This window comes from Pseudorca crassidens, chromosome 17 (assembly GCF_039906515.1).
Source record: "Pseudorca crassidens isolate mPseCra1 chromosome 17, mPseCra1.hap1, whole genome shotgun sequence".
Classification (NCBI taxonomy): Eukaryota; Metazoa; Chordata; class Mammalia; order Artiodactyla; family Delphinidae; genus Pseudorca; species Pseudorca crassidens.
In genome coordinates, this window is record NC_090312.1 from 15,550,026 (window position 1) to 16,010,995 (window position 460,970).

Sequence of the window (460,970 nt, forward strand, 5' to 3'; positions counted from 1 at the left end):
AAGAGACAGTGACTCCATCAGAGCTACTCCATGTTGTGAAGAAACCTTATGAATATATGGAGTAAAAAAAATCCATTTACTGGAAAACAGTCAGACAATTCTTCAAAAGTTTACAAATAGATTTTCCATATGACCCAGCAGTTCCACTATAGGTAGATGCCCAGGAGAATTGAAAACATATGTCCACATAAAAACTTGTTCACAGTTGTTCACAGTATCTTTATTCATAATAGCCAATAGGTGGAAACAATTCCAACGTCCATGAATTGATGAATGAATAAACAAAATGTGGTATATCCATATAATGGAATATTATTCTGCCATCAAAAGGAATGAAGTACTGACATGTGCTATGACATGGATGAACCTTGAAAACATGCTACATGAAAGGAGCCAGACATAAAAGCCACATATTTTATGATCCATTTACATGAAATGTCCAGAATAGGTAAATCTATAGAGACAAAAAAGTAGATTAGTGTTTGCCTAGGCTGGGGCTGGGGAAGTTGGGGGGAAACGGGGAGTGATGCTAATGGGTAGAGAGTGACCTTGAGGGGTGATGAAAATGTTCTAAAATTGGTTGTAGTGAAGGTTGCACTGCTCTGTAAATAAAATAAAAATCAGGAAATTTTATACTTGAAAAGGGTGCATTTTTATGGTATGTGAATAATAAAGCTATTTTTAAAGAAATTTACTGCTAAGCAGCAGTTGCTTATCCTGCATGCCTTCTATTGCTCTCCCCACCCCAGTTCACTCTCCATCCTTCCCTACTCTGCTTGCTCCCCAGGAAGCTGACGCTATGGATTGTACCAACAAGCGCCTTTATGCAAGTGATCAAATAATTTATTGTCTAAACTGGAACACTTTTGAGAAAGAAGAATGGAGATGAACAAACTCCCTTGGGCAAACCAGGGGTCCTGGTTCTGTTGGGGGTTGGTCCCTGCAGTGCAGGTTGGCTGCATCACTCTACTGAGGGCTACAGCTCCTGGCAGGTGGCCCTCTCCATGCTGCTGCCTCTCTGGGTTCCAGGCTCCACCCCTCTCCTTGCCCTTCAGTCCCAGGAGTGGCAATGGCATGCTGCCTTGGTCCCCTGCCCCCGTACTGCACGGTCCCACTGGTTTCCTTATACCCTGCCCCTGTCTCTTTCTTAAACTTCCTCCATTTTCAGTTGCAGTGGGCCATCTGTTTCCTGCCAGCACCCTACTGATACAAAACTCCAGATAAACAGCCTGAAAGAGAAATTTGACAAGGAAAAGTGTGGTCAGCACAGTGACACCGCTAGATCTCTTCCAAAGAGCCGTTGCACCAACCCTCCTTCAGTTTCTGCAGATGTTTGTTAATCCTGACAGTAAGTTCTGATAATAAGTGATTTTACTCCACCCTCCAGCAACAAGGATATTCCAGTAAATACGATTTTATTATTGTAAGGGTTTTTTTTTTTTTTAAACCACTGTGAAGGAAATGAGGATACAGCAGAAATTACAATTTTCAGTATGAGAATATATATTCATTGGGTTTATCTTGCTCAGAATGTGCTGTACTACCGAAATCTGAGGATTTATGTATTTCATCAACTCTGGAGAATTCTCAGCCAATATCTCTTGGAATATCTGTTCTCTCCTCTCCCACCCGCTTCTCTGACAATAAGCTTCATTCTCCTTGTGTCCTAGTCTCCTATTTTTTCTATTTTCTACTCCTTTATTTCTGTGTGCTTTCTTCTGATCTTTCTGATCAAAAATTCTCTCTTCAGCTCTGTGTCTATTCGGCTTCCTAACGTATCCACACTGTGTTCAAATACATGCGGTAATTTCAATGATTATATTTTTCATTGCTAGGCAATTTAATTTTTTTCACAGTGCTTTTCCTCTTTTCACAGTGTGTTGTGTTTTTGTTTCTGTCCATATTTTAATCATTTTAAGCATACTTATCTCTATCAGACTGTTGGATTATCTTTAACTCTTGTGGGTTAAATCCTGATATTAGTTGTGTGTGCTGACTCTTGATCATGATGAATAGACTGTTTCTTTATATAATTTATAGTTTTGAATTGTGAACTCATTTCAGGGCCTTCATCTGTGGGATTTCCTATGAGGACTTGATTGAAAGTGGGTCCCCTCAGAGCCATTTTTCTTTTGCTTCTGCCGGTTACCAAGGATTATTTTAGGCCAGTAACAAGTTTTCACATTAATTCATATCTTGGGCATTTTGGATCTGTTCAAGGTAAAGCAAATTCAAACTCCAAACACAGATGTGGTGCAGGCCTCCGGTTACAAATTCTCAGGGTATGCTTTTAGCCCCCTACCAGAGCCTGAACCAAAGCTATCACACTGTGTATCGGCTGCCTGTCCTGCTAGGCACATTGCTTCCTGGCCCACCCGTCCTTGAAACTGTATGATCATGGGGGGTGGGAGTGTCCTGACTCTGTGAGGGGGCTCTTAGCTATGTGTCCTCCATACATGGGTTCAGGGCCTCTTTTTCTGATCCCCCTTTGTGGGTGAACACCCAGGCCCCTGGATTACTGAAACCAAGGACTCCTTCCAGGGCAATCGGGGCATCAGCTTTCACATATTCTCTGCTGGTTGTCAGCTTCTTCTTTGCTTCTGGCCCCTGAGGATTTCCCTTCTTCCTTGCGAGCTCTGCCATGTATTTTATTTATTTATTTATTTTTTTATTATTTTTATTTATTTGCGGTACGCGGGCCTCTCACTGCTGTGGCCTCTCCCGTTGCGGAGCACAGGCTCTGGACGCGCAGGCTCAGCGGCCATGGCTCACGGGCCCAGCCGCTCCGCGGCATGTGGGATCCTCCCGGACCGGGGCACGAACCTGTGTCCCCAGCATCGGCAGGCGGACTTTCAACCACTGCGCCACCAGGGAAGCCCGCCATGTATTTTAAAGAACTCTGGTTACATTTTACCTAGTTTGTCTCCATGGCTGTAGCGGGAGGGGGTTTCATGTTATAGAATCTGCCTCTATGAAAACTGGAAGTCCCCTTTTTAGACTGTTTACATCACAAAATGTTGGGTTTTGTGTAATGTGTAATATTTTCCATTTCTAGGTCAACTCAGGTTCCTCTGATTGATTAGAAATAACTAGATGGTTTTCAATGGCTTCGCATGGTGTGTTAAAAGTAGAATTTTCTCAAATAATATGCTTTCCATTTCTTTCACTGCTACTCTAACCAGAACTCATATCTTACATACAAAATGTTCCTTTTTCTCATCGGACTTGTATTGAACAGTAAAAGCTAAGCTTCAGAAGAGGAAGAGATCAGGCCCTGGACGGTCTTGTTCTACAATTTGCAGTGGGGAGATCTGCTCCCCTGGGAGCACCATTCTCAATATCTAGGTAACTCAGAAGCCAAGTTAGTAGTCAGCAGGCAATTTGGGAGAATATAAATAAAGAGAAGGATATCAGAGGCTCCTGGGAGGACTAGTGTGTCTTGGCTCAGAGTAGATGCTTAAGAAACATCTCAAGGGGACTTCCCTAGTGGTCCAGTGGTTGAGACTCTGTGCTTCCACTGCAGGGGGGACGGGTGCGATCCCTCGTCGGGGAACTAGGATCCCGCATGATGTGGGGCCCACAAAACAAAACAAAACAAAACAGGAACTCACTGAACCATCCCTACCCCAGTATGGGGCAGACGCACTCTCCTGGTGACCTGGAACCATCAGGTAGGGTCTCCCTTCCTTGTACAGCTCCAGAGAAACAAAAATGCTTACACCTTCTTTCCCTTTTTCATATCTTCCGTGTGAACCAAACCCAATACTTGATTCCCATGATCAGAAGCTGCAAACTGGCCTCTAGAGGAGTTTCTAAAAATGGGAAAATTTTAAAATATTTTGATCTGGGGAAACTTCACATCGTGATCCAAGGTTTCAGCCCCTCTGGAAGGATTGGAACATGCGGCAATTAAGGGCCCACGTTCCCATTTGGCCTTGCACTGGGGAGCAGCTGGCCCTTGGAGGGGAACTTGCTCTTCGGATCTTGACAGTCTCCCTGCTCCCTGTGAACGTACACCTGGCCTGATTCACACAGGTACGCTGCCTGACCCCCACGGGTACGAGCTTGTGACCCGGCTGTTCCAGCATTACTTGGGCCTGGCAACCCATCAGTTCATGAGGTGATACCTTCTTTCATTAGTTTCCTGCCCCAGTGACACATTCTGCACACTGAGGTTATACTTGGGTGTGTTCCAGGCCCCCATCCACAAACACATCCCAGACATCTCGAGGTGAGTCATTGCCACAGATATTTGTTGATTCTTGCTAGTTTCATTTTCAAAAGGGGCTCTGTCTCTAAAATTTGAGACACTGTTTAATATACTGACAACTCCCCAATTTTTAATATATAAAAAATTCATATAAATATAAATATATAAAAAATATAAAAAATTCATATAAAGAATTCTGCTTAGGGGTCATGAGAGTGAGCTTAAACCAATTTTATTTCGTAGATGAGCCATGGTAATGATGAATACATGTTAATAGCTAACATTTATTGAGTACTTACTGTGTGCCAAGTACTAGACTAAGTAATCCCATTCAGGCCTCACACTGCTTTAAGTGCTTGTATTTCCATGATCTAGTTTACAGATGAAGAAACTGAGGCACAGAGAGCTGGGGCGGGGATGAGTCAGAATTCAAACCCAGGCAGCCTGACTCTGAGCCTACCCGCTGGACTACCTTGCACAGCTGCTTCTAATGCAAAGACCCCCTCACGAGGGTCAGGGGTTTCACAAACATTGCCTGAAGTCTCATAGCAACCTGTGGGCTTCACACAGCAACCTGGCCACATTAGAATCAGCTGAGAAGCCTTTAAACCATACCCAGGCATGGAGCAAATACCATAATGGGTTACCGTTTGGGAACTCTAATGAAGAGTAATGGAAAAGCTCTGCACTATCCTTGTAGTGTTTCTGTTCATCTGAAATTTCATCAAAATAAAACAAAGTGAAAGTAAATAAAGAATGTAGTAGGACGATATTAGCTGACCTGAAGGGATTTCTACAGGAATTGTTGATAGCAAGAGGTGTTAATGAAAGTGTTAATAACAAGATCCAGAAACATATGTGTGATACGATCCCATCTGTGTACAGCAAATAGTGACAAAATACACACAGGCATGCCTATATATCCTTACAGGAAGATGGAATGGAATATGTATGATACATTTTAAAAATTCTGGATCTCAGTCCCCAGAGATTCTACTTTAGTTATTTAAGGGTAGGACCTGGGCATGGGTATCTTCTTTGCACCTTCCTTAGATCAGGTTTCTTAAATCTGCTGCACATTAGACTCATCTGGGAGGCTTTAAAAAGTCCTGCAGTCCCGGCCACAGGCCAATTAAATCAGGCTCCCTGAGAGTGGAGCCCAGGCGTGGGTGTTTTAATATTCCCCCAGGGCATGTCATTTGCCAAGTCTGAGAACCAGGCAGGGCCCTCCTGAAGCCAGGGCTGAGAATCACTTCCAGGAGGGAAGTGAACCCTGGTGTGCAGCATTACTATGTGATAGACAGTTGATGTCCATTTCAGTCCCGGGAACAGCCCATGGGTTAGGAACCGGTTCCCCAGGAGGCTGGCTCTAGAGATCAAATAGCCTCCCCAAGGTCACAGGGCTGGGAGATGGTGGTGGGCATCCTGATCTACTGTCCACAAGGAGGGTGATGGGCGCTGCTTCGGGAAGGTTTCATTGCCTCCCAAACTCTCCTTCCCAAGATCATGGGAGTTGAAATTCCTTTAGTAAAGATTCATTACTTTGGGTTCCTCCACCTAAGAGCTATTAAAAAACAAAGCAAATACTCCTGGGAAGAATTGCATGTTAATCAAATCTTTTTTTTTTTTCCTTTTTAAATTTATTTAATTATTTTTGGCTGCATTGGGTCTCGGTTGCTGCGTGTGGGCTTTCTCTAGTTGCGGGGAGCAGGGGCTACTCATTGTTGCGGTGCGCGGGCTTCTCATTGCGGTGGCTCCTCTTGTTGCGGAGCACGGGCTCTAGGCATGCGGGCTTCAGGAGTTGTGGCTCATGGGCTTCAGGAGTTGTGGCACTCAGTCTCAGTAGTTGTGGCTCGTGGGCTCAGTGGTTGTGGCTCGTGGGCTCTAGAGCGCAGGCTCAGTATTTGTGGCGCCCGGGCTTAGTTGCTCTGCAGCATGTGAGATCTTCCCGGACCAGGGCTCGAACCCGTGTACCCTGCATTGGTAGGCAGATTCTTAACCACTGCGCTACCAGGGAAGTCCCTGTTAATCGAATCTTAATGTCTGCCCAGTGAGTGCTGGGTGTTTCAAAAGGAGGAAAAGTTAGAGAGATGCTCAAACATGGGGAAAGAATGTAACGTAGGGGCTGTAAATCTGACCTTGTCATTTTTCTGCTCAAAATCCCTCCATTCACCAGACTCACTTTGTTAAAAACGCCAAGTGTCATCCCACCTCTAGGCCCTTCCTGCCTCATGGAACACTCCCAGACTCCCCCTCAAGGTGGTTTTGGACGCTTCACTTACTCATGAAAGAGAAGGGCCTGCCTCTCAGGCCCGAGGCCAGTGTAAAGCCAAAGAATAAGGAGGCAAGAGAGGTGAGCTTTGGCAAACATTGCTAGGGTTGGGGGTTCGGGGCATCTAAACGCAGGCATGTGGCAGGAAAGCAGGACACAGCATCTTTGGGCTAAGGCATGGGGCCCCTATCCCAGGAGGGTTGGAGATTGGGTAGAAGGGACACCTCAGGCATGGGAGTCAGAAAAACAGAGTTAGAGTTCTGCCTGTCACTTTCCAACAGTAAAATGAAGGCTAGGATGACAACCTCCTTCTCAAGACTGTGGGGAGGATTAGATATAATACAGGTAAAACACCTAGACTGTATATAGTAGGCCCTTAGCAATGTCAGCGGGACAGCATGCCAAAATTATAGGCTTGTGTCATGCGTTCTAGGACCAGGGCTGGAATGAACCTTGACCTGGTCCCTACAACTTTTAAAAAATTTTTATTTCATTGTGATAAGAACACAACATTGGACCTAACCTCTTGACAAATTTTAAAGTATGCAATATGGCATTGTTAATTATAAGCACAATGTTGTACAGCGGATCTCTAGAACTTGTTCATCTTGTGTAATTAAGACTTCATGACCACTGATCCCCTCACCCCCAGCTCCTGGCGACCACCATTCTACTCTCTCTGATTCTGTGAGCTTGACTATTTTAAATACTTCCTATAAGTGGAATCGTGCAGTATCTGTCCTGTGACTGGCTCATTTCACTTAGCATAATGTCCTCAAGATTCATCCATGTTATTCTATACCACAGGATTTCCTTCTTTTTTAAGGCTGATACATCATTGTATGTATAGACCACATCTTCTTTATCCATTCATCTGCCATGGATATGTAGGTTGTTCCCACATCTTGGCTATTGTGAATGGTGCTGCAATGAATCTATTTCTGTTGATGAGATTTATTGAGTGCTTTTTACTATAGGCCAGGAACTGGTATAAGTGCTTTATCTATATTAGTGCAGGGAAAACTCACAACAACCCTATGAGGTAGATGCTATCTTTATCCCCATTTACAGATGAAGAAACTGAGGCCCACTTAGTATGGGCCATACCGTTAGTGGGTTTTAAACTGGGGTTTGAACCCAGGCATTTGGCTCTACAAGCAGTGATCCTGATCACTATAATACCGAGAGTATTAAAATCATCATAATGATCATGATTAAGAGCAAACTGTGTGTCAAGCACTGTTACTGGCAAGGTGAAGACGAGGCTTATGCATCCAAATGAGCAGCAGGGTTGCCCAAGAGAACAGTTAATTCCAGAAGTAACACTCTTCATGATTTGGAGAAGAGGGATGGAGAGGTGGGTTGTGGTTAAGAGTGGGGCAGAGTGGCCCAGGGGAAAATAATCTTCCACAGCTGTGATATTTACCTCCATGCATCTCTTTGGTTCATGCAGTTTTCAAAGCCAGCCCTTTTCCTATTGCGGAGTCTGATACGAGTCTATACAGCCTTTTGCACTTGGTTTCTTTTGTTACTACCCCCAGCTATTTCTCTTTTGTCCTGCTTTGTGCTTCAAAGGGTCAGCTGGTCCCCAAACAGGTGCTGGTTTTTCAATGTCCTTTTTAAAGGGTCATACAAAGTAAGCCAGCATCACAGTGTACACTATACCTCCTTGGTCTGTACTTGTTTTAACAGCTCTAGATTGCATTGGATTTGGGGGTGGTAGCAGTGTACCAGGGATTTATTGGGTTGCAGACACCTAAATACCTAAGCTTTTTCTTTTGTTCTAAAACCACATGCTGTGAAGCTAAGTCGTCTGCACCCTGTGTTTGGGAAGTTGTTTCAAGATGGGTCTGGGACATAAGCGCAATGAGCTTTGGGAGAAGATTAGCACTTCTTGTGGTCTAGCAGCAAGAAGTAAAACCAGGACCAGCTTGTTGTACTTTATCTGGTGGATTTGGATTAGTTCCAGGCAGCCAGTGGCTGGAAAATTCTTGAGAACTGGGTCTCACTCCTCCGAGTCTCATCAGAATAAGGAGACACTAGCACAGAACCTGGTCAAGGGAACAGCCCAGAGTTGGGGGCTTACGTTTTAAGGTCTTTAAAAAAGCTGCTTATTTGATTCCCCTCCTCCTTGCCTATTTGATGTTGATCTAAATGAGACCCGGCTGTGCAGTTAGGCGGTGGAGCTGGGAAAATAAACCACCAGCCTCAAAATCAACCTGGGCCCATTTGTGCTATTTTCAGGTTAAACCTCCCAACAGGGCTCTCTGTAGTGACACCACCACCCGATGCCCTCAGCGCGCCTGAAAAACAACCGTCCGAGTCACGGGCAGTCAGCCATCTCCATAAACTGACGAACAGTACACGGAAGCTCTAATGCCACTTATTTCGCAAGGGCAAAATCAATCGACTTTCCCAGCATCCTGCAACTTTATTGAACTCGGATCCCGCTGCGGGATACGTCGCCGAACTCTCCTTAATTACGTATTTGGCTGTTTGCAATCGTGACTCGGCGCTGCAGTCCTGATATCAGAGAAGCGGCCTCTTCTCAGAAGCCTGCAGTAGTAGCGGCAGCAGCGGTAGTTTTCCCGCCCTACCGACTGCTCCCTAGTTGCGAGGTACTGCGCTAAGCGTGCCACCGTGCAAGTCCCGGGGGTCGGCGGCTGCACCCTCCGCGCTGGGCGCTCGCAGCCATTGTGGGGTGGGCGCTCGCCTAGCCGCGTGCTGACACGCCCTCTCGGCTCAGCGACCCGCGGCCAAGGGATGGGGGTGGTGCTCGCGGAGGAGGCTCGCGCGGGGGTTGGATCCTCCCCGCACCGCCCGCGCGCCTGCCTGCTCCTCTCTGCAGCCGGCGCCCCACGCGCCTCGCGGGCACGGGCACGCGCTCCCTGCCCCGCCCGCGTGCGGCGGCCTCTCGGCCCCGGGCGCGCGCCCTCCCCGTGCCTCCGCGGCGGACGCACGGCCGCGAGCGCGCGTGCGCCCCCGCGAACGTCCCCGGGAGCCGAGCAGGAGCGAGCGCCGGGGCCGGTCGCGCAGGACTGAAAAGGAGGCGGCGGCCGCGGCTGCGAGCAACAGATCCGGGCTCCGCGAGCAGACCCGCTCTGCTGTTGGGCGTTTTTTTGTTTGTTTGTTTAATTTCAAAAACATTTATTAAATTAGAAAATCTTGCATTTTTAAATGGCGCTGGCCCTGGGTCAGCGGGTGGTTTTCGCTGCTTCAAGATGGGCTTTGCCGTTTCTGTCGTCGGCACCAGTGGTGGCCTGATTGTCAGTCTTCTCTGGGCATTTTTAAGGCCAGGAGCTGAGCGCTGCATGTAGGCGCCCTACAGAACGGTTTGGCTTTTTAAATTATAATTCTTATTTTGGGCAGAGAACATTCGATTCTCGGGCATTCGTCCTCTGTGGAGAAGAGGCTGCGAGTCGGCGGTGGGTCGCTCTGAGGCTGAAATTCCTCCCGGGGTGAGAGATCCTCGGCCCCGCTCATAGTCCAGGCAGCCCCGAGTGTGTGTCCTGTCCCTGACGACGCCGGGAAAATGGAGGCTGTGATTGAGAAGGAATGCAGCGCGCTCGGAGGCCTCTTCCAGACCATCATCAGCGACATGAAGGTAGGACGCTGGGGGCGCGGCTGCGGCGGCGGCCGCCGCGCACTGACCTCGCCACGGGGCTTCGCCTCCGCCCTGGGCCAGCCGCCCGGCCCTTGCCTGCGCCGTGGCCTCCGGCCACCTGCGGCAGCGCTCCGGCCCGGGTGTCACCTGCTCACCGGGGCGCCGCTCCGGGCTCTGCTGGGTCACCGGGCGGGCGGCTTTTCCGGGGGTATATGATGCCTCTTGACCTCTCCCCGCTCATTGTCCCAGGGGACGGCACCGTCTCGTTTCCCTGGGGGCCCAGGGCCCCGGCTCCAAGTTTTCCATTGTCTGTCGCTGGACGGAGTGTCCGCGACCCGCGGAGGCTGGATGCCTGGGCGGACACCTGATTCCCTGGGGTACAGGGCGGGGGCTCTTCCCAGCCGTGGGAAGGAGCCCCCCGACTCGAGAGACTGGGAGGGACCTCCCTCTCCCTTGTTGGCTTTCAGGTCCACCTGGGGGAGATCTGAGCAAATTAGGTATTAATTAGGCTCTTCCAAAGCTGGCGAAGGAGTGCGTGCCTCCCCTCGGCCCTCCCCCGGGGCGCGGAGAAGAAGTTCCCAGAGCAGTTTTGCGAGGACCCCACTTCCCCTGGCTGAGGCTCCCAGCCTGAGGTCCAGACTGGGGCACCTTAAACAACTGTATCACCTAGCCACCCAGCACAAACAGACTCCAGGTTTTCTCTTGGAAGGATGGTGGAGACTCAGTGTGTGTGTCCGACCGCGCGCGGGCGCGCGTGTGTGTGATGGGGGCGGGGAACAACACCCTGGCATTTTCCTGCGAAGGGTGGGACTGGGGATAACCTGATCCTTGGATGTGGATTTTCTGTGCACAGAGATAGACCAGGGCCCTGTGTTACTAATCCAAAGGAAATGTATACGAGCGAGCTGGCTGGAGGTGGGAATTGGGGGCGGTGGGGGGATTTTTTTTCATGTGTATTTAGGGAGCTTCTCTTTGGCTGTAGCCCAGCCCCAGTTTGCCTCAACAGATCCGGGGAGGTGGTGTTTAATTGAAAGCTCGGCTTCCAAAACGAGTGGGCAGGTTTGGAAAGCTGTGCAGCGAGTGGGTGTGGACAGCCCCTCTTCAGCCGCTGCCTCGGCGCCTGCGGGAGCTTTTGTCTGTTGAAGTGTAAGGTTTGGAGAGGGTTCGGCCTCGGAGATGGACTTTGGGAAGGAATGCTCAGCTGTCATGGCCTGTTTCCCCCTCTTAGAACCAACTGCCACCTCACCCGGGGTGAACTTTTTCCCAGGTGCCTCCGTCCTGGTCTTGTCCATTTTGAAATCCTTATCCAGAGCCTGTGCCTTTTGTCAGAAATTGACATCCGTGTAGCCTTATCTTCAGCGGGACCCTGCTTGCCCAGGAATGCCTCTAATCCAGCCCCTTGGAATTAGATGGATTATTCCCTGTTCAAAGGCAGCCCTTTCATTCCTTTGCCCCCAATCCACATTGAATAATTGAAGTGCTCTTTTGAGACAAAGCTCGGTGTTCCCTCTGTAGACTCTGGGGTCTTTCTTGTTAACTGAAATTCTATAGGCCTTATAATCAAACAGGATTTGGTTTGAGGCACACGTGTATTCTGATCACCAGGGGAAGAACTCGAGATGGGTTGGGAGAGCTGCTTGTGTTTTTCTGGAGGGGAGAAATGGATGTTTCCAGTCCCTCTGTAGTAACAAGAACCCCGTGACCTAACCCATCGACCCACTGCAGTCCCAGAGTGTTCACATCTGGAGTTTTTTCCTCGCTCTTTGTTCCTTAATCCAGAATCTAGGTTCAGTTCTTCCAATTTACAGGTTTGAACCCAAAGCCCTTCAGAAAGTAACTCACTTGAAGGTAGGCCCTAATGCTTTCTACCTGCCATCCGGGGACTGTCCTGCAGCGCTTTCTGCCTGGGGACTAAGGTGGCATGCTTCTCCCTCCCCAGGATTCCAGTTAAAAATACTTATTTAATGCCCTTTTAGTGCTGGATCTATAGTTTGTGGTTCATGAGTTCTTTCCCTTTGAATTGAGTTGGGTTTGTTCAACATCCTGTTGGGAAGACATTTATTTTAAAGGTTTATTTTGTTTTGGCAGTCAGAGATTTTAAAAGCAAAGTGGAGTGGAAGATGAAAACATGCCTTGGGGTCTGCAGAATTTCAGACTTTTGGGGAATAGAGAGATAAGAAGGAAAAAGAGAGGGGCGGTGTCTAATTTCCAAGATTGTTTATGCCTAAGACAGTGTTTTCGTGGAGTTTTCTTTTTAAAAGGCTTCTTCATGGAGTAGATGGCAGTGACATTTTAAAAGGGAATTTTAAAATTTGGGCATTTAGGATAAGCAGTGTATAGTATGCTTATGCATGGAGTTACCAGCAACAAAAGTCAATTTTTAATATCTGAAATGGGCTGTCTTTCTAAGGACCTGCTTATCCTCCTTTTCACTTCCTTGAACTCCCATGATAGGTTTATGACGCCTTTGGTTCCCTTTCTGTTTGCTACGAAGGACACATGTAAATGTTGGAAACCCATTTGGAATGCCATCTTGAGAACATTTTCAGGTTATTTGCTCAGAACTGTTGTTGGAGTTGGGGGGGGGGAGGGTAAGGAAACTTTTTTTTTTAAAGTAGCATTTGATTCCCCAAAATGTAAAGCAGCACAGGAAGGGAGTCAATTTCCTCTTTGGAGAAAAAAAAAAAAAAAGAAAACAACAAAAAATGGAGTAATTTCCAGGCCTAGCACCATCCATCTTCCCAAACCAAAGAACCTCAAGACATGGAAAAGCTGGAGAGGATTCTTTGTGCATTCTTCTAACGATCTTTCATCTGGCTAAGTCCTGGGCTGTCAGGGTGTGTGTTTTATCCTTTTCAGGGGGTCAGGTGCAGTGAAGAAACCCTCACTTTTCTTCCATTGGGATCCTGCAGCAGCTGTTAAATAACTTATTGATTCCTTGATGAGGGAAAACCCTGTGGTTTTTTTCCTTTCTTCCATCCTACTCTGGTGGTCACTAATGAATGGTGGTGTGCAAAATCGCTTACTGGCTGCCCTTCCGCCGTCCGCATAAATCAGGTTGTCTGGAGTGAGCTGGTCCCAAAGGGAAGGGGAGACTAGGGATTCATGTGGCTGGAGGCAAGGGCCCATCGCCAGTTTGTTTAGGGGACAGTAGCTTGGAAGTGACTGTGGAAGACCAGATGACTGACTTCTGATGTTTAAACACTGTTGACTGCGTTAAGGAGATCCTGGAATCTTTTTGGAATTTCTCTTCAAGTCCCGGGAAAGACAGGCTAATGCTTCAAACAGCAGATTTGTGCCATTACTTTTTCTTTTTTAAAACTTGAGCTGTAATGAATATATAACATTAGTTTCGGGTGTACGACATGCTGATTTGATACTTGTATTTTTAAATTTTTTTAGTTAAGTAATTGAACCAGCATGTAGAATTCAGTGATATTTGGAGAGCTTTTAAGACCAGGAGACCCTGGCCAAACTTGAGGGCAGCTCAGCCTGTAGATGTCTGTCTTCTTTTAATAACTAACTTAGTTTAAAAAAAATAGTTGGACGCTAAAGTCAAATATTTTCCTCAGCCTTGTTGCTCAAGAATCAGCACGTCAGGAGCTGCATTGGGCCTGATGCAGGGAGAACTTTGTACTGGGTTGGAGAGTGTGTTCGGGGTTGTATAATGTGACTGGGGGTGAAAAAAATACCCAAGCACACCTTGAATTCTCCACCCCACGTCTCACTTGAGGCAGGGGTGTCCTGTTACCAGCACCTGTGCCGAGCAGAATAGGGGCCTTGTTCAGTTTTCCTCCACTGCCCCCCACCTCTGTTTGCCACCAGTATCCTCTCTCCTAAGTTCTACCTAAAATTAGACCTGCTTAAGGGACTTCTTGAATTCCATGGAAATCTTTTGTGGTTCAAAGACATGTCATGATATTTTCCTTACTTATCACAAGATCAAGAATGTGGGCAGTGGATCCAGCCCTGGATAATGATTTCAGGGTTGTTTTTCACCTCCGCTGTTTTGCTTTGGCTCTGGGGTGTCTGTCAGACAAGAGGTTCACTTCCTCGGTGTTTATTGAAGGCCTGCTGTGTGGAAGGCCTCTTGCTGGGCTGTGAGGAACCAGAGATCCACAAGGGCTGCCCTTGGAGAGTTGCTTGTCCAGTTCAGTTCAATATGGCGGTCATGAAGGAAGGGCTGGTAGTCCAGCCTGGGGAGGGACATCCGTCAGCCCCTGCAGGCCTTCCTTTTGACTTTTCAAAAAAAAAAAAAAAGTGTTTTCTCTAGGAAGATAGCAAAAACCCAGCCAAGGCCTCCGCCAGTGGCCAGGTGCTCTGAGGGAGGCAGGCTGCTCTGTAAACGGTGACACACAAAGGTAGACAAGCAAAGCCCTTGTAAAGTACAGATGGGCCCCATGTTGCCTTTTCTCTTAGCAAATGGCTGTGTTTGTCCAGGCTTTTACAGCTTCCTCAGTTTAGGCCTGTGGGAGAAGAAGGAGAAGTGAAGATGTCATAAAACCAGCGGCAGGGAACTGCCCAGAATGGTGCCTGTTGAGAGGTTTAGGGCCTATTCTCTGTAGATCAATCTTTGGGGGCTTTTAGGTGCAAATCTTGTCGTCGAGGTTTGGGAAGAAGTCATTTTTTTTGGTCTTGGCTTGAGTGTCTCTGTGGGGAAAATCCCTTGTATGTCATATTTAACCAAATTATTGTTTGATGCTGTGAACGTTTACGTTCTGAGATCCTAGTTGGTAATGCCCCAGATGGAGAGAGAAGGTCATTCTTAGTCACGGTTTGCATGGAAAGTAGGCTGAGTTTGAATTTTGCCCGGTTCAGGTATCACTTAGTTCTTTACGAGAGTAGCATGAACTCATAATCCTACAGTATTGATTGAGCATCAGTGACATTGCAAGCACCGAGCTTGGTATCAGCAAGTCAACATACAGAATTCCCAGTTAAATTTGAATTTCAGAGAAACAGTGAACAAGTTTTTAGTACAAGTATGTCCCACCCACACTCTGCTGCTGACCTCTTGGCCTCGGAACTCTTTGCCTCTTGCGGGAGGGAAAAGGAAAAAGTTAAAACAATGCCTGTCCGTTTGGCCAGCTCACTTGAGGTTGTTAAAATGCTTGGAGGGTGAAAAGGTTGAAACTATTGATCCATTAGGTGCTTTATCTATAATTTTCATCTAGGCTTTTTCCATCTTCCTAGGGACGGTCGAGAGCTGGCCAGATCCTTCTGTAGCAAGACCATTTAGATGTTTATATCGGGTATGGAAAAATGAGATCATTTTGAGTTTGCCATTACTTCTTGGAACTGCCTTCAGGACACTTTCCCCTAAAACCCACACCTTTGCAAAACCCACACTTTTGCAAAAACAAAGAAATACCTCTCCCTGAACCAAAAAAAAGCCAAAGGACAGATTCAGCTGCCTAGGACAGCAGACAATACGCATTTGGGACTCCTGAAAGGGAACCGACTGATGCCTGAAGCCGTTTAACTCAGATTGCAGATTGCACTGCCGATTCGGCCTTATTAAGTAGCAAACCAGAGAGACAAATGGAATAAATTAATTGGATGAGCATTGAGGAAGCCCATTGTATTTGACTGCCAAGGTTCTCCCTCGAATGAGCTGGAGAATGCAGAAGGTTGCATCTGAGTGTGTGTCGTGCGTGCGCACATGTGTGCGCACGCAACACACACACACACACACACACACACACACACACACACACACAGCCCCCCTCCAAAAGCAAAACCAAAATCCACCCGGCGTAGATTCCAGAGCAGCCCACCCATTATTAATGTTTCCTACCTCTTAGCCTAGGGAAGACCTTGGCATGGGGCTGTGTCGTCTGCTGCTTCCCAATTTAAGATGCTCTTGGTGCCACCTGGTCCGTGGTAGGTGCTCTGTAATCATTGCATGTAGTGAACAGGGGGCAGCAAGGGACTTGGTGAGAATCTACTGGGTGCCAGGATTTCCTGTCATCCTCACCATCATCCCCACTTTACAGATGAGAACACTGAGGCTTGGAGTCGGTAATTTGTTTAATGCCGTGGTGAGGTGGGCTGGCATTCAGACCTTGGTTTATTTGACCTTAAAGCTGGAGCTCTTTAGAGCATGCCTAAGGTAGAGAGGGGGCTGTGGATTTATTTCCACAGCATTTCACTTGCCTGAGTCTTGCAGGAGGCCCAAGGAAGGAATCAAGGTCACATTTCTGTGCCTGCAGCCTGGTGGTGTGAGCCTGAGCTGAGATGCTGGGAGAACTCTGGGGGTGGGGGTGGTGCACAGCTCCCATCTGGCTGTCACTTTTGTGGAAATGGTTTAATTTGTGATGTATCGACATATTGTGGCTTCCTTCCTTCTCCCACTTACCAATCTTCTCTGACAGACAACCAGCCTTTCCCCTCTCCTCTCCTTCCCCTGGGTGCGCAGAGAGGAAAGTCACCTCCATCCTTGGCTTCTGTCCTTGTCCCCATACAAAGCACCTGCAGTCTTCTCCGTGACTGGCCAGAGGGCTGCCTTTATGTGTCTGGGGAGCCCATTGGTCCCTAAGGTTGGGTGACTGTGCCCATCGGTCCCCCTAATTATATGAATTAAATAAATTCACCCGGAGTTCAGTTACTCCTCAAAGAGAACTCCTTGCCTTGAACTCATATTATGTCCAGCCCTGGAACACTCTTGTAAAAGGGCTTTCCGTATTTAATTATTTCCCGGTCACCCTCGAGTTGGGTTGAGTCAGTCGAGCCATTGCAAGATTGTGTTTGGGGAAGTTGATGGAATTGCCAAAAAACCTCCTTTCTGTGCTGATTTCTTGGCATATATGACCTTGGTCATAGTTTCTAAGTGGTTTTTCTTTTCCTGTCTAGTTTAAGTGGGTGGAAAAAAAGATCAGTGGGGTGCCTTTTGAGCTGTGTGTCTTTTTATTTGCTTCCCCTCAAAGAATTTGGACAGTAGTGAAAGTGTTAGCTTGGTCAGCATCCGCCGCCTCCCGAATCCTGGAGGTGGATGACGGGTTTGGTGGACGGAAGGTTTTGCCTGGGCCTCCCTTCCCTGCCACCTCCCACAGACAGGGGTCTCCAGGGTCCTGGAGGAGGGGGTCTTGCTGGAGGAGGAAGAGGCAGTTCTGGGCAGGTGTGCCCATTTTGGTAGAATGGGCGTGGTCACAGGGATGAGCGCATTGGATTCCCCGGGAGCCATAAGACACTGATGCCTGGACCCTAATTCCTCAGAGGGTCTGATTCAGTGCTTCTGGAGTACATCCTGGACATGAGGAGTTTTAAAAGCACCCCCAGCTATACACAGTTTAAGCACCCTCAACGTGTTTTCTCAATCTTGCCTAAGTCTGAGTAAAAGCATCTTTACATGGTCACACAGCAATGAGCCTATGCTTAACGCTGCTGGGCTTCAGGATGGTAAATTTTATGTGTATTTACTACAGTTACTAAAAATAAGAATAAATTTATAGTGAAACAACGTTAAAGTGAACACATTGGAAAATGACAACAGAAAAAGCATCTTTAGAATCCTTGGCTGTTTTTAGTTCATCTGTAATAGTCCTGTCCAGCATGATTTTCTACAGTCATGGAAACTGTCAGATACATTAACCACTAGCCACATGTGACTTTTGAGCACTTGACGTGTGGCTAGTGCAACCGAAGAACTGATTTTTAAATTTTATTTACTTGTAATTTGTTTAAGTTTAAACAGTCATATGTGACTAGTGGCTGCATATCGGACAGTGCAGATCTATAACATACCACCTAAGTAAAAACAGTGTGCTTGCTTGGCAACACGGCTTCCTGCCCACAGTCTGTTTCCTCCTGGCCACATCACTGCCCCTAAACCCCTCCTGTAGAAATTCTGGAGCTGTTGCTGACCTTGGAGTCAGAGAGGTCTGGTTTTAAATCCTGTGGGCAAATTTCTTCATCTCTCTGAGCCTCATTTCTCTCTGGGTCTCATAAAGTACCCATCTTATCGGGTTGTTGGGGGGGATTCTGAAATGAGATCGTACTTGTAAAGGGTTTCACACAGTGCCTGACATACATGCACTCAGATGTTAGCTGCTGGTTTTCTGTCTTGCAGATTTGGGAATGAAGTATTCTGAAGTTTTGAAATCAGTAATTATCTCCACCACTTCTTAGGGCAAACATGACCCTACCCTTTACTGAGCTGTATTCAGAGCTTGCAGTGAAGTTGCAGGAAATGGAGAAGTTGAGTTTTTTTTTTTTTCTTGCTGAGTAAATCACTCCTGAGTTCATTATAACCTCATCTGGCTCAGCAGGGCCTATTGGCATTTCTCTGTTTGCAAACCCTCTGTCTGTATATAAAGGCAGGGAAGGGCTGTGTACCTGGCGGAGGTCCTCAGGACCTTTAATTTAATGTGTAAAAGAAAAAAACCTTTTAGAGATGTTTACACCAGTGTAAGGGGAGACTGAGTTGCTTCATAAGGGCCATCTTTTTCTGTTCACCTTGTTTGAGTCGCCCCTTCTTTTTCCGGAGTGACTACCAGAGAAGTAACTCATTTGCCTCTAGTCTGCCTTTTAGCAGCAGCTTCGTACGGGCTTCTGTTCCTTCCCAAGACTTGGCCATATTTGGGTTCTTCCTACCTGCCTACTTGCTGAATATGGCCCACCTGTCTTAGCCAGACCTTGGGGGCCACCTGGGACTTGGCCCAGCAGAGTGACCTGCTCTGTGCCCAGTGTCTCCCCGCCTGGATTCCCTGGCTTCTTTGAACACATCCTGTGCTCCTCTTTCTTGCTGTTTGTCCCGCTTGGAAGAACTTCTGTGCCGTTTTCGGCATTATCGAAATCTTTCTCATCCTTCAGGGCCTCACCAGAAAGTTACCTCATTTCTGGACCCTCATCTGCCTACCAGGTCAGATGCTCTTGGGCATTTTTCCAAGTTCATGTTGATTCTACCTAGTACTTACTACATTCTACCTTAAGTAGTTGCCCTTGGGCTTTGAAGCCTGGCTCTGCCACTTCCTAGCTCTATTACTCTGGGCAGGTTACTCTTGTTCCTTGACACTTAGTTTTCTTACCTGTAAAATGGGTAGAGTAATACTCTTCTATTAAAGTTGTGGAGGATTAAAAGAGAAAATATATGTAAAGGGCTTAGCACAAAATGAATGCTGAATAAAACTCTCTTATGTATCTATCGGAGCCAACCTAGTAATTTCCAGCAGAGTACCCTGCTAACAGCGACACTCAGATGTTTCAGAAAATATAAGAAACCTATATCTTCGCTTTGATAATGCAGTAGACAAGAGTGAAATGCTTTTCAGCTTTCAGCATGTAAATAATTTGAGAGAACACAGTATACATACTCAACGAATATGACGACTGCTCTGTGCCAGGCACTGCTGGGGGGTAGAGATACACCTATGACCTTGCCCGAAAATTGTTTAGTCTAGAGGAGGAAGAGACAAGTAACTAGAAATCTGTGTGATCTGTGCCATGATAGATGTCAGCACGAGTTTGAGGGGGGCCTGGGGAAGGCCTCTGATTCTCATTTGGAGTAGGAAGACAGAATCAGGGGGAGGCTTTTGATACAGGTGACCCCCAAGCTGAGACCTGAGTTTTATTTTACTTACTTAACAAGCATTTTTATGGTACAACCAGGCACTATTCTAGTGCTTTACAAAGACTCCTAATCCTCCCATCAGCCCAATGACGTAGTTATTCAATACTAGTCGATCTAACAGTGAGGGAATTACTGCTATAATTCCCATTTTGCAGATGGGGAAACTGAGGTGCAGAACGGTTAAGCCATTTGCCCCCATCTTACAACTGTCAAGAGGTACAACTGGGAGTTGAGCCCAGGTAGTCTGGCTCCGGAGTCTGTACCCTTAATCCACAGTGCTGAGCTGTCTCTCACAGCATTTTAGGGTTTCCTTTTCAGATTCCATAATGGGTGTATGTTATCAATTACTTTGAAGATTATTCTACCTATAGCTTTAGGACTCAGGATGAACCAGAAAAAGCAACAAAAATCTAGGCTGTCCTCTGAGCTGCTTCAGGAGGCCCAGGAGGCCTCCCTTTATTTCAAGAGGAGTTGGACCCGCCAACGACATGAAGTTGTTGGGCGGTGGACTCAGCTGGGGGCCGCTGATTCGTCAGCAGAGGAAAGTATGTGGGGGGCAGGCGGGGTGTGGTTCCCAAGGGTCTGACACGGTCTGTCCGAGGTGACAACCACATGACACATGTTTGTTTTGCTGGAGAAACCCCCTCTGTCAGGGTCGCCCCAGTAATGGCTCTGCAACCCACATGATTGCACCTCAGGAAAGGGGGCTGTGTGCAGTAGGAGGCTGGAAAGGCTTCGAGATTAGTTCACAGGGAGACCTCAGTTTCGCTTCTGAGGCCCGGCTTGCCCCAGCCCGGGCGGCAGCTCCGGCAGCTGAGGAGGAGGCCATTAAGGAAGTCTTTGAGTTTGGTTTAATGGTCCCTCTTTGTTTTGAAGTGATTGTTTACTGAACCTTCAAAGCCAGCTCTCCAGCAGGATGTGATCTGGGGCCTGGATAATTGGATGAAGCACCCCAATAGGAAGCAGGTAGCGGGGAGCAGGGCCAGGAGCAGCGAGCTGATGGCCAGGCCCTTGGCGTCCGGGCACTGGGAGGCTCTGAGCTGCTGCTGGGGTGGGGGGGGATCATCTTGCAACCGGGAGTAGACCTGAAGCAAGGATCCCCTGGAACCTGGCCTCTTTGATGTTGTGCTGGCCTTAATTAGGGACACCCTAATTAAATCACCAAGGAGAGAGCTTTCCTCTACATTTAGCATAAAGCATTAGCAAATGTTTTGAGAGCATTTCATGAGGGATTACTTCTCCAAGATTATGTAAGTAATAGAAAGTTAATGAAAGGAAAACTAAAACCTCAGGCAAGTAAAAAATAAAAGTCACCCATAACCACTTGATTACAAAGTGGGTTATGGACACACGTTTTAGATGAAGGCTCTTGCGGCCTGTGTCCTGCCAGAAGTTTCTTTTAACACTTAGCTTTTTACTTGCGCTTTCTGTGCGTGTAATTAGAAGCCAGGTCAGTTTTAATGGCCGTGTGGTGGTCCATTGTTTTGTTTGTTTGTAGTTAATTCATTTAGTTGACACACATTTGAGGACCTGCCGTGTGCCAGGTTCTGTGTTAAGCGCTGGGGACACAGCAGTAAATAAAATGGACACAGATCTCTGCCCTCTTGGAACTTACATTCTAGTGGAGAGGGGGTGGGGGTCTGGGACAGACAAACTGAATAAGTCAATTGTGTTATATTTTAGAAGGATATGTGCAATGGGAAAAAAATAAAGCAGGCCCAGTGTGGCAGTTTTTAAATAGGGAAGGCTTCACAGAGAAGGTGACATTTGAGCAACAGCTTATGAAGTATGTGGATATTAGAGAAATAATGAATGTTCCAGGCAAGCGAAGAGCATGTGCAAAGGCCCTGAGGTGGGAGCCAGTTACATACTGATTTGTGATTAGGCTGTGTCCCGTTTTTCACTAATTATAAGCAGCACTCCAGTGAATATATCCTTGTAGCTATACGTTGATTTACACTGGTGGTTTCCCCAGAAGGATTTATCCTGGGTCAAAGGTACATACTTTCATGGCTCTTGAAACCCATTGCCAGATGCCTTTCAGAAAATGTGTATGAGTTCACATTCCCATGTGCAAGTGCTTATCACCAGGGATTACTTCTGAAGGAGCAAGGTCTGAACATCAGGACTGAGAAATTGCTGAGACCACAGCATCCAAGACTTCAGAGGGATGTGGCATCTTATCTAGAGCGATAATTCTCAAATCTGTATGTGATTTTAGCCATCAGAGCATGAGTGTCCCCTGGGGAATGTGTTAAATGCAGACCCCTGGGTCCCACCCCCAGAGATTCTGATGTGCAGATCTGGGGCGAGGCTCAGGCATCTGCAGGTTTAGCAGACATTCCCCGGTGGTGAGTCTCTGGGAGGTCGTGCTGGGAGTGTACCATGAGTAAGTAGAAGTGGGGGTGGCTCTTGGGCCCCCCTGAGCCACCAAGAGCCTCCTCTGCAGCTCAGGAAGTGAGTAGGAAGGATCTCCCTGCTCTTCCCACCCCATCCCCGCCCCCCAGATCCCACCTTCCCTGGATGTGTTGCAGGTGAACAGAATGACTCTCATGTCTGAAGGTAGCATAGTCTTCTATACTTCCTATCCTTTGCTAATTCTCTTTCTTCTGCAGGGAATGCTTCCTCCTGTCCTTTCTTTCCTTCCTCTTGGCCCAGAAAATTCCCTTTTGTCCTTTTAAGACCTCGGTGAGGAATCACCCCCCTCCAGAAATTTGCACCAGCCCCACCTTCCAGTGCTTTATATCTGGAGTGTGGCGCCCTCCGAAGGCTTTGGGATTGGTGGCTTACACAGCAGCATTCCTCAACACTCTGGCCTGTTTTAACACCGGCCCCTCCCCCCCCCCCCCCCCCCCCCGCCTGTGCATAGTAGGTGCTCATTAAATGTCCCAGTCCGGGTGGCTGGCCTTGTATGTTGACTCATTAAAATAGCAATTGCTGGCATTTCTGGAGTTCTAAGTTTCTAAGTGCTAGTCATCCTTCTATGCCCTGGTATTCTTTCACTTACTCTCGTTAACATCCTTTGAGGTGGGAACTACTGGGGCTATCATTTACAGATGAAGACAGAGCGGCAATGGATAACTGAGTCACTTAGGTCTCCAGTGGGGAGATCTGAAGTTGGGCAGCCTGACTCAAACCACTAGACCACACTGATCCTTTTAGACACTGGATTAGACTGCCCATCAGGGCCCTCTATCCAGGCAAAGAGAAGGACATTCAGTGGAAAGACACTAAAAAAGGGCAATGACTATAGAAGTAACAAACACGGCCCTTTTTCGTGGTACCCACCCAGGTGTCATTCCTAATAGCCCGGCTGGGAATTGGGGCTTGTGGAGTTCAGTGGAAGGGGAAATCTGTTTAGTGGAAGGTGGCAGTGCCCACAAAGTGTGCACAGAGCCGTAAGGTCCTTTTCACAGGCATATTTATTGCTGGTGAGCTTGAGTAGGTGGGTGAGGGTGGGCGTGCAAGGAGGCAACCACTGATTATCCGAGTGGCTGCCATCCACTTGATGGACAGGGATAATTAGTGGATTAGGCAAGCCCCAATCAGAAAATAAAAGCCCAGGAATGGTTTTGATGATGGATGGGCTTACGCAGCGCCTTTCATCAGAGGATCTTGGGAGCCCTTCATCTTGTAGGATGGGGTGGGGAAGGATGGCTTTGGGGACAAAGCTGTGACAGGCACCCACTTCTGGAAGCTGCACATTCCTGCCTTGTGCTTCAAGAAGCATGGAGTCCAGAGGCACTTCTGCTTTGGTCAGAAACTTCCTCTTGAAGCTTTGCTTTTCGTTTCCCTAAAGCCTGGGGTGTCCCTAGAAGAAGAAGGAGAGGGATGTTATGGACTGCGTTCCTCACACCCACCCTGGGGAGAGACCCGGTGGCAGGGGTGGTGGCCTCAGCCTATAGAGATGCTCCAGACAGGCTTTCCAACCTCCTGGGAGAAGCAGATCAGTTCTAGTATCCACAGGAAACCTGAAGACTTCACAGAATTATCCATAATCACACTGCTAATGGTGGTGACTGAACATTTCCTGTGCATTTCTATCAGACGTTTTTTGCACCAAGAACTTTTCTTTGTTTTGTGTTTTCTTTTTTCACATGGTTGAGAATCTTGACCATTCCTAGGTCGACGTTACAGCTTGTCCAGGGCCTTTGCGGTTGTAATCGGGGGTTATGTGTTCGGAGCCCTTGGTCTCCACTTTACTTTGTCTGGGCTCCTATTGAACCCAGCATAAAGCAGGACCCAGCCTGCCTACTGAGTGGCTTTCTGCAGCCCTGGGGCTGGACCGGGAGGCTGGGTCTGTGCATCTTGCTGCTTGCACTTAGCAGAATCAGGGCAGCGCTTGGGCCACAAAGTCAGGCAGATTTAGGATCAAGTTTCAGCCTAGACCACTAGGATGCAACCTTCCTGGTCCTTGGTTTCTTCAGCTGTGAGATAATTAGGAGCACCCGCCTCACTGGGTTTTTGTGAACGGGTAATACGTGTGTGTATCAAGCTGTGCTCCTCCGTGTGTGGTCTCTGGACCAGCAGCCTCGGCCTTACTCAGATTAAACATGCAACATCCAGGCCCCACCTCAGACCAAGGGAATCAGAACCTGCATTTTTGCAAGATCCCCAGGTGATGGATATGAAAGTTAACGTTGGAGAAATGCTGATCTATGTATCGGGCATCTAGCAACCGTTTAGAACGTGGTGATGCTGAATGATGATGGTGGTGACAGTGGTGCTTGTCAAGGTGAAAAGAAGGGCTTGGGAGAGGACCTGTCCAGTCGTATATCCAAGACTTGGATTCTCATCAGCCATGACCACTGGTGAGCCAGCCTCTGTCTGGAACTTTTGAGCTGGAACCCGACTCCCTATAGCCTGTCCCCGCTGGTCCCTGTTTCATTCTCAGCTGAGCCGAATTCTGCCTCCTCGTGAGAGTCCCCTCCAGCCTCTGGCTCCTCTCAGACGGCCCCTTCTCTCACCAAGGCTCCCGGCTCCTCTCTGTTCCCCAAGTGGCCGCACTGGTGTCTGATTCCCTCAGCTGTCCCCCGAGGTTCTGCCGTCACAGCGGCGGGGCTGGGAGAGGCAGTTGCTGCATTATTTATGGGGCATCGTTAACCAGCCGGGCTGATGAGTTACGCGCAGTTTATTCTGCTGCGCCGTGTGTGGGATGCCATCCCAGGCCTCTGTTTAATACAAAACAAAGCAAAGCAAAACAGAGCCCCCAGTCAGCATGACCCCTGGCTGAGCCCTGTACTCGGGTTAGGCAAGTGGCCTGCCCAGCCGTCTGGCTGTGGGGAAAGCAGAGGAGAGGACAGGAACTCGGGGGTGTTCTTGGAGCTCAACCTTGAGGGTAGGCAGGGCAGCCCACTTGCATGTTTGCTTAGGTGGCCACCAAACTCTTGGGGAGTCGACGGAGATCAGATGGTCTTTTTCCGTCAGAAGTAAGAGAATAACTTCATTCTCCTCCCCACTCCCCAAGGGACCAGGCTGCCGTCAGGTCTGTGATGCGGTAGCCAGCTTCTCTTGTCACCATGCTGGTTTGGGATTTATGTCACTCACCATCTGGATGAAGGCCCCGTTTGTAGTCCAACGCTGGATCTTGGCCTGGATGGCCACCCATGGCCCCCTTGTCCATCCTTCCATCTCCTGCTTCTCCCAGCATAAATGTGCCACTCCGGTGTCCCTCGGAGGAGCCCACTTGTGCTGTTTCTGCTTCCCTGTCTTTGTTCCTCTTATCGGAAATGCTTTTCCTTCCTCCCTCCATTTTTCTGTCCTCGAACCCACAGTTCAGCGGGGGAGACTCAGGCTCAGAGATGGCCAACTGCATGATATGAGGGAAGCAGATGGGTCCCAGCATACTCTGCAGAAGGTGACATTTGAGCTGGGTGGTGACGGCCGAGTAGGAGTTTTCCAGATCGCTGAATCCCCCTGGAGGTTAGAAGAGAGAACAGCCTTCGGAGGGGCTGTGTGGTGGGCGCCCCGACTGGTGGCTGCAGAGTTAGAGCCCGTCTTCAGGGAGCCCCATCTCTCTCCCTGTAGGGAAGTGGAGACGGTCAGGCAGCTAGATGCAGAGAGCCCTCCACGTGCTTGCTGGGGTTTTTTTTTTGTTGTTGTTGTTGTTTGCGGTACGCGGCCCTCTCACTGTTGTGGCCTCTCCCGTTGCGGAGCTCAGGCTCCGGACGCGCAGGCTCAGCGGCCATGGCTCACGGGCCCAGCTGCTCCGCGGCATGTGGGATCTTCTCGGACCGGGGCACGAACCTGCGTCCCCTGCATCGGCAGGCGGACTCCCAACCACTGCGCCACCAGGGAAGCCCCTCCACGTGCTTGTAAACACACCAGCTTTGACGGGGAACTCTTCCATTCTCCCAGAACCCTGTGTGATCTGAGTTCTATTCTCAACAAACTGTCAGGGCTTCACAACCTCCCTGCCCGCCTCTCCAAAGAAATTCAGGGGGTTCCAGAGGGAGGAGAGCCTGTTTCCCTTCACCTGTGACTTTGGACTTGGCAGAGCCCAGGAGCTCAGTGGGCGTCTTATTTTCGTTGACTTTGGTATGTCTGGAAAGCTGTGAAACCCTTCCATGTTCTCTGGTGAACTCCGCAGTGGGGTCTGTGTTGAGGCTTTCTCATAGCTCTGGGGATGCATGGTGAATAGAGCCCGCCAGACACATAGCCTCAGGAGACAGCTTTCTGGGACTTCTTGGTGGGCGGTGCAGATTAGAAAATTAAGGACCACGTTGGACTTGCTTTCTGGAAGGATTCTCAGTGTACACAGTGTCTCGACTGACAAATTTCTTCTGAAATTTGAGTCTGTTCCCCTTTGCCCAGCCTTGTCGTCTAGAACAACCCAGCGCTTTTTCTCTCAATTACCATTTTATCTTCCTACGGGTGCCTTCTCCCTCCTTCCTCACTTCCTCCAAGCGTTTGAATTTTTGTAGTAAAACTTTCAGGTGGGTAGAAACTTTTTGTTTTTCCTTGAAAGAAACTTCAAAAAAAAAAAAATCTGAAACAACCCAACATCACCTTGCCTTTAAATTTTAATAACATTTATACACTTAAAATAAAATTCTCAACAAGGAGGTTTTTGTCTTCTGTTCTTAGAAGTTCTTTTTTTTTTTTTTTTTAAAGAATCCATTAAATTATATATTGCCTAAAACAGGTGGGCCTGACACTCTTTGAGAGACTGTCAAATATCATCAAGTGGGGAGAGAGCTGCGGTTGGCAGCCTTCTTCTGGCTGAGTGGGTGTTCGTAGGCAGAGAGCTGGGTGCTGTACCCCCTAACTGGAGCGGGGACCCTCCTTTTGTTGCTAATTTGGTAAAGACTGGAATGAGGCTCCCAGTGGGGGCAGATAAGTAGTTTTTAAAGTGGTTTGAGCAGCTGTTTTCAGGCACATTCATCTGGGGTTTAAGTACTCCACCTGCCATGTACTTGGGAATGGCAGAGACATTGACTGACACTGTGTGTCCCACTGCCATGCTCTGTGTCTGCTTTAACTATGGTGAACTCATAGTGAGATGCACAGTCCGAACTGTACTTAGGACTAAGAATGAGGGATCCCAGCCTGGGTGGACCATCTGACCTTGAGAGTTTTAAACATCTCTCCCAGCATCCCGAAGGAGATTCCTGGGAGCCTGCAGACGCTTGGATCAATCCTGTCAAAGGTCATTGGACACTTACTGAGTGCCTGGCACTGCTCTGAGCACTTTAGATGTCTGACTTCATTTCTTCCTCACACCAGCCCTGGGCAGTGGTGACTTACCCAGGCAGAGGTCGGACGACCTGCCCGATGTCCCATGGCAGACGGGAGAGCTAGGATTCTAGCCAGGAGATGGGCTCCTGGAGTTTGTGTTCCTTATTCCTTCCCAACATTCTTTCAGTGTTCCGTGATGTCAGTGTTCAATAACAGTGATGGAATTATGCATTTTTTTTGTTGATCATTATAAGAAACTGGCCTGAGAGGTCAAGTGACTTACCCCCATAATTTACTGCCAGGGCTGTGGCTAGAACTCAGGATTTGGGGCTCCCTGTGCAGGCCTTTGGCCATTCTGGCGTGTTTTCAGTGAATGTGCCTCACCTTTTTCTTTTTTAATTTAATTGATGTATTTATTTTTGGCTGCAGTGGGTCTTCGTTGCTGCATGCAGGCTTTCTCTAGTTGCGGTGGGCGGGGGGGCTACTCTTTGTTGCGGTGTGCAGGCTTCTCGTTGTGATGGCTTCTCGTTGTGGAGCACGGGCTCTGGGCACGCAGGCTTCAGCAGTTGTGGCTCGCGGGCTCTAGAGCGCAGGCTCAGTAGTTGCAGCGCACGGGCTTAGTTGCTCCGCGGCGTGTGGGATCTTCCTGGACCAGGGCTCGAACCCCTGTCCCCTGCATTGGCAGGCGGATTCTTAACCACTGAACCACCAGGGAAGCCCCTCACCTTTTTCTTAAGAAATATTATGGATCATCTCAGTGACCTTTTCCAGGGGTTCCGTGGATGGGAGTGGCTGCAGCTGGGGAGAGGAGGACCTGGCTCTCGTGCCCTATGTGCAGATGAGCGATGATGGTTCCTTTGGCTAGAAGTTGATGGTCCGTGTCTCTGAACATCCTCAGGCCTTTCCTAAAGCTTCTCATACTGTCTTGTGGACCAGAAAGAGAAGGGATGCCTAGCTGAGGCTGTGATTGGTTAGTTGCACTCTTGTGCTCTTAAGGATGCTTAACTGATTTCCATCTGGACAGAGATCTCTAGTGACCAGCCAGAGGACTCTGATCTCAGCCTTTACCCTTAATTACTTGGATGTAGATGTAGAAGGCATGTTCATACCAGGACTTGATAAGAAAATTGTAAGTATATTAATTAGGTGCTATACTTGGGATTCCGCACAGTGTCTTGATGGGCCTGGAAAGGTAGCCTGAGCCCTCACAGGGTTTCATTCAACACAAATAAAGTTATGCTTTTGGGTTGAAGAGACCCCCTGGGGCACAAAGATGGGATGTGGAGGCTAAGTGGTTTAGCAGATGATGACAGGACCTGTGCATGGATGTTGGTGTCAGTAGCTCAGATGTAGCTGCCATAGGACTTCTGCCAGTAGCCAGCCAGACAGCATCCCTGGCCTGGTGCAGCTCAGTGTCCTGTTAGGAGCACACTGCCGCTTGAAGGAATAAATCCAGCACCTGCAGTTGGGCCAAGCAGGTCCCAAATGCCCAAATGCAGAACTGATGGTTGTGATCTAGCAGCATGCACGAAACGGACTTTAGGGTTTGGGTGTATCGTAAATTCACGGTGCTGTTGTGGCCAGAAATGCTAATTTGATCTTAAATTTTTTTAATGACTTCATTGTTTTTATAAAAATGATACATGACCCTTATTTAAAAAAACAGAACAAAACTATGGCCATGGAGGAAAGTACAAACAAGAAAACAACACATTGGTTCAAATCTTAGCTCCCAGAAATATTCCATTATAATACTTGGTAGACGGTTTTCCAGATGTCTCTGTGCACATTTTCAGACAGACTTGATAGCTCGAGAAATGTGTAAATGGGCACTTTTATTAACATGTTCTATGCAAGATATTTTCAAAATAAAAATATATTTAATTTTACTTTCACTGAACGGAAGAATTGAAACTGAAGTGAAGTAATACTGAAGAAATTGCAGAACTTCAGATAACTGTTTCTTCACTAGAAGAAATCAGTTTCTCAGACATTCTTCTGAGGCAGTGGTTCTTAACTGGGGGTGACTTTGCCCTGTAGGAGCCATCTGGCGGTGTCTGGAGACATTTTGTCACATCCAGTGGCATCTGTGAATGTTCCTGACATCTGGTGAATAGAGGTCAGGGATCCTGCTAAGCACCCTGCAATGTACAGGAACCCCTCCCCCGCCCCCCCCGCCCCCCCCCCGCCCCAGCAAAAGAAAGAAAGAAAGAATTAGCTGGCTCAAAATGTCAGTAGTGGCAAGGTAGAGAAACTGTGCTCCTAAGCATAAGAGAAAAAGATTATTAAAACCATTAGGAGGGTGAAATCATTGTTTTAGGTCAGTTTCAGTTTTAGACTATTTTGATGGGGCTTCTGTAATAAAAGATGAGATGATTAACTTCATTATAGTTTTCCCATCCCCTCTCCTAATGACAAAATCAAGAGGTGTCATACGTTATTTTTACCTTGTCAAGGTTCGTAACATTCACATTCTAGCCTGCAGCTGTAACCGCCCCCCGCCCTAGTTTGCCCCCATCAGAATTGCACCTGCAGTTTTGAGTTCGTGTCTGAGCACCATACTTAGAAGAAAAGTAGAGACATGTGATGGAGTGTCCCCAAGATGCTATGGGGATGTGAGGCAGGGGCCCGTGTAGACACAGAATTCCGTCTGGGAGCTGAAAGAAGGAAAGCTGTGGATCAATGTGCTGCTATCCTCCGTTCTTTGAAAAGATGTGTGTGTGGAAGCAGGATTGATCTTAACTCTGTGGATCCCTAGAAGGTTAGAACTAGGGCTGCGTGGACCTAAAGGACAGGGTGGCTGATGTAGGTAGGCTGCCGTGGAGAGTGATGAGTTCCCTGTCAGCTGCAATGTGCTGGGGAACCACCTGTAATCATGCTGTATGTAGGTGCTGGGCTCAAGCCATCAGCTGAAGCAGCTGTATTCAGGTAACTTCCCAACCTCGAGATTCTGCTAGTCTAATAATGCTTCCCAGTAGTCTCCTCTCCTGGAGAGGAGCCTCAGTCACTCTGGTTCCCCCCTCCCTGCCTTCTGGGATAAGGCTGAGAAGAGCCAGAGCCATGATCAGGTGGTTCAGGGTAGAGCCTTAAATGGTCTACATATCTTGAATTTGGACCCACCCATCTGTTGACTCAAAAAGTGATGCATCGATATATGGCTTAGATTCTGCCAAACTTGTTCCACTTCGTATCTGTAGTGTTTACAGGATCACAGGGACCGAGCACATTCATTACCCATTTCTGGGCCAATACACTTGTATGTACAGTAATCTGGGCAACATGTCGTAGACTGCAAAGGAAGAGAGCATATACTGTTTTCTGTATAATTGGAATTGAGTGTGCTGTCAATGTCTTCATCAGATGTCTGTCACAGCATGACTTACTGACGTATGGCTTTGTTTTGTTATAGGGGAGTTATCCAGTTTGGGAAGATTTCATAAACAAAGCCGGAAAGCTACAGTCCCAGCTTCGGTAAGTAGAAGCATGTCATCCCTAGGAAAACGGCAGCATCCTTAGACAAAGGATGGAATAGGATGGACCCAAGAGGCAAATTAGCGTTAGTTTTGGAAGTGTTGCAGATAGAGAAGCATGCAGTGGCGTTGCCACTTACTAGCCATGCGTCCTGACCTCTGATTCCTGTATGTAAAATTAAACTCATATCCGCTCTGCCTCCTTCCACTGGAATTTTGAGAGTCAGATGAAGTATTATATGTAAGATCAGAATGGGCCAGGTACATGGTAACAGTTAAATCTCACAACCCCAAGAGATAAATAGTCTTGTTACCCCATTTTGCTGATGAGATAACTGAGGCACAGATAAGCTGAATAACTTATCCAAAGTCACACAGCTAGTATTGATAAATGACAGAGCAGGGAATTGATCTGAGGCAGTCTGGCTCCACAGTCCATTCTGATTACTGCCTACCCTTATAGAGTTTAAAACTTAGTTTGTATCATTCTATTTACATGAAATGTCTAGATAATGCAAATCTGTTGAGACAGATGTAGATTTGTAGTTTCCTGGGGCTAGGAGTGGAAAAGAAGGTTGACTGCAAATGGGCATGAGTGACCTTTTTGTGGTGATGGAAATGTTCTGAAATGGGATTGTGGTGGTGTTTGCATAACTCTAAATTTACTGAAAAATTGATGACTTATACACCTAAAAATGGTGAATTTTATGGTATACAAATTATGTCTCAATAAAACTGCTTAAAAACCAGGATCTAATGCTGATGTGCTCTAAGGAGCTATTATTATTGCCTCATCTTGTGCTTGTTAATATATCATTTCATATGAAATAGAAAATACGGCAACATCTTCTTGTTAAAGCTATATGCCTTTGAAATCAGTGAGGGGAGGGGTGTGATTGCACTTAGAGGGTGCTTCAAGAGGGTTGGGACATTAAAAAAAAAAAAAGCAGTTATTTTCACGACCCCTATTCACGGCGTATTGGTTGGTTTGGATGTATGGGGATGGTTTTCCAGAGGACAAAGCAGGTAGGTGTTTTCTGAGATAAAAAGCCATGTGGATGACAGAGGAGGGAGGAATGACATGGGGTTTTTAGGACTTTACCTGTTGGCACCAGGGGTGCCTGCCCAGAACTTTAGCCATAGCACTGGGCATTCCCTGGCTCCCCAGCAGATAAGGAGAGAAGAACTTGGGAGACGTGGAACTTTCCCTGCCCATCATTCAGCTTCATGGGGCCTGGGATTTCCAGATCCATGAGTGGGCATCCAGATGGACCACGGGCTCCAGACTATGGCCCCTTTGCCACTTGTCAAGTCCTTTACCATTTCTTTGCTTACGAACCTTTGATTACTTTATCCTGGATCATATCCAAACCCCTCTGCCCCAGCTCTGCCGCTATCATCATTTATTTCAAATAGGTTAGTCTCCATCCTGTAGGAGGTCACCTCCTGTAGTAAAACAGTAAAACATTTAAGTCCAACCCCTCCTCCAACATTTTTTCTTATCCAGCCTCATTTAATTGTCTGACAGGTTTTCAGGGTTGACCAAGGAAAAGATGCTCTTCCCCTTTTACCAATGAGGAGGCTAAAGTTTAAAATAATTAACTGATTAGCTGTCTTAAACATACAGAGTGAGACTTAAAGCAATCTTATCCCCACTGGTACAAAGTACCATATATATATATATTAACAATACGTAGGCCTCCTGAGGGCAGGGACCGTTTCCTTATTTTGTCAAACTACTAGTACCTGGCTGAGAGCACCATAGGAGCCTCAAGCACAGGGTTTAATTTTCTGTGTTAGGGAGTGCATGAGGATAAGACCGTAGAAGAGGCAAATAGTCTTGGAGCATGTAAGCTGAACCCTCCTTTCTCCTGCTGATGGATGCGTGTTTGCTCGGCCCCATTAGAGAGAGCTAAGATGTCCTGTGAAAAAAGCAGTCAGTGAAATATGGCTCATCGGAAGTCGGTGTTTAAAAGCTCTTAATTTGTCACACTTGACCACGGTCTTGTTTTCACAGGAGCCCTGGTGACTGTGTAATACTCAAGGCACCTCTCCAGCTGTGGCTCATTAAATTTGGAAGATCGGCCTTGACTTGAATAAGAATAAACCCAGCACTTGTATCAGATATTAATTATAAATCAGAACGAGCCATTTGTAACTCAGGGTGTTTGATAAAGCTAACTTTTCCATGGTGCCAACTCTTTAAGAAATATACTTTGACATGGTGTGTTTTTTTGGTTTTGTTTTGGTTTTGTTTTGTTTTGTTTAGTGTGTATGTCATTGTGTTTTTGTTTTTTTTTTTTGAGCAGAATGTTCTCTTGCTCTACTGGAAAATATCAGGCCTCTTTTTTTTTTTTTTTTTTTTTTGCGGTACGCGGGCCTCTCACTGTTGTGGCCTCTCCCGTTGCGGAGCACAGGCTCCGGACGCGCAGGCCCAGCGGCCATGGCTCACGGGCCCAGCCGCTCCATGGCATGTGGAATCTTCCCGGACTGGGGCACGAACCCATGTCCCCTGCATCGGCAGGCGGACTCTCAACCACTGCGCCACCAGGGAAGCCCCCAGGCCTCGTTTTGAAGCTTGACTCTGAGGGACTATTGCCCAGGTTTTCCTGGGGACCACTCCATCACCTTCCGGGAACCTTTTGCTTCATAGCTACTCTTGCTTATGTTCAAAGGTCATTTCTTTCTTTTTTTTCCCTCTGATTTGAACTCATTCCCTTTTAGTCCTTATTCTCATCTTCATCCTTCAGCAATTTTGCATTGTTAGGAATGCTCAGTGGGGGCTGGATTCATGTGTGAAATACTTGGAAGTTAGCATCAGGCTGTAAATTCTGTTACAGAGTTCTTGTGAGTGAGCCTGGGGCTTGCTTGCTTGTCCTGGGTAATCACGGCCCTGAGATGCAAAAGTGCTTACTTTTCGTTCAGTGACATCTTGGACCACGACTCTAGGAACCAGGAGACCACAGAGTGCTCAAGGCATCTTCCAGTGCTCAAGGGGATGTGAAGAATTCAGAATAACTTCTAGGACAGCAAATGAGTATAGTAACTCCTCCTCATTCTCAGCTTTTAGGAATTCAGAAGATGCTGTTTAGGTAGCATTCTAACGTTGAAAAAAATAGTATCTCAGTTTCCCTATAATTATGATTTAGGGGGAAAAGTCACATAGCCTGGATCTTGTAGTAGGATAAACACGGCACTGTAAGTCATGCTGGGCTACTGGTCTCAGCCCTGGTATGAGCTAGTGATCTTGAAAATCACTATGTAGCTGTGGTCTCAGTTTTCCCAACCCTAAAATGAATTGTTTAACCTAGACGATCACTCTCCAAGATTCCTTCTGCCAATCCATATAGCTATATTGTTTTCCTACTCTAAAATCACTTTCACGTATACCATTTATATTTTTTAATAAATTGTTCTTTTAGGCAGAAATACCTTTTTCCTCATTGGTGAAATTTTAACCTGGTGATAATTTATACTGTTGGGTGGGAAGAATTGCTAGCATTTATTGACTAGCGCTGCACGACCTGGACGTTATTGGGGGAGAGTGCTAATATGAGAAGGAGAAAGTTTTCTTAAGAATAACGTGGGTCCACAAAGCCAATGGTTGTCCATGTCCAGTCGGGTTCTCTCTCCTGGAGGGTTACTTTCAGTCCTCAGCAGCAGTTGCAGCCTTTTTGCTGTCTTGCATCTGCTAGTGTGAGACATTCCTCATGCTTTTGTTTTCTGTTTGCATCTTAGGACAACAGTAGTAGCAGCAGCTGCCTTCTTGGATGCCTTTCAGAAAGTGGCTGACATGGCCACCAACACACGTGGTAAGCAGGTGGAGGGATGGCTCCCAGCATTGACGGCGCTCAGCGTGTGGGCTCTTACCCTTGGGCGCTTTACAAGAATATAGAGCTTAAGTTATCAGAGCTTAGCTGACTCATATTTAAAAATATATAGATTTTTTAACTCTGTGGGATTCCACATCGTAGAAGCTGCAAATCGTTCTCTAGATAATAAAGTGCACGAGAAGAGTGAAAAATAAATGAAAGGAACCACTATTTATGCCTGAGATGGCTTGTTGTATTTTTAAATTAATTAATCAATCAATCAGTCAGTTAATTAATTGGCTGCCTTGGGTCTGCATTGCTGCACGCGGGCTTTCTCTAGTTGCGGCAAGCAGGGGCTACTCTTCGTTGCGGTGCGTGGGCTTCTCATTGCGGTGTCTTCTCTTGTTGCGGAGCACGGGCTCTAGGTGCGTGGGCTCAGTAGTTGTGGCTCGAGGGCTCTGGAGCACAGGCTCAGTAGTTGTGGCGCACGGGCTTAGTTGCTCCATGGCATGTGGGATCTTCCCAGACTAGGGGTCAAACCCATGTCCCCTGCATTGGCGGGTGGATTCTTAACCACTGCGCCACCGGGGAAGTCCTGGCTTGATATGTTTTTGTGATCACTTTTAATGATGTGCTGGTTGTAGAGTCCTGAGCTGTGTGTTTGCTTGCAATTTGTTTTTCCCTCTCATGTGTCATCTTAAGATTTTCCTCAATCCCTTGTGGAATGAGAAGCAGTGAGAATGATGGGTTAGACCATTTTTTCTAGGTTCCCATAAAACGAGGAAACCTATTATAAGTAGCATCCTATCGTGTTGTGTCTGTTTGTGTGTCTCCCACATTTGACTGCAAACCCCTACAGGTATGGACTAGACGGTGATGTGTGCGTGTCTGAACCCTCCCAAAACATAGTACCTGGAACACAGTAAGTGTTTAAAGTATGTTTATTAAATCAATGAACAAAGGGAAATCTTTTGAAAATTTGTAATGGTTTTTCAGTGACTGTGAATCGTAGAAAAGAATATTCATAACATGTGAAAGGTGTAGAGAAGAAAGTAAATGTGTCTGTATCCAGCACCATCTTTAGAAATGTGACATTACCCATAACCTAGAGACCCCCCCCATTCAAAGGGGGTGCTTTCCTTTTCATTCTCAGAGAATCTCTCCTGCCTCTTTTTTTTGCCTTCTCTCTGCGTCTGCTTGTGCACTGACGGGCTATATGCCTGTTCTTGTCATTGTCTTGGTGACATGGGAAAATGTGGGTGTTGGAGGCCAGTGTTGGGGGGATTGTTCCCAGTCACACAAGAGTTAAGCTTATCTGAAGCCCATGATGGGTATGTACCTCCACTGGGTTTCAGTATGTACCCATTTACCATAGGTGCTTAATTAAATATTCAAATGAATTTGCAGCGAGGACTCTTCTCATTTAAGATGCTTGAAAACCGCTGATATTTCAGGCAGTGTCATGGGGCCACAAAAATCAATATATTACTCGACATGTCCTGGAGGAGCTTGTAGTGGCAGGGGGGCGGGGGGGATGCTGTGTGCAAATGAAGAATTTCAGTGTGGAAATAATATGTTTGGTATGGTAATAGTGGTAGAACAGAGTGCTGGGGGAATATGGAAAAGTGAGCAATTAACTCAGCTCAGGGAGTCGAGGAAATTCTCCCAGGAGAAGTAGTATTTCTCCTCATTTCCAAGATGCCAGCGGTGTTTCAGAAGGTTCCCTAGGAGAGTGTGATGGAGACATCAGAGCGTTGGTTTCTTCATCTGGTTTGGCAGCTTGACATGGGTCTTACCCAGTATCTTTTTCTAAGCCCCTTAAAAATTTTGTTACGTAACACATACGTGTGTGTTATGGAACCTTTAGAATATACAAGTATAAAGAGGAATACAATGGTCATGCCAGTGTTCACTGCTGTGAGTGTTATTGGGTCGGTTTTATCATATTTTCTTCGCCCGCAGCAGGATCTGGAATTGGACTCATCAGTCATATGGATGTCTTTCTAGAATAGCCATCAGAGTGTGTCTCTCTTAAAAGAGTTGCTCCATTATTTTAGAGAACTTACGTATCTGGTGTTGCATTTTTGAGGCTCTGTGGTTCGTAAGTTTATATTTTAATGTTTAATTACTGGATGGACCCTAAAGGATGGAATAGAGATGTATCCCCTGATTGTCCGTAATTTCCTGCAGTGCGAACCTGGGTTTTTGCAGACGCTGCTTCTGAGAGTGGTTCTCGGTGGGAAGTGGAAGGGCCTGCAAGTTCTCATGGTTGAAGGGAGGAAAAACAATTATTTGTGGGAAAAGAAACCAGAGTAGCCTCTCTGTGGTGCTGGTGGAGGTAGAGAAGGAGTTTGGAGGTGATGGCGTTGACAAAAGACAAATAATGTCACAGGGAACAAGATCCCTGCTTTGAGATTATATATATATATATATATATATATATATATTTATTTATTTTATTTTTGGCTGTGTTGGGTCTTCGTTGCTGTGCTTGAGCTTTCTCTAGTTGCGGCAAGCGGGGGCTACTCTTCACTGTGGTGCGCGGGCTTCTCATTGCAGTGGCTTCTCTTGTTGCGGAGCAGGGCTCTAGGCGCACGGGCTTCAGTAGTTGTGGTGCGTGGGCTCAGTAGTTGTGGCTCGTGGGCTCTAGAGTGCAGGCTCAGTAGTTGTGGCGCACGGGCTTAGTTGCTCCGCGGCATGTGGGATCTTCCCGGACCAGGGCTCGAACCTGTGTCCCCTGCATTGGCAGGTGGATTCTTAACTACTGCGCCACTAAGGAAGCCCCCTGCTTTGATACATTTTTAAACCATTTGATTTTAGGTCACTTTTAGCAATACCAGAATACTTTACATCTCGATGTCTAGAATCCATATGCACTGGGAGGAAATAACTTTATTGAATATGGGAGTATGAGAACTCACGTGACCTAAAAAATGTATGGTTGATACAAAAAAGATATATTTTATGGAGATGATAAGAGAGAAACTTGAATGCACATCTTATGTTCAGTAAGCATCAAATTAGTTGTATTAAGTTAATTTTTACTTAACAATTGAAAAATATAGAACATGCTCTTTAGTTTAAAAAAAAGTCATGTAACGAAGTATATAAAGGAAAATCTACCCTCTCAGTACCATTTGCAGAGATTGGGCTTAGTGTCTTTTATAGACTTTTTTGCATACTTAAACACATATGGGAGAAAAATTACTTGTAGAACAATAGGTAGGTTGATATATGGAATAAAATATATTTGTAAGATCTTTTTCAAAAGGTAACTGTAAGAAACATTGTTCTCGTGCTTTTGCTCCCCAGTATATTATAATTATCTTTCTATGTCAGTACCTAGAGATCTACCTCATTGGTTCTACCAGCCAAATGGAGTTTCACTGTCTGGATGTAGATTTAATACATAATAAACGATTTATTAAATCGTTTAATAAACGATTTAATCATTTTTCTTTCTTTTTTTTTTTTTTTTGCTGTACGCGGGCCTCTCACTGCTGTGGCCTCTCCCGTTGTGGAGCACAGGCTCCGGACGCACAGGCTCAGCGGCCGTGGCTCACGGGCCCAGCCGCTCTGTGGCATGTGGGATCTTCCCGGACCGGGGCACGAACCCGCGTCCCCTGCGTCGGCAGGCGGACTCTCAACCACTGCGCCACCAGGGAAGCCCAAATCATTTTTATTTTGAGGAATATTTAGATTATCTCCACTTACGTACTGTTACAAGCTACACTGCAGTTAATGTCCATGTATACATCCTTTTGGAGATCTATGGGTAATCTCTTTTAATGGTGTATGCACCTCCAAGGAAATGAAGAATCTGTTAAAAAAAAAAAAAACAACTTCAATCTGTTTTGGTCAGCAGCAAATATATTTGGGCTTGTGGTCATTACAGGGTGTAACTCTGATGCAGTTTGAAGTTTGATATCTACCCTCTATGGAAAGTCCAGTCTCTTGCTTAGAGCCTTTAGATATCATATTTTTTGAATCTTTCTTGCTGGAAAGATGAGAAGGCAATAACAGTTATTCTTAAATGAGTCTCTTTTGGGCTGGTATCCAGAATCTCAAGCTAGCAGGTCTCTGGTTTCCAAAATATTAGCATTCCATCTTGTTTCCCAAAGGGAATGGCTCTGAAAGGTCTTTGTCCTTTTTAGCAAATATTTTGCAGTAGCTATGAATATAATTTATTTAGGAAAATCTTCTAAAGCTAGGCATTATAAGAGCAAAATCAATCTAGTCATATAGCTATTAAGTAGAACGTGGAAGTACATTAGAACTCTGTTGTATTCTTTTTTTTTTTTTTTTTTTTTTTTGTGGTACGCGGCCTCTCACTGTTGTGGCCTCTCCCGTTGCGGGGCACAGGCTCTGGACGCGCAGGCTCAGCGGCCATGGCTCACGGGCCCAGCCGCTCCGCGGCTCCTGGGATCTTCCCGGACCGGGGCACGAACCCACGTCCCCTGCATCGGCAGGCGAACTCTCAACCACTGCGCCACCAGGGAAGCCCTCTATTCATTTTTTTTAACGAAAGAGTGCAAGTCGCTATTATAATGTACGTGTTTAGGTGAATAATTAAACCATAATGAAATTTAAGAGTTAATCAACACCATAATACATACAGTTCCATATTTTTTTGATGTTTGCACTCTGGAATGAATGTACAACTTGTGTTGAGTGTGAAAGTACCCGTTTCTGTGTTATTGGCCGCAAAGAATTAGTGTCTAGGCATTTGTTGTACAAAGGATGCCTGACTTTTGTGAGGCAGGGTCTCCATTTTCTTCGTGTCCATGATGGACCAGCACACGGGCTGTCATAGGAGTTGTTGAACTGACTGGTGTGCATTTGTCTGGGTTGCTTAAAAAAAGAAAAGGAAAAGAACAAAGGTGGGGGGAGGCTTCTCAACCCTCGGTGGCTGGGGTTGGGGAGTAGCATTCCTACACCTGTAAGCGTGCAGCCTGGTGCCGCCTTTCACTGGAAGGCAGGGGCACGTCTTAGTTAGCAGTGGCCCTTCGTGGCCCTTGCATCATTTGCTTGTGTCAGCTAGGGCCTTTGAGAGCATAATGCTGTGTGACTTTCATTTTTGGCTGCCTCAGTGTGCCTCTGTAATTACTTTATAGCTTTGAAAAACCATCTCCGGGATGTTGAGGTGATAATACACCAAACCCAGAGTGAGGAGTTTAAGATTCTAAGAAGGAAGGAAATGGATCCCCAGACGACTAGATCATCTCTAATCACCTTTATTGAATACGTAACACGGGCTGGGCTGTGTCCTTCGTGCTTTACATGGATTGAGTCTTTTCATTCTCGAAACAGCACTGTGAGGTCAGTGCTTATGACCTCCATTCTAGATGATGAAATCTGGACGAAGAGAGCTAAATCGAACAAGGTCACATGGCTTGGAAGTGGGGAGACTGAAGCCTGGCCCAGAGTCTAGATTTTAACCATTAAATTATGATTCCTCATGTAAGGTGCTCCTGGATTTAGTATAAACTTAAGTTTGCTTTTAAAGTTACTTGATCCTGAATGCATTAAAAAAAAACAATCTATGTAGCACCTTGGAGTAATGAATAGATTGGGAGCCGGGATGCCTGGGTTTGTCTTCTGCTTGGCCAGCTACGTGACCCTGAATAATTTTGTTTCACTTCTCCGGGCTTTGATTTCCCCACTTGTAAAAGGGGTTTTCCCAGGACCTAGTAGGGTCCTAGAGGATCGCAGGTAACCTTTTTCAGCTCTAATATTCTACGATTTAAAATCTCCTTTTGGCCCTATTAAATCTTAAAATACAAATGCAGTTGGACAGTCTAAAATTTCTCCTTCTATATTATCTTTAGAGTTTCCAGTTTTCACTCTGGGGACAAAGGGAGTGGAAGGAAGTAGAGGTTAAGCAGAGGATAAAGGAGAGAGAAGGTTAGGCGAGAAATACGGTTAGAAGAGACCCACAATGTGTGCTTGAGGAGGGCAGGTGGAAGCTGGAACTTTCACAACAGCCAGCGAGGTCCAGGCGGTCAGAGGTGGACTTTAATCAGTGAGCCTGGATTGCCGAGATGAAGACAGTCAGTCTTCACTGACTGCGGAGACTGTCTTGATGAAGACAGTCTCCACAGCTTAACACTGAATGGCACAGTCGTGGTTCCTAAAAATACGTTTTTAGTAGAGTTCGTTAAACGCCACGCTCTCCTCATCTCGCTGCGTGGATCCTGTCGCTCAGGAGGCTTGTTTTAAGGTACAGATTTCAGAGCCCTGCCTTATACCTGTGGTTACTGATTAACTGGGGGGTGGGGGTGGAGTGGGATGGCGCTTAGGAATCTCAGATTTTTTAAGGCTTCCCAGGAGAATAAGGCCTCTCGCCATCTTGCCGTCACCCACCTGTCCAATGACATCTCTACCCACGGCCGGCAGTTCCACCCACAAAAAAATGCTCTCTGCTCCCTGAATCCCTTAAAACCTTTGATCCCTTTCTTCTTGCACATGTGCATTCCAGACCTGGAGTGCCCTTCCCAGCCCACCCCCTCTCTGCCCCCTTTAGATGTTTGAGGATCTTCGGCTTGTCTTCCTAGAGCCAGTTTGAGAGTCACATCACCTGTGAACCTTTTGTCCCCCACCACTCCCACTCCTCTGTCCCCAGGGTAAATTGGGTCTCAGGCCTGAGGCCTCTGTAGCACCTTCTCCCGCTAGAGTGTTGACCTCCCTGTGTGATCACCATCTTCCCCACTAGACTCAACTGCCTCCAGGGCAGGGCCTGCATCCTGCTTCTCTCTGAGGAACCCAGGTTCCCAAATGCTGGTAAGTATCTGGTATTTGGCAGGGGGCAGACAGTGTTTGTAAGCAGCCCTTGGAGGGTCCAGGTGAAGAAGGCTGTCATCTCTGGGGGCAGGAGGCTGGTGAGATGGGGTCTTCGGCCAGATTCCACTTAGGAGTTCAGAATTTGAATCTTGGGACCCTTCTCTGAGGTTGAGTCTCAGGACTGAGTGAGTTTGTATTTCATTGTAGCCAAAGAGGGCCCAGCAAATCCACGATGGCGGTCACAGGACGGGGACAGGTAGGTTAAAGGCAGCTACCTGCTCTTGGCTGGGGTGGGGGAAAAGGGGGAATCTTCGCTTTTAGGGGAGGAGGCGACAGGAAGCTGCGGCAGCCAGACTGGTTTTGTTTGCCCCCAAGTTTTACTTTAACCAGGTTGTTTAATTGAAACTTCACTGGCCCTTAACTTCTGGATTGACTTCGGTGTTTGAGACCTGAACTTTCTTTCATGTAATTAAGTCATGATTTCTACCTAGGAAGCTACTCAGCCACAAACTGAAAAAAATAAATAAAATAAAATAAGGTCATAAAAAAACTTTTTTGCAGGCCTGGAACTGCATATTCTTTGAAGATGACCTTAAAGAAACATGGACACTTTCATTCACTTAATTAAAAATAAAAAGGCATAAAACTGCAACCCGCTAATCTATAGATGTGGCAATAGATCACTAAACTGGTTTTGTACTTGGATGTGCCAGTTCAGGTTCCTTAGTTATTTTTTTATTTTTATTTTTTGCGGTACGCGGGCCTCTCACTGTGGTGGCCTCTCCCGTTGCGGAGCACAGGCTCTGGACGTGCAGGCTCAGCGGCCATGGCTCACGGGCCCAGCCGCTCTGCGGCATGTGGGATCTTCCCGGACCGGGGCAGGAACCCGTGTCCCCAGCATCGGCAGGTGGACTCCCAACCACTGCGCCACCAGGGAAGCCCCTCCTTAGTTATTTTTGGTTATTGTCCTTAGGATTCTTAAAGGAGGAGAGACCTTATGAGTATTTGAGAAACAGCTCAGTTGTAATTTTCCTTTAAGAGCCAAGCTTATTGTTTTGAAAGATTCAAGGAGAGTGTATTAATTTTTCTGATGATCGTACTCCAACTGAGGCTTTATAGATAATGGGGAGCAAAAGGAATCTAGCAGAATGCATCTGGAGCCTCAAAGTTTTATGGAAACCTGCTGGTGTTAATTTTACTTAGAGTCTGTATGTGGTTGCCATAGTGCCAAGCTCTGATTTTCTGGAGCCGTAGCACATTATAGATGCCCAGGAAACAGTTGCTGATTTGTTAAATAAAAATTGATAAAGTGAAAGTACTTCATATGTTGCTTGCATAGTGGATGGACCAGCAGGTGGTTTCTCTAATGTTTTAAAACATGAATCTAGGCAGACTGTATTGACAATGACCTAGAAACTCTCTATTACCTTTCATTTTTGGGGTTTTGAATTTGACCTCTTGATTTTGATTCATATGAATTATTCTGAGGAAGCCCGAAGCCAATTTTGCCCTGCTGGTAGTTACATCTTTTTTTAAAAAATTCATTTATTTTTAATTTTTATTTATTTTTTGGCTGTGTTGGGTCTTTGTTACCGCGCGCGGGCTTTCTCTAGTTGCCACGAGCGGGGGCTGCTCTTCGTTGCGGTGCGTGGGCTTCTCATTGCGGTGGCTTCTCTTGTCACGGAGCACGGGCTCTATGTGTGAGGGCTCAGGAGTTGTGGCTTGCGGGCTCTAGAGCGCAGGCTCAGTAGTTGTAGCGCACAGGCTTAGTTGCTCCCCGGACCAGTGCTCGAACCCATGTCCCCTGCATTGGCAGGCAGATTCTTAACCGCTGTGCCACCAGGGAAGCCCAGTAGTTACATCTTGAAAATTCTCATTGCTGTATTGTAGGTGGGTGTGGGGAGTAAATAAGAGCAAAGCTATGAAAAATAAGAACATTTGTAGTTGATTAAAGTAGGAAATTGGATGAGCCAAGACAAAGCTACCTTTTCTCCCATATTTCTTGTTTCCTTTTAATTGCATTGCTTTTTTGCCAGGGCTTAATACATCCTGCGTGTGCCATGGTGAGTGACCCCGATGCGGTCCTGGCCTCGTGGAGCTTTTAGGCTGGGCCAAGGCTGTTCTCTGTGATAGAATTTTCTGTGATGATGGAAATGTTATGTGTTTTTGCTGTCCAGTATGGTAGCTTGAGATTATCAGGCACTTAAAAGGTGGCTAGTGTAACTGAAGAACTGAATTTATAATTTTAAAATTAATTAGTTTTAATTAATTTTAATTTAAATAGCCACATATACCTAGTGGCTACCACATGACACAGCATGGATATAAGGAGTATAACAATTCCTACAAAGAAAGGCTAACAGGAAATGTACATATTTTATGAGTCATCTGATTTATTCTGTTTTATATCAGAAAGCTTTCCTGAGAGCTTACTGTATACCTAGTAAAGAAGGCACAGAGGTGTTGTTTCTGAGGCACTGGGTCGGTGGGTGGTAGAAAGGTTTAGACGGGCATGTGGTGGTGGAGTGTTAGGTGGAGAGGTACATGTAAACGATAATAATTCCCAACAATAAATGCTTCCACCTTCTTTTTATAGCATGTCCGTTTCATGCATTCTCAGTGGATAAGATATCATTCCAAAGGGGGTGGAAATTGGTTCTTGAGGAGAGAAGGGGTTCTTACCCTTTTTATGTATCAGGTAGAGATATGCATACAGTAATACGCAGACATACATAGGTCTGTGGAATTAACGTTTTATGAGGAGCGGGGTGATTAGGAAAAATGTGTCCAAAAAAGGCTCTTTATGGGAGCAGAAAAAACGGACAAGCTTGAGAAAACTGTTTTGTGATGAAGCCTAGCTTTTAAGAAAGGTCAGCCTTTTGCTTGTTGCCCCCTTCAAGGTGCATTTAAGGAATTTTCGTGAACCTGAGGAGGGTGATTGCTGTTGGTGTATCTCCTTTACTTGAAATATCTTGGCAAAACGAATCCGTATCACCAGATTCTGTAGTCAGAAAGTCACCTAGTGGTGAACAATAAGTGGATTCAGAGGCATCCAAGACTGGCTTGCCTTCTCACGGTTATGTATTCACCATTTGTAAATATTCTGAATCGTGATGAATGCAAAGAACAACTTTAACGCTGGGTTGTGTCAAACCGCCCTTTATTAATTGGGCTTTGTAGCTGTAACCCTTTTAATGAGGATATGTGCGTGTGTATGTCTGTCTATACACACACGTATCTATACAACCAGTATCTGTAACAACATATATAACAACCTTTGTGTATAACATATATATACACGTGTGTGTGTATGTATATATAAGCATATACCTATACATACATATATATATTAGCTGAAAGAACTGAAGCATTGGACTGGTCTTAGTAGCAGATTCTTGCTTAGAATGACAGAGAGACAAATTCTCTGTTCCAGAACAACTGGTTTCTATGTAGAGCTCATCTTTGATATGCTTACAACTTGTGGGCTGTAAGTGGGACCAAAGGGCTATGGTGGGACCAAAACCTGGAATAGCTTTAGTGTAGCCGTATTCACTTCCTTCAGCCCCTCAAGCCGCTCCGAATCTGTGTGCATATATGTGTATGTAGTCTGTTTCTATTGAATACCTATGAGTTTCAATCTTATATGAAGTACAAAAAAATTTTGTACATGATTGCTATTTCTAATAATATGTAACCTAGCTAAAAACTGTATGCCTGTTAAATGTAACTTCAAGATATAAAGTGTCCCTCTCTTCTGAGATTTTGGAGCTATCATTGACCTAGAGAGGGATGACATAAAAAGCTATAATGCCTTTTGAAATGAGCTCATAAATGTGCATTCAGCTCTGGGTTTCATTATTTTGATGTTCTTCTACTCTGATGGACCTGGAGTCATTTTAACGCATCAGCACAATACATTTAATCCTACATACTCTGCTTAGGATAAAACAACTTTTTAAAAATGGCCCTGTGAATGTGAGGTTTGTCTTACCATTTTCCATTTTTTAAAATGTCATTACTTTTTGGTTTGCTTTCCATGAAACTCAGACTTGGTGTTGAGTCTGGCACAGTAGGGAGACATGTGGATTTTAAACTTTTTTTTTTTACAAAGCACACTATAGGTAAGGACGAGGAATAACAAAGGAATCCATATGTTTATTGAGTATTTTCATTGAATAAATTTCTAAAAATCTTATTTTCTGTTTTTTCCCCCTCCTCTGTTGTGTTAAAGGAGTTAGGAGATGGGGACTTTGTATACTCAATTAATTTGATGGGCAAATTGGTATATTCCAGGAGATTTGGAATCATGAGTCAAGCATCACTGGTGCTGAAATGAAAATCCCTCATTTCCAATCCCATCTTGATACTAAAAGTGATCCCTGACAGTAGCAGCGTTTCCCGCTCTACAAGTGGCTTATTATTGATCTTTGATTGGGTAGCAGCAGTTGCCAGAGCTGGGCTGTTTCCTTGTGGTTCCTTGTGGCCTGCCTAGATGGTATTTGGCTTTTCACTGCACCTTCCCGAAATGCCCTTGAACAGTTATTGTGCGTTAGCCTGAAGGGCACTAACCTGAGTCCCACTTTTACATACGTATCTTCTGGGTGTCCACAGCAGGATGTCACTAGAATCCTAATATCCTCTACCAGGGAGAGTTAGGGATGTAAAAATCCCACACCCAAGCCCTTGTGTCCAGTTAAGGCTTGTCCTCCCACTGACCAAGAGGAGCATTTGCTCCCACTGAAGTCAGTAGTGTTTCTCTGGTTTGACTTAATTCAAGCAACGCCAGGGAAAATATGATGCATGCTGTTCTGTTTAACCTCGGCAGCCTTAATAAACGCTGGTGAATTACATGGTGGCGGTGGTAGCAGTGGCAGTGGGGAGGAAGGTCCAAGCGTGGAGGGGATGTGTGTTTTTATGGGTGACTGGGTCGGTCTGCGTGCAGCATGGTTATTTGTGTCATTAGGCAGTTTACATAATGAAGTGGTCTACTCAGCAGCTCCATCCTTCCAGCTGCCTGCGGGGCTGTCTGCACAAGCAGGGGGGGGACTCTCCCACCATCATCTCCCTCCCGCCCTCCTCCCCACCCTAGCTCTTTCCCTTTGCTTTTCGTTTTGGCTTAAAATAACTAAACCCCTCCACCCCATCCCGCTGCCACACACACAGACATACCTGAGTCACATTTGGTAAAATATGAATTCGCATTAATGAAAAAGTGCAATTATTTGAATTCATACAGACGAGGCAATTTTTTTTTTTTAAACAATGCTTGCTTATGGAAGATCATTTGCCATAGAGTTGTGAACTTGGTTTGTTCTGCCTGCCTCAGATAAAAATAACCATTTGGAGTATAAACATGAACTTGAAGACACTAGAAGTTGTCAAACTAGTATTTTTCTAGGCTGAGTCTATTCTGCCTGATTGCATAGCTGCCTCCCCTCTGCTCGGATAAAGCCCCAGCCTGAAAACATGCACGAAATGTGAAAACTACTTTGAACTAAAAATTTCAGCTTAGCTGTTCACTTGTGCTCTGCTGGAAGAAACATGTGGTATTGGGAAATCACTCAGAGAAGAGAGAAAGTGAGAGAAAAAGGATATCCCAAAGGTCTTCCCTCACCCAGAGTCTGGCAGTGAATTCTCCTGATATAATATAAAGAGATTTGATTCTTATACACTGCTTTTGGAAACATATCTGTGGCCTGACATGAGAATTACCTGGAGGTTTGATGCCTTGTTTTGTCTTGTTTAACATAATGCTCTGGTCTTTCATTTTTAGAAGGTAGAGAGTCTCTCTTGTAGACCATCTAGTAAGTAGTGAAACCTTTTCATTTTTACAGAGCACACTCAGCGAGCTGAAGTCACTTGCCTGAGGCCACTCAGCTTGCAGTGGGGACAGTGGGATTCTCACTCTAGGTCAGGGCTTTCTGTCCTGTGGTTTCCCCTGAAAGCCACCTGGCCAACCGCTTGTTGACTTCAGCTCTTGAGACCATTCAAGTAGGAAAGAACATGAGCTATGGAAAAAAGCTCGGTCCGGGGCTCTCAGTTGATTATCGTTAGTCAAGATTTTTGTTGGCTTGTTTGTTTATACGGAATCCTTGGTTGTCTGGTTTCCCAAAATAGTTTTCCACTTCCATTGCAGTCCTTTCTTTTTCTATGGAAGATGTTTTTGTTTTCTTTTAGCCCTCTGTGTGTGTGTGTGTGTGAGTGTGTGACAGCCTGTTTTGCTTATATTTTAATCATCTGTTATGTTTGACATAAGCATATTTATCTGTAAGAATAACTTGGCTTCTTTCATCTACGTTGTCTTAGTTTTGTAAATATATTGATCTATGCGCGTGTGTGCGTGCGCACACACACACATACACACACTGTATGTTTTTTGATTCCCAAATGTTTAAAATTGCCATGGGACATCTTATGTCTAGTAAAAAGATACTGCTGTGGAAATCTGCAGGATTTCCTGCTGTGAGTGCCAGGGCCCAGGGACCCCGGTTACCATGGAAACCAACATGGAGCCGCTGGGTGGTGCTTTCCTTTAGAGCTGCATTTGAGTGCATTTTGCAGTCAGCTACAGTGCTGCATCTTCCCCCCACCCCCTTTCAAATTAGGAGGGGGAAAATGCTGAGTGATTACAAATAAAAAGAAACTACTGTTCCAGCCAAGGCAGAAAGAGATCTTTAAAATGTACTGTTTTAATGTGATTGCCCATAGTGGGGCAATACAGTTCTCTGAAGATGGCTAAAGGTACCTGATAAAATACAAAGGAATTGTGGAGGAGATAGTGAAAATGGAACCTTCATCCTGTGCTACTGACCTGCAGGCTTCTTTTTGGGAATGACGGGCATGCAAGACTGACACAGGCTTTATTCCCACTGACTCTGGTTGAGCCCGTTCAGTTTGTCGCAAGGGCTTGACGGCAGACAAAAAAGACCTTCAGCACTCTGCACGTGCCTGCCACCCTCCATTTCCTTTTTTTTTTTTTTTTTTGCGGTACGCGGGCCTCTCACTGCTGTGGCCTCTCCCGTTGAGCACAGGCTCCGGACGCGCAGGCTCAGCAGCCATGGCTCACGGGCCCAGCCGCTCCGCGGCATGTGGGATCCTCCCGGACCGGGGCACGAACCCGTGTCCCCCGCATCGGCAGGCGGACTCTCAACCACTGCGCCACCAGGGAAGCCCCACCCTCCATTTCCTGACCCCTCTCTCTCAGAACCCACCCAGAGAACCAGATCTGAGAGCCTGGAGAGCTCCCCCGAATTTTAGCCCTCGATTTGCCATTTAAGCACGTGAGTGCCATCTGTGCTTGTTGAAAGGCTGTGCTGATTATGAGAGCGGTACTTCATTCGGATGATACCATTTAAAGCCAAGCGCAAGATGCGTTGCTTGTGCTGGACCCGGAGGAAGAAATGAACCGTGTCAACACACCCCTGACCTCCCACTGGTGCTGGTCCTGTTGGTCACTGGCCACAGGTGGGCTTCCAGCACGTTTGTGAGGGAGATGCAGTGATCCCCAACGCCAGGCTCCCACTGCCCATCAACAGACTCCTGTTTCATGAGACTGAAGGATAATAAAATTGCATCCAACCATGTTAGATGGATGCCTTTGTGCTCTGGTGTTTGCTTTTCCAAATGCGTGTGTACAAAGCAAATGCCAGGAGTGTGTGCTATTCGGAAACAGTGAAGTACCTTGGAGCCTTTGCCTGTTGCAGGCGGCTGGGACCTTAGTCCAGCCTTGGCCTTGAGGATCTACGGAGGGCCCTCTACCTGTTGAGGCTCTCAGCTAGCCTGATCTCATTGAGGAAGGTAGTAGGAACCCCGTTTTGCAAACAAGGGAAACCGGCCGGTGACTTGAAGCGCCTTGGTTAAAATGCCACACAGCTCTGAAGCAGCAGAGCCTGGAGTGTGTGTATCCGCTCTTCAGGACCCGTCAATCCACCTTCTTTCCACCTCTGAGTTCAGTTGGATATATGGAATCACCTGGGAATTTAGAATCTCAGTCCAGCACTCTAGACGTTTCGGGCTGCGTAATTCTTTGTTGTGAGGGCTCTCCTGTGCATTACAGGCTGTTTAGCAGCATCTCTGGTCTCTGCTCCCCGGCTGTGAAAATCAAAAATATTTGTAGCCATTGCTGAATGTCCCCTGGTGGGGCAAAATGACCCTGATCGAGAACCACTGAGCTAGACCTCTTAGGTGTTTTTATGTGGCAGTTTAATGGACCCGCGGCTCTGCCTTTTCTTGAGGCGGTTGTGGACAGCTTGGTTCATTTAAGCTAGGCTTTAAATTATTTGTAACTATTTTAGGATTTTAGAAATTTGACGGTCCATGCATTGTTTCATCTGGGAAATGACCACCATGCTGAGTTGTGTGTAAAACTTTATGAAGAGTCCACATCTTACCAAAAAGGAATGCTTCCTTTTTTACTCGAAGGCCATTTCCCACAGTGAAAATATGCAGGGTTTTTTTTTTTCCCCAAAAAAAGGTTAACTCAAATAAGAACAGTGAAGGAGTTGAACGCAGTGTTGGAGTTTTCATTCTAGCTGAGCTGCCCTCCTTCTCGGAGAGGCTGTGCCTGGGTCAGGAGGCTGGCTGCAGGCCATGCAGGCCGTGTGGCCTTGGTGGGTCAGTCTGAGCGGACACCCTTTGGTTTTGTCATATATGAGAGGACAGTCGGGTCTGCTGTACCTGCTTGTCAGGGTGACCGTGGAGCTCCAATGAGGTCGAGGCCGTGAGAACCCCAAACAGCTTTGACACAAGATTACCTGTCCCTTCTGGGGCCTCTGCTCACGTCAGACGCGGTGGGTTCCCGGTCACTTCTAGATCTCGGCACTCACTCCTGATTCCACTTCTGATTTGTTTGCCTGTCTCCTCCCAGCTTTTGCCCCTACTCTAGATCCATTGAGGTCACTGTTTTTCCTCCCAAAATACATTTTTTTTTTTGACATTTACAAGTTCCCCATTACTATTTTGTTTATTACTCTTACATTTTATTATGTTTTTTCTAATTATTACAAATATTTACATATATTACATATAATTATTTTATTATACTGCTTATTAGATTGGGGTATTATAATGGGAAAATGAATGAATTTTGATTTTTTGATTTTTCTCTTAATAATGTTTCATTTTTTTTCCTGCTTTACTAAAGTATGACTGGCAAGTGAAAATGTGTATACTTAGGTTGTACAGTGAGATTTTTAAAGTTGTACAGTGTGATAACTTAATGTACGTAACGAAACGATGTCCACAGGTTAATTAATAGATCCATCACCTGTCATAGTTACCAGTTTGTGAAATGAACGTTGAGTGTTTTAGTTATCTCCCCCATGCTCGTGGATAGGGAATGTCACCTTCCCCTGCGTGGGATGTTCTTCTCCCTTACCTCCCCCCGCATACTCCAACTCATCCCTTAAGGTTTCTCTCAGGCAGTCTGTCCTCTGGGAACCCTTTTCTCAGTCCTCAAAGGGGTTAGGAGCTGCGCCGTTTTGCTCCAAGCCCAGAATCTGGGCACCTCCTGCTCTCTCCCTGTTCCCTTACCAACCTGTGAGCTTCCTTAAGGCCAGGACTCATTCATTTATTAACAAATAGTGAGTGCCGTGGTGTGCCACGCACTGCTGTTCTGTTTTAATGTGAAATTCACACAGCACAGAATTAACCGACTTAAAGTGAATGATTCAGTGGCATTTAGTATTGTGCAACCACCACCCTTGTCTGCTTGCAAAGCACTTGCATCACCGCAAATTAAACCCTGGACCCAGGATGATGAAAGAGGTCTGGAGATGGCTAGGATAGTAGTGATGGTAGTACAGCTGTGTGAATGTACTTGAATGCCACTGAACTGTAGCCTTAAAAATGGTTACAGTGCAAAGCCGACTTTTAGGGCAGTGAAAACACTCTATGTGATACCATATAATGGATACGTGTCCTTAAACATTTGTTCACATCCATAGAATGTACAACACCAACGGTGAACCCTAATGTAACCTGGGGACTTTGGGTGATAATGATGTATTTGTGTAAAATTCATCAGTTGTAACAGAGGTACCACTTTATTGGTGGATGTTGATTAGTTAGGGAAACTATGCATGTATGGGACAGGGAATATATGAGAAATCTCAGTACTTTCCCCTCAGTTTTGCTATGAACCTTAAACTGCTTTAAAGAAATAAAATCCTAATTAAAAAATGGTTATAATGGTAAATCTTACGTTAGGTATATTTCACCACAAGAAAACAAAAAACCATGCCCATTAAGCATTTACTCTTCCCTCCCTTACCCTGGCCTGTTTTGTGTTGTATTCATCATTATTTCCTTAGCCATTAACAAAGTTGTTACTAAATAAAACTTTGTCATCTCTTCAACAGCTCTGTAATGGGAGCTGTACAAAGACAACTGATTTGTTTTTGTAATCTCTTCAATAGCTCTGTAATGCGAAAAGTTATCTTTAAGGCTATTTACTTATTTAAGGGTTTTCTACTTCTCTACCGATATCTCCATAGAAACGCCTCTTAAACCAAAGCTAATTTGTAAGTTTATCTGCCCATCTTGGTTATTTTTAGTTGACATTTTGGGCTGATAATGGTGGTCTTGGTTCTGTACCTGGTGATGTGTGTCTGGCACACTTGGGAACAAAGAGTCTTTCAAATACATGTAGTCGTATCACATCTAAGGATGTTAAAAGTTTTTGATTACTCTTTCTTATGGAGGAGACAGAAAATGAAACCGTCCTTTCAGAAATCAACACTTTTACTCCGATTTTGTCCTTGAAGTGTGGCTGCCTTGTTAATCCTTTTCTTTCTGCTCACAAGTCACAAAATCTTGTTTTTCTCTGTTGCTCTATAATTTATAAAATTGTATTGCAGTTGGCTTGGGTAGAATTTACTTAAGCATCGTTGAGGCTCTAGATTTTCTTTCTGGCATAGACAAAAGCATCATTAATTATGAATATGAATTCCTTTTGCAAAATGACAAGATTGAACATTTCCTCATGCCAATATCCCAGCTGTCTCATTCTGATGCTCAACAAAGACTTTTAGAGATTGTTTTTAATAGCCATGGTATCAGATACTAAAAAAAAAGCTGAAAAGAATGCAGAGTAGCTTACTGTTCATTTGTCTAGAAAAAACAAAACAAAACATAATGAAAGGTTTTGGTTTTAATGTGGCCGTTTCCACTCTTGTAATGCATTTGAGGTCTCAAAGTTTTAGTCATGGCTGCAAACCAAAGGATCATTTCCGTTCTCTAAAGTGTTCTGCTGTTGACAGATGCAAAATTCCATTTGTTCAGATGATCAGTGCTTGAGAACCCCAAGACTCAGGTCACCTTGTTGCCCACCCTCTGAGGGGCTGAAGCTCACTCTTGGTTTGGCGATGGAGGTGATGGGATGGGAGGTGATGGAAGGGGCGTCGGTAGCCAGTCAGCCCTCACTGTTTGCCATCACTGAACCATTATGGCTTCACCACAGTCACAGGGTAGCTTCTATTCCTACCACTGCAGGAAGTGAGCTAGGGTCTGATTTCACAACCTTCAGGCTTTTTACCACCATGTTCCGTTGCCTCAGTCCTGAGTGTGTCTGCCCAGCCATCGGTTGACCATCTCAGTGAGTCAGTTTCTGATGTCCCTACTTGCCCTGTATCCTGTATTTGCTGCCAGAGAAGTTGACCCAGATGTGGTCCTTCGTGTTAAAACCCTGGGAAGAGGTTGTCTTGCCTCTGGCCTCCAGCTGGGGTTTTCTAGACTGGAGATGGACCTATGTTGTTACATTCCTAAGTTTAGAGCTCAAGGCTCAGAGATTTTGTGTGTGCATGTGTTCATGCATGTGCTATTATTTGATAATATGCCACAGGTTGTTGAAAGACTTGGTTTCTGCTCAGTTTCTTGAGTAAGGATGTTTTGGGTCACTGTCCCCCTTCTGTTTTAAAATTTAATTTTCTGTTTTTGAATTTTGGACACTTCCTTTTTTTTAACATCTTTATTGGAGTATAATCGCTTTACAATGTTGTGTTGGTTTCTGCTATATAATAAAGTGAATCAGCTGTATGCATATGTATATCCCCATATCCCCTCCCTCTTGCGTCTCCCTGCCTTCCACCCTCCCTATCCCATCCCTCTAGGTGGTCACAAAGCACTGAGCTGATCTCCCTGTGCTATGCAGCTGCTTCCCACTAGCTATCTATTTTACATTTGGTAGTGTATATATGTCCATGCCACTCTCTCACTTCATCCCAGCTTACCCTTCCGTCTCCCTGTGTCCTCAAGTCCATTCTCTATGTCTGTGTCTTTACTCCTGTCCTGCCCCTAGGTTCATCTGAACCATTTTTTTTTTTTAGATTCCATATATATGCATTAGCACACGGTATTTGTTTTTCTCTTTCTGACTTGCTTTACTCTGTATGACAGACTCTAGGTCCATCCACCTCACTACAAATAACTCAATTTCGTTTCTTTTTATGGCTGACTAATATTTCATTGTATGTATGTGCCACATCTTCTTTATCCATTCATCTGTCAATGGACACTTAGGTTGCTTCCATGTCCTGGCTACTGTAAATAGAGCTGCAATGAACATTGTGACTTGACTCGTTTTGAATTATGGTTTTCTCAGGGTATATGCCCAGTAGTGGGATTGGTGGGTCATATGGTAGTTCTATTTTTAGTTTTTTAAGGAAACTCCATACTGTTTTCCATAGTGGCTGTATCAATTTAACCTCAAAATGGATTAAAGACCTTAATGTAAGGCCAGACACTATCAAACTCTTAGAGGAAAACATACGCAGAACACTCTATGACATAAATCACAGCAAGATCCTTTTTGACCCACCTCCTAGAGAAATGGACACTTCCTTTTGAACCAAAGGCATTTGTGTGTAAGAAACTTTATTATTCTCATTTTTGGCTTACTTTAAACGGAAGCACTATAACATTAAACATGAACCCATCTGGCTTAGGTCACGTGGAAAGAAAACGGGCCAGACAGTTCAATGTATTGTTGATTGACTACTTTAGAAAACATCAGGAGAGGATCCAAGATGGCCTGTTATGGTCAGAGGTTGAGCAAGGAAGGGCCGGACGCCCACTTGTCAGTGTTTAAAAAACAAGACAGACGGTTAGCCATATTTGTAAGCCCATCCATTCTTTTCCTGTCTTTCCATATTTTTTAAATTGAAATATAGTTGCTGTACAGTGTTATATAAGTTACAGGTGTACAATATAGTGATTCACAATTTTTAAAGGTTATGCTCCATTTGTAGTTATAAAATATTGGTTATATGCCCGGTGATATACAATATATGCTTGTAGCTTTTTTTTTTTAAATTAATCTATTTTATTTTATTTAGTTTTGGCTGCGTTGGGTCTTTGTTGCTGCGAGCGGGCTTTCTCTAGTTGTGGCGAGCGGGTGTTACTTTTCATTGCGGCTCGTGGGCTTCTCATTGCGGTGGCTTCTCTTGCTTTGGAGCATGGGCTCTAGGCACGCGGGATTCAGTAGTTGTGGCATGTGGGCTCAGTAGTTGTGGCTCGCGGGCTGTGGAGCAAGGCTCAGTAGTTGTGACGCATGGGTTTAGTTGCTCCTCGGCATGTGGGATCTTCCCGGACCAGGGATTGAACCTGTGTCCCCTGCATTGGCAGGCGGATTCTTAACCATAGTGCCACCAGGGAAGTCCCTATGCTTATAGCTTATTTTATACCTGACAGTTTGTACCTCTTAATCCTCTACTCCTGTATGGCCCCTCCCCCCTTCCCTCTCCCCACTGGTAAACACTAGTTTGTTCTCTGTATCTGTGAGTCTGCTTCTTTTTTGTTATATTCGCTAGTTTGTTGTATTTTTTAGATTCCACAGATAAGTGATATCGTATATAGTATTTGTCTCTCTCTGACTTTTCACTTCGCATAATGCCCTCCGGGTCCATCCATGTTGCTGCAAATGGCAAATTTTCATTCTTTTTTATGGCTGAGTAGTATTCCATTATATATACATGTGTGTGTATATATTTGCATGTGTGTGTATATATATGTACCCCATCTTCTTTATCCATTCATCGGTTGATGGACACTTAGGTTGCTTCTGTATCCTGGCAGTTGTAAATAATGCTTAAGCCCATCCATTTTTGTTTTCTTCGTAGTGTGATTTGGCTTTAGAAACTCTGTTGTTTCCTTTGATTGTATTTAGTATAAATTTGGCATGAAATGCTATTTCACATTACTGTATCTAGTCATGGGCTGTGTGTGTGTGTGTGTGTGTGTGTGTGTGTGCGCGCGTGCGCGCGCTTGCGTACCATAGGAAGATGTTCTACCATGTCCTTGCCTCTCCCCACTTTGTCACTCTGTCCCCCTTCTCTGAAGTAAGAACTTTGTGGGCAGCTGAGCTGACCTGGCCTTGCAGTTAGCCACTGGCCCTGGCAGCTCGCTTCACTCTCTGTACTCCTTCCAGTAGCCTGGACCCCCGCTTCCTGACTCCAGGCTTCCTCTTGCCTCCCAGGGGCCAAGACAGGCCACTCCAGCCTCCTATCTGCTATCTTCTTACCCTGTAAGAATTGAGGCTACAGGGAGAACCTCAGCAAGCAGGGCTGAGCCCCGCATGAGGGCGGCTGCCAAAGGTGGTGATGGGCGCACACGTTGATAAACGGCTCCCCCACCCTGCTCTCATTCCACATAAAAGAGACCACAAAGATCATTGCAGCATGAAATGGAAGAGAGGGTAGATGATTCTGGTGCGCACGCTGCCCTGTTGTTAGTTAGGAAATTGCAAGGCGTGCTGGTGAAGAACCTTCGATTTAGATTAAATCACAGCCTGCTTTTTTTTGCAGCATGACCTTTGGCAAGTTGCTTTAACCTCCGTGTACATCAGTTTTATTGTCTGTAAATTGAACTTGATAATGGCACCTATGTAGGATTGTGGGGAAGAGTCTTTGAGAATGTGTGTAAAGGGCAGAGTTCAGTGCCTGGTCCGTGGTAGCCTTTAGAAGCTATTATTGTGAATAAGGAGAGCTCCTGTGTGTCAGTACACACGAATGTGCCAGGCACTGTGCTATGTGCTTGGTATGTGTAGATTATATTAATTTTTATAGAGAGTTGTTCTGAGACAGGTGGTGGTGCTTTAAACAGTGGTCAGGTTGCCTCCGTCATTGAAACAATATGAAATATATGTAGGATGGGTACATTTGCATTGTGGGTATTTTAAATAACACACCCCCGCCAGCGACCACAACCAGGAATGGTACAAAAGAGTCCCTTTCGTGCCTGAAATAGCTTCTCTGATGTAACCAGATGCAGGAGTCCTGCGGCTGGCATTTCTCTCTGTCGAGAGGGGATTAGTGACTCCGAGCCGGAAGGTTAGTTACTTGAGTTTATCATTTGCTTTATTTTTTTAAAGCATGCTACCGCTTCCCTGTGTTGTTTTGAACTCGACAGTCTGTGTAAGGATTCCAAAGTCCAGTTTTTCACTTGGGAGGAGGCTGAATGCAATAATCCTCCTTTTTGTTTCTAACTCTGACCTTTGGCGTTTACTCCACGCGGGGAAACGTTCCTACTCTGTGCTCTGCGGCTTCATCCCCAGGTGGCCTTGAATAGATCATTGACTTGCTTACATGTGATTAGGGAGCTCCTTCCCTGTGGTCTAAGGAAACCACCACTCTGGCCTCGAGGGTCTTTGTGGCCTGGCTTAGGTTTCCTCCCATAGGAAGGAGGGCTGGGGTAAGAATAAATGTAGAGTAAGCAGGGCGTTAGAGGCAGCGGGGGTGGCAGTGAGAGCTCCTGCAGCCTGCCCTGCTTTGCTGAGGGACGTGCCCTTCATTCATATGGTAGAAACCCTGTGCCGGGCCCCAGCGAATGTTCTCTGACACAGGTGATGGGTTGTCAGGTTTCTCTGTTAAGAGTACCTTGGTGGTCAGGTCTTTTCAAAGGTGTTCTTTCAAAGAGACGACTGTAATAGAAGTACTGTAATAGCATTCTATTAGTGTAATAGGTATATTATATACTATTAATACAATAGAAATGGTATATTGGATTCTGGAAGCTAAGTGCCCTAGTTGTGGCATGTGAAGAGCCTTTGTTTTTTCTTTCTTTTTTTTTTTTTTGATGATGAGAAACAATGCCGTATTTTATTTTATTTTTTTTTGCGGTGCGGACCTCTCACTGTTGTGGCCTCTCCCGTTGCGGAGCACAGGCTCCGGACGCGCAGGCTCAGCAGCCATGGCTCACGGGCCTAGCTGCTTTGCGGCATGTGGGATCTTCCCGGACCGGGGCACGAACCCATGTCCCCTGCATCGGCAGGTGGACTCTCAACCACTGCGCCACAAGGGAAGCCCGTTTTTTCTTATAATCCTCTTCCCTACTTTTCCCTTGGAGTAATGCCCTCCTCTCCGCGTACCCTAACCTTGCACGGGGCTTCCTTCTTTGTCCCTTTTAGCTGAGACTGGAGGCTGCAGCTGGCTGGCCCTGGCCCCTGCAGGTTTGATGTGGAGGGTGAAGGCCTGCAGGTGACTCATCCCCTTCCCAGTCTGGGCTGCCTGCCTGCCTCTGGGCCTCGCCTGGTACTCTGCATCAACACCCGATTCCTGAGCTGGGGATTGAGTTGTTCTGCTTGGGAGAAGCCCCATGTTCCAGATGTGGTCTGAGCCAGAGGGAAAGCCGTTGCCACTTGAAAGTCTCTTCTGAGGGGACCATTCTGTCTTTCACACTTTACTAAAAACTGAAACTCCCATATGACTTCATTTTCCCTGTTTGTTTCCCAGGGCTTAGTATACAAAGCAATCAGGAGAACCTGACTTACTATTTTGCTAACCCTAGATCCTAAAAAAGAAAAGTTCTGGAGAGGATAATAAAAGACTAAAGAATGTCTTGGCAGTGGTTAGAGGAGATTTTAATTAAATCTGAAACTAGTGGCTTTGTGAGATTCATTCCCTTTTTGAGGGTGACTGTTGGGTTTAGTCCTGGTTAAATCCAGGTACAAAGTGTTGTATGAATTTTCTCCCATTGAAGAGTTACACAGCTTCCCAAACTCTTTCTCCTAAACCCTGTTGCGAATGTGTGGGTAGTTTTGAGATGCTCACATCTCTAAATCTTCTGTTGGCGTTCTCTGAAGTTCATTTAGAGCCCGGATAAGGAACAGTTATAAGTCGACGATTGTGGGTTTTTGCACTGCCTCCAGGTTTCCCATTGTGACCTAATGGCGGTTGGTTCCTTGGTTCAGCCAACATAGTCTGAGCAGGTTCCACAGTTAGAGGACCGGGCCAGCTTCTGGAAGGAGCTTCTGAAGCAGATCGGGCAAGGATTGGGCCCAGAAGGGTAACTGTCCAGAATGGGAGAGAATTCATGTACCTTAACACCTATCCCTCAAAGGAGAAAGGGACCATTTCTATGGGTATTGAAATATTGGTAGGCAGGGGATGAACCTGATCTTTCAAATCACAGGGAACCATGTAGGACAAGTACACGTTCATCACGCAGAGAGCGACTCCAAAAGCCAGAAGGTCATGCGTCAGGTAGATTCCACTGTCATACTGGTTAACTCTCCTGTTGTAGTAAAAACAGAGAGGGAGATGCGAGGAGGGAGGGAGGGAGAAAGGAGACACACAGTCCGTGCAGTGAGGCTTTAGAGGTGAAGACTTTGAATCTGTCTGATCAAGCCCTTGGGCAAGTTTTATTTAGCACGTGTAATGTCTAGGTAGGGTTTGCATATGAGGTCTAAGGGACGGGCAGGTCGTGTAAATGAATGAATGGAGTCAGGCTGACGATGCGAAAGTGCGCGCCCTGTCTAGAGCAGACAGACGACCCTCTGGCCAGTGTTGTATTGTTGGAATGTGGGCCTCGATTCTTGGATTTTATGAACAGCACTGTCCAGTAGAAGGCTTGGTGATGATGGACGTGTCCCACATGTGTGTCATCCAGGAAGGCGGCCACATGTGGTTCTTGAGCACTTGACATGTGGCTAGTATGACAAGGAATCGAATTCCTAATTTTATTTCAATTGAATTAATTTAAAGAGCCACAGGTGACTCATGGCTACTGTGTTGGGCAGCATAGTGGTAGATGCAGCCAGGATCTGGGCATTATGTGAAATCTTCTGATTTTTAAGAGCTTGCAGGCTAAATTTGGCTCATGGGCTGTCACTGTCCAACCTCCACCCAGAGATTCAGAGGCGCCTTTAAAAAGTCCTAATGCTTGGGGCTCACTCCCAGATGGTCTGATTTGACTCGTTGGCAGTGGGGCCTGGGCATCAGTATTTTCTGAAGCTCCCAGGTTGATTGTAAGGGCAGCCGAGGTCAGGAACCCCTGCTTAGACCCTAAACGTTGGAGGGTGACAGCGCAAGACCCTTGTGGATTTTCAAATGCTAAAAAACCTGTACTGTGTGCAGTTACTTTCAGATTCCATACGTGGTCAATGAAGATGGTTATAACTATCTCTTAGAGTAATTGCAAGGATAAAATAAAACCATGGGTTAAGTGAAAAGAACAAAAGTGCGTTGAGATGCGGGTGCTAGGCTTGGCTTACTCACTAGCCAAACTACTTACGCTCACAAACCAACCTTGCCTCTGTAGGGGAGGAAAAAATGTCTTTTTCTATGACCTTCCTAGGCTTTCTGGCTGGGGCACTGTAAATTGGACTGATGCAAGACAGGTTAACAAGAGAAAAGCATACAGATCTATTTAATGTAAGTTTTATGTGATGTGAGAGCCTTCACAAGGAAATGAAGCCCCTGAGAAACAGTTACACCTGAGCGTTTTTATAGTAAGTTTAAGGAAGAGTGGAAAGTCGTGGGAAAATGGGATGGGACGGAAGGGAATGAACTAAGGGCTGTTACTGGGGAAAACACAGCAACGACTGTTTGCTTGGATCCCTCTCGGCGCCCCTCCGAGGTCAGCGAGTGCTTCCTGCACCTGCCGTTTCTCAAATCCCTTCAGTTGAAAATATTTCTTAGACGGAAGCGGCATCTTTGGGGGCAGCATATCCTGAGATGGGATTCACGCCTTGCCTTGGCAAAACTGTGAGTTAGCGCTTGCCATGGACTATAGAATTTTTTAAGCGTCGTCTCAGTCAGCAATGTTTAAATCATTGAATGCCAGTGGTCTCCTGAAATCATGCAAAAATGGCAGGTATTTGATAGACGTTGTGCGTTGATCTGGGTCTGTAAGATTCCAAAGCTGGTGTCACTCAGAATTACAGGTTGAAATGGAATTAAAAGTGGAGAAAGTGAAGGAAGGATCGGCGTTTTATAGTCTAAGGAGTGTTTTAGGCATGCATATTTGTTTTTAAAGAAAAAACCAACAAGTTCCCATGGGTCTGTAAGTTCCACAGTGTTGGAGACTGGATCTGCCTTGTTCATTGTGTTCCTGGGGCCCTGTACATTGTAGGGGCTCATTGAACCTTTGTTGAATGAGAGGATGAATTAGTGCCTACGGGGCCCTGCACCAGAGCGTCAGGATTATTTGAGGAAATTTTTGTTTTTGTTCTTATTAGGATAGAGGATTTGGAGAGGTTAATTAGTTTTCCCAGGGTTGCAGAGCTAAGTGGCAGAATCAGTATTTTAAAGTCTGGAATTGTTCCTACAGGACCGTGCGAACTTCGTTGCTATAAATATGTATACTGCTGACCCCTAGCTAAAATCATCTCTAAAATGCGTGCAGTGGATCAAAGGGGGATCAACTGGGATCATGGTTTGGGAGGGATCAGCCCATTCTGTCGCCTCCATTCTGAGGCTCTACCCCTGAAACCTCTTGGGGATCAAAGACCTTTAGGGGAAAAGATATATTTTGATGTCCTTTACATCCATCAGTGACCAGTGCTGAACAACACACAGAGGCATCTAGTGAGTACCTACCGACCTGATTCAGAAGATATAAATAATGTCTCTTATATACTTCTTTAGACGAGAAGGGAGTGAAACATTTAACTTTTAGAAGTAAGCAGGCACATTTTAAAATTTGTAGCCCTCTGCCAAGAGGTGATTAAAAGAGTTTTCCAAGTGTCTTGGGATTTATGTAACAGAGGTATGTGTTTTCTTTCTGAAATATACTGTTGTAACACTCCCCTTGCTTAGTTCTGTTCTGCTTTACGCAGAACTCTAAGCCTCCCTTGCCTCTAAAAAAAAAAAAAAAAAGAAAGAAAGAGAAAACCATATATACTGCATCCCTAAAAATTTAAAGGGTTGGCAAACTATAACCCATGACCAAATTCAGCCTACTGCTGGCCTACAAGCTAAGAATGTTTGTTTTAAATAGTTGGAAAAAAATGAAAAGACTAATATTTTGTGACATGTGAAAGTTAATGTGAAATTCAAATTTAAAAGTCCATCCATAAAGCTTTATTGGAACACAGCCAGCCCATTTTTGTTCACAGTTGGTCTGTGCAGCCATGGCAGAGTGGAGGAACAGAGACTGAATGACCCACAAAGCCTAAAATATTTACTAAATGGCCCCTTACAGAAAAAGTGTGCCGACCCCTGATTTAAAGCCAAGTAGCTTAAATGTAGAAAACAAACTTATGATTACCCGGGGGATAGGGGGTGAGGGATAAACTGGGAGATTGGGATTGATGTATACACACTACTACATATAAAAAAGATAACTAATAAGGACCTACTGTAGAGCACAGGGAACTCTACTCAATACTCTGCAATGGCCTGTATGGGAAAAGACTCTAAAAAAGAGTGGATACATGTATATGTATAACCTATTCACTTTGCTGTACACCTGAAACTAACACACCATTGTAAATCAACTATACTCCAATAAAAATTAAAAAAAAAAAAACAATGGAGCTTGAGAAGAGGGAGTGGGGGGTAGGGGGAGTAGAGGTAGAAAATATGTTATTCCTTACTTTTCTCCTGTTTCGGGTAAAATTTGAATGTTTAAAATGAATCTCTTAAAGTTTTCCCCCCTCCTGATTTGCATATCCCTGAATTCAGAGTCTTGATTGGGGAAGACAAAAGAAAAAAATTAACAAGTGGTGATAGTGGTGACAGTGAAAAGGAAGAGGCTCTGATACAGTTTTCAGCGAAAGGATTCATATGGTTCTCACCCCGTCCCTTCTGTGTCTCACCCCAAGACCTTTAACAATTTGAACAGTTTTTTCCTTTGCATTACATAGGGGACACAGTATGCACCGAGCTGATCTCCCTGTGCTATGCGACTGCTTCCCACTAGCTATCTGTTTTACATTTGGTAGTGTATATATGTCCATGCCTCTCTCTCACTTCGTCCCAGCTTACCCTTCCCCATCCCCTGTATCCTCAAGTCCATTCTCTAGTAGGTTTGCGTCTTTATTCCCGTCTTGCCCCTAGGTTCTTCATGCATTTTTTTTTTTGTTTCTTAGATTCCATATATATATGTTAGCATACGGTATTTGTTTTTCTCTTTCTGACTTACTTCACTCTGTATGACAGACTATAGGTCCATCCACCTCACTACAGATAACTCAATTTCGTTTCTTTTTATGGCTGAGTAATATTCCATTGTATATATGTGCCATATCTTCTTTATCCATTCATCTGTTGATGGACACTTAGGTTGCTTCTATGTCCTGGCTATTGTAAATAGAGCTGCAGTGAACATTGTGGTACAAGACTCTTTTTTTTTTTTTTTTTTTGCGGTACGCGGGCCTCTCACTGTTGTGGCCCCTCCCGTTGCAGAGCACAGGCTCCAGACGCGCAGGCTCAGCGGCCATGGCTCACGGGCCTAGCCGCTCTGCGGCAAGTGGTATCTTCCCGAACCGGGGCACAAACCTGTGTGCCCTGCATCGGCAGGCAGACTCCCAACCACTGTGCCACCAGGGTAGCCCCATGACTCTTTTTGAATTATGATTTTCTCAGGGTATATGCCCAGTAGTGGGATTGCTGGGTCGTATGGTAGTTCTATTTTTAGTTTTCTAAGGAACCTCCATACTGTTCTCCACAGTGGCTGTTATCAATTTACATTCCCACCAACAGTGCAAGAGGGTTCTCTTTTCTCCACACCCTCTCCAGCATTTATTGTTTGTAGATTTTTTGATGATGGCCATTCTGACCGGTGTGAGATGATATCTCATTGTAGTTTTATTTGCATTTCTCTGATGATTAATGATGTTGAGCATTCTTTCATATGTTTGTTGGAAGTCTGTATATCTTCTTTGGAGAAATGTCTATTTAGGTCTTCTGCACATTTTTGGATTGCGTTGTTTGTTTTTTGATATTGAGCTGCATGAGCTGCTTGTAAATTTTGGAGATTAATCCTTTGTCAGTTGCTTCATTTGCAAATATTTTCTCCCATTCTGAGGGTTGTCTTTTCGTCTTGTTTATGCTTTCCTTTGCTGTACAAAAGCTTTTAAGTTTCATTAGGTCCCATTTGTTTATTTTTATTTCCATTTCTCTAGGAGGTGGGTCTAAAAGGATCTTGCTGTGATTTATGTCATAGAGTGTTCTGCCTATGTTTTCCTGTAAGTGTTTGATAGTGTCTGCCCTTACATTTAGGTCTTTAATCCATTTTGAGTTTATTTTTGTGTACCGTGTTAGGGAGTGTTCTAATTTCATTCTTTTACATGTAGCTGTCCAGTTTTCCCAGCACCACTTATTGAAGAGGCTGTCTTTTCTCCACTGTGTATTCTTGCCTCCTTTATCAAAGATAAGATGACCATATGTGCATGGGTTTATCGCTGGGCTTTCTATCCTGTTCCATTTATCTATATTTCTGTTTTTGTCCCAGTACTATGCTGTCTTGATTACTGTAACTTTGTAATATAGTCCGAAGTCAGGGAGCCTGATTCCTCCAGATCCATTTTTCTTTCTCAAGATTGCTTTGGCTATTCGGGGTCTTTTGTGCTTCCAAACAAATTGTGAAAGTTTTTGTTCTAGTTCTGTGAAAAATGCCATTGCTAGTTTATTAGGAATTGCATTGAATCTGTAGATTGCTTTGGGTAGTAGAGTCATTTTCACAATGTTGATTCTTCCAATCCAGGAACATGGTATATCTCTCCATCTGTTTGTATCATCTTGAATTTCTTTCATCAGTGTCTTATAGTTTTCTGCATACAGGTCTTTTGTCTCCTTTGGTAGGTTTATTCCTATGTATTTTATTCTTTTTGTTGCAATGGTAAATGGAAGTGTTTCAGATTTTTCATCATTAGTGTATAGGAATGCAAGAGATTTCTGTGCACTAATATTGTACCCTGAAGCTTTACCAAATTCATTGATTGTCTCTAGTAGTTTTCTGGTAGCATCTTTAGGATTCTTTATGTATAGTATCATGTCATCTTCAAACAGTGACAGCTTTACTTCTTCTTTTCCAATTTGGATTCCTTTTATTTCCTTTTCTTCTCTGAGTGCTGTGGCTAAAACTTCCAAAACTATGTTGAATAATAGTGGTGAGAGTGGGCAACCTTGTCTTGTTGCTGATCTTAGTGGAAATGGTTTCAGTTTTTCACCATTGAGAACGATGTGGGCTGTGGGTTTGTCATATATGGCCTTTATTATGTTGAGGAAAGTTCCCTCTGTGCCTACTTCCTAGAGGGTTTTTATCATAAATGGGTGTTGAATTTTGTCAAAAGCTTTCTCTGCATCTGTTGAGATGATCATATGGTTTTTCTCCTTCAGTTTGTTAATATGGTGTATCATGTTGATTGATTTGCGTATATTGAAGAATCCTTGCATTCCTGGGATAAACCCCACTTGATCATGGTGTATGATCCTTTTCATGTGCTGTTGGATTCTGTTTGCTAGTATTTTGTTGAGGATTTTTACATCTATGTTCATCAGTGATACTGGCCTGTAGTTTTCTTTCTTTGTGACCTCTTTGTCTGGTTTTGGTATCAGGGTGATGGTGGCCTCGTAGGATGAGTTTGGTAGTGTTCCTCCCTCTGCTGTATTTTGGAAGAGTTTGAGAAGGATAGGTGTTAGCTCTTCTCTAAATGTTTGATAGAATTCACCTGTGAAGCCATCTAGTCCTGGGCTTTTGTTTTTTGGAAGATTTTTTTGGGGGGCGGGGTAGGTGGGCCTCTCACTGTTGTGGCCTCTCCCGTTGCGGAGCACAGGCTCCAGACACACAGGCTCAGCAACCATGGCTCACGGGCCCAGCCGCTCCGCAGCATGTGGGATCTTCCCGGACTGGGGCACAAACCCGTGTCCCCTGCATTGGCAGGCGGACTCTCAACCACTGCACCACCAGGGAAACCCTGTTTTTTTGGAAGATTTTTAATCACAGTTTCAATTTCAGTGCTTGTGATTCGTCTGTTCCTATTTTCTAGTTCTTCCTGGTTCAGTCTCAGAAAGTTGTACATTTCTAAGAATTTGTCCATTCCAGGTTGTCCATTTTATTGGCATATAGTTGCTTGTAGTAATCTCTCATGATTCTTTGTATTTCTGCAGTGTCAGTTGTTATTTCTTTTTCATTTCTAATTCTGTTGATTTGAGTCTTCTCCCTTTTTTTCTTGATGAGTCTGGCTAATGGTTTATCAATTTTGTTTATCTTCTCAAAGAACCAGCTTTTAGTTTTATTGATCTTTGCTATCATTTCCTTCATTTATTTCTGATCTGATCTTTATGATTTCTTTCCTTCTGCTAACTTTGGGAGGGTTTTTTGTTCTTCTTTTTCTAAGTGCTTTAGGTGTAAGGTTAGGTTGTTTATTTGAGATGTTTCTTGTTTCTTGAGGTAGGATTGTATTGCTATAAACTTCCCTCTTAGAACTGCTTTTGCTCCATCCCATAGGTTTTGGGTCATCGTGTTTTCATTGTCATTTGTTTCTAGGTATTTTTGATTTCCTCTTTGATTTCTTCAGTGATCTCTTGGTTATTAAGTAGTGTATTTCTTTCTTTTCTTTTTTTCTTCTTTTTAAATTGAAGTACAGTTGATTTACAATGTTGAGTTAGTTTCAAGTGTATAGCAAAGTTATTTAGTTTTATACATATATTCTTTTTCAGATTCTTTTCCATTATAGGTTATTACAGGATATTGAATATAGTTCCCTGTGCTATGTAGTAGGTCCTTGTTGTTTATTTTATATATGGTAGTTTGTATCTGTTAATCCCAAATTCCCAATTTATCTCTCCCCCACCCTTCCCCTTTGGTAATCGTAAGTTTGTTTTCTATATCTGTGAGTCTGTTTGTGTTTTATAAATATCATGTTTTTAGATTCCACATATACGTGATATTGTATCAGATATCATATATGTGATATTTATCTTTGACTTACTTCACTTAGTATGATAATTTCTAGGTCCATCCATGTTGCTGCAAATGGCATTATTTCGTTGTTTTTTATGGCTGAGTAATATTCCATTGTGTGTGTGTGTGTGTGTGTGTGTGTGTGTGTATGTGTATGTATACATACCACAACTTTATCCATTTATCTGTTGATGGACATTTAGTTTGCTTCCAAGTCTTGGCTATTGTGGATAGTGCTGCAGTGAACATTGGAGTACATGTATCTTTTCAAATGAGAGTTTTCATCTTTTCTGGATATATGCCCAAGAATCATTTTTATTGATTAAAAAAAGGGGGAGGGATTCGAGTGTGATAAATTAATGAAGAAGGCAGTGCACCTCAAATATTATTTGTAGGACTGAGGTCTACCTCACAGACTTGTCAGGATCAAATGTAAAAGTGCTTTAAGAGAGAACCTGCTACACCTAGAATGTTCATAGCAGCACTGTTCACAATAGCTAAAAGGTGGAAACAGCCCTGCTGTCCATCCTGGGATGAATGGATAAAGTAATATGATGTATCCACACAATGGAATATTATTCAACTATAAAAAGGAATGAAGTACTGGTATTTGCTACAACTCGGATGGACCTTGAAAACATTATGCTACATGAAAGACACAGAAGGTCTCATATGATTCCACTTATGTGAAATGTTCAGAATAGGTGAATCCACAGAGGCAGAAAGCATGTTTGTGGTGGGAAGGGGAAATGGAGACTGACTGCCACGTGGGCATGGGAGTTTATTTTGCAGCGATGAAAATATTTTGGAATTAGGTGGAGGTGGTCATTGCACAAAGTTGTGGTGAATATACTAAATGCCACTGAACTGTTCACTTCAAAATGGCTACTTTTATGTCAATTTCAATTCCATTTAAAAAGGGTGTGTGTGTGTGTATATATACACACACATATATATACACACACACATACATACACACACATAACACCTGTGTCAATGCCACCATGTATGGTACACCTGCTGAATTGCCAGGAATTGTCAGTCCTTGATGTGCGTGGTCTCCAGCCTGTAACAGAGGGAGAACTAAACACAGCTTTGCATATGGGGGGCCTGAGGCTCAAGGGTGAGGCTCGAGGGTCATTAGGAAGTGGCAGTTGTAGGACTGGCTCCTGGGTTTTCCTGTCCATCTTCTCTATTTCCATATGATGGTCGCTGGCAGGGTGACAGAAGCTGACAAGCCGGATAGACTAGGGAAGGATCAGGATTCCTCCTGAAGCTTCATGTCTGCCTCTCTCAAAGAGAGAATTTCTTGACAGTCCCCACCACGGAGCGGAAGGGCTAGTCTTTGCTTTGACTCTTACTAGCTGTGTGTTTTTGGCCTGGTTCTTTCCCCGCCTCTTTGAGCTGGTTTTCTTTCTTTTAAAATAGAAGTGATAAGAATTATAAGAGGATTGTTAGGAGTTCTTCATAAGATGTGCAACGCCTGGGAGAGGTGTAGTAACTGTAATCTGTTACGTGTATACCTGCCCCTTGTACAGTCTGGTTCATTAAGTTTCTTGGCAAGCTTCGAGGAAAAGCTCTGTGCCTTTAGAGGTGTATTTGCATAATGAGATGTGTGGGAACCCCAGTGACCTTAAACTGAGCTCCGGCTTGAATTGTGGGCATCTTCCCTTCTTCTGCTCTCTGACCAGCACCAGCCTTCCCGTGTCTGGAGTGGCTGGGGCTGTTCTTGCAGCTGGGTGGCTTCGACAAAACCAAAGAGGCTAAAGTGCTTTCCCAGCAGTTGACCTTGTGCCATTTTGCAGGTGGATCTGGTTTCTAGTTCTAAGAAACATGGCAATGTTTGTGAAATGCTCTTGGTTTAAAAAAAAAAAAAAGGGAAAGCAAAGCAAAGCAACAGTGTTTTCAACTGCTTGCGTGCCACGGTTCCAGCTTGTTGATGCCCTAACAGGAGGCAAGAGAGAGATGCTGCTTCCAGCCTGGGTCTCCTTATCTTCCTGTAGTAACAGAAATTGATGCGGCCCATCTGTGCTGCTTCAGAACAAACAAGAATGAAGTCATGGTGCTGAAAATAGCTCAGGGTGGCGGGGCCGACAGCAGCCGTCTCTCTCTAATCTCCCTTGGGGACTTTCACCCAGGATTTCAGCATCTCGGCCCATGCTGGGCTCACTTGGCACAGCCACATCTGGGTCAGGTGTGTGCTCGTGACCAGCTTTGCTCCATGCGCAGCCCTCCTAGGAGTGATTTTCTTCGAGAGGGAGAATGTGTGTGGTCTCGTCCTTGGCTTAGTGTTTCATTTCATGTGGCCTGCCCTCCTTCACCCCTATGGAGCTGTCGTTGGGTATTTGAGAACCACTTTAAAGCAAAGCTCACCTTACTAACGTAACACATGAGTCCAGTGTGGAGCTTTTCATTTTAAACTTGGGGAGTCCCTGAAGGAGACCCTGACTGCTTAGCCCCAGAGCCAGGTGCATGGATTGGATTCTTGAGTTTTAACTTAGGAGGAGAGGAAGTAGAAGTCAGCTTGATTCTCTTTCCTGGACAATGAATGAAAGGCCATATTTCTCACGATGCCCTTCTCCTTTCTCCGTAATTTTAAGTGGATGAGAATAATATGAATGGGTTGATACTGCCTTTGTGTCCCTTACAGTTTGGGTGCATCTTGTTATTCCACCCATGCTTAAAGAAAGTACATCTTAATTAGCATTCCTTGAGTTGATTATGAAGCATGTATTCCAGTTGACATCCCTAAAGATGCAGTGTGGTTTTGACTGCTTGATTTCCCTTAAAACTTCTGTAGAATAGTACTTACTGGGTGTGGAGACGTGTGTCCTTAGCGTGTGTTGCATCGGTTGGGAATTTTCCTGTGAAGCCACTGAAAATAGCAGAAATTGAGCTTTTGTTTGTCTTCTTGTTGTCCTGTACAAATAGTTTTGATCATGATGTTTATGAATAGAGGCTCTCAATCTTTTTCCTAAGTTGTGTTTACAAAGGAAATGGATGTTGATCGTGGTGGGATTTCTTGGGGAAGGAGTATACTTGGAGAGAAGTATCTAAGGAGGGCTAGATGGACCCGGAAAGGAGCCCAGTTTAGAAAGATGGTGGTTGGAGCCACCCAGACCTGATGAACTTAGCAGCAGTAGGGATGCAGAGGCACTCCAGGAACAAACAAACATACACACCGCCCCCCAAAAGGCAAGTGTTGCAGAAGGTCTCAGGGGAACCGATCAACATGGAGAATTAAGGATGCCTATGTCTTGTATTTTAATATGACAGGTGTGGGTTTTGTTGTTTGTTTCCTCTTATTTTTGGTGACCAGGCCTTTTGGACTCATGGGTCTGTGTCTGAAGCTGTGTTAAAGAGATGATTTGAAGTCTTTAGTGGGAGAAGAGCCCTAAAGCCACCTGCAGTCTCTGGAGTTGTCTTCTTTAACTACTTTAGAGATGGGATGAATTGGTTTCTAGTAATTAAGAGCTTGTTCTTTAACCTCTGATGCTCCTTGCCTTCGACATGACCATCTAAATGAGATGCTGTGAACGCTGTTGGTAGGCCCTAGGGTGCTATACAAATGGTGTTTATCATAAGCCCACTTCCTTATTTTTATCCTCCAAAACCATCAATTCTAAATGTAGTATGTTTGCCGAGAGCGTCCGTATATTTGTATTTAAAGTAGTAGCTCTTTGTTGATTTCTGTGACTCCTTTGCAGGTAGAACACAGTCAAAAGTTCCTAACCACAGCCTGCAAGGCTGCATGGTACCACTTCCTGATCTCTAACCCACCCCCCATCACTTGTCCCCCCAGTTTATGGTGCTCAATCATACTGGCAGGATGTTTTTCCATCCCAGGATTATTGTACTTGCAGGTTCCTCTGCCTGGAGTTTTCTTCCCCAGACTTTTGTATGGTTTCAGCTCAAATGTAATCTCGGACGGACCTTCTGACCAGTCTGGATAAAATACCCCCATCCTCCTTATTCTGTGCTCTCCTTCCCACGTTCACTCTCTCTTCCACAGCCGTGTTTTATGGCACTTGGAATTATGTGGAGCTTTAATTTGTTTGTACAACCTGTTGCATCTCTTTCCTTTCCACTAGCGCGTAAGTGGAAAGGAAAGAGATAAATTCTGCCCTCCGCGAGGGCAGTGTATCTCTGTATCCATGGTACCTGGCACTCAGTAAAGATTTATTGAATGAATGAATGAATCAGAATTTTAAATGAATGAACTTAAAAATAGCCTGTGCTTGCAGACACATCCTTCTGCGGAGATGATGTTTGGATACTATTAGTAGAGCAGGAGCGAGACGCTCGTACCATCTGCCTTTATGCAGTGGAGGGAGACTCTAGTGTTACAACTATCCATTTTCTTTACCAGAACTAAACCAAGAAGAACAAATATGAAGTTTGCTTAGTCAAGTGGAATGAGCCCATTTTAGCACATGAGCTATAAAGGTCATCGCTTTGCCTTGTATCCCTGAGTCTGTGTAGACAGGGATGCTGAACATCAGTAAAAACCAACCAGAAATGTGTGGTTCATTGTCTTTGACTCATTTCTGGCTGGGACCTTTTGCAGTACTGTAGCATCCTATAAAAACAACAAACAAAAAACCTGTCTTGATGTATTACCTAGCCAGCACTTGCTTTTTTTTCCTTCCCACCCAGTCCAAGAAATCTAGGCTATATCTAAAGGGACTGTTTTCCATTTAGGGTGTCTGTCATTAAGAGTGTATATTTCAAATTTGGACCAAGCTGTGTTTTAAAAGTCAGGCTGGATGGGTCATCACAGCTTGTGTAAATGTTCGGAGCCAGACGTGTTTTATTCGCCCCTTGGCTAGCATCATTTGTCACACTGTCTCCGTGTAGTAAGATGGTGACACCCACGTAGTTTCTCAGGCTGTGCTTTCTACTAATTGTTTGTGTAATTAGAAAATGAGGAAGTATTTATAGGGAAAATCTAAACCTGTGGGGATGAAACCTTCTCTCATGGTACCACGTTATCACCATCTCCTAAGGATTGCACTTTTGGAGTGTGTAGGTGGTACGGGTCTTATTTTGCTGCTGGTGTTTGCTGAGAGATTCTGCTGAAAGTTTCAAGTGCAGCAAAATGAAATCCAGTGGCAGTAAACCCACTCTGAAACAAGGGTTTAGAAGCCAGATAGACCAAAAATGTCCATCTAAACCACGAGGCTTGTGTTCATTGAGCAGCTTTGACTAGGAGCCTGGTACATTCAAGACGTCTTTGAAGGCCCATAGCTGGATGGAAAGGGCCCGTGTGTACCAAAAGGTGTTTCTTTTATGTCACAGGAACAAAGTGAGTCAAGCCTTGATAAGCTTTGTAGAATTTGCTGGATCAAAGCTTGGAGCAGGTGAGATCTGTAGATAAAGCTAAGAGTGGAGTTTGGTTCTGGGTATAGGAGTTGTTTTCAAAAGGGTGGTCAGTTTTGACTGGTTGACTGAATACACTGAGATCTTGATTTCAACTTCACTGCTTTTAGGCATCTTTGCATTTTGGTTGTCTGGTCACATTCAGAGGTATTGATTCCCACCCACGCCCCCGCCCCCCGCCCCCATAACCAAATCTGCTGTGTTGTTGACTAGTGTCAAGGATGTATGTGAAGTTGACCTTGTAGGTCTAAACAAAATGGCTGAAATAAAATGGCAGATGGGAAGTTTTTAGCTGGCCGTGGTCACATGGAGTGAGGAATCCGTTTGCAGACCCAGTAGGGGTAGGAAGGAGAAAGGGGAGGTTGACAATGGAGAAGAGATGGGATGAAATTCCTGCTGTAACTGTGAACTGAGGTGTGGCAACCTAGCTTTGTGTCTTTTGGATCAAGCAGGTCTGGTGACACCTCCTGTCTACAGCGTCATTCTCCATGCAGACATCTGTAGGTTTAGGGCCATAATAAAACATGCCTGACAAGATGTGGCATGTGGAGCTGATCGAGCTTGTAAGAACACACAATAGAGTAGAGATTCTGTCATGCTGCCCTCCTCCAGCCCCTCAGCAGCACTGTGGGAACTCAAGTGGCCTGTTGACCTGGACTGCCCCCATACTGCTGCCATCTTGGTTGTAGAGTCCGCGGTGGGGGTGAAAGCCGTAGAGCCTTTGGATCTTAGCACTGAGCTTAGCAGCTGTGCGACCGCGTCGTAATTACAGAACCTTTCTAAGCCTCAGTTTCCTCACTTGCCTGAAGTGATAATAACACCTCCCTTGCAGGGTTATTTTTTATTGAAGTAAAATATATATAACATAAAATTTACCACTTTCACCATTTTTTTTTTTTTTTTTTGGGCCACACCACGCAGCATATGGGATTTTAGTTCCCCATCCAGGGATTGAACCTGTGCCCGTTGCATTGGACGCACAGAGCCCTAACCACTGGACCGCCAGGGAATTCCCACCACTTTCACCATCTTTAAGTGTACAGTTCAGTGACATCGAGTACATTCACATTGTTGTCCATCCGTCTGCAGAACTGTTTCATTTTCCCAAACTGAAAACCTGTACCCAATTAAACAAAAATTCCCCATTCTCTCCCCTAAAAGAACTGAGATTTGAACCCAGGATTTTTGGCTCCATGGTGTCTTTTCTACTACATCATGACTCAAGAGGGTTTGCTGTCTTAAATGTTGGACATATCCTAAGAATCTGTTATGTCAATTGGTACCGTCTACAAAGATGCATTTTTCTCAGTGAATGCGTACCCTATTCCCTGATCTGTCACTGAGGGTGGGTTGAGACTTAGGAAAAATGAGGCTTGCTATTACATTCTGCTGAAGTTCTCGCCGATGACGACACTCTAGATCCCCCGGGAAGAGTGACCCATGGATGTCCTGCCCACACCTCCAACTTACAAACTAAAATCAAATTCTAAGAGAGGAGGAAATGGAGGAATTGCTTTCCCCTCCACTTGAACCCCAGCCTGCTTCCTGATTTGTTCTTCTTTCCTCGTTATAGAGCTCACAAGGCTAGACTTCTGTCTGCGGGGCACTGGAGCATTTCCTTGCTACTCAAATGGGAACCGTGCTCTCTGTTCTTATTCTCACACGCTTTTGCATCTCTCTGTCCTGAACTCCACCAGCAGTCTCCCAACCTGTCTTCCTCTTCCTCTCTCCTGGTCAGCCTCCGTGTGCTGATGGGTTTTCTTTCCTGCAGTTCAAATATGATCACCCCACTTCCCTATTTGAAAACCCTCCATGGCTCCCCATTGCTGCATAATAAACCTCAAACTCTGCCAACTAGCATTCTAACCCTCTTCCAGCTGGGCTCATTCTGAAATGTGTGACCCCTTTCATTCTCCCTCTACTCTCCCCATAGACTAACCAGGAAGCCAGGACCCTACAGGAGGCAGGAGGCGAGGAGAGAGAGAAAGAGAGAGAGAGAGAGAGAGAGAGAGAGTGTGTGTGTGTAGCCAAGAGGAAATCCCTGAAGGCTTCCTGGAGGAGGGTGCAGGATAGAGACAAAGTAAGCCAAGGGCCAAAGGCAAGGCTGAGCGAGTGAATGAACTTGGGATGAAATTTTATGAACAAAGGTCTGTAGAGCTAGGAAAGGGGAGGAAGGCAGTGTTCACTGAATAGACTGAGGGAAAAAATAGAATTAACCACTGAGCAGATTGTTGAATTGAGCAGAGGAATCTTTAAAGAACCCCAGAGAGTGAAATGTCTTAGACCCTGCAGGGCTAATTTTTGTTTTCAGTGTTGGAAGGCAGCGTTGCTTCTTGAATATACACACGTTCAAGTATTTACATGCTGAAAGGCACCCAACAGATTACCTGGCATAAGCCTTTGCATTAGGGCAAGTTATTTACCCTCTCCCTTCGCAGTGTCCCTATCAGGAAGAGCAGGATAAAAATAGATACTTCCTCAAACTTGAGATAACCTCAGTTAAGCTGCAACTTTAATTTTTCGTACCACTAAGGAAAACAATCCTGCCAATGAAACTGCGACATGCTTTTCAGAGATGTTAAAATGTGGGGCACAAAAGGATTGGCCACAGAGTTGAGTCTAGGATTGTCCTAGAATCAACGAAGTACAGTATCTACTTCGTAGGGTTACTGTGGACAGTGCTGGACACGCAGTAATTACTCAGACCGCTGTGGTGATATTTATATAGAGAAGGAAGCAGGTCTGGAGGCTGTAGTGTCTAATGACTTGATGCAAGCAAAAGCTATCAGGGAAGTGCTCTTTTTGCAGAGTTTGCAGATCTCAGACTGGCCGGGTCTCCGGACAGGCGAGAGCCCCTGTTGCCTGTAATTCCGTGTTACTGCAGGCTGTGACCGTGTATGCTTTTAGGCATGATACAACCCAGTGGTCATCGAGCTTTTCCAAGCCTGAGGGGAGCAAAGGGCTCAATTGCAGGGCCTGGCCTCTAATCTCGCCTTAGCCCTGCGCGCTGATCTATACATTCCCAACCATTAGAGAGACATTTTGTAACCATAATGGTCCGGTGCAGGCCAGAGTGCCTGGGTGCTACCAAATTAAAGGCCAGTGAGAAGCTGCTTGGAGAACCTAGCCTCTGGCGCTTGTGGTCGAGAAGCCTTTATGTAGTGACAGGCCTTGCTGGGAGGAGATGGCCACGCCTGTGCTCAGGCAACTTTAATTAGGGCCGTAGACTTGGTTGCCCTGTGATGACAGGTTGAAGTAAGGTCTGTGGTTCTATGTCATGAAACCACTCCTGGGAAAAGCCTAGCAAAACTGTGGGTGGCACCTTGGGGATTCAAGAGAGGGTGGCCCTGCAGCGCTGGCCCCTGCCCGCCATACCTCACCTGTACTGCACCTGCTCGTCACGCTCAGGTGTCGAGTTTCTTCCTGCAGACCCAGACACAGGGTTCCTTCTGTGCTTTGCTTACGGTCTGCAAACACCACTCGGCCATCCCCGCCTCGTCCTTGGTCTTTTGGACTCAAGCTGGGCACCACCTCCCAGAAGGCTGTCCATGATCCTCACTCAGCCCCTGTGCTCCTGAGATGCCCTGGCTTATCTCTTTTGTTGTGTTTTTCTATCATAATTTTCTCTTCTCTGTGTCTTTGCATCTTATTTATCTTTGTGTCTACTGTACTTGGCACATAGCAGGCTGTTTACAAAAGGGCACTGGAGTGGACAAAGCAGAATAGCAAAGGTGATCCTCTGAGCATCCTTGTAGGAGGAGGAAGGGAAGGGCAGCTCTTGAATGCAAATGAATAGTGACCACATGGGCAGGGGAGCCAAGACAGGGAAGAGAATTCACCAAGTCTGCTGCAGTAAGGAGTGTGGGGGAAGGGAGGTGAGGGCCCCTACTTGACGTTGATGGGGGCACGGCCCGGGCAGGTGGATGGTTCAGGGCTGGTCGTGCACACGTGAACCTAGGTTCCTATTGGCCTCCTGAGTCTCCAGTCCTGCCCTTGGAGGCTTTGGGAGGAGGGGGCTATGGACCATTCAGCGCGCACCAGATGCTGGGATTTTCTTCACTCCAGGGAAAAAACTCCACTGCACCTCTTTGCCGGGGCCTCTGGAAGCAGAGGGCACCTGAGGCTACAGCTTTCTCAACAAACGTGCAGTGTTCACTTAGCATGAGGTTTCAGCAGGTGGCCTAAGGAGACCTCCAAGCACAGTGTGCTGCTAATTCCCAAAAGGGAGTTTCGGGCTGCGGGCGCTCCTTCTTTCCTGAAGAGACGTGCTCACAGACCTCAGGGTGCAGGCCAGCGTTGGCTGCCACTTTCTGGAGACCACGTAGGCAACTCCTGGCACAGTGGCCCCAAGAGGTGGTGTCAAGTGGGGGACCTGACATCCAATGTCCTCATGTGGCTAAAGAGAGCAGCCGCCCCTCCGCTCCGAAATGGCCCAGCGTCATGGCTCTATCCCCTTGGACCCTTAGGGAGTTGCCCTTGATCTCTACCCGCTTTGTGTTACGGCAAAGTGCTGTCAGGGTTAGAAAAGCTGGGGGTGGGAAGGGAGGTATTAGTGCTTACAAAAAAAAAGAAAAAAAAAAGCCTGCACTCCACTATTTATAAATATTATTAACAATAGCTTGATTTTACTCTCTGGAGCAGAAGTTCTTAACTTAGTGTCAGAATCACTTGGGTAGCTCTTTGAAAAGTACGCATGCCAGACCCTGTCTTCAGAGGTAGTTCAGGAGGTCCGGGACAGAGCATGGCTCCTGAGTATTTTGGAAAGGGTGATTGTTATGGGTGCCTAGATCAAGAACCACTGCCTTAGGTGGGAAGGCTTCTTGGTGACAGAGACTGAGTCCTATGTATATCTTGGGGTCCCCTGCTCTACCTGGCATGTAGTACCTTTTATCATTCACTCCGAAATGTTTATTGAACATCTGCTGTGGGCCAGGCCCTGGAATACTGTGCTGAGCACCACTGTTGTTGGTACTCCGGGAGCTTCCCCCCGGAGTGGGGGATCCCTGTTTGTGTTAGATGCAAGGAAGTGTGGAGACCGGCTTCTCTTCATTCTCAGGCATCACTGGATCCTGGACTTCCCAGGTACCATCAGGGAGGTACCAAGTATCGACAGCATGGAGGTTACCCCCTTTCCCACAGTGAACCTGGAGCCCGGCTCACCAAGAAGGGACCCCTGGAATATTGTCAGTCTTAGCAAACGGGGTCAATAGATCTAAAACTCCAACCATGACTTTCCCATTAAGACTAAAGAACAGAGCCTGCAGACAAGACTGGGCTGGATCCTGCCCCTTTAATGTAAAAGGAAACTGAAGTTGGCCACCTCTTTCATTTTCAAGGCTTGTCTCTTCCATCCACTCCTTGTATTCGCGGGTTAGTACTCGGTAAATATTTCTTGAGCACCGACTAGACACAGAGGGCACGAAGATGAAGGAAGCACAGCCCCAAACCTTAAGGATTGCTTAGTCTAAGTTGGGAGACAGACACACGCAAAGAAGCGTAACAGGTTCTGAATGTGTGTTGCGCAAACTGTGAACAGGCTCATCACTAAAGTGGCTTTGGTGGTTTCAGTGAATAGGGGAATCCTTTATGGGGCTGTGCTGATCCCCAGGTCCCCCCGGCCTCATCTGTGAAGGATGAGGCTGGTCCAGGAAGGAAGCCTTGCACTCCTCACCTGGGCGGGGAAGGCTCTGGTTTATGTTCTCTCTCAGTGATGTCTGCCCCCGCGGCTTTGCTAGGATCCCACTAGCTGACCATTTGGCCAGTTTTCCTGCGTGTTGGTGATGTGCATAGTCCCAACTGCAGGGTTCTTTTTGAATTAGCCTGAGACAATAGTAGCTTCTGTTTCTAAGAGGGAGCGCTCTGGTGGGAACTGGGGATGATGAAGCTTGCTCTTTGTGGAGATACTGTAATAATCAGCTTGTGCAGGCATGAACTGTTTGCAAATATCCATCTGTTTACAGGACCGAAAAACCCCAGAAGGAAATAAACTGACATATATAATTTTTGGAGTTGTTTCTGGGTGGTGGGTTTTATGGGTGTTGGTTTCCCAGCCTTTTTACGTTTCACTGGTTCCCCTTTGGTGTTGGAAAAAGCGATCAACTTTATTTTAGAAAACAGGGATGTGTTAGTGAGTTTTTCTTACGGAAACTCATTTTCCTCAGAGGGTGAAGGTTCTGAGTGATAAACGTTCCACTGACCAAACTCATCCGCCTGCCCTCTGGCATTTTGCTTGGGGGCTGTTTCTGGTTTTTCCTGTTCACCAGTCGTGGCTCCTTGTCCCAGTTTGTCTCTGTAGATTGAAAATGGCCTCAGGGCTGAGAGGTGGCGCCTTTTAGAGGACAGAGTGTGATCCAGATTAATCGTGTGTACGTGTGTGTGCCTGCGATCACAGGTGCCTTTAGGGTGTCAGTCCCTCATCCTTTTGCCCTCCTGGAGAAGATACTGAAAGAAGCCCCTTCACAGAGGGGAGAGCCGGGATATCCCGGGGAGGGGGTGGACCCAGGAGGAAGGGAGGTGTGGAAGAGTTCGGGGGCTTCTGGGATTGAACTAGCTCGAAACCGTACCACGTGCAGAATTTCAGAACCATTGGTGTCATATGCACTGAGAACGCGCTTCACAGAAAGAAGTATTGTGACTGTGTGGATTCCCTCATGAAGCCATGGCCTCATTTTTGGCCAACGGTGGGAGGCATGTGGGAGGGGGTTAAGCTCCAACCCAGGAGGTGCCGTTCTTTTGGAGGGATGGGGTAGTGATCTGTGCTGTTGGGGGAGAGGCCTTGCTGGTTTATTGCCGTGATCTTGCCTCCCCTGTTTAAGGGTGTGTGTGTGTGTGTGTGTGTGTGTGTGTGTGTGTGTGTGTGTACTTCTTTCTAAATACCAAAATATACCTTCTAATTATAAACTTGTGTCGTTGGTTCCCTGCCCCCTCCCTCTGCTGTTGACTTTCTGTGGGTTAAAATGCTTCCTGTTTAGGCCTTGTGTTTCTGGGGCCCAGCCTGTTCTAATCCGCTCCAATGATTATTTGTGCTGTTTTGAAACCTAACTCTGGGCTGCCAGGTGCCTTTTTATCTCCCACAGTTGAGCCCAGAAAAGAGTAGCGCTTTTCAAAGTTCTTTTCTGACGTGGCCGTGGGTGGATGCTTGGGACAGTTGTGTGGTATCTACCTGGTTAGACCGATCATCCCACCTGCCACATTTGGCATGGGGGACGAGGCAGAGCCTTTGAGTCTGTGAAAATAGAGACTGTTTCTAATTCTCTGTGGCTTTTGTTATTCAAGCTCCTTGGGAAATGGAGCACAAGGTCTGGTTTTAACAGACACACAGAGAGAGTCAGCAGGAGGCATTATTCCTTCCAGTGGTGTATATGTGGATGTATTTCTACTTATGTAGTTATTTGGACTCTCATTTAATTCTATGTTCAGGACAGCTCTCACTGCCTGAAGTTGATTTAATTGTTCCTCATATAAATATCCATACCTTTCTTTAATGTCAGAGTATTTTAGTTCATTCTGTTTCTTCTGTATATTTCATTAATTTTTCAGGATACAGGTTCCCTGCACATCCATCCATCCACCTACTGTTCACTCAGCAGGCATTTGAGTGCCAGCTATGTGCCAGGCATGGTGCTTGATGCTGCTGATTTGGAGATGTGTGGGTCACAGGCCTCTCCTTCAGGGACTTGGTCTAGATGGACATAACCCTGGGAAACCAGCCCCAGGGAAAACGGGGTCCAGGGGCTGGAGGGGCTTCTGTAAGAGGGCGGGGAGGGCACCCAGGCGGGAGTGGAGTGGCCCAGGTGGTGTCCCATCAGTGTGCTTAGGGAGAGGATCCAGATGATGACAGGTACTTTTATGTGGTCTCTTTTGATACTGTGACCACTGTATTTTGTTTCCTCCCAAGGATTTCTGTGGACCTTATAATGTAACCAGTGGGAACAATTTGGTTTAAGTGTATTGGCTCTGTGCTTCTGAAGTCAAATCATAATTCTCAGCCTTAATCTCCTGAGAAATGAGCTGAGTAGCTCCATGTGATTTTTAGGTAGCTTTTCTGGAGGAAGCCTAGAGTGGTGATCCATGTGTTGTGGTCCAAGTGTTTTGCTTTATTTAAAGGGAAACTTTCCTGATATTGTCAAATAAAGTCACGCCTTATCTATGATCATTCCTGAGATGCAAGTTACTGAAATGGATTAAGACTCATGGGGAAAATTTAATAAATGGTAACTTTCAGACACACAGAATCTGAGCTCTTAAATCAGTGTGGTAATGGATACCATTTGGCAATTATTAAAGTTGCCCTAATGTTAGAAATAACTTTTCTGAACAGGGCAGAAAGGTCATTTTCATAGCAAATTGTGGAATTCATCTCTGATCATCCATGATTCTAGTTATATCAGGTCCTTAACCAGTGTTAAGTTCTTGTAAAGGAATTATTTATCAGAATTAAATTGATAGATTGTTAGCGTATATAACAAAGTTCAAAATCACTGGGGTTTATTCAGATTCATTTGAAATAATGCGAAGATGGTGTCTTATTCAATTCGGACTGCTGTAACAAAAATATCATAGACTGGGTGGCTTAACCAACAGAAATTTATTTTTCATAGTTCTGTAGGCTGGAAAGTCCAAGATCAAAGTGCCAGGCAATTCGGTTCTTTGTGAGGAGCTTCTTCCTGATTTGCAGACGGCCACCTTCTTGCTGTGTCCTCACATGGCAGAGAAAGATCATGTCTCTTGTGTCTCTTCTTATAAGGGCACTAATCCCATTTGTGAGGGCTCCACCCTCACGATCTAATTACCTCTCAAAGGCCCTACCTTCAAATACAATTACACTGAGGATTAGGGCTTCGATATATGAATTTTGGGGGTCCACAAACATTCAGCCATAGCAGTTGGAGAGGGACTTCATTTCATAATGCTTGTTGTAACCTGACAACTTGAAATGGGTCAACAGTGAGATTTTACGGTGGGTTCCACCCCACTTGCAGATGCACATGTGAGCCGAGGGTCTCATGCTTCATTTATGGAGGTAGGTACCTGGGGGTCCTGTGCAGTCCTGGTCTCCTGGTTAAATTTGGATGGGACAGTTGCCTTGTCCACAGTGTATGTGCTGTAGGCTTGGGGCTGACCCCGGAACCCTCTTTGGCACAGTGTTGCTGATGAGTCTTTGTGTCTTCACACTCTGTTTTTGCTCTGTGCAGAGGGAACTAGCCTCTGTTCACACCCAGTCCATCTGTGACTGTGTCCTTTTTCTCTCTTTTTTTTTTTAAGCTGACTGCTTTAGTCACGTGTCTAGAGAAGAAGGAAAACCATCTTTCTGTTCTAATTTTTGTGACTTCATTTAAAAAAGAACTTTTTAGTATGGAAAGCAGAAAGCTTTAATCTTCATCTTTGACTTTTGCCAGGCAAGTCCATGTCCCAGGACATGGTATAAGTTGAATATTTGTGGAGTTTCATGGACTCTGATAGCTCTCACCTGTGTTGAGGGCACTGTGGTGACCCCTTCTTGCTCTGCTGACATCAGGAAAGGGATATGTGACTCCATACTCGGGAATTCCATGGACCTCTAGGCCCAGCTGTGGGAGTCAGACGTCCCAGGCACCCAGAAATGCCTTTCTCTTTGTCCAGCTGGCTGTGGCAGCAGAGTCAGCGTCTCTCATGTTGCCTTTGAGAACCATTTGCAGTGACTTCAGGAACAAAAGCTTCCCTAGAAGGGGTCAGTAGACTTGGTTTGTAGGCCAGGCAGAGCTCTGTGGGCCCTCCTGGCAGGTGCCCAAGCCTGGGTGTCAACAGTTAGAGCTGCAGTGATCACTCCTCTCTCATGATGGCATCATTTTCCAGGCCACGTTCTGCTTCTGCAGAGCAGAAGAGGGAGGGTGGCGTGGTGCTTCACTCGGGAAGTGGTTTTATGATTCAGAATCAAGTGCCTAATTGATCTTTGAACCTTATTATTAGACTCTTAGAAGTATTGGCATAGGAAAACCAGAGCCCGACACCCTGTTCTATTACTTTCTGACTTTGTGGCCTTCAACAGCTTATCAGTGTTACAGGCAGACCTCGGAGGTATTGTGGGTTTGAGTCCGGACCACTGCAATAAACCAAACATTGCAATAAAACGAGTCACATGAATTTTTTTGGTTTCCCAACACACATAAAAGTTACATCTATGCTCCACTGTAAGTCTATTAAGTGGTATAATAGCATCATGTCTAAAACAACAATGTACGTTCCTTAATAAAAAAAATACTGTATTGCTAAAAAATACTATCAATTGAGCCTTCATTGAGTCGTAATCTTTTTGCAATAGTAACATCAAAGACCCTTGATCACAGGTCACCATAACAAATACAATAATGAAAAAGTTTGAAATACTGCAAGGATTACCAAAATGTGACACAGAGGCCCAAAGTGAGCAATTTTTGTTGGAAAAATGGCACCGGTAGACTTGCTCAACGCAGGATTGCTACAAACCTTCAATTTATATATATAAAAAAGCAATATCTGTGAAGCGCAATATATCGAAGCACAATGAAACGAGGTGTGCCTGTATTTGAGCCTCAACTTGTTCTTTTCTAGAATGTGCAGAAGAGACTACTTCTTTGGTTGAGACGTGTTAAGTGAACCATAAAGGCTATTCACGTTAGTTACCAGGTTTGCTAATAGGTAGGTTACATTGTGCTCCTCACAGAATTGTCATATGAGTTATGCCCTCCCTTTGTTAGTACAGCATCTGAGACCTAGAAAGTTTCCCAGCTGGTTAAAGTTACCTTGTTAGTAGTGATTGAGCTGGGTTTAGGGTCAAGGTTCTTGGTGTTCTTGGCATAAGAATATACGTCATGTGGTTTAGTATGAACCTTTGTTTATACTTGATGGAACTCTTGTTTTTCTTAGAACTCTCTATCATTTTGATTTATCCTTTCTCGTGATCTATGGAGAGGGAAGAAGGACTTCTCTGCTATATAATTGAACGCGCTTTGCATTTACAGATGCTGTTATCCCCATGGAAAGCGGCAGAGACTGAGGGAGAGGCAGGGACTTTTGCTCCTGTTACGCTTCTCAAGACAGCGCATTCTTTCTTTGCTAATGACGCGTTTCTTTTAAATGAAGACTGGATGGGAGAAGAGGGTCAAACGTTTAAATGTAGGTTAATAATTCATTTGGCAGAGATCTTCATCCTCAGGATGTTCTTGGCAACTGTCCTCAGGAATGCCTCAGGCTTGTCCTTCCTTTCTGTGGAGTTGAGGCTGCTCTGTTAGCTGGCCGGTTAGTGACGCCGATACACCTCATTACCCTCGTGTTGTGGGGTAGTGGTAAGATATTTCCGGAGGCATCCGCCCAGCAGTAGGAGCTCTGGAATGCAAATAACCTGAGACGTTGTTGCTCTTCCTCAGTCTGTGATAGGAAAGAGGACTTCTCTGCAGCCAAGGCCTCCAGCTGCCTCCTGATGGGCACTGGGGAGTGGTGGTGGTGGTGGGGGGCGGATCAGTGAGTTAAGATTTTTTAAAGTTTTCAGCATTCTTCGAGAGCATGTTACTTCTAGTGGTTCTGTGGACTGTAGACCTCCCCCAACATTGTCACAGAAAGTCATACATGTTGTATGTCCTAGGAGGAAAGGAGTATTTTTATGCATAGTAACTTTATGAAGGCCTGTTCTGTACTGTTTTAAAGATAGCACATATCATGGATGGACCTAGAGATTATATACTAAGTGAAATAAGACAGAGAAAGACAAATATATGATATCACTCATATGTAGAATCTAATTTTAAAACATGATACAAATGAACTTATTTACAAAACAGAAACAGACTCAGATTTCGAAAACAAACCTATGGTTACCAAAGGAGAGACGTGGTTGGGGGGGGTGGGATGGAGGGATAAATCAGGAGCTTGGGATTAACATACACACACTACTATATATAAAATAGATATTCAACAAGGACCTACTGTATAGCAGAGGGAACTCTACCCAATATTCTGTAATAACCTATACGGGTAAAGAATCTGAAAAAGAATGAATATATGTATAACTGAATCACTTTGCTGTACACCTGAAACTAACACGATTTTGTAAATCAACTCTACGCCAATAAAATTTTAAAAAGAAAAAAAAGATAGCACGTATCTCCTTTTCCCTGATGTTCTACCAACATAGTTGTAATGAAGAAAAACTTATAAAAGCCACAGCATGTGGAAAGTTATTAGCCGGCCTTTTTTTTTTTTCAAGATGGCAGACTAAAGCCACACGGTGTACTTGGCATAACTTTGAGCGAAGCCTTTCTGTACTGTCCCTGTACTGTACTGTCAGTGCACAGAGGGCTGCTGGTTACCCCCTTGTTGGCCCAGGAACCAGTCTGCGCTTTCCTATCAGATTCAGCTTTTTGAATTCCCACCCCATCTCCTCCCCCACTCCCATCTGCCTTGTGCTTGTGCGCCATCCAGGCAGTCCAGATAAAGACCAGCCCCCATGTATCTGGGCACAGAACGGAATATGTCTTGGCTTTAAATTGGTCACTTTTTTTTTTTTTTTTTTTTGGCCTCGCTGTGCAGCACGCGGGATCTTAGTTTCCTGACCAGGGATCGAACCCATGCCCCCTGCAGTGGGAGCGTGAGCCCTAACCACTGGACTGCCAGGGAATTCCCCAGTCACTTCCTTTTGAAAGTTGCCCCCAAATGGACCGATAGCTTGGAATACAGGTGGTCCAGGTGAGGCAGAGAATTCATTTCGGTCAAGCCATTGATGTGAACGAGATTGCAGAGATGAACTCCTCACAGGTACCTCACACAAGGGCAGAACTTCAGAGTGTTTAGGTGGTTAGTCGTTAAAGCAGAACCAACGGGATCAATGTTTGGAAAGCACTTTTGGTGGCAGTTATTACAGATTCCTATCCAGTTTTCAAAGAAAGGGTCACTGTCTTAGTATGTCCATTGGAGGTGGAAGGAGGAGGTGGGTGTGTCTTAAAGGCCTCTAGACTAGAGAAATACTGCTTATTTTGTACGTTTAGTTAAGAGGCATGCTTGGTGTGCCTGTGGCTATCTTTTTGTTTTTTCTTGTGCTATTCCTCACATCCCAGTTAAGGATGGGAAGGGGAACATTGGACTGAATTGGTGAGACTCTGTTGAATTTCCTACATCTCAGAAATTTAGGGCTTATTTGGAGGAAGCAGAGCTGTGCTGCCTTCTAAAACAGTTTTGATCTTATGCATAGACTACAACGGTGGTGACCAAGTAGATATATGGTTGTGTGTGTGTGTGTGTGTGAGATATTTAATATTTGAAGACCCCGTGACTGGACATCTAGATTTGAGGCCTCCGTCTGCTATTATCTGTGTGATTTCAGATTATTCACGTACATTTTCTGGGTCTCAGTGTCCTCATCTGTCAAGTTGGACAATGAAACCACTCAGGTCCCTTCCTGTTCTAGTAAATTAACAGGGAAATGCTGGGCCTCCTGCATATGCCCTGTGTTTCCCAGCCATGGTAGCCTTTGCTGATTTACTAATGTGCTGTGTTTGTAGGAAGGAACTGTGTTTTTCCTATGTATTGTTTAAAGGAGCACACTCCTTGCACAGACCATGGTGTAGAACTGCCCTGTCCCATACTGTAGCCACTGGCCACGTGCAGCTCTTGAGCACTTGAGATAAGACTGGTCTTGACGGAGATGTATTTTCCAGTGGAAATCACATACTAGATTCCAAAGACTTAGTATGGGGAAAGAAAGAATTAAAATATCTCTTGAATAATTTGTATGTTGGTTTCATATGGAAATGGCAATATTGTAGATATATTGGGTTACATAAAACATTTTATTAAAATTATTTTCACCCATCTCTTTTTATGTTAACGTGGTCACTAGAAATTTGAAAATTACTTATGTGGCTTGCCTAATGTTTCTCTTGGACATTGCTAATGTATAAGTACATTCCTGTACTGGGTAGGAAATTAGAATGGCTATTCTCTGGGTCTCATCTAGTTATTAAAGAGTTTATGATTATGGATAGACAGGGAGGGAGGATATGGAGAAGGGACCCCCAGGGATGGTTGAAATGGGTGGAACTAGCAGGAAAGGGCTCCAGGGGCAGGTGGCCTTTAGACTGAGTTTTGAAGCTGGGGAGTGAAAATCCTTTAGGGAAAAAGGAAACAGAATGGGGCCCTCTCTGACAGACAGGCATGGCCCACGCCCGCCACCGAGGAGGAACAGGGGTCTGGGAGACAATCACAAAAGAAGCTATCCCTCTAGGATGGCGTGTGTGGCAGCTCTGAGACAGGAAAGGGTGAAACCCAGCAAACAGGAAGTCACTGGGTCCCCTAATCCGGGGATCAGGGTGACTCAGGCTCAGTGCATTTTCCTGTCCTTGTGCCCCTTGGGCGATTTAGCAAGTTCTTCCTGAGCGAGGGTTTTTTCCTGCTGGGTGTCAGCGGGGACTGTGCGACTCGGTGGAGACTCAGGTCCCAGATTGGCTGAAATAACTGCTTTTCTTGCGAAGCCTTTCACATTGTTCTTAATCTGGTCTGTGGTTTCAGGGAAGGGCCCTTCTACAGTCAGAATTTTAGAGAAATGTTTTTAATGTGACATATTCCCAACTATAGTCATCTCTGGCCAAAAAAATGGGTCGCGAGGACCTTGTTTGGTAGCTCGAAGCAGGTGGAGCTGAACAGTGTAACTTCTGTGAGCGTGCTACGTGTGTGTAACAGAGACGCTCTTTGAGGGGGCGTGTCCTACTCAAGTTCTCGTTTTAGACTTCCTCGCATGAGCAGTGGGTGCTATCAGCTTTCTTTGTGGCATGTTATCAGCTTAAGCCAGATGTCCTTTGGAAAAAGGCTTTTGTTGCCTGGTGCTTTAACACAACCTAGGAGGTGGCTTTTCTTAGATCATAATTTTAAAAATTGCCATACGTGTGTTCGGGCAATGACAGTGTGAAAGAGAAAGCAGAGGTGGTCCAGAGATTTGGGTTGAAGTCAGATAGACTTGATTCAGCAGATGGCCAACATTTAATGGATTCATACTTGGTGGTAGGCGCTGTCCTGGGCACACTTCAGGTATTAACTCACTTAGGCCTCATGACAACCCCGTGTGCTAGGTTACTGTTTTTTCCATTTCACAGAGGAATAGACTTGGGCAGAGGGAGGTAAATTGACATCCCCAAGGTCAACAGCTAGTAGATGGGCACCCATATTAGCTATCAAGGTCCTGCTGGCCCCAGCGATGGATGTGGAGTGGCGGATAAGTCTGATAGCTGTGATTTTGCTGCTAGGTCATACCGACTTTCTGAGCCTCAGTTTCCCCAACTCTAAAACTGGTACCCAAACCCTGCCTACTTTATGAGATTCGTTTTTTAGGGTCAGTTGCCCTGACATAGAGAGATGTCATGTTAATGTTTGGGGGCAGTCTGGGGTGGTTGAAGGTTGAGTGTGTGCGTGGCTCTGGTTTGTAAATGTCCAAGAAGATGGGGTGGAAACGGGAGGGCAGGAGTGGCGGGGTAGGAGACACGGCTGCCCTGGCCTGGGACGTTGTCGTGTTTTGGTTGTGTCGGACACCACATCCTGGTGACCTGGTTCCTTGTCATCACTATGTGCTCTGGCTGGAGTGACCCCTCCTCTCAGCATGAAGCAACAGGAGCCTGATTTCACAGCCCATTAAAATGCCGTCTCCTCACCTCCCTGGCTGGCCCGTGGTATGATTTGGTCACCATCTGGGGGTCCCCCGTTCCACTTGATGCCTGTTAATAAGGCAGACTCGGGGTGGCTGGCTAAGCTCTGGTCTTTTCCGTATCCAGGAGGTAGCCTTCCATTTAGTATTGAAGGAGTTCATCCTCAAACAGTTCACAGTATTTTCCCCCAAGCATAAGAACAAAATCCTGAGCCTTTAACTTTCCATAACTTTCTAAGAGCATTGCACCCTTTCCTTGCATTATAGCGCTGTGAGTCTGTGATCTTTCGAGATCACGGCGAGAGGGGCCTTAATGACTAAAAGTACTATCTCAGTGGTTCACATTTAGTTCTAAATTCTTACTCAGGGAGCCGTGGTGGGTCATAAGCATTAATGGAGGACCTTGAAGAACCAGGCCTGGTTCTAGGGGCTTTTTATATATGCCTTCTTGTCTGAGCCTCACAACAGCCTTATAAAGCTGGTATTGATGCCCTTATTGTATAGACAGAGGAGCTGCAGCCTGCCAGGGTCATGTGGTGGTCATGAAAACTGGTAAGAAGCAGGGCCCCAGCCCTCTGTCCACACCAGCGCATTGTTTAGGTATAAGGGCTGCTTCCTGCTGATAATGGTATGTACATCCTAGAGGTTTAAATGCTTTGTGCCATTTAGGGGAAAATTTTTCTGTGAAGGCCACAGAGTAAATAGTTTAGTCTTTGAGAGCCATCGCGTCTCTGTCACAACTGCCCAACTCTGCCATTGTTGAGCAAAAGCAGCCAAAGGAAATAGGAAAATGGGTGGGCCTGGCTGTGTTTCAATAAAACTTTATTTACAAACATAGGCAGTGGGCCTGAGTTGGCCTGCAGTGTGTGGTTTGCCAACTCCTGATTAAGGGTTTAGTCTGAATGGAAATGGCTATTATTATTAGGACTATTACTTTCTGACACTTTTGGAAGATGGATAACAGGTAGCTCACAAAAGATAGGAAGAGTAGCTCTTTTTTGGAGGAGATTAAATCACAATCCATTCTTGCTTGAGGCTGGGTATCGTAGAAGCTGTGGGAGGGCTGGCTGTGTGCGCCCCACGGCTTGGTGATTGCAGATGTGGACCCCATGGGTGTTGGTTAAATTAGGCATTTTTCATCGTGGCATAGTCACAGCCACATGGTGTCTGTTTCACTGCAGGTCCCGCAGCCTTGGAGTCTCACTTTATCTCATTTTGCGATGAAATATCTCCTGGTCAGGAGCTGGGAGTGGATGCAGTTTGAGGGGAGGGTGGCTTTTGCTTCCTGCCTCCTGAACCTGAGACCAGGGCATGGGTGGCTGCTGGGCTTCCTTGGGAAATGTCACTGAGCTTCCCACTGGCTTTGGTGCAAAGGCCCCAAGCCTTTCCAAGTTACCGTATTTTCTGGAAACAGGGTGCACTCCTGTGGGTGCTAGTCTTGAAGTCTTGCTCAGGAGCTAGATGAGCTTCTTTGTGGGCCTGAGGAATTAGGGGAGGAGGGCAAAGTGAACTCTCAGTGAGTGGGTAATAGCTTTCTAATGGCTCTCTTCAGTATGAAAGGCTTAAAACTCAGGGGCATTTAGTCTTTTTTTAAAAAATAAATGTATTTGTTTATTTTTGGTTGTGTTGGGTCTTCGTTGCTGTGCACGGGCTTTCTCTAGTTGTGGTGAAGGGGCTACTCTTTGTTTTCTCATTACACTGGCTACTCTTTGTTTTCTCATTACAGTGGCTTCTCTTGTTGCGGAGCACGGGCTCTAGGCTCACGGGCTTCAGTAGTTGCAGCACGCTGGCTCAGTAGTTGTGGCTCATGGGCTCTAGAGCTCAGGTTCAGTAGTTGTGGCGCACGGGCTTAGTTGCTCCACAGCATGTGGGATCTTCCTGGACCAGGACTTGCACCCGCGTCCCCTGCATTGGCAGGTGGATTCTTAACCACTGTGCCACCAGGGAAGCCCGGCATTTAGTTTTTTAAAGCACTTGGGAAACCTTGGTTCTGTTGTATCCAAATATTGCATACCATTTTCTCAGTAGTAGTTTAAGTTTTGAAGGATTTGCCATTGGGTTTCTTGCAGGTTGCCTAAATTATCAAAGTGTGGATTTAACTTGCTTTTAAAAATCAGTGAATGTGTAAGAGATGCCTTATTTAAAAGATAATTTGAGAAACTCCAGGACTTATTCTTTGTGATCCAGGAAAATATGTTTAGAAGCTTAAAAAAAATTTCCTAGTATCTGATTATTTATTCCATTTATTTACAAAGAAATGCTGATTAGATGTCAGCTATATTTATTATTGCACATTTTCCAGATCATAAACTGTTTAATATATAATTGACTAAAGATGAGATGGCAGAGCCATTAGGTTAAAGGACTAAACTCAGCCTTGGTAATATTACCTTGGGAGGAAGGGAAGAAAATACAAAGGAAATGGATTCCTGGTTTCCTGAAGTTGAGGTTTCAGCTTGGCCCAGGACTGCCTTTAAAAAATGAATTAAGGACTCCCCTGGTGGTTAAGACTCCCGCGCTTCCACTTCAGGGGCACGGGTTCGATCCCTGGTTGGGGAACTAAGATCCTGCATGCCGTGTGGTGCCACCAAAAAAAAGAAAAGAATTAAATACAATTAAAAAAAAAAACCCACTGTCCATTAAGTGTATTTTGAATACGTCATCATTTTTTCTAAATAGACATATTTACAGTGGGGGGTGGTGGTGGGGAGAAATATAGCAGGAGCTATTGGGATTCGTTTGCCTTAGCAGCTCTTGGTGGTACCACAGTCTCTTTGAAGTTAGGTGAGGGTCATTGACCTTTCTGCCCCTAGAGAGCAGAGGTCCTTGTGTTACCACCTGGGCTGAGGGAGAAGGACGCTGGGTTTTGTCTGTTGGGGAACTTGGACAGCTGTTTCCATTGAAAGCTTAGAAGCTCTCAGAATAGTAAGATGCACGTGGTCATTATTGCTTTCCGGGCACTTATGATAAGGAGTTGAAGTCAAAGGTTTGAGCTTAAAATTGGAAATCATGCTGAGCTATAAGAGAGAAAATGAGACTTGGGAAAATAGTTTAGAAATTTTTTTTGTAAAGGGGCATGCTTTAAGCTTGTGATTCCACAATGGACGCACATTATTGTAGCTGCTCTAAGATCAGTGTCATTAGGGTTCTTGTGGGGAAGAACAATTCTACCAGCCACCCTGCATGTGTGGGAGCCCCTGTTTTGTCCTGTACACAGAAAGATGTATATTTTGACAAACCCGAGAAAGTGTCTGAGTCAGGCCACCTTTTTTCACCTTTGGGTCCCCAAGACCTATCACAATGCCAACCTAATGGTCGGCCCCCACTAATGTTTATGGTTAAAGAACTGCATGACATGCCTAACTTTAGCCAGTTTATTTAGACAGACACATCCTTAGAAAAATGACTTAAGGGGCAGACACATTTTCATAAAATGTTTTAAGTCCTCTTACAGTTACCACATCATAAATGGATGACTTAAAGTTTCCTCATCCCCTGTTTGAAATAATCTCCTGGTTTCTCCGTAATATTCTGCCTTTAGTGTTCAGATGTCAAAGCCTTGCTCACAGACCCTGGAAGGTTTTTTTCCCCATTTTGACATTCACTTGTTAAAATTAGGTCTGGGAAACTCCCCACTTGCTGCTCAAGGGACCCCAGGTGGAGACAGCAGGTAAATGTTTAGACATCGGTACAGTTTAGCAAAGTTAGAGACTTAAATGTAATTTCCTTTTTCCTTCCTCTTAGTGAAAAAGATAATTATGTTTACATGATGTTAAAATTAAATTTTGGTAACATATGAAAATCAGACAGTTTGGAACCCAAATGGTGAAGATATCAAGATTCCACTCTTTAAGATCCGTTGTGTTACGAACAAATTTGTTGATTAGAACTTCTTTCTTAGCGAGTGAGCATTCTGCCGTAGTCAGCCACTCTGGAGCAGGCAGTGGATCTCAGGGACTTTGGAGGACCAAGATGATTTCATCTGTGGCTGAGATCAAAGAAGACAGAGATAAGGTTGCTGGGGAAACGAGAGTGCTACAGAATTATGTGCTACTCACGCATTTAAATATGGTGTTGGTTTGGGAGCTCACACACACACACACATACACACACACACAAATGATCATACATATGTGGAAATGGGCAATGCCCATGTGCCCAGGTCTTCAAGGAAATGACCCCAGGCTTAATGTGTCTCAAACTGTGGGCCTAAGGGGATCATATTCTGTCCCCTCTTTCAGTGGGTTCAAGCATCAGCTACTAACAGTGCGCTTCCAATTGGTTTTCATGAAGGTAGGCTGTGGAGATATCTCTTTAATGTACTTTCTCTCTCTCCATCACACACACTTCACAAACCTTTTTTTATACTCTTTTTATAGTTATTATAAAATATTGGCTATATTCCCCATGTTGTAAAATAAATACATCCTTGTAGCTTGTTTTATACCTAATAATCTTCTACCCCTATACTGCCCCTCCCCCTTCCCTCTCCCACAAACTTTCTGATAACTTTTTTTCTGATTTTTAAAATAAATTCTTTGCCCAGAATTTCAAAAACACAGAACAGTTATCCTCTTACAAATGTATAAAAATAACCTTTAATTTTACCACCTGGAAATACCTAACATAATATTTTATTGTACTTCTAATATTTTTCCATAAATATGTATATACATATATACATGCATATGTGTATAGTTCAACTGTGTGAATGCACAATATTTTAAATATATTAATATATTACACATAAAGCCTCTAAGTTTGGGGTACAGTTTTTTTTTTTTTTTTTTTTTTTTTTTGCGGTTCGCGGGCCTCTTAATGTTGTGGCCTTTCCCGTTGCGGAGCGCAGGCTCAGTGGCCATGGCTCACGGGCCCAGCCGCTCCGCGGCACACGGGATCCTCCCGGACCGGGGCACGAACCCGTGTCCCCAGCATCGGCAGGCGGACTCTCAACCACTGCGCCACCAGGGAAGCCCTAGATTTTAATTTTTAAATTATATTGTAATAATTTTTTCATGGCTGCAGAAACATGAACTCATATGAACATGCAACTGTTTCTTCAGCCATTTCCCGGCTTTTGATTGTATCTTTGTTCCCAGCATTCCAGTATTATAAATGATGCCACAGCAAGCATTCCTGTGCATTGTTTTTTTTTTTTTGGGCATATCTTATTTCCCTAGGTTAGAGTCCTAAGGTAGAATTACTGAGTCAAGGCACAAGCATTTTTAAGGCTTTGTTCTTTATTGCCAAATGCTTTTTTTGGAAGGATTTGTCCAGATACCCTCTCACTAGATGGAGAGTTGTCTCCTTTACACTAAGTGTTAGCAGTTTTTTTCACTCTGACAAGTTTATTGATCGAAGATCCTTACTTTTTTTTTTTTTTTTTTTTTTGCTAATTATATAGAGCAGAAGAATGACAGCAGCTACTATGGATTGAGGAGTTATTATGCAGGGAGTTCTAAGTCTGTTATGTATCTTTAGTTCTCACAACAGCTGTCTGAAATAGGTTCCACTATCCCCATTTCACAGATGAGGAAACTGAGGCTTAGAGAAACAGAGGCCGTTGACTGTTTTCATATTTTCTTTAAGTTACATAGAAGAAAAGTGAGGTTGCCTTAAGAGACTCATTATTTCCCAGTTGGGTGGGTTAATGCATATGTTACTAGCTGAGGAAATATCTGGAGTATTAAAGCTCAGTGAGACCCACGTGGGTTGTTGGAAGGAAGATGAGAATTAGCTGAAACTGAGAAGAGTAGGCTGACTTTGGCTTCTTTTAAAATTGAGATGTTTTTCTTCTGAGTATAGTGTCCCCTCCCAAGGTATTTTGGGTGTGTCTTCTTGAACTTTGAGCTTTTGTTTAAAAGAAAATATCTACGGAATGAGTGAAAGCTTTATCTGCTGTGATTGATTCCATTAAAAAAACTTAAGATGTGCTGAGCTTAGGGCCTTCTATTCTGCCTGCTTTTTCATTCATACCACTTCCACCACAGAAAGTGTGTATTCTGCACCTGCTTCATTTCAGAGTTTAAACATCTTTCCAGTTAACTGTGCATTTTATGAAATGCTAAGTATTGTGCTTGAAACCAAGCCACATGGTTGTCCTTCTGGAACTATTTTCCTTTTAACCTTTTTAGACATGCTGTTTATTGAAAACAAAAGGTAAATAATTTAACTTTTTGCTGGATTTAGTTGTCTATGCATTTCTCTGCCCCTTGAAAAAAACCACACTTATTCTCCTGTATCCTTATTCTCAGTAACTGCAATTGGAAGGAAGAAGGAAAAAAGATGTATCCACCAGTGAGCCAGTTCTTTTGTTTAACATCCGGGACTGATACTTTCTGAATTCTCTTCCGCTTGCCTCTCTTCCTTTTATCCATGTTGTTGATGAAATTAGAATTCATTCATCTTCTGGTGGGGGAAAACTCTGCTTCAGGATATAGCTTCTTGATTCATTTATTTGGGCTGTTTGAGCCAAGGAAGTTACTAAAATGAAGGGTTTTTAACGTTCTGCCACCACACCAGCTGTCCATCTGGCTCTCCGTCTGTCCGTCCGTCCATCCATCCATCCATCCATCTATCTATCTTCAGTGCTTTCAACTTTGAAGCACGTTGCTAGCCTCTGAGGGAGAAAGGTACACAGGCAGAGAAGGAGCTCATGATTATCGAGCATTTCTATGTTCCAAGGCTGGGGCTGGGTGCTTTCTCTATATTCTTATTGAATTTTTGTGGCAGCTGCGTGAGGAACACTGTTTTAACCACTCATTCCAGGGACTGAGGCTCACAGAGGTCCTGGGGCTTGTGAAGGTCATGGTTACTTAGACCCATGTTTGTTGGGGCTCACCTTTTCTCCTTCTCGAATACTGCTCTGCTTTTTGATGGCATCGCCCAGTGTTTGTCCCAAGGCACTTACAGGTGTGTGTGACAAACCCTATCTTAACTGGCCTCCAGTGGGCAGAGATGCTGCCCTCCCTCCCTGTGGTCCACAGTGGGGGTGTGATTGCTCCCTTGTCTGTCCCCTACCACATCTGCTCCCTCCAGAAGAGTGTGCTGTGCTTCTTGGTTAGTTGTGTTTTGTCCCCCAAAGTTGTTTTTACTTCTAGTACTTGCTTTTTGTAATTATGTAATTGAATGAAATATATTAATGGATGAATCCTGAGGGTGAAGAGACATGGTTTTTCTTAAAACTACATTGTGTGTTTTGGAAAGACTTGAAAAACAACTTATTAAAAAAAAATCCTGGTGTTTTAGGTATGGTTGAGCTGAATCGGTTTAAGTGAAATGGTGGGGGGATCGTGGTGGTTAAAATCTAGAAGGATTCTTCTCTATGCAAGTAGTGAAACTCTCCTTAAAGGAACTTGAAATCATACATTGCAGGGTGTGGTTTTTTGCTAGAAAGACCACAGACCTCCATACAGCAGATCCATACTCGAAAGGAAAGACCTTGGCCCTTTATCACAAGACTGAAGAATGAATGTTTTAAGTTAAAGTGTTTAAAGGGTGTATATAATTTGAGTCCTTTCTTGCTCTGACTTCTTAAAATAATCAAACAACCATCACATCAGACAGGATAGTTTTTCTACTGACCCAGAGTGACTGCATTTTCTTAGCATTGCCTCCAGTTGCTTGGTGGGAAATAGGCTCAAGAGGGTGAAAGAATAGGGAGTGGGCTGCCTGGGAGTCGAGAGAACTGGGTTCGTAGCCCAGCATGATCAGTTGTAAGAACTAAGGGAAGCCACTCAGTTTCCTCATCTGTGAAATGGGATGAACAGCTCTTCTTCAGCACTGAAGTTGAGAAGGGTCCAGCTAGTAAACAGTATATGTGAAAGAGCCTTTCACATAGTAGGTGCTCATTAAATGTCAGCTCAGTGTGATAGGCTTATTATATTAGTCTGTCTTTATAATGTTTATCTCATTCACTATTATTATTAGTTTTGGCGGGCAGGCAGTTTAGCAGAAATCTTGTTCAATTAGGCTTCCCAGCTCCCAAGTTTATGCACATTCAGACAGTAACGGTCTTAACACTACATAGAAAAGAAATCTGTGAGGCAAGTTAATACTATCAGAAAGATCGTCTGTTTAATAGCATCTGCTTTTATGGCACTTTAGAGAAGCTTGTTTACAGAGTTTTGTTGTGAGAATTTTACATCTTCATTAAAGCAGGTTGCTCGGACTTCTGCTTGCCAACACCTTTTAACCTAGCTCATTACTGTATATGCATTTGAAAAATAGTAGTCCTTTTTTTGTTGTTAAAATGTCTAGTTAATACATCCATTTGTATCGCCAGTTCAGCCTTTTGATGAATTCAAAGTGGCCTTCCCAGTTAATTAAAATTCTTTACCTTGTGGGGGCTGTTTCTGTATTTCCGACATGATATTTATCACTTGTTTGCTTTTAACATTAAGGCAATAATCACTAGTGATTAAGAAATGCATCACTGTCCTCTGCTACTCATTCTTTTGTGGCCTCAGGGTCCCTGTCACCCTCCTGTGTCCTGACCAAAGTGGCAGGAAGTATGTCTATGATGGGTGTTAATCTAAAAGCTCCTAGATTATTATAAGGGAAGCTTTTGGGGGATATTTCAGCTTCATGCTTGAATGGTAGTAATTAGCTCTGTGGCCCTTTCTGTTCTCTTGGAGCACCGGGGAGACCAGAACTGCTCTGAGGCTGTGGGGACCGCAGGTGTCTGCTTATCCCATCATGGACCCTGCGGTTTCCTGACAGTGTTCTAGAGGGCACGAATCTCCTCCAGGGAAGGAACTTTGAAAATGGAATGTCCGAGTGTGATCCCTTTTCCTGTTTCTTCTCTTTCCAAGCTTATCTTTTGGATGATTGGGGCTTCCTTTGAAGCTCCATTCAGCAGCGTTACTGAATTCTAAGGGCCAGTTTGGTTGTGGATTTGATCACAGACACTTCCGTGTACTTTCTTAACTATGTCTTCTCCATTGATCAAAGGGAAAGACCTTTAACATTGGGTAGCAGTGTTCAATCTTTAAACCTTTTGTAGTCATGACATTTGAAATTTCCTTAGATCTCTCTAAGGTTAAAAAAAATTATGATTAACATCTTTATTAGATTTATTGTCAAAGGCTACATTCTCTGACTTAAAGGATAATACCATAAAGTCAATGTCTTCTGCCCTAAAAAGATAGAGGAATCACGGAATTTCATGAGAAGGAAGGGGTGGTTTCTCAGGTGATTTTTATTATGCACAGTAAACCTTGGAAGCGCTATCCTAACTCGCAACTGAAATTAATACATCTCCTTTATAAAGTCCCAAACCTGTTTCACCTCCTGAATTTATCTAACTTGTGTCTGAGTCTTCTATGAGAGCAGACTTTCTTTGAGGGCAAGTTCAGACTGATTTGGTTTCGTGTTCCCATAGCAACCTTCACACCTGGGCTCAGTCGGAGTTTGTATGAAATGAACGAATGAGCAAGTGCACGCATCCCAAGTGTAGCTAAGAAACCCAGCCCTCTAGCTTTTAGAGGCAGATCACCCCTTCACTTAAAGGCTCATCAGGAGAACACTGCTTTGGGTGAAGAATCTGAGGCCCAAATGTGACACAGAAATTCCACTCCTGCCAGGATGTGAATGGAAATGACCACCTGTTTCCTGCAGGCCCCAGCATGAAACAGCAGCTGGGCCAAGGCCAAAAGTTTGCAGATGCTCTCACCCCCTCCTGCCTGCATTTCTGCAAGTGTTTGGTGCTCACCCTCCAGTACCAAGCCCCGCACCAGCCCATCCATCAGAGCCCTGTACTCTGCTTGCCCCTTGGGAGAAGGGCTTCCTTGGGCTTGTATCCCCGCCTCAGCCCACTCAGGCGCCTCACCCCATGCATCCCTCATTTGGTACTGGCCGTGAGTGATGCTTTTTTTTTTTTTAATTAATTTATTTATTTACTTTTGGCTGCGTTGGGTCTTTGTTGCTATGCACGGGCTTTCCCTAGTTGGCGGTGAGCGGGGGCTACTCTTTGTTGCCGTGTGCGGGCTTCTCATTGCGGTGGCTTCTCTTGTTGCAGAGCATGGTCTCTAGGCACACCGGCTTCAGTAGTTATGGCTCGCGGGCTCTAGAGTGCAGGCTCAGTAGTTATGGCGCATGGGCTTAGTTGCTCTGCGGCATGTGGGATCTTCCCGGACCAGGGCTCGAACCTGTGTCCCCTGCATTGGCAAGTGGATTCTTAATCACTGCACCACCAGAGAAGTCCCATGAGTGATTCTTTTTTTTATTTTAAATAAATTTATTTATTTATTTTTATTTTTAGCTGCACTGGATCTTTGTTGCTGCACACAGGCTTTCTCTAGTTGCGTCGAGTGGGGGCTACCGTTCGTTGCGGTGCGCAGGCTTCTCATTGTGGTGGCTTCCCTTGTTGTGGAGCACGGGCTCTAGGCATGAGGGCTCAGTAGTTGTGGCTCGCGGGCTCTAGAGCTCAGGCTCAGTAGTTGTGGCGCACGGGCTCCGTTGCTCTGCGGCATGTGGGATCTTCCCGGACCAGGGCTTGAACCCGTGTCCCCTGCACTGGCAGGCGGATTATTAACCACTGCGCCACCAGGGAAGCCCCCCATGAGTGATTCTTTATTGTCACCATCCGAAACCTCTCTTGCTTCTGTTTGCTTCTCTAGTTCCCACTCCATTTCTCTGTTCTCTTTGACAGAATATATACTTGGGAGGGATTCGATTAATAAATTCATTTTAAAATCCAGCCACCTTAATCTGAACTCTCTTTTGAGGGAGCAGGATGGCCCTTTAGGAAAGTTTGAACAAGTGTACTTGTTTTGGAGTAGACAGTCCTGGAGCCTGGTACTTACTTCTGGGGCCTTAGCAGGGCCACAGTTTCCTGGTCTTTGGGTTAAATGTCTGACTCTCTGGGTTGTTGTGATATCAGAGTGGGGGACCATGTAAGGTACAGGGCATGCAGCAGAAGATGAAAAGATCCTTCCTTCCTTAGCCATTTCCATGGACACCAGAGGAAAGTCTCATCTTAGTTCCAGGTTCTATACCTTTGAATTTTTAAATGATGTAAGCAAGTCCTGAAAGCTCACGCAGTCGGTAGAGTCAGTTGCCATTGGCTCCCTGCCCACAGCAAACGCTGACCTTTGGTTCCTGTAAAGAGGCTCTGAGGCCATCACACAAGGTCACGATGGAGCCCCACGTACCGAGATGTGAGGCAGCCCCCTCTCGAGGGCGCCCTTCCCGATGGTGATGGTGTTCGGGTGCTTTCTGTTCGTTGTACAGGAACCCTTGGAGACTCAGTCTGCGAGCTCTGAGGCTCTGAGTGACAGCTGGGTGTGCATTTCCTCAGCTAGGATCATGAGGCCTCAGTGATCACAGCTAAATGAACAGGGAGGGCTCTTGGGCAAATAAAGCTTAATTTGTCATAGCTGTCACAATGATCGTGTCACATTGGCTGCCCTTCGGAAAACTTTTTGGAGGTAAGCTCCCTGAGTTAATAATAACCTTTGTTACAGTTTCCTCGCATTTGGAGTCTCAAAACATGTTTAATAAAAAAGAGAGAAAGAAATCTGCCGGTAACTGCAAATAAACCCAGAACCTGTGTCTGAGGCTGCTTTGGACTTTGTGTCATAGCCTGAGGAGCCTGGCAAACAGACCCTCTCGCCTTTGTGTTCAAGACCTTCCTCAGAGACTCGTTCAATACTTGGTGTATGTACAGGGCATTTTATTTAGCCTAGGTGAGAATACTGAGAAAGTAAACTTCCTCACTATTTTGTTTAGCAGCCAGATGGAAAGCATGGTAGCAGTTGAACAAAAGAGAAACCGGGGGGCCATAAAATAAGTGGATAAGTGGACTCCACCTCGAAATAGGGCAATTGCAGTACAGACAATAACAGCTTCAGGACATCCTCGCAACAGCAGTGATTGAGCACCCACTGCCTCCTGGGTCTGGCAGTGCTGTGGAGGGTGTAAAGATGAATAAGCCACTCTCCCCAGCCTCAAGCAACTTAGCGTGGCAGATGGGAGATAACCCACAATAAGTGACAGTGATAAGGATTTTCCTGCGCTCTGGCTAGAGGGACCTGGGGCTTTATAGGAACAGCGGTGTTAGGGCCTTTGGCTGGGATGTATCAGGCATTACACATTTCTCTGTTTACATGTAAATTTACAGGTGAGCGTTTTAGGAAAGAAAGCCAAGTCTTCTTAAACTTTGGAGACGGCAGCCATGTTTCTGGGCTAACTGGAGTTGATCTGCTGTCTGAAGGGGAAGGTACAACCAGCCTTCTCTCACTTTACTGACTTGTGAGGCAAGGTAGAGCAGCTGTGTCCTGTGACTTGTTCTGTGCGTTTGTTTCCTCCTCTTCTCTCAAGTGCTGTTCCTTAATCTTTCTCGTTTTCAACCCCAAAGTGAGGTTTGCTTAGAGGAAGAAAGGGAGAGGAGAGAAGTGACGACTGGAGGGTTAAGAAGTGGGCGTTTGATGGAGCTCCTTTTATGTTCCAGGCTCTGAGCAAGGCTGATTCAGCATTAACTTAACACAAATCCAGGGAGATTGTGCAGGGTTGAGAACGTGCCCTGTTCCCTTTTAGTAAATGAGGAAACAGAGTCAGAGGCGAGTTTGTTGTTTTGCAAAAACAAAACGTTGAGGGTTCATTATTTTGTAAAGACAAAACATTCATTAGGGCTCTTTAAAATCATTTGCTGTCTTTTAAAATTGTCACATAGAGCAGCATTTTTCAAACACTGCTGTGCACAGGCATCACTTGGGGGTCCTGTCAGATGCGGGTTCTGAGGCGGCCAGTCTGGGTGAGGCCGGGGATGCTGCATTCCTGTGGAGCTCCTGGATGTTGGGGCTCCTGACCCAGGGACCACGCACTGAATACCAAGGGCATGGACTGTACATCTGCCAGTTGTTGTTTTTAGCAACAGGGAAGAAAAGGGATTTAGACCAAGGAAAATGTGAAGGCTCTAGTTAGCTGATCACAGAAATCAGGCTGGTGACTTACATTTTCCAGTTGTCATAACCCTTTTGGTAAAGGGTGTGTCCTTGGTGACAGGTGGAGATCTCTTCGTATTTGTAAATATTTATACAGTGTGGTTTGAAAGGATGATGAAGGAAAGTACAAAGAAACATAGGGCTCATTGGAGCTTTGTAGATCTCATTTAGAAGAAGGACTGGCCTATACAGTATCCTTCTTACTGGTCTCAAAGGAAGCTACCTGGAGAAGGTCATGACTATTTTGTCCTTTTGATGAATGTCTACTTTCATACCTAAATTTGGATCGGGATCACACCTGGAAGTGTGAGAGCAGTCATTGCATTAATTGCTCTCGGCAACTAATTTCACTTTGCTCCATCAGTGCGGCCATTGCTCAGATCTTCCAGGGAACCATTTCTAGAACTACCATCAGAACTCTACATAAACATCGAATTGGAATCAACAAACATTACTTTAAAACCATTCACTGTGGTAACTTTGTTTTATTTTTTTGTTTTTATTGTTGTTGTTTTTTGCGGTACGCGGGCCTCTCACTGTTGTGGCCTCTCCTGTTGTGGAGCACGGGCTCCAGACGCGCAGGCCCAGCGGCCATGGCTCACGGGCCCAGCCACTCCGCGGCATGTGGGATCCTCCTGGACCAGGGCACGAACCCACGTCCCCTGCATCGGCAGGTGGACTCCCAACCACTGCGCCACCAGGGAAGCCCTGTTTTTTAAAATAATTAATTAATTTATATTTGGCTGCGTTGGGTCTTTGTTGCTGTGCGTGGGCTTCTCTCTAGTTGCAGCGAGTGGGAGCTACTCATGGTGGTGCGCGGGTTTCTCATTGCAGTGGCTTCTCTTGTTGCGGAGCACGGGCTCTAGGCATGAGGGCTCAGTAGTTGTGGCTCGTGGGCTCTAGAGCGCAGGCTCAGTAGTTGTGGCACATGGGCTTAGTTGCTCCATGGCATGTGGGATCTTCCCAGACCAGGGCTCAAACCCGTGTCCCCTGCTCTGGCAGGTGGATTCCTAACCACGGTGCCACCAGGGAAGTCCCCACTGTGGTAACTTTGTACCCCACTGAGATCGGACCTAATTTTTCCAATAGGAGTTGGAGCCAAGTCCTGGTACCAGGTTGGGTGACAAAGCTGTTCAGTACCGCTTACGATCAGAATGTGCATATGACCGTGAAACAGTCGCAGAAACGGGTTTTCTTAAGTTACTTAGAAATCTGATTCTGAATGCTGTTCTTCAATGTGAGTTCCCAAAAGCTTCTGACCAACAGTAGGTTTATTAAAGTGTTGGCTCCTAAGACAGCAACAGCCCCTTGGTTGGAGAAATTTCCAGTTGGTAACAAGATCCAGCGTATTTTTTGCTGACTTTGGTTTGTGGTGTGTGCGCGCTAATAAAGGGCAGTGTGGAGAGTCAGCTCCTTACCTCTTCCTCCCTGTTCTGTTTACCTTCTGTTAAAACCAAATCTGCAGGACAACCATCACCACGTGTCAACTCCAGATCTGTTATCTCAGGGGCGAGGCCAGGAGGCTGGGTGTGGGTGGTCGGGCAGTGATGGGAGCCTTAGCTTTGCTGCCTTTGACTCTGGAGAACCCTGGGTCTTATTCTGTAAGCAGTAGGGCCCGATGAGGCAGGATCTGTTGTAGGAGGTTGACAAAGACGAGAGTGGTGCTGCAAGTGGTTTGAGCTGGGAAGAGACAGAAGCCGGTAGACCCGGGAGCCTTTGGGAGTGAAGTGCACAGTATGGAGCCAGAGACATCTTAGGACACAGTTGGGGAGCCTTGAGATGAGTGAGGGACAGGTAAGAGTTGACCAGGACTCGAGGCCAAGTGCCTGGTGAGGCCCAGGGGAAAAGCAGGGCTGTGAGCGGGATAACGGCCAGCTGCCCGGGACAGGCTCTGACCTGCACAGAGGTGTTGGGACCCTGTTGTGTAGACAAAACCTTTACTTTGGTACGTGCCTTCGTGCCTTCGGTGTCTGCAAGGGCTCACGTGTTGTGTGTCTTGCGTTTGCTGGCCCTGAAGTAAAGGACATTTTGTGTCAATGGGGAGATTCCTGGGTCAAGGTAGTGACCGTGTCCTCAGGGCCCCCAGCTGTGGCAACTAGCCTGGAATCAGAGTCCAGAAGCGCCAGCCTGCCCCCTCCCCCGGCTTCCTTGCCTTTGACCTCAGTGCCTGGTGTGTGAGGTGCTTTAGGCTCAAGGGCAAAGCCTTGTGGTGCTGGCGGACGAGATGTTTAAGTGCCACCGTTAGTCACTGTTTTCCCTTCGTTACACAAGTGGGTCTTCGGCTCCAAGTGTGGTTGTCAGCTTTATCTCGGTGATGCTGCTGTGTTAAATTGTGTATTTAAGAACACAGTGGTGGGTGGCAGAACACTGCAAACTACCAGGCAGGTTCTGGAGTGCCATGGCCAGAAGTTTCCCAAAGGATGAAAGTGATGAGAGGCGGGATGTGGTGACTTGGGTTCTACCCTTAAATGTTGGCAATAGCAGAGCTCACTGCTATTTTGGGGGGCGGGTAATGATTTTGTGCTAAGTGCTTTACGTGCATTATTTTGTTTACTTCTTACAACTGCCTTGTAAATAAGTACTGCTTTACAGATGAGAGTGTTCAGGCCTGTTGGGCTGCGTCGCTTGCTCTAAGTCAATGGCCAGTGAGTAGTGTTGCTGGAACCGGAACCCAGATTTTTCTGACCTCAAAGCCTGTGCACTAGACCAGCATATCTCAAACTCAAAAGTGCCTGCAAACCACTGGCGTTCTTGTTGGGATGCAGGCCGTGATGTAGGAGGTCTGGAGCAGGGGCTCCCAGGTCTTGCTGCTGGTCCGTGGGTCCCGTTGTATAGCCAGCGTCTATACCACCTGGTATGTGGCTGAATTTCTTTGACTCTCACTTCCACTATTTGTAAACCAAGGACATCAGTTCTTGCTTGCTCCTCCTTCCTTAGAATTGTGGGGAGAAATCAGATCGTAGATGTGACATCTTTGAAAATCAGGGGCTTCCCTGGTGGCGCAGTGGTTAAGAGTCCTCCTGCCAATGCAGGGGACACGGGTTCGGGATCTGGTCCGGGAGGATCCCACATGCCGTGGAGCAACTAAATCTGTGCGCCACAACTACTGAGCCTGCGCTCTCAAAATAGAGAAAGCCCGTGCAGCAACGAAGACCCAACGCAGCCAAAAATAAATAAATAAAAAGAAAATCAAAATAATGAAAACTCTCAGTGACCTCTCTCGTCCTTTTTCTTCTCAGTCCTTCCCCTTCCTCAGCTTCCAGGTCTCATGCTCTGCCCCTGCTCCATCCCCGAGTCACCTTTTCCCTGAGTGAATGACACCCACCTGTGTAACGGGCCTGCTTGGCTCTCGATGGCTGTGTTGACAGATGGTATAATATGTGCAATGTGTTTTTAAAAAACTCATAGTTAAAACGAACATGGGGCTTCCCTGGTGGTGCAGTGGTTGAGAGTCCGCCTGCCAATGCAGGGGACACGGGTTCGTGCCCCGGTCCGGGAAGATCCCACATGCTGCGGAACGGCTGGGCCCGTGAGCCATGGCTGCGGAACGGCTGGGCCCGTGAGCCATGGCCGCTGAACACGCGCGTCCGGAGCCTGTGCTCCACAACGGGAGAGGCCACAACAGTGAGAGGCCCGCGTGCCGCAAAAAAAAAAAAAAAAAAAAAAAAAATGAAGATGAAGACTCATGATGCTCACAGAGGGAATTTTAGTTGTCCGGATGATTCACTTAGGGAGACCTCTTGTTCTTCCAGGGTGTTGGGGAGGCCTTACGCTGTGCTCTCTGGGAGAAAGGACCCACTCTTCAGTCAGGCTCTCTGTGGGTTGGGATGGAAACAATGTCTGACCAACCTCCACCAGGACAGGAGGCTACTTACATCGGAGGCGCTTGTCTGTCTCAGCAACTGGGAACGTAGGCGCTTGTACTTGGGGTCTGTTTTGGGGAGGGGCTTACACAAAATCCAGCTGTAGTGTGGCTCAGTGGTCAGATCTTGGGTGTCAGAGTCAGGTACCCTTAGAGCTCAGTACCCAGCTTGAGCATTTCTTAAGCTCTGTCACTTTAAGTGACCTAATTGCCCTGAGTCTCAGTTTCCTCGTCTATAAAATGGGCATGATAATAGTACCTCCTCACAAGTTTGCTAGAAGAACTAAAATAAATTAACATGTGTATAGAGCTTAAACCTTGGCCTGGCTCCTGAGCTCTCCGTGTATGTTAACTGTCATTTGCCCTTTTTGCCCCGTGGGCCCTCTTGGTGGATAAAACTCTCCTTTAGATAGTCTAGGATGACATGAAATCTATGCATGTTCCTTCCAGAACGTGCCATGGTGTAATGGGACCTGAAGGACAGACTTTGGAGCTAGACCCTATCTGGATTTGAATCCTGGGTTGACCCACATACAGCAACTTTCTCTTAGCCTCAGTTTCCCCATCTTTAATACGGAGGTGGGGACTTCCCTGGTGGTCCATTGGTTAAGAATCTGTCTTGCAATACAGGGGACGCCGGTTCAATCCCTGGTCCGGGGACTAAGATCCCACGTGCTGCAGGGCAGCTAAGCCTGCACGCCACAACTAGGGAGCCCACGTGCTGCAACTACAGAGCCCACGTGCTCTGGAGCCCGCACGCCACAACTAGAGAGAAGCCCGAGTGCCACAACTAGAGAGAAGCCCGCGTGCCTCAATGGAAGATCCCACGTGCCGCAATTCAGACCCGATGCAGCCAAAAATAAATAATAAATTAAATAAATAAATAATAAAATGGAAGGAGGTGGGTAACGTAACACTTGTCTCCGAGGGTTGCCATGAGTGAGGATTAAATGAAATTATATCCAGTGCTTCTCACAGTTTCTGGCCCACTGTAGACACCCAAGCTCAGGAGTCTATTAGTGAACTAACAAAACACTTGGAACTTGGATGTTCTGTAAATTGCTCGTCAGTGGGGAAAGAACTCCCTTTGGGATTGGTGCCATTGCTTTTGGCATCCTGAAAGCCTCCTTGCCCAGGACAGTGGACTTGAAGGTGAGCGAGCCCTGTCTTCTCCAGGTCCTCCCGGCGGTGTCTTCTAGCCCTTTTCCAGAGCCCCTGCTGTGCGGGCCTGTGGGGGACGGAGGTGGGGGTCCCGCTGGGCTCACCTACGGTCCCAGGTTCCTCGGGCGAGCTGTGGGGAGCTGGAGATGAAGCCTTCCTGCTACTCAGGGGCATAAATGCCAGCCCGGGGCTGGGTAAGCATCCTGCTGCTGGTTCGTGTCATTGGATCTAGTGTCCTGTGGCAGTGGTGTAATTGGAACAGATAATTGGAGCTGTGTACTGGGAGCATGATCCAGGAGTGAGAAGGCCAGGGGCGGCAAGGTTGATGGAGCTCAGACTTGTTGCCTGTGATGGGAAGCACCCCTCTTCCCCTGCCAAGCTTTTAGCCTCTGCTCCTTTTAGGGGCCTGTCCTATACTGTGCACCACAGCTAGTGTTCTATCCATCGGGTGGTTCTATCCCTAGGAAATGGCGATTTTTTTTTTTTTTTCTAAAGTGCAGCTCATGTGGCTTCCCCGGTCTTCTTTCCCTGGCTCTCTGTGGCCTGTGGAAATTCAGACACCTCAGGCTGGCACCCGAGGCCTCTCAACTCCCTACCTGACCCCCTGGGTGGTCCCTGGGGGACCCACGGTGCCGCTCGGGCTCTGATCCCATCCTGCCTTCTCTGTGACTTATTCCCGGCACCTTCCTGGTCCCCTGTCACCTCTTCTCCTTGGCTGCAGCTCTATGTTTTGGAGGAGTTGAGAATGGGGTTTTGGGACCTGACAGCCCCGGTTTGAATCCTTGCTCCAACACATTCTCACCTTGTGACCTTGGAGAAGTGACAACCTCTGTGAGCCTCAGTCTCCTTCTTTATCAAGTAGAGGTGCCTGCCTTGTGGGATTGTGGAGAAGGGGAAGTGTCGAGTGCCCAGTGCATGCAGTGGAGCCCAGAAGTGTTAGCTCATGCAGTGATTGGGCTCCAGTTTCTCCCTGATCGCCAACCCTCATCCTTCGAGCACTCACTTAAATAATTTAATGGAACCAGCTCTAGATAGTTTAAGAGGACTCCGGGTCTTCAGGTAGCCCGAAGGCACCGTGAAGACGCCATCAGAGGTGCCAGGGAGTGGGAGAGGATAAACATAGCCTCAGTTTCTCTTTTGAGAACCGGCTGACAGCTTCTTGAGGCCCTGGAAAGTTTTCTCTGTGCGAACTTTGACCTGGTGAACGGGAATGTGGGGGGGACCCCAGGGGTGGAGCAGTATCCTGTGACGGGCTCACTTCGACTCCAGGTGTGCAGGCTGGCCAGGGGCTGGGAACAAACTGCTGTCTCATCAGCCACAGTGACCGGGAGATGCCTCGGGAGACCTTAGTGCCAGGGCGGCATGCACCAGCCCCTGCGACCATCACCATGTAGATGCCATCCCTGCTTCCTTTCTCTTCTGTCTGCTGGAACAGAGGCTGGGGCCACGCCCAGAGGAAGAAACCTGCAACCAGATATCCCAGGCGGAATTTGCAGGGCACTCTGATCTGTTCTCACTGAGTTTTGGTCATTTCTATCCACCCTATCCTGTGATCAGGTACATCTCATCACCTCTTTTCCAAGGGCAGGAGGAGTGCTTCCCAATAAACACTGCCTCATGGAATGGAATCACACTAGATTCCTATGACCCCCTGCTCTGTGGCTGAGATTGCTAATTTCTGGACTTCATGCTTCTCAGGTCTTTTTGACTGGGGCTACCTGGGCTATGGGATTGTTTTCTAGCTCAAGCATCTCGGCAGAAAAGGCAGCTGAAAAGCAGTCCGTGGTCTGGACCAACGCATGTAGAGTGCATGTAGAAGGTTCTCCAGAAAAGAACCAGTGAAACATTAGAAAGACTCCGTGTAGTGAGAAATTATTCTACTTCTGGAAGATCCATGCACCCCAACTTCCTCTCCTGTAGTCCTTCAGATTGGCTGTGGTTTGGCCTTTGTCTGGTCCCTTCACTCATTCTCATCATCATCATCATCATCCTTGTCAGCATAGTGTTGTGCTTAAGAGCCCTGGCCCTGGAGTCACAATGGGGTTTGAATCTCAGCCTCCCCCTTCCTGTCCTCGTCAGGCTTTGCACAGTACCCTGCCTGTAGTGGGTGCTCATTTTGCTTATATCAGAGGCACACACTATGGAAAATTGACTCTGTAAGCCCACTGGGAGGTGCAGGCGGGCACTGGGGACATTGCCCGGATGTAATCCTGTCATCTGGATTTCTTGGATGGACACACTGCTGTGTATGAGGGTTTGCTCATGAAAATGGATGTGTAGCCTTCCTGTTCTGTAGCAGCGCCTAGGTGTCTGTTCATTAAGAAATTAAAGAAAACTCGATGTGTTTAAAGAAGGCAGCATAGCTGTGCTCGCAGCTGGAGCATTTAAGTGCCTTTCACAGTGGTTCTCAAAGCTGCAGTTTTTGTGTGTGTATTTGGGTTTTATTATTATCCTTCAGTTCTCTACCACACGTTCATTTCTCTGGACTGGACTCCGGCCTATAAGAATGAGTCAGAATTGTTGTGATAGGTTCAGTGCAAAGATGAGAAGGATTCTGCCACTTGCCCTTGTGGAGCTCTTGGCATTTTGTAGTGTATTCTCAGGTGATTTATCTCATACGTTCCCTGAGTAGAATCTTAAAAGGCCCACTTTGCTGACAAGCACGCCGAGGCTCAGAGAAATCCTTCCCAGGGTCACATAACTAGCAGGAGGCCGAGCCCGGACATGAGTCTGATTCTGCCCAACGAAGAGGACAGCCGTTCGCATGTGCCTTCTCATTCACTCTTCTTTCTGGCTCCCAAGCCCCAAGTCCTGCCCAGAAAACCATTTCCCCTAAAAGGGGATGATTTGCATATTTGGATCTGAAATCCACATACCCAGGCCCCGACATATTGGGGGCCTCCGTGCTCTTCCAGCCGCTGAAGTATCTATCGGGGAAATGTGGCCGTGTCGTTTATAGCATTTATCTATGAAACAAGGACAAGGAGCTGAGTGTCAGGAAGTTTCCAGGCATTTGCCAGACATCTGCCATTTGTCAGGTGGAGGGCAGGGAACAGCTTTGGGTGAGGGCTTCGTTCATTCTCGTGCCCACACTTCCCCGCTCTGGGCCAGTCCACCCCTTTGGGTCAGCCTGCAGTCTCCTCCCGCTGTCTGCTGGTTGGTCTCCATTTATCCGGACAGGCCTTCAGCGCCATCAACACACCCGGCACAATACAGGGATATTGGGCCCTCCCGGTGGCGCCCGAGGCTCAGCCAGGCCAAACTGCCGCCTCTTGATTCCCGTGTCTGTTCATAGAACTCCCAGTCGAGGTTGCCTGCGCCTTGGACGTCAAACTTACTTTCTATTCCTGGTCCTGCCTTGCTCATCACCCTCCGCTCTCAGGGTGAACAGATGCTGCTCCCTGCAGCCCTCCCATACCCATCCCTTCCTTTTTTTCTCTCTCTGTCACATCACCCCCTGAGTCTAGACTGCTTTGGGTCACCTCCCCTCTGAACTTTGGTCCGTGCCTCTCACCGGCCCTTCCGCAACCTGGACAGAAAATCTTGCGCCACGGCCCTGCCCTGCTCCGAAAGATGGCGCTCCGTTGCCATCGCTTTGGAGCTCTTTCGTAGCTCATGTGAAACAGTATGTGCGGGCTCCCATCTCCCCTACTCTGGGATCCAGTCCTTGGGAGCAGGGCTGTCTTGTTCTTCTTTTGTCTGTACAGGTCTTTGCACACTGACGAGTTTTCTCGACTCTGTGCATGAGTGCTGACTAGCATGTTTCAGTGGGGCCTGCAAGGAAATCTCTCCCCTTTGTTTTAAGCTGATTTAAGCAGCACTTATCCATTCACCCAGGGAAGCAATGGTTGACAGCTCTGATGAGCTGACGAGAGAAGGCCGAGTTTCCTATCTTCTCAGGGAAGGACAAGATGGCAACATATTTTGGAAGGTGTTTCTGTGCTTTAGGTGCTTTTTATTTGTTTGATTTTGTTTTTTAAGCCAAATGCTTAAACTGGGTGGTTGATATTATAAATTTCGCTTTGTGGCCGATTTGTTAATTCAGCAGAAATTCACTGTGCCGATGAGAGGTTTTGGGAGGTCAGGGCACCAAACTATTCTGGGTGCTGGATTTATTTATGTTGGGTGAAAAGGAGATGTGGTGTTCACAGAATTGAGCCTCAACCACGTTTCCTAATAATTTCAGCCTTTCAGTATTTGCCGCCTGTGAAGATGATGGATCAGTACCTTAATGGACATTATCTGGGGGAAATATGACAAGTTTAATACCTATGTGTTCACACGTGCAGTTTAGTCCCCTGCGTTCTTTGTAAGAAGGATAAATATCTGTGTGAAGTTAAACATTTTCCATAGGGTAACCATCCCCTGTAACAGCTAAATTGAGTAGTTTGGGGAGCCTTTTGTTACTGGAATCCTTCAGATGAAACAGTTCTCTGGATTAGGTGTCACCTGGATGCTTCCCCTAACACCCAAGACGTCAGCTCCTGAAAGGACTGATAAAGGCAAGCAGGTTGGCTTGTTCTTCCTCTTGTAGTGGGGTGGTGTGTGTGTGTGTCTGTACTCTGACCTTGCCCTTAGGCCCCCTCCCCTTATTTTCTTGCGACTCCAGTCAGGGAGGGTCTTTTGAACTGAGAGAGTAAAGCCAGCTCATGGTAGCACATCACCCCAGAGAAACAAAACCCAACCAAATCCTGAACCGTACAGTTCAGTGCCAAGAACCCCCTCGAGAATCCTGGTGTCCCTCCAAGGGTTAAGAAGGATTTCTCTGGGAAAAGCGATAGGAAATAGTCCATGAGACGTCACGGCCTCTGCTTCTGTGTTATCGACAGATGATGCTACAGTGCTGGCCCCGCTCCCACCCCCGAGCCTGCTTCCCAGCTCTGGTTTAGGGCAGCCCGCCCTCCCCTGAGCCCCTCTCCTTTCCTGGGGCCAACCCCTTCACTCATGAGACCATGGCCAGCGCTGACACGGCACAGCCATCAGCAGTGCCTCAAACAAAACCTAAGGCCATTAAATATTTAATTGAATTATTTCACTGCGGGGATTTTGTGACTCATGTTGAAAGCAAATCACCTGCCTTTTTATCGGGCCCTTAAAAAAATAGATCCCTGGTTAAACATTTAAAGGTCAGAGTCATGGTGATTGCAGTGGCGTCATTGTTTTCTTTCCTTGTGGGTTTGGGTGGGGAATGGGAAGAAAGGGGCGTGTGGGAAGGAAGATGGTTTGATAGAAGTTGCCTTTATGGGTGAAGGGATTCCAGGTGGTCAGGGTGGCTGTGCTTTTCTTTTTTTTCCTTTCTTTTTTGCCTTCTCTTGTCTTGATTCTCCAGAGGGATGCTGGGAAAGGGCTGGAATGTGGGCGAGGACGGCCTTTGAACTAGACAGCCGAGCTCAATAGGAGAAACCGTATTCCCTGTCCAGCCATTCAAGATAGTGTTTCATTTGCCCTCTCAGAGCTCGGTGAGGCATTGAAATCCCATTGTTCTGTTTTTGTTGTTGTTGTTTTTTGGGTTTTTTTTTTGCGGTATGCAGGCCTCTCACTGTTGTGGCCTCTCCCGTTGCAGAGCACAGGCTCCGGATGCGCAGGCTCAGCGGCCATGGCTCACGGGCCTAGCCTCTTCGCGGCATGTGGGATCTTCCCGGACCGGGGCACGAACCCGTGTCCCCTGCATCGGCAGGCGGACTCTCAATCACTGTGCCGCCAGGGAAGCCCTGTTCTGCTTTTTAATTTAATTTTGCAAGCAGGCAGAAGAAAAGATGTCTGGAAATTCTGGGAGTGTTATTGCTGTGTCACAAGCCAGCCGTTCTTGCCACTGTAATGTCTGTCCTCACACATCCTCTGCTCTAAAACTGGTTGACTTAATTAGCTTTAGGTGAGTCCTACAAAGTGCTTCGTCCTGCTCTACCTGATGGGAATTTAAGGGGAAGGAATTGAGGACCTCAAAAGGGAAGGTGTGTGGTTGACATTGGATTGATGTTGGTAAAGACCAACTGTGAAATATTTTGAGTGTCCACTGCATGCCAAGACCTTGCTAAGCACCCTTGGGAGTTAGAGTTGGCCCGATGACCTCCCCGAGCGCCTTACCTAGAGGGAACGAGCAGAAGCTGTCCCTTTCAGAAGACTGCTCCATGCCATTTTTCCGAGGACAAACATGCCCAGTTGTGGGTCTGAAGCCCTAACTCCCAAGTGTCTTTGCATCTGTTGGAGAGGACAAGCAGGGAGAAAGCTGAAGCAGTGGGAAGAAAAGAATTCGGCTGTAATGTGTGTACTGTTATTCTCGGCTTGCAGTGGATGGCTTTTGGGGGGAGAAATGTCTCCCAGGGTAACAGAGCATCAGTGGTGTGTTTGGGAGCAAAGCAGACACGTTTCCTGCATTATACAGACGCTGGGCCACGTGACCGAGGATCCCTTCCAGTTCCATGAGTCTAATAAACTCTGTGGTACTTAATATCTAACCAGCTAGAGATGTCAAAGTCTTTTGAAGCAAGTCTGAAAAGAGAAACCAGATCTATTTTGTGTGAATTTGTTTGCATTCCCATTGGCTTTAACGAACCGCACCACCACCACCCACCATTTCCCAAGTGATTTCTTCCTTCCCAGCTTCCCGGTTTCCATTATTCAGCAAATATCTTTTGAGTGTTGCCCATGCCGGGCACTGTGAAATGGACAGGAGCCCCACCTGCAAGAAGCCTAGTCTTGACGAAGGAGACAGCGTGAAGGAGCAGTGGCAGGACGGTGTGTGATGGGCGCAGAGATCAAGCAGAGAGGGGGCCACTTGCAGGCAGAGCTCCCGGAGTACTGCTCAGTCCCGGTGACACCCAGGCAGGGTCACACGGGGGCACAGACGCCGGCAGGCAGGGCAGAGTCCCAGCGGAGGGAACGGCGTGTACCGAGGCCCAGAGACAAGGGGAAAGGAGGACGGGGTATTTGGGGGCTGCTGGGAAGCCTGGTGTCTGGAACGTGTGTGTTGGCAGTTGGTGCCGATTGTTTTTTGCAGAGACTCTCAGGTGCCAGTTTAAAAGAACATTCACAGCTCTGCCTTTCTGTCTGTTGACTTTAATAGATGTCAACTCTATGAAATTCAGGTGAAATCCTCCTCCCGTGCATACTAATTACCTCCTGTTAACCGCGTACAAGGAAATTTGCAATAAACCAGTTTAGCGAGCATCTGTCCAAATCATTTGGAGCAAAGCACTTCATCTTTACATTTTCCAGCCATTTTATCCCAAATGTTATAAATCTGTTGTCGTGGAACGACTTGGAGGGTGTGCAAAAGTCATTGTTCAACCCGACACTGTATCACATCTGTTCCCTTTTACGTTGGCCATTAGAACCGTATTTCAGTATGCTTATTATTAGCCGATGCTTTGGGGGGCTTGTTTGCTTTTCCGTCCTTGTCCCTTGTGTCTGGGGGAGCCTCTTCTTCTTGCCCCACGTCTGTGGTGCTGTGGGTGAGCACGCTGCTGACTTATGAAGGTTGCTGGGGACCAGGGTCATCGCAGAGCTGATTCGGGGAAGGCTGTGCAGGGAACCCCGTACTTGGAGTCCCCTTGGGAATGAAAGGAGTGAGAGCGGGCTCCTGCCCCTCTTTGCTGTCCCTCCACCTGGTCACAACACGTACAAGGCAGTGTGGTTTTAGCAGGGTCACCGAGTCTGCTCTGCCAGCTGCCCAGGCATTTGTTTTGTCAACTGCAGATTAAATATGAAAAGCTTGGCACTCAGACTCTGTCCCGTTGACGTCATCTTTGGAAACCTGTCTTGTGATAATGTGCAACGACGCAGTGGCGGCCGCTTCCTCTCTGCATGAACGAAGGCCAGAAACGTTGTGAAGCAGAAGAGTGTGTTTTGGGTACTTGTCTGCTCGCATGTGAAAGATTGGTACGGAGCGGAGTGGTGACTGGTCCTCCTTAGCTTCCCCTGAGGCCTGGTCAGCAGCCCTAGGGATTTCAGTTAGAGAAGCAGTGGGGTCTGATGGAAGGTGCATGGGCTTTGGAGGCACAGAATCTGATCTGCAGGCCAGCTCCCTTGCATGTTAGCTGTGTGACCTGTGGCAGGTTACTTACCCTTTCTGTGCACAGGCAGCTTGAGAATGTTTTAGAGGAAGTGTTTAAATAGTAGTCCATCTGGAAGGAGTACTTTTACATGGTACTCATACAGGACTGAGAGAGCACGCATAGCGCTAGTATGTAAAGGGTCCCCCTTCCAAAAATAGAGTTGGGGGCAGGGTGAGGGATAAAGCACCAGGCCACCTCTTGGAATCACTGTAGACTCTGTAGCTTATTTTCCTCATCCGTGATGGGAATATTCATGCCCACCACAAATGTTGACATGAATACTAGAAATACAGTATATGCGTTGCCTATAGCACGAGATTGCTGTCCCAAGCAGGAATTGTAACACGTCGTTGCCAGTGGCCCTTTTGTTTTGTTTTGTTTTAGATTTCAGAGGTCTCTAAAGTTCGGGTATGCTCTGGTTTTCAGTGGCATTGTCAGGTGGATGCGCTCTTGGAGGGTGCCCAGGCCCTTGGGGTGGAGAATGGTGTCTGCAAAGACCCCTTGCACGTCCCCACCCGCTCCGGCCAGAGCTGGACCTCTTTTCTCCATTGAAACATCTCAAATCTAAATAGCATTTTGCTGCTTAAAAGTTACTCTTTTGCAAACCTCTGGTTCAGGCAAGATCCCTTCTGAAGTACCAGATGGTTTTTCAAGGATCCTCCCGGCTCCCCTGGTTCTCTCATTCCTAAGGAGTAGAAGAACTGAATTTTAGGTCTTCTATCATTGACTGGCCAGGAAAATTTAAGTAAGTGGGTTCAGGGAGTTAATGGCATTTACGCCTGAATGTCTGCTACCTCCCGACCTGAGTGGGGACTCTCTGGGACCCCACTGGTCCTCTGGTGGGTACTTGTTCTCCTGCAAATAGAAGGGGAGAGGCACGGGATCCCTGCCTCGTGGCGGCAGCTGCTGGTCTCCCGATGATTCTAGGCTGCGTGGCAGCCACGTCACTACCTCTTACAGCAGGGAGGAAGCCCTCACTGGATGCCCAGGCCGCCTGCAAAGCATCTTTTTGCCACCAGTGTTCTGGGAAGGAATCCTGGGAAGAACATTAGGCACGGACTTTGAAGGCTGAAGGAGACACCCTGCCCTCACTCTGAGCAGAGAGTGCCTTTCTAGCTGTGGGCCGCCTACTTACATAATCCTGATTGGAAAAACTTTAGGATTTGCTGCAGGCAGAGAGCCGATGAAATGCTAGTCCTTAGGTGTGGATTTCTGCGAGTTAATCTGCTTGTTTGCTCATCAATCCCTGTTTTCCTAAAGGAGCTCAAAATCTGAAATGAAAAAGCAATCAAGATTTCAACAGCAAAATGCCTTATTGCTCGAGGGGTGAATTGAGAAAGAGTTTTAATTCTCTCCCAGGTATTAGCAGCAGCAGCAATCACTTCAGACTCAGAAAGGGAGTGTTAGAGGATTGGCGGGGGGAGGGGTGCTCACCAGATCCATTTATTCCATCTTCTTCCTTTCGTGTCTCTCTAGTCCATCATAGTACCTGTGAGGAACAGGTGCCCACTAGCTTACGTATCTGACGCTCTTATGAGACCACAGACTCTTGGCAGCAGGGATGGCCTTACTTGTTTCTATACCTCCCGTGCCCAGCGCTGGTGTGTGGGCAGGATGTCAGGACATACTGAGGCATATCGGTGGGCTAAGCCCACGTAACGGAGCAATGCTGATGGTGTGTTTTTACTGCTCAAGACCAAGCACACTTGCAACAGTGGCAGCAGCAGCAACACAAACAGACTGAGAAGGTGCCTGAGCCCGTGTTCTTAACCTCCACCAGCTTCCCAATCAGCCCAGATGCACATGAACATGGCTCTGTGCGCAGTTCACTGCCCTGGAGTCACGTGTTGCAGACTCAAGCCTAGGACAGTGCAGAGCCTTCTGACACAGTCTCGGCACAGTGTTTGCATGCTCCTTTGTACGCTGAGTGTCTTCATATTTGGTCTGGTGGATCCGTGCCCTGCACTTGCAAACATGAAATTGCATTCCTGTTTTGGTTGGAGGCACATGTGGCCCAGAGCTGTGAGGACCTGATGTTGTCACCTCTGATGGTGGCAAAGGGGAAAGTGGTACTGAGGAGGGACAGGGGACCCTGCAGGTTCAAAGGCCCTGGGGCCTGGGCTGGTTCACCCTGTGATTCTGCATGACTCGTTCTAAGGCCACCAGACTGATCTGGTCAGACACGGCATCACATTCCTGTGCTGGCCTCAGTTCCTCCTCCAGAACCATCTGAGATGAGATTGTTGCGATCCTTTGAAATTTTTCATTTAACTTTTAATAGTGGGGAAATACATATAATATAACAATTTCCATCTTTATATTAAAAAATGCCATTTTTCAGTGTACAGCTCAGTAGTGTTAAGTATATTCACACTGTCGTGTAGCCAGTCTCTAGCGCTTGCCCGTCTTGCAAAATTGAAGCTATACCCGTTAGATGACAGCTCCCCATTTTCTTCTAACTCCAGCCCCTGGCTTTTCCACATTCTGTTTCCATGGTTTGCATTACTCTAGACACCTCCTGTGAGTAGAAGCAGACAGTATTTGTCTTTTTGTAACCGTCTTATTTCACTCAGCAGAATGTCTTCAAGGTTCCCCCGTGCCATAGCCTGTGTCAGGATTTCTTTCCTTCTTAAGGTTTGATTATATCCTTTCGCAGAGCTGCTTTGAGTGTGTATTTGTACTGCTGAGGAGTGACGGATGGACTTAGGGGCCCTTTAGCTTGTCCACATGCTATTGCTCATTTTTTCTGAGGGCCCCCTGGGCCACTTCCTCTGCTTTTAAGAAGTGTTATGATTCATGTGAACCAAGCATGACTGTTGCATTTGTTGAAAGTTTCGGCCACTGCTTCACTTGGGCCTGGAAGCCACAGCTGCCATTTTGTTGAATAGTTTTGAATGGACATTACCGTTAAAAAAAAAAAATTTATTAATTGCGCTGGATACAGTGTTAGGGACTCTACAAATAACAGCCACCGCGTTGGTGCTGACTGTGTGCTTGGCCCCGTGTCTCATAGGTGCCTTCTCACTGAGTCCTCTCAACAACCTGGTACTGTTACCCCTCACTTTATTTTTTTTAATTTTTTTTGCGGTACGCAGGCCTCTCACTGTTGTGGCCTCTCCCGTTGCGGAGCACAGGCTCCGGACGCGCAGGCTCAGCGGCCATGGCTCACAGGCCCAGCCGCTCCGCGGCATGTGGGACCTTCCCAGACTGGGGCACGAACCCGCGTTCCCTGCATCGGCAGGCGGACTCTCAACCACTGCGCCACCAGGGAAGCCCTACCCCTCACTTTAGAGATGAGGACACTGAAGCTTGGGAAGGTGAGGACTGATAGGGACTGGGGGAACTGGGATTTGAACCAAGTTCTGACTCTGGTGCTTGTGCCCTTGAACCGCTGTTCTTCCGGGGGCACTGGCCAAGGACTGGGCTTTCTATTAGGAACACAGGCGAGAGGGGAGACAAATAACTAACTCAGTGCACAGAGGAGTTGTGGGGTATGTGTATCAGAAGCGACCCGGGCTTAAGTAGGTCGTTGCAGGCAGGCATGAAAGCAGGCACTTCCTGTAGGAGCATCTCATTCACAGATCTTCCACCTGCCAATGCCAGTGGACACCTGTTTCATGAGAGGCGGTCCCTGCTATCAGAGAGCTTAAAATGGATTTGAGTGACTATTATTTTTTATTTTTTTGAAAAACGAAAAACCTATAGCGAAGGACTGATCATTTCATCTGGGACCTCTGCCATTCACACCTGACTTTTACATTAGTTGATGAATTATCATCTTAACCATTTAAAGTATACAGTCCAGTAGTGTTAAATATATCTACGTTGTTCTGCAGCAGATCTCCAGAACTTTTTCATCTTGCAAACTGACTCTATACCCATTAAACAATTCTCCATTTCCCCCTGCCCCCAGCCCCTGAGAACCACCATTCTACTTTCTTCTCTGTGAACTTGACCATGTGAGGCACCTCATATATGTAGCATCATATAGTATTTGCCTTTTTGTGTCTGGCTTTCTTCACTTGATGTAATACCCCCGAGGTTCACCCATGTTTGTAGCATGTCACTGGATTTCCTTCCTTTTTAAAGGCTGAATTATATTCCATCCTGTGTATATACCACATCTTGTTTATCCGTCATCTGTGGGCAGACATGGGTTGCTTCCACCTCTTGGCCATGCACCTTCTTCTAAACCTTTCTGTGGCTCCCATTTGCCTTGGGGTGAAGTTACCCGCCCCCCAAAGCTTGACCTTATTGCTGAGACCATTTCAAAGCCTGCCCTCTCCCTCCAGCCTCATCCTCTGAGCCACCCCCATGTCTGTGATGCTCTAGCCACTTTGGACTCCTTAGAGGCTCCCAGACACACACTGTTCGCTCTTGCTCTCTGGCCTTTGCACATGTTCTTCTCTCTGTCTGGAATGCTCTATCTTCCCAACCTTCCCGACCCTCCACTATCCCGTCTCAGCCTGTCTGGGCCCTTCTGTCTCAGCTTAGACAAGCTCTTCTTGACTCCCCAAATCTGGAACCTTATCACCTTGGATCATCCATTCCTACTTAGCTGTCGTTTTGGACCACAGACTTGGGAGCTTTTTTTAGAGCAAGGACTGTTTTCTTGACTCATTGTGGTTTTTTGTGCGAGGTGGGTGTAGAATATTTATTAAGTGCAGGAAGTGTCGTCCTTTCAAATGCAGGAGTCTCCTCCTTTTCTCTCTCTCTGCCCTTTTCTCTTTGCCACTAAAACCCATGTCCCAAGTTGAAAATGACTACTTTTTCCCGATAGAAACACTTAGGTTCAGTAGTACCTGGGTTAGATATGTAATGGGTTCAGTTTGTCAGTTACCCTGACAACATAATTACCGTTCACGACATTGCTTCTTTGGGGGAAAAAAATCATGTCTATTTCCAAAACAGCTGAAGTATAAAGTTTTCTGGAACATGCACCTCTTTGGTAAGTTGAAGTCAGCTGGTGAGTCTGCTGTTGGTTTGGAAATCAGAGATGATTTTCCAGCCCCATAATGAGGGCAAAGATGAGTGGTCCTCTCTACATCAGGAAAACAAATCTACCCATCCGCCCAGAAAGGAGAGGAAAGGGGTGTTGCAACCTCATTCTTAGTTGAGTAATTCCCGAGAATTTAAGGAGTGACTTTTTTTTTTTTTTTTTTTTTAACATATGTGGGTGGGCCATCGGTACTACCCTCTGTTTAAACCAGGTTTCAGTAGTAAATAATCATCCCATTCTGTCCTCCAGCTGTCTGGGGTGGGAGCTGTCCCTTTGCTGAGAGTGAATTAGTCTATTTTAAAGCTTACCAAGAGACGAAACGAAAGAAGAGGGTGTGGGATGGGGGGTGGCAGAGCTGGCAGTGCCATGACTCAGATTCCACCCAGACCTCATTCCAGACTTGACTGGGATAGAAACCAGACTTCAGGATGCTCACGACTCATTGTCTGTGGGAATGGTATCCCCTGGAGTTGTGCAGTGCACAGCCTGTGCAGCCATATATAGCAGCCCCAAGAGGCTTGAAGGGCCTGTGGCTGTTTTTGAAGGCAGTAACCTCCTCCTCTTAATTGATCGTAACAACAAATTTTCGCTGCCGTTGGGGTACTAAACAGAAAACTCAAATGCATTTTGGAACGAGTCGAGATGTAAATCCCAAACCAGATGTAGTTGTGAAGTCTTGTGTGTGCATAAAGGCAGTGAAGAGGTCTGGAAACAGAGCTGCAGTTTTGTTTTTGTGTTTTGTTTTTTTATTGCGGTACACGGGCCTCTCACTGTTGTGGCCTCTCCTGTTGCGGAGCACAGGCTCCGGACACGCAGGCTCAGCGGCCATGGCTCACGGGCCCAGCCGCTCCGCGGCATGTGGGATCTTCCCGGACCGGGGCATGAACCCGCGTCCCCTGCATCGGCAGGTGGACTCTCAACCACTGCGCCACCAGGGAAGCCCAGAGCTGCAGTTTTGAATGTTACTGGCAAGTACGTGTTGCATATACTTAACTCCGTCCGCACAGGGCCTGGTGCGCAGCATCCTGCTTGGATTATCTCACTCAGTGGGTCTGTGGAGGAGTTACTGTCTGAGGAGGAAACTGAGGTTCAGAGTGGGTATCACCCAATGTTATACCATTGGTTGGAGGGAGAGCTGGAACAGTGGCGAGAGATGTCCAACACCTGAACCCAGTTCTGAACCTTGGTGGGACGCTGCTGCTTGGCTGGCTTGCCCCGCGCTAACTGAGAGGTGGTGTACCCGGGGGCCTGCGTCTAGATTCGTGCTCAGCTGGGCCTGTTACTGTCCGTCTCAGGCGTTCAGTAACAGGCCATCTCTCCAGGGCCAGAGAAACGTTCCCTAGGGTTCCCTTCTCCCTGTTTCCCGAAGAAAGAAATTAGAGAAATAGCCTGCATGTGGGATTTGGTTGTTTCTCTGGTGGGGCACTCAGCTGGCTGGTGGGTGTCCTGGGCTTATTAATCCACCAGATGGGTCTCAGTCTTTTGACCTTAAAAAATAAGAAAATTGGGTTTCTTTAGTGTCTCTCTTTTTTTAAGCAGTTCTTAATCTGCTTTTGAATGCTTGTTTGTGGGCTGAATGCAATTCTGTGTTAACCTAGTGGTTTAGTATTGGCAGGTGCCTTAACCTGTCCCTACTCTTGGGTTCACTCGTGTCTGTATCCGTCTCTCATAGACATCCAGACACACAGATGCACACAGACACACTCTTTATACTTGGCCTCATTCAAATGTCATAGCTTTTCCTGTTTTCTTGCTTGGAACCAGAAGATCCCCGATGCTAAGACTTCTACCTGAATGGTCAGTTTCAGCCTTGTGATAACTGGTAATTGTCTCCTAAAATAAACCAGCCTCTCCAGGGCTGGGAGCTGGTCTTTTCAGCCATCCGGACACAGAGCCATTCTTACCTCATGGCTGTCCGCCTGTGCCATTTCCTGCGGCCCTGCGTGGTCCTCTGGAAACTTGGCTGACAGGCCCGCAGAGGGGGAGGGCCAGCTCTTTCTGTGGACCAGGAACGAGCCTACGCCTGCCTGTCCCACCCTCTTTCTCCTCCGCCTTCTGGTTGGGAGCCGCTCTCTACCTTTGTCTCCCCCAGTTGTCACCACTGGTTTGGAGTGGTGTAATGCCATCTCTCTGGGATGCTCACAGAATCGACACGGATTCTTACTGGAGTTAATTCCTGCCTCAAACTTAAAAGTTTGCCGATGGAGTACTAGCAAGATGGTTTGCTGGGTTCTTCACCGAAGGAGTGCTGGGATCCTGATTGGAAACGTTGGTGGCAAACCCTGGGGGGCTGCGTGGCAGCCTTTTGGGGAGACCCCTGCTCACTGGTGCTGTCTTCATATCAAATCTGTTCCTGTGAAAATAAGCCCACTTGGGTGTCTGGTATCAAGGAGAGGACTGTAGGTCATGCAAATCTTTTTCATTTTTTCAAAGTCTTCTTTTGGGATGGTAGAAATACTTTATAAGGCGCCAAGTACACTGGAGTTTAAAAATAGATTCTTTCCTTTACACTTTTCTGACTCTTTCGCATATGAAATGAGCCATTAAGCTTGCTTCATGGTGGTGGTCCCAGGTACCGCTGCACTGGCCCAGAGTGTCTGTTGGAAGATGCAGATGGTGTCCAGAGCCATCTGGGAAGTGATGAGGTGCAGGGCACAGTGAATTGAAGGAAGCTGCGGACAGAATGGAAGCAGGCACCTAGGAGAGCTTCCCGGGCACCTGCTGTGTTGGTACCTCACCATGATGGGGGTGGGGTCAGGAGATGCCTGGAGGTCGCTTCTTCACGTTGGCTTGATCTGGAAGGCTCCTCTGCAGGCCGTGCCGCTTCTCATAGCAGCACATGTGGGCGAGGTGTGGGTTTTCCCCTTCAGTAAGGCTTGTACCCACTTTTATGAATTACTTACCCTGCAATCCCCCCAGCTCACCCTGTCCTCTTCTCCCAATCCTGGTCTACATAAATGTGTCCCCCTGGGAGTTACCTAAGAATCCACATGCATTCATCTCAAAAAATGACCAGGGCCCTGGGAGAAGCCGTCCTCAATGATGCTCTGCAGGGTGAGTAAAGAGGCACATCGTGGTGGGTTTGTGTGCATGTGCACGCACACGTGTGCACTGTGTATGCAGCAGGTGGAGAGAAGCCATGTGGTTATGTTTTTGCCATATGCAGCCTCCTACGTGGTTTACCAAGTACCACCAGGGTCCTTGGTACTCTTTCTGTTTAGGTGACAATTATGAATTTCCAGGTGGTACTCGATGGCTGGAATTAGAAACCAGCTCTGTGCTTAAGACCTGGGAGGAGCTACCTTCCATGGCTGTTCTTGTTTTGTTCAGACTCATTGAGCGGTGGCAGCCATTGCCAAAGAGGCCAGAATGCTTTACCCAAACCTTCTGCCTGGGGAGGGAAAGTTTCTTCAAATAACTCCCTCTCTTCCTAAACCTATGCTCACTCCACTCTAAGGATTATGGGGGTAGAGAGCTCCCTGCCCTCTTCCTGTGAGCATGGGGCAGAGTATGGTCTCTGGCCCTAGAGCTGTTTCAGCTGAGTCTAGGCAACTCAGGCAAGGGTGAGAAAAGAGAAGTTGCGGTGACTTGCAAAAACTAGGTTACTCCTAAGGTCTCATTCAGCTTGTAAATTCTGTAACTCCGAGATGCTGAAGGTCCTTTAGAAAGTGCCTTCAAAAAATCTCAGGGCTGACTGTTGAGAATACCATCTGGTAGGTCCCTCGTCCTCCTTTCTACTCAGCCAAGTGATTGTTGTCATGGCAACAGAGCTGCTCCTGCAAAGGCTTTTCTAACAGCATATAAGGGGATCTGAAGCTTCCTGAGATTCTTAGTAATTATCTTCTAAAAAAAACATGCTCGGAACATTGTGAACATTTTCATGGACCCTCTTCCATCCTAATGGGGATTTTTGAGGTCCATTATCAGCCCCGAATCTTAAAACAAAAAGACTCTATTCTTTGTTTTGCCTTCCTTGTTTTTCTTCTGTGTGCACTCCTACCTGGAAGAGGACTCACTCTCTTATGCTTCCTCAATGGCTTGCAGGTAGTAGGGGCTCAGATATTTCATTTGAAAGGTTGGCAGAATAGCCAAACATTGGTCTAAATATTCTTTGTCAAATTAGCATTTAGATATGATGCTCTTTCCCTAGACGATATTGAACCTTAAACCAGGCAGGACTCCCAGAATTCACAGCTTTTCCATCCAGAACCCCTGTTCCCTTTTGTCTTCACATCATGGCAGAGTGGATCCAGGGGTGAGTCTAATACTCAAAAAAGACCTCTTAGCAGCCTCTCCTGGGAGCTCACATTTAGCTCAGCTCTTCAGAATAGGATGTTATCCAATTATTAAACTTTTCTTTCTTTCTTTTTATTTTTTTTTGCTTTTTTGCTTTTTTGGTTTCCTTTATCTGCAAAATATCTGTTGAGTCAAAGATGGGTCATGTATCTTGCCAGACACTGGGAATTCAGGGGTGGTTCAGAAACTGTCACTGGAGGTCCCCTATCAATGGGGGACACAGGCCCAAGAAGTAGTAAACCCAGGACAGCGCTACAAGTGTGACGACGTGTGTATATGCATGGGAACGGGGAGGTGAGCTAGTGATCATCTGGCCCCCATATTCGCTCCTTCCTTCCGTTACTTAAGTGCCAGTGCTGGAGGCCTTTGAGCTTCTAGTCCTGTGCAAGGCAGAGGAGAAACATTACTCCACACCCACCTTTTTTTTTTTTTTTTTCCCCAGTACGCGGGCCTCTCACGCTGTGACCTCTCCCATTGCGGAGCACAGGCTCCGGACGCGCAGGCTCAGCGGCCATGGCTCACGGACCCAGCCGCTCCGCGGCACGTGGGATCTTCCCAGACCGGGGCACGAACCCATGTCCCCTGCATCGGCAGGTGGACTCTCAACCACTGCGCCACCAGGGAAGCCCCACGTCCACCTTTTTATACTGAGTTCTCTGCAGGCTTCTTATTGTCCCAGGCATGGGGAGGGATGGAGGCCAATGGGAACCGAGGACCACTCTGTGACCCGCTCTCAGCTTCCATTGAGCCACTTTGCCCTCAAACGTTGTCTGATGCTCCCAAAGCCTCCTCTTTTCTCTGGACCCAGAGTTGCCGTTTCTCTGTTGGCAGGAAGACACCTGGCAGGGGTGGGGAAGCTTCACCAGCAGGAGCCTGTCCCAGCAAAACCCCCGTGTCCAATGGGCGTGCAACACGGTGAACAGTCACGTTCCACGTGTCTGTCCTCCCTGTCCAGGGCACCTGGTCCACCTGCATTTAACCTGGCATGGTCTGCGTGTTGGTGGGGTTCTCAGGGAATCAGGGAGAGGAATAGTTTTTGGACCCACATTACTACTGCTTGACCTTGAGACTCGGTTGGGGAGCTAGGAACTAAAACCAGTTTGCACCCTGGATGGAGGATGGGAGGTCAGGGCTGGCCTGGCTTGTAGGGTCCTAAGGACACGCTGGTTGTGTCACGGTGCTGCTTTCTTGCCACCTGGAGCCTTAGACCTGCTTTCTCGGTTTGGCTGTAAGAGTCAGCCTCCTGTTGGCTGTACCAGGGTTAGAGTTTCAATTACTCTTAGGTCAGAAACCATCCAAACATTCATTCAGAAACCGCTGGGGGAAGGTACGACTCGAAATAGAAACTGAGGGGAAGAAAACACTAGGATGGTAATTAAGTCTGTTTGAATGATCTTAAGTGAATTTGGCTAGGAAGTTAGCTACAAAAGGGAACTCTGACTGCATTTCCAGTGCCACGGGGGTAGTCTCGGCCTAAGTGCAACCACTTTTCCCTTGGAATCTTAAATCTTAACCTCTCCTGATGGGTTCCTTATTACAGGGATGGGTGGGGTGTGGAGTAGGGATGGAGAAAAGAATGGGGAGGAGGGAGATGTACTAAGAGAATTGGGAAGAGCCAGTGTTACGGGCCTAGAACTTGAAGCTTGGCCTATCTGTCAGGTCCCACTTAGTCAGGTTTGTTGAGCACCTACTATGTCCAAAGATATGCACTTTATGTGCTGTTTTATGAGAAACACAGTGTTTGTAGAAGACCAAGGGACGCTGAATTCGGCTAAACAGGGATGGCCGTTTCTGGGAAACGATACTTCAGCGGCCCTTCCTGGGATGGGTCAGTAGCTGAAAGGGTGATTTGGGGAAAGAGTCTTCCGGCAAGTAGGGAAGGGTCCTCTGCGCGAATAATAGCGAATAAATAGCACCCCAGTGCCACAGGAAGCTTGCAGGAGGTGAGGCGTGCTGAGACAGCCCATGCCCACCTGATCCCAGGGCCTTACATGCAGACCAGCCCGCTCACACACAGTTGAAGTGGCGGCAGTGTGAGTCTGGCTGATACCACAGATGTCTGGGTGGCAGGGTTTTTATTTTCCTTCAATCACAGGATGGGGCTGGAGAGCAAAAACCCAACTTCTCATCCACCAAATATGTTGGTACATGTTAGCAACAATGAGATGTCTTCACAGATGGTTAAAAGTTCTAACTATGGACCCAGCCTTGGATGCAAGTCCTGAATTCTCCTGTGCAACCGTGGGCAAATTACTTAACTTCTCTGAGCACCCTTGTCCTCATCTGTAAAATGAGGATAATAATCCTTACCTTACAATGATACCTGTGGAAGGAGTATCATGAGATTTAAAAAATTGAATACAGTGTGCTTACAAGCGCCTGTTAGATTGCCAACGCTCAGCAAATGGTAGCTACTCTTAATAATTTGGAAAGCAGCAAGATTGCTTCCTGAGAGATGGTAAAGCCAGCACATTCTGGCGTAGTTCAGGGAGGTATAGAAGCCCCTTAAAAGAGTAGAGTAGCTCTTAGGCCAGCAGCACACAAGGGTAACCTGACTCTAGATACTGGAGGTTTTAGGATAAACTGTCCTAAGGATAATCTCTGTCACGAGGGGTCTGGGTCACCAACAGAAGCAGAGTCAGAGGAGTAGCTAAAGAGTCATCATTTCTGGGGTCTCAACCCTTTGGGGGAGATGGGTGCCTCAGGCTCTTAACTCTGGCCCCTAAAACACGAACTGCCCTCCTCTGCTTCCATATTCCTCAAGCCATCTTGAGATTTATCCCTGAAAGCCGCCTGGGAGGTAATGCTCAGATCAGTGGCTGTGAGCATCTTATCTGCCTGACAGTTCAATTTCATGAGCTAAGAAATCGACGTGCGGTTTTGCACATCAACCCACATCTGCTTTGCTGGCGCGTGTTGGCGTCCTCGAGTTGCTCAGGCCTGGCTCCAGCCGGAGCATCTTTCTGCACCCATACAGCAGAGGCAGACCCTGGCAGCGGGAGTTCATGGTGGCAGATGTCGGGGAGCCGGCGGCATTTCCCAGGTGACACTCCCGCAGTACTTTTCAACCAGGCGCCATTCCATCAGAAATGAAGGTGGAGAAGAGTCCCTGTCGCACTGCCTTTGCTCCTACCAGGGTTTTTCCTAGAAGTGCGAGCGTGTCCGTGTTTTTGTGTTTCCATATTACCAGTCTCACTTTGCTTTTGAAATAGCAACATAAGGAGAGGAATATTGGTCTTTGTGGCTGCCAGTACCGTGCATGCCAGAATCTCGTGCTTGCTGGTCTGAAGCCACCAGATGGTGGTGGGACTGTGTGTAGTTTTTTCTTTCTTTCTTTCTTTCTTGTTTCCTCTGCTTTTTGAAAAGTCGTGAAGTGGGAGAAGCTGGGAAGTGTGAGATTGGCTGAAAGACTGTCAGCTGATAACAGTTTGCAGTATCTTCCGCCCCGGGTGTGGGCACAAGGGCATCTTCCCAAAACCTGTGCCCAGCATTTGCTGCACGCGCAGTAGTAGGTGCCCCATGAACACCAGCTGGATTGTCCCACACGTCTCAGCCACATACAGTAGCCCAAGAGTACAGTTTCTGAACGGGAAACTCTGCATGGTTTTCTCTTCCTTGAGGATGGACGCAGGTTAGAACTGCCATTGTAGCAAAAGGGAAGTCAGGCTTCCTTTGTCCAGGAGCTTTCCGGGTTTATTTTTGAAAATCTTTTAAGTTTTTCCACTTTTGTCCTAAGTAACCCTCTGAAGACAAAGGGACAGATCCTTCCACTGCTTAAAATATTACTCATGTTTCTCATTCGTTCGTTTCCTTGAAATCAGATCGTGTATTTGTTGCAAGAATATTTCGGTGATTTAAATAGCACAAACAGAAATGTTTGGATAGTATTGAAACCATTTTAAGGACTAGCATGAGGTATCTGCATACTCTTCCGTGATTTATGGATGACCAGTGTCTCTACTGAGTGGCCGATATAAATGATAGATGGTCTGTATGGTAACTCGTAATACCAGGAACTAGTTGTTGGTCCCTTTCCCTTCCCTCCCTGTAGTCAAACAGATACAGGGCATTAAATGATGCCACCTCTCCGCTGTCTATCTGTCTGCGCCCAAGAATAAAATTAAAATGCTGAGGAAGCCAGAAGAAACAGTTTGGTTTTTTGATATTCTTAATACCCTGAGTGCCTCCTTAGACCTTTAATGAAAATGACAGTGCCCCCGCCAGGAACCAGCCTTCTCACAGGGACACAGTGAAGGACACGGATGCATTTCCCTGAGCAAGAGAAACGGCAGTGAGTGAGGGACTCCTGGGGGGGCATCCGGAGCTTCTCTGCTCGTTAAAGGCAAGCGTTGGGTGCCGAGCAGTAAGGAACCACTGGTTTGTGCCTCGTGAGTTTTCCGAGGCACCTCCCAGCCCTAAGGTCACCCTGAAATCTGTGGCTTCCGAGTTTAGATGAGCTGCATCCCAGAAGGGCAGGGGTTGTCTCCTCTGCTGACAGTCCAAGAGTCAGACCACAGTAGCGTCGAACACAGTAGTGTTTGTGGAATATAGGAATGCCCCTTGTCTCTCTTCCAGCATCCCAGCTGCCATAAGATCATTTTTCTTACAGCGGTAAAGGGGGCTCATCTAATCCAGCCTGGAGGTCACCTGGAAGATCCGCTGCCTAGAACCTCAAGCAGGTGTGCCAGCCTCCCCCTGAGGTCCTGCTGGGCCCCTGCCTGGAGTGCCCGAGGCCTCCCTGCTGACCCTGTTGTTGGGCTCACTGTAGGGGTCCATCTAATGGCCTCTTGGACTCGGTCCCTTGGACTGAACATTTGGGAAAAGTGTGGTCTTTGTTAGCTGGGTGTCATGGTTGAGTCTCTTCGGACATCAGAATTGAGTTCCCTTCTTTATTCTTAGAATTCAGCCTCACACCCAGGTGCCACTTCGAGACTCTCTCACTCTGCCTCTCGCAGTCTGTGTACCAGCACTTAAGCTTGTGAAATGAAAGCATCCCCGAGCACACTGGCTTCACCGTCAGGCGTGACGCTGGCGTGGCGGTTGTGGAACCGTGGGGGCCCCCGGCACCCCCCGGGCTGGCAGATGGTGTGCCCACCGGGCCGGCCAGAGTGGCGGCTGGTACACGCAGACGTGGCTCCCGTGATGTGCAGCCCAGGCAGCCCTCTTGCCTGCCATCAAGGTGAAAAGACACCTGACATTTCAGGGTTCTGGGCTCTGAGAGCAGGGGCTTGAGAGGAAGGAGAGTGAGACATTCTTTCCTTGTTTGCTGAACCCACAACCTGACGCAGGTCATTGTGGAAGTGGTCCCGGATTCCATGGGAACTTTCCTTTCCATTCTTTGTTAGCAGGAGGCTGGTGACACAACGGTCTTGAGCTTTGTGACATGAAAATAAACAACGAAGAGAGATCTCGGGCTGGGGGCACCTTTAAGCTGGTTAGCCAGGAAGGTGGGGACCACCGAGAGGTGAGCTCACTGCAGTTGCTTGACCGTGAACCTCTCAGCGCTACAGCTTTGAGTTCCATCCAGTGACCACTTGGTTGGTGCATAACTGCTGGTAAGGAGGAGATCCTTCCCCGGCGGGCCTTCTGGACTTACTCCTTCTTGGCCTTTGGTCTTCGAAGATGTTAGGGAAGAAGGAACTGTCAAAGAGGTGGAAGGTGCCCCCTCTACCTATCTTGAGTTCTTGTGGCTGCACTAATAATAACATTGACCCAAGACAGATTAGCAGGAGAAAAAGATACACATTTTAATTCGTGTGCTTGGAGGTCTCATAGAAATGGGACCAACAAAAGGGCCAGAGCAGGCAACTTTGAGACTTTTTAGAGTAAAACACCCAATAAATTTGTAAGAAATTGACAGGACAAAGAAATGTAGGTTTTGTGTGCCCAATTAGGGAAGAATCTAAACAGGGTTTGGTTTTGGCGTAGTAAACGAAAGGAGTAACAAGGTTTCTTGGCCCGCATTCCCCCTCTCTGGCCAAAAGGGGGTCCTTCTACTTTGCAGATGCAGGGAGGGCACCTTTCACATGAGAGATGCCTTTCCTGCTTTCAGGGAGACAGAAAGGAGGGTCAGAGTGTCTCTCTTGCATTGGCCATTTCTTAAGTAACTTTAATTCAAAATAATCAATATGCCAGTATGGCATATTTACGGGCGGCCCACCCTGAGCCCCAGCGGAACAGTTCTGGCTTTGTTCCTTTGGACTCTTACCTTGCCTTCTGTGTACCCATTAGCTAGCTCCTTGGGGAAGGGCGATATTACATGCGGGAGAAGTGAGGGCTGTCACACGCTGGCTAACGCGTCACTGTGGATGGACACTCCAACCAGGCCTGAGTAATTACTCTGGCCTTCGCCCTTCTGTAGGACTTGGCTGATTATTGCTACATCAAAGTCCTACTTAATTGGCCCATCGATGCAACCAGGGCTCTTTATTTTCTCTATAAAATATACCAACCCCTGCCTGCAACAAGCTCGAAGCTAAGTAGGCTTCACTCTGTGTCCACACACTTCTTCTACCTGAGCTGTCAGCTTAACCAAGGGTCAGTTGTGTGTGTTCCCAGACCTGTATATGCCAATTGTATGTCATTACATTATTTAATTATAAGGTACATAAATCTTTGGGATAGGAGTGTGAAAATCAAGATTGCTTGTTTCTGCAGAATAAGTGGAATGTTTAGAAAGATAAAAGTAAGTTGCTTTTCAAAAAATATATATATTGCCATCAAATTAAATATGGATGAGGCAGTTGTAAAAGATCGGGGACAAAAATCGTAAAAAACAAAACAAAACAAAACAAAAATCTAGGCTACCTCAGATTGTTTCACAAGAAGCCCCAGCTGGAAATTACAGATGATGCATTTGGGATGTGGTATTTGTATGCAACAAAGATGACATGAAACACCAATTGGCATAACCATTTTTTTGGAGTACAGTCATCAGCATTTGAATCTAAGCAAGTTAGACCCTTCCCAAGGTCACGCAGTTGGCGAACGGGGGAGCTGGGCTTTGAATCCACATTGTCTGATTTCAGAGCCAAGCTCTTAACCCTTTGGCTCTACTGCTTTTCCTCCTGACCCTCACGCTGATTCGGGAGATGCCAAGGAGTTTGTGCTAAGATTCCAAACCAGCCACAGTGGGAAAGTGGCTGCTTTGGACGCTCTGCGGCTTGCAGGCTGCTTAGGGTCTGCCTGTCACCCAGGTGTGTGGCACGGAGGAGAGAGAGGGTGGGATACAGCTGCTAAGGTGCCCCCAGGACTCTTTTGGGGGTCAATGGACAGGCGAGGGGGCCCACTTACCCCTCAACAGGTAAGATTGGGTGTGGATAAACATATGTTTTGGAAAAAGATTTCTGATAAAACTATGTCACGGGGCAACCTGCAGTTGTATTTGATGTTTGGTATGTTTGGTGGTTATGTGCCTGGGAACATGGCCACCTCTCTTAGAACTTTTTTTTTGTGTGTCTGGTACAGGGGCGTCCACTGTTGTGGCCTCTCCCGTTGCGGAGCACAGGCTCCGGACACGCAGGCTCAGCGGCCATGCCTCACGGGCCCAGCCGCTCCGCGGCATGTGGGATCCTCCCGGACCGGGGCACGAACCCGCGTCCCCTGCATCGGCAGGCGGACTCCCAACCACTGCGCCACCAGGGAAGCCCCAGAGCTTTTAAACTTACAAACAACTGGGTGCAGCAGGCACTTTCACGTATCCACAGAGAGAGAGCACCTGTCAGGTTAGGTGTGCTTGGTTGCCTGTTTGGTGTCCAGAGTCACAGATTTTCAGAGACGCTTTGGGGCTGACAGTGCATCGCTAGCTGGTGTCCAGGGAGAAGTCACAAGCCATTGAGTGGTTTGAGGTCAGTGTCTTGCTCCCCTGCCTCTTGTTGGCCTCACAGAGGAGTTCTCCTAACGATACAGATGGTGGGACTTCTGTGCTTAGATTCTGCCTGCCGTGGGCTTTGGGCTCTTTCGTAATCCTTTGGGTATTCTCATATTCTGGACTTGAACACATCCTGCCTCTGGTTGAATTCCTGTGTCCCTAAGTTTGTGGGTGAGGGAGTTTGTGCCTGTTGATTTTGTGGGGAATGTCAATTTCGTATTCTGAAATCAGTGTGTCTCTAGTGGCAAGTGGAGTCTTTTCTTCATTGTGGGGACAGGAGTTGCCTGTCTGAGGCTGTGAAGCTGGGGGTGGGCAGCCAGCTAACAGCTCGCATAGCGGCTGCTGTGACAGTGGAGTGTGTCAGCTGAGGCTTCCTGAGGTCCGGCCCGGAGTCAGCGACCCTCCTCGTGGGTGGACACATGTTCCCCTAGGCCAGTGCTTCGCAACGGGGGCGATTTTGCACCCAGGGGACGATTGACAATGTCTGGAGACATTCCTGGTCGACTTGACTTGCGTGGGGGAGGGCTAACGAAAACAGCCTCCAGTGCCCAGGACAGCTCCCTCAGCAAAGACGGATCTGGTCCAAAATGTCAGCAGTGCTGAGGTCAGGACCTGCCCTGGGTGGGCCTGTCCCTGTGACCCTCTCCCCTGCAGAGGTTTCAGAGAGCACTTTCCTGTCCCAGGGGTGCCGTCTGATGCTTAATTAGCCTCCCAACAACATCGGCGCTCAGAGGGGTGGCCAAGACGCACAGCACCTTATCGTAGCCGTGCGTTCCACCTGGGCACTTCTTAGGCCTCGCTTCCTCCAGCCCCGACCCCTCCTGCAGCAGAAGCCGAGCCTGAAAGAACAGCTTTTCCAGCCTCGTTCACCACCTGCACACTGTAAACCCCAGGGTGGCCTGTCCATTAGTCCTCCGCTGCGTGGGGAGATGGACGCCACCTGCAAGTGAGGCAGCATGGAGGGATGGGCGATGCCACTAGATGGATGCCACCGGCCCGCCTCTGTCTGCAAAGCCACCGTGGCAGGTGGCAGTCTGGAGGGTGTAGCCGTGTCAGGCTTTGCGGGGGGAAGGAACAGTGGGTCAGTGGCTCTCCTCTCCTTATCCCCCCACTGCCTGTATCCTCCCCCAATAGGCATTAAAAGGTGTGTATTATGTTGGGGACTTTAATGTGTCTCTTTGTCCTCGGTGGGGAATGCCTCCGGCTTGTCATGGTGGGAGAGAGCCTGTCGGCATCCGTAAAAGCAGGGCTTGGATCTTAGCTCTACCGCTTACCAGTTCTGTGGCCCTCAGCCTGTTAGTTAACCAGGCAGAGCCTCAGTTTTTTCCATTTATAAGATGCGGACAATAGTACCTACGTCATAGGGTTGCTGCAACAATCACATTCCCTGCACCATTTCGTAGCAATCCCCCAGCCAGTCTGTGAGCCCCCCCAGGGCTAGGTCTTTGTCATCTTTGGAATGACTTTAATCCTTGTTGTATGGTAGATACTTACTATGGGGTGTGTTGTATTCCCCCCAAAAAGACAACTTGCATTCTACCTCCCGGTGCCTGTGAATGTGACCTCAGTTGGACATAAAGTCTTTGCAGGTGTAATCAAGTTAACATGAGGTCGTTAGGGTAGGCCCTAATCCAATACAACTGGTGTCTTTATAAGAAGAAAGAAATTTGGACACAGATACAGGCAGAGAGGGGAATGCCTTCACATATGTCTCACGTGAAGACAGACACACGGGGAAATTGCCATGTGTAGACAGACGCAGAGACTGGAGTGACGCATCTACCAGCTGTGGATTGCCAGCAACCAGAGCTAGGAAGAGGCAGGGAAGAATTCTTCCCCTGCAGCTTTCAGAGGGAGCAGGGCACTGCCGACACCTTGGTTTGGGGACTTCTAACCTCCAGAATGGTGAGACAGTAAATTTTGGTTGTTTTAAACCAACCAGTTTGGGGTACTTTGTTACAGCAGCCCTAGGAAACTAAACAATACTGAATAAACGTTTGTGGAATTTGTGTCTTCATGTGCAAAACTCATCGTATTCTGCCCCCATGTTCATACTTTGATAGTCTAACCTCTAGGCTTTTTACTTCTTTCTTTCTACTGATCATCTCCTTTGCAGATCCCCCAGTTTTGATCGTCAGCTGATTTTGTACTAATTTATCATAAAAACCTTTGCTTGTTATGGGAGAAAATTCTTAACGTGCATCACACTGAAAAGAATGAAGATTTTTGCCATAAAGTATCTGTGCCTTTCTCAGGAGCGAGTGATGGACTTAGTATTTCTTTTGGCCACGGGGTGGTTCCTGGTGCTGTGAGGAAGCACGAGGCTGTTGCTCCCTTCCGTTTTCTTTAAACTGGCAAAAGAGAGAACCAAATCAAAGTTGCTTTAAAAATAAGGAGATGTGTGAATTTGCAAAACAGGAGCCCCAGGTCCAGGAGAGCAGGCTCCCCACTGTGTTAATTTGGCAGCCCAGCGAGGTCACTGGAGACTCGGGCTCCTTCTGTGTTTTGTCCACAGGACGGGCCTCCTCCTAAGGCAGGTGTCTCCACGGCCAGAAAGCTGGCTGACCACAGCAGCTGGGCAGCCTGCTTCCAGTTCATGACCTGTGGGGTCTCTTCGGTGTGTTGCTCTTAAGATCAGGAACATTTTTGGGACTTCCCTGGTGGTGCAGTGGTTAAGAATCCTCCTGCCAATGCAGGGCACGTGGGTTTGAGCCCTGGTCTGGGAAGATCCCACATGCCGCAGAGCAACTAAGCCTGTGCGCCACAACTACTGAGCCCGCGCTGTAGAGCCCATGTGCCGCAACTACTGAGCCCGTGTGCCACAACTACTGAAGCCCGTGCGCAGCAACGAAGACCCAACACAGCCAAAAATAAATAAATAAATAAATTTATTAAAAAAAAAAGATCAGGGACATAGGGACATTTTCCCCAAAGGCCTCCCCATCAACCTCTCCATCTTTGTCTCATCCCTGAACCAGCCACTGCCAAAGGGGATGGCATTCGATCATTGGCCCTGATTAATCCTCTGGGGAGGAATAGATGGACTCTGGAGAGTGGACCATAGTGCCCCTTGCCCTCTCCCCAAATTAACAACTCCTATTCGTCTTTGGTAGGCAGAATAATGCCCCCCCAAACACCCACGTCCTCAACCCCAGAACCTGTGAATATGTTACTGTACGTGACAAAAGGGGCTTTGCAGATATGATTCAGCTAAGGATCTTGAGATGGGGGAGATTATCTTGGATTATTAAGGTGGGTCCAGTACGGCACAAGAGTTCTTATAAGAAGGAGGAAGGAGGATCAGAGTCAGAGAAGATGTGAGGACAGAAGCAGAGGTTAGAGAAGGCTGAAGTTGTGACAACACTGACTTTGAAGGTGGGGAAAGGTGCCAGGAGCCAAGGAGTGCAGGCGGCCGGTAGAAGCTGGAAGAGGCAAGGACACAGATTCTCTGGGCCTCCAGAGGAACGAAGCCCTCCTGACACCTTGATTTTAGCCTGGAGAAATTGATTTTGGACTTCCAATTTCCAGAACTGTAAGATAATAGCTGTGTGCTGCTTTAAATTAAAATATTGATAAATTTAATATATTTAAAATTAAAATTTGTGATAATTTATTACAGCAACAATAGAAAATTAGATAAACAACAGGGTCCTACTGTATAGCACAGGGAACTACATTCAATATCTTGTCATAACCTATAATGGAGAAGAATCTGAAAAAGAATATATAGATATGAATCACTTTGCTGTACACCAGAAACTAACACAACATTGTAAGTCAACTAAACTGCAATTAAAAAAAACTAATACACCATTGTTTCTCCAGGCTGACCTTGAATCAGTATAGACCTTTTGTAAGATAATAAGGATCTTGTATTCATTTTGAGTCTTCTGTTGTGTGCCAAAGATGATACACAAATATTTATGTGTTAAACGAAAGACAAACCCAGTCCCTTGCTCCACCTCCAGGTATAGCAAAAAAATGCTCTCCAAGTGGTCCATGTTGGTTTCTTCAGTCTGTACCAGTGCTGGGTGCAGGGAAAACAGAAAACAAGTAAGATCTTGTCCTTACTCGCAGGCTGCTGAGTACATCGCAGTCATTTGATTCCATAAATATTCTCTCTGTCAGCTCAGAGCTCTTCCAGATGTCGGCTCTGGCATCGTAACTAAAGCCAGCTTCCTCTGAAGCTTTTTCAAACCTGCTGATTTTTTTTTTTCCTAGTTCTTAGCAAGGGGTCAGGAAGAGCAGAAGACCCTGTGAAGCACATCCATGGATGGAGCTATTTTTAGAGGGCCCTGCGTGGCTGAGATCAGCAGCAAATTCTAATGGTTGGGTCCTGGGGTCCACGGAGGATGTCAGCTGCCTGTCTCCTGCCCTTGTGCCACTTGGACAGAGACACTGCAATTTGGGAGTTTGCTCTGGTTCTTCATTTCCTTCTCTCACAGGAAGCCCTGTGCTGCAGAGCACAGTGGTGGGCTGCACACAGCATGTTGAGAAACTGCTTGTTCTCATCCCACAGTTCAGCTGTTTCTGGGAAGCCTAGGGCTTTCCTGGGGATGATAAATGACCAGTGGCAATGTATGAAAATATCTGGGAAGCTGACAGAAGTCGGGAGCAGAGAAATGGGGTTAGGGAGCTGAGCTTTGAGGTGATCTTTTCCAGCTGCGGAATTTTATTTTGAGGAGACTCAAACTCATGGGTAATCAACGAAGCAGCTCTCGGTCACTTAGCTCTGTGTTAACAGCTTAGCAAAGATTGGAGCTTAGTTCCCGTGGTGCCAATTCAACAGTTCTAGGCTCAGGAACAAAAATTTGAGAGCTGGACCGTAAAGCCTCAACATCCATAAGAGTGTGTAGTTAGGTTAGCTCAGCGGAGTGTTTTGGGCTCTGCCCTCTCCCTTCTCCCTTTGTCTGTAGTAAGTACCATGTGCTGACTGGTTACATGCATGGACTCCGTAGATGTGGCCTGGGATAGAATCCCACTTACCAGCAGGGTGACGTTGGCCAAATTACGGAAAGCTTTCTTCCTGTCTGGGATGATAGTAACACCAGCACACCTGGGCTTGTTGGGAGGATTAAATGAGCTCACGTGTGCAAAGCACTCATCCCAGGGCCCAGCACATCCTCAGGTCTCTACAAACGACTCACTTCCTGGGACCTGACCATCGCTCTCCAGCACTTCGGGTGGCTGCATGCTCGTCCGTTGTGTGGCTGTGTCCTAGGGTCTATTCAACCTGCTCCCTAGAATGGGGTGTTATTTCCAGTTTTTACTGCTGTAAGCAACATTTCCGTGACTGTCCTCATAGGTAAAGATTTGCTCTCACCCTTAATTGTTTCCTCTGGTAAAATTTCTAGGGGTAGAATTGCTGGGTCAAAGAGGGGGCTTGTTTTTAAGGCATTTCTTGATAAATGCTGCCAACTTTTCCTCCAGAAAAGTGCTGGTTTACACTCTTACCAGCTGTGAATGAGTGTGCCCGTTTCCTTGCATGGCCGGGTTATTAACTTTTAATTAAATGAAGGCCCAGGAAAAATAAGAGGTATTTCCCTGCGGATTAAGTGTTCCTCGTCCTTGCTTATAAGCAATAAAGGCTTAAGAACCTGAAATGAGCCCAGAAGGCAAGTGGCTCATGTGAAAACAGCGCCCTCTACTGGTTTTCCCGGGTGGAGAGGTGCAAGCTACAGTGTAGATGGTGAGGCTCCGGTCGTCACTAACTCCTGGCAGGTGCCAGGAGCTCTAGGGCAACATTTTATACTTCTGGCCATTTAGTAAGTCAGCCTCCGATGACCTTTCATTCTTACTCAGTTTCTTTTACAGAAGTGCTTCTCAACTGGGGGAGAGTTTGCTCCCCAGGGAGCCCTTGATACTGTCTGGAAACATTTTTGGATATCACAGGCTAGGGGACTGCTACTGGCTTTTGGTAGGTTGAGGCCAGGGATGCGGCAAACCATCCTACAACGCAAAGGTCGGCCCCCTAACAAAGAATCGTCCTGCCCCTATGTGTCAGTCGGGTTCAGATTGAGAAACCCTGTTTTAGAAGAATGGAAGAATTGCTCCAGAAGCCTTCTTTTCAGACTGAAATAAAATATAGAAATATTAAATATGTATCACCACTATTTATTTTTTGGTTCTGGAAACCTGATCGTTTTGCAGAATAAAATGGAAAACAGGTGGAAGTGAAGCAGCGCACTGGCATTTCTAGGAGAGAAGGCGGAGTGGAAAATACAGCCCATAATAATGTCACAAGTACTAATAGGGGAGGGAACTTTTTTCCTATTAACTTGATTTGGTTAAACCTGCCATAAATTCCTGTGCTTCCCCTTGAAGGCCTTGTCTGTAAAAGAAATTAAATTAAAAAAAAACACAGTGGTTTTGGGGACCCTTTTCCCTCCGATTTCATGAGCCCCAGTGTTTTCATAACATTTATAATTGTGCTTTCCAGTGCTTAGTGCAGAGTGACCATCTGCAGATACAGTCTACTTCCCCCTCCTCCACGCCCAAGTAAATGCTGATTTAAGCATTGTTTCTAAGGGGAGGAAGGAAGGGAACTTCAAAAATAATCTTAGAAAAGGGTGTGCCTGAAGGGAAAAGTATGACAAGAATTTCAGGAGCACTAAGCTGTATTTCAGTTTACTCGACATTTGCTGCGTTTGAGGACTTCTCTTTCTGGCGTTACCCAAACCCATCAAAAAACATAGCCTGCTCTTTCGTCTTGCTTTAGCCCTGCTCTTCTCTACGTTACTTGTATTCTAGAATATGTGGCTTTATGGAGCGGCTTCACTGGTGGTTCTGAGTAATGCTAAGAGGATTATTTTGCCAGAAGTGGAAAAAATAAAACAAAACTACAGCTTTCCCCTAAATATCAGATGCTGTTTTAATCATCTCCCTTGAGAGGTATTTTTCAGACCCATGAGTGGGTTGTAAAATCAACTTCTGGGTCACAATCAGCATCTAAAAACCAAAAAAAAAAACAATAGAAAATATTAGAGGGTATCGTATATAGTAAAGGTAGCTTTTGTTCTGATGATGATTTCAAGATATGTAGCCATACGTAGATGTTTACGTCTGTGTGCACAAGCCTGGTGAGAAGTCTGAAAGGCCGTGGCTTGGGTTTTATAACATGGTGAAATCTGGCCAGTTTTGTAATTCTTTCATTGTCTCTTTAAGGACCTCAGTGAGTCCTACTTGTCTCCTGTCCCTCATGTTTGCTTCTGTTGCGTTTCCAGGTGGTACCAGGGAGATTGGCTCGGCCTTAACCAGGATGTGCATGAGGCATCGGAGCATAGAAGCCAAGCTGAGGCAGTTTTCCAGGTGAGGACCGTGTTTCTCCCAGACCTCAGACACCCTTGCTGATTTCAGGTTAAGGAAGCGGTGAGACAGAGCATAACTCGCCTCAAGCAGTACTGGTTTCCCCATAACGTTAAATCCCCACAGCCCGTCTCTCGTCACAGCCCGTCCCTCTGCGCACTCACTGAACAAGTACTTGGCTGGGCCTCTGCCGCACGGTGGTCTGGGCCCTGGGGCTCCAGGGAAGCACCAGACAGCCTGGGTCCCTGCCTCATGGAGCCTGCACCCCCCTCTGGGATCTTCTCTGTGTCTCTCCTCACGCTTCATCAGTGTGAGGCGCTGAGCACCCTGCTGAGACCCCTGGGTCCCCCACCCCTGCAGGAACCTCATAGGAGGAGGAGCTGCCGTGCTGGAGAGTGAGGCGTGCACTGCCGCCCTGTTACCCGGGACCTTGTGTACGTCCTCCAGGCCCACCGAGGAGGGCGGGGGCGGCTCATAGAACCTTCCACGCTGCCAGCCTCTTGTCTGTTTCACAAGCGTCCAGGATGGGTAGAAATGGCAGTGGCTGGCATGGGGGTCTGCAGTCACCAGTGTTCCAGTGAGAGGGGGACGTTCTCCCAAACAGATCAGCATAATTCAGCACTTCTGCACCGCTCTGCTTTGTGAATTGCAAGTTGCGTGAGAGGCTGTCATGGTGGAATCCCTCTGACCCTCTTGCAGGACCACCTCAGGAGGCTGCAGGATGTAGTGGGAAGCACCTGGTCTTGGAGTCACCCGGGCCTAGGTTTGAACCCTGGGCTGGCCGCTGACAGGCCGTAGTCTTGGGCTGGGCTCTCAGCCCCTGTCAGATGGGCGTAGGAATCTCTGAAGTGTTCTTGTGCAGATGCACGCAGCGTCCACGCAGTGGAAAGCACCTGCCGGGGCGTGTGATAAAATCTGGCTTCCTTCTTCCCTCCTCGGCCCTGGGGAGCACTCCCCGTGAAGGCACCCCCTGCGCCTCCTCCCACGCACGTCATCTTGTTTATTCTGGGGCCCGTCCTGTGACACCTCGTTCCATTTTAGTGATGAAGAGACGCCAGTTCAACAGCCACTGTGTATTGAGCAGCTACTATGTGCCGGCATTGTCTTAGGTGTACAGGGCATAGCCCTGAGTAGGAAACACATCCTGCACTCATGAAGCTTACGCTCCAGACACTGTATAAACCTGGTAGAGTGTCAGGCGGTGATGAATGACAGGAGAAGGAACACACGGGATGAGGTGGGTGGCGGCTCTTGGACACAGGCTGGTTAGGGAGCGTGTCTGTTCAGAAGGAGGGTTTGGACAGAGCTGGAGGAAGTGAGGCCAGAGGATGCGCCTGTGAGGGGCATCTTACCACTAGACCCTGGTAAGAGAAGAGGGGGTGGTACCAAAAGCTTGGAGATTTTCAGGAGGCCCAGTATCAAAAAGCAGTCTGAGAATACCTTTGTTGCAGTTCTCACCAGTGCCATTCAGACAGTTTATGGGCATTCTCTAAGTTCCCAACAACATCTCTGTAATGTAGGATCGGGTCGATCCTACTTCCATTGCACAAAAAACCCCGGCTCCCCTGACTCATGATCCCTCTCTGTTGGGAGCTACCTTTCCACTCATTTAACTGCAGTCTGGGAGAGTGCACAAAATAAGAAGGGATGTACCTGGAGACCCCTCACCCCTCTGATCCTGCCTAGGCTGTCCACAGTCTACATTTATGACTTATCCTGAATGCATGTCAGAATCATGTGGGCCTTTTTTAAAAAAAAGGTAATGCTGGCCCCCCACCCTCCAAGTTTATATCAGATATGGGGTGAGGCCCCGGTGTCCTCACCTTTTCAAAGCTCTCCAGCTGGTTCCCTTGTGCAGCCAGAGGTGTGACCCCACTGATCTGCAGCGTTGCTTGTTAATAGAGTGTGGGAGTGGAAAAAGGGGGCCATGAGAAGAGGTCGCGCCCACCAGTCACGGGTACAGCTTCTTAGCAGTCATTGAAAAGCCTCCTGAGGACACGGTTGCTGTGAAATTGGGGGATTTGGATGTGAACTTGGGCTTAGTATGCTGCCTTGTCTTGCTTCAGGTAATCGTGATTCAGGTACGTTTTGACAACTGAGTGTAAACCTTGACAACAGAATGTGTCTGTTTAATGTCTCCTTTTCTTTCTCCTTTGGTACAAGTGCTTTAATCGACTGTCTGATAAACCCACTTCAAGAGCAGATGGAAGAATGGAAGAAAGTGGCCAACCAGCTGGATAAAGACCACGCAAAAGGTACTGGGCAAGGCGGCAGGTGCATATTAGTCCCAGGTGGCATGTTGCCAGCTGCTGCCTGTGCCTCTGCTGGGTTCATTGATGTCACCCAGAGGACCTGCTCTTGCACCGCTGCTGCTGTGGACATCTCAGTGTTGGAGGATGAGGGGTCAAAAGTGATCCCATTGCAGGACTCAGTGCTGGGTTTGGGGCAGGAAGCATCACTCAGGGGGTAGCCTGATCGCGCTCTGTGACATTAATTGTGATCAGCTGAGTTAAAAGTGATTTGTAACAGCAGGCTTAAATGCCAGAGATGCACTTAGGGCATTTCAGCACATTTTGAAAACCAAACTTTTAATGATGTAAGCTAACCTTCAGCCCGTGGGTCTCAGTACCTCGTGTGCTAGGTCTGGGGACAAAATGGTCCAGGCAGACGCCACCCCTGTCAGTCTTCCTGGAGCCGAAGGGTGGGGTGCTGGTGGTACGGAAGGGGCAGGAGACTTTGCTCCACGGATCATACAACCTGCAGTAAGTGTGGTGGAGGGAAAGCGTGTGGGCAGATCTGAGGGGATGAAACAGGAAAGAGTTGACTCATAGGCGCTACCAAGAGCATATAAGAGAGAGCCCTGCTCTGATAGGCTCAGGGCTGGTGGGAGGGAAAGGTCGGGGATGGCTTTGTGGGAGCCGGTTCAGTTGGCGATTAGTTGATGAGGGTAGCAAAGGAGAGAAGTATCAGAGGTGACTGTCATTTCAGATGTTCAGGCCTGGGTGACGGAGATGCCAACAACAGAAATGGAAAAGTCCAGGGTGGATGTAGGCTGGTGGGGGAAGAGGAAGTGGCCGGTGGGGATATGAGTCACGTGGGCCGCCCCTCCTCCATGTCCACAGTGTCTGGCCTTGGTACTAATGTGAAAGTAAAGCAGCTGGGCCTTTCCCAGTTCTTTTCCATGCGGTCTAGTTTCTCCTGCTGTAGTCTGAGGGGCTCTTTTCTGAATTGTAACATCTGGCCAGCGTCTTGCCACGTGGGTTCTTTTTGGAATGAAGCACTGTGGATTTGGGCCTTGGGAAAGTAGATAATACTGAAAACATTTCCTGATACTTAAGCTGAGAAATTGTGAATTTTAGAATTTTTATTAAAATGTTCCCAGGTACCATGTTTCCTCAAAGCTGGTATGAATGAATACTGTAGGGAAAGACCCCAGTGCATTTTGTTGGTTTTCGTGTTCATAGCCCCTTTGCTGTCAAAGGTCCTCACGAGAGTTTTATCATTTCGTATTCCAGTAAAGCTATTTATTGCATGTCATAGTTTATGCTTTTGGTGATGAAAGTAGTGGCTGTTGCTAAAGTGTTTTCTGTTGAGCTAAGTAGTAAAATTATTCAATATTCTGCTTTCTCTTAGAATATAAAAAAGCTCGCCAAGAGATAAAAAAGAAGTCCTCAGATACACTGAAACTGCAGAAGAAAGCAAAAAAAGGTAATTCTGCTGTTAATGTGTTACTTGGGGAAAATGAGCATGTGCTTGATTTTTCTTTGAAGTGGAAAGTCTTCAGTCAGACTGCCTTACATGTAGTGGTCCTGTGAACAGATAGGAGCTAATAGAATCTATCTTAAGTCCCCAAGTGCAGAATATCTATTAATTTGAGACCCTTGCAAAGTTGTACTTGACTCATTCCTTCCCCCCAACCTGGTCTCCAAAATTTGACAGTTTCCATGCTTATTGTACATGGTGATGAGACTATAAATTTCTTGGAAGCCTTGGGATGATGCATAAAAGCCTCTCTGCAAATGTTGCATAGTAATTATTGCAGAAATGATGTCATTTTCTCCTCTGTCCTTCACAGCCTATAATCTCTGAAACCCTTTATTAAGTCTCGTGAGAATGTTAGAAAAGGCTGCAGTGGGAGCCGGGAATCATTGCTATGTAGGGAGATTTTTCATGGTGCTCATGAGGGTGGGAGCTGGATAAGGAAAATGAGACTGCTGGTGCAAGAGGCCCCTTCTCCCCCCGCAGCTGATTGTCATTTGCAAACCAGTTAATTATCAGATCCATGACCCAGCTTTGCTCTTCCGGCTTGAACTGGGAGTTTTAAGAGAAAAATCTAGCTCCATCCACTTTGAAAGCATTCGTAACATTTTACTAAGACCTAACAAGATGTAGGGACTCTCTCTCGAACGTGAGCAGGTGACCTTCCCTCTAGACTAATTCTTCTTGATACCACGATTTGGAATTTGCTGCATCACAACTGATAAAATGGGTATTTCCCCCCCCCCCATCAGGATGCTCTGTGGGTGGGTAGTATTGAGCGTTTGTTTGAGACAACAACTTTTTTAGGTAGAAATCCCCCAAACCAAATTTCCTCTTTCCTAAGCAAGCAGTTCTCATTTGGAATTAAAAGAAACATCTGGAGAGATGGGATTCTTTGGCAGAAGAGGGGCAAGGACAGGACAAAGTTTTCAAGCTTTGGCATTTCTGAAAAATGTCCCCCCCAGTTCTTATAATAACCTGGAGACCATTTCAAGATAAAGACAGCAGGATATTCACCCACGGTCAGTTTTTCTGTTAGTATTGGCCCCATTTGTTTCTCTTGGATGTGTTTTCCTGGTCTTGGTGCTTCTGCAGTTTATGTTCTATCTAATTCAGGTGCCTGAGAGCTAGCATTCGACAAGTGGAATAGGGTTTGTGGCCAGTAACGTTGTAGTGAGTCTAAAGGTAAATGTAGATAAAACTGCCACCATATTACAGTGAATCTGAGGTTCTATAAAAGAACAGGATGGTCAAAATTTGGAGCTGAACTCTACCTAGTTGACAGCATGCCAGCTTTGAGATAGGAGAGATTAATGAGTTTGGAGAAGAGGGTCCAAGGAAGATCTGTGGCTTGGAAAAGGTTTGGGAATTTGGTGAAAAGGATGGGGTAAGAAAAAGTAGCGGTTTTCCTTTCCCTCTTCCAGAGTTTTCTTTTCAGAGGCCTTAAGTTCTTGGCTGCAGTGATAATCCTTTTATCTGAATTTTACATGGAGGCTGAAACAGTCTTCATCTGTGACTCAAAGTCACTGGCATTGTCCAATTAGCAGAATTTGGACCTACAGGGGATGCCTGGTAGGTTGATTGCGGTGCAACACAAAAGGAAGTTGCTGGTAGTTAGACTTGCCCAGCTCTGCTTAGGCTGCCTAGAGAGGATAACGACCTTCCCATTAAAGCACTGGATAGAAAGGTTCAGGACACATGGAGGTGCCGGACTGTATGACATGAGGGGCTGCTTCTGGTCCTGGGACTCGGGAGTAATTGGCTTTCAGTTGTGAGGTTTCTTGGTGGCACTTAGGCCTGAAGGCTGAGACAGTAGAGGCTGTGATCAGGGGTTTCGGAAGCATCCATCTTGTCAGCCCCAGTCGTATATCTGATGGTCTTGGGCACCATATCCTTTCCAGACGAGGTAGCAGTGATGGTGTTCTTACGCCAAGTCAGGTCAGTAGCTTAGAATGTTCTGGATGACTTTCTAGATACTCCAGTGAACAACCAGAAGCCAGTTTTTGTTTCTTTCCTTTATAAAAAAATTTTTTTCTAAAATATGTAAGTGCCTTTTAAAACTCACATTTGTATGTTTCTGGGGTGAATGGAGCTTTCTAGGAGGTACCAGAGTTATCGTTCTGAGTGAATGTTAATGAAGTGCTCTCCTGGAAGCAGTATGGCCTGAGAATGGAAACAGTACAAGCTAAGGGCTGGAAGAAATCTGGTTATTTGAGACTCCCAGTTATTTTGGGGTCTGGTTAGCTGCGGTTTCCCCTTTTGCCTGAAGTCCTCTCTGTCGGTTTCATCTCCCTCAGGTGCTCAAGTGGTGGCTTCCTAGACTCTTGTAAAGTGTTGGTAGTTCCTTCTGAGAGTTATCCAATGCTTTGGATACATTTTTTTTTGTCTTGATAGAACTGAATCTGGTTTATACAGCGCAATAATCACTTCCTCTTAAATATGTTTTCAGAAGGTCATCAAACAGCCTTCTGCCACTCCTTTTTCCAAAACTGTGATCTTTGATCTAAAAAAATCTCCTGACTCTCCTTTTCAAAGTTGAAATGCGTTTATACATTTAAGCATGGTTCTGGCACCCCCTTTGACCTAGGCAGGCACACATGGGGTGTTATTTTTGTGTGTGACTAATTTACCTTAACTTTCACTCTGCAGCTGTATCACCTTTTGCCACATTCTTTGTTTGACTCTTTTTTACTATACTATAGAAGGGTAATTTGTACTCTAAAGGTATTTAAATATCACTGTCAAAAAACTCTGAATGGTTTTTGGGGTTTGATTAGACTTTATCTTAAAATCATTTTAAAACAACTTGACATGTGCTCCAGCTGTGGGTGAATGTACCTATTTTTGTGGAAGGCAGGCTACTGAACACCTACCGGGCGTAAAAACTAGGCAGGGAGTTGGGGGCTGGAGGAAAGGTCCCGGCCCTCCGAGAAGTTCCAGGCCAGCGCCCAGGGTCGGTGCATGGGGCAGAGCTGCCTTGTTGAGTGGTCAGGGGGACAAGACAGAGGCAGCCAGGAGGGTGGGGAGGGGCTGTGGGGCTGACCCAGCAGCCCCAGGTTCTGAGTGGCATCTCTTGAACCCTCATCGAGCCCTGCTGCTTGACGTCAGCTCGTGACCCTTGAGGTCCTAGAGCTGGTTGTAACCCAGCTGGGGGAAGTAAGAGGATCAGAAGTGGGAAACATTTTATGCTGTTCGCCCACTTCTGCCGCCTTACTGTACAGACGGTAAGCCTTATTTCTCATTTAGTTAGCTCTCATGTTATTATTAATTTTAATTAAAAAATTAATTATGGTAAAGCCTTCTGTTTCCATCTGTAACTACTAGAAGTTTATCAGAGACTTTGAGGGAGGGAACTGGAACATTTTAATATGTTAACCCTTGAGCCTGACGTTGAAATAGTTGTTTTCACCAGAGGCTACAAAGCTAATATTATAAACCTAAGAAACAGACTCCCAGAGTCCCATATTAGCATATTATTTGCTATTATACGAAAATTTTAAGTTCTTTAAATTTTTAAAAATTTTTTAAAATTTTCATTTTCACCCCAGCTTGAACTTTTGAACCTGATTTCCCTAGTTACTTTTAAAGTTACAGTAAATTACACTTGAAAGCTCTTCTTGTTAAAGCATCTTAATTGGCTTCTTATAGGAATATAGTCTTCATTTATCTTTTTAAGAAAAAACCTTGCTGCATTCTCTAGGGGTGCTGATTACTAACTAGGAAGATGTCTGTTTAGATGAGAAGGAAAGGCCATTAGCAAGTGAAGGAAGGGAACTGGGATTTGCAGCTCTTGGTAGATGTGGGTTTAATCGCCCCAATGTAAAATTCGGTGGCAAGCCACGGACTGTTTTAACACATGAAAGAAAGGTAAGACTGCTGCTCGAATACCAGTTTGACTTTATTATTTTCCTTTTTGTGTCAATTGTGTATCCTGCACTTTCTCACCGCACGCCCCCCCCCTGCCAGTGGACGCTCTCGGTAAGTCTGTCATCCTGAATCTCTGGTGACTGGTCACGGTGTGGTCCTTACTGTGGGCTTTCCGTGGTTGTCCAGACCTATGCTAGCTGCCCCAGTTTTCCTGCCAGTTCAGAACAATCAATGGTGCCTACTTAATCTTCCATAACTTAAAGAAAACTCTGTGTGTGTGTGTGTGTGTGTTTCAGTCAATCATTTTCTTTCTTTGAAGTCTGGCCCTTTAATGGGTTAGCTCAACATTCTAGGAGTCTCTGCATCCTCATAATTCAGCATTAGACTCATGGAAAAAAGAAATACAGAGTGACTTAAACCCTCCCTTCCACGCGAAATAAATATAACTATACATACATATCTAGGTGTATATGTGTGTATTTATATCACAAACAAAACGTGGAGAGCTATGCTAAATAACTCCTCAGAATAATTCCCAGATCGGATTTGGTTGTATTAAGCTTGCCACATATCTTTAACTTTGTCCCCCCAGGACCATATAGTTTTTTCAAAACCAACCATTTATTTTTAAAAAATCAAAAGTATTTCTTATTTCAGCAGAGTTTGTGGAATGCTTCATTTCAAAGGTATCAGATCTTCAAATTCAGTAAATCAAAATGATTCTTCTTGACTGAAAATTGACCCTCATTCTGTGGGTGACAACGCTACTAAAAACCTCAAGTCGCTTTCGGTGTCTCGTGGCTGTCCCTGTGTCTCGGAAAGGTCTGTCTGTGAGCCGTCCATGTAGTTTATCTTGCCTGAGTGTGCCCGAGTGTTCTCTGAGCCTTTGCATTGAGCAGCTCCAAAGAGGTTTTTGCATCGGATTTTGTCATTTACGATGAACCCGAAGCACACAGGTCCCCTCTGACAGGCGCGGCTGGGATGACCAGCTGTCACGGGGGACACAGCTCTGCCTCCCTCCCATCACGTTGATGTTGGGATAGTGTCCCCCACCTTTTTTTTTTTTTTTTTTTAAGATGCTGTTGTTTTATTTTTATTTATTTTTTGCGGTACGCGGGCCTCTCACTGTTGTGGCCTCTCCCGTTGCGGAGCACAGGCTCCGGACGCACAGGCTCAGCGGCCATGGCTCACGGGCCCAGCCGCTCCGCGGCATGTGGGATCTTCCCAGACTGGGGCACGAACCTGCGTCCCCTGCATCGGCAGGCGGACTCTCAACCGCTGCGCCCCCAGGGAAGCCCAGTGTCCCCCACCTTTTAAAGGTGATAATCCTCTCCAGTCTTCAGTGTTGTGGTTCAGAGACAGCTTGAACAGTTTTTAGTGCACCTTTGGGAGGAAGGTAAGACACAGCCATTCTTTTGCTTATCGTGATAAAATTCATATAACATAAAATGCACTGTTTTAACCATTTTAAAGTGTACATTTCAGTGGCTCTGGTGCATTCTCAATGCTGTGCAACCGTCACTACTGTCTAATTTCAGAACGTTTTCATCACCCCAGAAAGAAATCCCTTTCCTTTTAAAGCTGCCGTGCCCCATTCTCCCTCCCCCAGCCCGTGACAACTGTGCCTCTGCTTCCTGTCTCTCTGGATCTGCCTATTCTGGACATTTCTTATAAAGGGAATCATACAATATGTGGCCTATTTGAGGACTCAGACTTTTACTGGAACCTTTGCTTGAAAGCCTGGCACGAGTCTGTGGAGTAAACGGGGCATGCTCTTTGTTTTAAGTGACGGACAGTAGGATTAGGGGTGAGTAAAGGAACCACGCAGCCTTCTGTGACTTAGATTCTGCTCATCTTAGGGAGAATCTCTGCAGCCCCCTCTAGTTCTCTGTCTTGCGGGGGCCCGTTCACAGGGCTAAGCCACAGTGGCATATGATTATAGCAGTGAACTTGGGCGTAAAAACTTCAGAAAGCTGTGTGGCTTGAAGCCCTCATAAATTTTAGTTTACAAGTTTTAAATCATGTTTGAACCTGGAGATCTGTATTTTAACCAAGTTTCATGGTAGTTAAAATGTCCTGGTTTAACAAAAGAAGAAAATAATATGTATATACAGAACTTTCCTTCCGTCAGTTAGAAGTATTTACCTTGAATCTTGCATAAGCAATGACTGGGGGCCTCCACAGGGGAGAAAGTTACAACTCAATAAAGTGTACTGAGCCAGGGATACACTGCTCCCTCCAGGAATTGAGACTCTAGCGGAAGGAAACCAATTATAGTCGTTCCTCGGTATCCGAGGGGCATTGATTCCAGGACCTGCCTCAGACTATGCGATGCTCAAGTCCTATAGTCCGCCCTCCATATCCACGGTTCCGCATCTGCGAGTTCAACCAAGGATTGTGAACGTAGCGCACGATCCATGGTTGGTTGAATGCGGAACCTGTGGATTTGGAAGCCGATTCCATATTTATCGAAAAAGATCCGTACATAAGTGGACCCGTGTTCAAACCCGTGTTGTTCAAGAGTCAGCTCTAGTTTAATCCGGTGAGCTCAGCACCACGATGAGTATAAGCGGAAGGTGTAGGCAAGGCGCAAGGAAGCCATGCACGCTTGGTGTGGGTGGGTGATGAGGAAGATGAAGAGGGGTCAGCTGGTGGAGAATGGGACGAGGGCTGCTCAAGGTAGAGGGGACAGTGCGAGCCCTCACCATTGAGACGGGAGCACCGGAACCGTGGGAAAGGTGACCATGCTGCGGAGGGGGAGTGCGGGTGATACCCCAAGTCACCTTTTGGGGAGGCTGACAGTTCCACCTTGGGTGGACGGAGAACCACAGTGACACCCCGTGTCAGCCTCAGCTACCTGCCTCCAGATGGTTCTATCACTCGGCCCCATTTCTGATCAGACCCCATACTGGACTCAACTTCTGCACCCATCACCCTTCTTTTCTTCCATGCGGAGAAAGCAAAAAGCCTGTGCAGTGCTGAAGCCTTTCCACTGGCGCAGTGGTTCCCGCGGCCCCTGGCTGCATCGGGGTGAATGTTTGCATTTCGTCACCCATTTCTTCTGTGCTTACAAAACTGGCAAAAACCATTCTCAGGATGCCCCAGAAACTGCAGTCAACGAGTGGATCACTCTCCCTGCCTCAGTGCTGAAAACAGTATGTCTCAGCCACCTCCATCCACTCCCCCTTTGGGTTTTGAAAAGGAGTAGCCCTGGGAACCCTCCTGCCCGGAGGGAGCTCCCACCTACAAATCTGAAGTCTGGGTTATCTGTTCATGGGTCAGCTGACTTTCTCGCCTGGCACAGTGCAGAGGCTTCTTTGCTCCGTTCCCACTGCCGAGTTAGGGGAGGTGGAGAAGAAGAAGACTGCTCAGAAGGTGCTGTGGCCTGCACAAAGAGACCCTCTCAGCGGTTAACCCCATCTGTCGTGGGTGTGCCTCCAGGAGTGGTCAGGAATTGTCATGCCCCCAGGACATCCTGGGCCCCTGGAGTCAGCATGGAGCCACGGGTGGCCCGCCCTGTATTGCCGGTGATCTAGGTTGCAAGACCCAGCCCTGGAAGAAGGCAGCGACCCCCAGAAATCTCCTCTGGACGTTTTCTCCGACCACCTCCCCGTGATGCGTGTCAGCTGTCTGCAAAGGGATAACCGAAAATAACAACGGTCCTTTCTGAATGCTGACGTGAGGTGGTGAAAAGAGCTGGTCCATGATTCCAGGCGTCTTCCCCACTTCCCGCTCACCTCCAGTGGGCATCCCTGGAGGGGGATGGATTGCCACACCAGTGCGATTGGGAAAAGGGTACTTTGAGCCCAAACCAATGATTGTTCTCTATTGGAACTAAAGCTGGAAAAGTTCCTTCTGAGGTCAAGGGGGTGACTGTAGATGCAGACGGGTGATCGCTTAGACCTCCAGGGGTTGCTTGACCACTTACTTGTATGTAGCCTTGTGGTCTTTCTGGATATTTAGATGCAACTGCACGTAACGTAGCAGGGAAGATTATTGAGTCACTGCTTCATTCTAGGCTTGGGAAAGGTGTTATAGGAGTGCACACGTTTAATTATGCAGGAAATAATGGAATGGGTACAGTTTTACTAAATGGGGCAACCTGTGTGAAATGGACTTTTTAATGAGTCAGTGTTAGAGAACCACAGCCCGACATAAGGTTCTGGCCCTAGAAATGCCAGGTAAAGCAGTCAGCAGAGCAAGGAGAGAGAAGGGAGAGGTCAGTGGGTGATGGCAGCCGACCCTGCCAGCCTGTGCTAACGGGCCGATGGGGGAAAGCATAACGAAGGGGCGGACCGACTCCTTCTATCTTAGTACAAGCAGCAGCGGTCAAACTTTACTTTTTAGACCCCGGGTGGCATTCGGAACGCTGTACCTAACTGCAGTCAATAGAGATGTTGGAATCCCACCCAACAAGTTCCTGAAAGGGACTGTTGCATTTTGAGATGAAAGCATGTAGTCCTTGGAGGCCAGGGGACTCATTCGTCATACTTCACACCAGGGAATTCTAGGTAAAAACAGACCGAACAGATCCCCCCGAGGCCCAGAGCTGCGAGCTCCCTTCCTCCGCAGATCTGGTCTCTGGGAAAGCCTCGCCCCGACGCAGCTCATCAGGTGCCTTGCTTGTGACTTTGGCTACAGATGGCTCATTGCGGGAGCGGAAACAGATGCCCTGAAACGTCCCTGTGCGTGACGAGCCTGTTGTCAAGGTTTGGAGCGCCTGGCTTCCCTGTGGCTGCATTTAGAAGCTGGGAAGATGTATTTACAGTGGGGGGGGGAGGGGGCAGGGAGAGCGCCCAGCAGGAGCCCAGTGCTTGTCTCCGTGTTAATTTTGCCGGAGGACAAAAAGGACGACGTGCTTGAAATATCGATTCCTTGCACAATGTGGTTTTGATTTACCCCGAGAACGCTGAGCCAGTGGTGCGGGTGCAGGACTGGGGGTGTAGTCCTGCCTTTCTTGAGTTGCAAGCCATTCACAGCTTTCGGGGGGTTTATTGCTTCACTTCCGGCGCCTCTCTTTCATTCGTACATCCCCAGTGACCGCCGCAGAGGAGCCCTGTGAGGCAAGCGCGCATCTTCGCTCATTCAGGAAGTAGATATAAAGTGCCTCCTCTGGGCTGCACCCCCTTGGCAGCCACGGGAGCAGAAGGAGCCTCTACCGTCAAGCCGTCCCCGGGATGGTGGAGGCCTTTACGTTCTAACATCAGTCCTCTGACACCAACAGGGTGTCCTGCAAGTCACATCAGTTCAGATACTAACTACCGGAGTTGGCTTAGCTAAGGACTCAGTCCCACAAGACTTCCTCCTCTTCAAGATTCACCAGCCACAAGTGGGGTCCGCAGGCTACCCACCCTTCCGCCCAGCCCATCTCAAACTTAGGCTCTCACGTGAACCGCCTCAGGTTTGACAATTTGTTATAAGGACTCGCACAACTCAGGAAAGCACGGTACTTACAGCTGCTGACTTATTATAAAGGAAGCCAGTGAGCGTCCAGGTGAAGAGCTCCGTAGGATGCGAGGTGGGGCGGGGATGGGCACAGAGCTTCTGTGCCCTCGCCAGGCACGCTGATGGATTCACTGGAGCTCGCCGCTTCAGAGTTTCTGTCGCATTTTATCGTTACGGAGGCATGCTGTCCCCGGCTGCGGTGCCCCGGGTTAGAAGGAGGACTTCAGCGATGCTGCGCGACTGCTGACGGCACCTGCCACTTCCCGAGCACTGACCACCTGCTGGCTGTTGTGCTGAATGCTCTAGTGAATGAGTCCACTGGGTTGGTCTTACATCAACCATGTGAACCCGGTACTGTTTTTTATATTTAACAGATGAGTGGACACTGAGGCACAGCCTGTTGAAAGAATAACAGAAATTGAGTTTGTTTGAAAATGTTTAAGTCAAAATAAAAAAAAAAGAAAATGGTTAAGTCCAAAAGCTTCCAATCTTATCTGATCAAATCTCTCTCTCTCTCTTGATTTCTGGTTGGTTTTGCTTTGGGGAATCGATCAAAAACCGCTGCAGGATATTAAGAGTAGAAGGTGATATATGTAGCGATAATAAGGATAGCCACCTTTTGGTGGAAAAAGAATTTTTCACTCCAAATTCTAATCTCCAGCATCACCTTGCATGTCTATTTCTGAAACTATACCCCCATGTTTCAGTATTTATATCCCGTATTCCATTGACTTCAGATGCCATCAGTTGTAAGATGAACTATTATTTTCTTTTTTCTTTTTTCTTTCTTTTGCGGTACGCGGGGCTCTCACTGTTGTGGCCTCTCCCATTGCGGAGCCCAGGCTCCGGACGCGCAGGCTCAGCGGCCATGGCTCACGGGCCCAGCCGCTCCGCGGCGTGTGGGATCTTTCCGGACCGGGGTAAGAACCCGTGTCCCCTGCAAAGGCAGGCGGACTCTCAACCACTGAGCCACCAGGGAAGCCCACTATTATTTTCTGACTGATGAAAAAAGAAAAAAAAAATGCCGATTACACGATGACATCCCCACTGACTGTAAGACATCTTAATTTGTAAGGTATAAACGTGAAAAAGTGGGCGTCTTCAGATGAAATACGGTATTTGCATGAGTGTGTCAGGGGCAGATGGAAGTCTTTTTGTGGGGTTCCAATGGCTTCTCCATACGTCTCTCTGGGGGAAAAGAGGACTTCGGATGTGTTCCTGACGGTGAGCTTGGCCCAGTGTGTCTTGGGTTGATTCTCACCCGTTGGAAAGCCCTTTGCCTGCATCTGGCTTGGTTCAGCCCCGAGGCTCAGGTATGGGCTGCAGTGCGTGTAGGGAGAGGCTGGGAGGTTCCAGATGACGCTAAGCACTTGACTGCCTTTTTGATCAGGCTGTTACTATGTAGAACGTTCAGCCCCTTCCGCCTTGTCCCCAGGGTTTATGTTTGCTGTGAGCATGAAGCTACAAAGAATGTGGGCTTCTGAATGAGAAAGACGGAGGGTTGCATCTGTCTGCGCCCATTCCTAGCTCAGGGACTTGCAAGCCACCCTGGTTCCCTCAGTCTCAGTTTCCCCCTCTGCCAAATGGGGGTGTTAATTCCTGCGTTGAACGTTTATGTGTATGTAGATTAAGGAAAATTAAAATGTAAATGTTGGGAAAATATGGGATCTTGGTTTCATTCCAGAATGCTTTGTGACCTCTCTCTCCTTTAAAAAAAAAAAAAGTCAAATCTTTTCTCCTTTAGGGGTGCTGCTTTGGCCCGTGACACGGTGCCCATTAATAGTGCTTTGCCCCAGGAGCATTTTTTGTAAAGAGAATAATCACATGACTTCCCCTGTGCAGGGAGTAAGGGGCTGCTGGCTGTTGTTCAGCGGAATTCTCCAGCATGAATCCAACCAAGACCTGGAAACCAGCAGGGGAAAAAAAAATTCTCGAGACTGCATTGACTTAGATTTTCCAGAAAAGGTCACAAGCGATGCTTTGCTCAGGAATTTTGTCTGGAAAGCCTGTTGAAGGCACCTCCTCTCTTCTTTTGGCTGATGGACAGCTCTGGAATTTGCTCATTTTCCATTGTTAGGCCATTTAAGGGCGTGATGGTTGAGCCAGTGAGCAAACTCAGATCAGGCTGTTATATCAGTGCCTCATTCATTCGCAAATATTTGAGTACCTGCCTTACAAGCAGGTGTGCTGACAGAGAAGATACCGCACTGAGCAAAAATATTTGTGGTTTCTGTCCTCGTGGGGCTTCCTGATCACTAGGGGAGACTGCCGTCAATCAAAGGACTGGAGAAATAAAGATGAACTTAGAATTGGGAGGAGTGTCGTGAAGGCTGTGTATAAGGAACTTCTGAGAATCAAGTAAGAGGATTTAGTCTGGTGAAAGAGTTCAAGGAGGGCTTTCGTGAAGAACCGGGACCTGCAGGGTGAACAGGTGCTAGACAGGTGGGGAGGGAGAGTGGATGTGTAGGTATGGAGCCAGACCCTGGAGAAGCGCCTGGGAAGTGGACAGAGGAGGGGAGGAGGAAAGGCAGAGGGTGGTCTAAGAAGCTGACCCACGCATGCCTTGCAGGACAGGCCATGTTAAGGACATTAGACTTTTCTTGAAAGCAATGGGAGCTACTGAAAAGTGATAAGATTTGCATTTTGAAAGGAATTTGGGGCTGTTCTGGGCGAGCTGGTCTCAATGCAATCAGGATGGCCTATTAGGGGTTGATGGAGCTGTCCAGGTGAGAGATCAAGGTGGCACAGCGAGGGTGGCAGTAGCAGAGGTGAAATAGGTGACAGGGTCAAGTCCATGTGGGAGCTGGCATGGCCAGGACCTGTACTGAGGTCATCGGCAGTGGCTCTCCTCGCATTGCTGATGGGAGGGAAATGAACAGGTTTTTGTGTATTAAGTCAGTGCCAATACAACTCTGAATTTGTGGATCTAGAAAGATGACTGTATCTTAAAACCAGTACATCCAACAGGGACATGGAATAATTTCTTCCACAGTCGTTTTTTAATAAATATAATTACATGTTGTGTTAGCGAATTTAAGAAATAAACATTGTGTTTTTAGGTTATGATATATCCCACATGGAAATGTACTCACTCTAATTATAGCAGTTTTTATAGATTATACTTATTTTAGAATACTACAATTTGGAAGTCCTTTAGTTATAACATAATACACATTGAAAATAACTTGACTAATCATAGAATAATTTAAGCTTATATTTACCAGATTAGCTAACATTTGGGTCTAGTCACTTTGCTTTCCTATGTCAGTGTATTTTTAAAAGTCAGTGTCATTCATTACGGATAGGTGTGTGCCTTGTAACTTGTGAAAGGACGTAAAGATACCTCCCCAATTTCTTATAGTTATAAGTTGGTATTGAAAGAAATTGCTACCATCATCAGCCCTCCCTCCTCTGGAGTTAAGAACATGCTGACCTGGTCTGCAGCCCTCTGTGGTTCCTTAGTTGGAGCATCCTTGGAGAGGCTGAGAGGCTTACAAGGAGGCCTCTGGAGCAGCCGCAACCATGTGGCCTCACCTGCAGGGCCCGGGGTTGGCCAGGCTGTTTGGCAGGTTGCAGAGACACAGGGAGTTTCATTACCAGAGGACTTGTATCATGTACACATTCGGTGTATGTGGATTCATCTGCGCAAGTCAGCATTTTATTTATTTAAAAAAAAACTTCTTTTGGCCATGCCGCAGGGCTTGCAGGATGTTAGATCCCCGACCAGGGATCGAACCCCGGGCCCTCCGCAGTGAAAGCATGGAGCCCTGACCACTGGACCTCCAGGGAATTCCCAGAGTTTCCTCTATTTTAAAATGCTGGGGAATTCCTTGGTGGTCCAGTGGTTAGGGCTCCGTGCTTTCACTGCTGAGAGCCTGGGTTCGATCCCTGATCGGGGAACTAAGATCCCTGACGGCATCATGCTGCGTGGCCAAAAAAAAAAAATAGAGAAAACTCCCAATCTCATGGGGCTGGAGGTGCACCCACTCGCCCACCCTCCATGAGGCCTGTGTCAAGAGGGAGCCCTTGCTTCCCTGCAAGTCCCCTGGGAGAATGGGAGGATGCTTTGACAAGTGTCTTGTCCCCTAAAAACTTGGGAAACCTGTGACTCAGGGGCCAGGTAATGTGTGAGGGTGGCTCTCTGGCATCCTGGCGGAAGGAATGGAAACAGTGACCATGGTAGAGAAACTGGAAAAACTGGTAGAATTATGGGGGGTGTAGGATGGGAGATGGTGACCGATGACTGAGTGGAGGAATGGGTGAGTGGGTCACCTTGAAAGTACAGCAAAACTTCTCAGAGCAAATTCTCACGTAATGTAATCGTTGGATAAAATCCCTCCAGCATGGAATTAAACACTGTGTATTGCTGTACCCAGCATACATTTGTGCTCACCTGACTAGTGAGGGCTCCACATACGGAGCACGGACTATACTTGAATGCCATCTAAGGCGGTTTCGGGGGTGACCTTTGACTGCCCATGATAGTCCCCTTTTGTGCTAACTTAGGACTTAACCCCTGCCAAAAATCCAGTGACTTTTGCTAGTTGGATGTTGTTGACACCTGACTGCCTCTGTTTCCAAATGAAGCTTTCTCATCTGCTTGTGAGGACATACAGAATATGTCCCTACACACGAGGCCGTTTTCCCTGACCCTCTACTTTTTCAAACCAGATAACACATTGCATTTAGTGTTCTCTACGGCAGCGCTCCCCAACCTTTTTGGCAGCAGGGACTGGTTTCGTGGAAGACAATTTTTCCATGGACAGGGGCTGGGGAGGGAGGTTCAGGCAGTGATGCTAGCAATGGAGTGCAACGGGGGAGTGACAGGGAGGGGTGGGGAGCGATGGGGAGGGGTGGGGAGCGACGGGGAGCGACAGGGAGGGGTGGGGAGTGATGGGGAGTGGTGGGGAGCGACGGGGAGCGGTGGGGAGCAGTGGGGAGCGACGGGGAGAGACAGGGAGTGGTGGGGAGTGACGGGGAGCAGTGGGGAGCTACGGGGAGGGTGGGGAGCGACAGGGAAGGGTGGGGAGCTACGGGGAGGGTGGGGAGCGACGGGGAGCGGTGGGGAGGGGTGGCGAGCGACGGGAGCGATGGGGAGGTGTAGGGAGCGACGGGGATCAATGGGGAGGGGTGGGGAGCGGCACACGAAGCTTCCCTCACTTGCCCACCGCTCACCTCCTGCTGTGCAGCCGGGTTCCTAACAGGCCTCGGACAGGCCAGGGGTTGGGGCCTCCTGCTCTATGGCATTCGCATTGTTAAGGAGGGGTACGTGGTGACCGGTCAGGCCTCTTCGCAGGAGGCGAGTGGAATCCAGTCCCTCGGCTTGAGGCAGCCGGCAGAGGAGGAGGAGGGGTCCAGTGTCAGAGGGTCAGGCCGTGTGAGCTCTGCCCTGACTCTGCCTGCCCCCCTGAATGGCCCTGGACAGCCCCTCCCCTTCTCTAGGCCTCCACCTCCTCTGAACTGGGAGCAGGTTTGCTTGGATAACCCCTACTGCCCCTCCACTCCAATATTCTGTTTAAAGCATCTATTGAGTACTTGTTGTATACATCTATTAAACACCTATTGAGTACTTGTATACACAGGTGGCATTTCACTGGGGGCTGGACTCGGAGAGTCCAAGCCTCCGTCCTGAAGTTTAGAAATTCTTCCTCTGGTTCAGGTGGTAGGTGAGCATGGGAGCCCAGTGTGGAAGCTCAGGAGCTGGTCTCGGGGACAGTCCCCTTCTTGTCCCCAGATCACGTTTACAGTAGCCATGCCCTCTGACACAGTGCCTGTTTGCCCATGTTTATACAGACTTCTGTAAAAGGCCAGATTGTAAACCTTCTCAGTCCAGGGTCCAAACAGTCTGTGTCACAACAACTTTACTCGGCAGTTGTGACGAGAGCGGGTATAGACAACCTGTAAATGAATGGGCATGGCTGCATTCAAATAAGACTTTATGAAGATAGTTGCCTCACCAAGTTCTAGAGTTGTCGACAAGTCTAGAAATGGGTGCCTCTGCATAACCGGGCTGTGTGGACAGGGCCAGATGACTCCCGGGCATGGGCCAGGCTCCGCACCCAGGCCCCCTTCAGTCCTCCACCAGCGGAGACCTGACTGCAGGTGTTTCTGCTGCTGGGCTGGTTCTACAGGAAGGGCATTCAGGACTCTCCACTAGGGAATTAAAGTAACTGCCAGGGCATCCCAGGGGCCCCCCAGAGCCAAGAGAGCTGATGCCTGCCACCTTTGTATTCCGGGACAGAAACTTCTGTCTAAACAGAGGCTCTTTCATTGAGGATGACCCAACAAAGCCAGCTTGTGCCCATTTTTGGAAACATCCATAGGCCCTCACCTTGTTCATCCCTTAGCCTCTTCAGAATGCAGGTCAGGACGAGCTACCCCAGGAAATTTTACTTGTCGTGAATAAACCAGGATAAATGTGCTCTTTGGGCATTGGAAATTGGAAGTGGCTGGCCCTAGAAAAACAGCTTCTTTAAATCCTTTCTGGGTATAAATACATACTTTTTAAAAGTCCTGGAAGATTGTGGTTTCTACTCCAGCAAGGACCTGAGGGAGGAGGGCATTGGTTCCAGGAGCTGGTGTTTCAGCATGCCAAGCTTGGGGCTTTGTTTCGTTTGCAGGGCGAGGTGACATCCAGCCCCAGTTGGACAGCGCGCTCCAAGACGTCAACGATAAGTATCTCCTGTTGGAAGAAACAGAAAAGCAGGCAGTCCGGAAGGCTTTGATCGAAGAACGTGGCCGGTTCTGCACCTTCATCTCTATGCTGCGGCCCGTGATTGTGAGTTGGTGGAAAGTTCCAGAAGGCATAAACTGGCAGTTTGGAGGAGAGCCTCCTTATTTATCCTGGAGGCATTAAGAAGCTGCAGTGTGTCAGGAATCATGATGGTGGAGTCATTTTTATGGTGAATAGTTGTCTGCAAGTTGCTGATGGCTGCATGGCCCACTCTATGTTCTAAGCACTGATGGTTCCACTTACTTTTTCTCCCCAAGTCAAGAAGGCCCTGCAGAATGGTTCTCAAAGTGTGGTCCCCAGGCCAGCCGCAGCACCTGGGAACTGGTTAGAAACGTACATGCTCAGGCCCAACCCAGCCCTACTGAATCCACAACTCTGGGGGTGAGGACCCAGTCATCTGGGTTTTAAACAAGTCCTCCAGCTGATTTTGAGACCCACTGACCAAGCTGAATGCCAAGGAGTGACTGTGAGGTTAATATGGGAAAAGCCGCAGTGAATCAACGCAGACTTATTTTTTAAGTAAATTGGCTGCATGCCTTGAAAACTTACGCTGTAGGTGTTCTTGAAGCTGGTAGAGGTGCCCCAACTCCCTCTGCCCAAATCCGAGTTCTTCCCCTGAGCGTAGACTTTTCCCTGACTCGTGCTTCCCTGGTCCCACAGCTGCAGCTTGGTGCACTGGTAACGTGAATGGCTGTTTCTTCCATAGTCCCCCGTTCCTGCCTCACTTGCCATTGATTACGTTGGTGGAAAAAACCAAGAAAGAAGGGGGAAGTTAACCTCCAGTGAACACACATGTGCTGTCACAAAGGGCTATCAGATCTGGACCAAAGTATCTCCAAATAGTTGCCGTCCACTGAAGCCGAGTGACTTCGGGGGTGGGGAGGGCGGGTCGTGGCCTGCAGAGGGGCTGTGCTGCAGGATCCCGTGAGGACACACAGGCGGACCACCCTAGCAGGCCCGCCAGCCCCCAGACACTTCGAGGAAGGCCCACGTGTTGGCTGTGGCTCGTTCACCCCTGTCCCAGGTGCACAGGTCTCTCCATGATTGTGGCTGATTTCGTTTTCCTCTCCACTTCCTCGACAAAAGGGCTGGTAATAGCTTCGGCAAAGATGCATCAGTCCCTGCACGCCTTTTCTGAAAAGCTGAAAGTGTTAGATAGTGTCCCTAATAAAAACAGTTGGATCAAGATGATAAAGTGAGTCACTCATAACAGGTTGTGAATTACTTTCAGGAAGAAGAAATCTCAATGCTAGGGGAAATAACTCACCTGCAGACCATATCAGAAGATCTGAAAAGCCTGACCATGGACCCTCACAAGCTGCCCTCTTCAAGTGAACAGGTAGGAGTCAAGGGGTAAGCGTGGGAGAGAAAGCCGAAGAGACAAAGGTTCAAGGCCCTGAGGGTTCCTTGCAGCAATATCTAATTTTAAATAACATTCATGTTTTACACTGTGAAGCATAGTAATCATCTTCCTTAGTCATTTTACAGCACCTACTGTGTACCAGGCTCTGCTCTAAGCTCTTTACATAGACTTCCTCTACTATTATCCCCATTTTACAGAGGAGGACCTTGAGGCACTGAGAGATAAAGTCACTTAATCAGGTAGTTACTGGTAAAACTGGGACTTAAACCAAGCTGTCAATTTCCAGAACCCATGCTCTTAACCATGTGTTCACTGACCCTCTAGAAATAAGCTCTGCTAGGGACATGACAGTGGTGTATCTTGGTCATCATTGTGAATCATTCTTACTGAATTTCTCCCATTCTAAGTATGTAGTGCATGAGGATTTCTCTTATCTTATGAAAAAGGTGACTTTTTAAATGTTGATTTATTTGGTTCATGTGACATTAACACTGTATCCAGTGGGAAGAGACATATTTGGGTGAACAGGTGATAAATCATGTGCTGGCCTTTGCCTTTTGTATAAAATTCTTATCACTGCCTTGGGAGCCAACTAGGGAGACAAATTTGGGAGCTTATATTTTCCATCCTATGAAATTGTGTTTATCAGACTATAGCCTGCAGGCATTCACTCAGTAAGTAGACATTTGTTGAGCACCTACTGTATGAATGGAAGGTAGACCTTATACTCAAACAGCTCTTTGTCAAGTGAGGGAGACAGATGTAGAAGTAATTGTGAAAGAATTGGTTTCTCTTGATTCTGTCAGGTTTTAAGGGTCAAACAGGGCACAAGTGACCACTGACTATCAGGTAGCTAAGATGTAATAAGATCAACACATCCTGAAACCATTATTGTCTATGTGGTGGTATAAGCAAAAACCCTACAAATTCTAACCTTGGGTGTAAGTGGCTCTTATAAATTGTTAATGTAACTAACTGTAAATCTTTCTCTTTCTTTTTTGACGGATATGTCGTGGTTTTCCTCCCATCTTCGCATTAATTATATTTTTGCTTGTCTCAGAAAAAGGATTGTGATGTTGATGGATTGGTACTATGATTCTTTAATTAAAAAAAAAAATCTTAACAACATGTTTTTCTTTGATCCCCACTCCTCTATGATGGCAGAATTTCGACGTTATGATGGCTGTTAAGATTGGACAGATAATGTTTCGCTTCTCAACACCTTGCTTACCCTCCTGGCTCTGTCCCCTTAGGTGATTTTGGACTTGAAAGGTTCTGATTACAGTTGGTCGTACCAGACTCCACCCTCTTCCCCCAGCACCACCATGTCCCGCAAATCAAGTGTCTGCAGGTAAGTGAGGCCGGGCTGGGCCACTGCTTTAGGGACACAGCATTTTTCTTTATGCTAATGTGAGCATTAGAGTCAGTCTTGAGCTCTAAAATGGCTCATTTGAAACAGGAAATGGTGATCAGGTGAAAGGATCCCATCATGATTTTGGTCTCACTCTTCAGTCTCTGGATTAGTTTCGGGTCATAAGGAAAATCCCATCAGGTCTTAGACCAGTGGCCACAGCTTTCTCACTCAGTGTAGTTGTACGGATTTTCCCATCTTACGAATTCGCATTGGATCTTCCTGTTTAGCAGAGTAAGAAGCACATGGGCTAAAAAAAGGGCAAACAGAGGTTGATTCTTGTGCAGACTCATCTTGCTGTCGCCAGAACAAGTGAAGGCAGTAACAGTGGCTCATGCCCTCATTTGCCCCCCAGTTTTGGTCTCAGGGCTTCATAAAGTAAATAGAATTCTTGATCTGTTAACCACTCCCACCACTCCCATCACTGCTCTGTGAAGCACTAGCGTTACCTAGTGACTCACAGTGAGAATCCATTGGAATAGTTCTGCCATTGGCAACGCCGTTTCCTGGCAGTTTTCTGTTGAGCACCATTCTTGGCTTGCTGACCGCCAAGTTTATTCTCTTCCCGTGAGGGTGGAAACATCCTCGTGCATCATTCCTTTCTTGGTACACTTCACCTGCTCATCTTTTTCTTTGACTTTTCAAAGCCAAACGAATTCCCACTTCCTGTGAATTAGCGTTGAGAGCAAAGAGCAGGATAGATCTGCCGAATCTGTGTCTGGTAATCTCTCTCTGCACATGTGTGCGTGTGTTTCATTTCATATTTGAGCTTGTGCAGTGTACACGGAGCAGGAAGTTCAGACTTAAGATGCTCATCCTGACGTTCAGCAACCTGAAGAGGTTGGTTTCTTGTCATCCTTTGTGCACTGCGTGTGTGTTCGTGTGTATGACACATCTACTTACGTTTTTTACTGAGGACGTGTTTTGTTTGGTAACCAAGAAAACTCTATCTCGATTAGTGTAAAACAAAGCTGCATAAGTATCTTTTCTTTCTACAGTTTTAGTTTCAATAGAAAATCATGTCACGTGGACACCACCAGTTCTGAGCTTGCTGCAGTGGAATTGCAATGAGCTTTGTTGTCAGTGTCCAAGTGCCCTCCTCTGGCTGACAGGGGGAAAAGCAAAAAATCATGATAATTACCCCTGGCAAATGTCCCCAGTGATTTCCCTCCAGCACACTGCCCTATATCTGTTGGAACAAGTAATTCTGGTATAGAACAGTCACGCAGCCCTAGACTACCTTATTAGCTGTCCGAGTTTGCAAAATTTGACAAGAATCTCTTGCGGGTTTAGGAGCAGAAACCACAAACATCCTAATCCCAGGCTAGGTTGTTTATTTCACGCCTTCTGATGCTTCTCCAGCTGCTCTTGTATGTCATCTCTGCTTGTTTGGACCACAAGACTTTGTCCAGTTTTCTGGGTTTCGTAATCTGAGTGATTAGACAGAGTGTAGGACCTGTCTCTTACGACTGGAAATGGAACGCAGACAGAACACCAGAGGGCATGTGTCACTTTCTGAAATCCTGTTTACTGTTGCATCCTGGAAGCAAACAGCTTAGATTGATGACCTTTAGTCCCTGAAAGCTGCCTGCCTCTTGCCTGGTGTTCTGTTTGCCGGGCCCACAGGTATTTTAACAGAGAAACACCTGTGTTCAGGGTCAAGCCATTCATTAAAGCACCAACTTTGTAAATAAAATGTAAAACACATGGACACAAAGAGAGTCGATTTGCTGATACTCTGTACGGGGGACTCCTTGAGGAGTCTGGGTGCCGAGCGATGGTTGGCCGGGTTGACTTTGGTTTCCTGGACCCAGATGGTCCATCGAAAGGAGACGCTTGGGTGTTCCAACCGGGTCATGCTGAAGCCTTAGCGGTTTTGGCTTCAGGGTCACAGTGGTTGCGAGCAGATGAGATGAGCCCTTTTCGTGCCGCGGACATCGGGTCCCCTGGCTTTGGTGGCAGGTGACAGAGCAGAGCTTTAGAATCACGGGCCTCCATCCTAAGGACGCCTCGTGCCATCGGAGAACTGAGTCTCTGTGGCTGGTGTCCCCCCCACCCCTTGCTCACAGGAAAACACTTTTGTTTACTAGCTTAATGATTGGGTGTTTAGAAAACATGGCTCGCCGTTTGCACTGCTTCTTGGGGCCGGGGGCTGATTGCATGATGTTCTCCCCTGTCGTCCCGTGTCGTCTGTCCCCCTTCCCCCGCTGCCCCCGCAGTAGCCTGAACAGTGTCAACAGCAGCGACTCGCGGTCCAGCGGTTCCCACGGCTCCCACTCGCACTCGCCCAGCTCCCACTACCGCTACCGCGGCTCCAGCCTGGCCCAGCAGGCGCCTGTGAGGCTGTCCAGCGTGTCCTCCCATGACTCAGGGTTCATCTCCCAGGACGCCTTCCAGTCCAAGTCGCCATCCCCCATGCCGCCGGAGGCCCCCAACCAGGTAAGGGTCCTTGGCTCCTGGAGCAGCCGCAGCACCTGGGGTCTGGACCACCCTCAGTGGCTGGAACCAGAGAGGGACCTGGGCTTGGACAGACCCCTGTCTTCTGACGGGAAACCTCTGGTTTAATTTCTCATCTCTAGAGGAGCTACTCTCCTAAAGGGAGAGATACCGTAAGTGGGGGGTTGAAGCTTACGATCATTATGCTGGTGATGGTTGAGTCACTGCATTGATTTGGGGAGTTTTCACATGTACACAGACTCAAAGAGGTTTGGCCACTCCCTGGTGTCCCTGTAAGTGCCCGGCTTAGCGTGATGTAGTAATTAATGGGCATTTGCCAATGGGGGTGGAGCTTCTGTCACTGAACAGTGCCTTGGAGACCTGCCCTGGCACTCTCAGCTTCGTTTTATTAATTTGTGTTGAGAATGAGAAAGCATCTTCAGAGCCCATGCAGGTAGTGCTGTTGGCACCTTGCTCCTGGGAGCAGGGGAGGTGTTGAGTCTCTGACCACAGCTGGGTTAGATGGCGCTAGGCGCCCAGCCCAGTGGGTCCAGCCAGAGCAGAAGGCAGGAGCTGGGCATCGGAACACCCTTCACCTGCTCCCCTCTGTCCTCTTTTTGTGCCAGTGGGTTGGCCTCTAGATTAATAAGCAGCACGACCTGACCTGTAGACACTGGGAAACGTGAACCTCCAGGGTGCCTCTCAGCGCCATCCGCTGGGGAGCATGGTGGCTCCGAGCCCGTCGTGGACATTTTGAGGCTGACCACAGCCTTTGGTTCAAGCTCCTTGGGATTCAGGAGGTCACGTGCTTGTCTTGTTCATCCAGGTATCCAGTTTGCCTGACAGTCACCAGATATCTCCTGTGTGCCAGGCACCATCCTAGGAGCTTCTGCCTGTGTTAACTGTGTAGTCCTGCCAACAGCCACGCAGAGTGTTGTTACCCCTGTTTTGTGTGGAAATGGAGGCTCAGAGATGTAACGCAATTTGCCCGAGTCGCACAGTTATGTGACCTGCAGGTTGAGGATGTGGAACCAGGGTTTCTGGCAACTGGTCCAGCACCCTTTCTGCACCGCCCTGGCCATAAGGTGCCCCTGGCAGAGTGTTCTGGGGAGCACTCTACGTAGAAGAAGCATCTGAGGTGTTTGGGGAGCCTAGGTCACTCGCCTGACATGGCTGACATCGGTGAACCCAGAGCTGCTCAGCCCGGTGCTCCTTTTGGCATTTTACAGCCGTCCCCAGGGACTGTGGCCTCTCTCTGTCTTCCTGGGGTCGACACTCAATTTCGAATGGAAACGCTTGGAGCCAGAGCTGCAGCTTTAAGTCCTGATGTGCTTGGGGTGCTTTGGCTCAGTCTCTGAGGGGTCACCACCTGTCCCCTGTCCGTCCCCACTATGTGTGGCGCTAAACAGCACCTGCATGTCTTGCAAGCGGAGAGTGAGAGTGGTCAGAGGGGGAGCAGGGATTTGCGGTTCCTCAAAGGCTTTTCTAATGTGCAGCGTCATTCTGTGTGTGTTTTTAACAACTGACACATTAACAAAGTATTGTGCACTGACACTGCTTTCTAAAAAAAAGAAGCTGTGTGTTCCAGCCTTGCTGTGCGTGTGTGGATCAGGCTGAATGAAGCGGGCTTTCTGTCTCCAGTAATGTCGAGGGAAGCAGAAGGCAGCTTGTTGGGATTTACTGAAATCTGAAAGCCGGTACCCAAGCTATGCTTGACTAGCAACTCCAGGGTAGTTTTAATAAACTCAGGGATACTGCAAAATTTAATTGAGAATTCTATTTTTTAAAAAAGCCATTACAGCTGCTTCTAAGGCAGAGGGGAAATTTAAGGAAATTGTACACATCACACAGGCCAGAGGGTAGGTACAGTCTCCTGGAGGAAGTAGTGTTACCTTAATTTGGGTGGGAGGAAGGAAGCAAACGTCTGAAAGGGGGCGATCCCTCAGGTACACGGATGCAAGTGGATGCCACGTGGCAGGATGTGTTCAGAATTCTCCCGTTTTCCTCCACTCTGCTCTTTTCAAATTATGCCATGTGTGCCCAGGAGTCATGGACCACGTGTGCAGCTAGGCTCCTGCCTAGAACCGTTCACTCCATCAAGGCAAGGAGTTCTTCAGGAAAAAAATGAGTAGAAGTCAAAAGAAAATACGAACCTGCAGTCCTGGGGTGATTTACTGGTTCTTTTTTCAAATTGAACACATTTGAGTTACAGGAACCAAAATAAATAGTCCTGGTAAATTACAGTGATAACTGATTTTTGTTTATAGTTGATTAAGCACTATATACAGAGGTGTACACACACCGTATCTCATTTAATCTTCATCTGATAGATATTATTAATCCCTATTCTAAAGATGAAAAAAAAATTTGAGGTTTAGAGAGATTAAGTCCATGGTTCCTTGACTGGGAAGTGGCAGAAAAAAGGCTTCAATCTGAACCTTCAGACTTCAGATCCTGGATGGCTAACCAGACACCGAGCTGGGGAAGTGGCCAGAACCTCCACCACGGGGCCTGGCCTTGCTTGGGCTCCTCGGAGCTGCATGCATTGTGGAATGCCTTTTCAGTTCCTTGCTCTTGCAGGATGGGAGGCTAAGGATCTGTCCTTTTGTAGGAACATTTCTTTGGCGGGTGAAAGGGGTGGACAGAAACACGGATCTGGCTTCCTTGCCAGTGAATACAGGGACACTTCCAGGGAAATAGTAGAGAAGACGCAGACTTCCTTATACAAATGGGATGAGATTGCAGTTAACAGTGAAGAAAACTTAAAGCAGATACCTGGGTGGGCCCAAAGCACTATCCTGGGGGACCCAGTTACATGGAAGAGATATGGTCATTGTCACTCATCCATTCAGCACTTTTAAACACCTGCCACATGCCAGGACAGGACCAGAATGTCACGATGTAGTGGTGAGCTAACAGGCAGTCTCTGCCTCTGCTGAAGGTTAGGAGCTGGGAGCGGTTTCCCTGGCCGACACCAGGAGACTGGCAGGGACTGGATGGTTAATAAAATCAGGCTGAAGAGATGTTTTCGCAAGCCAGACCTCCTTTCCGTGATGTCCCAGAGGTCGCCAGGGTGCTTCATTTCTCCCTATGCGGCCACTGGAAACATTGCCCTAACCACTGGGATTCACTGCCTCAAACCTCAGAATCACTCCCCAGGCAGAGAGACCTAAAATCATGTCTTGTGAAGATGCAGCTTCATAGCTGGAAGCCACCCACATCCAGAGGTTGCATGGGATGAAGGAAGTGAGTCCAGGAATTAGGGCCATTCTAGGCAGACATGGAGCAAAAACCCAAGTTGGGGGTCAGTCCTCTTGCAATAACGCCTGGACACCTGAGAGATGTAAAAGTCATGGCATCCCTTGGGCCCTGGGCCTATGGCACAGGAAGAAAGGCCCTAGAGAACACAGGGAGTCCAGCGCCTTGACCACACTCCCCTGAACCAGGCACACACACAGATGGTGGGGTTCTGGGGGCCTTGCAGTCCGGCAGGTCTGGGGCTCGCTGGGTCTCCTGCTTCCTTTCCAGGGCTTGGAGGCCTCTGTGTTGGTGCAGCTTTGGGGGAAAAAGTAACCCTAACCCTCTGCTTCTCTCATCCTTCCCTCTTCTGTATGCATGTCTGTCTCTCCGTGCGTGCCCTTCTCCCCTCCTGCCCCCCCCCCATCTTTTTATTTTTTATGACCGTCCTTTTTCGGTGGTGTGTGGCCCCTCCCCGGCTGCAGAACTCGTCCAGCTCGGCCTCCTCTGAAGCCTCGGAAACCTGCCAGTCCGTGAGCGAGTGCAGCTCGCCTACCTCAGTCAGCTCAGGCTCCACCATGGGCGCCTGGGCGTCCACAGAGAAGGTGACCGGCTGGGGTCCCAGCCTCTCCCCCATCCCCTGCCAGCTGCTCCCCGCACAGCCGCAGGAACCTGGAAACTCAAAATCTCCACCAAGCGTGGCCCCTCTTGGGGCCAGAGGGAGGGACAGGACTGAGGGCTTTTTCCAGAATGGGTGCCTGGCCCTGAGCAATGACCCTGCGGTCGTCCAGAGGGAGAGAAAGGGGTATGGGGAACTCGGAGGTGTGAAGGCTTCTTCCCAGGACATGGATGGCCATCCGTCTTCCCCCCTTCCCCTCCCCTGCACCCCACCCACCATGGCCTCCTCTTCACCGTGCCCTTGGATGTGACACTTCACTGCGTCAGAGGCTGTGTGCTTTCCTGCCTTTTAGTTGCCATCACCCCACCCTTCACCCTGATTTGGAATCTCCTGAACAGTGATGATTTTGGAAACCTGGAATGAACAGCTTTCAGTTGACGCTTTTGAATTTTAAAATTTGCACAATGAGATGAGCGAATCACCGTCACTGTGAAATTATTAGTGAAATAATCGAAAACCATTGAGAGCACCACACATTAGGGACACGGATCATTTCCAAACTATTCTAAAATGTAGATAAAATATTTCCCCAACTGAATACTTGGTGTCAAATATGCAGGCATTGTTTGCACCGTAGCTAACTAGCGCTTTTCTCTCGCATCCTGGACCATCCATGAGTGGCAGAGCCCTGATGTTTGTTTTATTTGCAGATATTCAGATCTCCCCCATCCCTTGAATGTCAATGCCATCTTGTATCTCCACACTCATCCTCTTATATTAATTTTTTTTTCCTTTTTTCCTCCCTTTTTTTGTTTGTTTCCAGTTGTCTAACGGGTTTTCTCACTATAGTTTATCAAGCGAGCCCCACGTGGGGCCCGTAGGGGCGAGCCTTTTCCCTCATTGCCTGCCCGCCTCCCGCCTGCTCCCTCGGGCCACCTCTGTCCACCTTCCAGACTACGCTCATTATTACACCATTGGGCCCGGCATGTTCCCGTCATCTCAGATCCCTAGCTGGAAGGTTTGTGTCTCTCCGCCCTCCTCTCGCCCTCTCCCCCGTCCCTCATTGCCTCTGTGCTCACCCCCCTGCTGCCCCACGATTCTCACCCCACCCCACCCCACCCCACCCCTTTCCTCTCACACTCTGCCTTCTTCCCCATAACACCTCCTCCCTAAGTAAATTCCCACTGGGGAGAACCGGAAAGCAGCAGGCAGCGCTGAGACGGGTATGTCCACACGGAGCTGAGATTGGAGGAGCTCCCTTTAGGAGACACCAGTTAACCCCTGTTAGACCCCAGTAGACCCAGATGCGGCATTGCAGGGAAGTCGCTCCCAAGTTGTAAGTCCAAGTTCTGCCCTCCTGGGGGTTTCCTGAGGGTGTCACTGTTACCAGGGAGGGACTCTCCTCCTCGGCCATGTTCCCCAGACTGTTCCCTTAAACCCTTACTGGGCCATGGTAACAGAACCATGCCCCAAAATACGGTTTGGCTTATTATGTTTTATCTTAAAAGTACCTGCAGACTTTATTTTTAGTCTTAAAACATGTTTGCTTTAATATAAAAACGAAAAGTTTTTATATTATTTCCTAGCAAGTCTGATTGATGCCAGGAGGATGTTCTACCTTTATTTGGAGAGGAGGTCCCTAACTTGAATAGTAGGCCCCTAGGCGGCCCGCCATCTCGAGCAGGCCTTGACTGCCTCCCTCACAAGTGGTGCGGACCCCTCAGAATCTTTCTTCTGGCCCAGGGGCCTTCCCTTCCTCTGTGAGGACCTCAGAGAGTACATCCTGAAGCGCCCTTTGGGGCAGTTTCCCAGAAGTGAGGTTCAGCCTCAGGGAGAGTGGCTGAAGTACCTTTAGCGCCCCCTGGTGGCCACTCCAGGCGAGTGAGGTCATTTGAGCTGCTAGGCCCCAGCGGGGGGGGGGCCCAGACATGGGAAGGGAGGGCCTGGTCCCTGGGGATGTGCTCTCCACTGGCCGGTGCCTTCAGACACCATAGGCAGTTGGTCAGTTGTTTGATGGCTGTAACTAAGAGTGTCCCTCAGGCTACCTGCCCCCTTGTTGCGGGTTTTCAGTCTTTGGGCGGATGTGAGGAAAGGGCAGGTACCCAAGGGACCCCCAGAGGATTTTCTGCTCCCTTCTTCTAGTGCCGGGTGAGGGCAGAGGAGGGGCTGCTGGCCTGTCCCAGCCTGAGCTTCCCCCGAGGGGACCAGCTACCTTCTGTGGGCGGGCAGCTGTCTGGAGGCTTCTGTGGCCTCCCGGTGGAGGCAGAGGCCCTGGCACCTGACCACACTTGTTCCACTTAGGACTGGGCCAAGCCAGGACCTTACGATCAGCCTCTGGTGAACACCCTTCAGCGCCGCAAAGACAAGCGAGAGCCAGATCCCAGCGGTGGAGGCCCCGTCGCAGCGGGAGGCACGCCCACCGCTGCCGAGGAGGCTCAGAGGCCGCGGAGCATGACCGTGTCGGCCGCCGCCAGGGTGACGCTCTTGTTCTCTACAGCTGGCTGGGCCCCTCGAGACCTGGCGGGGGCCACGTGCTGGCCAGCAACTGGAGGGATCTGAGCCCCTTTCCCCTACTCCCTGTTACAGCGTTTAGAAGGCCCCCAGGGAAGGTCTTGTATGGGAATTAGACTCTAGAACTTTCTAGAGCCTGGGTAGGGTCCAAGCAAGTTGGCGGCCCCCTGGGCCCACAGACAGTGGTGGTCACGGGAGCAGAATAGGAGTCCTGTTGAGGCCCCCACTGGACGAGGAGTGCAGAAAGGCTCTGGGGGTATCAGACAGGGAACTCGCGGCCCCGGTGGCTCATCTGTCTCTCTCCTCCCACCTGCAGCCTGGAGAGGAGATGGAGGCTTGTGAGGAACTGGCCCTGGCCCTATCTCGGGGCCTCCAGCTTGACACCCAGAGGAGCAGCCGGGACTCGCTTCAGTGCTCCAGCGGCTACAGCACCCAGACCACCACCCCCTGCTGCTCTGAGGACACCATCCCCTCCCAAGGTAGGAGAGCCTGAGCTTTCCAGCCGGGCTTCCTGAGCAGTGCCAGGTGAGGAAGGGGGCCCTCCCCGCTGGGAGGAGGCAGACGTGCGAGAGTCCGTCCAGCCACAGTAGAGCATCTTGGAATGCTCTGGAGGGCTCGTCTGTAGTTGTCGGGTCACTGCCATGCAGCAAAGTGGTCAGATTTCACAACTTGGTTTCTCACCATCAGGGTTACAGGGATGTCCCAATTTGAAGGCAGACAGATGCTGTTAATGATAACATCATTTGTGTTTGGCACTTTGTACCAAGCACTTCCTTTATTTTCCCATTAATTCTTCACAATCGTTTATGTCACAAGTCTGTTTATCCCCATTTTACATACATGGAGACTGAGGCCCAAGTTCACACAATAAGCAGCAGAGCTGGAATTTGAGTCGAAGGTCTGTCAGAGTCTGAAGCCCAAACTCCAGCCAAATTCTCTATGAACTTGCCTCCCTCGCCGCCCTCCCCAGCACACACACACACAAGCCAGCAAGATGGCAGGCCAGCCGCTAGGAAAGATCTATGAGAGCTGACCAAGCCTGTCAGCAGTCCTTCAGTCCAAGTCTCTAGGACAGTGGGTCTCGGTGGAGGGCCACTTTGCTGCCCAGGGGACATTTGGCAACGGCTAGAGACATTTTTAATGGTCACAACTGGAGGGCGTGCTGCTGGCATCTGGTAGATGGCCAGGGATGCTGCTGACCACCCCCTCATACAGCACACAGCTTCACCCCACCACACAGAACTTACCCGAACGTCAGAGCGCTGCTCTTCAGAAACGAGCTCTATGATGTTCAGTCTGTATGCTTCCCCCTCCCACGTGACCCCATTTTTGGAGAGAAAGTGAGCACCCCTCACCGATGGAACCTGTCTCTGCCTTGTTTTCGGAGACTCGTTACCAGTAGCTCCATTGCTTTTCTAGCCCTCGCCTAACGAGTTGATCATGAGGGAGGTAGTGAGGTCTGTGATGGTCCGTGTGGGGCTTGTCTCTCAAGTCAAATTCCGGGCTGGAGGGCTTGTAGAGGTTATTTCCTCTTGCCACCCCCTTTATTCCTCCCAGAGGTGCTCAGAGGTAGCCTCGCTGCGGCCTGGCAGTTCTGCATTCTTCACCGCTCAGCGGTGTTTGAGTGCGGGCCTGCTGTGTCCAGCGCTGCTCTTGGTGCTGAGCGTTCCCTTGGTGAACGAAACGACGGTCCCTGTCAGGGAGTTCTTAGATGGTGACGGCTGCTAAGCCTGGCCCGGAAACCCCGGAAGGCTTGGGATGAGATTGCGGGTGAAGTACCTGGCCTCTGGGGCCCTTTGTCCGCCCAACACAAAAGAATCAAAGAGCACAGCCACTGCCTCGGCGATTTCTAATCGGATCCTATGATCAGTTTCAGATTACGATTATTTCTCTGTAAGTGGTGACCAGGAGGCAGATCAGCAGGAGTTCGACAAATCCTCCACCATTCCGAGAAACAGCGACATCAGCCAGTCCTACCGACGGATGTTCCAAGCGAAGCGCCCAGCCTCAACTGCTGGCCTCCCCACCACCCTCGGACCTGCTATGGTCACCCCAGGGGTTGCAACCATCCGACGGACCCCTTCTACCAAGCCTTCTGTCCGCCGGGGGACCATAGGAGCTGGTCCCATCCCCATCAAAACACCTGTGATCCCTGTCAAGACCCCTACCGTCCCAGACCTCCCTGGGGTGTTGTCAGCCCCTCCAGATGGGCCCGAGGAGCGGGGTGAGCACAGCCCCGAGTCGCCGTCCGTGGGTGAGGGCCCCCAGGGTGGCACCAGCATGCCCTCCTCAATGTGGAGCGGCCAAGCCTCCGTCAACCCTCCTCTTCCAGGCCCGAAGCCGAGCATCCCCGAGGAGCACAGACAAGCAATTCCAGAAAGCGAGGCCGAAGACCAGGAAAGGGATCCCCCAAGTGCCACTGCCTCCCCAGGCCAGATTCCAGAGAGTGACCCTGCAGACCTGAGCCCAAGGGATGCCCCGCAAGGAGAAGACATGCTGAACGCCATCCGCAGGGGCGTGAAACTGAAGAAGACCACGACAAACGACCGCTCAGCCCCGCGCTTCACTTAGGCTCTCTTAGGCTCACAAGAAATGCTGCCAGTGGGGAACGAACTGTCTAATTAATAGACCTAGTTTGTCTTGATCCATTCCAATCTGTAATCAAACAAAAGATTTTGTAGGCAACTGAGAACACAGCTCTTTTGAAAGTACTCGACACCTTTAGATAAGAATTAAAAGCAACATATGTAACTGACATAACCTTGATCTTTTAATTTGTAAATATTGAGTTTTCTTTCTGCACATTTTAATCTTAAGTTTCCCTTTTGATTTTTCTGAAGGTGCCAAATTCCATTTTTTACAAGTCTTTGTAAAATTTTAAATGCATAATAAGGGGGGGAGGTCGGGCAGGGGAACCACGAAGTAGTAATTTCAGAAAAAGGGATAACTATACTTAGCTTTTTTTTCTTTTCTTTTCTTTCCTGCAAGCTTTTGTAGATGCATTGTAGTAGTCTGGCTTAGACACAAATTCAAGTTAGTGTAATGTACAAACAAAATGGGTAAGGGGTAAAAATCCTTATTCAAGTATACTACATTCGGAATGAGGAAAGCGGGAGTCAGCTGATGCGCAACATTAGGAGTGAGGGAACTCTGGAAATGGTAGAGGCTGTGTTGGGACTGGGGGGAGGGTCGCGGGAGGGGCACACTGTCAACACAGCCGATCCTGTTACATTTAACAGTAGCCTCGTAGGTTGAATTTCTAGTAGCTTCATGGTAAATGCATCCGAATAAGCCACACTGGGTTGCAGTGTTTGTTTCTGCAGGGTGTTTAAGGACTTCCTTTCTCCCACGATCGCTCCTGACTGCACACAGCACCCACCTCCAGTCCCGTGCATGCTGCCGCCACCGGGTAGACATAGAACCCCCCACTTCAGTTACCTGTCTGTTAGTTATACCCACTTTCACTGAATCCAAACACATCCAGAAGGGTAAGGCAGTTTTAAAAATGTGAAAACATTTAAAAATGATTGATAGCAGGGAATTCTTAGATATAGCAAATGCCTTTTACTTAACTGTGCCTAGCAGGCTGGGTGCGTTGAAAAGCCCAAATATTTTGGAAAAACTGGAGCGGATTTAACAAGGGTAACCAGCTTGGAGTCTGGCAACTTGCCAATGTGTTTACCAGTCTGGAGGCTTGTTTTTCTTATCTTCTTTTAAATAATGGCAGTTAATTGGCTTCACACTAAACATCGGAGAGAGGAGGATTTATTTCTGTCACTGGGAATCTGACCACCATACTGTCCCTTTTTTTTTGTATTCTAGGCAGTGTTTTTTGGAATGGATTTCTGTCTTTTCTAAGTGAAAGTTAAATTTGTTACAATGCCCATCCCCTAAAGCCAGCAGAGATGTGCAGATTTAAAGGGACCACGTTTGAGGAATGCAATGGTGTTTAAAAAAGCCAGCCCCTTCGGGTCAGTTGAAAGTGCTCGTTTGGGACCGAACCTCTCAAGGAATAGGAGCCTGGTGGGTCCTGCAGATCTCTGTTGGCTCCAATCTTCAATTACATAATCTTCTGCTTTAATACATAACTGCACTGGATGTGAAAAAAACGTACCTGTATAGTCAGTGTTCTCTATATTAACATTTAACACTGCTGTGATTGCTCAAAAACATTTTATGTTACGGCTTTCAAGCAAAGGCATGATTATTAGAAATTGTTTAAGCTTTTTTTCTTTGAAAAACAAGCTCCACTTACAGAATATAAGCAACAGTAGTGCCTGTGGTTTAGCCCACCAATCTTGATGACTAAAAGTAGCTGATGCATTGTGCATATGATGCTTGAGATGGTTTTTGCAAAAGCAGAAATCACTGCAAGGTAATTACGATAGATAAAAGTGGTATTTTAAACCTTTCAAATAAATGGATGTAACTGTACCTTGGTACAGCTTTTCACTTGTTTAGTTTTTAAACGTTAGTATAATCTGAATAAATTTAATATAAAATGTTGCCAAATTCAATGTAGAAAGAATGTGACAAAACGCCTTGGGTAGTTCTGTTTGTGTTTTTGCATATTGTAAAAGCAGTGTCACAGCTAAAAATAAAGAAATCATTTCTAAAGGTAAATTACTGTGGTTTAGTTGCTAGTTTGTACTGAGAGTTGACCTCTCCCTGTGCAGTTTTTTGTTCTAAACTTGTATAAATAACAATTGTGTAACGTGTCTCCCTTTTACCTTGTATCAGTTGCTTCAGCCTACATTATAAATAAAGAACCACTAGAAAAAAAAAAGCCCTGCATTTCAAGTCTTATTAAAATTCAGGTGGAGGTCTTAGTGAAGTGTTAGAAAATGGACTGAGACTCAGATTGAGCTTAGTTAGAAAGATGACAACATCATTTTTGTGCATTTTAAGAACACTAGTTGCCTAAACAGTGAGTTACCAAGAACTAAAACTAGCTGGGCTTGGTTGAGCTTTAAAAATGGCTTTACCCTTAAAAAAAGAAACTTCAAACATTTGGAGTTCTGCTACCCTTACCTTTGTGTCTGCAGACAATCCAAGCTACGGTAGAGGGAGCAAAGCTGGAAAACTGCCTCCAAAATAAGTGTCACCAAAGTGTCATCTACATTGGATGCCATCAAACTCCACTCCTGAGAACCCCGTGAACTCCATGCTTATTTGCTGAATGCGTGCTGCTTAGAGTAGTCCTTTAATCAGAGCTAAAATTCCATTAGTGGGATCTAGAAAACAGAAAAGGTATCTTATGTCCTCAGTACTGGCGTGCCTCTTCTTGGCTTCTTATGCCCTCCAGTCACCATAGCTAGTTTAAGCCTTCAACTCAAGTTTGTTCAACTAAATCTTCAGAGTAAACCTTGTATCTGGTTCTGCTGCAGTTTTCCCTCGATTGCATGTGTTATCAATATGACTTAATGGGGAAGAACAGAATACATCTGACTACGTTTCAGGTACTTTTCTTTATATGCACAACTGCTAAGAAAACGACAGTGGCCCAGTCACCTGGCATCATGTTACTCTTCAGAAGAACACGTCAGTCATAACCATATGGAGTTATTTTATTAGGGCAAGTGTATGTCCTGTAACTTATTTCACTTGCGAGCGTGACTGGTGAGGCATCTTCCTCTCTTTCTCTACATGGGCTGCTCCCGGGGCCTGGTCACAACATGCCACCACAGTGGGGGCAAATCACCTTCCTTTCGGGCTGGGGGCAAAGCTTCAGTTCTGGGACCACCAAGCGGGGTTTCCTCCTGCAGCTGCTTAACCTAGAAGGGGGGGTAAGGAAGGAACAATTAGAAAAGGAGTTGAACTGACTGTCCAATCTCTCTGCTACAGGGAAGTGTCGGCATTGTTTCTACTGTGTCACATGACACACCCTGATCCTCACTACTGAAAAGTGTTGTTTGTATATACCTGCATTATCTTTTTTTTTTAATGTAGTGTCCTTGTCTCTTGTAACATTCTTTATTTTAAAGTCTATTTTATCTGATATGAGTATTGCTACTCCAGCTTTTGATTTCCATTTGCATGGAATATCTTTTCCCATCCCTTCACTTTCAGTCTGTATGTGTTCCTAGGTCTGAAGTGGATCTCTTGTAGACAGCATATATGTGGGTCTTGTTTTTGTATCCATTCAGCAAGCCTGTGTCTTTTGGTTGGAGCATTTAATCCATTCACATTTAAGGTAATTATCAATATGTATGTTCCTATGACCATTTTCTTAATTGTTTGGGGTTTGTTTTTGTAGATCCTTTTCTTCTCTTGTGTTTCCCACTTAACAGAAGTTCCTTTAGCATTTGTTGTAGAGCTGGTTTGGTGGTGCTGAATTCTCTTAGCTTTTGCTTGTCTGTAAAGCTTTTGATTTCTCCTTCGAATCTGAATGAGAGCCTTGCCGGGCAGAGTAATCTTGGTTGTAGGTGCTTCCCTTTCATCACTTTAAGTATATCATGCCACTCCCTTCTGGCTTGTAGAGTTTCTGCTGAGAAATCAGCTGTTAACCTTATGGGAGTTCCCTTGTATGTTATTTTTCGTTTTTCCCTTGCTGCTTTCAATAATTTTTCTTTGTCTTTAATTTTTGCCAATTTGATTACTATGTGTCTTGGCGTGTTTCTCCTTGGGTTTATCCTGTATGGGACTCGCTGTACTTCCTGGACTTGGGTGGCTATTTCCTTTTCCATGTATGGAAGTTTTCGACTATAATCTCTTCAAATATTTTCTCTGGTCCCTTCTCTCTCTCTTCTCCTTCTGGGACCCCTATAATGCGAATGTTGTTGCATTTAATGTTGTCCCAGAGGTCTCTTAGGCTGTCTTCATTTCTTTTCATTCTTTCTTTCTTTCTTCTGTTCCACAGCACTGAATCCCACCATTTTGTCTTCCAGGTCCCTTATCCGTTCTTCTGCCTCCATTATTCTGCTATTGATTCCTTCTAGTGTAGTTTTCATTTCAGTTATTGTATTGTTCATCTCTGTTTGTTCTTTAATTCTTCTAGGTCATTGTTAAACACTTCTTGCATCTTCTCGATCTTTGCCTCCATTGTTTTTCCAAGGTCCTGGATCATCTTCACTATCATTATTCTGAATTCTTTTTCTGGAAGGTTGCCTATCTCCACTTCATTTAGTTGTTTTTCTGGGGTTTTATCTTGTTCCTTCATCTGGTACACAGCCCTCTGCCTTTTCATCTTGTCATCTTTCTGTAAATGTGGTTTTTGTTCCACAGGCTGCAGGATTGTAGTTCTTCTTGCTTCTACTCTCTGCCCTCCGGTGGATGAGGCTATCTTAAGAGGCTTGATGGGAGGGACTCTATAACTGCATTATCTTTATGCCCACATTTTAACTCGGACACAAAAGCTGCTCTCCTTAAATGTTTTCCCATTCTTAAAACAGCAATGCTGAGAACAAACCCTCCTACCCCACCTCTTACTCATTAAGCAAAACCCTGACAATTACCATTCCAATTCCCCCTTGTTATGGTTCCCCCACCTCTTCCCCCCAAAAATGTTTATTTTTGTGTCTCAGCTAAGAGGTCTCCAAAAGCACTATTAAGAAGCTTCAATTTGAATACATTAGGGATGTTAATTTAAAAGCCCCCCAAATAGCAATGAGGACAAGAAATAACATGAAATCACAGGTACAAGTGTGCTCAGTTCTGCCCCCACTGCCCAGCTACCCCTTTTCCAGCGATCTCCAAGACCATCACTGTCCTAATAGAGGAGGAGACCTAAGACACCCACTTTCCAGATCCATGATTTTTTGAAGCTTCCTCCAAAAAAACCAACTCTGGATTGTGGCTAATCTGAGCCTCAAGCACATGTGCTGTTTAATAATGTCAAAGAGACGGAACTGGTAAAGGAGGAATGTTTTGGGGAGAAGTGGTTATCACAGTGACCACCTGCAGGATGAATCTGCTGCTCTCCATGAATCAATATGCCTTGAGTTCCCAAATGCTGACATACTTCTTAGAAAACACTGCCCTCCTTGGTCACAAAATCATGAATTTAAGTAACCCACTATCCAACCAGTGTCCCCTTCCAGCTCATTTGCTTAAATGCCCCCTTGAAAATAGTTCTTGAAACTCACAGATGCTGCCAGTTCACAGGTCCTCACACCCAACTTGCCCTTCTTTCTGCAGCAGCCTCTCTGTCTACTTCCCTCCTTTATCCAGCTAGATTCCATCACGACAATCACTCCCTCTCAAATAAGTTCCTCGTCACTCTTGACAGTGGACAACCACACCGTCTACCTTCAAACCTGCAACCATACAGCTCAGTATTGCTAAAAAGAAAAAAAAATACTGGAACAAACTGGTGTCACAACATGTTAATTATTCCCAACTTCACGTGGGCCTTCACCACCACATGGCAATCTTACTACTATTCTCCAGCAAGCTCATCCTCTGCCCACAATTATCACACCTTTTCCACATTCTCCAAACATGCTTTGCCCACTTCCTGGCTTTTCCTGACTTCACTTAAAAAAGAGAAGCCATCACATCGAAGTCTGTCATTTCCCCATCATCAAAACTTCTAACCCAAATGTATTTATACACATCTTTTGTCCAATTAGAATGGAGGAAGAATCCCTTCTCCTTCCAAAGGCCCCCACACATGCTTGGGATCCCACCCCTCTTCTCAAAAACTTTCCTCTCTTCAGCACTACCAATTTCTCCCTCACCCCAGATCTAATCAGCATATATGCATCATTTATCTTAAAAGAAAGTAATCCCCCAGCCTCCAGTTACTGCCCCATTTCTTCGTTCTCCTCAGGAAATCTTCTCAAGAGTCATCACTCCCTCCTGTTTACTCTTCCTCACCTTCTGATCAGTCTTCGTGTGATAGAAATGGCTCTAATCAAGGCCACTAATGCCCTTCCTGTAGCCAAAACCTTTGGATGTTATTTCTAGTACTCACTCTATTCCATCAAATCAAAGATGACTTGGCCCCAGCCATTCTTGTTTATTTTTTTTTGGCCATGTGGCACAGCATGTGGGATCTTAGTTCCCCCACCAGGGATCGAACCCATGTCCCATGCAGTGGAAGTGCAGAGTCTTAACCACTGGGCTGACAGGGAAATCCCCCGGCCATTCCTGAAACACTTTCTCTTGGATCTAAGGATCTCAAACATTTCTGTGGCTTTCCCTCCACTTCCTTTATGGGGGAGAGGGCACCCAGAAGAGACCCTCATTCTGTGGCTTTTAAAACAACTGATAACTCCCACATTTCTATTTTGAGCTCAAATCTCTCCTTTGAGTTGAGTTCCAGATTCGTACATCCAAAGTCACCCTCTGACACCTGCACCTGATGTCTCACAGGATTCTCAAATTTAACATTCGTAAATTTAACATTTAAAACTGAACACTTGATTGTCCCTTTGATATCTGTTTTTTCCCCTCTTCCTTATCTCAATAAACACCACAACCATCCTCCAGATGTTGAAGTTTAAAACCTGGAAATCATTCTTGATTCTTCCCTGTCCTTCACTACCCACCACCCCCACCCCCCATCCAATCCCTCTTCACATCCCTGCAGACAATATCCTGAATTTACTTCCTTCCATATCCACTGCATCCACCCTAGTGCTAGTTGCCATAATCCTTGGACTAATCTACTGCAATAACCCCAAACTGGTCTCGCCAATTCTCCACTTGCCCTCTCCAATATATTTTTCACACTACAGCAAGACTGACTTTTTTAAAATATAAATCAGACATCATGAGTGGAAAAATACCCAAGGTGCTGGTGGAGAAGGTTAAGGGACTGTAGGGCAGAGCAAGGTCAGGCAGAGGACTATGGAGGGGAAGGAGGGAAGAAGCAAAATCAGAGAACAGAAAAGCCAGAAGACCAGGGAACACATTTTAACCTATTTCTAAGATGGCTGTAAATGTTACATTTAACACACTTGAAAGAGAAAGTACATCTGAGAGGCAAGGGGCCAGAGTAACTGTCGGAGCTGGAATCTGGACCTCTGCACGTGGGGAACCAAACCTCAGCTCCTTCCAGGTGTTGACCATGTGGGCCAAACTACATGGTAAAACACAGGCAAGACGCACCTCTCGCTCCCAGCTTTCTCTCCGCAGTTTCTTCCACTGCTCTCTCTTGGCAAAGTAATCAGGATACATTGCCTTCTCGGAAGGATGCCAGTTATCTAAGCACCACTCGGGAACCTGTCAGGAGAGGAAATCACGGCGTCATTCCACAGGACACATTTACATGTCAAGGGTAGGGCCTGCTCAAGAGACAGAAGACAAAAATCAAGGTGCATTTTTATAACCATTCCAAGTATCAGACTGTTTCTGACACTAAGCAAAACAGCAGAGGACCGAGACAAAGGAGAATGCCTTAGAGTGAAACAGCCTAGGGATGAAAAACAGCAAGGTCAGTCCAAAGAGAACTGGCATCATTCCTCCCCTACCTGAGTTCTCTAAAGATCCAACGTGGCTGTATGTTATTTGGAAATATCATTTAGAATACTAAGCACCAATTGAAATTGGTTAACTTTAAGGTCCAAAAATGAGTTATTTACCAATTCCTTTAGCACTTTGCTTTGCCGGAAAGTTTACTGCAAGACCTTGGCACTGAATTGGGAAAGAAAAGTCGTGATGGCATCTGGGAGAGAGAAAACTGACACTAACTGTCAGGAAAGAAATGTCCTAGCTGCCCCTAAAAGGGCAAGTGGTTTCCAAGGCTGAGGTTCGGGATTTGAGACACCTGTGGTCCTCACCTACCTTGTAACACTCGTATCTCTCATAGGAGGTACCCCCAGGAGACTCAGGGAAGATGTATGGCTGAGGATGCTGACAGTGCCAGAACTCTTCCTCTGCCTCCCTCAGCAGCTGGGTGGCCTTCACCATGTCCTTTTCATCCTTATGTTCATCAAACCGAGCTCTCATCAAACAAGCAAAGTACCGGTACTTGTCCCTTAAACCAAAATGATTTTGGAGATTAGAAATGGTATCTACTCAATTAGGCAGTATTACTGTCTGACAAGAGGCAGTACTTCCACTAACACCTTTCAGGTGAGTAGCGTGACTTCCCAGCCCCTCCCTGGACCCTGTCAATGGAGCAGCCACATCATTACGACGGCTTCCCTGACAGACCCCAAACACCAGCAACAAAAAGCTACTGTATTACTGATAAATACAACCTAACCCCTTTCCCTTGTCTCCTCTATCGCCTCTGTAGGCTCATTCAACATTCATTCAATGACAACTTACTGCATTTCCTCCTACCTTGTGCTAGGCACTGTGCTAAATTCTGGAGACACAAAGATGTAGAAGGCACGTATTACTGATACATGGTGCAAAGAGTGTTGCTCAAATCAGACAGACCTGGGTTTCAATTCTGACTGACACTAGCTGCCTGACCTTAGGCAAGTTTCGGTCAGGTTCTAGAAGAAACCATGGGCAGAGATCATTTACGGGGCTTTAAAATTTTTTTTTATTTTTTATTGTAGTTGATTTACAATGTTGTGTTAGTTTCTGGTGTACAGCAAAGTGATTCCGTTATACATAGATATATATACTTTTTCATTATAGTTTATCACAAGATATTAAATAATTGTTCCCTGTGCTATACAGTAGGACCCTGTTGTTTAGTTTATATACAGTAGTCTGTATCTGCTAATCCCAAACTCCTAATTAATCCCTCCCCCCAATTTCCCCTTTGGTAACCATAAATTTTTCTTTGTCTGTGAGTCTGTTTCTGTTTTGTAATTAAGTTCATTTGTACCTTATTTTAGATTCCACATATAAGTGATATTTATCTTTCCGTTTGACTTACTTCACTTAATATATAATCTCTAGGTCCATCCATGTTGCTGCAAGTGGCATTATTTCATTCTTTTTTATGGCTCAGTAGTAATGGGGCTTTGATAATCCAGGCCACAGATGACAAGGGCTTGAAGCAGGCAACAGTGATGGATGGTGACAAGAGAAAAACATTTAGACTACAAAGTTACAAGAGTAGGCTATGGAGTCAGATAGCTTAAGACTGTTTCAGCTCTGCAGCTCCTAGCTGTGTAACCTAGGGTAAATTATTTAAAGTCTTTAGGCCATGGGTTCCTCCTCCATAAAAGAGTTAATAACAGTATCTATATCTTAGGGTTGTCCTAAAGATTGGATAAGCTAAAACATATCAGCACACTTCAGACAGTGCTTGGTACATCCTTGGTGCCCAACGTAAGCTACGAACATTATTACACTGGGGAGAGAATTTACAAAAATCAGTGTCCAACGGCATACAAGTATGTATGTTGTTGGCAGAGGGGTAAGTAGGGAGTACTTGAAAATAATGCTAAGACTTAAAGCTGAGTGACTGTATTACTAGTAATGCCATTGGCTGAGGCAGGGAATTTGGGAAGAGAATCAAAATGAGGTAGTGAAAAGAAAAATACGTTCAGTTTTAGAGAACTGTAGGTAATCTAGCAAACAGCTGGAAATACAGCTCTACAGACAAGTGAGCATAGGTGGTAACTCAAGTCCCAGCGTTAGATGAGGCTGCCCAAAGTATACACAGCAATGACCAAGGGCCTAGGATGGACCCACACAGAACAAATAGCACTATGAGGGCAAATGGAAGGAAAAAAATCAGGCAAGTACTGAGAAAAGATGTCAGTGAGATTTAAAGAAATGACGAGTCAGTGTTATCACAGTAACTACTTTTATCCTTTCCTCCAATATTAATATTCTCAGATGTAGTTCAACAATACCTGAATGCCTGATGGCTTGACTTCCTTCATCTTTATGAAAGATAATTCTGTATGTTATCTGTTTGTTTATATGTCCATCTTCCTCATTAATCCATAAATTGCTACAGCTGAGAAAGAAGCCTCATTAACTTTTGTCAACCACCACAGAACCTGAATTGCAAATTTTCAGATGAATAAAAGAATTAGGGAAGTAACTAACCCTACAGCCTTGAACCTGGCCATCTTCCTGCCTAGCAAAGAGAAGTAGGTCAATGACTTTACAATAATCCCAAATATACAATCTGGGCTTCCAGGATCCTCTCCACAACTCTTCCAGATGTACTCAGTTTCCCATTGTTTAGAGGTTTTTCTCAGAAGCCCTTCTCCTGACACTAGGTTTGAGGATTCTGCTAAGGGCACGGAGGCCTGGCATTCATACATCTTGGGTTGTCACCCCACCATGCATTGCATCTAGATCACGAAAACCTATATGTTTTAAGACTGTGTTCTAAGACTAGTCCCAGATGGACAGAGGGAGGAAAGAAGTAGAGAATTATGTGGGAGGTAAAGAATTCGGTGGGATGTGACGCTAATGAAAAGGACTGCATGAAGCTAAAAAGAGAAAAGCTGATGGGAGGGGTGATGATGATGTTTTGGAGTTAAGACACCTGAGTTGTAATCCTGGCTCGGCCACTTAACCAGCTGCTGGGCCTTGAGCAAGTCAGTCTCTTGCCTCTTATTTTAGCCTCTTATTTTCTCATCTATAAAATAAGGCTAAATAATCCCTAACACCCAGAGTTGTGAGAACTAAAGAAAATAACGCATTTATGATTACTGCCAGTACCAGGAACGAGAAAGTCACGAAGGAAGCTATTATTTAGTGAGCGCTGGAGGCATGACCATTTCCATGTTTGGCACTTCCTTTCTGTTAATCGTCATGCAACCCTCTGCGCTGGGTCCCGCGTCCGTTTTCCTGATTAGAAAACTGAGGCCCGGGACAGATAAACAAGTCTTCAAAGTGTCCCAGATGTGGGCGACGAAACCTGCATTCGAACCCGGGTCTAGGGGAGGGCTCCACGGGGCAAGGGGCCGCCTTCCCACCCCGTCCCAGAAGTCCTTGAGCCGTTCGGTCCCCAGAGCCTCTCAGCCTCTGTGGCGGTCCCCGGGGTCACCTCCCCGCGCCCTGGGTCCCCCTCGCCCACCTGTGGATGCACCACGACTCCAGGTGGCGCAGCGCCCGCTTATAAAGCCGCAGCACCTTCTGCTGGTGGGTCAGGTAGGCAGCCGGCACCGAGAGCGCCATGACTACCACTTCACCTTCAGCGGCCGCGGGGTATGCCGGGAAACCGGACGCCGGCGGCGAGGGGGCGGAGCTTCCGGCGGGCGGGGCGACGGACGGCCGCTTCCGCTTCCGCCAGGGAGGAGCTGGGGCTGCAGTCATGAGTCGCTTCAAATTCGTAGGTAAGACTTTTCCCGGGTTTGGGGCCTTTCTTTCGGTTCCCGGGCCTCGCGCACCGCGGCCCCAGGGCCCAGGACGTGAGCTCTCCGGCTTTTTTTTTTTTTTGCGGTACGCGGGCCTCTCACTGTTGTGGCCTCTCCCGTTGCGGAGCACAGGCTCCGGACGTGGAGACTCAGCGGCCATGGCTCACGGGCCCAGCCGCTCCGCGGCATGTGGGATCTTCCCGGACCGGGGCACGAACCCTTGTCCCCTGCAAAGGCAGACGGACTCTCAACCACTGCGCCACCAGGGAAGCCCGCTGTCCGGCTTTTTGAGGGTTGAAAGTGCACTCTGTGGAGGAGGGTGAGGGGAGGCCTTTGGGTGTCGGTAATGTTATGGATCTCAGTATGGGTGCTGGCTTCACGGGTGTGCTGCTTTGTGAAAATTCACGAGCTGCGCAGTTACAGTTTATGCTTTTTCCAACATATGTGTTGTGTTCAATAAAAAAAAAAGGAAATAAAACTACTAAAAAGCAAACGAAAGGCCTGTCACTATGTTCTCCTCCATCCCACGTGCACCTCCCCGCGGTTTCCCGTTTCTTTGGCGGAGAGGAAGATGGCTTCGAGGGACTCGTTGACTCAGTAATTCATATCACAGTAACTGGGCGCCTCTGGTGGGCCAGGCACTGGCCTAGGAACACAGACACGGCCCCTGCTCTGCTGGCATCACCATCTGGTGGGGGAACTGGACGACACACACAGTGGGAAGAGAAACGAGTTTTATACTTGGCAAGTACAGTAATCTATTTGGCATCGGTAGAACAAGAGATGGGAAATTAGAAACTAAAGGAATAAGCATATTTAGTACCAGACTTAGGAAAGCCTGGGGGAGGTTGTAAGAGCTAGGATTGGAAGGGTGATTTGGAACTCGAATGTGTTGCTGAGTTTAATTTTCTGTGTATAGAGTAGAGCTTCACTGAAGGCTTTTGACAAGGAGCATTCATTAAGTAAATCATTGAATGCCAGTTACATATTGGCAGCCTTGAGCTATGGCATACAGCAGTGGGTGAAGCTGGGCACGATCCTTGTCTTTGTGAAGTTTCCAGCTACCTGAAGGTGGAAAACGACAGTGATCACGTCTCTGCTTTAGTAAGGTAGACAGCTGTTGTGTAGGTTTGGTGGGTCATAGGGACAGACAGGGAAGCATTTCAGAGCTTGAACAAGGGCACTGGAAAAGGGAGAGAGAAATGGAAGAGAGGTACATATGCAGCATTTAGCAGCTGAGTGTTTATAGCAGGTAAGGAAGAGTGAACAGTCAGAGATGACTCGGTGTTGGGATAAATACCTACCTAAACATGAAATGGAAGCATGGGTAGTTTGGCAGTGGGTGGGAGATGTAACGAGATCCATTTGGATTAGGTTAAATTTGAGATTCTTACAGGACATCCAGGTGGAGACATTTACTGGGCAGTTGGAAATGCCTGGCACTCAGGAGAGAGCTTAGGATTAGAAACTTAGAACAGTTACTTTAGGCAGTATTTTTTACAGAGACATTGTACTAAGTATGTGGAATTATAAAGAATCTAGTGGTGCAGTTAGTTTTCAGACTGGAGAGGTATGTACAGTCAAAGCAAATGCAGGGGAGAATGTTTAAGTAGCACATTGTTAAAGTGCCACAAAAGAGGTTTTTAAAAATGCTGTGGGAGAGCCTGGGGTGGGGTTGGGGGATGGGAAGGTCATCAGAGGTTTAGACACTATCCAGGTGTGGTGTCTCTCAGCCTGTTTATTGCAATCTGTGATATAATTGATGGGGGAGATGGGGTAAGAGTCATGAAACACCTCACAAAAGACAATTATTTTTTTCTTTTAAAGGTTTGTGTTTGTATTGTAATAAAAAAACTAAATCCCTGCCTCAGGTTTTGTCTCCTTAAATCCATGCTCTGTGTAGCCTCCAGAGTGGTCTTTATAAAAACCAAGTCAGCTACATTTTTCTTGTGCTTCAAATCTTTCAGTCACTGTCCTCAGGACAGTTGAAGTGCCTTAACATAGCATACAGAGCTTTCTGTGGTGTGGTCCTGCCCGCTTTTCCGGCCTCATCCTTTTTATGCTCTATAAACACTTGGAGGTGCTGTTTCTTGCCTATGATAAGGTTTTAGAGTGGCAGTTTGGGGTCATAATGTCCCCTCTGCCTCTAATCTCCTCTTGCCTGTTTGATTTTTACCTGTTCTTTAAGACTACATAACTCTACCCTTTACTTCACCCCGTTATTTTATAATTAAGATATGTATGTGCCTTTCCCACTAGACCACACTCTTTTAAGGCAGGTACTTGGTGGTATTTATCTTTGTTTCCCAGGGGCTTAGTACAGTGACTGTTCAATGGAAATATGAATGAGTGGGTAAAACAAGATGTGTTATTTTAGTACTAAGTTTGTAAGAAAATTTATAAAGGAATCTCAACCAGATAAGCTAGAAAAGACTTCTTAAAGAAGGTGGGCTTAATTGGAACAATTTTTTTTTTGTATGCTCTCCTTCATTTCCACTCTCCTGAGGTAACCGGTGTCTAAAGTTTATATCCTTCCCATATTTTAAAATTTATACAGAATCATAAAAATATGCAAACATATTCGATGTGTTTTTTACAACAAAAATGGAATCATACTATACATTCTATCTTTGTTTTGTGACTTACTGATAGTTAATATTTATTCCATGCCATTTAAAAAGTTCTGCCTATGACCCACTAATCAAATCTCTGCCCAAAATAGTCATGAGCAGTACTTTGGAAAACAACATATTAGGCCCATGGACAATTGGTCCATGAACAAGCTTTACATGGAACAGTTGCATGAAGAATTAAACCAGTGGAGGAAGTTCCCTGGTGGTCTAGTGGTTGCAATTCGGGGATTTTATTGCCATTGCCCGGGTTCAGTCCCTGATCGGGCAACTGAAATCCCACAAGACGCCTGGCATGGCCAAAAATTTTTAAATTTAATAATAGTAATAGAAAAACCAGTGTTATAAGAGCAGCCTTAGATTTTGATTTGGGACAGCTGACTATCACCAGGTTGTAATCCTAAATTTCCCCCTTCTCAAATTACGTAACCAATGGCTGCCCCTTACAACTACAACCAGTGTTTCTAATGTGGGGAAGGAGGGCGGGAAGCAGATGTATTTGTGTTTTATGGGAAACATTGCTCCCTCCTAGAGGACACTTCAACATTGTGTCCTCGGTTATACTTGAGACTAATTTCTGTGACATTGAGTATCATACCACAGATGACTATATCCTCAGTCTGAAAGCAATAAGAATCTATGCTTAATCATTGCAAAGTGATAGAACTTGGGATGGAGTGGAAGCTCCCTTTTCAGTGCTGGCTGGTTCATGCTCTGAAACTCACCCACCAAAGGTCACTTAAGGACATAGAGTGGAGTATACCCCAGGGGTGATGGGGTGGCAGCAGTGATGTGTAAATCTGGATGCATTTACAACATTTCTTTGGATGTCCTGTGTTTAACTTTGAAATAACACAGTGCCCTTTTAAAATTAAAAGATATTTTATCCCCTAAATCTTCCAAAGTAAAATTGATACTCCAGGGAATCTCAGGGTGTTACATACTCTGGAATACCCCTCGTTTGAGAAGCATAGGTTTAAGGTGATTCCTATCTAGTAGCCTCTGCACTCCCTCCCACCAAATGAGCCAGTGAGCAGCTGGCAGTAATTAGTAGCAACTACCCCTTGGGGCCAACCAGCTGGGGGCTGTTAGGTATCTAAGATTTATCAGTAGTTGTGTTACTTTAACGGGATTCTGATCCTGCCCTGTGTCCCTAGAAGCAGGCTGATTGGGGCTGCTGGCCATCTCTTACAAATCCCATCTCACTAGGGACTGGACCTTATTTTCTATTCCCTGTCTTGGATTCCCTTGAGCAACCTGGTCATTCATTCATTCATTCATTCTACAAATATTTACTGAATCTCTGCTGTGTGCCACCTGATGTGCTAAATGCTAGGACTCAGTGGTGGGTAGAAACTAGGTTACAGTCTAGTGGTGGAGACAGCCTCTTAAGTGCACTAATGACTTTACCACAGTGACAGAGAAGAGGGCACTGAAGAAAAGGAATATGGTTCTCTGGGCGTTTGATGAGGAACAGAACTTAGACTGGGAGGTCTGAAAAAGCTTTCTTGAGGAAGTGTTACTTGGACTGAGCTCTGAAAGATTAAGAGTTAAGTAGGCAAAGAAAGGCAGGGGGAAGGTTCCAAATACAACAGCCTGTGCAAACATTCTGTGGCAGAAGGGTGCATAGCACTTTTGAGAAACTGAAAGAAGACCAGCGGGTCTGGAGCAGAGAGAAATGGGGAAGGGGTTGAGGGAGGAGGGAGAATTGTACAGAATCAGCTAGAGGTTTGCAGAGCTAAAATCCTACCGTGTTAAGGGTGTATCAGGAGTGACAGGTAAGAGTACCATGATCTGATTTATGAATGAAAAGAAACCTTCAGTCAGGTGGAGAACAGAATGAAAGGGGGTCAGAGTAGCATCCAAGCTGGAGTTGGTTGCTTCAGGTGTTATGGTGGTAGTGGAGATGGAAAAAAGTGCACGGATTGAGAGCTTAGGAGATAAAATCCACCTACTTGGTATATACAGATTGAGAGAGAAGGTGATGCCATAGATTGTCTTAGTCCGTTTTGAGCTGTTGTAACAAAATAGCACAGACTGGGTAGCTTATAAACAACAGAAATTTACTTCTCACAGTTCTGGAGGCTGGGAAATCTAAGATCAGAGTGCTGGCATGATTACGTTCTGGTGAGGACCCTCTTCCTGGTTCGTGGCTGGTGCCCTCTTACTGTGTCCTCACATGGAAGAAGGGGCAAAGGATCTCTCTGGAGCCTCTTTTACAAGGTGGTCTTGTCCAAAACAATATCCAATCTGGAGCCATGTATTTGAGTGTCCTTCAGATTTTGAATCTAGCACAGAAGTTGGCCAGCTTTCCCTTAAAGGGTCATATGATATATATTTTTTATTTTGCAGGCTATACATCTGTTGCAACTACTCAACTCTGACCTGTCACTCAAAAACAGCCATAGATAGATACTATATAAACAAATGGGTGTGGCCATGTTCCAATAAAACTTTGTGAACACTGTGAAACCTTAGTTTCTTATAATTTTTACATGTCATAAGAGCTATTCTTCTTTTGACTTTTTTTTTTCAACTTTTAAACGATTCTTACCTTAGGGGCAAACAAAAATAGACAATGGCACGCAGGCCGTAGCTTGCCAACCCCTTGATCTAGCGCATTTCTTCATGGCACTGCCTTGCAGAAGCAACTTGGTCTGCCATGTAGTGGTGGTTAGCTTGTTCTCTAATCGCTTTTATTTCCTGTAAACTTGAAGTTATATCTAAAGGCTAAAACAATCGTAAATTCTCTACTTGCTGTCCCTTTGTATCCCTAGATCATGGTGACAGTGGTATGACATGATTCATTGAGACCAGTGAGGCATCAGTTTGGAGATGTATTTTTCTTTTGGTTACAAACAGTTTTCCACTCTTTTATTGTTTTGAAAAATAAAACTCATTAATACTGGCAACAGTTTTTAGCAGTAATGCAGTAATGCTTTTAAAGCCAGCTAATTAAGGAGAAAATTAATGGAAAAGAAACATTGCTTATCCTTATAAGATGGCATGCCACTAAATGTATGAATCCCTCAGTATTCCCCCCCCATCAGAGTTAGTGATTTTCTGCTTTGCCTTTTTTTCTTCCTGTCGTGCTCTCTCACCCTTACCTCTCATGTACTTAGTTTTTCAAGCTAGAAGTCGATGTTTGTACAGGATTTAATTTTTTTAGTTTACTGACAGTAGGCATACATCTGATAGGAATTTTTGAATTTAAAAGATACTGTCCCTTATATATCAGAATATTTCGAACAAGTTAAATAAATAGGACTTTGACTGGTTTATTTTCGTGGTTGCATCCTGAATCATAACCAAACTGACTTACATTTGGCTATTTAATAATGAGGTCTTGATTGGGAGTGTTAACCACTTAAGGTAGTATGACAGTATAGCTAATGTTGACTAAAATTCCATTTGTTGTTCGCATGTTACAGAATTTATACTGTGTCCAGTAATAATACTAATAATACTACTAATAATTACATTTTATAAGGCTTTTAATTTGCAAGATACTTTCACATTCATTTTCCAATTTGAGCCACATTTCACTCCTGGAAGGAGAAATTTTATGCCCACCCTCCCTATTAGTGAGGAAACTGAGGCTCAGAGGCCTACTCATTTGCCCCCAGATCATTCAGCTGATGAGTCATAATTCCAAGAATTCTGATTCCAAAGCCCATTCTCTTTCCAAAACTGCAGTTCCCCATTTTATTGTATTTCTTGGAAGTTGCTCACAGATTGAATATTTTTTGATGATCAATTTGAACTTTTCTTTGACGCCTCTAAGTTGACTTGTTAATTATCTTAATCACTCTGTTGGTGTTTTCTGGGGAGTCGGTGGGTGGGGAGTGAGAGGCCCAGAGGCCACCCAGGATAGGAGAGGAGACAGAAGTGAATCACAGTGTCCAGAAAAAGAAGCTACTTGCCTGCATAGGGGAGGAAAAACTTCCTCCTACCCTCTTAGGTTCTGTGGCTGGGCCTAAGAATAAAACTGACATAAGGCAGATTAACAGGAGAAAAGCATACTTTTTTTTTTTTTTTTCACATACATGGGAGTTTTCAAAAGGAAAATGAAGACCCAAAGAAGCTTTTAGACTAGAAAGCTTACCGAAAGGCCAAGTGGGGATGTGATAAGACAAAGGGACTTAAGTTATGCAAATTGTGGGACAGTGACTAGGAAAAAATGGGGAAACTAATGGAAGATAGGAGTTATTTTGGGTTTGGTTGTACAGATCCATTTCCACTTGACTCCCAGTCTCTGGTGATAAGAATGTTCTTCTCTTCCTGGTACAGGGAGAGTACCTTTCTCATGGGAAATTTTATGACCTATTTTAGGTAGAAAAGGAGAGATTAGGGATCCTTTCCTGCATTTGCTGTTTCTTAAGTGCCTTCAGCTCAAAATAACCAATATGGCAAAGCAGCATATTTTGGGGTGACATCCTGAGCCCCTTCACCAAACTTGACTAAGGTGAAGCAGCCTATTCATCAGAGGATAGAAAGCAGCTTTAATAACTGGCTGGGGAATACACTTCAGGCAAACCACATGTCAGAAAGGAAAGGGCCAAGAGCTATAAGTCACAAGAGATTCTTACGTAAAAAGGAAGAAATTAGTGGCTGAGCCAGTGCAGGATATCGTAAAGCCCAAGGCTCACCTGGGTCCAAAGCTGAATATAGATCTTTGATGTACACAATGACTCGGGGCCTCAAAGACTGACCCATGTCAGGAAGAGGTAGGTTCTAAGAAGCAGCAGCATCCATCACCTGGAGTTGGCCTCAGAGCATGGAAGAACGATTTAGCATCCATTCCTGTTAGGGTTGAGACAGGGACACGGGAAGGCTTCATAAACTGAGCCTCCAAGTTAATCTTCAATTTGCTTTTAAAATTAGTATCATAAAGTTCACTAGTTAAATTTGCTTGCTGTTTCATTTGTTTTTCACTTTGTTTTCTAGCAAAAGATTGCTTTAGAAAAATTCTGATCTCTTTGCTGCACAAATAAAATGGGCCAGAAGAGATACAGGCCGTTTCTGTGTTCCTAATGCCCATCCGTGGCGGGTGACCGTAGACTGAGCGTATGAAGGGGTATTGCAGGCAGAAAGACCTCTGCACCCTTCCCTGGGTTCCTTTCTCAGTCTGCCCCTCCTTACTTGAAAAGAAAGTAGATGCTGATTTCTTGTGATTTGGGCCATTCCACTGAACCCCTACGTTGTATTTATAGTATTCGGTAACATTTGTGTGTTAATAGCCCTATAAAGGGTATCAATTGTGAATTCATGTCCTACCCTCTATTGACATATATGCTGTTGCCCAAATATCTTTGAAGTTTTTTGCATTGTGCCTTTCTCTTGCTGTTACAAATGACTAGAATACTCTCCCCACTGTCTCTTGGATTTTCCAAATTCCCATTCATCTTTCAAGGTCTGGCTTAATGTTGAAGCAGCACAGCTTGTGGAGGGCTAGCTTGGTAGAAATCAGTGAGAATATACCAAGAAGCAGCTGAAACTCAGCAGAAATAATTTGGGGGTCTGTGGGTAGGCAACTGTCCTACCCAACCATGAACTTGGAGGTTCTCCTAGTGCTAAGAGCTAAAGGGTGTATATTTTACATAGGGAAGGTGTTTTTGTTGCCCATGGCCATCACAAGCTGACTTCACATCTCGTTATTCCCCTCGTCGCCTTATACTCTGCAGCAGGATTTATCAAGAACAGCACTTGGTGTGGGGGTAAGATTTTTCTTTGTTGTGAGAGGCTATCCTGTGCATTGTAGGATATTTAGCAGCACCCATGGCCTCAAGCCTAGATGCCAATTGCACTCCCCTCTGTGTGACAACTAGAAATGAATACAGACATTGCTGAATGTTGGGGTGGGGGAAGGCTGGGAGGGGAGAGGTTAGAAGAAGAGAGGCACTGCAGAATCGCTCTGCATTGTGAACCTCAGCTCCACAGGCACAGTGAGTCTCTTCCAGTTCTCCGGATGCGGTGTGTACCTACACACACCTGTATGTAGAATGCCTCTTCTGTTTGTCCGCTTCTAAGCTTTAGCTTTCAAGATATAGCTCTTAATGTGAACCTTTTTCGTCATTCTTGCCAAAACTGTTAGTGCAACTTCTTTGTGCTCCAAAGCACAAAGCTGTAAAATAATTATTTACAGGCTTTAAAGTGTATAGAGAGGGCTTCCCTTGTGGCACAGTGGTTAAGAATCCACCTGCCAATGCATGAGACACGGGTTCAAGCCCTGGTCCGGGAAGATCCTACATGCCACGGAGCAATTAAGCCCGTGTGCCACAACTACTGAGCCTGTGCTCTAGAGCCCGCGAGCCACAACTACTGAAGCCCGTGTGCCCTAGAGCCCGTGCTCTGCAACAAGAGAAGCCACTGCAATGAGAAGCCTGCGCACCGCAACAAAGTAGCCCCCGCTCGCCGCAACTAGAGAAAGCCCACGCGCAGCCACGCAGCCAAAAATAAGTAAATTAAAAAAAAAAAAGTGTATAGAGATCCTACTATATACCAGCTATCGTGCTAGGTTCTAGGGATACAGCATTGAAGAAGATAAACATTTCTTGCCTCATGTTGCTCACAGTCCAGCTTCTTATATATCACGAATTATTTGTAGTTCCCATATAGACTGAATTCCTGGAAGGCAGGGACCAAGCGTCAGGTCTTGTTCATCACCCCCTAACTCCTTACATAGTATTTGACATAGTGTTGGTCTTCCTAAGTATTTGGTGAATAAAGGAAATAAATAATTTATTGCCCTCTCTGCGTCTCCACTCGTATTACCCTAATTCAGGTTCTCTTCATTGCAGATATGAGCTCTTGCCTGTTTCCAAGTAAACTATCCTGACTCCATTTGCCCCCTTTAATCCCACCTTCTACAAAGACACCAGAATGAGATGTCCAGAATACAAATCTTAGAAGCCATCAGTGCTTCCTGTTGCATCTGGTATTTTAAAGACAAGTGTCTGTAACATAGCTGAGTCTGCCCTTTTCTGGTCGCTCCCTTCCCTACACTTCTCTCCACCAGTCAGAACAGCCTGTAACAGCTCTCCATGATCACCGTGCTATTTCAGACCCCAGAAGCTTTCCTTCTGCTGCTTCCTCTTATCTGCAATTTCCTGTCTTCTACTGGGTAATTCCAACTCATCCTTTAAGATTCAGTTCAAGAATCCATTCTTTCTGGAAGCCCCTTATGGGCTAACTACCAAACTAAGTTGGTGGGCCTCCTCTGTGTCCCACCGTGCTAGTATCTACTTGTGATTTCTTAATTGTTAATGGGAATGCCTTCCCAATTCTACAGTGAGTTTCTTGAGAGCAGGACTTAATATCTTTCATCTTTATATCCCAGGTGTCTAGCATAGTGACTGACAAACAGTAGGCACTTAGATTTTGTTTGAATGAATGAATGTGTGAATGAAAAGGTTAGTAACAGGACTTTTCTTTAAAGTAAAAGTTTCAAATAGAGGCTCTTAATGATCATGTGTTTTATTTTTGCTTTCTACAGACATTGGTATCAACTTGACAGATCCTGTGTTCAGAGGAATTTATAGGGGGGTTCAAAAGCATCAAGGTAAATGTTTCTTTTATTAAGGTAAATAGTTTATCTGTGAAGACAAACTTTCTGACTCAAGGGAGACCATAAGAAGCTTCACCCACTCTTACAATTGAAATATTAAAGAATTTATTATGCATCTTGGATAAAACTATAAACAAAGTGAAACACATATAAGCTATATTGGTAAAACATGATCATGAACATTTATAAAATACCTATTACAACAAAGTGTTATCAAGCCCTTCTTATCTGTAGAAGTTTATAACTTTGAATATAGAACTTTAGATAACCATATGCATAAAAGGCAAACCATAAAGCCAAACAGACTTTTCCCCTTTGTGGTCAACAGAATAAAAATACAATTGAATGGATAACTGTTCATCTATTTTGCCTTATATGGGTTTCTTTTTTTTTAAAGTATCGCTAGGTCTTTGCTTATATGATAAGCACTCATCAAATAGTATTGATTTGACTTCAGTAAATATGATTTTTCTATGTATTTTTCTTTCAATAAAGGATAACTAAATTATGGGTAAGTGAATTTATAGTTACATTTTCTTAATGTGGGGTTCATCTTTTACAGATGACTTACGGGATGTAATAGAGAGAGCTGTTCAGATTGGTGTTAAAAAGGTAACATTTCATTTTTGTTACCCTTATGGGTTTTTTTTTAAAAAAACTAAATTTTGGTTAAAATACTGCAGAAAAGAAGAGAAAGCCAAACCACATTTAGCATTTTGTGATATGTATCGTCAACATGTAATATTATCAAGTTAATGAAATAAAATATCAAAATATTCTGTTCTCAGCAATTTAAGTGACACAAACCTTGTGAGTGGATCTTCCATGTGATCAGAAGTGTAGTAAATGGCCAAGTCTCCCTGGAAAAGTTTTTTAAAACCCATCTAAATTACCAGGCTTCTTAAGAGGCAACTGTTAGTAGATTTTGTAACAATTTAGCGTTTGTTAGAAGTAAGCAATCATCAAAAAGACATGTATCTAATCACCAAGTTTAGCTTTTATACTATGTATAACATTTCAAATAACTGAGAGAACACTTTAATTTTTATGGTGGTAATTTGATAATCGGGAGAATTCCTACTACTTTTAGAGTGTTCTAAGCAAAAGAATTTTAGTTTGGTGTCAAATTTTTTGAATAGATACTTCTTTTTAATCAGTATTTTTTTTAAGTAGCAAGCTAGCCCACACATGCACACAAGAAATAAGATTAAGTTCCAAAGGGGACTTCCCTGGTGGTCCAGTGGGTAAGACTGCACGCTCCCAAAGCAGGGGGCCTTGCTTCGATCCCTGGTCAGGGAACTAGATCCCACATGCAGCAACTAAAAGATCCCGCATGCCGCAACTAAGACCCAGCACAGCCAAATAAATAAATATTTAAAAAAAAAAAAAAAGATTACGCTCCATAGTGTGTCAGGGCACTTAGTAGCTACTGTTTCTAAGTTAAATAAACCTCAGTTTTAAAAAGTGATACTCCTGGCTAAATGAGTTCTGCAGTCTCCAAATTATATTAGTTATTATTCAGAAGTAATAAGGATAAAAGTTACAACATAATTTCTCATTATGTGGTCATTCTTTGCTTGGTAAATCACTTTATAAAATGTTTTTCTGCAAACTCTGAAATACCAAGCTCCTAAATTTTGTCAACTGAAAAAAACTGCACAACCTAAAGGTTGAGAATTATGTTTTATTTGGCATACTTGCTGAATTACCAGGCTTCTTAAGAGGCAACTAGTAGTTGCCTAATCCTCTCAGGTGGCTCTGAGGGACTGCTCCGAAGAGGGAAGGGAGGAGCCAGGATATATGGGAGTTTCGCCAAAAAAACCCAACACAAAACAAAAAAAAACAGGTAGTGGAACATCAAAAGATTACTCCTAGTTAAAGAAAAAAATCTCAAGTTAATGAATTTAGCACTTTTCTACATATGGGAAGATGCAAGAGTCTGGGCTCATTGAAATCATTCCTTTGATGTGCACCTTCACTATCTAGAGCAAGTATCCTGTTTTTCGCCATCCTGAGTCTCCTCAGGGTGCACAGTCTGAGACGGCTGCAGTGGCTGAGGGCTTGATGACCATAACATCCTGCGTTGACTGATATGGCAGGAGACGTTTTTCGTAGACAGTTTTCGTGTGTCAGAATAGTTTAATCTTAACATTTATAACACCCACATGGATTTAGGAATGACTGAACTGAAGAACTGAAATCAAATTTACTTGGACATGGTTCCAAATTGAAATTTAATCCAATGCCTTGTAGCTTTATGGTAGTGATTAAAAGCACAGTTACAGCATCACAAACCTTGGTTCCAGCCCCAGCTTCCTTCTTCAGAGCTTTGTAATCTGGGGTGCTTCATCTCTCTAGACTTCAGTTTTCTCATCCCTAAATCAAGAATGATAATAATAGCTAATAAACAGAATTGTTGTGAAGATTAAATAAAATATAGAATGCAAAGCAGTTGATATTGTACCTGGCATAAAGTAAGCAACATTTATTATGTTTATAGTGGAAGCTGTCATTGTCGTCATCATCATCGTCATCATCATCGTAAACTGGGAGAGGAAAGTATATGTCCCTTAGTCTTGTCCTTAGATTTGATTACAAACTATTTTACATAATTGAAAACTGGATGTGGGCACCTGATCCTTTTTTTTAATTTTTATTGGCATACGGTTGATTTATAACATGTTTCAGGTGTACAGCAAAGTGAATCAGTTATACATATATCCACTCTTTTTTAGATTCTTTTCCCATATAGGACATTACAGAGTATTTTATTTTAATTAATTAATTTATTTTTGGCTGTGTTGGGTCTTCGTTGCTGTGCGCAGGCTTTCTCTAGTTGTGGCGAGCGGGGGCTACTCTTCATTGTGGTGTGTGGGCTTCTCATTGCGGTTGGTTCTCTTGTTGCGGAGCACGGGCTCTAGGCACGCAGGCTTCAGTAGTTGTGGCATGCGGGCTCAGTAGTTGTGGCTCGCGGGCTCTAGAGCGCAGGCTCAGTAGTTGTGGCACACGGGGTTAGTGGCTCTGCGGCACGTGGGATCTTCTGGGACCAGGGATCGATCCCGTGTCCCCTGCATTGACAGGCGGATTCTTAACCACTGTGCCACCAGGGAAGTCCCCACCTCATCCTTTATTAAAGAATTAGGTAGTGTTAGTAAACAATAGTTTTCTCAATATTTTTGTTAATATATACTATGTTTTACAGGCAGAATAGATACTCAGTGTCTATCATTTCAGAAGTTTATCACTCTGTGAAAATGTCTGTTTATCATTTGCACTATCTCCTGTGTTTTCTGTGTGTTCTATTTACGTGTGTACCTAGAATGAATTCTTCATTTTAGCTCAGTGAGTCTCTTGAAGTATGCTTTAAAATATATACCTCAGTGTGTTTAAATCACTTCTTCAGAAGAATGTGCACTTAAGCAGCACTGCCTCAGTAGTCACCATCAACACATAGCTCTTTAGTGACATTTTCCCTTAAACAGGTTAGCAAAGATGGTGTTCTAACGGCAGTGGACTCTGATAGCTACCTCTGTAGAAGGGCTTCCTTGCCAAGAGCTATACATTTCCCTACAAAGAATTTTATCAATATACATTAATCCAGTGATTATTCATATTCTTTAAGATTATTGAGGACCCTAAAGAGCTCTTATGTGGGTTCTATCTATTGATATATATTGTATTAGAGATTAAAACAGAAAAGTTTTAAATGCAGTTGTCTTTGAATAACACTGGTTTGAACTGTGAGTTCACTTAGACACAGATTTTTTTCCAGTGGTAAATACTACAGTATTACGTGACCTGAGGCTGGGTGAATATGTAGATGTGGAACCCCTGATACAGAGGGCCGACTATAAGTAATATACAGATTTTCAATGGCGCCCCTAACCTCCACATTGTTCAAGGGTCAACTGTATCTATATATTAATTCATTTTAAAACAGTAGACCATTATGTAAAATAAATAGCATATTTTTATGAAAAGTATTTTCTAAACCAAAAACATTTAGTGACATGAGTGGAATTTGTATTTTTTAAAATATCTTTTAAATGTCTGACTTAATAGAAGACTGCTGAGCTTTCATATCTGTTGCTGCAGTCTTTTGTGATGTTACACATCATGTAGCCTCTGGAATACTTGACTGCACACGCGTGACAGGTGAGAGTGAATAGGCAAATAACATCTTAGTATTATTATGATAATAGTTTTGACCTAACATATCCCCTGGAGAGTCCAGGACCACACCTGGAGAACTGTTTAGTCAACACTATTGAATCTCTAATTTAGATTAACAAAATTCTAAATTCAGAAGTTTTTAGTTATTCATTCTTTCCTAATGTGATCTCTGTCCTCAAGAAACTCGTGGTCTAATAGGAAAGACAGACATGTGAATACATTTTAGTAGGAGTCACAAATTCTTTGTAGTGTGTGTATGTGTGTGTGCGTGTGTGCGCACGTGGAGAGGGTATTCAGGATCCACTCTGCACAGGAGGTGATCTTTCAGCTGAATTTTTAAAGGAGGGTTGGTATGTGACAGAGAGAGAAGCATTCTGGAAAAAAGCAGCAGGAAAGCACGTTTGGGAAACTGTGGTTGACACCCTGTTAAAGTGGACTTATTTCTTTCTGTTTCAGTTTGTGATTACAGGTGGAAATCTACAAGACAGTAAAGATGCACTGCATTTGGCACAGACAAATGGTATCCTCATATTACTTTTACCCCCCAAAATGTGAATTAAGTTATTTTGAAGAAGTCTTTCTGAGAACTGCCTCAGGTACAGATACTGTAGACACAACAGGAAGATAGACCAATTTCAGTGTAACACGATTAAGATGAAAAAATTGAAAGTGCCCATTGTTATATCAGATGCTTGATGAACCCTCTTGTATTTAATAAGGATTATTTTAAGATTTCAGTTAATGAGAATTAAGTTCACTAGGCATAAAATTTAACCTCAGATATTCCTGATGTAGAATTTTTGTGTATATGCCATAATGTGTTTAAGATATGAATTGCTTTTTATTTGCTCTTTTTTAACTTAGGCTGTGAAAGATCATTTATCATTTATAAATATTTATAAATATTCATCATGCAGATCAGAGACACTGTGCAAGGCCCCAGGAATGCAAATAATAATATAATATATAATCCCTCATGTGCTCACTTTATGTTCATATATTTGCATTTATTTAAAGTCTGTAAAGTTTTGGAGTTGATTCCTACAAGAATCCTAGTTACATAAAACACCTCCTTTACCTGGCATTCATGTACCTAACCTTTTTTTGGTTTGTTTTTTGCTGGGGAGCAGCAGGGAGCATACTTCATGTGCTAGACACTGAAGAATTAGGCATTCCATGTTATTTTTCAAAATACTGGTTTATTCATTAAAAGCTGTTTTTTATTGAAATCTTTCTAAAATGCATACTTCTCTTCAGGATCCACTGACACTTTTTCTTAGTGATTAAAGTCATAAAAATAATCATCTTCCCAGAAGCTTTTGATGTGTATAAGAATATTATCTTGCATACTTGTTATTCCCCAAACAGATATGCTTTTAAAAGTTCTCGGATCTCCATTGTCAACCCTTTTCCACTCCTCTGCGTATACCTGCTACCTCACTGCTTTAAAAGCTCCTTTTATGCATGAACATATTCGTGGGAGCCTGAGGAAGGCAACAGGTCTCTCCCATGGGTTCATCAGGTGCAAGCGCCTTAAGCTTTTTAAGCCCTTTTCAACCTCACACTTGTGTTCCATACAATTAAGATACCAAAGTACAGCCTCCAAATAAGTGAGCTTTATTTTCTATTAGAAAAATGAATCCTACTTCCACCTCTGTTACCCTTTTTAAGGGAAAGGAGTGCATTTTAACTGTTATTACATGAAACCTGAGTCACGTAAACAGTGAATATTAAAGATAAAATTGTAGAATGAAATGTCATTACCTAAGAAATTGTTTCATTTTCCATTCAGAAGGCTCAGTAAATACCAAACTTTGGAAGAGTTGAATTATTTTTACCAGTACATTAAGGCAATTGTCATATTCATGTCCTACTTTGTTAGTATTCCAAAAATTCTTATGTGATTAACCCAGTGCAATTCTGGTAGTTTGACTAGTTTATGGGTATTGTTAAAAACTGACCAGTTGAAATTATTTGATATTATATCATTTTTGCATATTAAATATGAAAAAATATTTTGAAAATAATCCTAAGACATTATTTTGTGCTAGATATGTTTTTCAGTACAGTTGGGTGTCATCCTACAAGATGTGATGAATTTGAAAAGAATAACCCTGATCTTTACTTGATGGAGTTACTAAATCTCGCTGAAAACAACAAGGGGAAAGTTGTAGCAATAGGGGAATGTGGACTTGGTAAGTGCCAACTTATCCCGTTAGAGTGACTTTGTTTGAAAATAATTGATTTGTTGTGTACAAGTCATGAGTAATTATTGATTCTTTTTTATCTTTTAAAGATTTTGACCGACTGCAGTTTTGTCCTAAAGGTACTCAGCTCAAGTAAGGAAATTTGTTGTCTTTAGAAATTATCGTATTGTAAAATCTTAAGGGTGATTTTAAGTAGATTTTATCAGTTCAGAATGTAGTTAGATTAAGCATGAGGCTTTTTTGTTTTTCCCTTTGTATATTAAAAGTTAAGTGAAACAAATTCCATGCGTACTTGAGTGGAATTCATAAGGTATGGAAGCATATAGTTCCCTAATTGTTTAACCATTTAACTTGATTTTAATGGTAGAAACAGGGATGAGTTTACGTGATAGACTTTCAATTTTTGTTTGTTTAATAAGAGCATTCATACATGAACCATTCCAATAAAATGAATTAAATTCAGTTGTGGGGCATATGATTTAAGAGTAAAAGATATTATTAATAAAAAGAGATTATAGGATCAATCACCAAAGCTAGAAAAGCATATTTTACTCTTGCTGGGTGTTGAATATTGTCAGTTTGGAACCTGAGAATCCTTTCATAGGATCCATGTTGGGAGTGGTGGCTTCTGAGGAAACTCCAAGCTCACAAGCCTCAGAGACTTCTTACAACCCATTGCCTGTAGCTGTTAGTTGGAACTCCTGTCACCAGACTGGTGGGTAGTGTTGAAGGCTGAAAAGAAAAATTATGTTATAGGCTTAATTTAAGACATAAGCATTTTGTTGAATTTCAAAAACAGTGTATTAATTGTCAAGATGGTAAAACATTAAAATGAGTTTCTAAAGGAGGCTAATTTAGTTATTCATCTATTCAGCAAATATTTATGGAGTAATATGTGCTAGAAACTGCTGGGAACTCATAGTATACTCATAGTATACAAAACTATGAATAAGGTATAGTATCTGCTCCTGGAGCCATTTAAGAATAAACAACCCTCCATCCTGCTTAGTTTCTCATACATGAAAGAGGAGTCTGGATCAAATTCTCTCAAGATACCATCTAGCTGTCTCATAATATTTAATAATTAACTATTTCTTGTCATATGATCTTGATTAAGCCAGTGCTTGATGGCCTGAAGGGACTTTTTTAACCATACCTGCCAGAAGTGTACTTCCTCCCACTCCCTCCCCTGCCCACACACGCAATCCCAGTGTGACTGGTCCAGGTGACAGTGCCTCCAGTGAGGCGCAGATTGACCAGTGAGCCTGTCGTACCCTGGACTTCAGGGTCCAGAATTCCTGAAGGACCATAACCAAGTGACACAGGATGGGTTAGAGTAATGTTCTATGGACTCTTGCTTTCAGGCTTCACAGTTATAGAACCTTTCAGAGCTGTTTAGTTAGCAGCATATTATTTGCCGTGTTTTTCAGGGATATTCACGTGATTACTGGCAGCATTATTAAATCTCTGTACCCCTCTCGAATATCATGTAGGTCAGTTCACTTAACCTTAAAAGTTCACATATTCACATTTAAAAAGAGAAACAGTTGGCTGTAATACCTTCTTCGGTTAAGCCCACACATCTTAATTCCTCCACTTTCGTGTCTGTTTTTGGCCAAGATGAGCCTCATGAGGCAAACAGATTGTGTGGTGTGACCATCAAGGACAGTGGCAGAGTCCTCCATATGACTTTTCATCCAGATGACTTAAACTGATTCTAAAATGCAACTTAAATACTTTAAACCTGATCTGTGTGTGTGTTTAACGAAAACATTGATAGTATCAGCTCTCTTTTACTGCTCCATCATCTTCAGATCAGAACTTAAAACGATGTATATATAGCAGTATATAGTTTATGCTTCATCACACATGCCAGTTGTCCAGATGTTGATCTGTAATAGAGTTGAACTCCATTGATTAAGTGAATGATTACCAAGTGTCTCCTCAGTCGGATACAAAGAAGAATAAGTGCCTCTACAGATAAGAGAGGACATAAATATTGGAAAGTGCTATCAAAAAGGTATGTGAACAGCAGAGGGAAAGACTCACTTTCTGGGGGGAGTCAGAAGGCTTTGCTAAGGTGATGGGATGTGACGTAGGCCTCTTCCAGAACAGGTAAGGCTAAGGACGAATTAAAGTACAGTAGAAATTTTGAATAGATGGGCAGTTGAGTTTGAAATTTCATTTTATTATAGATAATCAAATGACTTAGTGAGTAAAAGAGTGACAAACCAGTAGTAATTGCATTTGGATTGTTGTTATGGAAACATATACCCATGTCTCCTACCTTTGCTCCGTCCTTTCCTATAGCACGTACTAACAGCATCACCCCTATTCTCTGCCACACAGCACTCTGTACTTGTTTCAGCATTTCTCACATTGTAATAAAAGTGTTTGTGTTACCACTTCCGCTCCCACAACAAACTAGTGTCTCTGAGTTCTTCAAAGGCACAGACCAAGCCTTCCTCATGTTCTAGTTCCTATGGAGCCTAGCACAGTACTCTTAGCACATCGTAAATGTACACTGAATTTTTAATAATAAGGAAAGTGTCTTTTTGATTCCTGTAGAGCATGATGGATAAAAAGCCTATAATTCAGCTTTTACTGTTGAGTCTATTGAAAGAATTTACATTTTGGTCTGTGCTTATATATGCCAGTTGTCCATCTGAAACAATTAACTAGTGTGTGATTGTCATTTTTGTTTTACTTTTTAAGTAAAAAAGTATAGTCAAAAAAAAGACCTGTGAGAAGAGAAAAATAGAAAATAAATTAGTATAATGGATTAGGAGGCAAGACCGAAAAAACACCCACTACTGTGCAATAGACAAAGTATCTGAAAAATAATGGTAAGTAAAGGCAGTAGATAACATAGTATTAAAAGACCTTTGGAATCAACAGATCTTTAGGTTTGAATCATAACTGCCTTTTGGTACCTATATATTCCTTTGTAAATCTCAATTTCCTCATCTTTAAAATGGGGATAATACCACCTGCCTTTCTTAACATTTAGTATGTAAAGCCATTGTGCCGTGCCCGGCACAGAGTCAGAGCTCCATAAATTGTGGCTGTTGTATTATTCTTAGAAATACTGCCAACCTAAAGGAAGCTGGCTATAGTTTCTGTGTGGGATTTTTGAAAAGTGCTTTTTAAAGAGCAAAAAGAGAAGAAAAGCAAGAAGACAAGGAAAAGACCTGATTTAGTTATGGAAAGGTTAGCCTTTAGGCATACCCTGTATTTTCAGTTTCTCTGCCTTGTGCTACTACACTCCTTTCCTTGTTGCAAGTTAGAGTTCTGTTCACTTGAGTGGGAGGCATTTGCTTTGGGCATTTTTCTTGGGGTTACTACTGTGCAGGTCTTTTTCTTTTTTTTAGTCAGACATCAGACAAAATTTCAAAAATAATCATTTGCGGATTTAGGAAACCTCAGAGATGATGGCAAGGAGCCTCAGTCTCTCCTCTGGCTTAGAGGAGGGAGTAACACTGGGTTCAGGTGCGCTGCTGGAACGCTTTGGGTTTTCTGGAGTTGCCTCAGTCCAACTTACAGGCATTCCTCTGAGATATTGGGGGTTCAGTTCCAGACCATCACAATAAAGCCAGTCACAGGAATGTTTTGGTTTCCCAGTGCATATAAAAGTTATGTTTACGCTATACTGTAGTCTGTTAAGTGTGTGATAGGATTATGTGTAAAAAAACAATGTACAGACTTTAATTAAAAAATACTTCATTGCTAAAAAATGCTAACCATCATCTGAGACTTCAGCGAGTCAGTCTTTGTGCTGGTGGAGGGTCTTGCCTCAGTGTTGGTGGCTGCTGGCTGATCAGGGTGGTGGTGCTGAAGGCTGGGCTGGCGGCGGCAGTTTCTTAAAATAAGACAGCAGTGAAGTTTGCTGCTTTGATTGACTCTTCCTATCAGGAACTATTTCTTGGTAGCCCGCGATGATGTTTGATAGCATTTTACCCACAGTAGAGCTTCTTTCAAAATTGGAGTCAGTCCTCTCAAACCCTGCCACTGCTTCATCAACTAAGTTTGTCATGTCATTTCAACAGTCTTCACAGTATCTTCACCAGGAGTAGATTCCATCTCAAGAACCCACCTTCTCTGCTCATCCATAAAAAGAAACTTCTCATTCCTTAAAAGTTTTATCATGAGATTGCAGCAATTCAGTCCCATCTTCAGGCTCCACTTCTAATTCTAGTTCTCTTGCTGTTTCCATCACATCTGCAGTTACTTTCTCCACTCAAGTCTTAAACCCTTCAAAGTCATCTATGAGTGTTGAAATCAACTTCTTCCAAACTCCTGTTAATGCTGATATTTTGACCTTTTCCCACGAATCACGAATATTCTTAATGGCATCTAGAATGGTGAATACTTTCCAGGTTTTCAATTTACTTTGCCCAGATTCATCATCTGTGGCAGCTATAACCTTACAAAATGTTTTTTCTTAAATAAGAAGACGAGAAAGTAAAAATTACTCCTTGATCCATGGGCTGCAGAATGAACGTTGTTAGCAGGCATGACAACAACATGAATCTCATTGTACATCCCCATCAGAGCTCTTGGATGAATGGGTGCATTGTCAATGAACAGTAATATTTTGAAAGGAATCTTTTTTTCTGAGCATTAAGTCTCAACAGTATGCTTAAACTATTCAGTAAACCATGTTGTAAACAGATGTTCTGTCATCCAGGCTTTTGTTATTCCATTTATAGAGCACAGGCAGAGTAGATTTAGCATAATTCTTAAGGGTTCTAGGATTTTCAGGTTGGTAGATGAGCATAGGCTTCAACTTAAAGTCACCAGTTGCATTAGCCCCGAACAAGAGAGTCAGCCTGTCCTTTGAAGCCAGGCAATGACTTCTCCTCTCTAGCTATGAAAGTCCTAGATGGTATCTTTTTTCAACTTAAGGCTGTTTCATCTACATTGAAAATCTATTGTTTGGTGTAGCGACCTTCATTCATTATCTTCACTAGATCTTCTGGATACCTTGCTACAGCTTCTGCATCAGCACTTGCCGCTTCGCCTTGCACGTTTATGTTATGAAGATGGCTTCTTTCCTTAAACCTCATGAACCAACCTCTGCTGGCTTCAAACTTATCTCCTGCAGCTTCCTCACCTCTCTCAGCCTTCATAGAGTTAAAGTTAATTAGGGCCTTGCTCTGGATCAGGCTTTGGCTTAAGGGAATGTTGTGGCTGGTTTGATCTCATATCTAAACTACTAAAACTTTCTCCATGTCAGCAGTAAGGCTGTTTTGCTTTCTTATCATTTGTGTGTTCACGGGAGTAGCACTTTGAATTTTGTTTCGGAACTTTAACTTTGCATTCACAACTTGGCTGACTGGCTCAAGAGGCCTAGCTTTTGGCCTGTCGTGGCTTTAAACATGCCTTCCTCACTAAGCTTAAACATTTCTAGCTTTTGATTTAAAGTGTGAGACATGAAACGCTTCCTTTAACTTGAACACTTAGAGGCAATTCATTGTAGTGTTATTAGTTGCTTAATTTCAGTGCTGTTGTGTCTCAGGGAATAGAGAGGCCCAAGGAGAGGAAGAGAGACCAGGGAACATGCTGGTAGGTCAGAACACACAGAATATTTGTTAAGTTCGCTGTCTGGTATGGGCAAGGTTTGTGGCTCTCCAAAACAATTGCTATAGTAACATCAAGGACCACTGATCACAGATACAATAATGAAAATACAATAATACAATACAAATGCAGTAATGAAAAAGTTTGAAATATTGCAAGACTTGCCAAAACGTGACACAGAGACACAAAGTGAGCGAATGCTGTTGGAAAAATGGCCGATAGACTGGCTTCACGTAGAGTTGCCACAGATCTTCAATTTGTAAAAACAAACAAAAAAACAGTATCCAAGAAGCTCAGTAAAACAAGGTATGCCTGTAATAACAGCTGGTACTCTGAAGTTGGAACTTTTCAAGCCCTGACCTTAGCTATTGTTGACCCTAAAATGTAAGAAGCAGTAATATTTACAATCAGAAGCAAATTTCAGCTTTGCTAAAGTGAGCAAATCCAACTCAAAGAATGATTCTCATTTATGAATTTTTAAAAATCTTAAAAGAAGCAGAGAAGTCTCTTAATAGGTGCCACTGGACTTCCCTGATGGCGCAGTGGTTAAGAATCCACCTGCCAGTGCAGGGGACATGGGTTCAAACCCTGGTCCAGGAAATTCCCACATGCCTCGGAGCAACTAAGCCCGTGCGCCACAACTACTGAGCCTGCGCCCAGAGCCTGCGTGCCACAACCACTGAGCCCGAGTGCCACGCGCCTAGAGCCCGTGTTCTGCAGCAAGAGAAGCCACTGCAATGAGAAGCCCGCGCACCGCAACGAAGAGTAGCCCCCACCCGCCGCAACTAGAGAAAGCCTGTGTGCAGCAACAAGACCCAATGCAGCCATAAATAGATAATAAATCAATAAATATTTTTTAAAAAACACCTGAGTTAAAAAAATATAGGTGCCACTTCCTGCCCTTTAGCTTCTTTTGTTATTCCTAGTTACCGTAGTGGGTTGTTTTTTCTTTAAAGACCCTAGTCATTTGATGTTAAGTACCAGTTATCCTCGATTTGTATCATTGGGAATGATTTTTTACCACATGGTTTTCTTATGATACCTAGCTGGCTTGAGCACGTCGACCTTTTCTTTTCTCATATTATATAAAATTCTGTAAGCACGTTGCTTGGGTATCTGTTATTGTCATAAATTGTACTTTTGCCTACTCTGCGATAGGAAGGCTTATTTCCAAGCTGATCATTAGATTCTGTACATCTGTGGCTTGGTTGTATGGCTGTGTGTAGCCAGAAGCCAAATACAGAGTAACGTTTACATAATGACTGGAGAGCACTTAACTGCTGACATCTGAATTACTTTAGAGGTTATGGAAATAGTGACCAGTAGTAATTATTAAAATATTTTGTCCCAGTGATCGTTTATATTTCCTACACTGTGAAGTTTCAGCACCATGCTAACTAAAAATATTTTTGCTTATTCTAGTCCAGCAGAATCTGAAAAAAAAAAATTGGATAATAAAGACACAGACCACCAATTTTAGGATGACTATTTCTTTGAGAAGTACATTTCTATTTCTAATTTTAAAATGTAGCATTTTCAAGAGTTTTACAAAAGGGGTGCTCTTAGGAAAATAGCTGTCTGGCACTTCAAGGAGACAAGATATAGGAAAACTCAGCAAAAGAGATTTAAGTTATACACGGAGGAATTGTTCCCCCAAATTAGGGGCCTAGAAGAGGTAAACCCCTTAAGAAAATAATACGACACCTATTGTCTGTAACTCCTCGTTTAGCTTAAACTACATGACCATTAATGAGAACGAGAGGGAACACTGCTGAAATGAAGACACACAGAACTCCCACCCTGTCATGTCCTCTGGATATTGTCCTTAAATGCTGGGACCAGGAAGAGGCTTCTTGAAAGCCTCTTGTGTGTTGTGATCTTGGACAAGGTCTTACACCCCTCTGACACCAGCTCTTGTCCTATCTATCCTAGGGTTATTTTGAGGATTAGATGAGACAATGGTATAAGGCACTTAAAACTCTTCTTATAAAGTACTCTAAAATGTTCAGGACTGCCATTTTATCATGTAATTTTCATTTTTCTGAAAAATAGAGTATTTCAGTTTTTGTGCTCATTTGTTTCATAAATTCTTTGTGTTTAGTTTTTAAGGGAATCCTTCTTTTTGCTCAGTGGCAATAACTCCTTGTATAACAGCACATAGAAAACACTGAGTAGAAGTGGCTTCTCACTGGAGTGAGTTGATGCCCACTGGTGGTGCTCAGCCAGCTCTCGGGACAAGGGGCTGGCCATGTCTTTTCGGCCACCAACACATGCTTCGGGGAAGGGATCCCACGGGTAATAGGAGGGTGTCCACTTCATTTGTTGGGATTTAGTCAGAAAGCTAGTTAAAAGTAATTATTTGGGGGAACAGTCTGTAAACTTAAACCTTACAGCTCTTTACTTCTAGCGATCAATGGTAAAGTGCTACCTAATTTACCTGGCAGTTACAATGGAAAAACTAACAAACATTTCTGAAAATAATTTTGTAATCCCAGAAAATGAAGTAACCCTTTCAGGAAGTTTTTATAAAAGCTTTCGGCTAGGCCTGATGTGTTTTAAATGCCTGAATTCACTATTTCTGTTCTATCATTTCTAGAGAATAAAAGCCCTTTAACTTAAAAAAAAAATCATTTGACAATTATTTTTCTCATGCTAAAATAAAATTTTTAATGAGGAAAATTTTTTTTCCATTTTGCAGATATTTTGAAAAACAGTTTGAACTGTCAGAACAAACAAAATTACCAATGTTTCTTCATTGTCGGAACTCACATGCTGAATTTTTGGGTGAGTTAAAGCTAAAATCTCATTTAAAATTTAAGAATTTGCAGATATCAAGCTATTTGCTAAAGCTAAAATCTCATTTAAAATTTAAGAATTTGCAAAGATCAAGTTGTTTCTGTTTTAAATTCACAGACATAATGAGAAGGAATAGAGATCGGTGTGTAGGTGGAGTGGTAAGTATAGAAACTGCTTTTAATAAATGATGTTGGCCTCTATAAAGTGATTCAGATGTCAGCAATAAAGTTACGAAGGTTCTGCTCTCTCTTATTAGAAGGGCATATAAATTTACTGTTAAATCTATAGATCAGATATGGTACAAACATAAACCACACTATTTTAGTTACATTTACTTTGTTCAGAGTACAAGAATGAGTACAGAATTCTGTTCACAAGAAAACCCCATGAATTTAGTCCTGCACATTGTAATAGTCTGCATGATCTTCTTTTTCTCCGCTTCTTCCATCAGCAGTTCTTTAGTGTTCTTCAATTTAAATTTTGAGCAAAATATAAACGAAATTTAATAATATTTTAAAATATTTTAGCACTCTTTTCAGGTTTGCCTTCTTAATTTCTTGTCAACTGTAATTATTTACTGTTACCACTCTGATTAGAGACACATTCTCATTTCTGTAGTTTGCTTCTGCTCGAAACACTTCTCTATGGTCATTTCAGTCATTAGTCTTGAGAAAGTTCCATAAATAGTATCTGTCTATCACTTAGCTTGGGCATCCATAGCAGTGATTTTTAATTTTTTTTTTTTGGATCATGGACTCCTTTGAAAATCTGCCTCAGAAAAATGCTCATATGTACAATTTTCACATGTAATTTTAGGAGAGACTCACTGGTCTCTAGCAAAAAAGCTGTTATCCACATGTAAGTGGACTTTCTCAGTTCAGGCCTGTGTTGTTAAAGGGTCAGCTGTAGTTTAAAAAACTTAACAGCAACAACAAATCCAACCTAAATGTTTGACTTTTATCAAAAGAAAATTGCCAAATAAAGAATTAATAACTAATTTTCTAAAATGGTTTATGAGGGTCGTATTTAAAATTATCTTATATTGATGGAGGCTATGTTTTCTTTCTAGTCAGCTGGAAGTGCTGAGGGGAAGAACAAACCCTTTTGAGCAGCTGTGTAACAGTTACTTTTGAGAAACATCTTACCCACAGTGTATTCAGACTCTCTGGATGCTATATTAGTGTGACTTCACTTGTTAGGTGTGTTTAAAGGAGTCTTGTCACTTATGATTACATAAATACATCTGAAGTGTGAAAAATTTTGCTTTAACTCCTTTATCTTTGAAGGAGAAAAATTCCATCTCAACCCTTTTTGCTTGCTGAGCTGATACTATTGACTGTATAACAATTTACAGTTTCTAAGCAATGTTCTAACAATCTCTATACATCTTAAATTTTTCTCTTAAAATTCACTTCTCTTCTAGGAAAAAAAAGCATCCTGTAACAAAAAAATTGAACATTTAAAAATATTTTTTAAATAGTCTTGTAACATTTTACCTTTTCCTCATGCTTTTGCCTAGAATGTGGCTCTCTCCTCCAGTCCCCTTTCCTGGAGGTACAGCAGTAGTGCTGGTGCAGAGACCTCAGCACAGCCACAGACAGAAATTCTAGGCAGCCGTCTCCTTGCCTCATCACGTTGGAGATGATGACAGGTTATAATTGCGAAATTTGATTTGAAAATAAAAATTGTAGGGGCCACATTTGAAACCCCATGTTCAAAAAACCCCTACTGCGTTTATATTTTTGCTTAGACAGTCCTATTAATGTTATTTAGAATTTTAAAGAAAAGTAATTATTATAATAAAATTATGCCTTCATGTCCTTAGGTGCATTCATTTGACGGTACCAAGGAAGCAGCAGCTGCTTTGATGGACTTGGGTCTCTACATAGGATTTAATGGTTGGTAGGTCCTTGAGTTGTTTTTTGGTTTTCGTTTTTTTAACTTTTATAATTAAGCAGATTCCTTAAATTGTTTTATAGGGAATTACTGATAAAGATTTAAATTTGTTTTTATTAAAATTTATGTGTTTTGCATTGACCTTGGTCTGTGAATTTTAGTGATAAATGTAAGAAATTAAACAGTATGTTACTATTACAAATTAAAGCTTGAAAGCTATAAACTGCTATCCTGTGTTCCAGTAATGGAAAACAATTTTCTGTTGAGGTTAGCAGGTACCTTTCTCTAGCAATGCAGTTTATTCTCGGATCAGTTTATCCCTTTAAAACGTATGTGTTCACAGCATTGCATATACATATACACAAGTGATGTCCACCTATGGGGGAAGGGTCATACTATGACATAATCGTCTTCTGTATCTCTGTAGGCCAAGAAACTGAGGCTCAGAGAAGTTAAGAAACAGGTGTAAAGTCACTCAAAGTGTGAGAACCTGTATCCTCTTCCTCACTTGGTGACCTTCCTGCTGTTATACACACTAAACCTCGTGCACCCACTACAGTCTGCTAGCATAGCTGGGTCCCTGGGCTCATTTTCTTCCAAATAATTTGATGAGCTTCTACCAGTGTCTTTCCTCAGGTTATCAGTGTAGCTCATGAAATAAACTGCAAAATAAATTGCAAAAAGTAAGACTTCCTTTCCCTCTTCAGTGTTTCATTTCCTTCAAATCACTACTTTTCCAAGTACTTTTTATTTTTTTTATTTTTTTTTTACTAAACTCCACTTTGGAATATAGAATCATGAAATTAATTATTTGCTATAGAGTTCAGACTTATTTAAATGTCCTAGATGCTTCTTTCATATTTTAAATAAATTGATGATTTAATTAATTTATATATTAACATGGAAATAATGCATGCATAAAGTAGTATTAAAAGACTTATAAGCACAGTCTCCCAGCATGCCATCTACCCCAAGTTAATTTTTCCAGAGCCAACCACTTTACTCTTTATCACCTTGTATCTAAATATTACATATATGCTATTAACTCTTAATTCATTCCCTTTGTCTATTCCCATTAAGGTGTTTGAGCACTTTAGTTCTTTATCCAGTACTGCCCCCGCACCTCCATTATTTCCTCTATAGCCCTCTCAATGTAGTTATTTGAGAATTTTTGGTTATATGCATATTATGTGTTTTCATTATTATGTCTGTGTAAAATATTGTTGACTGCTGAACCATGTGATGTACCACTTTTTTATTTTCCTGGAGTAACTTTCCTCATATTTTTATTTACTTGGCTTTCTTCAAAACTTGAAGCCTTCTTCACACTTTTCAACAACTCTGTAAAATACTTTTTTCTATTTTTCCACATAAGGAAACCTGTGTGGATAATCAGATAATTCGTTAGTTCCTGACCCTTCTATCTTTCTGCTACAGTTTGGACTAGTGTATTTTCTGTGATAGAACTCCTATTTTTAAATCCCATGTATTCTATTTTGTTTTGTTGGAACACATGTTTGCAAATGAATTAATTCTCTTCATCTTGAAAGTTTACCTGGATAGTCAATGAAAGGGGAAAAAAGAAAAACATACTTTCACTTGATATTTTTTCTAGGCATAAAATTCTAGATTAGAGATCATTTTCACTGAGGATTTACAATATCCCAGTTCTAGGTTCCAGTCTCTATTCTGTTTCCCAATACATTACCTGTGACATACTTCTTTCCCTGTGGAATATTTTAGTTATTTATCTCTGGTATTATCAAAATGTGCAAAGGTGTTTTGATGGGTTTTTGTCATTCTCCACTGGCCCCTTCCAGCTAGAGGCTCATCTTTGTCAGGCCTGAGAAGTTTTCTCAATTTTTTTTTTTTTCTATTCATTCTTTGTACCTCCCAGGCTGATACTCTGATCTCATTTTTAAAATTATTTATTTATTGATTGATTTTTGGCTGTGTTGGGTCTTTGTTGCAATGCGTGGGCTTTCTCTAGTTGCGGCGAGTGGGGCTGCTCTTCATTGCGGTGTGTGGGTTTCTTATTGCTGTGGCTTCTCTTGTTGCAGAGCACAGGCCCTAGGCACACGGGCTTCAGTAGTTGCACCACGTGGGCTCAGTAGTTGTGGCTCATGGGCTCTAGAGTACAGGCTCAGTAGCTGTGGCGCACGGGCTTAGTTGCTCCATGGCATGTGGATCTTCCTGGACCAGGGCTCTAACACGTGTCCCCTGCATTGGCAGGCAGATTCTTAACCACTGCGCCACCAGGGAAGTCCCTGATCTCATTTTTTATTCTACAATTTCTATCTAATTTTTTTCCTCCTCTCAAACAAGTGCTTTATTTTTCAGCCTTTTTTTTTTTTGGCTGTACCACACGGCTTGCAGGATTTTAGTTCCCCGAGCAGGGATCAAACCTGTGCTCCCTGCAGTGGAAGCCTGGAGTCCTAACCACTGGACTGCCAGGGAGTCCCCTTTTTCAACTTTTTAAGGAAACTTACTTAAGCTTTTGTTTTCAGTCTCTGAAAGCTCTCGTTTTTTTTCCTACCGTATTCTTGTTTGGTAGATGCAGCATCTTCCCATCTCTCTAAAGATATGTTATATATATATGCCATTTAATGCTTTTATTTTCTCTGAGTTCCTTTTCCTCTTTGTTTTGGTCTCTATCATGATAGAGGCTTTCTTCAAATGTCAGGCAGTTCTTTGCTGTATATTTTAAGAGTGAAGGGGGAAAAGCTGTTGGAAGCTCCGTGGGGAGATAGCCCATCAACTGCAGGCCCACAGATGGCCAACTGACTTTCTCGCCGGGGAATCCTTAGTGTCAGCTTGTCAAGATCTTCCTCTGGGTTTGTTCAGTTTCTCCAGAGAGGGCTCCTCTGATCCCTGGTGGGAAAATGGGATGAGAATTCATAAACATACCTATGTTCTGAAGCAGGATGGTGCTGGAGAGGGGATGTCTCCGTTCAGTAAGCAGTCAGTCTCCATTTCTAGTCCATGCCTCACCCTGCCCTCCTCTGTGCTGCTTGTCTTCCAGTCCAGAGACGGCACACATCTCTCTCTCTGTCTCTGCCTCTGCCTCTCTCTCTCGGGCCAGGGTACCGGGCAGTTGTCATCTCTGCACCAATTTATTGGAAAGTAATCTGAGAATCCCATCTTCTCTTTACCCTGACTTTTCAAGCAATCCCCATTTCAGTCCCCTGCCCTGCGCCATCCTTTCTAGGTACCTAGTTCTTCCAGTTCTTAGAACTTCCTTGGGAGAATTGGTTGGCTTATCTTCAGTATCTCTCTACAAGCACATAGCACTTAAGTCACTTAGCACGTAAACATAGATCGTTTACCACTTCTCTATCTACTTTCTGCTTTATATTTTGTGATGAGTTAGAAATGTCTCCTAGTTTCATCAAAACATGCTGTTTCTTCTTATTTTGGGATGATTTTCAAGAGAAGGGGGTAGAGACCTTTATTTCACAAACTTGAACTGTACGTCTGTCTTAGAGGTTTCTAAGTGATCTTGAGTTTATAAAGACTTGGCTTTAAGCTAATTACTTGATTTTTTTTTCTCCTACATTAACTCAGAATTAATGGGTCAGTAGTTTATTTAGTCGAAGTCAATATTTCTGTACTTCTTTTGAAATTCAGTTTAGAGTAGTCTTAATCTGAGTTTCTGGGGTATGGTAATTTAATCTGTTTACATTATGATATAGTCTTTGGTTTCTAAAGATTAAATTAGAATTTTTTTCCCCCCAAGAAAATGGGAAAGTTTCAAATTTGACCACAGAATTATGCACATGCTCTTCCTTAAATGGGAAACCTTAATAGAGATTCTGGCTTTGATTAAAAATATTTCTTCTGATAGTATATAGTTCTGTATTTAGATCAGTTTTTTTTTTAACTGATGTGTAGTTTATTTAAATATTGTTTCAAGTGTACAGCAAAGTGATTCAGTTATACATCTTTTCCATTATAGTTTATGACAAGATATTGAATACAGTTCCCCGTGCTATACAGCAAATCCTTCTCGTTTGTCTATTTATATATGGTAGTGTACATCTGTTAATACCATACTCCCAGTTTATCCCTCCCCGCCTCCCTTTCCCCTTTGGTAACCATAAGTTTGTTTTCTATGTCTGTGTAGATCAGTTTTTTACAAGCATTAATATATGTAGGAAAAGAGTCAATCAGACAGTTTGTTTTCATGAGATTAAAAATATGCAAATACTCCAAAAATTTGGTCATGTTTTAAATTTAGTATCCATATCAAATATATCAGCATATTTTAGAAAATATATTGACCAAGTATTAAGCTGGTTGAAAATAAGAATTTTGTTTTTTTCTAGAGAACACTAACAAAAGGCTGGTACTTACGGTAAACCAGACACATTTCCCTCCTACCCCTCCTAAAATGCTAAAATAAAATTATATTCAAAAAGGAAAAGTAAAGAAAAAAAGGCCAAAGTTTTGCTAATGAGGAAATGTTTTGTAGATTTCTGGAAGACAGATTAAATTGGAAGAGAAAACTTAGACGACTGTACCACTAAAGGGCCTCAGAGGAGATGGGAGCAGGTGTTGCAGACAGAATCCCAGAAAGGCTTCGGACTTAGAATGGCGACCAAAACAGGGTGATTGAAGGCCTATATAGAGAAAGATACCAATCCCCATATCCACTCCCATGCACAGAGTACAAAGGAGCAAGCATTTATACTCGGGGGGAAAGTAATTTTTTCTCAAGAAAACTGAACAAACTGGATTATTGAGGACTAAGACTTGGAATGCTTATGTCGATCCCAGAGGAAAGCATTCAGTGGGTGGGACGGGATCATCCAGGAGTTGATAATTGATGGGGCTATAGGTAATAGATACATGGAGAAGGGGGTGCTGTGTTATTCTAGTTATGTGTATATTTGAAACTCTCCATAATGAAAAGTTATATCAAGTCCTGAAGTTAAAAATGCAACATAAGGACAGTATGTCATCACATATATAGCAAACCATCCCAAAACTCATTGACATATTACAGTAAACTTTTTTTTTTTTTTTAAAACACTCATGGGTCTTTGGGTCAGCTGGGGTTTAATTGATAGAGGTGAACTCTGCCACAGGCTCCATGTTGGGTTCAGATCTTCGCCATGTGTTTTCATTCGGGATGCCCAGGCTGAAGAGGTAACAGTTACTTCGTGCATGCTAATCTCAGAAGATCATGAGGGTGCCATTGCAAATCACGAAAGTGCATTCCAAGCCTCTTGGCCATATCATCCCATTGGTCAAAGCAAGTCTTGAGGCCATGGCCAGATTCAGGTTCCTTCTTCCTACTAAGAAATCATGGCAAGGGTGCAGATATGTAATTCTGTCAAATGAGAGAGAATTGGAACCAATAATCCTGTCTATCTCAGGGTGTGAAAATGAAAATTAATTCCCCAGAAAAAAAGGTATGAAAGAAACAGGGCCTCGGAGACCAATTCAGGAGTCCTAAAATTGACTAATAGAAGTCCCAGAGAGAAGAAAGAAAATGAAAGAGGAAAAGTCCTGTTTTTCCATAATATGTTCCCAGTTAGGGGTGGGGAAGAGTCTAAATTGGAAGATTCCAGCTGCCTAAATGGATGAAAAGGTTTTATGCCCGGACACATTATCACGTTTCAGAATATCAGGAGTAATGGAAGATCTTAAAAGTTTCCAGATTTGTGGGTGGGTTGTGGTGGGGTCTAAACAGGAATAATAAAACTGGCATCTCCTAACCAGCTTTCTAGTTTCATACCATGTTAAATACTCATAGTTCTAACAGTGATTGTGATTTTCATCCTTTGTGAAGATTCTATTTCTGATTAGTGAAACATGAACCTTGAGTATCTGATTCCTTCATACCAGTGAATCCCTGGGTATTTGGCCCATAAAGAAATTGGCCATACCTTCAAATGCAGCCTTATGAGCTCTAAATTATGCAAATTACCCAGAGACGCAAATAAATTCTTTTCAAAGAATTGTTTAACATAGACTGTTACAGAAAGTTATTGGACGATCAACCGAAGGCACAAAAAATTGCACCCCCTAAAGGCAGGATCTGGTTGGAATAGATCTTAACCTGGATTCTGTAAGGATGGGAATGTGCAAATACTTTCAAAAGTATACTTCCATTGTAGCCAACCAAAGTTTTGTTTCAGGATTTTGGGTTAGTTCTGTAATCTGTTTTAGACAAGTTTATAATATGAAAAAGTTGCTGTTCATTAAATGCACCTTTTTATTTTATATATGAATAACTTTTTTTTTTCAAGCTCACTGAAAACTGAGGCTAATTTGGAAGTTCTGAAGTCAATACCTAGTGAAAAATTAATGATTGAGACTGGTAAGTTTGCTTTTAGAACTTAATTTTCATATTAAACCATACCCAAAAAGAGCTAGAGAAAAGTAAACAAGTATTATTTTATTAGCATGCTCAACCTCAACAATTATACTTTTCAGGAAGTCTTTGGGAGCTGTAATGGAAAATATTTACACAAGCGAGTTTTTCAATTTTAGAAGTCTGACTAAGCCTAAGCACTTAAGAATGGAACGTCAGACCATGTGGGTAACTAAGGAGGCTGTTGTATTAAACGGGAGTCTTAACTAAGAATTTCACCTCAGGCTTTCAAAAACTATTCAGAATTTTTTTTAAACAATGTCTTCTTTGTAATGGCTTAATTGTACAATACTTTTTAAGTAAAGTGCAAACATTTAAATCAATTGGATTTAAGAATTTTAGCAATTAATCTGCTGCCTCTCAAAGTAAGACAAAGTTAGAAGCTAAAAATTTTATCTCTACCCTGAGCTCAAGGCTCTTCTTATACACATGGACTTTTTTAGTAAAGTCAAGACTGAGCCATTCTGAAGAAATCAGGTGTATTTCCTTGGGGAGTCATGAAAACTAAATTATCTTATTAAAAATACAATGGTTGTAAAATGTGTAAACTATTACAATTCTTTATTAGAGATTTAGGTAAGTAAATAATCCCAGTATTCAAAGCCACTGTTTTGGGGACTTCCCTGGCTGTCCAGTGATTAAGCTTCCACTGGAGGGGGGACGGGGTTCGATCCCTGGTCATCAGGGAACTAGGATCCCGCATGCCACGTGGCACAGCCAAAAAAAACAAACAACAACAAAAAACAAAAAAAATCAAAGCCACTGTTTTACATTCAGTAGGGGCAAACAGAAGTTTAACTTAAATGTTTTCATGTTACAGTTGTATTTCTTTTAGCTTTAGATTTTTTAAAGCATACCATACACCAACAATACTGTTAGTGGGGAAAAAAAGAAATAAAAGTTTAAGAATTTGTACAGTTCAAGATTTTATCTTGTACTTTTCTTAAAGCTGTTTTCTGTTGCCTTTTACCATTTTTTAAGCTGAATCATGGTGTATATTTTAGAGGTTATATAATAGTTTAATAATATTCATTAAAAAAACAATTATTTAAAAAGGTAAAAATCTCTTTGAGAGACTTCTCTTTCTTCGCTTAACTCTAGATGCACCTTGGTGTGGAGTCAAAAGTACACATGCTGGATCAAAATATATAAAAACTTCATTTCCCACCAAAAAGAAGTGGGAAAATGGGCACTGTTTGAAAGACAGAAATGAACCCTGCCATATAATGTAAGTATCTTGTTTTCATGGTCTCCAGAACATTGAAGTCAACCATCAAATGCCATTTACAAAATGAACTCAAGGGACAGAATTAAAGTTGGGTGAAATCCAAGTGAAGTTATCAAACACCATTTTAATGCAGTTATTTGGAGGAATTCGTGCCTAATTGCTGTATATCAGCTCCTTTTTTCATATCCTCTCAACCCAGAGTGGTTTTATTACAGAGTAAGAACTTCATGTGATTTTGGTCATTTGTCATTTTGTAGGGAGGGAAAAAGATCTTAAAGCTATCCATACATAGAATCACCTTACCTGGCTTAAGTTCTGTTATCTTGCAGGTTTCCTGCTGATGTATAAAAGCACAGTCTTAGCAGAAGACCTTTTTTTAATGGTATCTGTATTTTAAGTGATTTGACAGCTTGAATGAACCTAAGAAATAACACAGTTCTTTAAGCCTCTGAACAAAAGGACAAATTACAGAAATGATTTCCTTTTTCCAACCGAGAAAAAGGGCAGAACTTTATAGAATTTTATTTCCTAGGGAAAAAAAAACTAATTCAGAATCATTTTTTAAACTAATACAGAGCACATGTGAAAAGGGCGGTATTACACATCTAACTGCCAAGGAGCTGTACAGCATATTGTAATTTATAGGAAAAGTTTATTTTAATGGGCCTGTCATCCAGTTTCTTTTGTTGCACAAGCAGTAATTTAAATCTGACTGTATCAATCTAGTATGGCTTACCAGTTCGGGCGACTGGATATATTTATCACACATTCATAAAAATTAATATAGGATTGTTGTAGTAATTCCTTTAATATGCTCCATCTTTTTTTAGTAGTTTTAACAGGTAAGACTATATTAGATAAGCCAGATCTAAAATTCAGTGAGCAGAAAAATAAAGAATTATTCTATAAAGATACACTGGAAAGATTTTCCTTTATTAACATGCTGATGTTGGCAAAGACTTTAAAACTGAATGTTTTAAAATCTGTAGGGTGAGGAATATATTTAAACTCTGATTAGTAAAGAAACACTTGTAATTTTTATGAAATGTAGGTACTTGCAAGTTCAGTCCAGAGACATTTCAGTAATTCTTTGGAGATTTAAAAGGACAGTAGAGACAAGAAACTGGCAGTTTTCCAGCAGCCAGCTTAGAGGAAGTAGTTGCCAACAGTGTATCTAAATTGGTTTTCCACACTGCCTTAATCTTAAGTAAAAGTATAGCTGTTGACTTTAGCTGCATATTTTCAAGACAAAATTTTAAGGTGTTTCTAAATGCAGACTATTAAGAACCAAGAAGGCTTTTGAGTATCTACTGCAATCATGAATACCAGTTCTGAGTAGGCAGAGCTTGGGAAAATCAACATTTGCAAACTGAAAAATTTTAAACCACATTTCAGAAATACACATGCCCCTAGTCTAATGCGAAATATTAATTAGCAAGTTAATTCCTACTTACTGTCATTTTTATAAACTCCATCTGTTAAGAGTTTTATGTTCCAATTATTTGTATAGAGATCTCTGTCCCCACCCCCCGCCCCCATTAGATTATAAGTTCCTTGAAATACATTTTGGAGCTCTTGCCAAATATCAGGAAAGGTACAAGTTACTGAGACTACACAGAAGAATCAAGACTGTTCCCACCCTCATCCCACCAGATGAGTAGGTACACTGTGCCAGGCACTTTGGTTAAGGCGTTAACCAAGTCTGACAAGGATCCTCCTAGAGCAAACAAGCAGATAAAAAGTATAATCCAAGATAGTAGTGCTGTTATAGAGGTATGAACATATAACGGGGACCACAGGACAGAGCAGCTGCCTGCCCTGAGGGGAAATGGAGTGCTTAACTAAGGTGACATTTCATCTGTTTACTAAGTTGGACCAGGAGTTAGGCCAGACCAAGACAAACACCTTCAGCGAAGGCAGACTGAAGAAGAGCTTGGAACAATGACTGCAGTGTGGCATAAAGTAGGATGCTCGGTAAGTGATAGGGAAGGTACTGTAAGGCCAGAGAGTGAGGGCTTTTGTGTGCCACCCTTAGGAATTTAGATTTTATCAGAACCCAAAGGATTTTAAGCAGGAAAGCTATTAACTGGTATCAGTGTGGAGAAAGGACCAGAAGGGAGATTGGTGGCAGGAATCATACTGATTTCCCAGTATTATGTATTTCCAATTCCAAGTAGTTAATAGAAGAAAAATCTAGTTTGCTAAGAAAATTGAATCTTTAGTGTCACTTTCAGTGTTAACAGATTTGCTTTTAGCCTATTTTGACTGTCAGATAAAAACTGTATAGTCAGTTCATTTAATATAAACAAGGCTTTTGTTACTCCTATAGAATTTAAAAGTTCCAGTTAATCTGTAATCTCTGTCCCTGATTCCTTTAGGTGTTCATATTTTAAAAACCCATAAAGGGAACAAAAAGCTTAAGACAAAGAATATTTCAATGTCTAATTCTGACTTTGAACTTTTTAATTCATGTATAAGAAATATTGTCTACATATAATATTGCTAGAAAACAGCTACTGATAATTATCATTATTCTAGGCAAACAAACAGAAAGATTCACACCTTTCTGTTGAAGGGGAAAACATAGGACGTTCTCTCTCCCCATCCCCCCTAATAACCATACATTGTTCTAAGTAACTTGCTCTAACTTCCTTTGTTGTCAGTCTGCTGGTGGTGATGCAGCAATTTCTTGCTGTCCTTTACTACGACCAGTTCTCTAAGCAGTGGCTTTCAAACTTTAACTGCTATCCCCACAGTACCACACTGTGACTCAGTACACTTGCATGTATAAAACCCAAACAAAAATGAAACAGTACTTGCCTTACTAAATGCAGTGTGCTTTTCCTTTTTATTTTTTAAAAGCGCATCATGACCCACTAATGTGTAATTAACCCACAGTTTAAAAGCACTCTTCATTTCCACTGGGTTAATTCCGTAATTGTGGTACACATAACATGGGCTGGTTTTGTAATTTACTTGAACCTGGTGCCTGGCTCTAGTTATATGCAAGACTGTCTCAGAAATTTGTCTTTAACTGCTCTGTTTTAAATATCCTAGCAGTTAAACTTTCTGCTAACGTTGCTGAAAACTTTAATGCCTGCTCGGCTTTTTATGTTAAAAGATGCTAAAACAGTATCTTTTCCTTTATGTGAAAAAAGATAATACCTTTAAAACAGAATATGTACTTAGAAATGTAACCATCCATTTTTGTTCTGTTTTAGTCAAATACTGGAAATAATGTCAGCAGTAAGAGATGAAGATCCACTGGAACTAGCCAATACGCTATATAACAACACTATTAAAATATTTTTTCCTGACATGTAACTGGTATGTGTCTCCCATTTTTCCATCATGTACATAAAATTTCATGGTAAAACTTAAAAGTTTCAATAAAGGAATTCTCTGGAAGTTGTCTAAAGAGGTATTATATCACTGTATGCCACCCATGAAGTCAGATGAGAATTTTTTAAAGTCACTTAATGTCTTAGTTTAAAATAGTGAAATCCCCCAAATATTTCATGTTGTAATCTCTTCAAAAGTGCAAAAGGACAGTTTTATGTCAACTCTGCAAACAGATTGGCTAACAAATATAGTGATTTTTACATCAAAATAGCACATCCTGGTTTATACCAAAGGTTAGTTGATACATAAATAAGCCTGTTTCTCAACTCACACACTCTCCGAATTGTGACTTTCAAACCCAGCTCGACCACAATGCTACTCTCAAATTTCAAAAAAGTGTCTCAATCACTTCTGGCAGCCTATTTTTTTTCCTTAGTTTTAAAAATACTCTACATTTAGCATTTATCCTCTGGTTGGTCCAAATTATCTGATTTCTTTGATTTAATACGGTTTCCCCTGATTTGCATTTTTATTCTCTCCCATCCATTTTAAAGAAAAACTAGGGTCCAGAGTTACATTATATACTTCCATTGAGGAATCTTTGGCACAGTTGACGCACCATATTATTACATCTATTAAAAAGTTATTTGTTCAAATTTGTCATAAAAATGTGAAAATTTTATTCTATGTACAATAATGTACACAAATTTAAATAGGTCACTAAAGAGACCAGAAGTAATTGAAGAGGTATATTTACAGTAGCACATCACAGTAAACGGAAAACCATTCACAGATTCAACATTGATACTGTTTTTGTGCTTGGTTACACACTGAAGTGAAGCATATTACTCCATTTTGGATGAACTGAATTTTAAACAAATACCTCAATGATTAGTAAATGCTTATTTTAATCAGTATCATCGTTAATCAGTTCTTCAGCTGCTGTGCCTGTGTGCTGAATCACTCCATTTCTTTCTCTTTGAGCGTCGTCATCACAGTCTGAACTGTCGTCATTCAATTCCCTGTCAGATTCAGCAGCAGCTTCTCTTACAGCTTCCTCTGGATTTTCATTGGGTGCGATAAATCCATTGTTGTTAGATATATTTGAATTATCCTTGGTATCATCTTCAATGTACACTTTTTGATGGCACATCGGACAAGTATCTTGAATGTACAGCCATTTCCGAAGGCAAAGTGCATGGAAATAATGATTACATGGTGTAATACGAGCAGATGTTGTAAACTCATGATAGCAGATTGCACATACATCATCTATTTCTTGTAGGCGGCTCCCTTTTATTTCAGGAAGTGAATTAATTTTTTTTACAGCAGTTCTACGATTCATGAATGTCTTCCAGCCATTTTTTGCTTGTAAATAGATGTTAAAATAGGCATGTAAGCACATCATACAAGCCCGAATTTTACTTCCTGACTCAAACATCATAGTATAAGCCCCATTTCCAAACATTACCACTCCAAATATAAATTCAATAATATTGCCTGTTGAACGAACATAGTAGACATAATCATCAAGCTTTTCCCAGAGGACATTATAGTAGCCATCAATCATGAATAACGTATAAACAGTGAGAGAAACAATTACTTTTAAGCAGAGTTCCACACAAAAGGCTGTAACTGCAAACAACCATGTATTTAGTGCATAGTGATGCCAAAGAACGTAACTGAGTATAACAGGAAGAATAAACAGGCAAGCAGAGACAAAGAGCACAGGAAAATGTCTACGAAAAGATGACACATGAGAGGCACTGAGAGACATTAATACAGGGTCTGTCATTCCGTGGATGAAATGCAGAACTGCTGTTAATAAAAGGCACATGTTTCTACTTAAGCGAATAAGTCTCTCTTCTGGTCTTAGCCCACTTAAACCAGTCTGAAGAGCCAAAATAAAAAATAAAACAGGTGCTACAAAGCCAAGCCGCCTGTCATCTTCTTCAGTTGATCCAATAAAGGCCAATATTCCAAGACCCAAATAATGGGCTATTGAGGAAATTACAGCACTCATGCCCAGTACAGTGAGTGTAGAATCACATCCACTAATTATAAGATTACAAATGAGGTCCCAGAAATCATCCCAAGAAATAACGAAGGAATCAGTTTCATTTGCCATCCTTAAAATGTACATTAATACCGTAGCCTGAGCTGTAATTCTTGTTAGCCAAAAGACTCTCAGTACAGCTGGGAAACGAATCCTCTTCCATGTGTCCTCCATTAATAACTGTAATCCATAAATTCGATACATGTGCCTTACTAAAAGATAAACGTATCTTGTGGAATAATAAAACCACTTAAGTTTCACTGCCAAGACAAGCACTGTATTTAACGTGAGAATCAAGGAAGAGGTAAAAACTAAAGTCTCTCGGATGTGTAATGGTAGCTCTGTGATTAAGCCTATTACAGGAACCAAGAGATCCAAAATAATTAACTGTGAATAGACGGAATGAATTTGGAGTAGTGTAATGTATCCAATTCCAAATGTTAGCTGTAGAACGATGAGTGCCATCCACAGCGAGGGCCCTTTTCGAGGAAGCAGCTCAATTCCAAAAGCTGATGTGTTGTAGGCACCATAGAAGTCAATGTGCAAAGCAGCATAATAATTTACCAACACTGAAGTTGCAGCTAATAGAAAGGCTGAGCTGTACATGTAAAACTTGAAAAGTGATCGCTGTGACAAGATCAGAACAATACTGGATACAAATATACCTAAAAAAAAAAGAAAGGACATTCGAATGAAACATTTTTAAAGAATGTTTTTTCCACTAACAGTTATGATATTCTTCCTTTAGTAAGGAAGTATGAATATTTTCAAACTGATGAATGTTAAGCCTGAATACAATTTAGGCTTAAAGGCCAATAAATGTTTTTTGTAAAGTCAAAGTTCAACAGGACAGATCAAACATCCTTAAAAATCCTACCCCTTATTTTCTAATTTCCAAAGTAATTCAGGTAGTAGTATATGTCCAAATTACTAAATTATCTTCAAGATGAGTTTGTCATGATATACAGTTTAAGAAGTTTGAAACCTGAAAGAACATATTCATAATTAAAAATATTTAAGATAATTCCATTACAAAAACATTAAGAATTAAAAGTAACCCAAATGGAAAACTTGTTCCTATTAAATCTGAGATTTCTTTTTCTCAAACGTGTTCTTTAGGAAATCAAGTTTAAGTTTCACACTTACCCCTAATTCCTGCTTTTACTCAAACTGAACTCCTGCTGGCTCTTATTTTTTCTGCTCCTTAAATTTGAGCATTCTCCTTCAGGTCCAAATTCACTTTTTTTCTGTACATACTTTCCTCAGATACCAGACATTTCCTCCAAGTTTCCTTTTTCCTGTATGTTTGAATCTTTTTCTTCAAATAGTCAACCCTTTTTACTGTTCTTCAAATTACAAAAGTAACATTCAGAAAACCACACGTTTTAATAAATCTTCCCCCTCCCCCCCCCCCGTAAGCAACCAATGTATAGTCTGTTGTGCATCCAGCACCATCTTTCTTGGTGCTCTGACAAATTTTTAAGTGAGATTACGATAAACATTATTATCCAAGGTTTCAGCTATGGGAACCACACCCAAATATTCACCTACTTACACTTCTACATTACAACTGCAACACCCAAAACTTCTAAAACCTACTGAACCTACTCTCACCTCAAACAGCTCTTCCTCGCGATTTCCAATGTCAGTCAGAGGTACCATTGTTATTCTCCTAACAGCACCTCTAGCCCCTCATCCTCAAACTCTTGACAATCAGTGACAAATTTTACTAATACCTATACCTTCCTTTTCTCAGTGACACCCACCTATTAGTCTGTCTCTGAAAACTCTCTCATCCAAATCCATCTACAAGCCGTCACCAAATTGCCTTTTTTCATGTCTCTGCTCAAAATACTGCAGCAGCTCTGAAATTACTATCAATTAAAACCTACACTCCTTGTCCTAACATTCAAGGACCCAATTTGCTTTAAAGTAATAATCCTCCCAACACACACACCAATGCTCCAGATTTCTTTCCCAAACATACCCCTTCTTCTCTGCCATGATTACAGCTGTATTTACATTCTTCTCTTTGCCTGGCAGAACGGCCCCATCAACTTCCCAAATCCCTGACTGTTCAAATCCTACCCATCCTACAAACCCACTTCCTGATACTGACTGTTCCTTCAGCACATCTACAGAACTTGGTGAAACTCCTAATACTCATACACCACCTGACACTGAAGTTTGTAGTTATCTGAGTAGGTACCTACTAGCAAGCAAGGATCCTGCCTTTTACATCTATAGATCCCGAAATATTTTGTAGAAAATAAAATAATTGGGGAAATAAACGTTTCTGTTGAATTCTGTGTTCTATTTTTAAAGGCAACCATAAAATACAGCCCACTTGGAAATTGAAACCTATGAAAAGGTAAGACAAAGCTGAGAAATCGGACCTTGGAGTACCGAAAAAGTGACAAACTCCAAATTAAACATCCATCTATCTATCCATCTGATTTCAGCATGCAACCAAGACCAACACTGCATAATACAATAGAGCCATTCCACAATCTACTGCAGTTAAAAGCAAGGGCCAAGTTCCTCCAAATGATGACTTTGCCCACAAACTTAAAATTTTATCCTGTGCCTATTTGTCAGGTCATTTGTGAAAAGGACAACAAAAGAAAACAATCACCTGGAAGATACATCAACCTCTGCGCAAGAACCACCCAATTCGCTGAACAAGTGGGCCACTAATAATCCTCCCAAAGAGCCCTTTCAACAGAAAATGGGCTTTTTTTTTTGAGCAGGTTTAGAAACCCTTCCTGTGGAAGGTAACAGGAAATGGAATTTACTCAGCCACCATATGCCATATGTAATCCTACTTTCTCTACACAGAAAAACAAAAGTATTTTTTCCTGAAACAAAACTTAATCTCCTAAAATGCGTCAAAACAAAACCATGATAACTTCAGTTCTATTATGTTACTTTTTAAAAGGGAGAAAGTCAAGCAGGGACTGTAAATTATTTTTAACTTGCTATTCACAAAGTGGTACATTAATCTTTACTTGTGAATATTCATGAACTGTGCTGTAACTTATAACCAGATCTTTTTATTCTAATAGCTTTTTTTCCCCGATGCTTATTTTTACACAGATTAAGGAATTATTTGGGTTTTAGAAATACTTCTGGACAAAAGAGAGTGTGATAGACAAATAGTGTAGTGAGACTACCTCAAAGTTTGGATGTCTCCTAGCAAGTAACAATCTGATACTTTTTTTTTTTTAAAAGTAAACACCCCTAAAGTTGATTTGTCTCCATTTAATCTTTTTTTTAAATTTATTTATTTATTTTTATTTTTGGCTGCTTTGGGTCTTCGATGCTGCGCGCGGGCTTTCTCTAGTTGCAGTGAGCGGGGGCTACTCTTCCTTGCGGTGCGCGGGCTTCTCATTGCAGTGGCTTCTCTTGTTGCGGAGCACGGGCTCTAGACGTGCAGGCTTTAGTAGTTATGGCATGCAGGCTCAGTAGTTGTGGCACACGGGCTTAGTTGCTCCCTGGCATGTGGGACCTTCCCGGACCAGGGCTCGAACCCATGTTCCCTGCACTGGCAGGCAGATTCTTAACCACTGTGCCACCAGGGAAGCCCCTGATACTACTCTTTCTTGATTAAAATTATTCCCCAAGATTTAATAATGACCAAACATTTCAAGAATAGTATAAAATTATTTTAATTTTATTATTGTTTATTATTTAAAATTATTTTAATTTTTAAAATTCTTAAATTTTTCCTTTATACTCATGTTCCTGTGTATGGAATGTAGAATCAGCTCTCATTTCACAGGAAAAAAAAGTCAACTTTCCAAATCTCTCAAGTAATATTCCCTCTCATGGCCTTTGGGAAGTGTTGTCAATAATATCAAAGTTTCATTGCATTTTCACAACTTCAGACATGCAACTCTTGATATTTAACCTGTAGGCCTAAGTAAATTAAGCCCCAGGACAGTTTCCTCATTAGGATTTAAGAGTGACCTGCAACAAGTAATCAAGGCTATATATAAATGCTACTTTATAAAGAAAAATCACCTTGGGACAGTGGTGCATAGAATTAACTGGAATCACAATTCAGGGATCCAATTCTCCAGTGATCAGAGAGCCTCACTAAAGTGCTCAAGGTAGGAAAATGGCAGGTATCAAAATCAATTCAGAGCTTTGAAGATATATATGAACTCAATTCATGAAAGAGTTCAGGGCCTTTTCAATTTGGATTACCAAAAATGAGCAAACAAAACAAGCTGAAAACAAAAAAGAAACCACCATGCATGTTACACAGCAAAGTGTTTAATTCTTTTATGTGTAAAGTCCATTCATACCCTTAACCTTTCTGGAAGTTGGGGACTAAAAATTAGAAGGAAATAAGACATAACTCCCCAGGTACCTTAAATACCTTTAATATAAAATCTAAAGCAAGCTGTGGAAAAACATTTCAATGCCTGACAGAATAAAGACGGAACAGTACAAAAATGTTTTAACTACATTACTCCCAAGAGAACCATATGCAATGAAATATAGAACAAAGCAAATAAAACATCTTGGGATGTACATCTTGGGATGTCAGTCTGTAGGTGTACTTGACAAACTATAGCATAAAGAAAATTTTTCTATCAAACTCTTACTTTAGGTTAAAAAAAGGGTATTCTAAGTTTTTTGTTAATAAGATAAATTTTGCTTTTAAATTAAATTTTTAACTATGTGTTTATTAAAAAGAAATACAGGAACATGATATTTTTTTAAAAGTTCAACCCTATAGGTATTAAATGAAAAGTTAACCAAGTTTTGCATAAATAAGCACACATTCATGGATAAATACTTATTTTTGCCTTTTACCCAAAGGAGATCTCATTATAATAGTGGAGTTTTTTAACCTTTTCTAAAAATTACATTTCTGATTACTCATCAAAGAGGGCACCTTTCGATTTACTGACCATTCAATGTTTCTTCCTCTGTGAATTGCCAGTTTATCTTTTGCTCAATTATTTACGGAGTTGTTTTTCCTTATTGAATTGTAGTCATTTAAAAAATATTCTGACTACAGACTCTTTGTAGTTATCTGTAATGCAAATATCTTCTCCAGATGTGTGGCCGCTCTTTTCACTTTCTGATGCTGGCTTATGATTAACGGAGGGTTTTAATTTTAATATCATTGAACTTATCAATCATTATTTAATACATTTGCTTTTACATATTTCTAAAGAACTTTTCCCTTACTCTAACCCTAAAAAAAAAAAATCTGTATTTTCTTCTAAAACTTTTAAAGTTCTCCTTTTCACATTTAGATATTAATCCATTTAGAACTATTTATATATATATTTTATAAATTTATTTATTTATTTTGGCTGTGTTGGGTCTTTGTTGCTGCACGCGGGCGTTCTCTAGTTGCGGTGAGCAGGGGCTACTCTTCGTTGAGGTGCGCGGGTTTCTCATCGTGGTGGCTTCTCTTGTTGCAAAGCACGGGTTCTAGGTGCAGGGGCTTCAGTAGGTGTGTCACAGGCTCTAGAGCGCAAGCTCAGTAGCTGTGGTGCACGGGCTTAGTTGCTCTGCGGCATGTGGGATCTTCCCGGACCAGGGCTTGAACCCGTGTCCCCTGCAATGGCAGGTGGATTCTTAACCACTGTGCCACCAGGAAGTCCGAACTATTTATATATTGATGTGAGGTAGGGATCCAGTATAATTTTTTTCACGTGAATAAATAACCACTAACTTAATAGTCTGTATTTACCTCAATGTATTGTATACTTCCAATTCTACCTCTGAAACACATCAAGTTTCTCTACATACATGGGTGGTCTGTTTCTGGGCTTTCTATTCTGTGCTATTTACTGGTCTATTTGTCCACCTCAGTAGTTCTCAACCAGGATCAGTTTACACACCCTCCCTTCCCCTCCAGTCATCCGGCCACAGTCCCCACGCCCCCACCAAAGAATTATCCCATCTAAAATGTCAACGGTATCTCTGCTGAGAACCCCTAAGGCTATCCCAATGCAGTCATAATTACTACTGCTTCACTTCACAGGTTTTCTGAGTTCTTTCTACAGCACCAAAAATAACTATCTCATTGTTTTCAACAATTTCATTGCATGGCTGAAACTGATAATATTGTACAATGAACAGATTCTCTTTCAATAGACATTTAGATTAACAATTTGTTTTTGTTTTGTTATTACCAACAATGCTGCAATGAATACCCTTGCCAACAGTTTTTGCACAACTATATCTTCAGGCCAAGTTCTCAGAACTGGAATTGTGAGTCAAAAGGTATACGATGAATTTTAGTTGATAGCACCAAATGGCTTTACATAGAAATAACACCTTACAAAAATTGTTTAACTTCATCTATTTCCCCATACTTCTGCCAAACTAGTTTTTATTCAAACTTTGAATTCTTCACGAATCTCATAAGTGAAATTTTGTTTTAACTACATTTGTTAAATTATAAATAAGGCTGAGTAATTTTTGTTTTGCTTATTGACCATGTGCATTTCATTTACTGTGAAATGCTTATCCTGGGCCCATTTTTCTCTGGGAGTATAAGTTTTTCTTATTGACAGAGTAAAACTTTTATTAGTACTTCAACTAAATATGATGCAAATATTTTCCCCTTAATGTGTCATTTTTAAGAATCTTTGTAAAAAAAGAATTTTTTCATAAAGAAGTTTTTCATTTTTATGTACTCAAATTTACCCTTGTAACTTCTGGATTTTCTTTTATGTTTAGAAAGGACTTTCCACTTCAATGAATTGTCATTATATGAGTAATACTATTAAAACAAACTCCTATGCTTGCATTTTCTGCCTTGGATTTAGACTTGTTAATTCAGCATTACACTGCAATGGGCTGCATTTCATTTAGCATTGAACACCTCCTAAGAATAGCTTAATATTCTTAAAAGTTATATATATTGTGATATGACCTTATTTGGATCTCCAAAATGAGATGCTTTATATTCTGACTTGCTGAAATTCTCTTATTAGTTTGATACCAAATAAAAGTATAGTGTAGTAATAGTTTTTTGTAGGGGTAGGAGACAAAATTCTTCAGACACTAAATAAAACTGGATACAGAATAGATTTCCATGTTTACAATTCCATTTTAAGGAAAAAGGTGAGAGTGACAAATTTTGAGATTTATATACAGTAGCACAGAGAGGTCTACAATTATTAAAAAACTAACCAGATAGAACAATTGATTTCAACCATCCTTTGGTATCTTTTACACACAACCTGTCACTTTCCATAACAAATAAGATGCTTCATCGAATGGTCCTCAAATAGTTAAGACATTTGTTTTTATTCAGGATGAAATTTTTTACCACCAAAACCAGTTTTTAATAATTTTATCATTCTTACAAATGTCATAAATTAGCATAATTACACTGCCATAATGTGAGGAGCAGTCAAATGATAGATTGGGAAAATATTTTGTATCTCTCATAAAGTCTGACCCAGAGAATACTCTGGGATCAAAATTTTCAAATAAACAGCACCAACATTGTGCTGATGACTTCCAAAAACTGAAATATCTGTAACACAGTATGGTCTTAATTGAAGTATTAAAAAAATTTTTTTAAAGCTACCATGTTTACCAGTAGCTAACAATTAAATGGCCCTTACTAGGTTCCAGGTACTGTTACAAGAACTTATGTCCTTATTTATTGCCCTTAACACTCTATAAGAGAGATACACCATTATGATCCATCTTTAAAAAGGTACCGATAAGAAAAGGGAGGCACAGAGCAGGTGTAACTTGCCTGAGGTCACATTCTTCTTTAACCTCTCAAATGCAAACTTCCATGATTTACTACAAAAATAAGAAGCATGGATATAGTACAAGGAAAACACCAGATTACTTTATTCAGTGTTCTTAAACTACAAAAGATTTAATTAAAGAAAATACTCCTTTAAAGCTCCCTAGCCTGAAGCTCAACTCTGAGCACAATGCATTAAAGCACCTGGTCCCCAAGGGGCTCTCAGAGGCTCTGTAGTTACATGCCAGAACAACACTCAAGACAGTGGCTACACTACTGGCAAAATGAGTATGTGAATCCTCTCAAACCCAGTTTTGTTTTGGTTTCTTTTTTCCAGCTCCTCCACCATGGCCTCCTCCCTCCTCTCAAAGCAGAAGCAGGGAAAGCCCCTCCTACCACCCTCGAGTCCATGTTACAATACATTTGGTTATTCAGTGCCCAAAACTACACTTGGTAATCCCAAATTTCATAAAGTTCCCTAGAGCCTCTGCTCTCTCTCTAGCAAACTCTCTCTTCTCCTGTGGGGTTCAGGAATAGAAGTGATCAGTGTTCTCCATTTCTCAGTCTCCCCAACCCAGGAGTCAGCACAGGTCTTGACTGCATGCATGTCATCAATTAACGTGGAGAGGTACCGTGGGGAGGGGTTGGGATCTATCAGGCTCAGCTGGGACCACCTTTCTATAATGAGACAAGCAACTGCCTGTTAATTTATGATCATAATGAGTGACTTCTAACTGGCAGGAATAAAATGCTTTCCCAACAGGTCCCCATTCTTATTAATTTCATTGTAACATTATTTAACTAACCTCACTTGTATTCCCTGACTATCAGAATTAAACAAAATATGTTAAGTACAAAACATTAAAGCTAGCTAATGTTCTTTTTTTATTGGGGTATAATCAATAGATAACATTGTATTAGTTTCAGGTGTACAACATAATGATTCGCTATTCCTATACATTAGAAATCACACAGCTCCATTTTTGCCACAAATAAGAGGGCATTACATTTTGCAGTGGTAAGCAGGATGGCTGGGATTAAGTAGCTGGTGGGTTACTGAGAAGTCTTGTGCTAAAGAACATCACGTTCACATCTGTTAGTTTTAAGATCTAGCATATAATCATTATTATAGCATTCTGTATCTGGACTGCAGCTGTACTGAGGAGGAAGACGAACCATGCCAGAAGATTGTTAAGCCCAGGTGCTGGCAACCAATTACTTGCCGTGTATCAAAAGCAAAACACTTAACCTCTATCTCTCAGTTTCCTCATTTGTAAAATGAGAATAACACCACCCACCCTCCTTTGAGGGATTTTTGAACGTTAGGTTAGATAATACCAGTGAAAAGGCACTGCACAAGTAAAGTACCAAACAAATGTAAAGTGTTGTTATAAACAAAACTCAACATTACCACTTTTTTAAAGAGTAGGAATAAAGCAGCAACAGATGGCTCCTAATTCAGAAAGGCTTGGTAAGGATCTCACCATCAGCTCGTCCTCAGCAACACTTCAAAAGCACAGCCTCACTAAAAACTAACACAAGAATTACCTCATCAACAAAATTTGCCACGTTTCAATTACTCAAAAACTTCTTTTAAGCGTAAATCCTTCTCACTCTGGTAATGCAAGTGAAAATGGGGAGTGAAGTATAAGATTCTTTTAACACTCCATTCATATGCAACCAAGACACTGATTTTCAAGTCTTATCACTTCCTAGCCACGTTTTTATAACCGTTCTCAATACCTTCTTCTCTATTCATGGAAAATTTTAGGACTCGTTTTAAGTATCGCCTTCTTCGTGAGGATTTTTCTAACAGTTTCAAGGTCTGACATTCTCTTTCGTTTGGATGTCATTTAAATGACAACATACGAGTACCCTGCATTTTGGAAAGGGGGAAACTGAGGCCCAGGCCTCGGCACGACGAGCCCAAGGTCACACACGGCGAGATCAAAAACGTAAGCAGAGTTGCTGTTTTTCCAAGGCTGTCGCATAGAACGCGGTCAAGCACTCATTCCCCTAGAGAAACAGCAGGCACAGAGCCGCATGCTCACACCTCGCTGCTTTCTCCCCGCCCTCGCTCAGAGGCAAAAATGAACAGGAGACTGACTCGCAGGGAGGACCACTCCGCTGTCAACTCTGAGACAAATGTCATCTCCTCCTCCCGTCCGGCCCGCAAAGACGCCCCCAGGGGGGAAACGAAACTAGCGCGCGCGCACACACACACACACCACACACACACACACACACCCCCCCCACACACACACCACCGCCTGCGCGCGGCTGCCCTCTCCCTCTTGCACGTCTCGGCCCGCGAAACTAGTACGTACACACACACACACATACATACATACACACACCCCACGGCCTGCGCTCGGCTGCCCTCTCCTTCCTGCACGTCTCGGCCCGCGGAGCCGTCCCCGGACGCAGGCTACCCCGTCCCCCTCACCAAGGAGCCGGAGGAAGATCTGGAGCCCGATGCAGAACCGGCTTTGGCTGTAATCGTAGTAGGAGTTGAAGATGGCGTCGATGATGTAGAGGCAGGGCACCCGGAGCGCCACTTCGAGCGCCGCCCAGACCTGCTGATGGGCCATCCGCACCTGCTGCTCCGGGGGCCCCAGCGCCGCCATAAGCCGCTGCCACACCGGGGCTGGGCGGGCCGGGTAGAGCCGCGCGGGGCAGGGTCCGGGACGGCGGCCGGGGGCGGAGGCGAAGGCGGGCGACTCCGCCCCCGCCCTCCCTCCTCTCGTGTCTCTCTCACGGCCCGCCCCGCCGCCCGCTCGCGTCTCTCGAGCTGGAGCAGGCGGCGGAGGCGGCGGCGGAGGCAGCAGCGGCGGCTCCCGGGAGGCCTGTGGGTGTCGGTGTTTCCGGCTGGCTATGGTCTGGCTCCTCCTCCCTCCACCGCCTCCCCCGCCCGTGGAGCCACCATCTTGACCTCGCCCGCCCGCCTCTGCAGTTGCTGCTGTTGCCAGGCCCGGAGGCTGCTCCCGCGGTCACGCGAGACCGCGGAAGCCGCGCGCCGACGCTCGCGTCATAATACGGCGCTAGGGGCGCTCCCCTCGCGGTCACCACGCTCGGCGTAGCAGACGTCCCTATCGTTGCCATGGTTTCCGCCCATCTCCGGAGCCGGGGCCGCCTTTGCTGCTTTTGGCGCCACCCAGTGGCGCAGGCGCTGTTGGGCAGCCGCGCCCTCCAGCCTCAGGGTGGGCGCCTCACCCGCAAAGGCGTTGGCGTGTGAGGCAGTCACTGCTTCGTCGGGAGGGAATTATTAGCTGCTTTATTAGAGCCCATTAAACGTCCCATAAACATGATTTAGAACTGCTTGGCAGGAGGAGAGCCAAAGGGCGCCGCCTGCCAGAGCTACTCCACCCCACCGGGAAGCCGGGTCTGAGCGGTCGACCTTCCGAGGAAGATGCTACAAGGCCGCCTGTCGGAGGCGTCGCTGCGTGCGGTGTATGGAGCGGGCACCCTTCGTGGTATTGGGCTTGGAGTGGTAGGCGCTACCGAGAAAAACATCCCTCTCATCTCTTTGCACATCATCCTTTCTATCTACTACCCGATTAGGCAGAACTGCGGACCGTGGTCGGCCACATTATACTAATGTCAAGGGCAAGAACCCTTTTTTTTTGGTTTTTTATTTATTTTTGGCTGCGTTGGGTCTTTGTTGCTGCACGGGGGCTTTCTCTAGTTTCAGCGAGCCGGGGCTACTCTTCATTGTGATGCGCAGGCTTCTCATTGCAGTGACTTCTCTTGTTGCGGAGCACGGGCTCTAGGTGTGCGGGCTTCAGTAGTTCTGGCACGCAGGCTCAGTAGTTATAGCTTGCGGGCTCTAGAGTGCAGGCTCAGTAGTTGTGCTGCACGGGCTTAGTTGCTCCGCGGCATGTGGGATCTTCCCGGACCAGGGCTCCAACCAGTGTCCCCTGCACTGGCAGGGGAATTCTTAACCACTGGGCAACCAGGGAAGTACCAAGAACTCATTACTAATGTGACTTAAGGGCAAGAACTCTGACCTCTGTCTTTGTTTCTAATCTTTGAGGTAAGAACACACAGTCAGTGCCTTCTTTCCTTCTCAGGGCAGAAGAGGCCATACTTTTTTGTTTTTGTAGAGGATCAGAACATGCCACCCCAAAATATGTTACTTTGACATGATTATTTTGAACTGAAGACAGTTGAGAAACAGCAGGAACAAACAAAAAGCTCTCCAGCTCAACACTTCCCTCCTTCCCATTTGCCTGAAAATAGGACATAAATTTCTATTGGTAAAGGTGTCTCCCTCTCCCTTACCAAGAAGAGGACGACTCTTAGACTCAATCACTGGCAAAGCTTATTAAGCTAATCCTTATCCATTAGTTTCCCCCCATTCACCTTCCCACAGTCTGCCACCCCAAAAGCCTAAACCCCTTTTCCTTTATCACTTCTCTACAATGCATTGTTCTTTGTTAAGATGCTATATAAGCCCCGAATTGTAGCCACCTCTTTGAGTTATTCAACACTTAGTTTCTCCTGGACGTATGTGCATGGCATGAGTTAATAAACTCTCGTGTTTCTCTTGTTAATCTTTATTTTATTGGTTTAATTTCCAGGGCCCCAGCCACAGAACCTAGGAAGGAAAAGATTTTTGTCCCTCCTCTATACTTTCTTGCCTATCCATGTTTTAACAGTTTCTGATCTTAATTTGATGCACAAATTCTATTAGTATAAGAATTTCTAATTAAAACTAAATTCCACCTTGGGCCCAGAACTTTCAGGAGTGGTGGCACAGTTATCTTATATGACTTCAAGCATGTCTCTTTAAACTCACTAGGTCTCACTCTCCCTATCTATAAAATGAAGGTATGAATAAGATCCTGGCAAGTACTTTAAAATACTACCTTAAATCTAAATTTACATTAATGAGGTAGTTTTTAGAATGCTTTTAGGGATTTTTAAGATAAAAGATAAGCTTTCAAAGAAATAGCTGCAATTCACTGAATCTAATCTCTTTGGCTTCTACATTGATTTGAATGTTGCACAACTCAGGTATATATTAAATTGAGTCTACCCAGAACAGTATGTGGGGTAGCTGTGTGTGTGTGTGTGTGTGTGTGTGTGTGTGTATTCATAAATTACCCATGTTCAAAAATAACAATCTGTTCATTTGGCTTTAATGGTTCAGAAGCCTTTTAGTACCTCTAAAAAGCCTTTAGATGTAGAATGTGTAAAAACTAGTTTCAATTTTCGGTTGATATTTACATCAGCCAAGTCTTTGTTACACGCAACAGGAACTGATTCTGGGCTATCTTAAGCAAAAAGGGAATTTATTAAAGAATTATTTTAATTATTCTTCAGAATTTCAGGTTCCAAGAGTGACTATGCAATTGGTCAAGCTTATTGGACCATGTATCTGTACCCAAGCTGTACCAGAGGGCAGGTACAAGCAGCTTCCTTAGTGGGAGAAAGCAGCAGGAAACAAGCACTTAGAATTACCCACCCCAGCTCTCCCTGCCAACGTATTTTGTATTTCCTTCAAATGGAAGGTGGGGATGCTGGAAGAAGGGTAGGTATTGATAGCCCCAAAAAGGATAAATACACACCATAACTTTATCTCAGACCTTGGGAACTACTTGGAAAATAATCTCTGATCCTAAATTACTTCATAGTTTTTCTCATTCATTAAAGTAAATTTCAGATGTGCTCATGGAAATTCAGCTATTTGAATTTTCTTGTTTTGTAAATGCCAAATGAATAGGAAGATTCTGTTGTTGTTTAGTTAACAAAGGAAACATGAGAGAATATAGTGGCATTTGGAGTCAACGTTGAGTACATACTGACTGACTTTGGTTCATTCATTCATTCATTCATTCAACATTTACTGAGCACTTTCTATATGCCTGGCAGTATGCTTACCCACTTCTGCTTCTCACTAGTTCTCTGTCTCTAGACAATGTACTTAAGCTCTAATCTTCAGTATCCTCATCTGGGAAAAAGAGAAAAAAAGGTTAATAATGTCAGATAAGATACAAAACATATAACATGTATTATCCAATTTAATCCTCCACAAACCTGTCCAAGGACACAGGCAATTAAGAGTGGCAGGTTTCTAACTCACACTTTTCAGATTCCACAGCCTAAGATCTGATCCTCTGCAAGTAACTGCTCATGCTTGTTACACAAATTAAAACAACATGTTTTAGGTACTTAGTATGGTATATGGTAAACAGATTTTAGGAGAAATACTCATTGGAACCCCTATGATACATACTGTGTTAGTACTGTGAAGATACTGTTTATTAGTGTGGGTTGTTATATGTGATAACCATTCAGTGGTACTGAATTTATATTAGGATATAAATATATGATAGGCTCAAATATGTTAGTCATCTAAGGTGATGGTTAAGAATAATCTGAGGGATTAGATACTGCTGAGAGGAAGAGTACAAGTAATACTAAGTTAAAAACATCTGTCAAGGCAGGGAGCCTAGAGAAGATGGATATAGTATCCCTCTGACAGACGGGAAATACAGGATCCTTCACCCTGGACGGGATCCTGTCATCCAGGCTTCTGATAACCACTTCTCATTTCATAGCTACACCCAAATGAGTAGAACAAAAGCTTCAAGGTGAAAGATGCAATATTGCAAAGATGTCAACTTTACCTTATAGGTTCAATGTAATTCCTCCCCCCAAAAAAAATCTCAGTAGGACTTTTTTTCAAAAAATTGACAAGCTGATTTTAAAATCCGTAAGAAAATGCAAAAGATCAAGAATAACTAACGCAATCTTAAAGAATAAAGTTGAATGATTTACAGTATCATATCAGGACTTATTCTAAGGCTCTAATTTAGACAAGATGGTATTGGTGGTACATGGATAGAAAAACTGACCCATGGAACAGAAGAGAAAGTCTAGAAATAGACCCACACATATACAATCACCTGATTTATCATAAAAGTGACACTACAGTGCAGTGGAAAAAGGATGATTTTTTTAAAAACAGCACTATAATGGGACTCTATGGATACTACCTAAGGACAGCATATAACTTAATGGTCAAACACAGTACAGGCATTCTCCCTAAAATTAGGAACAATTTAACATTGTATTATAAGTGAGGGGCTGGGAATAGAGCAAGTTAAAATGCCAGAAGCTTTCCTTTTTAATCAAGACTTAGCTGTTTTTCTTGAATGAATGCTCCTTAGATTGTCGCAAGCCTTTAGTTTCTAGAATTCTGAAAAGGTTGATTTTGACAATTTTTGCCAGTGTTCTCATTGCTTTTTATGGAAGAGCCAGTTTTTGGAGGTCCTTATTCTGCCATTTTGGAAGTTGCCCATTTTACTCCTGATATAGGGTAGGGAAGTATCAAAGAGACAGCCTAGCAGACGCAATGAGTGTGAAGTACATTCCTTTCTGCCCGCATTGTCAGTAACTCCACTTCCTCCTGATCAGGTTCAATTACTCCAGCCAGGATGGTGATTCGTTCTTGTCTGCTGGTCTCTTGGCACAAGGAGCCTCAAATTACTGGGAAACCTCATAGGTTAAAGTTTAATGGATCTATTAATTGTGTCTCCTGATGAAACAGTTCCCCTGATAGGAAGCAGCCCTCTAGAGCCGGGGTCCCCAACCCCCGGGCCGGAACCGGGCCGCACAACAGGTGAGCGGCTGGCGAGTGAGCAAGTTTCATCCGCCTCTCTGCATCGCTCACATTACCGCCTGAACCTTCCCCCCCGTCCGTGGAAAAACTGTCTTCCACGACACCGGTCCCTGGTGCCAAAAAGGCTGAGGAGCGTTGCTCTAGAGCAGAGTTGTGGGGATGGGAAGCACATGAATCAGTGGAGACAGAAAGTGGGTGTATTAATTTCCTACTGCTGCTATAATAAATCACCACAAACTTAGTGGTTTAAAACAACACATTTATTCTCTTAAATTATGGCGATCAGAAATCTAAAATCAAGGTGTCAGCAAGGCTGCGTTTCTCCTTAAGGCTTTGGGAGAGAATCCATTTGCCTTTTTCAGTTTCTGGAGGCTCTGCCTACATTCCTTGGCTCATGGTCTCTTCCTTACATCACTCCATCCTGCTTTGGTCATCAGATCTCCTACTACTTGCTCCCATCTCCCTCTTACAAGGACCTCTGAGATTATATTGGGTCCACCTGGATCATCAAGGCTATTCTCCCCATCTTAATCACACCTGCCAAGTCCCTTTTACCATGTAAGATCACATATTCACAGGTTCTGGGTATTAGGACACGGACGTATTTGGGGGCCATTATTTAGCCTACAAGGGGAATTCTATTTCTACCTTTTCATTCCCAGACTTGCATTTTCTCTCTATACTGGACATGGCACTATATAATGAGTTTGATTTAGTATACTGAGTCCTGGGGGACGGCATCCCATCTTCACATCTTCCAAGCTTTTGCTGAAGTTTCAAAAGGATTTTTCACCACTCCACCGGGCCAGCATTTTCTAGGTTCTGGAGTATGTGATAGGACCAGTGAACCCCATGGTCATGAAACAGTCCTTTGCTGTAAAGTAGGTCCCTACGTCAAAGGCAATATTATGCAGGATACATATTGATGGATCAAACACTTGTAAACCCTTGGACAAGTAGTCTAGCCAACATCTTGTGGATAGGAAAGGCAAACTCATACCTGGAGACAGGAAGGTTCTAGTAAAGGTCAGTCACTGTCCTTCCAGGATAGGCGCCCAATGTAATCAACTTGCTACCAAGTAGCTGCTTGGTTTCCTTGAGGGATGCTATTGTATCAAGGGCTCAGTGCTGAACATGAGGGAGTGGCCACTTGGTGAGTGGAAGCCGTGCTGACCTCTTGCTCACCTGCATCCCTGGGACATGACAATGTACATGAGCCCATTGTGCCAGTACTGGGACAGCTGGTGGCTGCGGTTGCTGAAGGACTGGCCAAGTCTGTTTACCTGGTTGTTGAGTGCCTGTTCTGTGGTGGATTATCCTGGTAGGCGTTGTTATACAACACAAAGTTCTTTACTCATGTGCCGAATCCCGCAGATTTCTCCACTGCTTCTTCTCCAGGCTTCCCTGTCCCTGATCTAATCTTTTTCATGCCAGGCCCCTGATCATCTAGCCAACTTATTTGCCACCTTCCAAGAAGATATATTCTTACTTCAAGCCACTACTTTTTCCACACAAAGTGGATGACCAGGAATACTGCCCCAAATTCTGCCTTTTTGGAGAATTGACCTGTCTTTTAACAGCACTCCTGATTTGGGCTGTAGGGCAGAAGTCTATTTTAGTTTTGAACCCATATTCCAATAAACCCACTGGTGAACTTAGCTTGGGCTTTTTTGTCCTGAATCAGCTAGACAAAAGAGCCTCTCAAGCAGCCGCAGTTGTGAACTGAGGGAGGGACCCTGGTTCAAGTGTTATACGTATGATACGGGAGTCTAGACCATCGCCTATTCATTTCCCCTGGCCCTACTTGTCACCGATCCCAGGTGTACCGCTTCCACCTTATGATGGACCGACTTGGTGGGTCTGACAAAACCTAGCTCATGAAGGGTTACTTGATGTCCCATGAGATGCTCAGTTCCTACCAAGGCCCATCAGCATGCAAGGGGCCATTTTTGAATGACGTGTGGTTCCCCACTGCAGATGCTTTGGCTTTGCTACAGAGCCTAGAAGTCTACCTTGCGATCCTCCAGTTGCAGCTTGCCATAAACTCCCATGGCTGCTATGCTTATCACAGATACTCTTGTCCCATAGAATCTCCTGTATTGAATGGCCCATGCAATAGGGCTCATTACACTGCAGCCTGTACCTGCTACAGAGCCTTTATGTGCTCTGGATCCCACTGAAGACTGGCAGCCTTCCAGTCACCCAGTATATGAGTCGGAGCAGAATTCTCAAGTTCTGAATTCCCACAAAGCAGCCTGGAGCTTGGTGTGCATTCTTGGTGGCCGATTATTGATAAAATGAGTGAGATGCAAAAATTTGTTCTTTACTACGAAGGAGACATCTTGACACTCAAGCAGACCACTGGACTCTAAAAATTTCACTGATGTAAAAGGTTGCTTGTTCTTATTAGTGATTATTTCCTATCCTTGGGAGTATAATATGCTAGCTACTTATTGTTTACCTGGCCCAAGTAGTAATGATGTCATGAATGTAATAGGTCAGTGTGACATTCTGTGGAAGGTTGCGATGGTCTAGATCTCTTCAGACTATATTATGATAGAGGGTGGGCAAGTACTGTTCTCTGTCCTATATGAATGCAAACTGCTTCCCATCCCACACCCTCAGCACCCAGTTCAACAGACTCTCACGGCTCCTGTTGGTACATGTAGGTTAGGTCCTGCATCTCCTTTGGCACATAGGCCCATTTGATAGTGCTGAAAGTAGACACACAAAGTGAAGGGAAAGGAGCTGCAGGACAGCTGCTTCACCATGGTGCTGCAGAACTGCTTTGTTTTTTCCATAAAGTTTTGCTACTTTTATTTGAATTTTGAAACTGTACGTTTAGCTTTGATCTTAAAATAAAATTCAATTACTAAAAGAAAAAAAGGGAAACTAGGACAGTCTATCCATCTGTATCTACCTACCTACCTAATACGTGTGTGTCGTGCCAAAATTCAGTTTTAGCCTCATATTCAATATTTTCTACTTACCTTGGATTCAACCTTGACCTTTAAAAACCCAAAGAGACAAATACCTATTTTCTCACTGTTTCTGGCCTCTCTGAAATTGTGTGTGATTGTTGGTCAGGAAATCTTGCAAGTTATTATATCTAATCAGAAAGATATCACTGCTAATATTTTAATATTCATTTTATAATATAGGTAAGCATTCTAAACATAATTGTAGCAAGAAATTCTTCTGTGCTTTACATGTTGAAACATTGTGTCAGCTGAAGTATGTATATTATTGCTAGAGTGAATTTCATCAATAATAATGATTGTGAAAGCTAGTACATTTACGTCAAAACAATTATTATAAACTTCTAAATAGTTTAAAAAAAAAACTGACAAAATTTATGAAACGGCCCTCAAGGCATCGGACATAGGCGATGAAGAGCAATGGTCCATGAGAGGTGGAAACAAACCAGGTGAGCCATACAATTGCTCCAACTTACAGCCTGGAACTTTTCCAGGCTGTGGCATGAGGATGGAGTGGAGGCCAGCAGTCTAACTCCCTGAGGTGAGGAGGTGAGTCCTGGGAGCCCAAGTAAGTAGAGTTCACAGGGTAGAATGCCAGGGAGGAGAAAGCCGCACACAAAGGGAACTCCAGAGATCTGCCGACTGTTACCTTAAAAGTTTTCAGCTGAGTAATGATCAGCCCACATGATAGGAAACTACCAACAGCCAACAAAAGACCCACCAGAAAGGATTATAGGAAAAAATACTCAGAGCTCACACCACACAGGGTGGTGGATAATTCCTGTTCCTACATACAGCAAGAGTGGAAAATCTCATAATTCACAAGGCGTCAGAGAACGAAGAAAGGTCTTGCTTCAAAAATGGAAAAAAATTAATCCTAGACTATATGCTGCTCTAACAAGTGCTTAAAAGCAAGACTCAAAAAGATCAAACTGTTTCCAAGTAACCTAACTATATTCCAGAACAAAACTCAAAAATGCTTTTAAAAATATGAAAATAGTTTTAATCATTTAAAATAATAGTTTAATTTGAAAATGCCGAGTCTTATGGCTTGCCCATGTGAAGTGGCTGCACCTTGAGGCTGTTCAGAGTGACATATACTGGGGTTTCTTCTCACACGTGTGCCCAGGGTGGAAGAAACTGAATTAAAAATGCTTGTTCTGGGCTTCCCTGGTGGCGCAGTGGTTGAGAGTCTGCCTGCCGATGCAGGGGACACAGGTTCGTGCCCCGATCCAGGAAGATCCCACGTGCCGCGGAGCGGCTAGGCCCGTGAGCCATGGCCGCTGAGCCTGCGCGTCCGGAGCCTGTGCTCCGCAACGGGAGAGGCCACGACAGTGAGAGGCCCGCGTACCTCAAAAAAAAAAAAAAAAAAGCTTTTTCTATATATTTGTGTCTCATCGTTTTAAATTTCTCTGTTTGTACCTTTTAAATATATACATTATATTCGTGTATTAATACATGCATGTAATTTATTAAAATTATGGAGTGAATGAATAGAGCAACTCACGGTTGAGGGAGTTTGATAAAATCATTATTATTGTTTTTTAATCACAACTTCTCCATCAAGTGGGTACATTAATCAGCAACTAATACTAATGCCCCCAAAGGAAGACTTTAGAGCTTTTACAAATTCCTGGATTGAATCTGTAAGGACGCCATGAGCCTCCTGACCCCTTCAGTCTTTTTTCCTTGGTGCCACTAAATGTCTCTTCCAGGTCAGGCCATCCAGCAAGTGCTTGGAGAAAACTGTACTGTAAATGGATATACTCAGGTGGAGAAGAGGCTTATTAAGGGACCCTTATTCTCTCCCATCACACGTAACTCTGCACACTCTCTCTCAGCTTAGGCATCCCTGCTCCCGCCTTCCCAGCCACCCTCTCTACCTCCCAGAACCCAGATCCTACATGTGCCTGTAAAAACCCACTTGTTTCTATATGTGCACTTAGTACACAGTACTGACATTGCTTCATCTGTGTCCATGTCACCAGATGGTGATTCCATTGTGGGCAGGACTCAGGTTTACTCACCTCTACGTCCCTGGCCCTCCGCATAGTGCCTGATGGGGAAATTCACAGAACATCCTAATAAACCAGTGAATGGCTTTCAAAATAAAGTCACTCTGCTGTAAGTAAAGCAGATGTGCAGCAATCCCTCACAGCCAAATTGGGAAATGGTAGCTCCCCTCATACAAAGACTAAAATATCCACGATATACCAGTCACTGTGATGACAGTTAACATATGTTAACTCATTTAAACCCAACAACTTTCCTTCAGGATATGTTCAATTGTTAACTCCAGCATACAGACGAGGAAACGAAATCATGAGAGATTCATGACTTGCCTCAGGTCACATAGAAAGTAGAGGAGCCAGGAGCTGAATGAGTGGAACCTAAATGCCACGAAGGCAGAGCCCATGTCAATCTTCCTTCCCCACTAACACTCAGGGCCTGATACGTATAACAAGTTGAATGAATTCATTTGGGTGCACGTGACATCAGCCGCCTCTCCCACAGCTTATGGCAGGAAGCTAATTCCTCAGCCCCTGGACATGCAGCTCCGACTCATCTTCCTCCCTGTTTCTCCCCCTGGATTGGCTCAAACCCCGCCTGGCATCTTTAGCTTGAGGAGAGGATGCTGTAGGCACAGGTGTGAGAAGAAACCCAGCGTGTGAAATGAAGGCAAAGGCAAGAAGGCCGTTCTGTGGGATGGGAATGGAATCTAGCAGGCCCCCTCTGCGGGGTCACATGATAGCCAACATTTCCTGGGGGCCTACTCTGCACTAGGCACTCTTCTTTTTAATCCTTACAGCGACCCCCACCTTCAGCACATCTCTCACTGCTGCTTCTGTTCCAAACTGATCTAATGGCCACGCCCCAAACACTCTGAGCTTCCAAACTCTGGCACCTGTTAGTCTCTTCAACCAGCATCAGACTCCACTTAACAAAATCTCACCCTGTTTTTAAGAGCCAATTCAAACACTAGCTCTCTGAAGACCTCCTCATTCAATTCTCAGCTTTTTTTCCTTCCCCACCTTTACACTCCTACAACGAGCTATCACTCATACGGCACTTACTGCGTTCTGACTCTTGCAGCATTTGTGTTACGTCTGTTGCTAGCTTGGGAGCTCCTCAGAGACAGTATCTAATGGCTCTTCATATTTCCTGTGGCTCATGTTGATGGTAGGCATTTAATATTTCCAGAACAACACAAGCAGCACCAATCCTGTCCTTACTGGCACTGCTGCAAGAGAACAAGCAGCCCAGCCCAACCGCAGCCAGACAAATGCCAGGTACAATCAAAATCCTGATAAAGTCACACTTTACCTTTTTCCTTTTTTTGGCCTCGCCACACGGCTTGCGGGATCTCAGTTCCCCTACCAGGGACTGAACCCAGGCCATAGCAGTGAAAGCCTAGAATCCTAACCACTGGGCCACCAGGGAACTCCCAAACCACACTTTTCTGTATTTCCTTCATGAGGAAAACAAGCCCAGATGGCTTCAAAGTGCACCAAAACAAAGGTCTGAGAATTGATTCTTGACAATTAGTCATCCTAAAGGTAAACAGTGATTCCTTACATGTAGTCATTCCAACAGTAAACAATGGCACTGGCAGACAGCCATAAAATAAGGGGAGGCTTGGAAAACACAGTATCTCACATTCCTTAGAGCTCCTTATGTTGACCCTGATGTTCTCGGCCAGGGAAGGAAGATGGAAAGGGAGTCTGAGGCCTGTAAAAATCTAAGATTTTAATTCAAACTTTAAAAATGAGCTAGCAATTGGCAGCTACTGCACTAGCTATGGCTGGAAACCTAGTTTCCCTGCCCTGTCATTTAAAGCAGTCATTCTTAACACTTTCTCTACTACAATAAACCTAAGACACACCCTCCCCGCACCTACTCATTTAGGAATGCTAAAGTAGACGAATGGAGGTAATTTAGAGTAACTTTTGTCCTCTTCCCTCCCTAATTTAGTCAGTCATAACCAAGCAGCACCACTTGAATGCCTTGCTTTGGACTCCAATGCTCAGACTCATTGATTTTACTTCTCAAATCCATTCACCTCCCACTGCCACCACCCTAGTCCGAGCCACCATCATCTCATGCCTGAACCGCCACAGAAGCCTCCTCGTCCGTCTCCCTGCTTCCAACCTGGCCCCACTCAGGTGAATTTCCATACTGTAGCTGCAGTGATTTTGGAAACAGCACTGCGTCCTTCACTCTAAAATAACCAATGCCCTGTGTATAACTATTTATTAGGTGACAGCCATGTGAGACCCGGCCAAGAATCCCTCATTTTGCAAATGAGAAAATTCAAGGCCAAAGGAATACTGGAACCATGTACCCCAGGTTAGATAGAACTGAGGTCAGAACTCACAATTGCACAGCCAGGCCTCATTTCAATGAGCCACACTACTTCTTCCAGATACGTAGCTCATTCTGTAGGGTGTTAATGGAAGACAAATGAAATAATATGCATTGATTTAGAGCCTGCTTTTAGGGCAACAAAATATTAAAATAGATTACCAGGAGACAAGAGGGGTGAGGCCCCAGCCTGAGTTGATGCTTTAAGGGTCACTCACACGTAGATCCTCCTGTCTCAGGATCCACCTTCTCTAGCCAACTAGAGGACAGGGGCGGCATTCCAGATCCAGGACTATGTGATCCACGTGGGGAGCATAGGATTTCACTGGTTGGATGTGCAGGATTTGTGTCTTCCACGGTTTCCCGTACACCTGTTGAAGAAGAGTGGCAATTCGAGTTGCTGCAGCTTCTGCCCACCTTTGCCACTCTGGCTTGGTGGCGGCTGACAGCATTTTTCTCCTAGAATCACTGGCAGCTCCATTTTTCAACTGGTTGGTGATCATTTGCTGAGGAGAAGACCAATACTCCTTTTCCATTTCACTGCTTCCAGGAGGCTGGAGAGTCTTCCCTGGGAAAGATTCCACATTTTGGTGAATATGCAAAATGCCTCCAGCATCCTGTCTTAGCGTTTGGCAGGCAATGGGCCAGCCTTCTTCAGAGCTGGGAATAAGCCCCAGGTTCACCCTGTCCGCAATGTTTGAGAGCTTCAGTTTTCTGTTATCCCCAAAGTGTATCTGGCATCGATCAGCTACTCCATTGAGCTCAAGGTTATTTCTCAGAGCAACTACAGCATGGGGGTTCCACTCGCAGGCATGGACGAAGGCTGCACCAGCATGAACTAGGAAAGGCAAGGTAAAATAACCAATCCCTGCATAGAGATCCACCAGCACTTCTCCAGCACAGGGCAGCGATGCCACACGAAGCTTCTCAGTGATGTTTCCGAAGGAGAACATGCACTGGGTCACGTCAAACTTATATCGGATCCCATTATCCACATGCTCCACCCAGCCATGGTCGCCCAGCAGCAGATTCACTGCTGGAGTTCGAGTGCCATCCGGTGACACCCGCCCTCGTTTGGCCAAACGCTGGACGCCAAGTGCCGAGGCAACCGTCTCCCAGAGTTCTGGTTCCAAGTTTCTCCATTGCTTGGCTTGGAAACAGTCCTCACTCAGCAACAAGAGGTCGCCATGTCGTTGCCAAGATCGGGGCAGATCAGCCTCCAGCTGAGCTGACCACGTCACTCCGCGGCCCTCTACCCAGCGACTCACCTCAAGACACAGCCTTTGGGCAGGTGAACAAGCCTGGGCCTTCTTTGAAGGAACAGGATTCAGGAGCTGCGTTACCACACAGGTGCTGCCTGGAGCCACACGATTCCTCAGCTCCCGCAGGTGCTGCTCAGTGAGGGCCTCTCCCAGCACCGGTAGCGCCACGGTGCCATCCGGCATCTTTTCCACACGGTGCTGTCCCTCCAGGAGTTTCTGCTTCTCGAGATATTCCCTGTATCGCTGGGTATACCGAGGTTCAGTCACAACTGCGACAACAGCCGCGGACTCCCCGCCTGACCTGTCCATGTTGCTGGCCCCGCATTTCCTGCGATTCCCTCCGCGAGACTCGGAGACCACTCACCTCCGTCCGCACATCCAAGCCCAAAGCCGGAAGACAGGCGCGCTCGCCGCTGGCTGGGGCCGGAAGTGACGTTTGACCGGCAAGGCGGAACTATATGATATCGCGCTCGTTGATGAATGGCGTCGACGTTGCCGTTGCCGTGTGAGGCCGCTGCCGCCATCTTTGTTGTGGCCAACCGTTCCTTGTTCCTGCCTAAGGGGAAATTAATAACAAGAAGGAATTCTGCCGGCTTAAAAACTTCAAATTAGTTGGTATCCTGCAGAACCCTCAGATACTCTCTGCAATGCTGCTCACAGATCAAAAGAAAGAAGTGAACCTGGAATGATGCAATGAATTTGGAGAAAGCCTTCCCTTAGTCCCGTGCTGCACCTAAATCTGGCGCCTAAATCTCAGCCTGAGATGGAACTGTTCCCTTGGCTAAACACATTCTAGGGACACCAATCTCCTTTCGCTTCCTTTATAAAATTGGCCAAACCTTTTCTTGTGCTCTTGCCTTTGTACTTGCTGTCCCCTTTGTCTGAAATGCCCTTCCCCTAGAAGATACAGTGGCTGGTGATTTGTCTGAAGGTCATCTTCTTGTGAGGCCTTCATTAAACACTCTCTTCCCTCCACATTATGCCTATTTAACACTGTAATTTCTTCTTTAGCTCTTGTTTTGCTATTTGTTTATACTTAAAAGCCCCTCTCCCCTGGTAGCAAATAATGTTCTCATGGATAAGGGATATTCTTTTTCTGTTTACTGCTATGGCCCCAGCATCTTATATAGTTCCTGGCCATGAGTAATGGCTTGGCAAATACTATAGTTATTAAGAGAATGATTGCTTTGAGCACAAACAAGCTTGAACATGTTCATACTTATTTAACTATTAACCCATTCCATAAATGTAGAAATGATCATAAATTCAGACAAAGGTTGATACACTAAAATGGTCCTTGTTGTTTTAAACCTAAAGATGAAAGGTTAAAAGAATTACGGTACATCCTTTTGATGGAAATATTATACAATTATGATGATGATCATATGAAATTTTAATGACGTGGGATGTTACTCTTATTGCAGTGCTAATTGCAAAATCTATAATTGTGCCTTAGATCATGGCAATTATTAATTTTTGTACATAAATAGATTTATTAGGGCATGCTCTAATATGTGAACATTGACTCACTGAGATTCCCTGTAATGTGATGCAATTACAGATGATTCCATTTTCTTTTATACATTTTCTCTAGTTATAAATTGTATATGATGAACAAATGTTATTTTTATTTACTAGAAAAATCTGCAGAAAATCTATGATGCAGTCAGGAAAAACTTTTTCTGGGTCTCAAACAAATCAAAACTCCCTTTAGTTTATTATTTATAGCAGGGGATGGAAGAAGTCATATCTTACAAAATATTCTTTCTCTAGGTTTCTTTCTGTTCCAACATCAGTCTGACATCTTGCAACAATAATTAAACTAAGGTCATACAAACTTTGACCCAGACTACACCTTACTTTTAACCTGAGGTAAACAAAATATGGGGGGATATGATTAAAAGCCAGCAATGTCTGAGTGCTGGAAGTGGTCCTTTTAAAATTGCAGATTTACAAATGAGCCCCACTTGTAGATGGCCACTTTGATCCCCGTCACTCAAGCATATGACCTCACTTTCCCCACCAGTTCCATCACTTGAACTCATTAAAATCAGAACAAAGCAAAAGTAACCAGCAATGACCATAATAAACAAGCTTGTAGACAACCCATGAGTTCAAATACAGAAGAGGATAGTTACTTAGTAAAGGAGAAGTAGGCTAGGGAGATTAGCTGGAGAGGAGAGAGAAGGTTGGGCAAACTTTTTCACAAACTGACCCTCCCAGAGTGGCCAGAAAGATCTAATTCCACCTTAATCTTAGTCACAGAGACCCCACCTGGAGATGCGTTTGTATAACCATCTCTTCTTGATGAGACGCCAGCATACTGAAGACCAAGGGATCATATGCCTCACAAGAGGCTACATTCAATCCTTTAAGGGCTTTCCCCCCTGTAGGGATGAGGTTCTGAACTGTGTTGGGCTGGCTGTATATACAAGAGCTTTTGTCCACAGCTTGAGATATCCTGGAGCCTGAAAATAAGGAGGAATAATTGCTTCCCTTTAATTATTTTTCTCTTCCTACCTTTCTTCACTCTGCTGGCTGCACCTGGAATGCCTTTCCCTTCCACTGGGTCCCTCTTCTTTTGTTCATTCATTTCAGCATCACTTCTGCATATTTGGAACACCAACTATTTGCTAATCTCCCCAAGTGCTAAGCTCATTAAAGCACAGAGAATTGAATAAGATGCAGTTCTTGCCTTCACACAACTCAATTTTGTGTTATTGGTACATTCGCAAATAAGTTTAAATGTTACTGGAGTTTCAGTTTCTTCATGCTTTGTGAGTGTGGAGAAGAGATCAAGCCCTCCTTCTCTTACCTTTTGAAGAACACATCCTGTTGCTTTTCCTCCTCCCTCACTGAATGCTTCTTTTTATGGGTATAATGGTCTACCATTTCCTCCCTACGTGGTGTCTCCCAGGCACTTCAAACTCAACACTTCCAAAATACACTCACTTCTCCCCACTTCTCTTTAGCTCGTGAAATGCCCCTGCCAGTCTCCTAGACACTCACGTCAGAAACCTGGGACTTTTACTTATGCCTTGTTCTTGCCCTCGGTGTTTAAAACAAAGCCATCTCCATTTTTGATGGACTTGACCCGCCTTGACATAGTTCCACAGGGAATCTCCATCTCTCTGTCCACAGTAACATTGCCCTAGACCTTGTCTCACAGCTTCCTGAATGGACATCTGCCTGTGTTTATTTCACTGATAACACACTATTACTTGACTCCATTTATGTTATGTCAATGTATTTTTTCATAGACTTAAAAAAATTTTAATTGACTTATAATTAACATAAAGTATTATATTATTTTCAGGTGTACAGCATAGTGATTTGATATTTTTATACATTATGAAATGATTACTGCAATAGGACCAGTAACCATCTGTCACCATACAAAGTTGTTACAATATTATTGACTATATTCTCTATGTGTACATTACCTCCCTGTGACTTATTTTTCTTATAGATGGAACTTTGTACCTCTTAATCCCCTTCATCTATTTCATCCATCCTCCTTCCCCCTCTCTCCCCTGGCAACCACCAGTTTGTCCTCTGTGTCTATGAGTCTGTTCTCTTTTGTTATGTTTCTTCATTTGTTTTGTTTTTTAGATTCCACTATAAGTAATATCATAGGATATTTGTTTTTCTCTCTGACTTATTTCACTTAGCATAATGCTCTCCAGGTCCATCTATTTTGCTGTAAATGGCAAGATTTCATTCTCTTTTATGGCTGAGTAATATTCCATTGTATATATGTATAACATATCTTCTTTATCCATTCATCTATGAATGGACACTTAGGTTGCTTCCATAGCTATTGTAAATAGTGCTGCAATGAACATATGGGTACATATATCTTTTCAAATTAGTGTTTTTGTTTTCTTCAGATAAATATCCAGAGGTGTAATTATTGGATCATATGGTAGTTCTATTTTTAATTTTTTGAGGAACCTCCATACTGTTTTCCATAGTGGCTGCACCAGTTTACACTCCCACCAACAGTGCACAAGGGTTCTGTTTTCTTCACATCCTTGCCAATACTTGTTTCTTGTCTTTTTGTTGATAGACATTCTGACAGGTGTGAGGTGACGTCTCATTGTGTTTTTTTTTTTTTTTTTTTTTTTTTTTTGCGGTACGCGGGCCTCTCACTGCTGTGGCCTCTCCCGTTGCGGAGCACAGACTCCGGATGCGCAGGCTCAGCGTCCATGGCTCACGGGCCCAGCCGCTCCGCGGCATGTGGGATCTTCCCAGACCGGGGCACGAACCCGTATCCCCTGCATTGGCAGGCGGACTCTCAACCACTGCGCCACCAGGGAAGCCCCTCATTGTGGTTTTGATTTGCATTTCCCTGATGATTAGTGATGCTGATCATCTTTTCATGTGCTGTTGACCATATGTATATATTCTTTGGAAAAATATCTATTAAGGCCCTCTGCCCATGTTTTAAATGGCCTGTTTGTCTTTTTGATATTGAGTTGTAGTTCTTTATATATTTTGGGTATCAATACCTTGTTGGATATATCATTTGCAAATCTCTTTGCCCTTTCAGTAGGTTGCATTTTCATTTTGTTGATGGTTTCCTTCACTGTGCAAAAGACTTTTTAGTTTAATGTAGTCCCATTTGTTTATTTTGTCGCCCTTTTTTTGCCCTGCCTGAGGAGACATATCCAAAAAAAATATTGCTAAAGACTGACGTCAAGGAGGTTATAGCTTGTTTTCTTCTAGGAGTTTTACGATTTCAGGTCTTATATTAAGTCTTTAATCCATTTTTAGTTTATTTTTGTACATGGTGTAAGAAAGTAGCCCAGTTTCATTCTTCTGCAGGTATATCTAAATGCATGGCCTTTTATTCCCTTGTATCCAACACACACTCTCTCTCTTCGTTGCAGCTCACTTTCCTGACTGCTCTCACTGCAGTCTCACCTGGTTCTTCCTGAGATTTCAGGCCAATGGGCACATCCTCAGGAAAACCCTCTCTAACCTCCTACCCATCTCCTCTATAAGTCAAATCCTTATCAACGATTTTCATAGCACCATGCTCTTCTCTTATACCCTTCCCAACTTTTTCTTTTTTTTTCTGTTTTAATAATACTTTTCCATTTTTAAGTTTGATTAGTGGCTATCTCCCCCAAAGTATGTATGTTTGAAGGGGCAAGGAGCTGGATTTCCCCTCATTACCATATTTCCTTATTGCATTTAGGAGGGCCCACCACACATAGTACATCCTCATAAAGTATTTGTAGAGTGAACACATAAGTGAGTGAATGAATGAATGAGGAAAGGAAAGAAGAAAGATCTGCAGTTTATGGTCAGAAAGAATTTTAGTTCCAAAATACTGCCACTAGATGGCAGCAATAACCAGCAGCAAAGTAGTCGAAGCCTCTGAATTCTTGGGTTTCAGGTGGTTTGGATTTTCCCGGCTTCTCAGGGGTCGTACCCTTTCCCATGGGCCTTTTTTCATCAATCTCTATTAGACATCCCTTATTGACATGGTTAATCCGGATGTGTGAGTGTATTTGGTGACAAGTAACGGAAACCTCCAAAACAGCGGTTCCACAGTGGGTGGAGAGGCATATATATTTTAATATAAACGTCCAGGGCTGGTGTAGCTGTTCAGGAAAATCCTCAGCAACCCAGGCTCCTTCTCAGCCTCAGTGTGACCCTTGAAGAATAGGGAAGAGCAAGAAGAAATAAGAGATGCCCACCATGTGGACTTCCGCCTACCCCTCTGGGACAGAAGGGTCTTATTGCCAACCCTCCCCCCACCACCGACTGCTGGGGAGGCTGGGAAGTGGGTTGGTTTTACTTTCTGATTATGGAAATAATCGAGATGCATAAAGGAGAGTGAGCGAAAGTCAGGCATTCCTGTAGGCAATAGGTGAAAAAGCCCCTGGAAACAACAAAGAGGTTCTGGAGAAGGATTTAGAATGAATGACACGAAGGAGACATAGGAGCCAAGAACAGCATCTATAGAAAAAGTGTTAATAAAATGTATAGTTTACCTAAAAGGCTGAACTGACTCTTGTTGCTTTCATCTTCACCCAGCAAACTCCTATGTGTTTCTCAAAATTCCAATTCAGATTGGGGGGTCACCTTTTTCAGGAAGTCCTTCCAGGCTTCTCTCTCCTTTTCCTCCCCTCTGGGTTTTTTTAAGGACAATGTAAAACCAAAGATTTTAAGTTGTTTTTAATAGTGGCACTGAGGAAAATAATAATGTTTAACAAGTGCTTACCATGTGCCAAGCACTGATGTCAATGTTTTATATTAATTAGCCTTTCCAAGAACTCTATGAGGTGTGTACTATTATTGTTTGTGTTTTAAAGAAAGCAATATTGAGGTTGTCACACAGCTAGGAAGTGGTGGAGCCAGGATTCGCATAAAGGCCAGCTGACTCCTGAGTCTACATTTTTAACCACTGTCCCTATGCTGCTTTGAAGAACAATTTGACAACACTGATTTTCACAGGGCTCCAAAATGATGCAATGCACCCCATGAGTATACAAGAGGGTCCTAGTGGGTAAGGAGGGGAAATACTAAATTTTTCTTATTTTGATTTATTTTTTATATCTCATATCTTTAATTTCTATATCTGCATATATTTAGTAAAGTACGTAATACTTTATGTACTATAACTCTTTTCCAAAATTTATAAATAAAAATTTAGGTACATAGTTTAGAGCTCTCTGGATTAGAGCTGCTGGCTTAAAAGCGTGGGACCAGTGAATAGAGTGGTGCAGTCTGAATGTACATGTATTACCAGGTGTCTCCACCAGGGGGTGCATTCATGGGAAAACCGACTTGTGCTTAGAGATTGCATCATTCTGTGTGGGTGTAGTGAGGGCTCTGAACATACTCCCCACCTTCCTTCTGCCCACTGGATGCTTCTTACCCACCTGGCCAGTCCACTCACCTGCAGGCTTTAGGAAATCACTAAAGAAGATGGCCTATCACAGCCCAGGGAAAATGCTGAAGGGCATTCCTATCCCTCATCTCTCCCTACACCCTCCTCACCTTGAAACTCAGCTCAGGCATCACCCCTCCTACCTTCCCAACCATGCTCCCTCCCTCCCTCTACCACACCCTCACGTCTGGAGGAACTCATGCCTCTGCTAGGGTGCCCTTAAAAGCTCTGTTCATGTCTCACACGTGGCACATGCCACTGAGTACAGAGATCTACCTGGCTGGACAGTGACCCCTTCAAGATCAGGGGTCCATGTTTTCTCTCTGTCCTGACCCTCAGCACAGCGCCTGGGCGAGGAGGTGCACAGTAGATAACTATTCGTTGAGAAATGACTTTTCAGAGTCAGGTCGTTCTGCTTTCAGGCGACTAGATGTGTAGCCGCCTCACCAGCTGAGTTAAGGCGTGTGTACACAACGCTCACCCTCGGCATAGCAGCAGCTAGTGAGTTTCTTTCCCATCCTCAGAAGCAGATTTACTGCGACAGTAAGGAAGCTAAAGCTTCAGGTCCCCTCACTTGCACAGGCCCCTTCCAAAGGCCCTGCATGGGGCTCTTCACCATCGTTTCACAAGGTCATGTGTTTTTGTAAAATTTGCAAAAGTAAGATGTCTTCACCACAAATGGTTAAGATCGCTGTGTCACTCCATGCCACCTTCCCCTCTGGCCCACTTCCCTTTTTGTAGAGTGACCCTGGAGTGGCTGCAGGCATTCTGGGAACCAAGTAGGTTAAGTTGAGAATACATGTAGTTTTGGGTTAGTGGGATACATTTACGCACTTGCAGTCACTTCTGTGTGTGGTTAGGTTCTAGCTAGCCATTCAAGTTGGGAGTAGTTTCCAGGAGTATTCCTATGTTTGGCTCCTGACTCACGGGCATCTTGACACAGTGCAGGCCAGCTGTCCCACGGTGACTTGAATGTGTTCTCTGGTGCTGGGCACTGGAAGGATATGGGCCATGGAAGAGAAACCAGGTTTCAAAAGTAAGAGATCAGTAACTAGAGTGCAGAAAATTCTTTTAATCTTCAGACAGGTACAATTTTAAATGTAGGATTTGGTTCTTGACAATGTCTGGTTAAAATGGAATTTCTCTCCTGCTAGGAATATACTCAATAATGCAGCACATATAATCATAAATACACCATACATTAAAAAAATTTTAAGAGTAGTGTATCTAGCCCAGAAAAAACTGTAATTGGAAAAGATACATGCACCCCTATTTCATAGCAGCACTATTTACAATAGCCAAGACATGGAAACAACCTAAATGTCCATCAACAGATGACTGAATAAAGAAGATGTGATATATATATACACACATACATACACACAGTGGAATACTACTCAGCCATTAAAAAGAATGAAATAATGCCATTTGCAACTACATGGATGGACATAGAGATTATCATATGAAGCGAAGTAAGTCAGAAAGAGAAAGACAAATACCATATGACATCACTTATATGTGGAATCTAAAATACTACACAAATGAACATATCTACGAAACAAAAACAGACTTACAGATATAAAGAACAGACTTGTGGTTGCCAAACTGGGAGTTTGGGATTAACAGATGCAAACTGCTATATATAGGACAGATAAACAACAAGGTCCTACTGTATAGCAGAGGGAACTATATTAAATATCCTATGATGAACCATAATGGAAAAGAATACGAAAAAGAATATATATGTATAACTGAGTCACTTTGCTGTACAGCAGAAATTAAACACAACATTGTAAATCAACTATACTTCAGTAAAATTTTAAAAAGAGTATGGTACCTAGTGAAAAATCACATTCAACACAAGGTCAACTCACTAAGACACACTCTTCCAATTTAAAAACACACAGTACTCATTAAACTGCCTGAATGGGGGAGTTCCTGGCTGTCCAGTGGTTAGGACTCGCTGCTTTCACTGATGTGGCCCAGGTTCGGTCCCTGGTAGTGGAACTAGGATCCCACAAGCTGCACAGTGCAGCCAGGAAACAAACAAACAAACAAACAAAAACTGCCTGAATGGAAGAGCAAAGCACAAAGCTACAGGCTCATGTCCCAGCCTCCCTGTCTTAGTCATTTTACATTCACCCTCCAACCTCAGGAGTATTCCACTTTATTGGTTTAGATCTCATTTTGGTAGCATAGAGCAAAAGCATAAAGAAATATCCCACAAGAAGAAACTGGCTCTAGGACAAGAACACTGCCCTTAGTCATAAGAAGGGAAGGAATGAAAGGGCAGCCTGGCTATCAGATGGTGGCAGCACGGTCAGTAGCAGCAGGCAGCAGGGAAAGACACACACCCTACGGTTAGGCGTCACCTTAGCCCTCCTTTGAGTTTCCAAAAGAATCACCTATCACTCAACCCATTTGTCTTAAGTAAGCCTAATAGGAAATCTCTGAAAATGTGATTGGATCCTTTTTTTAAACCAAGTGGTTGCTGACTGAGGATTTTCCAAAATGTAACATTTCTTGTGTAAATCAAAATAAGAAAAGAAAACTCCAGCATTACATTTCCCTATGCCAACTACGTCAGTGCAGCTCAAGACAGAAAATTAAATAGGACAGGGCCAAAACACACTTTTCCCATAAAAACTCCTCTCTGGGCCATGAATGGCCCCGGACACTTACCCACTACATTTAGAACAAGTAGGGACTGCTTTATTTTCTGTAATTCTACTTAATTTCTAACTTCAAGGTTCCCTTCCTCCCAACTGATAGAAAATTAAACTCATTCCTGGAGATCTTCCCACTGAGGATTAGGCCATAGTTTTGGAGACCCTCCTGACACCTGGAACTTTGACATGATTTCAAAATCATGATGATGCCGAAGTATTGGGTAACGAGGTTTCAGCTGCGACTACGATTGTCTGCATCTGCCTGGCCTCCTGGGGCTCCCACCGCACTTGGGTGGGTCAGGGGACTTTGGGGGAGCCTCCCTGTCTTTTCATTTGCCCAGACAAACCCAGGGGCTATTCTGGAATGTGGGGGCTGTTTCCCTCTTCACCCAGGACCTATAGCACCTTTCTCCTCTCTCATTTCCCCGATCCCAAATTTTTGCAGAATTTCCCTTTTTAAATCTTGCCCCCAGGCTTCCTGCTGATGGAAGAAATTTTCACATACCGAGGTAAGAGGAAGTCATTCTGGCTTCTACATTACTTAAATTGAACTTTAACATGCTACCTAGAACAGCCTGTTTTGTGGCTTATCAAACATACATCATACATCTTCTTCGACAAATAAAGAAAAGGGTGCATTGGCCAAAAGTACAGAATGTTGATTTTAAAGATAAAGATGAAATGCCTCCCTTCCTGGGATGGCTGTGTTAGTCCTCCTTCAGTGATAAGCCTCCCTTCCCAGGTGCCAACGCCATAGGGGCTCGCTGTGTACGTGCTGATCTGACCTTGTTGAAACCTTGAAGGAATGTACCCCTATCATGTTTTTGGTTTTTTTTTTTTTTTTTTTTTTTTTTTTTGCGGTATGCGGGCCTCTCACTGCTGTGGCCTCTCTCGTTGCGGAGCACAGGCTCCGGACGCGCAGGCCCAGCGGCCATGGCTCACGGGCCCAGCCTATCCACAGCACGTGGGATCTTCCCGGACCGGGGCACGAACCCATGTCCCCTGCATCGGCAGGCGGACTCTCAACCACTGCACCACCAGGGAAGCCCTCTTATTCTGTTTTTTGACTTGGGAATTAGGTATACTAGAACCCACTTCACAGTTGTTGGGAGATTTACAGGAGAGGACAGTGCCGAGATGGCCACAGGGGTTTAATATCAACGAGGGGAGGAGAGCACATCTGTGGAGAGGCGTTCCCAGTCTGCACCTGATCAGTTCACAGGGCGCCAGGGGGAGATCCCTGGGGCAGCCCCCAACCCTGCCCCCCGGGGGCTCCATCCCAGGAAATGGCACTGCCACCTGCCCAGCTTTTCAAGAACAAGCTGTAGGAGTTGTCCATGCATCTTCCCTTTCCCAATCCTTACAACGATCCTTCAGCAGGTTCCATTTGTTCTAGGTTCAAAACATACATACCTTGTGTCCTCAACTCTCCATCCCCATTGTCTTCAGCCTAGTTTAAGTCACCAGCACCTCCTGCCCAGATTCCTCTGGCCTTAAACTGGAGTCGCCATTTATACCTAGAATTCATTCTCTAGGCAGCAACCACGGCTCTCATTTTAAAACACGTCTAATCATGTCTCTCCCCCAACTTAAAACCCTCCAATGTCTTCTCATTGCTTTTAGGATAAAATCTAACTTACATGCTCCACAAAGCCCAGCATGATCTGACTACTGCCCAGCTGCACAAAACGGTCCCAGCCTCTGCTGTCTGTCAGCTCTTATATCAGCTTTTTCTCTTGGGGATGCTCTTCCTCAGATCTGCACATGGTTCCCTCCTTCTCATCCTTGAGTCTCAGCTCAAACATTACTTCCTCATTCAGAGCAGCCTTACTTGCCCATCTTGATTAAAGTGTCTTTTCCAAGTTGCATTTTCTCAACATCATGCTAATTTCCTGAGTGCATTCTCATAACCTGTTATCTTCTTCATTTGTTCATTACTTTTATATTGTGTATTTTCATTTCTTTCCACCAAGTCAGAGAGTTTGCTTGTCCTGTTCATCACTGTATCTCTCAGTGCTTAACACAGTGATCAGTACATAATAAATATTTAATAAATGCTTCTTGAATGAATGAATATACAAATAAAGGAACCCATAAATGAATGAATGATTAAATAAATGATGTTTACTCTTGCTAACTTCCCATTGTCCTAAATCTAGCCCTGGATAGGAATCTCTTGCTCTGTTCTGCTAACTGATGTATACTGGGATAGGGTGGCCTGTTGAGAGACTCAGCCCATGAAAGGAGGCACTCAGAAGGAATCCAAGGACACAAACTGCAAGCACCAGAGATTTATCTTAGAATACTTCCTAAAGGGTCTCTTGACCAGAAGAGTGCACTCCAGACAATAAGGGGCACTGGCAATGCTGGAGCATCAAAGCTCCATACAAATGAATCCACAAGTTGCAGGGTTGGGTGACTGAGGGGCTACAGTGTCTGGTGTGTGCACTCGGAGGAGAACATTCAGGTGTTTTGATGGTGCTGGTTTCCTGGGCCAGCCTGAGGAAATCAGTGGAAGAGGTGGCAAGGGGCAGCCCAGTTCAGTGTGGCTGCCCACAGAAGCACTCTACTTGGTAGCTCAGAACTTCTAATGGAAAGGCTTTCCATCTCTACTTCTTACATAAAGGCAGGCAGAGTCAAGGAGCGACTAAGGAACCTAGCCCAACACCTGCAGGGCAGGGAAAGGTCTACAGGTCCCCTAGTTTACTATCAAATGAGCGTTAAACATGATTCCTCTTATTAGTTAAGCAACACTCTTCTTCTTTTACATGGAATGCATTAAGAAAACCTTACATCCACACATATATGGTCAACTAATTTTCAACAAAGATGTCAAGAATACACAATGGGAAAAAGATACTCTCTTCAATAAATGGTGTTGGGAAAACTGAATGTCCACATGCAAATGAATAAAATTGGACCCTTACATTACACCATATACAAAAATGAACTCCAAATGGATTAAGACTTAAATGTAAGACCTGAAACCATAAAATCCCTAGGAGAAAACTCCTTGACATTGGTTCTTGGTAATGATTTCTTTGGATATGACATTAAAAGCATAGGTAACAAAAGCAAAATTAAACCAGTGAGATTACATCAAACTGTAACTGAGCAGGACCCTATGGGGCCTTCCTGGAACAGACTGCTCCCCCACCCCATGTCCTCTGCCTGCCTCTTGTCTGTACAAAAAACTTTAGCCAAAGAATAAATTTAATCAGAAAAATGAGAAAATACACAAACAAAGGAAAGCAGTCAAGCAAGACAAAATAATAATACTTTAGCTATTAAACAAAGTCAAGGACCTTTAGTTTCTCCTCAAGGACTATAGATACTATTCTGACCCATATACTTTGAGCTGTTTTGCAGATATTGAAACCCCCCAGTAGAAGAAGTTAACTGTATGCTGACCACAAGCATGTAGACTCCAAACCAGTTAAAACCAGAAGGACTAGCTAACCAGAGATTTATGGCTCAGATAACGTTCCAATCACAATCGAGACATGACAGCTACTTAGAACCATGTGATGGAAATAATCGTCTATGAAAATAGAAGATTACCCCCTCCCTAGCACATAGCCCTTTCCTCTTTTCCCTATATAATCTCTGAACAAAACCTGGGGATTTGGGAGAATTAGTTTTTTGGGACATGAGGCCACCTTCTCCCTAGGATTGCCAGCATCCTCAATAAAGCTATCTTTCCTTTTACCCAACACTTGTCTGTCAGTGTTAGATTTATTGATTTATTTATTGGTTTATTTATTTTTGCCATACGCCACACAGCTTGTGGGATCCCAGTTCCCCAACCAGGGATTGAACCCAGGCCCTCAGTGGTGAAAGCGCAGAGTCCTAACTATTGGACCACCAGGGAAGTTCCACAGTGTTAGATTCTTGAGCAATGAGCAGCTGAACCTGAGTTCAGTAATAAAACTAAAAGTCTTCTGTACACCAAGGGAAAATATCAACAAAATGAAAAGGCAGTTTATGGAATGAGAGAAAGTATTTGCAAACCATATATTTGATAAGGGGTTAATATCTAAAATATATAAGGAACGCTTACAACTCAATAGTAAAACAAAACAAAACAAAAAGCCAAATATCCCAATTAAAAAATTGGTAAAGGAACTGAAGAGACATTTTACCACAGAAGACATTCAAATTGTCAGTAGGTTTATGAAGAGGTATTCAAGATCACAAATCATCAGAGAAATGCAAATCAAAACCACAATGAGATATCACCTCACACCTGGTAGGATGCCTATTATCAAAAAGACAAGAGACGGGCTTCCCAGGTGGTGCAGTGGTTAAGAATCCGCCTGCCAATGCGGGGAACATGGGTTCGAGCCCTGGTCTGGGAAGATCCCACGTGCCGGGGAGCAGCTAAGCCCGTGTGCTACAACTGAGCCTGTGCTCTAGAGCCTGAGAGCCATAACTACTGAAGCCCGTGTGCCACAACTACTGAAGCCCACGTACCTAGAGCCTGTGCTCCACAACAAGAGAAGCCACTGCGATGAGAAGCCTGCGCAACCCAACGAAGACCCAATGCAGCCAAAAGTAAATAAATTAAAAAAAAAAAAGAAGACAAGAGACAACAAATGCTGGCAAAGGTGTGGAGAAAAGGGAAACCTTGTACACTGTTGGTGGAAATGTAAACTGTTACAACCTCTATGGAAAACAGTATGGAGTTTCCTCAAGAAATTAAAAATAGAATTACCATATGATCCAGCAATCCCACTTCTGGGTATATACTGAAAGGAAATGAAATTACTATCTGGAAGAGATATCTGCACCCCCATGTTCACTGCAGCATTATTCACAATACCCAAGATATGGAGACAATCTAACTGTCCATTGATGGATGAATGGATAAAGAAAATGTGATACACACACACACACACACACACACACACACACACACACACACACACACACACACGCAGAGGAATATTATCCAGCCATTAAAAAGAAAGAAAACCTGCTGTTTTGACAACCTGAATGAAGCTGGAGGGCATTATGCTAAGGGGAATAAGCCAGACAGAGAAAGACAAATACTATATGATTTTACTTACAAGTGGAATCTAAACAAACAAACAAAGGAGAACTCATAGAAACAGAGAATAGAATAATGGTTGTCAGGGGTTGGGAGGTGGGGGAAATGGGGAGATGTTGGTCAAGGCGTATAAACTTTCAGTTATAAGATGAATAAGTTCTGAGGACCTAATGTATGGCATGCTGACATAGTTAAGAGTATTGTATACTTGAAATTAGCTAAGAGTAGATCTTATGTGATGGCGCCAAGAAAAAAAAAGTATATGAGGTGATGGATGTTTTAATTAATTTGTTTGTGGGAATCCTTTCACAATGTAGACATATATCAAATCATCATGTTGTACACTCTAAATATATTACAATTTTATTCATCGCTATTTCATACCTCAATGAAGGTGAAAAAAATCCTTAAACCCTCTAGGCTTCTATAATAGTTTAAACAATTAATGAAACAATGGTCCAGCCAGGAACTGCTAAATGTCAACAGTTTATTTTAATGAAACCCCCAAAGGGCCTCTCAGATCCTTATCTACTTACCACATGCAAAGTGATACATTGTTCCTAACCCTTAATAAACAATTTATGTAAACTGCTGAGCCCCAAAGGCATTCTAAACACCTAGATTTTACCCTAGTCTCTCCAGAGAGGAGGGAAACCGCCTAGGAACTCCAGCCAGTTAGGTCCCAGCAATTTACAAACACATACCCGGCAGAAAACATAGCAGTTCCTGGATTTCACCTTACTTTATGAAAAAATGTCTTCCTATTCCTTTCCCCAACACTTTTTGTTGCCTTTCACACTTCTAAGATGCTCCAACTATAATTTATATGGCTTACATGACCACATTCAATTTTTTTTTTAGTTCTCCAGGTTATACTTAATGTATATTTGTTATACATGCCTCTCTACAACTTGTATGGCTTTATGTATCCTTTAAGGTTCCCAAGGCAAATACAATTAAGTTCCAATTCATATGAACTGTTAAATATCTATCAGCAGATAATACTCTTGCCACATTCTGAAGAATGTTCTATAATAAATGTAGTGGGTGGAATAGTGTTCTGTCTCTCACTCATGTCCACTTGGAATCTCAGGATGTAACCTTATTTGGAAATAGGGTCTTAGCAGATGTAATTAGTTAAGATGAGGTCATACTGGATTAGGGTGGGTGCTAAATCCAATGACTACTGTCCTTATAAGAAGAGAAGAGGATGCACAAAGATTCACACAGAGGAAAGAAGGCCATGTGATGATGGAGTCAGAGACTGGAGTGAAGCAGCCACAAGCCAAGAAACCCCAATGATTGCTGGAGCCCCAGAAGCTGGGAAGAGGCAAGGACAGGTCCTTCCTTGGAGCCTTCAAAGGAAGCAGGGACCTGTGACACCTTGATTTCAGACTTCTAGCCTCCAGAGCTATGAGAGAATGAATTTCTGCTGTTTTAAGCCACCAACATTGTAGTCATTTGTTACGGGAGCCCTAGGAAACTCACATATATAATAGGAAACCTAGACATACAATCTTCTATAAAATAGAAACTATCTTCAACATCGCTTATTCATTCGTTTGTGCATCTACTCCACTGTCATTTTTGTGTTCCAATGGGAAGGGGCCCTGACCTAGGTCTGGGGAACATGTGGATTACAGGTGAGTTTCTCTCCTCGGGGTCCTTAGAAGACCCACGCTAGGGTCAAGGGCCAGCTTCATGGGTGTGCAGCCTGTGCAACAGCACATGGCCGGGGGCTTAAAATAGCCCTGTGCTTGGTTTAACACTCTGCTCTTGCTGTCTTGAAATTCTTAATAATTTTCTATCAAGGGACCCCTCATTTTTCATTTTGCACTGAGCTCCACAAATTATGTAGCTCATGATCACCAGAATAGATACAGAATTACTAATGTTACCAAGAGGGTAGAGAGGAGAACCCATAATCGGAGGGGATGTTTCATTAAGGCAGCCAGGTGGGATGAGGTCCTTAAACGAGGAGTTTGTTCACAAAGTTCCTGTGCCAGGAGGTCTTTAGGGCGGCGGAAAGGTGTGTGATTGAGAGGACAGCTAAATGGACTTTGATCGTGCTAGCACCAAAAGGACCACTAGGGGGTGCTCAGGGAGAGGATGACAGAGAGACGAGGGTCAGATCCCGAATGGCCTGTGGGCAGTGCAGAAGGCCTTGGATTTAATGCAGAATATGATGGGAACCACGCAAGATATTGACCCCCATCAAGGTCATATCCCCCAGGTTTGTTCCTCCAGGAGTTCAGCTGAGCCATCCTGTGCTCAAAGATCCAGTCCTCTCAGACTTGTACATCTTTTCTCATGTGGTTACACCAGGAAATGATCGAGAGAGAATCAATCCTCCTTTCATGTGTTTACTGCTTGTTTTCCTGAGTCCTAACAAATTACATGAATAACAATATGTGTTCAGAGTCCATCAGGACTTGCTAGCCTGAAATAGGATGGTCCAGGAGGAACTTCTGGTGAAGCTCCCTGGACTTGGCCCCTCTGGTGTGTCCAGATTGGTCATCTCTATAGCAAGGTTCATGCAACACAGGAGATTCCTAATCCCTAGAACTTGTGAATATGTTACCTTACACAGTAAATGGAAATTTGTGGGTGTGATTAAGGATTTTGAGATGGGGAGATTTTCCTGGATTAGCTGGGTGGGCCCAGTGTGATAACAGGGGCCCTTAGAAGAGGGAGGTACATGGCTCAAAGTCAATAGTAGGAGATGTGAAAACAGAAGCAAGAGGTTGGAATGCTGTGAGGAAGGGGCTGGAATGTAGGTGGCTTCTAGAAGCTGGAAGAGGCAAGGAAATGGATTCTCCTTTGAAGTCTTCAGCCCTATCATCAACTCGATCTTAGATTCTGACTTCCAGAACCATAGGAGATCAAATTTGTGTTGTAAGCAACTAAGTTTGTGGTACTTGTTACAGCAGCAGTAGGAAACTAATGCAGATCTTTAACAAATATTTTAACTCATGCTTTGTGAAGTTCTATCTTTGTGTATGTTTATAATGTATGTAATACAGTGGTACAATACTATGTGCATATCTAGTTTAAAAAGAAGTGAATATACATATATTGGGGTCCTCAATCTGAATGGTAGATGTGTGCCTAATTAAAAATTTTTAGACCTCTGGGATAAAGTAAGGGTTATAGCAGTCTACATACAATATAAGTTCATATAATTATATAAATTAATTATAATTAATATAAATTCTCAATGCAACTCTACATGTACTCAATAATCACAAAAGAAAGAGAATATTGCAGTTAAGCAGCTAGCAATATTTTCCATACATTTGGTGGTTGCCTTAACATAGCTTAAAAAAGCAAAAGTTTAAAACAAGAAAATTCTCTGTTCTAGGCTGTTCTCTTGGCTAACAGGCTGTAGAGCACGTGCCTGGACTTATAATCATATGATGCTGTCATTGCCCACCCATATAGGTCCCCAGACAACTATTTCTATTAAAAATCAGTTTTAGGGGGGCTTCCCTGGTGGCGCAGTGGTTGAGAGTCTGCCTGCCGATGCAGGGGACACGGGTTCGTGCCCCGGTCCAGGAAGATCCCACGTGCCACGGAGCAGCTGGGTCCGTGAGCCATGGCCACTGAGCCTGCACATCCGGAGCCTGAGCTTCGCGACGGGAGAGGCCACAACAGTAAGAGGCCCGCGTACCGCAAAAAAAAAAAAAAAAAAAAAAAAAAAAAATCAGTTTTAGGGACTTCCCTGGTGGCACAGTAGTTAAGAATGCGCCTGCTGATGCAGGGGATACGGGTTCAAGCCCTGGTCTGGGAAGATCCCACATGACGCGGAGCAACTAAGCCCGTGCGCCACAACTACTGAGCCTGCACTCTAGAGTCCGTGAGCCACAACTACCGAGCCCGCGTGCCACAACTACTGAAGCCCATGTGCCTAGAGCCTGTGCTCCGCAATGAAGAGTAGCCCCTGCTCGCCGCAACTAGAGAAAGCCCCGCGTGCAGCAACAAACACCCAACGCAGCCAAATAAATAAATAATCAGTTTTACTACAATGATGCATCACCTCACACCAGTCAGAATGGCCATCATCAAAAAGTCTACAAATAATGAATGCTGGAGAGGGTTTGGAGAAAAGGGAACCCTCCTACACTGTCGGTGGGAATGTAAATTGGTGCAGCCACTATGAGGAACAGTATGAAGGTTACTTTAAAAACCATATGATCCAGCAATCCCACTACTGGGCATATATCCAGAAAAGACAAAAACTCTAATTCGAAAAGATACAAGCACCCCAGTGTTCATAGCAGCACTATTTAATAGCCAAGACATGGAAGCAACCTGAGTGTCCATCAATAGATGCATGGGTAAAGAAGATGTGATATATATACAATGGAATATTACTCAGCCATAAAGAAGAATGAATAATGCCATTTACAGCAACATGGATGGACCTGGAGCTAATCATACTAAGTGAAGTAAGTTGGACAGAGAAAGACAAATATCATATGATATGGCTTATATGTGCAATCTAAAAAAAAATGATACAAATGAACTTATTTACAAAACAGAAACAGACTCACAGACATAAAAAACAAACCTATGGTTACCAAAGGGGAAGGGGGTGGAGATAACTTAGGAGTTTGTGATTAACAGATATACACTACTATATATAAAATAAACAAGGACCTACTGTATAGCACAGGGAACTATATTCAATATCTTGTAATAATCTATAATGGCAAAGAATCTGAAAAAGAATTATATATATATATATCTGAATCACTTTGCTGTACACCTGAAATTAACATAACATTGTAAATCAACTATACTTCAATAAAAAAAATTTTTAATCAGTTTTAATTCACCCAAGGATGTTATAGTTGTTTTGAAATATTGTTGATGCCAAACTCATTTTATCAGACATCATTAAATAGGGTCAAGCATTAGTATTTTGGGGATATATCCTAGAAAAATCTATTATATTTTCATCTAAGCACATTGCCTTGTTTGATTTTAAGGAAAATAATTATGCAAATAGTCATATGTTTAGAAAATTTTCTGTAACTTTAAAAATAATTTTCAGGCTTTTAAAAAAGGTAAAGTAAATAGTTGGCCAGACCAGAAGTGAAAGATAATATTAATAGCAGGAATAAATAAATTTATAATGTTCTGAAAGGCACTGTTCTAATTACTCTATATTTATTGACTCATTTAATCCTTAGAGCAACCCTAGCTGGTAGTGGTAAATTATACTGCCATTTTCTCCATTTTTATAGATGAGTAAATGAAGGCTTAGGAAAGTTAAAGGACATACCCAAGATCACACAGCTAGAGGAGACCTGTGTGATTCTGCATTCTGTTAGTCTGGTTCTATAGCTTTTGCTCTCAACCATTGCACTATGCTGCACAACCAATTAACAGAGAAACAAATGAAGATGTAAGCTACGGGGGTTTTTTAAGTTAATTTTTATTGGAGGATAGTTGATTTACAATGTTGTGCTAGTTTCTGCTGCACAGCAACATTAAGCAGTTATACATATACATATATCCACTTTTTAATTAATTAATTAATTTTTGGCCATGCGGCATGCGGGATCTTAGTTCCCAGACCAGGGGTTGAACCCACACCCTCTGCAGTGGAAGCGCAGAGTCTTAACAACTGGACCACGAGGGAAGTCCCTATCCACTCTTTTTTAGATTCTATTCCCATACAGGTCATTACAGAGTATTCAGTAGAGTTCCTGTGCTACACAGTTGGTGCTTATTAGTTATCTATTTTATATATAGTAGTGTGTATATGTCAATCCCCATTTCCCAATTTATCCCCCCCCAAGTTTTAAGCACATGAATATCACTATTGCCCCCACTATCTGTCTAAACATTCACTCAGCTGCATCTTTGCTTCCTAAAAGTGTTGCTCATCTTTTCTGATGCAGCCAAATCTGTCTCTCTCTGGCTTTTCCCCAATTATTCTATCCTCTTTAACCACCTATGCAGTGAGCAGCACCACACACTGATCACGTATTCTATTTTTATCCCCAGGGTTTTTGCCATCAACATGATATGCAAACAACATGCGTATGGGGCCCCTACTACGTACACTGAGATAATGACTGTGAAATATGGCCAGATGCATATAATAGCACTTAACCTCCAGCCAACTTATAGTTTTTTGTGTTTATCCTAACTTCTACCTCCCCATACCCCAACAAGGGTATGAGCTCTTTGAGGGAGTGATTGTGCCTTTTCTAGGCATTTCTTTATGTCCTTTAGATAAAAACTATAGGCTTGCCATTTCCCAGATTTCCTGCTGTCCTGCTCACTGCTCCTATGTACTTTCACTCCTGACTGCCTGAGCAGCTGGTCGGTGGACTTTGTGGGACCAGGGGCCACCTGTTACCCATGGCCTCTGATTGGGGGAGGGTCCTGAGGTACAAAAATGCTTACTCTATCCCCCCTCACCAAGGGATTATGGGGTCGGGGGGACAGATGAGACTGAGCTCTTGGGCTCTTGAGTCACAGAGCCCTTTGAGAATGGCCCTCTCCAGAAAAATGTACATATAATCTAGACTCTGCCTATAATTTCAGAGGAGTCACTTCTGGACTCCAGAATTTCTTCCACTTCTACTTCTTCCAGGAGACACCCCACAGACCCCAGGTTATACATACCTGATGTGCATGAAAACAAATTATAAATGAAAAAGACTAACTTTGGCAGAGGCTGTTATGAATATTATTTCCCAGGAGCCAGATAAGTGCAAACTAAAGTCTCTTAGTCCCCTTTCCCGCCATCAGAGTGCTGATCATAGGCGTTCCCCATGCCTGCTGTCTCTCTCCTCTTCTCCCCCAATCCAGTCTCAGCATCCTGCTTGGGGATTTAAACAGTGGCTGTGTATCAAAGGTTTGTTTTGCAAGGAAACCTGGCCTAGTGATAAGCCCTAAGAATCTTGTCATATATTAAAATATATGTAATGATGTTGAAAATCAAGTAGCAGTCTGGTAGCTTTATTTATTATGGGCCCAATTGGAGTTTATGGGCTAGCTTGGAAACAATATATTATATATTTATATGACATTTACTTATGAATATTACATAATTATAATAGTCATGAGTTTATATTGTATATTAATAATATATTTCTATTATCATCTCTACTTATATAGTTATTTCTAAAGAAACATACACACATATTTCTATAGAAAACTATGTTAAGAAAACAGAAACCTTTGTGAAACAACCTGTTTGCAAGTTGGGGTTTTCTTATCCTGCTTTAAAAATTTTGAAGACATGTCATTGAATTTAATACATTCTAGATGATTTGTCCAAATTATCCAGAAATGGGAGGAATGGAAAATACAAAATCCCTCCCTCAAGGAATTGATAGAAAAGTAGGAATCTGATAAATGCTTATTGACTTATAATGCACGGACCTTTGAAACCTGGATAACCTGGCTGCTTAATATGTCACCTTTCCTGATATGAATTAGACACCAAAGGGTAATGATTGCAAAGGTGCCTAATTAACAATGAAGGACTACTTCAGAATATGGGGTTCATTAAGTACAATTTAATCATTAAGACAATGTTTCTTGTACATGCTTTCTGGAAAAATACCTAATCATTTCATTCTGTCTTAATCGCCATCTCAATTATAGATTATATGTGAACTTACGTACCAATGTTTACTCAAAAGGAAGGGAGCAATGTTATAAATAGAAACAATAAATTATTTACCCAGAGCTATTCAGAAAACAGTAATCAAAACTGGAACTAGGCTTCTAAACACAATGTCAGTATTTAAATATTTCAAGGTCAAAGTCAAAGTAAAGGCTTCCCTGGTGGCGCAGCGGTTGAGAGTACGCCTGCCAATGCAGGGGACACGGCTTCGTGCCCCGGTCCAGCAAGATCCCACATGCCGCGGAGCGGCTGGGCCCGTGAGCCATGGCTGCTGAGCCTGTGCGTCCAGAGCCTGTGCTCCGCAATGGGAGAGGCCACAACAGTGAGAGGCCCGCGTACCGCAAAAAAAAAAATTTCTAGCAGTAGCTGCAATTAAGATATTTTTAGCAGTAGCTGCAATTAAGATTTAACAGAACTGTTCAGGTCTGGAAAATGTCATAATGTCATAAACTGAGTATTGAAATTGACTAAGAAATCCATAATCATTAGGGTTTTGGGAGACAGGCAATGGAAAGAACGTTTTTTTGGGTCCCTACTGTGAGCCTGGTTCTCTATGATCTTTACATAAATTGTCACATTTAATTCTCACAACAACCCTGGGATGTGGACTTTTTTAATTCCCATGTTATAGATGAGGAGACAGAGGGGAAATAATTTGCTCTAGGTCACAACAGCTAGTAAGTGGCAGAACTAAATTTCTTTTAAGTGCAAAAAATAAACTGCAGAGAAAATTACAAAGGAAGACAGTTATAATGAATGATAGTAAAATGTTGCATTGATTTCCTTTTGCTGTAAAAAAATTACAACAAACCTAATGGCTTAAAACAACACAAATTTATTATCTTACAGGTCTGGATGTCAGATATCCAGAACTGGTCTTGTGACACTAAAATCAAGGTATTGACAGGCCTACATACCTTCTGGAGGTGCTCGGAGAGAATCTGTTTCCTTGTCTTTTGAGCTTCTAGATGCTGCCCATATTCTTTGACTTATGGCATCCAGTGAGCAATTGCATCACTCTGATTCCATGGTCACAACTCCTTCACTCTGATTCTCCTCTCTCCCTTTTTCCTTGTTAAGGACCTTTCTGACTTGATGGGGCCCACCTGGATAACCCAGGATAATCTAATCGTGTTAAGATCCTTAATTTAATCACATTGGCAAAGTTCCTTTTGTCGTGTAGGGTAACATATTCACATTCTGAGGATTAGGATATGGACATCTTTGTTATGTCCGTAACATAACATAATATAACCATTATTATGTCTACTGAAAAGTTATAAAAACAAATTTGTGATATAGTAATGTATATGATTCTTCAAGAATGTATTAAATAACATGGTCCATGTTGGGTCCAATAACTACTACTATAATGTTGAAGTAATGTTGAGTATAAATAATATTTTGAGATATCTGCAAAAATGATAATATGATATAAAACATCTATGATTACTACTGTGTGATCAATGTTAATGATACTGTGGTTTGTTGCCTCTATCCATAATTGAAGATACTGCTAAATTTCAGTTAGAGGTTTGTGACAATAAAGATGTAATTTTTTCCCATTCAGGTTTATGGACTCCTTGAATTCTATCCATGGACTCCAAGCGGGGAGGGGAATGGGCAGGAAAACCTCTGCACTGAACCAATAAGCAAAATTCATCAACAGTCAGTTTTGAGTCATGATAATATGTGTCTAGCTTAAGTTCAAAGACACAAATACTTTAGTTTTTGGATCAAAACAAGGCTAGAACTTGAAGGTAAGGGAGTCTCATTTATTCAACAAATGTTTATTGAGAAACGTAAAGCAGTTCCTTGGCTCCAATGTGAGAGGAACATCGAAATGGGTTCTTCTGTCCTCTGCTGGAAAGAGCAGTCACTTGGAATCTTGGCTCTACCACTGTGTGACCTTGGAAATGTTATTTAATCTCCACATATCAGTTTTCTCTTGTGAGACATAAAAGGTTCGGCTTATATGATCTTCTTCTTCACATCCAGCTCCAACCATCCATTCATGTACATAATATTTATTGGAAAATACTGTTCATTTTAATGTTTCTTGGAAGTTCTGATTGCAATTTATGAAGTCAATTCTGCTCTCTGGGCTGAGATTTAGACTACTGCAATGTTGATGGGGTTCACTGGAATATTTGGCAAAAATTTCATCAACTCCTTCACTGAAGTTGAATACAGATGAGAAACCGTAAAGCAGCCTGATTGAGTCATCCTCTTACCTCCTACTGGATTTACAGAAACCTTCTCTAGTTTATACTGCCTAACACTGTGGCAAGGAAGAGAAGGCAAGAACGAAAAAATTTTCGAAAATGAAATCCAAAAGCACTGGAGCCCAAGAGGATAGGGTAGGGGAAGGGAAGGGATGCTGCCCAGAAATAATTTTCTGGAAATCTACAGGTGATGTTTTTCTTTTTTTACAGAAGCAGTGTGAGTCATGGGGACCTGATACATTAGTACAGTACTAAAATTGGGTCTTAAATTTAGTACATTTTTTTTGCCTTGCTTGCCATATCAACACTGAGAAGAATAATTTTCTTGGACAAACACACCCCAGGTTATAAACAAACAATTTACAGAGCTACTTTTTATGAGTTCCAGCCATTGACAAATTATAGATTGTAAAAAAAGTGAATGTTTACTGGAGAATAATTTCAGCAGTTCAATGTGAATTGATAGCACTCATCTAAGCCTTTTATTGCTTATTGATAAAGGTTACTATTTTGGATATCCAGTGAATACCATCGCTTCTCAGTGATGTACTTGCAAGCCCCAATCCATTCATTTTAGTGATGTGTTCTTTCTTTCTTTATTTTTTTTCGGTACGTGGGCCTCTCACTGTTGTGGCCTCTCCCGTTGCAGAGCACAGGCTCCGGACGCGCAGGCTCAGCGGCCATGGCTCACGGGCCCAGCCGCTCCGCGGCATGTGGGATCTTCCCAGACCGGGGCACGAACCCGTGTCCCCTGCATCAGCAGGCGGACTCTCAACCGCTGCGCCACCAGGGAAGCCATATGTTCTTAAAGCTAAAATAATGTCTTCTTTTATTTTTTCTTCTTTCCAAGAATATTTTAATATTTGGGGACGTAGCTTGATTATGCAAAAAAGATCTTGCATATCTTGATTATGCAAAAAACATCAATGGGGCAAACAAATAATGCTGGTGCAGAGAGAAAAACTGAACTTGAAATTAGTAAATTAAGAATCTAATTTGGTGGCAGGCTGGGCTAGGTTACTGGGGCTGCAGTGGGGCATTAGACAAGGTTCCTGCTTTCAAACAGCAGTAGGGCTTACCTTGTTTTAGTGCGCTTTGCTTTACTGCACTTCACAGACACTGCATCTTTTACAAATTGAGGGTTGCCAAACCTGCCTCAAGCAAGTCTATCAGTACTGTTTTTCCAACAGGATCTGCTCACTTTGTGTCTCTGTGAGACACAAATGTTTTCGCTTTGATATTTGTTATGGTGATCTATGATCAGCGATCTTTGATGTTACGATTGCAAAAAGATGATGACTTGCTGAAGGCTCAGATGATGGTTAGCATTTTTTAGCAATAAAGTATTCGTTAATTAAGGTATGTACATTGTTTGTTTGTTTGTTTGTTTTAGGTAAGAAGTGGATTTATTTAGAGAGAAACACACTCCACACACAGAGTGTGGGCCATCCCAGAAGGTGAGAAAGGCCAGTACATTGTTTTTTTAGACATAATACTATTGTACACTTAATAGGCTACTGTGGAGCGCAAACATAACTTTACATGCACTGGGAAAACCAAAAAAACTTTGTGTGGCTCATTTTATTGTGGTGGACTGGAGCTGAACCTGCAGTATCTCCAGGTACGCCTGCACCTCCTAGTAGGGTGAATCCCTCAATTAGCAAAGAAACAAATAACTACAAAAGGTGATTTCAGATCATGATAAGTACAGTGGAGGAAATAAGGCAAGGATGAAGTGACAGAAGGGCTTGGGGGGTGGGGTCTACTTCGCATTGACTGTTCAGAAAAGACCTCTCCCACAAGGTAGCATTTGAGCTGAATTTGATTGATCAGTCGCCAGCAACGTAGAGAGCTGGGGGCTGACTATCCTAGCTAGTGGGAAAAGTACATGCTCCGTCCTGATGCAGCAACACACCTAGCACAGCCAAAAAAACCAGCAACTGGTAGGAGTTGAGATCAGGAGAAGCAGGCAAGAGCCAGACCATACAAGAGATCTAGACCAGTATAAGGAATCTGGATTTTAAGTACAATGGGAGGCATGGGAATTTTATTTTTTTAATTTTTTATTATTATTATTTTGGCTGTGTTGGGTCTTTGTTGCTGCGCACAGGCTTTCTTCTAGTTGCAGCGAGAGGGGGCTACTCTTCGTTGTGGTGCGTGGTCTTCTCATCGCAGTGGCTTCTCTAGTCCTGGAGCATAGGCTCTAGCCGTACAGGCTTCAGTAGTTGCAGCACGTGGGCCCCAGGGCACGCGGGCTTCAGTAGTTGTAGCGGGCTTAGTTGCTCCGCAGCATGTAGGGTCTTCCCGGACCAGGGATCGAACCTGTGTGCCCTGCATTGGCAGGCAGATTCTTAACCACTGCGCCACCAGGAAAGTCCCTTTTTATTATTTTTTAAAATTTGTATTTATTTATTTATTTTTGGTCATGTGGGATCTTAGTTCCCTGACCAGAGATCAAACCCGTGCCCCCTTTAGTGGAAGTGCGAAGCCCTAACCACTGCACTGCCAGGGAATTCCCAGCCCTGGGAATTTTAAAGCACAGGAATAACACATGCATGTTTATAAGCTTTTACAGTCTCTTAGAATCATGACTCTTCAGAATTTGAAGGGATTTTAGAGATTACTTGGTAAAGTTTTACTTACATATGGAGAAAAATTAAATCTCACAGGAGGTAGATGATGGATCTAAGGCCATACAGATAGTGCAGGTAGAGAGCTAGGACTCGTCCCAATCCTGGCTCCAGAACCAGTGTTCTTTCTACTCTAGCACTTGGTCTTGTCATCATAAGCTGGTACTGATGAGGAAGAATTCAGGACTTTCTTTTGAGTCTCTTTGAAAAACTGTTCCTAAGCTACAAGATGATCTATTAACAGGAATGCTGTAGTCATCAAGCTTTAAAACCAATTAGTGCAAAGTCCTTGCTAATGTCCTGGGAAAAGTCAATACTAAATTGGGGTGTCAATTGCACCATTGTCCCATGAACCCAATGACTTCTCAGTAAGCTCATCTACCTACCATTCCAATCGCCTAACATCCTGGAATCAGAAATTTATAACGAAATGGACTTTTGTGTTCATTTAGCCTAATCTTTTTAACAAGTAAATTGATTTACCTGTGTTCCTCTCTGAGGACTCTCAGTGGTTTTTTCCTTTTTAATAAAATACCGTCTACTTATTTACATATTATTTACACTGCAAATCTGAGTTTGAGATGCTCAGGATATTTGTTGGTGGCGGTAGGAGTGCTTCGTTTGAAATGTCATTAAACCTGGCTGATTCATTTATTAGGAAACAATTTAATGAGCTCATAGTATGTGCTTACAATCTAAATCTAAGGGATACAGGGGTGAATGAGACAGAGGATGTCTCTGCCATCACGAAGCCTGTGCTATTTTCCATTGAGTTTATCAGTTAAAGAAACCTAGAGGATCAAGATAAGGGGACTATAAGTGTCAGAAGTTTTCACAGCCATTTGGATTGGCATCAGATAGCCAGGAACCCAAATATGCCATAGCTGTAGCCAGCATGATGGTTGCTATAAGCTCAAAGCTAGATCCTTAATGTCCTAATTATGCGACTGCAATAAGAATATTGCTATTTTTATAGTCCATTTATAGTTCACAATACACTTAGACATACTCTTTTCATTAATTTGACAAGCATTTTTTGTGCACCTATTATATACTGATAGGCACCAGAGGCCCAAAGCTAAACAAGATAGGCACAGTCTTTGCCTTCAGGAAGCATAGATAAAGCTGGGAATAAGATGCTAATCAAGTAACTGAAAGAGCCATGAGGGCTGTGTGTGTGTGTGTGTGTGTGTGGTGTGTGTGTGTGTGTGTGTGAGATGGATGCACCCGATGGGGGACATACTCTGGTTTGAGGGAAGTGAGAGAAATCTTCTTTGAGGAAGTAACAATGTTTCAGTTAAGACCTGAGGGATGGGTAGAAATGAACTGGGTAGAAGGAACAGAAAGGCAGAGAGAGAAGGAGGGGGCCCCAGGCAGAATGAAGAGTATATTAGGGTGTCTAAGGCAGGATGGAGCTTGGAGGGTTCCAGAAGGGACAAAATACCAGTATGTCTGAAGCTTAGCACAAGAGGGGTCAAGGTAAAGCTGGAGAGGAAGCTTGTTCCTGGCAATGCAGGGTATATGGCAACAGTTGTGTACCTTGTCCTGGTAACAAAGGGAAGCCTTTGATAAGTTTCAAGGAAGTAAGTGAGCCCCTGAAATTTGCATTTACTAAATAATTGTCATTGCTGTGAAGAATGGATCCAGTGTTGGAGACTGGTTAGAAGACTGCTGTTGCATTCCAGGTGGAAGATGATTGTCTAGGCCAGAGAAATGGTGGTGAAATGGAAAAAAGTAGACCTGAGTGAAAGTTTTTTTGGCTTTGGAACAGCAAGAAGTAGATCTGGAGATACCGTAAAGATGATCTCCCAGACTTCTGGCTTGAGCAGCTGGGTGAATGGTAATAATGCTGTTCAGTAAGACAGAAAACATTGTAAGAGGATGTGACAGAGAAATAGGGGCAAAAAGAGGACTTTTCCTTATTTTTCATCTCAACAACCCTGTTACATAGGTATTACTTTGGAGATTTAAAAAGGGATGAAAGGAAGACTGAAGGTCACACAAACAGTAAGTGGTGGGCTGTGATCTCAACTTTTCTTTTGACACCAAGTCTCATGCTTTTTTCCTACTATACCACATCTTGTTTAATCTTGATATCAATTGCACAAATTCCTCTGTGGCAGAGAAAGATTTCAGGGGAAAAGAGGGATGTCTGGGAGACCAGAGTTGGGGAAGGGAATTTCTTGCTCCAGGATTCAGAGGACAGTCAGGGCTGTGCAGGGTGCTGGGCCAATAGAGGGACATTTCAAAATCCCACAAAGGTCAAGACTTTGGGGCCAGAAGCAGGCACTGAACTTACAGTGTAGAGACTGGAATCTGGAAGCCAAGAAGGATAAGAACGAGGAACACACGTTGTAAAGAAACAGGAACTGGTCCAGGGATACGGCCCAGGGAAGCCACAGCTCTCTGGACTTGCTTCTGCATCCTGGCAGAGGTCATCAAAAGTCGTGAGCACCTGCACAACTCACGGGCCTCACTAGCCCTTTCAGTCACTCCAGCTGCCCAACCAGTGCAGGCTTGGGAAGGAATGTGCTCCCCAGGACCTCCTTACTGTGGGATGGTCATCAGACTTGTTCTAGGAGACTATTCTATTTACATATTGGCAGTTTTCCTTCTATCTTAAATTGTTGTTGAATCTTTTACGACACTTCAAGGATGTCTTGGACCTCCAATAGACTGTAAGTGTCTTAAGGGCAAAAGGCTGTGCATTATAATTTGTATCCTTCACTTGTTCATGGCTGCAATATTTATTGAGCATCTCTTTTGTCAGGCACTGCGGTAGGAGCAGCGATTCGGCAAAGAACAAGACAGATAAAGTTCCTATCTCATAGAACTTATCTTTAATAAGAAGAAATAAGACTATAAAAAAGCATCGAACTAAACGGACAGGGTTATTTCAGATAACAAAAATTGCTAAATAATAAAACAAAGTGACATGAGTGAGAGTAAATTGGGGAGAGGCAACTCTTTATAGGGTGGTCAGAATGGTTTTGACAAAGAAACAGCCATGGGGAAGCTGAGAAGCAAAGTGCTACATGCAGGAGAAACAGCAGGGGCAAAAGCCCTGAGGCAGGGACAAGATTGGTCTGTCCCAGGATCATAAGGAGGGTTTGTGTGGATAAAGTGTGGAGAAAAGGCAGCATTTAAGGAGATGGGATCTCAGATGTGGACAGAGGCCAGATAGGTCATAGAAGGCTCAGTGGCACTCAGTGAAGAGTTTCGATTCCATTCCAAGTACAAAGGAAATCCATGGGGACAGGTAGAGAGGGGTTAAGGAAGAGAGTGACATGATCTGATTTATGTTCTAAGATAACCATTTTATCTGCTTTAAGGAGTATGGATTTAAATGAGTGGAAACAGGGAAACAGGCTATTGTGGTTATATAGACCAGAGATGACAGGCCAGGACTAAAAAGGTGGCCATGGAGATAAAGGGAAGTAGTCACATTTGAGATATATTTTGGAAGAGAGCCCAAAGTGTAAAGAAATCTTTATTATTATTATTATTTTATTTCAGGGTTAAAAGATAACTCCAAGACATCTTATTTTTACAGCTTTATTGAGATATAATCTGTACACCAAAAAATTCATCCATTTAGTGTCTTCAAACCAATGGTTTTTTAGTATATTTACAGAGTTGTGCAACCATGATTATAATATAATTTTAGAGCATTTTCATCATTCCAAAAAGGGACCTCATGCCTATTAGCAGTCATTCCTCGGTTCCCTCCACCCAGCAGCCCTAGTGTATTACCAGGAACTTGATAGCTTAAAACAACAGAAACTTATTTTCTCACAGTTCTGGAAGCCAGAAGTGAAAAATCAAGCTGTCAGCAGGACTGTGCTCCCTCTGAAAGCTCTAGTGGAGAATCCTTCCCTACCTCTCTGGCTTCTGGCAGCTTCGGGCATTCCTTGGCTTATGGCTGCATCACTCCAATCTTTGCCTCCATCTTTACATGGCCTTCTCCTCTCTTCCATGTCTTCTCTTCTTGTCTTATAAAGACAATTGTCATTGGATTTAGGGCCCACCTGGGGAATCTTGGATGATTTCATCTCAAGATCCTTAATTACATCTGCAAAGACCTTTTCCAATAACATCACATTCATAGATTCCGGGGATTAGGACACAGCCGTATCTTTCTAGGGGCCATCATTCAACGCAGGACACCTAGGCAATCACTACTCTATTTTCTATCTCTATAGATTTGCCTATTACAGGCATTTCACATTTAGGATTTTGACCCAAGAATTTGGATGGATAGTAGTGATGCTTACCTAGGGCTAGATTGGGGATAAATGGTGTAGAATCATGAGTTCTTTGCCTTTGTCACATTTGAGATGCATATTGGACATCCAACTAAAGATGTCATGTAAACAGTTAAATACATGAGTCTGGACATGTTAGTCTGAAGACAGAGATTTGGGAATCATTGGCCCATAGATGGCATTTATAACTATGGGACTGAATGAGATCACCTAAGATGCAAGTGTAGGTAGAAAGAGAAATAAAGAAATAAACTGAGGAGAAATCCCTAGAACAAGCCAGGGTAATGCAGAGGAACTTTTAAAGAAGACTTAGAAGAAGGAACTGCCAGTGAGATGGTAGGAAAACCAGAAGAGTGTTTTCCCAGATGTCAAAAAAAAAAAAAAAAAGGGAACTCCCTGGAGATTCAGTGGTCAGCACTCCGTGCTTCCACTGAGGGGGGCACAGGTTCGATCCCTGGTCGGGGAACTAAGATCCCTCATGTCACCCTGCGCGGCCAAAAAAGAAAAAAAAAAAAAAAAGAGCATTTCTAGAATAAGAGGGTAGTTCATTACTGCACATACCTTTGAGATTTGGAAGAAAATCAGTACAAAGAAGTTAACACTGGATTTCTCAACACTGCCCTTGTTGTCAGATAAAAGCAGTTTTCGTGCTGTGGTGGCGGTGGAGGTCTAACCGAGAGGGTTAAAGAGTAAATGGGAAGTGAGGAAGTGGAGATGCTGACCACAAACACCTCTGTCAGAAGTTCTGCCCTGAAATGAAACAGAAAAATGGGGCAGTAGCTATAAATAAGTGTGTTCAAGAGATCTGATTTGTTTAAAGATGCAAGATAATGGAAGGTGCTTTGATCCAATAGGGAGAACTTAAAGATGAAAGAGACTGGGGGTTAATTCTAGCAGTAGTCTACCGGAGCAGGAAAGCTCCATAGACCACACCTCTGATGAGAGCAGGAACCCCTCATCTATTGTAAAGGGAGAGAAGGCCCAGAAACGGGCACAGGTAAAGAAGGTTATGATGCTCCCCAGCCACATGTGGCTTCTTAGGAGCTGGCACGGATATCTGGCAAATATTTGAGTTTGGCCAGTTGACAAGTTGCCAAATAAGGAGGATGGAGAGAGAGGGAGGTAAGCAAGTTAATAGTGTTCCAAAGGGAGTCATTATAACACCATGTAATGTAAGATGGGCTCAAAGGGAAGGGAGGACACAAGGATTGCTGGATAATAAAAAAATAGTAGAGTCAATGGATTAAAGGTCCCCATAGGGTCAAACAACTATAGTGAGGAGAAGTAAGAATAAGAGTATCTAAAAGGGTAGAAAGTGATGATCAGAGAGGGAAGTGCATTAATTGAACATTGAGATATTGACACTATTTGTGATGTCCAAGCCAGGTATGACCATGGGGATTAGTGGCTGAAGAAAGGGGGAGCAAAGAATCATGGGAGGGAGACGAGGTCATGGATCTGCAAGGTCAGAATGCCTAGTACAGTGCTAAGCAGAGAGAAGGATGCCGATAAATAGTTGCAAGCGGCAAAGACGGAAATACATTAATCCTTTCTAACATTTATTGTGTTACGGTTGGTCTTAATGGACCCTGTATTTAGTGTATTATCTTACATAACTTTTTCTCAAATGATATATTTTCCAATGCCTCAGGGACAACATTACATGGAGAAATCATTTGGGATAGTTTAAAAGGGTAATGATAAGGGGAAACTCAAACTGGAGATTAATAAAGTCATTAAATGTGAAGCTAGTCAGGCAACAGATAATTTACTGAGGGAAATTGCTGCTGGAGCTATCAAGAAGAGAAATAGACTTTTTGATTTTGAGAGACTTTGAAACTTACACAAAGACATGTCTGTGCCTGAAGCTGGCTGGGTTTCTGAGGGGAAAAACCTTGAACTCTAGAATCACAGAGACCAGAGGTTTGACTCCTGTCCATCATTTATTAGCTGTATGACCTTGGGCAAGTTACTTAACCTGTCTGAACATCTGGTTTCTCATCTGAAAAGTGAGGATTAAAAATAGTTCCTACCACATAGGATTTTTAATAAAGATAAAGAGAGGTAACCTATATTAAAAGTTTAGCACAGTACCTGGACCCTGGTAAGCACTCAAGAGCTATAATCATCATGATTATTATTATCTATAAACTGGAGATAACAAAAGCTACTTTTTCGAGGCTAAGAGGATTAAATGAGATGAGGTATGCAAAGTACGTAGCACATGTGGTGTCTTCCATGTGGTGAATACTAAATAATGATTACATATTACTATGAAACTGATCAGCAGGCCTAATTATTTAACTTTACAGCAACTGGGAAGTGTGGAGGAAGAAATAACTTAAGTTTTCCTTACATTCATCAAATAAGCTGTATTGAGTTTTGCTTATGTGGATTAAATGGTTTTCTTTACTTGGGGGATTTTCAAACATTCTCCATTTTATTTTATTTTAGCAATATACCACCTTTTTAAATCCATTCATCTGTTCATGGACACTTTGGATGTTTTCATATCTTGGCTATTGTGAATGATACTGCAATGAACATGGGAGAGCAGATATCTCTTCAAGATACTGATTTCATTTCCTTTGGATATATACCAAGAAGTGGGATTGCTAGATCATATGGTATTTAGTTTTATTTTTAACTTTTTGAGGAATATTCATACTGTTTTCATAATTGTTGTACCAGTTTACATTCCCATCAACAGTGTAGGAGGGTTCCCTTTTATGCAACCATTGCCAACACTTGTAACCTCTTGTCTTTTTGGTACTAGCCATGCTAACAGGTGTGAGGTGATATCTCACTGTGGTTTTGATTTGCATTTCCTTGATGATTAGTGATATTTAATGCCTTTCATATAACTATTGGTCATTTGAATGTCTTCTTTGGGAAAATGTCTCTTCAGGTCCTTTACCCATTTTTTAATCTTTATTTTTTTGCTATTGAGTTGTAAGAGTTATTTATGTATTTTGGTTATTAACCCCTTATCAGATGTATAGTTTGCAAATACTTTCTCACATTCTGCAAGTTGCCTTTTCATTTTGTTGATTGTTTCCTATGCTGTACAGAAGCTTTTTAGTTTGGTATAATCTCACTTGTTTTCTTTTTGCTTTTGTTGCCAGTGCTTTTGGTGTCACATCCAGAAAATCATTACCAAGATCAGTGTCAAGGAGCTTACTCCCTGTTTTCTTCTAGAAATTTTATGGTTTCAGGACTTACACTTAAGTTTTTAATTCATTTTTAGTTGATTTTTGTGTAATGGTTGAATTTCATTCTTTTTTTTTTTTTTTTTGCGGTACACGGGCCTTTCACTGCTGTGGCCTCTCCCGTTGTGGAGCACAGGCTCCGGACGCGCAGGCTCAGTGGCCATGGTTCACGGGCCTAGCCGCTCCACGGCATGTGGGATCTTCACGGACCAGGGCATGAACCTGTGTCCCCTGCATTGGCAGGCGGACTCTCAACCACTGCGCCACCAGGGAAGCCCTGAATTTCATTCTTTTGAATGTGTATATACAGTTTTCCCAACACCATTTATTGAAAGAGACTATTCTTTCCTCATTGTGTATTCTTGTCAAATATTATATGTACATGCATGGGCATATTTCTTGGCTCTCTATTCTGTTCTTTTGGTTTATGTGTCTGTTTTTAGGCTAGTACCATACTGTTTTGATTACTATAGTTTTGCAATATAGCTTGAAATCAGGAAGTGTAATGCCTTCAGCTGTTTTTCTTGCTCAAGACTGCTCTGGCTATTCAAGGTCTTCTGTGGTTCCACATGCATTTTAGGATTTGCATTAAATCTAAAGATGGCTTTGGGCAGTATGGACATTTTAACAATGTTAATTCTTCCAATTCATGAACATGGTATACTTTACCATTTATTTGTGTCTTCTTCAGTTTCTTTCATCAATGTCTTATGGTTTTCATTATATAGCTCTTTCAGCTAATTGGTTAAATTTATCCTAAGTATTTTATTGTTTTTGGTACTACTGTAGATAAAATTGCTTTCTTAATTTTTTTTCCAGATAGTTTATGTTAGTGTATAGAAAAGCAACTGATCTTTGCATATAGATTTTGTATCCTGCAACTTTACTGAATTTATTTATTAGTTCTAATAATTTTTTGGTGGAGTCTCTAGGGTTTTCTTCTTTTTTTAAATACATCTTTATAGGAGTATAATTGCTTCACAATGTTGTGTTAGTTTCTGTTGTACAACAAAGTGAATCAGCCATATGCATACATATATCCCCATATCCCCTCCCTCTTGAGCCTCCCTCTCACCCTCCCCATCCCACCCCTCTAGGTCGTAGCAAAGCACTGAGCTGATCTCCTTGTGCTATGCTGCTGCTTCCCACTAGCTATCTATTTTACATTTGGTAATGTATACATGTTGATGTTACTCATATGAATCATGTCATCTGCAAACAGAGACAATTTAACTTTTTCCTTTTCAATTTGTTTTTTGTTTGTTTGGTTGGTTTTTGTTTTGTTTTGTTTTTTGTTGTTATTCGTCCTTTCCAATTTGGATGCCATTTTTTTTCTTGCCTAATTACTCTAAGATTTCCAGTACTACATTGAATAGAAGTGGTGAGAATGGGCACCCTTGTCTTATTCCTGATCTTAAAGGAAAAGCTTTCAGCTCTTCACCATTGAGTATGATGTTGTGGTTTTGTCATATATGGCCTTTGTTATGGCACAGTCCTTCCATACCTAATTTGTTGAGAATTTTTATCACAAAAGGCTGTTGAATTTTGTGAAATGCTTTTTCTGAATCGATTTAGACTACCATATGGTTTTTATCCTTCATTCTGTTAATGTGGCATATCACATTTATTGATTTGTGTATGTTGAACCGAACCATCCTTGCATCTCAGGGGTAAATCTCACTTGATTATGGTGTATGATCCTTTTAATGTGCTATTAAATTTGGTTTGCTAGTATTTGTCGAGTATTTCTGCATCTAAGTGCATCAAGAACATTGGCCTGTAATTTTCTTTTCTCACAGTGTCCTTAACTTGCTTTGGTATGAGTTTAATGATGGCCTAGTAAAATTAGTTTGAGTGGACTCTCATCTTTTTTTTTTTTTTTTTTTTTTTTGCGGTACGTGGGCCTCCCACTGTTGCGGCCTCTCCCGTTGCGGAGCACAGGCTCCGGACACGCAGGCTCAGCAGCCATGGCTCACGGGCCTAGCCGCTCTGCGGCATGTGGGATCTTCCCGGACTGGGGCACGAACCCGTGTCCCCTGCATCGGCAGGCGGACTCTCAACCACTGCTCCGCCGGGGAAGCCCTCTCTCATCATTTTTAATAAGCACTCCCAGCTCTGTCTGATTCGAAAGCTAGTGAGTGCTCTTGGCAACTGCTTAACACAGTTCTCACTACTGATGATAAAAACGAAGCTATCACTTACTGAGTGTATATGATGTATTCCAGGCATTCAGCAAAACTCTTTGTGTACATTACCAGCATACCTCAGAGATATTACGGGTTCGGTTCCAGACCATCAAAATAAAGCAAATATTGGGAATTCCCTGGTGGTCCAGTGGTTAGGACTCCATTGTTTCACTGCCTGTTTCAGGGCCTGGGTTCAATCCTTGGTCAGGGAACTAAGATCCCACAAGCCACGTGGTGTGGCCAAATAAATAAATAAAGCAAATATTGCAATAAACCAAGTCACACAAATGTTTTGTTTTCCCAGTACGTATAAAGGTAATGTTTACACTATATTGTAGTTATTAAGTGTGCGGTAGCATTATGTCTATGAAAACAATGTACATACCTTAATTAAAAAATAGTTTATTGCTAAAAAGTGCTAACCATCATCTGAGCCTTCAGTGAGTAGTAGAAACATCAAAGATCAGTGAGCACAGAACACCATAAAAATATAATAATAATGAAAAAGTTTGAAATATTGCAAGAATTACCAAAATATGACACAGAGACATGACGTGAGCAAATGCTGTTGGAAAAATGGTGCCGATAGACTTGCCTGACGCAGATTTGCCACAAACCTTCATTCGTAAAAAATGCAGTATCTTCAAAGCTCAGTAAAGCAAAGTACAACAAAATGAGGTCTGCCTGTATCTCACTTAAGTATATGAACGGCTTTGGAGGGTAGGTAACATTATTGTCTGAATTTTGCCAAGAAGGAAATTGAGGAAAGAAGGCTCAAAGGGGCTAATTGGTCCAAGGATATGCAGTCCTTAAGGGGCAGAGTCAAGATTTTGGCCAAGGTTTATCTGACTCCAATACCTCTGTTCTTAACCTTTATTTACATGGTGGCTACAATAACGGGTTATGGATTCTCAATTTTAATAGGACCTTTCAGTTCCCCCACCCTCTATCTTTTCCTTAATGACAGTATATTTTCCTATCTTTCTGGCACCTGAGGTTTGAAGTCAGCTGGTCTAATTATGATAATAGTTCCTAAGATCACTGCTCTTTTTTGCCTTTCAGATGACAGTGTATCGTAAAATCAAATACTGATTGGTTGAATGGTGGTTAACAGGGAATGGGGGGAGAGGAATAGGGGAGTTGTTCAATGGGTATAAGGTTACAGTTACACAAGATGAGTAAGTTCCAGAGATCTTCTGTACAACATAGTGCCTGTGGTTAACAATGAGGTATCATGTGCTTAAAATCTGTTAAGAAGGTAGATCTCATGTTAGGTGCTCTTACCAAGAACCAAAACCAAAACCAAAACCAAAACAAAGGGACACAAGGAAACTTTTGGAGGCGATGGATATGTTTATTACCTTGATTTTGGTGATGGTACCATGAGTGTATACATTTGTCTAAACTTACCAAATGATATACATTAATTATGTGCAAATTTTTTGTATACCAGTTATACCTCAATAAAGCAGGAAAAATATTGATTGGCTACTTCATTTAAAAGTTAACAAATGGGGACCTACCTGGCAGTCCAGCGGCTCCACGCTCCCAATGCAGGGGGCCTGGGTTCGATCCCTGGTCAGGGAACTAGATCCCACACACATGCCGCAACTAAAGAGCCCACATGCCATGCCACAACTAAGGATCCCGCGTGTCACAACTGAGAACCAGCACAGCCAAAATAAATGAATATTTTTTAAAAAAATTCAACAAATGTATTGAGTGTGTATAGGTACAGGATACCATGCTTGCTGTTCAGGGTAAACAAAGATGAATTAGACAGGGAAGTTTCCTTCAAGTTGCTTGTAAGTGAGGCACCCCACGTACTAGAACACAAGGACTTCTTTCAGAGAAAGTGATGAGGGGCTTCAGAAAAGGAGCTCATGCCTTCCTGGAAAGCATCTCCAAGAGCACCTCAGGCATGGGAAGTCATTAGAGCTGGGCCTTGAAGACTGTGAAAGACTGGACACTTAGAGAAAATGAGCATGAAGGTGCTGCAAGCAGAGGTGACAACATGAACATAGGCATGGAGAGTGGAATTCTTGGCAAGCACCAAAGGAGTGTTTGGCTCAAGAAAGGGGAAGCAATAAGAGATGTGGCTGGAAAAGCAATTTCTAATAAGACCAGGAAGTCTATTAGTTAATAAGGGGATGTATTGGAGGTGGAGATTAGAGGCTTAGAGAGGGAGTTAGTCCCATAGTGACATAAACAAATCCTGATGGCTTAAACTCTGTCAGGGTCGGCCAGGGTGGAAATGAGGAGCTAAAAACATTTAATAGGTAGAATGTATAGCATTTGGCAAGGACGTGTTAGAAGTGAAAGAGAAGGTCACAGACGGTTCAAATTTTGAGTTTGAGTTGGGAAGGTATACAAAGGAAATACAGTAGGAGGAATGGGTGTCAAAGGCAAGATGATATTTTGGGGACAGGTTAAGAAATAATAGCCAGAAACCATTTTAATAATTAAAAGCACAAAAAAATGTTCTGAATCCTAAAACTGTACATGAATATCCTAGACAGGTGGATTACACATGTGGGCCCAAAGTAGCAATGTGCAGGGTCATTAAAACACAAATCACAGGCAGCATACCTTTGACCTAGCTAAGCTAACAGACTAGCTGTTAAAGACATTAAACATCCGATTAACAACATTTGACTGCCTTTTAGAATTCATCTCCACTCACCTCAGCTTCTCTTCTTAACCCACTATAATCTGACCTCAGGTCCCAGCACTTAACTGAAATTGCATGGCAAAAGTTTATCAATGATTTTCTCATTGCAAATCCAAAAAGCACTTAAAAATTATTTTTGTCAAAGTTGTATTTAGTTATAAAAGTCAAAGAGCTCTACACAGTTTATATTCTATTGATATATATTTAAAAAAAAAAGCAGTTCCCAACCCTGCATCTCCCTATTTTCAATTTTTATTTCACAAAGGCAACCACTGGACTTCCCTGGCCGTCCAGTGGTTAAGACCCCATGCTTCTGGGACTTCCCTGGTGGTACAGTGGTTAAGAATCTGCCTGCCAATGCAGGGGACACGGATTCGATCCCTGGTCTGGGAAGATCCCACATGCCGCGGAGCAACTAAGCCCGTGCACCACAACTACTGAGCCTGCGCTCTAGGGCCCGTGAGCCACACTACTGAAGCCTGCATGCCTAGAGCCCATGCTCCGCAACAAGAGAAGCCACCACAGTGAGAAGCCTGCGCACCGCAATGAAGAGTAGCCCCTGCTCACTGCAACTAGAGAGAGCCCATGCGCGGCAATGAAGACTCAACGCAGCCAAAAATGAAAAAAAAGAAAAAAGACTCCATGCTTCCAATGCAGGGGGCGCGGGTTCGATCTTTGGTCTGCCCCAAGGTGTGGGAAAAAAAAAAAAAGGCAACTATTTTCAATTCTTTTAGAACTCTCTTCTGGGTACATATTAAGATTATGCCTATTATTTCTTCATTTTTTTGGCTTTCTTACTGTGTTGGCTATCTCCCATTTGTCCTTTGGATCTACTCTGTACCCTTCTCCTTGCTCTCCGTTCAGAGAAACTCACCTGTATGGACCACATCAATGGGTTGATGAATGGGCCCTTTGACTTCCAGACGAGTTTGTTTTTCCCCAGCTGGGAGAACCTGGAGAGATCAGAGAGAGAGAGGAAAGACAGTGAGAGCAGAACATTTATTCCTCCTTGACCATCTAATCTAGCCGGCTGTGTCCGCAACAGGTCACTGCTTCTCTCAGGGAGGCCTTTTCTATGTGACTCTCATTCTAGACTGTGGTCCCCATGCACTCCACTCATCCCTGTGAGCCTAGGGTTGGTGACAGTGCAATTTCTTCTAAGCCCTGGGTGACTGCACTATCTCTTGGGGCTCCCCTACACCCATACCTTTGCAAATAAACCCTCCACAGATGACCCTATTTAGAGAGGACTACCACCCGTGTCCTATGGTGACGCTGACATGCTTACTATGCAAGATAAGGATTTAGCTTTTCTACTCCCACTTCCTTGCCCTACAGCACCTATACAGATAAACAAGCAAACACACTTCTTATTATGTTTGTGTCTCCCACAAATTCATATGCTTAGGCTCAACTCCAATGTGATAGTCTCTGGAGATGAGGTTTGGGGGAGGTAAGTAGGATTAGATGAGATCATGAGGGTGGGGCCCTCATGATGGGATAAACACCGTTATAAGAAGAGACACCAGAGGGCTTTGTCTCTCCCACACCTGCAAAAAGAAGTGGGTATGTGGGGTTTCCTTGGTGGCGCAGTGGTTAAGAATCTGCCTGCCAATGCAGGGGACACGGGTTCGAGCCCTGGTCTGGGAAGATCCCACATGCCACGGAGCAACAAAAGCCCATGAGCCACAACTACGGAGCCCACATGCCGCAACTACTGAAGACTGTGCGCCTAGAATCTGTGCTCTGCAACAAGAGAAACCATCGCGGTGAGAAGCCCACGCACCGCAACAGAGTAGCCCCTGCTCTCTGCAACTAGAGAAAAGCCCACACGCAGCAAGGAAGAACCAACACAGCCAATAAATAAATAAATAAATATATATTTTTTTAAAGAAGAGGTTATGTGAGCACGGAGCTAGATGGTCGCTGCATACAAGTCAAGAGAGGAGGCCTCAGAATGAAATCTACCTTGCTGACACCTTCATCTTGGACTTGCAGCTTCCAGAACTGTGGGAAATAAATTCCTATTATTTAAGCCATGCAATCTATGTATTTTGTTATGGCCCCTGAATTGACTAAGACCCTTCCCCTGGCGCCCATCTGCCTAGTTTAGATATATCATCATTTTTGGTTAGATAAGTGTTCTGTATTATTAGAATTCTGTAAATACTATTTACCTGAGACTTTTAAATTTATTATAATTTTTCCCTAATATAATTTATTACTAGAGTTAATAATTGCCTCAGTTGTTTGCTTAGTTTTCAATCACTAGTCCATTCCCAAACTCCCTCCCGTAAGCGTTAACTCTCCTTTAATATTTCAAATACATCAGAAAAATTCATTAAGTCCACCTCTTTGTTAGAAGCCCACCTCCCAGAACCTTCCATTGCTTTGCTCCCCCGCAGACTAGCTGCTCTCTAGACCTGCCGTCCTGTGACTTCCCACTTCCTGGATCTCTTGGTTTATCCCTTCAGTTTGATGGAGTGCATCTTCCAGTTTCTTCCTGATATGATATACGGGACAGAAATATTTTACGACGTTCATGTCTGAAAAGGTTATAATCTACCCTCACACTAGACTGCTGGATATAGAATTCTAGAATTCTAAATTGGAAATAACTTCCCTCAGAATTTTGAAGTTATTTCTCTGTTGACTTCTAGTCTCCAGCATTGCTGTTGAGAGTCTGAAACCATTCTTATGGGATTATTTTTATTGAACTCCCCTTGACAACCATTGACTTTGATGCTGGGAACTTTCAGAATCTGTTCTTGGTTCCTAGTGATCTGAAATGTCATGATGACAGGCTCTGGAGTGGGTCCTCTTTTTATCTAGTATTCTGAGCCCTCAGTGAACTCTTGATCTGGGAACAAATGACCTTCACTTTGGGGAAATTTCCTTCAGATGTTTTTTTTAAAATTAATTAATTAATTTTTGGCTGTGTTGGGTCTTCGTTGCTGCGTGCAGGCTTTCTCTAGTTGCGGCGAGTGGGGGCTACTCTTTGTTGTGATGCTTCGGCTTCTCATTGGGGTGGCTTCTCTTGTTGCGGAGCACGGGCTCTAGGTGCGTGGGCTTCAGTAGCTGTGGTTCATGGGCTCAGTAGTTGTGGCTCGTGGGTTCTAGGCACACAGGCTTCAGTAGCTGTGGCACATGGGCTCAGTAGTTGTGGCTCACGGGTTCTAGAGCGCAGGCTCAGTAGTTGTGGCACATGGGCTTAGTTGCTCCGCAGCATGTGGATCTTCCCGGACCACGGCTCGAACCCGTGTCCCCTGCATTGGCAGGCAGAGCAGATTCTTAACTACTGTGCCACCAGGGAAGTCCCTCCTTCAGATATTTGACAATATTCTCCCTTACATTTTCAAAACTACTTTATCTTCTTTAACTCTCTTGCACCTCCTGACCTGATTCTATAATTTTGTCACTTGTCTTTTATTTTGTTATATTATCTACCATATAGATATGATAAAGTTTTTTCTTGGTGTTATCTTCCAATCTTTTTGCTACATTTCTCACTTTGTCATACTTTAAATCTTCAAGTAAGATTTTTTGTTTTCTGTTTTTATTTTTAATTGTTTTCAATTAAAAAAATTTTTTGGCTGCACCGCATGGCATGTGGGATCTTTGTTCCCTGACCAGGGCTCAAACCTGTGCCCCCTGCCTTGGAAGCTTAGAGTCTTAACCACTGGACTTCCAGGGAAGTCCCTTTTGTTTTCTGAATGTTCCTACTTTTATAGACTCCTATCTTTCCATAGATGCAGTATCGCTTCTTATTTTGCAAAGATGTTAATGTTATACATTTTCAAAAGTTTTATTTTGCTCCCTGTGTCCTGAGTTCCTTTTTGTTTGTTTTTTTAAGACTGTTTTGGTTCTGTCTTTCCATCTTGAAGGCTTTCTTCAGCTGACTAGTGAATTTAGGCTCTTAGCTCATATTTTGCCTTTAAGAATGAGACAACAAAAAGCTAGAAACTGTGACTGGCAGAACTGGTTAATTGGTGGCCTGGTTAATTACGGGGTGGCCTGGCTGCGCTCTTTTATTGGGTTCTCAGAGAGGAATCCTCCAATACTATGGTTAACAGAACGTTGTCGAGGCAGAGCAGGAGAGTGATAAGGGATCCTTGAGTCAGTCTGTGGCAGTCACTTAATCTCCTTGTTTGTGTTGTGCTTCCCTTGCCCTCAGGTGCTCCTGGAGCCTCCAAGCCTAGTGTCTCTCCACTAGTAAACTTCTAGATTTTTCCTGGGGCGAGGGAGTGGCCATCTCCCAGCTGCATGGGATCTGGGTTTATAACTGCTCCATTAAAAATTTTCACCTGGATCTTCTGTTTTCAGCTCAGCTCTATCTCTACCTTCAGAGGTACCTGATGCCTCCAATTCCTATACTTTTTTGAGGCTGTTACTAAAATGAAGATTCTAGGTTGTTCCATTCCAGTTTAGTTTCCACCTCCCTCTGATCAGTCAGGTTAGTTACCGCTCCTCTACCTGCTTCCCGCTTGTATTACTGTGTTGATGTCATCTATTCTCCCATTAACTCTGTGCTTTCTTCACCCACTTACAGTCAACGCATCGTTTCTGATGAGTACTATCTTGTCCTTAATTTGCTTGATTTTGCTGCTGTATTTGAAACTGTAGACCACTCATTCTAGAAACTGTATCATCCTTTGGCTTCTGAAGCCACCTGTTTTTTGTTTTGTTTTCCTTTTGCCACATCATCTTACCTTCTTCTCTTGGTTCTTTCTTCTTCCACTGCTTATCCCTTAACTCTTGTTGTTTCCCAGGTCTCTGTCCTCTTACATTTTCATTTACACATTTTCTATCCAGTGCATGGATTTAACCACTTCCTTAATGCTGCTGACTCCCAAATCTATATCTGTGGTCCCAGACCCACATAAAGCTCAGAAACAAGACAAAGGAAACAAGGACCCTGTTTCCCTATATCTTAATCCCAAGGAAAAACAAACACCCTGGAGCCAAAACAGGCTTCCTTTTAGGTAAAGAAAATAGAAGGAGTGAAGGGAGGCATTCAATGTAAGAAACAAAGTAGGAGCTGTACTAGTCATGATATGGGAGCTTTTGCCTAAATCACAGTGACTCAACACAAAAAAAGTTTATCTGTCACGCAAAATCTGCTGTGGATTGGGGCAACTCTCCAGGGCAGCTGTCCTCCTATATTGGCTCACTACTTGCCGCCTCTTCAATTTCATGGAACTTCCATTTCAATACATGTTGTGAATCTCACCATGCTAGGAGAGGACAGAGCTGCACAGCTGAGCACAGGCAATTAAGTGCCTGCATCTGGAGGTGAAAATGTGTCAGTCAGGTTTCCATTCATTGGCCAAAGCAAGTCACATGGCCACTCCCCACTTCAAGGGGACAAGGAAGAGCAATCCTCTCACACCCTGAGAATCGATTCTGTTGAACAGTAGTAACTGACAGCAGTGAAAATATTTGGTCTAAAATAGAAAATTTGGCCTTAAACAAAATATCTTTTTATTTTTATACTTCCAGTCCTAGCTTGGTGGCTGGAAGCTTGGTGGCTTGGTAGCTTGGTGGGGGAGGGGTCAATATTATTTGAATTTAGGTATGTGTTAGAAGATGACTTAATAAGTCTATTTGAAAGGGTGTTCAAAAAAGTCTGAGTTGATGCCTTATTTTCCTTCAAAAACAGGAACATTCAAGAATCCTTCCGCTGATCTTGCTGCTGGGCTCAAAGTTGGAGTAATTTTTCAAAAATAGTTCTTGGGGCATCTAAATACTTGGAAACCTCATTAAGAATTCAAGTTTAAAGTCTGAAGAGAAGGCATTTCATAGCCCTGTTGTTTACATTTACCTTGGTCAACATCCCTACTCAGACTCAAACACAACAGGCAATCTGGAAGGGGGAAAAGTTACAAAATATTGCCTTGAGTCAGGCAGGGGTGTGTGCATGTATGTGTGTGTGTGTGTGTGTGTGTGTGTGTGTGTGTGTGTGTGTGTGTTGATATGAACGGGTATTATGTGTGCATATGCACTTCTCATGTTGTGTGGACAGAGATAGTCGTGTTGCCTATAGGTATACTTATGGACAGATAAATATGAACCTCTTGGAGTATGAAATTAACACATGAGTTCTGAGGTCCAGTTGATAGCCCCTCTCTTATATTTTCCATCCTGCTTCCATGAGATACTGCTTCTTGCCCTGTGATGGACACTTTTCAACATATAGATTAAATCGTTAAAGATGAAGCACCAAAATGAGGTGGTGATGAGAGGCAGTAATAAATGACTGGTGTAGAGGAATGCAAAGGATCCAAAAGAGAGACGGTCTGTTCAGAATTTATTTAGGATTTTCCAGGTGTTTTTCATACCAAAAGTGTTCTGTAGTTCCCCTCTTTAGAGTAAAGCTTTCTATTTGTTTAAATTATCAATATATACACTTATCATAAAAATTTCAAGCAACAGAGACAAGGGCAAAGAAGAAAGTTAACAAAATCATCCAATATCCCAAGAAGAATGATGACCAGTATCAGACGAACATCATTCTGGGTGTTTCTAATGTTAGAAACAGAGAGGAGGACTCTGCTTTTCCTCCTACTTTGCTGGCTCCTCTGCCTCTTCCAGTGTCTCAGTGGTGAAGGGTCCCAGGGGCAGCCCCACATTCTCATCTCCATCTTTACTTTACCCACTGGAAACCTGGCCAGGTCTACAGCTTTCAATGATACCTGGATGCTGATGGCTCTCAAATTTATATCTCCAGCCTTGTCCTTTGGAAGCCCAACAGCTAAACTGCAGGGAGATGGAGAGTGAAGAAACATTGAGAAAATAGAGATCCAGTTGGATTCTCTTTCTTTTAGCTCTGAAGTTATATGAGCCTCCGATACCTGTAGATACACTGACACTGCTAACACTAATTTTTAAATCTTAATGCCTTCTAATACTACCTATTATTTTTTGACCACCTACTACATGTTAGGTATTGTGCCATGTGTTTCACATATATTAACTCATCTTATGCTCGTGACTCTGTGAGGTGGTATTTTAAGAAATAACAAGAAACCCCCAAACCAAGACTTCGCATCATAGACAACTTGTCCAAACTGAATCAGCTAGTAGGTATTAGAGTTAGGATGTAAAGTCAGGGGACCCATGCTCTTTCTGGTATGCTACACTGCCTCCATTTGCATTGCAATATAAATTTTAGTATCAGTTTGACCATTTCACACACACATATACAGAGACACAAACCAAGTTGGGATTTTGATTGGGATTGCACTGAATTTATAGATTAATTTGGGGAGAACCGTCATCTTATATCAATGCTATTGACTGTTCCAAACATGAATTGATCTTTCCCTCCCTTTATTTAAGTCTTCTTTAATTTTCCTAGTAAGATTTTGTGGTTTTCATTGTGAAGCAGCAATTGATTCACCACAGCCCCAATGAGGCAGGGGACTTCCGGGGGTCAGAATACTAAGACTTGATGGATAAGAAGTATAATAAGGGAACTGCAAAAATGTGGGCAGAAAAAAATGATTAAAGGTCCCACCAAGTAAAGCAACAATTTCAAGAATTTTAAAGTGGCCAGCAATAACGGGGTGTATAACGTATTGTAAGATGCAGACAGCAAATGGCCTTGTGCCCTGCCAGCAACAGGGATGCCAGGAACTCTGGAGAGGATTTGCATAATGTAACCTACTGTGGACTGTTGACTCAGCACCAATTTTTCATGAGGAGACTGTGACTGTTAACTGAGGCATGATGTTTGTCATCTTTAAAAGTGAAGAGCAGGTTAGGCTGAACCCAGGCCAGGATTGCCTTCTGGGCTCTCCTCTCCCTCTTCCATTTCTGTAACCTTCTCCAACCTGCTGGCACTACCTCCTCGGCACCCTCCCATTTCCTCACAGCCTTCCTCTTGCCACGCACAGTTAGACCTGCCTTATCCTATACTTCTCCATAGCTCCATACGTGGACCCCCCCCAATCCTCCCCCCTCCCCATCTCCTCCATTTATATTTAGGGTATTCAAATGTTCAGAGAAAGAGAGTGGATAGAGGATCCACTTAGTACACATTACATGTGTATTAAATGACAGATAGCTAGGTAGCTATTTCTCAAATTAGGGTCCAAAGACCTAATCCTAGAGGTTTGAGAGGTCCACAGGAATTTGGATAGTAATAATTTATTGAGCACTTACATGTTCCAGGCACTGTTTGAAATACTTTACATGTATTTAGTTTCACTATAACCCTCTAAAGCAGATGCCCTTATGTCCATTTAACAGATGAGCAAACTTAGCAACACGCCCTTATCCCCATCAAAGAGATGAGCAGTCATGGAAAGGTTGAGTTATTAGCTCAATGTTATACATCTAGTAAACGGTAGAGTGGGGACTCAAACCTAGGCAGTCTGGCTCCAGAGCTAATGATCTCAACCACTTTGCAATGCTGTCATCTGGGGCTTGACTGGAACTAGGTGGTCCAAGATGGCCTCACGCATGTGCCTGGTAGTTAGCTGCAGCTATTGGCTGTCGCCTCCTCCTTCATGTGGCCTTTCTAGCAGGATACTCCGGACCTTTTTATGTGGCAGCCAAATTCCAAGATTGTACCATAAGTCATGGAACAGATAGGCTTTTTTTTTTTCCCAAAACCACACGATTATATTTTAATACAAAACCAAAACACCATAATAAATTGATGGCAATAAAATATGGTATTTCTTTTGCATTGCACGATAAATGGTTAACATCCTTTCATAAATGAGTTCTTAGAAACCAGTAACAAAGACATTGATATACCAAGCGAAATGATAAAAAAGAAAGAAGAAAATGAAATAACACAAGTGACTAGTAAGGATTAAGCATATATGTAGATAGGCTTATAGACCAAATTAAGATGCTTGAATCACATTGTTTATGTGGCAGCTTTAAAACATGTCCCCAGGGCTTCCCTGGTGGCGCAGTGGTTGAGAATCTGCCTGCTAATGCAGGGGACACAGGTTCGAGCCCTGGTCTGGAAGGATCCCACATGCCGCAGAGCAACTGGGCCCGTGAGCCACAACTACTGAGCCTGCGCGTCTGGAGTCTGTACTCCGCAAAAAGAGAGGCCGCGATAGTGAGAGGCCGCGATAGTGAGAGGCCTGCGCGCCGCGATGAAGAGTGGCCCCCGCTTGCCACAACTAAAGAAAGCCCTCGCACAGAAACGAAGACGCAACACAGCAAAAATAAATAAATTAATAAACTCCTACCCCCAACATCTTAAAACAAAACAAAACACGTCCCCAAATTCTTTGACACTGTTTTCATTGAGAGGTGGAGGTCCATATCCCCTTCTCTTTTATATGGGCTGGTCTTAGTGGCTTGCTGGTAGCTAGCAGAATACAGTGGAAGTGATGCTCCATTACTTCTTAGGATGAGTCATTAAAGGCCATGAACCTTAGGATAAGTCATTAAAGGCCATGAACCTGGTTCTTTTCAGACACTCGCTCTCAGGGAAGCCAGCTGCCATGTGAGAAGTCTGACATGTTGGAGGGGGTGTGTGAAGGCACTCTGGTTCACGGTCTCAGCTGAGCTTCCAGCCAACCAACAGCCAGCCTCAACTGTCAGCCACATGAGTGTGCCATCTTGGATGTCCAGCCTAGATGAACCTTTAAACGACTGCAGCTGCAGTGACATCCGATAAGAGACACCAACACAGAACTGCCCAAGCAAGCCCTTCCTGAATTTCTATTTCCTGAATTTCTATTTCTATTTCTACAAAATCATGAGCAAAATAAACTGGCTATCTAAGCCACTAAGTTTGATTTAGCATGTTCACTTAAAGAGCAGCAACAGTTTATCAACCAATTTAAAACAGAATGAGAAGCGAGGAGAAAGAAAAGGAGTAGATAAACAAGCTTAGGATAGGGTATAAGCAGGGTGGAAGGACCATAGCACTTAAAACCATAGATGGCATGGTTTTAAGGACCGGAGTGGAGGGTAAGCGAGGGGTTTTGGCAGACTGAACAGGTCTGGAATCGACATACATCTGACATACATCTGAGTGATACAGAAGCAAGTGTGTCTGGTCATAACTGTAGCTGGCCATTAGCTGCCTGAGCAGCTGGGGATTTAGCTGCTTTTCTTGTGCAGAGACTACATGAGGCCACAGTGGGGCTATAATGGATATCACTAGTTGGTGGTCAATTTAGGAATGACACAGTTGTCAGTTGAGAGGTTGTATGATTCATGCCTTACTAATATTTAAAGTTTACTTGGTCTATCTCCTTCTATCTGAAGTAGCACTTTCATTTGTTCCATCCTTTTTGTCTATGTTCAACACATATCCATTTACTCTGCGTGTAACATGTCTCATAAGCAAATTGTGTCTACATTTTTGTTTCTCTTATTTTCTATAGCAGGACTGAATATTCATAAAGCAAACTCATTACAGCAAGCCCTAAGGAACAAGCACTTAGAGCACGGCTGTGATGTCCCACTTATTGGCTAAAGCAAGTCACGTGGCCGAGCCCACAGTCATGTGCGACAGGTCTACACAAGGGAGTGGATACCATAAGGCATGATTATTGGAACCACTACTGAAACAATCTAACACTAACACATAGCTAGGAAGTGGTTGATCCAGTTATAAAATTTTCAGCAATCTGTTTCTGGAACCCAAACACAAAACTGGTGTCCTGGAGACTGCTGGGAATTCCTACTCAAGGGCTTTTTCAAACCCCTCTTCCCAGGTCCCAGCCCAAGCCCAATGAGTCAGAATCTCTTGGGGGTAAAAGGGATATGGGGGGGGTAGTGGTGGTAGAAATCCCAAGAATTTAAATAACTCTGTAGAAGATTCCAACCCACACTGGGAGGTGTAGGGGGTTTCAAAGACAAGAAAATCTCTACCCTCAAAGAGCTTCCATTTTCCACAGAGAAAATTCTTGTCATTATTACACTAGAGGCACTGCCCTGAAATTTAAAAATTTAAAAAACTGCTCTCCATGTTTAAGTTAGAGCAGTGGTTCTCAAATTTTGTGTGCATCAGTATTAACTGGAGGGCTTGTTAAAACGCAGACAGGGGGCTTCCCTGGTGGCGCAGTGGTTGAGAGTCCGCCTGCCGATGCAGGGGACGCGGGTTCGTGCCCCGGTCCGAGAGGATCCCACATGCCGCGGAGCGGCTAGGCCCGTGAGCCTTGGCTGCTGAGCCTGCGCGTCCAGAGCCTGTGCTCTGCAACGGGAGAGGCCGCAACAGCGAGAAGCCCGCATACCGCAAAGGAAAAAGGAAAAAAAACCCCCAAAAAACCGCAGACAGGGACCAACCCCCAGTTTCAGATTCAGGAAGTCTCTGGTGGAGCACACAAATTTTCATGTCTCACAAGCTCTGCTGTCCAGGGACCACACTTGGAGAACCACTGGGTTACAGCAGTAGGAGGATTTAGTGATACCGTTCCTCCCTTGACGCGCATTTATATATTGCACTTACATTCTTATAGCACATCTACTGTATACAAGGTCTCGGGCTGGGTGCGGCAGTGGGTATGATAAGGATAGGATTTAGATCTTGATTACACTTGAGCAGATTTAGTCTCTAAGTGGATCTATTCTCTAAGAAGACAGGAAGCCTAAGTGCCTTCAGACAGGTTCAGATAAAGCAGAGATCTCCTCCCTTAGCAAGAGATAAATTAAAGCTTGGAATAGCAGACCCTATGAACTGGGGCCTTGAAAGATGCCTAGGACACGTGGAAATGGTGGAGGATCGCAGAATTCTTTCCACCTTGGCACAGAGAAAAAAACCAAGCAAACAAACCTGGACAACCACCTGGAAAAGGTCTGTGACATTCTTGCCTCAGGCTCCAATGTCTCTAAGCTGCTTGCATCAGAACGGGGAAGGGTGTTCTCAGTGTCAAGGTCTCTATGTCTCAGACTCTTCTTGGGAAGCGGGAGAACTGGCCTAGCCCTCCCTCTGGGGCTCCCAGAGCGGGTGTCTCGGAGACTCGGTTGTCTGGCCGAAGTCTGGGTGTGCGCGGACTTGGCGAAGGGCGCGGCCTGGGCGCTTCAATGTTCCAAAGCCTGAGCAGGGCGCTGTGGCCGAGCCCGTGACGGGCGAGAGGGCCTACACGCTGGAGCATCGTTCAGAACCAGCCTCAGATTCAGGCACGGCGCTAGGGGGGGCCGGGTGGCAGCCGTACTACTCAGCCAACCGGAGGCCGGCGCAAGGGGCAAGGTCCCTCTCTTTCTCCACCTTCATGCTTAGGAGGGGGTGGGGACACGCGTGCACGCTCTTCAGCCCGGAGAAAGCGCGGCCCGCGAGACTGCACAATGCGCCTGCGCGGCCCCGCCTCACCCACCCCGCCTCTTTTCTTCGTCCCGCCCTGTTACCCCCTTATATTGCCACTAGGGGTAGCGGCGGCGGCTGTGGTCTGAGAGCGTGGCTGCTTTGGGGCGCGGAAGCCGTACGGTGTGGGGACTAGGGCTGGCAAGAGGGTGGGAAAACCGGCGAGAGAGGAGGGCGGTGCCGGGGAAGGGCGGTGCCGGGGAAGGGCGGCGCGTGGCTGACTCATCCCTCTGGAAGATCAGACTGACAGACACAAACCCTTGCCGAACTCGCCCGCCCGCGCCGCTCCTCTGGTTGGGAGGCGCCCGCCCGCACCGCCCGCCCACCTTCTCCGGGAGCGCTCTCCCGGCCCGGCAGCCTCAGAGAAAGTTTTTGTCGTCTGGAGGGACCGGAGGCACCGCGAGCCTTTGGGAAGGGAAGGAGGACTGAAGAGGAGGCTCCAGCCGCGCGGGCCCGGCGAGTGCATGGTTCCCGGCGCCTCGGCTGCCTGTCAGGAGGACATCGGGGCGGGGTCGGGCTGAGCCCAGCTCCTTCTTCCCGCGGGTTCGCCAAAAATCGCCCTCCCGGACTGCCGCGGGGCGTCCCCGCTCCTCAGCCCGCCATGTCCCGGCTGCTGCCGCTGCTGAGGAGCCGGACCGCGCACAGCCTGAGGCCGGGCCCGGCCGCCGCGCCCCGCCCGCCGTCCTGGTGCTGCTGCGGGCGGGGGCTGCTGGCGCTCGCGGCCCCGGGCGGCCCCCGGGATCTGGGCACCCACCCCAAGAAGGAGCCCATGGAGGCGCTGAACACGGCGCAGGGCGCGCGCGACTTCATCTACAGCCTGCACTCCAGCGAGAGGAGCTGCCTGCTCAAGGAGCTGCACCGCTTCGAGTCCATTGCCATCGCCCAAGGTAAGGGGGCCGCGAGGGGGCGAGCCGGGGACGGAGGGGCGGGTGCCCAGAGCCCTCCCCTACCTCGCCTGCGCCCCGGCCGCCCCTCGGCCTGGGCCCCTCGCCGCCGGCCCCCTCGCCCGCTTGGCCTCGCGCCTGGGACGTCCGGGGGGGCGGGGGAACTTTGCGCCTCCTGAGTGTCCCCGGGGCAGTAGGACAGGCGCGGATCGTGCCAGGCAGCCAGAGCCAACGCTTGGCTGGTTCCTCCCCAGCCTCACAGTTGGAGCTTCAGCCCCAGTTACCAACCGCCGTTGATTTGATTTTGTTTAGATTTGCTGTGCCCCCCGTCCCCCAGCCCTGCTGTCCCCCTGTAGTCCTTGCTGCTTACTTGTGAACGTGCAGCCATGCCGGTGGCCTGCGGTGCCTCCTTCCAAAGCGCTACAAAGCCGAGAGGCAGGGGAAAACTTCGCTAAATGGTTATCAAACGAAGATGTGTCAGGGTCCGAAAGAAGGGATGTTGGTTCGTTAAGGCAGAGGTGTTCTCAGCGGCTTGTTTTCGTACACCTCCGGTTGGATTCATTTAAGCAGCCGAAGGAAACATTTTCCTGGGAAACTGAAAGCGTGGATCAGACCAGCAACCGCAGATGCATACTTGCAAGCCCATCACAGGCTTGGTGCTGCCCAAGTAAGACTCCCGTTTTTGTTGTGCCCCCAGAGGAGGAAAGAATGCAGTAGTTAAGAAGGTATTTTTCTGGAAATCTGTGGCTCTGCAATAAAAAGCGGACTTCTGCTCAAAAATAATTTGGAATGGTGAAAGCCAAGCCATTTTTAAGCTAACCTGTTAAAGGAGGATATTTTTCAAACCGGTGCAGCATGCTGGTATGTCAGAATGTGAGTCCAAGTGAAAAAGCTAAAAAGTCAGAAAATCAGAAGGATGAAAGGGGCCAATGAGCAAATCATTCAGTCTTAAGATACTTTAGCCATCTAACTACCGTGATACAGACAGAATACATTGCTGCTGTTTTATGTTATACATTCTGGTGTGTTGGAAAGTGTTTTTTGTTTCTTTTTTGTTGTTTGTTTGTTTTAAGTTTACTCCTCCCCTCCCTCAAGGTTGGTAGGTACATAAGCATTCCATAGGTTCTGTAAGTTAAGAGCGCATTTATTTGGAGCAAGGCATTTGATCTTCCACAGGCACTTGAAAGCACTTCTTTGGTCTGTATTCAGGAATGGAGGAGAGAATTGTCTACCTCATAAGCAGGACTTTTCTACACTACTTCTTTAGAAACTTTTTATTAGTTGTGCCTTTTAACTGCTTTTTTTACCTCAGTTCAGGGAATTGTGGACCAATTTATGGTATTGGATGATTCCAGACATTGTCTACCCACAGTGCTTCTATAGGAACAATGTAATATCACAATCAATTCGGTTACTAAATGTAATCATGATATTACATGAAGTCATAATCAGATACTAGCATATTTGTGAGCTATGTGTGCACTCAGTGTGTGGTTTTAAAATATTCACTTCTGAAAATGTGACCCTTGGAAAATTATAAAGACATTCACACTAGAGCATTAGTTTTAGGAATCTTTCTTCATGGGTAAGACTGTTTGAACACACATTTGGCCTTTTCTAAGTAATTTCTTGGAAATTCTGCATTAACATTGTTACAAGATTGGAGGGCCTTATTAATATGATTTTATGACAGTGCATGAAAAGCATGTCCTGTGATACAAATGGATAAATTTTGCCTCATACCTTATTATTTTAGCACATGCCAGTAGGAATGCTACATTTTCCAGTGAAAATGGAAAATGTATTTTAAAATTTAACATGGTTTTAAATATTCTGGAAAGGACCTATAAACTTCAGTCAATGGAGATCAGTTAGCGTCAATTAAACTTAATAATACATAAGTTATATGAGAGAGAAGTTGGTAATTTAAGTTGTCTTTGTTCAAGATAAAGGATATAGGAAACAATGGGGTATTCAAATACTTATTTGACTTAAAAGCTAAAGAACTTCAGAGTTTAAGTCAACTAATTTTGCCAATGTTGATGACTAAATTATTGCTCTTTGACTCAAATGACACATTGATGATGATGGTTTAATTTTTAGTACAGTCTTAGTGTTCCTCGTTTTCGATATCAATACATATAGTTTCTATGGAGATAACTGAGATCATCGCTAGTAAATTACCCTATTCATTAACCATTTAAGGTAGAGAGGATTTATTATGTTGAGAATGCATTCTATTGCTGAAATCAATTTTTTCCCCAGACAAATGAAAAATTGCCATGTTTTTCTTTTATTGTTGCTTTTTGAGGGTTTTTAAATGCTCAACCCATGTATTAAATATGTGTGTACTAAGTGCACTTTCTAATGAAATAAATTATGTTAAAAGAGCTGTTTCTTACAATAGGAAACCTTATGTGTTCTTGGAAAGAGTGCTTGCATGATCTAATGAGGTGCTTTGGATTTGGTGTGGAAACATTACAGGAAAAGAAAATCTGTGCTGTGAAATGGAAGTGGGGTCTACTGCTGAAATTTGTTATATTTGCCCTTATCTTTCTTACGTGTTTATCAGTAGGCATTTGATATAGTCTGTGACAAGATAAAGCTTTCGAACCAGTTTGTAATAGATAAGGCAGACTTTGTGGGATGTCTTGTTAATAGTTAAGTAAGATATTGTGATTTTTAAATTACAAACTGATTTCTTTCCTAGTTTTAAAAAAGTTGATGTTCTGTTCTCAATTTATCTGCTCAACCTGCTCTCTATTCTTCCAGAAAGAGTCCATATTCTTCTGAAAGTGCACTGTTGGTTCATTGTTTTTACAAGTAGGACTGGCAAGCTGATGTTATTACTGTTGCCTTTTAATTTTAGCTGAGCTTTTTAAACCAAATTTGTTTTCAAGTTTTGCAGTTACTATTTCTATTTATAATTATTAAAAAAAATTTTTTAAATACCTATTTGGTTTTTGAAGGATGAGCAGTGCTCACTGCATTAGTTAGTTCTACATTGCTGTACAACAAATTACCCCAAAGCACAATAGCTTAAAACAGACATGTATTGTCTCATGGTTTCTGAGGATCAGGTGTCTTGGGGCAGCTTAGGGGAACGTTTCTGCCTCAGGGTCTCTCATGAAGTTGTAATCAAGCTTTCAGCTAGGGCTGCATTATTGAAGTCTTAAATGGGGCTGCAGGAACCAGTTCCAAGAAGGCTCACTCACATGGCTGTTGGCTAGAAGTCTCAATTCCTTGCTGTGTGGGTCTCTCCACAGGGCTGCCTGAGTGTTTCAAGACATGGCAGCTGTCTTCCTCCAGAATGAGTGATGAGAGAGACACCTAAGCTGGAAGCCACAGTCTTTTATAACCTGGTCTTAGAAGAGATAGTCCATCCTTTTTTGCCCTCATCATACACTGTGGGAGCATACTATGCAGGCAGGGTGTGAATACCAGGAGGTGGAAATCATTGGGGGTCCTCATCTTGGAGGCTGCCTTCCACACTTATTTAGATGTTGTAATTAATGCTCATGGGAGAATTACACAGAAAGGTAAGAGCTGGCTTTTGGGGAGGCACAGTGAAAGATATGATTTGAAAAAAAGGACCTTCTTAGGGAATATTTTTGTTAAATGTGTACTTAAAGTATTTTTAAAAATGAGATTCTTTTTATATAGGCAAATAAGGGATGTTTTGGGGGAACAGAGCAGTTTTTCTATCAATGCTAGATCTTAATCAGCTTGCATTTTTTTGTTTCTCTGTGTGATAATTGTATATGTTTAAAAAAATTTTTTTACAAAATTTTTTTACCATTTATCTACATCCATATAGATACACCATATAATTCTAAATTTAATCTTGTAGTTCCCCACCGTTGTGATTATTTACTTAAGGTAGCATGAGGAGTTTTGTTTTGAGAACTTGCCATGTAGCATACTTAGAATACATAGAAACAAATATGATTTTTTGTGGAGTTCCAGTCCACTAGGGATCTTGGACTCTTAACAAGAGTATCCCCATTTTTCTCAGCTCCTTGTATAGGATTATATAAGAAAGTGGCAGTGCTGTTAAGCTATTAACCTCTAGATGAACTGGAGATAATCTTGGCTTTTGCTCAAAGAGAATAGGAAAGAGGGCAAGAAAACATTTCATACTCCAAATTAAGATTTGTGAATAAAGATATTTGGGTGCCTTAGTTGAAACAGTAAAAGAGGAATAAAGGAATAACTAGACCTGAAAGAGGAGAAAAACAGGATGAGGATATGAAATATGGATTGAGTCAGGAAGAGTGAGTGATCTCTAATAAGCTGAGAGCTTCTATATCCTGGCCCTGGATAAGTAAATGAAGCTTTGTTACAATCAGTTATTTTACCAATATGGAAAGAATCTAGTTACAGCAGTATATTCCAGCAAGCTTAATTACAATTCTTTAGAATTAATGGGAATGTTGGAGTAGCCCTATAACTAGGGATTACTGCCTAGAAAACAGATAATATAAATAGGAGTTTTTTCTTCCATTACAAAATGGATATATTCTATTTAACAATCTTTAATCATCATTTAACATGTAACTTGAGGTCCAGAGTTATTTGTGACATAAAACAACGACTGTTCCATTATTTCTCATGATTTTGTGGATCAGAAATATAGCCAGGACTCAGACGAATCAGCTGGGTGATTCGTCTCTTTCACGTGGTATCTATGGGGGTCACTCGGTAAACGGCTGGCAGATGAGCTGGTCACAAAGTCCAAGATGGCTTCACTCACTTGTCTGGCACTTTGTTGGACATGGCTGGAAGGCTGGGTTCAACGAGAACTATTGACCAGAGTAGATGCATGTGATCTCACCAGTATGACAGTCTTAAAATGGTCAGGACTTCCAGAGAAAATGTTCCAAGAGAACTAAGTAGAAGCTGTAAGACTTTGTTATCAGTTTCCCATTGTTGCTGTAACAAATTGCCACAAATATAGTGGCTTAAAACAACACAAATTTATTCTCTTAGAGTTCTGGAAGTCTGAGGTCCAAAATTAGACTTAAGGGGCTAAAATAAAAGTGTTAGCAATGCCCTGTCCTTCTGGAGGTTCTAGGGGAGAATCTGGTCCTTGTTTCTTCCAGCTTTTGGTATTCCTTGGTTCTTGCTCACATTAATCTCTGCTTCGGTTGTCACATCATTGACCTTTTTGCCTCTCTTTTATAAGGACCCTCGTGATTACATTTAGGGCCCACCTGGATAGTTCAGGATTAATCTTTCTCAAAATCCTTAACTTAATCACATCTGCAAACTCTCCTTTGCCATATGAGGTGATGTATTCACAGGTAGGAGGATTAGGATGGGGACATATGAGGAGGGGTATTGTTCAACCTACCACAGTTTATGACCTAGCCTTGCAAGTCCCAGAATGTCATTTCTGCTGCATGCTATTGGTCAAACAAGTTACTAAGACCAGTCTAGATTCAAGGGAAGGGAAATTAGGAGGAGATATTCTATGTAGGTAACCATAACTAATAATTGTAGTTTGTTCCTTTATATCAGTTCCTTTATATCCTTTATAACATTTAAAAATTAATCGTTTCTGTTGGAAATCTTGTATTACATCTTTCTTTATTAATGCATACCAGTAACGTATTAGTTTTTGTTTGTTTGTCTTAAGACTTTTGACCATTCGTTCTTGTACTGAGTGCCAGTATAGTGATAGTGATTCCTTTGATTGATAGATATATAGAGAGACAGAGGGAGACAGAGATGTATAGGACTCTTTCCTCTATATCAGGATATCTTAGCCTTGGCGGTATTGACATTTGGGCTGTATAATTCTTGTTGTGGGGCTGTCCTCCACATAGGATATTTAGCAGCATCCCTGTCTTCTAGCCACTAGATGCCAGTAGCACCCTCCCACCCTCCTCACCCCAAGTTTTGTGTACCAAAAATGTCTCTAGACATTGCCAAATATTCCCTGGAGGAGACACTGGGTGGGAGGAAAGCGAGGAATTTAGCAAAACCAATCTGCTTGAGGGCCATCGCTTTATATGAAATGCTGTATCAGACTCTTCACCTCATTATCAAGTAAATGAGCTTTGTGATAACTCTTTTCCTTGATTGTGATGTCCTTTCACTTCTAAGTTCTTAACTAAATTCTAAATATTCGACCCTTAGAAAATAGGGCTTCCAGATAAGTCAAACACTGCCATAGTTGAATTCACCAGTAATTTGCTGGTGTTCCTCTCAATAGTCACTATTTTCTTACTTTTTATAGCAGTTGTGACAAGGAAATTTTTATAAAGATGTTTGTAGATAGGAAAATTGAAATAATATAAAGTCTGCAACTTTATAGGGTCATCCAAAGGGTCAGGCAGAAATAAAGATAATGGATAATCTTGAATGTTGGGAATGATCTGATATTGAATCACTATCAGTGGCGACTGTTTTAGTTTTTCTAAAAATAGTGATGAATTTGTATAACTATACTCTTATGTGGTTTTCTTTGGCATGAGAGAATATAAAGCTAACTGGAACAAATAGGGACTAAATTCCTGAGTGCAGATTTTATTAGCATCTTGCTCGTCAGCTGAATTAATTAGTATGTAAGATTCTAGCCTTGTCTTTGACTCATAGGTTTATGCTTTAAGTGAATGAAAACAACGACATGAAAGCAAGTAGTTATTTGTTAAAATATAATAACGTAGTTACCTCAGACCATCTGGTAAATGAGAGACTCTTCTAGACAAAGGACCTTGCAGGTAACAAAACGTCATTCCTCTTTTTTTTTTAAATTTTATTTCATTTTTTTTATACAGCAGGTTCTTATTAGTTATCCATTTTATACATATCAGTGTATACATGTCAATCCCAATCTCCCAATTCATCCCACCCCCACCCCCACCCCCACTTTCCCCCCTTGGTGTCCATACGTTTGTTCTCTATCTCTGTGTCTCTATTTCTGCCTTGCAAACCGGTTCCTCTGTACAAAACATCATTCCTCTTAACCTCTGAAACGTTTACTTTGACTGTGTTTGATGGCAACATATTTGAACATACTGCTTTTTTCTCTGCCTTAGTAAAAGTATAACGAGCACAGTTTTGCTTGTACCAGATGTCCGAGTCCTTGTATACTGTATTTTAATACGATGATTTTCTTTGGGGCTACTTAACTTCTATTTGTAGAGATACTAGTCATCACACCAGATGCCCCCAGAACGCTGTGCTGTTTCCGTTGGCATGCTTTCAGACCGTGTCATAGTGCTGGCGAGGTGTGTCGGATTTGTTCTGCCCCTGCCCCACTCCATCCACAGTGCCCTCGGACCACTCTGCTCTATCCTCATTCGTCCCTTGTGGTAAACTTTGCTGCTGTGGAAGGAGGTCTGCTTCTCGGGCATCTCTTGTTGTTTCTAATGTCTGCTCTCTGTCACTCTTTCATGGTGATTTTTTTTTTTTTCTTCTTATATTTCTTTCAGTATCTCTTTCTCTCTTTACCCTTATGCTATTCAGTAGGGTTTAATCTTGATAGACATTTCAGGGTCACAAACCACTACTCTCCTGTCTCTCCAGCTAGCCAGTCGCACCTATCACATTGCTATGGACCTCTGACTCTTCAGGTCTCACACTGAAGATCTTGTATTTCTGCTAATGTTACGATTATGGCCGTTCAAAGGATTGTTGCTGTAAATACCTGAAAGGCACTTAGGTTCAGAGAAGTTTAGGTTAGAATGGTGTTCTTTACTTGGTTTACTTTAGATTTTCTGTCTTCTTTCTGAGTTTTAGGGTAGACTTTAGGGCACTGGGTTATTAAAACATTTGTAATTTTAAAAATAGCATGATATTTTGTAATATAACTTCTGAATTTCTGTTGTATAATGGTTCTTATATTTTATAGAAGACATCCCACTGCTACCACTATTGCTGCTGCCAACACCATTTTCATTACCATTACTTAGCAGTTATTGAATGTTTGCTACAGACATACTGGGCTGATTAAGTGAGTTTTCATGTAATTATTGTTTACTTCTCTTGGAGAGAGAAGGAGTTATCTCTATTCTATGGATTAAGATGCTGAGGCTGAGGAGCTTGCCCAAGATCCTAAAACCTCTGTGGCAGAGTTTTTAGCTTAGCTTTGTTTGACTTTAAAATCCCTGTTCTTATTATTGCACCTTTCTGTAGATATTCATACCTGGAATTTTTTTAACATGTGCTGGGAAAAAAGGTAACAACTCAAATGCTCAATAAAAGTCACATGTGCTGGTAGTATATCTTAGTCTATCTTTTATATGTTTGCATAATATACACATTCAATACAAAAGCAAATATAGCATTGTTACTTTTAAAATAAGGGAAATCAAAGTAATATCAGTGTGCAAAAAAGTTTATAAATTGTGGGGGGATTTTGGAAAAGTCAGAAAACTAGTATTTGGGCCTTCCAACTATTATAAATCTTTAACTTTCTAACCGTTATTCTAATTTTCCTTTAGATTTTTAAATGAGTTAAAAAAATCTAACATGCTATTCATAGAAAACCTTTCTAAACTTAGAAAATTTATTTGTGTAACAAATATTTGTTACTCTCCCTACCCTAGTAGACTCGGTACTGCATATTGGAGGTGTGTCAGAGAATTAATTCAGGGAAATACTCTCATGAAACCTACATTTTTGAGAGAGGAAAGATAAGAGCAATAAAGTAAATAATAAAATAATTATAGATAGTGTGTGCTATTAGAAGAATAAATAGAAGGACATTTACTTTACTTAAAGTGATCTGGGAAGGCCTCTGTTTAGGTAATATTTAAGCTGAAAATAAAGGATTGAGAAGAAGCCATTCATTCAGAAAGATGGCATTCTCAGAAGGAAAAGCAAATACCAAGAGGCTGAGATAGGAAGGGACTTCATATAGTGTAGGAATTGAAAGAAGGCAAATATGAGTGGAACTTAATGAACAAAGGGTAGAGTGGAATGGGATGAGATGTACGTAGACAGAAGCCAGATAGGCCAGGACCTTTCTGGGTAAACGATATGAAGGCCATTCGAGCATTTAAGCATTAGTGAAATAATGGTATTTGAAGAGCCCTCTGGCTGCTATTGGAGAACAGATTGGAGGGTGCAGATGTGTAAGCTGGGAGACCACTTAGGAAGCTGTTACAGTAGTCTAGGCTAGCAATGATGGTGGCTGAGACTAGGTGGCCACAGAGATGAAGAGGAGGAGATGGAGTCAAGACATACTTGTGAGAGTGAACTGATGGGACTTGCTGATAGGTTAGAAAGGGTCAGATAATTAAGGGAAAGGAAATAGTAAGTGATGACTTAGGTTTCTGACTATACTGACTGAGTAAAAAGCGTTATTATTAACTGTGAGGGAGAACACTGGGGAAAGAATAGATTTGGGGGTGTGGAACTTAAAGTGTTAATTTTGGACATGTCAAATTGTAGATACCTTTGTGAATATAAATGGAGATGTCAAATAAGTAGGTGTGTGTGTTTATGCATGTGTATGTATTTATACACTTAAATCTGGAGCTCATAGAAGTTTAGGCTGAAGATATAAGTGTGGGTGTCAACAGCTGTATATAGATGGAGAGGAAGATCCAGGACAGAACTCTGAAAAGCACCAGTGTTTATTGGAAGGGAAAATGAAGAAGGATCAGAACTAGAGGGAGACTGAGGAGTGTCTACAAAGTCAGGAAAAATAACAAGAATAGTGTATTCCAGAAGCTAAGTGAAGAAGACAGCATTTCATGAAAGAGGGAATGATCTGGTGCTTTAGATGGTTCAAATAAGAGGAAGACTGGCGGTTGGAAGGGTGGAGTAAAGGTCTATTGGATATAACAACACAAAAGAGAGTGATGTCTTTGTCAAGAATTATGTGAGGAGAAGCCAGATTTTAGTTGGCTGAGGAGGCAGTATCAATAAGGAAGGATTCAACTCTTTAAAGGGAACTTTGGATATGGAGGGCAGGAGGTGTTGGGCCGTAGCTTGAGTACTACTAAGATTCCCTCTTTCCTCATCGGTCAGAAGTCTGAACTTATTTTAAATATATGTTACTAGTTTACTCATTTTTTACAGAGTTCTGTGTAGAATTCTAGTTTATCAGAGAAAAATGTAATATCACAGGTAAGCAAATTATACCTCTTTTTAGCAGTATTGTGTAGAAAATATACAGGCCATTTAGCAAGTAATGTCTTTTCATTTTCTTTGGTAAGAAGCTTAGAGAAATCAAGAAGATGATTTGAAACTCCACTTTCAAATTAAAATACCTAAAGGCTAGGGAGAACATTTTTTTCCTGGGATGTGGTACTTTAAGTGCTAAAACTGAAAGAGTCCCAGGCAAACTGGATGGTTAGTCACCCTACCTGCCCACGGGTGACAGTATTTTTGCCGTTCTCACAGATTAAGGCTTTTGACTCATAGGAGAGGTTGAGAAAGGGATCCAGGTAGAGTTTCATGTCCCTTCTGCACTACTGCTTTTTCCCTTCCTCTAGGTCTGTACCACAATGGACGCTTTCTTAGGGCTCCTTCTATTACCTTTTGTGTCTGGTGAGATTTCTGGTGAAAGAACCTGCAGGAAGGTACAGACTCCCACAATTTATTCATACCCTATTGCCTTCACACTGTTGCACTGGCTGTCACTCTGCCTTCACCTGTTCCCTTACTATTCTAGCCGTATTCGTATGGTGTCCAGTTGCATCTGTCTCAAGTAAGCATGTGCTAACGTCTCCTCTGTCCTTGCAGGTGCCTGCTTCTCTTTTGATGTAGGGCCAGTTGTTTGCTTTGTGACTTGAGTTCTCTTATGGGTTTGAAATAAGTCATAAATTTGAATTTAGTTTGACTTCGTTTCACTGTAAGGGTGGGAGTAATACTCTTTGTAGCTCTCTATATCCCACAGTGAAAACTAGAACCTGCTTCACAAAGTTTAATGTACATATAAAATGATCTGGGAATCTTACTGAAATACAGATGCTGTTTCAGTAGATTTGGGGTTGAGCTTGAGTTCTGCATTTCTAACAAGTTCCCAATGATTCAGTGCTACAGGTTCAGGGGGGCAATATTTTGAATAGCAAGGTTATAGCAAGTGTTTTTGTTTTTAAGGTGAGAAAGTTGAGGTCATGTAGATAAACTCAGGCATCCTTGCATTTTGAAAGGAAACAGGCAAACATGTGAGAGTGATAATGTAAGATGTGGCATATTTTGTGAGCTAGCAAATTTTGTTTGTGTATTAGAAAGATCTTATGGTTTAAAAAAACATTATTATAGCATTTTTTTCTACTCAAAGGGACCTGTTAAGAACATTACAAAAAGTGTGAATTGTTAACACTGATTTTATAGTTATGCAACGATCACTTTTGAGTAATAAATGCTGTGTAATAGATTTATTCCCTTGTTCTAATTTCTTTTTCTTTCCCATTATTACCTTGAATATACTGTTCATTGGTTAGTCTCATTTCTTCAGTGAACCATGTCCTATGTCATACTTTTCTTCTTCTGCTTTTCTTCATCCTATTCTTCCTATGTTTTCCCCGCTCAATTTTGTATTGCTTTTAAAATTTAGAAACAATCTCAAATTTCTGAAAAAGTTTCAAGTGTAGTATAGTAAGATTTTTTTCCTTCCCCTGAATCATTTGAGAATAAGTTGCTGACATGATGCTCTGTCATCCCTGGCACAGGGTAGGTTCTTTGGGAAGCAGTCTTTGAGACAAAATTTAACATGCAGGAAGTTTACTGCGAGTGCTGTTTGGAAACCTCACCTTAGAAAGGAAGGGAAGGAAGGAGTTTTGGGCAGAGGTAGAAGTAAAGTGATGCAGTCTCAACCGAAGCCTTAGCTGAACCTGAGGAGAGGTCTAGAAATAGAACGACCCTTCAGTGCTGTCCTGAGTTGGGTGACAGGTCCAGGCCTCTTCGTCTGTGAAATTACATGCGGAACTGCCCTGGGCAGGGGGCAGAGCCTTGGGTGAGGCAGCATTCTTCAGCTGAAGCAGTCCCCTAAGAGGACTGTCACTGAGGGCTGTCTCTCGGAAGGACTTCGGGCAGCTAAGGATCAACTGTGCATCACGATGCCCACTACAACTGGAATACTTTGGCCTATACTTCCTACAAAGAAGAATATTGTCCCATGTAAGCCACAATAACATGGAAAGATTACTACCATCTTATTCTCTGTCACTCTAGTTTCACCAGTTGTCCCAATAATGCTCCTTTACACCAAAAAGATCCAGTCCGAATCACATGTTGCATTTAGAATTTCCTTTATTTGAAACAGTTTCTTAGTCTTTCCTTTGGCTTTCATTACCTTGATAGTTTTGAGGATTACAGACCAGTTATTTTGTAGCATATACTTCAATTTGGTTTTGTCTCTTTCCTCATGAATAGATTCCAGTTATGCATCTTAAGTAGGAATATCACAGAAGTAATTTAATGTTGTTTTCATCCTAACAGTTGCTCATGATTTTTCTTTGTTTCTGATGATGTTAACTATTTCTTGGTTAACCATTTCCTTTGAACATTTGATGAAGTAATATCTGTCTGACTTATCCACTAGAGAGTTGCTATTTTCCTTTTTGTAATTAATATTTTGTAGGGAGTTACCTTGAGTCTATGAATTATCCCATTCCTCATCAACTATTCAAGTTATGAATTCATATCAATATATATTCATGAATTCTTACTCTATTTAATGGGTTACAATTCATTACTTTCATTTTTGACCCTCAGACAGTCCCATATTTCACCAGTGGTAACTCCTTCAAGTTGGCTTCTTGTCTTTTTGACACCTCCATTACTCTTTGAACGTTTCATTTTTGGCACCATGCGATATTCTAGGCTAATCTTAGCACATTTCCTACCCTAGCCCTGGAATCAGCCATTTCTATAAGGAGCCCTGTTTTTTCTCGGTGTAGGATGGTATTTAGAAACCAAGATGTGCACATTAGGTGTGCTCATAGCTATTAGCGTGCTGCTGTTCTCAGGCCCCCACAGTGGACAGAGTTAGTGAATATATGAATGTATGTATTTATATACATAATAAATATTATTTATATTTCTCTATCTATCCATATCTATTATAGCATAAGAGTTCATAACAATTTTTCCAATCCTGATCCAACATCACAGGGTACATTCTTGTTTCTGTCTTTCTAACTTTATTCTCTGATGGAAAAATACCTGACTCCCATTATCCTTAATATATTTATTCTTTTGATCATTCCTCCTACATGTCACCAATATCCCATCACCACCATTGAATTTATGCTCATTTCATTAAATAATTCATTTTTTTTGTTATTGCAGTCAGTCCCTGCTTTAAACAGTTCCCATAAGCATGAATTTTAGTAACCATGTTTTAGTTAAATAACACCAGTCCCCAACAACAAGGTTCAAATTTTATTTACCACGGTATATTAACTCTTAGTAATTGCATAAAGTATTAACTTTGCTGCTAGCTCCTCAGTCCACAAATCACTGTGTAAAAACAGGGGGTGCCTCATGATTGTGACCAATCATATCACTCTTTCACGGTCTGTCAGTGATTGGTCACTACTTATCTGTTATTCAGTTCACACACAGACAGCAAAATGTGTAGTTGTGTTGCCTCCTTGTCTCGCAGTGATATACCTGTAAGACGTTTAAAAAAAAAAAAAAGATAATGAAAAGGGGATGGACCAAAAAAGATGAAAATGCAGCAAAGTGATAATACTGAAGTGAAATTTTAATCAAATGTAAATGAGGTTATAGAAGAAATAGCTGACTGTGGGAATGTTCACACTGCTGTTGAACTGCTGCCATTTGAGAGACTCCAGATATGCAGCCAGAGGAGCTAAGAGACTGCAAACTTATGAATGAGGAAAATGAGAAGGTTGTGATGAAAAGGATGATGTTCCAGAGAAGTGACTCTGGTAAAAATTTCACATTAAAGGAACTCTCAGATATTTCATGATATAAAAGTATGAAAGATAAAATGCAAGCTATTTCAGACTTAGAAAGGAGTGTGACAATTCACCAAGGCATAGAAAAGATGCTTGTTCCATATTGTAAGTTATATGATGAGAAAGAGAGTGCTAGCACGATTGAAGTGACTTTTGATCATTTAATTTTTTTTTTACAAAGCATAAAACACTTTATTTCTCAGTGTTTCTAATATTTTAAATTACAGTATAGTAAATAAACATCAGTTTTACTATTTAAAAACTTTCCCTATATATTTATAACTGCCAGTAAGAGAATGTATAATATTTTAGAAAAAAAAATTTTTTTAAGGTCACAGAACAATTGTGATTTTTTCCATCAGTTATTGTTTGCTTTGCAGCTTGCATTGTCATTTTTATGTCCCCACACTATTGTGCAAAATGAGGACTGCCCATATTCTAGCATGTTTCACTTCAAAATTTCATATACATTTGAAAACTTATACATATTTTATTTATATTATTGCTTGAATACATTGATTTAAAAATATTTTTAGCATGCAGGTATCCTAAACCCGAGATTGCCATTGTGAAGCGAGTGAAGGAGGTATCATCAGCAGAGACCCCTGATAGTTTTGGTATAGTACAATCTTGCAGTATTGATGGTTTGTCAGATGTTTAATGCAACTGGAAAAGCATCTATTTGACAGAACTTCTTGCTTGTTTGAAGTAGAATGCTTTGGTTATAGTGATAGTCTTTTTTTGTTGTTTGTTTGTTTGCATCAGTGTTTTAGACTGTCTACAGAATATTTATTTTTATTATCTAACCCTAGACCTTGTGGATATGATCAACTAATAATTGCATGTTTAATTAACTGAAAGATTACATTTATGATCTTAACAAAAGACAAAATCACTTATATTTAATTATATTTAAATAACATATTTTCAAAGTTGTTGAAATAACGAGAGCAAGTGAGACATAAGAAGCAACAAAAATTATGAATATCTTTAGGATGAATGAGTAGGATTAAAGGACAGGGAAACCTTCAGAATATTGTAAAGAGAAACTGTGTTTAAGTAACTGAACTTTAGGAAAATATATTTTAAGAGTGTATTCTTGAATAGTTTGGAAGTCTTATGTAAGTTCACTTTAATGCCATTCATGAACTTTTTTCAGATTCAGTCTCCATGCAGCTTGATATCTAACTTCTGTTGCACGTTGTGATGGTGGTGGTAGAGGAGGAATTGTGTTAACTGAGTGTGTGTGTTTGTGTGTGTATGGGGGGGAGGAGAGGGAGAAATAAAAATATTGCAATAAATACTTCTCTGTCCATATTTTATTTTTGATTACTATTTAATATATATGCGTTGCCTAAGAAGTATAACACAATGTTTGGAAAGGAATAAGAAATATTTTATGGGCCAATTAAAATTTTGTAAGGATAAAGGATAAATATAACTCAGTTTTCTTAGGCTGTATATATAGTATCAAGAGCGGAAACTAAACTGTAAGAACCTCCGAGAAATGGAGAGGCATATAGTGTGTGTGTACACACATACACACGTGTATATGTTAACATATTAGGGCAGTGCAAAAATCCCCCAGTTTGCTCTACTTTGCCAGTTCTAATGTAACTCTGAAGTTAAAAAGTTTAATCTAAGTGTGTATGCAGAAGTTAAGCATTTAATGAAAATGTCTTTTGAAGAAAAAAGTTTTAATTTTGGGTTATTCTGTAGATTGTTTAGTTAGTCCTCATTTTTAGGACAATGTAGGGAAAAAGGAATGATACTTATTCTATAGATAATGGCAAATGATATTACTGCTGAGCAGTAAGTAATCGTAGGATTTAACCTGTCAGCGATCAGCCTTTGAGACTGTCTTCAGTTATAACCCTACTCACTGTAGAGTGCTTCTTCATGAATGTTTAGGTGGTATGCCTCTTATTTTTTTAAAAAATCCTACTAGCTATATAATAAACAATAACTATAGAATCAGAATCTTAGAGCTAGAAGGGATGCAGAGACCCTAAACTCCTCATTTTATGTAACATGAAACTGAGATCTAGAGGATTTATGATATAGTCAAGATTTGGTGACTAGTTATATACTACACATGTAAAGCAGGGCAGGGATTAGTGTCAAGGCTTTTGGATTTTTAGTTCAGTGCTCTTCACTGTAATAAATTTCTTCAGGGTTAGCAGGGGAGATTAGCGCTATACTCTATGGTATCCTGTTGTTCTGAAACAGTAGAAACCATGTAATTTTCCCATTCAGAAAATATTTTATTTGTTAACCATAATAAATCAGTTGATTTCCTCTTCTTTCTTTTAACTTTGATGGATATTTTAAAATGATGTATATGAAAGGGAATGATATTTTAGGGGAGAAAAAAGGAATATTAGTATTTTAGTTAGTTGCGTTTTTACTTCAATTTCAAATACTAATGAATGACCAATGTTTTGACAGTGTTTTATATATTCATATACAATTGATTCTTGGTTCTTTTATGTTTTCCCATTGAGAATTTACTCACTGAAAGAGAAGTAGAGCAAGAGAATGAGAATCTGGGTTCTAGACCAAGTTGTGTGTCCTTGAGTAAGTCACCTAACATCCCTGGACCAAAGTGGCTGAATCTTCAAAATGGAGAATTAAGTCAGTATACTACCAAGTGGGCAAACTACTGGCATTTGGGCTGGATAATTCTTCATTATGAAGGGCTCTCCTGTGCATTGTAGGATGTTTAGAATCCCTGATGCTAGTAGCATTTCTCAGTCATTATCACATCCACAAACAACCCTGCATTTCCAGGCATTTTCCAGGGTGAGGTAGCATATTGAGAACCACTGGCAGATTTTTTCTAAGGATCCTTTCAGCTCTAACATTCTGTGAAAGAATTTTTATTTGGGGAATGATTGAAAGGGAAAAAAACAATGCACTGACTGAAAATCTCTGCTCCTTCCTAATACTAAGCAATTTTATTTTAAAATGAATGTTTTCTGGGGATTTATGTCACCATACCCACAGATATACCAACCACTTATGATGTTCCAAGATAGATAATTTTTTTATAACTCACTTTAAGCTTTCCATCTATAATATAATGTATCCATGTTATGTATACTTAGTTATATGATTTTTTTAATTTAATGTTATATAGTACTGTTTCTTTCTATACCTAATAAGTAAAAGTAACAAGATCTGACTCTTTTTTTTTCTTATTTTGGCCACACCGCGCAGCTTGTGGGGTCTCGGTTCCCCGTCCAGGGATTGAACCCAGGCCACGGTAGTGAAAGCGCCGAATCCTAACCACTAGACCATGAGGGAACGCCCCAGATCTGACTTTTTTTTAAAAAGTTGTATTGTTGTTTTAATATCTTAGCCTTTAAAAAAAAAAGGGAAAATCATTATATATAGTAATTATTTGCCTTGTCTCTTTTCCTTTGGCATGAAGGAAGGGAAGGAATATAGTCTCTGTGTTAAGCAGTGTATATAATTACTCCAAATACACAGGTAAGATGTGTAAAAGCAACCACAAATCAATAGTATGTTTGATTATCCTAAAAAAAAAAAACTCCATGAGATGACAGACATAAGAGAAATAAATTAGTGTACATCTAGTATTTACTATTTCTTAAGCCAGAGTTAAGTAATTAACAGGTTACTACATTAATGAGGTTAATAAAGGTGATGATTAACTGGGTACTATCACCTTCCTCATCATTACTACTGGCCAACTCCTGTCCTCAATTGTTATACCACTGGACTGCCTCAGACCAGGAATTGGTTAGCTGCCCTTAAGTAAACTGGATCCCAGTCTAGGTTGCGTTGAAGCCCCAGGCTGCATGTTACCTTCCCCTGAAGGTTAGTGAGGTGACAGTATTACATGATCTAAATAAAAATTTCTTTACTAAATAATGTACAAGTTGCAGTAAACTTTTAAATGCTAAATAAAATTACAAAATCATACTCAAATACTTTTTTTTTGGTCTTAGCTAAGGCATGTATTTAAAAAATAATTTAAAAGTCCTTTTATAATTAATAGTCATTTTAAAAGACAAGATCTGTTAATTGAAATTTACTAAATTAAAAAGTTTTCCATTTCTAAAGTGTTTCATTTTTCAATTGGAATGTCAGTGTTTATAAGTATATTGCTTAGTCATATTAATTTGTTTCTTTTAAAAAATATTGCCTTGTAGCTTTATAAACCCTGTTTGATGCATGTTTGAGTTTTTTGGCATTTAATATGATTTACTTTGCTTAAATTATTTTTCATACAGCATGGTTTGCATTTTAAGTTTGTTTTCTTTAATGTGTTATATATTTATTGTAAATTTAACTTTACCCGTTCGAACTCTTGGTTCTGTTAAAAGTCTAAGCAGTTATCTATTTAGAAATATGGGTAATTGAAACCTGTAATCCCCCAAACTGTTGTTTAAATGCAGCAGTTCCATCTCTGTTCTTTTCATAAATCTCTTTTTAGGTCAAATTGTGATTTGTGTTGCCAAAGCTACTTCCTCTCCTTTCTCAGGGAAGATTCTGGGGTGGGGCTTAGAACAAATACTAGGTGGTCAAATGATCAGAAACTGCATCACGGGACACTTCAAGGGTATTGAGTTATTTGTAATTAAAGGAATAGTGCGTGCATTAAACTGTTACTTTTATGTCATCTCAGGGTGATGTTGGCTTCCATACTTTTCTTGCTGTCTATTATAAATGATTCTGAATTTTTCCCTTGATTTGTGATCTTATATTGATGTTTATGTCTATGATAATAGACTGAAATAAGTTACCACATTTAGAATTATCGTTGCTGTGAAAGCATATTGGAAACCAAGACCTTTCTTTTTGTTGTTTAGCTTTTCTTTCGTTTCAAGTTTGTATTTATACTTGTAAAGTATGGTTAAATTTAATGGAAGGTTTAACAATGAAAATGACAGATCATAGTTTTTAAAAAAGTATTTTTTTATTTTAAAAATTGAAGTATAGTTGATTTACAATGTTGTGTTAGTTTGAGGTGTACAGCAAAGTGATTCATTTATACATATGTATACATCTATTCTTTTTCAGATTCTTTTCCCTTATAGGTTAAAATACTGAGTATAGTTCCCAACAAATTATAATTTTTATTACATAATGTTATAGAAATCACTATATCAAGGCGGGTAGTTTTGTTTTCCAGCACCACCTTTGTAAACGCGTTTTGTTTTATAGCGGAGGCTAAAATGAAGTGTAGGTGTTCCACTTACTTTCTTCTACTGAAGTATTTTGATTTTCTTTTTTTTTTAATTAAGGGTACTTTAATTAATTAATTAATTTATTTATTTTTGGCTGTGTTGGGTCTTTCGTTTCTGTGTGAGGACTTTCTTTAGTTGTGGCAAGCGGGGGCCACTCTTCATCACAGTGCGCGGGCCCCTCACTGTCGTGGCCTCTCTTGTTGTGGAGCACAGGCTCCAGATGCGCAGGCTCAGTAGTTGTGGCTCACGGGCCTAGTTGCTCCGTGGCATGTGGGATCTTCCCAGACCAGGGCTCGAACCCGTGTCCCCTGCATTAGCAGGCAGATTCTCAACCACTGTGCCACCAGGGAAGCCCTTGATTTTCAATTTAAGATATATTTCTTAGTACAGTAACTTATTTAGAAAAGAAATATACTAGGCTTAGTTTATCCTAAAAGATATTTTAAAACCACTTGTCTATATTGGACTGAAGATTTTTTAAAAATTATTTTTAAGGGGAAATATAGTAATAAACTCCTTTGACCTGTCCTACCTATTTGTTGAATTGGAATCTTTTGCCACTTAAAATAACTTGGCAATTGATTGGGACCTGGAAATTTCTTTCAAGGATTTTGTTTTAATGACATTTTACCTATATTCCGAAAACATGAGAATATTTTTAGTACAGTATAACAATTAAAAAAATAAAAATGTAGCAAGATGGGAGTAATTTAGCATACTTTTTCTGAGAGGAATTTTGCAAAATTTTAAAAATCCTTAAATGTATGCCCTTTTTTTTGGACTCAGTAATGCCACTTAAGAATCTACCATAAAGAACTTTCAGGGGAACATAAAAAGATTTAGGTACATGTTTGTATGAGTGTTATTTATAAATGTGAAAAAGAATAAAGAATAAATATCTAGTCATAGGGGATTAAACTACTATGTATCATATGGTGAAATAAAATACCACCAATACAATTATTGCCTTAAAAAATTTAAGGGGGAAATATTCACCACATAGTGCTTTGTGAAAATGGCAGAACACAATTTTCTGTATACCTCTCTATAGAAAAAAGATTGAAGGATAATACATCAAAATGTTTATTTCTGATAAATTATAGGTAGTTTGAAGTTTTTTTTTGGTTTGTTTTTCTGAGTCTCATTAACTTTCTACAATAAAGGTATATAACCTTCTTAGTTGAAAAGTGTAACTTATTCATTTAGATAAACCAAAGGAATTTAGTATTTTAAATGTTATTTTCTAATTTTTACTTAAAAATCGCTCTTAAGTTAAAAAACTCAACATCATCATCCTTTTCATATATGTAATATGAATAAATAAATATTTATGTGTGAATTATATACGTGTGTATGTAAATATGGCTTATTTAATGTAAGATGTTTGCAGTAAATTCCTATGGTTTTTTTTTTTTATTAATGGAGGCTGTACAGTATTTGGGGGTTCTTTTGGTGTCTTCATTTCATTTTTTTTAATTTTATTTTTTTATTGGGGTATAGTTGTTTTACAATGTTGTGTTAGTTTCTGCTGTACAGCAAAGTGGAGTTCCCTGTGCTATACAGCAGGTTTTTGTAAGTTATCTATTTTATACATATCAGTGTATATATGTCAATCCCAATCTTTGTTATATCCAAATTGATATAACAATCAATTTTGACTGAAAAGCACAAAGGCACAAGGCATTTTATGGCCAGGTTACAGGTAGTTGTTCTATTCCCAGTGGTTCTATTCTAAAACTTGCATGTTGTATATTCCTGAAAAGCACAATTTAAAAGAATTTTCCTACTTTATTCTAAGCATTAATATAAAAGGTAAATTTTAGTATGTTTATAGCACTGATAAAAGTATTTGAATATATGTTACATTTTAGTTATGAAAGATTCTAAGACATTTTGGTAAAACCTAGTAGGAATTTTCCAGGATTAAAACAAATGTGAGGGGCTTCCCTGGTGGCACAGTGGTTAAGAATCTGCCTGCCAGTGCAGGGGACACAGGTTCGAGCCCTGGTCCGGGAAGATCCCACATGCCGCGGAGCAACTGAGCCCGTGCGCCACAACTATTGAGCCTGCGCTCTAGAGCCTGCGTGCCACAGCTACTGAAGCCCACGCGCCACAACTACTGAAACCTGCGCACCTAGAGCCCGTGCTCCGCAAAAAGAGAAGCCACCGCAATAAGAAGTCCACACACCGCAACGGAGAGTATCTCCCGCTCGCCGCAACTGGAGGAGGCCCACGCGCAGCAAAGAAGACCCAGTGCAGCCAAAAAATAAAATTTTTTAAAAATAATAAATAAATAAAACAAACGTGAAGTTTAAAATGGTGATATTTGTTCTTCTATGATTAGAGGTCATTGAAATAGTGTAGTATAAGGCTTGATTGTAGGAATACTGTCCCAAATGTTGTCTTGGGAAAAACTGCTTCTTAATCTTACCAATAAAAAAATTATTATTGTTTATTTTTCACCACAGGAAAAAAAATCTGATTGGAATTCAGCTTAAATTAGAGCCTACAGTTAGCTAATTTCCTTTCTCACCAGATGCCATTTTAAGTTTAAAAAAAAAAAAAGACAATGATAAACAATGGTCAGGAATTTATTTTAAAATAAGCTTTTAGAACATGGCCTGGGGATTTGGAAACCTTTAGATCTGTGTCCTACAGCAAAGCCTGGGAACCCCTGGCATAGCTGGAGATAATATCTGTTTATCTGGTTTTCCCATAGTGCTTAGCAGTGTGTATATATTAGGAGGTATCTGTGTGCACAGTGGAGTCTGATCCAAAGGTGTCAAGTTTAGACTACCTGATGACTAATCAACAAAGAAATACAGTAGCGGGACTGAAAAAAACCATGTCCCACCAACTCATTTGCCCAGATCTAGGAAGTCTCTTTCTTGTGTGGCCTTCTCTGAGGCTCCCTTCAAAAACTCTCTCTCTCCCTCCATTTTTAAAAAAATCTCTACATTTGTTCCTCATCTGTTTTTCTTACCTTGCTCTGTTTCTCATTTCTCCCTTTGTCTTTCTCTTCCTAATCCAACTTCCCCCCTTTTTAAGTGAATATAGTATAAAACAAATATTATATACTTACATTTATATAATAAAATATAAAAAGCTGCTGGATTAAATATATTTTTATTCCTGAAATAGGAGAAAAAAGCCTTAATTTGTGTTTTGTTCTCTCTTCTGGTTTTTATGTGACAGTGACCCTCAATTTTATACCTCCTAAATAGATAATAATTGAGCATTAAAATGATGATTCTGATGCACTATAATATTCCAGTTCATCAAAGAAGTATTTCTTTTTAAAGAATTCAATATTACTTAGGTAGTAACAGTATTTTATAAGCTACATCAGTTCTCTGGTTGCTTTAGTTAACTAGAAAACTAACTGGAATACCTCATTCTTTGTACATTCTAAAAAATTAGAATTTCATTTAATAAAAGTGAAATTGCTTTAAATGTTTTAAACTGTTTTCTCTAATCTTCCTGGGTTACTGAAGCAAAACAAAATGTTGAAAGCGTTGAAAATTTTTATATTTAAACATGGAAAGTACTTTCTTATGTTTTCAGGATTTGTAATGAATATCTTAAGTGCTTTTTAATTCGGAAAAGATTTGTCTATACAATAATTGAATATATTTATGTTCTCAAGGACAGATCAGAAGGAGAGATAGTCCCACTTAAAATAATTTTTATTTGATTTGGTATGGTATAAATTAGCAGTTTGCAAGAACTGTCTTATTTACTGTCCCTCCAGCAAAGACTTTTAACTGTGAAATCAAAAGAAAAAAAAAATTATTTGTAAATACTATCTCATAGACACATACAGATAATTTTCCTAATCTGTATGTTTCTAAACATGGAACCCTATTAAGCACAACTTCTCCTTCAAACAATGAGAAATATCAGAAAGGGAAAAATGTAAGGAAGTCTGGATGTTAGTTATTTTTTGCCACTATTGTGAATAAACACACTTTGGGAAAGCAGAACAGTTATCATTACATTAAAATTTTTTCTGACTGTGTTCATGAGGGATATTGGTCTGTAGTTTTCTCTTTTTTGTAATTTCTTGGTTAGATTTTTTTTTTTTTTTTTTTTTTTTTTTTGGTGGTACGCGGGCCTCTCACTGTTGTGGCCTCTCCCGTTGTGGAGCACAGGCTCCGGACGCGCAGGCTCAGCGGCCATGGCTCATGGGCCCAGCCTATCCACGGCATGTGGGATCTTCCCGGACTGGGGCACGAACCCATGTCCCCTGCATCAGCAGGCGGACTCTCAACCACTGCGCCACCAGGGAAGCCCTCTTGGTTAGATTTTATATTTAGGACTATTCTGGCCTCATAAAATGAGTTGGGAAGTATTTCCTCATTTTCTGTTTTTCTGAAAGAGATTATAAGTTTGTCTAGGGTTGGTGTTTGCTCTTCATTAATATTTGATAAAACTCATTAGTGAAACCATCTGGGCCTAGAAGGTTTTTTAGTGTGAATGTTATGGAAAGGTGCTTGGTAACAAATTTGATTTTGCTACTAAATAGAACTGTTCAGATTTTTGTTTCATCTTATATCAGTTTTAGTAAGTTGTATTTTTCAAGGAATTTGTTCATTTCATCTAAGTTGTTGAATATGTTGGCATAAAGTTATTTGTAATATTCTCATTTTAATGTCTGTAGGATATGTAGTGACGTCCCCTGTTTCATTAGTAACATATTAGTAATATGTGTTCTCTCTTTCTTGATTGGTGTACCTAAGGGTTTTTAAATTTTGTTGATCTTTTCAAAGAACCAACTTTAGGCTTTGTCTATTTCCTTTATTGTTTGTTTTTTATTTCATTGATTTCAGCTCTTTTTGTTATTATTTCCTTCTTTCTGCTACTTACTTTTGGCTTCCCTTGTTCTCTTTTTCGTAGCTTCTTAAGATAGTGCCATAGGTTATTCATTTTAGCCCTTTATTTTTAATATTAGTACTTAAAACTAGAAGTTTCCCTCTAAGCATTCATTTAGCTGTTTTGACAAATTTTGATATGCTGTATTTTCATTGTGATTCAGTTTGAAAACTATTTTCTAATTTCCTTTTTGATTTCTTCTTTGGCCCATGTATTTAGAAGATGTTCTTTAATTTCTAATTTTTTTCCTAGATATCTTATTGTTATGGGTTCCATTTTGGTCAGAGAACATATTCTTTACAACTTTAATCATTAATTTATTAACACTTGTTTTGTGGATCAGCATATGATCTATCTTGATGAATGTGCCATCTACAATTGAAAAGAATATGCATTCTGTAGTTGTTGAGTGTAAATGTTTAAATATCAGTTGAATCAAGGTGGTTGGTAGTGTTCAGATAACGTGTTTTTTACTGCTATTTTCCCCTAGTGTTCTATCAGTTACTGAGAGAGAAGCTTTTGTATCTCCAAGTGTGATTGTGAAAATGTTTATTTTCCCTTTAATTCTGTCATATTTTGCATCATGCATTTTGGTTTTTGTTTGTTTTTCTTTTTACTTTGGTTGCACTGGGTCTTCGTTGCTGCGCATAGGCTTTCTCTAGTTGCTGCCAGCAGGGACTACTCTTCATTGCAGTGCACCGGCTTCTCATTGCAGCAGCTTCTCCTGTTGCAGAGCACGGGCTCTAGGGGCACAGGCTTCAGTAGTTGCAGCATGCAGGCTCAGTAGTTGTGGCACGCGGGCCCTAGAGCTCGCGGGCTTCAGTAGTTGCAGCACACTGGCTCAGTAGTTGTGGCTCATGGGCTTAGTTGCTCCACAGCATGTGGGATCTTCCCAGAACAGGGATTGAACCTGTGTCCCCTGCATTGGCAGGTGGATTCTTAACCATTACGCCACCAGGGAAGTCCGCATCATGCATTTTAAAGCTCTGTTATTAGGCATAAACAAATTGCTATTATGCCTTTTGATGAATTGACTCTTACCATTTTGAAATGTGCCTGGTTCTGGTAATACTGTCTGTAAGTCTACTTTATCTGTTATTAATATAGCCACTCCAGCCTTTGTAAGCTTACTGTTTGTATAATGTATTTTGTACCATTCATTTACTTTCACCCTATTAAAGTGTAATTCTTGCAGATATCATATAGTTGGGTCTTACTTTTTTTATCCATTTTGACAATCTATGCCTTTTAATTGGATTGTTTAGTCCATTAACATTGAAAGTAATTACCGATATAGTTGGATGTAGATTTACTATTTTACTATTTGGTTTCTGCTTGTCCCTCTGTTTTTTGTTCCTCTGTTCTCATTTCCTGCATTCTTTTGACTTAATATTTTTTGGAATTCCCTTCACATTATTTATTTAGCTTTCTAACTGTGTCCTTAATGCATTTTATCTATATGTATGGGTGCTCTAGGAATTGCAAATATGCATTCGTAACTGTTTTCAGACTGCTTAGAGCTAATACCACTTAGAGCCTTGTACCACTTCATATACATTGTAGAAATATTGCAACCATATTTCCAAATTGGTCCATTTGTACCCTCCTTCATCCTTTATGCTTTGATGTCATATGTATTACATCTACATATGTTATAAACTCCACAAGGCAGTGTTGTAATTTTTGCTTTGGACAATCAGGTTTACTTAAATTACTAGGAAAAAGGAAAAAAGTAGTTTTTTATATTTATTCAGTATTTACCATTTCTGATGCTCTTCATTCTTCCCTGAAGATTTTACTTTCCAACTGGTATTTCCTTCCGTCTGAAGAAGTTTCTTCTGCATTTCCTGTTTTGCAGATTGGCTGGCAACACATTTTTTCATAGTTTTAGTTTAACTGAGGTACAGTTTGCCTTCATTTGTGAAGGATAAGGATATTTTTCTGGATATGCAATATTGGACTGACAGCTTTCTTTTTCTTTCCGTATATTCAAATCATTGTTTTCCTTTACTTAATGTGTCATTTTTTTTCCTGACTGCTTTCAATATATTTTTTTCTTTGTCATTGGTTTTCTTTATATTTATCCTACTAAGGGTTCACTGAACTTCCTGAATCTTTTGAAATTTTTGTCTTCCCCCCAACTTTGAGAAAGTTTTAGCCATTATTTATTTTAAAAGATTTTTGGGTCCTTTTCTTTCTCCTCACCTTCTGGAACTCCAGTTATGCATATATTGACCTTTTGATATTTAGCCACAGGTCCCTGAGACTCTGGTTTACTGTTTTTCAGTCCTTTTATTCTCTTTTTCAGATTGGGTAATTTTACTGATCTATCATTATGTTCATTAATTGCTTCTTCTGTCACTTTCATTATGTTTTTAAGCCTATCCAGTTAATTTTAAAATTTCAGGTATTGAATATTTCAGTTACAGAGCTTCAGTTTGTTTTTTTATCATTTCTATTTGAGCATTTTTATTTTTACATCTTCGAATATAATTTTAATTACTACTTTAAATTCCTTGTCTGCTATTTCTAACATTTGAGTCACTTTAAAAAAAAATTGAAGTATAGTTGATTTACAATGTTGTGTTAGTTTCTGGTGTACAGCAATGTGATACAGTTGTACATATATATGCATATTTGAGTCACTTTTGAATTGGTTTCTGTCTATTGTTTTTTATCCTGAAAATGGGTCAGGTTTTCCTGTTTGTTTGTGAAGTAATTTTGGATTGTATCCTAGTCATTGCTATTATTATGTTGCAGAGACTCTGGATTGTGTTTCATTCTTCTGAAAAATATTGACTTTTGTTTATTTGTTTTAGCATGCAGTTAATTGTTAGGCTCAAATTGCAAACTCTGTCTCTTGGGCTGCAGCTCACATCTTCAGTTATTTTACCTTTAACTGAGATTTTTGGAGTTTTCCCTGCACAAGCGTGGTTTACAGGTCAGCCATATATTTGAACCAAATGTGTATACAGAACTTAGGGCTCCTCCTTTCTGACTTTATTCTTTCCAGGATTCCCCTCTCAGTTTCCAGCAGCTTTGGTTACCTTGCACCCTGCCCACTACTTCTTTTTTTTTTTTAACATCTTTATTGGAGTACAATTGCTTTACAATGGTGTGTTAGTTTCTGCTTTATAACAAAGTGAATTAGCTATACATACACATATATCCCCATATCTCCTCCCTCTTGCGTCTCCCTCCCTCCCACCCTCCCTATCCCACCCCTCTAGGTGGTCACATAGCACCGAGCTGATCTCCCTCTGTTATGCGGCTGCTTCCCTCTAGCTATCTATTTTACATTTGGTAGTATATATAAGTCCATGCCACTCTCTCACTTCGTCCCAGCTTACCTGTCCCCCTACCCGTGTCCTCAAGTTCATTCTCTACGTTTGTGTCTTTATTCCTTTCCTGCCCCTAGGTTCTTCAGAACCTTTTTTTTTTTTGAGATTCCATATGTATGTGTTAGCATACGATACTTATTTTTCTCTGACTTACTTCACTCTGTGTAACAGTCTCTAGGTCCATCCACCTCACTACAAATAACTCAATTTTGTTTCTTTTTATCTGCCCACTACTTCTTTAGGCCAGAAAGACTGAAGTTTTTTTATTAAGAGTTTTAGTTGGTCTACATGTTGTGGATTAGGCCAGAAGCTGTGTTAAATGGGTAGCTCATTTAGTTCCATTCTTCTAAGTGTTGATTCCTCTCCAGAATCAACCTACTTTTGGTCATTTTCCAGTGCTTTCAAATATTTATTTATAGTTATAGTTTTTCTGTGCAGGAGGCTTGGTCTGATAGAAGATTATTCAGTCAGTATTGGAAGTAGAACCAGGATTTCTTAAGCTAAAAATGGTTAGAGAATATGGTGTGGTGATGTACAATCTTAATAGTCATCTTATTTTAAAATATTTAGAAAAGAAGAGAGAAATTATGATGCATGTAACACGTACATACACACATAGAGTAACTGAAAGAACTGGTTTTTCTAACTCCAAATTCTGCTTAATAAAACAGTAGATTAGAATACATTTCCATGTAAGTGTACATAGTTTACCATATGTCAGAAGAAAAATTTTATGGTTAAGATATATATGTAGGGAAATAAAACTTTGGGGTTTATTATGACTGTTTTCAGGGAGGTTAAATTGGCAGCCATGACATTTTAAAACTTGTATAGATTGCTGAAACCTTGGGCTCTTTCCAAGATTGAGTTTTGCTGTGTGTTATACATCTAATGTTTTTAACTTCTTTTTTTTTTAATTATTTTTAAAATTTATTTATTTTATTGGTTTTATTTTTGGCTGCATTGGGTCTTTGTTGCTGCTCGCGAGCCGTCTCTAGTTGGAGTGAGAAGGAGCTATTCTTCGTTGCTGTGCGCGAGCTTCTCATTGTGTGGTTTCTCTCGTTGCAGAGCACGGGCTCTAGGCTCGCGGGCTTCAGTAGTTGTGGCACGCGGGCTCAGTAGTTGTGGCTCGCGGGCTCTAGAGCACAGGCTCAGTAGTTGTGGCACACGGGCTTGTTGCTCCACGACCTGTGGGATCTTCCCGGACCGGGGCTCGAACCCGTGTCTCCTGCATTGGCTGGCGGATTCTTAACCTCTTCGCCACCAGGGAAGCCCTTTAACTTCTGATATGTATTTTATTTTCTTTCAGTTAATGTGGTAAAGAAGATAATTTATAGTGTCGAATCCTCAAACTGATCAATTTATGATTCACAATTTTTTATAGATACTTTCCAATAAAACTTTCACTTTCTAGGAAATGTTCCTTTCATATTTACTCTTATTACTCCTTGGGTTCTCTATGATGCAGGAGGCAAAAATCTGTGCTTTGATTTTACTTTAATCTCTGTGCCAGTGGTTTTCTTCCCTGCTCTGTCTCCTTTACTTTATATTTCTTTCTTTTTCTCTATCTTTAAAAAAAATTATTTTTCATTACCTTTAATTTTTTAATCCTTATGGGTACTTGGAAAGACAGATTAGGAATATTGGTTACATTATTTGATTTTTTTTTCCTCTTTACCGCTACACGTTATACATTTGCCTAGCCCTTATCCTTTTGTCTTAGGAGTTGTAAAATATTTTAAATATTTTGCTCAATATGTAAGGAATTTGAAGAAGTAAAAGCAAGGACTCTGTATATTCTCATTATATTGGGAAGGTCCTGCTTGTTGAATTTTTAGGTATTTCAGGATGTTCCAGTCAACTGACAAGGACTTCTCCTCACAGTGTCAGAACTGAGTGATGATGAGAATAATGCAACTAGGAAATAGTTCTGGTATGTAACCACTTTTGCATGTTTGCTTCACCAGAAAACTCTGTGGAAGTACAGTGGTATCTTATATTTCTTGTTAAAAATTTGGAAAACTATTTGCATGCTTTCAAAGTAGATTTTGAAGTAACGGTGCTAGTCAAAGAATGGAAAGTATATTCTAAGCAGATGTAAAATTCTACAAAGTTTTAGGATATCTTCATTTCTTAACCGTTCTAAAAAAGGAAAAACTTAAACTTGCATTCTTAGAACTTTCTGAATAATTCAGTAATTGCCTAAACTCTAGGCTTTAGGCATTTCTTATTGTAAAGCCTTTATGATACTATATGCTTTTTTAGTAAAATAACATTTACAAATATGAATCATACTCCTTTTTATATAGCTTATTAATAGAGATTTATTTGCTTTTTCCTTTTTAAAAACTAAATTCTTCAGTTCTTATGTTGTCATAGATTATAAATAAATATTTTAGAAAATATATATCCAGTTTGTAATGAATTTCCTTGGTCACTTCGGTTGTTTGTACTAAATCTTTAGAGCAGAGCGATCCATGGTTTGGGTTCTTCTGTGTAGGTTATCAGTTACTTCTGTTGGATTGAGTGAGGATAAAGAAGGTGGAATTCTCTGCCATTTTACCATAGCTTACTCTTACTTATAAATGGTGAGTTGTTTATTGTTATGAGATTAGGTAGGTAGATTCTTTGTAACAATTGTTAATTTTTAGGTTTAATGATGGCGCTTGAAGTTACTTACTTTGATGTATATACTTGGGAAAACTTTCTGTGTTTATTATGACATATATTATAAGTAATATTGCTATTTGTTGAATGATACTCTCTCTACTCTTTTGGGTCATTTTATTGTGTAGAATATTCTAATTATCCAGTAGTATAGGTTTCAAAACTCAAAATATTCAGTATATTATCTAGGGATATTAATTAAGGAACATAACACAATCTGGTGAAGTTACTGGTGTAATACATTGCTTTAAAATATTATTTTCCTATTTTTAAAGGACATCTAGGTCTACTTGAGTATTATCAGTGTTTGTTTGGGTATATATTTCTTAAGTCATTTAGGGTTGCCATTTTAAAGAAGGGTAGCTATATTTCTGAAGTTATTTTTTTTTCCACTGTAGTTTGCGTGAACAGCCTCATTATATAGATACAAGGACTTACAAAAAACCAAAAAGCAAATGATTTACTCAGGGCTATAGGGTCCATGGTAGGCCTGTAACTAAAGCTCAGTTTTGTTTTCTAGCTTTGTAATTTAATCTATACCAAGTAATATTTCCTGTATGGATAACTTTGGTCCATTAACCTAAAGATAATTTATGAAAAACTCTGCTATTCTCTCACTTTGTAATTCTGCTGGTATTTTCTTCATTGTAATAAAAAAGAAATCATGCTATAGTAACTAATTCTTGACCACACCCTTTCTTTCCCCTTCAGAAAAATTGGAAGCTCTACCACCCACCCCAGGACAGCTGAGATATGGTAATGGTTCTATAATTGTTAAATATTTGTGCATCTGTCTTTTGGACTTGAAATAACTGTGTTACTCATTAATAGTACAGAAATCATTCCAGATAGAGTGGATTATCCTATTTATTATGCTGAAGCAAAAAGTTTGTAAACTTGGTTTAAGACATATTACAGTATTATGGAATTTCTAAGATTGTTAACCATATCTATTATTGTTTAAATATTGTTACCATCTAGAGATAGAATTATAGTAGAGGTTTTCTTAATTCCCAAGAAGAAGGGTATGTTTAGTTTGGATTTAAGTTGGGTAATTTCAGAACTAGAATTTCTAGGCTATTTTCTTTGGTGGAGAAAATACTCTGATTTGTTCTTTGTAATAAGGAGGAAAGTAAAGTTCATTTTAAACCACGAGGAAGAAGAGCTTTACAATGCTGCTGGTGTGCTTTCTTTATTACGATTGTAATAAATATTCAAGGGCTAACACCAAAGTAATGTAAAATAGTTTGGGATCTTACTATAAAGACAATGGAAGAAGAGAATTATTTAGCGGTGTGGTGAATTTGAATAGGTTGTAAGTTAAAGCTAAATATTAGATGTGATTTGCTAACAACTACTGAGTTAGAGAATAATATTTCCCAAAGGAAACTGAAGAAATTGGTAGGATATCCTTACATGCTGGAGAGCAAACTTATATAATTAAAATGTAGTAGCCAGTTCTTTTTAATAGTTCTTTTTACTCTCAGAGGTAGAATATAATTTGTATTAGAAATAAGTAACTTTTCCGAGATATCAAAACAGTTTAAGAATTCTTTAAGACGTTTCTTTCCCAGGTAATCGTTTTTTATTCTTCTAGCTTGAATTCATACAGTCAATATCCATAGCACTGTATAATGCTATTACCATTTGGGGGGTCATATTGAAATTACCTGCTTATATGGCTGTGTTATCATACCCAAACTTCTTGAGGGCTGGTAACCAAGTATCTTTGTATCTCAAGTGCCCTGTGGAGTGTCCAGTACATGTTTATTTGACTTTCTGAAACTTATAATTTTCCTTTGGAATGAAAATAAATTTTTATTTACAGGACACATTTACTTAGGTCTAAACGTCAAAGCATAATATATTTTATAGTTCCAGGTAATTATTATAGCAGTGTAGCAACATGCCTTGGTTTTATGACCAGGTTTTTACTAAGATAGCAATTAGTCTAATCTTAAACTTAGTTTAATAACCTTGACACCTAATTTTAAGATATTTATAACTAGCCAGTTTTAGAGATGCCATCAAATTAACCCTAAAATGTTTAGTAATCCCAAAGGTTTCATAGCTACTTTGCCATATTTACATTTCAAAGATGATTGGGATGTCTGGAGAGTCTTCTCTCCAGATATACATTTAAGTAGCTCTCTTTTCACTGTAAATGTTTCATATGGTGAATTTTAAAAATTTCATTATATTCTTTTGACATGTCAAATTTGTAATATGTTTTTGAAATTCTGTATGTGTTTTAGAAGCTGATTATTATAAAATTTTGAATGTCTGGTCATTAAGCAGCTGGATCTAGGCAAAAAGTCAAAGAACTAAGTCTAGACTCTTTAATTAAAAAATCCCATTTCATTAATGTGCCACTTGATTTTTATCATCTTTCATAGCTTTTAAAACAATATGCTTAAAAAAAACAAAACAATATGCTTTATAATTTAAAAGATGCTGCTTTTTACCTGGGACATTCTTATATGATAACGAGAAGAACTCTGAAATGACCTAGGATATATACTATTTTCCCCCTTGATCTTAGTCTTCGACAGTGCTTGTGGGTAGAAATGTTTCTTGTTTTACTGCTTATTAGCCTTCCCTGATTGGTGTAAAGTGGTATCAAACTTTCATAACTTCTGGATTATATTTTAATTATACTTTTTGTGGACTTAACTGCATGAAAAGGAAAAAGATCTAAAGGCACTGAACACATATATAACGAATTGGTTTAAGGGACTATTTTTTGGATGTGGTATAAAACTCAGAGCCTTGATGTTTATTTTTAAAAAGTCCTCAGTTGAATGGATGTTGACTATACCTTGGCAAATTTATAGAATAACTAGAATAAAGTCTTAACTATCCCCAGCTTTTAATCTGTTTCACAGTCTTCCTTCAATTCTCTTAATCTGGAATTCTCTTCCTTTCCAAATTAGTTGTCCTCAACTTATTTAACTAATGTTTATTGAGCATCTACTGTGCACTAGGCATTCTGCAATGTGCTGAAGATGTAAATAGGAAAAAAAATGAAGCTAAATATATTTTTAAAATAGGTATTAGTTCTTCCTAGTTACACTTCTGTTTTCTCAGGTCATTCAGATTATGTACTAGATAAATAGGGTGAGACGTGCCTTTGGTAGGAAGAGATCAAGTTACATTTTCATTTAAATCAAATATTGTTTGTTTTAGTTGGTGAAAGCTATCAGGGATACTGATGTGTTGAGGGGGGAAAGAGGACTTTGAACACAGATGTCTAAGACAGATGAGATCATCACATTTTCCTAACATTTGTTTAAAAAATGGTTTAATGAATATAAGTGCAGATAGCTTCCCTGATATTTGATTCAGAACACTTTTTATTATTTCTAATATGGAGATCAATTTTATGGTATCAGTAGTTAGGTCTAAGAGAGAAAAAGATTGATGTCAATAGTAATTTAACAGGTAAAACATGGTACTTGTGTATTTATTTGTTCTGTCATTAACTGTATGTAATTTGTACGTGTGTGCGTTGCCAATAAGGAAATACAAAAGCCTAACACAATTAATTTTACATGTTATGTGTTTTTTATTTTGTTTTTTCCCCAGTATATCTTCCACCAAGTATATAAACAGAGGAGAAGCAGAATCTTTTGTCTATGGGGAATGGAAAGCAAATTCCAAAACTTAAATCTATTTATGAGAGTTTAATCATATAGTCTGTTTTTGTCATTTTAAAATTATAGAAATCTTAAAACATATTTTTCTGTTTTTGATGTTTTTCAGTATTCATCCACAATGCGATACCTTTCATAGGGTTTGGCTTTTTGGATAATGCAATTATGATTGTTGCAGTAAGTTCTTTCAACCCTTCTATTTTGAGTTAATAAAGAAATTAATGTGGTCTAAATTTTCCTAATAATTTACATATTGTAGCTATAAAGTTTTAATTAATATCATAATGAACAAGGCTATTTTTAACTATATTTCAGGTTAATTAGACTGTAGCTCAATTTTTAAGGCATCATATCTATTAATCATCAAGACTTTTGGTAAAGCATTGACAATAATAAACAAATATTTATTGGGTCTGTATTACTCTGTTCTAGTTTCAACATTCTTACTAAAGAATAAAGTATGTAAAATTTTCTAATGTTCTTTAATTGTATCAGCAGTTCTCATCATGTGTATGTTATTAATTAGTTCCTTGTCCAGATTTCCCATACAAAAATGTTTTAAAGGGTGTTTGGATATACAGTCTATCCATTTAACCCAAAGATGATTTAAGTTTCAATTCAGAATACTGTGAATAATAAACCCTCCAGTCTTTGTTCCATCGTAGTGTTAAAAAGTTCTCCTTTGCTGAAGTCATTTTAATTTAAGGTTGTTTCTTACTAGTATTGTTTAGTCTCAGGGATGGCTGATTTATCTTTCTCACTCTTCTGTGACACTTTTTGTCACTAGATACCAATATTGGATCCAGATTATAAAGTCATGATGAAAATGCAGGTCTTCTGAAACTGCCCAGTGCTCTATCCACTTCTCTTCAGTGACTCAAACTTTTAAAAAGTTCTGTAAATTCTAGGTGTTTTGTAGGAGACCGCTCAAAAAAGAAATGGAATGATTTTAGGATTATTGAATGTGAGGGAAATATATTTGAGAGATGCCAGGGGTTTTTTTGTTGTTGTTGTTTGTTTTTGTTTTTTGTTTCGGTGTTTTGGAGGTCACATGTACTATAGATGGATATAAATAGAATATTTGGTTTCAAAATAGGGATAAAAGTATAATTTACATTGTATGGATTATAAAATTTGCTTAAAGAATATCTAAAATTGGTTCATTCAAGAATGGTTTTCTTTGGTATGTAGTCTCACCTTATGTTCAGATTGATAAGGTGGGATCAGATACCCAGAAAGTCTAGACATTCAGCTGGTTGAGGAAACACAGGGTTCACACATCAGGAAGGCATCTTGCTCCTTAAGCAGTCACGGAAGATACTGTAGCATGCACATAATTTGAAGGTGATAAGCACCCATTGGATACATAATTCTTTAGCAAAGTAGTCCGGTAAGAGACTCTAAAATATAATTTCAAAATGCTAGTTTTTTTGACTGATTATGACATTTTCCTATTATGTATATAAGAATCAAGTTGGCTATTTTATATATCTGTGAATATGAGAAACTTGTTCAACCATACCACACTACCTTTTCTGAAATTACTAAAACCTTGAGTTGGTTAGATTATTTAAATAGTTAATGTAAATAAAATCTAATTGTAATGAAAACCCGACTATGATGAATTTAGAAGCTATAGTTTAAGGTCTGATGTGTTCTTGAATAGATTATCTGAATTAAAGCTTCTCTGTTTCAGTTTTGCACTCAATATTTTAGATTCTCTTTATTGACAGCTGGTACCTCTCATTCTACCATCTTAATAATCATTTTTTTTTTTCATCTCAGTTGGGCAGACCTTAGATATTCAAATGATGAAAGACTGTCCTTGCTACAGGGAAGTGTTGAGATGATAAATTTTGCATAAAGAGGGGTGCAGGGAGATTTTGAAGAGATATCAGAATAGGGAAACTGGGTAGTTTCTTAGATCTTGAATAAGACCTTCACAGTATGGTCTTATATTTCTTTGAAATAAATATCTAAAGTAACAGATATCTGTGTTTAAATACAGATACCAACAAGACAAAACAAATAGAATGACCACATTCTAAAGTCAAATTACTGTAATGTTCCTATTTTGTATTACTCAGGCCTGTGTCTCATTATTAGTGTAACTAAGAGTGGACTGTTTTTCCAGGCCTGAGATGGTTGACTCTAATTCAGTAATATTTGTTTTTCTGGTTTACATTGAAATCCAGTTTCAGGAACGTATCACCCGTTTTTTATTTATATAGTACTGAAATAAATAATTAAACTACTGGCTTAAACCTGATTAAGAGTAATAGGTATGGCAAAAATATTATCCTGTGATAATTGCAAAATAATTCAAGAACAGTTAAATTTTCCAAAGAGGCTTTTTAATAGACTGCTAAGACTAAAATCCATAAATAATATAACTGTAGGTTCTATAAAAAGGGAAATAAGTGAACATTATTATCTTAAGAATGTTTTTCACCTTTTTTTTTTTTAAAAAACAAAACAAAACACTGATTGCCTCCAAACATTGTAGGATAGCTATGACTGAAGATAGTGAGTCAAGAAGATATTTTATTCTTCTTTTCTATCATGCCATTTGATGTTTTTTCTGTTAGGTATACTCTCTTAACTGCTACCTAGTTGTAGTCATGTAAACAAATTCCTATATAACTTCTCATTGTAGGTTTGACCTTTATTCTTGGCTGCTGTTCATACTAAGCTTTTGATTTCATAGTTTTTTATTATATTTTTATATTATTGGGGTTGCTTTTTATAACTTATATTTTAGTGGGTTTTGGGGGGATTATTTTTCTTACAATTTAATTAGGATAGAGTTGATTAAAATTCTAGCATAGATTAATCATATTAAGGTGATGAACCAAGTATAACTTTAAGACAACTAGTGTTAGGTTTATTTATAACTTCTACCTCAACTGTTAACATGAAATTTGATGTAACTGTGGGAAAAAGGAAGGGAGTGGATAGTCCATTGCCTTCAAACCGACCTTGACTTTATGTGAGGCTTTTCATGCTGTTTGAAGGATCTTCACGTTTCTTAAATTCAACCAAATGATTAAGCACTTAAATGCTTTATAAATACATGTATTGGCAAACAGATTTTTTGGGGGTCATTTCTAATGATTCATTGCTGTTAAAGATCCTGTATTTATTTTTTTATACACTATAACTGTCAAGTGCTTCTCTTCTGTAGTAATGCTCCTGACTTTTTGGGTTCCATATATAAAGCTACTTCTTCATGCCTGTTTTCTTCTTCAGAAATCTGTTTCTTTGGGTATCTTTACAACCTTGTAACTTTAAGTGCCTGGGAGACTTTTGTACATCACGCTGTTTGGTCTATACTCTACAAGAATTATATTTTAAAGGAGTGGAATCAACAGGCCTAGGGGAAAGAAAATTGAGGAAATTAAACTTAGCTTCTCTTCAATTTTATAAATAATTGAGTAATACAATATTTCTATGTTCCCAGATAGGACATTCTTTTTTTTTTTCCTCCACAAATATCATTGAGATTTGTAGGGCATTCTTTTTCTTTCTCCATAAGTACTATAGAGATTTTTTTTTAAGTTTTAGAAATTTTCAAGCATCAGTATTCAAGAGAGCTTTTGAAAGTTAAGTCCACTTATGGCAGAATTGTGTAAGGATTAGAAATGAATTAGCACAATAGATGGTAGGATTTCTTCTTTATTCTATGTAATAATCCATTAGAATGGTTTAATCTTCTTCACTTCAGTTCCTTCTCTTTAAAGTAGAAGGAAAAATACGAGCCCCTCTTTTCTTTAGAGAAATGAGATAGACATAGAAAATCTTAAACTCTCAATAAATTCAGTGGAAATACAGTGGAACCTCATTTTTGCTGTAGGTCTATTGTATTAAATGCTATTATTGCTTATAAATGAATCATACAGTCTCATTACTTAATGGTTAAAGAACTAAGTGTTTTAAGGATAATTTTTGAAGTCTGATTTTTTGGGTCCCTAGAAACTGGTTTTGTCTGTCTTTTAAATCTTTTATAGGGTAAATATCAATAGTATAGTTGTATCATTCAGAATTTAAAATGTAGGTGAGTTGGTTGTCTTTGTGTTCAAAAGCATTAAAACAACTTTCTGTGGTAAGAAAATATAAATTCTAGATTATTAATGATGAATTATATTGCTATGTGTGTTGCTATTTTTTATTTTTATGAAAGCCTAATTTTAATAAATAAAATATTGATGTTATTTCTGCATGACTGCATATATTGGGTTGGCCAAAAAGTTCATTTGGGTTTTTCCATAACCTCTTATGGAAAAATCTGAATGAACTTTTTGGTCAACCCAATATTTAATAATTAAGTGAATTGCTGTAGTATATGTGTATATTTATGCATATTTTATATATATAATTTTGCTGTGATAACATATTGATTATTTTACCTCTTTTTATTAATGTTTTGCTATTCTTTGATAGTCACTTCAGTTTTAATTTTTAAGATTAATTTCTTTGTAATCATTTTTCAGGGAACCCATATTGAGTTATCTATTGGAATTATTTTGGGAATTTCAACTATGGCAGGTATTTAATAATAGTAATGTTATTATTCCATTGTATATTTATGAAACATTTTAGTAGGTTAGGTTTAGAAGAGGATACTTTATTTGAATGAGTTTATTCACTGAGATGTCTCTTAGTTTATCTACGTAATCCTATTCCTCTACTTTTTAATTTTGTATATGTAGCATATATTTTTCTGAGAAAGTTTAGGTACTTTAAGTTAGTTAATGGGTAACAATAATCTACTACATTGACTATATTAAAATTTTTTTTCTCTTAATTCAGTGTTACCCTAAAACCTTCCTACTCTTTTTCTCTATCAAATTATTTATTTTCAAGTTGGGCAGAAAAGTCAAGGAAGGAAATACAAGATTGAAAATCTAATTTGGTTCTGTCTCCTTCTTTCCCCCCAAATACCACTGTATTCTTCATGATGGTGACGTTTGGCAATGAATCTGTGTTGTTTTATTCTATGGAACACATGAAGTGGATGAGTTAATGAAAGAGACATTTCCTCTCCTTGATTTTCTTGAATGTCATAGCTGTACATATAGCTTTACTCTTTAACTTTCAAGTATTCAGATTCCCTTAAATATTATCTGAAAGTTAAACTACAAAGTATTGTACAGGTGTTTTAATACTGAAACCAAAATGGAACTGGCTGCCACGTTAGAAAACACCTACTACTTGATGGAGGTAGAATACTATAATCTCAGAAATATAGTGTTCTATTTTGGAGATCTCAAGATTCAGAGCTGTCAAATGAACTACTTTGGATATTGTCATTGTAGTTTAGAAATGTGATAACTCTTCCAGACCAGTGCTTTATTGATTTTTCTGACTTCTATGTAATAATTCACTTGTCCATTTTTCATTTTTTTAGCTGCTGCTTTGGGAAACCTTGTGTCAGATTTAGCTGGTCTTGGGTAAGTTCATTCATTTATTCATTTGGGCATGTGTGTACTTGCTCTCTTTCTCTTCTCCATTCTCCTTTAATTGAGAAGGATTTTAAAAAGGGACATTTATTTTTGCATGTGTGTTTTATAACTAAATTTTTAACTTCAATGTTTCTAAATCAATAGCACTAAATGTTTAAATCTTTGGTGTGCATCAAATATAGATGTCTCGCTCACATCCCAGTCATGCAGAATTAGTGTTGCTGGGGATGGGACCCTGACATTTGTGTTTAATAATCTTCTCAAGCAATTGTGATATGTGCAAAATTTTTTCTAAAACTACCATAAGGTAAGTTGAATTTTCATTTACTTAAGTGTTTATATGTATTTTATAAACATTTCCAAGGGTGAGACAGGACTAAAAGTAAGAACCTCTATCATTATTTCACCCCCACCCTCCTCCCACTAAACCCAAAGATAAGAAATATGGCTCAAATGTGAGGATACTGTCTGGGCATGTTTTCTAGAGAGAGGAATTTTCAGAGAATAATGGCCAAAACATACAGGGACTCGGCTAGTTTTTGCTCTTTTTATTCCATGTGGTAGGAATGATGAAACAAACTGAGGATGCCTACTTAGAAAAGGCCAGCTTTCTCTCTTTCTGTTTTTACATTCTCTCTTCTAAGCGGCAGATGGCCTGGGCTGCTTCCTGAGCTTGGGGAAGCCTGGGAAGTATAAATTAGACTAAGTTGGCATTAATTTTTGTGATAAACATATTTTCTCTTGCTCAGTCTTTGGTTCTGTTTCTTCCTTTTTTGGTTCATTAGAATGGTAAGTTTTGAGATTTGGATCTGGGTCTAGTAGAGGTCTACTTAGCCCTATAATCTGGAGGAAAGCAGCTTTAGGTACTTTATATAGACCCAACTCTATACATTAGACTTCTGCACTGGAGTTTGGGGCCAAAGCTAATGTTAAAAACACAGTTTCTTTGTTTTGGGTTGAAGCAAAAATTTTATATTCCTGGAATTCCTGACATAAACCTATAATGATATTACCCCTTAAACATTCTATTTCCCAGTTTCCAACATTAAGGTTAATAATGATAATATTATATAGCTACTGTGATAGCTTTCTATATTTAATAGAATGAAATGATCTAATAGATCTCTAAGACCATTTGGTTTTAGATTGTATCATTTAACAATTATTTTTTTATTAGACATAAAGATTTGTTGGGAGTCTTATATTTAAGAACTACTTCTCTGCCTTTTGAAAATAGCATTAGGTAACAAATACCACATTTTATCAATCTTAGTTGCACAGGTTTTTAGAACTTAACATATCTGACATTGGGATCTATCTTATAATTGATGGTATGCATAGTTTAATTGGGAATTTTTTTTCTTTCTTACAGTTCTTAAAGTAAGATTGTATCCAATAAGCAATGGCAACTTAGAATTGATAAATACTTGAAATTGCCCTGAAAATCGTAGGCTGTTTTTCTTAGTATATCAATCTGATAAATTTTGGAAATTTTTGTTTTCTGATGATAGTTATTAACTTATATGTTAAAGTGCTTTGCTTTGAATTTGGAATAAATGTATAAATTATAAGTGTTGTAAAAATTTTTATATACCTTGAATTGTTCTTTTTAAGGTAATGGTAGAGAATAATTAAGTTAATTAATTTACCTGTATATTAAATATGTCAGTCTGAAAAATTTTAAACCAAATATATTTATACACAATGAAGATGAAAGTTGTAAAAGAATGTTTATACCATTTCTAGAGTGCCAATTACAGGTATAGAATTATCTTATCTTTGTAGTAATTAGTTTTTCCTATGTGAGGACATTGTGTTTCTCTTTAAAAACTTATATTCTGTCCTCTTGTATTTTTAAAGACTTGCAGGCTACGTTGAAGCTTTGGCTTCCAGGTTAGGCCTATCAATTCCTGATCTCACACCAAAGCAAGTTGACATGTGGCAAACACGTGTTAGTACACATTTGGTGAGTACTTTATATGGCTTATGACGGTGAATTTGGGTAGCCAGAGCAAGACACTGTATTCAGTCCCTTGAGAAATTTGAAACTAAAATTGATTTGAGTGCAATTTTTAACAGAAACTGTCCAAGCCTTGGCAGGTTCAGAAAAGCAGTAATTTTTTATTGACTATTTTTGTAGGTATACTTGATTTTTGAAAAATTCTTTATATGATTCAGTTACTGTTGAGGAGTATCAGTTGTGTGCTGAGACTGAAGGACATAAAATGAGTAATAGACTATAGTTCTTTTTAAGGATTGTGTAGGTAAGGAACCAGACATATTAAATAAATTATAATTTAGTGTGACATATTCAGTAATAGAATTATGCACCTGATATAGCAGAAGCACCAGGAAAAGAATTAACTCTTTGTGGAGAGAAATTTCTTTTGGTGTGGAGATTTCTTGGTGAGTATTAGATCTAAGCTTATTTTGAAATTATTGATGAGACATTTGCTAGGTGAATGAGAGAATTCCAAGTATATTGACTAACAAGTAGAAAAGCATGATGACTAACTGGAAGTTCCTAGCGGAGAGAGACAGACTGCATCTGCTTGGACCCTGTCTGTCTCCCTGGTACCTAGCATAGAGTTTGGTATTTTGTAGATTCTCAGTAAATGTCTGTATGAAGACATAAAACTTAATTCAAAAGTGTATAACCTTAATAGTCATCATAGGAATGCATCATTTAAAAATCATTTATAAAAATTAAAAAAAAAATTTTAATGTAAGTGAGATCGCAGAAAAATTGTGTGTACATATACATATAAATATATTGCAGTGGGTATACAGATATTTGCAGTTTTGTCTAGAATAGATAGCATGGCAGTATCCTATGGTTATGCACAAATATTCATATTATTTGATTTTTAAATAAATCATTGAGGAAGAACTATACACAGATGTGTTTATTGTTCTGTCATTTGCAATGGTGAAAAAGTAGCAATGATTTTTAATGGTAAGGAGAGCTTGAATTCCCTGGTGGTACAGTGGTTAGGACTCAGTGCTTCCATTGCATGGGGCCCGGGTTCAATCTCTGCTCAGGGAACAAGGGTCCCACAGGCCACGCGTTGTGGCCGGGAGAAAAAAAAAAAAAAAGAGCTTTACGTAGATTATAGGCCCATCAATTCAGTGGAATTTAGAAGTTTTTTTATTAAGTTTATGAAACAGTTTGGAAAGGGTTTATTATAACATGGGTGACTGTGGGGGGGGAAGGAATAAGGCAGAAAACAAAGCTATGTTTACATAATGATTAGACCTACATATAATTAGGTGTACATGGGGATAAATATTGAAAAGGAATATATACAAAGGGCAGCAAATCCAAATATATTGAGAGTACTTGGTGAGATATTTCCTTTCTTCCTATCTCTGACATTCTTAAAAAGTGTTTTTCTACTTGAATACTTCTTTAATGCTAATTTATTTTTTAAAATAAATTTATTTATTTATTTTTGGCTGCATTGGGTCTTCATTGCTGTGCGTGGGTTTTCTCTAGTTGCGGTGAGCGGGGACTACTCTTTGTTGCAGTGCGCGGCCTTCTCATTGCAGTGGCTTCTCTTGTTGCGGAGCACGGGCTCTAGGTGTGCTGGTTTCAGTAGTTGTGGCATGCGGGCTCAGTAGTTGGCGCATGGGCTTAGTTGCTCCGCAGCATGTGGGATCTTCTCGGACCAGGGCTTGAACCCGTGTCCCCTGCATTGGCAGGTGGATTCTTAACCACTGCACCACCAGGGTAGCCCCTCTAATGTTATTTCTGTGGCAATTTGAAAAAAAATTTTTTTTCCTTGTTGCTTTGAACTTTACATATTATTTGTTCTAGAACCTTTTGTACATTATTATTATATTTAAGTTACTATGATCAAAAGAAATACAGTCACAGTTGAATTTTTTAGTACATAGTAATTTTTAATTTTTATCAGATACTTAAGCAAGGATTCCTCTTACAGGGGTAAATTAACTGTCAAAAAATCTTTTCTTTTGTTTCCATAGGGCAAAGCTGTTGGGGTGACTATTGGCTGCATTCTAGGAATGTTTCCTTTGATTTTCTTTGGAGGAGGTGAAGATGATGAAAAACTGGAAAAGAAAAATTAACTCTCTTAGGATACCTATAAAAAGATGTAAACTAATGTACCTCAATTATTAAATATGCTGTCACAACATTTAGGAATTAAGACAGTAACAGTGCATAGATATGGGATCAACTAATTCAGCATGTATTATGGAAAACACTAACTTATTGTGGCTTGGTTTTCTTGGGACATCTTCTTAAAAAAAATTTTGTGTAAATTGTTGAAATGCTTTTTCATCAATGGCAGTCAACATTTTACCTCTTCTTTTTCTTTCTTTATATACCAAAATATCATTTAAGTATCAGTCATTGATGTGCTGTGCTGACTTGGGGTTTGCCTATTTGTTACTTACCACGTGTACATGCATGAACGCATTTTCTGTTGTTGTTCCCTTATAGTTACAATTCAACCTTAAGATTTTTTCCAAATTACTTAAGATGTTTAACATCAGTTAAAGATTTTTTTTACTCTTTTTGGCAACATCAATTTTGTACTGTTTCACAGTAAACATTTACAATCATAATTTCAGTCATTTAAAAAAAACTCTCACATCTATTCAAAATGGACAGAGACTTTAAGTATTTTAAGTACCTATCACTCATTTTAATTTTCAGACCTCATTGTCTCAAGAGCCGGAGATTAATCAGGGTGAACAATTATGTGGTCTCCCTACTACATAAAACCATATATGTTAACAAGTGTATTATTTTGAATTGTTTTTTTTACCAATTTAATTTCTCAGTTTTGAATAATTACATAGTGATTTCTGACTCCTAAGGGAAAGTCATTATTTTAGAGTATTTTGGGTTTTTTTGTTGTTGTTGTTGTTTTTGCGGTACATGGGCCTCTCACTGTTGTGGCCTCTCCCGTTGCGGAGCACGGGCTCCGGACGCACAGGCTCAGCGGCCATGGCTCACGGGCCCAGCCGCTCCGCAGCATGTGGGATCTTCCCGGACCCGGGCAAGAACCCGTGTCCCCCTCATCGGCAGGCGGACTCCCAACCACTGCGACACCAGGGAAGCCCATTTTAGAGTATTTTTAATGGGGATTGTGGAATTAATGTGTGAACTAAGGGGTTTGACATGACACTTGGAAAATTAAGAGGCTAAAAAAATTTTTTTTCACATTAGTATAAAATGGAAACTGTCAAGAAGGTTTATGGTATGAGTGGTGAAGTTGAGGTGATATTTGTAAGGTTAATAAAATACAAATAATACTGTTTGGGAAGGCTTTTCCCCCCACAAATGTCTTCTCATCTGAATTGAGTGAGTTTGAGTACTCATAATTTTGACATTGTTATATCTTCTTTAGCAGATTTTATTTCTGGATAACTTCTTTTGAGGTGAAAAATAAATATTTTATATTTTGCTTTTTGCTATATATAGCCTAGTGGTCAAAAGACATATGAGGAGAAATTCTTGCTCCCTTTTTTGGTCCCTTTTCTTTTTTTGTGGTGTTTAAATCATATTTTAGATTGAAGTTACTTATGTCCAGTCTTGTGTATCTGATTTAGGCATAGATAGGATTCATATCTATACTTGTGAATCATAAATTTTAATTTTATGAACCTTAAAGTTTGTTAGCATGTGGTCTGTTACACAGGCTAAAAAATTACTCTTAATTGTAAGAGTTGATGAACACATCATGGAGGAGAAAAACAGAAATTAAAGTTACTATTTGGGCCACTGAAATTATTTATTTTGCTAAATAGATGCAAAAGAAGGGAAACTTAAAGATGGCTCTATTTATAGCTACCTTATTTTTAAAGTTTTATTAGCACATATTTACTTTGAGGTTTTATTTTCAGAGGAGCTGTTTTTTCTCACAAGGCAATTTGTCATAAATTCTCTTCTGTGTACTTCAAAATGATTTTAGTGGTATCCTTTAATCATAGATTTTTGAGGGAAAAAATAAATCATAGAAAATAAAAATATAACATTCTTATTATGTACAAGTACTCTATGACAGTCTCATTTGATCAAATTAGAATTATAAAACTTAACGTTTTAAATAGAACTGTGGTTTGTATCTTCCATATAATACCACAGACACACCAAAATTTTTTTTTATTATTTCAGATGATAGGATTAGAGTGATTATTTTAAAAAAAAATTTTTTTTTTTTGGTAAATGTTTAAGTGTTTTTGTCCCTAACTGTAATGCCAGTCCTTTCTGTTCTCTAAAAACATATTTTATTGTGGTGCTTAAATTTTCTTTTTATTAATTAAATCCCATATCCAGAAACTTTGCCTGTGAGTTTAGAAAGGGCTTTTGATTAGTGCTTTCATTTTTTTTTGCTCGTGAAAATAACCCAGTCCTACAGAATCTTTTTAGCTGAGCGTCTGTAGAATTATTTAAAATGTCAAAATATGGAATATATAACCTTCATATTGAAAAGTATTTTAATCTATGGACACAATAAAAATTTGCATCATTCAGGTAATTAGTTAAAAAAAAAAATGGAGCCCTTTTGTCCTTAACCTAAGGTACACATTTTTTTCAAGATCTTATTTTATATACTAGTATGGTGCTTTGCACAAAGTGACTTCTGAAAAATGGTTCCCTTTAAGATAATGACTTCATATAATCATTGTTTCATATTACTTGTCACGAGGAATTTTATTTCAGATTGAAACTGGAATTCTTATTTCTCATATTAGCTATTTCTTTTTTGGGAGCAACTATAACTATGGTTAAATGCAACATGAGCTGTGTCAGTACTCTTCATTTGAAATTCATATTGTCTGTGTATTATGATTTATTGACTTGTTTATGCATGTAAATTAGGTGCATTTTGTTGGCACTGTATGTTAAATGGTGACCAATGTTTTTACAAAGGAATCGAACAAAGAAAAATACATTTTAAGAAATTTTGGAATGTGGTTTTGATTTTGAAATTTGATTTTCTTCTTAATCTCAGAAAACCCTGGTTATTCTGTAGCTTAAAAGAAACAGGATTAATAAATGCAGATTTGTTACAGGGTTGTAGCAATGACACTGAGACAGTAAAATGGAACTATTTACCGTTTCCCTGAAGGCCACACTTGAGATACAACATTACACATTATGAGAGAAGGATGATTCCCATATTGAGATAATTTGATCTTTAATAGGATGTCAAAAAAGCTTTAGATAGAGAGATTGGCGATAATTACACTGCTGGGTATTTATTTACAGCAGAGATATCCAAGCCTTCTATATAATAACACCTCATTTACTTTACTCTGTTTTTCCAGAAGATTAATTTTGAAGGTAATGAAAGTTTATCTTTTACACCAAAAGTTCAGGTAAACCATTTTGAAGTAAATCTTCCTAATTTTAGAATTATATTTTCTTGCCATCTTACGAGTGTATTAAATGTAATATAATGTAATCTTTTTCTTAGTGGCTAAGTGTCATCTTTATGGACATTGTTATTGTGCTGTAATGCAGTACCTTGGGAATCTGGTTTTTATAGTTTTTCATTTTCCTCCCATTTTTTTGCTGCTGTCACATCTGGCAATTGCTCTCTCTCTCTTTAATTTTCTGCTTCTTTAATTTGCTGCTTCTTAGAAGCTAGATAGTCAGTCTTACCATAAATTATTTGGGAAATATTAGAAAACAATCTGTGGAGCCTGAGTGAGATGATGATGTTGTCAATGGTGATGATGATGGTAAATATAATGTTAGCTCCCTTTTATTAAGTACTTGTTTGTTGCTATGCACTGTAGTATTTTACATACATAATCACATTTAATCACTGTAATAACAATGTTAAGTTGGTGCTGTTATCATCCCTATTTCATATCAGATGAATTGAGACATGGAAAGGTTAGTTTGCCCAGGGTGTTACTATTCATAAGCGGACTAGAGTCTGGTTTTGTCCAAGTGTGAAGTCTGTGTTCTGAACTACTTACTATGCAGTTGGGACATCAGTTGCATGGACTCCGTAATGTCTGTTCTCTGTTCAGGTTCCTTCCTGCCTCTATATTTATGGAGTTATTTTCTCACTTACAACTTAAGGGAATTGTACTCAAAATCTCCAAGTCCATTTAAAAACTCCTGTGTTTTTGGTTGCATATTATGTACTAGGAACTGTTCAAGGCTCTGAATGAACAGCCAGAACATCTGTATTCTCATGAAGGTTATTCTATGGGGGGCATGAGTTGGGGAGGAGAATATAGGAAAGCAAATGTACACTTAAATAGTGGTGATAAGTTCTGCAGAGATAAATGAAACAAGGCGGGTAGAAAGTACCGGTGGTCATATGTGGGGGCTTATTTTTATACAGGGTGGTCAGGGAAGACCTGAAAGAAGTGAAAACATACACAACACAGATATCTGGGAAGAGAAGGTATCACACTACATTATAGGAAGTTGGTGTTAAGAAAATCCCCACCATATGAAATATATTTCAGTTTGGAATGCATTGTAAGATTTTTTTTTTTTTTTACTGAAGTATAGTTGATTTACAACGTTGTGTTAGTTTCAGGTGTACAGCACAGTGATTCAGTTTTATATATTTTTTTCAGATTCTTTTCCCTTATAGTTTATTATAAAATATTGAGTGTAGTTCTCTGTGCTATACAGTAGGTCCTTGTTGGTTATCTATTTTATATATAGTAGTGTGTTTATGTTAATCCCAAACTCCTAATTTATCCCTCCCTGTCTCCTTTCCACTTTGGTAACCATAAGTTTGTTTTCTACGTCTGTGGGTCTGTTTGTTTTGTATATAAGTTCATCTGTATCTTTTTTTAGATTCCACATATAAGCCATATCATATGATATTTGTCTGGCTTACTTCACTTAGTATGCTAATCTCTAGGTGCATCCATATTGCTGCAAATGGCATTATTTCATTCTTTTTTATGGCTGAGTAGTATTCCATTGTAGAAATATACCACATCTTCTTTATTCATTCGTCTGTTGATAGACAATTGGTTGTTTCCATGTCCTGGCTATTGTAAATAGTGCTGCAATGAATATTGGGGTGCATGTATCTTTTCGAATTATGGTTCTCTCCGAATATATGCCCAGGAGTGGGATTGCATGTAAGAAGTTTTCTTGTTTGTTTTGATTATTCATGTTTTCTGAATTAAGCCTAAATATTAATATTTAAATATTAAGATTAATAGCCCTGCATATTACAGTAGTAAACGGAAATGACTCAGAAGCATGGGGAAGCTATCCTAGAATTCATAAAGTCAGTGGATAACCAACCTATCAGCAAATAATTTAGGGTTTTGTTGTGTGCTCATAATGAAACCCTACTAACAGATCACTTGTTTTTACCAAAGGAATGAATGTTATTGACATATGGGTTGTAACACTGAAATTAGTTTCTCTCCTCTAACATTTAGAAATGATGTAGTAATTAAAGCAGGAACTTGTAACATTTTAATTTTGAAGCTTCCGAACTTTCAGGATCTATTGATCTTATACTGACAGCCGTATGAAGCACATGGTGTTTTGTATTGGTATTTATATGAAATTTTATAATGTCATACATAGGTTAATGCTATTGATAAGTTTATGAATGAAAGAAATTTCAGCAATTTTTTATTGACTTTTAAAGATTAAAAAGATGGAGTAAGCATATGATAGATTATATAATTTCTCCACAACTACAAGTCAAACCTTTGTTTAAATGAGTAAAATGTGAGAATGGTGACTGAAGAGTTAAACTCAAAGGAACTACTTTCAGGGGGAGATGGGGGGAACCCTCAAAAACAGTACTGTAAAGGAATTTTCTGTGAGAACTGTGAAATTCAGTAAAGATTTGGTATCTGCTAATAATATGAAGGCTATACATTTATATAGTGCTTTACCACTTATAAAATATTTATGCAGATGCAAGATATAAGTGGAGTTTAACAGAGGTAGTTGAGTCAAAGAAAGCTGTTAGGCACCTTAATTAAAATTAAGATTTTTTCTTTTGCATATCAACCTCCCCTCCCCCACCATTCTTGCTCTGCAGTATCGATTCTGCAGTGTGTCTGTATCTGTCTCCTTTATGTCTCAAATGTATTTTTTCTCTTCCCTATTTTCTCTTCTTTTCCTCAACCTCAGACTGATGGAAACGGAAAGTGCAGTTTTTAGAATGTATTTTATGTCCCACACTGTTACTTTAAAAGCATATAAATCATTTTCTTCCCCACCCCTACTTGGGAGAACAAGAACAAATCTCAATTTAGTTCATTCTTTAATTGTTAACAGCTTTAACTATTCTTTCTTCCATACCGACTCAGGTAAAGAGCCCACATTTCATAAGAGGAAAAAGATCTGACTAGTTGTGCTTTAAATGTCAGTGCCCCAGAGGATAGGATCTCATCTGTCTTGCTTACATCTCTATACTTAATGCTCCGTACAGTGCCTGACACACGGTACATGTACAATAGAGATTTGTTTAAAGAGTGAATCACTACCCACATCACTGTGCTCTTCCCTCTAGATATTTGAATTCTGGCTTGACTCCCAACCCATTCTGTGTCAGGACTGTATAAAAACTGTATCACTTCCTATGTCACATTCTGTATCACTTCTGAACTTCACACATTTTGCTTCAAGTTGATTGGTTTGTGGTTTGTCTTCTACCCATGAACTCCCTAAAAAAATCAGGAGCCTTCAGACCACACTTCTATACTTTGAGAACCACTGCCCTGAACTTTTCTAGTTAGTTTAGATTAGGTTTAGCTGTAAGTAACAGACCCCCAAAATAACAGCAGCCGAAATGAGATGGAAATTTATTTCTCTTATATAAAGTTATTGTGGCATGTTTCCCAGGGTGAGTGTAAAGGTTATGCTCCACAAATTAGAGACCCAGATTCACATCCTCCTGCTTCATCATGTGTAGCTTTTATGCACAAAGTCACTTCATGATCTAAAGTGGCCGCTTCAGCCCCAGCTATCATATCCATACTCTACCCAGGAGGAAGGAACTAAAAAGAAAGGTGAAGGGCTTAACCAACTTTTAAGTTACCACATGACTCATCTACTTATCTATCAAACCTCTATTACATGAACATACTAAGCTGAAAGAGATACTTGTAAATCTCTCCATTCTGTATGGCCAAGTATATAGCCAAAAATTGGAAGAAGGGAGGGCATCTGGGAAGACACCCAACCACAAGGGATTGGGCTCAAGTTTACATGCAATGACTGCACTCAACTCTGGGAATGTGCCATTTTCTCTATAATGTCTTAAACTGACTCTGGTATCGGATACCCTTTAAGTGAAAAAAGTATCTGCCCTTACACATCCAGTATGCAATAACAATTTCTTTTCAGAAAGGGAAAGAATGAGCAACACGGCTATCACTGGTTGCTATAAATTATTAAATCCACCACCACATCACCCAGCTTATTTATTTGAAGGCAGTGGAGACCCATCATATCCTAGTTTCTTAGAGGCTCCCCAATGCCTTCAAGCAGATTTTAAAAATGGTTCTTCTAGTTGATCTCTATGTAAGCATTGATCTGTTGCAAGAAGCTACCATCAGTAATTCTCAAACTGGGAATGATTTTGCTGCCTCCCCAGGGGATATTTGGTAACATCTGGAGACATTTCTGGCTATCATAACTGAGGGGTGGATAGCGGGTGCTACTGGCATTTAGGGGGTTTGATGCCAAGGATGCTGATAAATATCTACAATGCACAGGGCAGCCCCCATAATAAGAAATCATCTAGCACAAAATGTCAATAGTACCAAGATTAAGAAACCCTGCGTTATAATGTTTTGGCTTTAGTGTTTTAAAAAATTTTTTCAGACTTACTTTTTCTGATTTTATATTTGAAAGATATTTTTTAATGAAGACTTTTTTTTTTAATTAATTATTTTTTGGCCGCACCAGCGGCTTGCGGGATCTTAGATCCCCGACCAGGGATTGAACCCACGCCTTCGGCAGGGAAAGCGCGGAGTCCTAACCACTGGACCGCCAGAGAATTCCCTACATTTAAAAGATATTCGTTGGTATACAAAGGTGTAAATTCATATTAAGGATCCTATTTAATTCAATGTCAGTTAACTGAAGAGAATAGACATGGAATTTTTATCTTACACATATTTATCTTCATAGATGTATGTGGAGGATAACCTGGTAGATAAAGTACATTTAGAAGGTGAAAATATTGGTCTCAATTTCAGTTGAGAATTTGTGATGAAACATATATGCTTGGAAGTTATTTACACACAGAATTTAGTTAAAGCTATTATAATGTACAGGTCTTTTCATTTTGTAGAACATAAGAGAGGAGGTCCAAGGACAGAACTCTAAAGGTGGCTGGGAGTGGGTGTAAGGATAACAATCACTGGTATTTAAGGACTTAATTCCTCTACATGACCATCTCAAAAGATGCAAAAAAAGAAAGAAAAAATCCAATGGAACAAACATCCGTACTTGATAAAAATTTTCAGCAAACTACAAATAGAAGGGAACTTCCTCAACCTAATAAAGAGCATCTATGAAAAACTCGCAGCTAACATCATACTTAAAGTGAAAGACTGAAATGCTTTTCCTCTAAGATCAGGAACAAGGCAAGGATATATTCTTATCACTTCTATTCAAATTGTACTGGATATTCTAGCCCATGCAGCAAAGCTAAATGAATGAATGGCATTCAAATTAGAAAGAAAGAAATAAAACCATCTTAATTTGTAGATGACAATCATCTGCAATTCGGAAATCCTAATTAATCTACCAAAAAGCTACTAGTAGTAATAAATGAATTTCTTAAGGTGGCAGGATATAAGGTCAACATACAACAGTCAATTGTATTGGGTATTTTCCTGTCTTTTATTTATTTTATTGAGGTATAGTTGATTTACAATATTGTATGTTTTAGGTATACAAGATAGTGATTCACAGTTTTTAAAGATTATATTCTATTTATAGTTATAAAATATTGCCTGTATTCCCTGTACCATACAATATATTCTTGTAGCTTATTTATTTTCTGCATAGTAGTTTATACTTCTTAATCCCCTCTCCCAACTGGTAATCACTAGTTTCTTATCTATATCTGTGAGTCTGTTTCTTTTTTGTTATACTCACTAGTTTGTTTTATTTTTAGATTCCCCATAGAAGTGATAACTTACAGTATTTGTCTGTCTGACTTATTTCACTAAGCATAATATTCTTCAGGTCCATCCATGTTGTTGCAAAAAGTTGTTGAATTAGTGTTTTCATGTTCTTTGGATATATACCCAGGGGTGGAATTGCTGGGTCATATGGTAGTTCTATTTTTAGTTTTTTAAGGAACCTCCATACTGTTCTCCATAGTGGCTGCACCAGTTTGCATTCCCACCAACAGTGCAAGAGGGTTCCCTTTTCTCCACATCCTCTCCAGTATTTGTTATTTGTGGTCTTTTTGATGATAGCCATTCTGACAAGTGTGAGATCGTATCTCATTGTGGTTTTGATTTGCATTTCTCTGATGATTAGCAATGTTGAGCATCTTTCCATGTGCCTGTATGGCCATCTGTATGTCTTCTTTGGAAAAATATCTATTCAGGTCTTGTGCCCAGTTTTTAATTGGGTTTTTTTAATATTAAGTTGTATGAGGTATTTATATATTTTGGATATTAATCTCTTATCAATCGTATCATTTGCAAATATTTTCTCCCTGTAGGCAATGATTTTAATATTGCTATGAAGCTACAGTAATCAAGACAATATAAAGATAGACACATGAAAAAGAAAGATAGGCATGGATCAATGGAATTTGTCCAGAAATAGACCCATGTATATATAATCAATTGATTTCAACAAAAGTGCCAAGCCAATTCAGTGGGGGAAATGGTAGTTTTTTACAATAAATGATACTGGAACAAATCAATATCCATACACACACACACACACACACACACACAAACCCCAAAGCAAAACAACAAAGAATCCAAATGAACATCAGCCCTTACCTTAAACTAATATACAAAGAAATTCAAAATGAATTATAGACCTAAATGTAAGAGGTAAAAGTATAAAACATCTTGAAGAAAACATAGGAGAAAATCTTAGCAACATTGGTTTGTCAGTTGTTTCTTAGCTGGGATACAAAAAGCAAGAACTAAAAAAGAAAAATCAATAAAATGGACTTCATCAAAATAAAATTTTAAAAACTTTTACTTTTCCAAAGATATTGTTATCAAGTGAAAAGGCAAACTATAAAATGGGAGAAAATATGCAAAAAACATATATCCAAGAAAGGACTTCTATCTAGGATACATAAAATCTCTTATATCTCATATCTAATAATAATAATGTAAAAAATAAAAATACGCCAAAGATTTAAAAAAATTTTTATTGGAGTATAGTTGATATGCCAAAGATTTGAACAATCACTTTACCAAGGAAAATATATAGGTGGCATATTAGCACATGAAAAGACGCTCAGCGCCACTAGTCATGAAAATACAAATTAACACCACACTCATGAGAATGGCTAAAACTGAAAAAACTCACCATACCAAGGATTGACAAGGATGTGGAACAACTGGAACATAATCCTACTGGTAGGATTTTAACATGGTACAACCACTGTAGAAGTCAACTTAGCAGGTTCTTAAAAAGTTAAACATATACCTATCATACTACCTAGCCATTCCATCCTGAGGTATTTATGCAAGAGAAATAAATGTATATGACCACACATATGTACTAAAGTACATAGCAACTTTATTTGTAATAGCTCCAAAATAGAAGCAACCCAAATGTCCGTCAACAGGAAAATGGATAAACCAATTGTGGTCTATCCATACAATGTAATACACGTTAGCAATGAAAAGGAACTATTGATACATGCAACAACTTGGGTGGGTCTCAAAATAATCAAGCTGACAGAAAGAAGACAAAAAGAGTACACATTGTATAATTCCACTTATATAAAATCCTAGAAAATGCAAACTGTAGTCATGTCAAACATCTGGTTGTCTGAGGATGGAGCGAGAGAGCAGCAAGCAGGATTATAAAGGGGGTCACAAGAAAACTTTTTGGGGTGATGAAACACATACATTGTCTTGATTGTGATGATGCTTTACAGGTGTATACATATGCCAAGACTCATCACATTTTGCACTTTAAATATTTGCAATGAAGCTGTATAAAATACAGCCCCCCCAAAAGAAAAAGAATAACAGGAAAAGCATTAAAAGCCATTACTACTGTAAAGTTTTCTTTACCACCATCAGCCCCTATCCACTGAGCAGGAAATAATTTCTAACTCTTCTTTATTCCCAGATCACTTTTTACTTCCATTATAGTACTTAACAGATGTCTCAGTTGTTTATCATTCCAAAATTTAGTGGATGAAACCAGTTATTTACTGTCACATTTCTGTGGGTTGGCTATGCAATTACTCTGCTAGTTTTGCCTAGGTTCAGTCATGTGACTGTAGTCCAGCTGGTGAGTTGGCAGAAGCTGGAGGGTTTAAGATGGTTTTGGCATAGATAGATGGAAGGCTGAGATCTCTCTCACCACTGCGTAGTGCCATTTCATAGTCTAGCCAAATCTTGGTGTGGCAGTTGGGTCCCAAGAGAGTAAAGGTAGGAATCATGAGGTCTCATAATGCCTACACTCTGGACCTTACACAATGTGACTTCTGCCATCTTCCCTTGGTCAAGAGAAGTTACAAAACCAGCCCGAATTCAAGGGGATGGAGAAATTGACTCCCCCTTCTGATGTGAGGAGCAGCAGTGTCCTATTGCAAAGGTGCATGGACACAGGGAGGCATTGCTCGTTGGAAGCCATTATTATAATCTATCCTTTGAGATTATGCTTTATCATGGACATTTTGTTGGTACCCATATCCCTTCTATTGTAAGTTCCTTGAAAGTAGTATCTTATTCATCTTTTGTTTCCCTTTGCAACTATCACAGACCTCGTTTCCTGGATGATGAGAGAAGTAAAAGGAAAGTGAGAAAAAACTAAAATTGAAAATGTATCATTGTCGTGGTAGGGTGGAAAAGATCCCAAAGTGTTTAAAATAATTTCCATAGCAAGCAAAAGCAAACAGCAGCTATTGATAAGCCATCAGAATATCTTAATAATCACAGCATTTTTATAGCAAAATAGGTTAGGGCGATACAATCCTCAATTTTATAGATGAGAAGACTTGCAAAACTGTTTTAATAGCTAGACCTTATTTAAATACAACTCTTCTGATTCAAAATTCTAGGCTTTTTTTCTTCTTCAGATTTTATAGTATTGTATTATGGTAGGCAATTGGAGAAAGGGGTGCATTACTTTGGGATTTTAAATTTGCAGAAAAAAACATTCTGGTGGTTAGTACCATGCTTTTCATATTTATATTTTTCTGTGTAGAAAATGAAAGATTTTAGAACAATGCTTAAGGTGCTTAAAATAAACATTGTTCATTTATTTCAAGTCCTTTCTGTTTCTAAGCACTTAGATTAGAAACAAGAGATGAAGTATGTTGCAGAGCAGCTCTGCCAAAAGCTGAGTCCAAATTCTTTAGTCTTCCCTAGAAATTGCAGCCAATGTTTTGCGTGTCTGCTATTAACACATTTACCCTTTGCATGCCATCTGATATTTGGCATGTTTTGTAAATAGGCTGACGACTCTAGTCTGGATCCCGGCTACATTTAGGTTTTATAATTGTATCTTCCTGCAATATTCTTCCCACACAGACAGCTAATAAATAGTTTAACTAATTTAAGATTCAGCCTTTCTCCTTGTCTCTGTAAAATTTAGAAATTGAAAATGCAATTCAGAAAAAACTATTTTCTGCACTCACTCCTATTATTATATGTTTGGTGTCCAGTAAGGAACCAGGTTATGAGGGAGGTGGGTCAACAGAATCATGAGATCCAATCCCTTTCCTTGAGGATCCTCTGGTATCAGAGAGATGGACAGTCTTTGGGTGTCTGCAAGCTCCAGAATTCTGTGATTCTAAGTGAGTGACCCACATGGTGCACAGTGTTGCTGTTAAGTTCTTGTAATGAATTATGTTATAGTTTTTTTTTGTTTTTATATAATTCAACACCTTGGGCAATAAAGTCATTTTGACACTATTCATATTAATCTTTACTCTGCAGTAAGACAATGTAACCATTTAAATAAAAACATTGAATTATTCCAATTCAGGAAAAGTATAAATGAAATATAGCAATCTTAGAGGGCAAGACATCAATTTAGTTAAATTCTCCATGATCCCATGGCTCCCTGTGGATACCATTAATTCACATCCGTTGTGTGATGCCTCAACACTGAGGCCAAGGCTATAACTAATTCACTCTCCTGTCCTTAGTATTTATCACGATAGCATACTGTAGGTTTTCCTTCTTTCTATATTTTTTTATTAGACTCTATCAATTTTGAACTTCTGAAGTCTTGATAAGAGACTTGCAAATTCATTAAAAATACATGAATAGATTGAAACCCATTTTTAATGCTCTTTTTCAGCCTTCAGCCTCTGAGCCTCTGAGGGGAGTGGTTGCTGCTGACAGAGCTGGCAGCTGGTTATAGAGGAAGATCTTTCTTTCTTTATTTGTTTATTTATTTTTGGCTGCGTCAGGTCTTCATTGTGGCGCGTGGGCTTCTCTCTAGTTGTGGCGTGCAGACTCCAGGGCTCGTGGACTCTGTAGTTTGTGGCACATGGGCTCTAGTTGAGGTGCACGAGCTCAGTAATTGTGGCACGCAGGCTTAGTTGCTCCGCGGTGTGTGGGATCTTAGTTCCCCAACCAGGGATCGAACCCGCAGCCCCTGCATTGGAAGGCGGATTCTTTACCACTGGGGAAGTCCCGAGCAAGATCTTTCACAGCTGAAGTCCTTTGCTTTTCTAAAGTCATGTTAATAGCATTGACCATTTGGAATCAACAGTTCTAAGCTGATCAGTTCATAGCTGTGGGAACTTACACACAAGGACTAATCTCTCTGAACTCTCAAAGTGTCCCCATTCATAAAATAGAGACAGTAATACCTCCTTACAGGATTGTGATTACATATTTATCATGCCTGGTGAACTGCTTGGCATATAGAAAGTGCTCGGTAAATGGTTGTAGTAAAGATAGCAGTTTTTAGGACTCTTCCTGTCTCAATTTGGTGGTTAAATATTTGGGGAAAAAATGGAACCTGTTGAATATTTTTGAGCTGAGAAATAATGGGAAAGTGAAAACATTCCACTTTCTCTTTGGGCAGTTATAGTGCGACTTTAAGTATTGAAATCTCTGTCCATCAGACACATCCTTGATGTGCCTTGATGTTTGTTAAGCAACCAAAAGATAACCCAGATCAAACACATGGTTTTGAAGTTATTTTGCCACTGCTACTCCTAAAATAACTGCACTGAAGTGCAATGATTTGGAGCCTTCCAATATTTTTCTTGTGTGTTGTGGAAAGCTGGTAAGGTCCTATGAAACTCCTACAGTGTCACTGAAATAATATTTAAAACTAAGTCTCCAGGTCTTTTGTTTACTAGCTGTTTGATCCTAAGCAAGTCATTCAGCTCATCTGCAGAACAGTCCTAGTCACTCTTATTATTATCTCACAGGTTTATTTTAAGATTGAATGAGACATTACATGGGGAATGGCTTTGTCATTGGGATGACTGTTTTCTTAAGTTGTATTAATACTAAACATCCATGGGGGTGAAATGGGGACTCCATTTAATGGAATACTTCAGAGACACCTCCTTTCTCATGTGAAATAGGACTGACTACAATACACTGGATTCCTAAGTAGATACTTAATCTCATAGCACTGAGTTCTTTTTTTTTTTTCCCTTCTATTTTTTGGCGGTGCCACACGACCTGCGGGATCTTATTAGTTCCCCCACCAGGATCGAACCCCCATCCCCTGCAGTGGAAACTCGGAGTCTTAACCACTGGACTGCCAAGGAAGTCCCTCATAGCACTAAATTCTTAATGGGCTGTCTATTTTAACAGTTTTAGCCTTTCTCAATCACTAACCTGGCTCCTCCTCTCCCCTAGGTTGTATGTATCTACCATATTTTGCTTATGATGGTTGGACTGGGGGAAACTTGTCACTTACTGGGTCCCCTTTTGGATCTGCCTCTTTGCAGAGAAATTGGCCACTTGATAATTTTATTAGAAAACATTTTGCTCCTGCCAAGAAAGGCCCACGGTTTACGAAAGATGCATATGACTTGGTAGCTGGTCTGCCTAGTTCTGGAGTGCAGAATTATGGAACCCATTGTTTCTGTACCCCTAACCCATATTTCCAACCTAGGCTTTATCAGCAATAAGGCTGCTTTTTTTTTTTTTTTTTTTTTTTTGCGGTACGCAGGCAGCCGTGGCTCGCGGACCCAGCCGCTCCGCGGCATGTGGGATCTTCCCGGACCGGGGCACGAACCCGTGTCCCCTGCATCGGCAGGGGGACTCTCAACCACTGTGCCACCAGGGAAGCCCAAGGCTGGTATTTTTATCTTCAACTGCCTGGTTTATTTGTTTCTCAAAATGTTAAGAACTAAATCGGAAAAAGAAGTGTTCTTTATTACTCCACTGAAAAGTAAGGGCTAACTTATCCAAGACTGACTCCTCATAGGGTAGCCTCTGAAAAACGCCATAGAAACTAGCTCCAGCTGAGAGCTTAAGACAATCAAACCAATGTATGGCAGAAATCTGAGGGGCAGTTTAGTTGAACTGGTGCTCTCACAACCAAGATACCACGGTAGCAGACCTGGGCTGCATACTGAAGTTCTGCCGTGTTATGCAGCTGTGACCACCCCCCGCCCACCCTGCCCCAGATCTGACTCCAGCCTCTTGATTTTGACAACTGATGAGTGCTGGGGTTATGACGTAAGGATGGAGCCAAGGTTCTGCCCCATCATGTTGCTGAGATCACAAGTTTTGGACCTTAGCCCTTGGTCATATCATGTGAAGGACCTGTACTCTCTCAGTCATGCACCTTAAAAGCCCCACAGCCCAAAGACTGAGCTTTCTCTTCCAGAGCCTGAAGTTCGGCCTTGCTAGATCCTTGTGTGCTCTTTGAATACATTGGGAAACAAGGGCTCACACACCTATTATGGCTTTTGTCTCTGAATTAAGCCCCACCCTTTACATGTTCCAGAAGACTGGTGGGGTGTGTGTGTGTGTGTGTGTGTGTGTGTGCACGTGCCTTGCTTGTTCATCTTTGGTTGCTGTCCCCTCTAAACTTCAGCATTATCTGCTCAAAAAGAGGGATTATAATTTGTCTAGATCTCTCTAGACAAAAAATTTCTTACAGATCATTTCATTTGACCATCACAATAACCTTGAAGACATGGGTATCCCATACCCCATTTTATATGCAAGGAACTTGAATTCTAAGAACTTCAAGGTCACATACAATGAATGACAGAGGTGGTTCTCTGGTACCCAGGTCTTTGGCCTCTGAATCCTGTGCTCTTTGCTTTGTAACCCTCTCTAGGAGTTGGTGGTTCTATAAACATCTATTGGGTCATGTAGAAAAGCCTCATTCCCTTGTTGCTATGGGAATAGTTCAATGCCTTGTTTTCCAAAAGTATTTTTCTTTATTCCAGGTAGCAGTTCCAGTAACGGATTTTGCTTCAAATAAAAATAGCCCATCTCTCTGCTATCTAGAGTTTATTTTTCAGTAAAATTTTCAAAATTACACCGAAGCTGAAGAAAAAAGAATAGATGTTGAAATCTCTAGCATCCAGATGCTGCAGAATTGGTACTGCAGGTGAAAAGACAAAAGAATACCAGGTTGGGATGCACGTATTCGGAGCCCAAAGTGTAGACTAGATGATAGCAAAGGAAAGGTGGAAACATCAGAAAAAAGGAGGTGTTAGAAAAAAGAGAAGGATACACACAGAACTTCGAAAATTGTGGCTCTGCACATTGGTAAATAACATTGTTACACCCGTTGCTTGGTCCCAGGGAAGGTTCTTGGCATGCAGGGCAGTCAGGCCACTTTCAGCACTGACAGGACCAGAAGGGATTATGACCGTGATAATGCCTGATCTATGGAAGTGGGGTCATACAAGGAGAGTGATTCAATGGATTGAGGCCCAATTAGGAAACAAACTTAGAGTCTCAAAGGACAGTGAAGATGGAGGGGTGTTGTAGTGAGGACTGTACAGGGGGTAAGACTTGATAATGAACTTATAACCAAATGTGGCACATGAGGCCACACCACGGTTTTTACCCTTTGCTTCTAACCTTTGTTCCGGGGGGAGACAACTAATATTAGGGGACAAGGATGGGGAGTTGGCAGAATTCCAGCGTGCTTCACAAGATCCTAATACGCTTCTCAGGGTGGTGAAGCTTCCACTCAGGGAAGAACTTCCTGACAACTCTCCTTCTGTGTCCCCAAGCAGGCTGACCCGCCCCTCCCCCAGCCCTCCACCCCACTCCCCGCTTTGGGACACCACCATACTCTGTTTTTTTGTGTTTTTTTTTAAGTTTATTTATCTTATTTTTGGCTGTGTTGGGTCTTCGTTGTAGTGTGCGGGCTTCTCATTGCGGTGGCTTCTCTTATTGCGGAGCACGGGCTCTAGGCACGCAGGCTTTCTGCCACGTTGGTTACACGGAGGGAGCACGTGGAGGAGAAGTAGCGTTGGTAACATGCTCTGTCCTCCTCTTGATGTTCTTTTCAGGAAACTGGGATCAGAGAATGTTAGAACTGGTATGTCTTAATTTAAAATGTTTCTTTTCCAAGAATCTTAGAGTAAAATGTACACTCGAAAAAAAGCGCTCTGTGTTTAAGCTATAGCTTCTTATACTCACTAGGACATGACCATATGCCAATTGAAGAAGGTACGTCTTACAAGACAATGTTCAAACTCCAGAGTATGATGCTTAGGTCTTTTGTGATCTGGTCCCCTGTGTCATGTCCTCCAGGCTACAAACCTCCCTTGTCCCGGGACTCCTTCAGTCTTGTGCTGTTTGTGCTCAAGTTTTATGGGTCCTCTTGCAGTTGTCCCAAGGTGCCATCACTTGGCCCCTACACCCCCTCATTGAGATTGAGATTCTCACTGTGTAGAGCAGCCTTCCTTTCCTTGCCCACCTGACAAACTCCTGCTCATCCGTTTTAAGTCTCATTTCAGGAGTCAGCAAAACCTTTCCTGACTCTGTGGGAAAGGGTAGAGTCAGGTGCTTCCCCCGGGCATTTTTAGTACCCACTACAGTACCTGACTTATAGTATGGTGTGCTCAAGGAATACTCAAAAGGAGAGAACGTATCAAAAGCAAATGATCATGGAGTGCCCACTGGGCGTTGTTCTAATCACTCTATATGCCTTACCCCCACTTAATCCGTATAACAGCCCTGTAGGTACTATCACCGTTCTATTTTATCTGAGAGGAAGCTTAAAGAGCTCAAAAATTAGTCCAACTTTACACCTCTACTAAGTAGCAGTGCTGGTGTTTGGACTCAATCTGACTGCAGAGTGAACACTCTTGACTACAGTACTGACCTGCCTGCAAGGAGCTTAGACTGGCAGGGAGGCAGAAAAGAGGAGAAGGACCTGGAGGGTCCGATGCTTTGTACACACTGATGTCTGCTTATTTGGCTATTAGTTTTTCCTAAGCAGCCAAGCAACGTGCGTTAATGGTTGCTGGAGACTTTTGTGATTATAACACTGCACCATTTTTTTTTTTTTGTCCTGGCATGTGTTCAATGATTAATTAGGGTATAGACTTTAGAGTTAAGAAAAAAAGAAGCTATCTAACAAATACATTTTCCACCCAGAACTGTCTAGAGATACATCCATGTAGAAAACAAATGAGCAATGAAAAATATAACTCTCAGGAATCAGAACTGTCCCTGGAGCAGGGGGAAATGGTAATATAGGCCCAGCTGGATTTCAGAATTGCTACGGACCAGCAACTGCTGTGTGCCTTCCATTCCTTTCCATGGTGAATGGGAGTATCTACTGTGATTATCCTGTCTCTTTCTCACCATTATGTGGGGAAAAACAGTTTGCCTCAAATTCACAGGTTTTCAGATCTAGAGGAAAATATATCTGAGGAGTCTCACCTACACTTCAAACTAAATTAGATGAAAAGACCTTGGACCCTGAGCCTGAGACTGATGCTGTAATAAGATGAGACTCTTAGAGGTCTTGGAATGTGGGACGATTGTGAGCCCTCTGGGACCAGAGAGCAAACTATTGCAGTCTGTTTTATTGGTGGCCCCGGGAAACAATGCCTCTTGGCATTCACAGCCTTGTGTAGGCCCTTTGCCATGAATCTGGGCTGGGCTTATGACTAGCTTCAACTAGTGGAATGTAGCACAAGTGGCAGCGTGCTTTTGGTGCTCTTGGCAGCCTGCACTGCCATATAAGAAGTGTGACAACCCTGCCAGAGGGTATGTGAAGTGGCCTGAGAGAAATCCTGCTATCCCAGCATATCATCTGAGCCCAGCCCCCAGCCAGCCCACAGCTGAATTCAGCCAATGAGTGACCACCATCAAAATCAGCAGAGGGCTTGTCCAGCTAAGCCCAGTCTGGATTCCCGAATAGTGGAATACAAAGGTTGTTGTTTTAAGCCACTCAGTTTGGGAAGCGTTTGTCACATGGCAATAGATATATGAAATAGGACCAACTTGAACTAAAATAGTTATAACACTACCTCCTAAAAATAAGAATGGAGATATTTATGGAAAATAAATCTTTGGTTTGAGTGAAGTTAATTGACTAAGTTCACTCAATCACAGTCTGAGCATAAATCACAATTGAAAAGACTGGCGCTGCAGAGTAAATGAAGCAGGCTCAAAACGCTGACTGCATCCAGCGTCTTCTTGGAATTTGGTGTAGGATGTGCGTGCATTTTAAAATCAGGAAAAGGGGGGAGAATCAACTCCTAGTAGAGCCTAGAGATTTGTTTATGCTTTTTAATGCGAGAAACTTGAGATGGCTTTCCTCCTCTGAGGAAGATATACTTTGTAGTTCTGCACAGCTGAAAAAACATGTGTCCACTTCCCTCCAAACCTCACTCCTCACCTTCCAGCCGCGTGAAGAATGGTTGCACTCCCTCACACGTGCCAGGGGCTCTCGCATCTCTCTTCTTTGTTCGTGTTATTCCTCCTGCTTCTGTACCCTGTCCCCATCCATCCATTAACCTCCACACTCCACCCACTTTTTAAAAATATAAATTTGGTATTTATCACATACACAAGCAAGTAGGTAATGAAGAGAGAAATAAAGGCTTACATTTAAATGGAATCTTCATCTTTCTTTTAAGTGAAGAGGATTTGATGGTGTAGAGTCCTTGACAATTTGTTCTTCATGCTATGTGCTGACTCCTTGTGATTCTGGTTTTTTTCTTCCAGACACTCACAAACCATCTGCTTCATGACCTGCCCCTCGCTGCCTCTTCAACATGATCTTGTGCCACTCTCCCCCTTTCTCTTGATGCTGCAGCCACGTTGGCCTTCTTTCTGTGTCTCACACTCACCAGACTCTTCTGCCTCAAGGTCTTTGTCATTCTGTTTCCTCTGTGGAAAACGCCTTTTCAAGTTGCTTGCAGGAGTGGCCCCTCCTCAATATTCAGACCTCGGTCCCAGATCCTCAGAGAGACCTTTCCTGAATTCTCAGTCTAAATTTCCCTCTTGTCCTGCCACAGATCCATCTATCACAGCAGTTTCTTTTTTACTTTTTTTTAAACCTTAATTAAAAATACTTTATTGCTAAAATGCTAACCATCATCTGAGCCTTCAGCAAGTCATGATCTCTTTACCGGTGGTACAGTCCACCCACTTAGTCCCCTAGAAAATGTGCAGGTGAAGTTTCCACTCAGGGAAGAACTTCCTGACAACTCTCCTTCTGTGTCCCCAAGCAGGCTGACCCGCCCCTCCCCCAGCCCTCCACCCCACTCCCCGCTTTGGGACACCACCATACTCTGTTTTTTTTGTTTGTTTGTTTTTTTAGTGTATTTATTTTATTTTTGGCTGTGTTGGGTCTTCGTTGTAGTGTGCGGGCTTCTCATTGCAGTGGCTTCTCTTATTGCGGAGCACGGGCTCTAGGTGCGCAGGCTTCAGTAGTTGTGGCTCACGGGCTCTAGAGCGCAGGCTCAGTAGTTGTGGTGCACGGGCTTTGTTGCTCCGCGGCATGTGGGATCTTCCCGGACCAGGGCTCGAACCCGTGTCCCCTGCATTGGCAGGCGGATTCTTAACCACTGTACCACCAGGGAAACCCTATACTTTGTTTTTATCTCTATTACTTGGCTACACAATTCCTAGGATGGTTTGTTTGCTTATCTTTTGCTCCTTCTAGACCATGCATTTTTACTGGAAACAGGGAGAAATCCTACTGAGATGACACATGAATAATATGTGGCAATAACTGCACGATTACAACTTGGCCCAAGATCAGTGGTTTTCAAAGTTCTGGTTGCATCAAAGTTGCTTGTTAGGGCTTCCCTGGTGGCGCAGTGGTTAAGAATCCACCTGCCAATGCAGGGGACACGGGTTCGAGCCCTGGTCTGGGAAGATCCCACATGCTGCAGAGCAACAAAGCCTGTGCGCCACAACTACTGAGCCTGCGCTCTAGAGCCCACGAGCCACAACTGCTGAGCACGTGTGCCACAACTACTGAAGCCCATGCACCTAGAACCCGTGCTCTGCAACAAGAGAAGCCACCGCAATGAGAAGCCCGCGCACCGCAAGGAAGAGTAGCCCCCACTCACCGCAACTACAGAAAGCCTGCGTGCAGCAACAAAGACCCAACACAGCCAAAAATTAATTAATTAATTTTTAAAAAAGGTGCTTGTTAGAAATACTTATTTTCAATCCCCAATCCAAGATAGTCTCATTCATTTGAGGCTGGAGGATCTGCATTTTAACAACTCCCAGGTGACCCTGATGTAATTGGTCAGGTGACTCCGTTTTACAAACTACAGCCTGGGTTCATCACGTCTCCTCTGGCCTCTTACTACTTAACTCTGGGCAGTTTCCCTGCAGCAAAGGAAGAGCCTGGGATGGTATTTGGTGAAAAATCAGGGGGACACATTTGGGTAAAATGTTCCACCCTAAAAGTCAAAGGCATACACTAAAATAATAATTATTTGTTGATGTTATTTATTCCCATTTGCCCTGACTTCCTTTTCCACTAACCGTCAAGAACTGGCCTATTTAAAGCTGCTCTGGTTGACTTTTTTTTTTTTTTTTTAAGGCACTGTGTGAATAGCTCCTCAAAGCTAGAAAAATTCATGCATTTGAAAATTGAATTGTGATGAGCTTATCAATCAGCTGCATGATGTTTCCTCAATCATTCTGTCCGGACAATAAATCCATGATTATTGAAGGCAAGGGCTATTCATTAGATATGTTCATACAGTCCAGTTCAAAGGCCCAGATTATCTAAACTGACAGGAACTACAACAACTACCATTTATTTACCTGTTGCTTTGTACCAGGGTTGTGCTCAGTGTTTTACATCCATTTTGTTAATTCTCATTAATGCCTCTGAGACAGGTTTTACAGATGAGGAAAGTGGGGCTCAGAGAAATTTAAATAACTGGTTCAAGGGGTAGAGCTAGGATTAAAACATAGTCTGCTTGACCCCAGGACCTAGATTTCTGTACTACACTGCAGGCCGGCTGCTTAGAGCGTGCCTTCGTAGGTTACAGATGGGAGACTGATGCTGGGGCACGTGGCCATTTAATATCAGCGTAGAATTTAGGACCCAGGCCTCCTGACCCCTAGCATAATTTCCTCTTCATGACCTTACCTATGAGGGGGAAAAAAAAAATAGGAAAAGTAGGACCATTAGTGATTAATTCTAGTTAAGAAAAAAAGAGAGAGAGAGGGAAAAAACCTGATTTTCCTTTACTTGCTTAGATAATTTGGGGAAGTCTTGATTCCTCCGGAAATCGGGGTTTTACAAAAATACTTACCAAAGTCTAAATTACACTGTTATATATGGACTTGGAACGGATGATCTGGGCCCTTCCCTGTTTCCACAAACTGCTATTCCCCTAACTTTGTAGAAATGCTGAAACCATCACATGATCTTCTCGGTCCATTCTGAAGATTCTTAAAACCTCTGAAGGCCTTGTTAAACCCGTTCAACCATTGCAGAGCCTTTTCACAGAGAACTGGCACAGGATAATAGCTAAACCATGGGAGGTGTGTTTTAGACTGAGAGCAGGCTGGTTTCATGAAAACCCAGCAGCTTTTGCGAATATTAATGTATAAACCAGAAGCAGAAAGCAGCACAGGCAGTGCCATGAGCAGCTAAGACTGTGGCTTGATGTGACCAAGACCCTACAACGTGGCAGAGGAGACCCCAGGTCAGCAGGGGCTCCTGTGTTTACTCTCAGCTCTGCCCGTGACTGGTGAGACTTAGACAAAGCTCTCAACCTGTGTGGATCTGGGTTTTTTGTTTTAAATTACACTAATATTACCTAAGCTGTTGGTGGAGGTGAGAATCGGACAAGAATGTCAGTCAAAGAATTTACCACGACTCTTTTCTCTGTATGTGTTTGTTTTGTTTTGGTTTGGTTCGGTTTGTTCACTTATTTATTGTTGGATTATTAGTTTTTTAAATTCCACATGTGAGTGAAATCATACAGTATTTGTCTTTCTTCCTCTGACTTATTTCACTTAGCATGATACCCTCAAGGTTCATCCATGTTGTCACAAATGGCAAAATTTCATCTTTTGTTATGGCCAAGTAATCTTGTATATGTACACCATGTCTTCTTTATCCACTTATCTGTTGATGGACACTTAGGTTTTTCTAAGAGGGGGAGGGATGGGGGAGCAAAATGGGTAAAGGGGATCAACTGTTTGGTGACAGATGGAAACTAAATTTTTGGTGGTGAGCACATTGTAGGGTATACAGAAGTAGAAATATGTACACATGAAACTTATATAATGCTATAAATCAATATTACCTTAATAGAACAAATTTTTTAAAAATTAATTTAAAAATGTAATCAACTAAACAAACAAAGAGCTTACCACGTGTAAGCTGTTAGGAAGTTAAGTGTCATCTGCCATCTTTGCTGGTCGTTTTGTGGTTTTTCAACATAACTTCACAGCTGATGTGATCAAAATTACTGCTCACAGCAGGGATCCAGCCAGCACTTGGTGGAATAGAACTGCTGAATATTTATGATAATTGAGAACTTCAAAGATGAGTTTGAACTGTACAGATGTCGCCCTTATCCCTTGTCTTCTGGCGATTTAAGAGCTGATAGGTTGTGCTGTTTCAAGATCTCTGTTGCCTAAAGTGTGGGGTGTGTTCATTCATTGTGATATGCAGGATGATTTGCAAAATAGACAAACACTTTAAATGTATAATTAGATATTTAATTTACTGTATATATTTTTAAGGATTCATTTGAAAAAAATAAGTTAAAATTGAGTCATTTAAAATATATAAAGCAAACAATAAGGATATGACAAAAATAATGAAAATGGCATACAGATGTCTACAATTTAAGATCTACTCCTAGAATATAATTCCTTAAGCCAAACTCTTGGAGCCAGGTGTGTTCCAGAATTCAGAGTATCTCTTATGTTACTTGACACCCCCAGAGGTAACTGGAACAGTACTCTGAAATCAAGCACATTATTATTTCTGCAGTAAAACATATGAATATTCACTATAAGTGAGACGAAGTCTACAAATAGACTCACATCAATTCAGTTCAAGTATTGCAGCCAAGGGGACTTCCCTGGTGGTCCAGTGGTTAAGACTCTGTGCTCCCAATGCAGGGAGCAGGGATTCGATCCCTGATCAGGGAACTAAGATCCCACGTGCTGCACAAGATTCCACATGCCACAGGGGGTGACCAGAAAAAAACAAAACAAACAAACAAAACGTATTGCAGCCAAATGAATTACAAAAAAAAATATTGTTTTTCAGATGTTTTTGCATTTTGGAATTGTAGATAAGAGATTTTTAACCTATAGTAAAACAGGCCAAGGGGAAAAAGAGGTAAATCCAGGAAACTTACACCTTAACTATTCTTTGTAGTTTACAGAACACTTTCCCTCTCATTATCTTATTTGTGAGGTAGACACCCCTGTATTATAGATGAGGGATCTGAGGCCCAGAGAGGCTAAGTGACTTAGCCACGGTCACACAGCTCAGCTGGTAACCAGGCAGGTCAGGACCAGAACCCAGGTCCCCTGCCTCCAGGTTTCTGGATCTTTCCATACCATAACCCACACATCATATAAATCTGAAGAGTCAAACTTGCAGAGGCTGAATTCTTGAACATGTTCCCTGGAGCACAGAGAGGCTTCCCTCTAGGAAAGTGTCTTATCAGACTGTATTCTGGAGGGGAAGGATGAGAGAGGCGGACAAAATCTTGACCTTTTAAAGCTGAACTACAGATGTATCCGAGATAGTTGGTTCAATCTCTTCAGGCAGTACATAAAACCCAGCCCACGAACTTCCCTGGCAGTCCGTTGGTTAAGACTCTACACTTCCAGTGCAGGGGTTTGGGGTTCTATCCCTGGTTGGGGAACTAAGAGCCCGTGTATTGCACGGTGCGGCCAAAAAAAAGAAAACCCCACAAAACCAAAAACAAATAATAATAACAGCAACAGAACAAACAAAAAAACCCAGCCCAAATGCTTGTTATGGTCCAGTGTTATTTCAGAGGAGCCATTGCCTGCTACTTCCAGGAATTCTAAAAATAGTAAACATTTATTGACACCTGCTATATGCCAGGCACTCTTCCCCGTAACATTTTGGGGCATTATTACTACTCCCCTCCCCCAGAAGAAGAAATGAGTGTTCAGAGACGTGGCCAAGGTCCCATAGCTGATAAGTGACAAGTCAGGTTTGGGCCAGGTCTGGTTCTGCCTGGGGGCCACACACTCTTACCTGATACCTTGCACAGAGCAATGACAGTGCTCTGGATTTCCCATCCGCCCCTGGGAGGGTTGCCTTCTCCCCTGACCCCAGGCTGCTGATGAGCACGCAGATAGGACAGGTTAGTCTGAGGAGCGGGAACCACAAGCGCATCTTCCATGGTCATCCTGGGCGAGGCTTCAGATGAACTGAAGGAATGTTCTATTTGCAAGATGCAGATGCAAAGACCCTCAAGGATTATGGGTGTGCTCTAACTGGGTCCTGTGTGTTGCACGCCTATTGTCTCAGAAATCCCAGTGTGAGTCAGCCTCCTGATTTTGATGGTACAGCCTCCGGCAGCAGGGAAGTTTGAGGAAGCTTGCTGTATTCAGGAAGCTACAGTGGGTGCATATGGTTGGAATGTAAATGAATGGAGTTTGAGGAAGGACTGGGGACAGAGGTTAAATCATGAAGGGCCTTGTTGTTCTCACTAAAGAGATTAGATTTCATTCTCTAGGCAATGGAGAGTCACTGGTTTGGAGTTGGGGAACGACATGGTCATATTTCCATGTGTGATGTCTCATTTGACTTGGAAATCAGGGACTGTTTCCTTGAAGAGGTATCAGTTAACCCAGGACTGAATGGATGGATAGGATGTCAACCAGCAGAGATGGCTGTTCATCTAGGGCACAAGCAGCTGTGACAGCCAGATGTGTTCTGGGTTCACGATGACTTGAATCAAAACAAACCATTTCCATGTATTGAGCACCTACTATGTGCGCTGGCATACATACACATATCATCTCTTTAATCATGGCAGAATCCCTGCAAGGAAAGCCATAGCTCCTAGAATGCAGAGGTGGGATTCAGACCCATTCCTGTTAGACCCCAAAGCCCATTCTCTTCCCATCCCACAAGTTGCCTGTCCTGTGGAGTTCAGTCTTGGCCCAGAGTACAGAATGAGGTGGGAGAACAGAGGCTCAGACAGAAATGAAAGTTGGCATCATATTTTAAAGAGCCTTGACAGCTTAGCGGCTGTTTCAAACTTGGTGTCTCCAGTTACCATACTGCTTTCAAATATACCTGTGCCCCTAATGGGGCTGTGTTCATCAAAGTGAGATTATTATGTGCAAGAGAGGAGTGTTTCCAAGGAACCAGTTTTAATCCAGGATTCGTTTCCCTGGCTTACTGTACCTTTGTCTCTGTACTTTTCTCTATTTTTCTGAGTCTATATACTCTAGGTGAAAAGAGATGTTGTGAGAAAGAATTCTGCGAGCAGGCCACACTGCAGCTGACACTGTTCAGAAGGCGGTGTTGAGGATCTAGAGATATTCCAGGGTTGGCTAAGATGTGGTGAATGTGAGTTGGATACAGGGCTGGGCCTGTGGGGTATAATCATCCTTAAGGCAGCCTTCCCGCGCCCCTGCACCTCCTGAAGCTCAGGCATTTACCATAGGAGTCAGCGCATACCTTTGAAGCAATCAGAAACAATTGCATGCTTACGTGTTCGGTAATGACCAAGAGAGGGTTTGGTGATGGGAGAAAGGTGAGGTCATCATGGATGGTGACAGGCGGGGAAGGCTCCCAGAGCTCACGGGAAAGGCCCTGGGTCTTGAAAGCTGTGCCTTCCTGGAGCCCAAATGCTGGCTGTCCCTGACTAACGGGCCCAGCTGGGGGGACAGCATGGAGATGGGCACTTCCCTGGTGTGAACACATTCCATGGAAGCTGACCCACTGATAGCACTGGGGCCTCCACACGCCAGTAGCACCAAAGATTAACCTGGTGGTAGAGTGGTTACTGCTACCTATCCCAAGGGATAGGTAGATATATTATTAGCAGCCAAACCTCCCTCCCCAAACCCTCTGGGATCATATGAACTAAAGTAAGATTGGCAAGGAGGATAGGTGAGCACCCAGAGGACCAAAGGTAACCTGAGTGTGGTTTCCCTTGGCCCAGCCTTCGACCTGGCATTTCTAGAATAAAAGCAACCAGAGGGACTTTAAAAAATGATATTGTCAAAATCCAAAGAAGACCACTTTTTCCGAAAAAGGACAGTGACTCTTTGCATATGTGTCATGCTAAAGTCCATGAAATGGCCAGGGCCCTCTCCTATCAGTGTACCTTTGACCCTCTTTTCTTTACATAAAGATTTCTTTATGTCTTTGGGAGCCGATCTGAGTCTTACCATTGAGCCCCTGGGGTACAGCTTCTCTTGACCTCACTCCCAGGTTCTCCCTTTCTGTCTTTCCAAAGGCTCTCGAATCTCACCCCTTAGATATTACCTTTCCTCACTCTGGCCCCACTGATCACTGGAGATTTCTCTTCTTGTTGCCTCTAAGGACAAGCAGATGTGCTCCTCTTGTTTGAAAGTTTTTTATTCTCCACAGAGAGCAGAGAGACCAAAATAGCAAGCTCAGGGAGGTCACAAACTTCAGGAAATCTTACCCAATTCGTGCTGTCACAGACTTTTTCTGGAGGTGCTGACAAGTGGAAAGTGGTCCAATCCTGGTCTAGCCACTTACCAGCTGCTGAGCTCGAGCGAATCAACTACTTAACCCCACCGAGCCTCAGTCTTCCCTCTGGAAAATGGGGACAATAGCACCTGCCTCCTGGTGTTGATCTAGAGATAGATGAGATCACACACACAGCACCACATCTAATGCCCAGCATGTCATAGACGCTCCACGAAGAACAGTTTTTGCTGAGCTAGTCATCGGTAAGGCCTTTGGACCCCATCTCTCTGTCTTCATTCCTAAAAGAGAGGGGCATCCCTTCCTCCACAAAGACCACTTTTCAAGCTTATAAGTTACAGATGGAATATTCAGAATCATGGATGTCAACCAGTCTCTCCAGACACCCCACCTGTCCAGAGGGAGTGACTTGAAGTTCTGAGGATGCAGGATGGGGCCAGCATCCTCTTCATTGGGCCCATATGGGTAAAATGTCCCCTGAGAGGAGTTCCTGGTAGTTCTCCTTTCTCACCAAAAAAAAGAGCCAACTGTTCCATCTCCTCCGTCTCAAAGCAGTGAACATGAGGCCACACCGTTGCTCCTGAGGTCAGGAGGCTAAGGTCTCCAGCCGTGTTCACCATCTTGGAACATGCTTCACATCAAAGCTGCATCTCTGTTGGGTCCTTGACCATCTCTGCAGCTCTGTGTTAAAGGTTTTCTTAGAGATCAATCAGGTCAGAACTTCACCGTCAGCTGGGAGAGTCAATCAATGCTCCATCAGGTTGGGTATTGGTCAGGCCAGCAAGGTGCCAGCACTGCCCTCCTCTGAGGACCCACATCCGTGGCAGGCCCGTCACTCCCACAGTCTCCCACAAGGTGTTCACACACTTTGAATCCTATTTAAGGTTTGGGATTGGGCTAGGGTGTGGATCCCTACCATCACTCAACGGAAGTTCTCTGGGGCCTGCATATCTGCCCCCTTGCCCTGTGAGAGTCTGATTGGATATGCAGAGCTACAAAGCACGCTTCACCACTCGTGGGAAAAGCAACCAATGCTTACTGAGTGCTCCGTGGTGCTGAACACCAGAATGTTGCATGCATTATCTTGTTCTCTCTCTCAGTAGCCCTTTAAAAGCAGGAAAGAGAGACTGGAAGAGGGCAGTGAGCTTGATGTTTCCCTAGCAACTCAGATGAAAAGTTTCTGTTTAGGAGTCAAATCAGGAAAACCCACTCAATGGAGATGGGGAGCAAACCAAGCAAGTGTCTGTTGATGAGAAACCGAGGACTCTGGGAAACTGCAATCAAGGTGACCCGATCCTAAGGAGTCTAAGCAGGGGTCTTTGGAATCCACTCAGCAGAAACTATTGCCTTGTAGTTTATGGTTTGGTGAAAGACTAGGGGGCGGGGCAAAGGTGAGAATGAGGGTGAAGAGAGGACAAGGAAAACCGTTAAGGAGCCAGGGGTGGGCTGAGCCTTTCAGATGCTGGCCAGCAGTGTGTCTGCTGCCCCATGGACATCAGCATTCCTATTTTGGGGTAGATGTTATCCTATCATGTATCAATCTACACACACCCCAACTCGGCATCGCCACTCATCAAGCAAGCTTCTGATTGTAATTTTGATGTCCAGGTATTTGATGTATAGGGAAAGGCAGTGGAGAGGTGCTGAAGGGGCAGCTGGGCTTGATTGACAGTTGTACTTCTCATCTTAAACTAAGAAACAGGCATTCTGACTCGTGTCTCAGTCTCTAAGAAAAGGTGCATGCCCTGTATGCCCCAAGGTGGATGCTTCCCCCTGAGACCAGAACCGGTTACAACCTTCTGCAGCACATTCTCACACTGGCTCATTTGCACAAACTCTAAGAGCAAGACACTCATTGTTCTAAATCAATGAACGATCATGGACGCACTTAGTGGTTACTAATTAAAATAGCCACCCAAGGAGAACAAAATCATTAAGTGTAAAAACTGAAAGGGTTAAGGTGACTACAAGGGGATGCTCAAACAGGTGAACTGGAGGAGGTGCTTCAGAACCTCACATAGCACCAGATCTCCTCCCTTCCCAGAGATGACTATATAAATCGGGTCATTTTATCTCTACCGGGTAATCCCAATGTCCAGAGTGGATACAGTGAGATCCAAGGAGCAGTATTTATCTAATATTCACCAGAGCCTTTTCCTTTCCTTGGTGACTTTTATTATTTTTCTCTTTGGAGGAAAATACTTCACTTAGAAATGTCAGCAAATTGATAATGTTTATAAAGGGCATTTTAGTAACAGCCCAAGGCTGGGAGGGAGATGACTCATATGCGACACGGTTTCTGCCAGGGTCACTTTGTCCAGCTGTGCAGGTCATGCTAGAGTGTGTTCTCAGCACTGTAGTCTCTGCAATTGTCCCCCCCCCCGCTCCCCAGCTTTTTCAGTGCAATATGTGGTATATCGGGGCTCTGGCCCATCTAGGGAGCTTATAAGGTAGTTGGGATTTGAAGGTTACAGCTGCATTGTGGAGCTCCCCACAGAACCTCGGATGTGAAACATTTCGCAAAGTGTAGGAACTGGGACTAAAAACTGTGAAATTCCTTTTGTGAGTGGTTTGGTGCACATTCATGCGAGGAGCATTCCAGTGGAGTGACTAGAAATGAACAAGGATCCCAGACACAGTAAGAAGCTGCATTGTGGACAGAAGTAACTGTCTGCTCCAGCCTCAACTTTGGGAGCCATGGTGTCTCTTCAGGAAGACTGATAGACCCAAAAGAAAAGTATCCTTTCAAGTGCTGTGGCTCTTTCCTCTCTGCCACTGTCCAGTGACATCTTAAATATAATTGGCTCTGGAAACAGAATTCCCCAAAGCCACCATAGAAATGAGTCAACATGGCTTACCTTAACTCGTGAGTTGATGTCATAGAAGTGACTGAATATTGGGGAATGCAAAGAGACTGTATTAGTCACCTCCAGCTGCCATAACAAAGTGGCCACAGACTGGCTTAAACAAGGGAAATGAATTTTCTCACAGTTCTAGAGGCAGGAATCTGAGAACAAGGTATCTATAGGGTTGATGTCTTCTGAAGTCTCTCTCCTTGGCTTGTAGATGTCTGTTTTCTCCTTTTATCTTCCCATGGCCTTTTCCTGTTTGTGCACATCCCTGGAGTCTTTCTGCGTCCAAATTTCCTCTTCTTATATGGACACCAGTCAGATTAAATTAAGGCTCAGGGACTTCCCTGGTGGCAAGGTGGTTAAGAATCCACCTGCCAATGCAGGGGACAGGGGATTGATCCCTGGTCTGGGAAGATCCCACATGCCACAGAGCAACTAAGCCCATGAGCCACAACTACTGAAGCCCATGCTCTAGACATATGAAGCCCATGTGTCTAGAGCTCATGCTCCGCAACAAGAGAAGCCACCACAATGAGAAGCCCGCACACCAAGTAGCCCCGCTCGCCGCAACTAGAGAAAGCCTGCGCGCAGCAACGAAGACCCAATGCAGCCAAAAATTTTAAAAAAAAATTTTAATTAAAAAGAAATTAAGGCTCAATCTTTTGGCCTCATTTTAATTTCATTGCCTCATTAAAGGCCCTGTTTCCAAATACAGTCACATTTTGAGGTCCTGAGGGTTAGGGTTTCAACACATGAATTTGGGGGCAGGGGGACACAATTCAACCCCGTGAGCATTGTAGGGGAAAAAGAGATTGTATTCTCAGGGAGGCGTGAATGGCTGCCAGACAGAAATCTAACCAGAGATGCATCAGAGACTCACCAAGAAATAAAACACCCAGTCCTCCAGTCTGGGCCCTTGGATCTAAGTCCAACCTGTCTGGAGGAATGTGATGGGACAGGGTTCTGAGGAATTTGTAAATACCACAGCAAAGCAGAAGAATACCTCCACCTCGAGACCATCAAATCAAGGGGAATGAATGGGAAAGGGAACAGGCCGTTTCACTGAATAAGAAACTCCATATGGAATGTGAAGGGCCACTGGCCCCAGAGGGCTGCACTTCTCAGACAGTACCCATCACAGAGGACACACATGGCAATATCTGAACATAACTACACACCATCCCTAGTGGTGTGGACAGTTAAGTTGAGGTGACACACGTTCAACCAGTGATGTATGTTAAACCTGAGTTTGTTGTATTAATCCTTCTTCTATATGGTCCTTCTCATCTGTGAGAGATGATAATGATGAATGGCTATTAAAACTATTTACCTGTACAACCCTTTCAGGTGGGTTTTAATTGACAGCCAGGACCCAAAGTTAAACCAAAAGTAGATGTCAGCTCTGGGATTTGGACTCTAGCCTGGCTCACTCCATAAACCACATATATCACCACTGGGCTATGGTCTCATGCAGAAAGTTCTGGAAAGCAGGGCCTGGGGGCTGGACTCTCAGCTTTGCCAGTAGCCAGGCAGGCCATCCTTGTTTCTGCCTATTCCCTTACATGACAGAGAAGGGACCCTGGTGGAGATGGGGGCCTATGGAAGTTACAAAGCTCCGTAGACTCAGTAAGCAAGGATTGCCTTTGAAACAGTTTAAGTGTATCTCTGCCTGCAGATAGCATCATGGTGATAGTGGTGGTGGATGGGAGGATTAATTGGTACTTCTTCTCTGAGCCTACATTCAATTTCCTTGGTTAGGGAAATTGGGTTTCTCAAGAGGTTGAGAAAGGAACATTGGTAATAAAGTTCAGAGAGATGGATTACACTTGGATATTCAACCTTTTCAATGCTAAGCAGTTGATTAAATCCCACCTGTTTGACAGTGATGGATGCCTGAGGAACTATTCATGCCCATTTCCAAAGAATGGCTTTTCTTGTGCCTAAACAAACTCAAGATGATCACTAATTGACCCCTTTCTCTGGAGTCCCTGCCAAGAGGCCAACTTTTGATGGGTTTCTAGAGCCCAAAAAGCATAGTATGGAGATGCTGATGGTGGCTGTCCATGGGAAAAGACATCAGTCCTTATGACAGTTTGATTCCCAGTTCATAGTAACTTGGGAATATAGTATGAAGGGTAATTTTTTGGCCTATAGTAGAAAATGCTATTTATGTATTTAAAGAAGTGAAGAAGGTCAAATAAATGTATCCAGTCACTAGACTGACATCTCTTTGAGGAGTCAGGGAGTTGAGTTGCCTTGATGACTTGTCACTCACACATTTAGTAGCAAAATAGCAGTTTAAACATTTTAAGAACCGTCCTCTAATATACTGGGAAGAGTATGAATCTGTTGATCAGGAGACATGGCTCCTAGCTCCACTCTTTGGTGATCTATTTATTCCAGTTCACAGCATGCCCTCAACAGGCATGTGTGGGATGAATGGATAAATGAATGAACTAGAAGCAAGACCTTGGGTGAGTCACCATATTTGTCTGCCTCAGTTTTCTCATGTCGAACCTGGATAAAGTTTGACCTCTAGACCTCTCAGAAATGTGGTGAGGATTAGATGGAAAATAGAGAATCATAATCTTGGCCAGCATGTTTCAGTACTAACAATGTGATAGGAACTGTTCTAAGCGTTTACAAATCTCATCGTTTTTATTCCTAATAATGATTTTTTCGACCTACAGCAAAACTCCAAAATGTATCTAACTATGTCTAATTCCCCTCATTCCAGTCTTGTTTGACCCCTTTCAATCAGGCTTTTATCTCCACCCCTTCACCGAAAGGGTTCTTGCTAAGGTCACCCATGACTCCACAACATTAAATCTCTTGCCAGTCTGTACTCATCTTATTTGACCTCTCTCTTCAGCATCTGCCCCAGTTGGTCCCTCCCTCAGACCCAGTTCCTGCCACCACAACCCCACATACTGCCGGTCCCCCTTCCCGTTTTCCATGATTCTTAGTGGGGAAGACCTTTAGCAGACTGTGGGGTCCCTTCCTTGGCTCTGTGAGGGAACTTAATCCCCACTCCACCTCACGTACTGAGGGACTTTATTGACAGTAGTAATACAACCAGTCCCTTCAACCAAAGTTTTGGGAAAATGGAAAGTCACACACTTGCAATCTAGCCCAACCCTCCCTGTTTGATAGGTAAGAAACCAGGGCCCCCAGGTCACACAGTTAGCTAATGGTAGGGCCAGGACTAAGCCCCCAGCTGCTTGCCTCCTAGCCCAGTGCTCCAGAAAGCAATGTCTCCTACAAGAAAAAAAACACAGAAAACAAAGACTATAATGATCTACAAATCAAGGCTACACAACTTTGCTTCCAATATTGCACTCCAACTTTCAAATAATTTGGAATTTAAAATGAGGTTTGAAAAGTGTCCGAAGTTTCACATTTTCTTTAGCTAATAAAAAATTTAACTTTCCTGACAAGTCTTACTGTCATCACTCTTAAGCTGTGTCTGTCAGGGGCCCAGGTGTTGTTTTTGATGAGAAGGTGACCTCAGAGGATACTGTCCAAGGACAACAGAGGCAATAGAATAATCCAAGTCAAGCTCAGGGTGGAGTGGGTTGCTTTTGAGCTTTCTTCCGTTAACCTAAAACAATAAAAGGGCCAGCTATTTAACCAGCGACATAGGTTTATTCAGGAGCAGCAAAGAATTAAAATTCAGACACGCAACTATGGAGAACCACATGCGAGTCCAGTAAAGCAAAGGAGAGGAAACTCTTTTACACAGCGGAAAGGGAAGTTGGGAGGAGCTAGTACGAACAAAAAAGTCCATTGGAGGAAACTGGGAGTTCAAAGTATAGTGGCTTTTTATTGGCTGAGTTTGACAGTCTCTCATTGGCTGAGCTGTTGCCAGGCAAGGAGAAAATCCTTATTCCTCCTGCTGGCACTAGTAAAGCAGTGTCGATTCGTGCTGGAGATGCAAAGTAGGTCTCTTTCTGTTGGGATCTGTATTGACCTGGAGTGGTATGTGCATGAGAGCTCCCCACTTCTGGCCTCCCGACTCTATTTTAGTGAGGTTTTCCATTATTAATTTTCACACTTTACAGATATTCTTAGACCTGCTTTTGAATATATTGTACCATTTATTGATTATGTGCCCAGCATTGACTTTTATTTGGACACATTATGACATTGAACACTCACAAAATTCTATGAAATAATAATAACTACTATTTATTGATCAACAGCTATGTGCCAAGAACTTGACATTTACTATTGACAATTCTCACAAACCCACTCCCTTCCTCACTGTTCCTTCAAGGCCAGAAACCCAGGTCAGTGTTTGCTATCCATCACTGGTCCTCGCAGGAAACATGGGCACTATTCCAATTTCACATGTGAGTAAGTAGGCATGAAGGGATCCTGTGATGTGTCCAAAAACACACAGCAGTGGTGAGTTGACCCCAGGGCAGCCCAACCTGTTCACTTACCACTCTGCTTATTGCTATGGCCTCGTTAAATTCTTCTACCCAGGTCAAACTGGGAGCATGTAGCTCTCCAAGTTGGAAACTAGTTTCTGGAGGTTAGAAACTCCCAACTGGGTTGTTTAAGATAATTCCAAGCACTTCCAAGAAGAGTTCACTGCACTCTCTAAGGCTAACCCAGGCTATTGGTCAAGCTTGGGAAGCTGGGAGCACATCACTTTTCCATGGAGTCCACCACCAGTTCCTTACCTCCCAGGCAATCACTTTCTGGATGGTGGGAAAAGCATTCTCTAAGTACAAGAACCCTTTTGAAAGCCCCACAAGAGATTATAAAAAGTTCTGAATGTTGTTTACAAAGTAACAGATTAGGAAAAGAAAACTGAAGGTGGCCCTGTGCCAGAGAAGAAAGGTTTGTTGTTGTTTTTGAAAAAAATTAATTTAATTAATTAATTTTTTATACAGCAGGTTCTTATTAGCTATCTATTTTATACACATCAGTGTATACATGTCAACCCCAATCTCCCAGTTCATCCCACCCCCACCCCCCACCCCACCACCCCCACTTTACCCCTCTTGGTGTCCATACATTTGTTCTCTACATCTGTGTCTCTATTTCTGCCTTGCAAACCGGTTCATCTGCACCATTTTTCTAAATTCCACATATAAGCATTAATATATGGTATTTGTTTTTCTCTTTCTTACTTCACTCTGTATGACAGTCTTTGTGTCCATCCATGTCTCTACAAATGACCCAGTTTCGTTCCTTTTTATGGCTGAGTAATATTCCATTGTATATATGTACCACATCTTTATCCATTCATCTGTCGATGGGCATTTAGGTTACTTCCATGGCCTGGCTATTGTGAATAGTGCTGCAATGAACATTGGGGTACATGTGTCTTTTTGAATTATGGTTTTTTTTCTGGGTATATGCCCAGTAGTGGGATTGCTGGGTCATGGTAATTCTATTTTTAGTTTTTTAAGGAACCTCCATACTGTTCTCCATAGTGGCTGTATCAATTTACATTCCCACCAACAATGCAAGAGGGTTCCCTTTTCTACACACCCTCTCCAGCATTTGTTGTTTGTAGATTTTCTGATGATGCCTGTTCTAAGTGGTGTGAGGTGATACCTCATTATAGTTTTGATTTGCATTTCTCTAATAATTAGTGATGTTGAGCAGCTGTTCATGTGCTTCTTGGCCATCGGTATATCTTCTTTGGAGAAATGTCTGTTTAGGTCTTCTGCCCATTTTGTGAGTGGGTGAGAAGACATGTTTAATGAACAAGAAAAACAAACAGGGAATCGAGAACAGGGCTGTTTTTTATTTTCGTGGGATTTTTTTGTTCTGCTTAACTAAATGATTCTTTTGTGTCAATCCTTTGCTATAAACATAGGCTAATCTTCCTTTCCTCCCCCAAACACTGGACAGATTTTTGCCCATAGCTTGTTGTATGGCAGAAAGGAAGGATATTTATTATCTACTATGTGAAATAGCCCACTAGCGGTGTTGGATTCATCTGTTCAGGTCATCTTCACCCAGTCCAGTGAGGTTAGCTTCATTTTCAGACTCTCCTCTTGTCATCTGATCCCCCGCTGGTTCCATCCACTAGCTGGACTGAATTAGGAGCCAGAGGAACCTGGCTGACTCAACCTTTAAAGTTCAGCCTCCTTGGGCATTGAGGAGGTTTTGAGGGTGGAGAGTGAATCTGGAAGGGCAAGTGGAGACTGCACATCACAGCGCCCATGCTGACTGCCTGGAGGTGGGCATGATGATCACAGTGATCCAATAAGGAACTTAACCTGGCTTTGAACTTGGCTCATTGATCCTGCAGAGGACTGGGGCTCATAAGCAAGACCAGGTCCTCTCATAGAATGTCCTCAGGATCTTTCCAAGCCTAGAAAGCTACACCTGCTGGCAAGAAGCCATTTGATAGAGTGGACAGGGGACCAACTAGGAGCCAGGAGACCTGGGGTCCAGTGCAGTTTCTGCCATGTAGGGTGTGTAACCATGGGAAGGTCTCCTTTTTCTTCTTCTTATGTTTTTAAATAAATTTATTTATTTTATTTTATTTATTTTTGGCTGCGTTGGGTCTTCGTTGCTGCGCATGGGTTCTTCTCTAGTTGCGGTGAGCGAGGGCTACTCTTCATTGCGGTGCGCAGGCCTCTCACTGTGGTGGCTTCTCTTGCTGTGGAGCATGGGCTCTAGGCACGCAGGCTTTAATAGTTGTGGCACGTGGGCTCAGTAGTTGTGGCTTATGGGCTGTAGGGTACAGGCTCAGTAGTTGTGGCGCACGGGCTTAGTTGCTCCACGGCATGTGGGATATTTTGGACCAAGGCTCAAACCTGTGTCCCCCGCAGTGGCAGGTGGGATCTTAACCACTGTGCCACCAGAGAAGCGCTGTTATTCTTTTTTAATTAAAGATTTTTATTTTGGGGGGCTTCCTTGGTGGTCCAGTGAGTAAGACTCCACGCCCCCAATGCAGGGGGCCCGGGTTCGACCCTTGGTTGGGGAACTAGATCCCGTATGCATGCCACAACTATGTGCCTGTGTGCCACAACTAAAAAACATCCCGCGTGCTGCATCTAAGACCCAGGGCAGCCAAAATAAAAATAAATAAATATATTTTTTAAAAGATTTTTATTTCTTTTCTTTTCCCCCCCAGTTTTATTGAGAAATAATTGACATATATCATTTATAAGTTTAAGGCATACAACATGATGGTTTAATTTATATCTATTGTGAAACGATTATCACAAAAGGTTCAGTTAACATGCATCTTCTCATATAGATACAATAAAAAGAAAAGAAAGAAGAAAAGAAAAAAATGGAAAAAAAATCTCCGTGTGATGGGGACTCTTAGGATTTACCTTCTTAATAACTTTCTTATGTAGTCATCATGTTGTACACTGCATCCCTAGTACTTACTTATAACTGGAAGTTTGTAGCTCTTGATCACCTTCCTCCAATTCTCCCTCCCTCCACCTTCTGCCTCTGGTAACCACAAGTCTGATCTCTTTTTCTATGCGTTTGTTCGTTTTTTAAATTCCACATATTAGTGAGATCATTAGTGAGACAATTTTCTGTCTCTGTCTGACTTATTTCACTCAGCATACTGCCTTCAGGGTCCATTCATGTTGCCTCAAATGGTATGATTTCCTTGGTTTTTTGTAAATGGCTGATTAATATTCCATTGTGTGTGTGTGTATATATATATATATATAAAAATATAAATACATATAATATATATTTATATATAACATATGTTTATATATTATATAACATATATAATAATTATATATCATATATAATTTATATAATATAATTTATATAATATATATAATATAATTTATATAATTATATATAATATATATATAACATCTTTATCCATTCATCCATTTTTGGGCATCCGTTTAAGTTTCCATGTCTTGCCTATCGTAAATAATAGTGCTATGGGGGTGCAGATATCTTTTTGAGTTAGTGCTTTCATTACTTCTGAATATATTCCCAGAAGTGGAATTGCTGGATCATCTGGTAGTTCTCTTTGTAACTTTTTGAGGATCCTCCGTACTGTTTTCCATAGAGATTGTACCAACTAACATTCCCACAATCAGCGCACAAGGGTGCTGTTTTCTCCACATCCATGCCAGCATTTGTTATCTCATCTTTTTGATAATAGCCCTTCTAACAGGCATGAGGTGATATCTCACCTGCCTGAGCCTTACCTCTAGACCATTCATTGCACTTGGTTTGGATGGGGCCTGGGCACTGGTGTTTTATAAACATGCTCCGGGTTATTCTCCTGTTCATCCAGGATTGAGAAACACTGCAGTAGACCATCACCTCCAGTTCTGGGATTCCACTTTTGAGGATTAAGATCTCTTTAGTTCTAAAACTTTACTTTTCTATGGAAATAGCAAGAAGGAAATAAGCATTTTACTGAGGATCTGATAGCACATTTGTGAAACTTATTGCTTATAATAGTCTCTAGGCTGTCGTAGTTATCATGCCCATTTTCATAGTTGAAGTTACTGAGGTCAGAAAGTTTTGACATTCATTCAGCAATGTTTCCTGAACATATACTGTGTGTCAGGTACTGTTGTAGGTGCTGGGGACACATGCTGAACAAAACAGACCAAGTCCCTGCTCTCACGGAGCTCATGTCCTAGTCTAGGAGATGGATAATTAGGGCTACCAAAAGTTCCTCATTTGTCTGGGATCACGAATACCTGTTATTGTTAGCATGCCTTTTGGATTATTGAATTGAGTGGTCAAGGAACACGTCCCTGAGGAGGTGACACATGAAGGCAGATGTGAATGGCAGAGACCTGGGACACCAGGCAATGGGAACAGTAAATGCAAAGACCCTGAGTCAGGAATAAGGCTGTTGTGCCGAGGGACCAAAGACAAGGCCCAGTGAGAACCTGGGAGATGGGAGGAGATAAGGTCAAAGAAGTGGGTAGGGCAGGTCTTGGGAGCTTTGTCGGGGACAGTTTGGATTTTATCCTAAGTACAATGGGAAGGCTTCAGAGAGGTTTAAGCTGAGGAGAGCCAGGATCTAATTCAGTGGTTCTCAACCAGGAAACATTCGGCAATGTCTGGAGACATTTTGGTCGTCACAGTTGGGGATGGGTTTGGGTGTTACTGGCATCTAGTGGGTAGAGGCCAGGGAAGCTGCTTAACATCCTACATCACATAAGACAGAAACCCGACTCCCCACATGTAACAAATAGTTATTCAGCCCAAAATGTCAGCAGTGCTGAGGTTTTTAAAAGATCATTTTGCACTGTTGGTGGGAATGTGAAATGGTGCAGCCATTGTGGAAAACAGTGTAGCAGTTCCTCAAAAAATTAAAAATATTATTACCATATGATCCAGCATTACCACTTCTGGGTATTTATTCAAAAGAATTGAAAACAGGATCTCAAAGAGATATTCATACACCCACAGTTATAGCAGCATTAATCTCATAGTCGAGAGGTCGAAGCAACCTAAATGTCCATTGACAGATGAATAGATAAACTAAATGTGGTCTATACATACAATGGAATATTATTCAGCCTTAAAAAGGAAGAATATATTGACACATGCTACAACGTGGATGGACCTTGAGTAATTATGCTCAGTGAAATAAGCCAGTTAAAAGAAGACAAATACTGTATGATTCCACTTATATGAGGTACTTAGTGTAATTAAACTCATAGGAACAGAAAGTAGAATGGTGGTTGCTAGGGGCTGGGAGTGGGTAGGAAGTGGAGAGTTGTTTAATGGGCACAGAGTTATAGTTTTGTAAGACGAAAACGTTCTAGAGATTGATTGCTCAACAATGTGAATATACTTAACACTATTTAAAAGTGGCTAAGATGGAAAATTTTGCTATGCATGTTTTACCACAATTTAAAAAAAAGATCAGCTCACCCTGGCTGTTGAGTGGAGAATGAACTGTTGGGTGACAACTATAGAAGCAGAGAAACTGGTTAGCAGGTTGTTGCAGTAATCTAGACTAGAGATAATGGGGGCTTGCCTGTAGTGGATAGCAATGGAGATGGGAGAAGCGGCCAGATTTAGGACATCTTTTGGTGGCGGAGCCGAGAGGGCTTGCTGATGGTTTGGATGTGGGAATTAGGCCATACGCCCAAAGTCACTCTGCTGATAAATGGCAGAGCTGGGACTTGAACACAGGGCTGACTCCAAAGCCCATACTCTCACTTTCTCTCCGAATATCACAATTTCCAACATCTTCTAAAATGGACTAAAATGGACTAAAATCTCACTGGGGTAGCATTTCTTACCATTTTGGTCCATTTCATGCTATTGGGTAGGTGACAATTACTTTACAATATTGTCTTCTAAAAAAATGCCATGACATATATTTCTCAAAGCCCTAAGCTTTCAAACACTGGTTTTTTTGTTTTTGTTTTTTTTTAACATCTTTATTGGAGTATAATTGCTTCACAATGGTGTGTTAGTTTCTGCTTTATAACAAAGTGAATCAGTTATATATATACATATGTTCCCATATCTCTTCCCTCTTGCGTCTCCCTCCCTCCCACCCTCCCTATCCCACCCCTCTAGGTGGTCACAAAGCACCGAGCTGATCTCCCTGCACTATGCGGCTGCTTCCCACTAGCTATCTACCTTACGTTTGGTAGTGTATCTATGTCCATGCCTCTCTCTCGCTTTGTCACAGCTCACCCTTCCCCCTATTTCAGCTCATTGCCCACGAGCTGGTCTGTCTGCCAGCAGCTCCCAGCTACACTGCCTCGTTTGTAGTTGTGCTTTTGTGAAGCTTCAATTGCGAGGGAGAACTGCAGTAATCAGCCTGTGGTTTTCCGTTTCACCTGTGGATTGAGTTCAAAGACGGTATTCATGCTGGCAGCAAAAACTCTTCTAATTCTGCGGATATCGCTTCCAGTACCTGCTGGGGGCAGACAGCAGGGGGTGATCTCTTAGAAACTTGTTTTCACCTCTGCTCCTTCAATGTTGAGGCTGCTAGGAAACCAGACAGACAGCAGAGAAAGGGCTTTCTGAGGTCACCTGAGACCCAGCTTGTGTTAATGGCCACAAATTGCAATCAAGCTTCAGCGGTTGCCAAGGTCTCCCGAAGAGGTCGAGTTAAGGGTGCTGTGTCTGCATTGCAGGGCTGGTTTATTCTCCTTTTCCTTGACATTTTTTTTTACCTGGCCCAAGGAGAGGCCCATAGGGAACTAAGTCATCAAATCTGGGAGGCCAGTGAAGCCTTGGTCCTCCATTCTCTGCTGCTATGAAGAGTATGCTTGGATCTGGGCCAAGCAGAAACTTTCTGCCGTCTCTGAAGAATACATCTCGGCAAATAATGGCGTCGCACATATGTGGGTGGGTAGAGAAACCCAACAACTTCTTTGAGAGTTATTCTTACGGACTCCTCCCCTATTCTTTTTTTTTTTTCACACACGCACACTGTATTTTATTTTTACAAGAGATAAATAAACTGACACCAAGCATTGTAAATGTATGACCACAAAAAAAGCAACAATGATTGCAATTACCAAACACGAAACACACTCAAACTAGGTCATAATATTGACATTCAGTCCAGGAATCCTCCACGGTAACAGCTCCTTTACTTTGCAGTGAAAATTGATTTGTATATTTTTTGCCTCTGAGTCCTTGTGGGATTTTTTTTATTATTCAAACAGAAAGTCACAAAAATTATAATCGTCCTCATCAGTTCACTCAGTCCCATGTAATTAATTTTTTTTATCTTGATCTTTTGTTAGCACTTTTATGAGTTCATCAGTTTTCCATTAGAGTTCTGAAAATGCTTATTCATTCAGTTCAGCAGTATAGTCAGTTACCAGAAACCTGTACTTGTCAGAGTCTTTTCCGTGAATTCCTTGAAGATGAAACCATTTTATAGGAACATTTTTGCAAAAGCATCAGAGTACATCAGAGTACTCCTCCCCTATTCTTTAGGGCTGAGGTTTATGTAATTGATGCTGTGGCCATAAAGCAGGTGTTCTCAAACTGTGGCCCCCCCCTGGGCCAGAAGCATCAGATTCACCTGGGAACTTGTTAGAAATGCAAACTCTTGGGCATTATCCCAGACCTTCCAAATTAGAAACTGTGGGGGGTGGGGGGAGCTGAGGCCTCACAATCTCTTTACAAGGCTTCTCGGTGATTCTGACGTGTGCTGAGAGCCGCAGGAAAATCTAGTCTCCGAATCCAGCATTTGCCAGCCGAGTTTATACCATGGTTCTTTTCCACGAGCTTCAGTCTGACAGGATGAGCTAATGCATGCCAAACATCTGGCACGCGACAGGGATGCCGCATCGACCCTCTTCCAGTAAAACCAGCTTTTCAGTGAACTACGATTTGTTAGCTGGTAGCTGGAGTTACAATATGTGTTCAAAAAGAAGTGACTTCTGTTACAACCTAAAGATTATTGCTTTAGTGTGACCTGTCTTATCTCAATATAAAATCTGAATCACAGAGCTTTTACTGTGATTCAGAGTCTGTGCTTCTCAGAACAGAGGAAGCTGGGGTCATGAGTATCTGTCCTTCCTGTCATTTGAATTCTGCTAGTGGTAACTTCTGCACACGTAAGGGCGGGAAGACAGAGAAACCCTCTCCTTCCTCGCAGCCCCTCAGGTCCAGAGAATCTCCTGGGTCCAGAGTCTGATGTCCTCCCCACTGGAGACTCATAAAATCTCTTAAGAAGTCCAGGACTCTGGGCATGTCTCCCAGGGCAGCTAGCTACTCCTCCGCCGCCACCCAGAGACGCTGCCCTCTGCCCTCTGGGGCTGTCTGTAAAAGGCCAGTTTGCAGCCAGGGAAGGTATATAAGCTTTTCGTGCTCCACCCCAAACGCTGAGGGGAAGGTTCATTGGAGGGAAGAGAGAAGAAAGATAGATGATAGCAAATTCCTCCCTGATCACCAAGCACTGTTCGTCTTGTATCCCCTTCTCCTCTTAACTCAGCGTGGGATAGTGAGATTTCAGAAATCATGACTATTTCAGGGCTCACTATGCGCCAGACGGTACACTCAGTGCCTTACACACATTACATTATTAATTCTCACGATGATCCCAAAGAAGGTTTAATCCGCATTTTACAGATGAGGAAAAGGAGGCACAGAAATATTCATCATTCTGCCCATGGCTTTCAGCCCATAACGAGAATTGTAATGGAGGCAGGTTTCACACGCTGGGGATGGACTGCAGAGACTGGGGTACTACTCCCCAGCCTATGGTGTGATGCTGGCGGCTGCTGAATTTTGATGGCCCAACATCCTGGTACAACCTGGGCCTCAGGGGGACAACTGACACAGCAGTGGTCTCAACTTGGCTTGCACACAGGGATTGCCTGGGAAGCTTTAAAACAAATACTAACGCCCGGGTCTCTCCCTAGAGATTCTGATATAACTGCACTGAGGTGTGGGCTGGGCACTGGGAGTTTTGAAAACTCTCAAGATGACTCCAATAGCAGTGCAAATTGAGGAACTCTGGCATAGGCTCAAATGGAGCTTGGGAGGCAGTTAAGTACCTGGGGGTGTGCAGGTTTGGCTTTGATTTTTAGACCCTTCAGAATGTAATCTCCTGTAATCAAACACATACAAAAATAAACCTCATCCAGTCCCCAAAGCCCTCCACCAACATGGAAGCTGGCACTGCTATAAGCCAGAAGGGAAAGGAAATCTTTGCCAAGTTTAGAAAAAATTCCCTAACTTTGAGCACTACTTGACCAGTGTCTTAACAGCCTCTTTTTTTCCAAATACAGAAATAATACATTCCAGATACATCATCTGTTTTCTACATAGCTTCTTATGTATTTAAGTTAAAAATTACCCTGATTAAATGATAAAATAGCACGATTTTCTTTTTTTTTTAACACCCCAGAATTTATAAATCCAAGTGAATATTTCTCTCTTCAGATAAATCCATTTGAGAATGAAGTCCCCTGTTGTAGTGATGTTGTCGTTGCCCAAGACTTGTTGGGGATTCTTTCAGAATTGCCTCAGAACTATATTAATTAAAAAAACTTCATAGATTATTTAATCATTGTCTCACTCTTTGATCAAAATTGGATTTACTTCATTTCTTTAATGTCTGTATTCCCCTAATTTGGCTCTGAATAATGTCTAGCTATTTTTGATATTCGAATCTGCAGTCAGTGCATGTTTTGTCAGCAATGAGTATATGCAAATGAGCGTGGCCCAGTCACTGAAGGCAGCCCAGGATTTGTGATGTGGCAAGTAATGAAATGCTGTCTTCTTATTATAGCAGTCTGTTCTTAATGTGTGTTATTTTTTTCTCTCCAACTTGGCCCTTCTGTACAACACCTAAGGTCTAAGATGTCTTGGAAGTATCTCCCACAGTCCCTGTGCTTGGCACATAGTGAAGTTTAATTGGTACTCGTTGGTTGATTAAACAGTAGTCATAGGTTTTTACCCCCACGTGGATGATTTTTCTAAACAGAGGATTGTAGACAGAGAAAGATTCGTAGGACCAACCGCTCATCAAGTTGCCTCAAACACTTTAAAAAAATTATTTTTATTTATTTTAAAAAATAATTTATTTATTTTTGTCTGCACTGGGTCTTTGTTGCTCTGCGGGGGCTTTTCTCTAGTTGCAGTGAGAGGGGGCTACTCTTCGTTGCTCTGCACGGACTTCTCATTGCAGTGGCTTCTCTTGTTGCGGAGCATGGGCTCTAGACGCGTGGGCTTCAGTAGTTGTAGCATGTGGGCTCAGTAGTTGTAGCTCACAGGCTCTAGAGCTCAGGCTCAGTAGTTGTGGCTCGTGGGCCCTAGAGTGCAGGCTCAGTAGTTGTGGCACATGGACTTAGTTGCTCCGCGGCATTCGGGATCTTCCTGGACCAGGGCTCGAACCCAGGTCCCCTACATTGGCAGGCGGATTCTTAACCACTGTGCCACCAGGAAAGCCCTCAGCCTCTCCTTTGAACCATCATTAAGTTCTCCCTCTTTTGGAAGGTGTCTGTTGGGGTTCTGACACAACTTTCCCCTGATCCATATGATGAGTTGTGTCCAAGAGCAACAGATCAAGGTGAAAAACAGATACAAACCAATAAAAAGAAACAGCCTGATATTTAATCAGTATTGAAGTTGTCTCAGTTGTGTCTCATCTGATACCTTTTCGTTTAGTTTCGCAGGGATCCCAGGAGATTGGCAGAGGTTAATGTTCTCACTTCAAAGGTGCAGAAATTGATCTCATCAGTGGTTGGGCACCAATGACTTAACTGGAGACAAACTCCCTGGAAACCAGGTGCCTAGGAGGAGGCTCTGGCTTTCTGGGGGAAAGCCTGTAGTTCTCTCAGCATCAGAAACTTCTCCTTTGGAAATATGGGAGTAATGATACTGTTTTTATTGTTGGTCACAATTCTCTGGTTACTATTCATAGCTGTCCTTTGCAGAAATGTCTGGCTGTCTCAGCTCTGCTTTGGGGAAAGAAGATAAGGATGTATTAGTCCAGCTTGGGCTAGAGTTTTAAGTGGAAGGAGGATAACTGTAGGGTCTACTATTGGGATGGCCATGGAGCTGAGCAGGAGAAAGGCAAGACCCAGGGGGCATCTTGCACCTCTTCTCGGCTGAGATTGTGCGTGTGTTTGCAGGACTCCTGTTGCTGTGTTAGGGATATTGGCAGGCGGAAGTCCCTCTGCTCTTTGGAAGGACCCACCAGCTTTGCAACGCCTTGTTTCTCAGTGTCCGGGAAGATTCCTAAACTACGGAGGCAGAAGGCCTGGGTCTGAATCCCCAATCTGCCCTAAGAACCTGCCTAAACTTGGGAAAGGCACTACACTCTTCTGTACTTCAGGATCCCAGCTCTTAAATGGGTGTCATAACCCCTGTCCTATTTCCCAGTCATGAGAATCTAAGAAAACAATAGAGAATGAAGCCCGAGTAGATCAGTTAAGAAATAAGGGAGTGACTTGATTAGATTTGTAATCAAGGCTTGATTAGATTTGTATTTAATAATAATCTACTGATTATTATCAAGAGGAATTGCTTTGGGTGAGACCGGAGGCCGAGAGGCCAGGCAGGGAGACCAGTTTTTACAACCACAGCATCTCTATGAGGCAGATTTTTCCAAGGCAACTCAGATTCCAGTAGACCTTTTATTTGTCTCCATGTGTGCTTCTCACATGCCCCGATTTCAGCTTCAGAAAATAAAATCCTGCATCACAGATGGCGTGACGGCTAACCTTGTAGACAGGTACTGATTGACATGTTTCCCAGCCAATTTGTGCCGTAAATAAGAACCACCTGGAAGGAGATGCCCCTGTGCAAAAGAGGGTGGGAATGTGAAGCATCATACAGACTACTGGAAGACGTAAATTCTGGCTTTTGGTGCCCCTTAAACTCACAATGCTGATGGCCACATACTTCAAAAACAGTTAAGGCCACCTTTCCCTGTGGGGATCAGGCCATTTTACTCTCAACCAGCTCCACCCTTCATGCTGCTGTTCATACCTCACTCAGGCTCTTTTTATTTTCTGCCTCCCTCTCTAGTTATATGTGTATTTATCTTTTGACCTTCTCCACTGATGAGAGCTCTTTTAGGGCTTGCTGAGACTGTAGTTCATTTTGTATATGGTAATTCCCCATCTATCAATTTTTCTGGAATCACAGAATATCAGACTGTAAAGGACCATAAAGATAAACCATTCTAATGGTGCCCGTAGACATCATAGACCATTTCTGGATGATTTAGATGGTTAGATGAATGAACAGATAGATGGATAGTTAAATGGAAAGGTAAGTAGATGGGTGGATGGATGGATAGGTGGTAGATGGATGGGTGGGTAGGTGGGTGGCTGTGTAGATGGGTGGATGAGTAGAAGGATGGATTGATGGATTGGAAGATGAATGAATGGGTAGATGAATATTACAGGTGAGGAAAGTGGGGTTCAGAAAGGCTTAGTGCCTGGCCCACAGTTAAGCAGTTGCTGTGTTGTAGAGCTGGGACTCAAATGAGCAGATTCCCAAGACCATGCTCTCAGTGATTACACTAGACTGTTCCTCATTGTGGGAACTTGCTACGTAGAGCTTGTTCAACTAATAGCTAAAGTAATCTTTCATTTCAGCACTTCATTCAACAGCTTATAGCTACTCATGATGGGAGAAGGTTCTTCCCTCTTCCTTCTCCCCACTTTCCTAACTGAAGGAAGAAGAATATAAGAGATGACAAGTCCTTTTTTTTTTCCCCCGGACCCTGTTATTCTGGGAGCCACCCATGAGCCGTGTGGGTGGTAAGAGGCTTTAACAGGCTTCATTTCTAGGCCAGGATTGTCAGGGATTCTGAGGGAACAATCTAGATCAGTTCTTATGCCATTTCTAATCATCAGATTTACCTGGGAAGCCTTAAAGCTATATACAGACATTTCCAAGACGCCATCTCTAGATTTCTCTGAGATATGCCTGAGAATGTTTGTTTAAAATAGGTAACCAACAAGGATCTACTGTACAGCACAAAGAACTCGGCTCGATATTCTGTAATAACCTAAATGGGAAAGGAATATGAAAAAGAATGGATACTTGTATGGGTATAACAATCGCTTTGCTGTATACCCGTAACTAACACATCATTGTTAATCAACTATACTCCAATATAAAATAAAAATTTTTTAAATAAAAAATAAAAAGTTCCTCAGATAATTTTAGTCATCAGACAGGTTTCGAATCTCTGGTCTAGATTATAATGGTATATAGATATATGAACAGGATAATCTTATTGAAGTCTGTTAATCAACTCACACAAAGATAAATTCAAAATGGATTAAAGACCTAAATGTAAGGCCAGACACCATCAAACTCCTAGAGGAAAACATAGGCAGAACACTCTATGACATAAATCACAGCAAGATCCTTTTTGACCCACCTCCCAGAGAAATGGAAATAAAAACAAAAATAAACAAATGGGACCTAATGAAACTTCAAATCTTTTGCACAGCAAAGGAAACCATAAACAAGACAAAAAGACAACCTTCAGAATGGGAGAAAATATTTGCAAATGAAGCAACTGCAAAGGATTAATCTCCAAAATTTAAAAGCAGCTCATGCAGCTCAACATTAAAAAAACAAACAACCCAATCCAAAAATGGGCAGAAGACCTAAATAGACGTATCTCCAAAGAAGACATATAGATTGCCAACGAACACATGAAAGAATGCTCAACATCATTAATCATTAGAGAAATGCAAATCAAAACTACAGTGAGATATCATCTCACACCGGTCAGAATGGCCATCATCAAAAAATCTACAAACAATAAATGCTGGAGAGGGTGTGGAGAAAAGGGAAGCCTCTTGCACTGTTGGTGGGAATGTAAATTGATACAGCCACTATGGAGAACGGTATGGAGGTTCCTTAAAAAACTAAAAATAGAACTACCATATGACCCAGCAATCCCACTACTGGGCATATACCCTGAGAAAACCATAATTCCAAAAGAGTCATGTACCAAAATGTTCATTGCAGCTCTATTTACAATAGCCAGGACATGGAAGCAACCAAAGTGTCCATCGACAGATGAATGGATAAAGAAGATGTGGCACATATATACAATGGAATATTACTCAGCCATAAAAAGGAATGAAACTGAGTTATTTGTAATGAGGTGGATAGACCTAGAGTCTGTCATACAGAGTGAAGTAAGTCAGAAAGAGAAAGACAAATACCGTATGCTCACACATATATATGGAATTTAAGAAAAAAAAATGTCATGAAGAACCTAGGGGTAAGACAGGAATAAAGACACAGACCTACTAGAGAATGGACTTCGGGATACGGGGAGGGGGAAGGGTAAGCTGGGACAAGGTGAGAGAGTGGCATGGACATATATACACCACCAAACGTAAAATAGATAGCTAGTGGGAAGCAGCCGCATAGCACAGGGAGATCAGCTTGGGGCTTTGTGGACCACCTAGAGGGGTGGCATAGGGCGTGTGGGAGGGAGGGATATGCAAGAGGGAAGAGATATGGGGACATAAGTATATGTATAACTGATTCACTTTGTTATAAAGCAGAAACTAACACATCATTGTAAAGCAATTATACTCCAATAAAGACGTTAAAAATATTAGACTGTTTAAGTAGGAAGAAAAACTCAATTTAGAGCTCACTTAAAAAAGATTTACTGAGCATTTTTTATGTGTTAAATACTAAATTAAGCAGTGACAATACAAAGATCAGTGGTCCATGGTCCCAGTTGCCTAGGGAACATTGACATGAAAACAAACACAAAACATGGTAACTTTGGTAAAAGAAGTTTGCACAAGTTTCTATTTAGGAAATTATTGAAATAGCTCTAGGTAAAATACCTACTGCTACCTGGTGACAGCATACGTAGGTCTATATTTTTTAAAGTAATACACACCCTTTTCATGGCTAAATCAGTAAATTCAAAACAATGGAATTAAGGCAATGAAAGCAATACAACTGTAAATGTTATAGAGCAAGACACCCTGGAGTTATGTTATGAGCACCTGCAGTTCAGTTCTAGGAATTCTGGCGACACCTGAGATACCATGTGGTGGACAGGCTGACAAGCAATTGAATTCTCTACCTATGCACACTTAAGCATAACGATTCACTTAGGAAGGGAAGAGATATATGGTCATTGTCTTCCTTGCTTCCTCTGAGCCTGGCACAGTATGTGCACAGCACTTCACATATGCCATCTGTTTTGATACTAAGCAGTAACCCTGTGGAGTGAAAAGTATGATTCCCCATTTTATAGAGAAGGCAGCAGAACCAGAGAAGCTAAGCAACTTTCCCAAAGTCACAGAGCTGGTAAGTGGCAGAGCAGACATGTCAGACTCTCAAGCTCTTTCTGCATTTGCATTCCAGACTCTCGAATATCACACCTGTTAAGTTGACAAGGAACAATTTTTAATCAGCCTAATGCAGATGTATTTCATCCTTACAAAGAAACATTCCCTTTGCGATGAGTCATTGATCATCCACTCTACCCGGAGCAGGAAGGTGGAGGTGGCAACTGCTTCTCTCCTGCTGTGTGGAGTGGTGATAGCTATCTCAGAGAGTCTGTCTGCATCTGCCCCGTGTTTCTGACTGCCTGGCATCCTAACCAGGGCCCTTCTCTAATGCTGGCTGCTTCTGGGGCAGCCTCCCTCCAAGCGGTTCTGAGACCCTGAGGCTTCATTTCCTCCGCAGAGCTGCTTCTCACCCCAGGGCCAGCGAGCATCCTCCAAGCTGCACAGGTGTACGTCTGACCCAGCACAGTACAAATGCTGACTCACTCGGTGCTGAACAGTTCAATAGTGCTCTGTCTCCTAAAATCCACACAAGTAAGGATTGAGTAAAAACCGGAGGTGTCAGTAAGAGGAATAAAGGTGATCACGCTGTACGTTTACATTGTGTTTTATGTTTTATGCTGAGCTTTCGCATGCCTTCATAAGGGTAGCAAGGTACTGTATTGTCATCACAACGGCTCTACAGGGGAAATGTGCTTATCATCCCTATGTTATCCAGGAGGGAACTGAAACAGAGAGACTATGGTTTACTCAAGGTCACAGAGGTAAGAAGTGACAAAGCTAGGGTTGGAACTCAGGCAGTCCAGCTCCAGGAGTTAACACACTTAACCGCTAAATGACACTACCCTTTGTTGTGTCAGGTGGTCCCATGTGGACACTCCTAGCTTCACTTGCCTGTGACTTTGTTGGTCTGTGTAATGTTCTGTTGGGTTAGACCATTGTGTAGACTTGTCTATACAAACTGGAAACTGACTAGCTACAGGAAGGAAGAGGGCATGGTGAGAATGGGCATCCTTCTATCTGGAGTGGGGGTGAGGTGAGATGAGGTGGGGTGAGGGGAGCTCTTTCCTCTCTGATGAAAGAAACCAAGAGAATGTGAGCCCTTAACACTTGGCATTTCCAGTTGTTAAACTGGTTGATGTGGACACAGTGATATTCTCTTCAACAAATGCAAAGGGAAAATGTTTCGACAGATGAAGCAGAGAAAACTATTTCTTAGAGATCCAAAGTCTGGTCCCTTGGGCTCTCGGCTCACAGGTGTCTGTTTAACTTTAAGGCTGTTCTTTGTGTGTGTATCAAGAGGGTAAGAGGAAAAGTACAAGCCAGACTTCTTTTCTCCACATGTTGAGTTGGGATCCTTGAAATTAAATTCATTTTCTGTTCCTGAGTCATGAACTGAATGCCATGCACCTGGCACATTTGCTGGTGGGTATAAATAGTCTGGCAGGGAGGCTTCTGCTAAATTAGCATCTCCCAACCCTTCAGCTAGGGACATGCAAGCCCAGACTCCCTATCGGCTTTACACCAGCCTCTCCCAAACACATACCTTTCAAATACTTGAAACTTTGCCTTATCATGTAACTTATGAACAGCTCTATGCTTAATGCTTAGAACCTGTTCTGTGAAGATCAGCGTAGCTGTAACGTGCAGCTGTAAAATTGGTTGCCCACCCCCAAAAGCTTACCGTTTGGTGAAGATAAACCCATGGGACAATCAGTAAGTGCTATCTATGCCCATGACCTTCTGCTTCTCATCAGGGATAGTGTCCTTATTATAGCCCTCCTTTTATTTTATTTAATTAATTAATTAATTTATTTATTGCCGTACGCGGGCCTCTCATTGTTGTGGCCTCTCCCGTTGCAGAGCACAGGCTCCGGACGCGCAGGCTCAGCGGCCATGGCTCACGGGCCTAGCCGCTCCGCGGCATGTGGGATCTTCCCGGACCGGGGCACGAACCCGCATCCCCTGCATCGGCAGGCAGACTTGCAACCACTGTGCCACCAGGGAAGCCCAGCCCTCCTTTTATGATTATGTTTTTCTTTTTCATAATACTGACTCCATGGCACTTTTCTCTTTTTTTTCTTCATAAGATTGCATATTCTGATTTTCCTTTTCTCTTGTTTCCTTCTCTCTGTGATTGCCCCCCATCTGCCCCCCAAAATAGGTTACCAAGTGCCAGTTCTTATTTATCTTTTTATTTTCTTGATGACGGTTTCTGGTTTTGGTGGAGTAACATGTTATACTAACCTGCTCACTAAAAACAATTATGAAATCTGGGCAAAATATTTAAAATACCTTTGAAAGCTTTAGGGAACAACTGATAGGCAGGAAGTGGAGGTGCTATGGTCCTTGAGAGAAGGGCAGCAAATTAGATGAGCTCCCCGTTCACCTCAGATTATTCCCCGAGTCTACTTCCTATTTCCCAGGAAGGGGAATAGAGCCCTAGTGGAAAGCATACCTCACTGTGTTGAGTAGACAGAGGTCTCCTCAGCCCTCGGGGCTGCCAGAGAGGAGGGAACCGCAGATAAGTGAGGCCCCAAATATGCAGACAAATTCCCTGGAGTCATTAGATGACTCCTAAGTTGCATGTGCATGGAGTGAGATTCCAGGATAACCAGAAGAATATAGCACCAGGGATGCTAAAGCACTGAGAAGAGATTTCAGCCACTGAACAGTGCTGGGGGAATAGAGGATGGAGTTCAAGTCTTGCCAAAGACTTTTTTAATGATCCTTCTTTGGAAATCTCACACCAACAAATATTTTTCCCAAGAAAATACAAAATATAACTGCAGTCAATAGTTGTACTTCAAGTCGATCAGCTTCTCATGTAGAATATTTGACACAGAAACCCATATTTGCAATTTACTTAGAAGTATATTGCCATAGGTTTCATATGGAATGTATAGTAAGCTCCTTAATCTATAAATTGGGATGAACCATAGAAGTCCTTAACAAATGGGATGGGACACCCATAATCAGAAAGAACTATACACAAAGAATTCATAGATTGACGAGGATTGGAGACCACCAATTTAGAGAAGGCTTGGGGTACTGGAGGCATAAAATCTCTGCTGGCTCTTTTTTCTTTTTCTTCTTTTTCAAAGCTTGTGGAAGCCCACCCAATCTCTAGTCTCTAACCATGGCTTTTGTGTAGATTGTTCCCAAGTCCTCACCATTCCCAGAAATTCAGGCCTGGTTTTCCAGCTTCCTGATACACACGTGTACCTGTGTGTCCCACTGAAATCTCAAACTCAATAGACGCTGCACTGAGTTGCTCATTGTCTCTCCCAGACTGGCTTGCCCTTCTTCTTGTTAAAGGCACCACCATCCTCCTTCATTCCCAGGCCTAAAAGTACAATCACATTTGGCTTCTCCTCCTCCCTCAGAATCTCCTGCAATTAATTTCTCTCCTCCGTATTACCAAAGCTACAATCTTAAGTAGGTCTTTGTGCCTCTTACTAGGACTAGCAATTGCCTCTTTTTATTTTAAAAAAATGAGATATAATTCACATACGATATTTAAATGTTAAAATTCAGGGGGTTTAGTATATTCATAAGGTTTCCATCATCCCTATTTATTCCTAGATCTGAGCTCTAATGGGAGGGTCAGATATGGGAAAAGGTAAAGTCACTGGAATAAGAAGGAAATAGTTAGGGGTTGGGGGGGGGCGGGGAATGAGACCCCTTCACTATCAGATCTCCAAGCAGGGAGGCCAAGATACAAGAGCCCTGACATCCTGTTGTAATGTTGAGCTTATGTCTCTGTGGCACTTTTCGTATTTTTTTTTATTAGAGCATCATGGCACACTATGAGGCAGACAAGTCAGGTTATTATATCCACTTGAGAGAAGAAAAAACAGAGGCTTGCTGAGAGGTACCAAGACTTTTCCAGGGTTGTATAACTGGTTCCTGCAGTTCTGGTCTGGACTCCAGCCCAAGCTCTTTCCAATGGGCCACATTTTTTTCCAGAGTAAAGAGATTACGTTGGACCTTATCTTAGGGGACATAGATACATAAATTAGAAAAGGATCTAGGTAGACGTAAGCACCTTTCTTTTAAAGTATTCCTCAAGGGACTTCCCTGGTGGCACAGTGGTTAAGAATCCCCCTGCCAATGCAGGGGATGGGGGTTCTATCCCTGGTCCGGGAAGTTGCTCCTGTGGAGAAACTAAGCCCGTGCGCCACAACTACTGAGCCGGCGCTCTAGAGCCTGCGAGCCACAGTTACTGAGCTCTCATGCCACAACTACTGAAGCCCGCGTGCCTAGAGCCCGTGCTCTGCAACAAGAGAAGACACCACAATGAGAAGCCCGTGCACCGCAACAAAGAGACCCTGCTCACCGCAACTAGAGAAAGCCCACGTGCAGCAACGAAGACCCAACACAGCCAAAAATAAATAAGTAAAATAAATAAATAATAATAAAGTATTCCTCAAGCATAGAATAAACACTAAACTTGAGCTTGGCCATTTAGTTCTAGTTCTGCTCTTTATCAGTCGTATGCTCTTGAGGCTCTCATTGAATGTGCCTGAGGCTCAGTTTTCTCACCTGCAAAATTGAAGTGATAATAGTTATCTCACAGATTTTCTGTGAGGTTCAAATCAGGGAATGCATATATAGTGCCATGAAAACTGTAAAGTATGAGACTAATAGAGGTTGTTAAGTTTTTTCTTTGACTAGTAATGGACTCTCTGGATGGGGGTCCAGGGCTCTTCCCATGTACAGGCTGTCTCAAGCTGGTGAAATATTTATTCACTCACTCAGAAATAAATTTCTGTTGTTTCTAAGCCATCCAGACTGTGGTATTTTATTATAACAGCCAGAATGGACTTAGACACAGGCTGATGTAATAGTGAGTGTAGGGGGTGACTCCTTTAGATAGACTGGTCAGGGCAATGAAACTTGCTAAGATCCTGAATTTTTCTCCTGCAGTTTCTCCCCTGGACTAACTCCTGCAAAATTCTGCAGAAGGAGTTGTTTACTGAGCTGGTGTCTCACATGGAGTAGCTGGAATAATCATAAAGATTGCTGTTCCTTTCTTTTCTTCCCTGGCTCTCCAACCAGTGATGGCGCAGAATACTTTGGTCGGATGACCCCATAAAATTTGTGGGGAGTGGCGTAGCAGAGCTTGGGCAGAATGAGGTGATGCCATCTGTGGTAAATTGATTTTTCTCTCACTATGCACTCACATCATCTCCTTTCACATCCCAGTGCATGCTGAATCTAATAAGCTGGCCTAATCATCATTGTTTTGTCCCTCTGAGTTCTGTGAGCATCTTTTTACCAGGCTTCTGGACTGCAGTCCAGGGCAGCCCTTCTGAGTATGGCAAACTAAGGTGGAGGATGGGATTTTGGAAGGCTCTTTTAATTTTGAAATCATTTGATACATTAAAAATTCCTGACATAATGGAAGTACAGGGATATTTCCCTTCTTAGCGCTTTGCCTGGCACGCAGGTTTCTTTCTTGCCGCTCTCAGCTCTGGCCAAGGAGACCTTGGGCTCATGTTCACTGCTGTCAGCACTGCCTATTCAGCTCTTTATGACAAAAGAATGCATACAACTCAATATCAAAAAACAAAACAATCTGCTTAAAAACTGGGTGGAGGACCTGAATAGGCATTTTTCCAAAGAAGATACATAGATGGCCAACAGGCACGTGTACTCAACATCACTAATCATCAGGGAAATGCAAATCAAATCACAATGAGATATCACGTCATACCTGTCAGAACGGCTATCATAAAAAAGATAAGAAATAAGTATTGGTGAGGATGTGGTAAAAAGGAAACCCTTGTGCACTGTTGGTGGGAATGTAAATTGGTACAGTCACTACAGAAAACAGTATGGAGTTTCTTCAAAAAATTAAAACTAAAACTATTACATGATCCAGCAATTCCACTCCTGGATATTTATCTGAAGAAAATGAAAACATTAATTTGAAAAGATAAATGCACCCCAGTGTTCATTGCTGCATTATTTACAATAGCCAAGATATGGAAGCAACCTAAGTGCCCACTGATAGATGAATGGATAAAGAAGACATGGTATATACATGCCATGGAATATTACTCATCCATTAAAAAAAGAATGAAATCTTGTCAGTTGAGACAAAATGGATGGACCTGGAGGGTATTATGCTAAGTGAAATAAGTCAGACAAAAGAAAGACAAATACTGCAGGTTTTTACTTATATGTGGAATTAAAAACAAAACAATTGAACAAATATAACAAAACAGAAACAAACAGAGAACAAACTAGTGGTTACAGGAGGGGAGGAACAAATAAGTGAAGGGGATTGAGAGATACAAACTACTAATTATAAAACAGATAAGTCACAGGGATGTAATATGCAGCACAGGGAATGTAGTTAACAATATTACAGTAACCTTGTATGGTATGGGTCTTAATCTATAAAAGTATCAAATCATTACGACGCATACCTAAAACTAATATAATATTGTAAGTCAACTATACTTCAGTTAAAAAACTAAGTAAAATGGTAAAAATTATAAATGGTATGTTATATATAGTTAATCAATCACAATTAAAAACAAAAACTGCACTTTAGTCAGCACCACCCCAAGCCCGCCTGATGAGGACAGTTTGCATGGCCTCACTTAGTATCTGTCCTCAGTGGTGCAGTGGGACCTGGCACTAGGCTGGAGCTCAGAGCCAAAGGGCTTTTTAGATTTTTGTTTTATTTCAATCCAATCAATCATTTAAAAAAAAAAAACCCTCACATCCACCAGACGTCAGGGATTGCCCTAAGTACTAGGGAGAGAAGTGAAATTTAAAGTTATTTCTCTGCTTCCATCTGGTGGAAGCCATCATCATCTCTCCCCTGTAGTTTACACCATGTTCCTTTCCAACACAAAATCTCCCAGTGGCTCCCCACTTGACTCAGAGTACAAGCTCATGTCCTCTCCCTGGCCCATCTTTTATCTCAGTCCCCTCCCCCTCCTACTCTCCCAGGCTCACTGTGCTCCAGCCTCTCTGGCCTCCCCACAGGCCCAGGTACACACTCACCTCAGGGTCTTTGCACTGAATTGTTCTTCCATGCACTTACTGCAAGCTGTAATAGTCCGTGTGATCATTTCCTTACCTGTTTCATGCCTTCATGAAAATATCACCTTACTGATGGAATTTTGTCTGTTTTGTTCACTGAAGTATCTTAATCAGCTGGAACAGTGTACTCAGGAAATATGTCTTCAATGAACAGATGAATGAATGAAGGAGGGACTTTGTAATGTAGTGTGAGAAAATAGGACATGTGGTTAAGTGTGCAATCTTTTCTTTTCCCATGGTCCTGTTCTTTTTTATTTGCATCTCTTTGAGCTCTAACCCAAATCTACCTTGTGCTGAGAGGATAATGTCCTCCTGTATCTCCTAGCACCCTGGACAGAATGCTGCATGATTCTTCCAGCACTTGGAACCCCGTTCTGAATGCAATGGGCCCTTAATACATTATGGGCTGATTGAAGAAACATCCAAGTCTTGCAGACAAATGTAACAGTTTGGGGTTTGATGGTGACTGTGGGCTGTAATATTCAGGGAAACAGAATGGAACTCTGGAGCTGGACCCTGAGTGTGGAAGTGGGAGCAGAAAGGGAATTCCAGGCAAGGACTGGAGTCAGCAGAGGGTTGGAGGCTGGAATGCATTTGGGGCCTTTGGATTGAGGTTTCCTCCTGGGCAGGGCAAGACTGTTGGCATCTTTTGTTACCCTGCTTTCTGCACTATTGCCCATCTTCAGTGTCTGGACCCCTCTTCCTTCAGCTCACACCCCCGCCTCCTCTATGCCCGAGAAATCGTCCGTGGGCCTTGTGTCAGGAGCCAGCAGGTGTTTCCATTCACCGATCCAGCGTGCTGGCCAACTGAAAGCTCATCTGATGCCTGGAGACCTCCTCCCCAGGTAGCCAGACTTTCCTGACTCTCCATCCCCTTTCTTTTCTCATGAGGACCTGCCGGCTGCCCCCTCCTTTGTTCTGCAGAGAACTGTTACCCGCTCTGGCACTGGGCTGCCCTCTTGTGAGTTTGTAGGTATCTGTTTCCTCTGTGGAGCTTTAAGTCCCTAGAGACCAGGGTTGAGGTTGTATTTGTATCTTTTATCGTATCTCTATCTTTTCTATGGCTCTTAAATTCACTGACCTGTGTGTTGATTTGAGTGAATTCCTGAGTGGATGCAGCTTTGCAAGGCAGAGATGGGCCCCTGTGAGCACGTGGAAACAGTGGGAGCTCCTCTGAAGCGAGGCCCTTCCCAGGGAGACAGTAACGATATTTAGCATTTACTGTGTACCAGGCGGTGCGCCAAGTGTTTCTCATCGCTCATTTTATTTATTCCTCAGAACAGTCCTGTGAGGTAGTATTCCATTAGAATCTCTGGAGTTATGCTCGTGCCGAATCCTCCCAACTCCACTAGATTGGATTGTTTTAAGCTTGGTGAGAAGAACCTTCATAACCTTTAGGACTCAGTTCACATGTCACCTCCTAGGAGGAGCCTTCCCTAACCACCCCCGCCCCTCATCTAAAGCATCCCCTTCCTGGGAATTCCCTGGCGGTCCAGCGGTTAGGACTCAGCGCTGTCACTGCCATGGCCCGGGTTCAATCCCTGCTCAGGAAACTGAGATCCCGCAAGCTGCGCGGTGCAGCCAATATAAATAAATATAGAAAGCATCCCCTTCCTGCCACTGGCCTCCATCACAGCACCCCACATCTTTCCTTCCAAACACTCATTACAAGATAAAATTACTCATTGATTTATTTTTTCCTTTTCCTAAATTTTCCATCTCCCTTCCCCCCGTGGTAGTTCCACAAAGACAATGGCCTTGGTTGGGTTGCCCAGTATGGTGCTCTGCAAAGTGCCTGGCATGTGCACTTTGTAGGCATACGACACATGTTTCCTGAATGAATGACTCTGACCTAATCACTTTGCACCTTACTTACTGCCTGTGAAATTGTCAGGGCTCAATACATTTCGATGCTTCACGGAGAGGCTTTAGAATTTCTCTCTCTTTGTCGGATTCTTCTAAATTCAAAAATATTTTCACAGATGTTTTCTCCACAAAAATTCTGTGAAGCTGGTTATTTTTTTTTTTAAAAGAAAACCTGTAGCACCTACTGTATGCCAGTAGCATATACACTTACGTAGGGAGTGCAAGCACTTGACAAATGTTAACTCATTTAACCTTCATAACAACCCTGTGAAGTAGGTACTATTATTCCCATGGTACAGAGAGGTTAAGTAATTTGCTCAAGGTCACACAGCGAATAAATGGCAGGGCTAGAATTTAAACCCAGGCAGGCTGGCTCCAAAGTCCATAACTGTCATGCTATAATGTTTCTCTTCAGTCCATTCAGGAGGAAATGGGTAGCAAAGGGAGGAGAGAAGGTTATCATTTATTGAACCTCTACCAGGTTCCAGGTACTCTACTAGGTCATCTCAATTAAGTTTCAAAATTGGATATTATCCCAATTTTATAAATTGAAAAATTGTGACTCGAAAACATTAAGTAACTTGCTGAAGGTTACACGGGTAATTGGTGGCAGAGTTGGGATTCAAACTCAGATCTGTTTGGCTGTGGAGTCTGTATATTTCCCCTTCTTTACACCAAATGGAAGCTAATAAAAGCAGGCCCGCAATTAGAAACCTGGCTCCCCTTTTGGAAGCGTCGTGCTTGTTACACATGACCAAGAGGTGGTCTCCCTAATTTTGCTATAACGGAAAAGCAGCTTTTCACGAGACCAACATGGTTTTTCTCTGTGTCTCTGCTGAGTGCCATTGGTCAGGCCCTGTCTCATGATGGAACCAGCCCTTGCTTAGTTATCAGAACAGACTGCTCAGCCTCTCTGAAACTCCCTTCCTTGATTGTAATATGGGGGCACTAATATTCATGGTTCCTGCCTTAGTGGCCTGTTGCAAAGATCTAATCACATATGTTTATGAAGAGAATTTGAAGACTATAAAAGTCTGAGAAGGAAACACAGAACAGTGGTGCTTGAAGAACAAACCCCGGGGGACCAAGGACAAAAACCTGGCAGAGCCTAAGCTGTAGCAATTTTGAGTGAGTTCTCTGTAAGTATATCCTTGACCTAACTTCTGTTTCAAAGTCATGATTTTCAGGTCCATTTCTTTCCCATTGACCCTTCTATTCTGGAGATGCTGGGCAAAGCAAAAATCACCATCCATCCATCCATCCACCCATCCACTTATTCATTATATAATAAACATCCCAGTTACTGGAGATAAGACACAGTGACCAAAACAATGGAACTCCCCCATTGTAGCCCTAATGGAGAGATGTGTGTGTGCGTGTACACACACACATATTTAGTATATTATTGAGCACTTAAAAACCACTAAAGTAAGTACTTTACACATATTTTCTTATTTTATCTTCACAGAAACCTGATGATGAAGAGATTATCCTCCCATTTTATAGACGAGGAAACTAAGGCTTGGAAAAGCTAAGCAACTTGGCTAAAGCCCAGTGATTAGACAGTGTAGAGCCAGGATTCATTTTCAATTGCAACTCCAAAGACCAAATACCATCCTGATGATGGCACTAAACTATACGAATATAATTGCTTTAAACTTTCCCCTTTTTTTCTGGTGGGTTTTATAGCCTTTGCTGGTGTTTCTCAATCATAAAGCTATGGGCATCAGGCAGATTGTAAAAAAGTTTACCTGGGACTGGCTCAGGAACGTATCTTAGGGGTTGGTATGAATTAAGATGGAAATAACATTGGCCTGTAATGGAAGAAAGTCCATTCCACAGGCACGGATGAGTGATTTTGGAAAGTAGTATTAGAAAGTGGTTAGTATACTGATGATTTAAAAATCTAAGCTTTTGAAGCTGAGCTCACATGGAAGCTCCTTTTACCTGACTGTCCTGTTCCATGCTCTATCAGTTATGGTTTTATCCGGGCAAGCATGAGTGATGGGGAATAAGGGACGCATCACAGACATTAGACTTTACACACTCGCAGCAAGTGGTGGAGAAGTTTATGTAAGAAAGACTTGCTCCTACTGCTGGTGCTGGACTTGAAGTTGCTCTAGGTCAGCAAGGCCAGCAGCTGGGAAGAAAAGATGATGTGAAGCGGAGCAGAGTGAGGACATTTGGAACCTACAAAGACAGAGTGGAATCCAGGAAGGCAAACCATGAGGACAAGTTGGAAATTGCATCTTTCTCTTGGCTGCCTCTAACTTTGATGATGTGGGTGACCTCCAGAAAAGTGGGTGTTCTTTGTCACAGAGCTGCACGTGCTTCCATCCCGGGACTCAGAGATGCCGGAGGAGGAGATCCAGTGGGACCTGGAGGAGCTGCTACCCCCGCCAACAACAAGAGCCAGCAGATCTGTGACAACACGCATGAGATGCACCAGCCTGTGGTGCTGGTCTACCAAGACCTTCAGATCATCATGGCTGCTTCCAAATATTGCAGATTTCACCTGTGACCAACGTTAACTCAGAACCACTCAGGGAAGAGAACTCTGGGAAACATATTTCTAGTCTAGCCAAGTTGGCACAATACAAAACCTCCGCACATTCTGATCACTTATGAAATTTGCAAGTCCACACAACTTAGCAATGAATTGGGTCCCGATTATATCATCGTGTCTTCTGACCTGATGAAAGCTCCTTCCGTTCAGAGCTCTACCTTATAGTTTTGTTTCCTAATGGTGCCTAGTTCAGTGCTAGACACACAGAGGTCTTAAACGGACGGCTGATTGAATTTGATCCCTCCCTGCCTGTCTTCTCTAGTTAGCAACCTTAGATTTTCATAAGACATACTCCCTTAGAAATCACTCTGTTTATAATATCCTCAGCAGCTGATTACCCAGTTTCTTTCCCAGCCCTCAGTGACAGGTGTAATAATTCCTGGAGTCGATCCCCCAATAGCTACGGCTCTTAGCATTGCAGAGAAATAAAAAGCGTGAAGGAACTTAGAATTTATTGATCTCTTAGCATCCACCAGGCCGACTCATCCACAATCCTTTCCAAGCCTGGCTTAGAACAAGAAACTCAGAAATATTTTGTTTTATTCTTATTATAATGTCTTAGTTTCATTCAAATTTCATTTTGTTTATTTGTTCATCTGTTGATTGATGTCTTTTAACCTCTTTGACAACCTATATTACACAGAGGGTTGAAAGAGAGGCTTATGATCCTGTCTTACTCAGGAATCTTGTTTTGTTTTGATATTAAATTTACAGAGCAAATACAATATAGATGATACTTTGAAGATCCTCAGTTTAACATAATGGAGTGAGATTACATCAGAGAGGGAGTCTCAATTACCTGGGACTACCAAGAAAAGAGAGAGAGAGAGAGAACCTAAGAAAACCACTCAGTAAACATCTGCTCATCCATGGCTCTGCTGCCTTGAGATCATGGTAGGTCTCTCTGAGTTCATTCTAGCAGTTTAACTCATTATTTAAACTTATTAACATTTCACAACAACCGTTTTCACAGCCACAGACAATATTTCTTTGGAAAGAGTGCGACGTTGGAGTCAGACTCTTCCTCACCCTGTGGTTTGGGTAAATAACGGCTTAATAATGACGGCTCTCATTCATTAAGGGCTCACAGTATGCCAGGCACATTGCCAGGCATCTTGCATACGCTCTCTCATTTATTAAGAGCAGGTACCATTATTATCCCATCTTGTAGAAGAGATGACTGAGGCACGGAGAAGACTCGCCCATGGTCACGTAGCAAGTAAATAGTGAAGCTGAGAACAAAACCCCAGTCGTTCAACTCCAGAGCCGAGGTCATAAGCACTCCTCTGTGCTTGGCTTTCCCACCTGCCTTGGCTTTCCCACCTGCCAGCTGGCACAGTAACATCTAATGTTTAGTTTTGTATGAATGGGAGATAAAGAGTGCTAAAAAAAATATTAAAAGTATCTGGCATTTAGTAGAACATTGATAGATGGTATTTTGCAAAAAATAGCCTTGCTTTTCTCGGGGCTTTTGTGCTCCATTTCTTTTGGCCTCTTAGACATTCATTAAGGGAATTTAGTGTCTCTGCCTCATTGAACTTAAGTCATTTGGCATCAGTGATCACTTTGCTGGTAAAGTGGTTCTCGGTCTCTTTGCCTGGCTCTTTCTCACCATGGTGTGTGTGTGTGTGTGTGTGTGTGTGTGTGTGTGTGTGTGTGTGTGTGTGTGTGTGTGTGTGTGTGTGTGTGTGTGTGTAGTGGGTACATGCACAGTGAGTGTATCTGTACCAAGGCATGGGGGGAGAGCTGTCATGTGTTTAAAGCTATGCACATTAATCAATAAGCGGGAGAGGCAAGAGGTGCTCGGAACCTCCACTGGCCTCCCAGCTGTGGGGTTCGTCAAAGTCAGTCACTGCCTGTCCTTGAGTGTCGTGGCCTCCCTGTCTCAGTGGTCTTCCTGCTCCACTCAGGTGTGGCTCTCTGAAGGGTGCACTCATGGTTGTCGCTGTGATCCCTGCAGCAGGCAGCTGGCAGCCCCAGCCAGAGGGAAGAGACAGAGGCCAGAGTGCAGGGTACTTCTCAAGGTCACAGAGCTTGGTCACAGGTCATCTGCTTCTCAGTCCAGGCCCCTTTAAGATTATAAAATAGTTTGAGCTTACAAAAAGTAAACTCATGAAGAGTGGGCCCCTCCCTAGTACCTGCTTTTATGGAGGCTGCCTCTGCCTCCCATGCTCTGTGAAAGGTGACAGGTCAGGTGTTCCGGCTCTTCTAGAGGAAATTGTTGCCCGTTGGAATTAAGTTAACCTAGTTACCTTGTGACTTTATCTCTCTGATGGGCTCCAGAAAAGTTATGATTGTTTAGGTTATCTAGTTACTTCTTACTGTTAGGTTGAGAGAAAGATTCTCTTTGCATCTTTCTACATCCTAAGTGAAATGGGATCTCAGCTACGCAGTTGTCGTTTAGCTTTCTCAAAAGTAGTTGCAGTAAACTGTGAGCTGGGCTGTAGTCATCTTGAGGCTTGGCCTGGATAGAAGTCCAAGATGGTGCAACACACAAGGCTATCTGGTGCTGGCTGTTGGCTGGGATCTCCACTGGGCAGTGGCTTGGGCTTCTCACAGCATGGCGGCTCAGCTCCAAGGTGCAGCATCTAAAGAGCAAGCATCCCAAAGAACCCAGGTGAAAGCTGCTGGGCATCTTTTGCCTGCCTCTGATGTCATGCATCATCATTTCTGCCATTCCAGGGCCAGCCCCATTCACCCTGTGAGAAGACTACATGTGGGCACCAGTACTATGGTTCACTGGGGGCCCATCTTGGAGGTGATATAATGGGCCCCATATCTTTTTATTCCTGTCCTTTTCTTTGCTCTTTTGCAATAATTCTCATCTGAGGGGCATCATGGTTCAGTGAGTTATTGTACTTTTCTGAGACTCAGGTTCCACAATTATAAATTGGGAATAATGCTCCCCTGGTTATCCTTAAGAGGGAAAGTTGTCATGTAGGCACTCAAAAATGCTAGTTATTATAATTGACTCAGATGTCTTGAATGCTAAGTACAGGTTCTGTACAAGGCTCTCTACATATGTTGTTTCATTCAATGTCCAAAACAACCCTGTGAGGGATGTACTAGGCTTATCCTCCCTTTACAGATGAGAAAGCTGAAGTTTGGAAAGTTTGAAAAGCTTGCCTACTGTCACACAGTTAAGAAGCAGAAGATCCATGCTTTTAATCACTGTATATATTGTCTTTATAATTGTTTGTGCATAACTGTTATCTCCCTCAAAAATGGGAAACTTCTTGAGATAAATGATTTTATATTAGTAATTTTTATATTCTTTCCAGTTCCCAACTCAGAGATAGGCACAGGGTAGATGCTGAAACAATGATATTTGTTAAATAAGATAAGAGGCTAATTGACGGGAAGCATGGGGATATAGAAATTCTCAGCTAGCACAGTGACAGCTACATGGCTCTCTTTGGTAGAAATTTTTAAAAGATTTTTTATTTAAAAAATTTTTAAATTTAAAAAATTTTTGGCTGCGCCGCAGAGCTTGCAGGATCTTAGTTCCCTGACCAGAGATCGAACCCGTGCCCCCTGCAATGGAAGCACAGAGTCCTAACCACTGGACCGCCAGGGAATTGGGAGAACTTTTTAACCTCCTTTGTACCCATTTGATTAAATCCTCAAGGTCACAGAGAATGTCCCCTGATGGCTCCGGAGGAGGAGGGCTGACATTGATTGTATTTACGTATTTTTACTGTGGTGAAATCTTATCGGTTTCAACCTGATACCAAACCCCGAATAGTCTCTACACTGACATTAGTTTCAGAGACTCTTTACAGACTTCTAAGTAACAGCCGGTGCTCTGCAGGACACCTTTAGATTTATTACTACTCTGAAAACCTTGTGCCTTGATGCAAATCTCATCCCCGTCCTGCTTCCCCAATTCCCTGAATCTTAGCTAATTCTTAAAAGCTACTAATCAGAAAGACAGTGATAAAGGCTTCTGTGTGGTTAGAGAGCTAAGTACAAGAGAAAATGACTTACAAGGTCACTCTGTCCCCACACCACCCTTTGAAATTCTGTTTCTGTGAACTGCCATAATTAGTTGTTGTCTTTTTTTTTTAATCAGTCTTCTTCAGATGAAAAGAGTAATGACTTCCTGCAGGATTATAAATAGTAATAGAGTGGCTGACCTAGACCAGAAATCACGGCTTATGTGGCCAGCGTTAGATGTCAGGAGGAATTAATTGGAGAAAGAGATAAACAGCCCTGCAGAAAGGATGATGTTCCTGAAAACTCTGCCCAGAAAGGATTTGAAAGGGCCTGAGACAGTCTACGGTAGGGGTCCCCAACGCCCTGGGCTGCGGACCGGTAGCGGTCCACGGCCTGTTAGGAACCCGGCCGCACAGCAGGAGGTGAGCGGCAGGTGAGCGAGCGAAGCTGCATCTGCCGTGCCCCGTCGCTCCCCACCGCTCCCCGTTGCGCCCCATTGCTAGCATCACCGCCTGAACCTTCCCCCGACCCCGCCCCCGTCCGTGGAAAAATTGTCTTCCACAAAACCGGTCCTTGGTGCCAAAAAGGTTGGGGACCGCTGCTCTATGGGAACCCTGAAACGATCACTGCCTCTGTATCACCCAGTGTTAATGCAGGATGCTGTCAGATACACTCAGCTGGCTGCTCACATTTGAATAACACCCTCCTGCCCACTCCCAGCCATACCTTACATCCCTTGATTCAGAATCTAAGTGGAATGAGTGGTAACAGGAATATTGGGGCTACTCTTATCTCTTCTGTGGCACCAGTTATAATGATAGGTTTAGATAAAGTCATCTAGGAAATCTAGTGTTAGGGAAGGGCCATGGATTCTTAGAACTAAAAGGTATGTGAGAACAGAGGTTCCCAAAGTGTGGTCCATGGACCCATGGGGGGGTCTGAAACCCTTTCAGGAAGTGTGTGATATCAAACCTATTTTCACAGTAACGCTAAGATGTTACTTGCCCTCTGCCATTTTTATTTATTTATTTTTGTGATGTTGACACTTTCACCAAAGAGACAAAAGCAATGTAGATAAAACTGCTGGCACCTTCGTGCAAATCCAGGCAGTGGACCCAACTGCTCTCCCAACTGCTCTGGTAGTCGGTGTATTCTTTACCGTCGTGTACTCATCATAAAAATAATACCTCTTTTACATAAGAATGTCCTTGAGAAGCAGTGAAAAGCATTAATTTTATTAAGTCTTGACCTCTGAATACATCTCTTTTCAATATTCTGTTCAATAAGGTGGAAAGCACAGTGCACATTAACCACTTCTGCTGTATACTAGAGCACAGTGGTTGTCTAGGAGAAAGCAATTGTGCTGTTGTTGAGTTATGAGCTGAACTAGCCAGTTTTTTTCAAGGAACTCCATTTTTGCTTTAAAAAAAAAAAGTGACCCTCAATCTATGGTTATTTAGACCTGGGTATCTGGCAAATAGTTTCTCAAGAATGAATGAAGTAAATCTGTCACTTCAAGGCAACTTACTGGCAAAATTTGTTGCAGTGATAAAATTCACACTTTCAAGTGAACATTCGAATTTTGAAACTCTGATATCTGGTAATGTGACCCTGGACAGCCTCCCAATAGTTACACATCTTTGGAGGCTTTATTTAGCCTCCTACACCCTCTCATTTGACAATGAGAACATTGAGTCCCGTGAGAGATAAGGATATTTGCAGAGAACATCAGGGGAATGATCTGGGGTCAGTTTAGGTGAGGCTTTCTACCTCCACTCTCACCAACTCATGGTTTGGAAAGTCTGCTTGAGACCCTGATCTCACAGGCAGGGCCATTTCTCCTAACCCTTGTACCCTGCTCACAGAGCTGCCACTGCACACACAAATCCAAGATACTGATGACCTCATATTCCACAAATCCATAGAATACAATATGCATGGTGCTGTCTTGAACTGTGCGACACAGTGTCTCTCCTTCCTCAGTGATCAGGGATTGAGAGTAATTATTCAACGGTTTTGAGGGCATCAAAGCCACTTAATGTCAAAAGTGAAGTTAATCATCATTTAGTTCATGTCCAGATACATAAGGTAAGACCAGATGACCCACAGCTTGGGGCTACAGCATCCCCACTGTTTGTGTATAACGTGCACCAAAATTTGATGTTCTTTCTCTCTTAAGAGTTCCTTTGTCCCAACTACATATCTCTAGTCACTATAGCCTATTCCATCCCATATACTCACCACCAGGCTGTGTATATATCATGGTTCCAGGGATAAAGTGACCATGAAGTCTCTGCCTGTTAGGGTCTGGCAGGATGGACCATGAGTGGGTTCCTGGAAAGACAGCAAAGAGGGTTTTAAAGCTGATAATCAAATAGTGTCAGGATTTAAGACTATTAAAATAAGAATCAAGCAAATGCTGTCCTTCCCAAATCCATTTTGCCAGGAAATGGCTTTTGTAGTGAGTTAAATGGTGGCCTCCAAAAAGGTATGACCATGTCCTGATCCCCAGAACCTGTGAATATTACCTCATATGGCAAAAGAGTGAGTATTACATTATATGACAATAGATGTTATTAAGTTAAGGATCTTGAGCTGAGGAAATTATCTGAGATTATCCGGGTGGGTCTTAAATGCCTCTTCAAGTGTCTTTACAAGAAAGAGGCAAAGGGAGATAAGATGGAAGAGGAGAGGACAGAGACACACAGAGAAGGCAATGTGAGGGCAGAGGTTGGAGTGATGTGGCATTAAGTCAAGGAATGCTGAGGAATGCCGATAGCCACCAGAAGGTGGAAGAGAAAAGGAAGAGATCCTTCCCTGGAGTCTTCAGAGGGGGCGAGGCCCTGCTGACATCTTGGTTTCAGATTTCGGACATCTTGGTTTCAGATTTCTGGACTCCAGAACTGTGATAGAATAAATGTCTATAGTATTAAGCCATCCAGTTTATGGTAATTTGTTACAGTGGTCCTAGGAAACGAATACACCTTTGATGGTGTGGGAACAGGCACACCAGCTGCTTGTTAATAAATAAAAACAACAAGAATAAGAGCTAGTATTTAACGAATAGCCACTCTTTGCCAAACACCGCACTAAGCACTTTAAGGCATCATCTCAATTAACTGCGTGATGACTTCATTAGACAGGTGTCTATGACATCCAGAATTTTCAGAGGAGGAAGATGAGACTTGAAGAACTGGGTTACAGGGCTAGTAAGTGGAGGAGCTGAGATTAGACCCAAGATCTGTCTGATCCTTTCTGTTGGGTATCATCAGTGACCTCCCAAATTACTCCAGGCACAGCCCATTCCATCGGGTGGGAGAGTCAGGGAGAAGAGAACAGAGCAGAGGAGGACCAGCGGCTGAGCAGAGAGAGGGCCAGGGTTCCCAGGGGCACTTCAGCAACTCCACATGAGCCACCCTCAAGCCCTGCCCGGGGAAGGGCAGGGCTTGGCAGGTCTGTGGTCTGTGTGGAGGTGGGAGGGAGTCCTGGGGTTCAGAAATCCTCTTGGTCACTATTTAGAGCCAAAGACTGTCTTCATGGTGGCTCTCACTCCCCATACCTTCTGCCTTGATTGGTGAGGCAGCCAGGAAGCACATATTTCACACAGAGTGACTGTTACTGACTGACGTCAGTGTGGAGAGTCCTCTGTCCTCTTAGACGAGGCCAAAGAGAGTCTGCCTAGATGCTGGTGAAGCCCCCGTGAGGAGCCTGCTTGTCACGTCATTGCCATTCATGTCACCTGAAGGCACTTTGAGGCAATTTTCACTTCCTTTTCTGAGGTCCAGTTTCCCCTTGATCTTACATGCCTGGCTCTGGTCTATGAACTCAACTCAAGGAGCTAATTAATGCCAGCTCACTGGAAGGGGGAAAGTCAAGCAGAGCTCTCTCCTACACCAAGCTCGATTCAAAGTGCTTCGGGACCGCCTGGGCACGATGAGCTTTGTGACGTTCCAGAGCTTTGCTAACATCATGTGACATTCCAGAGCTTTGCTAACATCATGCCAGTGGTATTGGGAGCAGAGAGGGCTGGGCTGCGCTGGAATCTAGGCATTTGCATGTAATTATTTGGGATGAAGGAGTTGTTGCGTTAGAGTAGCAGAAACAGGCTGAGGACTCCAACCATAATTCTTTATTATAACTAAAGACAATTGAGAGAAACTTGATCTTTTCCTATAGCCCACAGCTCACAGTACTTACAAGGAACTAAACTAATGGAACTAATGTTTAGTAAACTAAACATTTACTGAGCACCTTGGTATGCCAGGTGTTTCACACATGTTTTTAATTTAATTTTTGAAACAACTCAAAAGCATTATTTCTCACATTTTGTCAGATGAAGAAACTGAAGCTCATAGAATTTATGTCAGTGGCTTTGCCAAATATAACCAGTAAAATGACAGAACTGGAATTCCAATACGAATCCACAGTCTGTGTATTGCCCCATACCATGCAAAATAAACACTATAATTAAACTACAATGTTACCCTTGCATGTACAATAGAGATGTGTCAGGGGCACTTGAAAATATCCAAAAGAAACATATACTGTTGTGCAATTAGATAGGTAAATTTAAAACACTTTTTTTGGTTATTTTTGATAAATCACCAGGTATGTGCTGAATTTTAAGCCAAAATATCCCCAAAGTAACATTCTCCAACCTACTGAAGGGCCAACTGGCAGTGGCCATGGAAAAATAACAGGCATTTCTGCAGAGTAGCACCCATTTTCCCTGGGAAGTGGCTCATCCTTCTGTCAAACAATATTTATTGAGTTTTTTGATAACCCCACAGGGACATGGAGAACTAGATGTTGGTAGGGAACACAGAAATATAACAGAGGATACTGAGTAATAGATGATTTGGCTGTCCATCAGCCCAATGGCAGGGGTCTGGACCAAATGATGTCCCAGGACCATCTTCTGCCTGGACCTTTCTAGGTGGTATCCACGACCTCCCTGCCACTCAGCTCTCTAGTGCAGTGTACTTCAGAATGTGGTCCATGGGTCAAGGCTGGTCCACCAAACGTTTTTTACCAGACTAAGAGGAAATAAGTATAGAAACTGAGAGTAAGTGCTTGGAAACATTTATAGCAATTTGACATTCATGACAATTTTGTTGTATTTTCCAAAGTATTGATTACAATAAATTGGAAATTAAAATATCTGTTCCTTCAGCACAGTTGGAGAAGCCCATCTGAGCATGCAAATTTAGTCACGCATAAAGCCCTCTGACCAACTAAAAATAACCAAAAAATGTGTTTTGGATGTACATGTATAATTATATGAATGCATCTACTTAAATCAGATCTATTCAAGTCTTCCTGACTCACCTGTGTTGTATCTGTCACATTGTTTGTTTGTTTTTTTATATATATAATTAATTATATATACGTATTTTTAATATAAATTTATTTATTTATTTTTTTGGCTGTGTTGGGTTTTAATTGCTGGGTGCAGGCTTTCTCTAGTTGCTGCGAGCGGGGGCTACTCTTCGTTGCATGGGCTTCTCATTGCAGTGGCTTCTCTTGTTGCTGAGCATGGGCTCTAGGCACATGGGCTTCAGTAGATGTGACTCGCGGGCTTCAGTAGTTGTGGCTCGCGGGGTCTAGAGTGCAGGCTCAGTAGTTGTGGCACATGGGCTTAGTTGCTCCGCGGCATGTGGGATCTTCCCGGACCAGGGCTCGAACCCGTGTCCCCTGCATTGGCAGGAGGATTCTTAACCACTGTGCCACCAGGGAAGTCCCACATTGTTTGTTGTTCAAAGTATTTATTTGTTTAATTTCACCATAGTAGAGTGAAAATAGCATTCTATTCTATTTTTCTCAGGAAAAAAAATCCAAAATCCTTAGCAGCAAGCCAGGCCCTTAACAATCTAGCCCCACCTCCCCTCTCTAGCCTCTTCATCATCATCTTTCACACTCTATGCCTTGTCCAGGATGCTTACTCTGCCTGGAATTCCTCTTCCTTTCCTCTGCCTGTCAACTCTTGTTTTCAGTCTTTAAAGCTCAAGTCAGACCTCATTTCCTTCCCCCAGCCCTCTGCTCTGCTTTAGTCATTTTCTAGTCTGTGATCTCATAGTACTTTGCACGGGCCTGGTTCATAAGTCATATGGTGGTATTTAGTTATACATCTGCGGCCAAGTCCACGTCCTCTCCCTGTGCACCTAGCCTGAAACCAGTCATGCTTCAAGAATCAGACCAAAGATCGTCTCCTCCATGAAACCTTTCCACACCACAAATAGCTTTAATAGCTTCTTGTTATACACTGTGTTTTTATTATACATGGTACACCGTTCATTCATTCACTGAGATCCTGTGTTAGATTCTGAAGAAAGTTTCATCACCCAAGAGGACAAAGACCTCACATTCTAGCGGAAAGAGATCTTTTTAAAGGAAACAAATAATAAACACAATCATTTCAGGAGGTGATAAGTACTGTGAAGGAAATAAACCAGGATGATATGATGGAGTGTGATGGAGATGGTCGAGGAAAGTCACAGAGAGGATGAGGCCCAAAGGATGAGGGGCAGCCAGCTATTGTAAGAACAGGGACAAGTGTGTTCCAGGCAGAGGGAAGGGCAAGGGCAAAGCCTCTTGGGTGGGAACACATTTGCCACATTCCAGGGACAGCCAGAGGTCTGCGAGTGGGGCACAGTGACAGAGCAGGAGTGGGGAAAGAGCCGAGGTCAGAGAGGGAGGCAGGGGTCAGATCCCTAGAGCTTTGTAGCCCTCGGCAAGATAAGAGTTTATTTTAAATGCAGTGGGAATCCGATAGAGAAGGGGTGAGCAAAGGAGTGGTATAATCTAGTTTATTTCTCTCAGAGATCCTTCTGCCTGGTATGTCAGGAGACAGCACTGAAACACCACTTAGCAGGTGATTGCAATAGTCCAGGTGAGAGATGATGGTGGCCTGGACCAACATGGGAGTGCTGGAAATGGGGACAGGAGGAAGGGCCCAGGTTAAGTTTCGGAAGCTGGGCTGACAGGAATGGGTCATGGTTTGGAAGTTCTACTGTATGTGATATTACAATGCTTCACTGAAGGAATGTTGGAGTTCTCTTTGGCTCTGAATCTGGGATTTACTGAATGGTCCAAACAGAAAATATCGCAATTACAAAAATTTCCACCAGGGAAACAATGCAGATTTGATTATGTACTAGCAGGAGTGTAGGTGTTGGCATCTGAGTTGACAGGCATTTTTCTGATCCAACTCTGCCCTTACGTCAGAGGAAGAAAATATTGGCCCATCTTGGCAGAAAAACATGCAATATAAAGCGCTGCCGCTCACCCCAGAGACTGCCCTCTTGGCTGACAATGAATCAATATGATGCCTTGTTTGAGCTCCATAGTTTTATTCTAATATTAATCAGGTGAAGGTGTCCAGAAGACAAAGTGACAGGCCTCTGGACAAGGAAGGGTATGACAGTCAAGGATTCACTTTGCTGTTTGGTCCTTTGTTTTGGCCAGTATTTCAGAACTCCTTAGGAAACTGGTGGAATCAAGATATGAATCAGCATGACTCCAGAGCCTACTCAATGAACCCCAGGTACACGTTAGTGGTGACTGCACTCATCACGATGGATTTGGACACTAACAAGCAGGTGGATCGCAGGCAAATCTGGGTACCAATCACATTTCACCTTCCTGTGCTTGAGTCTGTGCCCAGAGAGGAATATGATCACAGCTCTAGCAATGGTGATAGCTTCAACTATGTCGGCGAGCCCAACAGATCAGAATTAACTTTTAAAATTGGGGCAGGAAGGGCTTCCCTGGTGGCGCAGTGGTTGAGAGTCCACCTGCCGATGCAGGGGACACGGGTTCGTGCCCCGGTCCGGGAAGATCCCACATGCTGCAGAGCGGCTGGGCCCATGAGCCATGGCCGCTGAGCCTGCGCGTCCGGAGCCTGTGCTCCGCAACGGGAGAGGCCACAACAGCGAGAGGCCCGCGTACCGCAAAAAAAACAAAAAAAAAACAAAAATTGGGGCAGGAAAAAAAAAGGCTTAGCTGATGATGCTTATAATGGACAGTAAGACAAATGCTGATCTTTCTATCTTAAGATGATATTTAAAAAAGGCTTCTGTCATCAAAATTCATCAGCATGGTATTCATTGCAGAGACAATTTTTGGAATACTGATGTATGCTAGCTAACCAGTGTATACTGTACACCTCCTGGGAGCTAGGTCTGGGGGAGGGGGGAGGAATAGAGAGATGAGAAAGTTGTAGTAAGCGCCCTGCAAAAGGTCAGTTGTTCAGTTGATGGACCATTGGGTGAATCAGGTTTAGAGAAATGGATACAATACAGGAGTGGGTGTGGTCTAACCTTGAATAATTGGAGTAAACAAAGAGCTTTGAAAACAGAGAAGGAAGCCAACAGTTTGTATGATTTATAGTGCAGTGTAAAGAACATCAAATGTGGGGCCAAAGAGACTATGTTAGGAATCCTGCCTATACCACCCACCACTGTCTTCACCTTGGACAAATCAGCCTCACCTCTCCAAGTCTCAGTTTGCCCATCCCTGAAACGGAGGATAATACTTATCTCCAGAGTCTTAGTGAGAAATAGATGAGATAAAATATACACAGTGTCTGGCACATAATTGATGCTCAACAAACGATAGAAAATGTTAATATAGATTCTTAGGGAGAGTATTGCTCTACTATAATTTCTTTTCTCTTTCTGATAAAAAGTCACCATATTCTGGGTTACCTTAGATTCTCCAGGGAAAAAGAGGTTCTGATGTGAGTGTCTGTGCCTGAATATTCTAGATGGACAACTGTAAACCCATGCGATGGGATGGGTGATGGCTCAAGAGCTGAGATACTACGCCCGGGAAAGGATCATTAGATTCCAAATAAGCAGTGGGTAGAAGGAAAGCAGATGGGGTCTCCAGGCAGGAGAATTAGGGCAGAGGCTCATATGCAGGGGCCGCAGGGGACCACAGGGACCGTCTCATCCCACCTCCTCACCGTGCCAGAGAGGATCCTGAAACTTAAAGAGATAGTAATGATTCTGAGACTCTTAGAGGCAGAGCTGGAACTGCAACCCGGGTCCGTGGATTCTGTTGTTTTCCCTTTTCCTGGTCCTTGTTTCCTGAAGGCTCTGAAGGCAGATGGCAGTGGATGATTCAGACACTGAGCTTAGAAAGTCAGAGAAGAATTTAATTTCTTAGCTCAGTTCCTCTGCTTAACTATGGGAAACCGCTACTTATATTCCATTTGAGAACGATTCTGTAACCATTAGAGCGCACTTGTCCTGACACAAGGCAGAAAGAAAGAAGCAAGGGCAGCAGCCCCTGATTCAATGTGCTAGCTGGAGCATCTCAAATGGATTCTAATTGGCTGGTTGGTTGATTGACTGAACTCTGTCTCAAACGTGGCCCGTACAAAATGATGTTCAGTTGCCAGAAATCTCTTGGTATAACTTGGAGAAAGAAATTAAAAATCATAGACTTAAAAAAATGTTGGAGTACAATTATTACATAAAAACTACCTAACTAAACCTATTGTCTGAGAGAACACAAAAGAAGCTCCTTTCACCAAGCCTCAGGTAATACGTTGGTGAAGAAACAACTAGTATCTTTGAAAAATGCTTGAGGTGCTATTTGTGACGACCAGGGCTGGTGATAGAAGGCACTGCAGTTGAAGGGTCTTCTTGATTTTACTGAGGATCTGTGAGGCAGTGGTCATATGGCTGCATTCAGACACCAGAGGCAATGGCTGTACAGTCAGAGTAAGCAGCCTTGCACAGGTGCTGGCTCTAACAGTCTGAACTTGAATCCACAAGGTGTCTAACCCCATGGTGCCTCAGTTTCTTCTTTTGTAAAATAAAGCCACATCTCTCTAATTTGCTGAAGGATGATACGTATAACATACTTACCTAGCGCCTGGCTCATAACAACGTCTAGATAAATGGTAGCTATTATTAGCTGTAATTATGGGATTCTAGGGGCTGAACATTAAGGAGGTAAGAGGGAACCTATTTTCACTTCCCCTTCAGGTCCTCCCGTTCCCCCTCTCTACTTCTCAGGTTCTTTTTTTTTTTTTTTTTTTTTTTTTGCGGTACGCGGGCCTCTCACTGCTGTGGCCTCTCCCGCTGCAGAGCACAGGCTCCGGACGCACAGGCTCAGCGGCCATGGCTTACGGGCCCAGCCGCTCCGCGGCATGTGGGATCTTCCCGGACCGGGGCACGAACCCGTGTTCCCTGCATCGGCAGGCGGACTCCCAACCAGTGTGCCACCAGGGAAGTCCCTCAGGTTCTTTTAAGGACCCTTGTGATTACATTGGACCCACCCACTCAGATTGTCTAGAATAATCTCCTGATTTTAAAGTCAGCTACTTAGAATCTTTTTTCTTTCTTTTTTTTTTTTTTAAAGAATATTTAATTCCTTCAAACAGTCTTAATTCCCCTTTGCCAGGGAACCTATGTAATCCATACTCATAGATTATGGGGATTAGGACATGGGACATTTGAGGGGGAGGCATTATTTTTTCACAGTCACCAAATACGTATATTACCTTAGGCAAGTTACTTAAGTCTTTAATCCTCTGTTTTCTCATTTGTAAAGCAGGAATAATTACCCACATGTTGCTGAGGTGCTGTAAGGATTAAATGAGATAAATACGTGTCGAGTACTTAGCACCGTACCGTGCGCATAAAAAATGCTCAGTCTTTGTCACGTTCTATTTCCTTTCTCAAAAATAAAGTACACAATGCAGAACTCCAAAGCCTATATCCTGAACCATAATGTCCTTAAATGACGCTGACAGCGACGTCCTGGCCTTCCTAACGGAGGGGACAGCAGAGGCTCAGGGGCTGCCTTGCGCCCGGGTCACGGGGTCCTTCCCTTGTCTTCTGGGCCACCTACGCACACCACCCTCCAGGTTTCTGGCACTTGGCAGTGATTGTCCTGGGAAGGAGGTGCTCTTCTGGTGTCCCCAGCGGGACAAATGAATCACTCAGCGTGGACCTGGCAAACAGTTCATTCTTCTAAGAATGACGACAGCTATCCAAGAGGAAACAGCACTCAGAGCCCAGAGACTTGCTCTGGACACAGACGAAACTTGCAGTGATATTTACTGTTCCAGGTGCCCTCACATTCCTCATGTCACTCGAGCCTCTTAATTTGGGGAAGGGGGGATGGGAGCCACCACCACGCGGCTACTGGGAAAACTGAGGGATGGAGGGTAAATGACTTGGCCGCGGTGACACCGCGTCTCAGAGCCTGGATCCCAGCTTCTCTCCACGCCCTTTTGCCTTAGTCTCCTCTCTGCCAACAGAAGGTGGGAAGGGGAGTGGGCGGCCTCATTTAAGTCTCATCTCCTTCTCTGGTTTGCCCCCCACCTGCTCCTACCTCCAACAAGGGGGTGTTGCCACGGAGCACTTCCTGACCACACACCTGGGTAGGGTCCATTCACCCCAGGGCTCTGATGCCTGGCGACCAGTCCGATAAAGCACTTGGCGCTTTATTTCACTCAGTCTCACGCTGTTGGCTGTCCTGTGTTTGATGCTGATTTCTCCTAATTCCATGGGTGTAACTGAATTAATGAAAAGAAAACAGAGGAGTAGGGAATCCTCTATTCAATGGTTCTCACCTGAGGCAGAATCATCCCCCACCCCCCGGAGAACCTGAGAGCGTCGTGCGGGGCATTTGGGGGTATTACAGTGGCCTGGCGTCCATGGGAAGGGAGGCTGATCACCCTCCAGCGTGCCGGGAACTCACTCAGCACGAGACAGCGAAGAGCTGTCTCACCCAAAATGCCAACCGCACACCCACGGCTCTCAGTGGGCAATCAGCGCTTGTGAAATTAGAACTACCTCTATTTGATGATCATCGTGGCTTCTCTTGTAACTCTTCCTTGGGTGAAAAAAGTTGTTAAAGGTAAAGAAGAGCTATTTTTTTCATGAAATGATCGATTCCACGGCTCATTCGTAGGTAGCAGGGTGTGGTAGATAGAGCAAGGGCTGGGGATTCAGGGGAGGAAACAGCCATCAGTAACACAGATTCTGAAGCCGTGCCGCCCCGGTCGATAGTGTGGCTCTACCATTACTAACTCTGTGATCTTGGCAGGTTAGTCAATCTCTCTGTGCCTCAGCGTTCACTGTTTGTAAAGTAGGAACAACCGTAGCTGCCTGGTTTTGTTGCGCCTGGCGCGTCGTAGGAGTCTACTAAATGTCTGATGTTGTTATTAAAATCGCTACCATCTGTGGAACCTTGGGCAGGGCATTTCTTGGCTCTGTGCCTCTGTTTCTTTACAGGCAAGTGGGGATAATAATACCGACTTCAAAGTGTTTTTGTAACATCAAATGGGAGAACATATGTAAAGGGCCAAGTATGACACATGTGGTGCTCATGACAACCTCGTGAAGATATTACCCCCATTTTACAGGTGAGGAAATTGAGGCACAAAGAAGCTACATAACTTGGCCAAAGATACAGCACTCATAAGTAGGAGAGCTGAGATTGGAGCCAAGGCTGTCTGGCTCTAGAGACAGCATGTCCAACCGTCGCAGCCATTAGCTGCTTTCGTCGCAGCCATTAGCTGCTTTTCATTACGAAGCAGCTGGAATAATACTCGGCAGCCTGTGAGCATTCCTCGCTGGCAGAGAGACAGTTCTGACCTTTAGCTGTGCCCTCCACCAGGCAGTGGCAGGATTCCCAGGCTCTTGTCCCAGAGAGACAGTGCTGTATGAGGGGTAGCTGGGAATCAGGAAACATGGAATCTGGTTCTGGCTCTGCTGTTGCCCTGGCAACCACCGGAGGTCATGCAATATCGCAGGGCCTCGGTTTCCCTCAGGGGAAGGAGGTAAGAGTCCAGAGATGCTACAATGATAATGGGAAACCGGTGAAGGGACATGCCTTTGTGTCCCACTGTCTCTGTTAGCGTGAGCACCCCCCTGGGATGGTGTCATAATGGGACTTGCAACACAGCCAGTTTGGGGCAAAACCTCTGGTTTTCCCTTGGACTCTGCACAAATAGGAGTGAGTTTCTACAATAACAAAGAGAGTCAATGTAATACAGGGGCACCCTCTCGAGGACCAGGCAGCAGAGGATGAGTGTATGAGAAGCCTCGGGAGAGCGCTACCATCCAGTAAGCACCTACTATGTGCCACAAAGTTCGAGTTCCTGGTCTTAGTCATCGACCATGATGAAGACCATGGTGATCCGCCATGTTGGCAAGTAGTGAGGGACAGTGGTTATCGGGTTAAGTCAGTTTACGACCAAGACTTAGAGTCAGATAGACATGGAGCCAGGTCCCAACTCTGACACTTATAAAGAGCTGAATACCCTCCAACAAGATGTGTAATCTCACTCAGCATCTCCTTTTGTCAGATAAAGCTGTATTCCCTCAACATGTGCTGAGAGATGATACATGTAAAGTGCTCACCACTTTAATGTAATTGTGGGATTCCAGAAGGAGAACGTTAAGGAGAGGAAGAGGGGCTTATTTTTCCTTTCCCTTCAGTCCTTGCCATCCCCCCTCCCAAGTACCAGTTTTATTTATCACTTTAAGCCCAGGACTGTGCCCCAGGCTGCAATGGCCTGTTCTCACAATACTGGGGATGACAAAGTCCTAAAGTCAGACCCTTTTGCTCCTGCAGCAGGGGCTTTGGACCAGATGGGAGGTCTCCATAACAAAGTAGAATTGGGCGGAGGGGAGGGGAGGAGGAATTCCCTCTGCTCCCGAGAGATGCAGACATGGTTCCCAAACTTCAGCAGCCGTCAGAACCACCTGAAAGCCTGGTTAGGCCACGTGGCTGGGCCCCGCTCCAGCGTTTCCCATTCAGGAGATCTGGGCTGGGGCCAGAGAATTTGCATTTCTAACAAGTTCCAGAGCTTTTGCTCTTCTCACTAAGCTATGTTGACTCTTACCATTTTGAAAGGATAGTAAATGCACCTTATTGAAGTGGTGTGATGGCCGAAAGATATTGATGCTACCGGTTTGAGGACCACAGTTGGAGAATCACTGAGTTAAAGAAATGGGGTGGACAGACCTGGATGCTTCCAATGAATTTCTCTTTCTTGGAGAGACTGTTTTTGTTTGTTTGTCTTCTCTGCGGCACCTAATGAATCATCCTTGGCTCTGCTACTAAGTATCACTTCCGAGCAGGCTGCCTTGAGAGTGGGGTATGAGACAGCCTCTGAAACAAAGCCCCTTCTGCAGTGAAGCAGGGCCGGGGGCCTGGGGCCCCTCAGGAAGTAGGCTTCTCGTTCACTCAGCTTCAGGGCTGTCTCTGTCTGCCTGCCTGCTTCACCAGAGCATGTCACCCTCCCGGGGCCAGGCAGGGCTTTCTTCTGAGTTGGGCTGACTCACTTCCTAGAGCAGAGCCAGGGCCACGGGCAATCACTGACAATCTGGGGTAACTGGACACTGGACTCAAATAGACCCCTTGAAGCATGGACCACATCTTTTCCCACAGTGGCTGTTGGCAGGACGGGGTGACCTGTGCCTGCTGCGTGAAAGGACACTGCTGAAGTTTGGACGGAAGCAGCCTGGTGATTTTGCCAGGTTCTCAGTTCCCTTGGATCTGCTTACCACCCCCGCCTCCCTGCCCCCCCCCGCCTCCCCGCCCCCCCGCCTCCCCCGCCCCCCCCGCCTCCCCGCCTCCTCCCCCGCCTCCCCTCCCCCCGCCTCCCCTCCCCTCCCCTCCCCCCCCCCCGTGAATGGCATTTGATGGCACTTGTCAGCTCAATGTCAGCTGTCAACGTTGTTCTGATTTTCCATTCCTCTGTCCCCTCCTGTCCCAGGCTCCACCGCCCGACGTAGCTTGGCGCTCTTGGGTCTCTTCCACACAGGTAACTCTGACTCAGTGTCCCCCACGACGCCCCCCCCCACCCCATCACTCTGGCCTGTGTGTCCATCAGCACGTGAGGATCGTGGTAGTTTTCCGTATACCTCTTTGGCTGCCTTATTGTTGATATTAAGCCATTTCAGCGATACAGATTCCTCTCATGAGAGAGCTTTGTGACACTCCAGTAAATGCCAGGCACGAGGAAAGGTTTCCATCATGTGGAGCAGAGTTGTGCCCCCCTCACATTTGTGGCGGACCCCCCTGGAGTCCTGGGCACAGGAGAGCAGTAGGGCTCTGCATCTGGCAAGAGTCTGTTCTGCAGAATAACAATAAGCTCTTCCCATTTTTCTTCCAGTGCTGCAGAGAAATGACAAAATCCAGGACCAGAGTTTGCACAGAGTTGGAAGAGATCTGAGAGCTCATCAGGCCAAAGGGTGGCAAATAAATTTTATCTCGTGCCAGTTGCAACTGACTGAGGGTGGCTGCATGACACTCTGCATTAGAAGCCCAATTTGAGCCCAGGGGGAAATGCTGCCCTGATCTATAGTCATGTCTGTCCTGGGCAGAGGATGGGAGGGTGGCCATTTGTGGATCATATATTGCCATCGCTGACCCAGCTCAGTTCTCTTCATTTATGGAACAGGAGACTAAGTCCTGATGAAATGGAAGGACCTTCCCCAGTTCACATAACTTGTTAGTGGTGGATTTAAGAAGAGGACCCAGGTTTTTAACATTAATTCTATACTTTTCTATTTGCACAGGAAGAGAGGCTTTGGAAATATCAATAGATAAGCCTGAGTTCAAATCCCTAACCCATTTACCAGCTGTGTGACTTTGGGCATGTCACTTAACATCTCTGTGCTTTGCTTTCCTCCTTTGTTAATAGAATAAAGGCACCCATGTTATTACTGGGAGAATTAAATGTGACAATGGTATGTGTAGCTCAGGGCCTCATGCATAAATGTTTGATTTCTCTCCTTTTGGTGAGAAAATATGGAAAATGATATCCATTATTAAGATGACCTCCTTGGGAGCAATTTGCACACCATGGCAATGATTTCATTGTATACTTGTAGATCTGGTTTGTTCCCTTGTGAACTCAGGGTTTGGGACAAGATTACCACCAAGATTCCTCCAGATTTAAAATTGCTATGACTGTAAATAAATAACTTTAAAGGATTTTTCTTTAGTTGTTTCTATGAGCTGGTACTTGGTAAATGAGCCCTGGAGGATTTCCTCGAGTCAAACCAAGGTCTTTCCAAGTGCAAAAGCCATTTACAGCATTCTAATCTCTTCCATGTTGTGCAACTCATGGCCTGAGACCTTGGTACGTCACACTCCATTGTAGTAATGGGTTTTCTTCTCTGCTGCCTGCTGTGGACGTGTGTCTTGCAAGGGCAGGAATTAGTCTGAATCATCACAGTGTCCCAGCACCCCACACAGGGCCTGGGTGCTCAGCCCGTGGTGGCTGGCTACATCTCTAGGGGTTGAGGACAGGTGTCCCAGGCTTCGCCGTGGCTAGGGCTTAGGACGTGCAAAGCCCAGAAATGAGTTCATCTGGAACTCTGGGACTCTGGCCCGTTCACTTCCTCTCACAGCCTCTTGACTTTTCCACGCATGAAATGGGGAAGCTGCTCAGTGACTCTTCTGTCCTTGAGGCAGGGGCTAAACGGGCAAATCAAGAAAGGCTGCTGCCTCTTGACAGGGAGCCGGATGGAGCCACACACAGTGGTGTGAACAGCTGTACCTCCTCTGAAAACCATTTCAGGTTAACCAAAGCATTCCGCCCCTAGGAGGAAGGGAGGGAGGGAGGAGAAATTGGGCCCAAGGAACTGGGCTCAAGTGAGATTTATAAATAGGAACATGGAAACTCACGGAAGAAGCTAAGCAGGGCAAAGGAGAGTGGGCAAGTCTCAGCAAGACCATTCTAAGATGTAAATAGCTAATAAGAGAGGAACCAGATTTCCTGAAGACGCTTTGAGGGCCATTATGTAACTGTTTCCCCAGACTAGGATCACAGAAGCAGTTTGCAGCTGAGAAACATGGCCAGAGATGAAAGAAAGCTTTGGTGCTTACACTGCTCATTCATTTATCCAGGCAACAAACACTTCTTCATTGCCTCGTGTACACCTGACTGCTAGGTGCAGGGGAAACAATCATAATTAAGGTATCCTCTCTGTTTCCAGGATGCCAGAATTTAACCAGGGAGAAAGACACATAAATAGCTTAGAGAGGCAGTTGTAATGGTCACTATGTCGTGACATACACTGCTTTGTATTCTATAGTGTTTCCCGTGGTGGACATCCATTGTTCTGTCTGCCTGGAACTCTTCCGCTCCTCCTTGGCAACATATCCCCCTCCTTTGGGGGGTATTGTCCCCTAGCCTGTCGTAGTCTGAATAAGAGTGTATGTCTCCATCTCTCTAAACGCTGGTGATAGTCCGGGGAACATGCACATGACTCAAGTCAGGACAATCAGAGTCCTTCCCTGGCATTTCTCTAACTGGAACTCAGAGAAAGAAGTACCTTTTCTCTCTGGCAGTAGAGCTGTGATGGGGGGGGGGGGGGGGGGTCTTGTGCTGCAGAGACAAGTTTCCTGCTTCCAGAAGGCTGGCAGTTGAGAGAATAAAAGTGATAGACAGGGAGAAGCAGAGATAAGATACACACACACACACACACACACACACAGAGAGGGAGAGAATGAGAGAGAGAGAGAGGTGGGCAGCTGAGGGCATTTGAGTCCCTGGTTTCAGCTTTTGCCCTATTTCTGCAGTGGTTTAGAAACACCAGCTAATCACTTCCCTTTTGTGTTTCAGCTCAAATTCGGTTTCTGTCACCTACAACCAAGGGTCTGGACTAACACACCCTGCCCCTGCCAGGGAGAAAGCCAAGGGAACTGGCATTAAATACCAATAATGGGCCAAACATTATGCTAGACGCTTTGCAAATGATCTTGCTTAACTCTCAAAATAACCTGAAAAGTAGGGCTCAGTAACCCCATTTTATCCTTAAAGAGAGAGGCTAAATAAGTCGCTCACGGTCCTAGAGTGAGTAAGTGAAACCGAAGCAGGGAATGGTGCTGAGCACTGGGCTAGGGCGGCAACCAAGGCAAATGCTCTTCCTGATTCAAGCAGTTACAGGATTAAACACACAATCACAGATAAATACTTATACATTATGGTAGGATTTTTGAAAACAAAGGGGAAGGGGGTAGAGAGAAGTATTGGCTTAAGTACTGAAGGCTAAAAGATGGAAAGGGAGGAGGGAAGTCGGCAACTAGGTGGAAAGAACGGAGAGTCAGAGGCGCGCCGGCTGGGAGCAGGGAGACCAGCTAGGAGCCGGAGGCGACAGTAGCTGAGGTCGGGGCGGCAGCGGCCGGCGCTGGCCTGGGCTGTGAGCGGTGGAAGGATCTGAGGGAACGGCAGAGTTGGATGCTGCAGGACCTGCTCAAGGCTCAGACATGGCGGGGAAGAGAAATCAAGGCTGGCTTCCCAGTTCAGAGAAGCAAAGAGAGACCTCCCCATGCCTCGGCTGACATGGTGGGACGAAGAAGGGGACCCATGCCAGGGGTGCTGCAGCCATTTTGCCATAGGGAAGGGTGAAATGAAAGAAGTAAAGAAAATATGATATTATACTTGACATTCTGATTGCCATTTGGGGGCGTGGCCAAGTTAGTATAGCAGAGAAGACAAAAGTAAATGCAGTAAAATCGGTCTTGAAAGTGGGGTTCCTTAGCAGGTTGAATGTCCCTGCCCAAGAGCAATGGCTGTGACAATAGGTCCCATGAGGCCTGTCTCAGAAGACAATTCTTTTTTTTTTTTTATTTTTTGCGGTACGCGGGCCTCTCACTGTTGTGGCCTCTCCCGTTGCGGAGCACAGGCTCCGGACGCGCAGGCTCAGTGGCCATGGCTCACGGGCCCAGCCGCTCCGCGGCATGTGGGATCTTCCCGGACCAGGGCACGAACCCGCGTCCCCTGCATCGGCAGGCGGACTCCCAACCACTGCACCACCAGGGAAGCCCAAGGACAATTCTTTGCACACATCTCTGGTACTTGGTGCCTTTTTTAAGGAGGAAGGAAGTGAGGGAGAGAGAAATATTCTGATTCTCTAAACTACACCTCAGTCAGTCGTCCAGAATCCTACCCGGAAAACTCCACAGTTAGTGGGAGGGTACACTGCTGGTTCTCCTTTCTCAGCACCTTCTGAAAGTTACGTTAGTTTAATCCATTAGCTATGAGATTATTTCACTGCCTTCAACAAAGAACAGAAAATACTTCACTTGTCTGTTCAATCCAGATTCTTATCATGGCCTCAGCTAAATTGTAAAAGGGCTTCCCACTGAGTGGTAATGATGCGAAGTGAGTGCTGTCCAGCCAAGCAGCTGTGCCTTGCACAAATCCAGGCGGTGTCATTCACAGAGGTGGCAATGTGCCCGATGTGCCCTGGAGCTGAGTGTGCAAAACCCGCACCATGAAACTCTGGCCTTATAAAAGAGGATCTCAAGTTCCAACTTGATTTCTTAATGGCTGTGAGAATCTCTGAATGACCCCCTACATCTCCCTGGGACTTAGCTTCATCAGCTGAAAAACGGGAAAGCAAGAATGGACCAGATCAATTTTTCCGAAAGTATGTTTACTGGAACACTCAATTCTGTAGGCTATTACTAGGTCTTATATGGAAAAAAGATTCCAAGATAAACCAACAAACAAAAATTAGATTTGAAAAGTTAAGATGGGATTTTTTAAATGGACCTACCCTAACCTATACGATAATAATGTACAAAATGAAACAATAAAAGTGGAATTAAAATTTCAGAGTTTCACCAGAGTTTGACATTTTTGGACCAGGAATATATTTTTATTTTTCAAGGCATGACCGGTCCTATACTTGCTAGTACATCACTTTATGGCTGGAGTGACAGTTAAAAAAAATTTTTTTTAATACAAATTATTTTGTAAAGTTATGATACTAAAATTAGAAAATACAGATCAGTGAAAGGGAAAATTGAAACTACTCAAGGAATAGAAATATTTATAAAATACTTCATTTCAATGTAAAAACTAAAATCACCTGCCATTCAGAGAAATCCACACAAGTAACATTCTGTGCATCGCTTTCTGGAGATTTTCTCTCACTATATATTGGTATTGCCAGATGGGAGGATGATATTTGGCAAAGATCCATGATCCCAGATTCCTGAGTCATGACCACAAGAAAACATATGCATAAAGGATGAGGCCAGACAGCACAAGCTTTCATTACACTGAGACTTTTGCTCCAAGTCCTATGATGCCCTGGCCGGGGCGCAGGGAGGCTGCCTTTTATCCAGGTTACATGTATTCCAAGTGGTGGACACAAGAGACGGTAGGCTGAGGAGACACCACGGTCCTTCCCCTGTGTCAAAACCACACCTAAGCGCTCGCTGTCTTACTACTTCAACGGTGAGGAAAATGTGTTCAGAGATAGCACGTCCAGAAGACCCAGACCAGAGTTGTCAGAATCTCATCAGCCCAGACCTCTCTAGAGAAGGAAACACACCTCACTCTTATTGCAACAGCAGTCTGGAAGAGTGCAGAGAACCCCAACAGACTGAATCCAAGATGGGGAACATGTATGTGCACAAAAGTGGGGTCATGCCATTCGATAGTAATCACCTTTTTTTCTTGGGTCATTTAACCTGAGGATGGTGGAATAACTGCTGTTGTCTTGTGGCCTCTTAGACCACAAAGTTGGCAACAATCGATGATAGAGTTGTTGGAAAGATCTCTCACATTCTGAGCAAAGGGTGGAGGTGGGAAGTGGGCACGGGGAGATGGACAGGGTTGGGGGGCTGATCTCTGAGGGCCCTCCAGCACTTGTGGCCAATCCCTTTGAGGAGTAGAAGGACTTCCAGCCCTTAAATTAGTGTTTCCAAGGTTTAGGATATGTACTCCTGGTTCTACTTATGAAGATTTAAGGTCATCTACAGGCAAGGCATGAAACAGCATCAACTCAGAGTGAGGGAACAATTCCCTTTTCAATTTTCTTTCAGCCTTTCCAGTTATATCTAGAGAAAGCAGGCTTCAGCAAGCAACACTATCTAGTTAGAATCTGATAAAATTGCTCCGTTTTCATAATCATCATTTTGAGCGACCATCAGTTGTTGCACGAATTACAGCAACAGGGAGAGATCTTCCCGATATCAGTTTTCCATTCATGGTAGTCATATAAAGTTTCCTTTTAAAATGAACTTAAGTTAAAAAGTGACTAGATTTAAAGAAAGCTATTGAGTAAATAATAACACGGCTGGAATACAAGTATGACAAAAACATGAAGGTGGAACACAAATGACTGACGGTGAGGAGAGACTGTGGAGGGAAAGAATTTGCATGAGGTGGTGTTGTGCAAGCTGGGGATTCCCCAATAAGGAAAGACCGTTTTTGCCCACCTCCCAGATTGGTTTTTCCAGAGCGGTAATGACGCACATTAGGGCCAGATTTCCATGTCCAGGGAACGGAAGGGACACTTGTCTGTGATTCTCAGGTACTGTGAGGCAGGAGAGAAATGTTGGGTATTGGAAGCAGAATGAGAAAAGGGAGCTGGAGTGGCTGGCAGAGCAGGAGGGGAGGTATTTGTGATGCATCCTTGGGGAGAATCAGGACAGTGAAGCAATGCATCCTGGGACTTGGGTCCTTCTGTCTGTTCTCAGGAAGGGAGACAAAACAAACTAGACCACTGGTGGTGGATTCTGCCATGTTTTGCCCTGATATTATCATAGGCAAAGTTTCAGGTCTGTAAGCCCAAGCATTGAGGAGCGAGTGGGCCTCCGTGATATCTTATCAAGTGGAGGAATAAACACCCTGAGTTTCTACTTACACTGTTCCCCACATCCTCTCTCTGGAGTCCTCGCTGCTGTCTGGAGAGGCTGTCACTGGGGTCGAACCTGAGTTTTCACTTGAAGATTCGTCTACTTGAATACATCCCCTGGAAAAAAAACAGAGTGCCCAGCAACACCTGTGACATATCAGTTTGACCAGAAAAACTTCAAGTTCATGAAAAAACTCCTGATTTTAAAATTACGTTCACGTACATTGTCACATTTCTGAAAAGCACTTCCAACAGTGCCTGAGGCATATTAAGCGTCATAGAGATGTTAGCTTTGTCGCTGTTGCTGTTATTATTGTTATTTTCACCCTCACCCTGAGAGGAAGACAAGGCAGCGGTCAATATTGGAGTCATTTTATGGACAAAGAAAGAAACTCAGAGAGATTAAGTAACTTGTCTAAATCTGTACAGTAAATGAATGGCAGAGCCAGGACTTGAAGCCAGGTTTTAAGGCTATAAATCTCAGCTTTTAAAACATGATGAAACATCTCCACTTATAAAGTTCTCTCAAGTGTGACTTCATTTGTCACCTAACAAGCCTCTTAGGCAGGTAGCACTGAGGCAGTGGAAGAGCCAGTCACAGCTGTAACTTCAAGTTCTATCGCTCACCAGCCCCGTGACCGTGAGCTGGTTTCCTAGTCTCTCTCTGGGCCCAAAGGTTTTCATTGGTAGATGGGCTGTGAGTGAGGATTGAGGAAGATACTTCGGTGTACGTCGAATGCTCAGCACACGACGGCAGCTATTATAATCACAACAGGGTCCTTCTTCAGAAGAGAAGGGAGAACACATGTGACCTGCCCAAGTTCTTGGGTTTCCCAATTCCAAGTTCAGGTTCACTGCACCATTCTGCCTCACAGTCAAAGTGAGGCCGTTAAAGAATGTTGTTAGAACTGGGAGTTGGAGGAAAAGAGAAGTGGTGTGAGCCTGTTCAAAACTGAAAGCCCTCTGACAAGAAGTGTGAGGATGACCAGTTTTGAAATGATCAGAAAGATCTGACTGCAAGAACATTTTAAATTCCCATTTTTCTAAGTATCTTCTCCTTAAACAAGATTATGCAAGTGAATCAATAATAATGAGTTCTCTTTCCTCTGAACACGTCCCAGAAGTAAATAAACTGACCAGGAAAAAGACTTTATTTCTGATGTTACAACCTTGGGGGAAATAGACCAATGAGCATCAAGCACTAATTTTGATGGACAGGAGGTATGGGTGGAAAGACAGTCTAAGACTTTGCTACCCAAATTCTGGTCCTCAGACCAGCAGTGTGGGCATCACCAGGGAGTTTGTTAGAAATGCAGAATCTCAGACCCCGCCCCAGACCTCTTGAATCTGAATCTGCAGTAATACTGGGTCCTACCCCTGGAAGGTTTAAAGTAATTGGTCTGGAGTGTGGCCTGGACATTAGGATTTTCAAAGCTCCCCAGGTGATTCTAAGGGGACAAGCAGGGAGAAGAGGCAGAGCAGCTATAGCTGGCCTACTGTTATTCTGTTGAGATAACTTCAGACAACCTAGGAGCTCTGATTTTAATTGGAGACACTCAATATACCAGCACCAGTCCACCTGGAGCCACTAAAGTGCCTTCTGCCACTAGCCACAGGCGTTTTGCTGATGCCTGGACCACAAAGACACGTTGCCATGAACCACAGGCAGAGGTGAGGAGTGAAAACGTGAGTATCAGGACTTCCGTCTATTTCTGCCATCGTCCGCTGTACCCAGTCAATAAGCCCAGTTTCTTATTTTTAAAAGCTTCCTGTTGAGGTCTCGATTTGGTTGACCCATGGGGTGTGTTAGGCAGCATTTAGATGAATCTTAGGCTCAGACCTTATGAAACTACAAATCCTTCGAGAAGAGGTCAAAGGAAAAGCTACTTTCTGTCAACCACACTCTACTGAGGATTAGTTTTCTCTTCTCTTTCTGGAGTTGGTTTGCTTATAAATTGAACAAGGAAACACTGGACCCAGGTGAAAGAGATCGACCTCAGTGAATGGAGTTAAAGGGTGAATAGGACTAAAATGTCGAGAGGGTCGGGTACCAGCCAAGTATCTGCTCCCGGAGACATTGGAGAACAGCCAACCTAAATGTTAACTCAGGAGCGACCACTGTTCTAAGGGCTTTGCAAGATAAACTGAATCCTCACTATAGCCCTATGATGTAGGAACTGCTGTTGCACTTTACAGAGATTATCACTGAAGCTCAGAGGCGTTCAGGTTGCTCAGCTAGTAAGGGCTCGAGCTGACCTTCCAGCCCAGGCCTCCACGGACTCCCAAGCCCATTTCCTCCCCTATACTCACTTTCCACCAAGAAGTAGCACATCAGCATTCTAAGATGAGATCATTTTAATTCTGGAAAAATGGAGGGATGATTTGCCAAAGAGGCCAAATGGGAAGAAGAGAGTTAGGTAAGGAATAATATGGAAGCACTCTTCCGTCTGAGCAGCATTTAGAAGAGAAAAAACTTCCTCTTAATTAATTATCTATTTTCGATGGAAGGATAGTGGATCTACAATATTATACTAGTTTCAGGTGTACAACATAGTGATTTAATAGTTTTATAGATTATACTCCATCTAAAGTTGTTACAAAATAATGGGTGTATTTCCCTCTGCTGTAACTGCAACTTAACTTAGATGAGTCTTCTCATGGGGACAAGGAAATGTTCTTGTGGTCTTCGGTTTAGCACGATTTCAGTGTAACAGGGCCGTGGAGTCCTAAGTTCCTGAGGACAGATGCTCCATTGCTTTTTGCCATTAGCAAGTTACTGCTGTTAATGTCAAGTGGACGTTCAGTGACTATAAAGTAGCAAAAAAAGGTTCAGGCGCTTGCCTGTTGCATGCATCTTTTGCAAGTTTATTCAACCAGTGTTCTCCAAGTGGATGCCTTTGTCTCACCCTATATTTTGTGTGTTATGGACACTCTCTAATTCATCCCTGAGGAGTGGGCACAGTATTTTATTTTATTTTATTTCATTTCATTTCATTTTATATTTTATTTTGCCATGCCATGTGGCTTGTGGGATCTTAGTTCCCCGACCAGAGATTGAACCTGGGCCCTCGGCAGTAAAAGCAAGGTGTCCTAACCACTAGGCAGCCAGCGAATTCTCAGTGTTCCATTTTAGAGATGAGAACATTGAGGTTCAATGAAGACCTGAATTTGGTCTCAGACTGTCTGACTGTAGAGCTTGTCCTCTTTCCTGGATATTCTCTTAACTTTACAGTCCACAGGTTCTTAAACCTTAGTGGACATTCGATGCACTTGAGGAGTTGGTTAAAAGGCAGACTCCTGGGTCCTCCTCCAAGAGATTCTGATTCTGGAAGTCTGGAGTTGGGCTCCAGAATTTACATGTTCAATGGTATCCCCTAAGTGACTCTAATTCCAGTGGTCTGAAGAACACACTAAGTGATTACTGTATCAGTGCTTCCCCCAGACCCAGTCCCAAGAGAAGGAGAAATCCACAGCCCAACTGGAGGTGGCAGACACACAATGGATTATCACAACACAGCACAGTAATTGCTAAGTGGGGGACATGTCCTAGGAAGCTCAGACTTCAGTTGTCCAGGTAGAAAGAAACATGGGGGTTGGAAGTAGATGGTACAAGGCATGGTTGGGGGGTGTTGCACTAAGGCCAGCAGAACGACGGACCCTTCCCAGCACTATGTTGACAGCAGATACTCCCTTTCTGAACACAGACTTCATGCCCTTGCTCCTAGCACTGCCCCACCCAAACACCATTCACACACATCCCCTCAGGAATTAAGTCCTGTTGGTGGGCACTTCTGCAGGCCTCTGAAATCCATCCACTCTTTTCCATCCCACTGCTGTTCTGCTGTTACCTTCATGCAGTCTGCCATCTCTCTCCTCTGCCACGCATTAGCCTAGTCTAAAACGTCCACCTTTGCTCCCCTCCATTCATGGTCTATGCAGGATCCAGCGTGATCTTTTGAAAATGCAAATCAGATTACATCACCCCACCCCCAATGTAAGCTCCTCTACAGATTAAAGCCCCCAACATTTATATATCCTGGTCTGCAAGCCCCTTTGCTATCCGGCCCCGATTATTTGGCATCTGTGTTGCTCACTTCCTCTCCCCACAGCACTTCTTGATCCCCCATCCAAAGTCCCTGGCCTTTTGCAATATTGCTCCTCTGTTGGGGATGCTCTCCCCTCCATCTGGGTAACTCCTAGAGCATCCTTCTTTCAGGGCTCTGCTGGGATGCCACTTCCTCACGACCCCCAGTGAGCTGGGTGCCTCCTCTGTCCCCCACAGTCCCTGCGTGTTGCTCCTCCTTGCTCTCTACACTCAGCACCCTGCATTTTAACTGCTCACATCTCTCTGCTCACCACGGGGCCATAAACCCCGCAAGGACAACGGCCCGTGGGTCGTGACCTCCCCGTGTACCTGAGCCTTGCATGGTGCTGTGCTCAGTCTGCACTTGTTTCAAATTGTCTGAGTGCATGAATGCACAAATGTGGGCTTGAGTGCCACCTGCCAACGAGCCTGGTGGTTAAGTCTCAGAGTCTCTTCCAGCCTCATGCCTGAGGACCCCTTTCTACTCACTTTCTTCCTGGGCCTGACGACCTGATGCAGTGCCCTAGAAATCTGCAGTTTTGACAAGTTCTGTCAGTCAATGCTGATGGAGGTGATTCATGGATCTCACTTTGAGAAATTCTGCTGGGCCCCTTTCAGGCAGACCTAAGGGGTCGGGGCTTGTCTTCCATGTGGGAAGTGGGGCAAATGTCTGACCATGGGCTATGGAACTGAAGGGGGAGAAGAAGAGAGGTTAAAGGAGGGCATAGGTAGTTCCTGCTGGCTTGTCCTGATGTTAACAACAACAGTGACACGATAATAATAACAATGAATATCATGGAACACGTATGATGTATTAGAGCCCATGTTAAATGCTGTGTGTGGATGGTCTCCTTTAATCTTTACAACCACCCAGTGAGTGGGGGACTATCATCCCCCTTTCACAGATCATGAGGGTTAGAAAATTTAAGTAATTTGCTCAAGCTGCTAGTGAGTGGCAGATCTTAAATTCAAACTTATTGCCCAATAGAGTCAGTGTTATTGACCCACTGGAATGAAGGAGGTCACACACCAGAGGACCCATGGGGTGTCTCACCAAACAAAGGAAGGATAGAGATATTATATGATTGGGGCAAGTGTGGAGTGTAGGTAAAATTTACAGTTGACCCTTGAACAACATGGGCTTGAACTTCACGGGTCCACTGATTCGTGGGGTTTTTCCAGTAAATGCACACAATACTACAAGATCCATGGTTGGTTGAATCCATGGCTGTGGAATCGTGAAAATGGAGGGCTGACTGTAAAGTTTTGCACAGAATTTTGACAGTGTGGAGTTGGCATCCTTAGCCCTGGTGTTGTTCAAGGGTCAACTGTAAAAGCAACAGTTTGAATAAGCTCAAAGCAAACCAGATCTGTGGGTGTAGGATCAACATCAGCTCTGGATGCAAAGTGGATGTGGACTCCTTCACTACAAAGTGAGGGTAGGTATGGACAGTTGAGTCTAGAAAAGCCTTATTGGACACTGTACCTGGGCTGGAAATGGAGTCTGTTTCTCTGTGTCAAAGTAACTTAGATTCTCCAGGCAAGGGTGAGGCATTTCATTCTTGCTGATATAATTTCAAACAACCAAGTTTCTGATAGTGTATGATTTTAGAGCCCAGAGTCTCTCAGTGTAAGAAAGTAGCAGTCACAAAGAAAGGAGATGTTATGACACTTTGGGGGTTATCTCAGCAGTATCCTGTTCTGGGCAGAAATATTGTCTCCTAGCACTCAGCAGTTGACTTCATCTGTGTCTGTTACCTTATTATTATTATTATTATTTTTTTTGTGGTATGCGGGCCTCTCACCGTTGTGGCCTCTCCTGTTGCAGAGTACAGGCTCTGGACGCGCAGGCTCCGCGGCCATGGCTCATGGGCCCAGCCGCTCCGCGGCATGTGGGATCTTCCCGGACTGCGGCGCGAACCCGCATCCCCTGCATCGGCAGGCGGACTCTCAACCAGTGCGCCACCGGGGCAGCCCCTGTTACCTTATTATTTTATCTGTGTCTTATCTGTATCTATAGCCATTATCTGTCCTATCTATCTTATTTGTGTCTAGTCTGATGAACAGCCAGACAAATTTTTACTTTCTTATTCTGGGCTAATTTTTATTTTCTCAGGGCTTGTGAGTGTATTAGCGTCTTGTGACTGCTGTAACAAGTGCCGTAAATTAGGTGGCTTAAAACAATAGAAAAGAAAAAAAAAAAAAAAAGAAAAAAAAAAACAATAGAAAAATTTTCTCTCATAGTTCTAGAGGCTAGAGGTCCAGGATCAGGAGGTTGGCAGGGCTGGTTCGAGCATACTGTTCCCTGCCTCTCTCCTAGTTCCTGGTGGTTGCTGGCATTCCTTGGCTTGTAAGTGCATCACTCCAATCTCTTCCTCCATCTTCACATGGCCTTCTGCCTCTGTCTGTCTGTCTTCACAGGGCTGTTTTCTGTGAAGGACACCAGTCATATTAAATTAGGGGCCCACCCTATTCCCGTGTGATTTCATCTCAGTTTAACTAATTAAGGTCACATTCTGAGGTATTGGAGGTTTAAGACTTCAACATATCTTTTTTGGAGGACACAATTCACCTCATAACAAAGAACAGAACAAACTTGTTCCTGAGTCAGGACCTAGTGAGAATTTGTGCCTCGCCATGACTCAAGTGTGGCACGCAGACTAGCAGTTTCAGCATCACCCGGACCTTGTTGGAAATGCAGAATCTGGGACACCACTCCAGACCAATGCATCAGAAAACTATGTTTCAACACTATCCCCAGGTGACAGGTTTGCACATTAAACTGTGAGAAACAATGCACTAGCTGACAGCACGTGAGTGGTCCCGTGGACATACAAAACCATGTTTACATGGCCAGATTTGAACCTGTGTGCTATTAGGAATTAAGATCCTGAACAGCAGCTGTCTCCCAAAGAAACTACTCCATACCAGCAACTCTAACAGTGGCAAGGAACCAAAGATAACGGGTGGATTTGGGTGGAAGTCTTGCTGGGGTCTTAGGGTAGGCTGATGGAGGAAGAAGAGTAGAGGCCGGTATGGGGGCTGCTAGAACTCCCCCAACTGCTTCCAAACCACGTGACCACCACTTAATACTCTGACCTCACTGTTCTCGGGGGTAAAGTGGAGTGAATACCTCTTACCTTGGTGACTGGTGTGAGAATTATGGGTGAAAATATGCCTAGAGAGTCTAGTACAGCATCTTCAGGGAAAAATGCAAAATGAAGAGTGACTGGGTCCACCCTTGGAGAAGAGGAAGCTTGACAGGTGGTGTAGCTCATTCAGTCATTTCTTCATTCATTCAGCATTTGGTACCTACGATGTGCTAGACCCTATCCTAGGCACTGGGAATACAAATAGGAGTAAGTCCTCCAGTGGTTCCCAGTCAAAGGGAGGAGAAAATGAGGCAGATGTTGAGGCACCAACAACACAGGCTGAATCAGGAACTTCTCACGGGGTGTATGGCGGGTACTGGAAGGGGCCTCCCACCCCCCGCCCGGCTTGCAGCAGGCATGCTAACTCTGGCCCCCACTGTGTGGTTTCAGGCTTCCCCACCTCATTTCTTCTCATTAATTTGGTTCCAAAAAATGATGGATGTGAGCCTGTAGCTGCCAGATCTTAGAGTCTAACTGATTAAAAACAACAGCAGTGACAAGCAGGCAGCTTTCATAGAATGAAAGCCAACTTAATCATTTATCAGATGTTACTGTAAGCACGATGCATGGATTATCTCATTCAACTTTTGAGGCAAAGCCTTTGAGGCTTATACCAAGCTCTGGCATCAGCAAACCTAGGTCTGAACTCCGGGTGATTTAGATGAGTTACTTAACCCCTCCAAGTCTGTTTCCTACTCATTTTTTTTTTTAACATCTTTATTGGGGTATAATTGCTTTACAATGGTGTGTTAGTTTCTGCTTTATAACAAAGTGAATCAGTTATACATACACATATATCCCCATATCTCTTCCCTCTTGTGTCTCCCTCCCTCCCACCCTCCCGATCCCACCCCTCCAGGTGGTCAAAAAGCACAGAGCTGATCTCCCTGTGCTATGCAGCTGCTTCCCACTAGCTATCTATTTTACATTTGGTAGTGTATATATGTCCATGCCACTCTCTCACTTCATCCCAGCTTACCCTTCCCCCTCCCCATATCCCGAAGTCCATTCTCTAGTAGGTCTGCGTCTTTATTCCCATCTTGCCCCTAGGTTCTTCATGACCATCTTTTTTTTTTTTTTTTTTTTTAGATTCCATATATATGTGTTAGCATACAGTATTTGTTTTTCTCTTTCTGACTTACTTCACTCGTTATGACAGACTCTAGGTCCATCCACCTCACTACAAATAACTCAATTTTGTTTCTTTTTGTGGCTTAGTAATACTCCATTGTTTATATGTGTCACATCTTCTTTATCCATTCATCTGTCGATGGACACTTCCGTTGCTTCCATGTCCTGGCTATTGTAAATAGAGGTTCAATGAACATTTTGGTACATGACTCTTTTTGAATTATGGTTTTCTCAGGGTATATGCCCAGTAGTGGGATTGCTGGGTCATATGGTAGTTCTATTTTTAATTTTTTAAGGAACCTCCATACTGTTCTCCATAGTGGCTGTATCAATTTACATTCCCACAAACAGTGCAAGAGGGTTCCCTTTTCTCCACACCCTCTCCAGCATTTATTGTTTGTACGTTTTTTGATGATAGCCATTCTGACTGGTGTGAGATGATATCTCATTGTAGTTTTGATTTGCATTTCTCTAATGATTAATGATGTTGAGCATTCTTTCATGTGTTTGTTGGCAGTCTGTATATCTTCTTTGGAGAAATGTCTATTTAGGTCTTCTGCCCATTTTTGGATTGGGTTGTTTGTTTTTCTGATATTGAGCTGCATGAGCTGCTTGTAAATTTTGGAGATTAATCCTTTGTCTGCTGGTTCATTTGCAAATATTTTCTCCCATTCTGAGGGTTGTCTTTTCATCTTGTTTATGGTTTCCTTTGCTGTGCGAAAGCTTTTAAGTTTCATTAGGTTCCATTTGTTTATTTTTATTTCCATTTATCTAGGAGGTGGGTTAAAAAGGACCTGTATGCAGAAAATTATAAGACACTGATGAAAGAAATTAAAGATGATACAAATAGATGGAGAGATATACCATGTTCTTGGATTGGAAGAATCAACATTGTGAAAATGACTCTACTACCCAAAGCAATCTACAGATTCAATGCAATCCCTATCAATCTAGCACTGGCATTTTTCACAGAACTAGAACAAAAAATTTCAAAATTTGTATAGAAACACAAAAGACCCCGAATAGCCAAAGCAATCTTGAGAAAGAAAAACGGAGCTGGAGGAATGAGGCTCCCTGACTTCAGACTATACTACAAAGCTACAGGAATCAAGACAGTATGGTACTGCCACAAAAACAGAAATATAGATCAATGGAACAGGATAGAAAGCCCAGAGATAAACCCACGCACATATGGTCACCTTGTCTTTGATAAAGGAGGCAAGAATATACAGTGGAGAAAAGACAGCCTCTTCAATAAGTGGTGCTGGGAAAACTGGACAGCTACATGTAAAAGAATGAAATTAGAACACTCCGTAACACCATACACAAAGATAAACTCAAAATGATTAAAGACCTAAATGTAAGGCCAGATACTATTAAACTCTTAGAGGAAAACATAGGCAGAACACTCCATGACATAAATCACAGCAAGATCCTTTTTGACCTACTCATTTTTTTAAATGGGATAAAAATGGTACTGACGATAGTGCCTGGAACATGCCGATAACATTATTGTGTTGAATAGGACTGAACATTGTGTGTGTCAGTGGCAAGGGAACAACCAGCCACTGTTCTCTTTGAGAGACAATGGTGTTACCTCTCCAGTTCTCATCTATCAGCTGGGTATTCAGGAACCCCTGTGATGCTTCAGCATAAGTCTTACTGGATTGCAGGAGAGAAAGGAGGAATCAGGCTTTCTATTTAGAGTAACAGTCAAATCGACATTTCTCAGACTTATTCCTAAGCCATTATGAAGAACTCAATGATCTGTGCTAATGAAGAGACATGAACATCACCTGGGATGACTTTGGGCTTGAGCGTCAAACTCATTTTAAAATTTGGACTCTGGCAGTAACCCAATTACCTGATAAATTTTGCCTCCTGTTTTCTCTCTCTCCTCCACCTGCCTTTCAGTGGAGGGGATACGAAAGTCTAGAAGGGGAGGAAGGAGGAGGCTCAAGTTGATACAAAAGCAATTGGAAGACTTACCATCATCCTGCTCTAGTTTTGTCCTGGAACTTCTCACTTTCTGATAATTATAGGTTTTCTGCTTTCCGCCCACACTGCAATCTAAGCTCCGTGAGAGTAGTGATTGGCTCATTGCTGTCTCCCAGGTACCAAGCACAATGTCTGGCACATAAAAGCCCAAGATCAGGGACTTCCCTGGCAGTCCAGTGGTTAAGACTCCACGCTTTCACTGCAGGGGGCGTGGGTTTGATCCCTGGTTGGGGAACTAAGATCCCACATACCGTGTGGCACGGCCAAGGAAAAAGAAAAGCCCAAGCTCAATAAATATAAGTTGAATGAAGGAAGGAAGGAAGGAAGGAATGAGTGACATACTAAAGAAGTTGTTTTAACCCCTGACTATAATTCAACAATACTGTGGGCTTTAAAACAAATCCAATTTTTCAGATTCTCCACCCTGGAAATTCTGATACAGAAAGTCTGGGCATGGGGTCCAAGAAAGGGCACTTCTTAAAATCTACTCATATCTCTGGAAAGATCCGAGAGAAATTAGTGACATCATTTGCTTCCAGGGAGGAGAATTGACTGGTTGGGGGCCATGGAGGGAGATTTTTAACTGAATGTCCCTTTGCATATTTTTTGCTTGTGAGTCATACATTACCAACACATAAAAGAAAATAAGATTTAAATTAAAGATTAAAAAACACCCTAGATGTGCACCCTGATGTGCAGCCGGGGTTGAAAATAACCAACTGAAGACAAGTTGTTATGTCTCACCAGGAGCTGGGATTGGGCAGACGGTTCAAATGTGGGCTCCCGTGCTGCTTGCGTAATGGGCTATCGCTGAAGCAGGCCAGGAGGGGAAGTTACTGCGCTGACATATGAGGTCAGTTAATCAGCTGGGGAGAAGGAGTGGGGCTGTTGTCTGTCATTCCAGGTGCTCAGGGGCCTTGCAAGCCTGGGTTTGAGTAAAATAGGCAGGAAATTTCCTGTGCTCTGTGATAGCCACGCATTCAACAAGAAGCCGTCCTGTCTCCCTCCTTTTTTTTTTTTAATGTTTTTTTATTGCGGTAAAAGTCACATAATATAAAACATACTATTTTGACCATGTTTAACTGTACACTTCAGTGGCAGTAAGCACATTCACATTGTTGTGCAACTCTCACCATCATCCACCTCCCAAATTTTTCACCTTCCTAAACTGAAACTCTGTCCCCTTTAAACACTAACTCCCCATTCCCCCTCCCCCCACCCCGCTCCCCCCAGCCCCCGGCACCTACCAGTGTACTTTCTGACTCCATGATTTTGACTATTGTACGTACCTCATATAAATGGAATCAAACAGTATTTGTCTGCACCTAGTGTATATTGGAATGCTTTTTTTTTTTTTTTTTTTGCGGTACGCGGGCCTCTCACTGTTGTGGCCTCTCCCGTTGCGGAGCACAGGCTCCGGACGCGCAGGCCCAGCGGCCATGGCTCACAGGCCCAGCCGCTCCGTGGCATGTGGGATCTTCCCGGACCGGGGCACGAACCCGTGTCCCCTGCATCGGCAGGCGGACTCCCAACCACTGCACCACCAGGGAAGCCTGGAATGCATTTTTAAGGTTAACTTAATATATGTCCTGCAAACAGACTGTACCTTCTCTTTTTTTTCCCCTGTGCTATACAGTAGGCACTCATCAAGATGACTGGTGAGTGCCCCTTGTTTGGTAGTCAAAAGCTCCCCGAAAAATCAGATAAATTTTCTTCTTTGGCTCATCAGATTGGCAAAGATTAAAAGAATAATATCTAGCATTAGAAGGCTAGAGAAACAGAGTCTTATACACTGTGGGAGGTACCGTGCTACTGGCTTACTGGAAAGCGATTTTGCAATTAAAGCCAAAACCTTAAAGGTAGTTCATGGTATGTTTTGACTCACTAATTCTGAATGATCTATCTTACGGAAGTATTCAGCCACGTGAACAAATTTATATATGTAAAGATGTTGACCATAGTATTTATAACAGTGATTATATTAATATAAAATTATATTTACAATTTTCTATTATAAATGATAGAAAAATCCACCAATATAGGATCATTTAAATTATGGTACATACACACAGTGGAATGCCTTGCCACCATCAAAAATGTAAAAAGGACATCGTGATATAATATTAGATATGCATATAATAGTTCACTATTGAAAAGGTAGAAGTGATTTTTTTTTCAGCTAGGGGTATTTTGTTTCATTCTAATCTGAGTGAACCACACATGGGTGTATTTTTTCCTCTGCATCCACAGCCTCCCAGGAGAGCGTAGAGCCCTGGCTCCCTTTCCATCTTGAGGGTCTATTGTTCTGTGTGAAAACCTGAACTTATAAATCAGATATTTGAAGAGTCGAGTCTTTGCTCTGTAAAATAATTCACTGTGGGTTTTCTTTATCTATTTACAAATAGCAAGGGCACCAAGTACATTTTGAATTTCATTTGATTTACACAATTTAGGAAGAAAGACTTCAGGAACCGATCAAATTCCAGAACTGCAGGGTGTCTCTAGAATCTATTTTACACAACTTCCCATTGATGACTATCTCTGGATGGATGGATGGATGGATCTCGTAGGGATGACGAGTGGGGCTCAGCCGTACTAACAATAATAACCACTTGTATAGGGGGAAACCTACAGCTTTTCCTCCTGCGAATCTTTCTTTACCGCTCAAACAGAACACTTCACTTCTAATGCTTCCGGTCACCAAATGTGTGAAGTTTTTTCCCCACATCAAGCAATTCTCCATGACACCAGCTGAGTGTCCTATAATTTAATTCAGTTTGGATACTGTTTACCTGGAGAAAGTGTCAAATCCCACAGGTTGAGGGCTGAGTCCCACAAGACTGCTCCCACCTGACCTCAGATGCCAATCTCAAGTAGTAGGTCCCCAAGTTACTTGCGACTTCTGTTCGACTTGGATACAAATCAAAGGTTCCCACAACCCCCTCCTCAGATTCAATTAATTTGCTACGGTGGCTCACAGAACTCAGGGAAACACTTGTTTATCAGCTTATTAAAGAAGCTGCTGTCCCTGTTGAGTAGAGGTCTGCCACCTTTCCGGTATGTGGATGTGTTCACCAACCTGGAAGTTCTCTGAGCTTTTGTGATTTTTTTGGAGGGTGCCTGCAAGCAACCACAGTGAAGGCCAGTGACGTGCTGTTGAGTTCCCTCAACCTCTGACACACGCTGCTGTTGTTCCTTCCTTAAATATTTGATGGACTTTACCAGTGACACCATCTGGCATTGTGGGGACATTCTGTACTATGAATTCAATTTCGTTAATAGACATAGCAGTATTTGAGCCATTCGTTTTTCTCTTGTTAGTTTTGGTAAATTGTGTTTTCCAAAGAATTGGTCCAGGTGCTGAAGTTATTGGCATAAAGTTGTTTATAACATTGCCTTATTATCCTCCTAGTGTCTGTAGGTTATATCCCCTCTTTAATTCCTAATATTAACAATTTTGTTCTTTCAGCTTTTTTTTTAAATTGATGTATAGTTGATTTACAATATCGTGTCAGTTTCAGGTATACAACACAGTGATTCAGTTATATATGTATATACATATATATATACACACTTATATATATTCTTTTTCAGATTCTTTTCCCTTATAGGTTATTACAAAATATTGAGTATAGTCCCCTGTGCTATACATCTCTGTGTTTTTCTTTATTATTGATATTTGGGGCTTTGTTAACATTTCTCTTGTTTTCCATTGTTGTTAACTATTTCATTGATTTCTGATCTTTTCTTTGTTATTTTCCTTCCTTGCAAATGGGGTTTAATTGCTTATCTTTTTCTAACTTTTTAAGATAATTTAGATCATTAAGAAAGTAGATAATTCTGTTTCAAACTCTTCTCCTTTTACTTACTGAGATATGATGGCCATATAACATTATGGAAGTTGAAGGTTTGATTTGATCCACTTTCTATACTGCAATATGATTACCACTGTAGCATTAGCTAACACTTCTATCACATCACATAATTATTATTTCTTTTTTTGGTGTGAACCATTAAGATCTAGTCTCTTAGCAACTTCGAAGTTTATAATACATTATTGTTAACTATAATAACTATGTTGTGGATTAGATCTCCAGGACTTATTTATCCAATCGTTGCCTTAAGCAGCATCTCCCCAGTTCTCACCCCTCAGCCTACTCTGTTTTTACAAGTTCAGTTTTTCAGTGTTTCACTTTTAAGTAATATCATACAGTATTTGTCTTTCTCTGTCTGACTTATCTCACTCAGCATAATGCCCTCAAGGTCCATCCATGTCGTCTCAAATGGTAGGATTTCTTTCTTTTTTGTGGTTGCAAAATATCCCATTGTGTATGTACATCACACTTTCTTTATCCATTCATCTGTTGACAGACACTTAGGTTGCCTTCCTATCTTGGCTATGATATATAATTGCATTAATATAATATTATATTGCATATAATAGTGCAGATATCTTTCCAATATCCTGTTTTCACTTCTTTGGGATATATACTAGAAGTGAGATTGCTGGATCATATGGTAGTTCTATTGTTAATTTTTTGAGGAAATTCCATACTGTTTTCCATAATGGCTGAACCTATGTTCATTCCCACCAACGGTGAATTAGTGTTCCCTTTTCTCTACATTTTTGCTAACACTTGTAGTCTCTTGTCTTCCTGATAAAAGACATTTATCAATGAGATGATATCAATGAGCTTTGATTTGCATCTTGCTGATGACTAGTAATGTCAAGTATCTTTTCATGTACCTGTTGGCCCTTTGGATGTCTTCGTTGGAAAATGTCTATTTAGGCCCATTTTTAATCAGATTTTTAAAAATTAAAATTTATTTTGAGATAGTTGTAGATTCACCTACAGGTTTTTTTGTTGTCATTGAGTTGTATAATGTATAGCGTATAGTGATGATGGTAGTTGATAATTCTATCAAATAGTGAGAGTTAAAAAAACATTAAAATTGTGTTAAAATATCCAACTATGGTTGTGTATTTGTCTCTTTTTTCTTTTAGTTGTGATCAGTTTTTGCTTCAAGTATTTTAAGCCTTTGTGATTAGGTACATACTCATTTGGGATTGTTATGTGTTAATGAATTGATACTTTCATTATTTAGAAGCGTCCCCTTTTGTCTCTGGCAATAATTCTTTCTCTTGATATCTACTTTGTTATCAGTATAAACATACCAGCTCTCTTATGCTTAGTTTTTTCATGGTATATCTTTTTCTATCCTTTTGCTTCCAAGTTATCTATGCCTCTGTATTTAAAATACATCTCTTATAGACAGCATACTGTTGGATCTTGCTTTTTTTTCTTTTTTCAGATCTTGCTTTTTTAATCCAGTTTGACAATACTTGCCTTTTAATTGGAATGTTCAGTCCATTTTAATTTAATTATTTATATGGCTGGACTTAAGTCTGACTTATTGCTATTTGTTTTCTCTTTGCCACATTTTTTGTTGTTGTTGTTCTTCTTCTTTTGGTACTTTCCTAAACTAAGTTAAACTAAGGGCAGATCACCTTGTCAAATCAGGGATTGAAATTATTGGAAGCCTCGGTCCTTGGAAGGCATATTCCATTTCCCATTTACTGTTATTCCTAAGTGGTCTTCCTGTTGTCCAACTAAAAGCCTTGCATATTTTTCAAGGCCCCTCCTCTGTGGAGGATGGTGAACCCATTTTATTTCCCTCTATTCCTATGAGAATCCCAAAAAGCTCTACTCTCAAGCTTAGCTTTGGTTTTGGAATCAACAGTTGAACTGAATAGAAAAGGAACTCCATTTTCTGGTGTCACTTCCCCTGGCTGTGTGTGCCAGACCTTGGTCCTGTAAATTCTCTTTGCCTTGGTAGCTTTCTGATGCATTCAAATAGGCATTATTTTGTGTAGGTTTTCTTGTGGTAGTCAGTGGGATAGTTGGTCCTAGTCATTGATGATAGCAAAACTCACTATTAATATTTATAGAGAAACCCACTTAGAAATGTCAAGGCCTTATCTGGAAGTCTAGGCTGTGTAATTTACTGCTGTGTAATTTGGGTAAGTCATTGCCCTGCCCTGAAATCTGGGTTCCACTACTGGCCAAACACTCAGAAATATCTGTCCTTCATGTGTTTTGGGGGGCCTTACAGGGGTTCACCTTGAAAAGGAATTGTTTAATATTTTTTTCCTTTCTGTGGAATGAAACTGCTTCATCAGTCATTATGTAATTAAGTTTCTGAAGCAGTTAAAAAATTTTATTATCTGGAAGTGTCCATTTGATGTAATCACAGTGTGTTAGGAATAGCAAATCTTAATTCTGTTCTGTACCCATATCTCTCCACAAATATTATTAGTTTTAATTTTAATTTATTTTAGCATAATAAAGATTTGCCCAAACTGCTAGTGACATTTTCAGGACATGATTTAAAACGTCACCTGTTATCTCATCAGCTTGTGATATTTATGTTGTTTTCTCAGAGTTGGTAGGAGTTACGTGTCATTATTGACTGATTTATAAGAGTTTGATTTAAGGAGACTTACAATGGAAATGTACAAGTAATTAAGTAATTTTTGGTTTCAATCATCCTAATCTAAATATTTATCACCTTAGGGACTGAAATTTTTGTTCCTTTTTAATTAAAAAATGGGGGGGGGGGGTGTATTATATAAGAAAGCAGTCAGTGAAAATGGAGCCCAGAAGCAGAATGGGAGGAGGGCGGCTGGCTGGGAGGGCGGAGGAAAAGGTTTGAAGAGACTTTGAGGATGCTAAGAGAGGAAATCTTAAAAGTTCTCGTCACAAGAAAAAAATATCCTGTACCTGTGTGACGTGATGGGTGTTAACTAGGCTTACTGTGGTGATCATTTTGCAATATATACAAATATCAAATCATTATGTTGTGTACCTGAAAGTAATATACCTCCGTTTTAGAAAAAAAGAAGAGAAAAATAAAGCAAAACAAAACAAAAAAGAGACAAAATTTGTCATGGAAAAAGCAATGGTTTGGAAGTTAGGAGACCTGAATTCTAGTCTCTGGGCTTCTCCTAAACATCTCTGAAGCTTTGGGCAGATCATTTCTGCCAATAGGAAGCTGGGGCTGGTGAGAGTAGGGAGGAGAACAGTTGTCCACAAGACTGGTATCCCAGGGAGGTGGAGTGTCTCTTTCCCCAGCTAACTGAGGAGGACTCCCAAAGGAGGGCTCTCTGCTACACGTTCCCAGTAGGTATCCCACGGCTACTGAGTGTGCACACTCTAAAATCAATCTACCAGTGACTTCCTATCTCTAATCTTCAGTTTTATATTTATAGGAGTAAGGACATTGAAATCAATCGTCTTTAAAGCCCTTTCTAGCCCCTAAAATTTCAAGATTTTGAAAGAGATTTTTTAAGGTTTAACTCAGCTTTAGAAGCTCTGGGTACCTTATAAAATTGATGCACAATTTTATGTGTTTGAGTGCATTTGTACAGATGTGCATTTTTCTGGAGAGAGGGTTCTTAATGCTGTTACTCAATTCTAAGATGTTCCATGAGCGCAAAAATATCACGAAGCAAATGGATAATTAATGTAATCATACTAATTCATTTCATTATTATAATCGAACAAGCAACTTATTGACTATCTTTTATGTATTCATATGAACATGTAGATGAATAAGACAATTTAGCCACTAAATCATCAACAACATTGTATGTATTGTTTCTCCTAGAATGGGTTGAATTGGGTCAATGTTAGAAATTCAGGCTTCTAGTCCTACCTGTGGTGCCTGGCTGTGACTCTGACTCTCAGTTTCTTCAAATGGGAAATAGATTTAATCAAGTACATCTTGCTTACTCCTTAGGGGTGCCCATTCAGTTGGTAGACAGATTATACATAGCCCTATGCATTAGGCCCCTTGCTAAGTACAAGGGATACAGCCATGAATGACATTGACAACCTGCTCCCATGGAGCGTACAGAACAGTTTTTAAGCTAATATGGGTTTGATTTTCCTGGGGTAAATATGCTACAGTGTGGGGTTGAAAAGTGGGAAATAGCAATATATGCTCTTATCCACCTCAGATCAGAGCCTGAACAAATGTCTTCATTTCCCCTCCTTTTCATCTCTCTATATTTAATTGAACCAAGGGAATAAAGAAGCATTTAGACAAACCATGGACACACCATGCTTCCTGAATAAAGAACAGTAACAGAAATGGTAACTCTGAGATTTCTCTAAAAGACAGCCAAGGGAGTTTTGCAAATTGATCTCTGGGCTTTTGGGGATGTCCTGAGATGGACTTCCTGAGTCTGCTGGGAACTGAAAAGGGTTGAGAGCACATGGTCATACTTCTCACTCAAGATGGTAGATTGAGCATGGGGGAGATGCCCTCATTTCAAAAACACATAGAAATAATAAAAATATTTTAAAATATTCACATATAATTAATGAACATTAAAATTAAAAAGTAAAATTATATGTATAACTGAATCACTTTGCTGTACACCAGAAAATAACACAACATTGTAAATCAACTATAGTTCAGTTTTTATTTTATTTTTATTTATTTATAAATTTATTTATTTATTTTTGGGTGTGTTGGGTCTTCATTTCTGTGCGACGGCTTTCTCTAGTTGTGGCGAGCGGGGGCCACTCTTCATCACGGGGCGCGGGCCTCTCACTGTCGCGGCCTCTCGTTGCGGAGCACAGGCTCCAGACATGCAGGCTCAGCAGTTGTGGCCCGCGGGTTCTAGAGCAGAGGCTCAGTAGTTGTGGCCACGGGTCTAGTTGTTCCGCGGCATGTGGGATCTTCCCAGACCAGGGTCGAACCCGTGTCCCCTGCATTGGCAGGCAGATTCTCAACCACTGCGCCATCAGGGAAGTCCCAGTTTTTAAAATAAATAATTCTTTTAAAAAAATGTAAGAAGGTAAAATTGAAAAAAAAAGTAAAATTATGTAATAGCATATTAAAATAAGGTAAAGGAATCTCAGCCACATCAGATACCAGGAGACGCTGGAGGATCAGCCTCCAAGGGTTGAGCATATGTACCTTTGGTTTGTTTTCAATGATAAAATGATGTTATGGCTTATTTTATACAAATACAAAAACTAACAGGCTCTTCCTTCCATCAGATAATTGTGCAACAAGGATAATAAATCATAGGGTGTTAAGGTACATGACTTCAGAACATTCTTGGGAAGATTTCCAAAATACATTGGCTATCTAACATAAAAACAAGCTCTTTATTGAAGAAATCTGTTGATATACTTGATAGGCAGTTTCAAGGAATTCAGTGTATATTAAAAAATAAAAAGAAAGCAATTAGAGGATACGTACTTTGGAAGATGAAATTCCTTATCTAGCCAACTGTAAGCGAGCGTGAAGGAGCGTTCTAGTTCCACAAGCCTTCCAGGTGATTCTCGGGCGCACTGACGTTTGAGAACCACCAGGTTTGAGCATTCTCTTGGTAGACAACCTAGGAGGGCTTCTCCTTTTTGAACGATTCACTCTTAACTCCTTCCTTCCTGCAAATGTTTGGAATTTGACTCACCTAATCTTTCCCACTTTTGCCAACACCCGGAGTGGGTTATATACAAGGGGCAATGTCTTAACCTAAAAGAATGAAATTACAATGGGGCTGAGTTTCAGATACCCATAAGGCAGGTGTGTGTGGGGCACGAGGGGCTGAGCTAAGATGTGGTATTGGGAGAGCTGGGTGGCTTCCAGCAGCTACCTCATTCGATGGGGTGGTGCCTTCTTGTGAAGCAGATCTGGTCCATGGGAATGTGAATCATCCTTATCTTCCCTCAGCCTCAGTCCTCAAGGAGTGGAGGTTCCTCTATCTGAGTGTGTCTGCCTATATGTGTTTAATTATTTCTTTGCTCCAAGACAAAGCTTGAAATGGAATTTGCCATAAACTTATATGAAGGGAATGAGACCCACCTGCTCTGTTTTTCAAAGGGTTTATTTTTAGTCTCTTCAGCGGTTACCCCACAGAAGCTCTTTAAGGAAGATCTTTTCTTCCTGCTAACTCGAGTGTTGACTGTTTTCTCTAGGTCTGAGTCCAGTTTCCTGACTGAAGGACTTTTGTCAGTTGTAAAGTGTTTATTTTTCCCTTTGGGTAAAAGGAAAGAAAAATGCAAGTTTCTATCAGTCACCAGTAGAGAAGTAGCTGAAAGTTTTGCTATTCATTCCTAGCAGACTTGTCTTATCATGGTCCCATTATTGTCCCAGAGCCCAGAACTAAGAGGGCTGGGTAGAAGGTGGTCTGGGAGCCTGCAGAATCACTGATACCTCTCAGACTCAGCCTCAGGTTAGAATCTACCTTATTCATCTTTGGGTCTCCAGCTCTGAGCACAGGGATGACGGTGCTGACCAGGAAATGCCTTTCGGATACAAGAATGGATGGATGAATGAATGAATTTCTAGTTGGATTGGTTTCTATGTATCCTGACACCTATGGCAAAAAGTCAGTCCCTTGATCCCGAGTTGCAAATATGTAGACAGTATCCTACAGTATACAGAGCACTCACACACTCACTGTTTGTGATCGAGGTCCCCGGGGGCACTCTGAAGCTTGGGGGAAAGGCGCCTCCCAGCTCCACTCTGGTTGAAGAGCCTGAGTCTTGGGGACATTTAAGGACATATATTCAGAAAGCAGCTGAATCAAGACCAAAAATCCATCTCTGTAGAGTCTCCCGTCAGTTAGGTGAGTAATAGAGCAAATTGTATCTTCAACCATGCTTGCTCAAAAGGTAGCAAATGCTACTGAAATGGAGAGCATAACCTTAAATCACACTTTCAAGTCAGCGAAGATATTTGGGAATAGGGTAGGGAAGGAATAGGACGATATAGTCTGTGTTATGAGAGAATCCAGATAAGTACTTAAGTTGATTACAATTGAGAAGGGGAGAGTTGTGGAACAGATACTTCTTAAAATTTGCAATACTACCATAATCCAAAGGTCATCCAGGGTAAACTTGGAACATGTTTTTCATTTTCCTTACTCATCTTTCCGCATCAATTGATAAATGCTTCCAGAGTATACACCCCATCTAGTGTACAAGAGAAAATGATCTCATTTTAAAAATGGGTTTTATTATATAAATTACTGATCTTTTCTTATTCTTTTTGTTTAACTATAATTTAGTGGGTTTTTTTTTCTGATTACCATGTTACAGATGTTTATTTTAGAAAGTTGGGGAAAAAAGTAGAAAAGCATTAAAGAACTTAAAGATCACCAGTAGTCCCACCATGGAGAGCATTTTTGTTTTTGTAATTCTATTTTTAGGTATTTATTTTATTTTATTTTACTGAAGTATAGTTGATTTACAATGTTGTGCCAATCTCTGCTGTACAGCTAAGTGATTCAGTTGTACACATAAATGCATTCTTTTTTTAATATTCCTTTCTATTATGGTTTATCCCAGACTGGATATAGTTCGTTGTGCTATACAGTAGGATCTTGTTGTTTATCCATTCTAAATGTAATAGTTCTGAGAGGAGTACTTTTGAAATTGAGGGTAACCATTAGTTAGATCCATTAAGCTTGTAACCTGCCATCACCGATCAAGCGCGCTTTTACTATTGCTGCAAAAAACCGCGTGCCCTCCAAGTGTCACGTAGCCTGAACCACAAGATGTTTGCCCTAGTTGCTTTTCAGGAACTTGTAGTCAGTTGGAGCTTGAGCTGGTAAGATTGGTTAGGACCACTGACGCTCCAACGGGGCATGCATGAGTGTCCACTTGGTGACCTTTTGACCTCAGAGGACCAAAAACTCTACCCTCAGAACATGCTAATGCACCCATTTGCTGAACACGAGTCCCATGAAAAAGCATGTAACTTAGCTACACCTGCACGGAATGGCGATTACCTCACCTTTTCCTTGTCTCCAATCACTGTTCCCCTTGCTCCCCATGCCTCAGATTTACCCATAAACGTCCCAAGCCCCTCACCTTCCGGGAGGTGGATCTGAGACTAGTTCTCCCATCTCCTGGCTTAGTTGCCTCGGGAATAAATCCTTTTCTCTGCTGCAAACCTTGGTGTCTCAGCGTTTGGCTTGCTGCACGTCTGGGCAAACGAACCTAGTTCGGTAACACTGTTAAGGTGGCGTTGTATCTACCTCCCAAATTTTATCCTCTCACCCACATCCCATCCACTAACAGCCCCAGTTCTCATCAGCCTGGGGGAGCCCTGGAGTCACTGTAGGAAGAAACCCATCTTTCCTTCTCTCCACATTGTAGTTCCCTCTTTAGAGAGAACATATTTGCTAAGGCTTGAGGAAAGTGTAAGGTGACCAACTTGTGTTCTGATTCATCAAGGACTTTCTGGTGTTAGTCTTTAAAGCCCCACATCTCAGGAATGCTTCAGCCCAGGCAAACTGGGATGGTGGGTTTCTCTCTGTCTCCTCCTCCCACCCCATTAGCAGACAGGAAGAGCATGGACTCCTCCACTGGAGGGCTGGTGAGAGGCTGGGCATTCGGCAGCCACACTGCTCTGCTGGGCAAGGTCAGGGTGCTCATTCATGGCAGCGCTCTTGCCTCTTGTTGGATCTGCGCCCAGGCACAGAGAGCCTCATGATCTCACCATTCTCTGGCTTCCTTAGCAGCACCTAAAGCAAAAAAGCAAGAGGTAGATTGGTTAATAAGTTCATCCTACCATACTGGCCCATCTACCTTCCATGCAGGGCAGGGCAGGGGGATGATTTACTGGAAAACCACGACTGTAAGCAAGTTATGGGGACCTCGCCGTTATTGATGAAACTGATTCTCTTGTCCCTATTTGGCTCCTGTGTCTATTGTCAACTGGCTACAGCCCAGAGGGAAGGGGAATGAGTAACGTGTGGTCCCAATCTCCAGCACAACGGTGTGCCCTGATGGACACACCCCTCGAGAGTAATGAGAAGACTCAGGTTTGGGGTGTGGATGCTAGGCTGGGCTTCAGAATAAGTTGGCTTGTTGTATTATTACCTACAGCTAGTATTTCTGAGCACGAACTGAGTGCTTTGTACAATGGAAAATGGGAAATATGAGAAAGATTTTTCTTCGCAGGAGAAGCCAGTTGGAAAATGAATGCATTGAGTTAATGACTTGTGACTTTTACAGCCAGCTGGTGAATTTTCTAGGGGCAGGCAGGGTGTGGCTGGAGTTGGCAGCTCTAGTTCAGTGAAGGCTGAGTCAAGTTCAAAGATGAGGTGTCTAACTACACCCAGCCTCGGCTATTGTGAGACAGGTGTGTCAGTCTTTACTCTCTTCACCTACTTGCCCTTCTTTGGCACTGTTGGCCCCCCCATTCCCCTCTTACCCCACTCCTTAGACACCAAATACCATTTCTCAGGAGCTCTCTCATGTTTGAACAACTCTTCTCATCAAAATTGATGCAACATTGGCAGCTTCTTACAAAACTAAACATACTCTTACTATATGATTCAGCAGTCGTGCTCCTTGGTATTTATCCCCCGAAGCTGAAAACTCATGTCCATGCAAAACCCCACACACAGAAGTTTATACCAGCTTTATTTGTAATTGCCCAAACTTGGAAGCAACCAAGATGTCCCTCAGTAGGTGAGTGGATAAATAGACTGGGGTACATCCAGATAATGGAATATTATTCACTGCTGAAAAGAAGTGAGCTATCAAGCCATGAAAAGACAGAGGAAACTTAAATTCATGTTACTTAGTGGAGGAAGTCAATCTGAAAAGGCTACATACTGTATGATTCCTGCTGTATGACGTTCTGGAAAAGGCAAAACTCTGGAGACATGAAAAAGAGCAGTGGTGGGCTTCCCTGGTGGCGCAGTGGTTGAGAGTCCGCCTGCCGATGCAGGGGACACGGGTTCGTGCCCCGGTCCGGGAAGATCCCACATGCTGCAGAGCAGCTGGGCCCGTGAGCCATGGCCGCTGAGCCTGCGCGTCCGGAGCCTGTGCCCTGCAACGGGAGAGGCCACAACAGTGAGAGGCCCACGTACCGCAAAAGAAAAAAAGAAAAAAAGAAAAAAAAAAAGAACAGTGGTTCCCAGAGGTTAGGAGGGAGTTAGGGATGAATAGGAGACGCACAGAGGATTTTTAGGGCCGTGAAACTATTCTGGATGATACTATAATGATGGATGTGTGTCATTATATATTTGTCCAAACCCATAGGATGTTCAGCCCCAAGAATGAACCCCAATGTACACCATGGACTTTGAGTAGTCATGATGTGTCAAGATGAGCTCTTCGGTTGTAATACATGCGGTGTGGGATGTTGAAGTGGGGAAGGCTGTACACATGTGGAGCAGAGGGTATGTGGGAACTCTCTGTGCTTTCCGCTCAGTTGTACTGAGAGCCTTAAACTGCTCTAAAAAATAACGTCTATAAAAAACAAACAAAACTGACCTGTCCAGTGGTCCCTTCCCTCAGGAGTGTGGGACAAAAGGCAAGGAGGGATTGAACCTGCCACATGGGGAGGCTCAGTGTCTTGACAGCTCCTTCTGCCTGTACACAAGGTTCCCACTGTCCCCAAAGAGGCTCGACTCTGACACTTTCTGAGTAGGAGTTTCTCTAGGTTCTGGCTCCCAACCTACACTTTGGCCCTTCTTCCTCTTTCTGGTCTCCCTGTAATCCATCCTCTTGTCTCCTTCCCTGTCTAGGATTCCTGCAGACTCAGGTCCAGATGGATGGTCTTCGTGACTTTGGTTTTGGTCTCTACCCAGATTTCGATGAATCATTTTTTTCTCCCACCCCACACCTCCAGGTTTCTGCCCACACAGCACGCAGCAAGTGTCCTGGACCACCAAAGCCAACAGCCCCTGGCACCAGAGGAGCCAGCAAACCCAGTCTCTGGCAGTCTTCTCAGCCTGCCTGTCCTCAGAGCAGACAGCAAGGAAGCTGCTTCTCCAGCTTCTCCAAGGCAGCCCTCTCCAGGCCCAGAGAGGGGAGCTGTCGAGGGACAGAGCGGTAGCTCTGCCAGCTCTTTCCTCCCACGGGGGATGTTGTGGGTTGAGAGGTGGGTCCCAAAGGAGGCCAGATGTGGAGCCAGCACATGAGATCAAATAACAGCTGACATTTTCTTTGCCTTCCTACAAAGCAGAAAGCAGTTTCACACTCAAGTCTCCATGTTTACAACACAACCCTGTGGGAGGGACCGTAAGGTCAGCCTTGCAGGGAAGAGGGTGATACAGATGAGAAAGCATCAGTATTAAAGCCTAGCAGCTCAGGATTCAAATTCTGGCCAAGCTGAGTAACGTTGGCCAGTTACTAAGCCTCTTACCTGTAAACTGGGGAAAATGCCTTCCTCACAGGGTTAAGAAGATTAAATTATATACTGTATTAATACCCCCTAGCAAAGTGTGTGGCCTACTCAGTATTAGCTGTTGCTGATGGCCGAATCCTCCAGAGAGAGTGGGAATGGGAGAGAGCTGCTCAGCTGAGATCTGTGTAGGGGTCAGGGACCATGCAGTCCTCTTGGGGTTGACAGTGAGCGGGGAGAGGGGCACTGTCCCCTCTGAGCCCAGCCACAGCGCAGCTCTGGCACAGAGGAGACTCAGCTATTGTAGGAGCTGTGGTGGCCCAGGGAAATGGTAGTGGTTTCAGCTGAAAACACAGGCTTTGTGAAAATTAATTTGCTGGGGCTTCCCTGGTGGCGCAGTGGTTGAGAGTCCGCCTGCCGATGCAGGGGACACGGGTTCGTGCCGCGGTCCGGGAAGATCCCACATGCCACGGAGCGGTTGTGCCTGTGAGCCATGGCCGCTGAGCCTGCGCGTCCGGAGCCTGTGCTCCGCAACGGGAGAGGCCACAACAGTGAGAGGGCCGCATACCTCAAAAAAAAAAAAAAAAACGGTGAGGTTTTCAACAAATGGTGCTGGGAAAACTGACTACATGCAAAAGCATGAAGTTGGACCCTTACCTAACATCATATACAAAAATTAATTCAGAATGTTTCAGAGTCCTAAACATAAGAACTAAAACTATAAAACTCTTAGAAGAAAATGTAAGATAAAAGCTTCATGACATTGATAATGATTTCTTGGATATAACATCAAAGGCACAGGCAAAAAAAGAAATGATAGACAAATTGGACTTCATCAAAATTTTAAAAATTTGTGTGTCAAAAGACACTATCAACAGAGTAAAAAAGCAAGCCACAGAGAGAAAATATTTGCAAATCACATCTCTGGTAAAGTATTAATGTTTACCTTCTGTTACCAAGCAGGAAAGAGAAAATAGACATTTGGTAAGTAGCTAGCAGTTTCTGGGATGGTTGAGTGCCTCCACCCTGCCTGTTTCTTCACATAATTTCCAAATCTAAGTTCTATGAGTTCTATGCCTGGTTTATAAAGAGCTCAGTTAAATGTTTGCACTCCAGAAGTTGTTTTCTGCATTAGGGTGGGGGAATTTCTACTGTAAGAAGTGGCAAAATGAGAAAAGAAAATTGAAAAGATCTGGGGACAGCATGGATGAGAGATGCCAGCTACATTCTCTAACCATCAAACGCAGTGGTTCAATTAAAAAGAGAGGCTCAAACATGCATCCACACTGTTGTGTGTAAGATACTTGAAAGGTTTTAGGGGACCTGGATGAATCCCTAGGACATGGATGGCCCTTAAAAAATCTCTGAGGAATTTTCTGACTGGAGGCGGCCCCACCCGCTTTAAATCAATCATTAGGCAGCCGCTTATAAAGGAGAGAGCAGGAGGGCAGGGGCGGGGCGTGCGGCAGGAGGGAGGAGTCTGGGCTTGGATCTTAGATCTGTTACAAATGAGCTGGGCGAGCTTGAAAGTCCCTGCAGCTGTTTCCTGTCTACAATGTGAGGCTGTTGAGAAAATCAGTGAGAAGATACATGTATTACTTTGTAATCTATAACAGCACACAGCAAACATTAGTTATTTGTTACTTAAATAATAATCTCTCATTAATTTGGATACTATGACATAGAAGACAGTATATTAGACATTTTATAATCCTCTACCTCTATCCCCAGTAGAGGTCCACTACCCACAACCACAAATGCCCAAACACAGACAATCCTAATAAGATGGGTATTAGCTTCATTTTACAGATCAGAAAGACAGGCTTCACAGTTGTTGAGTAACTTGCTCGAGGTCACACAGCTAGTGTCTACACCCAAGTTTCAGTGCTTTTATCTCAGTCTCCAAAGCCCATTTTTCTTTCCACTAGTACAACAATTCAGTGAAAAATAGAGAGTCCTCTTTTCTCAGATTGCCCTTTATAAACTAGGGAGAGGAGAGACACAGGTTTTCTCCTGAATTGGAAGGAACTACTGCTGTGTTAAAGGAAAGCTGAATTTAAGAGGCTTATTTGGAAACTCCGGAGGCAGAAATGTGAGAGGAAGTGGCAGGGTCTTTTCATAACCAGCTCCCGACACACCTCATCCATTGTGCTTGAGAGGATTTAATGAGTCAGGGAAGGACTGAACAATCCTTCCTCTTTTTCCTGAGTCAATTGTTGCTTGAGAGGCTGAACAACAAATGGAAACATCTTGTTCCAGAGAGAAAAGCGTCTGTGGAGCCTCCTTACTTCATATACCATAATCATCCCACCGACTTCCAAAGCTCTGCTGAAGTGGATTTCATGTTGGGCTGAATTTAAATGCTGGGGTGATATTCGATGTAGTAGACAGAATAATGCTTCCCTCTGCTAAAAAATTCCATGTACTAATCCCTAGAACCTGTGCATATGTTACTTTACATGGCAGTAGGGTCTTTGCAGATGCGATAGTTAAGGACCTTGAGGTAGGGAGATTATCCTGGATTATCTGGGTGGGTCCAATGTACTCACTTGGGTCCATAAAAGCCAGAACATTTCTGGCTATAGTCAGAGAGAGGTATGACTACAAAAGAAAGGCACAGAGGTATATAAACTTGCTGGCTTTGAAGATGGAGGAAGGGGCCACAAGCCAAGGAATGCAGGCAGCCTCTAGAAACTGGAAAAGGCAAAAAACCAGATCCTCCCCTAGGGCTTCCAGGAGGGAAGGTAGGTCTGATGACATCTTGGATTTTAGCTCAGTGAGGTTCGTGATGAACATCTGACCTACAGAACTGTATGATAAATTTGTGTTGTTTTAATCCACTGGGCTCGTTGTAGTCTGTTACAGAATCAATACAAAATAAATACACTTGGGAGTATTATTGGTTGAAAGTTTCTTAGTCCATGTGCCAGAACATTTCTAAAACATAGGTCTCTCACTTCTAGATACAACTAGACTCCACATACTGCTGATTCCACCTGTAGAAATGATACTTATGACAGTAGCTACTATCCTTTGAGGACTGGCTTCATGCCAAGCACAAGCTACACATTTTACACACTTTTTCTACAATCTACACGACTCTTGCCAAGTAGGTCATAATTCCTTTTTTTCAGATGAAAAAATGAAGACTCAGTGATTGTGACCTGCCCAGGTAGAAATGACACAGCCAGGATTCAAATTTCCCTGTCCTCTCTGGCAGGCATCTTGGGTGCCAGAGATGGGGGTGAAGGTTGAGGAACCTCACCAATGTTCCAGAATCTGCTCTTCCTCTCCATCTCCATGGCTGTGGCCCTGACACAGGTCCTCATCGCCCACCAGGGTTTTGACTACTGCTTCCTAAAACGTCCCCGGCCTCTGGATCTCATCTTCATTAATCCATCATGCACTGCAGGCAGAGCAACTTCTCCAATATCTAGACTGGTTCTTGACACTTCTTTGTTTAAATTCTTCCAGGGGCCCCCACTTTCTGCTGCATAAAGTCCAACCTTCTTGGCTTGGCATTCAAAGCCATTCATAATCTGACTCTGAGTACAGTCCATCCCACTCCATGCTACAGACCCATCAACGCTCATTTTGCCGCAGAATATGCCATGGTCTTTTCATCATAGTATATATGAACTTCCTTATGTGATAGACAAGGAAAGTATAGATCAGAGATGTGAAGTTAGCTGCCTTAGGTCACACAGCTTGTATAAAATAGAGTCAATACTAGACCCCCAATTCCCCATTAGACCACCCTGGAGCCTTAGAGAGATCATCTCTGATCCCTCCTCTTCCCTCCTCTGCCACAATTACTGAGTGAAAATAATCATCCTCTCTTGTGGGAAGGACTGCAGTACCTCCAGTCTGTTCTCCATGTGGAATAAAAATCTAGTAATTCTTTTCTACTGCTTAAAAATCCTTTGCTATCCACTGCCCTTAAAATGAAGACTGAAGCCGTTAAGCGTGTGGGCCCTTAGATGACTTTCCAGCCCCATCTCAGGGTCCTTTGCCTCTCACTTGGTACCCACCGTCTTTTAGACCACTTCATGTGCTTCACTCCCTCCCGCCTCAGGGCCTTTAAACATGCTATTTTCCTCTGTCTAGTGTGCTCTTCTTCCTCTCCATCTTTCTTCCTTATCTTTTATCTCCCTTCAGTCATTACTTCCCTAGGAAGCCTTCCTGACTGCCAGACTGGCTACAGGGCCTCCTTTAGATGGTCTTTCTGCTCCCAGTACTTTGCCCCTATTCGATCCATCAGTCTGTATTTATCTGTGTCTGATTATTTGATTAATATCTTCTGTCTATCAAACCCTATGCTCCTTTAGAGCAAAGATTTAGTTTATCTGACTGTGTACTTTTGAGACCCTAGAGTTAATCACAGCAGTTGGAACAAGGATGGAACTCAATAATTAGCTGTTGAATGAATAAATTCCCCAGCTGT

The 460,970-nt window shown here is 43.1% G+C and overlaps 5 protein-coding genes and 1 long non-coding RNA gene across 27 annotated transcripts; 4 read left to right on the forward strand and 2 right to left on the reverse strand.

Moving 5' to 3' along the window:
- The first annotated feature begins 9,453 nt into the window (after positions 1-9,453).
- MTSS1 (MTSS I-BAR domain containing 1) lies at positions 9,454-174,032 on the forward strand. 12 transcript variants are annotated; one of them, XM_067711303.1, is made up of 17 exons: positions 9,454-10,086; positions 30,741-30,802; positions 34,540-34,613; positions 137,947-138,031; positions 140,192-140,283; positions 141,662-141,736; positions 145,754-145,765; positions 157,720-157,877; positions 159,064-159,171; positions 160,449-160,546; positions 162,826-163,045; positions 166,765-166,884; positions 167,722-167,916; positions 169,200-169,373; positions 169,726-169,888; positions 171,280-171,633; positions 171,742-174,032. In XM_067711303.1, the coding sequence occupies exons 1-17, from the start codon at positions 10,015-10,017 to the stop codon at positions 171,978-171,980; spliced, it is 2,301 nt and encodes a 766-aa protein (XP_067567404.1). In that variant the 5' UTR covers positions 9,454-10,014; the 3' UTR covers positions 171,981-174,032. The 12 variants fall into 12 exon arrangements, with proteins under 12 accessions (XP_067567404.1, XP_067567403.1, XP_067567409.1 ...); XM_067711302.1 differs by having other exon boundaries at positions 171,280-174,032; XM_067711308.1 differs by lacking the exon at positions 167,722-167,916 and having other exon boundaries at positions 162,829-163,045; positions 171,280-174,032.
- A 926-nt stretch (positions 174,033-174,958) lies between these two features.
- Positions 174,959-183,459, reverse strand: NDUFB9 (NADH:ubiquinone oxidoreductase subunit B9). The gene is made up of 4 exons (XM_067711322.1): positions 183,301-183,459; positions 180,138-180,330; positions 179,463-179,576; positions 174,959-175,183 (listed from the first exon to the last, which is right to left on the reverse strand). The coding sequence occupies exons 1-4, from the start codon at positions 183,399-183,401 to the stop codon at positions 175,052-175,054; spliced, it is 540 nt and encodes a 179-aa protein (XP_067567423.1). The 5' UTR covers positions 183,402-183,459; the 3' UTR covers positions 174,959-175,051.
- A 27-nt stretch (positions 183,460-183,486) lies between these two features.
- On the forward strand, positions 183,487-221,444 carry TATDN1 (TatD DNase domain containing 1). 5 transcript variants are annotated; one of them, XR_010936171.1, is made up of 13 exons: positions 183,487-183,559; positions 193,706-193,771; positions 194,340-194,389; positions 198,407-198,470; positions 200,002-200,145; positions 200,247-200,289; positions 208,436-208,521; positions 208,651-208,691; positions 210,359-210,435; positions 216,684-216,754; positions 217,910-218,036; positions 219,907-220,010; positions 221,258-221,360. XR_010936171.1 is itself a non-coding variant. In XM_067711316.1 (12 exons), exons 1-12 carry the CDS (start codon positions 183,538-183,540, stop codon positions 221,358-221,360), a joined length of 894 nt encoding a protein of 297 aa, XP_067567417.1. In that variant the 5' UTR covers positions 183,487-183,537; the 3' UTR covers positions 221,361-221,444. The 5 variants fall into 5 exon arrangements, 4 of the variants coding, with proteins under 4 accessions (XP_067567417.1, XP_067567418.1, XP_067567421.1 ...); XM_067711316.1 differs by lacking the exon at positions 219,907-220,010 and having other exon boundaries at positions 221,258-221,444; XM_067711317.1 differs by having other exon boundaries at positions 219,907-221,360.
- Positions 221,445-222,034: 590 nt separating this feature from the next.
- RNF139 (ring finger protein 139) lies at positions 222,035-247,875 on the reverse strand. Of its 7 annotated transcripts, none has more exons than XR_010936168.1 (3): positions 246,305-247,873; positions 237,059-237,128; positions 224,081-224,099 (listed from the first exon to the last, which is right to left on the reverse strand). XR_010936168.1 is itself a non-coding variant. In XM_067711314.1 (2 exons), exons 1-2 carry the CDS (start codon positions 233,800-233,802, stop codon positions 222,286-222,288), a joined length of 1,995 nt encoding a protein of 664 aa, XP_067567415.1. In that variant the 5' UTR covers positions 233,803-234,161; the 3' UTR covers positions 222,035-222,285. The 7 variants fall into 7 exon arrangements, 2 of the variants coding, with proteins under 2 accessions (XP_067567415.1, XP_067567416.1); XR_010936170.1 differs by lacking the exon at positions 224,081-224,099 and adding an exon at positions 234,427-235,404 and having other exon boundaries at positions 246,361-247,875; XR_010936169.1 differs by lacking the exons at positions 224,081-224,099; positions 237,059-237,128 and adding exons at positions 243,290-243,531; positions 246,156-246,217 and having other exon boundaries at positions 246,361-247,874.
- A 51,372-nt stretch (positions 247,876-299,247) lies between these two features.
- On the forward strand, positions 299,248-346,076 carry TMEM65 (transmembrane protein 65). Its single transcript, XM_067711321.1, has 7 exons — positions 299,248-300,031; positions 330,725-330,769; positions 333,776-333,843; positions 338,157-338,211; positions 339,074-339,116; positions 340,989-341,094; positions 343,116-346,076. Exons 1-7 carry the CDS (start codon positions 299,746-299,748, stop codon positions 343,215-343,217), a joined length of 705 nt encoding a protein of 234 aa, XP_067567422.1. The 5' UTR covers positions 299,248-299,745; the 3' UTR covers positions 343,218-346,076.
- Positions 346,077-423,523: 77,447 nt separating this feature from the next.
- Positions 423,524-425,431, forward strand: LOC137210494 (uncharacterized). Its single transcript, XR_010936578.1, has 3 exons — positions 423,524-423,868; positions 424,108-424,155; positions 424,913-425,431. It is a non-coding gene; the product is annotated as an uncharacterized lncRNA (long non-coding RNA).
- Positions 425,432-460,970: the final 35,539 nt, after the last annotated feature.

Excerpts from the sequence above, each read along its gene's own strand:
- MTSS1 (XM_067711302.1), top strand. The coding sequence starts at position 10,015 with ATGGAGGCTGTGATTGAGAAGGAATGCAGCGCGCTCGGAGGCCTCTTC. Across the intron at positions 160,547-162,825 it reads CGCAAATCAAGTGTCTGCAG|TAGCCTGAACAGTGTCAACA; the intron begins GTAAGTGAGGCC and ends CTGCCCCCGCAG. Across the intron at positions 163,046-166,764 it reads CGCCGGAGGCCCCCAACCAG|AACTCGTCCAGCTCGGCCTC; the intron begins GTAAGGGTCCTT and ends CCCCGGCTGCAG.
- NDUFB9 (XM_067711322.1), bottom strand. The coding sequence starts at position 183,401 with ATGGCGCTCTCGGTGCCGGCTGCCTACCTGACCCACCAGCAGAAGGTG. Across the intron at positions 179,577-180,137 it reads AGAGATACGAGTGTTACAAG|GTTCCCGAGTGGTGCTTAGA; the intron begins GTAGGTGAGGAC and ends CTCTCCTGACAG. Across the intron at positions 175,184-179,462 it reads GAGAAAGCTGGGAGCGAGAG|GTTAAGCAGCTGCAGGAGGA; the intron begins GTGCGTCTTGCC and ends CCCCCCTTCTAG.
- TATDN1 (XM_067711316.1), top strand. The coding sequence starts at position 183,538 with ATGAGTCGCTTCAAATTCGTAG. Across the intron at positions 200,146-200,246 it reads AATAGGGGAATGTGGACTTG|ATTTTGACCGACTGCAGTTT; the intron begins GTAAGTGCCAAC and ends TATCTTTTAAAG. Across the intron at positions 216,755-217,909 it reads AAAATTAATGATTGAGACTG|ATGCACCTTGGTGTGGAGTC; the intron begins GTAAGTTTGCTT and ends GCTTAACTCTAG.
- RNF139 (XM_067711314.1), bottom strand. The coding sequence starts at position 233,802 with ATGGCGGCGCTGGGGCCCCCGGAGCAGCAGGTGCGGATGGCCCATCAG. Across the intron at positions 224,100-233,621 it reads GATCTTCCTCCGGCTCCTTG|GTATATTTGTATCCAGTATT; the intron begins GTGAGGGGGACG and ends TTTTTTTTTTAG.
- TMEM65 (XM_067711321.1), top strand. The coding sequence starts at position 299,746 with ATGTCCCGGCTGCTGCCGCTGCTGAGGAGCCGGACCGCGCACAGCCTG. Across the intron at positions 330,770-333,775 it reads CCCAGGACAGCTGAGATATG|TATTCATCCACAATGCGATA; the intron begins GTAATGGTTCTA and ends GATGTTTTTCAG. Across the intron at positions 333,844-338,156 it reads ATGCAATTATGATTGTTGCA|GGAACCCATATTGAGTTATC; the intron begins GTAAGTTCTTTC and ends ATCATTTTTCAG.